The sequence below is a fragment of the Phyllostomus discolor genome, chromosome 12 (genome assembly GCF_004126475.2).
Source record: "Phyllostomus discolor isolate MPI-MPIP mPhyDis1 chromosome 12, mPhyDis1.pri.v3, whole genome shotgun sequence".
In the NCBI taxonomy this organism is placed as follows: domain Eukaryota; kingdom Metazoa; phylum Chordata; class Mammalia; order Chiroptera; family Phyllostomidae; genus Phyllostomus; species Phyllostomus discolor.
The window spans coordinates 5401499-5891745 of record NC_040914.2 but is presented as its reverse complement, the minus strand read 5'-3'; the positions used below and the strand labels follow the sequence as shown (position 1 = coordinate 5891745).

The following is a 490247-nucleotide window of genomic DNA, read 5'->3' as shown; positions in this document are numbered from 1 at the left end:
GGCACCAGTGCCAGGAAGATAACACCCCATAATTTGTAGCTGTAAAACCAACAGGGATTGAGTCAGTGAAAGAAACTTCTGGAGTCCCAAGCAGTTACCCTTAAAGAACCCACACAGGAACTTACTCAGACTCACTCTCTCTGAGCTCCAACAGCAGGGCAGCAGCTTGAAAGACACCAGGGGTGTACAGGGAGGAACTGAAGTACCTGGCATCAAGGCAGAAGCTGGGGGACAGCTTTCTCCCAGACAGAAAGGTGGGCAGAGACCATTGTCCATTTTCTGAGCCCTCCCCACACAGAACCACAGGGCCAGCAGGTGGGTGCCACATCTGAGACTCCATTAACCTAATGGAGTTTGCCCCACCCTGGAGATCTCCTGAGGCTCTGTCCCACCCAACTTATGGATCCACCCAAACTGTTAACAGAGACTTTTTTCGTATGAATGGCTGGTCTTGGCTCATGCTTCACAACTTCTTTTTTTTTTAAGATTTTATTTATTTATTTTTAGAGAGGGAATGGAGGGAGAAAGAGAGAGAGAGAGAAACATCAATGTGCAGTTGCTGGGGGTCATGGCCTGCAACCCAGGCATGTACCCTGACTGGGAATCGAATCTGCAACACTTTGGTTCACAGCCCCCGCTCAATCCACTGAGCTATGCCAGCCAGGGCTGCTTCGCAACTTCTTAATCCCATCAAACAAGCCAGAGTTGGCCTCAGTGAGCCCCCACCACCCATATCACTTGCTAAAAGGCTCCAGGCTCCTCACTAGCAACAGCCAGCCTAGATTCACAGCTTGGCTTTGCCTGTGAATCTCCAAGCCCAGCACAAATAGCAGACATCTCGGATTGCTTTGTAGCTCAGGCAAGGAGGCCCTGGGCAGAACACAGGTTGGGGCAGACTTTGGCCTGCACCACCCAGGAAACCCCAGTGTCAGCACACCAGTGGACAGCTACAAACCAAGTCAGAGGACCACCACCCTGCTCCTGCACTGCTGATCCTCCGAGGAGGGTGGACGTTGGTGGTCAGTGGTGAGAACCAGTCCTTGCAGCTGACTAGACTGGGCAAATTCCTCCCATTGACCTACTAACAGCAATCAAATTTCAACTACAAGAGGAAGGTGTACTGAGCCCATACAAAGGGTGCTCTTCAAGTACTGAGCTTGGGTGATAGGGGAGGCTGTGCCACTGAACCCTACATAATACCTACTATGTTAAGCCAGGCTACCAAGACAGGGAGTCAGGGCAGCCTTAACTAATACATAGAAACAAATGCAGGGAGGCTGCCAAAATGAGAAGACAAAGAAACATGGCCCAAATGAAAGGACAGATCAAAAATTTGAAAAAAAAAAAACTGAACAAAATAGAGATATGCAATCTATCAGATGCAGGGGTCAAAACACTAGTTATAAGAAAGCTCAAGGAACTTAAGACCTTGACAGCATATAATCAGAAATCATAGTCAGAAATGAAGGATACACTAATTGAAATTAAGGACAATTTAGAGGGAAACAACAGTAGAGTGGATGAAGCTGAGAATCAAATCGATGATTTGGACATAAGGAAGCAAAAACAACAACAACCCAACAACAATCAGAAGAACAAGAAGAAAAAAAAAAGAGTACCCCCACAAAATGAGGATAATGTAAGCAGCCTCTTGGATGACTTAAAGTGTTCCAACTTTTGAATCATACGGGTGACAGAAGGAGAAGAGTAAGAGCAAGAAATTGGAAATCTATTGAAGAAAATAGTGAAAGAAAACTTCCCTAATTTGGTGAAGGGAACAGACATGCAAGTCCAGGAAGCTCAGAAAGTTGCAAACAAGATGGATACAATGAGGCCCACTCTAAGACACATCATAATTAAAATGCCAAGGATTAAAGATAAAGAGAGATCTTAAAAGTAGCTGTTTATCTACAGGGGAGTTCCCATAAGACTGTCAGTTAATTTCTCAAAAGAAACTTTGCAGGCTAGAAGGGATTGGCAAGAAATATTCAAAGTCATGAAAAGCAGGGACCTACAGCCAATATTGCTCTAGCCAGCAAAGATATCATGTAGTATCATAGGACAGATAAAGAGCTTCCCAGACAAGAAAAAACTAAAGGAGTTCATCATCACCAAACCATTATTATATGAAATGTTAAAGAGATTTATTTAAGAAAAAGAACAAAACTATGAGAAATAAAATAGCAATGAATATATATCTATTGACAATTGAATCTAAAAAACAAACTAAGCAAACAAGAAGAACAAAAAGAAAATCATAGATATGAAGAGCATTTTGATGGTTGTCAGATGGGGGGGAAGGGGGGAAGAGGTGAAGAAGTGAGGGGATTAAGAAGTACAAATAGGTAGTTACAGAATAGCCATGGGGATGTAAAGTACAGTATAGGAAATGGAATAGCCAAAGGACTTATACACATGAGCCATGGACATGAATGATGGTGGGGGGGATTGCCTGGGGGAGTGGGAGGTGCTGGGTAGAGGGGAGCAAAGTGTAAAAAGCTGGAACAACTGTAATAGCATAATCAATAAAATATATAAAAATAAATCAAATAAAAACAAAAAACTGGCTGCATATTATTTCACAGTATGAATGTACCAAATGCATGTAATGTTTCCATGTTGATAATTTGGGTTATTTTTGTTTATCTGTTTGCTACCACTAACAATGCTACAGTAAAGATCCTTAAATTCATTTTCTTGAATACAGTTTTATTTCTTAGGGACAGGTCCTAGAATGTAAGATTTCTGAGTCAAGATATGTATATTTTCCATTTTAGTAGGTATTATGAGATTGCCTTCCAAAGCTGCAGGAGTTCACAGTTCTACCAGCAATGAAAGAGTCCTGGCAGCATCACCATTCCTGGACTCTACAGTTTCTTTATTCTTTGCCAGTCTCATGAGTGACAGGCACTAAGTTTTCTGTTTTGTTTTGTGTAAGTTTGCATTTGCATACTAATGAGGTTGAGTATCCTTTCCTGTGTTTATGGAAAATTTGGATTTCCTCCTCTCTGAAATTTTCTGAGTGGTTGTTGCATTTTCCTATAAATTTTTAGACACATGCATATTAGGAATAAAAACTTTTGTTATATTTGTTGCAACAGTTTTCTTTGATCTAATGTTTATTTTCCAAATATATATAAGCTAATTTTTTGCAACACAAAATTTTAATTTTTATATAGTCAAATTTTAACTTTCCCTAAGTGGCTTCTGTGTTATCTATCTTGTTTAGGAAGTCCTCCCTGTGCCAACTAAAATATTCTAATTTTTTTGCTAAAATATTTGTGTTTTTCCACATGTACTTATTTTTATATTAAATTAACTTTTGCATATTGTGTGAAATAGGATCTAAATTTGATCTCATCCTTGTAAGTCAGTTTTTCCAGAACCATTTGTTAAACAAACCATCATTTTCCCATCTAAATGAATGATATTTTTATCTAATATTAAATCTCTTCCCCTTGGCTGGTGTGGCTCAGTGGATTGAGCATTGGCCTGTGAACCAAAAGGTCTCCGATACCCAGTCAGGGCACATGCCTGGCTTGTGGGCCAGATCCCCAGTTGGGGGCATGCAAGAGGCAACCATATATTGATGTTTCTCTCCCTCTCTTTCTCCTTCCTTTCCCCTTTCTATAAAAATAAGTAGATAAAATCTTTAAAAATAATATTAAATGTCTTCAATAATCAGACATTTTAAGCCATCTATTATATTCTACTGGTCTTCCACTGAGCCACACCAGTCAAGGCTCTATTCAACTAGTCTACATTTATTCTTAGTAAATACCATACCAGATATTTTGTTGTTGAGGTAAGATTCATATAACATAAAATTGACTGTTTTAGAGTGAACAATTCAGTGACATTCAGTACATTCACAGTGTTGTGTAAATACCGCCTACCTCCAACGCATTTTTATCACTACAAAAGGAAATCCCACACCCCTTAAGCAGTTACTTCACATTCCCTTCTTTTTCCTTGCCTCTCTTAACCACCAATTTGCATTCTGTGTCTATGTACAATATTCTCTCTTTATCCTCAATTTTTCTTTCATAGTGTCCCCCCAAAATGTATATGTTGAAGCCCTAACTCCTAGTACCTCAGTATGTGATTGTATTTGGAGATAGAGGCTTTAGAGTGATTAAGTTAAAATGAGGCCTATTAGACTGGGCCCTAATTCAATCTGATAACCAGTCTTTATAAGAAGAGGAAATTTGGACACATAAAAGACACCAGTGGTGGGACCACACAGAAGATACACAATATGAGCACAAGGTGAGAGGGCAGCTATCAGTAAGCCAAGGAGAGAGGTCTTAGAAACGAAACCTGTCAATACCTTAGTCTTGAACTTCTAGCCTCTAGAATTGTGAGAAAATAAATTTCTGTTGTTTAAGCTATTCAGTCTTTGGTGATTTGTTATGGCAGCTCCAGCAAACTAATGTAGACAGTATTGTTATCTTAACAATATTAATGCTTCCAATGCATGAATATGGAATACCTTTCCATTTACTTAAGTCTTCTTTAATTTCTTTCAGCAATGTTTTTTAGATTTCAGTACATAAGTCTTTCACCTTTTTGTATCCATTTATTCTTTTTAAAAAAAGATTTTATTTATTTTTAGAGCAAGGAGGAGGGAGGGAGAAATAGAGGGGGAGAAACATCAATGTGTGGTTGACTCTTGTGCATTCTTCTTTAATTTCTTTCAGCAATGTTTTTTAGATTTCAGTACATAAGTCTTTCACCTTTTTGTATCCATTTATTCTTTTTTAAAAAAGATTTTATTTATTTTTAGAGCAAGGGGGAGGGAGGGAGAAATAGAGGGGGAGAAACATCAATGAGTGGTTGACTCTTGTGCACCCCCCACTGGGGACCTGGCCTGCAACCCAGGCATGTGCCCTGACTGGGAATTGACCCAGTGACCTTTTGGTTCAAAGGCTGGCACCCAACCCACTGAGCCACAGCAGTCAGGGCTATTTCCCTATTCTTAATCTACTTTTTATTGTGCATGCATTAGGAGTTATATAATTTTTCTGCTATGGCACATGCAATTACCCATAGTTCTCCCTGCTTGCCCACTCATGGGGTGGAAACCACAATGCTAATTTATTACAACCTGATTATAATGATATTAAAGTGAACTATAGGTTGCTTAGGATCAAAGTGTGCAAGCCCGGCTGTGGTTTTAAGTATTACAATGCTACTACAAAACTATTTTCAATATTCAGGATGTAAGTTGGTGTCAATGTCAGCTACTTACTTTGATGTCAGCATGCCAGGACTTCCTCATTTTTATTTTATCTGCTGCCTCGAAGTTTCCTGCCTCAAGTCCAGCTATTTGTGAAGAGTGAAGTAACAATTTCAGGAACTCAGGATGTTGGGCTTAGCCTTTTTTTTTTTTTTTTAGCATATTTTATGTTTGCTGCAGATGCCTTCAGAACTTCTTTATTTCTAACTATCTGTCTGCCTCACATAGATCTCATCCTGTAATGGAAGCTCAAGGTAACACCCTTGATCAGGTTCTATACATGACTGCAGGTTGTGCAAACAGTGGCCAGTTCCTTTCCATTTCCCCACCATTGGTCAACTCAGAGCCTCTTCTTTTTCTTTCCAAGAAGTTCCACATTGATGTGATTGAGGTCCCTGTGCGTGGAGCCTTTGGGACCTTTCCTAATAACTGTGTGTCTCTTCAGAATGATGTCGACATTTTCTGACATGTAGACAGTCTGATTGCTGAGAATGGTCTTATCCCCATAGTAGATGTGGCAAAATGACTGGATATCTTTCTTCTTTTTCAATGTTGGTATCTATAGTTATAAATTTCCCTATTAGCACTGTTTTTGCTGCATCCCATAATTTTGGTATGTTGTGATGGAGTCTTAATTTTTTTTTAAGTATTTTCTGGTTACTGCTTATAATTTCTTCTTGGACCCACTGGCCATTTAAGAGTGTACTGCTTTCCTGGTTGGTGTGGTTCAGTGGGTTGGGGCATTGTCCCAAGTGTTCAATTACTGCTCAGGACACATACCTAGATTGTTGGTTCAGTTTCTGGTTGGGGCTCCTATGAGAGTCAACCAATCAATATTTCTCTCTCACATTGATGTTTCTTTCCTTTACTCTCTCTCTCACTCTCTCTTCTCCTCTCTCTAAAATCAATGAGCATGCCCCCAGGTTAGGTTTAAAAAAAAAGAGTGTATTGTTTAATTTCCACATATTTATGAATTTTCCAGTTTTCCTTCTGTTAACTTCTAGTTTTATTCTATTACAATAATAGAATATGCATATCATAAGGGATACTTCATATAACTTCAATATTTTTAAATTTATTAAGACACATTTTCAGTACTAACTTATCATGTATCCTGGAGATTGTTTCATGTGTACTTGAGAAGAATGTGTATTCTGCTGTTAAATGAAGTGGCTTTTAAAAATTGTGGTTCTATGCCCTCGCTGATGTGGCTCAGTAGATTATTGAGTGCCGGCCTATGAACCAAAGGGTCAATGGTTCAATTCCCAGGCAAGGGCACATGGCTGGGTTGTGGGCCAGGTCACCTGTTTGGGACAACTGAGAAGCAACCACATACTGATGTTTCTCTCTCTCTTTCTCCTCTTCCCCTCTCTCTAAAAATAAATAAAAGCTTTTAAAAAAAGCTATGCAGGAGACAAAATAATGCAAATCATGAAGAAAACCATGGTGGAATTCTTCTCAGTAGAATCTAGTGTTTACCACTGTCTTCTCTTTCTGGATCTGTCCCTGGTGATATCAGAAGGTGTCCATTCTGGCTTTAGGCAGACTGTTTGAGACTGCCAGTGATCCACAGTCTGTAGCTGTCTCCTTTGGTTGTTAATCTAGTCAATCTGTAACCAGTCACCAGGCTTAAGCACCACCACAGGATGGGGCAGAGTAATTCCTGTGGGCAGGGCTATTGCTTCCCCTCAGGCTGTTGGGGAGGGAACTGCTCTGCCTGAGCAAGATGGCTCCTGCAGTATGGGGAATGCCTTAGCACAGGGGACCTAGCACCTGCTTCCTCCCTTCTGTCCCAAAAGCCACCATCCCCAGATCCTCCTCAAGCATCTCTAGTCCACTCTGCCCTCCCTTTGCTGGAGCCCTGAGTAAGTGGCTACAAATGAAATATTATGTGTTGGCTCTTTAAGAGGCTCTCTGTGTCTCCAGTCATCTCTCCCTGGCAGACAGAAACCCTGTCACTTTTCACAGCTGGGTGTTATCAGGGTTCCCCTCCATCTCTTGTGCTATAGGCTGAGGAGTCCAGCTTGGGGTTTATACCCCACACTCCTCAGGGGGAATCCTGCAACTGAATTTGATACAAGTTCAATGTCATTTCCTCGAAGAATCAGCTCATCTTTCTGGACTGCTGAAATTTCCCTCTAACACTTCAGCTGCCACCCTTCAGAGCCCAGCCATCCCTCTCACATCCCCTTACACTCTGTACCAGTCACATTGTGTTGAAGTGTTTTCTTCTGTCTGCCCGTCATTATACATCTTCTCTCCAGCTAGTGTTCAGTAAGTTATTCCAGATGATTTCTCTATAATTTATTTCTAATTCCAGATTGGTCCTGGGAGGAAGTTAGTGTAGCTTCCTCTTACCCCTCTGACAATGTGGATCCTTCTTAAGTGTTTTTATATGTCTGTAGGCTTACTGAGTTTAGAGTGCTGTTCAAATATGCTATTTCCTTATTGATATTAAGTCTGGTTGTTCTACCCATTATAGAAAATAGAGTATTGAAGTCTCCAATTATTATTCAGAACTGTCTATTTCTTATTTCAATTCTGTCGGTTTTTTGCTTCATATATTTTGGAGCTCTTTTTTATGTTGATATATGTATAATTATTATATATTCCTGTTGCATTGAACTTTTATCAATATATAATCTGCTTTGTCTCATATCCTTTTTTGACTTAAAACCTGTTTTGTCTGATAATAATATAGCCACACTAGTTCTCTTTTGGATATTATTTGCATGGACTACCTTTTTATATCCTTTTACTTTTAACCTCTTTGGGTCTATAAAATGAGTCTCTTGCAGCAATATTTAGTAGACATCGATCATGTATTAAAAATCCAATCTTCTGAGGACTTCCAGCCAAGATGGAGACATAGGTACATACACTTTGCCTCCTCACACAACCAAAATAAGGACAACAACAAATTTAAAACAAAATATAACCTGAACTATCAGAAACTCAAACTGTATGGAAGTCCAACAACCAAGAAGTTAAAGAACAAACATTTAACCAGACCAGTAGGAGGGGCGAAGATGGGAAGCCAGGGTGGAGAGGACTCGAGGCAAGGTGGCAGCTGGAGTACCAGGCAGACAAGGTAGAGTCTGGCAGACCTGGAGAGGTGGCAGATGGCAGACTGGGGGGTCCCACATTTGCATGTGGATAAACCAGGAGGAACAACTGGGGAGAAAGGCAGACCACACAACCCAGGGTTCCAGTGCAGGGAAATAAAGCCTCAAAACCTCTGACTGTAAAAACCTGTGGGGGTTGTGGTGGCAGGAGAACCTCACAGGAGAGTTTGCTGGAGAGACCCACAGGGTCCTAGAATGTACACAAACCCACCCACCCAAGAATCAGCATCAGAATGGCCCAATTTGCTTGTGGGTTGCAGGGGGAGTAACTGAAAGCCAGCTGAGAGCTAAGCAAGTTGCATTGTTCCCTCCCTGACACCTCCCCAACAGACAGCATGACAAGTAAGCGGTCTGGGTTGCCTAGCCCTGGTGAATATCTAAGGCTCTGCCCCTTACTACCTAACAGGTGTACCAAGACAAAGAAATATGGACCAAATGAAAGAACAGATCAAAGCACCAGAAAAAATACAACTAAGCCACAGAGATAGCCAACCTATAAGATGCACAGTTCAAAACACTGGTAATCAGGATGCTTAAAGAAATGGTTGAGCTTGGTTGCAAAATACAGGAAGAAGTGAAGGCTATGCAGAGTGAAATAAAGCAAAATATACAGGGAACCAACAATGACAGGAAGGAAGCTGGGACTCAAATCAATGATTTTGGAAAGAAGGAAGAAATAAACATCAAATAGAACAGAATGAACAAACAAGAATTCAAAAAAATGAATAAAGGCCCGGGACAACTTTAAAAGTTCCAACATCCAAATCATAGGGGTGCCAGAAAGAGAGGCGGAAGAGCAAGAAATTGAAAACTCATTTGAAAGAATAATGAAGGAGAACTTCCCTAACCTGACAAAGGAAATAGACTTCCAGGAAGCCCAAGAAGCTAAAAGAGTCCCAAAGAAGTTGGACCCAAGGAGGATCACACCAAGGCCCATCATAATCAATTATCCAAGATGAAAGGTAAGGAGAGAATCTTAAAAGCAGCAAGAGAAAAGGAGACAGTTACCTACAAAGGAGTGCCCAAAAGACTATCAACTGATTTCTCAAAAGAAACCTTGCAGGCAAGAAGGGGCTGAAAAGAAATATTCAAAGTCATGAAAGGCAAGGACCTACATCCCAGATTGTTCTATCCAGCAAAGCTTTCATTTAGAGTGGAAGGGCAAATAAAGTACCTCCCAGATGAGGTCAAGTTAAAGGAGTTCATCATCACCAAACCCTAATTATATGAACTATAAAAAGGACTTATCTAAGAAAAAGAAGAAGATCAAAACTATGAACAATTAAATGACAACAAACTCACAACTATCAATAACTGAACCTAAAAAAGTTAACTAAGCAAACAACTAGAACAGGAACAGAATCACACATATGGAGATCACATGGAGGGTTATCAGTGGGGAGGTGAAGGGGGAAAATGGGAGAAAAGGTACAGGGAATAAGCTGCATAAATGGTAAGTACAAAATAGATAGGGGGAGGTTAAGAATAGTATGGGAAATAGAGAAGCCAAAGAACTTAGATGTACGATGGACATGAACTAAGGAGGGAAATGCTGGTGGGTGGGGGAGTGCAGGGCAGAGGGGAATAAAGGGGAGAAAAAAATGGGACAACTGTAATAGCATAATCAATAAAATATATTTTAAAAATCCAATCTTCTTATCTCTGACTTTTAATAAGTTGCTTTAACATATTTACATTTAAAGTAATTACTAATAAGAAAGGATTTACTTTGCCATTTAACTATTTGTTTTCCATGTTTTCCATGTTATTTTGTTCCTCAATTCCTCCATTATTGCTTTTTTAAAAAAAAATAGATCTAGTTGATTATTTGTAGTGTACCATTTCCATTTTCTCCTTATTTCCTTTCTGTGTATTTTAAGTTATTTTTAGTGGTTATGTCACTGATTACAATTAACATAATAAACCTACAACAACCTGGTTTAAATAATATCACATTAATTTCAATAGTACACAGACACTTGGCTTCTATTCATCTCCATCCCTCCACCTTTATATGGTATTGTCATAGATTGCATCTTGATACATTGTGTGCTCATTAAAATAATTTTATAATTATTGTTTTATTCAATTGCCTTTAAAATAACAGAGAAAAGGCAAGATGGAGGAATAGGTGGACTCACCATATCTCCTCGCACAACCAAGATTAGAACAACAATAATTTACAACAATAATTTACAGTCAGAATAACACCCAGATCCGGCAGAGGATTTATCTGAATGGAAGTCGGGCAGCCAAGAAGTTGAAGTAGATGCATTCATCTGAACTGGTAGGAGAAGATGAGCCGGGCGGGCGCAGGGCTGGCTCGGGTCGGCGGCATGCGGAGGTCGGGGGAAGGTTTGGCGCGAACTCGGCGCAAAAGCCATCCGGGGGCGCAAGAACGCAGCGGTGATCCCTGAGTACACAAGCTGCAGCTGGCAGACCCAGAGGGGCAGCGATTGTGGACCAGGGCAGAACTTGCGGCCCGGAAGCCCAGACAAGGGTCTGAGTCCAGGAGAACGGAACTACCGCCATTGTTTCTCCCGCCCCGCCCCCACATATAACGTCACAATCTAGCAACTGGGGTGCCCAGCCCCGGTGAGCACCTAAGGCTCCGCCCCACACCGTAACAACAGCAACCAGACTGGAAAAAAAAAAAAAAGGAGAGACAGGGGGAAAAAAAAATATGTTTTCAACAGAGCAGATCAGTCCCCCAGGACTCATCCTTTTGAGCGACCAAGAATTAGCCAATCTATCAGATGCACAGTTCAAAACACTGGTGATCAGAAAGCTCATGGAACTGGTGGATTTTGGACGAAATTTAGATGAAAGAATGCAGATTACCATAAAACAGATGCAGGAAGACAAGTGGAGGAGAGCCAATAGTGAAAGGAAGGAATATGAGTCTCAAAACAATACAGTGGACCAGAAGAAAGATAGAATCAACCAAGCAGGAAAGCATGATGAAATAAGAATTCAAAAAATTGAGGAAAAGATTAAGAGCATCCAAGACACCTTTAAACGTTCCAATATCCGAATTATAGGGGTACCAGAATCGGAAGGGGAAAAGCAACAGATTGAGCACATATTTGAACAAATAATAAAGGAGAACTTCCCCAAACTGGCAAAGGGAACAGTCTTCCAAGAAATCCAAGAAGCTCAGAGAGCCCCAAAGAAGTTGGACCCAAGAAGAAACACACCAAGGCACATCATAACTACATTAGCCAAGGTAAAAACGAAGGAGAGAATCCTAGAAGCAGCAAGAGGTAAGGGGACAGTAACCTACAAAGGAGTTCCCATCAGACTGTCAGCTGATTTCTCCAAAGAGACCTTACAGGCAAGAAGGGGCTGGAAAGAAATATTCCAAGTCATGAAAGACAAGGACCTACATCCCAGATTGCTCTATCCAGCAAAGCTCTCATTTAGAATGGAAGGGCAGATAAAGTGCTTCTCAGATAAGGTCAAGTTAAAGGAGTTCATCATCACCAAGCCCTTATTTTATGAAATGCTAAAGGGACTTATCTAAGAAAAGAAGATAAAGAAAAGACATGTATAGTAAAAGGACAGCAAACTCACAAATATTAACAACCACACCTAAAGCAAAACCAAAAGAAACTAAGTAAACAATTAGAACAGCAACAGAACCACAGAAATGGAGGACACATGGAGGGTTAGCAGCAGGGGGGTGGGAGGAGGAGAGAGGGGGAAAAGGTATAGAGAATAAGTAGCATAGAATGTAGGTTGAAAATAGATAGGGGGAGGGCAAGAATAGTACAGGAAATGTAGAAACTAAAGAACTCATAAGTATGACACATGGACATGAACTAAAGGGGGAAATGTGGGTGGGAGGGGGGTACAGGGTGGAGGGGAGAGAAGGGGGGAAATGGGACAACTGTAATAGCATAATCAATAAAATATATTAAAAAATAAAATAAAATAACAGAGAAAAAGTGTCACAAACCAAAAGCACGATAATACTGGCTTTTGTATTTAACTATGTAATTACCCTTACCAGTGTTCTTTATATCTTCTCATGGTTTAGGGTTACTATCTATTGTCTTTTTATTTGAGCCTGAAGGACTCCCTTTAGCATTTCCTATAGGACAAGTCTACTGACAACAAACCCCTCAGGTTTTGTTTATCTAGAAATAAACAAATGTCTTAATTCCCTCATTCCTGAAGGGTAGCTTTCATAGAATCTTTGGTTGACAGGTTTTTTAATTTTCAAAAATAATGTTTTATTCTTAAATTACATTTAACATACAATATTATAGTACTTTCAGGTGTACAACATAGTGACAGACATTTATAAAACTTACAAAGTGATCACCCCAATATGCCTAGTACCTCATCTGACACCATATTTAGTTATTACAATATTATTGACTACTTTCCCTATACTATACATCCCCATGACTGTTTTTTTTTTAAAGATTTTATTTTTAGAGAGAGAGGAAGGGAGTGCGAGAAACATAAATGTGTGGTTGCCTCTCATGCTCCCACTACTGGGGACCTGGCCTGCAACCTAGGCATGTGACCTGACTGGGAATCGAACTGGTGACCCTTTGGTTTGAAGGCTGGTGCTCAGTCCCCTGAGCCACAGCAGCCAGGGCTACTTATTTGTACTTCTTAATCCCCTCGTCTCTCACCCATTCTCCCATATCTCCCCTCCCATGTCTTTATCTTTAACTTTTGGTATTTTAACTATGATGTGTCTTGGGGTGGGCCTCTTTGTGTTCATCTTGTTTGGAACTCTCTATGGTTCCTGGACTTGCAAGTCTATTTCCTTTGCCAAATTAGTGAACTTTACTTTCTCATAGATTTCCATATTCTTGCTCTTCTCCTTCTGGCACCCCTAGGAAGCAAATGTTGCATTGCTTAAAGTTGTCCTACAGGCTGCTTACATTATCCTCATTTTTTTGGATTCTCTTTTCTTCTTGTTGTTCTGATTGCTTTATTTTCTTCTTTATGTTCCAAATGACTGATTTGATTCTCAGCTTCAACTTTACTGTTGTTTCTTTGTAAATTGTTATTTATTTCAATTAGTGTATCCTTCATTTCTGACTGGATCTTTTTTATGCTGTTAATATCCTCACTAAGTTGCTTGAGCATCCTTATTACCAGTGTTTTGACCTCTGCATTTGACAGATTGCATATCTCCAATTTATTTAGTTCTTTTTCTGGAATTTTGATCTGTTCTTTCATTTGGGCCATGTTTCTTTGATTCCTCATTTTGGCAGCCTCCCTGTGTTTTTTTCTATGTATGAGGTAGAGCTGCTTTGACTCCCTGTCTTGGTAGTATGGTCTAACGTGGTAGGTGTCCTGTAGAGTCCTATGGCACAGCCTCTCCTATCACCCAAGCTGGGTACTCATGCTGCACCCTTTGTGGGCTGAGTACACTCTCTTCTTATAGTTGAGCTGTTGGAATATCAATGGGAGGAATTTACCCAGATCAGTCAACTGTAAGGATTGGCTATGACCACTGACCACCAACCTCCATCCTCCATGGAAGATTAGCTATGCAGTGGTACAGTGGTGATGCTTCGATGTGGTTGGTAGCTGTCCACTGGTTGCACAGGCTCTGGGGTTTCCTGGTGGTGCAGGCCAAGTTCATACCCACCTGTGTTTTGCCTGGGGCCACCCTACCTTAGTTATAAAGCAATCTGAGATGGCTGTTACTTGTGCTGGGCTTGGAGATTTCTAGGCAAAGCCAAGTTGTGAATCTAGGATGTTAGTTCCAGGCCTGGGGCTCACTGAGGCCAGCTGCTGCTTATCTGAGAGGTTTTAGTAGGTTGTGCAGTATGAGCCAAGACAAGCCATTCATAAGGAAAAGCATCTTGGGTAGACCCGTAAATTGGGTGGGGTGGAGTTTATGGGGATCTCCAAGGTGGGTCCAACAGTGTTAGCCAGGTTGATGGAATCTTAGATATGGCACCAGTCTGCTGGTTTTGTGGGAGGAGGGCCCAGAAAAGGGAAAATGACCTCTGCTCGGCTTGTTGCCAGACACCTGATCCTTCCCCTGCATGCCACTTGTGACCCTCAAGCTGTCTCCCTGGTGCCACAGCCTGGAGACAGTGAGTCTGAGTAGGTAAGTCCATATGCGGTTCTATAAGAGGAACTGCTTGGGGCTCCAGAATTTTATTCCATTGAGTCAATCCACACCGGTTTTTGCAGCCAGAAGTTGTGGGGACTTATCTTCCTGGCACTGGATCTCTGGACTGGGGGGCCTTGTGTGGAGCTAGGACTCCTTGCTTCTGAGATATCCTTCCTGAATTTTTATCCACCACATGTGGATGTGGGACCAATCCTTTTCTTGTCCATGCCCCTCCTACCAGTCTGGATGGATGTGGTTTCTGTAATTCCCTGGTTTTCAAACTTCCATTCAATTCTAATCTGTTGGTTCTGAGTGATGGTTATTCTATATTTTAGTTGTAATTTTTATGAGGTTGTGTGAAGAGGTGAGCCATGTCTGCATACACCACCATCTTGATAAGAAGTCCAACTTTTACCATTTTAATTATGGTGTATCTTCCAGTGGACTTCTTTGGATTAATATTTTTTTAGGACTCTGCACTTCCTAGGCTTGTTTGTCTATTTCCTTCCAGGTTATGGAAGTTTTCCTTCATTATTTCTCAAACAAGTTTTTAATTCCTTGCTCTTTCTTTTCTCCTCTTCTCCTTCTGGTACCCTTATGATGCAAATATTGGTATGCTTGATGTTATCCCAGAGGCCCCTTAAACTATCCTCATTTTTTTCTTTTTAAAGAAGATTTTATTTATTTATTTTTAGAGGGGAAAGGAGGGAGAAAGAGAGGGAGAGAAACATCAATATGTGATTGCTTTTTGTGCGTTCCCTACTGGGGACCTGGCCCACAACCCAGGCATGTGCCCTGACTAGGAATCAAACCAGAGACCCTTTGGTTTGCAGGCCCACACTCAATCCACCAGCCAGGGTTCATTAGGTGTTTTCTGCTACCTTTTCTTCCAAATTGTTGATTCAATACTCTGCTTCATCTAATCTACCCTTGATTCACTCTGATGTTCTAAAGTATTCTTCAGTTCAGTAATTGTATTTTTCATGTTTAAAAATCAATTTTAGAGAGAAATAAAGGGGGAGAGAGAGAGGGATAAATCGATTTGTTGTTCCACTTTTTTATGCATTCATTGGTTGACTCTTATATGTGCCCTGACTGGGGATCAAATCTGCAACCTTGACATATTAGGACAATGCTCTAACCAACTGAGCTACCCAGCCAGGGTTTATCTTTTTTATGTTTCCCATCTCTTTGTTAAAGTTCTCACTGAATTTGTTGAGCATTTTTATAACCAGTGTTTTGAACTTCTGGATCTGGTACATTGCCTGTCTCCATTATTTTGTCCTACTTTTTTGGGGGGGACATGATTGTCTCCTCATTTTGGCTGTCTCCCTGTGTGTATTTCTATTATTATGTAGAACTGCTACATCTCCTTGTCTTGGTAGAGTGACCTTATGTAGTGGGTCCTAGTGGTACAGTATCCCTCATCACCTGAACTGTGTATTCCAGGTGTGTTCCTTGTGTGGGTTGTGTGTGCGCTCCTGCTGTAGTTAAGCCTTGATTGCTGTTGGTTGTCACTGGGAGGGACTGACTCTCAGGCTGGCTGGCTGTGAGGACTGGCCATGACTATAGTGGAACAGCTATTGTGCAGGGGCTTTAGTGGGGCTCTGATGCCTGCCAAGTCTGCATTTCAGATGTGTCATTTGTGGAAGTGGTTGGGTGGTGCTCTGGTGTGGTCCTAAGCTGTGCACCAGGTGTGTTGGTTCTGGGACCTGTCGGGAGGAGATCTGGTGGAAGCCAAGGTCAGCAGCTGCCTCTGCTCTGCCTGGACTCACCTAGTATGACCTATACCATGATCTGCAGGTAGATGCTGTTAGTGTTCGACTTAGAGGCAACTGGGACAGGCTGTTCTGTGAAGCAAGGTGGTCTGCCACTAGTTCCAGTCTTGAGGGTATTTAGCAAGACGTACAGGACTCGCTGAGACCAGATGCTGCTTGTTTGGGGTTTGTGAACCTTGAGAGATTTTAGAAAGCTTTGCAGCATAAACCAAGACAGGCCATTTGTATGGAAAAGCCACTGGAAATGGCTTGAGTGGGCCTGTAAGTTGGGGAGTGGGGGATCTCAGGGAATCACCAGGGCTTGGTGAACAGAGTTAGCTGGGTTGATGGAAATTCAGAAACAGAGTCTGCCGGTGCCTGCCTGCACCTGCAGGGGAAGGTCTTAGAAAAGGAACAATGACCTCTGCCAGCACTTCTGTTTGAGAGAAAGCTTCCCCTTCAGTCCTTGCCCTGAAACCAGAAAATTCAGTTCTTCCTCATATATCCCTTACATTTTTTTGAGCTGCTGCTCCAGTGCTGGAGCTCAGAGTGAGTGAGTCCATCAATAAGTCAGTCCATGAATGGGTCCTTTAAGAGAAATTCCTGGGACTTTAGAGGCTCTCACTTACCTGCTATCCCCTTTATTTATCACAGACTTCTCTTCCTGTTGCTGTAACCCTGGGTCTTGGGAACTTGGTGTAGGGCTGGGATCCCTCACTCCTTATGGAGGACCTCTTTAGCCAAATATTCCTCCAGATTTTTAACATGAGGGTGAAACTAGCCCATTCCACATCTTTGCCCCTCCTACCAGTTCAAAGTTGTTTCTTCTGTATATCCTTAGTTGTAGAAGTGTTGTTCAGGGGGGTGGAAACAGGAGGGAGGTAGGGAGGGCTGGGGGGTGGGCTGGGATGGGAGTAAAAGGCAGAAAACTGTACTTGAATGACAATTTTTTTTAAATGGCAAAAAAAAGTTCTGTTCAGCTACATTTCAGGGGGTTCTGTAGTTTAGTTGTAATTTTGATGTGATCATGAAAGAAGGCAAGCAAAACATTACCTACTCTATTATTTTTGTTTTCTTTCATGGCTTTAAATATTTTATCCCACTACCTTCTGGTGTCAATGGTTTCTGGTGTCAAATCAGTGGTTAATTCCATTGATGATCCCTTATATGTAATGAGTCACTTCTTTTTCTTTCCTCACTTGAGGATATGTTCATTGATTTGAGAGAGAGACAGAGACAAACATCAACATCTATATGAGAGAGAAACATTGATTGGTTGCCTCCCATATGTGCCTTGATCAGGGACTGAACCTGCAACCTAGGTATGTGCCCTGATAGGGAATCAAACCCACAACTTTTTGGTGCACAGAAGATGCTCCAACCAATTGAGCAATCTGGCCAAGGCATGAGTCACTTCTTTACTGTTACTTTCAAAATCCTTTCTTTGTCTTTGGGGTTTGATAGTTTGACTATAACATGTTTCAGCATGATCTCTTTGAATTTATCCTTCTTGGAGTGCATTGAATCTCTTGAATATGCAGATTTATGCCTTTCATTATGTTTGGGAAGTTTTGAGCCATTATTTCTTTAAATATTTCTCCTGCCACTTTCTTTCTCTGATCTCTTTCTGGGAGTCCTATGATGCTTATGTCTGTATGCTTCATGGTGTCTTACAAATCCCTCAAGCTCATTTTTCTTGGTTCTTTTTTTCTTCCTGCTCCCCAGGCCAAATAATTTTTCTTCACCTAATGTAAACTTCTGTTGAATCCTTCCAGGCAATTTTTCATTTCAATTATTGTATTTTTCAGCTCTAGAATTTGTTTGGTTCCTTCATATAGTTTCTATCTCTTTATTGGTTTTCTCATTGTGTTTATATATCATTTCCCTGATTTTCTTGAGTTCTTTGTTCATGGCTTCCTTTAGCTTATTGAGCACATGTAATACAGTTTATTTAACGTCTTTGATTAGTAATTTCAATGTCTGGGCTTCCTCAGGAATGGCATCCATTAAATTCTTTTTCTCATGGAATAGGTCATACTTTTCTGTTTCTTTGTATATTTTGTATTTTTTGTTGTTAATTGGACATCCTGAGTATTATAATGAATAACTCTGAGAGTCTGATTCCCCACTTCTCAGAGATTGCTGACTTTTGTTTGTTGATGGCTGGAGCCATCACATTGTGACTTTTCCAAACTACTTTTGGTAAGTGTTTATTCCTTGTTATGTATAGTCACTGAAGTTTATGTTCTCCTATTTCTATATATCCAGCTTCAAATCGGAAGGAGGGAGGTCCTGTCTCTTAAATATTTCCAATGATGCTGTTCCTGAGAGGGCCAAATCCAAGACAAGTGTCTGTGTTCATCCCTCAGGGCACCTCTACACTAATCAAAACACATTGCCTCAAATTTTTGGAGTACAATGTCTCCACTGTCAGCCATGGCTTCAGCCAGCCACTTTGAGACTGTGGGCTGTGACCCCCACTGCTGTGGCAAAGTTGATGAATGGAGGATGGGAGTTGGTTCATGCATACCACTCATGAAAGACCAGCAGCCTTTCTCTTCATCAAGCACTCCCAAGGTTGTTATGTCTGCTCTGGTCCCATAATTTCAACATAATAGATTCCAATCACTCTTTTTAGTTCAGTGGTTGATTCTGTGGACTGAATCAATCACTGAGCAGAACTCTAGAGTTTCCTAATTTGCCCTTTTGTGTGACATCCTTCCAACTTCACTCTTTTGCATGTGGATATACAATTGTCCCAGCACAATTTATTAAAAAGACTATTCTTTCCCCATTAAATGGCCTTAGCACTGGACTTCTGGCCAAGATGGAGGTGTAGGTAGACACACTGTGCCTCTTTGTACAACCAAAAGAAGGACAATAACAATTTAAAAACAAAAAAACAACCAGAACTGACAGAAAATTGAACTGTATGGAAGCCTGACAACCAAGGAGTGAAAGAAGAAACATCCATCCAGACCAGTAGGAGGGGTGGAGACAGGCAGCCTGGTGGAGAGGACAAGCAGCAAAGCAGCAGTGGAGGACCAGGGTGGGCAAGGCGGTGGCTAGCAGACCCAGCAAGGAGGCAGATTGTGGGGTGGGGTGGGCAAGGCTGCAGCTGGCTGGCAAGGCAGCCACTGACAGACTGGTGAGGCAGCAGCTGGTGGAGTGTGAGGTCCCCCATTCGTGTGCTGATAAACTGGGAAGAACACTTGGGGAGCGAGACAGACATTGCAACCCAGGGTCTGAGCATGGGAAAATAAAGCCTCAAACCACTGATTGAAAATACCTGTGGGGTTGAGGCATTGCAGTGGGAGAAATGCCTACCCTCACAGAATTAACTGGAGAGACCCACAGGGTGCTAGAATGTACACAAGCCAACCTACCTAGGAATCAGCACCAGAAGGGCCCACTTTGCTTGTGGGTAGTGGGAGAAGTGACTGAAATCCAGCAGAGAGCAGAGCAAGTGCCATTGTTCCCTTTTGGACCCCTTCCCCACATACAGCATCACAAAGCAGCGACATGGGTTGCCCTGCCCTGGTGAACACCTAAGGCTCTGCCCCTTATACATAGAAGGTGCACAGAGGGGGAAAAAAAAAGGCCCAAATGAAAGAACAGATCAAAGCTCCAGAAAAAGTACAACCAAGTGATGAAGAGATAGCCAACCTATCAGATGCACAGTTCAAAACACTGGTAATCAGGATGCTCACAGAATTGGTTGAATTTGGTTGCAAATTAGGAAATAAAGGAAAATAAAGGAAAATGTACTGGGAACCAATAGTGATGGGAAGGAAACTGGGACTCAAATCAATGGTTTGGAGCAGAAGGAAGAAAGAAAAATTCAACCAGAAAAGAATGAAGAAACAAGAATTCAAAAAAAAAATTAGGACAGTCTTAGGAACCTCCAGGACATCTTTAAGTGTTCCAAAATCCGAATCAGAGGGGTACCAGGAGAAGAGGAAGAGCAAGAAATTGAAAACTTATTTGAACAAATAATGAAGGAGAACTTTCCCAATCTGGCAAAGGAAATAGACTTCCAGGAAGTCCAGGAAGCTCAGAGAATCCCAAAGAACTTGGACCCAAGGAGGAATACACCAAGGCACATCATAATTACATTACCAAGATTAAAAATAAAGAGAGAATCTGAAAAGCAGCAAGAGAAAAGGAGACGGTTACCTACAAAGGAATGCCCAAAAGACTATCAGCTAATTTCTCAAAAGAGACTTTACAGGCAAGAAGGGGCTGAAAAGAAGTATTCCAAGTCATGAAAGGCAAGGACCTACATCCAAGATTGTTCTATCCAGCAAAGCTTTCATTTAGAATGAAAGGACAGATAAAGTGCTTCTCAGATAAGGTCTAGTCGAAGGAGTTCATCATCACCAAGCCCTTATTATATGAAATGTTAAAGGGATTTATCTAAGAAAAATAAGATAAAACTATGAACAGTAAAATGACAACAGACTCACAGTTATTAACAACCACACCTGAAACAAAAACAAACTAAGCAAACAACTAGAACAGGAACAGAACCACAGAAATGGAGATCACATGGAGGGTTAGCAACAGGAGAGTGGGAGGGTGAGAAAGGGGGAAAAGGTACAGAGAATAAGTAGCATAGATGGTAGGTAAAAAATAGACAGGGGGAGGTTAAGAATAGTATAGGAAATGTAGAAGCCAAAGAACTTATATGTATGACCCATCGACATGAACTAAAGGTGGGAAATGTGGTGGGAGTGGGTATGCAGGGTGGAGGGGAATAAAGGTGAGGAAAATGGGACAACTGTAATAGCATACTCAATAAAACACATTTTAAAAAATGGCCTTAGCACTGTTGTTGAAAATCAATTTACTATAGATGTATTGGTTTGTTTCTGAACTCAATTCTATTCTGTTGAATATATATATATATCAACATTATGTTCTTGATTACAGCAGCTTAATGATTAAGTTTTAATACCTGTGGGGTAAATCCTTCTAAACAATTTTCTCAGCTATTGTCAGTCATTTTTTTCTCCTTGACTTCCTAGTCATATTTTAAACAGTTTTTTTCCCCTATCGTGAGAAACAGTGTGGGGAGGGAGGGGGGCTCTGCCCGTACAGCCCCCCTCCCCACTTCCTCCAGGGATAAGAATAAGTCTACCAAGACATGATCTGCTTGGGAAGGAAAGGTGGCCAATCTCTCAAAGGAGAAGGGCCTTGAGCCTGTTCCTCATTAGGCTTTTATTTGGTTCAGTTTGCACTGAAATACAGGTACATCAATCATTGTCAGACAGCAATAATCAAACAATAGATAAAATTCAAAGAATTATGAGGGTTTATTCTAAGTCAGGGTCAGTTAGATAAAAGGCCATAAAACTTTGGGAAACAAACTCATTTTATGCTTGGACCCTTATCAGAAAATTGAGGGCATTCTTAGCAAAGCAGTTTTCATAGGATTTTATGCATCCTTTCTCAGGTCTGATCGCCCAGGGGGAACCGCCTGTTCCTGTCCAGGGCTGCACCACCCTCTGGCATTGTTTCAGGCTTAAATCAGCCCAGGGAAGTAAGGCAGCCAAGAGATTAGGAGACTTCTTACAGACAGAATGAGGACTCAGGCTATGTCAAAGCTGAGGGGTGAGTCCATCACCAGCTTTCTCCATAGCCCCCCAAGTCCTTCCCTGATGGCCCTATTGCGACCATGCCTGTCTTAGGTCATCCCTCCCTTGAGGAATCTTACCCATCATTGGATAATGTATCATCAGCCTGGGGCCAAGCAGGGTGAAGTAAAGGTGTCCCCACCAGGAAGATAAGCTTTGTCTCCTTAGTGGCTTATAGTTTCAAGGCCTTTTTACTCAGCCTTAGCCATGGAGGGTTACAGCTTCTGAAACTAGGCAGGGCGGTTCCCAACAAAACAGTGTAGATTACCTTCCTGAAGACCTTTCCTCTTGTCCTTGCATTCCACTACTATCAAAGCTGTAAAGCTAAACTATTAGCCTTTCTATGTTTCTACATAAGATAGTCATGTGACCAGTGCTGACCCATAATCTATAAGAAGTCACGAGTGGCACTTCTGGGGAAAACTTTTAAGTGAACATACTGGTCTATCGGGCCCCTTTAGCCTTTTATGATTCTTCCTGCCTGTGATGCAGAGACATCAGATCCTTGATAATACTAGTGAGCTGATAAACGAAGCCTGCATTCCCTTCTTACAGGTTGCTGCTGCTATTTATCCCCTTTTTCCATTTTGTTAATGTTCTTCTCTGCTAATTCTAATATCTCTGCTAAATTCTGAGTAAATTTCAATTGATTATTCTCCTTACTATGGTGGTTGTTTGTCTGCCTCATTCCATGTTTCATAATGTTTTATTGGATGCCAGACATTGACTTTTACATTGTTGGGTGCTGGATATTTTTGTATTTCTATAAATATTTTTAACATGGTTTCTTTCTTTCTTTTTCTTAAAATATTTTATTTATTTTTAGAGAGAGGAGAAGGAAAGGAGAGAGAGATAGAAACATCAATATGTGGTTGCCTCTCACATACCCCACACTGGGGACCTGGCCTGCAACCCAGGCATATGCTCTGACTGGGAATCGAACCAGTGACTGTTTGGTTCACAGGCCCTTGCTCAATCCACTGAGCTACACCAGCCAGGGATCATTTCTATAAATATATATTTTTGTATTTTTAATATTTTATTTATTTATTTTTAGAGAGGGGGAAAGGGAGGGAGAAAGAGAGAAACATCAATGTGTGATTGCCTCTCACGTGGCCCCCACTGGGGACCTGGCCCGCAACCCAGGCATGTGCCCTGACTAGGAATCGAACTGGTGACACTTTGGTTCACAGCTCACGCTCAATCCACTGAGCTACACTATCCAGGGTTTTCTATAAATATTTTTGATATTTGTCTGAGGTGCAAATAGGCTGATGCTTCAGATCTTACTTATATGTTAGGCAGGTTCAGAGTAATATTGAATCTAGAGCTAAGTATTTCTTACTACTGGCAAGAACTTCCTGAGTATGCTACCCAGTGCTCCACGAATTATGAGGTTTAACAACCTGGCTGGCAAAAATAGGTACTATTCCAGCCTTGAGTGAGTGCCTGTCACTGTTCCCTTTCTCTAATATTTTTTAATCTTTTTTTCCCAGCTGCATGTAGTTTCCTCACATACATGTTCCAATCCCTGATGCCTGCTCTGCAAATCTCTGGGATTCTCTCTCAATGCAGTTCTCTTCTCTTCAGTACTCTGTCTTATGACTCTAGTTACCTCATCCCAGACTTCCATCTCCTTAGTTCAGCATATTCCAGGTTCCACCTCAGTTCCCCCTCCCTGTACCTTGACCTGAACACTCTCTCAGAATGGTAAGCTAAGACAACTATAGAACTCACCTTATTGGTTTCCCATCTCCAAGGATCATGTCTCTATTGCATGATGTTGAGTGTCTTGAAAACCATTGTTCATGTATTTTGTCTGTTTTTATTGTTTCAGGTATCAGGGTAAATCTAATCCATGTTGCTCCATCTTGGCCACAATTGGATATGGTAATATTTACAACATAACTGGACTGAGGCAGAATTATGATCTTTTTATCTGGTTCATGAAGTGAATTGATGAAACCCTGGTGCCAGTGTACAGAATTTCTCTATTTTTGTGGGACATCTTAGCCAAATGACCTTGCACACATGGGCATTGCCAGCTCTGTACACTATTATCAGGTTTTTTAGGTTTTCCTGTCACTTAGAACTGATTACTCTTTGATACTGTATAGAAATGGCTTCTAGCCAAAACTGAGTCCAAAATTTCCCTCTTTAGTGAGAAAAGACTCATATATACTCATTCTTTTTAGAAACATTCATTCAGTGTACATGTAGCTCCCAGTCTAGAGACATGTGTCTTCTCAATCACTTCTTTATGTTAAACTTTACTATCCCTCAGCAGTATTGTATACTTTTCTTCTTAAGTCCTATTCTTATCCAATCAGTTTTTATTTTTTATTTAATCTTTATTTCATTTATTCCATTACCATACAGTTCCCTTACCCTCCCCTCCCCCCCAGCAATCACCACATTGTTGTCCATATCCATGAGTCCTTTTACTTTTTTCTCAATCCTTCTACCCCCCCAACCTCCCCACCCCAGACAAATTTTAGTTTTTTATTTTGAAATTTTTGTTCTAGCACCAAGAGAAACTATTGATTTTGGACCTGGTTGGTGTGGCTCATTGGACTGAGTGGCAGCCTTTGAACCAAAGTGTCACCAGTTTGATTCCTAGTTAGGACACATGCTTGGGTTGAGGGCCAGGTCCCCAGTAGGGAGTGTGCAAGAGGCAAATACACACTGATGTTTCTCTCCATCTCTTTCTCCTTCCCTTCCCTTCTCTCTAAAAATACTAAATAAAATCTTTTAAAAAAGAGAGAGAGAAGCTATTGGTTTTATATAGTTGCCCTAATATACAGAGATGTTTCAAATTACCTTAATTCATTTAGGCTTCTTCCTTACAGGAGTCACTTGAATGTTCTAGATATACAACTTTTCTTCTGCATATAATTTTTACTTTTTCTTTTCCAATGTGAACATATTCTTTTTCTTGTCTTATTGCACTAGCTAAAACCTCCAAACACAATATTGGAAACAGTGGTGAGTTATTCCTGTTTTGTTCCCAATTTTAATAAAAATGGTTTTGGCATTTATCTACCATATGCCATATGTGATCTTTCTTTTGTAATCATATAATTTGATAAGCATGATCAAACAGTTCCCTTATGTTTTTATTTAACTTAGAATTTATATAAGGAATGGATGTTGAATTTTAAAAAAAGGTTTTTCAGGTACCTTTTAATATAATCACTTTTTAATTATATTTTATCAATTATGCTATTATAGTTGTCCCATTTTTTTCTCCTCTTTATTTTCCTCTGCCTTGCACCCCCCCCCACCAGGATTCTCCAACCCCCTCCAGTTTATGTGTCCATGGGTCATACATATAAGTTCTTTGGCTTCTCCATTTCCTATACTATTCTTAATCTTCCCCTATTATATACCTATGATTTATGTTTTTTAAAAGAGATTTTACTTATTTATTTTTAGAGAGGGGAAGGGAAGGAGAAAGAGAGGGAGAGAAACATCAATATATGGTTGCCTCTCACATGCCCTCTACTGGACCTGCAACCCAGGTATGTGCCCTGACAGGAAATCCAATGGGAGAACCCTTGGTTCTCCAGGCCGGCACTCAATTCACTAAGCCACATCAGCCAGGGCCCATGTATGCTTCTTATTCCCTGTACCTTTTCTCCCATTCTACTTCCTCCCCTTCCACCTGCTCCTACCCCTCCCCGGTGATAACCCTCCATGTGATCTCCATTTCTGTGATTCTGTTCCTGTTCTAGTTGTTTGCTTAGTTAGTTAGTTAGTTAAGGTTCCATTGTTGATAGTTGTGAGTTTGTTGTCATTTTACTGTTCATAGTTTTGATCTTCTTCTTTTTCTTAGATAAGTCCCTTTAACATTTCATATAATGAGGGTTTGGTGATGACGAACTCCTTTAACTTGACCTCATTTGGGAGGCACTTTATCTGCCCTTCCACTCTAAATGATAGCTTTGCTGGATAGAGCAATCTTGGATGGGAGTCCTTGCCTTTCATGACTTTGAATATTTCTTTTCAGCCCCTTCTTGCCTGCAAGATTTCTTTTGAGAAATCAGCTCATAGTTTTATGGGCACTCCTTTGTAGGTAACTGTCTCCTTTTCTCTTGCTGCTTTTAAGATTGTCTCCTTACCTTTCATCTTGGATAATTTATTATGATGTCCCTTTGTGTGTGCGTCCTTGGATCCAACTTCTTGGGGATTCTTTGAGCTTCCTGGACTTCCTGGAAGTCTATTTCCTTTGCCAGGTTAGGAAAGTTTTTCTTTATTATTATTTTTCAAATAAGTTTTCAATTTCTAGCTCTTCCTCTTCTTCTGGTACTTCTATGATTCATAAATTGTAACATTTAAAGTTGTCCCAGAGGCTCCTAAGCCTTTCTTCATTTTTTTGAATTCTGGTTTCTTCATTTTGTTCTGGTTGAATGTTTATTTCTTCCTTCTTTCCAAAATCATTGATTTGAGTCCCAGCTTCCTTCCTGTCATTGTTGGTTCTCTGTATATTTTGCTTTATTTCACTCTGCATAGCCTTCACTTCTTCCTCTATTTCGTGACCATACTCAGATATTTCTGTGAACATCCTGATTACCAGTGTTTTGAACTGTGCATCTTACAGTTTGGGTATCTCTTCATCGCTTAGTTCTATTTTGGGGGTTTTGATGTGTTCTTTCATTTAGGATATATATACATATATACATATATACATATATATATAATTATATATATATATACATATATATATAATTATATATATATATAATTTTGTCTTGGTACATCTGTTATGTTCTAAGGGGCAGAGCCTTAGGTATTTGCCAGAGTGGGGCTACCCATGTTGCTGTCCTTTTGGTTGAGTGAGGAGGCAAAGTGTATCTACCTAGACCTCCATCTGGGCCCGAAGTCCTTTTTATATCATCATACATGTTGCACACTTGAGTCTTTGTTTCATCATCTGTGAAATGGGGATAATTATACAATTCTTCTAGTAGAAAATCATGAAGATTATTCAATAATTCAAGAAAATAGCCCTGGCCAGTGTGGCTCAATGGATTGAGCGCCAGCCTGTGAACCAAAGGTTGCTGGTTTGATTCCCAGTCAGGGGCACATTCCTGGGTTGCTGGCCAGGTCAGGTCCCCAGTAGGGAGCATGTGAGAGGCAATCACACATTGATGTTTCTCTCCTTCTTTCTCTCTCCCTTCCCTTCTGTCTAAAATAAATAAATAAACTAAAAAAAAAGAAAAGAAATTGGATATGGATTGAATATTTGTGTTCCCCCCAAATTTATGTTTAAACCTAACCCCCAACATAATGGTATCACACTTTTGGGAAGTGATTAGATCATGAGGGTGGAGCCTTCATGAGATTAATGCCCTTACGAAAGAGACCCCCAAAGACCTTCCTTACCTCTTCTACCATGTGAGAATACAGCAATATGACAGCCATCTGTGAACTGGGAAGCAAGTTATCACTAGATACAAAATCTGCTAGCACCTTGATTTTGTACTTCCCAGCTTCCAAAACCATGAGAAATAAATTTCTGTTGTTTGTAAGCCACCAACTCTGTGGTATTCTGTTATAGCAGCCTGAACAAACTAGGATGGAACAAAACAGGATATTATTTCACCACATGCTACAAAATGGCATCTATGCAACTAATTTTGTTTGATAGATGAGTCTATACTGCTGACTGTTGTTGCATACTGCTTGACCATCCCTATTTTCCCTCCTGAGTCCCAGATCTGAGGTTCCTGAAGCCTCTTGGATAGCCTCTAAAAGTTCCTCAGACCCCTTGTACTGACCATCATCAAAGCTGGCCTCAATGTCTCTTCCAAGCCTGCCCCTTCTCCCTGGTTCCCATCTCAGGGACAGCCTCTTTGTCCTCCAGGACCTAGGACAGAGTCCTGGGCCTTTTCCTTAAATTCTCCCTTTCTCCCATTCCTTACATGGCCCACCATCCCCATGGTTCCAAGGCCTCCTGAACATGTCTCCCACCTGCCCTTTCCTCTCCTTTCACAAGCAGGCTTTGGTCCTGCACCATCTTCTTCTGCCTAGGTCCCTGGTCTATTGCCTCCCTGGGATCTCTGGTTCCAGTCCTGAGCCATTATCCACAGGGCAACCAGGGGCATCTTTGCAATATCTGACCATGCCCTTCAGATTCTCAGCTCTGAGTGTCCTCTGATAATTCTCAAACTCAACAACATGACCTCAGTGACCTTGCCTGCTCTGGAGCTGTCTCACCATGGACAAGCTGGTCTGGCTATCTTCTTTTTTTGTCTCTTCAGAGTGTATGTCCCCTGGACCTCTACCCCTAGAGCAGGGCAGTGGAGAGGGGTGGTCAGAGGACTTCTAGAGTCACTATACTTGAGACCTTTGTGGAGGGGCTGGAGTTGAGCCCACTGGTTGGACAGGGAGTGGAGTACAAAGGTACATTTGCTTTTTGCCTTTCAGCTTCCCTTTCCTATTTTTGATAACACATTGTCTTTATAAGAACTGCCCTTACACACACACACACACACACACATACACACAAGAGCATGAAATTAAGATAATGCTGAATCCCTTAGACCTAAGGATGGGCTCTGATTGGCTTAAACTGCTCAAGGTCAAATCCCTCTGGCAGTGTAAGTGATAAAGCTTATGACCCAACCTCATCCAATCAAAGTGACTAACAGGACTGACAGCCTAGAAATGTTGGACTGCAGCCTTTTTTTCCTATGGACAATGAGACACATGGATGTGTAGCTTCAGACTGTGAGGAAGGCTGTCCTGAGCTCAGAGACCACACTCAGAGCAGGGGAGAGCAGGAAAAGCTACAGAGAAAAGGAGTGAGAATCCTGTGGATACTGAACACTTCTGGATCAAACTGTACCTGGAGCTGCCTTGGCTGGTGCAGCTCAGTGGACTGAGTGCCAGCCTGAGAACCAATGGGTCACCAGTTCAACTCCCAGTCAGGGCACGTGTCTGGGTTACAGGCCAGGTCCCCAGTAGGGGGTGAGCATGAGACAACCACACATTGATATTTTTCTCCCTCCCTCCCTTCCTTCTCCTCTCTCTAAAAATAAGCAAAATCTTTTTAAAAAACTGTACCTGAAGCTTATCTTGACAGAACCCATATATTATCATTTCCATTTGGACTATTTGAAGTTTTTGCTAATTGCAACTAAAATAAAGATCCTAACCTCTCTAGAGTCCCCTCCTTAAGCTCAACACCATATTGGTGTTGATATTCAAAAATATTTAATGACTGGTACTAAATCTAAGCACTGAACAACCAGAACAGACTTTAGGCCATAGCAATGGGCCTGGGTCATGGAGGACCTTGCTGAACTGTAGGGAGGTTGGGGCACCCTGGGGAGAGGCTGAGTTGGCAGGCACACAGAGAAGCTGCTATTTACCAGATGGCACAGAAGGATTTTGGTATTTTAATAACCTATGTGTGGCTGTATGATCTGAAGGAAAATGAAAATTCAAGCAAAACAGAAAGGAAGGCTTGGGATGGGTGACAGGTTGCATTTCCAAGTTGGCCCAGGAAATAAGGAATGGAGGTGGGCGGGGCAGGCAAGAGGCTCAGTTCAGTGGCTTCTTCACGGTTTCATCAGGTCTAGCCTTATTCTCTTCTGCCACCTTATAGCTGTCCTTGGAGCCACCACTAGATTTGGTCTCAGATGTGCTGAAGTCTCTGGAAGAGGAGCTGTAAGTGTAGAAGGATTCTGAGGTGACGATGTTGTTGATCTTCCAGCGAAGGAAGTTGCAGAACTTCATCATAAGGGGCAGCAAGAGGCAGATGATGATATAGAAGGTCACCACGCTGAGAAACGCACTGGCTGAAAACTTCAAGCACCAAACCACAGGTGTAGATGGGCAGCCTGGTGGAGTCTGTCTACCCCACTGGTCAGCTCCTAGGCAGCCACTCACCATAAGGATGAAGAAAGCCCGCTTGGCACTGAGTGGAAGCCCATGGATATGCAGCAGGAAGATGAGCTGGTGGTCACAGTATGTGCTGTTGTCCACACCTCTGATGGGGGGAAGAGGTCCATGACTGGAAAGGAGTCAGGCACCCTGTAGAGAGCCCCCGACCCCACCTGGGCCACGTGCTTGGCTTACCTGTTGCTCACCAACACCTTGAAGAAGAATTCAGGGGCGAAGATGCTACGGGGAACGGTGTCATGGCATGGGGAATTCTCCAGACACAGCCACCTGGGGGCCCACATTCAGGTACTTGTGCAGCACATCATGCCTACCATGTGACAACCCCTGATTTCTACCCCCACCCCCAAAACTGGGTGAGCACCAACTAGGCACTATCTCATTCCTTCATCCCTGATTCACTTCTTCATTCTTTCATCCAAGAAGACTTCTGAATGCCTACCAAGTGATAGGCCATTTGTTTACCCTTTCATTTCCTCCTGCCTTTTCATGTCCGCCTGTCAATTCCTCTTATTATGCATTCACCTAGATTATGGATTGTATACCTGTTATGTGCCGACTCCCCACTTACTCCTTGCTGCCTTCTTTCCTTTATCCCACAAATACAGCTTGAGTACCTACTAGTACAAAGCCACATTTTTATTCATTTACTCTTTTCTTTTTTCATTTATTCAACAAACATAGGTTGAATGCTGACTAGGTATAAGTTGGTTACTTTGCTCATTCGCTCATTCTGTCTGATGCTCATGGCATCATTTTCTTCTTTTCAATAAATCAAAAATAGTAATTGAGCCCTTATACCTCCATCGTTTTTATTCATTAAGACCTCCATTCAAATGTTAGTAATGCCTACCATGAATTCATTAATTTGTTCATTGTCTCATTCCACAAATATTATGTTGAGTTTATTTAGAATCTGGACCTATAAGGGAGACAGACCCCATAGTGGGCAGAAACAGCCCAAAGGGATCAGGGCTGGGATGGGGACACAGGCAGAGAGGTCAAGGCTGAGATGAGAGAACAGGCAGAGGGGTCAAGGCTCGATGGGATAGTACAGGAAGATAGGAGCCAACTGTCCCAACTAGAACAGTCAGAAAAATCCTCCTAGATGAAGAGACATCTGATATAAGGCCTGAAGAAACAGTAAGAGGGACTGGCACCACAGACAGAGTGTCCAGCTTGTGTCCAGGTCAGTCCCATTTGAGGAACACAAAGGTGGTCCATATGGCTTGGGGGTTCACAGAAGCAGGAGAAATTGGTCAGGCCTGACAGACAGATTGTGGACAGGTGGGTGATAAAGAGGCCGGCAGCCAGGGTGTGCACTTACTCGATGCCTAAGCTCTGGTGGGACAGAATGTTGAAGGCTGAATCTCGGGTAGTTGTTGCATTCTTGGTAGTCCAGATGAGGCTGTCAGTGCTGTGGAAGACCACTGTAAACTCAGTAGAGGACCCAGAACCTCAGTGAGGGCGGGCCTCGGCTGCAGACTGATGCGGAAGGTGGCCAGCATGTGAGCAAGGGGGGTCTGGGTTGGAGCCTTTGGTGAACAGGGCAAGAGTTTGTGGGACCCTAGGAGCCTTGCTGTGGGTGGGGCCTGAGATACTGAGGTAGGTGGGGCTTGCAAGGAGTGGGAGATCTGTGGCTGGGAAGCTGAAGGGGTCTACAGGGGAAGGAAGGCCCTATTACAGCCGGGTCGCACAGGGATTACCTGTCCAGGGGGCTGTTGAAGCGGTAAATCTCTTCCTCGCTGTATTCCTTGATGGTGTCCAGGGTGGGCCCGCCGCCCACCACTTTCAGAACATAGCTGCCGGGAGCAAAGGTGCACAGCGACCAGCCTCAGTGTCCTGAGTCCTGCATCACATCTACCCCTCCTGCCCTCCTACCCCTTCCCATCAGCCACTGGCTTGGCCATGCTTTTACCTGCCCTGAAAACTGCCAGAGTCTCCCGTCACCAAATCTTGGATCAAGAAGAAGGGGTAGAAGACTGTACAGTGGGAAGAGGGTGAGGCCAGAAGAAGAAATTAGCCTGGCCCGAGAAGTGGAGGGTGGTAAGGGGAGAAAAGAGAGAGGGGGGACCAAGGGGAAGAGCAGAGAGTGGGCGGGGAGGTAAGGGCAAAGTGGTAGGACAGAGGACAGTGAACAATGCAGAGGAGGGGCCTGGACACGCACTGTCACGGAAGAGGAAGCAGGGCATCTCAGGGTCCGGGTAAAGGCAGTTAAAGTAGTGTTTGTTCTGTAAGCGGTTGTACTGTAGCGTGTAGGTGATGTCAAAGGCCAGACGCTTGCCAGGTGGGCAGCCGATAAGCAACGGCACCATCAGATTGCCCTGAGTGGGAGGAGAAAAGCCTCGCCTGGGAAGTGGGAAAGGGAGAACACCCCTCCTCCCACAGATACCATCACTACCTTCCAGGCTCACCCTCATCAGGGTACAATCTAATCATTATTTTCCTTAAATCAATACTTTAATAACTGCAGTTACTTATGTAGCTTTCACTGTGTACAAGGCGCTAGTGTTCTAAGCACCACACATTCAAATTCATTAGACTGTCCAAACAGACTTGTATGGTAGAGGCTATTAATATTTCCACTTTAGAGATGGCAAAGTGAGGCACAGAGCAGTCAAGCAACTTATTTACTATCCAAAGCCAGATCGCTGTTAAGTGGTAGAGCTGGAACTCAAACTGGGCCAGGTAGTTTCCAGCTGTCTGCAGAAAAAGACATAAAAAACCAGTAACACCTACCCCTGTGGAGCACCCAACTCCTAGTCAGACTTTATAGGGCTGGAGCTGGGCATGAATTTTCAAACAATTGATCTGGGGGGAGCACGGGTTTTATGAGGAAAGTGCAGCCAGGATGGAAGATTAGGGGCCAGGGGTCAAGGAATCTGTGACACTGTCTTCAGAATGTCAAAGGGACATGGGCATCCGGAAACCGTGGTCTGGGCTTGATGGCAACTGTGGAGAGGAGTTGGTAGCCATAGATTAAGCACTTCTCATGCTAGACTTGCCCAAAGATTACATCTACGAGCCACTCACTCACTGGGAGTATAATGGGCATTTCCAAGTCTATATATCCACAACCCATCTCAATGGCACCTCATCCTTCTATGTTCAGGCTAAAAGCCTTGGTCTCATCCTGGAAACTTCTTTCTCTCACCCCCACATCTGGTCCACTTGGATAGCCTATGTCTCTAGACTTCAAAATAGAGCCATTCTTTCCTCCACCCCTCAACTCCTTTGCTTCACTCTTGCCTACCTAACCTTGTTGCCTACCTAACCTAATCCTCCCTGGTCTACCCCGCCAAACATTGCCTACATGTCCCCCACCTGCAACTAGAGGGACCCTGTGAACACCTAAGTCCTCTGCTCAGAGCTCTCCCCTAGAATGATCTTGCTCACCAATGCCCATTAGGCCTCAGGTGATCTGCCCCATCACCATGTTCACCTCATTTTCACCACTTTCCTCCCTGCTCGCCCTGATCCAGCCACAATTACCCATCCATGTTCCCTTAGTCTTAACAGATGAAACATACTCCTGCTTCCAGCCCTTAATACCCTCTGTTCCCTCTCACTGGAATGACTTTTTAGTATATAACCACATAGCTCACTTACCCTCCTCCCCCAAGTCTGCTCAAATGTTTCCTCCTTGGCCAGGCTTTCACTGAGCCATCTAATGGCAAATGCTGACATACCCCATGCCCCTTGCCTGCCTTTTTCTCTCTGGCACTCATCACCTCTTAACACACATCTTATTTATATTGCTTATTGTCCAACTCTGTTGTGGGTTGAATTATGTATCCCAAAGATATGTTGAAGTCCTAATCCCTTGGTACCTGCCAATGTGACCTAATTTGGAATAGGGTCTTTACAGGTGTAATCAAGTTAAGATGAGGTCATACTGGATTAGGCTGGATCCTAATCCAATGACTAGTGTCCTTATAAGATGAGGGAAATTTGGACACAGACACAGGGAGACGGCCTTGTAAAGGTGAAGGCAGAGACTGAAGTGATGCGTCTACAAGGCGAGAAATTTCAAGGATCCTGAGAACCTGCAGTGGGACCAACCCTGATTTTAGACTTCTGGCCTCCATAACTGGTAGAGAGTCAGCTTCTTAGTCTGTGGAGATTATGGCAGCCCTAGAAATGAATACACTCCACCCACTGGAACATCAGCTTCACAAGGACAGAACTTGTCTGGTTTGTTCACTGATGTAACTCCAGCCCTTAAAATAAGGCTGGTGTGTAGCAGGCACTCAATAAATAGTGGTTGAATTAATAAGCTTTTCACACAGGGAATGAAACCTGTTCCTGGTCCACCCCCTGACCCCAGCCCCATCTGCCCTGGAGGTCCATCTTTGGAGCTAGCCTGTTAAGAGACACTCCAAGCCTTTATTCACCTAACCAATTTGACTGAGCACCTATTACATATAAATTCACTTCTTATTTCCTTTATCCAAGATATTTACCATATTTTTCGGACCATAAGATGCACCTAGGTTTTAGAGGAGGAAAACAGGAAAAAAATTTGAAGCAAAAAATGTGGTAGAATATTTAATAACATAAATAACATATCTCACCAATATAAATGTAAAGCTACATTCAGACTATAAGATACACTCCCCTTTTCCTCCCAAATTTGGGAGAAATCATGTGTCTTATAGTCCAAAAAACATGGTACATATTGAGAATCCACTGCTTACCAATTGGTTCCCATATCTATTTTTTCCAGGATGGGAGCTACAGAGAGGCTCTAGGCCTTCCCAGTACACATGCCTCCTGACCTGGTCATCTGGGGGTGGGTAGAGAGGGGGACCTAGAAGCTGGCAGGCTGAAGCCTGAGAATACAAAGAAAGGAAACCTCAGACTATCTTCAGCACCTGTTTCCCTGTGTTTTTTTCTTTATCATTGACTTTTTTAAAAACTTAATTTTTAGACGGATGACATGGTCACATACGAGTATATGGAGAACACACCTGTGGGCACACACACACACAGGGTGAAGTTTCACTCCTACTCCCATCCTCCAGCTGTCCTGCCTCTCCTTCATCCTCAGAGTAGGGAACAACCCTGAGTACTTTTTTGTCCATTTTCCCCAAGTTTCTTCATGTAAATAAAAGTAGACGTAAATATATGTTCTCAGAGAATCTTTCTCATGCTAATGTTTTGCCTACATTGATGCGTACCCTGCTTTTTTTTTAAGAATAAAATACACTTTGGAGACCATTCCACATCAGTATATGGAGATCCATCTTCCTTTCCTTTCCCTTCCCTTCCCTTCCCTCCCCTCCCCTCCCCTCCCCTTCCCTTCCCTTCCCTTCCCTTCCCTTCCCTTCCCTTCCCTTCCCTTCCCTTCCCTTCCCTTCTCCTCCCCTCCCCTCCCCTCCCCTCCCCTCCCTTCCCTTTCCTTCCTTCCTTCCCTCCCTCCCTCCCTCATAGTTTTCCATTGCATGGATGCACCATAACCTATTTAACCACTCCCCTATGCAATGAACATTTAGGTTGGTTTTGACCTTTTGCTGTGTGTTATAAATTTCCAGAAGGAATCTTCCAGATCAAAATGGGGGTATTAACTTTGACCCTCTGGGGTTATGATAAAGAGGAAAATAATGCATAATGCTAAGCACAACAAAAACCCCTTATGGAACCTGAGGTGAGTCACTCTACCCTGCACTTGACTCAGATTACCTTATGTAATCCAAGGTATTGGGACTGTTATAACCCCCATTTTTACTGCCCTGGGTCATACTAAGCCAGATGGAGGAGCACCTGGGTCTGTCTGTTGATTAATGGGCAGAGAAATGGGTGAGAACAAGGCCTCTGGGCCAGGTCCCTCCTGTACCACTTATCAGCTCCCTGGGTTACTCTGAGGAGAGGTCTGCCACCTCTCTGAGCCTCAGTGTCTGCCTCTGTGCAAAGGAGATATTGCATGTGTGAGCAAGTGAAGAACCAGGGATGCACAGGAGTGAACAAAGACCATGTGAGTGGGTAAAGGAAGAATGACATGTGGGAAAAGTGCCAAGCTGACCCACATGGTGCCTTTGTGCCAGCTGGAAAAGGAAGCCTGTGTCACAGATACTTTACTTCCCCCTGCAGAAAAGTACCAGAAGAAACACACAAGTTTGGATGCAATCTATATCACTGTAAAGGCAGCCCTTTCCAAAAATGGGAATGGAGGAAAGAAGCGAGTGAGTGGGTGGGGATGCCAGGGGAGCATACAGAAACTACACCCAAACCCTTCCCTCCCAGCACAGGGCCCAGTACCCCAAGGTCCAATACTTGCATGCGGGGCCCCTGGTTCGTGTTCTGGAAGCAGTGCCCAGATGATCCCACAACCTGTGGGCAGGAGCAGGCGATGCAGGTGTGTTCCACCGGCCCAGTCTTTTCCCTCACCCTGCTTCCCTCCCTTCCAGGTTTGGACAGCACCTTGACCAACATGGAAGTCTTCATGGGATCATGTCCACTAATGCCGTGGTCAAAGCACACCTTTTTGTCCCTGAGTGTAACCTGGGCGTGGGAGCAAAAATGAAGGGGTCAGCAGGCGTACCCAAGGATCCAGGGATGGGTCAAGAAACCATGAGCTTCCAACAGGTCCACTGCCCAGGTAAATCTGCCCCTATACCTCCTCATCACCTGGTCTCACCAAAAAAAGCACTGAGTTGCGATTAATAAGGATGTTCTGCTTCACCTCCACCTCAGTGCAGTAGGGGTCAGCCAGCACCACGCCTAGGTCCACCTGGCTCTGCAGCCGGAAGGTGTTGCCTGCCCGAAGCACGAAGCACTGGCGGGATCAGGGCCAGACCCTGGGATGGTGCCCAGGTCCCCGCCCCCCGCCCTGCCCCACCCCCCGTTGCTGCTCCGATTCTACTCAGGCCCTGCCCACAGACCAGGCTCGGGCTTCGACTTGAAGGAGTGGCCCCGGGCAGTCATGAAGATGGAGAAGCGGTAGCTGGTGCCCTTATCCAGGAAGATACGCTCCGGCAGCTGGTACTCGGCCTTGAGGTCGTAGATCTTTTCGTAGTTGGTCATGTCAATGTGCACATTACCCGCACTTTGCCAATTGCTCGCCAGGTAGTAGTAGTAGTCCTGGGGCATGGGAAGCAGGACAAAGTCAGCACCCAGAGACAGAAAAGGTGCGAGGTGGGCAGGGGTGTCCGGGGTCGCCCTTCCCCCGACTCGAAACCCTCTCCATGCACCTGGTCCTGTTTCTTGTTCTTCCACCAGCGCCAGGTGGAGTCGTGCACTGGGTCTGCGTAAGGCTGCAGAGACCACCAGCATTGTGAGTGCGAGGTGGGGTGGGGAAGAGCGTCACAGGAAAGCGACATTCCCAGACCCCTTCCCAGCCTCAGACCCTACCCCTAACCCAAAGCAAAAGATCACACCCTGGCCCGTCCTTTCAGCCCAATGGCCACACCTGCAAAGCTATCTCCCACAGCCCTGCTCAAGCCCCCTGCCCCCGTCCCCACTTGGCCTCAGGCTCTAGAAGGCCTGCTGTGTTCCGCTCTCTGCAGTGGTTCTTCCAGCCCCACAGACCTAGCCCTCTTTCCGTGCCTCCACAGTCCCGTCCCAGACAAGCCCCGGCCTGGGACATGCCCAGACACCAGACGCCCACCTTGTCGTACTTGGAGTGCAACCAGAGCAGGTAGTAGAGGAGGCCCTGATAGACGGCGAGTGAGTTCTCAGTGTGGAAGCCGGAGGACTCCAGGATACCTGGCGGCTGTGCCCGGTACCGCTCCTGGCGTGTGTACATCTGTGGCTTGGGCAGGTCCCGCAGGCGCATCACCGTGAAGGGGCAGAAGTTGGTGAAGGAGAGCCTCAGGTGACTCCTAGGCGGTGGTGATGGGGGTTAGCAGCTTACTTTTCCCAGTCCTGTGCCCCAGGAGCCTCTCCAAATCTAATCCTGCCCTGCCCTTCCTCCTCAGCCTCAGCTCCTGGTAACCCTGGACACATTCCCCTGGAGTCCCTGGGTCCCTTAGACCAGGCTTGGGCCCCATCCCAGCCTCTCTTCCCCTTCCTCACAGTCCTTCCACCTCCCCTTCCCCCACTGCCACTCCCTGGGCTCCTCTGTAGGTGACCAGAAGGATTATTATTAAAAGCAGTAAAATCTAACAGGTAGTATCCCTCCATTTAATCCCGAGGTGGCTCCCCAGAACCCTCAATATGAACTTCAAGTTCCTGCCTAGGACCATTGGCTGACCTTGCTTGTCCTGCCACCACCACTATGCTTTCTCTCGGTTCTCAAACACCCAGTCTCCTCCCCTCCTCTGTGCCTTTGCATGAATGGCTCCCCCTGTCTGGAACATTTTTCTCTATTTTATTACCTAGCCAATGCTTCCTCACCCTTCAGGTCATGGTCATGCACACCTTCCTGCTTGAAGCCCTCCTTGATGCTCCCTCTCCCCAAACTGGGTTAGGCCCCTCCTTTGAGTTTCCATACGCTGTGACCTTCTCCATCATAGCCCTGAGGTCATCAGTTGGGGATGGCTTGATCTCCCTCCCACCACCTCCAGAACAGAGAGCTTTGTGCAGGAAGTGCTTGGGGCTCTCTGACTACTGCTGTGATTCATCAGTATCTTCTCACCTTTGCCGCGGCAAGAGGTATCGTCTGCTGAGCTGCTGGTACATGAGGAGTTGCTCAACGGGCACAAGCCTCTTGACAATCTTGCCCTCATAGTTGTCTAGAAGGTACACCAGCTGCAGTGGGAAGGCAGAGCCAGTTGAGCTGGCATAAGCCACCCTGTCACTCCCCCACATCTCCCCACAGCTCCTGTGTTGAACCTGGTACAAACTGCGGTCTTCAAAGAAAAGGGTGATCATGGTCTCATTGCGGCCGTAGAGAGAGGACTTGTGCATCATTTGTAGGCTGACATACAACTCCCAGGCATAGGATGGGAACAGCTTGTACATCCGATAGCTTCCTTCCAGGAGGTACCAGATCTGGAGGGTAACAGCCAGGTGTGTGTGAGAGCCATGGGGACCTCTGACCCCTCTCCTCCTCTACAGAGTGTGATGGCCCCATTCCTTGAGGAGTGAGGCTTGGGAGCTCACATCCCTTCTCTCTGTAGTGCCAACTCTCTGCTTCCCAGAACCCACCACCTCTGCTTCCAGCCCCCACTCATCATGATAAATTTCTTCATTGTTTCAGTCTGCTTGACTTTCTATTACTTGCAACTTAAGCATTCCTAATACATACACCCCTAATTGTTGGGGTCCCCAGGGCCAAGCTGTTTTTCTTCACACTCTTTGCATTCTCTAGGGTCTCACCATCACTTCAGCCTCAGTTTCCCATCTCTACACTGATGCTCACCCCTTCCCCCAGCACATTTGACTCTAGACCTCACCACCTCCTGAGCCTCAGCCTAGAGGATCCCCTCCAACCTTCAGGATGCCCCCTCCCTATGTGGCCTCCTCTGTGAGGCCCTTCCTGACACACAAACACTCAGCCTGGGTCAGGCCCCTTCTCTGAACATTCACGGGTACTGACTTCCTTGCTGCGGACTGACTGCTCTCGACTGCCACTATCTGGGAATGAATCTGACCTCCCAACAGGCTTGTACCCTATGAAGGCCACTGTGTCCCCAGCACTGGGTCAGGCATCCAGGAAGTGCTTCTTATTTATGAAAGGAACATCTGCATGATGAAACCAATGTGGGCCCCCTCTGGAGATCAGAGCAGAAAACTCTGAGCACAGGTGCTTCTCTCTGCTGAGGGACTCTGGAAAAGACACTTTGCCTCCTTGAGTTCCAGGGTTCTCAGCTATAAATGCAGCTTCTGCTGCCCTTCTCCACAGTCCCTGAGGGGGTTCCTTCTGTTTGGCCACCTTACCCTCACAGGGGAAGAAGGGAGACCTCCAGGGTTTAGGATGGGCAGAGATGAAGTGGGGAGAGGGGTCGGGCACCCACCTCCTCTGTCTCTGTGACAACAGCTATGTCCCCACGGAACGAGTTGACCAGGTACCGGATGGACAGCTCCTTGGGGAAGTCTGCCAGGTAGATGTAGTTTTCATTGTCGTAGCTGCAGGGGTAGAGATGGAAGCTAAGGGTGCCTAGGCAAGGCCCCTGGAGGATATCTGTTTCCCATGGCTCTGGACTGAACATGACACGGGAGCTGTTTCCTCACTTCTCCATTAGCCTTGTGAGAACATGCAAAAGAAGCCTGGGATTCTAGCTTCTTTCTGCCCCTGACTCCAAACCCTCTGGGTGACCTGCCCATCTGTCAACAGGAGCATTTGCCAACCTGGCACTTTGCCAACAGCCCATGAAGTTGGCTCAGAGGCCCCTATTTTCCTAAGGAATTAAAATGTCCTAATCTGCCCCAGACAGTACTGTCTATTGCCCACATAGGTTGAGACCTCACATCGGGTTCCCATAGCTTCACCCGTCCTAGCCCCCATCACCCCAGCTTGTGTTTTCCCCATCACAGTCATAACTTCTGGACTTGGGCAAACTGAAAACTTTGTGACTTCAGAAAGGGCCTCCACCCTGATGGGGCTGGGGAAACAGAGTATGTGCGACCCCCTACCTCTGCAGGAGGAAGTTGCCCCAGATGAACAGCAGGTTGTTAAACGGGTTATAGGACATGCCCTTGGGTACCATCGAGAAGTTGGTGTAAGACTCTGTCCCTATGAGCATCAGGAACTCCAGATCTCGAGCTGGCCAAGGCAGAGGCCGAGGCAGAGGCAGAGGCAGAGTGGTCACAGCAGTGAGGTGGGATCACCTGGTCCCATCCTGGCCCCCACCCACCTTGGAGGTCCTCTTCTGCCTGCCCCTCCTACCATCAGGAATGAATTCCGGGATGGTGTAGAGAACCTCCAGGTTATCAGTGACTATAGGTGAAAAGAACACAGCAAAATCTCCTGAGGCCCCAAGCTCTCTGAAACTGAGCAAATCACCAGCTTCCCAATCCCTCCCAAAAGCCCTCCAATGGCTTCCAATTTGGGCTTCTTGGCCCTTACTGTTTCTACATGTGAATTATAAAAAGGTGCTGCCTCCAAGATGATACAGCCCTGTTAGGGCTCAGGACTCGCCTCCTCTGGCTCCTTGGCTGGGGAGTGTGGTACACAGCCTGTACAATTGCACACGGCAGCCCTCTTCTCAGTTCAGGTAAAATAAAAACCAGATCTTCTGACTATAAGCCACAGGCCCTTCCAGATCTGGCTTTTTCTCACTCTTTAATCAGCCTCCCTTCCATTTCCCACAGTTCTAGTCACACTGACTTCCTCTCAGTTTCCCCAGCCCACCAAGCCTGTTCTCCACCACTACTCCTTACCCAGGAGTGACATGAGCTACATCTCCCTCCCGTTGTCTGCTGCGCACTCAACCTCCCCACCTGGAGTGCCCCAATTACCTAGGCTGAAGCTGGCCACCAGGAAATGCTTCTCAGCAATGTCGTCTACAGTCTCCACCAGCAGCAGTAGATTGTGGTCATCCTCAATGTATATGGCCCAGGTTATAGAGCAGACGGCAACTGGATGGGAAGGGGGAGGTCCACAGCAACCCCTGACCCAGCCCCCTATCCATCACCTCATTCCTCTCTGACTGCCACCCCTACCCCATCCCTATAACTCTGCGCCTCTCCCCAATACACTGACTATCCTTTCCCATGACCTCCTCCACCCTTCCCTGTTCTCCCATACCCCAGATCCTCACGCCTGCCCACCTCAGACCCATGTGGGAGATAGGTACCTTCTATCCTTTCACACACAGACTTCTTCCTGGGCAGCATCTCAAAGGACACACGGCCATCTGCGGAGAAGGGCAGGTCCATGCTCAGGTCTTTCCCATTCCCAGCCCAACAGTAGTGGAATGTCTGTGCCCTACCCCCCTCCTTAGGCCTGTGGATCCAGGGGACGACAGGTCTCACGCTTTGGCGTTTCAATCACTAACACCTGGTCTATCAGAGTATGCCTTTCTCTCTCTGGTCACAGTATTTGGCTCAGGTCAAGGAACATGACCTAGAATCAGCCAATCAGAGCGCACCCTGGCATGCATTCTAGTGTTAATAGGGAAGAGGTTGCTCTCATTCTCCTGGGATGATTCAAGCTGGTGAAAAATGATCCTCAGCTCCTGGGAGCCATCCTAATCCTCCCAGGAGGAGCAGCTATCTGAAAATGAAGCTAAATCACAGGGCTCACAATACTTAACCCTTTTCTAACACTCATGTCCCTAGCACCGTTTTAAGACCTTTACAGATGCCAACTTATTTAATCTTTATAGCAAACAATGAAGCAGATACTAGTAGTATCATTACCCCCATTCTGCTGATGAGAAAATGAGGTCAAAGAGAGAGGTTAAGTCACCTGTCCAAAAGGCACAGGTGACTTGGGTTGAGTGTATTGGAGCAATCTCTCTCCAGACCTCTGTCATAATCACTATACTATACTACCTTACCAAGAGACAGTCTTGATGATATACCCTGTGAGCCCCTGGATTCAGCTATGCCTGAGGTTGCCAACTTGTCTTTTCATTTATAAGTCCACAAATTCTTTATGCCTAAATGAATTTCAAATTGGGCTTCTGCCTGCTGAAATCAAACAAGTCACTCAAGATACATAATACACCCCAAGAACTATCTCTACAAAAACCTAAACCCATCCCCACTCAGGCAACCTTCAGCTCGGTACCCCTTCGGAAGGCACATGGTGGAGGGTGAGGGCCCAAGGTGAGAATACTTGGAGGTGACAGGGCATAAAGGAGTCTCTTGGGCTGCCAGAAGCCCCACCCTTACCAGTGATGGTCCCAAAGTGGACGTAACCTTCGTGCTTTCCAATTGTGAGAGCCATGATGTACTCGGAGCCATTGCTGTGAAAATGCACGGGGCACAGCTTCTTGATGCACTCGTGGGCCAGTACACGCACCCAGTTCTCTGTAGAGCCAGCATGGGGCCTCAGGCTCAGGCGTTTGGACCTGGGCTCCCATCCACATTTCCCTGGCCTTGGTGAGCCTGTTACCATTTCCTCTCCCTGGAGCAACTGCTCAATGTGGTGACCAAGGGACTCCTGGCACAGGGACCCGGTTGCCTTTAAGAAAATCCTCCTGGCTCACATTCTGTCCATGAGGTTCAGATTAGGCTTCATCCCACCCTTCCATTCCCCTAGTCAGAGTGATTGGTTCTGAACTGGGCATGTGACTAAACAGGACAAATCAAAGACAGTCCCAACTTGCAACCATTAACAAAGAGATGCCCTTCCCTGGGGCCCCTGAGGATATAAAAGTCTGCAGTTGCTGGGTGAACAGGAAGTCACCATGACCACCACAGGAGGGCCTAACAGCTACCGCGAGTCCCTAGATCCAACTATGCCTGAAACCAACATGTTCCTGGGTTTTTCAGCCATCTAAGCCAAAAAACAACCCCTCCTTTTTTTTTTGGCTTGAGTCCATTTTAATTTGATTCCTCCCACTGTCCAAGTGCTCTAAGTAAGGAAGGAAGAAAAATGAACTTTTAAGAACATGTGTTGCCCTGGCTGGTATGGCTCAGTGGATTGAGTGCTGGCCTGAGAACTAAAGGGTTGCCAGTTCAATTCCCAGTCAGGGTACATGCCTGGGTTACGGGCTGGGTCCCCAGGGTGGGGCGTGCCTGAGAGGCACCCACACACTGATGTTTCTTTCCCTATCTTTCTCCCTCCCTTCCCCTCTCTCTGAAAATAAATAAAATCTTTAAAAAAAGGAACTTCAGATTTCTTTTAAAAAAAGAAAAAGAACACGTGTTAACTAATGAATATAGGTGACAAGTTTCTGTGACCGTATAAGTCCAAGTGACCCTGTATCTAAATGACATCTCTCATTTGGACTGGGGGGGAAACCTAGAAGAACTAGGGGAGCTTTGGTATCACTTAAATGATGAAGCTGAATCAAAAGCCTTTCCTTTCCTCTCTGATCAGTCTCTTTCGTGCCTTTGCCTCTCCAACAGCCCATCTCTCTCTCCTGCTCACTCTCTCTCCCCCTCCACCCATTTTTCTCTCTGACCCCTATACCTCTTCCCACCCTCACTCCCAATTGCTCTCTCAGTATGTCTCTCTCAGTAAGCCTTTCTCTGTCTTTCTGACATTCACTCTAATGCCTGTTTGAGTGTGTGCATGTTCATGTGCATGAGCTTGTCTGTCTCTCTGCTCCTGCCTTCACTCTCACCCCTCCCGCTTCCCTCAGCTGGTTCACAGTTCCTGGGAAGGTCTGGATGAAGGCCCCACCCTAGCACTTGAGAAGCCCCTCCAGGATGGGCAAGATGGTTCAGGACCTTGGAAAGTCCCTCCAATACCCCTTTCTCACCAAAGGCAATTCCAGTCCCAGGTACCAATAGATGGGTTCACTCAGATAACCCCTGGGGCTCCAAAAGGCAGTCCCCTTGTCTGATGCCACGAACCCTCAGGCACGTGACCTGGCCACAACCCCCTCACCGCTGCCATGGTTGCTCTCGTGGAGTGTGATATAGGTGCCTGTAAAATAGTAGACGAGCTGGTTCTGCCGAATGAAGAGGGTGCTCTCTGTGGCAATGGCATCGTAGATGGTGGCGGTGAAGATGGACTGGGGGCAGTAGAAGGAGCCTACCCAGCAGCTGTCAATGCTCAACTGCAGAGGAGCAGAGCCAGTGGTGAGCAGGTGGCCTTGGCCTCAGCCCCCACTCTGACAACTGCTCAGGATGGATATATTCAGCTGCCTCCAGGGCGCCCTCCCTACTCATCCTGTAGCAGCACCTTAGTGGCCAAACTTGCTCAACATGAACCAGGAAAGCGGGACCCAGGCAGGAGCTTGGGGCTTTGTGTGCTCCCTAAATTTAAGAAGTGCACAGTGTATTCAATGATGCTAAGCAGTCACTGTTCCCCAGGCGCCTGAGAGTTGGATCCAAAGATCCCATGCTTGGCCCCAGCACATTTTTAATAATCCTATTCTACCATGAACACAATTGGGCAGTCAGGCTGACACTATCTGAATTCACTGACTGATCGCTAACACTGGCAGTATGAACAGTGAGAAAGTACCACCAATGAATGCCTAGAAGAGTGAATCTAAATTTAACCAAGCTTCTAGAGTTCACTACCAGTTTATTGGCAATATAGGGTGTGATGGGCTAATTGTGTTCCTTTCCCAATTTATATGTTGAAGCCCTAACCCATCAATGTGACTATATTTGGAGATAGGACCTTTAAAGAGATAATTAAGGTCCAATGAGGTAATAAAGGTAGGGCTGTAATCCTATTAGACTGGTATTCTCATAAGAAGAGGAAGGGACACCAAAGATCTCTCTATACTCTTGCACACAGAGAAAAGGCCATGTGATGACACAATAGAAGATACTTTCTGCAAGCCATGGAAAGAGGTCTCATCAGAAACCAACCCTGCTGACACCTTGATCTTGGACTTCCAGCCTCCAGAACTGTAAGAATAGAAATTTCTATTGTTTAAGCCACCCAGTTTGGTACCTTATTATGGCAGCCTGAGCTGACAGGGCCAGATGAACAAGTGAATTGATTCCATGAAGAAGCAAGCAACCAAATACTATAGGGCAAAAAGCCTGATTTCTTATTTATTTGTATTTTTTAAAGAAATTTTAAATTACTTTATTGTTGTTCAATTACAGTTGTCTGCATTTCCCCCCCACCACTCCCCCTCACCCCAGCCAATCCCACCTCCCTCCCTTGTTTCTACCCTCCCCCTTGGTTTTTTAAAGTTGCCTGAAAAAAGGTGGTTGCTAGGGGATAGGAGCACAGGAGCAGGGACCAGACTTACAGTTGAGAAGGGCTATAAGAGACATAACAACTAAATGCAATGTATTGATCCTGCTTCAAACAAACCAACTTTAAAAGACCTTTTTTAATACTTGGGGAAAATTGACTATTACCAGATTTTAGGTGATATTAAGGGGTTATTGCTAATTTTTCTGGGTATTATAATAGCATTGTGGTTTTATTTTTTAGAAGTCCTCATGTTAGAGATACTTCCTCAAGTATTTCAAGAATTTACAGGTTAAATGGTGTGATAGCGGTGTAATTTCTTTAAATGGTGTAATTTCTTTAAAACACTCCAGGAAAAATAATGATGGGTAAAAAAAAAGGCAAAATGTTGATAATTATTGAAGCTGGGTTCATTATACTATTCTCTCTACTTTTGTGCCTGATTGAAATTTTCCACTAAAAAGTGAAAATTTCCACTAACTTTTCCAAAAAGTAGAAATCAAGGCAAAACTCACAGCTGCTGAAATTTTACCTAGTTAAGGAGAACATGAACATTGTCACTTCCACTGCCCTATTCAGCATCATAAGGATGTCCTTGAAAATATTATTTCTAAAAATGTCTGGTAATTTACTCAGACTCTAACAGAATAGTAAAAATCTAGGAAAATTCCTGGGCAAGTGGAATGGGGAAACTGAGGCAAAATTACACAAGGTCAAACAGTTTGAACAGCATATAGCCAGCTTGTGGTGAATTGCAAGACCTATCTCCCCTCACCTAAGCACTTGAGAGTATATGGTTTACACCTTTCCTCCTTGACCTGACATAGTTTAAATCACCCTGGTCTGGAAGATAGAGAACAGAGAACCAATTAATGTCATATGTGCCAGCTCAAACCAAGCACAGATGATGTCAGGGAAACAAATAGCAAAAACCCTATTAAAAGCCAGACACACCCAAGATAAAAGCAAAACAGTGTAGAGGACCAAAGAATAATTCCAAACCCTCCCCTAAGATTCTCACCCACGGAAAAAGGATAAAAAGCCCTCAGGACAAAGATTCATTAGGGGCTCACTCCAGAGCACACCCATACCCCTTCTCAGGCATGAACATTTTACTTTCTCCTACACTCTAAGGGTCCCCTCAAAACTTGCAGCCAGGGGAGCATTAGGCAGTGGCGGCTCATCCAGGCTTACCCCCTGATCCTGTCTCTGAGACCCTCTTTTCTCTGACTTCCCAGCGATTTAACAGCAGCCCCACCTTGGCTCACTCCTTTCCTATAACATCTTTGGGAGCCAAAGCAGAGCACCGCCTAGCCTCTCTCTTGTTATTCTCCTGTTACTTCTACCCGAAGTCCGTCCTTAGTTTCACTGTCCCCAGCTTTAATAAATGTACTCTCACAATCAATCATCTGGACTTGTATTATAAAATCTTTCCTACATAATGTCAAGAACCCACACACTATAGGCTGGCCTGAGGCAGAACCCTTTGGGCCAGTCCCTGTCCAGTAACAAGACTACAGAGGTTGTTGCTATGCCTGGTGAGACTAACCTTTACCCACTAAGTCTGTCATTTTGATTACCTGGCATACTTAATGTATTTCACTGTAAATGTTTGAAGTGATACCTGTTTTCTGAAAGAAATACTTGGAAATTTTTTTTGTTAAGCTAGAAAAGGTTCACCAAACCTCTCTTCTCACAAACACATGAGGAAAAGAAAAGCTGTGAGTCAGCTGGATTTCTTATTTGAGCAAAGTCTGAGAGTGCTGACTCATTTAATTCAATAAACAGCATGTTGGGTTTCCCTGGCCACAAGTTTGAGCCAAGATGGGCAAACAGCATGAGACACACCCATTGAAAGGAATCTTTTAATTTGGGGGTTAGGGAATAATGGAAATATCTTCTCCACTGGATGTGTGCCTGAGAAAATGCAGCCTCTGCAGTTGCAGAGGACAAAGCTGTTTTGAGCATAAAGTCAATACTGAAGAATCAGGTTCAATAGCTAGAGAGAGAGCCCTGGCTGGTATGGCTCAGTGGATTGAGTGCCAGCATGCAAACCAGAAGGTTGCTGGTTCAATTCCTGGTCAGAGCACATGGCTGGGTTGTGGGCCAGGTACCCAATGTGGGACATGCAAGAGGCAACCACACATTAATGTTTCTCTCCCCCTTTCTCCCTCCCTACCCCTCTCTCTAAAAATAAATAAATAAAGTCTTTTTAAAAAAGAAACCACTTTCTTTTTAAAAAGAGAGAGAGAGAGAGAGAGAGATGGAGAGAAACTCAGCTTTGGTGACACTGAAATCCTGGGTCAAGCTGAACCTGGAGTCCTGAATATTTCCATTACATAAACCAACAAACTTCCTCTTCTACTTTTGGCAGAGGGATCATTAACCCCCAATCTATTTCCCCACATTCTTTGTTAATTGAGCTTTAGCAGGAGATGTGCCGCACAGGTAGAAATTATATATTTCCCAGCGTCCCTTGCAGTTGTGTTAGATAGGACATGGGTATCGAGGTCTGGTTCTTACTAAATGCTATTTTTGCTAATGGTTAAAAATGGAACACAGTTTATTATGCAGAAAAGCTGTAAACAGGATGTACCTGACAGGAACCTAACCAGGTAAATGTAGACAACGGCCAAGAAGAAATAAATATGTAATTGACTCAATAGTATATGTAAGCAATGGCTAAGCCTCCCTTTGGGGACACAGAGCTTTAGATTTGAATCCCCCATCCCCTTTACTTGCTGCAAGTAAATAAAACTACCCTGTGATAACCTCCTCTTCTTCAGTAGAATACCCCAAGCAGTGGATATGACCAACTAACTAATTCCTCACTAATGGAATACGAGTGAAAGTGCAACTTTCTTAAGAGGAAATAGCTTGCTCTCTACTTCTGCCCTTTCCCTCTCCATTGGCTGGAATATGAACATGGGCAGGGCCCAGCTTTAGTCAAACAGATAGGTACCTGGGAGGCTTCTGGCTAAGATGAAGGTATAGGTAGATACCCCTCACTTACTTGCACAACCAAAAGGATAACAAGCAATTTAAAAACAAAAATCAACTGTAAGTGCCAGAAAATCAATCTGTATGGAAGTCCAACAACCAAGGAGTTAAAGAAACATTCATCCAGACTGATAGGAGGGATGGAGATGGGCAGCCAGGGTGGAGAGAACCAAGGTGGTGGCTGGTGGACAAGGATATTCCACATTCACATGTGTATAAGCTGGGGGGAACAATTGGGGAGCCAGACAGACCACCCTGTAATCCAGGGTTCCAGTGCAGGAAACTAAAGCCTCAAAACCTCTGGCTGTAAAACACCTGTGGAGGTTGTGGTGTGGGAGAAACTCCTAGTCTCACAAGAGAGTCCACTAGAGGGGCCCACTGGATCCTAGAACATACACAAGCACACCCACCTGGAGTCAGCATGAGGGAAGAACCTGAAAGAGCACAATCCATTTGTGGGAGGACAGGGAAGTGGCTGAAAGCAGGAGAGAGCCAAGCAAGCTGCACTGTTCCCTCTGGGACCCCTCCCCCACATATAGCACAACAACACAGGAAGATGGGTTGCTTCACCCTGGCAAATACCAAATGTTCCGCCCATTACAATGTAACAGGTACTCTGAGACAAAGAAATTATGGTCCAAAGGAAGGAACAGATTAAAATTCCAGGAAAAGAAGAAAGCCACAAGGAGATAGCCAACCTATCAGATGCACAGTTCAAAACACTGGAAATCAGGATGCTCACAGAAATGACTGAGTATGGTAAAAAAATAGAGGAACAAGTGAAGGCTATAAAAAGTGAAATAAAGAAAAATATATAGGAAACTTCTGGCCAAGATGGAGGCATAGGTAGTTACTCTTTGCCTCCTTGCACAACCAAAAGAAGGACAACAACAAATTTAGAAAACAAAAATAACTAGAACTGTCAGAAAATCAAACTGTGTGGAAGTCTGACAACCAAGGAGTTAAAGAAGAAACATTCATTCAGACTGGTAGGAGGGGCAGGTGGAGACATGCAGCCAGAGTGGAGATGATGCCCGGCAAGGCAGTGGCTGGAGGACTGGGAAGGCAAGATAGCTGCTGATGGCCTGACATTTGCGTGCGGATAAATCAGGAGGAACAACCAGGCAGCAAGACAGACTGTGCAACCCAGGGTTCCAGCACTGGAAAAGAAAGCCTCAAAACCTCTGGCTACAAAAACCTGTGGGGGTTGCGGCAACAGGAGAAACCCCAAGCCTCACAACAGTGTTTATAGGAGAGAACCACAGGGTCCTACAATGTGCACAAACCCAACCACCCAGGAATCAGTACCAGAAGGGACCAATTTGCTTGTGGGTAGCAGGGGAAGTGACTGGAAGCACAGCGAGAGCCTAACAAGCAGCATCACTCCCTCTCAGGCCCCTCCCCCACATACAGCACCACAATTAAGCAACCCAGATTGCCCCACCCTGGCGAATACCTAAGGCTCTGCCCCTTACTATGTAACAGGTGTTCCAAGACAAATAAATACAGCCCAAATGAAAGAATAGATCAAAACTCCAAAAATAGAACTAAGCAATGAAGAGATAACCAACCTATCAGATGCAGAGTTCAAACACTGGTGATCAGGATGCTCACAGAAATGGTTGAGTGTGGTCACTAAATAGAGGAAAAAATGAAGGCTATGCAAAGTAAAATAAAGAAAAATTTACAGGGGACCAAAAGTGACAGGAAGGAAACCGGGACTCAAATCAATAATCTGGAGCAGAAGGAGAAAATAAACATTCACCCAGAACAAATGAAGAAACAAGAATTTGAAAAAATGAGGAGAGGTTTAGGAACCTCCGGGACAACTTTAAATGTTCCAACATCTGAATCATAGGGCTGCCAGAAGAAGAGGAAGAGCAAGAAACTGAAAACTTGAACAAATAATGAACAAATAATGAAGGAAAACTTTCCCAACCTGGTGAAGGAACTAGACATGCAAGTTCAGGAAGCTCAGAGTCCCAAAGAAGTTGGATCCAAGGAAGCACACACAAAGGCACATCATAATTATATTACCTAAGATTAGGGATAAGGAGAGAATCTTAAAAGCAGCAAGAGACAAAAACCTATGGTACATTCACACAATGGAATTCTATGCAGCAGAAAGAAAGAAGGAGCTCCTACCCTTTGCAACAGTGTGGATGGAGCTGGAAAACATTATGCTAAGCGAAACAAGCCAGGCAGTGAAAGACAAACACCATATGATCTCACCTTTAACAGGAACCTAAATAACAAAACAAAGAAACAAGCAAAATATAGTCAAAGACACTGAAATAGAGGACAGGCTGACAGTGACCAGAGGGGAGAGGGGAGGGAATTTCAGGGGAGAATGGGAAGGGTTTACAGGAACAAATATAAAGGTCACATGGACAAAAACTAGGGGGGGTGGAAATGGGAGGAATGGGAGGAGGGATGGGTGGGTCAGCTGGAATGGAGTAAAGGACAGAAAAATGTACTTGAACGATGATTAAAATAAAATTTTTAAAAAAGCAGCAAGAGAAAAGGAAAAAGTTACCTACAAAGGAGCACTCATAAAACTATCAGCTGATTTCTCAAATGAAATTTTACAGGCAAGAAGGGGCTGGAAAGAAGTATTCCAAGTCATGAAAGGGAAGGATCTCCATCCAAGATTGCTCTATCCAGCAAAGCTTTCACTTAAAATGGAAAGACAGATCAAATGCTTCCCAGATAAGGTCGAGTTAAAGGAGTTCATCATCAACAAGCCCTTATTATATGAAATGTTACAGGAAGTTATCTAAGAAAAAGAAGAAGATCAAAACTATGAACACTAAAATGACAACAAACTCACAATTAAATAACTGAACCTAAAACAAACAAACTAAGCAAACAACTAGAACAAGAACAGAATCACAGAAATGGAGATCACATGGAGGGTTATCAGTGGGGAGGGGGTTGGGGGACTTTGGGGGGAAAAATACAGGGGATAAGAAGCATAACTGGCCCTGGCTGGTGTGGCTCAGTGGATTGAGTGCCAGCCTGCAAACCAAAGGATCTCTGGTTCAATTCCCAGTTAGGGCACATGCCTGGGCTGTGAGCCAAGTCCCCAGTAGGGGGTGCACAAGAGGCAACCACATATTGATATTTCTCTCCCTCTCTTTCTCCCTCCCTTCCCCTCTCTCTAAAGATAAATAATTTTTTTAACTTTTAATAAAAGAAACATAATTGGTAGGCATAAAATACACAGGGGGAGGTTAAGAATAGTATAGGATATGGAGAAGCCAAAGAACTTATATGTATGACCCACAGACATGAACTGGGGAAGAGTGGAGGGAATGCTGGAGGGAGGGGGTATGCAGGGTGGAGGGGGATAAAGGGGAGGAAAAAATGGAGAATTGTAATACTATAATCAATAAAATATACTTTAAAAATAAAGACAATACAAAAAAAAGAAAGATCAGTACCTGGTGCCTAGAGAATGGTGAAGCAACCAAAGGGAAGGGACACGGCTTTCTCACTTCTAGACTATTATGAGAATGAGCAGTAGCACCTGTTTAAGCTATTCCCTTCCTGTGAGGGGTCTCTTTGTCACATCTAAACCTGACCAACACATTGCTGAGGAGTATAATACAGCGTGGGGGATTTCTGTGGAATCCTAGGGGTGGTCTGGAAGGAAGTAGTGAGGTGAAATGGGAGGAAGAAAAGGAGAGGAGACGGCAACATGGGAGAAATCCTCATGATTAAGAAAGAGAATAAATGTTTACTAGGGTTATATCCTCTTTCATATTGTTCCCTTTACCATTGTGTGATGTCCTTTGTCTCTTACAAAAATGTTTTAGAGTTTATTTTGTCAGATGTAAGTATTGCTACTACAGCTAGTTTTTCCCTTTCCATTTGCATGAAATATCTCTCCCATCACTTTACTTTTAGTCTGCATGTATCTTTCATTTTGAGGTGGGTTTCTTGGAGGCAGCATATATACTGGCCTTGTTTTCCTATTCATTCAGCTATCCTCTGTCTTTTGATTAGAGCACTAAGCCATTCATATTTAGAGTGATTGTTGATAGATACATATTTAATGCCATTTTATTCTTTTTTAATATTTTCCTCTTTTTTTTCTTTTTCTTTTTCTTCCTCTTGGAGCAAGCCCTTTAACATTTGTTGGAGTAATGGTTTGGTGTTCACAGACTACTTTACCTTTTTCTCACGTGGGAGGCTCTTTATTTCTTCTCCAATTTTAAATGATTAGCCTTGCTTGGAAAAGTAGCCTTGGTTGTAGGTCCTTGCTTTTCATCACCTTGAATATTTCATGCCAACACTTTCTGGCCTGAAATGCTTCTGTTGAGAAATCAGATGACAGTCTAATGGGAGCTCCCTTGTATGTAACTAACTGCTGATCTCTTGCAATTTTAAAGATTCTCTCCTTGTCTTTAAACTTTGCCATTTTAATTATGATGTGTCTTGGTTTGGGCCTCTTTGGGTCCACCTTGTTTGGTACTCCCTGTGCTTCCTGACACTAGTGTGTCATTTTTTTTCACCAGGTTAGGGAAGTATTAGTCATCATAATTTCTTCAAATAGATTCTCAATTCCTTACTCTCTGTCTTCTCCTTCTGGTACCCCTATGATGTGGATGTTGTTATGCCTCATGTTGTCCCATAGGTTTCTTAAACTCTCCTAATTTTTTAAAATTCCTTTCTCTTTTTGCTGTTCTGCCTGGGTGTTTTTTCCTACCTTGTCTTCCAAATCACTGATTCAAAGCCTCTATTTCATCTAACCTACTGTTTATTCCTTCCAGTGTATTATTTACTTCAGATACTGCATTCTTCATTCCTGACTGGTCCTTTTTTCATGATTTCCATGTTTTTTTTTTTCATCCTTATAATCATTATTCTAAACTCCATATCTGATAAATTGCTTGCCTCCATTTAATTTAGTTCTTCTTCTGGAGAATTCTCTTGTTCATTCATTTGGGGCCCTTTTCTTTGTCTTCCCACATTGGCTGCCTCTTTGTATTTGTTTCAATGTATTAGGTAGATTTGCGAAGGCTCTGGTGCAGACCAATGTCAGACATTGCCTGTGATAGTTCCTGGGCAACCTGTTTGGAGCTATCACCAACCCACACCTTGTGGCTCCCTCTGCTGGATCTGGGTGTGTGCTGAAATGACCAAGCCACACACCAAGGCCGAATTTTAGCAGCTCCAGGCCTGCAGAAGTTCAGCTAAAGTCTCAGAGCTCCCAGAGATCTGCCTCTGCCTGCAGGCTTTTATTAGGCTTGATCTCTGAAATAGCCTCCAGCTGCACTCTTCAGCAGCCTGGCCTAAGTTCCATATGGTGGGCAAGAGGGATTTCTGTGCATGGGGCTATTGCTTCCCCTTAGTTTGATGCCACTTGGAGGGGAGTGCCCTGCTTGAGAATGATGGCTTCTGCAGTATGGGGAATGACTCAGCACAGTGATCCTGGTAGCTGACCCTTCAGCTTTCTTCCGAGAGCCTCCAACCTCAGACTCTCCTCACATGGCTCTAGTCTACTTTGCCCTTTCAGAGCCTAGGGGTAAGTGGCTGCAAATGGCATTTTGTGTGTTGGTCCTTTAAGAGGCTCTGTGCATCTTTGCCATTTCCCATCAGACAGAAACCCAGCAGTTTTTCATAACCAGATGTTATTTGGGTTCCTTTACTGGTTCTGGTGCTCTAGGCTGGGGAGCATGGCTTGGAGTTTGGACCCCATAATTTTCAAGGGGCATCCCCAACTGCTTAAATATCCCTCCAGAACTTCAGCTGCCACCTGTGGAAGCCCAGCCAGCCCTCTTGGCCTCTTGGGCTACATGTCACTTGGGTCCCTACTCTACTTCCATCTTGGATCTCGAGAATAAGAATAAAAGGGCTTTTATTTTTTTAAAAAATTGTATTTTATTGATTATGCTATTACAGTTGTCCCAACTTTTCACACTTTGCCACCCTCCACCCAGCACCCCCAACTCTCAGGCAATCCTCACACTATTGTTCATGTCCATGGGTCATGTGTATAAGTCTTCGGCTTCTCAATTTACTATATTGTACTTTACATCCACATGGCTATTCCGTACCTACCTATTTGTACTTCTTAATCCCCTCCCCTCTTCACCCCTTCTCCCATACCTGCCCCCAATCTACCAATCATCAAAATGCTTTTCATATCCATGATTCTATCTCTGTTCTTGTTTGCTTAGTTTGTTTTTTAGATTCAATTGTTGATAGGTATGTATTTATTGCCATTTTATTTTCCATAGTTTTCTTCTTTTTTCTCAAATATGTCCCTTTAACATTTCATATAATAATGGTTTGGGGATGATGAACTCCTTTAGTTTTTTCTCGTCTGGGAAGATCTTTATTTGTCCTTTGATTCTAAATTATATCTTTGCTGGGTAGAGCGATCTTAGCTGTAGGTCCCTGCTTTCATGACTTTGAATATTTCTTGCCAATCCCTTCTAGCCTACAAAATTTCTTGTGAGAAATCAGGGATGGTTTTATGGGAACTCCCCTGTAGGTACCTGACTGCTTCTCTCTTGATGCTTTTAAGGTTCTCTGTTTATTTTTAATACTTGACATTTTAATTATGATGTGTCTTGGATTGGTCCTCTTTACATCCATCTTGTTTGGGACTCTCTGTACTTCCTGGACTTGCATGTCTATTTCCTTCACCAAATTAGGGAAGTTTTCTTTCATTATTTTTTCAAATACATTTCCAATTGCTCTTTCTGTTCTCAATTTGGCACCCCTATGATGTGAATGTTGGAACACCTTAAGTTATCCCAGAGGCTGGTTACACTATCCTTATTTATTTTATTTATTTTATTCTTTTTTGCTGTTGTTGTGATTGTGTTTTTTGCCTCCTTATGTCCTATTGATTTGATTTTCTGCTTCATCCACTCTACTATTGTTGCCCTATAAACTGTTCATTTATCCTTCATTTCTGACTGGATCTTTTTTATGTTGTTGAGGTCCTCACTAAATTCCTTGAGCATTCCTATAACAAGTGTTTTAACCTCTGCATCTGATAGATTGCATATCTCCATTTTGTTTAGTTGTCTTTTTTTTTTTTTGATCTGTTCTTTTATTAGGGCCATGTTTCTTTGTCCCCTCATTTTGGCAGCCTCCCTGTGTTTGTTTCTATGTATGAGGTAGAGCTACTGACTCCCTGTCTGGGTAGCATGGCCTAATGTAGTAGGTGTTCTGTAGGATCCAGTGGCACAGCCACCCCTATCACCCAAACTGGGTACACAAAGTGTACCCTTCATGTGGGCTGAGTATACCCTCCTCTTGTAGTTGAGTCTTGATTACTGTTCCAGGTCAATGGGAGGGATTTGCCCAGGCCAGTCAGCTGCAGGGTTTGGCTGTGACCACTGACCACCAACCTCCATCTTCTGAAGAGAATCAGCTGTGGTTTGGCAAGGTGGTGGTGCTGCCACATAGTCTGTAGCTGTTCACTGGGTGCACAGGCTCTGGAGTTTCCTGGGTGGTTTAGGCTAAGGTCAGCTTCCACTTGTGCTCTGCCCAGGGCCACCTTGCATAAACTATAATGCAACCTGAGATAGCAGCTACATGTGCTGGGCATGGAGATTCCCAGACAAGCCAAGCTGTGAATTAAGGCTGGTTGCTGCTAGTGCAGGGCCTAGGGCCACCTAGCAAGAGGTATGGGTGCTGGCAGCTCACTGAGGCCAACTCCTGCTTGTTTGCTGGGATTAAGAAGTTGTGAAGCAGGAGCCAAGACCAACCATTCATACGGAAAAGTGGAAAAGTCCCTATTAACAGTGTGGGTGGACCCATAAATTGGGTGGGACAGAGCTTCAGGAGATCTCCAGAGTGGGACAAACTATCAGATTGATGGAGTCTCAGATATGGCACCCACCTGCTGGCCCTTTGGCTCTGTGCAGGGAAGGCTCAGAAAATTGACAGTGGTCTCTGTCCACCTTTCTGTCTGGGAGAAAGCTGTCCCCCAGCTCTCACCTTGATGCCACACACTTCAGTTCCTCCCTGTATGCCACTAGTGCCTTTCAAGCTGCTACCCTAGTGCTGAGCTCAGAGGAAGTGAGCCTGAGTAAGTCTGTGTGTGGGTTCTTAAAGGGGAACTGCTTGGAACTCCAGAAGTTTCTTCTACTGACTCAATCCCTGCTGGTTTTTGCAGCCGAATTTATGGGAACTTATCTTCCTGGCACTGGAACCTTAGGTTCAGGGGTCTGGTGTGGGGCTGGGACTCCTGAGATATCCCTCCTGAATTTTTATCCACCACACATAAACGTGGGACCAGCCTGTTCTGTGTCTCTGCTCCTCCTACCAGTCTGGATGGATGTGGTTTAATCCTGTAGTTCTCAGTCTTCCATTCAGCTTGATTTCTGATGGTTCTGAGTGATGGACATTCTATATCTTAGTTGTAATTTTGATGTAGTTGAGCAAGGAGGCAAGCTGTGTTTACCACTGCTGCCTTCTTGCCCAGAAGTAAAGTGTTTTTATTTTGGAGTGACAAAAAAACTTTTTGGAACTAGTGTGACCATAGACCGCCAGTCAAAGCTCCTGGGAGTCTTCTTCATTATCCAAGATGGCAGCAGAAATATAACAAGATAGTGCCCAAGCATGCTACAAACTAGAAAATGAGTAGATAGGGCCCAGGTGCACCCAAAGCTAGAAAGGGAATGATACGGTTTGGGAGCCAAAACCTTGAAAGATGAATAGATATGGCCTGAGCTGCCAAAAGGTAGAGAGATGAATGGATAGGGATCCTTGAGCACCAAACGCTAGCAAGATAATTTGATAGAAAAAAAGCCCTCCCTTTCCTATCCCAATAGGAACAGTGGGTTTCCTGGCTGGTTTGGCTCAGTGGATTGAGCGTCAGGCTGCAAACGAAAGGGCTGTGGGTTTGATTCCCAGTCAGGGCATATGTCTTAGTTGTGGGCCAGGTTCCCAGTATGGGGCGCATGAGAGGCAACCATACACTGATGTTTCTCTCCCTCTCTTTCTCCTTCCCTTCCCCTATAAATAAACAAACAAACAAATATTTTTTAAAAAGGAACAGTGGGCTTAATCAAGAAGGGGAGGTGGTCTTTGAAACAGGAGTCTGCCATTCTCCAAGGCTGCACAGCACCTGAATAAAACCTCTTCCATTTTGTACCAGCATCTGCCTCATGAGTATGGCTTTTGTTGCAGCTGGCAGCATAATCTCCACTTGTTCATTTACAGTTTTTGGCTACTCTGGTGGGACAGTATGGACCTTGGTAAGTCCCAAAGGGTCTAGGCTGGGGTCTTAACTCCCTGTAGCAGGCCGACCCCAAGAGCAGGACTGTGGAGACTTCCCAGCAGTTTCTGAGGGCTTTTCTCAGGGAATATCCTACACTCCTTCTCAGGGTGTCAGCTGCCTGAAGCACTTGGCTGGTGAAAGGATACAGGTCTGGACTGGAGCAGACGGACTCCAAGAGTGGGTGAGTCAAACCAGCATGCACACCAGGGGTCCTCTACCCCTGCCACTTGGGTTTGGTGCCTCTTGGGCTTTGTGTCACTCAGGCTTTGTGCCACTTGGGTCCAGTTAGGACCATCTGCAGTACCAGTTGACAGGATATGCCTGTCAGTAGTGCTTTGTGCCACTTGAACTCTGTGCCACTTGGGTCCAGCTATGACCATTTGAGATACTGGTTGGTAGGCTATCCCTTCACTTGGGCTTCATGTCATTTGGTTCTGGTTAGGACAACTTGTATATCAGTTGGTAGGAGATAAGATTCTAAGGCTTGTTGGTGAGCACTCATTTGGAATAATGAAATTATGGATCCAAGTTCTGTTTTATTTTATTTATTTTTTATTTTTTCTTGATTATGCTATTACAGTTTTCCCAATTTTCCCACTTCCCCCCCTAGTCCTGTCCCCCCAACTCTCCAGCATTCCACCCCACATTAGTTCATGTCCATGGGTTGTACATATAAGTTCTTTGAATGCTGTTTCCTATACCATGTTTTACCTCTCCTTGTCTATTTTATGCCTACCAATTATCCTGCTTCTTCCCGGGACACCAGAAGAACAATTCCCAAACAAGCCAGGAAACCAAAATGCCAATAAAGCAGCAAGATCAGCCACCCAAGGGCCACCACTTCTTGGGGCTCTAATTTCATATCTGGACTTGTCAGAATTTAAACTTCATTACACAGAATGAGATGAGGAATGGGCTTGTGAATGGGGATTCTCTAATACTGACACTAATTATATATGAAAGATTGACACTCATGGTATGATCTTACTCCCTAGAGCTCTGGTATATCCCATCCTCAAATACCTACATGAAGAAGCCCATTATGGAAGGGATGCTTTCATGGACCTCATTAGGTCACATCTGAAGGGCCCTCATTTACAAAGGACCATTCAAAAGATTATTCAAGCCTGTCAGCTATGCACCAAAAACAAGCCTAAGACAGAACACGTGCCCCAACAGGAAAGAGAGTACAATATAAAGGGATATGCTCATTTGAGGACTGGCAAGTCAACTTTACACAGATTCCTAAAACTATAGGAAACTTTAAATTTTTATTATTTTTTGTGGACACCTTTTCTGGATAAGTAGAAGCATACTCCACTAGAACTGAGAAGGCAACTGAGGTAGCAAAACTTCTACTCAAAGAAATAATCTCTAGGTTTGGAGTTCCTTACAGCAGTCAAAGTGACAATGAACTGTTGTTCATGTCAGAAATCTCCCAGAAGATAAGACAGGCACTACAGATTTCACGGAAACTACTTGCATCTTGGAGACCCCACTCTATGGGGAAGACTGAAAAAATGAAAAACACAGCAAAGGAGACCTGGTGAAAATGTGCCGGGAAACACATTTGAAATGGGACCAGACAACTCTTTATTGCCTTGCTCCAAATTAGAGTAGTGCCCCAAAGTGGGCTTAAATTAAGCCCTTTTGAAATACTTAGTTTATGGTAGACCCTTCCAAGTTTGTTTTAGGAACACCCCTTTAGATTTAGAACATGAATCAAAAACCAGACAATATGTACAACATCTAGGGCAAACACTAACAATCTGTATAAGCTTGCTCACTTGCTCACTACCTGTCTGACGAGACCTTACACTTGTCTCACTCGGGAGATCCTACACTTGGGAGATCAAGTCTTACTAAAGACCTGGGAGGGAGTCTCAAGATCGTGAACAGCAGTTAGCTGAGCAACAGACCAGTCCCTATGATGCCTGGCTGACAACACTCTTCCTTACAGTTCATGGAATCAAGCCTTGGATCCACCATACATGGAGAAAGTGGGTGCCACATGAGAACTCAAATCTTGTTGCTGCTGTTAATACTGTAAGGTGGAGCTGGACCTGCAATCCTGAAGGACATTTAAAATTCCTTTTTTGGAAAAGGATAGCACCTCCCAAAAGTCTCACTTTGGAAGCCCATCTATAACACCTTCTCCTGAAAAATATGAAGCAATCTGCCAACTTCACTTGTTCAGCAGTGCCATCCTCTAGACATTGAGTATGCCACCCTCCAAAGACCACAATACTGCTGCCTCATGTAAAGGCTTCCCTTCTTTCTGATCCCCCTCTTCCTTTAAAAGATAGGAAGAATCCCTGGACCCAGGGATAGGTAAGACTATATCCTTTGACAGCAGGAGGAAACTACAGAAGATGAGACCTTCATCCATTTACCTTATAAGATTACAAGGGTCCAGAGGTTTGAAGGGGGGTGTTGTTACCAGAGATAGTTGGTCAAGGCATGGGGGAGTCTCCCCTATTAGCCAAGATGGAGGCAAGGGGAGGTTCTTACACTGAGTGTGCCAAAAGCTAGAAAGATGAATGGATAGGGCCCCAAGCCTGCCAAAAGCTACCAAGATGACTGGATAGGAAAAAAAAAAAAAGCCTTCCCTATGCCTATAAGAATGGCAGGCTTGAGCAGGAAGGGGAGATGGTCTTCGAGATGGGAGTCCACCATTCTCCAGGTTGTGCAGCACCAGAATAAAACCTCTTTCCTTTTGCACCAGCACCTGGCTCAGGAGTTTGGCTTTTGTGGCAACAGGAAGCCAAACCTCTGTTTGTTCAGTTACACTAGACAGAGGTGGTGGTTCTACCATGTGAAAGTACTAAATGGCACTAAATTTTGCACCTTGAAGTGGTTAGTTTTATGAATTTTATCATTTTCACTATGATAAATTTAAATAAAATCAAGAATAAGGATGCTTGAAGTTAAAGTTGAAGTCTTCATTCCTGTGACATAACCCCCCTTTCTCTGCCCTCCATATCTCTTCAGCAGAATCCATAACAATCACATGTCCAATGTGGGCATCTTTGGGTCAGGAGCAAGAAAACAGCAATGTCTGGAAAGACCTGTGCCAGACGGGAGAACGCTGACAAGGACAGGGAGGTGGCCTATAAACTGGACAAATTCAATAAAGCAGGAATTCAGAGCCAGAACGAACCAGAACATTAATCTACATGGCCGTCGCAGAAATCATAGGTAGGGCTTTCGACCTTAATGAAAAGAGGCTGAGGCAAATTTTTCGGGTTGCTGTGGAGCACAGTTGTTATTCTTGGACACCATTAACAACCAGCACCTTCTCCCCTCAACTTGTGGCAAAGCAACCCTGATTTCACCTTGGGGAACCATCCTTTCTCTGCCACCTGTCTCAGCTGTTCTCCTCATAAGGATGGAGAGCATGACCTGTGCTAAGCCAGCTGGCATATTGTATCATTTGGGGACACATGACCTAAACTGGAACCAATCCAGTTTAGGTCATGTGTCAATTCCTTGGCCTTGACCAATCAGGGCCAAGGAAACAAATTTCAGGGTTTTCTTTAAAGCTATTTGGGAAAGAGACGCTCCCATTCTCCTGCCTAGGAGTTGGGACAATATGAATCACTTTGAGGACAGGGCTAATCCAGAAGAAACAGAGTAGAAAGCTGGAGTCCTCATATGATGTCCCAAGTCAGGCCGGAAGCCTGCTCGATGTATGAGCTGTGCAGTTAGGTGCACCTGCTAAATCTATTCCTCTGCTCAGAATGGGTTGAAGCTCTGCCTACAGCTGTACTGATTCAAACACGTTACTGCCATTCACACACACACAAAATAACTTGCCTGAGATACTCTTTTCCCATTCTGGGAATATTACAGGCTCAAATGCCAAATTAAACACCCTTGGGGCCAGATGTATACGAGAGATCAGAGTTTTGCAGCATGTAGAAGGTAATATGGCACATACATAGCATTCATATGTAAACAAATGGAGTCAAGGCAACACCCTGTAATCAAACACCTTAAGATATCTGCAAGGCAGAATCTGAATAGCAACACTAAATCGGATGCAAAAAGACTAGGTGGCCTTTGTTAGCTCAGGTCAGGGTTTCTCAAAAAGTGAATCTGAGTCCTAAATTTGTGAAAATGCCATTTTCAAAGTGTTTTGTGTTTCAGAATTACAAATGGTGGACTTATAAATAATAATAGCTTTCACTCACATATTGTTCATTCTGTATCTAGCTGATATTAACATATCATCCTCACACTGATTCTATGAGGTAAATATAAATATTATTGCCATTTTATGGAGGGGGGATCTGAGGCCCAGGTAGGTGAAGTGACTTGCCCAAGGCTGCAGGGTCTCAGGTCCTTCCTTCATGCTATTTGCCTCTTACAGGGATGGGAATATCTTTGGAGAACCCTTCCATAGACCCAGGCCCAACCCACTTTAGGGGCTAAAGCCCAGTGTCCTTCAAGAGGCCTCAGCTCACCATCTGCCCTGTATCTCTTACCTCCACAAGAAAAAAGTCATTGAAGTTGGTGTCAGTCAGCAGGATGGACTTCTCCTCAGAAATTCCACCCAGGATGAGCACAGGTGCCTGGTCCACAGTGTACCACAGGGGCCTCGATGAGACATTCATAAAGTACCAGGGCATCAGTCTGAAGAGCTGCCAGGGGAGGAACGGGGGAGCTACTCAACATCCCTCTACCCTCCACTGGCTTCATCTCACTCAGGGTAAATGCCAAAGTCTTCTCCCTGGCTCACGAGGCCCCACACAGTTTGTCCTCCACACCTCTAACCTCATCCCCCTGCAGTCTCCCTCTTGCTCACTCTCTCCCGGCCACACAGGCCTCCTCACTGCTTCTCAGACTGACCAGACACATTCCCACCTCAGAGCCTTTGCACTAGCTGTTCCCTCTGCACACAATATTGTTCCCTCTGCACACAATGTTATTCCCCTAGGATCCGCATGATTCCCCACTCTCCTCCTTCAAGCCTTTACCCAGATGTCAACCTTCTCAATTCTTCCTTTCCTGACCATTCCATCAAACACTGCAGTCCCCTTCTGCATGGACCCAATCCCCCTCACTGAATTCTCCTCAGAGCACTTTCTACCTTTTAACCTACTACGGAATTCACCTGATCTCATGTTTACTACTGGTTTGCTGTCTGTCTCTTCCACTAGCATGTCAGCCCTAAGAGGTCAGGGACTTGAGTGTGTGTGTTCACTGTTTTGTTCCCATGGGGCCACCCTGTGTGCTCAGTACATGCGTGTGAAGACATAATGTGATTGTGCATTTAGTAGAACACTTCGCCCAGGGCCTGGCACAAATTAAGTGCTCTCTAAGTGGAGCCTACCACTTGTGTAGGAAGTAATCAGAGTACCAGCCCACTGTCTTGAACCCACATGTTCTACCATTTCCACTGTTTGGCCCCCTTACCTCATTTCCCACAGTGAACCGGAGTTTGTTGTCTTGCTGTCTCTTCAGGAAGCCGTTGATGTTTACCTGAAACCTGGCAGCAGGTATGAGGTAGGCACAGGTGAGGGTTCCAGTTTCAGGGGCTCCTGCCATAGCTCACAGCCACCTCCCCACCCTGTCTCCTTCCACTGGTCTCCTCCTAGCTTCTTGGGGGATCTGGAGATAAGGAAGTTCCTCCCAGAATCTACCCCCGGCTCCAGGTGTTGGGAAGGGCACCTTTTGTTGGGGATGAAGGGCCCTTGGCCATTACTGCTGACATCCACACGCATGACCACACTGCCGTTCTTGAGGGGCATGGGCGTGTACCAGCTCATGACACACACCTCCTCTGCGCTGCACTGATCTGCTGGTAAGCAGGGGGCACTGAGGCTTCTGGGGCCTCCCAGCAGCCCCCTCCAGGCCACAAATCACTGAGATCTCCCTGCAACCCTCCATGTCCTCCTCCAGATGTGGACCCCACTTGGGACTTTGTATAGCCCCCTCTAGGCCATGAAACCTACTGAGGCCTCCTCCCCATGCCCTCCTCCATCCAGGCCACAGACCCCACTGAGGGCTTCCAACAAGCCTCACAATCACACCAGGTCATGGACCCCTCTGATGACCCCAGCCTCCCCTCCAAGTCATCCCCCCAGGAAACCCCCCACACTCCTGCCAGGCTTATGACCCCTCCAGGTATCCCTTAAGCCCACCTTTGCTGCGGAAGGGGGCTGCTTCCAGCTGGATCTGTAGCTGCTCCAACTTCCAACGATTGAAGTTAACTGGGGACTGGAAGGTGACTAGCACCACAGGCTTCAGTCCCGTCAGGTGGCCCTTGCGGACCAGAGCCTCGGAGGACTGAGGGTGAGATGGCCTCACAGGTATGTCTTTCAGATAACCTCTGTCCCCTGTCCCCGCCTTGACCCCACTTTTAGTAGCTTGTCCTCCTGGGCTGGGTAGGGAGAACAAACTCTCCACCATGGAAAGGTCAGAGAACATGGTCTAGGTTTGGAGCTAGGGTGGAGAACAAGTCAGGCTCGGAGAAGGGGAGACAGGCTAGGGACTGTGGAGAAAGTCAGGATGTCTTCCTGGAGGAGGTGAGTCCAGGGCCAAGGTCTTCAGATCAAATTTGGATGTAGGGAATACATACAGATGGGCAGCATTGGATAAGCAAAATCATGATGGTGGAACTGAACCTGGCACCCATAACGGCTAGTAGCCTATTCTCCCACTGCAGGGATTCCAGGTCCCCTTCTTGAGGTTTCTACCTTCCCTGCAGAAATGAGACTCTGCCATCCCCAACAGTCAGAGGACAGTCATGTTTGAGGGCTGGGGGCTGGAGGCCTGGGGAAAAGGTGGGATGGGACAGTAGACAGAAAGAACTGGGGAAGAGGGTGAAGGAACAGCCAGGAACAACCTCCCAGAGATGCCAGGATCCTGGCTGGGCTCAGAACAGCAGGCAGAGCTTTGAGTGGAGATGAAAGGAGGAAAGAAGGGTGTTCCAAGTGTATGGAACAAGCATATGAAAAGGGTTGGACGGATCTCCAAGAGAAAGCTGCACTCAGGCCACTACAGGTGGGGGATGAGGATGGGCTTTGAGACCAGGGTGAGACACGTAATGGGTCTGACCACCTCTACACAGGCTTTCATCCTGAGGAATGCCTCAGCCAGGACCCTTTCAATCCTGCCAAATATACCTGTCGCAGCCCTGCCTCTGGGTTTCCAATCACAGGCTAGCAGGTGCTGGTGGAGCAGGGACCTCCTCCCTGTCAGGACAACAGTGGCCAAGACTACCCTGGTTCTGTGAACCCTTAAGTCCCGCCTAGACCATGCATCAGCGGCCTCCTTGGTCTCCCTGCTCCCAACCCCGCCCCCTACTGTCTGCTTCCCCCCCCCCCCCCCCCCCCCACACAGGAGGGGCTTCTAAACACCTGAGTTGGATCATGTTCCTCCTCAGCTCAGAACCATCTTATTGCTCCATCTCACTCAGTCACTCAGAGTGAAAGTCAAGTCCTCACTAGGGTTCATGAGGCCTTAAATCACCTCCCTGACCTATCCCCTCCCACTTTCCCCCTCACTCATTCTGCTCCAGCTACATGGGCTTCTTTGAGGTCCTCACTCACACTGGCCTCTTTCCTTCTTCAGGGCCTTGGCACTGGCTGTTCCCTCAGCCTGGAACGCTTTCCCCAGTTCTCACAGTCCTCCATTTTCATCATTCAAGTCTCTGATCAAGTTTCTTCAGAGAGACCTTCCATAACTACCCCTGCTAACACCCTCCTTTCTAACACATCACCTCATTTTATTTTCTTCTTTACACTGATTACTCTTCATAAATTATTTTATGTATTTACTTGCTGATTGTCTGCTTCCCTGGTGGGCTGAATCCCTAAGAAAAACTTTGCTGTGTTGTTTATCTTTGCACTCCCACCCCACTGTAAAAATAGGAGAATCTGACTCCTAATAGGTGTTGCATGAACAAATAAAGGTATTACCACGCTTTTAGAGATAAGGAGAGAAGGTTCGTGTAGTAAAACTATGCCCGGGGTCATACTCTAGAACCCTGTTGCTAGCATTCACTGAGCCCTTTGTGTGAACCAGGCACTGAGCTAAGTATTTCACACATATTTAATGATTTTATGAAGTGGGCATGATCATTACCTTACACTTGTTAAGGATGAGGACAGCATAATTAATAAAATATAATTTTTAAAAAATTAAAAGAAGGATGAGGAGACACCCTGGCTGCTGTGGCTCAGAGGGTTGAGCGCCAGCCTGCAAACCAAGGGGCTGGTTCAATCTCCAGACAGGGCACACGCCTGGGTTGCGGGCCAGGTCCCCAGTGCGTGGCATGCAAGAGGCAACCACACATTGATGTGTCTCTCCCTTTTTGTCTCCCTCTCTTCCCCTCTGTGTAAAAATAAATAAATAAATAAAATCTTGTTTTAAAAAAGGATGAGGAAACTTTGGTATAGAAGTTAAGTAACTTGCCTGAGATTGCAGCTATTATGGTATGGAATCTGAACCCAGGCAGCCTGGTTCAAAGTGTTAACTATTGTGCTACACTTCCTCCAAGTAAGCATTAATCAATGGCAGATTCAAACCTAGGTCTGCAGCCCCCAGATCTTCACTTCTAGACCACAACATTCCACTGTCTTCAGAAAGTTTACTTGAGCCAAAACAATCTTGGAAAAGAAGAACCAAGTTTGAGGACTCACACTTTTTGATTTCAAAACTTACCACAAAGCTACAGTAATCAACACTATGTGGTACTGGCATATGGATAGACATATAGAGTGATGGAATATAGAGTGATGGAATAGAATCATATGCAGAAACAAGCCCTTACATTTACGGTCAGTTGATTTCTGATAAGGGTGCCAAGATTTCAATGGGGTAAAAAATGATGTTTTCAACAAATGGTACTGGGATAACTGGGTAGTCACATGCCAGAGTTGGAACCCTACCTCACACCATATACAAAATTAAATTAAAATGTTTTGAAGACCTAAATGTAAGGGTTAAACTACTTTAAAACACACACACACACACACACACACACGAGTAAATCTCCATGACCTCCAGTTAGGCAAAGACTTTAGACAACCTGTTTACACCAAAAGCATAGGTAACGACAACAAAAAATTGGTAAGTTGGACTTCACTGAAATTTAAAAGTTTGATGCTCTTTTATGGTATGTGAATTATATCTCAATAAACATAAAACATAAAACTTTTGTGGTTCAAAAGACACCATCAAGAAAGTGAAACAACCAACAAAATGTGACAAAATATATACAAATCATATATCTAATAAGAAACTAATATCAGAATATATCAAGAAATTTTATAACACAACGATAAAAAGACAACCCAATTTTTAAGTGGGCAAAAGATCTGAATGAACATTTCTCCATAGATAGATAGATGAATGAGCACGTGAAAAGATGTTCAATATTGCCCTGCCTGGTGTAGCTCAGTGGATTGAGAGCTAGCCTGCCAACTAAAGGTCAACAGTTAGCCCTGGCTGGCATAGCTCAGAGGATTGGGTGCCACCCTAGAAACCAAAGGATCACAGGTTCAATTCCCAGTTAAGGCATATGCCTGGGTGTAGGTCAGGTCCCCCCTTGGGGGTGTGCAAGAGGCAACCACACATTGATGTTTCTCTCCTTCTCTTTCTCCCTTCCTTCCTCTCTCTCTAAAAACAAATGAATAAAATATTTTTTAAAAAATAAATAAAAAATAAAGGTTGACAGTTGGATTCCCAGTCAGGGCACAGGCCTGGGTTGTGGGCCAGGTCCCCAGTAGGGGTTGCGTGAGAGGCAACCGCACATTGATGATTCTCTCCCTCTCTCTCTCTCCCTTTCCGTCTGTCCAAAAATAAATAAATAAATAAATCTTTAAAAAAATGTTAGAGATGGGGAAACTGAGGTTCACACAGAATGAGCACCCTCTGGCTGCACGCACTCACCTTTCCCTTGCAAGAGTAGTTGATCTTCAGGTAGTAAGGGAAGCTCATGTATTCCTGCAAGGAGAGGTTGAGGCAAATGTTCAGAGTCCAGTGGGATGCAGGTCCAGGACCTCTATCGTTCTCCTGGCCCCCGAGCCCTCACCTGGTCCGGGTCGATGGGCGCGTCCACCAGAAGGCCGAACAAGCTGTCCACTGTGTCCAGGGGCTCTTGATCGACGAATCGGTCACTCCCTAAGTTCCTGCCTACTGTCTCGAACTTGTTCAGAACAACCTGCCAGGTGCACTCCTCGGCAGCCCACAGGCTCCACGGTGATAATAGCACTGCCAACAGTGGACACAGCGCCCACAGGACTTGTAGTCTCGTCCACGCTGGGCCAGCAGGATTCATCGTGGGGCAGAGCACAGCGTGGCTTGAATCTAAGGAATGCGGTGGTCAGCTCCAGCTGGCAAGACTGGCTCCCGGGCCACTTTCTGAGATCCCGACTCTGTACTTTGCCTCACTCCGCTCCAGTTCTAGAACCCGCTCCTTCTCCTGGCCCCACCCTTGCTCTTGCTCCGGGCTCCGCCTCCGTTCCAGCCCCAGGTCCAGCATCTTCCCCTGAGCGGGATTCCACCCTAGCCGTTACTTCAGGTCCCGCCCCTACAGTTGCTCAGGGCTACACCGCTGCTCCAGGCTTAGCTCGCCTCCTCGTCTTCTCCCTTAACCTTGCCCCACCCTTGTTTTTCTTTCTGCGCTTGCTCTGCATCCCTCCCCAACTCTTCACCCAGTCCGGATTTCTGTTTCTGACTCTGGCTGCGTTCTATCTATTTTCTCCATTCCTGCCCCTCCCTCTGACCTCATACCTACACCTGCAGCTGCTGCTGCACCTCGCCCTACCTCACTTCTTGCCCCGCCTGCCCACTTCTCTTCGCACCGCCCCTTTCTCCTCCTGCGAGCCTACCGGATCCTGAACCTAGCCCCGCCCCTCTCCCGGTCTTGGACCTTCTCCACGTTCCTCCTCTTCCCCTGGCTCTGCCGCTTTCTCTCTTAGAGCTTGCCCTCCGATCTGTTCGTGCTCCTTGTACCGTTCCTGGTCTTCGACCTATTCTCGACGCCTCCTTTCCTCTGGTTCTTGGCAAGCCGTTAGTTCCCGAGCCTGCTCCTTGCCCCGCCCCTCGCGTGGCCCCGCCCCCTCTCAGAGACCTTTGCCTTTTTTCTCTCTTCTCCCTGCGCCTTCTCCTCGTTCTACGCTGGGCTACCTTGTAGGTCAGCACCTCCTCGACCTTCACCTTTCCGAACCGCGACACCTTTTCATCCCAACCCTTTTCTTCACCATCCCTATCCAAGCCTTGGACAACAACGGGCTCAACGCCCGGCATCTTCTAGCCCCGCCTCTACTTATAGCGTCTCTTAGTCTTTCCTCGCTTCTCGCCCCGCATTTCTTCGCCAGTCCGCTCCTCTGCCGGGTCCCTCCACTCTCTTCCCTTTCCCTGCCTCTCCCACTCGCCTCCCTTACTCCCCGCATCCCTCCCTAGGATGGCACCAGGCACCTCTCTCTTCTCCCCGCCCCGCGGTACCACTTAGGTAAGACAGGCTAGCCGTCGCTTGCCGACGCCAGTCCCGCCCCACTTACGGGGTCTCAAAATGGCCGTCCGCGCTTCCACAACCGTCTTCCGCCTTTCTCGAGGCACGCCCGCCTCGCACGCCTGTATCCACGGTAACGAGGATCCCCACGTGCTCCTAGGGCTTACCGGGGAAGAGAGAGTGATGCACAACACCCATGCGTGCTGGGGCCTGGCCGGCATAGGGTGCTGGAGACGAAGTTTGTGATACCTATGCCTCCTTCCACCCAGTCAGGCTTTTATATAAAAAAGTCTACACCTAAAAAAAGAAAAAGTTTCGTCTTCTTGTGAGAATCTGACTGCAAGTTAACACTCTTCTACAAAACAGGGACAAAAGCAACCATCGTGTACAGTGATTGTGGCAAGTCAGTAAGGTAACACGTGGAGAGTTACCTGGCACAAATAAATATTCAGTAAGTTAATTTTCATTTATAGTCTAACATTAGGACTCCGATCATGACTTTTTGATGAACTGCAGAGATGACTTTCCACTAAACTTGTAGTTTTCCAACTTCGGCATGTGTTAGACTCGTCAGAAAAGCTTGTTAAAACAGGTTGTTGGGATCCACTCCCAGAGTTTTTGATTCAGTAGGTCTGAGGCGGGGCTCGAAAATTTGTACTTCCATCACGTTTCCACGTGTGAGGACAGAAAAATGAAATTTCCTCCTCCCACCTTTCTAAGTTCTTCTGGCTGGGCTAATGATCAAATTAATATGAGACAGATTAACGGAAATAATGTCACAAGTTTATAACAGATGTACATGCGGGGGTGCCTTAAGACAGGAGACCCAAAGAGGCTTTGGGCAGTTGAGGTTTTTGCGTCATTATGAAGCTAAGGAGAACTGGGGGAGGGGGTTGTGGTTTGGAATTTGAAAGACAGGAAGGCAATTCGCATGGGGATGGAAAAGCAATTTGCTGGGCCATATTTAACAATGGGACACAGAGAGGACTTTGATCAAATGAGCCTTTCATTTGATCAAAATGAAAGGTTCCTCCCTATCTGTCACACCTGCTTCACATTAAACTAGTTATCTACGATGATAGATGGCTCCTTCCCTGGAGCAGTTCCTCTGTCCTTTCTAAAAATAACCAGCTTGATATTTCAAAATCCCAAAATCATTTTGAGGTGGTAATCTTTGATCCCCCTCACAGGTGATGCTGATACTGATAATATGGGGGGCCACACATAGCAACCAGTACTCTAAAACCTTCCATGTCTCCCCAGCACTGCAAGGAAACCTCCAAAGTTGGTTTCTAGGATCCTGCACAATTTCATGCCTGTTGGCCTTCCAGTCCAGCTCATCACTTTTCTCCCCACACACTCGAGTAGCTCACAGCCCAGTCACACGGAGCAAGTTAAATACCTGGATGAAGCATGCTTTTTCTCCTCCAGACTGCACATGCTTTAGCATTTTCTGAAACATTTTTCTCTGCTTTGTCAGTGGCTAACCACTTTCTTTCCCTGGAGTCTTTGTGATATGACCAGCCCCACCCTCCCCTGACTATGCTAGGCCATATAACCATCTAGGACTGAGTTTTTGTTTCCCACAGAATCAGACTCTGGGATGACAGGGCCTAGGGCTTTCCCTGTCACTCTTGTTCCCAACCCTGTTCAACACGGAACAGGTATTCTATGTAAATGAACAGTGGATGGATATCTAGGTTCCCCACCTCTAGCCCACCGCACGGGCCAGGGAGGAGTGACTTCATCTGAGAGAATAAACACAGCAGCTGCGTACCTGAGCCCTTCTAGATTCCTGAACAGAATCAGAGAGCCTGGGGTCTTCTCATGGCACGTCTGCCCGGAAATACAACCCCATCTGGGGGAGGTGCCTTTGTGAGACCTTGATGCACTAGGTGTACCCTGCACCATTCTTTATGCCAGACACTGCCAACCACCCACATGTCATTAAGAAGATGTTGGAATAATTTATGGGATGTGTGTCCTAGAGGAGGCACGGCAGACATTAAAAAGGTATGGGACTTACTTGTGCATCTCTGGATTGATCTATGAATTACACTAGGATGGTGAAAAAAACCAAGGTGCAGAAATGAGAAAATATTAGAAAAAGTGTATAAAATTATATATGCATATATGTATAACATATAAAAATCAAAGTGCAGAAATGATGATAATGATTAGCCAACATTTTATTGAATACCAGACACTGTTCTAAGAGCTTCACAGATATCAAGTTGCTTAATTCTCTAACAAATTGATGAGGTAGGTGCTGTTAACCTCCCATTTCACAGACTGGAAAACTCTGGCACAGGGAGGCCAAATCACACGTCCTGACTGGGAGTGACAGAGCTCAGATTTATTATACCCAGGGATTTTGCCTCCAGAGTCTGTAATGGGAACCACCTCACCATACTAGTTATCATTTGTGTAGAGTGAAAGGAAAATGCCACATATACACACACATGTATATTGTTGGTACTTGCCTGGAAGGAGACCTGAGAAATCAGTCAACACAGCCTGAGTGCTGGAGACTGACTTTCCACTGTACACTCTTTTGTAGCTTTTGAATTTTCAGCATGCACATTTTTTTCTTTTAAAGTCATCAAAGAACAGGGCCTGATTTCTTTTTTCTAGAGAAATTTGGAAGTAGCAGTGATGAGCATAAGTCTCAGTACCTCCCTCAAAAAGGGGGGAAACAATTGCCTCCCCAGCCAGCTGCTGACTTCAGCAGCAAGGTCGACAAGGACCGGGGTGAGGAGGCAGAAGACTAGGAAGCTAAGAAAGAGCTAGACAGCAGATGTTTCTGAGCTCCCATGGGACAAAGTGACCAACCCAAACCTTGTTCAGACCCCAGTTTTGCACTCCCTGTGTGCAAAACTGGGCAAATTATCTAACCTCTCTGGGTCTCCTTTCCTCAATTGGCCTTGGTTCCCGCACCTGTCTCTAGCCTCAACCACTCCGAGCCCCAGCCCTGGGGATTTTGTAATCTCCTAACACTTTCCCCTGGGTGTCTTTAGCCCCTCATCCATGTTCCAAACTAGCCTCAGCATTGCCTGTCTAACCTGTTCTTTCTCCGAGTCTCCATCTCAAGGGCAGCTGACCATCCCTTGGGTCCCCTCCCTGGCCTTGTCTACCCCCCACCCAAATCTATAAGGCCTATGGCCTGTCCACTTGACCTCCTGAGCATCCCTCCACCTGTACCTCCTGCCTTTGGCTCTTCCCAGCCCCGTTGCCTCCTACCTTGTTCCTGCGGTAGCCTTCTCTGAGCACCCGGCCTTTGTCTCCCCCTCTGACCTACATCCACAGAGAAGCCAGGGGATCTTTTTAAGGCATGAACCTAACCATGACCTTCACCCACTCGAAAACCTTCCATGATTCTCTGGTACCCTCAAAGAAGCTAAGTTTCCCAAGCTGGTCATTTAGGGACACTTAAGAGGTGCCCATGTCAACCACTCCACCCTGCTTCCCCCATTCACTCCCTACTCACAGAAGCTGGTGTCCAACATGCTTTCCAACCTCCATGCCTTTGCACACATAGTTTCTCCTGCCTGGGATGCCCTCCCCATGCCCTTTCCCTTGTCTAGTATCAAGGCCCAGCTAAGATGCCACCTCCACAGGGCTTGAAAGAGGTAGCAGCTTGGTAATTGGGTCTTTGGCAGTAAGTGCTATTACTGATATACCATTTTTGGAGGGAACAAATTTGGGGGAAGTAAACAGAAAAATCAATCACCTCCTAGCTCTGTGTCTAAGACAAGGGACCTCCCCTGCCCGTGTCTCAGTTTCTTCACCTGTGGAAAGGGGATAATATTGTCTTCCTTGTATAGGTAAAGTACCCAGGACAGGGCCTGGCCAAAGAAAGCATTGCAGAAAAACTTGGCAAGCTCTGTGAAGTCATCTTGTGAAATGAGTACTATTATTATTGTCATTTGACAGATGAGGGACCGAGAATCTCGAGGAAAATGACTGCCCATGGAGATGGGCAGTATGCAGCTAGCTGGGATTTGCACCCAAGCAGGCTGGCTCCAGAACCCACACAATATGCACTTTGTGCTCAGTAAATGGGGACAGCTGATACAATTCTGTCATGGCTAAGAACAGTGCCTTCCGTGCCATTTGGATCCAGACAGGGATTCTGTTTCCAGAGTGGGGCCCATCCACCTTGGCCATTACTATGTGTCTAGCACTGCCCAGCAGAGAAGAGAGGGTTTGAGATGAAGTAATATACAGGGTAGAGCAAAAGTAGGTTGAGAGTTGTGAATACATGAAACAGTCTATCCTTCTGTTACTATTTATTCATTGTACTATTTTCCATACCAACAACTATAAACCTACTTTTGCCCCATCCTCTATTCTTTCCACTTGACAGATAAAGAAATCAAGGCTCAGAGAGAGCTGTCACTTGTCCATGGTGTAGTGGCCAATTGATCTAGTGGCCGAAATGAGGTCTGAGCCCAGAGTCTGGCAGAACCATAGATAGTAAGTTGCTGAGAGAAGCAGACGGAATAAAAGAGTGAGAAACAAAGAAACAGTGAGAGGGAAAGACAGAAATGGTAAGAAAGCCAAAGAGGCACAGAGTGTGGGGGAGATGAGAGTAGGGGCCAGGACAGTAAAGGTAACGCAGATGCTGGGCGAGCCCAGGACAGGTATGACAAAGGATGAACAGTTGGTGGCAGGGTGCTCACGAGCACTGGCATGTGCACATCAGCTGACCATGTGGCCCCTCAGCCACAGGCCAGGTCCATCCAGCCTCAAGGTGCCTGTCCCCGCTACCTGGGGATAGAGGCATAGTCGGTGTGGGAGCTGGTGGTGAGTTGCTGGTGTGGTTCTGAGTGGGGGCCCAGGATGTCTACCCGATCATCCTCATCCTCAGTGACGCTGGCAGGGCATGAACTGGGCAGCAGGATGAGCTCTGAGAGGCCGTGAAGGTCAGACACGTGGCGGACAGTCTGCAGCACCAGAACCATGATGACCAGGCCCAGGAAGAGGTAGGCTGCAGAGACAGCAAGGGACCATGGGTGGACTCAGACCCCAGGCAGGGCTAAGGGACTACTGGACCCCCTAGGATAGGGCTGTGGCCCTCAACTTCCCTCTCAGACAGGCCAGGTTCCCCTCAGACCCCCGAGGACAAGGTCATGCCCCTGCCCTCAGTCCCAAGCCGACTACCCTACTCACCTGTGACTAGCACCTTGTAGAGGGCCCGGTAGGGCTGGCCAGGGGCTTCCCCAGGCACGTAGTCACCCAGGCCAATGGTGGACAGAGAGATGAAGCAGAAGTAGAAGGCATCCAGGAAGCTCCAGGCCTCCTCAAGGTAGGCAAAGACTGCAGCTGGTACCAGGAAGCAGATGGTCACCACGATCCCCAGCAGAACCACCAGGTGCCAGCGGGCTGCCCGCCGGGAGTCCCAGCCCCAGCGTGTGCTCAGCCAGGACAGGGGTGCATGGGTCAGCAGCAGAGACAGGTGCTGGGCTGAGGCAGTCAGCAGCAACATGGTGGCTGGCACGCCCAGGAGCGCAAAGGCAATGGAAAAGGCCTTGCCCGCATCAGTGAGTGGCGTCGTGTACCCATAGCCTGCGGAAGTGATGAGGAAATTCATCTGCCCACTTGGCACCCCCACTTGGGGGTCTATGGCCACCCTAGACCAAGACCTAATTATACCCTTGAATCTGCTCCCCCCATTCCCATTCTCTCATCTCCAGTAATGGCACCTCCATCCTTCTGACTGCTCAGGACACATGACTTGGCCTCATCCTTGACTCCCTTATCACTCACACCCACTTTCTGTCAGTGAGTCCTATTGTGTCAAATTTCAAATAGACCCAAACCCACCCACGCCACCCCAACATCTACCCCAGTAGTCTCCTCCCTGGCCCCCCAACCCTTGCTCCCACAGTCTGTTGCCACCTGTCCCCCCATGCAGGCAGATGGGCGCTGTGAACACCAGTCTTACCTCATGTCCCTCCCCTGCCCAGAGCCCTCCTGTGGTTCCTTCCCACTCGGGTGAAAGGACAAAGCCTTCATCGTGACCCACAAGGCCCCACATAATCCAGCAGGGAAGTACACTCCCACCCCAGGGCCTTTGCACTGCCCGTTCTTTCCTCGTGGAACAACCTTCCCTCAGCCGTCCACAGGGTTCCCTTCCCTGTCCTTCAGGTCTTTGTTCAAATATCACTTCAGTGAGGTCTTCCCTGGCCACCTTTTTTTTAATTGTTATACCCTCTTATCCAACTTTTTTTTGGGGGGGGGTGTTTTCATAGCATTTAACACCGTCTAGTAAACTATATGGTTTACTTATTTGGTTATTATCTGTCTCCCTCTTTTGAGTGCCATCTCCAGGAGGGCAGGGGCTTCTGTCTATTTTGTTCACGGCTATAGTCCTGGTATCTGGCACAGATACCAGGTCACTCAGTCAGTCGTCGAAATAATAAATGAAGGGTGCAGGCCATAGTCTGGCTCCTTCTACTCTAAAATGGGTGTGACAAGCCCCACTGAGCTCCTGGAGGGCCCGAGAACACAGGACGATGGGTGTTAAGTTCTGCACACAGAAACACGATACAGGGGAATTCAGGCGTAGGTGAGACTGGCTCACTGTGGCAGTGTGTAATTTAAAATCTCTTTATTTCCCAAATAAATCAACCCAAAAGTTCGGAAGTATGATGGGGGTGGTAAGGGGCCTAGTTTACGTTGACAGTAAGATGTTTTTGCAGACAACAGAGCAGATCCAGCCGTATACTCAATAATAACGTGTGGAGTCATGCACATGAACACATCTTCCATACGAAAGGATCCCGTTTTCATAGACTCAAAGAACTGAGAGCAGGGGTTCAAAGAGATACCTGCACATCCATGTGCATAGCAGCATTATTCACAACAACAAAAGGTGGAAGCAACCCACATGCCAATCCATGCATGAATGGATAAACAAAATGTAAACACCCACAAGGGAACATTGTCCAGCATTACGAAGGAAGGAAACTCTGACACATGCTACACCATGAATGGGCCTTGAGGATATTATGCTAAGTGAAAAAAGTCAGTCACAGATAGACACATACTACTTCACTTATATGAAGTACTTAGAGTAGTCAAAATCATAGAGACACAAAGTAAAATGGTGGTTGCTGGGACTGAGGAGAGGGGTGAGTGGGGAGTTGGTGTTTAAGGGTGTAGTTTCAGTTTTGCAAGGTAAAAATTGTTTTGGAGATGAATGCTGGTGATGATTGCACAATAACATAAATGGACTTGATTCAACAAAAGGTACACTTAAAAGTGGCAAAGATGGAGAATTTTACATGTATTTTAACATAATAAAAAAATTGAGGACCTCTGGCCAAGATGGAGGCATAGGTAGATATGCTGTGCTCCCTTGCACAACCAAAAGAAGGACAACAACAAATTTAAAAACAAAAACCCACCAGAACTGCCAGAAAATTGAACTGTGTGGCAGTCCAACAACCAAGGAGTTAAAGAAGAAATATTCATCCAGACTGGTAGAGGGGCAGAGATGGCAGCACGGGCACAGAGGATGAACCACAAGGCTGTGAAAGAAAATTTCCCCAGTCTGGCAAAGGAAATAGACTTTCAGGAAGTCCAAGAAACTTAGAGGGTCCCAAAGAAATTGGATCCAAGGAGGAACACTCCAAGACACATCATAATTAAGTTATTCAAGATGAAAGATAAGGAAAGAATCTTAAAAGCAGGAAGAGAAAAGGAGAGAGTTACCTACAAAGGAATGCCCATAATAAGACTATCAACTGATTTCTCAAAAGAAACCTTACAGGCAAGAAGGGGCTGGAAAGAAGTATTTGAGGTCATGAAAGGCAAGGACCTACACCCAAGATTACTCTATTCAGCAAAACTATCATTTAGAATGGCAGGGCAGATAAAGTGCTTCTCAGATAAGGTCAAGTTAGAGTTCATCATCACCAAGCCCTTATTATATGAAATGGTAAAGGAACTTATCTAAGAAAAAGAAGATCAAAACTATGAACAGTAAAATGATACTCACGACTATCAACAACTGAACCTAAAAACCAAAACCAAAAGCAAACTAAGCAAACAACTAGAACAGAAGCAGAATCACAGAAATGTAGATCACATGGAGGGTTATGCGGGGGGATGGGGGAAAGGTACTGGGAATAAGAAGCATAAATGGCAGGTACAAAATAGACAGGGGGAGTTTCAGAATAGTATAGGAAATGTAGAAGCCAAAGAACTTACATGTACGACCCACTGACATGAACTAAGGTGGGGGAATGTTGGTGGGAGGGGGGGTGCAGGGTAGAGGGGAATAAAGGGGAGAAAAAAATGGGACAACTCTAATTGTACAATCAATAAAATATACTTTTTAAAAATTTGAGGAAGCCCTGACCATGGTGGTCAGTTGGTTGGAGTGTCGTCCCATAATCAAAAGGTTGCAGGTTCAATTCTCAGTCAGAGCACATGCCTAACTTGTGGGTTCAAGTCCCAGTCCAAGTAGATGAGGCAACTAATTCATGCATTGATGTTTCTTGCTCTCCCTTCCTTTCTTTCTAAAAGCAATGAAAAAAGGTCCTCAGGTGAGGGGAAAAATAATAAAGTAAAAAAAATTGGGGAAAAATAAAAAGGACTCTGGTTTTTGCTGGACACCACATGGCCAGCTGTAATAAAGCATGGTTTCCTTTCTTTCAGCTTGGGTGTAATTGGAATACTTTCTGGCCAATGAGATATATATGAAAGAAGCAAACATGGCCCTGGCTGATGTGACTCAGTGGATTGAGTGCCAGCCTGTGAACCAAAGGGTGGCTGGTTCGATCCCCAGTCAGGGCACATGTCTGGGTTGCAGGCCAGGTCCCTAGTAGGGGATGCACAAGAGGCAACCACACATTGATGTTGTCATCCTCTCTTTCTTCCTTCCTTTCCCTCTCTCTAAAAATAAGTAAATAAAATCTTTAAAAAGAAAAAAAGAAGCAAACAGCTCCCAGGAAGTGTCCTTAAAGAGAACGAGATGCCTATCTCCTTCCTTCCTCCCTCTTACTGCTGGCTGAACACAGACTGAAAGGCTGAAGTTGAGCGGCCATCTGGGACCAGGAGGTGACCGTGCACAGATGCGTTATTGAGGAACAAAAGGTGCTCTGACTGTGCAGCACCAGTCTGGTCTTGGACTGACTATAATGAATGTGAGCAAGAAGTAAATTTCCATCTTATTTAAGCAACTGTTATTTGAGGTTTTTCATTTAAGGCTCCAACCCTCATTAGTACAAGGATTTTGACGGACAAACCCCAGCAGCCTGGCTGAAATGGCAGGTTTGTAAATCACTCAAAATCCTTATAAACAGAAAAATCAGAGTTAAGAATAGAATGACAGGCTGGAAGTCTCAATTTGCTAATCCAAAGAGCAAAGTCCAAATCAGTTTTGTTTTTTTTTGGCCATTTATTCCTTGTGTGGCCTTGGCCACGTGACTTTCTTCTCTGAGCCTGTTTCCTCAGAGTCCTGCAAAATGGGCTCCTAAACAATGCCTTTCTCAAATGCGATAGTAATGACCCTACTGGGTTCAGATAAGGTGTAGCACCTAAGAAGACATAACAAGAGTCACCATGATGGTCATGCTCAGTCCTGTTTGCTGACTCCTCCACCCCTGGCCTCAACTGCAGCACGGCTGCCTGCATTGACTCCAGGCCTCGGATCTTCCTCAGAGGGCCTGGGCCTGTGGCAAGACCAAGGAGGCATGGGAGATGTTTGGTTTTTTTGTTTCTCAGATACCTTCAGAGATCCGAGTTTCCCTAACAATGAAAACCAAGGCTCAGAAAACCTGTCAGTTCTTATCCCCAGCCCTTCGAACTGACAAAGACTCCCTCCTGGCCCACTTTGGTTAGGCTCCTTGGAGCCCTCTTCTTGGCCAAGTTTTGTCAAGAACTCTAAGTTAGCTTAGGGAGAATCTCCCCACTCTTGATATCTGATCACATTCGTCATCCTCCACCCTTGAGATCCAAGGACTTGGCTGGTCTTTCGCAACAGTCCCATTAAGCCAGTAAACAAGAATCCCCTACTTGCCTACCTGTCTCCTCTTAGTAATTTCCCACCCACTGAACCCCTTACTCTGCTCTCTGCTCTACATCTCCAGCTGCCTTTGCTATATTCACAGTTGAGTTCAGTCTCTCTCCCCTATTGTAATAACTTACCATTTTTAACAAGTGTTAAAGTTAATTTTTCTTTTACAAAATGCACACATCACTCTCTATCATGCAGGCCTAAGAGGTAGTGTGGTGTGTTGATTAAGAGCATGGGACTCTGAGGCCCGATGGCCTGGGTTCAAATTTCCACTCTACACCTTCCTAGTTGTACAGCCCTAGGCAAGTTACACAGCCTCTCTGGGCCTCAGTTTCTACTGCTAAAAAAAATAAGGCCACTAATGGTATCTGCCTCACAAGGTATGTGCTGATTGAGTTAAAGCCTGTATGTAGCAAGTCCTCTACCAGGTTTCACTATTACTGTGAAGTGGGGAGTGTTTTATCCCCATTTGATAGAGGAGGGAGGACACTGAGGCCTAGAGCTGAGCAGTGGCTGAGCAGGGATCTGAACCTAGGCTGCACCTGCTTTTGTTTGGCTTCCTCATCTGTCCCGCCTGGGAAGACTTCTCATAAACCAGGATCTGGGAGGAGGTTGATGGAGACACTCATGTGACCCAGTGAAGCCTAGGAACAGGTTGGGCAGGCCCAGCCAGCAGAACAGAGTATGAGAGACACACCAGCCCTGCTGCCCATGGCTTTGGTTTGCTGGTCCACACAATGGACCACCAAAGGCAAGGGCCGCGTGATAGCAGGCAGGGAGGAGGAGGTAGGAGTCTGGGCTAGGCTTGCTCCAGCCCCCACCTCCCCCTGACACCCAGTCCAAATTTCAAGCAAAGGGAGAAAGAGAAAGTTTAGGGGAGGGGATGTGGAAGGACCAGCAGAGCCTGACAACAGGGGTTTCCCAGGTCTGCTGGGGGCTATGGTGGGAAAGTGATGGGTAGGTCTGGGAGGAGGGGTTGCTCCCACCTGAGGAGGCTGGTCTCTGAGAAAGGGATTTGGGGATTGGGTAATCCAAATTCAAAGGTCAGTATCCTGGTTTGAAATGGACCCTGGCTTGGGGCTGGGTCCTGGGTCCAGAGTAAAGAGGGGACAGGCACCAGTGGGGGCATTTTCTGGATCACAAATAGGATTGGGAGGGGGATCCTCAGGCGGAGGGGGTTTTGAGCCCCAGGGCGCCTGAGGGCATATGATGAGAGTAGACAAGGCTAAGGGGATGATGGGGCAGAGTGGGTGTCTCAGGTCTGGCCTGTGCATGTCAAGGGTAGAAAGTGGTGATGGTCTTGAGTGGACACTAGGTAGGGCTCTGGGGTGCAGGGGCCTGGAGTATCCTTGATGGAGGGGAGAATTTCAGATCCAAGGCAGGCTAGGGTGGTGTTGGGTTATACAGAGAGCTCCCGCTGTAGGTTTAGAGATCAGAGGAGTTCCAGGTGCCCAGGAGATTCCCTCTCTTAGGAAACCCAAGTTGGGATGGGGCAGATGCTGAGGGGCTGGTGTCTCAGGGCAGGGGTAGCAGGTGCAAACAGCGGAGTCCCTAGGCTGGTAACTGGTATCATGGTGGGGGGGAGTACATTCTGCTCCCAGTGACAGTGTGTGGAGGGCACTGGGGTCCCTGACAGGAGGTCCAGGTGGTTCTGGGGCTCTTGAGTGGCATCAGGGTCCAGAGAGTGTTGAGTTTCAACCAGGGGTTCTCGGCTTCAAAGAAGCCCCTATGGGGAGTCCCTGGTTTGAAAAGCAGTAGGGGTTTTGCTGGAGTCAGTTCTGGATTGGAATCGAGGGAGTCCTGGCTGGGGGGCTTCTGGGGGGTGGTCTAGCTCCCTCTGCAGTGGGTCTCTTTCACACATCCAGTTAGGGGCAGCTAAAATGGAAGTTCCAAGTTCAAAGAAAGCCGAAGTGTCTCTATTGGAAGAAGACCCTGCATCAAGGGCTCCTCAATACACGGGAGGTGCCAAGATGGAGTGGGGTACATGGAAGCAAGCGTCCTGTGTCTGGAGTCAGGGCTTACCTGCTGGGGGCTGTGAGGGTGTGGGAGGGCAGGGGCCTTGCTGGGGAGTGTTCTAGACCCACAGGAGTGGACCTCTTAGGGGGAGGCCCCAGGTCCGGGCTGAGGGATCTCTACTGGCAGTAAGGTCTTTAGCGATGGCACCCTCAGAGGGTCTGGAGACTCAGGGTTCTCACCAGGGCACCAGGGCCAGGAGGAGGTTGGTTTAGGGCTTCCAAGGGGTGTCCCGGAAGGACATATATGGACAGCATTCTGAGCCCAGAGAGAAGGGCAGAGTTCCTTAGTGGCTAAGATCCGGGTCCGGAGAGGGTGAGTGTCTCAGGCCCAGGGTCCCAGGTCCCCGCTGAAGGTCTCTGAGGCCCAAAGAGAACTAGACAAGCCCAGGTCTCCAAGGGGCTCAAGGCAGAGTAATGACGTCCCAGATGCTCCCTGGAAGGTATTCTGAGTTTGGCTCTCGTGCTGGAGGGAACTGGGGGACTTCCTGCTGGGAGGAGAGGCTTGGATGGGGGCTTCCCGGGGTGGGGATGGGGCGGATCCCACGACTGTGGATTCCGGGTTCTCTCTGGGGTTTTGAGGGGATCCTAGGCCCAGAACGGACTGGAGTGATCCGCTGGAGTAAGGCTGTTTAGTGAGGGCTCCCAGGTGACCCTAGGGACAAGGACAAGGTGAGGGTCTCAGGTCCTCGCTGGCTTGGGAATTGGGGCGACGCTCACGTACCCACGGTGGTGACCAGTGTGCTGGCGAAGAAGAGAGCAGAGGCAAAGTCCCAGGCGGGGTCCGAGGCGTTAGTGGGCCCCGAAGCGTTGGCGAAGGCAGTGAGCCCCAGCCGCCCGGCCGCCAGCACCCGCTCCAGGAAAGCGTCCAGGGCGGGGGCGGCCAAGCACGGGCTTCGCCGCAGCAGCTGCTCCCTTAGCATCTTCAGCTCCGCGCGGAGCCGAGCCTCGTGTGGCCCCTCCAGACGTCCCACCAGCAGCGCGCCCAGCCCCAGGTACGCGGCGTAGGAGACCAGGGCGCCTGCTAGGAGCGCGCCCCGCCGCATGGCACTCTCCCGCCCGCCGGCTCCCCACCGGCTCCCGGACGAGCCCGCCGCCCAGCTGACGTGGCCCCCGCCTCCTGAGGGCCCAGCGCCCAGCTTCAGTTCCGGGAGTGCTCTAGGCGCGGCCACCTGCGACCCAAAGAGGAACCAGAGAAAAAAGGGGAGGGACGAGGGTGGAGAAGCGCCCCGCCTCAGAGAAACTGAGGCACGCCCCACCGCCAGGTGTTAATACCGAGAAGGTGGAGCTCAGCAGGGGGCGGGGGGCGGGGTGAATGGGATGGAAAAGATAAGGGCATTCTGCCTTTCTTTCCATCCCTTTCTTCTGCCTCCCAGGTGTCTCGACTCCTAAACTAAGAGTCCTAACTCTCTTTTCTGCTCGCGGACCGAGAAGTCTGGTCGCACCCAACTCCTCCAGGCCCTCACCCAAGTCTGCGAAGATTGTGCTTTGCATCCGGGGGCTTGGCTGAGGGGGAAGGGGTCAAACTGACATCCAGTCCTCGCACCATTCCTCAAGTCGTGTGCTCTGGAGTGGAGTTGTGTCCGCTGGAGGGGAGGTCTGTCTAAATCACAACACAGAAGCAGTGTCCTCTCGTGGGGATCTTTTTTTTTTTTAAATTAAGATTTTATTTATTTATTTTCAGAGAGAGAGGAAGAGAGGAAGAGAAACATCGATGTGAGAAACATCCATCCATTGCCTCTCATGCATGCCCCCACCAGGACCGAACCTCAATGGGCATATGCTGTGACTGGGAATGGAACCAGCACCCCTTTACCTTTCAAGAAGACTCCCAACCAACTGAGCCACACAGGTTAGGGCAGGCGACAGAGTGGGGATCTTCAGCTCTTCACCAAATCTTTGTTCAGGACTCACTTTGCGCTGGGCCATTTGCTGAGTGATGTTGGGGACACAGCAGTGACCATGACAGTTCTGAAACCTACCCTCAGAGGGCTCCCAACACTTTAACACAGTGACAGCCCAGAGGGAAGCACAGGCAGAGTGACCAGAGTTGAGATGGCGGATGCCTAGAAGACTGTGTAGCCCAAAGGAGCCGAGAGGAGGCGACTGCCACAGCTTTGGGAGATCAAGAGAGCTTCCGGAGAAAGGAAATAATATGAGGCGAGACATGAAGGAAGAACAGGAATGAGGCAGGGCCTTTTTTCCAGGCAGAACCACAGATCCACACCTCCATTGAAAGGGGAGTTGTGCCTTCCCTGTTCCCCCTGTACTTTTCTCCACATCCCACTCCAGCTGGAAATCAGCACACTCCATGACTGCCTTCTGGAAGGCAGACCAGAGACCTGACCACATCTGACTGGCAGATGAATGAGGCTGATGGCCCAGCTCAGACACACCCCAGCTGGTTCTATTTATAAAACTGTGGCAGCTCTTGGGAAGAGCCCAACTTGGGACTGAGAACTCACCGGAAGAGATGCCTGATAATACAACAGTAACAGTGGGGGCCAGTGATCAAAGGCTTCAATATGTTAGACCTCTGTGGACACATGAGGTTGTATTGAATCCTCAACCCCTCTTCCATTATGGCCATTAAACAGATGAGAAATTGTAGGCTTAAAAATTTAGTAGTCACAAAACTGGTAAGGAGTGACTTATGTGAACATGAGGTGAGCAGAAAGCCAGAATACTTATTTCACTAATAAAAAAATACTCACAGAAGAATTTAGAAAAGAGTGGGAAAGCTGAAAATGAGAAAATACTGGTGGAGCCTAAGGGACGGATGCTAAACCAGGGGTGCAGAAGAGGAATGGGGACACTTCACTCACAGAAAAAGCCTGTGACTAAGCCATGACTCAGAGGCCAATGCAGCCCTCAAGGTCCCCCCAAAAGACAACGTCTCAGAGGAGGAAAGGGAAAGCCACAGTGACAGAGTCACTTGCTGACATTCTTCCGGAGTGCTATCACTGCCCAGAAGTCACTGCTACCATTATCTTTGCCTGAGATAAGTGGAGGAGAGTGAGGGACAGAAAAAGGGAGACTGAGAGGGAGGGAAGGGGGGAGACCTAGTGAGATACATGGGGAGACTGAGGGACAAAGAGAGGAGAGACTAAGGAAGTTTAATTCTCAGGGCCCCTCACTTGCAAATGTGCCTGTGTGTGCTATGAATTGCTGGGGGTTGGTAGCTTTTTTGAAGGACTGGGAAAGCCAGGTTGCAACGCATAACATTTTTATGATTTTCTGGGAAAACGTCTAGAGATGTCTTCCTCTTGGACATCTTGGTTCTTACTACCTGATTTGCCGAGTGTCCTTTTCTCACTCTAAACGTTCACCTCAATAACTAAGTTCTGCAAGCTGTACAACTGTCAGAGCCCGGACCACTCACTCTGCTGAGCCCTCGGGAACACTCTTTCCCTGTTCCACTCTCTTCCTTCCCTAGCTCCAGCTTGCTCTTAGCAACCCAAATTGAGCGTCTGTCCTTAGAGAACTCCACTTCCCATAGGCCTCTTCGCTCGACACCTACATTTCCCATCGGCCTCTTTGCTCGACACCTACTTCTTCCACGACAGGCCTACAGCTAGGATTGTTCCCCTGCCCCGCCCTCCTGCGCCTCCAGTCTGGACTCTCCGCTAACGTGAAGGACCTCCACTCCTCCCCTTTTACCCACAGCCAATTCGTCCAGGCCTCCGCAAGGAGGTGTGGCTCCTGAACGAGCGTATCGTCCATTGGCTGTTGCTTAGCCTGTAGGGCGTGGCTACGGAAGCCGGGCGGGCATATTTCGAACCGTGGCTGGGGTGGTGGTGGTAGCAGCGGCCGAGGATGCACTCCGCGGGCTTGGCGACGGCGGGGACGCCCCGGCAGCGTAAGTGGCGTACGTGGCTGGCCGAAGAGGGCGGGCGGGCGGGGGCGTGGTGGGGCCAAGGTGGTGGTTGGTGCGGTCGCGGCAGGTCAGAGGTCACGAAGTCAGGGATCTGGCTCTTCGAAGTGTGCACCACGGAGGGATGCCAGCTCCGGGTAGGGACGCATTGGGGTCGATTCTTCTTTTCTTTAGAAACTTTTTGGGAAGGAAACAACTTTGGGCAAGATATTGTATGATAGGCAGAAAAGTGTGACTTTCATGGATTTGCAGGAAGCGGTCAGACTGGCCTCTTTTGTGGACACGGGCTGTCGCCCATGTCTTAGGACATCGTTCATAGCCCTTCGTGAGCGACGAAAGCCACAATTTTCCCTCATTTAAGATTTGAACCTGTGTTTATTTTGCTGTTAACCTCCCTTTTCCATCTTTATGAACTTCTATCTCTAAGTTCCTCTTTATGTCCCTGAGTGTGCTTTCATCTTATTTTTTCATTCATCACATCCTGCCTCAGCACCTTTGTGCCCACCCCTGTGCTAAAATGTGGGTACCTGGTGAGTGACCAGCATAGCACTGGCCCTCCTTAACTTATAGCTCAGAATTTAGTGGGAAGGCAGACACTAAACTCAGAAACAAACAAGTCAGCCAGATAATTTGGGGACTAAGGGCCGTAAAGAGAATAATTCAGGATGTTACTAGAGGTTGGGGAGGCCTCTGTGTTGAAGTAGACAGTGTGGTGTGCTCAGTCCTCTCCAACCATCAGTAAGGTGTCTGGCTGGCTCTGTGGTAGGTGATGCTGGAGAACAGCGGGTGCCCCAACAGGTTTCTGTCCTCATGGAGCTACCAGGACAGAGCAGAAGACAGCCTCAGGCTGGAGGGGTGGGCCTATGATGAGAGAAGCAGCACAGGCAGAGGGGTTAGGGGCACGGTGGGGGAAGGCCAATCAGAGTGGTTATGGCTGGGATGGAGGTGTTGTGATAGCACAGATGGGGCATGTGACCCAGCCTGGGGGTGTCAGTGAAGCTTCCTGGTAGAGGTAGGTGTAATGAAGAGGAATTAGTTCAGTGAAGAGGATTTGTGGTGAGAGGGAAAAGCATTGGAGGTCTGTACTAAGTACACAAATGAATGTATATGTAGCAATTGTGATAAGTACTCAGAAGGGAAAGAAAGAATCACTGGATATTATGAGAAAGAACAAGCTGGGCACTAGCTAATGCTTTATATTGAGGAGTGAGAAAGGTCTCTCTGAGAAGGAAACATTTTTTTTTACAGAAATTGACCTTTATTGTACTAAAGTCTGTTTATAACTTTTGATACAAGGTGAGATTTCAGTACAGAAAATCCCAGTCTGGCAGAACAGTACCTGTGCGCACTGTACCATCACAGTTCCACTGCCTGCAGCTCAGAGCAACAGCCAGAGCGCATGCAAGTAAGACTTCGAGACAACCTACAGTTTGACTGAGTTGTCTGAGCTAGAAAACTTGTACTTGTAAAACAAAGGGCAGCATTGAGGACTGAAACGTGTCTCTTTTCAAACAACTGTGCAAGAAAATATATCTCTCTTTTAAAAAATGTCAGTACAGTCCTGGCTGATGTGGCTCAGTGGATTGAGTGCCGGCCTGCAAACCAAAAGATCACCAGTTCGATTCCTCAGTTGCAGGCCAGGTCCCCAGTAGGGGCGTGTGAAAGGCAACCACACATTGATGTTTCTCTCCCTCTCTTTCTCCCTCCCTTCCCCTCTCTCTAAAATAAGTAAATAAAATCTTTTTTAAAAAGTCAGTATGACTAAACTACAATCTAGTGTCTAGAATTACAGAGAATAAAATGAAATAAAAGATTTCTTGCTAGTAAGATGAAATGTTAGGAACAGTATTAGAATGTAGGTCCCACCGCAGTGACATGTACACGGAGCCTGGCATAGTACTTATTACTGACAGGACGCACAGCTCAGGGAGGAACCACATCAAATGTTCAGCCAGAGACATCCAGCACCGGAGGTACAAAAAAAATAAATAAATAAAACCAAACAAATACTGAACGAAGACATTCGTATGGAGTACTTCTTATTCATGTCATGAGTGCTAAGGCCAAGACTAAAAGATCCCACTCTCTTTTTAGATTTTTGACAATAACAACCCTAATTACCAGGCTTCCTGACGACCCTCAGTTCAAAGCTTGAAACAATTTTCACATCCAAAAAGTAAGAAGGAAACATTTGAGCTGAGTCCAGAGTGCTTGCATTGGCAGTTGGTAATCATGGGAAAGTGTTCCCAGTTGATGGCGTTGCATGTTCAAAAGCCTGTGGGGGCCAGGAATTTGGCTGGGCCAGAGTCGGAGAGGAGGCTGTTGTGGCTGGGATGCAGTGAACCCTGAGGGGAGGTAGAAACGAGGATGGTGGGCAGGGCTGGGTCCTGTCTGCAGGGCCTCACAGGCATTTGGGTTTTATTCTCAACACAGTGGTCCTGATTGTAGGCAGAGGACAGGAAATGTTTTCTATCTATCTATCTATCTATCTATTTATTTATTTATTTTTAGAGAGAGGAGAAGGGAGGGAGAAAGAGGGAGAAAAACATTGATGTGCAAAAGAAACAAATTGATCGGTTGCCTCTTGCATGCTCCCAGCCGGGGACCTGGCCTGCAACCCAGGCCTGTGCCCCAGCTGACTGGGAATCTGGAAATCCAACCCGACCTTCCGACCACAGGACAACGCCCAGCCCACTGAGGCACACCAGCCAGGGCAGGACATGTTCTCTCTTACATTTAAATAGAGCACTCTGGCTGCCTACTGGAGGGAAGGTTGGTGCAGCTAAGAATGGACTAGAGCAGGGGTGTCAAACTCATTTTCACCAGGGGCTACATCAGCCTTACAGTTGCCTTCAAAGGGCTGAGGTAATTTTAGAACTGTTTAAATGTAACTACCCCTTAACAGTTAAGCGGAGCTTGGTGCTGCCACCGGGTAGAAGGCTGGATAAAACAAGGCGGAGGGCCAGATTCAGCCCACGGGCCTTGTGCTTGCCACCTGTGAACTAGAGGACCCAGGAAGGGTACATTTGAGTCGGGTGAAGTCTGAGAGGGAAGGGTGACATTGAGACATAGTGGGTGAGGATTAGCAATTGGTTGGTTAGATGCCAGACAGAAGGGGAATCAGGGGGTTGGAAACAGGTCAGGGCCCAGGGGCAGCCAGAGGGCATTGCCAGGAAGTGGCCAACCTGGATCTGGCTACTGGAGAGAAGTGGTGGCTAGACACGAGAGCCCAGAGCCCGAGGCACATGGTCCCTGTGAAAGCTGTGGGTGTGGGTGAGACTGCCCTCGGTGAGAGGCAGAAGACAGGGCAAGGGTGGATAATTGAGTTACACATTTCAGGGAGCTGGAAATAAGTTGCTGATTGAGAGGGACTGATCGCGATGACATCAGTTCCACGAGGGCAGGAGTTTTTGTCCTTTGGATCATTGCTGCCTGCATCAGAACCTAACACAGAGGGGTGCTCAGGAGGTGTTGGTGGGGCTCAGACAGGAAACAGAAAAAGACAGGTACAGTGTCTTGGAAGCCAAGAGAGCAGAGTCGGAGGTTGGCATTTGGGGCACTGCATCCAGTGCTGTGAGGGCTTGAGCTGAATGAGAGCAGGATCACGGGCTCGGTCTGGTGGTGCAGAGAGCCTTTAGGAAGCCTGTGGGAGCAGGACCCCAAATGCCACCTGCTGAGGGGGTTACACCGAGGGAGGAGAGGCTGGCACCAAAGCTTTTAGGAAGCAACCCTTCAGGGCAGAAATGGGAGGGGAAAAGAGAAATGGCTACAGATAATCAAAAGGAAGAGCTGAGGGGCTTGGCATTGGTAATAGGTGCCAGGCCAGGGGCTGAGCCATTTCTGAGTACCACTTTGCCTTGGACTGTTAACCCCTTTCTACAGAGGAGAGAATTGAGGCCCAGAGAAAGGCATAATGCAGATGATTTGACTCCTTCCCTTCCCACTGTAATGCCACCACCCTGTCCCGTGCCCACGATGGTGCCTGGCATGTAGGAGGGGCTCAGTGAATATTGGCTGTAGCAGCATCGCTTATTAGTTAGAAGTAGGGGCCCTGGAGCCAGAGTGCTGGGCTCAAATTGGCCGTCTCCGTATTCCTCTCTCCTTCCTCTTTCTTACTCCACCCCAACTTAGCATGCCTCTAGCAAGTCCTGGCCCTCTGGCCTCCAAAAGCCATCCAGAGACAGCCCACCCCCGACCTCTCTGTCCCACCCTCCGTCCTACCTGTAGCACCAGCAAAGTCCTCCCTCCTCTCCTCTCCCCATCCTCACTCCCAACATGAAGCCGAAGGGACCTTTTAAAGACTTGAACCTTCGCCCTGCCTCATACTATCTGTATGACTTTAAGCAAGGGCCTGAACCTCTTTGGGGCTTGCTTTTCCCATCTGTAAAATGCGGGTGCTAACAGCGTCAGTGCAAATGAGTTGTTGTGAGGATGAAATGAGTTAATCTGTAGTGTTCAGGACATGGCCTCATATGTGGTCAGTGCTCAGTTGGGGCTGAATTATCGTAGTATTTATTGGGTGACCTGGGTGGGACTCTTGCCCTTCTTTGCTCACTCAGCTTGGCCCTTTGCACAAGGCATTTAGCCTGTCTGGGCCTCAGTTTCCACATCTGGAAAGTGGGGATGGCCACTCATTCATTGATCTGGTTTTTATCAAGTGCTGTGTATGGGACTCAGCCATGAAGAAGACAAAGAGTTTTGTGGACAGACAGGGAACGAAAGAAATAAAACATCTGGCATCTCTGCTGGTGCCGAGTCTGGTTGTCAATGAAGCAGGGGATAGGGAATGCCACCTGGGGAGGCCCAGGTGTAGACAGGGTCGCGGGGGAAGCCGCACGGAGCCCAGACTTCAAGGAGAGCAGTGAGCCATGAGGACATCTGAGGGAGGAGTGTCCGGGCAGAGGGAAAGCCAGTGCAGCGGCCCTGAGCCCGGAGCATGCCTGATGTGTTCAGTGAGCGTAGAAGCCCATGTGTCTGGAGCTGACTGAGCGAGGGGGAGCATGAAGAGGCATGTAGACAGAGACCTTGTTTGTAAAAAGCTTAGTGCAAGGTTCTGTGCCCAGTAGGCCCCAGTACATAGTAGCTATCAACATTCTCTCCCTCGTTATTTGGATGGATGGATGGCAAGCAGAGCCTGCCCACGCTTGACGGGTTAGCCCATCAGATGTGAAGACCCAGGCCCCACCGAGGCAGGATGGGAGGGAGCGCGCTCACAGGATGAACTGGGCTTCCACCTCTCTCCCCCCTCAGCCTCAAAGCGGAGAATCCCTGTGTCCCATCTGGGCATGTCTGACCCCCACCAGCTTTTCGATGACACGAGTTCCGCCCAGAGCCGGGGTTATGGGGCCCAGCGGGAGCCCAGTGGCCTGGGCTACCCTACAGCCTCCGCCTCGCCCCAGGGGGCCTTCCTGAATGATCCCGTGTCCAACATGGCCATGGCCTATGGGAGCAGCCTGGCTGCGCAAGGCAAGGAGCTGGTGGATAAGAACGTGAGTGGGCTGGGCCGGTGGGAGTGGGGGGAAGCCTGGGGCTCTGGGGCCAGCGCTTCAGGTAGAGCTCTGCCTTTCCAGATCGACCGCTTCATCCCTGTCACCAAGCTCAAGTATTACTTTGCTGTGGACACCCTGTACGTGGGCAAAAAGCTGGGCCTGCTCTTCTTTCCCTACCTGCACCAGGTCAGAGCACCCTCTGCCAAGGCGACTGTGGTCCCAGAGGAGACAGCCTGTGGGGTGGGGCCGTGGGAGGGGCTGAGTCAGAGGCTGGGGCAAATGTCAGGGCCGGTAGGTAACTCAGCCTAAGAGAGGACCTGTACACAGGGTGGAAGGAGCCCAACTCTGGGGGCCCTTGCCTGCTACCCCCACTGTCCCCACAGGACTGGGAGGTGCAGTACCAGCAGGACACGCCAGTGGCCCCCCGCTTTGACATCAATGCTCCTGACCTCTACATTCCAGGTATCTATCTCCCTACCCACCACAGCCCAGCACCCTCCTCCCTCTGGGCGGGTGAGTCTGGGGCAGAGGCCCAGCTGCCGGGGGCCCAGGATGGTCCTTCCTCTGACCTGTGTCCGTGTCTGCCTCCCACAGCTATGGCTTTTATCACCTACATCTTGGTGGCAGGCCTGGCCCTGGGGACCCAGGAGAGGTAAGAGTGAACTTGGGTGAGCAGAGTGGTGCGGGGTTGGGGGGTGAGGGGAATCGGAGAGTCAGTGTCCTGTCTCAGAACAGCCCCGCCGTGCTCCCGTCTGGCCCAGGACAGAGCTCTAGGTGTCACGCTCAGGGTCACCCTCTCTTTCCCACCCTTGTGTGGTTCTCTAAATCTGTCCTTCCCCTTGGCTTCCACCACCAGGTCCAGTCTCATCCTTGCCCTCTCCTAGCTAGCTGCCCTGACCCTAGACACCCCCTGCACCCCAACTCCAGCAGCAGCCAGAAAGGTCTCTTCCCACCCTGCCCAGAAGCTGTCCGTAGCTCCCTGGCCCCAGAGCAAGCCCCAGCTCCGTAGCCCTGCACTGCCCTCCCTGAGGCCTTTCTCTGCACCCCCTCACTCTGCTGCTCCGTTCCGGTCCTCCTTCCATCCTCCAGAGGGCCTGGCACTGCCATCCCAGGGTCTCTGCGTAGCTCCCTTTGCTCGGGAGTAGGTTCCTCCTCCACATCATCACCTGCTGAGCACCTGCTCACTCAGGATGTCTCCACTCCAATGTCACCTCCATGGGGAAGGAAGCCTTCCCATTCCCCAGGCTGGGTCAGGCCCCTACCTCTTGCTCATAGGCCCCGTTCATTTCCTTTTTGGCATTGAAAATAATTGTCATTTGGGTAAATTAATTGTTGAGAGACAAGGGTTATGGCAGAGACCAAGGTCCTTTGTTCCCAGCCCACCATTGTCTTCAGGGCTCAGTGCAAGTGTCCCCGCCCCTGGGAAGGCCTGAGTACCCCTCCACGCTGGGCCAGATTCCTCCCCGGCCCTGGGCCTCCCCCCGACTTGTCTAGGCTGTCACTGAGGACAGGTCTGCCTTTCCTGGAATGGGACTTCCATGAGGACAGGGCCCAAGTCCATCCTGGTCTCTGCCAGGTCTCCAGCCCCACCCAACACAGGCTGTCCCCAAGTGTAGGGAGGGTTTGGGCCGGCCGATCAGATGACAGCTCGGGTACCCACAGGTTCTCCCCAGACCTCCTGGGGCTGCAGGCCAGCTCGGCGTTGGCCTGGCTGACACTGGAGGTGCTGGCCATCCTGCTCAGCCTCTACCTGGTCACTGCCAACACCGACCTCACCACCATTGATCTGGTGGCCTTTTTGGGCTACAAATACGTTGGGTGAGTATCACCGTCTCCCCTACTGCCATCCCCAGCCCTGGGCATCTTCTTCAGACCAGCCTTCCCCTCTTCCCCCCAGGATGATTGGCGGGGTCCTCATGGGCCTGCTCTTTGGGAAGATTGGCTACTACCTGGTGCTGGGCTGGTGCTGCGTGTCAATCTTTGTGTTCATGGTGAGCTGGGGCTCCGGGCAGTGTGAGATTGAGAACACAGGCCTCTTGGACAGAGCTGGGGTCCCCTGGAGGCATCCAAGCAGCGGATGTCAGGTGGGGAGTTTAGACCAGAGCGGCACTGCTGAACTGAGGAGCCCTGGAATGGGCACCGTAGCCTGGGGGCAGGAAGGCTTCCTGGAAGAGGGGGTGTCCAAGCTGGAGCTTAAAGGAAGAGAGGAGGCATCCAGATTGCTAGGGCGGGCAGATGCTCACCCTCACCCTACTTTGCTTACATGGTGGGCCTTCCTGCCAGAGTTTCTTTTTGGATGAAAAAATTTTCAGCACACCCCAAGTAGCTTGTTTGAGGGCCAGTAGTGAGGTGCTGGTTAAGAGCGCTAGCATTCGCTAGGCCTGGGTTTGCCCCCGCGCTTTGCTGGGTCCAGGCAGATCGCTTCCTCTTTTCAACCTCAGTTTTCTCTGGTACATTGAGGGAGGTGATAGCTGCACCTCAGGATACTTGGAGGACAGCATGGGGAGCAGACAGCACAGACTGGTAGCTGGTGGGTCACATCTAACCGTCAGCTAGACTTTGACTTAGATGTCCTTATTTACAAGATTTTTCAAAAAGGCATTCTGGCTGGTGTTACAAATTATCATCTTACCAACGTGAGCAGGTGACAGCAACCAGAGCCGCATCTGGCCACCCCATCTAGGCTCCATGATCACGGCACTTCCTCCCCTCACTCACTCAGGGGCCTGGCCTGCGTTTGAACCCTTACATTTTCTCACGAGGCCTTGGGAGGGGGTCACTGGCTGTTAGATTTGAGAAGCTAAGGAGCCACAGAAGCTGAGACTTGAGCCCAGCTGCCCCTGTGGAGGGAGGGAGAAAGCTGGGGCTGCAGAGGGGCAGAGACTGGAAGTGTCCCGGTGCGCACCTGGCCCAGAGGGCTCAAGGGTAACTACTATCGGCCCCAGATCCGGACGCTGCGTCTGAAGATCCTGGCGGAGGCTGCGGCTGAGGGAGTCCCAGTGCGCGGGGCACGGAACCAGCTGCGCATGTACCTGACCATGGCCGTGGCCGCCGCGCAGCCTCTGCTTATGTACTGGCTCACCTTCCACCTGGTGCGGTGAGGACAGTGGGGCCCGCCTCTAACTGCTGCTCCTGAAGGCTACCAGCTACCTGCCAGCTACCGCCCGCCCGCCCGCCGCTGCTATGGTCCAGACATCCTCCTCCCCGGGGCCAGAGACCCTCCTGCGGTCCACCGCCCGCCCATCCCCCCCCTGCTCCCCCCCCCCCCCCCTTCGCCACCGGTGCTGAGATCCATCCCCAGCTGCACTAGCCGTCCCTCTGGCAGGCGGCAGCTGTTCCGGAAACAATAAACCCTGGTGGGCTCAGCGTGGGTGGCCTCTCCTTGGTGGCTGTGCATGATTGCCCGGCAGGGGGCAGGCTAGTCTCACAGGGAAGCGGGCGGGTGGGGCAGGTACAGTTCACAGCTGCCTGCAACCGAGGTCACCAGAAGGCCTAGAGAAGGTTTAATGGGCCAAGCCCAGGCCCGTCGGTGAGAAGCCTTCTTCCCCTTTTTACCTTGGGCTTCTTGACCTTGCCCAGGCTGCTTCCCTGCGTTTCTGAGCCTGAAGAGGGGGACTGTGGGGCTAAGGGCAGTGGGGATGGAAGAGGAGACCCCTTAGTAAAGGGGTTGCCCAGGTTTCGGGCTGGCGGCCTCCCCAGGCTGAGGCACCGGCAGCACTCGCTTAGGAGCGGCAAGCCTTCCACCTTTGCCTCCGTGTCTGAGTCGCTGGAGCTGCTGTCAGAACCTGAGGAACTGCTGGGGCTGTGCTAGGTGAAAGCAAAAGAGTGAGGCTGTGGGCACCCAAGTTGAGAGCCTGAACTGGAAGCTCACCAAGGTCAAAAGCACCCCTATTCCACCATACTCCCTGCCCCCTGGAATGTGCCCTGCCGAGGGGCGATTCACCCTCGGGTTAGCTGCCCCTGCTTCTGATAGACCCTGAACTGTGGGGAAGCTGTGCTTGGGGTCACTCACCCTGGCTGGCCCCCTCAGGCTTCTTGGAAGTGGACTCCAGGGCTGCTGAGAGAAGTCGGCTGGATTGGCACAGGAAGTGTGCCCTGAACCTCAAGGTCCTCACTCCCAGGAGCGCAACTGCCACAGGTCTAGCTGTGTGGTGAGAGGAAGTACGTCCTGAGTCAGGGAACAGGGAGCAGCGGGACCTGCCCGCCCAGAGAACGCAGAGGAGCCCCACCAGACCTTTGTCCAGAGTCCTCAGCTCTGACTCGGCCCCTCCCAGCACCGCCCAGCTTTGGGGCAATGGGGAGGGTGGACAGTTAACTGCAAAATAAAACAAAACACTCGCCTCTCCAGCCTTGCAACTGAAGTGGAGCTGGGGGTTGGGGTGGGCAGTTGGGGATTTCTGGGAAGGGGGCTAGAGGTGTCATCTTCCCCCAAAAGGGTCAGTTGCTTGCCTGTGCTTGAGGAAACAGGGAGGGAGGCTCGCTGTGACCTGTGAGAGCATTATCGCTCCTCGTGTGTTTATTGTGTGCCTCGCTGGGCACTGTTCCAGGGGCTTCCCGCACATTCACTCACTTTAACAACCCCCTGTGGCTTGGTGACACGCAGTCTAAAAGGGGGAGAACATGAACTTGGGACCAGGCTGCTGAATTTGAGGCACAGCTGTACCACTTAGCAGTGGGGCGATGCGGGGAAAGTCACTTCGCCTCTCTGTGCCTCGGTTTTCTCATCTGTAAGTGGCAGCTGCCAAACCGGGGAAGGTAAGGATCGGATGGATTTGTTTCCTAGGCCTGTGCCTGGCACAGAGTAAGTGCTTAGGAAACAATGTTTTGGCTTTCTTTAAATAAAAGGTAGATAGTGTTGTTGTCCTGTTTGCAGGTGAGAAAACGAAGGGACCGAACAGTTAAGGGAGATGACGAGGGGCATGTGCAGCAGTGAACAGACTGGAGGTGGGATTCACACCAGGCATGTGGCTCAAGTCCAAGGCTGTGCCTGCTCCCTCCATCTCACCCTGCATGGTGCTCGGCAGCAGGAGCAGCCAGCAACACCCAGCCTTCCCTGTCCACACTGGGCTGGCCCCAGGTCAGGCCAGGTGAGCCACCTGCTCCCGTCACTGTCAGGCTGTGTCCTTGTGAGTTTCTGCCCAGTCCCACCCTGCTGCTGGCTGCAGACTGTACCTGCAGCAGTGGGTGGGCAGGGTGGAGGGCTGGGGCCCGGGGCCCAGAGATGACGAATGTGCAGTAATCAGCCTGGTGCACTCAGGTCTCTGCTCCAAAGTCCATTCCTTGGAGGAGCCGACCCTGGTGGGCAGCTCCACAGAGCCCCGTCACTCCATCCCCTCTTCCCTGCTCCGTGCCGCCAGCACAGCCCTTGCCCAGCACTCTCTGACGTCATCCTTCTCTCCCGTGCTGGCCCCGTGTGTTTTCAGGACCTGCCCTGTGTCCAGCAGAGTTCAAGTGCTGGGGGTGCACGGTGAGCACCATCTCCAACCACCTGGAAGTGACATTGTGTGGGGGGAACAAGGTAAAATATATAGCCCGTTACCCAAAAAACATGAAAACCAAAATGACCATTGGTTGGTGAATGGAGAGGCAAAATGTGGGATATGTATAAAGCAAAAAGGACGGACGGACACGGGCTGCGTCACAGGTGGACTCGGAAGCACGACGCCAGGCGAAGGAGCGGGCACTGCAGACCGCCGTTGTGCGGCGGCGTTCATGCACTATGTTTGAGGAAGGCAGGCAGGCAGAGCGGGTCAGTGGGTGCGGGGAACCGAGTGGGAATGGGGATTAGCTTACATGGGCAGGAGAGGTTTTGGGGTGAGGGGAGGAAGTGTTCGAAAACCGATGTGCAGAGACAGTTGCACCCTTTGATAAAGATCACTTAAGTATACATTTGAAAGGGGTGAGTTTTAGGTAATTTATAACTCCAATAAAAGCTATTTTTTTTAAAGTAATACATGCTAAGGAGAAATACAGAAAGAAAGGAGCACAGGTAATAATAGCTGTGGGGGAGGAGTGGATTTTAAATAGAGTTACCGAAGAAAGCATCCTTGAAGTCACTTGGAAGATGGGAAGATGAGGAGATAAGCCATACAAGCTCCTGGAGGAAGAGTGTTCTAGGCAGAGGGAGTATCAAGTGCAAAGGCCCTGAGGCAGGAATGTACCTGCCTGTGTCTGAAGAACTGCAAGGTCAGAGTGGCCTGTGAGAATGTAGGGAAAGCAAATGGGGAGGAATGGAGGTGGTGTCTTGTAAATGAAAGATCTCCATTCTTTACTCTGAATGAGAAGAGAGGTGAAATTAGTGTGGTTTTCCCCACAACCGGATGCAGGATTTGAGAGAAAGTGGCTCTCTGTCCTGGCAGGTCATAAACTCCAAGTGTGGGGACCTTGTCTAGTTCGCTCAGCACCAGAGAACAGTGTGACCCAGAGTTGGTGCTTGCTGTCCTTTTGTGAATGGGTGAGGCTACCTGCTGCCAGGCACTGTGTCAGTAGCAGGTTCGCACGGAGTGGCTGCGAGTTCGAGTTCTGGCAGTTGGTCTGCTTACAGGCGAACCCTCGCCCTGCTCCTTACTGCTCTACAGACAAATGAGCAACCATGCTGGGCCTTGAGTTTCCTGCTCTGTGAAGTGAGGAACTTACCTTATCAAGTAGGTGTTCTCCCACAGAGCCTGCCTGGTACAAGGTAAATATATGTTCAGTAAATGTCAGGGTTTGTGTGTGTGTGTATGTTTGTTTTTAGAGGGCAGGAGAGAGAAACATATTAATGTGTTGTTCTACTTATTTATGCATTCATTGGTTGATTCTTGTATGTGCCCTGACTGGGGATTGAACCTGCAACCTTGGTTATTGGGGCGATGCTTTAACCAACTGAGCTACCCATCCAGAGCATCAGGTTTCACTGTTATCCACAAACACAATCTCACGTTTCCTTGTGAACCTGGCCTCAAAAGGTACAATTCAATGCCCAAGGGCACTGGGCTAGAAGGTAGTAGAATAGCAAGGTGAGTGGTCTTCCAGACCCAAGACAAGGTGCAGTGGAACCTCAGTTTTCCAACCTAATTCACTCAGAAGGCTATTTGGGAAGCAATTTGTTTGAAAACCAAACCATACAGGTATCAGCATGAAGAGGTTATTGGTCGAGAACCACACTGAGATGGGGGACATTTGAGAAGTGAGGTTTGACTGCAGCCCTCTGCCACTGTGCAGAAATTGTGGGCAGGGCCAGTGGGTCCGGGGAGACCACAGCCTGGTCCTCCAGACTCGCCTCTGATCACTGCTGCATGAGATTAGGACGTGGCAGCTTCTGCAGAGACCCAAAGACAGAAGCTGGACAGGGCAGCTTCATTTTTCACTGCCACGAAAGCCAGAACTGGTGGGAGTCCAGGGTGGGTGACTGGGTGGGTGTGGGACCTGGCTCCTTGTGTCTGGTAGTTCTGCGTTCTCCCAGGGTGCTTTCCAAGGACAGGCTGGCCCCCACCTTCAGTTCGTCAGGAAGGGAAGGGGTGCGTGGAGGCAGAGCACTGCCCTGCTCTACCTGACCCAGAAGTATTTATTTTTTCCTTTCACTGAGTTTATTGGGGTGACACTGGTTAACAAAATCACTCCAGTTTCGGGTACAACGTTCTACAGTACACCATCTGTGCACTGTATCTGACCCAGGAGGTTTCCAGAGGCAGGCAGGCTAAAGTGGGCCAAGTGGCACACATGCTTGGGTGAAGACAGGTTGGCGTGGCTCTGTGGATTGAGTGCCGGCCTGTGAAGCGAAAGGTTGCTGATTAGCAGCTAGGCACGTGCCTGGGTTGCAGAGTAGGTCCTTGGTTGGGGGCATGGGAGAGGCCACCATTGTGCTCTTGGTAAGATACTAGTTCCCTGACATTCAGCTCTCATGGCTAACAGGCATGGCAGTAGCTTAGGCCTGCCCCCCAGTCCCTGCCTGCCCTGGCATCTGATGGCCCTGCCTCCCCTGACTGTTTCCTCAGTACCTCTGCCTAAAAGTAAGACATTAAAAAAAAACTACCTGCGGAGAGAAGAGGGAATTTCAGGGGAGAATGGGAAGGGTTTACAGGAACAAATTTAAAGGACACATGGACAAAAACTAGGGGGAGGGTGGTAATGGGAGGAAGGGGGAGGGATGGGTGGGTGGGCTGGAATGGGAGTAAAAGGGAGAAAACTACTTGAACAATGATTAAAATTAAAAAAATAAAAACAACAACAAAAAAAACTACCTAAGGGTGTAAGCAATGCCTTCTCCTTTGTAGGAAAAGTGCACGTGTGTTCCCCACTGGCCTGCAGCGCTGATGGCATTCACTACTGCTTGATCAGCTGCTCCTCCCCTAACCTTTCACCGGCTCACGTTCTTCAGAGTCGCTCCCTGACAATTTTCCTTGGTCACGACACCTTAAGGAAGAGATCTGGATGCCAACTTTAGTGGCCAGGGAAACCAAGGTGGGGCAAGACAGTCCTCCACGGAGGGTGCCCATCCCTCCACGTCCGGTCCAAGGACTGACGCGGCTCATTGGAAAAGCAAGTGCTTCAAGGCCTGGTTTAGTCTCTTCTGAAGCTGACGTGGACAGAGTGCCCTGACCCTGCAAACACCACAACCCCTTTTGTGGACTGTTTCCTCAGAACGTAGCTGCGTCCCAGGAGACGATGGCCTTAGGCATGTAGTATTAAGGGCCTGGGTTTCCCTTCCCACAAGGCATTGGCCCGGGGCATTCTGGAATGTTAATAATCAGAAAATCTTGACAACCACCCTTTGGCAGTTGCCAAGGGGCTAGCAGCCCAGCTGGCCTTCAGCCAGCTGACTCTTTTGTCTGGGGTTCGATTTCCCCCCATTTACCAGCTAGTAAGTTAGCCTGTAGTAGTTTCCAAAGTGCTGGCAGAAGCCTGGAGACTGCTGGGCCAGAGACCAAAGCTGTTGTTACTTGCAGGGAGCCACATAAGCATCAGCATTTGTATGGTGTCCCTTTGCCCTGTGGGGACAAGGTGGGTGGTCCAGGCAGACCCTGCACATTGCAGTAGGTTGTATTACAGGGATGGGACACTGAGCTTGGGGATGCAAGGTGCTCCTTGTCCAAAGGGAGCCATTTCCTCGTCCTTCAAGGCGCTCACTGCAAACCCAGCCTGGAGAAATGGCCCTGGGGAAACAGCTGTCAGGGTCATCCCTTCTCAGCACACCCAGCAAGACCTGCAGCAGCATGGGATACTGTTTTTACCAACAACCCACCCCTCCTGGTTTCAGATAAAATTCAGTCACACAAATGTGCCATTCTATAGTGACCGGGACTCCAAGCAGCAGTGGGTGGTCCAGTTGTTACAAGTCCAACCTGCCATCCAGGTGTGAGTGAGCAGGGCTTATTTCAGCCAGAATGCAGTCTAAGGCCGTTATCCATCAGGACCCGCACAGCAAGGCCAGAGTGGCATCATTGCCAATAATCACAAGGTCTGGAAGCAGCCCCCATGTCCCATAGAGACATTGTGACTCATTCTTTCCCACACACAGAAACACGGACTGCTGGGCACAGGGCACTCCAATTCAGGACTTGTTGTCGAACTTGACTTAGAACAACACTGCCCTGGTTTGGTTAAGCTGCATGGGCAGTGCCACTGAGTAGTTTACAGCCTCCACTGCCATACGTGGCATAACCCCGGGGCGCTTGGGTGGCAGTGTGTGGTTCTGTTATCAGCCAGATTAGGACAAAGCTCTGCAGGTCCTGTTTATAAATGTCTAGGGGTGGGGCCCACATTCAGAAGCTGCAACTGATGGCATTGGGCACCACAGGATTTGTCAGGGCCAGCTGTGCCTACCGGTCACGTTGGCAGCTGCAGATGCCACAGGGCTCAGGTGGACCAGTGATTGGCTGGGATGTGGGTGTTGGATCTGGAGGACAGAGACAACTGACTGCACCCCCTTCACTTTCCCCCACCTCCTGGGGTCTAAGGCCTCCCTCCCCGGGTCCCTGGTTGTTAACTCCCTCCAAGGGCTGGAAATCAGTGTGTATGCCATCCCAGGAGGTATGGTTTCACTTTGATCAATGCCTGCTCACACCCAGACCTTTTGGGTGAGGTATGAGTGGAACAAGCATGTTTCCAAATGTATAGGGACAATGTGGGCCACTGCAGGAAGACTTGGCAGCAGGGTACTCAGTGACCAAGTGGTCATTATCTTCATGACCCAGGACCAGTCAGTCCAGGAAACAATCCAAAGGGCTGAACCAGAATTAACTTCAATCCGAGGCCCCCTGCTGGTCGGCCTGCCCCTGGAGCATGCCAGGATCAGGTGCGCTGGGGCCAATGTTAAGGAGAAAGGTGCAGTATCCAGGAATGAGGAGGGCACATCCCCAGTGCCTTTGACCTTTCTGGGAACAGCCACATTCAGTGACCAAACTGCCTTCCCAAAGTACATGGACCAGGAGGAAGTAAGGGGAGATCTTTGAGTTGATTGTTTTAAGTCCATTCCACTTTTTTTTTTTTCAGATTGATTGATTTATTCTTAGAGTGGAAGGGAGAAAAACCAATGTGTGGTTTCCTCTTGCACCCACAACTGGGGACCTGGCCCACAACCCAGGCCACGTACCCTGACTGGGAATCAAACTGGCAACCCTTTGGTTTGCAGGCTAGCACTCAAGCCACTGAGCCACACCAGCCAGGGCCATTCCACTTCTTCACGATGCCTGACAAAGGCTGTTAAATGTCCACTGAGTAACAGCTACAAGGCCCATTGTTGAGCAGCCTTGACAAGAAAAAGAGCACCACTGTCACCCTGTCCATGGTTGTTTCAGGGCGCAGTGGCATGGCAGAAAGCAGCTGACCAGCCTGCTGGCACTGCCTTTCAGGCCCACACCTGAAAATGCACAGGATGGCGGCTCCACATCTGAAAATGCACAGGGTGACTGACACCTCTGGCAGGCAGGCAGTCTGCGGCAGCAAGTGGGCCCTGGGCCTTGCTCACCACGAGACAAACGGAACACACAGCTTTTCCCTCCACACGACTGAGACGAAAGGGACAACGCTTGTTGTAGGTCAAGGAAAGGCCTTCCGCCAGGCCAGAGGCATCAGTGAATTTGAGGTTCTTGAAGACAAGGGACGACATGAGTGGATTTGAGGGTTACTCGTGCTGGCAGGGTGGGTGTAGGAGACAGACGCCCACTGAGAGGAACAAGGAAGCAGGTATGTGGGCAGAGACAGAATCAGTCTCCTGAAGACGGCTGCCATGCCGAGCACATCCCACGGCTGACCTGCCACGTGATCCCACGTAACCCTCACCTCCACCCACTGTGCAGGTGAGGAAACTTGAGGTTCAAGGGAGTTAAGTGACCTGCCCACTGTTGCGCACCTGGAGTGGTGTGCAGTCCCTCCCAGTGCCTGGGCCTTTACCCCTGGACCACAGGCGGTGCTGCCCGGGGGCCGATGTGTGGATACTGCAGGCCTCCCTGCTCACCCACTCGGAGTCAGCTACAGTGCCTGGGAGACCTGGCAGGGGAAATGGCAGACTCCATGAGCAGTGGGAGCAGATGAGGTAATTGTTTACTTCTTTCTGGAATAAAGCCCTAATGGATATGTCTTTCCCCTAATGTACAGAACGTGGACTTTCTTGGCCTTAGGAATTTCTAGGAAGGAGAGTTTACTGTCTGTTTTGTTCCATGGAGAGGTCAAAGCAAAATCTGGAACAGTCTGGTTGCACAGAGCCACAGACTGGCCAGGCACTTCCACCCACTCGTGGACCAGAGCCCTGCCTCCTGCTGCCCAGGCAGGGGAGGGACTGAGACTGTTCCATGACGTGACTGCTTCCTCCAGAGGCTGTCTGACACCTCCAGCGCTCCCACTGGAGCTGACTCCGAGAAAAGGACATTGCATGCACAAGGTGAGCATGGTGAGACATTTTCCTTTGCCGGAGACAATTCACTCCCACTACCCCTATCCATCTTGCCCTGTTCCCATGTAATTCTTTAGCGCCTGCCACTCATGCAGCAGGGAGGATATCTGTGTCCTCATGATCCTCCAGGACCTCTTGCTGCCCAAGACAACCCTCAAGTTCTTTTTGAAAGCTCTTGATGCAGCTGGTAGCTCAGCTGGTTAGAGCATCATCCTGATGATACACTAAGGCTGTGGGTTTGATCCCCAGTCAGGGCACATACAAGAATCAATCAATGAATTCACAAATAAGTGTAGAACAACAAATAGGTGTTTCTCTCCCTCACCCTTCCTTTTTCTCTAAAAGCAATTTTTAAAGTTTTTTTTTAAAGGAAAGAAAATTCTTGATGCAATGATGGAATTTATCAGCTTTTTTTCTTTGTTCTTTTGGCCCTGGGAAATTTTACCTGGGAAACACTGTGGGTTGCCTGGAGGCTGCTGTGTTTAGGACATGTTTGGAAGGTGAAGGGGAAGAGAGGGGCTTCCAGAGTCGAGACAGGCAGGGAACACCCACGGGGAGACAGGAGAGTCGGGACTAGCCCTCGAGGCCAAACGCAGCCTCCACTGGAATTCCCCATTTCAATGCAGGGGCACACGTGGGGGTCCTGAGAAGACGGCAGAACTCCAGGAAAAGATGAAAATCACAAGGCCCAAGTGATTTTAGTCAGAACCACTCCAACATTAGGAAGGACTCAGTCTTTCCCTGAACAGGATGCATCCTTATTCCAACTCTCCTGTGCACCCAAAGAAGTGTCTAAGGTGTGGGTTACAGTCCATAGTGGGCCATTTAAAAATTTCTAAAAATCCAATCAGTGGGGCATGACCAGCATTTTTAAAAAGGGAACAGGAATAGAAAATACCAGAACTCACCATAAGTGGTAAGGCTAAGTGTAGTTTGGTAGAGCTTTGTGAACACTCAGTTTGTAATGTAAGATGTATTTTATTCAAAAAGATCTCACCCTGGCTGGTGTGGCTCAGTGGATTGAGTGCCAGTTTGTGAACCAAAGGGTCACTGGTTCGATTCCCAGTCAGGGCACATGGGTGGGTTGCAGGCCAGGTCCCCAGTGAGAGGTGCATGAGAGGGAACCACACATTGATGCTTCTCTCCCTCCCTTGAAAAAAACAACACCCCCTGCCGAAAGATCTGAAAGATGCTTTTTTTTTTTAAAGGCGTTTGTTTCTAGAATGGGACATTTCATGTAGTGTCCTATGATAATTCTGGTAGAATTTAAATTAGCAGTCCTGCCCTGACCAGTGTGGCTCTGTGGTTGGGAACCATCCTGCGAACCAAAAGGTCATCAGCTGGATTCCTGGTCAGGCACATGCCTGGGTTGCAGGCCAGGTGCCAAGTCTCACTGTTGGTCACACCCGAGACACAACCAGTCGATGTTTCCTTCATACATCAGTGTTTCTCACCCTCTTCTCCCCTCTCTAGAAATAAACAGAATCTTTAAAATAAATAAGCAAGTATTCATATAAAGAAAGCACACACTGAAATTTATTTTAAAAGGGAAGACCCCTTTTATTAAACTTGTACATTTTACTCTTTTCAGAATCCTAATTTTTTAAAAAAACTTTTGTTTCTGCTTATTTAAAAATGAAAAACCCCACAAATCAAACAAAGGAAACTATGAAAACACTACTTCTGTGATGGGAAAGGAGTCAACAAGGCTTCCACGTGAACAAAGAAAACTATCCCTGGAGTAAAGGAATCGAAGAGGAGCTGACTTCTGGTCTGGGGCGGGGCTGGTCCGGATGTGAACCATTAGGAGGTTTCCAAAGTGAACCGCCCCGGGAGAACCGGGAAGCAGCCCTCTTAGCTTCCAAAGTACCAAACAGACAAAAAGCCCTAATAATCACAAAAATACAAATCAATCACTCTATTTTAAAAAGCACACACACATACCCTATAGTTCTCTCTGCCCCCGCCCCGCCCAGGGTTCTCTTCGTGGACAGCGGGTCCTGAGCCCTGAAGGGTGGCCTCCCGGGGACGAGGTGTTCACAGCACAACCGTGTTCTTCACCAGATGCTCCTTATCATCCTCGGAACTCCAGAGGGTGTGGAGGGCGCGCTCCTGGTTCCTCCGCGCTGTCCTCACCAGGCAGACAGTAGAGGCTCCCAGCAGGACGATCAGGACCATCACGAACAGCCCTGCCAGGACCACCACTGGGGATGGGAGAGAGGCCTCAGGATTGGTAGGATGAGGACAGCCACGGCCAGAGCGGGGCAGCTCAGGGCGAGGACCCAGCAGCCCCCAGCCACACCCCCCCCACCCAACTGGGAAGGTCTGGAGAACTGACACTGCCCACCCATCCCGGAAGAACAGTCCCAACACGCTGGTTCCCAACAAACACAGGCACCGCACAGTGTGCACACAAACAGTGACTGTTCGGGTCCCTTCTTTTTGAACAAACAGCCCCACTTACACCATTTCCCTCCACCTCTTAGGGGCAAGCTGTACAGGAGGCCCAAGCCCACGTAAAAAACACATCTCTGGCGTGTGTAGAAACATAAAACCCCAGGTATTGTGTCTACTCCGCCCCCACCATCAGCCTCAGACAAAGGTGGGCCTGCAGGTGGCTGGATGGCTGACTGTGGAATGAGGTAAGGGCAGAGGCAAGGGTTTGTTCTGGGCAGTGCTGTGAGGGCACCCTCGTGTTCCTAATGGCCTTGGTAAATCCAACAGTGGTCACCCCACTGGTCAGTGAAGATGCTTTCTTTCCAGGTGGGACTCCACCTAAGGAATGTGGCTCCTGTGGCAACTACCCAGTTGCCTCTCCCTGCCGGGCTATGGAATCAGATAGGAGCGAGTCCCTCTCCACCTCTACCCTACCCCACCAACACCACTCCTGATGGCCTGCTTTCTGCCCAGGCCTGGCAAACCAGTTCCAGCGTCACCCCTCCTCTACAACAGAGCAGGCAGCAGGCCAGGCCAGGGCTCCTTATTAGGGAAACAGGTGGAAAGAGACCAAACCAGTGTGGCAGGTCCTTTTGCAAACACTGTCCTCCCTGACTCAGGCTCAGAATCAGAAACAAAAGCGAAGGCCCAGCCCCCTTGTCAGACCACACTGCCTGGGGACAACACTGGCTGTGCCTCGCACACACCAAGGTCTCCAACTTCCTCCTTGTCACCCACAACCAGCTCTGTCCGCCCCACGGACCAGAGTTCCCTCTGAACCTGGAGTCAGACTCAGGCCTGCATGCAGCAGATCCCATGTGCCCAACAGCAGGACTCGCACCCTCCAGTATTCCCAGCCGCCTCACTCCAGCCCCCGCCATCTACTCAGTGGTAGGGCAAACATCTACCACACATTCCAAGCTGCCGTTCTTGTGCAGAAACACAACTTTCTACCACAAGATGTTTGTGGTGAACGATGATGTGTCCAAGACAACATGAGCCTGCAAAAACACAGCTGAGTTTAGTCAGGCAGGCAGGTGGGGGGTGGCGGCTAAAGGCCACTTACCTTTAGTGCTGCGGGGCAGGACAGGATACAGCTGCTTGCCTGGAAGAGAACACACAACCCCAAGGTCAGCTCACGGTCCTCTTCCCCCCAAAACTGCTGCCTCCTGAAGACTCCCTCAGCTCTGGGCCTTCACAGTGGGCTCTTTCTGAGGTACAACTTCTGGTTCTTCAAGGCCTTGTCATCTTGGTGGGGACCTAGGACATGCCTAGGGGCCAAAGCCTACCTGTGCCAGGGAGCCAGAGAAGGATGGAGGCCAAATGACAGCTTTTTCACAGCCTTTTTTAGGGACAAGGGATGGACTTGGGGAGGGCCGTCCACCCGTCATTGCTTCTTGGATCCAGGGATCAGGCAGACTCACCGAAGCAGCGGCTCATGCATGCCTCCTTGGAGAGGTAGTTGTTTTTATTGCCCTGGCACCCTCCATAGATAAAGTTGTCACAGGAGTTCTTCTCAGCATCAAAGTACCAACGTAGGAAGGACGCGCGACAAGGCCCTGTGACTGCCTTGGCAGTGCAGTGTTCTGGGAGTGGAAGGCCCAAGAAGCACAAGTGAGCAGGGTGCAGAGGAAAGTGGAGCTAGAATGCTCCCAGGCAGTCACACAGCTGCCAGCCAAGGGAGAGCTGTCTCTCTGCCATAGAAACTGGTCAACTACAGATGTGCTCGGTCTGACCCACCTCGACACCCTCTTCCACATTTGTAGCACCCTTCTCAGTGCAGCCAGACTATGTTGTTGGGGAGGGGGGTTCCCCTACCAGGCACTGTTGGGAAACACTTTCCATGCACTCCTCGGTCTCTAAGAGATCTGTCTGGGGCCCCAGTTTTTATACTCAGGGACTCAGAGGCACAGCTACAGTCACCTGCCCACAGCTACACAGCTGGTGAGCAGGGCCTGCAGCTGTACCTCCTCCTGCACACAGCTTCCTGCAGCTGCTGCCCTGGGCTTCCCATGCATTCATTCCACCACCTTGGAAAGGCTGGGAAGCCCCAAGCTACAATTTCCTTAGTGGAAATCCTGAAGTGTGTCACAATTCCAACTAAGTAAAGAAAATACGTTTTGCCTACATATATTTTTTACAAGTTATACTTTCTACTATCTAAAATGAAAAATAAATTTTAAAAAATTATACCTTCATAGTCGAAAACATCACTGGAAGGGTCATCAAAATCCCGCCTTCCGGGAACTAAAACACAAACATCCGTGTCAGGGAGGCAGGGGCAGTCATGTGGACTGGCTGGGGCCGAGTCTAGAAGGGCCCACTGAGTGACTGTGGACACTGGTTTCTAGAAGGAAGGATGTGGATCTCCCCTTCAAGGGCAGCTTTGCTCCATCACCTCCGGTTCCAACGGGCTCTACAGCACACACTGAATGAACGCTGGTGGGGAGGCCCGCCTCCACTCCAGGGGTTGATATGAAAACTAATTGTAGCCACATTATCTGGAGTGATGAGGAAACCAGTCCAGTTCACTCTCTACACAGCGAGGAGTCCCCTCCCTTACTCTCCTGGGGAAATTTTCTTCTGAAACAGGACTGAAATCAGAGCTATTATGCCACCCCAGGGTGCTGGATGATTTTAGAGAGGCTGGCTTCAGAATTAACAGTGAGCACAGGAAAAGCAATGGCCAGGATGGTCACAGGACTCCTGGCCTAGCAAACCTAGAGAGTGACTCTCGCCTAACTTCCAGCTTTCTGCAAGTCACAGAATAAACAGTTACTCTCACATGAGCACTGGTATCACAGTCAGAGCCAAGGAGCAACTGGTGTGTGACTACTAGCCTACTGGGGACCGTCCTCCAATGGGGTGGGGGCAGATTCCCTCCTTCCACAGCAGGTCTTGCCCCACAGGGCCAACTGCCTGGGAACTGGCCTTTGGGAAAGCTGGGCTGGACTTGCTAGTGCATCTGCACCACTCGCCCCAGGCTCCTGAAGCTGAATCCTTAACCATAAAGGAGGAATAGGGCAGCTGCTGTCAGCACTACAAAGCAAGCTAACACAAAGCTTGAGATCAAGGACTGCCGTGGGAATGGAGGCAGGGTGGCAGAGGACAGGACTCAGCACAAGGAGGGGGATGGAAAGGATCACAGGGAGCAGAGGAAACAGAACAGGCCAGGAGAGGTGGGGGTGGGAGGCGGTAAGACGACAGAGGCCAGCCCAGAGAGGAGGAAGGGGCCTGAGCCACATGGGAGGCAACCACAATCCCCTGACCCGCAGGAGGAAGCCGAGGCCCACTCAGAGGCACTGCAGAATCCCTCGGCTCTCCTTTCTGTTAAAGATGCTGGCAAGGGGCCAAAAGGTGGCAGCCCAAGCAGAGCCCTTGTTTGCCAATGCCGAGTAAACGGAACCAGAGGGTGCAAGCCCTTGTACAAGTCCCAGATTACAAATGTCCTTTCAGTTACCCATCTGGATGGCCTCATTCAACCTGCATCCTTTAAGAACGTACCACTTGGGATAGAGGAATCTGTTCCATTCCTGCTAGTGGCCAGACCATCAACGGTGTTTTCTACAAAGGCACAAAACAAAACAAAACAAAACAAAACCGTATAGTGAGAAAGTGCACTTTTCTCCAAGATCGCCAGTGAAACTAGACAAGCTGTGTCCCTGAGCAGTCGTGCCCTGTGGGCCTCTCACAGCTACTCCCATTTCTACGTTATGTGGTCCTTTCAATGCACATGCGGGCCCACAAGCCTGACAGAACTTGGAAATAAGGAACTGAGATTTTCCTTGTGGGTTAAACTTGAAGATCAACTCACTGGCAACTCACTGGGAACTGGAGTTAAGACGTGTGAAATGAATGTAAAAAGATAATATGATTTCCAAGGTCAAATAACCTGTTAACTGTATTATCCCATCGACTGAATTAAAAAGGGGGTGCACAGTAATGTAAATGTAGTTAATGCCATTGAACTGTACAATTATAAATGGTTAAAATGGTAAATTTCATGTTACATGTATTTTCTCTCTCTCACACACACGCAGTTGGGTGACGTGGAGAGGCTAGCCACTTAAGGAAGCACAAAAAAGGGAGAGCTGGCAGGGTCCGGGAGGGAGGGATCTTGGCTCCTCATCTCCTTATTGGTCCCAACAGACACAGACCTTCTGGAGAGGCACAGGGCTGGCCTGACCAGATGCCCTTGAACATCCACATCACAAACCAGCTCCCCTTGTTTGACTTCTCTCATCAAGCAATCTTCTGGGAATTTGGCCGAGAGAACTGCCTACCTGGACGACAGGTGCAGGTAAGGGTTGCTGAGTGTCTGGTCCTCTGGGTGGTTCTGGTTCTCATTATAAATTAATAAACTGGCATTCTCATTACCATGTGGCTTCCCACAGAGCTTGCCTGCCTGGGAGACAATATGCTGGCAAAACGCTCCAGCACCGAGCTGCTCTGGCAGTCCAAGCTCTCGCACAAAAGACACCTCAAGAGATGTGCAGTGCGTGGAGCCACGCTTTAGTGCCCAGAAAGAGCTTTCTAGGCCCTGAAGCCTGGAGCCAGACTCTGAACCAAAAACAGCTGTCTGTCTTCTGCCAGCAAAACACAACCACCCCTGCCCCTTGTAGTGACCTCCTGTTTTAATGCCTTACTGCCTGCGGCTTGCACCCTTAAACAACTATCTTCCTGAGAAAATAAAGAGCAACCAGAACAGAGAGGTACACTTCCCACAGTCAACTCTTCTTTTTAAAAAGATTTAATTTATTTATTTTTAGAGAGAGGGGTAGGGAGAAAGAAAAGGAGAGAAACATCGATGTCAGAAACATCAATTGGTTGCCTCTCTGAACACACCCTACCAAAGACGAAACCCACAGCCCAGGCACGTGCCTTGACTGGGAACCAAACTAGTTACCTCTCACTTTGCAGGCCGATGCCCAACTAACTAACCCACCCTGATCAGGGCCTTACAGTCAACTCTTGATTACAGAAGAACATAAAAAGTAACAAAAATATTCCTCTTAATTCCTCCCCCCACACTGGATCCTAGCTGATGGAAAATTACAATAAATGCTATTTTCCTCAGTCACCATCTGGTCAAGTTGCCAGCTGCTCCCTGAAAGGGGTGGAGCTCGACTGTATGATCCAAAAACAGTATCCCGCCACCCCAGCTTTCCAAACACTTGTTGAGCACCTGCTGGGCACCAGGCACACGAAGATCAGGAAGGCATTCCTAAGGCGCTCAGTCACTGGTAGGCTGTGTGCTCTGCACTGTTTCAAACCTCCAGTCACAGCCACTGAAGACCACTGTTTCCTCCCCCTCTGTACATACGTTTATCTGACTTTTGAATGCAGAGCACAGGGCCCACTGAGATTGCAGCCAGTGACTGAGGAGACATAAAAACCCCACAAAGATGTAGGACATGGACTCGCAGACTGGTGGTGTGCAAGGAGCAGTAAAGGCACCAGCACATTCTGACACAGAATCAGAATTCAGAGTCCTAATGTCGATGCCAAGCCATCAAGAAAGAATGTGAGAAGTCAGTGTAACGATGTTAGGGAGATTGCCAGTGAAAATGCTTGACAGTTTGGCTGGTCAAATCCTTGAGTCTCAGGAACACTTGGAAAGCAGCAGGCCCCAGGGGCCAATGTCTCATTGTCATCAAGAGGTCCCTCGCAGCTCAGTGTGGGGCTTTAAGTTTTTATTTAAATAGTGAGACTGTTAGGGTGAAAGGATTCTTGATTTCACAGAGTCCTTGCAGGCGAGGCCTGGGAGAAGGATGGACTCCAGGAAGTATGTTCTAGTTTTAACTTGACTCAGAACTTGGCTGGCTGGGTGAGCTCCTCAAGTCATTTGTCCCAGAGGTAAAAAAAATAATCCAAATGCCCAGAGAGCAAGTAGGGCAGCCTGTCTGAGTGGACTTGGGGACTCTGCTCAAGGGGAAGCCACTTCCTCCTACACTGAGTCTGGTACAGGACTTGCACTCAGTAGCAGGAGAAAGGAAGTTGTGGGGAGACGCAGTCACGCCCCCTACCTCCTGCTCTAGCTGTGAGACCACTGTGTGGGCGACCTTCGCATTGTGCCTGTCTCTTCTGCTTTTTAGACCCCCAGGTTCAGCTGTGAGGAACTAGTAAAGAGCAAAAGGCACCCACATCCCAATGAATAAACTGACCCTAATAATATTTCCTCAACTACCATTGTCTAACCTGTGAAACCAGCACATTTCTCAAGACACTTCTCCTTGGTCAGGTAATTATTGTCATTCCCACCACAGCCTCCATATACGAACTGCTGGCAGGATCCGTCCGTGGCATTGTACCACCATCTGCGGAAGGAGGCCCGGCATCTTCCCACTACCTTTGGAACTCGGCAAAAGTCTAAAACACAAAGCAGAGACCAGTTAGCTCAGCAGGGCAACCCCGGCAGCAGAGAACAGGCCCAGACCCACAGGAGAAGGCCCACAGTTTTCCGGAGCCCCCACATGAGGGCCAGAGCCTCAGTTCAAGCAGTCCTTCTGTGAGCTGTTTTTACAATGTTGGTGATTCCCTCCTTGTACAAGAAAAAAAGCACATCATCTAACAACAAAGACATCAACTCACCCAATGTAACTGTATTTTAGTTGCATGTTGATTTTGTGCCTACCCCCATTATCAAAGACACACATTTCCAGTACAGAATTATGACATTCAAAAGTGAAACAGAGACTTCAAGGTCCTTCTGAATATATATCCCATCACACAGCAAGGGGAGCTGGGCACTGAAAGACCAGGGCAGGTGATGGGAGGCCAGGAAGGAAGCACGCTGGCACTCTTAGCGCCCCTCATGACAAACCTAACCTTCCCCCCTTTCCCTTCCTTTTCTTCCTGCCCTCCCTTCATTTCCCTTAAAGAAAAAATATATATGTTTAGCCCTGACTGCTGTGGCTCAGTGGATTGAACATTGCGTGGAGAGCTGAAAGGTCTCCAGTTTGATTCCCAGTCAGGTCACATGCCTGGGTAGCAGGCCAGTTTCCTGGTTGGGGGCGTGTGAGAAGCAGCCAATTGATGTTTCTCTCCCTTCCTTCCCCTCTCTCTAAAAATAAATACATAAAAATCTTTAAAAATATAGAAAGTTAAAAAAAAGTATTAATTTTAGAGAAAGGGGAAGGGGGAGAGAGAGAAATATCAGTGTGAAGGAGAAACATCTATTGGTTGCTTCCCCCCCAACTTTCTGGTATACAGGATCATGCTCCGATCATTTGAGCCTCCCGGCAGAGTGAGAAACTTTCTTAAACTTCCCTATTCATTCTCTGTCCCAGATGACCATTTCATACTTAAATTTCCACAAAAACCTATGAAAGGCCCCAGCCAGGTAGCTCAGTTGGTTAGAATGTCATCTTAATATGCCAAGGTTAAAAGTTCAATCTCTGGTCAGGGTACACATGAGAATCAACCAATGAATACATATATTAAGTGGAACAATGACTTGATGTTTTGCTCTCTTTCTCCTTCCCTTCCTCTAAAGTCAATAACTGAATTAAAAAATAAATAAGCTGCCCTGGCTGGTGTGGCTCAGTGGATTGAGTGCCATCCTGCAAACCAAAGGGTCCCCAGTTCCACTCCCAGTGTAGGGAACATGCCTGGGTTCTGGGCTGGGTCCCCAGTTAGGGGTGCAAAAGAGGCAACTACATATTGATGTTTCTCTCCCTCTCTTTCTCCCTTCGCCCCCAAAAATAAATAAACTGAGAACTTACTATTTTTTTTTAAATGAAAGAATTCACTACCTACAATGAGGGCAAGGGTGGAGAATGAGGGAAAAGGTACAGGGAATAAGATGATAAATGGTAGGCACAAAATTAAATGAGGGGAGATTAAGAACAGTATAGGAAAATGGAGAAGCCAAAAGAACTTACATGTACTACCCATGGACATGAACTAATGGGGTGGGGGGAATACGGGTGGGAGGGAGGTTCAGGATGGAAGGGAATAAAGGAGGAAAAATATGAGACAACTGTAATAGCAAAAATCAATAAAATATACTTTTAAAAAAGTACCTTATCGGGACATGTGACATGAATAGCATCATGCAACAAGCCCAGAAAGGCAAATCAATAGGACAGGATACGGATTAATGGCTCCTGGTGCTGGGGAGTGTGGTGGAGGAGTCATCGAAAATGGGCCCAAGGGTCTTTGAGATGATGGAAATGTTCCAAAATTGGATTGTGGGGATGGTTGTACACTTTGTAAATGTACAAAAATTACTGGATTGTATGCTTAATATTTTTTTGAAGTCCACATAAATCACTTAAAATTCGTAATTTACTTACTTTTAATCCTCACCTGAGAATATGTTTACTGATTTTAGAGAGGAAGAGAGAGGCAGAGAGAAAAAGAAACACAGATGTGAGAGAGAACATCGATTGGTTGCCTCCGGTACGTGCCCTGCCCTGGGATCAAACCCGCAGAACTTTGGTGCATAGGACGATGTTCCAACCAACCGAGCCACCTGGCCAGGGCTGGACTGACTGTATGCTTAAAACAAGTGATCTTTGGTATGTAAATAATACTTTAATAAAGCAGTATTCTTTTAAAAAATATTTTTATTTATTTTGAGAGAGGGGAAGAGAGGGAGAAAGACAGGGAGAGAAACAGTGACATGTGAGAAACACTGATCAGCTGTTTGCCTCTTGCACGCCTCCAACCAGGGACCTGGCCCACAACCCAGGCATGTGCCAAGACTGAAAATCGAACCAGCGACCCTTTAGTTTGCAGACTGGCACTCAATCCACTGAGCCACACAGGCCAGGGCTACCAAAGCAGCTTTTAGAGAAAATAGGGATATCCCTGACCAGTGGGGCTCAGTTAGTTGTGCATCATCCCGCAAAGGGAAAGGGTGCTGGTTGCAGGTTCAATCCCAGGTTGGTCACGTACAAGATACAACTCTTACATCAATGTTTCTCTCCTTTTCTCCCTCTAAAAATCAGTAAATAGGGGAAAAAATAAACAAAATCTTTTAAAAGTAACAAATAGGGACACCTTTTGTCCATAACACACCAACCGGAACTAGCTGGGTATGCATTTGGAGCAGGTACTTTCAACAGTGTGCCAAAGGTTACAAAACATACCCAATTAACACAGCCCAGGGAAAACATGGCAGGAGAGCTCTCTGGTATATGATTCATGGCTGGTCAAATGTCAGTGGCAGCACTGCTACCAAGATAAAAACCGTGAGGATTCACACCAGATCGACTCACTGGTGACCCAAAACTGAAATCAACATCATGGCAGGGAGCACCCAACTACCAGAGGCAGCAACAGCCTGCCCAATGCTCCGCCAAGCTGAGAGCCCTGGAAAGCACCCTGACTGCTGTGTGTTCCTGTTTTCTGAGTAGTTGCAGGTATAGACTTTTGGACAAAGACCCAAGGATGGGACTGTACACTTTAAGTGGGTGAACCATATAGTATTGCGCCTCGAAACAAAACCCGAGCCCTGGCCAGGTAGCCTAGCTGGTTAGAGCATCATCATGATATGCCAAGGTTGTGGGTTTCACACCTAGTCAGGGGACATACGAGAACCAGCCAATGAATGCATAAGTAAGTGGAACAACAAAATTGATGTTCCTTTCTCCCTTTTTCTTTCTAAAATCAATCAATGATAGTTTTTTTAAAAAGTAAAAAAGATAAAACAAAACCCAAAAGAGGGCTAAACAAAGCTCAAGGCAAGAATGACCAGATACCAATTCAACAGGGTAACCACAGTATAAAGGGTGGAAATTTGGTGGCTTTCCATAAGTACGGGTACCAGATACACACTCTGTACACGTATGGGAGCCTGAGGGTTTGTAAAGAAGAGGGGGGAAAAGGCCTATCCAGGAGTGGGTGGCAGTTTCCTTGGGGAGGTCAGTCAACACTGCCCGGAACGTGGCCCTCACTTATAGGCACAGACACACACACGTAGTGCTGGCGCTGATGAGACACAGGGGTGCTGATTCCTGCTACCAAGACAGGTGCATGAGAGGATACTAAGAAAATAGCTGTCAGGGGAAGTAGCTGTATGTCTCCATTCACCAGCACACCACCTCGGAGAGCAAGCATGTCACTTGGATTCAAGGAAGAGAAATTTACTGTGGGGTTCACCTCTGCACATTCTCTCTCAGGTCTGCCTTTGGGACGCATCTTTCCAACCTGGAATGTTCTTTCGACAGATGTGTCGATCCCTTCCTTACAAATCTTTTGGGCCTGGGAGGCCGTTCTGTCTCAGACAGCTGCTCTCAATTATCTCACACTCTTTTCATAGTTTATGTTCAAAAGCAGCCTGTTTTCAGGTTCCTTGGGTTGAGTAGGAGATGGAGAGACTTCACTTTTGTCCCAGGGAAACTTAAAAATGCCTCCATTATAAGAGAAACCTTAAGAGAGAAAATACAGTCTGTCTGGAAAGACAGAATATTGGTAATCGTTGAAGCTGAATGATGGTCTATAGGGGCCCATAAAACTGTTTTCACTACTTTGTTGTGTACATTTGAAAATTCCTATAATAAAAAAAAGAGAAGAGGTTATCTTTTTAGTCAAATTTTATTTGACTGAAAGTAAAAGAGCTCTAGGTTGCAGATTAATTGGCCGAAGCTAGGCTCAGTGAAGGTGGCAGTCACTGTCCCCTTGCTGTGTCGAGGCAAGTCTTCCTGTGAGCGCTGCACTGAATGGAGGAGAATCTCATTTGTCACATGCTTTTACTAACTAAATTGCTTTTGAGCCTGTGTGATATAAATTTCTACTCTCTAGGTTTGAGAGAAGTAAACTCATGAAAAGTAAGTTTGTTTTTATTTGCTCATTTGTTTCCAAGGAGACAGTGTTCCTTTGGTAAACACAGGCTATGCATTCTTGACTTTCACCCCAAACAACATCAATACATTTTCTCTTTCATTGTTCTCCAAAAAGCTTGTACAAAAAGTCAGAAATACTTTCAGTACGTAAGATGGCTTCCATGACTTACTTTCCTCAAAAGTACTTAAAAAAAAAAAAAAGGTCAGTGTACTATACTTTGGTAGACCAAAATAAAAATGCAGAGCATCACTTATTTCTTGACACCCCGTTTACTGCCTTCACCAAGCACTACGTCAGGCACATTATGTGCACTGTTTCTAACGGTCACGATAAAACGGTGAATCATGCAGTAACAGCCCCGCTTTACAGACAAGGACACAGGCCTGGCTGGGTGGTTAGGCCGAGTGAGCAGCAGACGTGGGTGTGCATTTGATCCACAGTGGTCTGATTAGGGAGTAATGACCTAATGTAACGACCCCTTGGACTGGAAAATCCACAGGCAGTGGGGAAAACAACATTCCTGAAGACCTTTATTGCAATCTCAGGGCTCACCAAGGCCAGGCCCTCAACCGGGCCTCTGTTTTCAGTCACACTCTCTGACAGGGTCAGAGACAACATTATACCAAAGAAACTGGCTAAGGCTGAGGGATATTTGGTTGGACAGTCCAAAAAGCTCTTTCTTAATAATTCTATTATTTTGGAGATGACAAAATGATATACTGGTTTTAGAGTAGCATTAAGAAATAATCATGAAAGATGTCTTACATTGTATGTTCACAAAAGCTAATGCAAAATTAAAAACTTTGTATGTTCTTAAAATGCAGAGTAGGAAAAGCTGAAGGGAACTGAATTCGGATACATTCACTTCAGAATATGCAAAAGTAGAATTTCTGTCTTCAAGAAATGGTAATATTCTCTTGGAAAATCATCAGAAATGGTTAAAAATCACACGGTACTGCCCCAGGTGGTGTGGCTCAGTGGACTGAGCACTGGCCTGTGAACCGAAGGGTCGCTGGTTCGATTCCCAGTCAGGGCACATCCTGGGTTGTGGGCCAGGTCCCTGGGTTGGGGGTGTTCAAGAGGCAATCAGCTGAGGTTTCCCTTACACATTGATGTTTCTCTTACACAATGAGGATTCTCCTCTTTTTCCCTCCCTTCTCCTCTCTCTGGAAAAAAAAAATCAACTACATGATATATGAACCATTTAGTTTTAAAACCCCGGCAGGCATTTTGAACATTAGCTATTACAAAATTGCCAAACAGGTGAGTCTTTGTCATGGAAAACAGGTTTCTCAGGTTATAAAACCACTAAAACTTTAACCAAGACACCCAGCCAACGGCTCAGACAATTTCTCTCTGTATGAAGCTGGTTGGAATCATCTGCTGTCACCTCCTAACACGGACATCACAGAAATGTTAGCCTGGTTTCAGGCTCCCAGGCACTGCCAATCTACTTTAATTCACAGGCTGAGGAGGATGGTGTCTACTTATTCTTCAAAAATACAGAACTGCAGCAATCCGCAAACTGTATCTGTATTCTTAATAAAAGCCTGCTCAGGCGGTGACTCAGGGCGCTCTCCACTAGAGAGAGTGGCTGTTTCGTCCCTATTTCCCCACAGGACTCGGTTGTCTGTGTGTATGTTTTTCTCATGTTTTGATGAGCATCTGCAGCGATGGATACCACTGGCTGGTATTTGTCCCATGCAGCTGTGCTGATTCTGAAAAATAAGTTTACCTTAATGAAATATTTCAAACATTCTGAAAAGTGGAGAAAACATCCTAACACTGGTATATCCGCTTCTCAGCTTTACCAAATTCTAACAATTTAAAGGACTAAAACACTGATAGAGCTGAAATACTTTGTATACCCTGTACTTCAATTCCACTTGCAATTAACAACCGCCTTGAACTTGGTGTTCTTTTATTCATATTTTCATACTCATTCAGAGTCAGTTTACTTTTAAACTTTTAAAACAAACAGAAAATGATTTTCCTAAGATTGTAGTCTGTGCTACACTTTTCACTCCTGTGAGTGTTACAAACAAAAGAACACCTTGGCTCCCTGCCAGTCTCATAAAAAGGCCCGGTCATCTCACAAGCCTGCAGCCTGTCATGAAATGGCCTTCCTCCTCCAAAACCAGGTGTCTTCTCTAAAGCAAATGTCAGTAAACTTTATGAGGGGTCAAATAGCACAAACAGGCAGTACTTGCTTTGCATGCCAGTATGGAATCATGCAAAACAACAGGAAAAAAATGTGACTGTTGCAAGACCTTTAAAGTTTTTTGGTCAAAACATTAAAAACTGTGGGTTATAAAGGTATACTATAAAAAACCAGTAAAACAAACATTTGCTTATTACCATTAAGTTAAAACAGTAGGAACTTGAGCCCTGGCTGGTGTGGCTCAGTGGACTGAGTGCAGGCCTATAAACCAAGGGGTCACCAGTTTGATTCCTGGTCAGGGCCTGGGTTGAGGGCTGGGTCCCCAGTAGGGAGTACATGAGAGTCATTGCACACATTGACGTTTCTCCCCCTCTTCCTCCCTCCCTTCCCCGCATAAATAAATAAATAAATAAATATCTTTTTTTAAAAGTTTAAATTCCTTTGTAAAATAAAAATTGTCATGCATACTTTGAACAGTGATTGAAATGGTCTTCAGTCATAGTGTAACTTAGGATATGAAGCAAGTATCTTCTCAAATAGCCCAAGGCAACTGTCATATTTCCTTCAAGTTTTGTATCAGCCTCCACCCAGCCTTTTATCTTTGCTCTTTCAATGTAATAGAATTATTCTGAGAGTTACTTTACTTCTTGTGGAGGTTTTTGCCCATGTTATTTCCTCTGAGACATTATCCTTTTTGCAACAACCACTTTCCACATCTCTGTCACTAAGTGGGCCCTCACCAAGTTCCTCTGTCTGCATACCCAGTCTCTCAACTGGACGTAGAATCAACATTCCCACAATCAGCTAGTTCTTCTATCACTCCACTTATGCTCCACCAGAATTCCACGTCTGGCATTACCACTTTTTCTCTTTGCTGCACTGGAGTCTTTTTTGGCCAATTCCCTCTACTGATTAACCATGTTTATAAACTGCCATATAGGCAGTTTGATATATATATATCAAATGATATATATAGTTTATCACTATATATATATCATTATCATATAGGTTTATAGGAAACAAGAAGGCAGCACACCTACATGCTTTGTTGTGTATGAACTAACAGGCATGCAATGACGAATCACAGTGTGAATGTGCAGTTTACAGTGAAAACCTGGGAACCCTATAACCATATAACCCTGTAACCCTATAACCCTGAGCCCTGAAATCTGAGCCCTGTTGTTAGGGGACTCAAATTATTTAATGAAAGTCTGGTAACTGAAATTCTTACACGTTGAAAACCTTGCAAAGCAAAGACTGGATTTATTTCAGATGCTGTGGGCCACACAGTTCTCACTCAACTGTTATTGTAGCATAAGAGTAATCTCAGACAAAATGTAAATAACCAGGGCTTTCATGCCAACAAATCTGTATTTACAGACACTAAAAAAAAATTTTTTTTTTACCCTCACCTTAGTACATTTTTTTTTTCACTGCTTTCAGAGAGAGAGGAAGGGGAAGAGAGAAACATCAATGTGAGAGAGAAGCACCTATTGATTGCCTCCTGGACCAGGGATCAAACCCGCAACCTAGGCATGTATGTGCCTCAACCAGAAATCAAACTCACGACTTTTCCATTATGGGAAGATGTTCCAACCAACTGAGCCACACTGGTCAGGGCAAGACACTAAAATTTTATCTCCCATAATAAAAACACCCTGTTCAGATGTTCTACCCCTACAGAACTCTCAATCTTATGTGTAGTCAGAAGCTATCACATAGACTGACAAGGGTTCATTTTTAAAAATCTTTATTGTGCCCTGGCTGGCGTAGCTCAGTGAATTGAGCACGGGCTGCGAACCAAAGCATCGCAGGTTTGATTCCCAGTCAGGGCACATGCCTGGGTTGCAGGCCACGGCCCCCAGCAACTGCACATTGATGTTTCTCTCTCTTTCTCCCTCCCTTCCCTCTCTAAAAATAAATAAATTTAAAAAAAAAACTGTATAATTTGGGGTGACTTAAAAAAAATCTTTATTGTATTTTTCCCATTACCATTTAATCCGTTTATACTGCCTGTCCCCCAGCAATCACCACACTTTTGTCCATGTCCATGAGTTTTTTCCTCAATCCCTCCACCCCCCTACCTTCTCCCCTTAGTTGTCATCCTGCTCTCCATCTATGAGTCTGTCTCTATTTTGCTTATTAGTTCTGTTTGCTCATTAGATTCTACATATGAGTGAAATCATATGGTATTTGTCTTTCTCTAACTAGCTTATTTCACTTAGCATAATGTTCTCCAGGTCCATCCATGTTGTTGTAAGTGATAAAGCTTTCTTTTTTTTTTTTTTTTTTACAGCTGAGTAGTATTCCATTGTGTAAATGCCCCATAGTTGTTTTATCTACTCATTTACTGATGAATACTGGACTGCTTCCATTATCTTGGCAACTGTAAATAATGCTGCAATGAACATTGGGGTGCTTATGTTCTTTTGAGTTAGTGTTTTGGGTTTCTTTGGATATATTTCCTGAAGTGGGATCACTGGGTCAAAAGGCAGATCCTTTTCTAATTTTTTGATGTACCTCCACACTGCTTTCCACAGTGTCTGCACCAATCTACATCCCCACCAACAGTACAAAAGGGTTCCCCTTTCTTCACATCCTCCCCAGCACTTGTTGGTTGATTTATTGATGATAGGCCATTCTGACAGGTGTGAGATGATCTCTTATCATGATTTTAATTTGCATTTTTCTGATGATTAGTGACATTGAGCATCTTCAGCCCCTTTGCCCATTTTTTAATTGGTTTGTGGGTGTGTGTGTGTGTGTGTGTTGAGTTTTGTAAGTTCTTTTTAAATTTTGGATATTATCCCCTTTTCAGATGTATTGGTGAATATGTTCTCTCATCCTGTGGGTTGTCTTTTATTTTGTTGGTGATTTCCTTTGCTGTGCAAAATCTTTTTAGTTTGATGTAGTCCTATTTGTTTATTTTTTCTTGTTTCCCTTACCTGGGGAGATATATCCTACAAAATATTACTATGAGCAATGTCCGAGATTTTACTGCCTATGTTTTCTTCTAGGATTTTTATGGTTTGGGGTCTAACATTTAAGTCTTTGATCTGTGTTGAATTTATTCTTATGTGTGGTATAAGAAAGTGGTCTAATTTCACTTTTCTGAATGTATCTGTCCAATTTTCCCAACACCACTTACTGAATAAATGATCTTTAGTCCATTGTGTGTGCTTGCTTCCTCTGCCAAATATTAATTTGCTAGAAAGGTGTGGGTTTATTATCTGGGGTTCCTATTCTGTCCCACTGATGTATGTGTCTGTTTTTACGTTAGTACCATGCTGTTTTGATTGCTATGGCCTCATAGTATAGTTTGATATTAGGTAGTGTGATTCCTCCAACTTTGTTCTTCTTTCTCAGGATCACTGTTGCTATGTGATCCATAGCCTTTTGTCGTTCCATATAAATGGGTTCACATTTCTTATAACAGTATCAACCATGTATTACTCAGGTTTATCCTTTGCTATAAAGGCTGTAGTGTTACAGGGTGCAGCCAAGAGGGGGGCCCCAAATAGGCATTTAAAATGGGGTCCAGAACTTAAGGTGCCCAGGAGATTTTGGGATGTCTCCATTGCCCCCCCCCAATGGTGTGGGTTGGGGGAAGGGACAAATGGAGCAGGGCCATTGAGAGCTGTTTAGCATAGCAACAGCCTTGCAGTTAAGCTTTGGCATATCTATAACCTTTGATTGGTTGCATAGATATGTTAAGTAGCTGTGATCAGCTCTAAGCCAGGGGAATGGAAGTAACTTCCCCACCCAGATATAACTGGGGGGGGGGGGCGTCCCCTGAGTTACAGTGCCTGCGTGGGAGCTCAGAGAGGACTGGTTCCAGGACATGGGGCCACGCCTGCCCAGACTCATGATGGCAGCCCAGTAAAGCTGGAAGGATACGAGTTCTGGCATGTGAGGCTGAGTGTGGGAGGAGTCAGAAATGAAGCTGCAGAGGAAGATTGGCCGCGGGGATTTAAAACCCAGACTTGGTGGCCATTGGGGAGAACCATGCTGCTTTAGGAGGTGAGCCGTGCGCAGCCCTGTGGAGGAAAACCACGCGGCCTTGATGGAGTAGAGACTCCTGCAGCCCTGAGAAGAGAACCATGCGGCAGCCCTGAGGGAGAGAAACACGCATCTTTAGCAGAGTGGAGACTCCTGCATCCCAGAGAGAGGGAGCCACGCGGCCTGGCAGAGTGGGGACCCCCACAGCTTTAGAAGGGGGAACCACCACCTGGTTTTAGCAGAGATCCCGGCAACTCAACTGAGAGTGCTGGGAACCCAGGGAGGTCTCCCAGTCGAGATCGAGTACTAACTGGGAAGAACCAGAGGACTGCCTAAGCCATGGACTTCTATTTCCTTTCCTGAGATACGGTACTCTGAACTGGAAGGGGGAAGGAAGGAAGGACTGTGTGTTTGTGGGTGTTTTAAGGGACTTTAGGATTTTTTTGATAAAGACATTAGGTCACTACTTTAAGTTGGTATAGCATTAAATAAACGTTTCCTTTCCTTTTCATGAATCTCTGGCATTGAGAGACGTCTTTCCTCTGGCGGCGGACATAACGGACCCGGGGCCTTCTTTCAATAATAGTATATCATCCCAGGCCCCCTTTGTTGTGTTCTGTAACAGTAGCACACCCTTCCATCATTAAAAACAGCTATTCTCTTCCCACTGAAGCCTCTTAGAATTCTAAGGGATAATGGTCAAAGAGAAATTATTTGATACAAAAACCCTTAGACATTTGAAAATCGTATTTTACACAAACACACACACAAAAGACAAAGCAGTTTATTCCTCAGTATCAAAAAGCAAAGAAAGTAATAAAAAGTCATGTAACTCAAGAGTTTCAAAGACCAGGGGCACCTATTACCACATCCACAAAGGGATTGGTTTCCGCAGACCTACAACAGCTGAAAATTCACCACCAAAAAATCTCGTTTGTGCCAGTTAATAACTGGGAGACATTTACATAATGGAATACTCAGAGCTTGTGAAAAACAGGCAAATGTACATGTGCAGGTACAGAAAATCTAAGCCAAAGACAGGGAAACAGCAAAAGAATGGTTTCTATAATTCCTTTCTTAAACTTTTAATTTAGACACATGTATGAATCTAATCCTTGAGGGGAAGGAATTAAAGGAGCGACTTTTGTACATACAGGTTTTCTTTCTCATCTGTATTTTTGATACAGTTTGAGTCAGCAGCAGCCTTATCTGAACAATGAATTATGATCCCATTTGTTTGCTTAAATCTTTCAGTTAAAAAAATGTAAGCAAGCCCTGACCAAAGTATCGCAGGTTCGATTCCCAGTCACAGGGCACATGCCTGGGTTGCAGGCCACAGCCCCCAGCAACCACACATTGATGTTTCTCTCTCTTTTTCTCCCTCCCTTCCCTCTCTAAAAATAAATAAAATCTTAAAAGAAAAAAAAAAAAAAGTAAGCCCTGACTGTTGTGGCTCAGTTGGTTGGAGCGTAGTCCTGTAACACATGTTGTGGGTTTGATCCCCAGTCAGGGTGCATACAGGAGGCAACCAATCAATGTTTCCCTCTCACATCAATGTTTCTCTCTCTTCCCTACCCCTTCTCTAAAAAAAAAAAAAGGGGGGGTGGGGAGAGGGCAGCCTCAGGTAAGGATTAAAAAAAAAATAATAAACCACATGATTTTAAAACAATATACTAAATTCCCTGGTATCTTGAACAGTACTAAGCCACAAGTGTTTGATGAATAGCTATTGTATGTAAATAGGGTGAGCACATAAGACACTTTTCAAAATAAAAGGGGATATTGTTAATAGTTACCCTGGGACAGGGGAGAGTAATGGGAGGGAAATGGGGACAACTTAATTGAACAACAAAAAATAAATAAATAAAACAGTTACCTTGGGAAGAATGGTGGCATAAAATGGAACCCTGCAAGCCATCCTACATACAAGACACTGACTGGGGATGTGGTTCTTACCCTCCAGGGGTTTATAATTCAATTATAGCCACAAAGCTCCCTTGGATAGAAAAAAGGAAAAAATATACCACATAAGCTAAAATATCACAATCACACACTAAATTCAAAGGGCTTATAAGCCATACAAGGTACAAAGGAAATGATCAAAGGCTTTGGTGTAGGGGAGTAACACAAAATAAGGAAGACATTTAGTAAAAGTGTATAGGACAGATCAGACCTGGCAGGAACTCCAGTAAAGTACCTAAGCCTGCAGGAACAGCTGCCTCTCCCTAGCTGAAGTTACTTGGGGGTATTTTCTTAGCCTCCCTGTATTTCCTCCTTCATAACATGGGAACAACACTACATGCAGCAAAAAATGTATAAGCCTCTTAATAAAGCTGGAAAGTGCTTAGACCCCACATTCCTTAAAAAAAAAAAAAAAAAAAAAAAAAGACTTTATTTGGAGAGAGAGGGAAAGGAGTGATAAAGTGAGGGAGAGACACATCAATATGTGGTTGCCACTTGCACCCCACCCCCCCAACCGTGGACCTGGCCTGTAACCCAGACATGTGTTTTGACTGGGAATCAAACCAGAGACCCTTTGGTTCGCAGGCTGGTGCTCAATCCACTGAGTCACACCAGCCAGGGCAGACAACCTGGGATTTTTAAGTGGCATCTAGGAGGAAGGTGCAGTTTTGCAGGAGTGAGCCCTTAACCAGTTGGGTCTGTGTTGGGAACCGCCCTGCCTGGTTTCAGGAGCTGTAACCCAAACCAAGGCTAAGGCTGAGGGAGCAATCATGGACCTCAAGCCACCGAGGAGACAAAAGCTTATCTCCCTGGTAGGAGCGCTGCTTCTGCTAGTTTTATTTCACCCTGCCTGGCCCTCAATGCTTGGTCGGATAGCCAATGATGGGTAAGATTCCCTAAGGGGGGAAGGACCTAAGACAGGCACCACACGTGGGAGGCCCCCAAGGAAGGACTTTGGGGGTTACAGCAAAAGCAGGTGATGGACCTTCGCCCCTTGGCTTTGACAAAACCTGAGTCCTCATTGTCTGTGAGAAATCTAATCTCCTGGCTGCCTCACTTCCCTTGCTCCACCTAAGCCTGAAACAATGACAGAGGGTGGAGCAGCCCTGTGATCAGGCCTAAGAAAGAATATGTAAAATCCTGTGAAACCTGCTTTGTTTAGAATACCCTCAATTAAATGATAAGGGTCCAAGCAAGAAGTAAGTTTGTTCCTCAAAGTTTTATAGCTCTTTAGCTATCTGACCCTTACTCAAAATAGGCCCTCAGAGTTCTTTGTTATCCATTGTTTAATCCTTACTGCCTGGCAATGATTAATGAGCTTTACCTGTATTCCTGTGCAAAATGAACCCAATAAAAGCCTATTGAGGAAAAAGCTCTTGGCCCTTCTCCTTTGAGAGAGCAGCCACCTTTCCTCCCCAAGCAGATCATGTCTTGGTAGACTTATTCTCATACGTGGAGGGGTGGAGGGGGGTGGCCTGGAGGCGGAGCCCCCCCACAGGTCTGTGCCAACTCTGGGTAGTTACTGTCAAAATTGAGTGGGACACTCCACCAGTGTCCACTGAGAACTCAAGAATTACTTGATGTGGAAAAACCCACACATCTGGTGTCAACAGCATTCTGTAGTAAACAGGAGAGTTTCACTTTAAAATCTTTTTAGGTTAGGAAAAAAGGCTAAGAATGTTAGTACGAGAACAACCTTGAGGACACTATAAATAAAACTCAGCCCAAGTTGATGTGAAGGCCTCCCTGTGTGTGATTTATATCTGTTCTAGACCTAGTTAGTGTTTTTTGGCAAGTTTCTTAGCAAAAGTCCCCCTTTGTGACCTCCAGACTATGTTTCCTGCTGAGGAATGCACCATTAATCTTGAGGCTATCTTGACAATGGCCTGTCTGGGAAAGGGCATTTGCTCACTGCAACTTGAATTCACTAGGGTAAGGAGACTCAGTTGGCTTTCCCTCCACAGGCCCCACTGAGCTAAATTCCATAGGCCGGCTCAGATCTCTTCCTTAAAAACAGTTCAAAAGGGAGGGTTCTTTTTGATATAGAGGCCAATAACATAAGATTTGTGAAGATTATAATAGTTTTTGATCCATTAGATGCAGTTAAAACATTTGGTATAAAGCTCTGAATAGAGATACCATACTTTTTTCTATATTCTACTTTTATGAAGACCAGACTAACACAGGGACAGTGGGAATGAAATAAAGAGAAGGGTGACACACTTCACTGGAAAGTCCAAATGAATGTAGTGACTGACAGGATATAGGGAATACGGAAAACCAAAAGTACAACCTCAGGTCAGAGAACTGACTAAACCAACTCAATCCCTCCCTCCTTTGGTTTTTCTACTGTGTGACCATTTGCCATGCTTAAAATGACAAAATTCCGTATTTTCACCTAAGGTAAGGCAATGAAAAACTACCACACAGATCCAAGACCTGCACCACTAGATTATCATGAGATTAAGAGTTTAGGGGCAGTCCTGGCCGGAATAGTTCAGTGGTTTGAGTGCTGGCCTGGGAACCAAAGAGTTGCCGGCTCAATTCCCAGTCAGGGCACATGCCTGGGTTGCAGGCCAGGTATCCAGTAGGGTGTGCATGAGAGCCAACCACACACTGATATTTCTCTCTTCCTCCTTCCCTTCCCCTCTGACTAAAAATCAATCAATCAACCAATCTTAAAAAAAGAGTTCAAGTACAGAAAGCCCAAGGTCAGTACTGGAGAAAATTAAAAAATACACCATGGTTACCCATTTGCACTGCAAATATCTTTACTCCAAAGATTGAGACTCACTGTGTGAGTGAAGAGGTACCAAATACCAGAGAGGTAAGAAAGCTGTTTAATTCTACCATGCCAAATTCCAAAGTTGACATTTATTTTATAATCAGCCTTATTTCAAGATGATCTATAAATCCCATTTTGGATAGGTTCTACATACTTGAGTGCTAGTGCTACTATTTACAGTATGGAAAACTTCTAACTACCCATCTCATCTCCTCTAGGTTCAGGGTTCTGGAAGGTGTCATTATTAAGGTAGGTAATTCAGAAACTTCAAAATCACCCTAGGGTCCTGGCCCATGTGGCTCAGTGGATTGAGCATTGGCCTGCAAACCAAAAGGTCACTGGTTTGATTCCTGGTCAGGGCACATGCTTGGGTTGCAGGCCAGGTCCTCAGCTGGGGGCATAGGAGAGCTAATGTTTCTCTCCCTCTCTCTAAAAAGAAATAAAAAAAATCTAAAAAAAAAAAAAAAAAAAAAAAAAAGATGTCACAAATTTAAAATAAACCCTAGGTATTTATGAGGAAAGAGTATTTACAATGACAAAGCCAACTTAAATCATAAGGCTCAAAATCCTGTGTTTTAGATATAAAGTTCACATTCCATAAACCCTCAGCACAATGCAAACCAGCACTCCTGTCCATGTCACTGCACAGCTAGCACTTCAACAGGACTATAACTCCTACCCTCACCTAAATCCATGGCCAGAAATACAGTAGTCCATATGAACAACAGCGAAATAAGTAGTTTCAAAGTCTTTCATGGAACAGTCTTTTAATTCACACGGAGGGGTTCTTAACCTTTTTTGAATTATGGACCATTTTCAGAAACTGATAACACTGAACAGACCATCTCCCTAGAGCAGTGTCTCTCAACCTTTTATGACCACCGCCCCCTCCCCGCCAAGGGAAACTTTAGACGTTTTTCCTCATCACCCCAGGAAATTCCTAGCACAGACATACTGTGTATTTATATAGAGTGGCCCTCTGAAATGTCACAAACTATTCTAATATCTCGTCTTTTTTCACCTCCCCCTCAAAGAACACGCCCTAGACTATAAATGACAGACCCTGGGACACACATGGACAAATTATCAGACACGTGAATTTAGGAACTTCAGATTAAGGGGCTTTTCTGAAGCCATGGACCTAGGATGCTGTTGGTGAGATCCATCTTACATATCTCAAAAAGAACAACTAAATTACCCTCATTTCTAAAGTGGCTTTCTGATGATGAAAAATGCACTTCAAATAAACTTCAAAGTAATCAAACTACAAAGTTCCTGGGCCTCACAGTCCTTCACAAGGAGTTTTCAGAAAGATCTTGTCTGCAACAACACATAAAATGACATTTGTGACCAGGATCATACACAGACATCCATAATCCATGAGCTAATGCTTCTGGGCTCATCTGTAAGTTCCACATTGGTCATGTGACCAGTGGGCCACCAAGGCCTCCCCGGTTAATGAAGTCATTTTGGTGTGTCCTCTTCATAGTTCTCTTCCCTTCTCATGAATCACAGGCTACCTTACCCCTTATTTGGTCTCCCCTGTCATCCTCGGGACATGGCAAACAGAGTCTTGGCTGCCTGGCTAACTACCAAGAGACAAGCCTGAGCAGGCGAATGACTCTGGGAAAAGGTCAAGTGAGAAACAGAGGGGCAGTATGGGGTGAAAGAGAAGTTTACTTTCTCTGTCACAGGCTGCGCTCTAAAATGCTGATCAGGGCAAAGGAATGTTTCTGGTTGGAAAGTATCTTTTGCCACTTTCTTCTTTCAGGGAAAGGTCCACTCTCTCTAAGTGGACCTAAAGGCAAGGCCCTGAATGTTCTTCAGGGATTGCTGGCATTTCAGCCTCAAAGGCCATGTTTTCCATACTAAGCACACCAAACCTACCTTACTTTTCTTCCTAGTACTCACCCCCCAGATCTATAATTCATTGTTCATTTGTTTATTGTATTGCCTTCCTCGCATCACAATGTAAATGCCACAGATTGGGGGCCGTCTCCTTTCTTTATTGCTCTATTTCCAGGGCCTAAAACTAAAGCTTGCTAGGTGCTCAATAAGTATGTGTTGAATACATATTTCAAACTGTCCTGGAACCAAACCTTCTTGCCTGTAGCAGAACAAGAGCTTCTGGTATGGCAGACGAGAATACCCGAAGATGCTGTAATACTTTGGAGAACCCCAGCTGACGACCAACACCAACTGTACTTTAGCTCCTGTCTGTCACTGTCTTTGACCACCCAGTTCACAGCTACCCATGGGAGTGAGGAGGAGAAAAATGTGCTGAGTAATAACATGCTTATTGCAGATTTGCTAAAGTTAAAGTTCCCCCTTTCAGTCAAAGTTCTGGGGACACTGTAATTAATGCAAGAGGTTGATGGAAATTGAAGGTCACCTCAAAGTGCAGTGGAAACTCTCAGATGCTGCACTTGTGCTCAGCGTAAGTCCCACGAACTACTAGCCAAGTAACCACTAACGAAAAGTTTTGATGCCCTGGGCTGGGCATAAAGTTACCAGCAATAGGAAGTACACCTAACTGACCATTCCCTAAAGGAATTTTTGAGGTTCTTCTCTGAAGAGGAATACATTATCTCTCCTTGTATTGATCAAAATGATATATTTGGGGGTCCTCCCAATACCAGGACTTACCACCCGGGGAAGAGAGAAAACTTATGCACTTTTGTGGCCACCTGATGAAGAGGGGTTTTCCCTCCCCAATATCAATGACACACATACGTACACTTACTGCACAATTTATAAGGAGTTGTTTTATCCACCTCCACTTACAAAATGGAGCGTATTCTGAAGGTGGGGTCGGAACTCAAACGGGGGCAGGCCAGGTGGATAAGCAGACACTGAAGGAGACGAGCGCCTGTCCTGTCCAAATGGACTGATGGGTCTGAGCCCACGGGTGCTTTGTGGGAACACAGGCCCGGTAGGGGCAGGAAAAGCCAAAACGCTATTTTTTCCATTAAAAAATTCCCAATCCTAGAAAGTTCGTTTCGTAAGTTCCCTGAAGTCTGTTTGAGGTCTCCACAGAATGGTCTATTTGTAAACACAAGACGCTCCTCTCACCTGCTGATCACATCAGCCCCCCACCCCCTTACCTCTCTCACATTCCCATCATCCTGTTTTGTCACCATCTCCCTTCCCCCAACTCCTGGGGCCTCCCCTGCTTGTGACCTATCTTAAGCAAAATCTCTCATTTTTTCATCACTTCCCTAAACAGCTGTCACTTTCTTATCTCTACCCAAACCCAGTCTCCCCTGAGGATATATGCCTTCCCTTGTGCCCTTCCAAGTGCTCCCAGATGCTACTTCCAGACCATTTTCCCTCCACCCTCTCCCCTAGGGCCCAGCTATGAATCTTATCATCGCAGCAGATTGTGCCTACCTTGCACATCATCTTCGGACCCAGACCACCACACCTCATCTCTCCATGATTGTAGCTTCAGGCTCACCGCCACTCTCCTGCTCCCATCACCATCACTGGTGATTTCCATATCCAGGAAGGTGATCCTTGAACTATCCTGGTCTCTTGGTTCCCAGACCTCCCCTCCTCCAGTGATCCTGTCCTCTCCTGACCCTCCCTCCCATGGTCACACCTAGACCTTGTCTTAAAAACTACAGCCCCACCTTGGCTGGTGTGGCTCAATGGATTGAGCACTGGCCTGCAAACCAAAGGGTTGCTGGTTGGATTCCCAGTCAGGGCATAAGCCTGTGTTTTGGGCCAGGTCCTCAGTGCGGGGTGTGTGAGAGGTGACCACACATTGATGTTTCTCTCCCTCTCTTTCTCCCTCCCTTCCCCTCTCTCTAAAAATAAATATTTTTAAAAATAACTGCAGCCTCTTCAGAATCTCAGTTTCATGTATCTCACTCAGTGTCCATCATACCCTATCTTTCTAGCTCATTTCCTCCAAAATCTCAACTTCAACAACCAATTGGCACTGTGACCTTCCCATGACTCTGCAGCCCCCTCAAGTCTTCATACAGATTAAATCCCTTGATCTACCATTACAATCACCCGCTCACACAGGTTCACTACACACTTCCCCCCTCTACCCTCCTCATCAGGCAGAATCCTATGCAGCTGCATGTGGCTGGAGAAACAACTCAGTGAAAATCAAAGCTATCAGGAGAGAAGAAAAAAAAAATCAAAACTGTTAAAAGCTTTCAAACAAATAACTTCAGATAAGCGAGGGCATTAGTTGACCCAGCCAGACAGGAGTACTTCTGAAAGGTCAGTGGGTCCAGCCAGCTGCAGCAGCCAGGGAGGCCACTGAGAAGAGAAGGCCCCTGCAGCCAGACCTGGTTTTTTCAATTGCTATTGTGTGACCTTAGATAAGACCTGTAACTTTATCACCACACCAGGTTATCTCAAGGATTAAATAACCACATATGAGCTCAGAGTAAGCAATAGATGTTAGCCCCAAAGTCAGTTTTGACAAAGTCCAGTACAGGTAACTAGAAGGTGCTATACTTCCTTACATAATTACTTCATCTACAAAAGTCCAGAAGGGCTGACAAATCCTGGTTTGGATTGCAAGAATAATGAATAAAGAATAATCATTCCTGCTTCTTGGTCCTCTAAAGCTGAGACTCTCTCCACTGGCTCTTGACATTAACTAATTAATTTTTTCCTCTTTGCCTTGGGCATAGGGAAATGAAGTCTTCAGAAGTTACAGCCGGTTATGACTTGGTGCACACACGTTCTGCTTCCTCTTTTCACCCAATATGCTGGCCTATACCTATAAAGTCACCTGGCTCCTGCCTACCTCTCCCACCTCACATCCTCCTCCAAGTCTCTCCCTCTCCTGCTCCAGCCTCACTGGCTGGCCCTCTGGGTCCTTTCCTTGAAAACCAAGTGTTTTCCAGCCTCAGGACCTTTGTACTCCATTATTTCCAATTGGATACTCATCCCTGAGGTCTTTGTGTGGCTGCCTCCTCATTCTTCACCACAGAACTCAGGTGTTGCCTTCTTCAGAGACCCCCCCCCCACCACTACTCAGCCAGTGGCCCTCACCAGGCATATTTTCAAGTATGTACTATCGAGTGCTTTTTAATTACCTTTTTATTATATTTTTCTGGGGAGCATTTCATTTCTCAAAGAGGATGCTTGGCATGTTTCTTCTCCGTGCCAGTATGGCCCTTTTTTACTTAGTCAAGCTGGACTGCAAACAAGGAAGAAACAAGTCTGTTTCTGGTTCCCTGTGGATCTCACAAGGAGGAGCCCTGCAGGCTGGCTTCTTTGTTCACAAGCCAGGCTCCCCACCAACCTGAGGCGGGGTGGGGGTGGAAGTGGAAGAGGGGCACAATTCTAGGAACATGGTCTTGCTGAAAGTCAGAAAAGACCAAGAGAAGGAGCGAGCTAAGAACACAGATATTTATATATCCAGATCACAGGGCAAGTCATACAGAAAGCATGGCAAGAGAAGCAAATTGCCTCAAAAAATATATGTGGAATCTGAATGGTATAATTGGGGGGGGGGTTAAAAAGTGGAATTTGGAAGCTGTTCCTTGTTCACTACAGTGAATAAAATGTTAGGTGATTATACTGGGGGAAAAGTGGCCCCATTATCTTGCATCACCCCATTTGTGTACTTTGCCCCATTCATTTACTTCTTAGTAACTTAATATTGTGACTATTGTAATGAGTGCTCTGTTTAAATGTTCAGTCTTGGCCTCTCCCACCAAAGTATAAGCCCTGTGAGTGCAGGGACCTGGCCTGTCTGAGTCACAACTGTCATCACTTGTGCCAGCACTGTCCTGGGCAGAGCAGGGACTCAGTCAGTTTTGCTGAACAATGAATTTTTTGAGAATTATTTTCAAAGTCCGCTTGCGCTTGTCTCAAGCAGTTATGGTTCTAACAACACTTGTTCAAAAAGACCTTTCAAGCCGAACTTCCTTAGAACGAAGAGGTTTAAATCCTAACTTATGCTCCACCAACCTCTTAATAACCAATCCAATGAATTCAAGCCCAGCTCTTTGAATAGCAAGGCGCCCCCCACTCTGGCACCTGGCAAAATTTCTCCGCCCAATATTTTCGCTTTTCTTCTCCTTCCCGTGAATATCACTGAAAACCACCTTGCTTCTTGGAGGCGCTCTACTGCAGCTGAACCAGAAAGGTTCTCGGGAGGCTCAAGTCCAACAACGAAAGAGGTGGGGGTGGGGCCTTCTTCCCTGAAGCAAAACTGCCTGCCATCAAGTCACCTAAGGCAACCCTCGCCCTCTTAGGCCTAGTCTCCCAGGACTTTCCTGAGCCAGGTAACTGCCCGCTGTCAGGGAGAGGCTGGTGGTCTTCGGGTCGGCCTCCCACCCCTTCCTGCCACAGGGAGGGGCCGTGCTACGTAACTCCTGGGTCAATAAAACTTACCGCCCCTCTCATCCCAGGGAACTTTCTGAATGCCGACTCCTCCGCCTGCCCTCACTCCCAAGAACTCCCAGTGTCCCAGGTTTGGCTCCACCACAACCCCTAAGCTTCACCAACTCTCCCGCTCAAACCTTGCCCAGGGCCCCTCGTACCCCAAATTACTCCCCGCATTCAACGCCCCGCCTTCAGCCTCTCAGCCACCCACTCCTCTCTGGAGACCCGCCCGGGTGCTCACCGTGAATGTTAGGTTCTCCGTCCGCCGCCTCGGCGCCTATGAGGAACAGCGACGCCAGCAGGGCGAGGAGCGCTCGGCCCCGCCTCGGCCCACACAGCTGCGCCATGACGGGCTCCACCCGGCCGCGCAGGTGAGGCCTCTAGCCGCTGGCTTTTGAGGGTCTCGCGATCAGGTGCGGGAAGCCCCTTGTCGCGCACGCGCACGGGAGCGCCTCGCGTCAGGCCGAAGTGGTCGGAAAGATCCTTTCTCGGACCTTTGGTGTGAGGACTCCGATTCCTATGCCCACAATTCAGGAGAACACTCCTCACTCCCTCTTTGTCTCCAGTAACACACAGCGACTCCCCACCGTTCACAACCGCGCCAGACGCTCAATTGCTGGGTGAAAGCGGGAGACAATGGCGGCCGCCTGTAAGGAGCTGCCGAAGGTTACCCGTCTGATAGGGGGCGGAGCCCACCTGGCGAGGCGGGGCGCACTGAGCGCAGGCGCAAGAAGCAGGCACCTGTGCGGCCATTCTCCTCCCTAGAGCTCACCTGGGCCCTCCCCTGACGCTGGAGAAAGGGGCGGAGCTTGCATAGGTGAAAGCCTGTGGACGGGTTGGCGAAAGTCCGGTGCCCCTGGGGTTCCTTCCACCCTTTCCTTTGGGATGATCCTTGACGTTCCAGTACCTTCCCTCTTGAGCTGAAGCAGAAGGCAGCATAGGAAGAACTCTGAGACTGTAATACTGTCACTGGCCTGCATTTAGCACCCTGGTTGCCAGGAAACTCCTTTTACCAATTAGGTGGAATAAATAGTAAACTGAGGCAGGGAGCAGGAAGGAGATAAGTCTCACATGCTAACTCAGCAGTCCTGAGCCTAGTCTGATAATCTTGCCAGGTGTTCCAATATCACAAGAAACACTCTATTAGCAAGCAAGCAAGAAAGCCCTTGAAATTCTATGTAACATTTCCACTATCTGGGAAAGAAAGCCTTGAAACTGTGCTTTCATCTCAAGGCCTGAATGTGGGAGAGGGCCCCCGGTGCCCAAAGAAAGAGCCCATAAAACAACTTTGGTTAATTGCCTACCCCTGGTCACTATCTGTTTTAGGAGGGAGTGCCTGATGCTTACAGAAAGAGCCCATAAATAACTTTGGAAAGTGCCCCAATTTTAATTAACTGTCAGGTATTTGTTTGACAACAAGATGAACAAATAGGGTCTGAAGCAAGATAAGAATTTGGGCTAGCAAACTCCCAGGAAAGCTGGTGCCACATTTACCCATTAATGAATATGTAACTTTTTCCCCTCCTATCCCACCAACTATATAAGACCTGAGAACAAAGGACACCCCCCCACTCAGGCTCAGGATGCTCTCTTTCTCAGAGGCTCAGGGGCCTCTTGGCTCTTGGGCCACAAAGCCTCTGGCCACCTTGCCTCAGGCTGCCCAGGGGCTTGCCACCCTGGTCTCCAGCCTCTCTTACTTTTCTCACCCTGCTTTGCCCTGAAACTTTGCCTTTCACCCCCTACTCTACCCAGTCCTGTTCTCTTCCATGGAAGTGAGCCACTAATAAACTGATTACATGCCACTAGATTTGCTGATATGTAATTCTTTACATGCATCAGCAAGAAGAACCAGGTCTCTCCCGTCAACAGAGCTTGGGCCTCGGGGTAGGAGCAGAGCGCACAGAAACCCTCTCCTGGAAACCCCTCCCGCCTCACTTCAGCCTTTCTTTGAGGAAGAGGGATTTATTTTTTCCTAAGTTGTACATTCACTAAGCACCTACTCGGAACGTTGCTGGAAATTCAGCATTAACCACGTCAGACTAGTCCTTGAGTCACCAGACAGGAGCAGCCCAGAGAAGTGATGACTGATGAAGGAATCTTAGGGCAGAGCGATTAGGGATGTGACGGTGATGGATGATGGGAACCCAGACAAGTTCCCCATTCAGTATGAAAAAAGGAGAGGGCTTTCCCCCAGGATGTTATAGACTCATGAATGAACAACAGCCTCAGGCTCTACCTCCATAGGAATTTGAGATGAAGACAAATTATTTACCAGACTGGGATAGGTGTCAGGACAGTGAAGGGAAGCACAGGCAGAGTAGTCTGACCCAAAAGGAAGGAAGCCCAGAGGAAGCACTTGACCCAGCTTGGGGGCAGGAGGACCTTCCAGGAAAGGAACTGAATCTCAAAAGGAGGGTGGAGTGGGAGAGGCGTAGGAGTAGAGGAAAATAGCAAAGGAGACCTACTGAGCTGGGAAGTAGGGGAGGACCCATGAGGAGGTGGTGTGAAAATGAACACTGACAGTTACAAAGGGATGATGAACAAACATTCCAGGAATCGGGAACAGGGAAAAGCAAAGCAAAAGTCCCAAAATAAGAAAGACAGCAGAGTGTAACAGGAGCCAGGCCCACTCCCACTATTTTTTAGCCTCCCTCCTGGCAAAAGTAGGTTTATAGTTGTGAGTACAGGAAACAGTTTATTCTTGTATTGTTATTTATACAATAACAATTTTTGTATTATTTATTTGTATTGCAACTGTGAACCTACTTTTTTTTTTTTTTTTTTTTTAGAGAGGGAAGGGAGGGAGAAAGAGAGAGAGAGAGAGAGAGAGAGAAACATCAATGTGCGGATGCTGGGGGCCTTGGCCTGCAACCCAGGCATGTGTCCTGACTGGGAATCAAACCTGCGACACTTTGGTTTGCAGCCCACACTCAATCCACTGAGCTATGCCAGCCAGGGCTGAACCTACTTTTTTTAAAAGAAGATTTTATTCACTTATTTTCAGGGAGAGGAGAAGGGAGGGAGAAAGAGGGGGAGAGAAACTTCAGTGTGAGAGAGAAATGTCACACCTCCAACCAGGGACCTAGCCCAAAACCCAGGCATATGCCCTGACTGGGAATAGAACCAGCAGCCTTTTAGTTCACAGACCAGCAGCACTCAATCCACTGAGCCGTACCAGCCAGGGCAATTGTAGACCTACTTTTGCCCACCCCTGGTGTGAAGAGCCTTAACTGGAGAAAATGGTGTTTATCTTAAACAATTAAAGCTTTATGCCAGTCATCCTCTTTAATCTTGCAGTGAGGTCCCGGGACTCCAGATCAAGAATCTGTATGTGGGCCAAAGGTCTCTCCAGCACCTGAGCGCCCCACCCCTACCCTGGACCACTAAGCCCAAGCTTGAACTGGAAGACTGAAAAGACTATAGTAAGAGGTGAGGCTGGAGAGGAGGCACAGGCCCATTCATTCATTCATCTATCCCTTCATTCAGTGCATTCATTTGAGTACCCACTATGAGCCAGGTACTCCAGCATTTACAACAATGCTGGAGAAGATACAACAGTGAACAAAGCAAAATTCCCACCCTATTAAAATGTTGGGAACAGTGATGGAACTAGTGGTGAGACTAATTTTTTTACACCTCCTCCTCTCTACCAGAAAATTATTTTTAATAATAATAATTTTATTTGTTTTTATATTTTAAAATTAACATTTGAATGTAAATACATTTCAATTTTAGAGATATTACTCAAATGCAATAGAATAATGTCATGTATAAATGAAAATTTGCATTTACCAAATAAAAATATCACACCTTGCAGTTCATAACATACCCTGATTCACTGTTTTAAAATTCAAACACGAAAACTCCAAAAGAATATGTAGAATGGCAGAATATTTTCTTCATCTTTATGATCTAGTGCCATCATTTTAATTTCTAATCTATTATTTAAATGCAAGAATATGTAGAATCACAGAGACTGGAGACTCAAACTGTGCCTGATACAAGCCCAGAGGATTCCAAATTGTTATGAACTTATTTTCCAAATAAACCATAAAGAGGAATCTTTATTTTTAAATCTTTAAAGACTTTATTGTTTTATTTTTAGAGATAGGGGAAGGAGGTAGAGAAAGAGGAGGAAACATTGATCAGTTGCCTCTTGATCAGAAAGCACCCCGACCTGGGACCCAACCCCCCAGCCCAAGCATGTGCCCCGAGGGGGAATTGAACCAAGACCTTTTGCTTTGTGGGATCATGCCCAACCAACTGAACCATAATGATCAGGAGTGAATCTTTAGATGTCAGAGGTTCACTCTGGGAGTTCTTTATACAGGCCAACCTTGGAGAAGCTGCAGGTTTAGTTCCAGACCATGGCAGTAAAGTGTAAAGGAAGCCGTAATCTTTTTGCTGGTGGAGGGTCTTGCCTTCAGTTTGTAAAAAATGCAACATCTGTGAGGCGCAATAAAGCAAAGTGCAAAAAACAAACACCCCCCCACCCCAAGGTATGCCTGTATTAATTTCCCTATAGAATATTGTGGCAAAAAGATGTTGGGAAGCTCCCTGTTCTGGCCCATATAATCCTCTCCCCTCAAGTGTGGGCAGCGCCTGGGGCTTGATCCCAACCAACAGAATATGGCAAAGGAAGTTCTTGATCACATTACACTATACAAAGCCCAGTGTGAGTGGATTGGGGAGACTCTCCTTGCTGGCTTTGAAAGAAATACCATATTCTACTGTGTATAATGCACACTTTTTTGCCAAAATTTTTGAGGGAAAAGTAAGGTTGCGTATTTACACATGGGTAGTACTAATTCCATATCTATTTAAATGTTCTTAATTCTTATTTATGCTTATGCATTAAAAGTGTAACTTTAGAAAGTAACAAGGATATCCATTTGCAAAATAATACCCTGGAATACTATAAATGGTTTTGTTTCTAAATATAAATAAATAAATAATTGAATTAAAAAGTTAAAATGAAAGATGTTTTCCCCTGAAAGTTTGGGCCAAAAACGTGGATGTGCCTTAGACATGGCAAAATACGGTAATCTCCAACACTGTGAGAGGACCTGTGGAGAAGGCCACACAGCAAGGAACTGTAGGTGGCCTCAAAGAGCCAAGAGGAACCCCCTTGGACAGCCAGTGGGAAAATGCAGACCAAATCCAAGTGGTTAGAAGCAGATCTTTTCTCCAGTCAAGTCCCTGATGAGACTGCAGCGCCAGCTGGTACCTGGGTTGCAGACCGGTGACTCTGGAGCAGTGGGCCCAACTAAGCTGTGACTGAACTGGTCCATAGAAACTATGTGATAATAAGTGTGTGTAGTCACTGATTGTGCAGCAATAAAAAATGAATATAAATACAATGTTTACTAAAATATAGAGTAATAAAAATATGTAATTTGAAGCTTAGCTATGTATTGTTAAAACTCTATAGTAATTGTTTCATAAGTAAACCAACAAAAGATTTTTTTCCTGGGGGTGGGACAATCATTTTAGCACTGATATTGTATAGAATTGTCAGTGCTTGGTACAGTAAAAGCTTGGCCAGCTCTGGCTGGGTAGTTCAGTTGGTTAGAGCATTGTCCTGATGTGCCAGGGTTTCAGGTTCAATCCCTGGTCAGGGCTCATGTAAGACTCAGCCAGTGGGTGCGTGGATGGGTGGAATGGCAGGTTGATGTTTCTCTCTCTCTTTCTCCCCCTCTCCTTCCTTTCCTCCCTCCTCTATTCTCTCTCTAATAAATAAATATAAAATAATGAATAAATAATACATTAAAAAATGTGGCCAACTTTTGATCAGTTTTATTATTATGTTCAAATTCTCTACAGACAGTACATCACTTTTTTTTAAGAACTACTTTTTAGTCCTAGCTGGTGTGGCTCAGTGGATTGAGTGCCAGCCTGTGAACCAAAGGGTTGCTGGTTTGATTCCCAAACTAGGGCACATACCTGTGTTGTGGGCCAGGTTCCAGAAGGGGCACACAAGAGGCAACCACACATTGATGTTTCTCTCCCTCTCTTTCTTCCTTCCTTCACCTCTCTAAAAATAAATAAATAAAATCTTAAAAAAAAGAATTACCCTCTAAAAGATTTTATTTATTTGTTTTTTAGAGAGAAGAAAGGAGGGAGAAAAAGAGGGAAAGAAATATCAATGTGTGATTGCCTCTCACACACCCCACTGTGGACCTGACCCGAAACCCAGGCATGTGCCCTAGACTGGGAATCGAACCAGTGACCCTTTGATTTGCAGGCTGGCACTCAATCCACTGAGCCACACCAGCCAGGACAGTACACTACTTTTTGCCTGTACCCAAGGTGGACCACTCCTATAGCCCTTCCTTTGGGACAGCACTAGTTGGAAAACAGACAATAAGTAAAATGAGTAAAGGTAGGGTGGTTAGGGAATACTGCACTCAACAGTTGACATTTGAGGAAGATGAAGGAGTGAGCCCTGTTGCTATTACTCTGGGGAAGAGCTTTCCTGACAGAGGGAACTGCCAATGCAAAGCTGCTAAGATGGGGCCACGCCTGGAGCTCTGAATGTACACTCAGTAACGTGGCCTTCAGCCTCAGGGCAATGAGGAGCTATGGGCAGTTTTTGTTTTTAACATAACAGTTTTATTGAGATATAACACACCATGCAGTTCACCTTTTTAAAGTGTGCAATTCAATGGTTTTTACTGCATTTATGGAGTTGTGCAACTATCACTACAATCAATCTAGAAAATTTCATCATCCTCAAAAGAAACCCCAGACTGTGGAGCAGTCACTGCCCTGCCATCAGTTCTCTCAGCCCCCAGCAACCTCCATCTATTTTCTGTACATGGATTTTCCTATTCTTAACATTTTATACGAATCACACAACATGTAGCCTTTTGTGTCTGGCTTCTTTAATGTGTTTCCAAGTTTCATCCATGTTGTAGCAAGTGTTTGTACTTAACTTCTTTTTATTCATAAATACCATTCCATTGTATGGTTATACCACTTTTATTTATTCATTCATCAGTTTGGCTGGGTTCTTTCTACCTTTTGGCTGCTATGAACATTCATATACACATTTTTTGTGGTATTTCATTGTGGTTCTGATTTGCATTTTTCTGATAACTGGTAATGTTGAACATCTTTTAATGTGCTTATTGTCTTTTGTTGTTTTTAAAGATTTTATTTATTCAGTTTTAGAGAGAGTGGGAAAAAGGCAGAAAGACAGGGAAAAGACCCATCAATGCGTGAGAGAAACATCGACAGGGCGCCTCTTGCATGTGCCCCCACTGGGGACTGAACCCATGCCCAGGTGTGTGCCCAGACCAGGAATCGAACTGGCAATATTTTGCTCTGCAGGACAGTGGCCAACCAGCTGAGCCACACTAGTCAGGGCAATGTACCTATTGTCTTTTACATATTTTTCTTAGAGAAATGTCTATTCAGATCTTTTGTCCATTTTAAACTGGGTTATTGAGCTGCATGACTTTATTTATTTTAGGTGCAAGTGCCCTATCAGATATATGATCTGCAATATTTTCTTTTCACTTTCTTGATGATGTAAGAAATGTCCAAACCTATGGAGAATTTTTATAAGGTTTTATTTCAGCCAAACTAACAACATATGCCGGGAACAAGATTTCAAATGCTCTGGAAAGTAACAGTTTTGCAGTTTCTTTTATGTATTTGAAATTAAGCAGGGAAGATTACAGGAAGGAGGGAGAAAGCAAGGTGGGGGTCAGGTTACAGGAGAGGTTATGGAGGGAGGGGTCTGCAAGGGTAGACAGGTATTAGGAGGAGGGTTCTGAAAAGGTGTATTTCAAAGGTATGTTAAGCTAGATGCACAGAAACAATGGACAAGGCCTGCATAAGGCAAAGATAAACCTTTTCCTAAAAAGTAACAGGCCTCCTCTGATGGGTGTGGGTTAGTAGGTTGGGTGTCCTCCTCGAAAAGCCAGTTTGCTGGTTTGATTCCTGGTCCGGGCACATGCCTGGGTTGCAGGTTTAGTCCCTGGTCGGGGCACAACTGATCGATGTTTCTCTCTCACATCAACATTCCTCTCCCTTTTCCTCCCCCTCTTTCTAAAAAATAAATAAATAAACAACATCTTTTAAAAAATAAAATAAATAGAGAGTTATAGGTCTGGGCCTGACTACTCACCATGACCTGCCCAGTTACGAATTTAATTTTAGATCACCCTGTGAGATCACTTTCCATAAAAGACCTTTTTTTTTTTTGGTTTTGTTTTTTGTTTTTAGTCCACAGTATTATAAAAAAAGCACAAGCAACAAAAGAAAAAAAAAGAGAAATTGGGTATCATCTGTGGACGAAATAAAGCAACCTCACAGGGTAATCTGATCATAAATTCCTAGCTGGGCAGGTCATTGTGGGTAGAGAGACTCAGGCCTGTAACTTTTTAGCAAAAGGTTTACCTTGGCCTTAAGCCCTGTCCATTGTTTCTGTGTGTGAAGGTTAACACACCTTTGAAATAAACTTAATCACCCTCTCGAGAGAACACGTGATCTTAACTCTCTGTAATCCAGTCCCAACATTGCTTTCTCTCACCTTCATGTAATCTTCCTCAGTTCCTTCCTTAATCTTAAATACATGAAAGAAGCTGCAAAACTGTTATTCTCTGAAGCATTTTGAGATCTTGCTCCCTGACATATGTCCTAAGTGTGGCTCAAACTCATAAAAATTCTCTACAGGTTTGAGTGTGTTTTTTTTTTTTATGTTGACAATACTAAGAAATTATTGCCAAGTTGTGGGTAGTTTTAAGCAGAGGAAGGACATGGCCAATTTAAATTTTAAAGTATTATTCTTACGGCCTATGATTAGAAATGGGAAGACCTGTGAAGTAAGGAAATTTTCTGGTCACCCTTGTCAAAACTACAACCCCACCCTCACTCTCTTTGTCTTTTTCTGCTTCCTACTTCTGCATAGAACTTATAATGTTCTAAAAAGCTGAATAATATACTGTACATACTTGTGTTTTCGGCCTGTCTCCACCAAAACAAGAATGTCAACTCCATGAGGGGGGGGCTTTTTTTTTGTTTTTGTTTTTGTTTTTCCCCTACTGCTCTATCCTCAGTGCCTAGAACAGTGCCTGCTATACAGCAGCACTCAATGAATATTTGTAGAGTGAATGAATAAATGGCGAATAAATGCAATGCACAGATGAATGAATAAATGAAACAACTAACAAATGATGTATTGAGTACCATGGCTTGATGTTCCATGGCAAAGAAAGGTGGCATGGTGGCTCCTGTTCCGTTTCTTGCAACCGCCAGAGGGCGCAGACAGGCCGGTTCTCTGAAGCTTGTCCTGGACCCCGCCCCTTGGATCCAGTCCCCTGGAGCCCCTGACAACCAGCCTGGCCTGGGGCTCCCGGACCCCGCCCATACCTGAGCCCTGCCCAGCAGCAGGCTTCACACCCGAGCAGCAGCCAGTCCTCGTGCTGCAAGCTGGGAAACTGAGGCCCGGGGCATCTGGGGCGGGGCCGGCCCCCCGGCCAGCCCGAGCCCCCGCCCTCGGCCAGCCCCGCCCCGCCCCGTAAGAGGCCCCCCTAGACGCGAGGCGAAGGCGTACTGCGCTGCGCTGGGGCCCCGGGCCAGGACGCGATGGCAGCTCAGCGGCTGGGCAAGCGGGTGCTGAGCAAGCTGCAGGCTCCGTCGCGGGCCCGAGGGCCGGGGGGCAGCCCCGGGGGGTTGCAAAAACGACACGCGCGTGTCACAGTCAAGTACGACCGGCGGGAGCTGCAGCGGCGGCTGGACGTGGAGAAGTGGATCGACGGGCGCTTGGAGGAGCTGTACCGTGGCAGGGTGAGACGGGGAGGGGTGTGGGTGCGGGGACATAGGGGAGGTCCCGGGCATCTTAAGTCCTTGGAGTCTTTGGTTGCTTGTGCTCACTGTTGCACATGCACACCCAGGTGTCAGGCACTTATTAGACTCTTTGGTCCTGCCATCCACCCTCGGTGGCGTTCTTCTTGTGGACACAGAGACACACACTGGAGTCATCAGACATGTGGTCAAACATCTGAGGAGGACCATCTGGGGGGTGAGGAGGCAAAGTTGGGGAATCGGAGCAGCCCTATCTAGAGAAAGGGGGGGAGGGGATGTCTTAAAGCCAAACATAGGCATGGTGACTGAGGAGACACAACCATACAGAGATGCATAGGAAAGGAAGCAACGGCATTCACAGACGTGCACAGTGACAAGCTACAGCCACAGGCACACATCACAACTACACCCACACAAAAGGACTCTAGTTACAGCTCTTCCTAGATACACACCAGTACAAGCTGTAGCGACTCACAGCACAGGCTACCACAGCTGATACCATATTCCCTTAAGGCAAAAGCAATGACCACATGACATGTGCTGCAGCCACTCAGACCTAACACGACAGAAATGCTAGTTACACCCAGACAGAAAACAGTGTAAGCTGTAGGTACGTATGGGCAAACAATGGCAGAAACTGCAGCTCCCCAGGCACACAGGGTATAACCTACAGCCTCAAACATTGACGTGTAGGCTACAGACACACACATTTCACTGGAGTCTCTGACTGAAGTCATTCTTTTTAAACAACACACACAATGCCGTGGAATATAGTCCCGGGTCACAGCAGTGCACAGACACATAGGAGGCAGAAATCCTGAGCACAGTGTGAAGGCGGTAGAAGCTGTGGCCCCTTGGAGTGATGCGGGGTTCCTCTGTTCTCAGACACACGTGGGTCCGTACAGAGGGACAGACAAGTCCGGTCACTAGTGGTAGGTGGCATCCTGTGAGACCACCCTCTGGCAGTGGCACTAGGGCTGCCTGTGACACCTGAGGATGAGCAAAACACAGTGAAGCCAGAATCACACACCTCACACACGCAGGACCGCAGGTGCCTGTGCAGGCCACGCACGTGATGCCACATACCTCTGCATCCTCACGTTGGCCTGGGCCCGTGGCACAGAGACACCCGCTAACAGACACTCTATACCTTTGCTGAATGCTGGGCCACCCAGGCCTGAAGGCTGCACTAAAGTTAGCAAAACTTTGGCTGGGGGGGGGAGAAATCTAGGGTCTCTTGATATCTCTCGTCAGACAGCTGGGCTCTGTCTCCTGCATGGATACTGAGCCAGCCTGAGTGGTTCTCTGGCCCGAGAGGCCATACTAGGAATCCCCTTCTTACTCACTTAAAGGCGAGCTTATGGCTCATCCCACCCACCGTGGGGGGCCTTGGTGGTCATCCTCCGAGGACACAAGGAGTTGCACTTTGGCCCCCTGTGGCTCCTTTCTGTCCCCTGGGGCAAGGGGCCAACCCTAGCAGCCTCTGGCCCACTGCTCCCCTCCTCTGTACCTAGCTCTTAGACTTTTCCTTGAAAGGGCAGAGCCAGCCCCTCTGCAGAATCCCAGAATCTCACATTCCAAAACTCGACCAGGCCTGTTTGCCGCTGTGAGAGCTGGGGCCAAGCAGAGAGACCCATGCCAGCCCTGAGGTCCCCAGGGCCCAGGCATTCCAGTTGGTATAAGTCCTGGGCCTCTGTCAACCCATCTGTCACTCCTCCCCCCAACACCCAGATGTCCCGCCGGCGGTGCTGTCCCTGACTGCCACACTATCGCTCCAGAACCCGCCAGCTGGGCCCTGGGGCCCTGGGGCTCCTGCAGAGCCCCTGGACAAAGGCTGGGAGGGAGGGGAAAGGGCCCCTGACCAGCCCTCCCTCTCCGCCTTAGGAGGCAGACATGCCCGATGAAGTCAACATTGATGAGTTGTTGGACTTAGAGAGTGAAGAGGACAGATGCCATAAAATCCAGGTAGGTGGAAGGGAAGGCTGCCCCCCAGTCCTTCACCTCGCCCCTCCCCGACAGCCACAGTGATGGTTACCAGGTGTGTGGAGCACTTACCGAGTGCCAGGCACGATTTCAATCGATTTACACTTATTGACTTATGTAATCCTCACAAAACCCTATGAAGTAGGCACTAGTCTCCATTTTCCAGACGAGGAATAGGAGCACCTGAGAGATGTAGTCACTTGCCCAGGGTCACACAGATCAGAAGGGGCAGAGCTGGGAGTCAAAGCCCGGTAGCCTGGCTTCCATGGCCTGTGCTCTCCGAGAGGCAAGAAATTCCGTTTGACCTTCTTGCCTGCTCTGGACCTAGAGTTTCCTGACTCAGCCTGGCCCCCAGTTATTTCATGGGGCCCTCAGATGGTGTTCCTCCCCTGAAGCCAGCTGGGAAGTCCACCTTGGAGTCTGACTTCATAGTCTTGTTGTTTGAGGCTTTGCTGGTAAGGGAAGGGGCTCGAGGGGTGGAGGCATTGTCAATCATTTACTGTTTACCTTTTTTTTAGGAGCTCCTGAAATCTTGCACCAACCCCACAGAGGTGAGTGTTCCCTCCCCCCTGCCCCCCCCCCCCAGGCCCTGTTCTGGCCCCCTGTGCCCTGATGGGGGAGGGGTCTCTGGGGAGCAGGGGAGAGCTGGCCAGGCCCAGGACCTGCGGAAGGAGCTCTGGGGAGCCCTTTTCTCTCTCCAGTGGTGTCTTTTATCTTCCTCCCTCCTAGTCTCCTCTCTCCCCATCTGCCACTGGGCCTCCATTATCTCCTCCCTGCTGAGACGCTCCCCCATCTGTCTCCTGTTTCTGCCTCTGCTGGGCTCTGTCTGCCGGTGCTGCTGCTCTCTCCCCTGTGGCTGCTTCCTTCACCCTGGGGCTCTGTTCCCTACCTCAGGGAGGGCCCCCCACCCTTCCAGGCCCTGAAGCTGAGCAGGCCCAGCCCCTCCCACTTCCTTCCCTGCTTTAAAAGGGAAAAATATTCATGTTTCTCTAACTAGCTCTGGGCTGCCTGAGGGACAGACGTCATTGTGTGTCTGTCCGCCCTGGAGGCTCAGGCCTCTCTCTGGGGACCCTCCTGGTGATCTCTTGGCCTGGGAGACATGTTAGATGTCTCTCTGTGGCTCTGTTTCTCTGTCCCTTTGTCTCTCCCTCTGACTCTATCTCTGCATCTCTCTCTGTACCTCTGTCTCTGTGTCCCGGTCTCTGCCTCTCTCTCTCCACCCCCACCACCCCGCCTCTCTTCCTGTCTTTGTCTCCATCTCTCTTATTCTTTGTATCTCTTTCTCCCTTTTGCTCTCTCCCATCTCTGTCTCTCTTTCTTCCCCCTCAGTCTTCTCTGTGTTTATAGCCTCTCCCGCTCCCTAACTGCACCTTCACCCTGCCTCACTGACCAGGAAGCAGGAGGAGGGGCCCAGGTCAGAGGGGCTGGGCTGGGCAGGGAGCCCACTCCTCTCTGTGTTCTCAGCACCCTCCTCCCTGTCTTCAGGACTTCATCCAGGAGCTGCTGGTGAAGCTGCGAGGCCTCCACAAGCAACCAGGCCTCCGCCAGCCCAGCCCCTCCAGTGACCGCAGCCTGAGCCCCCTCCAGGACCGGGCCCGGACCTCGCTGCCTTGACCCTCTCTCACCTCTGTAGCCCCGCTGGCCCCCTCCCCCAGAGCCCCCTGGCCTGTTTATAAGTAGTATTTAATGGTTCTGTAACAATAACACCAAGTGCCTGTTTTTCCTCTCCCTGATCACTCTGGGCTTCCCCCAGCTCCACCCCCCAAATCTCCTCTCACCGGCTGGGCAGGCGCAGCTGGCCCTGACAGATGGAGAACCATTCCTCTTGGGCCAGAGAGCATGAGAACAGGCCCTGCTGACCTTGCATCCTTGGACTCACATCCTGTTCTCACCTTCCCCGCCCCCTACCCCAGCCTTAGCCCCAGCTAGCACAGCCCCAGTGTACTACTGGTGGCACTCAGGTCCTATGGGAATGACAGCCTGTGGTCCTTGGGCCACAGGAGATGCACAGTACCAAATATTTCTGAAATCACCACAACATAAGAACATTCATCATTCTATGAATTGTACTGGCCACTGGCCATTGGAATTGAGCTCACAAAGATGAGCAGAACATGGTCCCTGGCATCAGGCACTCACACACTGGTGGGGAGAAGGGCCTGTGTGCAGAGGATCAGAACACAGTGCTGAATGGTCCCAGACACTTGGGAGCCCAGGGAGTGGGAGGAGCCATTCACTCTTGGGGTGGTGAAAATATTTTGGAGGGCTTCCTGAAGGAAGGGATATCGAGGCAGGGCTTTGAAGAATGCATGGGCGTTTGTGTGAAAGGGACACCCATAGCTGAAGACTCTGAACTTGTGGCTGAAGGGACTGGCCTCGATGCTGAACCAGGGAAGATATCGGATATTGGTTGGGCCCTCCACTGATCAGTATGGGGAAGTCTCCCAGCACTCGATCAGGAAAGCCCCTGGGCTGGGACGTCGGGGGCCTGAAGTATCCTAGGGGAGGGACTGGGCATCAGAAGTGGGTATTTACCAAAAACTGGAAGGTTTTTCAGTATTTTAATAGCGGGTCTAGTTGTACCAGTGGTCTCAGTTGGATGGCCAGGAGGTGGAGTGCAGCTGGGGTTGTACCAAGGACCAGCAGGGCCAGAGCCAGGGTGTCTCCCCCACTGCCCCAGAACAAAGCCTCTACTGACTGAAGTGGGGGCCCCAGCCCCAGTTCCCACTTGGGGCTGCCCAGCCTCCTGGCCAGGGCCAGGCACCCATCCTGTCCCCGGGGGTCTGCACTTCCCTCTGGCAGGAAGGGAAGGTGCCCTGGAGGAGTGGAGCATGCTGTGGTACCCAGCTTGTCCAGCCCTTGGGCCAGTCGCCTTGCTGTCCCTGCACAGATGGGCTTCAGGCTTCCAGTGCCCCCTTCCCGCCACACAAATGGGTGGAGACTGGAGACATCCCATCCCCTGGCACTTGAGCACCGAGGCCCAGCTCCCAGGACAGCCCCCTAGGCCTATGGAGTCCTGGACTTCCCTCTCACAGAACCTGTTTTTGGTTCCTCATCTTTGTGGAGGCGGTAGGTGCTCAAACCCAGGTTCTAAAATTGTGGGTGTGCCTCTTGGTTTCCTCATCAGGAAAATGGGGACTTCACAGATGAAGAAACTGGGGCCCAGATTAGTGATGTCATTTGCCAAAGTCTCACAGCTGGGAAGTGGCACTGGACTTCAGTTTCAGGCATTATGACTCCAGAGCCCAACTACTTAATTCCTATACTACAGTGCTCCTATAAGCCATAGAAATTATATTCTTCAGTGGTAGGAAGAGGTTGACTGATTCATACTAAAGTGTTAGTGACTTCTCACAGCCCTCTGAGAGGGCATCTAAAGGGCAGTACAACTTGATTCTAAACCAGGCTACAACAAAAGGCTTGGGAAGTAGCATACTGTAGTGGGTAAGAATCGGCATTCAAATGCCATTTGTCCTACCTCCTAGCTGTGTGATATTGAGCAAGGTCACTTAACCTTTCTGTGCCTCAGTTTCCACATCTGTAGAACTAAGAGAATTACAATAGTACCTACCTCCCAGGGTTGTTGTGAGGCTTAAATGCACGGACCATAGACTAGTGCCAGGCACATAAGCATTGTTCTCAACCTTATTGTAGGGAGAGAGGAGCTGGATCATTAGCTCCTACGGCCACCCTACCTGGCCAGAAAGTTGTCCCTTGGGAATGCCAACACACAGGTTCTGTGACATGGAAAAGCCCAAAGGACACGGTATACCCGACCTGCCACCCTCACCTCCTCACCAGGCTCTCTGCCTCCGAAGGCTTGCGGTCTGTGTCCCACTCAGCAGCCCGAAGACGCTTTTTCGCACTCCTACCTTAGCGTCAGTCCACCTGCTCTCTTCTCTGTCCTCCGGAGGTCACCGTTTTTATTTTCTATCATTCCAGTATTTTTTTTCTTTTTAAAATTTTATTTTTTAGAGGGAGAGGGAGAGAGAAAGAGAAAGAAATATCGATTGGCTGCCTCCCGCTGGCACCCTGACGGGAGACCGAACCCACAATCTGGGCATGTGACCTGACCGGGAATACAGCCGGTGACCTTTTGCTTTGCGGGATAGCACCCATCCAACTGAGCCATGCCTGTCATGGCTCTGGGATCTTTCATACCACAGCCCTCCACGGGCTTCCCTTGGTTGCAGAGCAGAAGCCAAGGTCTTCCCCTCCATGCTCCTCCCCATCACCGCTCCGCATTGGTCCCTGCCCTCTCTCTTGCCTGCGCTGGCCACTCCACCTGTCCGGCTCTTCCCTCCAGGATCCAGGGACGCCTTCCCTCTGCACAGAGCACTCTTCTCTGAGTTCCTTATTCTCATTTAGCTGTAGTCCCAGAGAGGTGCCATTGAGCCTCTCATGGAAGGCGCCACACTCAGTCACTATCATGACGCCCTGCTGTATATTCGACATAGAATTTATCACACCCTAAAATGATCATTTTGTCTTCTATCTACACTCCCCTATCTTTAGAATATTAACTCCTCACTTGCCTTGAGCTTGGCTATGTTCCTGATGTCTGCAACAGTGCCTGGCACACAGCCCTAATGACAGTGCCCCCTGGTGGCCGCCGCCGTACACTAACCCTCGTGTAGAATTGAGGCCTCAGCGCCCCCTCGCGGCTGTGAGAGTGTTCTTACTGCTACACTCCAGAGGTCAGTTACTCCAGGAGTGGTCAGCACACCATTAAAAGGGCGGGCTCTGAGGAAGCTACTACAAAGCACTCGCCTATCCTTATCTTTTAAAAAAGATTTTATTTATTTTTAGGCAGAGGGAAGGGAGAGAGAGAAACATCAATTTGTTGTTCCATTTATACATTCATTGGTTGATTCTTACGTGAGCACCGACCAGGGATCGAATTCACAAGTTTCATGCATATCATGACGATGCTCTAACCAACTGAGGTACCCAGCCATGGATGAAGATATTTGATCTCTTAACCACTAAGAGCCTTGACAGCAAGGTGAACATTATACCAGTGATTGTCAACACTGATGAAATTTCTGAAACCTAATTACAGAAATGTAAGGTGAAACTCATGAGTGAATTGGTTGGCAATGTTGTCCAGATACACCCATTCCCAGCAGGTGATAAAACTACTGTAACAATCAATGCTTCAGGGAATAGACACTTGCCATTTGCTGTTGTGGAAAGTATGGATGAGTAAGAAGTGGGAACTCCCCAGTACCCTTAGGGTGCTGTACAACTGGAAAATGAAAACCACCTGACTTTGTAAAGCTCTAGGAAATGCTCATTTGTACTGTCACCCTATGGTCTTTGGTGCCAACTCAATGCCAATAGGAATCCTCAATTTGGGGGGCAGGAAAGAAGGAAACTTTATTCAGTGGAAAACAGCTCAGTGTGATACAGCACGGTTCTGAAAACAGCATGGCTGTGGGACAGCTCAACTGTGATACAGCATGGCTGTGAAAACAACACAGCTGTGAGTTCCCCCTGGGACCAGGCCCCTCTCCAGCTAGACAGCACTACACTGGTCTGCTTTGCCCTGCTCTGGTCTGCTCCAAGGAGACAGCTGGTGTTTTAGCTTTCGAGGCAGGGGGTTGTAAGGTGGGGGTGGGGGGAGGAAGGGGAGGCAATGGAGACAACAGCCTTTGGTGGAAAGGAAAAGTGTGCTCTCAGAGCCAGAGGGGAACTGACTTATGTAGAAAAAGGTCCCCACCCCATCCCTGATTGGTCTGTCCTCATACAAATGAAGACTGCAAATCCTCAAAGTTTGATTGCTCCAGAAGGCACTGTCTTGATTGGTCAGAATAGAGTTTCTCTGATTGGCTGATTGGTTGGTGAAGAAGATGGTGGGGGTGTGGATACAGCTACGTAGCTCTGATTGGATGGAAAATGCCTCAGTCCTGTTGGTTGAAACAGGATTCCAGGAACTCCTTTATTACAAGGGCTGGCTCAGCCAGCAGAAACAGTGCAGGCTTCTCTCTGAAGTGCAAGTTGCAGGAGAGGCCCCTTTGTAGAAATGGATGCTAGGCTCTGTTTTTTAAAAATTTGAGGAGTTAGCCACCAGGAACCCTTCTTAGTAGGCATCTTCTTTCTCAGGGTCCACAGTAAAAACATGGGGGATCTACGAGGGCAGACCCACAGTAGGCACTGTGAACTTCAAACGTTACAAAACAGAGGAGATGGGTTTTACTGATGTGGGCCCAGAGAATAAGCCCCTCAGTCTTTTTTATTTTTTAATCCTTACCTGAGGGTATGTTTATTGATTTTGGGCGGGGGGTGAGGTGGAGAGAGAGAAATGAACATCAGCTGGCAGCCTCCGTTGCACCGTGACCAGGGAGTTGCACCCTGACCCGGGACGCAACCCACAACCCAGAGATGCTCCGTGGCAGAGAACCGGACCCACGACATTCTGATGTACCGGACCTGCTCCAACCAACCGAGCCACCCGCCTAGGGCAAGCTGCTCAATCCTTAAGAGACCTGCAAAGCCAAAAGACATGAGTTTTCTCTCTGACACACACAGTGATAAGGCAGGTCTGGTGAGGACACAGCAAGGAGGTGGTCCTCTAGAGCCAGGAAGAAAGGACTCACCAGAAACCAGCTCTGATGGTGACTTGACCTTTGATGTTTAGCCTCCAAAACTGTGAAAAAACCTGTTTCTATTGTGTAAGCCAAAAACAAAAACAAAAGACATGGATTTTACAGTGAACGTCAGAGGAAGGAGAAGAAAAGAAGCCGCTGTTCGTGCAGTGGGTAGAGGAGAAAGTGGCTACACTGGAAGAAGCTGAAAGAGAGGTACGGGCGGAATCTGAGCACCCCAGAAGAGTTCACCAGAAGAAAGAAGGAACCTCGAAGGAAAGGGAAGACCTTGGGAGGAAGAAATAATCTCTTTCTCTAGAAAGAAAGCTACCAGAACCAGATCTTTATGGCAACGGGAGGCAACCCGAAGAAGGGTGAGGACAGTAAGAACTCCAATTTTATGTAAAACAAAGTTTCCGGATCACAGAAGGTCATCACAGGCAAAGGATATAAAAATGCTAGAAGCATGGTGTGAATTTCTCGCTGTTTGTAGTTATTTGCTCAATCACGTATTCTGTATCTGGCAAATGGCCACAGAAATCGTCATTTATAACATACTTCGGAGCATGGGGTCTGCACATGACCCAGAGTAGATGATGGCATTTCTATATTCACTGTTGCTGCATGTTTTCCAAGTTGCTAGTTTGTCATGACTGTGCATGGTTTCTCTCGCCGCCCCCTTCCTGTTGCTCTACAGCGTGTTATACCCGAGCAGGAGCAGCGTCAGTGCCACAGAACACGCAGGGCTCATTTGTAGCGTGGCTGCCAGGCTGCATTTACATTCCAGGATGAACCTTTCTTTCTGCATACTGAAGGTAACATTTTGGGAATATACTTTAAAAGGTACTGTATACTGGAAACTGTAAGCTTTCTATAGTTATTTTTGGAACTTAAAAAAAAGGTTTTTTTAAAAATATATTTTATTGATTATGCTATTACAGTTGTCCCATTTCCCCCTTCACTCCCCTCCACCCTGTACCCCCTCTCCCACCCACGTTCCCCCCCTTTAGTCCATGTCCATGTGTCATATTTATGAGTTCTTTAGCTTCTACATTTCCCGTACTATTCTTGCCCTCCCCCTATCTATTTTCAACCTACATTCTATGCTACTTATTCTCTATACCTTTTCCCCCTCTCTCCTCCCACCCCTACTGCTAGCCCCCCATGTGCCCTCCATTTCTGTGGTTCTGTTCCTATTCTAGTTGTTTGCTTAGTTTCTTTTGGTTTTGCTTTAGGTGTGGTTGTTAATAATTGTGAGTTTGCTGTCCTTTTACTATACATGTCTTTTCTTTATCTTCTTTTCTTAGATAAGTCCCTTTAGCATTTCATAAAGTAAGGGCTTGGTGATGATGAACTCCTTTAATTTGACCTTATCTGAAAAGCACTTTATCTTCTCTTCCATTCTAAATGAGAGCTTTGCTGGATAGAGCAATCTGGGATGTAGCTCCTTGTCTTTCATGACTTGGAATATTTCTTTCCAGCCCCTTCTTGCCTGTAAGGTCTCTTTGGAGAAATCAGCTGACAGTCTGATGGGATCTCCTTTGTAGGTTACTGTCCCCTTATCTCTTGCTGCTTCTAGGATTCTCTCCTTCATTTTTACCTTGGCTAAAGTAATTATGATGTGCCTTGGTGTGTTTCTTTTTGGGTCCAACTTCTTTGGGGCTCTCTGAGCTCCTTGGATTTCTTGGAAGACTGTCCCTTTGCCAGTTTGGGGAAGTTCTCCTTTATTATTTGTTCAAATAACTTTTCCACTTGTTGGTCCTCCCCTTCTGGTACCCCTATAATTCAGATGTTGGAACGTTTAAAGGTGTCCTCGATGGTCTTAAGCTTTTCTTCAATTTTTTGAATTCTTATTTCATCATGCTTTCCTGCCTGGTTGATTCTATCTTCCTTCTGGTCCACTGTGTTGTTTTGAGACTCAGATTCCTTCCTTTCACTATTGGCTTTCCTCCATATATCTTCCTGCATCCCTTTTATGGTAATCTGCATTTTTTCATGTAATTTGCATCCAAAATCAACCAGTTCCGTGAGCTTCCTGATCACCAGTGTTTTGAACTGTGCATCTGATAGATTGGCTATTTCTTGGTCACTCAAAAGGATGAGTCCTGGGGGACTGATCTGTTCTGCTGGAAACATGTCTTATGTCTTTCCCTATTTCTCCTATTATTTTATTTATTTATTTATTTTTTCTCCGGTCTGGTCGCTCTTGTTACTGTGGGGGGCGGAGCCTTAGGTGTTCACGGGGTCTGGGCGCCCCAGTCGCTAGATTGTGACGTTATATCTGGGGGCAGGGTTGGGAGCGGGGACAGGAGGGATCAATGGCGACCGTTCCGTACTCCTGGAGCCAGACACTTCCCTGGGCTTCTGGGCCGTGAGCTCTGCCCTGGTCCACAATCGCTGCCCCACTGATTCCCCCAGCTGCTGCTTGCGTACTCAGGGATCACCGCTGCACCGCTGTGCTCCTGCGCCCTGGATTGCTGTCGCGCCGATTTTGCGCCAAATTTCCCCCGACCTACCCGCGCCTGCGACCCGCACCAGCCCCGCGCCCGCTCGGCTCGTCATCCCCTACCAGTCTGGATGTACGGGTCTACTTCAACTTCTTGGCTGTCCAACTTCCATTTAGATAAATCCTCTGACATTTCTGATATTATGACTGCAAATCATTGTTGTAAATTATTGTTGTTCTGTTCCTGGTTGTGCGAGGAGGTACGGTGTATCCACCTATTCCTCCATCTTGCCGGAAGTCCTAAAAAAAAAAAAAAGGGTTTTAAGGTTTATTTTATTCTCATTCAAGAGACGGGGAAGGAAGAGACAGACAGACAGAAATAGCGGTCACCTGCCCCTGCATGCTCCTCAAGTGAGGATTGATCCCGCAACCAGGGGATGTGACTGAGGATCGAGCAGGTGACCTTCCTGTTTCTGGATGGTGCTCTAGCCCACTGAGCCATGCTGGCCAGGGCAGAACTTTAAAATGTTTGATGGAGTTATCCAACTAGTAACTAGTAAGCTTTTGTACCAAATTTTATATAATGCGATGACCTTCTATCCTTCAGTACACCTTATTGTGGCTGATGTATTAGAATGATGAAACAAAATATGTCTAAAGGTAAAAACATCTAGGTATATAAACCCTTTTTCTAGTGATAAGTGCCTTTGGACCTGGGTATTATCACACTATTTTGATTAGGCTGTGTAACATACTTGTTGCTTAAAACTCTCTCTTACAGGGAAAAAAATAATAAGGTTGAATTATCTTATTAAACCTATATATGTATATATGTGTGTGTATATGTATATATTTTAAAGATTTTATTTATTTATTTTTAGATAGAGGGGAAGGGAGGAGAAAGGGAGGGAGAGAAGCGTCAATGTGTGGTTGCCTCTCCTGCGTCCCCTACTGGGGACCTGACCCACAACCCAGGCATGTGCCCTTACTGGGAATTGAGCCTGCAACCCTTTGGTTCACAGGGTAGGGCTCAATCCACTGAGCCACACCAGCCAGAGCTAAACATAGTTTTAAAGAAAATAACTATGAACTTCTGAATATTAGGGATATAAAAATTTAGATAATTCATATTGTAAGGGATATTTGAATTCAGTGCCTTGGTATTCTCAGAACAATTAATTATTTCCTTAACAGTCATAAGTGTATATTTTTTTCATTTTGTGTACTTGAATATTCTAAATGAAGCTGATATTTACCCTTTTTTAAAAATTTAACCTTTATTGTATTTTCCCATTACCATTTAGTCCCCTTATACCACCTTCCCCCCAGACATTTACTCTTGACAAATAAAATATATCTACATATCTATTTACTAAAGTGTGCTTAAATTACTTCAAGTTTTCTTTTTACAAACTGTCATTTTAGGACATGTTTTTTATCAAAATTAGTGTATTTAACTATATGTTCAAATTGTTTTGAGACAGGTATGTTACCAGTATTTTTTGCACAACAAAATGTTTAACTTAGCTCATGTCAGGTTCTGAACAGTGTTTTTTTTTTATTTTTTCACGAAGTCATGTAAGTGCAAATAAAACCTTCCGTTTTGTAGCACACACAAAAGAAATGGAAACATGTTAGTCTTGTCCTGAAGGCCCACCAGTAGAGCAAGTTCCAGGAAAAATGTGTAAAAGTACACTTTGCTTGAGATAATAGAAAAAGGTAGCTAGTTAAGAACAAAACAATAGTTTAAATAACGTCGATAGTCACAAAATGTCTAGTTTCTGCTTTTGGCTTTAAAGATAACATCATTGTTGCTCAATTATGAGATATTTTCCAGAATCTTGGTTCCTCAGCCTGTTTAGATCACCAGACCACAGTGACGGAGACACCAGACAAGATGAGGTCAGGAACTGAATTAACCAGACTAAGAAAAACCAGTGAAAGTTGCACAAAAACTAACCAATTAGTTTCATCCTTGGCCCTTAATCCCTAAACCTCAATTTCTGTCTTTTTAAAGAAATCTTTTTTTAAACGGTAAATTTTATGTACATTTTTTTTTTTTTAGATTTTATTTATTTATTTTTAGAGAGGGAAGGGAGGGAGATAGAGAGAGAGAAAAACATCAATGTGCGGTTGCTGGGATTTATGGCCTGCAACCCAGGCATGTACCCTGGCTGGGAATCGAACCTGGGACACTTTGGTTCCCAGCCGACGCTCAATCCACTGAGCTACACCAGCCAGGGCTAATTTCTGTCTTTAAAAAAACCTCGATTAAAAATCTCTGGGAGGCAACCGACCGAGGGCGTTCCTGCCCGGGCTGCGGCGGTGTGGGGGCGGGGCGGACGGCGAGGGCTCCCAGTGGGGGCACCCTCCCAGGGCACTGCCGCCCCAGCGGACCACCGAGACCTCCAGAGTAACACCGCAGTGCCCAGTGGCCCCCACGGTGGGCGATGTGCTGGGGCCTTGCTTCCCCATCACCCTTGTCTAGGCGGTGATGTACGTCCAGAAGGAAAAGCGGGTGGACTGGCTTCGCCATCACCCCACCTACAGCCACCTCCCTGAGGAGGTGCAGGAGGCTGAGCTGAAGCTACTCTGCCCAGGGCGACCTGAAGGTTTGTCGAGGCTGACAGGTGCTACAGACCCCCTCGTCCTGATCCTCAGAACCATGGGGTCCTGCCCTGCGCCCCCTCCTGCTTGCTCTCACCCAGCTCCCACCAAGGGCACTGGGTCTCCATGCCTCCTCCCACCCATCACTGCCCCTCAGGCCTTTCTTTAGTCCTTTGTTGGCTGAGCCTACTGGGAGCTTTTTCCTTTTGGGGCCCTTTCCGTGGGCCTCATCTTTCTTTAACCCTGCTTGGCTTGGCTTTGGAGTCCTTTTCATGGTGACAGGGCCTGATGTATGATATTCTGTATATATTTTATAAATAAAATGTTAAACAAACGACCTTTGGGCAATTCCGATTTTGAGCACTAGCTCCTGTTCTTAGGAGTGGAGCTATTCCAATAAAACAGAGTCTGTCTTCCCTGCACTGCAGTGCCTGTTTTCATGGGTTTGCTGTGCGCGTGCGCATGGACGCTCCTTGGTTTCTGCAACATTTCTGCTGACAAATCTGGTGTCATCATTGTCTTTATCCCTCTGTCTTTTTCTCTGGCTGCTTTTAAGAGTTTCATCTCTTGCTCTGTTTTTTAAAAAAGAGTTTTGTTTTTGTCACTGGTTTTGAACAATTTATTTTGCAATTTGGTGTAATTTTTGTCCATGTTTTCTGTGCTTAAGTTTTGGTAACTCCTTAGATCTGTGGACTTACAGGTTTCATCAAATTTGGACATTTTTGCCATCACTTCTTCAAATATTCTTGTGTTCCTCTCCCTTTTTTTGAGTTCTCATATTAACCACGTATGAGGCTGCTTAAAATCGCCCCACAGCTCAGCGTTGCTCACCGCTTTTTTCTGCGTGTTTCACTTTGGACAGTTTCTGCTGCTGCGTGTTCAAGATTCAGTAATCTCTTTATCTGCAACGTGCACCTGCATCGAGGGTATTTTTCTCTATATCCTCTGTTATTTGTATCTGTAGACACTCAGTTTGGGCCTTTTTAAAAATATCTTCCATGTTTCTAGTTAACTTTTTGGACATATGGAATACAGTTGTGGTAACTGTTTTAATGCCCTTCTTGATAACTCTAATGTCCATGTCAGTTTTGGGTCAGTTTCAATTATTGGCTAATTTCATTATCAGTTATGTCTCTCTGCTTCTTTGATTTTGAATGCTCGGTGATCTTTGATTTTAATGCTTGGATGCTGAATAGTTTTGCATTCTTCTAAATCTGTTAAGGTTGGTTCTGGGTTGTTAATTTACGTGGAAGCAGCTTGATGCTTTTGGCTTTTCATTTATGTTTTTTAGGTGGGTCCTGAGCAGCACTCCTTCTAGGGTTAACTGTTCCCTACCACTGAGGCAAGACCTTCTTGCCCAGTGCCCCATGAAGGAGAAATCTTTCTTCTCTGGCTGGTGGGGACAGGCCCTATTCTCTTCCTTTAAGATGGCCCTTATCCCTCCACCCAAGTAGCTTCCTCACAGCCATGTGTTGATTGGCACCCTGCTGAATACTTAAGGGCCTTCTGCAGATCTCTGGGCTCTTCCTGTGCAGCTCTCTTCTCCCCAGGTCTCTGTCCTGCAAACTCTTGCCCCTTGCTCTCTGCAGACTCTCAGCTCTATCTTTTCTGAACTCGGGAGTCAGTTGGACCTGTTGTTGGGGAAAGAAATCTTTTTCCCTCTACCTTTCCAGATTCTCCAGCTGGAAAATCAGACACACAAAGACAGATTAACAAGAGAAAAACAAACAAGCTTGGTAACTTGCTTCACAGATGCACATAGGAGAACTTGAGTAACTCAAAGGAGCACTCAGAACTCAGGCACACGTAGCATCTTAATGGAAAAAGCAAACTTTAGAGAAGTGAGAAGACAAGAGAAAGGGACTTCGAGTTTTCAGTGCAGCAGATTGTGGTAAGCTGAATACACGGGGGAACTAATGGAACCAAAGGGTTAACTAATAAGGCTTGTGGTGTAGGTTCCTCTGGTGGGGTGATAAGAGTCTTGAGTTCTCTGGGACTAACTTCTGTTATTCCTGGTAGAGAGGAGTGTGGGGACACTCATCTTTACAAATCTGTCCTGCTTATAGGCAAACTGGGGAGGGCAGATAGGTTTCCTTGCATCTGCTTCTCCTTGACTGCCATTTAGCTCAAAATGATCCTGTGCCACAGTGGAGTGTTTTCGGGTGGAGTCTCTGCCAGACCGCCCCCCCCCCCCCCCCGGCCCCCTTCCCTGCCTCACACCCTAGTCACGGTCTCTGGGCAGCACCTGGACAACCAGAAAGCTCACTTCACTTGTTTGGCATTCTCAGGGGTCACTCTCCTTTATTGCCTGATATTGTGTATCTCCCAGACCATATTTGATATATTTTGTCTGTTTTTATTGTTCCACCTGTCTCAGGCAGTAAGACAAATCCAATTCCACCTTGGCCAGAAGCAGAAGTCTCTGCAGAACTTCCTTTATTTCTATTTTGTTTTTTCTACCACCATGAAAAAAGTGTATTTATGAAAACCTGAAGCAACACAAAACTCAGAAGCCTCACTTAGGTGAAACAAATATGGATATGATACTAAACAACTCTAGTTTTTCCATAAATTGAATAAGATTTAAGTTTGACAGCATAGTCATTTTTAAAAAGCAGCCATCCTCAAACTTCAATATGGCCTTGTATATTGTTAAATAAGGAAGGCTAGAATGAGCTCTAGAGTTCTGTTCTTAAGAATATGTTGAGTGAGCCCTGGCTGGTGTGGCTCAGTGGATTGAGCACCTGTCTTCGAATCAAAGGGTAGCTGGTTCAATTCCCAGTCAGGGCACATGCCTGGGTTGTGGGCCAGGTCCCCAGCTGGGGGCACCCCAGGGGCAGTCACACATTGGTGTTTCTCTCCCTCTCTTTCTCCCTCCCTTCCCCTCTTTCTTAAAGTAAATAAATAAAACCTTTTAAAAAAACCTAAAATAATACTCTTAAAAGAAAGAGTGCATTGAGTGAGATGGCAATTATAGGAAATTGTCTGAATAAAGGTGCATAAATTTGAAAAAAAAACACTTCACATGATTAAAATATTGATGCAGGACCCAACCCACATGGTCCACAGTTTCATTAAGATGTCTAGATTCTCTAGATGATGAGGAGGTGGCTACCATCAGGTAAGTGCTTTTGCTTAGAAGAGGATTGCAGTTCTCTTAATATTTGAGTCAGCAGGGGGAACTTGACATTAAAAATCTAGGTCAAGAATCTATAGGATGGGAGGAGGAATCTGTAGGATGGGTCTCATTAGAAAATGGATGTATAGGAACTTAGGTTAAAACCATTTTGAAAAATTTGCAAGCTTTAAGGTAATAACATCTTTTCAGAGATTGTAGCATGTAAAGAACCCACCGACACTACATATTATGAACAACATCTTTTGACTAAAGTGGGAAAAATGGTATAAAAATATTTACCAAAAAAGTTTAGAATAAAGACATTTTTATAGGATGTTAAACTATTCACCTGCATCTGTGATGAGGATTGAGTCACCAAAACCTGGGCTTTCTTCTTTCATTCTTGTTCATGTTTCTTCCGTTGCTCCTCCCTGGTCTAGAGACAAGGCTGCTTGTCAGTTTTCCTGTGGAAGCTGAAGCTGTCCACACGCTCATTCTGAGATTTATTTGTCCCCATGGTTTCAGTTCCCTTTTGTGAGGCTCATAGTTGAGGGTCTGAGACAGACTTAACTGGAGACCAAACACTCGCTTCCTGCTGGAGACGGAAGTCTGGGCTGCTTCGGCTGTCCACTTGCGGGGGTAATGACTACAGCAGAACCCTCCTTTGTGGCCTTGAACTCATTGGTCCCAGTCACAGCCTGGCCTTTTGGGTGTTCCTAGATATGGTCACATACAGAGACTTTCTGGCCAGAGTCTTGGTCAACACGTATACTCATTATCTTTTTTTGTTTTTTCAAAGATTTTATGTATTTATCTTTAGAGAAAGGGGGAGAGAGGGAGAGAAACATCAATGTGAGAGAGAAAGATCAATTTGTTGTCTCTTGCAGGTGCCCTGACAGGGTACCAAACTGAAATCTAGGCATGTGCCCTAAGCGGGAATGGAACCAGCAACCTTGTGCTTTGTGTTTGCCCCACCAACTGAGCCACACCAGTCAGGGCTATAGTCATTATCTTTAGTAGCAGCTGAAAACCTGATACTTATTTAATTTCAGGGTGAATGGAGCACTTGATGGACCCCTTCGCACATGAGGTGCTCAAGCTGCAGCATCCTGGGCCCTGCCTGGAGAGCGCCACTGGCTTGCAGGAGTATAAGCTGTAGAGAGTCCTTGGAGACCATCTGGAGTTGCCACCCCTTCCTTAGGGACTGCTTCTTCAGCTCATTAAGTAAATTGTTCAAATATTTCTCTTTTCTCTTAACATATTGACCAATGGGCTCCATTTTTTTTTTTATCCTCACCTGAGGACATGCTCACTGATCCTTGAGACAGGGGAGGGAGGGAGAGAAGGGGGCAAACATTGATGTGAGAGAGAAACATTTATCAACTACCTCTTGCATGTGCCTCAGTGGGGGCCGAACCTGCGACCAAGGCATGAGCCCTGGCCTGGAATTGAACTCACGACCCTTCGGTTTACTGGACAACGCTCCAATCAACTGAGCCACATTAGCCAGGGCTGGACTCCATTTTCTTAAAATAAGCCTCAAGAAGTTTCTTAAAGTTTGGAATTGTGCTTGCAATTCTATTATTTTCCGCCCCCTAGATTTGGCTAACCCACCTGTATTGATAGACTCCTCTTTTCCAGTACCTTTGGATCTTCGTGACCACCTACTCACTTTTTCCTGAGGACACAGCATTCTCATATCTTTGGCTCTTATCTGGTGGAGAGGGAACTTGTGCAACAGTTCTGAAAGCCTGGTTTCCCTGCTTTTCTTGATTCTGGAACTCAGTGGGGTCACTTGATTTTTCTCTCTGAATGATCCTCTGGGAGTCAGGATTCCCACGGACAGTCCTGCGCCTTCCCCTTGTGTCTGTGACGTGGCTGGCGGCTCCCTCTCCGTGTGTTCCTGGCTGCTAATCTGTACCGTGGTTTCATCAGAAGAGGATGCAGACATTTGACTTTCATCCTGATTTTCATTTTTTCTTGCTTCCTGTTTCAGTTGGGCTTTCAAGTCTTTTAGCAACTTCTCAGCCCTCAGGTTAGGTCAAAGGCCCAAACTCGTGGCCAAATTCTACATGTCACTGTACTTGAAGGAGTCCAGCTCTTCCGGGCAGGACAGGCATTGTGATCTGTGATCCAGGTGATGATGCAGAGTCTCCTCCAGCCCCCACTGCACTGGTCAAATCTCTATCACCTTCTGTAGAACTTATTTTAAATGTGCATTTATTGTTTGTCTCCACCCTCTCTAATGTCAGCTTCCATAAGGGCAAGGATGTTTATTTGCTTACACCCCCTCACCCCCAGATTCCCAGTCCTTAAATCAGTGTCTGACACATGGTAAGTACTTGATAAGTATTCATAGAATAGATGAATGAATGAATGAAGTGAGTCCTGTTATTATTCTATTTTATAGATGAGGAAATTAGGGCACAGAGGGGTCAGTCACCTAACTTCACTTCAAACAGTGACTGTTTGAAGACAGTCAAACTCAAGCAATCTTGAAACAGGGTGCAGAGTGAGAGGTCCCCAGAGAAATTCCCTGCAGCCAATGGTTGGCAGATGGTGGATGGGGGACAGGCTTAAGATACTTTTCACATATATCTATGGCAACTTGATGGCTAGTCAATAGCTGTGCTACTGCCCCAGGGCAAAAGGTGTAGTGACTTTCAGAATGTATCCTGACTTGTGACTTAGCCAGGGAGGCAGTCCCCTGCGTCACTGAGTCATGCTTGCCCTGGCTAGAGGTGGCAGCTGATAGAAGTTAGGATATACGGGAAACTGGCAAGTGTAGCCCAATGTGGAAGGAACCGCATAGGAGGTCAGGTAGGACACTCTGGATCAGGATTCAAAAGAAGGGCAGGCAGCCATGAGGTGGGGGACCCATGATGTAGCAGCTAGGCAGTTTGCAGGAGAGATGGTGTGCCATGGGGGAAAGCCATGTGGGCAAAGTAAGTAAAGGGAAGGAGGACAAGGAGTCATGAGGAAGGAACCATGAGGCAGAAGGGAATTCAGCCATGCTGCCTGTAATGATGTAGCAGGCATGCAGTTCATAGTCAGGATTCTACCGTGCAGTCTGGTGTAGAAAGGAAGGAGGCACTGCTGCTCTGTTGCTGCCCTCTGAGGCCACCAAGGACCCTGCCTTGCAAGATGCTGACCTGCTGTCTTGCAGACTTGCACTCTGTCTGGACTCTTGGGACTCGGTGAGGCAGGAGATAGTCAGGAAGGAGGAAACTCTGGAGATGCCCCAGGGCTAAGATAAAGGACACTGATACAGAACACAGACTCTGTTCTAAGATGGGTTGTTCCTGCTTTCTGGAAAAGCACTGAACCATGGTGACTCATGAATGCACCTGCACAGAAGATGCTACACGACCCCTGCTTCATTATAGTAGCATTATAATAAGTTAACATTATGCAACCCCCTTCTCCAGTGGCTAATCAAGGAAAATCATGGGAGACCACATGTGCAGTAGTTTTAAAGTAATACAACTACTTGTGTCTGTGTAATAAAAGCTCACCAAAACTGTAACCAGAAAAGACACCGGCGTTCGGGCTGCCTGTCACTACCAAATCCAATAAGCAATGACAGTGATTGAATCTTTTATAGGCGCTTTATTCAGATGGCTGGTGATCCGAAAAGATGGTGGGTTCATACCCTAACAAAACCATCTTCCCCTTTCTTTCCCAGCCAGATCTTTTATAAGAGGGTTGGGGGAGGGCAAACAAGGTGTCAGCGAAAGCCTTTGAAATTCAACAGTTGCCTTCAAGGGGGAAGGGTAGTCGCTTGCTTCTTCCTGGCACAGATGTCTCCAAGAGGTCATCTGCTTATTCTTAGGCACCAAGATAGGCCTTATCTGTAGTTACTGAAACAAAAACTTAACATATACATTACTTGCTAGATTTATGACTATTTACCTTAAGCTAAATTTTCCAAGTTTTGAGTCCCCTATCATTCCCCACCATTAGTATTAAACTGTCTCATTTCTATGAGATCAGCTTCCTATGGAAGTATTCACTTTGTTGCCGTGCCTGTTGCTGGACACTCGATTGTTCAGCGGGGGTTTTAGGAATACACGAAACTGTGGACTTACGTAAGGGGCCAGACTGTATACAACAACAAGCTATGATACTGAAGAAAATGACAAGGATAAAAACAATAAAAGCTTCTCGAAGACCAGATATGCTGGGCAGCCAGGAGGTTAGGTTAGACCAATCAATGCCAAAGAACCCTTTTCCCTGTTTTATATTGGACACCATATCATTTATTTGTTTTACTTTATGCTATATAAGCCGTGAAGTATCAGGTTAAAACAGCAGAGTCCCTTAAATTCCTCACATCCATGATTATGTCTCAAAAGAAGGTAGTCTATAGCTGCATGATTTTCCAGTACTGCTTCTCTGACTTGTCTTAGTTCTTGACTAATGGCACTAATAGCTTGAGAGGTGGCATTTAAGGCTTTTACCGTAGCGTAGGCTAATCTGCTCATTTTTACATTAAATAAGTTACCGTGGTTGACATTATAAACACAATTAAGGACACATTCAGCAGGGCTAAAAGGTGCAAGTCACTGATGCAATCAGGTGCAAGGGAGACATCCCATTGAACCCGGGTTAAGTGAGGCTTCTGAGGCATGAACACCGTTAGTCTTCCCAGAGAGCATGGTCCCCCAGAGCTGTTTGCTGAAACATAAGAATAAACTGTTATTTCACATATCAGGAACCATCCTATTGGCCGCTTAACATGGGCATAAGCATACGATACATCAGTGGTGGTGGTGCAATTCATCTTCACACCTGCTGACAGCACAAGACAGTTTTTAGTGCAGTTGACAAAAATTACATATTCTCTAGCTGGGGTTACATTAGCAACCTTCAATGAGAACATTTCCATGTCTTTTATATTTACCACTGGTCCCCAATTATAAATGTCAGAGTAGGCCATTTTCTTTTCAATATGCTCAAACATAGTATAGTTTTTAAAGCTTTCCAAAGGGGCACAGATGCCTATAAGACATGAAGTGAAAGTTTGTTTTACGTAAGTTCTTCCTGCAAGACAAAAGTCAGAAATATTCGGGACGTTTTTCTCCAAATATACCCAGATGTTTTCATTCCATTTGAATGGAATAAGTTGTCCATAACAAGGGGTCAAACAGGAGGTAATGAAGAAAACATAAGTCACTGTTTTTCAAAGATGACTTTCAGATCTTCTTCCTGTGCTTTCTTTATTCTGCTGTGATGAATCTAAGGTTTTATTCCTGCCAGCTTCACTGCAGTTGGGGTGGTAAGTATATCCCAAGGTCCAGTCCATTTTTCTTCTAGCTGATTTTCTGGGGACCCTGTCCTCCAAATCTTGAGCAGCACCTTATCTCCTGATTTGCATGAATGCAGTGGACCTATGGGAGGGAAATCCCTAATACAGGCAAAGTCATTTATCACAGCTAAGGTCTGATTTAAATATTGCACATATTTTTTCTTACCTTCAGATTTTTATCTATATACATATATTTCACCCCAATTGTGACCTGAAATGGCTATCTGTACACAATTTTATAGGGACTCAACTGAACCCCACTCCGAGGAGCCACCTTTATCCTGAGCAGGGCAATAAGTAAAGCTTGATTCTAATGAAGATGAGCTTCTTGACACTTTGGCTATATTTTTCTTCAAGGTGTGGTTCATCTTTTTTACTTTCCCAGAAGCCTGGGGTCTCCATGCTGTATGGAGTCTCCACTTAATTCCTAGGATTTTACTAACCTTCTGTATGATTTCTGAAACAAAAGCAGGTCCGTTTTTGCTCTGAATGCTGTCAGGGAGACCAAAGCAAGGGATTATTTCCTCTAATAATGCCTTTACTACTTCTGAAGATATCTGTTCTAGTGGGATAGGCTTCTACCCATCCTGATAAGGTGTCCACAAAGATTAACAAATATTTCCACCCTCAGAGCTTTGGCATCTGGGTAAAGTCTATTTGCCAGTCCTCGAATGGGCACTGTCCTTAATATTGCTTGCTTTCTTTCTTTTGGTGGGGTTCTGTTTTGGGGTTGTTCTTTTGGCATACATCTAGCAGTTATATTTCTTATTGTTTTAGAAATTCCAGAACCTGTGAGCCACAGTTGACATAGATGGTTGATGAGTCTTTTCTAGAGTGCATGGCCTTGTGCAAATGCTTTATGACTGGCTCTACTGAATGTTCAGGAAAACAGTATAGCTTCTTTCTTATTCTTTTCTATTAGCTATCAGGACCTTCTTCATTAAAACTCCATTCCTTAACTTTTTCTAAGTCTGCAGTTAAATATTCAGGGTCAAATTTTGACAAGTCCAGAACAAGTACTAATGGCATCATAAATATTCCTTTAGCAGCCTCTTTTGTTGCCTGTTTAGCCAGATTGCTTTCTCTAGCCACTTCAGTTCCCTGTCTTTGATGCCCCGGGCTGTGCATGACTGCCACCTGTAAGGGTGCCTGGACAGTCTCTAATAACTTTAGAATTTTGGCTGCATGCTTAATTTCCTTTTTATTGGAGGTTAACAGTCTTTTGTTTTCTCAGATGGAACCATGTGCATGCAAAATCAAAAAGCTTACCTTGAGTTGATACACACATTCACTCTCTTTCCATGAGACAATTCCAGCACCCTTGTCAATGCAGCCAGTTTAGCCTTCTGGGCAGAGGTTCCTGGCAGCAAGGCCTTGGCCTCCACTATTCCTTGAAGAGTTACAACTGCATATCCAGCTTCTCTGCTTCCTTTGCCCATGTAACTGCTTCCATCTGTACAGAGAGTCCAGTCTGCTTCTTCTACAGGATGGTTCTGTAAATCAATTCTGCTAGAATACACTTCATCAGTTATTTCAGCACAGTCATGTATTAGTGCAGCTGAGTCAGGGTCTGGGAGAAAAAGGCAGGAATTACTTTACTTACAGTTTTGAGGGAGACATTGGGATTGTCGAGCAGAAAGGGCTTCGTACCTGCCCATTCTTTCAGCAGTCAGCCACATATTTCCCTTTTGCTCCAGCAGGCTCAGCACTTGCTATGACACATAACTGGCATAGGCTGCCCCAAGGCAAACTTTTTCAGTTTCCTCCAAGAGCTCACAGGTGGTTGCCACTCTCAGGTAGGCTGGCCACCCCTGGACAGTGTGATTTAATTTCCTTGACAATTATGTGATGGATTGCAAATGTCACTAAGCATTTGGGTGAGGAATCCTAGGGCAACACCGTTTTTCACACACACACATCATTAAAAGGGCTCCAGTAGGCTTGAAATCCCCAAGGCTGGTGATGAAGCCAGGTGCACTTTCAGAGACTCAAAAGCCTGAGTGTGCTCCTTTGTCCACTCTAAAGGGCTACATTCCAATCCCTTCAGAGTCTCACACAGTGGATTAGCAGTGAGCCCAAAGCTGGAATTCAAATGCAGCAGTCTCTTGCCATCCTCAGGAATCTCCTTAACTGTTTCCTCGTGTTGGGAGGGGTCCTCTGTGGACTTTTGTTGCACAGCCTGCACCATGCTCAGACTTTCTGTTCAGGGGTGCCTTTCCCATTCCCTCAAGGAGGCATCTCTTATAATGCTCTAAGAGAGAAAGGCCATTCCCTTATGGGTTGCAGTTGGGCTCAGTTACAGGTATTGCCCTGGGAAGGCCCGGAGCCCCATCTGGATTTTCTTGGCTTAACCTCTGAGCCTCTTCATTTGCCTTATCCAACACCAGCCTCCGCTCATTCCCCTTACTGAAGCAAAGAATTCAATAAGGCTCCTATGTCTGCCCAATTGAGAAGATAAGTGGCAAAAACTGACACAATCAAATCAGTAATTTTAGCAGGGTTATGTCCATAAGACGGGTTTGAGCTTTTCCAGTTTAACAGATCCAATGTACAAAACAGAGTATGTGCCAGATAACATCTAGCAGACTGGCCTTCTGGCCTTACTCTTACTGAAAAAAGTCTCCAAAAAGGATATTGCCCTGCCCTGGTAGGGGCTTTTCCTCCACCGAATCTGGTTTCTTGACCGATTCAAGACAGCGATGCCAGTTGAGGTGCACTTTTCCCATTTTACTCACAAGAGTGGATCCCCTGGGGCTGCAGGAACTCTGACCAGCCTACAGCAGTGGTCTTAATACCTAGATCTTCCTGGCCCCTCTCCTCTGACCTTCTATCTTTCATATGTAAATTTTCTTTTCTCTGAGCCATTAATTGACTTTCCTCTTTTTTTTTTTTCTTTTTAACTCTGCATGCATCTTTATCATGTAAACCCAAAAACTTCTAGGTAAGGCAATTTGTCCCACTTCCCTGATTTTGACAAAACAACTTTAGTTACAGTATAACACAGTATTTTAAAGACCCATTCCATGACCAGCACTCTCCTGAGTCTAAATTTTACAGGACACAAACAGAACAGTACTACAACAAAACAACATACACCTTCGATATACGATTATACGTTGATCAATTTACCAGAACCCACCCCAGCGGGCTGTTTTTTGGAACGGGGGTCCTCCCCTCCCCCATATTACCAGACGGAACTCCACGGAGCTCCAAACAGAAGCCCTTTCGGGACCAGGCCAGATGTCCTTTTGGACCAGATGGAGCTCCAAACAGACGGTACCCAAACAACAGATAACTTAAATTGTGACCCGGGATTACAACCTGAACCAGAAAGCGCAACGATTCAATCCAGTGTGATGCACCATGAGAGGTGCTGGGAGCAAGGGGTGAGAATCCCCAAGTGAAATCACTTGGCAGCTGCTTGGGATTCTCTGACTCCAAGCCCCCAGGGCCCCTCAGTCCAGGCAGCCAATGGGACTCCCCGCCAAACACCCAAACTTACCAGAGAGTCCCAAAGTCTGTCCTGGTGCAGAGTCGCCAAAATATGTAACCGGAAAAGACACCAGCGTTCGGGCTGCCTGTCACTACCAAATCCAATAAGCAATGACAGTGATTGAATCTTTTATAGGCGCTTTATTCAGATGGCTGGTGATCCGAGAAGATGGTGGGTTCATACCCTAACAAAACCATCTTCCCCTTTCTTTCCCAGCCAGATCTTTTATAAGAGGGTTGGGGGAGGGCAAACAAGGTGTCAGCGAAAGCCTTTGAAATTCAACAGTTGCCTTCAAGGGGGAAGGGTAGTCGCTTGCTTCTTCCTGGCACAGATGTCTCCAAGAGGTCATCTGCTTATTCTTAGGCGCCAAGATAGGCCTTATCTGTAGTTACTGAAACAAAAACTTAACATACACATTACTTGCTAGATTTATGACTATTTACCTTTTACCTTGGCTAAATTTTCCAAGTTTTGAGTCCCCTATCAAAACTAGCCAGGAAATATCCACCCTACAAGAATTGAATCCCTCCAGCCTCTGAGGTCAATCTCTGCTCAGAGTTGGCCCACTTCCATGTTCTGTGGAGTGTACTATGGCCTGATAAATCTGCTCTCTCTCTTTCTGCTATAAACTCCTTGTGTGTTCGGTTCAATTCTTTGTCCACGATTACCAAGAACCTTGTTACCTGTGCCCACCTGAGGCAGGAGATAGTCAGGAAGGAAGCTCCAGAGGCCCCCGCAGGGCTGAGGTAGAAAACATCTATACATGACAAAGACCCCTTAAGACGGGTTGTTCCTGTTTTCTGGGATAACTCTGAATCATAGAATGCGCCTGCGCGCTACCCCTGATTCATTATAATATCATTATAATGAAATAACATCGTGGGACTCCCTTCTCCAGTAGCCAATCAAGAAAATCATAGGAAACCACATATGCGCAGTAGCTTTGAAATCCAACTCCTTGTATCTGCGCAGGAAAAGCCCGCCAAAGATGAGCAAGGGGGCTTCTGCCCTATAAGAATAGAATCCCCCAGCCCACGTGCGCTTTTTTCTCTGCTCAGAGCTGGCCCACTCCCGTGTCCTGTGGAGTGTACTATCACTTAATAAATCTTCCCTCTTTCTTTATGCTATAAACTTTGTGTGTTCGGTTCAATTCTTTGTCCTCGATCACTAAGAACCTGGTTACCTGTGCACACCTGTGACACACCTATGACAGTTTTTGACGAGCCAGCTAGGAGAAGAAGCTGGAGGGGTAAGCCCCCTTTGCTGCTTTGACACCCAGGGATGCCCCTTTCCGTTGCTGTCTATTCTGTTTTGGTGAGTCTGATGTTCCCTGACAGAAGGTCAGCTGCTAAATTGTGGGCACAGGTCGAGCATTTAAAAGCCACAAGGGTGCCCACCGCTTGAAGACACCTGTGATAGGATAACTGGGATGCAGAACGGGGTTAGCCTTACCCCCCTCCCCCAGGTGCAAGAAAATGTCTGCACACCAGTCAAGCACACTGTGAAAACCACCTGACACTGCCCCACCCGTGGCCGCTCCCTCAGAGGCCTCCTCTGACCTTCCATTCAGGACATCAGTCACCACCTCGCCTGCGCTATGACTTCCTTTCTCAGTCTCCTCGGCAGGCCCACAGAGAGTCTTTTATGCTTGTCCTCCCCGGCTGACTTTGGCCTTTACACCTGCACCTGTACCCCACTTGCTTTTTGTGTAGAAAGCGTTCCTACTGCCTTTGTACCCAGAATATCTATCTCGGGGTCACTAATAGTCCCATCGCTAAGTATAGTTGCAGGAATGGGTCACCTGCACCTTTGGCCTGTATATACCCAGAGCTGCTTAACAGGCGCCTGCAGGTCATTGGTTACCAAAATGGCCACATGGAGCCACTCTTACCCAGTTAGTTGGATTTGGAATTCTCAGGTGGTTTACTTGCCCCTGTAGGGGTATTTTAATTTGCCCTCTCAGACCATCATCCCGCTATGAAATCCACCTCCAGTATGAAGTGAGAGCCTTCAGACACCTCTTGAGGTCCCTTTTGTGGAAATTTCAGACTCGTACAATTTCTTAAATTTTTCTGGAAAAATTAGATGGAAGAATACCTGAGTGTCCTCTTTGTGGTTTGGAAAAGGGTCATTTTATAATAAGACCATCTTCATGCCCTTCTTGGTTGTTTACAGGGCCAGAAGACCATTTTACTAGTAAGACACCTCCTTTGCCCCAGACCTGAAGGCTTACAGGAAGGTGAGGGTCTCCATAGATGGAGAATACAGGAATGGAAACATACTTAGGCCACCCAGGTAGAGCAGTGGGTCTGGGGTCGTCAGGATTATAGACGATTGTACAAGGATGCTGGAGAGGTTCTTCCTAACAGTTCTTTGCAGCCTGGACACTCAGTAGGACCATGAATTATGCAAATAGTGTCCAGGGAACTCAAAACCTCTGAATTAAACATAGAAAAAGAAACAAAACTAGACTGTGGCAATCCTCTTAAGTCTTTTAGATTTGTGTCAGCCGACACTCACTAGGATTTCTTTCACCAGAGATATCTGGAAGGTCGGTGGGATCATGGGGGACGCCCTGTGGCCCACGAGGAAAGCTCCTGAGGCAAGCAAAGAGGGACGCCTCTAGACTGCAAAGGAGCATCTCTGTGTTTTTTCCCTTCTCTTTAGGGTCAACGCAGTCGAGAGATGGGAGCCATACCTTCTATCCCTTCCAAATCACCATTGGGTTTCATTCTTAGCAACTGGGATAAATTTGACCCTAAAAGTTTTAAAGGAAGAGATTAGTTTTCTTTTGTAACACTGTTTGGCCCCAATATAAATTAGGGGATGGAGAGATATGGCCCGAAAATGGGAGCAGGAATTATAATACTATCTTACAGCTAGATCTATTCTGCCGGAGGGAAGGCAAATTGTCCAAAATTCCTTATGTGCAAGCATTTGCGGCTCTGTACCAAGATCCCTCATTTTGTTCTGGCCCCACCCTGACAGAACCTACGGCCCAAGTGCTGATCAATTAGAAGATACCATCCTTAGTTTCCCCCCACCTGCCTCTCAAAGGAGATTAGGGGGACTCCAGAGTTCTGGAGTCTCTGCCCCTACCTTAGAGGGATCAACCTTTCCACCATCTTATGCCATGGACAACCTAAAGCCCCCAGCTGAGGAAAAACTCAGCCCCACAGGACATACTAGGAGTGGTGCTTCTTATCTCCCCACCATCCTACACTCCTACCTTTGAGGGAGGTAGCAGGTGCTGAAGGCCCTATAAGGGTACAAGTGCCCTTCTCTATAACTGATTTACAACAATGTAAAGACAGGGAGTCTTTTGGAGGACGCTTCATGTTTCACTAGTAATTCCCAGACTCTTTAGCCTTCAGTATGTCATGGAGGGATTTGCACATAATTCTGACCACCTGCTGCTCCCCAGATGAGAAACAGTGGGTCTGGGAGGAGGTCTGTAAACATGCAGACCAGCTGTATTCCTGGCACTAACCAGCTACTTCTACCTCACTCCACGGAATCTTTTGGTTACATGTGTTCTTGCAAAACATGTATGATGTATTGTGTGCCTACACTTTTGATGTATGTAATTGGCATTATTTGTTGCACCCCACTCTATTTCTTACTTTGGTTCCTCAGCCCTGTGTTTTACAGATCTATCCATGTTGTTCTGTGCATGTCTCATCCCATTTTCTCACTGGCTGCACAGGACTCCCTGGTGTGTTTCCCCACTGTTCACCAGCCCAGCTCTCCTAGGGTGGAACCCAGGGGCAGCCAGGCTGCCTCCAGCTGCCATTGCCACAAGTAATGCTCAGGAAAAACCGTGGGCACCTCCCATTACAGACCCATGCAAACGTTTCTAGGGGATGCCATCTAGGAGCATAATTTCTGTGTCGTAGACTCTGTACACTGAGTCCGCAGGGCAGGGAGTGCACATTGCCCTCTAGAATGGCCACACCAGGCCATGCTCCTACCCATGGTGCATGGGGGTTCCTGGGTCCCCACATAATTTATTCAGTTTTCTGACTTTTGTCAGTCTACTAGGTGCAAAGTGATATCTCATCGGTTTTCCCCCATATTTTATTATGAAAAACCTCAAACATACAGAAAAGGTGGAAGAAATGTTACGGTAAACACCCATATCTGTTGTCTTACCTTTCATTCTTCTCTTACTGATTTCAGAGAGAGAGAGAAACATCAGTTTGTTGCTCTACCTATCTATGCATTCATTGGTTGACTCTTGTATGTGCCCTGACTGGGGATTGAATATGCAACCTTGGTGTATCAGGATGATGTTCTAACCAAATGAGGTACCTGGCCTAGGCTTAACTTCCATTTTTTTTGAGTACCTGTGATTGTGAACACATTTTCATATGCTTGTTAGTTTTTTGGGTCTCTTGACATTTAAACATTCATATCTTTTGCTCAGTCTTTTTTTTTTTTTTGGAGGTGGCTGTCTTGTTGATTTGTATAGGTTCTTTGAATATTCTTTGAAGGTTCTTTGAAGGATTGATATTAATCCTTTGTCACTTTCAGACATGGCAAGTCTCTTCTTTCATTCAACTGTATAATAATTTTGTTCATGGTTCCTTCATTGAACTGCATCTTTTATTTTATTTATTTGCTTTGGAATTTTCAAGCATACACACAGCAGGCAGAACAGCACAACGATCCCTCGCTCACCTGCTTCCCAGTTTCAACAGTGATCAGTGTGCAGCCATTCTTATTTCAATTATCCTCCTCCACTCTTTTTTTTTCTGGAACATTTTCTGATTTCAGAGAGAGAGAAACATCAATTTGTTGTTCCACTTATTTATGCATTCATTGGTTGACTCTTTTTTTTTTTAAGATTTTATTTATTTATTTTTAGAGAGGGAAGGGAGGGAGAAAGAGAGAGAAAGAGAGAGAGAAATATCAATATGTGGTTGCTGGGGGCCATGGCCTGCAACCCAGGCATGTGCCCTGACTGGGAATCAAACCTGTGATACTTTGGTTTGCAGCCCTCACTCAATCCACTGAGCTATACCAGCCAGGGCTAATTGGTTGACTCTTTTAAAAAAAGATTGTATTTATTTATTTTTAGAGAGAGGAGAAAGGAGAGAGAAAGAGAGGGAGAGGGACATTAATGCAGGAGAGAAACATCAGCTGGTTTCCTGTCACAAACCCCCAACTGGCCCGGAACCCAAGCATGTGTCCTGACCAGGAATTGAACCAGTGATCCCTCAGTTCTCAGACTGGTGCTCGATGCACTGAGCCACACCAGTCAGGGCTGGAACATTTTCTTTTTTTAACATTTTGCTATGAAAAAATTTCAAACCCTGGCCCTGTCTTTCAACTTGAACAGTTGCAACCATCTCCAGGTCCTCGTCCCCACAGTCTGGCCTACGAGTGCAGCCATGGGCTCTTTCTAAAACAGAATAAGGTTGTGGTCACAACCACCCGTAGGATGTCAGAGGGGTGGTGGTGTGAGAGTTTCCCTTTGTCTCTCCCTCTAAAATTTCAGTAAGTTAAACAGCTCTAACTCAACAAAGGATGCCCAGCTCAGTGTATAGTCATGCCTGAGAGATCTGTGCACTGAAGCATCTAAAGGTGGGCCAGCAGGCCCTGACTGGTGTGGCCCAGTGGATTGGGCATCATCCTGCAAACCAAAAGGTTCCATTTCCTGTCAGGGCACATGCCTGGGTGGTGAGCCAGGTCCCCAGTTGGGGGCATGTGAGAGGCAACCAACAGATGCACATAGATGTTTCTTCCTCACTCTCTTCCCATCTCTCTAAACTAAAATTAAATCTTAAAAAAAAAAGTGGCCAAGTGTAGGGAACCGCTTCTCATGACATGGAAATGTAGCCCAGCACACAAGTGAAAAACCAGTGGGGGGCTAGTCGGCACGCAGGACCAGGCCCGTGAAGAAGTTCTCCCGTGGGGAATCAGGCCTGCATTGTTCCTAGGCTGCTTTGAGACTTGCTGTTGCTAAAACTCTCCCACCCTGAGTTCAGGCAGTAAGCCCTTGCTGCATATCTTTAAAGTAACTTCCTGAAGTCTGTACTAATTCTCCCAAGGACTGAAGTGTAACCAGACTTGTTACTCTTATCGTTCCCTTGCATTTGCAACATTTTTCAATGGACTGACTTTATAAGTTTGGGTCCTAGCAGCCCTTGGGTGCCCCCTTGTCTTAATCCTTATTTGTGCTTTATGATGTATATGGAAGTTGTTTTCTTGTGATCACATTTGGAAATAGCAAATAGTAGGTTTCACAGGCTTAACAACTGAGATTGAATTAAAAAACAAAAAAGGGGGATATGTTGGGAGCCACCCTGCCTGGTTTCAGGAGCTGTAACACCCCCATAGCTAAGGCTGAGTGAGCAACCTTCAGACCATAAGTCACCAAGGAGACAAAGCTTATCTCCCTGGCAGGAGTGCCGCTTCTGCTCCCTTTTCCATAACTGGCCCCCAATGCTTGATCAGTTAGCCAATGATGGGTAAGATTCCCCAAGGGGGGAACAACCTAAGACAGGCATGATCTAATGGAGCCCCTAAAGAAGAACTTAGGGGGCTATGGAGAAAGGGGGTAATGGGCTCTTGCCTCTTGGCTTTGACAAAGCCTGAGTCCTCATTGTGCCTGTGAGAAGTCTCCTAATTTCTTGGCTATCTTGCCTCCTCTGCCTGACTTAAGCCTGAAACAATGACAGAGGGTGGTGCAGCCCTGTGCTGGAAAGGGCAGGTTCCCCAGGGGGATCAGGCCTGAGAAAGAATACACAAACTCCTGTGAAACCTGCTTTGCTAAGAATGCTCTTAATTAAATAATAAAGGCCTGAGCAGGAAGTGAGTTTGTTTCCCAAAGTTTTATAGCCCTTTAGCTAATAGACCCTAACTCAAAATAGCCCTTCAGAGCTCTTTGTTATCTATTGTTTGATCCTTACTGCCTGACAGTAATTAATGAGCTTTACCTGTGTTTCTGTGCAAACTGAAACCCAATAAATACCTGTCAAGGCAAGGATCAGGGCGCTCTTCTCCTGAGGGAGTGGCCAGGCCACTCCGAGGTGCTCTCGCCTTTAGAGAGTAGCTATGCCATCCCTTTTCCTCCATAGGACTGGGTAGTCTGTGTGAGTTTATCTCGTATCTCATCCATAACTCTGAGGACACTGTGGGCCAGTGCATGTGTTAGCCAAGTGGGAACAAATGGGGGAGGCAGAAAGGGAGGAGAGCTCAGACTACAGATGTAGCCCTGCAGCCAGGAATTCATGCAGGCTCAGTCCAGATAGCAGAGAAAGCCAGCTGTGACTAGCACTTTCTCCAGCTAGGAGGAGCAGAGATATGGTGGCACTCCTGCAGAAGCAGTGACCTGGGCAAGGGGCAGTTAGCATTCCAGACAAAGAAGGGAAGCTACAGAGCTCTGTCACCCACAGACTCCCAGACTCACTGTCTATTGCCCTTGGTGTCGGGTGGTGGGGCATATTATCTGTAAACCCAGGAACTGTCACTACAGGCTCACTGGTTCCCCTGAGCAAAGGGACACTCTCTGACAGATCTCTGCTTGGGGCCCCACGTGTGTGTGTGGTAACCCTATGGAGGTTTGAAGTCACCATTACCAAGAGGGCAAAACAAAGAAAGCAGCGATCCCCACAGACAACCTTACCCCCAAGCATCACTGCTATGCTTTTTATTTTTTGCATATATATTTTTAAAATTTTATTTATTTTTATTTTTAAGTATAACTTATTGATTATGCCATTACAGTTTTTCCATTTTCCCCCCTTCATCCCCTCTCTGCCCTGCGCTCCCCAGCCCTCCAGCATTCCCCCCAACTCCACTTAGTTCATGTCCATGGGTTGTACATATAAGTTCTTTGAGTTCTTTGTTTCCTGTACCATTTTTTGATCTCTTCCTGTCTGTTTTATGCCTACCAATTATGCTTCTTCTTCCCTGTACCTTTCCCGCCATTCCTCCCTTCCCCCTCCCTACTGAAATCCTTCCATGTGATCTCCATTTCTCTGATTCTGTTCCTGTTCTAGTTGTTTGCTTAGTTTTTGTTTTCATTGTTTTTCTTCACCGCTGCCATACTGCCAGTTGCCTCAAAGCTTTGGGGGTTTCACAAAGCTAAAATACCCCATCATTCAGCACCACCTACTGGAAAATAATAGAAAGACCTCTTCATAGTAATCTGTTAGCAAGTAGTATTAATAATACATAGCTGCCTAGATAGAGAGCAAATGCATCAAGTACCACAAATAACCAAGGTAGCAAGGGAGCTCAGAAAGAATATAAAAAAATCTTCAGAAAGCAAACTTGACACAAGGAAATATGTGATATAAATGACAGAGAATTCAGGATTTCAGTTCTGAAAATATTCAATGAGATGTGAAAAAAAATATAGGCAGGCAATTTAATGAGCTCAGCAAACAACTTAATGAACAAAACAACTTCACCAATAAGATTAAAACTTTCAAAAACAGCCAAACAGAAATCATGGAGATGAAGAATTCCAAAAAGAGATGAAGAATGAACTATGAGAATGAGCTATGAGACTAGGAAATAGAGCAAATCAAATGGAGGGAAGCATCACTGATTTTGATGAAAATCTGGAAACTATGCAGAGGGAAGAAACAAGAGACCTGAGCCTTAGAAAAAGAGCCCTGTGAGAGCTGGCTGAGTCCATCAGAAAAAGTGATATAAGAATAATAGGTGATTTCCAATCAAGATGGAGGCAGAGATAGACATGCTTGCCTCCTGGCACAACCATAGAAAGAATTACAACCAGATCTCAAAATGAATAATATCCAGAACCATCAGAAAATCAAACCGTATGGAAGTTCAACAACCAAATATTTAAAAGAGCCACTTAGGACTTCTGGCCAAGATGGAGGTGTAGGTAGACATACTGTGCCTCCTCGCACAACCAAAAGAAGGACAACGACAATTTAAAAACAAAAAACAACCAGAACTGACAGAAAATCGAACTGTATGGAAGTCCGGCAACCAAGGAGTTAAGAAGACACATTCATCCAGACCTGTAGGAGGGGCAGAGACAGGCGTGAGGAGAGGACTTGCAGCAAGGCTGTAGCTGGAGGACCCATCGCTGGATTGTGGAGCAGGGCGCACAAGGCTGCAGCTGGCTGGCAAGATTATGGCGGCAGCTGGTGGAGCGGGTGGTGCCACATTTGTGCACATACAAACCAGGAGGAACAATTAAGGAACGAGAAGGACCACATAACCCAGAGTTCCGGGCGGTGGGTGGGGGAAATAAAGCCTTAAAGCCTCTGACTGAAAACACCTGTGGGGGTTAAGGTGGCAGCGAGAGGAACTCCCAGCCTCACAGGAGAGTTCCTTGGAGAGACCCACAGGATTATAAAATGTACACAAGCCAACCCACCCAGGAATCAGCACCAGAAGGGCCCAATTTGCTTGTGGGAAGTGGGGGAAGCAATTGAAAGCTGGCAGAGAGTGGAGCAAGTGCCATTGTTCCCTCTTGGACTCCTTCCCCATATACAGCACCACAACAAAGGGATGTGGGTTACTCCTCCTGGGTGAACACCGAAGGCTCCACCCCTCACTATGTATCAGGCATGTCAAGACAAAAAAAATGGCCCAAAGAGAAGAACAGATCAAAGCTCCAGAAAAAATACAACTAAGTGATGAAGAGATAGCCAACCTATCAGATGCAAAGTTCAAAACACTGGTAATCAAGATGCTCACAGAACTGGTTGAATTTGGTCACAAATTAGATGAAAAAATGAAGGTTATGCTAAGTGAAATAAAGGAAAATGTACAGGGAACCAATAGTGATGGGAAGGAAACTGGGACTCAGATCAATGGAGTGGACCAGAAGGAAGAAACAAACATCCAACCAGAAGAGAATGAAGAAACAAGAATTAAAAAAAAATGAGGAGAGGCTTAGGAACCTCCAGGACATCTTTAAATGTTCCAACATCTGAATTATAGGGGTACCAGAAAGGGAAGAGGAAGAGCAACAAGTGGAAAAATTATTTGAACAAATAATAAAGGAGAACTTCCCCAATCTGGCAAAGGAAATAGACTTCCAGGAAGTCCAGGAAGCTCAGAGAGTTCCAAAGAAGTTGGACTCAAGGAGGAACACACCAAGGTACATCATAATTGCATTACCCAAGATTAAAATGAAGGAGAGAATCCTAGAAGCATCAAGAGAAAAGGAGATGTTACCTACAAAGGAGTTCCCATCAGACTGTCAGCTGATTTCTCAAAAGAGACCTTACAGGCAAGAAGGGGCTGGAAAGAAGTATTCCAAGTCATGAGAGGCAAGGACCTACATCCCAGATTGCTCTATCTAGCAAAGCTTTCATTTAGAATGAAAGGGCAAATAAAGCGATTCCCAGATAAGGTCAAGTTAAAGGAGTTCATCATCACCAAGCCCTTATTATATGAAATGTTAAAGGGACTTATCTAAGAAAAAGAAGATAAAAAATATGTACAGTAAAATGACAGCAAACTCACAACTATTAACAGCCACACCTAAAACAAAAACAAAAGCAAACTAAGCAAACAACTAGAACAGGAACAGAACCACAGAAATGGAGATCACATGGAGGGTTAGCAACAGGGGAGTGGGAGGAGAGAGGGGGAAAATGTACAGAGAATAAGTAGCATAAATGGTAGGCAGAAAATAGACAAGGGGAGGTTAAGAATAGTATAAGAAACATAGAAGCCAAAGAACTTACATTTATGACCCATGGACATGAACTAAAGGCAGGGAATGTGGGTGGGAGGGGGTATGCAGGGCAGAGGGGAATAAAGGGGGGAAATGGGACAACTGTAATAGCATAATCAATAAAATATATTAAAAAAATAAAGTAGCCGCATTCATCCAGACAGGTAGGAGGGGTGGAATATCAGAGACAGGTGGAGAGGCAGCAGCAGCAGCAGCAGCAGCAGCAGCAGCAGCAGCAGCAGAATGGGTGGTCCCACATTCATGCATTGTGGATGAAAATCAGGAGGGCTACCTTGGGAAAAAGCCATCCCAGACCCAGGCTGGATTCCACAGCCTAGGGTTCCAGCACCAGGAAGATAGGTCCTTGTCACCTCTGGCTGTAAAAACCAGTGGGATTGGGGTGGCAGAAGAAACTGCCAGATTTTCACCACTTAAAGGGCCTACAAGATCCTAGAACATGGGGAAACCCACCCTTCTGGGATTCACCACCAGGACAGCAGCTGGGAAGGTGCACGTCACACGTGGGAAGAGGGTGAAGGGAATGGAAATGGGTCAAATGCCAGGTGAACCTCCAGTAGCAAGGTGGCAGCATTTTGCTCTATCCAAGCCCTCCCTACACAGCCACAAAGCAGTGAAGTGTGTTGCCCCGCCATGGCAATTACCTAAGGCTCCACCCCACACAATTTACAGATGCCTTTTCTACTTAGGCCATGCTACCAAGATAGGGAATCAAAGCAGCTCTACCTAATACACAGAAACAAACACAGGGAGGGTGCCAAAATGAGGAGACAAAGAAACATGGCCCAAATGAAAGAACAGAGCAAAACCCCAGAAAAAGAGCTAAATGAAATGAAGATAGCCTGCTTATCAGATGCAGAGTTCAAAACACTGGTGATCAGGATGCTCGGAGAACTCCTTGAGTGCAGCAAAAAAATGAAATGAAATAAAATAATAAATAAATAAATAAATAAATAAAATAATAAAGGAAGAAATGAAGGCTACACTAAGTGAAATAAAGAAAAACCCACAGGGAACCAACAGACAAGGGAGGGAAGCTAGGATTCAAACCAACAATTTTGAACATAAGGAAGAGATAAACATTTAACCAGGACAGAAAGAAGAAAAAGAATTAAAAAAAAATGAAGATAGGCTTAGGAACATCTGGGACATCTCCAAACATGTCAGTATCTGAATCATAGCGGTGTCAGGAGAAGAAGAGGAAGAACAAGATATTGAAAACTTATTTGAAAAAATAATGAAAGAAAACTATCTTAATTTGGTGAAGGTAATAGACATATAAGTCCAGGAAGCACAGAGAGTCCCAAAGAAGTTGAATCCAAAGAGGAGCACACCAAGACACATCATAATTAAAATGGCATAGGTTAAAGATAAAGAGAGAATCTTTTTTTAACTTCTTAAAAAAATTTTTTTATTGTTGTTCAAGTACAGCTGTCTCCACCCTCCTCCCATGACTCCCCCTGCCCCATCCATCCTCACCTCCCACCCTCAATCCTGCCCCCTTTGGCTTTGTCTATGTGTCCTTTGTATAAATTCCTTGATGACCCTTCCTCTATTTTCCCCCATTGTCCCTCTCCCTCTCCCCTCTGGTTACTGTCAGTTTGTTCTTTATTTCAATGTCTCTGGTTATATTTTGCTTGCTTATTTGATTTTGTTGATTAGGTTCCACTTATAGGTGAGATCACATTGTATTTGTCTTTCAATCTTTAAAAATTTTTTTTTTTAAATTTTATTTATTTATTTTTAGAGAGGGAAGGGAGGGAGATAGAGAGAGAGAGAGAGAGAAACATCAATGTGCGGTTGCTGGGGGTTATGGCCTGCAACCCAGGTATGTACCCTGGCTGGGAAATGAACCTGGGACACTTTGGTTCCCAGCCCATGCTCATCCACTGAGCTACGCCAGCCAGGGCTGTCTTTCAATCTTAAAAGCAGAGAATAACCTACAAACAAGTTCCTATAAGACTATCAACTGAGCCCTGGCTGATATAGCTCAGTGGATTGAGCTTTGGTGTGTGAACCACAGGGTTGCCAGTTCAGTTCCCAGTCAGGGAACAAGCCTGGGTTGCAGGCCAGGTCCCTGGTTGGGGGTGTGTGAGAGGCTACCACACGTTGATGTTTCTTTCCCTCTCTTTCTCCCTCCCTTCCCCTCTCTAAAATGAAAAAATAAAATCTCTTAAAAAAGACTATCAGCTGATTTCTCAAAAGAAACTTTGCAGGCAAGAAGGGACTGGCAAGAAGTATTGAAATTGATGAAAAGCAAGGATGAACTAGATTGCTGTATCCAGCAAAGCTATAATTTAGAATGGAAAGGCAGATAAAGTGCTCCCTAGACAAGGTAAACACATTATTACAGAAAATTTTAAAGCGATTTATTTAAGAAGAAGAAGATCAAAACTGTGACCATTAAGAAGGCAAGAAATTCACAACTATCAACAACTGAACACACACACACACACACACACACACACACCTAAGCAAACAACTAGAACAGGAATAGAGTCATAGGTATGGAGATCATTTGGAGGGTTATCAGCTGGGAGGGGGAAGGAAGAAGGGGGAGGATGAAAAAAAATGGTGCAGGGATTAAGAGTTATAATTGGTAGGAACAAAATACAGGCAGCTCAGTGGATTGAGTACCAGACTGTGAAGCAAAGGGTTGCCAGTTCGATTCCGAGTCAGGCCACATGCCTGGGCTGTGGGACAGGTCCCCAGTAGGGGCTGCTCCAGAGGCAATCATACAATGATGTTTCTCTCCCTTTCTTTTCTCCTCCCTCCCCCTCTTGCTAAAAATAAATAAATAAAATATTTTTTAAAATAGGGAGATATTAAGAATAACATAGGAAATGGAGAATCCAAGGAACTTACATGCAGAACTCATGGACTTGAATTACAGGGAGAGATTGCTGGAGGGAAGGGGGTACCAAGCATAGAGAGGCAAGGGGAGAAATTGGGACAACTGTAATAGCATAATCAATAAAATATACTTATACAAGAATAATAGGCACACAGAAGAAGTAAAGGAGAAGGGAATGGAGAGCCCATTTGAATAGATAGTGGACAAGAATTTCCCAAACCTATGGAAAAAACTAAATCCTCAAATCCAAAAAGCAAAATGAACACCTAGTTACCTCAATCCAATAATACCTTCTCCAAGGCACATTGTATTAAAACTGTCAAAAACTAATTACAAAGAAAGAATTCTCAAAGCAGCTGGGAAAAAGAAGGAGGTGGCCTACAAAGGGAAGCCAGGTTATCATTAGACTTCTCAGCAGAAAGTCTACAAGCCAGAAGAGAATGAAACCAAATATTCAACTACTGAAAGAGAGGAATTACCATCCAAAAAATATATTCAGCAAAGCTAGCCTTTAAATATGAAGGAGAAATAAAGACTTTTCCAGACATACAGAAGCTGAAGAAATTTGTCAGAAGACTTCCATTACAGTAAATACTCAAAGAAGTTATTCTATTGTACCTAAATAAAGAACAAAATGTCTCAATACTACAAACACAATAATCAGAAATACCTTACAGCACAAACAGGGATAGTTTGTGATAACAAAAACATAAACGGGGTAGGGGTAAATGTCTGAGTTTGAAAAGAAGGATGGAAATCAGATGCATTCAAAAGAAAAAAAACCCTACTGTATATATGAAATTTTCTTTTTCATAAACCTGATGATAAACATGCACTAAAATCCCAAAGCTGAGATGCATAGCTTAAAAAAGAGGAAATGGAGGAGAGGAGTATGGCATACAACCAAACAAAAACAACAGATGGAAACAAAAAGGAAAAGAACCAATGGGGGCACAGAGCTACCAGAAAACAAAGAATAAAATGGCTGTAGAAAATTCTCATACATCAATAATTACTCTAACTGTAAATGGACTGAATTCACCAAAAAAGAGGCACAGAGTAGCAGATTAGATCAAAAACCAAAACCCAACTATATATTGCCTTCATGAGACACATCTCAGCTGCAAAGACAAAGGTAGGCTCAAAGTGAAAGGATGGAACTTCCGGCAAAGATGGAAGCATAGACAGATATGCTGAGCTTCCTCACACAACCAAAAGGATATCGACCAATTTAAAAACAAAAAAAAAAAAAACAAAAACCCCAGAACTTTCAGAAAATCAAACTGTATGGAAGTCGGACAACCAATGAGTTAAAGAAGAAACATTCATCCAGACCAGTAGACGGGGCAGAGACAGGCAGCTGGGTGGAGAAGGCACATGGCAAGATGACAGTTGGCAGACCAAGCAGGCGAAGTGGCAGCTGGTGGACTGGGTGATTCTACATTCACATGCAGATAAACCAGGAGGAACAAGTGGGGAGCAAGGCAGACTACACAACCCAGGGTTCCACTGTGGGGAAATAAAGTCTCAAAACCATTGACTGAAAAAACCTGTGGGAGTTGCAGCAGCAGGAGAAACTTCCACTGTCAGAGGAATCTTTTGGAGGGGCCCACAAGGTCCTAGAATGTACAGAAAACCACTCATCCACGATTCAGTACCAGAAACGCCCAATTCACGTTTATATAGTGGGAGAAATGACTGAAAGTGGGACCAGAGCAGAGCAAGCAGCATTGTTCCCTCTCTGACCTGTGCACCACATACTGTGCCACAATACAGTGACTGTGGGTTGCCCTGTCCTGGTAGTTACCTAAGGGACCACCCCTTACAATGTAACAGGTGCACTAAGACAAAGAAATATGGCCCAAATGAAAGAGCAGATAAAAACTCCAGAAAAAGAACTAAGTGATGAGAAGGTAGCCAATCTATGAGATGCAGAGTTCAGAACACTGGTAATCAGGATGCTCACAGAAATGATTGAGTAGAGGAAGTTGAGTATGCAAAATAGAGGAAGAAGTAAAGGTTATGCAAAGTGAAATAAAGCAAAATATTTAGGAAGCCAACAGTGAAAGGAAGGAAACTGGGACTCAAATCAAAGATTTGGAACAGAAGGTAGAAATAAACATTCAAAAGGAACAGGATTAAGAAACAAGAGTTCAAAAAAATAAGGAGAGGCTTAAGAACCTCTGGGACAACTTTAAACATTCCAATGTCCAAATCATAGGGGTGCCAGAAGGAGAAGAGTAAGAGCAAGAAATTGAAAACTTATTTGAAAAAATAATGAAGGAAAACTTCCCCAATCTGGTGAAGGAAATATGCATACAAGTCCAGGAAACTCAGAGAGTCCCAAAGAAGTTGAACCCAAGGAGGAACACACTAAGACACATCACAAGTAAATTACCCAAGATTAAAGATAAGGAGAGAACGTTAAAAGCAGCAAGAGGAAAGGAGAGAGTTAACTACAAAGGAGGGCCCATAAGGCTATCAACTGATTTCTCAAAAGAGACATTACAGGCAAGAAAGGGCAGAAAGAAGCATTCCAAGTCATGAAAGGCAAGGACTTACATCCAAGATTACTGTATCCAGCAAAGCTATCATTTAGAATGGAAGGGCAGATAAAATACTTCCCAGATCAGGTAATGTTGAAGGAGTTCATCATCACCAAGCCCTAATTATATGAAATGTTACAGGGACTTGTCTAGGAAAAAGAAGATTAAAAATATGAACAGTAAAATGATGACAGACTCACAACTATCAACAACTGAACTTAAAAAACAAACTAAGCAAACAACTAGAACAGAAGCAGCATCACAGAAATGGAGATCACATGGAGGGTTATCAGTGGGGAGAGGAAGGGAGGAGAACGGGGGAAAAGGTACAGGGAATAAGAAGCATGATTGGCAGGGGGAGGTTAAGAATAGCATGGGAAATGGAGAATCCAAGGACTTATATGTAGAACCTGTGGACATGAACTGGGTGTGGGGAATGCTAGAAGGAGGGTCATGCAAGGTAGAAGGGGATAAAAGGGAGAAAAATTGGAACAACTGTAATAGCATAATCTATAAAGGATACTTTAAAAAGTGAAACTATGGAAAACAATTCTCAAACCAAATAACACCCACAGAAAAGCAGGAGTTATATCTGACAAAATAGATTTCAAGATAACGAAGGTAACAAGAGACAAAGATGGACATTTTATAATGATGTAGTGATAAAGAGGCACTACATCAAGAAGACATAACACACCCTGCCTGGTGTGGCTCATTTGATAGGAGCCATCCTCCCTACATGGGTTTAATCCCTGGTCAGGGCACACACCTAGGTTGTAGGTTTGGTCTTGATTAATGTTTCTCTCTCACACTGATGTTTCTCTCTCTTTGTCTCTGCTTTCCTTTTCCTCTCTCTAAAAAAATCAATAAGCATGTCCTCAGGTGAAGATTAAAAAAAGAAAAAAGAAAAAAAATAAGACAAAACACTTCTTAATGTTGTATATGTGAACCCAGTCAGGGAGCACTGAAACAGATAAAGCACACAACTAAAGGGAGAAACAGACCAAAACACAATCATAGTTGGGGACCTTAATACTCCACTGACTGCTCTAGATAGATCATCCAAACAGAAAATCAATAAAATATCAGCCTTAATGACACATGAGATCAAATGAGCATAATTGACATTTACAAAACCTTTTATCCCAGAGCACTGGATTATACACTTTTCTCCAGTGCTCATGGAACATTCTCAAAGATAGACTATATGTTGGGTCATAAAACTATCCTCAACAAGTTCAAGAAGGTTGAAATTATACCAAGCATATTCTCTGACCACTATGCTTTGAAATTAGAAATCAACTGCAAAAAGGAAGTAAAGAAATCCACAAATATGTGAGATTAAACAACATACTACTGAAAATGACTGGTCAAAGAAGAAATGAAAGGTGAACTCAAAAGATACATAAAGACAAGTGAGAGTGACAATATGACATATCAGAATGTCTGAGATGTAGCGAAAATAGTAATAAGAGGGAAGTTTACATCATTACAGGCCTATCTCAAGAAACAGGAGAAACCTCAAGTAAACCACTTAACATGACATCTTAAAGAACTAGAAAAAGAAGAACAAAAACAACCAAAATTCAGCAGAAGAAAAGAAATAGTAAAAATAAGAGCAGAATTAAATAAAATAGAGAACAAAAGAACTATAAAAAATTAATACAGCAAAGAGCTGGTTCTTTGAAAAGAGTAATAAAATTGCCCTGACTGGTGTGGCTCAGTTGCTTGGCCAACATCCCACAAAGCAAAAGGTCACCAGTTCAATTCCTGATCAGGGCACATCCCTGGGTTGTGGACTCGGTGCCTGGTAGGGGTGCATATGAGAAGCAATGTACTGATGTTTTTCTCCTCTTTCTCCTACCCGTCACTTCTCTCTAAAAATAAATAAATAAAATCTTTTAAAAGAAACACCAGCTTAAAAAAAGTAAAGATTAATAATAGTGACAACCCCCTGGCTAGACTCACTAAGAAAAAAAGAGAAAAGGCCCATGTAAACAAAATCAGAAAAGAAAGAGAAGTTACCAGACATCACAGATACACAAAGGATCATACTAGAATACTGTGAAAGACTACATGCCGCCAAATTAAATAACCTAGAAGAAATAAATAAGTTCCTGGAAATATCTAACTTTCCTAGACCGAATCATGAAGAATTAGAAAATCTAAATAGACTGATCAGTAGTGTGGAAATTGAAATAGCCATCAAAATCTCCTCCAAAATAAAAGTCCATGACCTGATGTCTTCACTAGTAAATTCTATCAAACATTCAAAGAAGATTTGATACCTATTCTCAAACTCTTCCAAAAGATTTGGAGAAGAGGCAATACTTTCTAGCACATTCTATGAGGCCAGTGTAATCCTGATACCACAACCTGATGAGGATAACACACAAACACACAACTACAGACCAATATCTCCCATGAATACAGATGCAAAAATCCTAGACAAAATGTAGTGAATTGAATATAACAGTACCTTAAAAAAACAATACATCATGATCAAGTAGGGTTCATTCCAGAGACACAAGATGGTTCAATATATGCAAATTGATCAATGTAATGCACCACATTAACAAAAAAGGATAGAAATTATATGATCTTATCAGTAGATGCAGAAAAACATTTGATGAGATACAACATCCATTTATGATTAAACATTTAGTAAGATAGGAAGAGAAGGAAAGTACTGCAACATAATGAAGGCCATGTATGACAAACCCTCAGTCAATATCATACTCAATGGAGAAAAACTGAAAGTTTTTCCTCTAAAATCAAGAATAAGACAGGGATGGCCACTCTCACCACTGTTATTCAACATAGTACTGGAAGTCCTAGCCAGAGCAATCAGGCAAAAGAAAGAAATAAAAGGCATCCAAACTGGGAAAGAAGTAAAAGTTCCACTTTTTACAGATGACATGATTCTTTATATAGAAAACCCTAAAGACTCCACCAAAAAACTATTAGAAACAATACACAAATACAGTAAAGTTGCAGGGTAAAAAATCAATGTACAAAAATCCACTGCTTTCCTATATACTAAAAATGAGACTTCAGAAAAAGAAATGAAGAAAACAATACCTTTGCAATTGCAACTGAAAGAATAAAATACCTAGGAATTAACTCAACAAAGGATGTGAAAGGCCTATGTACTGAAAACGAAAGAGCGTTATTAAAAGAGATTGAGAAAGACACAACCGTAAGTGGGAGAAAACTGTACTTGAACAATGATTAAAATAAATAAAAAAAAAAGAAAGACACAACAAAATGGAAAGATATTCTGTGTCCATGGATTGAAAGAATCAACCATGGTAATATGACCAAGAATAAAATGGTCATATTACCCAAAGCAATATACAGATTTAATACAATCCCCATGAAAATCCAAATGTAATTTTTCTAAAGATTTTATTTACTTATTTTTAGAGAGAGGTGAATGGTGGGACAGGGGGTGAAAAACATCAGTGTGTGGTTGCCTCTCGAATGCCCTCACTGGAGACATGGTCTGCAATCCAGGCATGTGTCCTGACTGGGAATTGAACCAGCAACCCTTTGGTTTGTAGGCCAGCACTCAATCCACTGAGCCACACCAGTCAGGGCCCAATGTCCTTTTTCAAAGAAATGGAACAAAAAATCATTGTACTTGTATGGAGACACAAAAGACCCCAAATAGTCAAGGCAATCCTGAGTGAAAAGAAAAAGTTGGAGGTATCATACTACCTGTCTTTCTTTTGTCTCCCTCCCTTCCTTCCTTCCTTCCTTCCTTCCTTCCTTCCTTCCTTCCTTCCTTCCTTCCTTCCTTCCTTCCTTCCTTCCTTCCTTCCTTCCTTCCTTCCTTCCTCTCTCCTTCTATTTTTTATTGTATTGTTCCCATTACCACTGAGTTCCCTTATACACCCCCCCCAGTCACCACACTCCATGCTCATGAGTTCATTTTCCTTTTTGCTCAATCTCTCCACCCCCGTAACGTTTCCCATCAGCTGTCATCCTGCTCTCCATCTATGAGTCTGTCTCTATTTTGCTTGTTCAGTTTTTTTTCACTAGATTACACATATGAGTGAAATTATATGGTATTTGTCTTTCTCTAACTAGCTTATTTCATTTAGCATTATGTTCTCCAGGTCCATCCATACTGTTGTAAGTGATAAAACTTTCTTCTTCTTTTTTTTTTTTTTTTTACAGCTGAGTAGTATTCCATTGTGTAAATGTCCCATAGTTGTTTTATCCACTCATCTACTGATGAATACTGGACTGCTTCCATATCTTGGCAACTGTAAATAATGCTGCAATGAACATACGGGTGCCTATGTTCTTTTGAATTAGTGTTTTGGGTTCTTTGGGATATAGTCCCAGAAATGGGATCACTGGGTCAAAAGGCAGATCTGTAACAGGGTGCAGCCAAGAGGGTAGCCTCAAATAGAGATCTGTAATAAGATCCAGAAGAGCCTGGAGATAATTGGCTCCACACCACAGGGACACACCTGCCGGGAATCTGGCAGCTGTAGCCAATTGTGAGAGTGTAACAGGGTGCAGCCAAGAGGGGAGCCTCAAATAGGGATCTGTAGTAAGATCCAGAAGAGCCTGGAGATAATTGGCTCCACACCACAGGGCCACACCTGCCCGGAATCTGGCAGTTCTAGCCAATTGTGAGAGGAGCCAGAAATGGGGCTTCAGAGGAAGATTGGCGCCGGGATTTAAACCGGGACGCAGCAGCCATTGGGTGGGGGGGAGAGTCATGCGCAGCCCTGCAAGAGAGAAACCCACAGCTTTGGCAGAGTGAAGACTCCCTTGGCCCTGAGAGGAGAAGGAGAAGCACGCGGACTTGACGGAGTGTAGACTCCTGCAGCCCTGAGAAGAGAACCACGCAGCCTGGCAGAGTGGGGCCCCCACAGCTCTAGAAGGGGGAACCACCACCTGGTTTTAGCAGAGACCCCGGTGACTCTGCCGAGGGTGCCGGGAACCCAGGGAGGTCTCCCAGTCGAGAGGGAGTACTAACTGAGAAGAACCAGAGGACTACCTAAGCCATGGACTTCTATTTCCTTCCCTGAGATACGGTACTCTGGACTGGGCAAAAGGGGAAGAAAGGAAGGACTGTGTGTTTGTGGGTGTTTTAAGGGACTTTGGGATTTTGGTGAAGACATTAGGTCACTACTTTAAGTTTGTATATAGCATTAAATAAATGTTTCCTTTCCTTTTCACAAATCTCTGGCATTGAGAGACGTCTTTCCTCTGGCGGCGGACATAACGGACCCGGGGCCTTCTTTCAATAATAGTATATCGTCCCAGGCCCCGCTTGTTTGTTCTGTAACAGATCCTTTTTAAATTTTTTGAGGTATTTCCATACTGTTTTCACAGTGGCTGCACCAATCTACATCCCCGCCAAGAATGCAAAAGGGTTCCCCTTTCTCTACATCCTCACCAGCACTTGTTGATTTATTGATGATAGCCATTCTGACAGGTGTGAGATGGTATTTCATTGTGGTTTTAATTTGCATTTTTCTTTCTTTTTTTTTAGATTTTATTTATTTATTTTTAGAGAGGGGAAGGGAGGGAGAAAAAGAGGGAGAGAAACATTAATGTGTGGTTGCCTCTTGCACACCTCGCACTGGGAACCTGGTCTGCAACCCAGGCATGTGCCTTGACTGGGAGTTGAACCGGTGACCCTTTGGTTTGCAAGCCTGTGCTCAGTCCCCGGAGCCACAACAGCTAGGACTAATTTGCATTTTTCTGATGATTAGTGCTATTGAGCATCTTTTCATATGTCTCTTGGCCATCTGTATGTATGTCCTCTTTGGAGAAGTGTTTATTCAAGTCCTTTGCCCATTTTTTAAATTAGATTTTTTTTGGTGTTGAGTTTTATAAGTTCTTTAAAAATTTTGGATATTAACCCATTCTCAGATGTATCATTGAATATGTTGTCCCATTTTGTGGGTTGTTTTTAAATTTTGTTGATATTTTCCTTTGCTGTGCAAAAACTTTTTAGCTTGACGTAGTCCCATTTGTTTATTTTTTCTTTTGTTTCCCTTGCCTGGGGAGACATATCTGATAAAATATTGCTATGAGCAATGTCCAAGATTTTTCTGCCTATGTGGTCTTATGGTTTCAGGTTTAACATTTAAGTCTTTAATCCATTTTAAATTTATTCTGAATGTGGTATGAGGTGGTCTAATTTCATTTTTCTGCATTATTTGTCCAATTCTCCCAACACCATTTATTGGATAAATTGTCTTTAGCCCATTGTGTGTGCTTGTTTCCCCTGTCAAATACTAATTGACTAGAAAGGTGTGAGTTTATTTCTGGGCTCTCTTCTGTTCCATTGATCTATGTATCTGTTTTTATGCCAGTACCCTGATGTCTTGGTTATTGTACTATTTGGCCTTATAGTATAGCTTCATATTAGGTAGTGTGATTCCTCCAGCTTTGTTTTTCTTTCTCAGGATCACTGTTGCTATGCAGGGCCTTTTGTGGTTCTGAAACAGAATCACTCTGGGTTCTTCTCCTCTGGGTTCTATTACCTGCTGCCAAAATACCGCAACTCCCAATGCCAGAATCTTATGGAAAGGAAAAGAACTATTTATTAAAAAGTTATACATGTTTAGAATAGTAGTGGAATTCTGCCATTAAATCCCACTCCCTTTAGAAACAAAAATAACACCCAGAAACATACAGTCTTGCCTCCCCTCGACAAACCAGGCCAGTCAGAGGTGCTGTCTTTCAGGAAAAGAAAGAGAAGTCTGTAGCTTAGGTGGGCAGATTCCCATCTGTACTCTGGCTTCTTCCAGTCGTCCATGCTCAGCTAGGTTCCCACTCTTAATCCAAAACCACATGGCACTTCTTCATGGAGGGATGGTGGGAGGTCCTTCCACATCCTTTCAAACTGTGTGGCCAAGAGAGCATGACAGCCTGACATCTGAGTTTAAATCCCAGCTTGGATCTTCCTCCATAACTTCATTTCAGACTCCTCCCACATGGGTTACATCTTCCCTTTCCCGTATCCCTTGCCCTTCTCAGCTGCCACTGTTAGGCAGGGAAGGCACGGCCCTGTGATGTAGGAGCTGCCTCAGGCTACATCACCAGTTAGAGTCATGCCCATTTTCCTGGCTCAGAGTGCAGCAGGCACAACTATTAGCATTACTAAAACAATGGCCAAGTTCTTTAGATATGCAAAGTAATTCTCAATGGCCCTGCTTGGCTTCCCCTTCCCCCAGCCATATTAGTGGTGGTTTTTCCTATATTCCTGAGCACCCCAAGTTCTGAACACCTGTTACAGTTCCATATAAATTATTTTAAAATATTTTATTTATTTTTAGAGAAGGGGGAGGGAGAAACAGAGGGAGAGAACATCGATGTGTGAGAGAAACAACCATCAGTTGCCTCTTGAACGCCCCCAGTAGGGGACCTAGCTTGCAACCCAGGCATGTGCCCTGATTGGGAATCGAACTGGCAAATTTTTAGTCTGCAGGCCGGTGCTCAATCTACTGAACCACACCAGCCAGGGCTAATTTTGGAAGTATTTGTTCTAGTTCTGTGGAGTACATCTTTGAAATCTTGATAGGAATTGCCTTGAATCTATAGATTGCTTTGGGTAGTATGGACATTTTAATGATGTTAATTCTTCCTATCCATGAACATATATGTGCTTCCACTTATTTGTATCTTTTTCAGTTTCTTTCTTTGTTGTCTTATAGTTTTCTGAGAAAAAGTCTTTTACATTTTTATTAGGTTTATTCCTAAGTATTTTATTCTTTTTGAAGCAATTGTGAATAGATTGCTTTTGTAATTTCATTTTTTGTTAGTTCATTATTGGCATATAAAAATGCATCTGATTTCTGGATATTAATTTTGTATCCTTCATTTATCAGTTCTAGTAGCTTCTTGGTGGAATCTTTGGGGTTCTCTATGTACACTATCATGTCATCTGAAAATAAAGACAGTTTTACTTTTTCCTTTCCAATTTGAATGACTTTTATTTCTTCTTCCTGTCTGATCTCTGTGGCTAGGGCTTCCAGTGCTATGTTGGATAAAAGAGGTAAAAGCAGACATCCCTGTCTTGTTTCCGATCTTAAAGGGAACACTTATAGTGTTTGCCTGTTGAGCTTGATGCTGGCAGTGGGTTTGTTATACGTGACCTTTTTTGTGTTTAGGTATGTTCCCTCTATTCCCACTTTGCTGACAGTTTTTATCATAAATTGGTGCTGGATTTTGTCAAATGCTTTTTCTGCATCTATTGATATGATTGTGTGATTTTTATTCTTCATTTTGTTTATGTGGTGAGTCACATTTATTGATTTTCAAATGTTGTACCAACCTTGTATTCCCAAAGAATAAATCCTACTTGATCATTTTGATGCATTGTATGTATGTATGTATGTATGTGTGATTTTTTGATGTATTACTATATTTGGTTCACTAATATTTTGTTAAGGATTTTAGCATCTATGTTCATCAGGGATATTGGCCTATAATTTTCTTGTTTTGTAGTGTCTTTATCTGGTTTTGGAATTAGGATAATGCTGGCATTTTAAAGCAAGCTTGAGAGCTTACTTCCTTTTACATTTTAAAAATAGTTTGAGAAGGAAGGGTGTTAATTCTTCCAGGAATGTTTGGTAAAATTCACCTGTGAAGCCATCCAGCCCAGGGCTTTTGTTTGTTGGGATTGTTTTTATTACTGCTTCAGTCTCACTAGGTGTAATCTGTCTATTCAGATTCTCTGATTCTTCCTTATTTAGTTCTGAAAGATTGTGCGTTTCTAGGAATCATCCAATTTGTCTGGGTTGTCCAGTTTGTTGGCATATAGTTATTCATAATGTTTTCTTGCCGTCCTCTGTATTTCTTTGGTGTCATTTGTTATTTCATTTCTGATTTTATTTATTTGGGTCCTCTCTCTTTTTTCCTTGATGAGTCTGGTTAAAGGCTTTTTTATCTTTTCAAAGAATCAGCTCTTGGATTCATTGATCTTTTAAATAATTTTTAGACTCTATTTTTTATTTCTGCTCTGATATTTATTATATCCTTCCTTCTACTCACTTTGGGCCTTGTTTGTTGTTTTTTTTCAAGTTCCTTTATGTGTAAAGTTAGATTGTTTATTTGAGTTTTTTCTTTTTTCTTTAATATAGGCCTGTAATGTTATGAAATTCCTTCTTAGTATTGTTTCCCTGTGTCCCGCAGATTTAGGATTGTTGTGTCCTCATTTTCATTTGTTTCAAGGTACCTTTTGATTTCTTCCTTGATCTCATTGTTTACCCATTCATTGTTTAATACCTCGTTATTTAGCTTTCATGTTTTTGTATGTTTTACAGTGTTCTTGTGATTGGTTTTTAGTTTCATAGCATTGTGGTCAGAGAAGATGCTTGATATGATTTCAATCTTCTTAAATTTATTGAGATTTGTTTTGTGTCCTAACATATGGTATATCCTAGAAAATGTTCCATGTGCACTTGAAAAGTACATATATTCTGCTAATTTGGAATAAAATGCTCTGAAGATACCAATTAAATCCATCTAGTGTGAATTTAATCTAGTGTGTCATGTAAAGTCACTGACTCCTTGTTGATTTCTGCCTGGAAGATCTATCCATTGAAGTCAATGGGTTGTTAAAATACCCAACTATGGCTGTATTTCTGTCAATCTCTCTTTTTATGTCCATCAAAATTTGCTTTACATATTTACATATGTGCTTTACATATTTAGGTGCTTCTGTGTTGGGTGCATATGTGTTTACTAGGGTTATATCCTCTTGTTGGATTGTTTCCTTTTTCATTATGTGGTGTCCTTTTTGTCTCTTACTGTAGCTTTGGTTTTAAAGTCATTTTGTAGCATACAAGTACTGCTACCCCAACTTTTTTTCCCTTTTCATTTGCATGAAAGATCTTTCTCCATCCCTTTACTTTTAGTCTGTGTGCATCTTTCAATCTGAGGTGGGTCTCTTGGAAGCAACACATATATGGGTCTTGTTTTCTTATCCATTCAGTTGCCCTCTGTCTTTTGGTTTGGGCATTTAAGCCATTTACATTTAAGGTGATTATTGCTAGATACATATATGGTGCCATTTTATTGTTAGACTATGTTCCTTTCTCTTTTTCTTCTTCATTTTAAAGATTTTATTTATTTTTTAGACAAAGGGGGAGGGAGGGAGAGAAACATCAATGTGTGGTTGCCTCTTGCATGCCCCCTACTGGGGACCTGGCCCACAACCCAGGCATGTGCCCGGACCAGGAATCCAACTGGTGACCCTCTGGTTTGCAGCCTGGAGCTCAATCCACTGACACACACCAACCAGTGTCTCCTCTTCCTCTCTTTCTCCTTCTCCTTCTTCTTCTGATTCTTAAAACAAGCCCTTGAATGTTTGTTGCAATACTGGTTTGGTGTTCAAAAACTCCTTTAGCTTTTTCTTTTCTGGGAATCTCCTTATTTCTCCTTGAATTTTAAATAATAGCCTTGCTGGGAAAAGTAGCCTTGGTTGTAGGTCCTCGCTTTTCATCTCTGTGAATATTTCACACTACTGCCTTCTGGACTGAAATGTTTCCATTGAGCACACAGTGCAATATACAGATCTTGTATCATAGAAATGTATATTTGAAACCTAGATGATCCTGTTAACCAATGTCACCCCAACAATTTAATAAAAAATTGAAAAAGTAATAAAGACACGTCAAAAAACTCTGCACTGAGTTCCCTCACCCTCAGAATCAAACTTAAACTCCTTCCTATAGGTTTAACAGCCCTCCTGCTGTTGTCTCACCTTAGCACAGGATTGTTGTGAGGGCCACAGGAGTCTGCCAGGCTCAAGTGGTGCTTGGCGGAGGTCAGCATACTCAGTGACCAGGACACCTCATACCTGCCCTATCAGGGCAGCACACCCAAGTTCAAGTCTAAGCTTCTCCATTTATTTGTAAACTCCAACCAGAGACAACACTTTTCTGGAGAATGGCAATACTGCACACCCCACTGGGCTGTTGAGATTATGCATGTAAAACCCTCAGCCCCAGGAATTTATGACCACAGATAACATGTGTTGTGTGCTAAATGTGCCAGGCACTGTTCTAAGTGCTTTACATGGACCTGCAGCATTCTCACCATGAAACTGTGAGGTTGAACTATTACTCCCATTTAACAGATGAGAACCCTGAAGTCCCAGAAAAGTTCAGGAAGTTCCAGCAGGGCCACAGGGGGCACCAGAAGTTGGCGGAGGGGAGCCCATGCCCCACTACCGGCTCTCTGGCCTCTGATCAACCCCATAGGAGCACCTCACCCCACCCCAGAGCTTGAGAACCTTCCCTTCAACCACATTTTGTTTCTTCTTTCTGTGTCTGTCCCCAAACACTAACCCAGTGACTCTCAGGCCTTTATGGTCATTAGAAAGATTCAGGGACTTGTTAAAGACAGATTCTCATGCCTTCGGAGACCCTAAATGCCTACGACTGGGGGTGTGGTGAGTGGGCAGGGATGACATTTTCACAGAAGGCCTGAGAGGATTCTGACACAGGAAGTCAACAGCCACACCACTCCTCAGAGGTGTTAGTGTCTGAGTCAGACCTCAGTTCAAATCCCAGATCTGCCTACCCTGATGGGTGGGGGCTCTCGGCAAGGGTATTGCCCTCTGAGCCTCTGTTCCCTTGTCGGATGCTGAGGTGATATTGAGGTGACAAGTCCTGCCTACTAAGTCTGGTCTGTATGACTCAGTGATGTAATACCTGTAAAAGTTCAGTACAAGTTCTGACAGACAGGAAGAGCCAAATCAACAGGACCTTATTGTTTGATTATTATTAATCATTATTGTTGTTGTCCTGGTATTGTGTGACCTCGGCCTCAAGTTCTCTGTGCCTCAGTCTGCATCTGGGAAGGGGACTTCTGAAGGTCATGTTCAAATATCTCAAGGCAGCTTAGGGGAAAGCTATATCCTCTGAAGATTAGTGGGGAAGAGAGGCATGGGGTGGGAGTTAGTAATAGTGTCTTCCTCAAATGCCCCAATGGTCTAGGATGGAGGGTCTCCTAGTGATTCCACAGGAACCTTTGGTGGGGAGGGAGTCAGACCCTGGTGACCACGTCCTGGGCAGGGTCTGAGTCTCAGATTTGGGGGACCAGTGTCTTTACTGGCTGGCCCCATGGTCCAAAGGATGTCTCTCCTGAGTCAGGATTCAGGAGCAGCCTGTGCCAGACAAAGACTGGGGCTACAGTGCCCTCTTGTGACCAGTAGCCAAAGTGGCCATCTATCCTTGGGTTCCAGGGTTAGATGTAACCAAAGGTTGGAGCTTCCGGGATTACTATTTGGGTAACAGGAACTGCCCTGTGTCTGGAGAGGTAGGAGGTCAGGATTCAAAAAAAACTCCTCTGAAATCTCCTCCAAGAAGCTCCTCCCTGGCACTCCAGACTGGGTCGGGGGCCTCTCTGTCCTGGCCCTGATCCTTCCCCCACTCTTGGCTGTTGTGTGGCGATGGGTCTGTTACCCCATCAGCTTAAGACAGAGCCTGGGGCAGAGCCATCAGAGACATCACTGCTATGTCCCCAGCTCGTCCACACAGGGTTGGAGACCATACTTCTGTCCCTGTTATATGCCTGTTAACCTCTCCCTTCTCTTTGCCTTTTAGCTCCAGACCATCTTCTGGGAAGGTTTCCTTAATACAGCCCCACCCCTGCCCCCTTCAGGTCGTCCAGGTGTCAGTGTGTGGGACAGCACAGCCTAGAGCCTACCTGACTCTCCCTGCTGGTGCATGCCTCAGATATTGACTGTGTGGAGAGACTCGGAACATGATGACTGTTTGATTCATTTATTTAGTCAACAAATATGGTAATAATTGAGCATCAGCTATTTTTCAGGCCATTTTGTAGCCCCACTAGAGAGGTGCTGGGAGATAGCAGTGGATGGAAGAACAGCCCTCACCCTCGTGAGTGCTTGTATTCTGATGGGCGGAGCAGACAGTAAGTCAAATAACTAAACAGGTCTACAGCATGATGACAAACTATGATGTGTTGAAAGAAAAATAAAGGATTTAATAGGATAGAGAATTATGGGGGTGCTATTTTAGTTGAGGTTGTCTCTGAGGAGGTAACATTTAATCAAAAACCTGAATACAGAGAGTAATGGAGCCATGCAGGTATATGGTTGAGGAGCATTTTAGCACAGGGAATAGCCAATGCGAATTTCCCATGGCTGAGGCAGAATCGGAATGTTCCAAGGACAGACAGAAGGCTGATGTGGCTGAAGCAAAGTAAGCCAAGGGAAACAAGGAAGGAGATGAGGTCGGAAATGGGATGGGGTTTGGGGAGGGAATCCAGAAAGGCTTTGAGGGCATAGTGAGAGCTTTGCATTGTATTCTAATTGTGCAAGAAGTCGTTGAAGGGTTTGAGCCAGAGAGCAGTGTGGTGCCATGTGTTTTAGACAGTCCACTTTGGCTGCCGTGCATCTCTCCAGGTGGGAGACGATGGGAGGCAGGAGGCTGTGAAGAGGAAAAATGTGGGTGAGTCCTGGATTTATTTCTTGAATGTAAAGATAACAGAATTTGCTGATGGGCTTGGTGTGTGTGTATGTGTGTGAAAAAGAAGAGGAGAGTCAAGGATGATTGATTGCACTTAGAACAAAATCTATTTTCTTCATAATGTCCTACAAGGCCCTGCATGATCTGGGTCCTTGCTCTCTCCCCAACCTTGTCCCCGCCTCAGTCGCTCCGCTGCAGTTACATTGGCTTTCTCACTGATCACTGAGTATGCCAAGCTTGTTCCCCTTCACCTTATATTGCATGGTTGGCAATTTTTCAGGTCTCAGCTTAAATGTCACCTCCTCAGAGAGGCTGCCCCTTTCTCTATGGCATTTATCACTCTCTAAAATGATCTTATTTATTTTTGGTTTATAATCTATCTTTCTTTACAGCGCTGTGAGGGCAGCGACTTTGCTCACTGCTCTGTCCCAGGGCCTAGAAGGGTGCTTGGCACAGAGCTGATACAATTAATGAACAAAGGCGTTGGTTAACTCCTCATGCTGGTTCACAGTCTGGCTTATACAGAAGAGGCACCCAGACAAACCAGGCATAGACAAGAATCCACGACACACCCTGGGGAGACCCAGAAGCCAGGGACGACCTGCTCCCTCGCCTGCGGTGCCTGGAGGATAGACAGCCCTAGCTAGGAATGGAGCACCCCAGGGAGGAGGGAAGGATGCTCTGGGGCGAGCCCCGCCCTGTATCCCCAGCGGCCAATGGGCGCGCGGTCCTCCTGACGCCCCCTGGGACGTGTAGTCTGGCCAGGGGTGCCTTCGGGCGCCGCCGCACGCCCCTAGACTCCACGTCCCGTCGTGCGCCGGAAGGCGCGGGGATTGGTCGAGCCCCGCCCCCGGCCCGCCCCGCTCCGCTCGCGCCGCAGCCCCAAGAATGAATGAAATCGTAACGCACTGGGCGGCAGAGCGGGCGGCGCAGGCCGGGCTGGGCCCGCGCGCGGCTGCAGCGGCGCCCCCGGCCGGAGGCGGCCCAGCTGAGCGGGCCATGGCCACCGCCATTCAGAACCCACTCAAGTCGTGAGTGTTCCCGCCGCCCACGTCCCTCCATCTCTTCGCCCTTCCCCTGCCCTCGCTGGGGAGGGGATGCAGTGCGTGGATGGTAGTTGAATAAAGCCCCCACCCTAGCGCGCCCCCATACTCCCTGGGGGCCCACCAACCCCTGTCGGCCCCTGGGGTTGGGGTGGCGAGCCCCATCAGAGTCACCGGGGGCTCTCCTTCTTTGTCGCTGTCAGTGAAGGAATGTGGCGCGGGCTGGGGAGTGGCGGAGGCCGTTCCCCCACCCAGAGTGGGGGTAGGGGCTTCCCTCTCCTTCGCCTCCAGCTCTCCTTCCTGTCTCTTGGTCTGGGAGTACACACTCCTAAATCCAGACCTCAGTCTCCAGGGTCTTCACCACCCCTTTTCTCCCTCATCAAAGCACGTTTTTCTCCCTCTTTCTCTGGCCACGCGGCCGTAGGATGAGAGTCGAGACGTCGGGGGTTCCCGGGTAGATCTCTGTTGTCTCCTTATATTCCTCCCCGAGTCTTCAGTACCTAGAAGCGCCGATGCCCCAGTCAGCTTAGACCGTGGAATTCTTCCCTCTCCCATCACTTATGCACCTAACTCGAGCATCTCCCATCCTCTTGGGTACCAAGTGCTTCTGGAGAGGATGCTGAGAGCGCCCTGAGTCTCCGAGGGCTCCCTCCCTTTCTCCCTGTTCGAGTCCCTCTTCCTTGCGTTAGCTTCCTTCCGGGCCCCCTGTCTGGGAACCAGGACGTCTGGGTTCGCGCCTAGCTCCCTCCCACAACTCCCCTCTCCTAGCCATCCTCGATCTCTCCACCTCTCTCTTTCCCTCTATGCTTCCCTCCCTCGTCGGGACCCTGCACTCCAAGGTCCAGAGCTCCCCACCCCCTTTCCCAGGCGTTGACTTCGGGCCGGAGTGACAGGCGCGCGCGGCCGCTCCAGTTCTCCCTCCCCGGCTGGCGAGCGCGCACTCCCCTCCCGTCTTCCCGGCCCGGAGGAGGAGACCCAGGGCAAGCGCCTGCGGCGCCGCACAAAGGGGCTAGGGTTACCTCCCTCACCCTTCTCCAAACCCCTTGCCCTCGTTGCCTTGACCTTGAGCAATGTGAGCTGGGGGTGAGGAGAGGGGAGGGCCCCCCCCCCCCCCACCGCTTCAAGGACTGTGCCCAGTGACTGGACCTAAGGCCCCCAGTTGCTCTGGTTTTGGAGGGGAGAAATTGGGAGAGGTGGGGGGCGGGGGCTCTTAGGCACGTGCCTACACTTGAGGCTTTGCAGTGAGCAAAAGAGGGCTTGCAGGGCCCGAGCAGGGCTCGGGTCAGTGTGAGATAGTGTGTGACGGAGTCGGACACCTTTCAGCTTCCCTAAGTCTTACACCCAGACAGATGTCTCCCCTATGAGGGATATCTCCCAAGGGGCTGGGACCCTGTACCAGTGTCTTTTGTGGATCTATACACCGATATACAGGCCTCCTCACTCTGACCCTGCCCTGACCCTGGGGAGGATGTGCCCTGGGCAGCCCAGGGCAGAGACCTGGAGGCCAGAGTCAGAATTGAGGTGGCAGTGCCAGCACCCTCCTTTGCTGTCACCTTTGGACGGGTCTGCAGGGGTGAGGGTAGGGACTCCTGAAAGAATATACCAGTCTCACCTTCTTGGGAGTGGGAGGCTGGAGGGTGTAGTCCTCAGAAACTCTGATTGCCTGCATTCAAACTCCAGCTTGAACTATTAATTCTCCCCTCTCCCAGCCTCAGTATTACCATCTGTGAACTGGGGAACCAACAGTTCTAATTACCTCACGGGGCCGTTTGATATTTGTAGAGCTCTTAGTGCAGAGCCTGACTGTGACTAAATGCAGTGATTGGTGGTAGTAGTATCAGTATTGATTTCATCTGTGGTCTGGTTTCCCACAGAGTGCCGGTGCAGGGGGAGGCGGACAGGTGGATTGGGCAAGGGGAAGAACTGGGAGTTTGGGTGTGGGAGGGGGGTCTGTGAAGGTGGTGAGGGGGAAGAAAAGGGAGGGAGACCCCTCTCCAAGTGACCATGGAGGTCTGTGGGTCAAATGGAGTGTTTACACTAAGGCTCCAAATTGATCAAATGGGTTCGAGGGCTGGGGAGGGGAGCAGGAGCAAGCCAGGGTTTCTGACGGTGGAGGTGTGGGGAGGAAGTGTTAGAGGTGTGCTTCGTTGGGGATCTGTGAGGTGGTGGCAGGTGAGAAAGGAAGGTGGCAAGGGCACCTGCCCTCTGAACTGAGCTGTTGGGTCAGGGGCAGGGCTTACTGTGGATGACACATGGGTCGGCCAGTAAAGGGGCCTGGAGGCCAAAGCGAGTGTGGGCTTCCAGCAGCACCCCTGACCTCTTCCTTGTCACATCTCTGGGCCAGATGCGAGGCAGAGACCCTGCCCTCAAGGCCTTACCTGGGGCAGATGGGGAGAGTTTGTGGAAGGGGTCTTAGACTAGAGGGCTGTGTGTATGTGTGTGTGTGTGTGTGTGTAGAAGTGACATGGGATGCAAGGCCTGAGGGGGTTTCTCTCGTAGGGGTGGGGGTGAGGGTGTCCAGTAACAAAAGAGGTGAAGGCTGGTGTGCCTCCTCTGTCTGCTGGAGAGCTCCCTGATGGACAAGACACTGGTGGGTGTTTTCATCCAGTCAGAGGCTCCAATCTGACCACAAACTTTGGACTAGGAGGGCTGTAGGTGTGTGCATGGAGAAACTGAGTAAGTGTGTGTGACCAGGTGAGTCAGCTCACTCACTGGGGATCCCGTAGGGTAGAGTCATTGTGGGTAACAGTGGGAGAGAGAAGGTGGTAAGGGCCACCTGGGGACACAGACATCTGGGGAAGTGAATCCTTCCCTCAGTCGTACCTTCAAACATCCCCTCGAGCGGAGAGCATGTAACTGAACCTCCCTGTGCCTCAGAGCCCCCATCTGGAAAAAGAGGGTAATAACAGTGTCACCCAGGAGGGTCATTACGAGCACTAAGTGAGTTAGTCCCTGTAAAGACTTAGAACTGTGTCCAGGACATGGTGGGTGTTCAGTGTATTTATTCATTCATTCAATATTTATTGAACATTTACTATGTGCCAAGCATTAGTCTTTCTAATGGTAATAATATTACCATTTTCTAGCTTAGTACAGATTCTCTTGGTGGGATGAATGAATTTATTGAGCAGGTATCTTTTTTGTAAACATTTCTTTTTAAAAAAGATATTAATTATTTATTTTTAGAGAGAAAGGAAAGGAGGGAGAAAGAGAGGGAGAGAGACATCAATATGTGGTTGCCTCTCATATGCCCCTTGCTAGGAACCTGGCCTGCAGCCCAGGCATGTGCCCTGACTGGCGACCCTTTGGTTCTCAAGCTGGTGCTCAGTCCACTGAGCCACACCAGCCAAGGCAAGCAGGTACCTTTTAAAACAATTTACTTATATTTACCCATTTAATCCTCACAACAACCCAATGAGGCATCACCCTAATGAGGAAATTGAGACCGTGAAAGAGTAAACCATTTGCCTAAGGTCACACGGCCACCAAGTAACAAAGTCAGGATTTGAACCTAGGAGGTATGGATATAGCTCCTAACTAGCCCTGCTGCTGTCAGGCCTGCAAAAGGGTTGAACAGGTTGGGCGGGGTCACTGTGAGAATGACAGCCTCGAGGGGGACAGAGTAAGGTTGGGTTCTCTGGAGCTAGGAGGAACTGGGGAGTGGAGCTGGGGAGGGGACAGTGTTGGTGAGCCAGCGTCTGCGTGAGCACGGCGATGTTGGTGGGACGTTTGTGTGGGCACCTGCACGGTGTCTCCACGTCTCCTGGCACTGTAGTGTGTGTGAGTGTAAATGTATGTATGTGGGGTGTGGGAGTAGAGTGTGCGTGAGTCTACGTGGGCGGCAGTGAGTATACGTGTGATTTGTGTGTAAATGGCCATGCGTAGGTGGGCGAGCCCAGGTGTGCGTGTGAGTGTACGTCTGTGAGACCGGATGTGTGAGTGAGCGTGTGTGAGCGACTCTGCGTGCTGCGTGGGCCCCACCTCTGCACCCCTTCCCCAGCGTGGACCCGCCAGCCGCCAGGCCTGGACTACGACTCCCAGCCTGGCCCGGGCGGGCCCGCCCCACCGTCCTGATTGGCTGTGATCCCCATGCTCCCGCCCCCCGGGAATGAATGGATGGGCGGCCTCCGCGCCCGCCTGAGCGCTGGGAGGACCGGCCCGGCGGGGACCTGCTGGGGGCAGGACCGGGGGAGCAAGATGGCCACAGTCATCCCCGGCCCCCTGAGGTGATACCGGCCAACGGGAGGCGGGAGAGGGCGCGCGCGCGGGTCTGCGCTGGTGTGTGTGTGTGTGTGTGGCAGCTGGGGGTGGGGCCGATGGGGTGTCTAGGGGGCTGTCACTGTGGGCTCGGCTGCGCAGGGGTGCGAGTGTGTGAGTCTGGGTCTCTGGCAAGAACGGGGTCCGATGCGCTACTCCTGGAGGATCGGAGGGTGTGGGGAACTCAAGAGTCCTCCTCGAGCCCTCTTCTGGGCAGGGGTCATGTCCCGCCCTGCGACCCCTGGGTAGGGGAGCTGGTGAAATGGAAATGGCCGGGGTGGGGGGCGGTGCGGAAACCTTGGTAAACTTGAGTGAAGCCCACACTGCCTTTGTCTTGGGATATAGAGTGTCACTTGTTTGTGTTGTGTGTTTTGAGGGGATGTGTGTGTGGAGATGTGTTTCGTTTCTTTTATTCTACACTAGGTATCTTTGGGCATTTGGGTCTTTGAGTGTATGTACATGTCCTTTGAAACTGTGCATCATTTGTGTTCTGTCTTTGGGTCTGTAGGTACACATGTATCTATGTGTAAGTTTTCATGTGAATATGGGTAGATATATCTGTTTCTATATCGTATATGTATGTGTCTTTGTGTGATTGAATATGCAGTATTTTAGATGTTGGTTTCTATATTGTATATTTTGTGAATGTGTGTGTATCCTGGGCGAATCTGTATGATTTCTTTGTATAGTGTGTGTGTGTGTGATTTGTTTGTGTTGTGTCTTTGGATATATGTGTAAGTGCATATGTTTGCTTTAACATCCCTTCAACACTTGTGTGTCTGTGTGTTTGGATGCTTAAGTGTGTATATGTGTGGAGTGGTGTGTCTGATCTGTCTGTTTGCACATCGTGTGTCTTTGTGTGGGTGATTTGTTATGTTGTGTCTTTGGATACGTGGTGCACATTTATGCATGGGTATATGTGCTATCTGTTTCTACACTGTGTGACTTGGGATATTTGTTTTTCAGTGGGTATATGTACATGCACACATGTGAGATGTATCTGTTTCTCCTTTGTGAGTCTTGGGATATGTCTCTCTTTGTGTGTGAGGCAGTGTCACTATGTGTGATTTGTTTGAGTTGTGTGTTTGGGTATGTGCACATACGGACGGGTCCTGGTGTATTTTTGTTTGTTTATGTATTGTGTATACCTACTCATTGGCTTGAGGCCTGCTTCAGTCCCAGGCCTCAGTCCTGAGTCCAGGAGCCACGGGAGGGGAGAAGTGAGGTTGGAAGTGTCAGCCCACCCATTCCTGACTGAGGGGAGGGGTCCTGCGCCACCTGGCGCTCCTGCCCTTGCTGACAGCCGCCCGCCTGCTCACCGCCCCTCACAGCCTAGGTGAAGACTTCTACCGCGAAGCCATCGAGCACTGCCGCAGCTACAACGCGCGCCTGTGCGCTGAGCGCAGCCTACGCCTGCCCTTCCTCGATTCACAGACTGGTGTGGCCCAGAACAACTGCTACATCTGGATGGAGAAGACCCACCGCGGACCAGGTACTGCTGGGAGGGCAAGGGCGAGAGCAGGGGCAGGGTGAGGCGAGGCAGGGAGCCTCGCAGCCCCAGCCTTACAGCCTACTTCGCTCCAGGTTTGGCCCCGGGACAGATCTACACGTACCCTGCCCGCTGTTGGAGAAAGAAACGGAGACTCAACATCCTGGAGGACCCCAGACTCAGGCCCTGCGAGTACAAGATCGGTGGGTGGAGCTGTCTGTGCCAGGGGTGGCTTCCACATGCTCCCCCAGCAACAGCGCTGTGAGGCAGTGCGCGAGTGCGTCTGAGCCGTCACCCCCCCCTCCCCGCCCCCCAGCTAGTGTCTGAGTGGCTGGCCACGTGTCTGCCCGTGTGTCCTCCAGGGATACTCGGGTTTTCCCTGAGTGACTGAGCTTTGGTTGGTATCTTCTACTTGGGCCCAGGTGTATTTGAGAGCAGAGTAGTATGTGTTACGGTGTCTGGGTGTATCCAGCCTTTGTATCTCTTCCCTTGTCATCTGGGATGTGTTGGTGTCTGGCTCTGTTTCTTCCTCTGGGTGCTTGAGCAGCCTGGATGTGTCCGAGTATTGGACTGTAACACTTGCTATTTGTAGTGGATTGTGTACATACGTGTGTCTGAGTCTCCTTCCAGGTGTTCCCAAGTGTATTAGAAGGCTTATTTCAGAGTGTGTGTGTGTGTGTGTGTGTGGTATATCAGGGTGTCCGGCTGCCTCTTGCATGGAGTGCCCAAGTACTTGGAAGGTCTGGGAGGTTCTCTTCCCTTCACATCTGGTGGATGAGGTGTGTTTCTGCCCAGGTGTGTTGATCCACTAGAATGTCTGGCCTTATCACTTAAATGTGTCCAGGACTATCCGAGTCACTGGCTGTCTCTCTTCCCCGTCCATCCGAGGGTCTGTGTGGGTCCAGTTGTCTGCCTGGCTGTGTCTTCCTGGGTGTGTCTGACTGCCTCAGAACTGTCTGTATCTCTCCTGTGCGTGTCCAGGTATATAACAGGGTCCGATGGTCTAAGAATCTACTTCTGAGTGTCTCTGGGTGCATCCAGGGGTCTGCCTGTGTCTCCTCCATGTGTCTGGGCGCATCTGAGTGTCTGGGTGTATCTCTTCCTTTGTCTGACTGTTGCAAATGATCTGTCTACCTCTCCTGTGTGTGCCCATGTGTGTCCTGTGTGAATGTCTGTGTGTCTCCATGTGTGTCTGGGTGTGAGTCAGGGGCTGGCTGGGGTCTCTCCATATATCTAGGTTCATACAACGGTCCGCTGTGTCCCCTCCTGTGTGTCCTGGAGAATCTGAGGGTCTGGCTGTGTCTTCCCCAGCGTCCTTCTCACCATGTGTAGTTGAATCTTTGTGTCTGCTGCTGGTGGACAGTGGAAAAGCCTCTTCCCTTCCTCAGCGAGCATGGTTCCCCAACCCGGGCAGTTTGAGGAGTCCTCCAGGGACAACTTGCCCACTTGACTCTCCATCCTGGCCTTGTCCCCAGACTGTGAGGCACCCCTGAAGAAGGAGGGAGGCCTCCCTGAAGGACCAGTCCTGGAGGCTCTCCTGTGTGCTGAGACAGGGGAGAAGAAGATGGAGCTGAAGGAGGAGGAGGCCATTATGGACTGCCAGGTAGGCCCGCCCTCAGGGGCCCCAGCTCTCTGCCCCCTGCCCCTACCTCCCGCCCTGGCGCATCTCGCCCCTGGTCCGAAACCTCCCCTGGCTCCGTAGGGCTTTCTGGCATCTTAGTCTTCATCCTCCCACGCCTCATCTCTTTGGAAGACCTCCTGACTTGCCCTGCCACCCCCTCCCCAGCTCTGCACAGAGCCCCCCAAAGCAGAACAGGGCCCCACGTTTTCTTGACTCCACTCTCCGTTCTCCTGGTGCCCAGAAACAGCAGCTGCTGGAGTTTCCACATGATCTCGAGGTGGAAGACTTGGAGGATGACATTCCCAGGAGGAAAAACAGGGCCAAAGGAAAGGTATCTCCCCATCTCCCCTCCCCTCGCCCGTCCCCTTTCCCAAGCGGGCACAGCGATCAGACCTGCCCCACCTGGACCTCACTGAACCCTCAGAACAGCTGGGGGGACCGTATACGCATTTCACAGATGAGAAGGCCGAGGCTCGGCTATATTAAACCATCTGCAAACCAGAGGTTGTAAGGTGGCTAGAACCGTCTTCACACCTGTGCGCCGCACAGAGGAAGCCGAGCCTGAGAGGGGCTGGAGTCCTGAAGGCCCTCAGTTAGAAAGTGGCTGAGCTGTGATGCAGCTTTGGGGCCCAGACAATGAGATCTCTTCCGGTTCCTTCCCTGTTTAGGCCCCTCACTCCTAACTCTTCCTGCAGGCGTACGGCATCGGGGGTCTCCGGAAACGGCAGGACACCGCTTCCCTGGAGGACCGAGACAAGCCGTATGTCTGTGATAGTGAGTCCTTCTGAAGAGGGGGAGAGAGAGAGTGGGGCACAGTGACCTGTCCCCTCCTGGGCCCCCTTCTGTTCGGGGCCCTGGTCGGGGGATGCTCAGGCCTCTGGCAGAGGGGGAGGTGTGAGCCCGGAGGCCAGAACTGAGGGAGGCTGGGGAGGGCTCACCCGCCCTCCCTGCTGCTCTGCTCTCCAGTCTGTGGGAAACGGTATAAGAACCGGCCGGGGCTCAGCTACCACTACACCCACACCCACCTGGCTGAGGAGGAGGGGGAGGAGAACACGGAGCGCCACGCCCTGCCCTTCCACCGGAAAAACAACCATAAACGTGAGCAGGCCAGCGGCTGTGGGTTGGGGAGGGGCCCTGAGAACGGGGGCTAGGAATCTGGGACGGAGGGGGCACGTTAGACATTTCTGGAAAATCTCCAGCTTAGTGGTCCCCTCCCCCCACCAACCATGGGGAAGCTGGCTCTGGGGTTGCCATGGCAACCAACCATCTCTCTCTCTCTCTCTCTCTCTCTCTCTCTCTCTCTCTCTCTCTCTCTCCCCCTCCCTCTCTCTCTCTCTCTCCCCCCCCTCCCGGCAGGGCGTAATATTTCTGGGTCTGATTTATTGTTTCAATTAGAGCTTAGGGAGGGGGGTGATAGATGACTCCCCTCCTCCCTGCCTCCCTTTCTCCCTTCTCTGCTAAGCTTTGGTGGAGGGGCAGGGCCTGTGGCCTGGGAGCCCTCGGTGACGGCCCTTGCCAATCCTATGCCACCGTGACAGCGGAAGGATGGGGGGGCCTGGAGGGAAGCTCTGCCAGTGGAGAAAGCGTCTTCACACCCATCCCTTGGTGGGAGAGGGCTGTCTCTTTATCTTCTCCCCACTGCACCCAGGCGTCTCTGCGTTCAGACTTTCCTTTCCGAATGTTTCCATACCAGATCTGGGCCAGTGGTCTCTGCCCAATTTTTATCTGGTCGGGACTCAGTTGGGGGTGGCTGGCTGTCTGAAAGAAGACATGTTCGCCCGGGGGAGCAGGGGACTCTTCCTGAAGCCGTATTTGCCAAGTTTTTACCCAATAAAGAGGACACGTTACTTGACAACAAAGGAATTGGGGGATCCTGATGAGAATTATTTGGATCCCCCAATCTCTTCTGCTACTGGCCACAGCTCAGGGTAGCTACTGTCTGTCCCCACCTCCCCCAAGCCAAGACCTAGGGGTCCTCCTCTGAGGGGTGGAGGCTGGGGGCAGGGTGGAGACTTGCCTATGATGAGAGTCCCTCTCTCTGTCCCCCCCACCCCCAGAGTTTTACAAAGAATTGGCCTGGGTCCCCGAGGCACAGAGGAAGCACACAGGTAGGGATGCCTCCCTCTGCCCTGCTTCTGCAGCAGCCTTCAACTGGGGTCCCCACCTGCCCATGCCAACCCCGCCTGCTGTCTTTCAGCCAAGAAGGGGCCTGATGGCACCGTCATTCCCAATGGCTACTGCGACTTCTGCCTGGGTGGCTCCAAGAAGACGGGGTGTCCTGAGGACCTCATCTCCTGTGCTGACTGCGGGCGATCAGGTGATGACCCCACCTGAGGTTTCTGGGGCCAGGGTGGAGAGGACCCCAGGAGTCCGGGCCTGGAGGACGGGAGGCAGAGGAGTGAGGATGGGGGGGCGACCCAGAGTGTCTTGGGGGCACTGCGGAGAACAGGGCTGGTGGGGCTGACTCGGCTGCTGAGGGCTGTGGGAAGCTGTGTGGGGCCAGGGAGGCTCTGGGAATAATGGGATGCGGTTGTCTTGGCACTGTGTGTCGTGGCCTGTGCTTGTCCTGGTGGGGTGTGGGGAGAGCTGGTCGCCGAGACACGGTGGGTAGTGGGCCGAGGTGGTGAGCGATGGATCGCTACTGCCTGGGTTCTGTGGGTAACAGAGGGCGCTTGCCGTGGAGTTGTGGTTAACAGATGCGGTTTCCCACGGTGGACCTGTGGGTAGCAGACGATGGTTGCTTCACCTAGTGGGTAATGAATTGTGGTTATGGTGTCATGGGTAGCAGAATACGACTGTCGTGGCACTTGGGTGGGGCAGAGTGTAACTGTGGCACTGGGGGGTGACTAGTGGACTGGCACCGCACGGTACTGCTATGAACAGTTTTGTAATGGGCTTGGGTTGCAGGGAACCCCGGGGCGCCCCCGCACTGTGGATGGTGGTTGCCATGGCATCGTGACTGGGAGGATGTGGTTGTCACGTTATGTGGTTAACAGAATGTGGCTGCCCAGTGTTGTGGGTGGTAGGAAGTGGTTGCCACAGCACTATGGGTAATGGAATGTGGTTGCCATGGTGTGCTGGGGAGCAGAGTGTGGTTGCCATGGTGGCCGAGTAGAAGACTGACTGCCACAGCAGCACTGCCTGCAGGAGGTCGCCGGGCACCCTGGGCAGGGCGGGGTCAGGCCGTGGACCACAGCAGCTCAGCAGCCATAGGAGCCGGGGGAAAGGGTGGAGTCATTTCTTCCCCTGGGTCAGTAATTACCAGGGGCGTAATGACCCCTAACTGCATCCCTGCCCCTCCGCCCCCAGGACACCCCTCGTGTTTACAGTTCACGGTGAACATGACGGCTGCCGTGCGGACCTACCGCTGGCAGTGCATCGAGTGCAAGTCCTGCAGCCTGTGTGGCACCTCGGAGAACGACGTGAGTCCCCCCCCGCCCCCCGCCCACCTGCCGGCCCCCTGCCCCGGGACATGGCCCAGGCGGCCTCCCCACCTGGCACCTCCGCCTTTGCCAATTGGGCCTAAAGCCTTTCTCTGGAACCCCCTCCCTGGTGACCACTAGTAACCTGTATTATTACTATTGTTAGTGGCCATTCATTGAGCCCGGCACTTAATACTCTTCATCTCCCTGACTCTTCCCAACCACCCTCTGAGGTAGGTGCCTGTATTCCCACTTCACAGAGAGGGGGAATGATGTGCCCACGGTCAGCCAGCTAGGGAGATGGTACCGCTGGGGCCTCAACCCCTGTCCATTGTTTCCAGAGCTGGTAGCAGGCTGTTTCACATCATTTTAAGTGTTCCACCAAGTCTAACGAAGCCCAGGCCACAGATTGCAAACTGACAGTGCTCAGGGGTGTTGTGCTCGAGCAAGGTTTTGCAAAGATTCCGTGGCGCAGAGACCTCTGGGAGCCCTTTCTGTGGAAGGACCCACCTCCCCAGCCCCTGTGACCTGCCCCTGCCCCAGCCCCCCACCCCGTCTCTGGTGCCCGTGCCCCCAGGGTGCCAGCTGGGCAGGTCTCACCCCCCAGGACCAGCTGCTGTTTTGTGATGACTGCGACCGTGGCTACCACATGTACTGCCTGAGCCCCCCCATGGCAGAGCCCCCAGAAGGTGAGAGGAGGCCCTGCCCCCTGGACGGGAGGGGCTGGACAGCCCTCCCCGGACTGGGGCCCAACTCCCTGTCCTCTGGCCACCCCCACAGGGAGCTGGAGCTGTCATCTCTGTCTTCGGCACCTGAAGGAGAAGGCCTCTGCCTACATCACGCTCACCTAGGCCTGTCTCTGGCCCACCTGGACCTCTGAGGTGGTGCTTGCCCACCTGCCTCTCGGAGCTCCTCTACTCTCTCCTCGTCCTTAATGCCCCACAGTGGGAGGGGGAGCGGGGAGCCCGAGAGGGGGCTGGGCCACCCCCTTCCCTCTGTGCCAGTGGAATGTTTGCCGGGCCCAGCAGGGCTCCCCCCCTCCTTCCCCCTCCCTTGGCAAATGGGCACCAGGGGCTTCTGCTCCCCTCAAAGCCATACCCCGCCTCTGGGCGGGCACGAGGGGCGGTGGATGCCGGCCGGCGGTCCGAACCCAGCCTTTTTCTAAAGAAAAAGTCAAAAAGTTTTTAAAAAAAAGAAAAAAGAAATTAATATATACAAAGAGTCCTATAAGGCCTGGCTGGGTCGAGGGGCACTGCTGAGCGAGTCCACAGGGCACCAGTCTACGCCAGCTTCTCGCCTGGCTGCCCCTTCCCCCAGTGCTGAAGCTGCAGCTCCCCTGCCTCCCCAGCCCCAGGTGGGCGCCACACCCGCTCTTGCCTAGGGCAGGTGGGTGTGGTGTCCACCCCTCCTTCCCTCTTGGTGCCCACCGTGGATACTGCATGATGTGAACCATGGTTTTAAACTCTGTTCCCGTTCCTGCCCCTCCCTGAGAGCCCCACCCGCCTGCCACAGCCACAGGTGTTGCTGGTGGGGCAGGTGGGCCCTTGCCCGGCGCCTGCTGGGACGAGAAGCACAGACTCTGCAACTGGACTAGTTCCCCACCCCCACCCCCTGCCATTCCCCACCGGCCAGGCCGGGCTACCCCCTGCCCCCCTCGCTGGCCATTTTGGAGGTAGTGAGGGGGGGTGGTTGTTTCTTGTGGTTGTGTGTGTTTGTTGTTCGGGTTTAAAAAAAAAGGGAATTGAGACTGCAAGTGGGTGAGGTTGTGGGTTTGGGGGGGTCTCTCCCAATCCAGGCATGCCCCCCCCTTGTAAACGAGTCTCCTTTATTGCCTGCCTCTGCTGTGAATTAACTTGTTCTGTGTATTAAACTGGGCCTGACCCCTCTGCCACGACTAACTCCTTCTCCAGGCTGGTTTGGGGCGTCACCAAGAAGGGGAGCTGGGGCCTCGTTGTGGGGAGAAGCAGCTGAGGTCAACAGCTGGAGCTGGCCCCTACCTCCACCTCCCCCCTGCACCCCGCCTTTCTCTGGCTTTGTCCCACCTCCTCCCTGCCCAGGCTGAAAGGAGAAGGGGGATGGGGTGGAGGGGGCTCCCGCCCAGCCAGCTGTGGTTGCCCTGGCAACGGACTGCTGCAGCTGCAGCAGAAAGCAGAGAGGAGGAAGGCGGGAGCTGGGGGCTGGGGGAAGGGAAAGGATGAGAAGATGAAGACTGGCAGCCCCTCCTGGGCTGGGGTCGAGGGCAGGGTGCCCCAAGCACCTTGTCCCAGCACCGCACATCCCCTGGGGCTCCCTGTGTGCGGCCAAGAGTGCAGGGGAACAGGTAGAGAATGACAGGGACAGGACACAGACACTCGGAGAGAGGCCGAGATTTGGGGAGGTGGGGTGAGGAGAAGGATCCGGGACAGGAGGGAGAGACAGGAGAGACGCACATGTGAGAACCACAGACTTACAGAGAATCAGAAGAAAGAGCCACAGGAATTACGGGGGGAGAGAAGAGAGGGAGGTTTAGTGGGGAAGGAAGGAATATTAATAAAAAAAGAGACACATGGGGAGAAACAGGAGGAGGAAGTAGACAGTGATGTGGAGAGAAGCAGAATAGAGATCTGATGAGGGAGGCAGAGAACCAGGGCACAGACATTTGGAGAAAAAGAGTAAGAGGAACAGCACTTCGGGGAGAGACACAAACAGCCAGAGTCTCAGGGCAAGTACACAGGGAGATGGAAGAGGATGCATGGGAGGAAAGTACAAAAAAAAATTTAAGGGGACAATAGAAAAAATCCTGAGAAAGCCAAAGATGAAGGGATTCAGAAAGATTGGGTGGAGAGAGGCCAGAGATGGGGTGGGAGGGGGAGGGGGTCTGGGGGAGGAAGGGGGGGGATGAGGTGGGAGCTGAAACCAGGAAAACGGGGAAGGGACGAGCAGGGCCCCGTCAGGCGGGAGTGAGGGCTGGCGTGTGCGCATGGGAGTTGTGGGGTGTTGGAAGTCGGTGTGTGTCGCGGGCGCCAGGAGAGGATGTGAGAACAGCTTGTTCCACCGTTTCCTGGTGGGGGAGGGCAGCTCGGTTGAGGACGGGGCCTCCAGAAGGGCGGGGACAGGGAGAGTGTCTGGAACACTAGAATTTTTAGGAGATGTGGAAATAGCTGGTCTACCTCCTCTGGAAAAAGGATATGTACCCGTTTTGGAAAAAGATTTTTCTGTGTGTGGTGAGGGAAGGGTCTGAGTCAGAGAAGCACCAGGTTTGAGCGTAGAGATGGAAAACTCGAGGACAGGTAAATGGGCACAGGGGCCCCAAAAGACCCAGCCCCCTGGCCACCCCGCCGGAGACTGGGCTGCCTCTCCGATCCAGGCCAGACACTGGGGTTTTCTCGTGGGATTCTGAGATTTGGAAAATCAGTTTGACTGTGACCCTTGAGTCGCACTGCAGGTGCTCACCAGGGCAGGTCACAGAAGAGGTGTTACAGCTCTCTCCAACACCCCCAACTCTCTGTGCTCCCCAGACCTGGAAGCAGGGACAGCTTTCCACCCCGACCACCAACCAGACGCTTGGCAGAGGGAGGCTACTCCATCGGCCGGCCGGAAGCAGGGGTGCGGATAAGCCAGCGCCGGGCAGGGCAGGCCTGGGGCGCCAGCCCAGCTGAAGGAGGCCCTCAGCTCTGAGTCTTGCTGTGGAGGGCAGATTTACCAAGCTGGAAAGTTGGCTTTCTTTATGTTCAACCTCCAGACTTTAGAAAGTTGACCACTGCTCTAAAACTAACATAACTTTGAGGGCTGGGCCTGGCTTTGAGGCCTTCAGAATATGACTTCTGATGTAGAATCTCCCTCTTTTTAACTTAAAAAGGGCTTTACACTCTGAGTGGTGGATTGCTGTCATTTGGGTTTCAAGGAAAACAAATCTTGCAAGGCTGGTGTTCCCTGGTTCCCAGGTAGGAACGTGTGTGTGCTGAGTGTCAGGGCACAGGGGGCAGGAGGAGGGCTGGCGCCCGGCCACAGTGCTCACCGGCGACTCCAGGCAGCCAGCTGCCCGGCTAGTGAACGCACAAACCATTTCTATGAAACATTTATTTCCTCTGAAACTTCCGGAAACATGCCAGAAAAATCTCAAGACAGGGATAGAAAAAAAAAGACAAAGAATAAAAAATCCAAATGAAACAAATCAACATATGAAAAAACCCCTGTTGCCATCTTTAGCCGTCAGAGAGAACGCCAGCTTCATATTAAATAGATTTGTTTTGCAGAGATTCTTAAAAAACAACAGAAAACGAAACCACAAATCATAATTTACATTTTTCAAGGTACACGATCAGGTCCCGGAAACGGTTTGAGTGATCTGAAGACGAGGCGACAACTTCAGGGGGCGGGGCAGGCTCCAGGCTGGGGTCTGGAGGGGGAGGGTGGTCCCGGAGAGCCCGCCCGAGCCCAGAGAGCGGGCGGGGACGAGGGACAGAGACATCACAGTAGTTGGCCAGGGCTGAGGACCCAGCAGGCCCGCCTGCGGCCACGTGTCCCACAGCTCAGCAGGCGTGGGTGAGGAGGTGGCAGGTGTGCGGGCCCCGTCACAGGGCTGCAGTGCTGCCAGGGGCCAGAGGCTGACTGCAGGGGACACGGTCCGTGTCCTTGTCTCCCGCTCCCTGAACGCCTGTGCCCTGGGCAGTCCCCAGGGCCCCCTTCCCTGAGGTTTCTGGCCCCCAAGAGAAGGCAGTGGGGTCTCTGAACAAGGACGGGGCCCCCTGTGCTGGCTCTCGGCCCGGGCCGCTCCTCTGAGCCAGGCCCCGCCGTCTCCCTGCTGCGGTGCTTCCTGGAAAGGGGAGTCGCGCCCACCCAGCCTGACTCTGTCCCTCTGAGTCTTCCTGCTGAGCACCACCCCATGGGGCACGGGCCTCGACCCTCAGCTTGAGGTGGGGGATCCACAAACTGTGGCCATACAGACTTGTTCTGGCACAACTCTACATGAAAAAATAAATATATATATATATATTTTTTGTTTGTTTGTAAAGGAAAAAAAGAAACTTTCCTGGGTGAGCAGCGTAGTACCACACCAGCCTGCTGCCTGGCAAGCTGCCCCCTTATTGCCTTTAGAGAAGCAGCGTCTCTCGGGGTCGCGCAGCAGCGCAGCAGAGGCCCCCGGGAGCACAGTGGTGTCCCAGTCTCCGCTGCCTTGGGGGCTGCCAGGCGGGCAAAGAGAAAACTAAAGCAGAGACGAGATGAAGGCTGTTTCTCCCCAGCTCTATGACCTGGGGGCTGCAAAGAGCCCCTTCTGGTGCCTGGAAGAGGCCGTGGCTCTGCTGCTGGGCCGTGCGGGGCAGGAGCCTGAGGGGGAGGGGCTCGGGTGCCGCAGCCTCTGCTGGGGGGGAGGCGGACAGAAGACTGTAGGGGTGGTGCGCACAGTTTCCCCTTACAGCAGTTGACTCTGGGATGCTGGGGTTTCCCCTCTCCATCCTGGGACCCCCAGGAAAATAACTGAAGCTCTAAGAAAGTGCTGCTGGCTCTTTTTGGAAATACAGGGTCGGGAGGAGATGATGTCCGTGCTTCCTGGTGTGAGTGCATGAAGGACCGAGAGCCCTGGCCTGTTTGCACACGGGCCCTGACCTCTCCGGGGCGGGGCGCAGGGGGTGGGTAGGAAGAATGGGCTGTTTTCACACTGATTTCTCATGCAGGGGGCTGGGCCCCACAGGTCCCAGCTCTTGTACGTGGTGAAGAAACTTGGTTTGTGAGCTCCTGCTGCATTGGGGTTTGGAGATTCACTCCTGCCCTCCCTCTCTCCTTTTTACAGCTTCTGATGGCTTGGTCCTAGGAAGAGGCTAAGTAGGGCCCAGCAGGATGGGCCCCTAGGAGCAGGGTGGACAGGGCCCAGGCCCCAGGGACCAGAGATGAGCCGTTCAGAGGAAGGCCTGAGACCCTGTGGCCCGTTGGGGCTGGAGGACCAAGAGCAGACCCCAGCTCACAGTCCTGGAGAGGCCTCCCTCAGGTGTTCGTGTCCATGGGGAGTGCTGTGGGGCCCTGGCTGGATTACCCTGGTCACGCCTGCCACTGGTAGCTGAGCAAAGGGAGACAGGATAGCGGGAGCACCTGCCCCGCCCCCGAGCCCCACTGCTGCCCAGGCGGAGGGGCGGGCACAGCAGCCTCTCTGCCTCACAGCTCCTTCTTCTCCCGGCAGAAGATCTCCGCGAACTTGCGCAGCTGCTCGCTGGCGGCCTGTGACTCTTCCTGCAGCCGCTGGTTGTTCTGCCGCAGGCTGGCCACCTCCGACTGCAGCACCGCCTTGTCCTGCTTCTCCTGCAGGTCGGGGTCCAGGCATCAGCCGAGTGCTGCCTGGGGCCCGTGGGCCCTGGCTTGGCTGCGATGCAGAGCTGGGCTACCAGAGTGCAAAGCCCAACTCTGCTGCCCGACAGGTTAGCCCCAGGCAAGCCACTTCATCCCTGGGACACAGCTGCCTCGACTCCGAAAGGGGTGGCTGAGGGGTTTCCCCGAGGTCACACATGTCAAGCTTCTACATCATAGCTTGACGTAGGTGATGGTTTGACTAACATCACTGTAATTATCATCACCTCATTCGCCCTCAGCCACCCCAGGTCTTTGGGAAACCCAGCCCAGACAGCAAGCAGAGAGCTGAGAGGGGGGTGCAGGGCTGCCTGTGGGGCTCCACGGCCGCTCCTCAGCCACCCACCCCCCCCAGGACAGCGTGGCACCTGCAGGTGCCGGCTTGTCCAGGGCCGCCCCAGCCTGTGGCTCTGGGGTGGGATCTGAACCTGGGCCCTGTGATTGCTGTGCCGGAGACTCACACTGTATGCTGCCATTTACCCAGAAGTATGTAATGGGACAGGAAAAAGTCTCCTCTGCCCTTATTTCTCCTCACTTTTCCACCCCGGAGACAAATATAGCCAACAATTCAGACTGTTGCCTTCTAGGCAGCCCTCTGACCCACGGACGTTGAACGTTTTTTAAAAGCATGACGAAGTTCTGGAAAATAGCTCTGCAGCTTGCTCAGTTTGTGACTTAAGCTACTGGACTTCTTTTGTATGTTAACAAGCACACAGATTTCCGTGGTTACTTTAACTGGCTGCAGAGTGTCCTGCTGCCCCGTGGCCTGTCATTCCCGTCACCACCGTCCTGTGATGTGGTGATGGGAGCACTCCGATTTTTTGTTTGGCCCACGGTGCAGCACGAACACCTGTGCTCACGGATCCCTCTGTGCCCGTGCGGGAGACTCTGCTGGACAAATTCCCACAGGTGGAATTGCTGGGTCGACAGGGTACGTAATTACATTTTTGATAAATATTGTCCAACTGCCCCCCAAAAGGTTAGGCCAATTTATTCTTCCTCCAAGAATGTGTGAGTCTTTCGGAGAGCTCACCAGCCTTTACTCATGGCTACATTGTAAGCTGGGTGCTTCTCCCAGAAGGGGTGGGGGACAGGTGCCTCCGCCTTGCTGGCCCCCAGGCATCTAGGAAGTGGCATAGGAAAACGCTTACCTTCTGGAGGTCTGTGTGCAGCTGTTTCAGCATTGCTTCCAGCTGGTACACCTTGCCTGTCAGATCGAGGGGTGGCTCCTCGCTGGAAAGACAGGGAACAGGGTCAGGCCCCCTCGCTCCTGAGGTTCTGGGGAGTTTTTCCCTGCTGGAGACCCGAGAGGGCCTGGAGGAGGAGGTCTGGGGGGAAGCCAGCAGCCAGCCCTCCTCCGGCCCCTTCAAGCACGGGAGCACGAGCGCTGCGGGTGGGGCAGGAGGCTGTGCGTGCTGCCTGCCCTGAAGTGAGCCTTCTGCAGACGGCGGACCACGTATGTGCCTCGGGAGACAGTCCTCCCGTGTGTGACCCCCTCATGTGGCACGAGGCTAGGGACCCGCCCCGCAGACTCCCGGCAGGCCCAGGCACTGTTCCAGCACGCGAGACACCTGAGTGGATGGCACTAAAACCGGGGTTGGGGACGATGACGGCCCGCTGTCACTGGGAGCTCAGCCTGTGCTGCGCTCGGCCTCGGCCTCACGGAGCTCCGGTCCAGCGCAGCCTGGGAGGTCCCTGGGTCGTTATCCTCCGGAAGAGGGGACACTCAGTCTCAGGCAGGGGTGTTGCATCCAGGACCCCAGCCTGTGGCTCTCTCTTTGTGCAGGTTCCCTCGTCCCAGGCCTGCCTGACTCCTGTAGAGGAGAGAGGGCAGCCCCTTCCTGCAGGGGGCTCCACTGGGCACACGGGACACTCACATCTAGTGGGTGCCGCAGCAGTGGGGTGGGCTGTAGCAGACGAAGGGAGGCCAGTGTCTCAGCCGGTAATGGGAGAGGACTCGGCCCTCCTGGCTGTCCCACCCCTCACCCCCCTCCATGGTCCTGGATCCTGGGGAGCTGCAGCTGCAGGAGGAGTTTAGACAAAGGTGGGGGAGGTTACCAGTTCAGGGGCAAAGGGAACGCAGGAGAGTGCCCAGAGTCCACACGTTCTACCATTTCCACACCCAGCCTGTGCCCACTGTGTCCACGGTGGCACCGCTTGTAACCGCCAGGTCGTGCGGCCATGTGTGGGGGAGGCCAAGTCCTGAAGCCAGTGTGTGAGGTCAATAGCAAGAGTCAGAATGACCCTGAAGAATCACCTGTACTGCCCACAAGGTCCAGTGCGTGGCTGTTGTACACTGAACCCTGCGGGGGGGGGGGGGGGGTTGTGTGTGCACGAGTGTGAAATGCACTGTTTACACCCACAGACTTGCAAACCTACCATTTCCATCTACTTTCCCTCTTTAATTTTTTGCCAAGACACAGAAGTCAGAGATGTTACACTACATGTGAGATGACAAAAGTGACAGACCTGTGTCCCTGATCCTCTCCCTTCCCTGGGAAGCCTCCCCGAGGGCAGGGGTCCTGTCTCATTACTCCAGCCCCCACCCCAGCCCAGCAGGGGAGATTTGCATACTTTAGGAATATGCAGAGGGGAGGCCCAGGAGCAGTGGGGGGCACTGCTTAGCATCTGTCAAAGCTGGAAGTGCACCACTGTGGGAACGCGGACTGCAGCGCCGTGTCCATGGCACCACGAGGGCAGGGCTGACTCCTACACACTTGCTGCTGGGCCCAGCACGGATCCCTCACTGGGATCCTTCTGTGGGAGGTGCTCCCCAACTACTGCAGACGGGTGGTGCGGTGGCCTGCAGGGCGGTCACTCACCAGGGCGTCCCTCTCTCGCTGCGCAGGCCCGCCACCTGCAGGGAGTTGGGTGGCGAGGCCCCGCAGTGTTCCAAGGGAAACCTCACCTCATGGTTGGGGTGGTCCTGGGGGTCGGGGGTCCTCTCTCCAGGCTCAGGTGGCTGTGGACAGGACTGTGTGCAGGCGGCATGTCTGGGCTCAGAGCCGGGTCGTTGAGTGAGAAGAGCGACACAGCTCTTTGCACTGGCAGAGAGAGAGAGGGGAGCGGGGTCAGCAGGGCCCCCAGCCCCTCCCCACACAAGGCCTCTCCCTGTGCACGCCCACCCGAACCTCCGCGCATTCCCAGTGTCAGAGGCACTGTGGATGAATTCTTGTCAAAACCCTGGACCAGATAAGGACACAAAACTCACTGTGATTCTGAGCAAGCCCGCAGACCAAATGACCAGTTTAGACAAAATTCAAAGGAGAGAGAGACACACAAGTTACGCTGCAGTGTGAGGAAGTAAGGAACCCGACACAGAGCCTGGCACACTCTCTGCTTTCATCAACAAATAAAAGGCGGAAGAAACGGCCGATGGCGGAGGCGGTGAAGCCGGGTGACACATGGTGCAGGAGGGCTCGTTACAGCCCACGTGTGAGAGCATCGGTGAGACTGCAACCGCGGGGAGCAATGTGGGACACAGAGCGTCACACACGCTGATGAGAGGAAAGAAGTCACAGGGACCGGTAGCGAGAGCAAACACTCATGGGCCCCCATGGACACGCGACTCGCTCTGCGGTGGGGCCTGAGTGCCGGCAATTTCAAACAGCCTGTCGGGGGACTTCTCTGTAATGGCAAGAACCAGGGACAGCCCTGGTGCACCACAACAGCCAGGTCACTGCGCCTGGCACTGCTGCTAGACAGGGTGGCGTGCAGCCCAGGAGGGCCTGCCTGTGGGTGACAGGAGGGGACGGCACAGCTGGGAACAGAGCAGCAAAGGTGCTTCCGGGCAACTTCCTGCAGCTTCCGGGCAACGGGAGGCTTCCTGCTCGGAGAGGAAGTACGCTAAAAACCTGCACACCCTCCCCTCAGATCCAACAACCAGGGAGTCGGCCACACCGACCTGTCTCCCCACCTCCCTGCGTGTGCACACACTTTTCCTATTATTGAGAATAAACTACCACTATCGGGTGCTTCCCCTGTACGTGGGTCATTATGCTTGTCCAGACATAAGGACACTCTCCTGTGTCATCACAACACACTGTCACACCCGAGAACGCTAGCGTTTATACAGGATGACTGTCTAATACTCAGTCATCTTGAAATTCCCTCAATTCACTAAATAACATCCCTTGGAGCTGTTATTTTCTACCCTGGATTTAACGCCTATTCTCTGAAAATATTTTTCTATGAACATCTGCCCCAAAGCAGTGAAAACAGTGCCGTGCCTCCTCAGGAACCCACTGCCAGCTTCAACGACTTTCAGCATAACTCTGCTTCCCCCTCCTGCCTGTGCTTTGCTTTCCTTCTCCACCCGAGCCCTCATTTCCTTCCAGGGGGTCCAACCTGTGGCCCACATGCAGCCCAGGATGGCCGTGAATGCGGCCCAACACAAAATTGTAAATTTACTTAAAATAGCTCTGGCTGGTGTGGCTCAGTGCATTGGGTGCCGGCCTGCGAACCAAAGAGTCGCTGGTTTGATTCCCCGTCAGGGCACATGCCTGGGTTTCGGGCCAGGTCCCCAGTCGGGGGCATGTGAGAGGCAACCACACACTGATGTTTCTCTCCCTCTTTTTCCCTCCCTTCCCCTCTCTAAAAAATAAAGTTAAGTCTTTATGACATACAATCACTTGCACAAGCTGAAAAGTGTACCATTTTGCTAGGTGACGTTGTGGCAGCTGAGCCTCAGTTTCCTCAACTGTAAATGGGGATCCAATACATCCCTCAGACTAAGTGATGAAGTTCTGGCTCAGAGATGCCTGGTGATGTCGTCAATGCTGCAGAGTCTTCTCCTTCAGGAAGCAACACTAAGCAACCCTTTCCTGCCACTGAGCTTGTCAGGCCTCCAGAGGGTCACAGTCATCAGCAGCATAAGAGGAGAGAAACATCAACTGGTTGCTTCTTGCATGCCCCTACTGGGGACCTGGCCTGCAACCCAGGCATGTGCCCTGACTGGGAATCGAGCCGGCAGCCCTTTGGTTTGCAGGCCAGCACTCAGTCCACTGACCCACACCATCCAGGGCGATCCCAGTGGTTCTTGAGTGGAAGGCTAGGACAGAGCAGAGGCTGGGCCTCATATGCTGCGACCCCTCTCCCCCTCAAGGCCTGGCTGCCTTCATCCTGTGGCCAGAGGAGGCTGCAGGATGGGATGAAGCGATGGATAGAAGCAAATGAAGAAGAAAGTTTCCTCTAGGGCCACCTGCTAGGTGTGGACCGGCTCAAACATGGAAAATGAAAGAATTAACACATCGGTGCCAGGTCCGTGCTGGGCACCTAGTGGTGATGGACGGCCCCGGGCCTGGCCCTCCTGGTCCATGTGGGGAGGTACGCCCATCATTAGATGGCAACGGCTCAGAGCGGTCAGGGCAAGGATGCGGGGCAAGGCCGAGGGGCCAGGGCTGTGGGAGCCCCGAGGAGGCACCTGATCCAGACTAGGGGATGCCAGGGAGGGCTTCTTGGAGGAGGGGGAGCTAAGCTGTGGCTCAGAAGAACACGTCTGTGCCTGTCAGGGATCACCACGAGCACCACTTGAGATGAGGAAATGAAGGGTTAGAAAGGTACAGCGGCCTGTCCAAGGTCACACGGGAAAGAAACGGCACCGACTGCCAGCTGTCCCTTCTGATCAGTTTCCTCTTTCTCCATGACAGCAAATCCCAAATTTTAGCTGGGCACGTGGCCTCGTCTCCCAACCAGCCAGGTGTGGTCGTGTGGGAGGCGCTGGCCAGCACGAGTCAGCACAGGAGGAGCGTGTGGCTTTGGGAAGTGTCCTTCCCTCTCCTGCTGGTCAGAGCTGGACATCGTGTCCGGGACCCTTGCAGCCCACTGCGGGGGTGAGGGGCTGTGTCCACTGCCCCTGGGGACGTGCCACACCAGTGCCAGGCAGCCCAGCCCAGGGATTTTCACCTGTGCAAAACCTGGCCGCGTTTAAGTCGTTATTTTGGATTTTCTGCTATTTGCAAAGCAGATCTAGACAGTTTGGATCGCTTCGGTTTTGCCCTGTGGTGGTAACTGTGGTGGTAACTGTGGTGGTAACGGAAGGGACTGTCTGGCGAGGGCTCGCTCTGGGCCTGACATGTTCACACCCAGCTTCATGCAGCCCTACTGCGGCTGCAGGCCGTGGGCACCATTGTGTCCCCGATTCGCAGACGCAGTAACTGAGGATCAAGATGCCCAGGGCTGTGCAGCGAGACAGGGAAGGACGTGAGCCTCGCGCCCCAACTCTGGAACCCGAGTGTGTCTCCCTTCCAAGCCCTGAGGGCCCCACTGACTGTGAGGCACAGAAGCTGGCGGGAGCTGGCGCGGCTGGGCGGAGGGCATTCACCTTCGTATGCCTTGGCTGCGTTCACCAGGCTGGACCACTCGAGGCCGGCAGCTGTGTCGGGCAGTGGCATCATCCCGGGGTCGAGGCGTCGCAGCGGCCGGTCCCGCCCATCAGCCAGTGAGAGCTCGGAGGCTGAGATGGTGGCTGGGTGGGGACAGCACAGGCAGGGAGGTGGGTGAGAATGACAACGTGAAAGAAACACATTAGTACATTTTGTTATTTTATATAGGATGATGTAACATCATGTAGTTGTTATAACATTAATATACAACTAAAGAAATGCCATACTTATCAGATGACCAGTGCCAGGGAAACATCTAGCGGGGGGTGGGGGGGGAAGTGCTGGATAGTTATGTGGGCGTGATTTTAAACGGGGTGCTAGGGAGGCCTCGCCGAGACAGTGTCTGCACACAGCTCTGGCGGCGGAGGACAGAGCCTGGGATCAGTCGGGGGAAGAGCATCCAGGCAGATGCAACAGCCAGTGCAAGCGCCCCCAGGCAGGAAGGAGCCTGCATGTTTGAGGCACGCCGAGGTGGCGCGTGCCCAGGTCAGAGAAAGAGAGTAGTGGGAGGTGAGGCCAGGAGGTGACCGGGCTGGACTGCGTGGGGCCTCGTGGGCTACAACAAGGACTTTTCTCTTCCGAAGCGAGACACAGCCACAGGAGGTCTCCGAGCAGCGAGGGGCAGGACCCAATGCAGTTGTTCACAGGGTCATTCTGGCTTTGTTTGGGGGACAGATGGTGGAGGGCACATGGGGGGCAGGGAGTCAGTGAGGAGGCTGCTGCAATGGTCCAGGAGGTAGGCGAGGTGGACAGGACCAGGTGGGCGGTGGAGGGACAAGCGGGTAGATCCTGGTCCTACTCTGTAGGTGGAGCCAGTGTATTTCCCGAAAGTGGATGTGGGTGTGAGATGGAGAAGCCAGGGTGACGTCAGGACCCCGGGGCTGGCGCTGCGGTGGGAAAGGCTGGGGGTGGGATGGGGGGGGAGGGGGGAGCAGAGTGTGAGCCGCCATTAGACCCCCATGGGGAATGTGGAGTGGGGGCCGGATGCAGATACAACTGGGTTGTCGGTGTCTGGGCAGTGTTCACTGAGACAGGGTCACTGTGGGGAGACCTGGCGGGTTCAGGCAGAGGAGATGGCCCAAGGTCTCAGGGTACTGGACGTGCCAGACAGCACAAGGGTCTTGTCAGCAGCTAAGTCTGCTACAGCCGCTGAGTGAGTCCCCTCGTGCCAGGCTAGGCCCTGGGGCCCAACTCACTGATGCCTCACGGGCCATTAAGGGACAGAGCAGGATGGCAGGTACAGGCAGGTCACAAGGTGACTCAGGCAGGAAAGGCCAGGCCTGGCTGAACCTGGGCTGCTGCGTCCCCGAATGCATCCTCTTGCTGGGGTGCTACAGGGTTCATCTCACAGCCTCACCTCCAATCCACCAGGAGGGAGGTGCCGTGATGACCCCAGTGCTGAACAGGGGACATGCAGGCGTGCAGCAGGAAGCTGCCTTGCCCACAGTTACACTCCCCAGTGGTCTGGTGCTGACCCCGCTCCCAGCCCAGTCCCCCCCGCCTCGTGCTCGGAAGGCCCTGCTGACACCGCTCCAGCCCTGCTCTCCAGGGCACAGGCACCAGCCGGACTTGCGGCCCATCCCAGTACCTGCTCCGGGTGACAGAATACTAACAACAAAGACGATGAACAGCTCCTCGTTTTTCAATATCTACCACGTGCTAGGCATCGCACCAGTGTTTCCCACAAATTAACCACTTTGAATCTCAGATTAACGCAGTGAGGTGGGCGCCATTGTTGTCCACAGTTTACTATCACAGGAACTGAGGCACAGAGAGGTTACTTCTGTGAGTGGGGACCCCAGGGCACCCGGCTCTCGGGAAAGCGGACCTAGTAAGCATTTGCTGAATGAATGCTCAGGGCAACGACAAAGGCCAGGAAGCAAGCTGAGCCCTTGAGCACCACACTCTGCACTGCCAGCCTGCTGGCACGTCACTGCTGAGCTGGTGGAGGTCCTTCACTGGTGAGGCCTGGGCCAGGCCAACCACATTTCTTCAGCCAGGATGGATGTGTCTTGGAAAGGGCTCTTGAGCAGGGTTGGGAGAGGTGGCGAGGCCCAGGGACCCCGGCCATGCCAAGGCCAGATGGGACTCTCCCTGGCTCAGGGGGGTGGGGAGCATCATATGGGCAAACAGAGGTGTATGTGTGTGCTCTGTGAGACAGAGTCCTGGGCTGGAGCCACCACAGTGACCTATGTCTTGCTCTTAGGAAGGCCCCAGTCCAGTGAGGGAGACAGACCCATTCCCACATAGTGGCAGCCTAGAGTGGGTGGGACTGTGATGGGGAAATAAGGCAGAGGGATCAGGAATGGGATGGGACCAATCCAAGTTGTGGTGGGGGCTAAGAGGAGGTGCCTGACTCATTTTGGTGGGGAGGGAGGACGTCCTAGAGGTGCCAGCGTCTGAGCTGAGACGAAAAGGAAAGGATGAGGCAGGACCGGTCAGAGGCATTTACGTCTGTCTTTCTGTGTTCTATGCACACGCTGCCTCTGCCGTGGCCCCCCCTCACCTTCTACCTTCTGCTCAGGCTGTGCTGGATGCCACCCATGTGCCAGCCCTGCCTTAGGCAACGGGGTAGCAAGGATGAGAGACAAAGGAAGGAGACACAGACGGAAGCTTAGGGATGCTTCGGGAGCTCCCACTAAAACTCAGCTCCGCTGGGGTGGGACTGTTCCCTGACGTGCTCATCACGCACGGTGCGCCCAGCACCTAGAGCAGAGCCTGGCCTCAGCACTGTGGAATGACAGTGAGGAGGGGTGAGCCGGTGCTCTGGAGCGTAAGCAGGGAGATAACCCAGCCTGGGGTTGGGGCAGACGTCCAGGAAAGAGCAGTAACTGAGCAAAGCCCTTAAGAGAAGTGGGAGTCATCAAGAACAGGGCTGGGAAAAGAGCATGGCGGGCGCAGGGAACAGACACGTGGAGCGCCCCGAGGAGGGAGAGTCTGCTGGATGGAGGGTCTCGAGGAGGGTACCGAGGTTGAGCCCCACAACACCAGGCAGGAGTATGGATCCAGACACTATGGCAATGGGGAGCCAAGAGAGGATTTCAAGTGGAGAGAGACCCCCTCAAAAACATCCCAGAGCCTCCTCCATCCCACCCTCTGTGCGTCCAAGAGGCTTCATCTAGACAAGACAAGACACAGCCCTTCAGCCAAAGCCCTTGGGCAGACGTATCTCTGGAATCCAAATTTGTTTGGACCGGGGAAAGCTGTGCTGCACACGACTTAGCACACCAGAAAGATCGGGAAGCACTGCATTCAGAACACCAGTGTGCTGCGATGAACCAGGCAGGGCGATTGGGAAGGACCACGAATAGCCTCCTGTACGCTCACGTGGGTGCTGCCGCCCTCTGAGCCTGGCCCTCCCTTCTGCAACTCCCTTCAGTGTCAGAGCTCCTGGGGCATGGGGAAGGGATCCGAGGGTAGACCGGAGGCTTTCTGGTGAGGGTCTTGTACACCGCGCCCCCTCCATGGGGGTCACCCAGTAAATGTGCTGGATGAATGAAGGGATGGATGAGCCACATCCCTGTACCCCTCCCGCCCTGGCAGATCTGGGGGAGTCAGGCAGGTAAAGCGACGCTCATTAGATCATCTGCTTGGGGCAGGAACAGGGAGTGAGGCTGGGGGCTGGCTGATACAAACCCCTGGTCCCCAGACTGTAGTATCTGGAGGGACTGAACTCCCATTTCTGGCATCAGATGTCCCCAATCCTTGGGTGCCCCAGATTTCCAGGTGACCCCTGAGGCTTGGCCAACAATCCCTTGCTCCAGGTGATACCCAGGAGTTCATGTGCAGACCCCCTTGAAGTACATGTTGCACCCCAGTTCCCTCTCAGCTGACTCCAGTGACTTCTGGCCTTTGAACCTCCCCCTGATCTCCAACCCCGGGGTACCTCCTCTGCCAGCCCCAGGTTACCCAGGCTCACATTTCTTCTCTGGGAAGCTGTTGCCAGTGGCAGGGATGGTGCTGAGGCTGCCGCCGGGCGGGTGTGGGTGCTGGTGCTGGCGGCGGGCAGGCAGCGTGCTGGAGGGGAAGGCGCAGGTGCTGGTGAAGAGCACGTCACTGGGCAGGCCCGCCTCCAGGCTGGCCGGGTTGGCAAAGCTGGGCTCACGCCGCCCACTGCACAGACTCTCGTCAGACAAGGTCCGCTGCAGACTCTTCGGTGGCGACTGTTGTTGAGACAGGGGACGGATGCGGGGCGCGGTCATGGCCTGGCCCGTGGTCACTGTTATCAGAGGCTCCTTTTTCTCTGGGACATCTGTGGTTTTTACTCACCCAGCATCCATCTTTGTCCCCTTGCTGGTCAAAGCATGACAAGTTTTCCCTGGGGGTTCCCCACTCCTCCCCCCGGATGCAGCCCACCTGGTTCTGGAGGACCAACTCTACCTCCAGCTACAGGTAAGGTTAGGGAAGGTGGTGTGGCCCAAGATGGACCAGTGAGAGCCAGTCACTGCTGAGGACCATTGAGGACAGGGGGCTGTCCTCCCCTAAGGTGGGATAGAGCCCTCTCAGTCCGCATAAGAGAGTGCCTGCCTGAGAGCAAGACCTGTCAGGGGCGGGCGGGGTGTAGAGGAACCAAGGACAACTGCAGTTTTGGCCCCTAGGAACCCTGCCTCCCCCTTTGGTCCCTGCGGTTGTGTGGGTAGGAGGAGCTTCTACCTGGGCTCCATAAGGACATGAGTGCTTCTAACAGCATCTCCCCCAGTCGCATGAGGTCCTCTGGGGTGGAATAAATCCCCTGGGTGTCCACCAAGCTGCTTTACTCTGAGCTTCTAGAAGTCCGATGCCCTGAGCTCTGGCCATGAAGCCACAAACGCCCAAACAGGGCTGGCAGGGACTGAAGGCTGAGGACCCGCAGGGAGAGGCTGCAGAGACCCCAGGGAGGTATGTCCCCGCCCTCGCCCTCCCACCTGCCCATTACGCACTTCCGCATCTCTCTCCTGGTCTGGGGCCAGGTTGTCCATGATGATGAGCTTCTTCAGGTCATCCTCAATGGTGGACTTATAGTTCTTCCGTGGGGAGCGGAGATCGCGGAGGGACGCCCTCAGCCGTGGCTGCCCAAATACGTTTTTTGTGTTGGTGTCCACCTGCCTGGAATGAGAAGGTCAGGGTCAGGGAGATCTTGAGGAGGCTGGAGCTGCTTCTCAACGTTGTCCTGACCCAAGGAGGCCTGCGGTCACTGGGCGAGTGAATGCAGCCTTCTCCACCCCACCTGCATGTGAAGAGGGACCTCGTTTGTCCTCCGATCACTCCCCACCCCCCGAACACTGCCCGGGAGCCTGCTCTGTGCCACGCCTGCCCTAGGACAGTGCAGCAGGGAACATGCAGCTGACCTCCAGCTGAGGAGCCAGACGAGCACATGAACAGAGAGGCCCCAGAATGCGAGGTGGAAAGAGGTGAGCTGAGGAAAATAAAGCTGGGTAAATGGACAGAATGACGGGGATGGGGGATGGGCTTTGTGAGGGGTGCTGGGAAGTGAGGCCTGGGTGGGGGCAGGAACTCAGGAGCCACTGTGCGGACTGAATGAGTGCTAGGTCCTGATTCTCGTTTTAGAAGGGTTGCTCTGGTTGCCGAACAGAAAAGTGATCCTCGTGGAGGCAGGAAGAAAAGTGGAAGCAGGGAGACAGCAAGGAAGCTCCTGTACGTGAGATGACGGTGGCCTGGATCAGGACCTTCAGCCACAGATGAGGAATGGGGTCTTGCAGAGAGGGGACCTCCCGGGCAGCTGGTACCCACAGGCAAGTGGCGGGCCACAGGCAGCAGACCTCTGGCCTGGGTGTTTTAGGAGCTGTCATCAGCTTTCCCTAGCCTCGGTTTCCTCATCCGTCAAATGGGGTAGGAGAGCTCACACACCATGAGGTAACTGAGGGGTCTCGGAGCACCCAGACTTTCCCATCCCTGTTTTCTACTAGGCTTCCCATTCCAGAAGTCGGTCTGTGAGCCCAAGTCACTCTAACCACCCCTCAAAGCTGACCCTGCACTGCCTTCCAGAATACTCTGTGGTTTAAAACCCACTGAAGCATAGACTGGGGTTAAAAGCCAGAGCCCTGGAGACAGATGGACCTGGATTTGGGTCCTGGCTCTGCCTACTCTTGCCATGAGACCTTGGGCAAGTCACACCACCATTCTGACCCTTGGTTTGCTCATCAGGAAAACAAGCCGATGTCATGGCATCACGTGGTTTGCTGCAAAGCACTTGGCCGGCATCTGACACAGCGGATTCTTGGGAAGGAGGGCTGGCCTTGTGATAGCTTGCGTGGGCTGACGAGCACCCTGAACTGCATGCAGTCTCTCTACTGCTCCCTTATCCCCTCTGCCGGCTCCATGGATGGCCACCCCACAGCTCCCTGGCCCTCCTCTGGGATTCTCGTCCACCACTCCTGGGAATTACCGAGGCCTCCTTCTGCCTTCTTCTTTTTTATGTTTTTTTTTTAATCCTTTTTTTAAAGATTTTATTTATTTATTTATTTTTAGAGAGGGAAGGGAGGAAGGGGGAGAGAGAGAGAGAGAGAGAGAGAGAGAGGGAGGGAGGGAGAGAGAGAGAGATTGAGATTCAATGTGCGGTTGCTGGGGGTTCTGGCCTGCAACCCATGAATGTACCCTGGCTGGGAATCGAACCTGGGACACTTTGGTTCCCAGCCCACGCTCAATCCACTGAGCTACGCCAGCCAGGGCCCTTCTTCTTTTTTAAAAAAGATGTTATTTATTTATTTTTACAAAGAGGGGAAGGGAGAAAACCATTGGTAGGTTCCTGCTTGCACGTCCCCAACCGGGGCACGCAATGCAGGCACGTGACTGGGAACTGAACCGCCGACCTTCTGGTCCACGGGATGATGCCCAACCCACTGAGCCATACCTGTCATGGCTCCTCCTGCCTTCTGTGGCTCAGCCTGTGGGCTCAGGTCCTACTTCACTGGTGAAAACCTGGGTTCTGACCTGACACACCACCATCCAGGACAGAAGAAGCAACAGCTAGCAGGGGCACGGCCCTCCCGGTGTGGAAGGCACCATCCACCAACCCGAGGACCCTGTGCACGCTGTCTGATCTCCACAGCAGCCCTCCCCAGGAGCCGCTGTTACTGTCACACCCCAGTGAACAGACAGGAAACTGAGGTACAGAGAGGCAAAGTAGCTCCATGGCACTTGTCCCGAGTCACAGTCTGTGAGTGGAGATTCCTGCTGAGGCCCCCAGGCTGCAGAGCCCCCAGGCGTCACTGCCGAGTTCATGTCATGGAGATGGCATGAAAAAAGACACGTGCTGGTGGAGCACAATCATATTTGTTTAAAAAAATGGCTTTTAGATGCAGGAAATGAGATGGAAGAGATGATGAACACTGATTAACTCTGGGAGGTAGGAATCATTAGGAAGTGGAAAAAAGGACCGACTTATACCCTTCTGATTGTCTTATTTACCATAATTACGTGTTATACCAATAAAAAATAACTAATTTTTAAAAAGCTAACACACAGACTTACATCGTTTTGTAACTCAAGAAAGAAAAATGCTGTGGCAGGTGAGGCTCAGTGGATTGAGCACCAGCCTACAAACCAAAAAGGTCACCAGTTCGATTCAGGTCACCAGGAGCGCACATGCCTAGGTTGTGTGGTGGACCAGGTCCCCTGCCGGGGGTGTGTGAGAGGCGATCGGTTAATGTTTTTCTTACACATCGATGGTGCTCTCCTTTCTTTCCCCCTCCCTCCCCCCTCTCAAAAAATAAATAAAATACTAAAAAATATAAGTCTTTGAACCCATGAAGAAATAAGATGCCTTGGGCCTACTGAGGGTTTTGAAGTGTATGTTTTCCCCTCATTTTCTCAGCTGCCAGCTCTGGGATTTTAACAAAGAAAGGGACAGAGGGTGGAAAGTTTTTTCTTGTTAGGTCATATTTCTCCTCAAATTAGAATTCCAGGTCTGGGGTAATACTGGCTCTGTTACAGTGTTCTCTGTGTGAACGAAAAGCTTTAGCTTTGAGAGAGAAACAGAAAGAGACAGAGAGAGAGAGATGCACACGACCCAGAGAGTACATGTTCCTCCCACTGGAGGTGGAAGGGGATCCACTGTCCTCCCTCCCCTTTAGACTTTTTGCCATTTCCCAGAATCCCCTGTCCAGGGAGGTGCAAGGCATGCTGTGTGCTGTGCCCACTGACGGTGGGGAAGGAGCAGGCCAGGCCTTCTGTTCATCTACAGTGAGAAAGGGGCACTCTCCACTGGGAGGGGTGTAAAAAAGACCTCCTGAAAATTTTATTTTATTTTTTAAAAGATTTCATTTATTTATTTTTGGAGAGGGAAACATCGATCGGTTGCCTCTCACACACCTCCAAGTGGGGACTTGGCCCACAACCCAGGTATGTGCCCTGACTGGGAACTGAACCAGCAACCTTCTGGTGCGTAGACCGGCATTCAATCCACTGAGCCACACCAGTTGGGACCTACTAAGAACTTTAAAGCATGCTCTCTCTCTGCCCTACTTCTGGGAGTGGGTCCTTCAGAAAGGTCCACATCAACCCACGGGTGCCGGGTATACGAGGGTACTTCACGGGGGCCTGTCTGCAGGGCAAACACAGAAGCAGGGGAAGGCCCTTCTGGGGATGACGACGAGGCACCACAGAGCCACCCTGTGCAGCTGCTAAAACGAAGTGCAGCCAATCCGCATGACCCGGGAGGAGGCTCTCCCAGGTAGGCCATGGGAATGAATGCATAGTGGTATGTACAGCAGGAAATCTTTTTTAGGAAAAGAACCTCACACACAGCTTAGCTCGATATACTGAAATTCACCACATTCTTAGCTCCAAAACTGGGTATATGGGGGATTCACTTTCTAAAAACATTCTTAACCACAGCCCCCAAGGTCCCAAACATCTTCCCTGGCCCCTGTCTGTCCTCACTGCCTCCTGCACAGGCCTCCTAATGTTCCTTAAACACACCAGGCATGCTCCTGCCCCAGGGCCTTTGCACTGGCTTTTCTGTCTGCCTCGAGTCCCCTTCCAGCATTCCCTGTGAATAGCAACTTCTCATCTGTCCAGCTTAGCTCCAATGTCACCTCCTCCAAGGGGCCTCCCCTGACCACTCAACCTCCTGGTGCTCTCTTCCCAGTCCAGGTACACTCAGTCACACAATCCTGTGCTACGTTACTGAACTCACCTCATGAGGGTTTGTTGTGTGTACTGTGCATTTGTGTTTCCCCTCCTTCCACCTCACCTGCAGCCTTCTGCACTGTGTCCAGAGTCAGGAATAGGGCTGCCACATCAGGTAGTTAAATGTAGTTGTTAAATGAGTATTATATGAAACCAACCAACCTCTGTCCCTCCCTCCTAAGCAATGTCCCTACTTTTCTTCCTTCCTCCCAGCTTTCCTCTCTTCCTTTTATAACAAGCTTAAATGACTTTTATAAAACAGAAAAGATTTTTTGAAAAGTTAAGCCAAAAGAACATGAGCATTCCTTCCCCGATGTTTGTGTTCATTTGCTAAAATCTCCTTCTCAGATCCCAAGATGGCTAGGACTAACAGCGCACTCTTAACCCCACAGTGGAAGGCTGGCTCTTGGGAAGAGGTCAGGTTAGCACGTTCCTTCCTGCCCTCGCATCTGCTTCTGTCTCACCCACTGCAGGCTTCAGGGCCTGGTGCTGTTAGCGGGTTGCTGTGACATGTCTACAGGGAAAAAACAATGAAAATTCAGTCTGGAGAACACAATTGATCACTCTTGCTCTTTCTTTCTTCTGGAAGAAGTTTCCCAATGTATTTTCTACAATGCAAATTTGAAGCAATACTTTACGATGGCATTAATTCCAGGTTAAAGAAAATGAACCAAACTGGGCTTGTGTAGCTCTGATCTTTTTCCTTTTTCTCAAGATCTCTGGTCTCCCTAATTATCAAAATCTAATGACCTCCGAGGACAACATGAATTTCTGCCTGACTCCTGGAAAGAAGAGATCACCTTCAACACACTGACATGGAACTGTCGCCAAGTTATTTGAGAAGCACAAATGAAGGAGGCAGCGGTAAATCAAGCAGAGCAAGAGAAGCACTCCCGGTCGCACGTGCTGGTCAAGCCTGGCCCGTCTCTGGGAGCACGCAGAAGGAAGGAAACCGTGGTTGCTCTGGGGAGAGGAGTGGGATGGCTGGGAGCCAGGGAAGTGACAGTGGTTCAGTTTTCATTCAAAACTGCAAACTTTTTTGGACTAGTTTTTTTTTAACTGTACATATTTTTACATTGTACATTGTACATTGCATAATGCAATGTACATTATGCATTTCAAAACACAAATGAAAATACCCAGAAGGATGCACCCTCTCCTCAAGGTTCTGACCGGGAGCACCGCACAGAATCTCTAATGTGCCCATGCTGTCTGAAGTCAGGTTTGGGTATGCCGTGGAATTAAATCACTTGCATTAGAAAAGAGTAGGACGACAGGAAAACGACAAAGAAGGCTCTGCAGTCAGAACCCCGACAACAGCAACTTCTTGTTACTGAAGGGCCAGAGGTGGGAGGTGACCAAAGGCGCCCACTTGGCTGGGTCCGATCCCAGAGGACTTGGGAGTTCTGGGCTCCAACTGGGGCAGCTCTCTTGGGGAGGATTAATTAAGCTAATTAGCACCTCCATCAGCCTGCCTGAGCTGGGGGTTCTGCCAGCTCACTGCTGAGGACACTCATAGGTCTGTGCTTCAGGCGGCAGGCGGAGTTTCCTGGAAGGGTGGCTGGGAGAGGCCTCGGAGTATGCGGCAACCCTGATACATGGTGGGGATATTAGGGAGAGGCCGTCCCCAGCTCCTTCTGTGCCTACACTGTGCGGAGCCCCGAGCCCTGAACCTGAATAAGGAGGGCACCCAAATGCCAGGTGTCAGCTACCACCAGATGCCAGCGTCCGTCAGCCCAGCCACTGAAGACCAGGCACTTCCTGGGACTCAGGCACACCACCTGTGGGGTGCAGGCACTCCAGATCTTTGCCTTTTAAAGCTGGAGAAGCTGAGGCACAGTGAATTAAGGCCACTCAGAACCCACCTCTGCCTGAGACTCTGAGCCACCCCGAGATTCTCTCACGATGAAGGCAGAGTTCGATGTGCACCAACAGTGACCTCGGCAGCTCCCTGTGATGAGGGCCCTCAGCTGGGGCCAGTGTGTCTCGTGGGTGACCGTGTTTATTCCCCCCAGACTGTAACCACCTCACTCTGCAGGCAAGGGCACTGATGCTCCGAAGGGTTTTGACACACGACGACAGCAGAGCTGGTGTGTGAACTGAGCTGAACTCAGGGGACTGCTCTTGACTGTAGTCTCAGCACTGCCAGCAGCAACAGAGCTCGCCTCCTGAGTGCCCCTCCCTCCCAGGCGCTGGCTGCCCTCCGCACGCATTGTTCCACTTCATTTCCTCAGCAGTCCTACAGCAGGCGGGGTGCCCCTCTCATGCGTGAGGGTGCTGGGGGCTTGGGACTGGGGTCCTTGGGTGTGACTTGGGTGCTTGGCCTCCTAATCTCCATTCTACTTTCAAGGCAATGACAGAGGCAGCTCCCCAGGACCTGCATCATCCTCACTGGGCCCTGGATCTGCGGGCACATGGACCAGCAGCCAGGACTTACACGGATCTCACAACAACCCTGTGCCGTGGCTGACCTGCTCAACACTCAGGGATGAGCGGTGCCAGTGTGGCCTGTTCTGGGCTGTGTCAGCCTTCTGAGGCCTCTCAGGGTGGCCCAGGGGCCCCCAACCCGAAAGGGCAGCGCAAGCCCTTCCATTGGGGCAAGACCAGGACGGCTGAGGGCTGCTGATAGCCTGACCTTTCCCAATGGCTGGAAAGCCCTTCCTCCAGCCACACCCTCACCTGCTGAGCACCTCGCAGCTGGAACTCAGTGCTGGGGTTGGGGTTGGGGGTGGGGGCAGTCTCGCATCCATTAACTGAGTATTAAGTCTTCACAACAACCCTGGTAGAGGGGACTGTGATCCCAGTCTGAAGAGAGGGAAACTTGGGACTGTAAACTGATGCAGCATGGAATTTCTTCAACTATTAAAAACAGAACTATCATATGACCCAGAAATTCCATTTTGGGTATTTATCTGAAGAAATCCGAAACTCTCCTTTGAAAAGACACTTGGACCTCTGTATTTACTGCAGCACTATTCACAACAGCCCAGACACGGAGGCCGCCTGAGCGCCCACCGACAGACAAGCACATAAAGAAGATGCGGTGCATATATACAGTGGGACATCAGCCATACAGACAATGAAATCTCTCCATTTGTGACAGATGGATGGACCCAGAGGGTATTGTGCTGAGTGAAATAAGTTGGACAGAGAAAGACAAATATCATATGATTCCTCTTACATGTGTAATCTAAAAAACAAATGAGCAGAAACAAAATCACAGACGCAGAGAACATTTTGATGATCGCCACATGGGAGGGGCTGGAGGGGACGGGTGGGAAGGGGAACAACGGGACTAAGAAGTCAGATCCCAATTATAAACACAGTCAGGGGGACGTGAAGTGCGGCACAGGGAACACAGTGAAGACACTGCAATAACCGTGTACAGTGGTGCCAGGGGGGCACCGGACTCACCGGGGAGATCACCTCGTTAGTTGTACAAATGTCTGATCACTGTGTTGTACATCTGAAACTGATACTGAATGTCAACTTGTAATTTAAAAAATAAAATAAAAAAAAAAAGAGAGGGGCCCTGGCTGGTGTGGCTCAGTGGATTGAGCACTGGCCTGCGAACTGAAAGGTCACCAGTTTGATTCCTAGTCAGGGCACATGCCTGGGTTGTGGGCCGGGTCCCCAGTGTGGGGCATGTGGGAGGCAACCGACTGCTGTATCTCTCACACACTGATGTTTCTTTCCCCCTCTTTCTCCTTCCCTTCTCTAAAATTAAAGATTTTTAAAAAGATTTTATTTATTTTACTTTTAGAGAGGGAAGGGAAGGAAAAAGAGAGACAGAGAAACATCAGTGTGCGGTTGCTGGGGGTCATGGCCTGCAACTCAGGCATGTGCCCTGACTGGGAATTGAACCTGTGACACTTTGGTTCGCAGCCTGCACTCAATCCACTGAGCTACGCCAGCCAGGGCTATAAAGTTTTTTTTGTTTGTTTGTTTTGTTTTGTTTTTAACAGAGGGAAACTGAGGGGTTAAAGAGGAAGTAAGCAGCCAATCAGGGATTCCCACCCTGGCCCTACTGCTATGGTGCCCCTCTAAAGGCAGGGGGAGGGCAGGCCAACGAGTTAAGAGCCCTGGGACAAAGTAGTCGAAGCAAGGCTGCCACCTGCCCCAGCCGCCTGCCCCAGCACAGCCTGGGCCTGCAGCAGAAGGGCTGAGGACGAGGGGCTTCTGTGGCAGATGCTCTTGGTTCCCTTTGCACACAGACTCTCTGTCCTTCACTAGCTCATTCCGCCTTTTGTTCCCCAGCGCATGCGCTCAGACGTAAGGGGGAACACCAAATACAGGAGAGACTGTTGCCTCCTAGAAATCGATCCTCAGCAAACATGAGTCACTGTCCTGTGTGTGCATCCTCCTTGAGTCTCTCACACGACGAGATGCTCAGTTAGTTATCCTGCTGGGTATGGATCCTAGCCCTGCCATTCCTGGCTGGGTAACCTAGGCTAGGTACTGTGCCTCAGTTTCCTCATCTGGAAATGGGAGTAGAAACAGGATCCCCCTCATGGGGTAGCCAGGAGGATAAATAGGGCCAACCCAAGTGGAGTAGCGTGGCTGAAGGCAGGGGTCGCTGTGTTGGCTGCAACCACTGTCATTCCTCTAGGAGATGCATAGCCAGAATCATGAAAAAGGAGGCAAAGAAATATAGATGGACTTGGTAATCATTCCTGAGAGGGGGCTCATAATATGTAAGGACAAAGTTTACAAAATCAACACTCAGAATATTTGCAGCAAATAACCTTAACTGACTGGATGGAACTGGGCAAGTGACTTAACCACTCTGTACCTCAACTTTTCCCATCTGGAAAACAGGATGTGAAGGGAATGCTGTCTCACCATTCTGTAGTGCGGATCAAGTGAGTTAATTCCGGTCAAGGGCCTGTGACAGTATGCGGTGGAGCAGGTGTGTAAATGTAGGTAAGTCAGTCATGCAAAGGAACTACTATGCCTTGATATAAAATTTTAGCAAGAGCATCATACAGATTAAAAAAGAAAACATGTTTAATTTCAAATAATTTAGATGGAAGTGACGATGTTTTCTGAAAAACTAGGTTAGTGACTCAGAAGTCTCTCTAACAATACAAAGATACTACCTCCAAAATGCTCAGGGGTAGTTTGAACAAGACAGCTTTATTAAATGGGAATATGTGGATGAAAGCGATAATTCTAAGTTAACATCTTATGCATAGGATGAAAATGTACGTGTCAATTAATGAATCTTATAAGAATCCATGAAACTATTTGTGTTCCCAAATTTTTATGGGTTTAGTTTACATGTTTATACACACACACAAAAAGCCTTCCTGAGAAAAAGGAGGTGTTTGTCTGTTGAGGGCCGTCGTGTGTTCAGGTCTACTTTCTGAGCACCTACTATGTGCCGGGCCCTGGCTGGGGTTCACGTGTCTCTGCTCTCCCGAATCTCTCAGTCTAGCAGGTGCGACAGAGAGGAAGTTGCTAGCAAATGACTGTCTGATGTGCCCTGGGATTCTCTCCGTGGAAAACAAGCAGCATGGGCTTGGGAGGGACGGGCCTGGATGGGGGCTGGGAGGGCTCCCCCGAGGATGGCGTGTCTGTGCTAACATCTGAGGGCGGGTGCTATGGCCCCCCCCTGCCAAAGTCAAGTCCTAAACCCAAGAATCTCAGAATGTGACCTTATTTGGAAACAGGGTCTTTAGAGAGGTAATCAAGGTAAAATAAAGCCACCACAGTGGACCCTAATCCCAAGGGACTGGTGGTGCTGCAGAAAGGGGAGTGTGGACAGAGACGTGCACACGGGGAGAAGGCCGAGTGAGGATGAAGGCCGGGATCGGGGTAAGCGTTTACAGGCCAAGAAATCCCAGACCGCCAGCAGATCGGCAGAAGCCGGCAGAGAGGAGTGCAACAGACGGTCCTTCGTGGTCCCCAGAGGAAACCAACCCTGCAGATGCCTTGGGCTCAGACTTCTCACCCCCAGAACTGTGAGACAGTAAGTTTCTGTTGCTGAGCCACTCAGTCTGTGGCACTTGGTCTCAGAAGCCCTGGCACACCAGTGCGGTGAGGGGCAAGAGTGAGCCAGTAGGGGTTGGGGGCACCCAGGCAGAGGGAACAGCACTCGGGGGAAGGGCGGCCAGAGCAGCTGCCATTGTGCAGGAGCATCCCAGGGTGGGCGGGGTCTGGCCCCCCTGAGAAGTGGAGGCTCTGTAGGACCTTCCGGGGTTGAAGTGAGAATGAGACACATGGCGCATACACTCACTGACGGAGAGCCCAGACTGCTGGGCAGGCTATGAGCGACCAAGGCAGTGGCACCTGCTTTCCTGTGGGGGAAACAGGCAGTGGGAGCGAGAGAAGTGACAGAACGAAGGCAGGGACTGTGGCTGGGAAGGCCCACCTGAGGAGGTGGCATTAGACCGGGCCCCTGTGGAGCCAGTCAGAGGAGCTGAGGGAAGCCCAGTACAGGTGAGCTCTGCATAGGCCCTGGGTTTGGCCTGTATTTGGCAAGTCTGAGGAGTGGCAAGAGGCCAGCGTGGCCGGAGGGGAATGAGCAAGGGGAAGAGTGGGAGGACATGAGGGCCAGGGGACGAGGGGCAGATCACTCAGGGACTGGGAAGGAGTTTGGGCAAAACGCATGGTGCACTGGTGCCTGGAACAAAGCACATGCTCAGTAAGTACAAGACTTCATCATTAATCCCAGGAGCAGGCAGCTGCTGGGGGTTTTAATCAGGGGAGAGGAGAATGAGAACCTGGTTTTCAGAGAGCCCTGGCTGGCTGTCAGGTGTGTGTGAACTGGATTCTTAGTGTGAGCTCAGAAGGGACCATCTCCAGGGGCCCGGCTTCTGTCTCCTGACACCCCTGTCCTCATGAGCTCTGTGTCACCCACACATTTGAATGGCTCCATCCAGGTCATGTAGGATGATGTTAGAAATAGGATGGAGGAGGACAGATCTGCTCCCACCCAGCAGCAGAGGAGCCTTGGACCAGGGCTCCCAGGCTCTGATCCAAGTTCCATCCGTTACCCGTGTGCGAGTCTGGGGTCAAGCTGCCTCATCTGCAAAATGGGATGACAGGTCCGCCTCATGGGGCTCTTGTGAGGATCCACTGACTTCACTGACATACAGGAGCTTAGAACTGAGACTGGCATGCAGCAAGTACTTCATCAACCTTAGATATCACATCCATCTACCTTAAAAAAACAAAGACCCTTCCTTCACTGCATACTCCTCTCTTTTGCTTTACAGAAAAAACCCTCAAATGAGCTTTGCACACAGCTGCCTCCAATTCTGCTCTATCCTTTCCTGCACTTCCATGAGGCTCATTCCGACACTCAGGCGTCAGGGTCATCCCACCTGGCTGCTCCCGGTCCACCACCCTCGGGCTCCCTGGACCTCACACTAATCTGGGCTCCTCCTCTTATGCTCTGAACCAGGACAGGCCTCAGGTCTGGTCTTATACCTCCCCTCTTCTCTACCAACACTCTGGTCCTTGGTGCGCTCCCCCAGCCTCCTGCCTTTATGCTAACAACACTCACATTTCTCTCTCCAGCCTGATCTCTCCTGAGCTCCAGACTCCTTACCTGACTGCCTCCTTGGTGTCTTCTGCACATCACAAACGTGACCATCCAGGACTGAGCTCTGCAGCTCCACCCAAGACTGCTTCTTGCTCACCCCATCTCAGTTCAAGGCAGATGTCCCCTTCAGGCCATAAGACCTGCTATCATCGGCTGCCTCGCCTTCTCTCACACCAGAGCCAACCCGCCAGCAGCCCTATTGGCTCCCACTACAGAGAATCTGACTGGAAGCCACCCTCCTCGGAGGCCTCCACCCCTTCCTGCCCCCTTGTCTCCTGCCTGGACGGTCACAGCAGCTCCTCATAGGCCCTGCCCCGAATTCGGCCGCAGGGACCCTGTGAGCACCCAGTGTAGATCATGTTCCTCTGCTCCACACCCTCCTGTGGCACCCCTCATTTATGGCAGATGCCAACACCATCGGAGGTGGCCCACGAGACCCTCCACAATCTGTCTCCATCACCTCTCCGATCTCCTGTGCTCACACGTTCCAGCCACACCGGCACCAGACAGTGCGAGCCCCTGTCTGACCCATTGCACGCTTCTCTATCTTTAGGCTGTCCCCCCAGCCAAACTGTCAGCCCCCTGAGGGCAGGCATCTTTGTGTGTCTGTTCACAGCTGTATTCCCAGTGTACAGACTGGCACAGTGCCCTGACGATGATGACAGAGAAGTCATCCTCTTCCGTGTCTTGAGACACCCAGACTTGGCTCCTGCAGCGCCTTCCTAAGCCTGGGTGCCCAGGCACTTACTTCTTTGGGTCAGTGAAGGGGAGTGGCCGTGGCGGGGGCTCATCCTTTCTCTTCCACCCCGTTGGGTGTTTATTGTGCACGGGCTGCTTAGAGAAGAAGGACTTGGGGACGGAGGCGGAGAGCGGGAAGGGGCCAGGCTGCACCAGCTGGGAAGGCCGAGGAGTCTCTGCACTGGTCGTTTTGTAGGCCTGGGCAGCGCCGCCAGCCCTTGTGTTCATGTCGCTGCAAAGTGAAAACAAAAGTAAGCAATCACATTCATCCCACATCACAAACCAATCTGTTTAAATTTACTCTTGGGAAACAAAAAAAGGTTGTTCACATATAAGGGACACAAATACATTACTGCTGCAGAAAATGCTGAAGGTACAGCTGACTGCACAGCTCTCAGTCCCACCCCGGGAATGCCCCCTAGCACATTTAGTGCCTCTATAGCACAGGGGGCGACCACAAGGCCCGCGCCCTCCACCTGGTTTTATCCGGCAGGCACCTTGTTTCCACCCGGCGGCAGTGCTGAGCTCCGCTTAACTGCTAAGGAGCAGTCACATTATACAGTCCTCAAATTACACTCAGCCCTTTGAAGGCAACCGAGAGGCTGATGTGGCCCCCGGTGAAAATGAGTTTGACATCCTGCTCTAAGGGAATCTAAAACATCATCCACGGCCGGTGGATGACCCCCTGTGAGACTCCCTGTCTCCTGGGCACAGTCTGCACATCTGAAGGTAGGGGTCCTGCCTGCCTGTCTATAGGCAACCCCGGTTCACGATTTGTTCTATGGCCTTACCTTTTCTCCTCTGTAAATATTACACATATACACAACCAGAGTAACAGGACTTTTTTTTGGGGCGGGGGTAGAGGTGGATGGGTAGAAGATTTATTTTTAAATACCTGGGATCATGTTAATACATTGTTTTGTAACTTGTGGGTTTTTAAAGATTTAAAATACATCTTATGATGTAGCTCTTCATTAAAAAAATTTTTAAAGGTACCTACTACACACCAGACTCGAATCTAAAACCACAGCTCAACACCCCAAATACAGAATTCCTGTGGAATTAACGCTGCAGCAAATCTCATGCTACTGACTGCAACCCAACTCAGGGACCCAGCTGCTCACACTACTGAGGCAATCACCTTTTAACACTTTTAAAAAAATTTTCATTCCATTTCCAGTAAGAGGACTTTAATGAGAAAATTAATGCCTTTGGAATGTAAGTCAATAAATCCTTTTTGAAGATCAATTTAGCAACATTAAGGGGTAGGACTTTTGACTATGGCTAAATGAGGAGACGGCAAATCCTCACCCTCAAAAGCACAAATCTGGCAAAAACAACCATATCAGCATGCTGTAGACTGACCAAGGGCATACAGTAATCCAAGAATCATTTGTACTTGAAAAAATGCTGAACTCCAGGTAAGAACAGAGACAGCTGAGGCATTTTGGCCAGTGGTCCCTCCGCCCCTGCCCAGCTCGGTAAACGAGAAGTTCAGCTTCAGCAGAACCTTTGGGATAGATCGAGCATCTCAGCATTTGTACATCAAGGGTTTCAGGAAGGGAAAAAAGAAAGGGGCAGAAGAAAGGTTTAAAGAAACGATGGCTGAAAACTCCCCCAATCTGATGAAAGACATTCATCTACATAAGTACGAAATTCAACAAACCCCAAGCAGAATAAATATGAAGACATTCACACCCAGAAAAACAGCTGGAATTTAAACACTAAGATAAAATCCTGAAAGCTTTAATAGCAAAAGGATTCATCACACACAGAGGACTAGCCATACCACGAACTGCTGACTTTTCATTAGAAACAATGGAATGGAATGACATTTTCTAAGGGCTGAAAGAAAAAAACTGTCAACCAAGAATTTTATATGCAAGCCCTGGCTGGTGTGGCTCAGTGGATTGAGTGCTGGCCTGCAAACCAAAGAGTCATTGGTTCGATTCTCAGTTAGACCACATGCCTGGGTTGCAGGCAAGGTCCCCAGTTGGGGGTGCAGGAGAGGCAACCACACATTGATGTTTCTCTCCCTCTCTTTCTCCTTTCCTTCCCCTCTGTTTAAAAAGAAAAAAATCTTAAAAATAAAATAATTCTATATCCAGCAAAACTATCCTACACAAATGAAGGCAAAATAAAGATTTTTTCCCCTCAGGTAAACAATGACTGAGAAAATGCATTGCCAGCACACCTGCCTAAAAAACAACATAAGAAGCCCTTAGACTGCAAGAAAATAATTGCAAGTGGTGACCCGAATCTATCTGGAGAAGTGAAGGGTACAAGATGGTAAATTCGTGGGTTAGAATAAAAGACTGTATAGATTCATATTTTCTTATTTCTTCTCCAACTTCCTTAAAAACATAAGTTATATAAGGCAATAATAATACTAATATATTGTTGGGTTTGTAACATATATGACACAATAGCACAAAGGAGGGGAAGAAAATGGGGCTATATTGGAGAAAAGTTTCTATGTTTTATTGGAATTAACTTAGTACTAATCCAAATTACCCTGATGATAAGATGCACATTTTAACTTAAAAAAAAAAAAAAAGCCAAAAATCCAGAAGAGCCCAAACAGTACACTAAAATACATTTACTTAATACAAAAGAAGGCAGTAAAGAAAGAAGAGCAAGAAAGAGACATAGAGAAAACCAGGAACAAAATGGCAAATGTAAATCCATTCATTATCAAGTTTCACTTAACATAAATGGTTTTTTAAAGATTTTAATGATTTATTTTTAGAGGGAAAGGGAGGGAGAAAGAGAGGATGAGAAATGTGTGAGAGAAACATCAATGGGTTGCCTCTTGCACACCCCAACAGGAGACCTGACCCGCAACCCAGGTATACACTGTACCAGGGAATCGAACTGGTGGCATTTTGGTTTGTGGAATAATGTGCCCTACTTGTTGAGCCACAGCAGTCAAGGCTAAATGTAAATGCTTAAACACCCCGATTAAAAGGGATTATCAGACTGGATTTTTTAAAAAAGCAAGCTCCAACTGTATACCTTCTACAATTTAGCAACAAACACCTATTAACAGAGCCTAGGTTGCACATCTGGGGGGGGCTGTCCAGGGAGCCATGCAGTGTGTCATACTGGGAGTGGACTCTGTCTAGTGTGGTCGGGACAGGCTCCCCCAAGGAGACAATAGCATCTGCATTGAGAAATGAAGAATGAGCGGCATCCATCTAACCCATGATCTCCCAGCAATCCATGCCACAGAGAAGCCGGCACAAGTACATGTGGGCACATGTACCTGGATGGTCACTACAGTGCTGTGTGTGACCAAGGAAAGCTGGATGTGGCCTGAACGTCTTTTCATAGAGGATTAAATAAGCATACTCATGTGGCAAAACTCCGTAGCCAGCACAAAGAATAAGACAGACTTCTGTACATGTCTGAGCTCCAGTTGGTGGGAACAGGCATGGTGCAAAGCATGACTCTGTTTTGTCATTTTTAAAGTACATATGTTTTATGATTATTGGACATTTTTTGTTTTGCCTTTTTTACAAGAACAAATGTACAGTTCTTTCCCAACTGTGGGTAATAAAATCAATTTAGTGGGTCCTGACCATTACTGAAAGTGAAGAAAAGAAATACAACAATGTAAAAACTGTCAGTGTAAAAGTGGTTTCATGCAACTTCAAGAGGGATGTCCATGCCGGACTGTAACACATATATAAAATATGTAAGGGACTGGTCAAATGTTTCAAGGAACCGGTTCGGAGAAAAACCTCTGGGGGGGCGTATACTAACTGATGGCCACTGGATGTAATGATGATGGGAATGTGCAAAGAGTAACAGTCAAATAAACTAGACAAACGGCACAGGTGAAAGGAAGTGCCGTCCAAGACTCAGTCTGCCTCCTCGAGGCAGCCTTGGCCCGCCCTTTCTTCTTCAACAGAGCACCTACACACACTTGAGCATGTGTACGTGAGACGGAGGGTGTATCCTCCCAACCCTCCTGTACAGAATAAATGGCAGCATACTGTAAGCTTGCTCTGCATCTGGCTTTTACCTCAACAATGCGTTCTGGAGATCTCTCCGTGTCAGTCTCTCTGACTGACACGGCCCTCTCTCTCCAGTGGCTGTAGAGGGTTCACTCTAGGACTATATCAAAATAACTGATCTTACCTTCACTTTTACTTTCTATGACACATATTTCTCTACCTTGTCATCAGGCACATCCAACTTTTGGGAGCTAAACACATGCAATGATTAAAGAAGGAAGGGAAAAGGGTGTCTGTCTGTCAGCCAGCTTCATCCATTGCCTCTTTTGAGATGGGTTTGCCCCCTCTTTAGGCTCTGTGGCAGACACTGAGGATGTCATCCTAATCATCCCTCATCCTACACATGAAGGCTGATTTTACTCATGCCTTGCCTGGGCAAAGTGACCTAACACCCAGCCCAGGGGAGAAATCCTGATTGGTTGAAGCTATTTGTCGGAGATGGGTGTGGGGTGAGCCTGGACTCTACTTCTGGCCAGTGAGACATTGGGTGTGTGTGTGTGTGTGTGTGTGTGTGTGTGTGGTCTGCTGGGCAATTTCTGGGGAAGATCTTTGTACTGAAAAACACTTGCAGAAAACAACACTTCCTTTTCCACTGTGACTATCTGGTAGAATGATGAGACACCTTGAGACTGTGAGGGGAGCTAGCCTGTAGGGTGATAAAGGCAGAACAAAAAAAAGGGAAAGGACCTGGGTCCCTGAGTCAAGAAATTAACCAGTCCTGGGGGCCTCCCTAATTTGGGACTTTGTGTTCTATGAGCTAAGAGCCTTCCTCCAACTGAGCTGGCAATTTGTTACTTGTAGCCAAAGGCATTCCCATGACATATCCATCTTCATCCTTGACAAGCCTGGGACTAGATGGTGCCTCACGCACGGCACAGCCTCAACCAAGAGCTATTCCCCTGAACACGCTGTGTATCTCGGTCCAGCCCCTTGGGGCGGGTGCCGCTTCCCACACACCCATGAACCACAAGCAGTTCTAACTGCCTGGAGCAAGGTGGAGTTAGTTCTTCACCTGCTGACCAGTCCACAGAGTGAACACACATCCTTTCTGAAGCACCAGCGTGGACAGGTGTCCTCCCTGGGCCTTGGCTTTGACCTGAAGACTGAGGCAGCACCAGGTGGTGGATGAGAATGTGGGCCGTGCTGCTCACCTCACCTAGGTTCCATTACCAGCCCCAACGGATACACTGCAACCTTTGCCTGCTTCCCCTCTCACAAGCTCACATGTGCAAAGTGCTCGCACAGTCTGGGAACCAGGAGTGGGCTCCCTGAGCTGCAGTTATTACAAAGGGATGTGCTGTGTCCAGGGGCTAAAAGCACACGCTCTGGACTCAGCCAGGACAGGGGCAGGGCGGCAGCCTGTTCAGCACGCTAACCCCACCATCACTCAGAGGCCAAGCTGTACCTTAGGGGAGTACTGAAGATTTTGTTGGAGTAGAGGTTTTGTGGCTTATAAAAGAAGCTGAAAAAAACATAGGCTACTTGGAGAAATCACAGAGCTGTGTGGATATGTGCCATGCTCTGGTCTGGATGGGTGGCCCAGGGTGGGTGACAGGTACAACAGGTGCTGTGCCCCTGCCTGCAGGAGGGAGAGCAGTGGCGCAGCAGGTGATGGTGAGAGTGCTGATCCGAGCCTGTTGCCATGGCCAGGCCCTGCTCTGAACACCTGACAGGTGTCACTTCCTTTAGTTACCACAGCAACCCTGTGACGGATACCGTCCAGCAGTATCCATCTCGGCTGCGGATGCACGTCGAAACACAAGAAAAACATACACAGAGACAACCAGGTCCTGTGGGGGAATAGGGACAGAAGGGCCACTCTCTCTAGTGGAGAGCGTCCCATATCCATTCCCAAGCAGATTTTTACTGAGAATACAGACTTAATTTGTGGATTCACAGTCTGGCAGAAAAGGTCAAAAGAAGTAGGTGACTTACAAAGGTGCAGACAGAACCCCCCCTGTGATTCTGGGCACAGACTGGAGTTTTATCATATGAAAGGACTACAGGTTCCAAAGGTTTCCTGTCTGTGTCTTTAAATTCCAAGTTAATAACATCCTCCAGCAAACAGATCTCACAGGATCTTGCATATTCTATGTCCCAGGCCTGATTACCTCCCGGGTCCACCATTTCTGGTCTGGGTTGCACCGCCCCTGCACATCTGAGTTAACAGAGAAGACAAAGGCAGCCAGGAGACTTGGATTTCTCACAAGGACTCAGGCTTTGACAAAGCCGAGGGGGCAGGGGTTGATGTCCATCACCCCTTCATATCCACAGCCTGGAGTCTCTTCCCTTACCACATTCCCAGGTGATCGAGTCTGTCTTAGATTTATTCTCTTTCTTAGAGAATTGCTACCCATCTTTGACTGCCGATCATGCAAGGGAGCCAGGCAATAGAACAGGCAGCGTTCATGCCAGGGAAATAAATTTTGTCTCCTTAGTGGCTCCTGGTCTGGAGGTCTTTCACTCAGCCTAAGTTATGGGGGGTTACAGCTTCCTGAGACCAGGCAGGGTGGTCCCCAACATGACCCCATGAGGTAGGAACTACCACCATCCCATGTTTCAATTGGGAAAACTGAGGCTCAGAGATTACATAACTTGTCCCAAATGATGTAGCCGGGAGGGGACAGAGCCAGGATGCAAACCCAGGCAGCCTGGCTCAAGAGACCCCAATTCCAGCCACCAGCCTGTACTCTCGATGACACAGCAGTCACAGTCAATGCGTAGCAAGCATAAAATTGAGCAGCGGTAGATGTTTTTGGACCCAGCTATGTCTTAGGCCCTGTGCTAAGTACTTTAGTGCACGATGTTGGTTCATCCACACAGCCTTAGACCAGAGTTGATCATTATACCCATTTTACAGATGAGGAAGTAGAGCCTCAGAGAAACTGATGGAGGCCACACGGTCAGTGAGTGGTAGCGCTGTGATCCGGACACAGCCAGAGCCCTGGACATAACACTGCCTACCCAGACACCTGCAGGACCGACCTTGCCCTAGCCCCTGGTGTGTGGCATGGCTTGTGAGTCAGTCTGTCTCTGCACGGGGCTGGAATGATGTTCCAGGGTAGCAGCCGTGAGTGGCCACATTCCACCCTGCAGCCTGGGAGCATACGAGGCAGGTCTTCAGAGATTGGAAGCAGAGAGGCATGGGGTCCAAATCGATGCAGATCCACCCAGTGCTCGCCACCTCCCAACCATGGCCCAGCCACCACCACAGCAGCCTAGCCTCCTTGTGCCCACCCCCCAAACACAGCCAAGATGGGCACAGCCGACGGGGATCACAGCCCTCTTCTGCTCAGGGCTCTCTATGGCTCCACCACACTCAGGGTGAGAGTCAGAGCCCTCCCCACACCCCCTAGGCTCCACACCATCTGGTCTGTCCCCTCTGTCCTCCAGCTCCTCCTCACTCTGCTCCAGCTGGATGGAAGCTGTCCCCAAACATGCCGGAAACATTTTCACCTCAGGGCCTTTGAATTGCTCCCTCCTCCAAGATCTCTTCCCACCTTCCCTTGCGCTGGCCTGGGTTCCTCTTCCCAAGCCGACTGTGACTCTTGAAGTAGGTGTCTGTCATGTGTGACCCTGGTCTCCTTGCTCACACAGGCAGGGTGAGCTCCAGTGGATCCCAAGGCCTGCACAGTACCTTTTGGGGCTATGCCCCCGTATCCTGGTGACTCCCGCAGCACAGCCCAGGAATGCAAGGCCACGTGCTTCCTGCCTGCCTGGGAACCCGGCTGTGTCAGCTCCACGTGGAGCCAGAGCCTCTGATTGCCCCGAACAGCTCTGACAAATTGCTCTGGAAACCCAGGCAGGTTTGGAGCGTGTGCTGCCTCAGGAGAGGGCAGCGGGCCAGGTGGCTGCCCGCCTGGGATCACACAGCCCACTGCGGTGCCCACAGCAGGCACTGGCGCCTGGCCGTGTGCCCCGAAACCAGGCTCCCATGACGAACGTCTGGGGGGAGAGTCTGTGAAGTCACTGAAGTCATCAGTGGGCACAAGCTGCCACAGGCCCAGCGTGTGGGTGGGGGGTTCCCTGTTTGGGCATGACAGGGCCCATCCCTTTCCTGGCAGCCCTTAAGTTTTGCCAGCAAGCTCCTTCTTCCTACCCCTGAAATGATCTATTCCCTCTCAGAACAGCCCAGGGTACTTTTCTCCCCAGATCTTACTGCTACCTGGCATATTAATATTAGATGGTTGCTAAGCTGCCTGCCTTACTCTCTCCAGGAGAACGTCAGCTCTACGAGGGCAGTGACTTTGGTCCCTGCTGGATCACTATGTTGTGAATAGTGATTGGCACATATTCGGAACATGGACTTGGGACATATTCGGACTTTAACGGTCAGGCCTGCCCAGTCCTGCTCATCTCTTTTCTCAAGAATCTCAATGTGCTCCGTCTGCAACAGCCTCCTGACACTCAGCAGTTGGCCCTGACTCTTGCCCAGATTACTGGCACCATCCAGGACCTGTCTGTCCCTCCTTATGTCCTGGCGCTGTCGCCTGCTGAGGCATCCATGGTCGCTCTGTCTCCAGGTCTAGATCCCCTTCCTTCTCACTCACATCTGGCCTTAGCCCCAGCCTAGCACCACTTTCAAAACATAAATCTGTCTGTACTACCCTTTCTACTGAAAACTTGCCTTGCTGCCAGGAGCTCTTAGGATCAAATCCAAACTCCCTAATGTGGCTGACAGGGCCTTGAGTGCTCTGCCCCCTGCTGACCCCCCCAAATTCAGCTGCACCCTTAATTTTTACACTTGGGCCATGGGGCCTGTGCTCAGTGACTTGACAGCAGCCACCCTGGCCCTCAGGACCTTTGCATACACTACTTGCAGAGGGATGCCCTGCCCACACCCCGTCTTTCTTTTCTCTCTTAAAAAAAATTGGCCCTGGCTGCTGTGGCTCAGTGGATTGAGCACGCGTCTGCAAACTGAAAGGTTGCCAGTTAAGATTTCCGGTCAGGGCACATGCCTGGGTTGAGGGCCAGGTCCCCAGTTGGGACCATGAGAGAGGCAACTGATCAATGTTTCTCTCTCACATCGATGTTTTTCCCTCTCTTTCTCCCTCCCTTCCCCTCTCCAAAAACAAACAAACAAAATCTTTAAAAAAACTGTCCACATACAGCAAAATGTACAAAACAAAGATGTACCATTCAACAGTTACAAAGGAAATACCCACATAATTGCATCACAGGTCAAGAATATGTATTACTAGCCCCCCCCCTCCGCTTCACCTGCTCTCTCCTCATTCCTCTCATCCTTGGCAGAAAGGCCCCCTCTTCAGAGAAACTGTCCCCAGACTAGATTAGATCGCCCTCCAGCCCGGACCGTATTCACTCTCAGATTCCAGTTACTTATTACTTTTTTAAGTGCTTGCTTGTTGGCTTCTGTGGTGCTCTGTCAGTGCCAGGATAGCCTGGGCCCTGGCAGCCGGCAGTGCCCAGCAGAGGGCCAGGCACCCAGTAGGTGCTCACTGTGCAAATAAACACAAGGTGCCACCTGATCAAGTGCTCTGGGAGCAGAAACAAAGGCAGCCACGAAGCACTGGTGCCTGCCCTCCAGGAGCAGCGGGCTGCCGCTCCAGCTCGGCCGAGGGGACGGGCTGGCTGACGACAGCAGATGCGGGAGGCAGTGTGGGCGCAGCAGGCGCGGGCACGTGTGGGAGCCCTGGGCACAGGTGCTCAGTGCCCGTCTGGGAACCTGTGCCTGTTGAGATGGGAAGACTGTGGGAGGCCCCGTGAAGTGGGGGGTGAGTGGGGCTGACAGCGGGCCCTGCACATCTCTGTCTAGAACACTCTGCCCTCCTGGGTCTGTGGTTAGCGCAGCCTCTTCTATCCAGGAAAACCCCTCCCCCGCTGGGGTCGGGGCCCCTCCTTCAGGCTCCCTCATCTCAGGTGCTTTCCTCACCCCAGCCAGCACTGTTTGGGGCTGGTCTGCCTCCCCCACTAGGTTTTCTTTTTGTCTGTTTTTTTCAAATCCTCACCCAAGGACTTTTTGTCATTGCTTTTAGAGAGAGAGGAAGGGAGAGACAGAAACATCGATTGGTTGCCTCTTGTAGGCTTCCAGACTAGGGATCGGATGCACCCGGACCTTGGATCAAACACGCAACCTAGGTCACGGAACCCCAGCCTCTCAGTGTGTGGGATGATGCTCCAGCCGAGCTGCCTGGCCGGGCACCACTGGGCTCTGGGTCCTGAGGAGGCAGGCCCGAGTCTGCCTTGGTCACCACAGTGTTCCCCCATCGCCTGTAACAGGCTTGGCCCAGGAGCGACACTCTGATTTAGTTAGTTGAGGTTGACCTCATCTTTTCATAACATCCCCATGATTCTAACAACAGCTGAACTTGACCTGAGATCCATTGCCAGGTACTGTTCTAAGGGTTCTACTTCATTGAATCCTCACCACATCCCTATGAGGTAGGTAGTTATGTGACTTATCCTCCATTTCACAGATGAGGAAACCAAGGCTCAGAGAGGTTGAGCTATTTGCCCAAGATCACACAGCCAAGACAAGGCAGAGGGAGGGTCTGAACCATGGTGTGCTGATTCTGGAGTCCACGCTCTCATCTACCACGAAGATGCTTCTTTAAATCAATACACTTAATTTTCCTGAACTTGTCCAAGGCAATATCTGTAAAATCAGGGGATAAGCAGTAACACTTTTCTTAACACTCATTAAAGCAAACACATATCCATTTAAAGTACATTTTCCTCCCGTACCACCCAAATCACTGAGAGCACCCCATTTTGGGAATGCTGTTCCACACTAGAGCCTGGTTGCCTAGGAGAAAACTTCGGGAAGCAGCTTTAATGAGTAGATAAGAATGATTTGCAATTAGCATCAATTGTCTGTATGCAAATTAAAGCTCCCAACCCAAGGGCCCTTTTTTGTGGCGGGCTCCTCTCCCATTTTATTGTCTTCATCTCTGGGTTCAGCAAATCCTTCTCTGAGACACAGGGTAATTTCATACCCCCTCTTGCCTCGGCCACAGTTTACGCCCCGGTGCTGCTACCTTTATGTTACAGACTTCATGACAGTTGCTCGGGTCACTAACATAGACCTGTGCCCAGCACAGGGGCCGTCACAGAAGAGGCGTGGGACCCCCGTGACAGTGAGCCCCTCTCAGTGGGGCGCTCTGACCATCTGTCTCACTGATGACCTGATTCCCATCTGTCTCTACTGGTGGTGGGCTGAGGTAAGGGCTGGGATTCATCTGAATTTGCTCATTATTTTGCCTCAGCAACCAGCATAGTGCCTGCGATATAACAAATCCCTAAGAAATACTTGTCAGTGAAGTGAGTGGATAAATAAATGGATGAAGGCGCTGTCGAAAGAGTCAGTTCCAATGATTGAGAACTACCCGCCTAGAGAGGCGGGCTGAGACGCAGACTGAGCTCACTGGCACACTCTCTCCCCGACCTTCACCCTGCTCCTGATCCCCCGACTGGGGATCTGTGCCCCCGGGGAGGAGAAGTGCCCACATACGGGCACCGTGAAATCCAAGTCCACCACAGGAGCTCCGCTGAGTCATGACACCATCTCCGGAGGCAGGGAGCAGCATTCCAAAATTTTAAACAGACGAGACTAGATCTAAGTGCTTCACACTCAGGCTAAGTACTGTCTGGGAAATTTTTGCTTCACCTTTTTTAAAAAACATAGACATACATATAAAGCCACTGTGGGTCGTGTCGAGGAGGCCTGAGGCCACTGCCAGGTGCATGGGTCCTGTGTGGACAGGCTGCAGGTCCGAGGCCTGGCCAAGGCAGCCGAGTGCCAGTGGAGGGTGGGACCCCTGGCAGGGGTCTGGGACCTGAGCTGGCCCTGCTCAGGGATGGTCAGGGAAGGGAAGGGAAGGGAGGCTGTGGCCTTACGGATCTGCCCTGGGACCATCCACCCTGGGGTCGATCCGCCCTGCGAACAGGGGCTCAGTAATCCTTGCCTGAGGCCATAGGCCCCTGAAGGGGCCCGTGGGCCAGGCTGAGCCCTGGGACTGCTGAAGGAATCCCCACCTCCGTGCATTTTTCTGGGAGATGGTTTATGGCTGTCATCAGATTCTCAAAGTGTGTGGTTTCAGACTCCAGGTTGTCAGTTTGCCAGTCCTGTTCTTTCTCATTCCCCAGGTGGCCTCTCTACCAGTGGTTCCAAAGTGTGGTCCCAGGACCTACAGCATGAGTATCAACTGGGAACTTTTAGAAACTGTATTATTTTTAGGCCCCACTCTGACCCACTGAATCAGGAACTCTGAGTGAGACCCAGCTTCTGTGCTGAACGGCTCTCCAGGGGACTGTCTGGGGACCACGGCCCTTCGCTGTGTTGTCTGGAAGCCTACCCTGCGACCTCTCGGACTTCCTTGTATCTGGGGTGGTCCTGGGACACTGCTAGCTTAAGGAGATTCTGAGAAAGCTTTTGCTTTCTGCATACAAAAGGGGCAACACAGCTGCTGCAGTCTTTCCTCCGCTCTTTACCCCCACATTCCCTAAGGGCACCACTGCCACCAGGAAGTCGCAGCCTGTGTGCTGAGGGTGGTGGAGCAGGAAGACACAGGATGCGAGGCCTCGAGGCCCCTCCCGGAGCTGCAGCACCAGCCTGGCTCCGTCCTCTCTGGACTTCCCCTGACTGTCAAACCTCTGTTTGTTTAAGCCACTGTAGGTCAGGTTTCCTGTTACCTCCAGCTACACACACTCCTGACAGATACTGTCCGTGACCCCAGAAAGCATAGAAACCATGGGTCTCAGCAGAGGCAGAGGAAAGAGACAGAGGGTGTCAGGGACAGAGGAAGACAGGTAGCCAGGGGTTTCTCTCCCTCTCCTGGGTCCTTCAGGACTGACAGACGGGCAGCACCAGCGCTCCATGAGTCTCTGAGCTTTGTAAGCAAACATCCGTGAGCATGTTTCTGGGGACCCTGCCGCCCAGACTGTGTGGGAAGCAGAAAAGTGTCAGGATCCCGTGAAGAGCTCTGGCGAGGAGCACGCCTTACCTGGTTTGCCTCGGTGGGTCGCGACTGCCCCCCGCCAGGCCTGTGGGGGTGCTGGAGCCCGTGCTGTACAGCTTCGGTCGGTAGCTCTTGCTCGGGCCCCCGACTGCAGGGGCAGGAGAGACCTCCCGCCGCCTGTCTGTGTGGTGGGACCGCCCAGTGGCCTCGCGCCCACCTCCACAGAGGCCAATACTTCCTGGGGGCTTGTGTGGCTTGGCTGGCCGAGGCGCCTTGGCCAGTGGCAGGCAGCTGGGACTGGAGGTGTAGAGGGTGGTGTCGATGCCACTGTCGCTGGAGCCGCCCTTGGAAAGGGGGTCTTGCTCTGGCTCCAGAGGGTCCAGGGGGTCAAACCAGCGATCGTCACTGTGACTGCTGGACGCGTTGCTGGACAGGGTATTGCTGCTGGAGTGACTGGAGTACTGAGGCTCTCCCTGGAAGGCAAGAGAAGTGTGTCATCCCTGGGCTCCAGGGTGGGGCAGACATTCCATTCTTGGGTCCTCAAGGAGTGTGACCCCTGGAGCCAAGACAGCTTCCAACTGTTTCCCGCTCTTCCTGGCCATGTGACCTCGGGCAAGTGCCTGTTTCCGTATCTGTAAAATGGGACCGACAATAACCACCTCTCGGGGTAGCTCGGAGGGAGGACATTAGGTATGCAACATGAGCTCACAGTTTGAGACCAAGTCTACAACTCAGCTCCGGGCCTTTCCTCCCGAATCTGCCTCTCCCCGTCTCAATGACGACATCTCGTCCTTTCAGGTGCCCCATCCAAGAGCCCTGGAGTCACCCTGGATCCTGATTTTGCTCTCGCACCATGTCCAGTCCAACAGTAAATCCTGTTGCCACGACCTTGAAAACAGATCAGAACCCACCACTTCTCCTTCTGTGGCTCCATGGCAGCAGCCTCCTCTCTGGTCTCCCTGCTCCGGTCCCCGTCTCCCCTGCAACCCGCCCGCTTGTCCCCTGTATGCTGCCGGAGGGAGGCTGTGAGCACCTGTGTTAACTCATGTCCCTTCCCTGTTTAGGACCCTCCTGTGGCTCAACCACACTCGGGAAAAGCGAGAGCCCTCACCAAGGCCCCTGAGCGGTCCAGACCCATGTTCTGGTCTCCAACTTTGTCTCTCCCTCCCTCTTGCTCACTCTGCTCCAGCCATAGGGGCCTCCTTGCTGCTCTTTGAGCAAGCCAGGCACCCCCCACTCCATGGCTTTAGCACCTGCAGTTCCTTCTGCCTGCAATGCTCCCCCCCATGTTTTCATGGCTCACTCCTTACATCAGTTGGGGTTTGGGCTTACAGGTCACCTCCTCAATGGCTTTGTCTAACCACTTCACCTGAAGCACCCATGCTTGACACTCTCTTTTCCTATAACTGTGCTTTGTCTTCCTTTCCCAGCAAGGTCCAGCTCTTGGTGTTACACGATGTACTGGTGTGTCTGCTTACTGCTTGTTGTCCTACTGGCATGTCAGCTTTGTGGGCACAGGGGCTCTTCCGTTCTCTTCAGCACCCTGGCCCCAACGCCTGGCACGTTGCACGTGCTCATCAAACACTCACGGCATGAGTGGATGTGAACAGACTGCCAAGTGCTCACAAAAACTATCTCCTCCTCCTGGGCACACAGGACTGCATTTTCCAACCCACCTTGCAGGGAGGTGTGATCACAGATGAAGTGCTGGTCAGTGCGGCACGTGAACATGATTTACGCCATTTCCAGGCCCGGGCTACAGACACTTCCCACAGGAATCTCTCTTCCTCCCGCCCCCGTCTGTTGGGAAGAGGCAGGGACCCAGCAGGGGGCGCTCCAAGGCCCCGAGTGACCACGGAGCTACAAGAGGGCGGGGCTCTGGGACCCTGAATCACCTCGTGCAGAGCTGCTCCCTGAACACTGGAACTGAACTGTATTATGCGAGGTCACCGAGATTTGGGCACTGCCCATTATAGCTGTTAACCCAGTGCCAGAGACGGAATGTCTGTGTCCCCAAATTCCTGTGCTGGATCCTAATTCCCAGTGAGGTGGCATCAGGAGGCAGCTTAGGTCTTGAGGGTGGAACCCTCATAAATGGGATTTTTAAATCCTTATATATTTCCTCCTACTTATTCCTACATGTATATTTATATAGTCCGCATGAATGGGATTATAAAATCCATATGTATATTCACGCCCTTAAAAAGGACCCCAGAGAGCACCCTTGCCCTTTCCAGCACATGAGGAGAGAAGCCTATCTAGGAACCAGAGAAGGGGCCCTCACCAGACACTGAAGCTTGGACTGCCCAGCCTCCAGAACCATAAGAAGTACATTTCTGTTCATTAAGTTAACCCACTACATGGCATTTTTGTTACAAAGCCCGAGCCGGTGAAGACACCTACCACAACTGACGTGACGAGGAACGCGTGGCCGGAGGAGGGAGGCGGTGACACGGCTGCCAAGGGCCGAGCCAGGACGTGCGCCTGGCTGGCTCTGACTCCAGCACGCAGCCCGAGAGGAAGGTGGCGTAAGTGAGGAGTGTGCTCACGTGCGGAGTTCAGGGGCCCAAGCCCACACCCACCCCAGGCAGGTGAAGCTGCCCGGCCCACAGAAGTCATGGCAAACCGAACAGCCAATTCCTACAGCCTGGATCCCTGGGGTGGGGCAGGTGGGGCCCAGACTCACTTTGGAATGCCTGTTGGGGGAATCTTTGCCTGCTGCGTCCTGCCTGGAGGTGTGTTTGCTCCCGCTGCTTCCAGCCAGGGCTGAGAGCCGCGCCTGGGCGGGCACATGCCACAGAGGTTCTGTAGGGAGACAGGAGACACATCGGTGGTTAGAGGTGACCCTGGCCTGAGTCTGCCCAAAGACTGGGGCCCTAAGGATGGTGTATGATGGAGCCGCTGCCCCTCTGCCAGCTTGTCTGCTCATCTCGCAAATGCTCTGACCCCATCAACTTCCATCGTGGGGGTATAACAACGCTTAGTAATGGAGTATTTACTGAGTGCTTAGGCTGTGCCAGCCTCAGCCTAGTGCATACATGAGTAAACTCATTGAAGCTTCACAACAATCCTCCAACTTTATCCCCGAAGGAGGCTGAGCACATGTCCATACTTACTGACCATTTGTATTTATTTTGTAAATAACCTGTTCGTGTCCTTTACCTAGTTTTGCACAGGATTGATTATCTTTTATTTTATTGGCGTATAGGGTTCTTTATATATGCAAGGTAGTGATCCTTTGTTGGTTAAATGAGCTCAATTTTTTTGTTAAATGGAAATGAGATAATAAACACTGTCCCACAAACTGATTTTCACTTTACAATATACTTACACTTGCTTTTGTTTTATGTCTTCACGATACACCCTCATATGGCTGAACATGAAGCTATCTTATTCTTAACAGCTGCAGAGTATTGCACCACATGAACGGATGTCAACTATTTCACCAGTTCCCTACTGATGGACGTTTCAGTTATTTTCAGTTTTTCTTTACAACAATGTTTTGGTGGGTTTCCCTCCACACACAGCTTTGAGCAGGCGTGCGACTGTGCCTGGGACAGAACTCTACAAGTGGAATTGCTGGTTCAAATGTGAAACAGGTTTAAAATTGCGATGGCTGGTGTGGGTGTGAGGACATTAGTCTCAACTCCCAAAGGCAATTATCCTGAACTCAGCATCTGACTTAAAACAAACCAAACCAAACCACAAAAAACCCAATGGAGGGCTAGTTAATATCTATCAATCTTGGAAATGCTCCGGGGAGGGTGGGCCTGTCGGAGCAGAAAGAGCACTCAGGTCACTGCAGTGAGCAGCCCGGCTGGCACAGTTGAGGTGTCACTGCCCGTGTAGCTTTCACTTGGGAACCATGGGTACCGGAGAGCAGGGAGGCTGGCCACCTGGTCTACCTCTGGAGAGGAGTCTCCTCTCCAGAGTACCCCATCCCTCCAGGAGGTGCTGGTCTCCTGGGAGGCAGACAGCCCATGCCAGGAAACTGCATTTCTACAGACAGCCAAGCCCGTGGCTGTCACAGCGAGCCTTAACTACCACCCGTGAGACAGACAACACACACATTTCTGTCTCTGCCCGGGCCTCTCCCCTGACTTCAGACCATGCGTACGGCTGCCTCACAACACCTCCACCGGGCGTCTGCTGGGCACTTCCACTGGCCATGGCCAAAGCCCTTCATCTCCCTCAGACCGGCATCTCTCAGTCTTTCCTGGTCAGTCAACGGCTGGTCCATCCTCTCAGCTCCTCAGGCCAAAAACCTGGTATCACCTTTGACTCCTCTCCTTTCTCTCTTATCCACATCAAGGCATCAGGAAATTCTGTCAACTTTACCTTCAAAGGACCATATCCAGAACCTACCCATCTCTCCCTCTCCAATGTTCTGACCTGGTAAAAATCTGTAGCACGAAACACCCTGTGACTACCTGAGTCAGGTCTCATCACATCTCTGTACCACACGTCCTGTCCCTGTCACCTCCCTTCAGTTCTCCAGCCACACGGGCCTTCCACTGTTCCTCCAACACTGGCCTCACTGCCCGCTCCGGGTTGCCGACTAGCTGCTGTCTCCTCTGGAATGTTCTCCCAGCTTGCCCCTTTGCACTGTTTCAGCCTCGCCTGAAATGTGATTTGCTCAGAGATTCTCTCAGATGCCATTGATCTGTCTCCCAGTACTGTTAGCTCCCACCTGATACTCAGTGCCATGGGTGGGTACTGTGTGTGCCCTGCCCACTGTCTGTCTCTCCCACCAGGCTCGTAGTTCCAAGTAGGCAGAGGACGTATTGGTTTGGCTCACACCGTATTCCTGGTGCTCAGCCCGGTGTACTGGTAGTGAACGGCCAGGTTCCTTCCCCTCTCTGGCTGCCCTAGTGTCGCTGGCTCTCCCCTTGGCTGACCCTGGGCCCTTCACTGGACCTCAGGACTGGCCTCTAGTGACCTTCTGATTCTCCTGCTTCACCCTTCACATGCTGAAATCACGGCCAGGCATGGATGGACTCGGGGCAGCTGGTGATCTTGGGGACACCTTCCCAGCTGGGTAGCTCTAAGGTGTGAGGAATGATCACACTCTGCGGGTGAGGAATTATGGTTGGTATCTAAGGACAGGAGGGGTTCTAGACCCCAACAGGCCTTGGTTCAAATCTCAATGATGCCACCAAGTGACCACCTTTCTGTGCCTCATCTTCCTCATTTCTACTGGTACATAAAAAGCACCCCTTCTGCTGTGTCCCTGAGGTGATTAAATGGGAGGGAATGGGGAGCACCCGGTACACTGCTGGGCATACGACACGCACACAGAACCACGCTGCTGTTACTGCAGTCCTCATCATCTGGTCAGGGCTGGGCAAATCCCCATGTTGGTCACAGTGCCTGATGCCCCCCAGCCTGAACCACCTTCCTTCTCGATCCTGAATACACCCCTACACTTCATGATTTGGGTGGGGGGTGGGGAGGGGGTGGAGGTGTCAGTCAATTTATAACAAGGTCCCACGGCAGCGAGAGGGGAACCAAACTCTAGGAGACACAAGAGAGGAGAGGGATGGTAAGGACAGTGATGAGTTTCTGTGACACCTTATTTGGGGCCTGTGGTGAAGGCTGACAAAATTTCCTCCCCATTTTACACTTCAGTGTAGTGAAATCACAAGCAACACTTTTTCTGAACTGGATGGGGGTGGAAAAAAATGCAAATCTGTCTGTCTTGAAGTAAAAACCACAGACCTGCAGGCAGGGACAGGCAGGTGAGCACGTCTGCAGGCCCTGGAGGGCCACCTGAAGTCTGTCTGCTTCCCCTGGTTGAAGGGAACTGTGGGGCTGGTGCCAAGGGCTTCTCTAGCCCACTCATCCTGGGCTGTGCAACCTCTTCGCCATCCCACAGGGCCTGGGGAGCTGCTGACGTGCCAACACGGGCCTCCTGAGCTGCCTGGGAATTCTGGAACACCCCCTAAACCAGGGGTGTCAAACTCATTTTCACCAGGGACTGCATCAGCCTCATGGTTGCCTTCAGAGGGTTAAATGTAATTTCAGGACCGTATAAATGTAACTGCTCCTTAACTAGGGGCAAGGAGCTCGGCTTTGCTGCCGGGCAGAAATAAGGTGCTGGGCTGGACAAAACAAGGTAGAGGGCTGGATTCGGCCCACGGGCCTTGTGTTTGCCACCTGTGCCCTAAGAGGCCATCTCTACCTCTTCCCCCTCCAATGTCTGACAACTTCACTATTTTTATTCTTTGTTAGAATCTAACCATTCATTTGATGGTTCCCAGACCTCAAAGGGGCTCTAGTTGGTTAGAACACAAAATTATGTTTAAAATATTCATCTAAGTATATGCACCCATGATAATCATTATATATAGAAGAATAAACAGGTGAGAACACAGTCTCACTGGGTACCAGAAAAATGCAAACTAAAACACAATGTGCGACCACTACATGGCTGAAATGAAAAGGTTGGTGAGGTCCTGGATGGGCTGCTCAGGTCAGAGTGTCCTCCCAATACAGCCAGGCTGCAGGTTTGATCCCCGGTCAGGGCACATAAAAGAATCAACCAATGAATTAATAAATAAGTGGAACAATAAATTGACGTTTCTCTCTCCATTCCCCTCTCTCTAAAAATCAATTAGGGAAAAAAAACAGTCTCCTCTATAAAAAAGAAGAGAAGGTTGGTGAGCACATGAGTAAGTACGACTCTGAGATGTCACTGGTGGGTGTGTGATAGGGTTCGTCACTTTGGGAAAAGGTCTGGCAGTCTCTTATCAAGTTACACATGTGACACAGCAATTCCACTCCCAGGTGTACACCCTACAAACATGTGAGCCTGTGCTCATCAAGAGACAGACACAGGGCCCATCCCTGGCAGCACTATTCTAAACACCCCCAAACCGGAAACCACCCAAATGTCCACCAACACCAGAATGGAGTAATCAGTTGTGGGTCACTCAGACAGTGGATACACACTACTCAGAAACTGTGTCACTACATTCAATCACATGGCCACCGCTCACTAACACAATATAGAGTAACAGAAGCCAGACACACACACACGTGCGCACACACACAGTGCATCCAGTGTGAGTCTATATTCTATGTACATGAAATCCAAAACCGTGCAAGATGAAACCTGGCTGTGAGAAGCTGGACGGGGTGGCCTGTGTGGGCGCTGACCGGGAGGGGCACGGGGGCTTTCGGAGGCGGACTGTGTTCCTGCCGCAGGTGTGGCCCACGGCACGTTCACTCTGTGACATGTTAGCACAGTGGACACTCACAATTTGGGCTCTTTTCTTGGTATGTCTTGTGCTTGCGTAATAGAAAATATAGGGTCTGGCACAAATAACACCCCTTTTTAATTGCAAAATCATAAGGACGTGATTCTGTAACAACAATATCACATTCATGCACACCACATGACATTTTAGGTGAAATGTTCAAATTGAAACTATAAATTATTAGAACCATATTATTATCCCACCAACCACCCTCACGCAGGCCTTACTTCTGCCGGACCCTGTAGATGTAAGAGGGGCCTGTGCAATGAAAAGCCTCAGAGCCCGGTGGGGTCTGCTCCCTGAGAGCACAACTTCTAGTCCTTTTCAACTCTTTCCCCTGGCACATCGGTGCCCCCAGTCTTGACCGACAGTGTGGGCAGACACCATCTGCTGGTGCCCGTCTGGAGGGAGGAGGACTGCTCCCTGGTCCTGCTCCTCTCCTGGGTGACCTGTCTAATCTTGTGTGTGGCCCCTACGGCTTTCCTGTGTGTTTTATCCATCTGCCAGGAGGAGGGGTGTCACCTGTCACATTGTAAGTAGTGGTCCTGCGGGGTGACATAGGCGGGCACAGCTGGCTTGGGGAAACCCTACCTGGCTTCTGGCGTTCCATCGTGCTCTCCTGGCTGGTCAGGCCACCTGAGGAGGAGTCCCCGCTGGACGTCCCATCATGGCCGAAGTGGGGGTCGAAAGACAGCAGTGGGTGTGGGGCGGCCGCATACCTGCAGGGCAGAGGGGAACAAGCACAGGGTGAAGGGCTGGTGCACGGGTGGCAAACACACAGCCTGTGGGCTGAATCCAGCCCTCCACCTTGCTCCACCTGGTGGCAGCGCTGAGCTCCTTGCCCCTGGTTAAGGAGTAGTTGTTATATCTATACAGTCCTAAAATCACATTCGGCCCTTTGAAAGCAACCACGAGGCTGATGTGGCCCCCGGTGAAAATGAGTTTGACACCCCTGGGCTAGTGCGTCAAAAACCACTTGAGCCTGAGACTTGCTCTCCAGTGGGTTTTAAAGACAGGGGAGGCTCTGAGTAGAGAGGAGGCTAGATGAGTGAGCTCGGAAATGTGCTATAACCTGAGGGGCAGAGATGAGTCCCACCTGGGAAGCAGGCCCGGGAGTTGCTGGTGGTAGGGCATGCAGGGCGAGGAGGGATCCTCAAAGGAGGAAGGGCAGAAGCCACTTAGGCCAATGGCCCTACCCAGAGGCTCTTCAAGGGTCCTGTCTCTCGGCCGTAAAATGGGGTGAGCTGTTGTCAGCAGTGCCCCCTCCTTGGCCTGTCTTGGGCTCCCTTTCTCCCTGGTGAAGACCAGGGTAAGGCCATATGTGTACGAACAGGAGGCTTGGAGCTGGTGGGTGGGGGTTTGAACCTCACCACTGCCTCTTGCCCAGCCAGGCAGTCACTTTTTAGCTTGTGGCCTCAGTTCCCCTAGTTGTCCAGAGGCTATCCCAGTAGGCCCTTCTGTGTAGGACTGAACAACACCCTTCATGCCAGCACTTAGCCTGAGGCCGACACGTGACACAGGGCGAGCTGAGACAACGGGCCTTCGGAGCTCTGTGTAGCTCCGTGCATGTCTGTGGTGGGAAGTTGCTGTGGGGAGAGGCCGTGGGCTCAGGCTTCAGAGTGAGATCTGGGCTCAAACCCTGGTTCCATCCCTTACTGGCAGCATGACTGGCAGCATGACTGATGGGCAAGTGCTCATCAGTTTCAGCTTTAGTTTTCCTGTTTGAAAAAAGGCCTAGCAGCACTTTCTAACTCCCAGAGCTGTGGAGCAGGTGAAACAGAGGTATCTTCTAGACAGAGATTCTCCTGGAGGCTGGCTCTGCCCACCCGCAGACAGGGGCTGAGATTTAAAAGAAGTGGCAGAAGGCTCTCCCTGCGGCCTCACACCCCAGGGGCATTCTGTATGCCCTGGAGTGAATTCTGTGGGCACTTCCCAATGTCCATTCCAGCTCGATCAGAGCCAGTCATGGCAGAAACCCTGCTCCTTGCCTGGGCTTGGTTCAGGGACAGGCATGTGACACAATTTTGGCCACTGCGGTGTGAGAAGGTATGCGTTACTAAGACTCCCACAACGGGAACAAATTTAAAGGACACATGGACAAAAACTAGGGGGAGGGTGGTAATGGGAGGGAAGTGGGGAGGGTTGGGAGGGTGGGCTGGATTGGGAGTAAAAGGGAGAAAACTGTACTTGAACAATGATTAAAAAACAAAAAAGACTCCCACAGATTACTGGGTTGGCCAAAAGTTCATTTGTTTTTTTCCATATGATGGCTCTAAAGACAGTGCTTAGCTGTCTTTAACTTCATTTGAAACAATTCTATCAGATTGTATTGTGACAACTGTCATATCAATGTGCATTAAAAAACTCATCAAAATTAGTGAATTTTTGTGTAGCCATTTCATATTGAAGATGGAAGAAAATAAGTGACATTCTCGGGATATAATGCTTTATTATTTCAAGAAAGGTAAAAACACAACTGAAAGGCAAAAAAGATTTGTGCAGCATATTGAGAAAGTGCTGTGACTGATCAAACGTGCTGAAAGTGCTTTGCGAAGTTTTGTGCTAGACATTTCTTGCTGGAGGATGCACTACGGTCGGGTGGGCCAGTTGAAGTTGACAGATCAAATCGAGACATTAACTGAGAATGACCAACATTACACTACGTGGGAGAGGGCCGACATGATCAAAATATCCACATCGAGTTACTGGTAAAAATGAAAAGTGTCTTTTATTTTATGAGAACAAGCCACATGAACTTTCTGGCCAACCCAAGACTTCTGGCTCTCCACCAGGCAAGCAGGTGGCAGGGCTGTCCTTCCTGTCCCGCAATGCCGGTCGGCTGGGGCTGTGTGACTAGTTCTCATCAATGAGTCGTGTGGGGAGTGACTTGGATGTGGTGGCTGTTCGGGCAGCCTGTGTCCTGAGAAGTCTCCTGCCAACTGACAGTGGAGCTACAGTGTGGGTAACAAAATAAACCTTTACTGACATAACTCGCTGGGATTTTCAAATGTTTGTTACCCAGAACCACCTGACTGAAATGGGGAAGTCTGCTGGGGGGCTTCTGGGAAGTCCCTTGCTTTTAAGAGAGATAATGAGAAAAGATGGCTTTTCTTCATCCAGGTGTTGCTGGGTCCAGTTATAACACCACAAGTCTTTTGCTACTCACTTACTACAGCCTGAGGATGGATGAGGACAATGCTGAGGGTGGAAGAGAGAAGATGGTAGGAACTATGCCCTTGATGTTGTCAAAATGCTTCATTAATCCTCCCTGCAGCCTGCCGTGAGCCTCCAGTTCTCTGAGATGACAAATTCCTTGTGTTTGAACTAGCCAAATTTTGATCACCTGCAGCCAGAAGCACCCCACTGACACAGGCCCTGTACTTTGTGGGGTTACTGAGCCTCCATTCATCAAGCTGACACTGACGTTCCCCACTTGGCTGTTTGTGTCTCTACTTGCATATTGGGGAGGTGGTAAACTGGGACCCCCAACACCCCAAAGAGACGTTAACTTCTCCAGGGTCGCCTTGCTGGTCACAAAACCAGGGTTGCCTCTGCAAAGGCCAACTCCAAACCCCTAGGACTCAACACCTCCAGGGCAGCAGAGGGGTGCTTCAGAGGTGCACTGGATTTTCCCGAAACTCAACTCTCCTCACCTGCTCAGAATGTACATACTACCCCTGTCCTCCCAGACCTTGATTCCTAATGCCTCCAGGAAAGGAAGACAGAGCCAAACAATAAAGCCATCTTCACCTTACTGGGTGACCTTAGCAGCCAGTCAACTGCCTGGTAAAACGTGGTTCCACCATAGCTGGAAATTGAGGTACGGAGATGTTTAGTCCATTTTTTTCAAAATGCCTGTATCAGATCCTCAGCACTAAAGGAAAATGTAATCAGGGGCTGGGGTCAGCCAGAGGGAAGTGGGGGTACGAGTGGCAGACACTGCAGGCAGCTCTCCTAATATCTATTCTCTGTTTCTGCCCTGGTAACAGAATCCCAAGTGTATTTGGGGCAGCAATGTGATTAATTAACAGACTACATTTCCCAGGCTCCTTTGCAGTTCTGGCCAATGAGATAAAACTGCTGCAGTGACCCTGGCTGGGTGGCTCGGCTGGTTGGAGCATTGCCCTGGACACCAAAGGGTTGCAGGTTTGATTCCCACTATGCACAGTGACTGAGCTACGCCGACCATTCTCTGGGGTGCAAGTACGTCTCACTCGGGGCCTTCTCTTACTGCCACAGCGGGTCACGCTGACTGGAAACAGACATTCCACATCTCACTAAGCACAGCTCTGGTCAAGAATCCTCAGAACAAGAGATCAAATATATCTTTAGTCTCATCTGAGAACATGTAATGTACTTTTATCACTTCTTGGAATTGGAAATAACTTCAAAGATAAAGAGAGGGTTTGGAGTTTTAGTAGGGAACTAACTTGCTGCAGTTCCAGGTGTCCCCAGGCACAAGCTAGACAGGCTGACTGACCCTGGGGATGCTGAGTGGGGGTTGCCTTAAGATCAGCAGGGTCTGGCTGCTGAAGTGTTGGCCCTGAGTTTCCCACTTGGCCACAGAGGAAAGTTAACGAGACAGACATGAATGTGAGGAAGGGCCTCTTCTTAGGGGAAGGCTGCGGCCTGCTGTCCGTCTCCTGCCCTAACCGATGGGACCGTGGATGGGTGAATTCCGGCATGACTGGGTGAGAGGGTGGACAGGCAGTGTAGCCACTGTTGGCAGCCACCCAACATCATCCTTGTCCTTGCTGGTGGAGCCCAGATTCTGCTCTGGCAGCCATCCTTCTGCCATGTGACTTGAGTAAATCCTGACACTGTAAGACAGTTATGCAAGTCCAATGCAACCTTGGCAGGGGTTGATGGGGGCGGGGGAGAACGACACTCTTGAAGACAAAGAGAAACTCTTTCCTCTTCTGCAGGACACTGGTTTTGCATGGGGCCATAGCAGCCATCAGGGGTATGAGTGGAGCACGACCATGAGGACTTCACTACAGAACTTCCAGCCCCAGAGCTACACTAACTCTGGACTTATCATGTGATGATAAATCCCTTTAGTGCTTCCTGCCTTCCCAAGTTAGGCTTTCTGTCACTTGCAGTCAAATGCCTCCTACCCAATGTGCCACTCTTTATGGAGCTGGAAGAAAAAAACACGAAAAAAAAAAAAAGAAATGAAAGCCAACCTGGTGTTGTGATGAGCAGAAGTCTAGGGTCTAGTCCAGCCCTAATGCTCTGTACTGAGTTTGGTGATGTGTTATTCTTGCACACAGGAGGGCAAGCTCCCAAGGACAGGGACAGCATCTGCCAGCCTCTGCACCGCAGCTGCCAGCACAGTCACCACACTCAGCAGTAACAGCCATCATCCCCATGGAGCACTTACTACGTGCCAGGCACAGTTCCAAGTGCTCTCAAGGGTGTCCCTCCTTGCATATTCTCCACACTGCTCAGAGACAGACATTTACATGTGTGCAAACTGAGGTGCAGCAAGAGACAGTCACTCGCCCACACTCGCAGGACAGGTGAGGGGCAGGCCAACTTGCCATCCTGTCTCTTGGTAAATCTAAGATGGGCCATGAGACAGGTTTTGTCCCTGAGGGCCTTTGCTTCCCTAAAAGCTTGATGAATTCAGCAAGTAGCAACCTGCTGGAGAAGGCAGCATGTGACAGAGGAGTCCTGAGGGAGAAATGTCTGGGGCTGGGCTGGAACATCGTGGCTTGAGTCACATGGGCTGCAGGATGTCATGGGGCAACTGTGCAACAGGAAAAGAGGAAAGGAGCTGAGGCCAAGGGCCACTGAGGGAGCTGTGACTTGCTCCAACCTCTTGCTGCAGAATGGTGACTACCTGTGAAAGACCCTTCTGGGGTTTGGGGGATGATGTGTGTTAGGAACATTTGCCAAAACTCGAAGCCCAGCTGTTCTGATAGAGATAAAAATGCTGAGATCTGGGCCAGAGAGAGCAGAGGCAGGCTCCACTGGAGCCCTAGGAAGAGAGGGGTAGGCTGGGAAGAGCTGGAGTCCAAGGGAAAAGTATTAGTCTCCTAGTTGTCAATGCCAGAGCGACTAAAACACATGAAAACACATGAAATCATAGCCACCAGTGTCATGGTGGGGTGGGGACCCCTGCAAGAACACACGTGTCATCCTAACTTGGAGGATGAGCTCAGAGTCCTTCACCAGGAAAGAGAGCTTGAGGTCAGGGCCAGCCCTCTGGAGTCACATGGGCCTGAGTTCCTGTCCTGACTCTGCCACTTCCTAGAAGAGTGGCCTTGACCAAGTGCATTCATCTCATTAAACCTCAGGTTCCCCCTATAAAATGGGATAATTCAAGTATCCACCTTGTGGAGTTGCTGGGAACACTCACTGAGATCATGCATATAGATCAGTGGAACAGACTGGAGACCCTAGAAATAGATACATGCAAATGTGCCCAATTAATTTCCCCTCCAAATGAATTTTTGCTTTGAGAAGCAAAAGTGGTGCAATGGAGGAGAGAGAGCCTCTGTAATAAACGGTGGAGGAAACTGTACATCTGTAGGCAAAAAAAAGGAACTCCTTCACGCAAAAATTAACTCAAAATGGATCATGGACTTAAAAGTAAAATATAAAACTTCTAGAAAAAAACATAAGAATATCTTCAGGATTTAGGCAATGAATTTAGGCAATGAATTCTTGACTTTATATCAAAAGCATAATCCATAAAAGGAAAAAAATGATAGTTTGGACCTCATCATAATTAAAACTTTAATTCTGCAAAAGACTCTGTTACCAAGATGAAAAGACAAACTAGACTGGGAGGAAATGTTTGCAAATCACCTCCCTGACAAAGGACTTGTATCTAGAATATATGAAGAATTTGCCCTAACTGGTGCTGCTCAGTGGGTTGAGCACTGTCCTGCAAACTGAAAGCTTACCAGACTGATTCCCGGTCAGGGCACTTGCCTGAGTTGTGGGCCAGGTGCCTGGTTGGGGGTGTGCAAGATGCAATCAGCTGATGTTTCTCTCGCACATTGATGTTTCCCTCCCTCTTTTTCTTCCTCCCTTCCCCTCTCTCTAAAAATAAAAAAACCTTGAAAAAAAAATTCTCCCACATTGAAAAAGCATCGAATCCAATTAGAAAATGGGTAAGACATTTCACTGAAGAGATACAGTTGGCAAATAAACACATGAAACTGTATACATCATTAGCCATTAGAGAAAATGCAAATTAAAACCACAATGAGATATCATTGCAAACCTATCAGAACGGTTAAAATAAAAAAGAGATGACACCACATGGTGGTGAGTATGTGGAGAAACTGGATCATGCCTACACTGCCAGTGGGAATGTAAAACAGCATAGCCAATCTGGAAAACAGTCCAGCAGTTCCTTTTAACACGAAAAATGGAGCTGTGGCTGGGTAACTCAGTTGGTTAGAGTGTGTCCCAATATGCCAAGGTTGAGGGTTCGATCTCTGGTCAGGGCACATACAAGAAGCAACCAATGAATGCATAAACAAATAGAACAACAAATTGATATCTTTTTCTCTCTCTGCCCCTACCTCTTTCTCTCTCAAATCAATAATTAAAAATTGAAAAAGTCTATAAATGAAGTTATCACACAGTAAAGTGACTGCATTTCCCCCCCAACTACTTCCCCTACATGCAATACAGAATAGTCAGCACTCCCATTCACGAATTAATACTATTTGAATTCTGCTGAGCAAGGAGCACTCTTGGAAACACCTCTTCCCAGCTTTGAGGGATGACTGACAAAACTGTAACATGTGCACAATGTGATGAGCTGACATGCGTATGCAATGTGAAATGATTTCCACAGTCAAGTGAACTAACACATCTATCATTTCACAGTTACCTTTCTTGGGGGTGGGAATGCTCAAGACCAACTCACTCAGCAGATTCTGTGTGCAGAACTATTGACTGTAGCCACCATGCTGTCCATCTCAGAGCCTATTAATCTCATAACTGAAGCCCTGACCTCACTAACTGCTCCATGCCAACTGAGCCATTTCCCGCTGCAGCCATGGCTGCCACCGAGGTGCCCCCCTCCCACAGCCCCCACCACAGGAATTCTTCCCATGCCTCCTGCATTCCATACCATTCTGCTTACTCATGTATGTGGCCTTTGCCCTGTCTGGAATGACTTTCTCCCTCCTCTGTGTGGCAAACTCCCACTAAGCTCTCAAAGCCCCATTCAAATGTCACTTCCTCTAGGCAGCCGGCCTAGGCCTCTGGGGCTGGACTGTGCTCCCCTGAGCCTATTACAGCATGCATCAGAAGGTACATTGCTTCACAGACCCTCTCTCCATCATAGCCAGTGGCACTGACAATAAGGGCCCCTGGTAAGTATCTCAAATAGTTCTCCCCGCACCTGGCACAAGGCAGGCTTCTGGGACCCTTTGCTTCAGCATTTGTGATGAAAAAGGTATGTTTTCCCCAATTTTATAGCATATAGTTATAATCAAACAATGGTTCAGTTCAGTGGCTCTCACGCTATGTCCCTGGATCAGCAGTATTGGTATCACATGCTTTACTCCAGACCCACCAAGGTGAAACTTGGGGGAAGGGCCCAGTAATTTGTATTTTAACAAGCACTCCTTCTGGGTGAGTCTCAGACACACTAAAGATTGGGACCCACTGGCTTAGCGGACTGATCCTTGGTCTTGGTAGGTGATCTCATTTAAACAAACTCACTAACTCACTCCATCCTCTCATCAAACATATACCAAAAATCTAGCATGTGCCAGACCTGTGCTATGTGATAATCATACAGATGAATGGGGAAGGTCTTAGATCCTGGGGAGCACACACTCTCTCTCTCACCTGGGCCAGAAGAACGGAGAGTGCTCGAAGTCAGGTAATGCACAGGGAACTCAGGGGCAGAGTGGCAGCCCCTATGGCTGGGGGAGGTTCAGGGAAGGCTTCCTGAAGCAGCAGCATCAGTGCTCAGGCTGGCAGGAGAGGGAGGGGTGAGAGGGGAGAGTGCGAAGCACTTCCGGGTGGAGGGCAGAACACGAGATCGGAAGTGCAGGCAGCCTGCCTAAGAAGCCAGTGGGGACGCCGTGTGGCACTGCAGCTGTGTTCTGAGGGCTCTAAGACACACGGGAGCAGTGGCCAGATATGGGCAGGTATAGAAAGATCCTCCCTCACAGTCGAGTGGAGGATGAACAGAGGCTGGGGGCTCAGGGGGGTGGCCAGGGTGGGGCAGTGGGCATTAGAGGAGGGGGTGGGGGCAGAGATGCTCAGAAGGCTGAGCGGATGAACTGCAGTAAGGGAGAGGACAAAGGGACATTCAGGATGAGGCTCATGAATCCAGCTCAATGACAAGGAAAAGGTGGGGGGTCCCTGGGATCCTGAAGGGGGAAGGGCACAGGGCACAGGGCACAGGGGTCAAAGGTAGATGGAGAGCAAGCAAGAGAGCTTGGGTTTACCCTGAGGGCACTGGGGAGCCGCGGAGGAGTTAGGAAGATCCCACAGGCTACCAGATTGGGGAAGGACCCAAGGGGGCAGGACTGAAGCCTGGAGGCTCTGGAAACTGGGTAATGGCCCTGGCTGGTGTGCCTCAGTGGATTGAGTGGTGGCCTGTGAACCAAAAAGTCTCTGGCTCGATTCCTAGTCAGGGCATATACCTGGGTTGCGGGCTAGGTCCCCTTGGGGGCATGTGAGAGGTGACTGATCGATGTATTTCTTGCACATTGATGCTTCTCTCCCTCTCTTTTCCCCTCCCTCCCCCTCTCTCTAAAAGTAAATAAATAAAATATTTCAAAAAAGAAACAAAGTGGGTAATGAAGGAGGCCTGGTCCTGGGGAGCAGCCCGGAGAGGCAGACAGAGGGCCATGCTGGGAGGCTGAGGGTCTTGCTCACACAAGTTATACAGATGTCAAGAGAGTGGCAACCAAAACTCTGCTGCAAGCTCAGCCAGCGCAAGTCCTGCTCAGGCTGGCTTGGCCCTAGGTCTTACGAGACAGCCAGTCCTCCTGGAGGTCCTCTGATGACCTGCAGGGAGCCAGAAACCCCATAAAACAGCAATAAACCTACAGGGTATGTGCATTTCCTAGGAAAGACGGATCCCCAGCTTTCATCAGATTCCTTAATTTGAAACGAGTGACGAGATTCTGACCTTTCTGGGGACGGCTTGTATCTTGCGTAGGTGGCTGAGCCAGGAGTGGAGAAGCTCCCAGAAGGCTGTCGGTAGGGAGGGGCTTTGTCGACCCCTGCTGGTGATGCTGTGTAAGGGGTTTCTGGGAAGCTAACGGGCCTGGAACAGAGATGGGAGAGGAAGGAGGTGGGGTGAATGAGGACAGAGGAGGGACAGACCTTTCATCTACTCTCTTCCGATGGGGACGGAAAGAGTGAGCAAAGAGCAGCAGGAAGCTGGGGAGACCCCTGCCCTCCCCTCCCCCTCTTCCTCCCCCATTTCCGCCTCCCTGACCCTCAGCTGCTGCGGCCCTGACAGGGGCTGCCCAGAGCAGGCGGCTGTTCCCACCCAATCCTGGGGTGAGATGCTCCTCTGAAGGTGGGATTCCTTCATTTCTTGGTAATTTTTCTTTACCTCTTAATATATAATATATTCAAAAGAATTTATCTGTAAGGTATACAATACCTATACATCTGTGGGCTTCTTCACTTCCCACTTACCTGCCTCTCCCAAGAAGTCATCACATCCTATTTTTGTGCTTACCAGTCTCCTGACCTTTTAAAAAAATATCTAGTGTTACCCACATACAGTACAGTGGGTTTCCCCCTCAGACGCTGAGCGCCAGCGCCAGGCCTTCACATGGGAGTCTCAGAGTCAAACTGGCAGGGGAGGGAGGGACGGAGGGGAACAAGGAGGGAAAGAAGCATCGGACAAGAAGGAAAGGAGAAAGACTGAGAAGAGACTGGAAAAAGGGGAAGGAGAGAGAAAAGCACGGGAGGGAGTAGGGGCTGGGGGTGATGCCCCTCACCAATACTCACCTCTTGCTGTGCAGGGGCTGGGACTCCCGAAAGGGAACCATGGGGGTCTGCTTCAGGGGCCGGCTCAGTGACTGGGCGTGGCCGGGGGCAGCAGGAGTGGCCCACTTGGAGGCTGGTAGAGAGTTGTGGGAGGCGGGCCCACTCCACTGCCAGGGTGCATTGCTGCGGTAGGGGGGCCGGCCTCCGGGGGGCATGCTGTCCGGTTCAGGCTTGGGCTCCGAGGTATTCATGTCATAGGTCTCCGGCCATCCCCTAGGAAGAGAAACTTCGTTATTCAGAAAGACCCTGGCCCACCTGCACACACGCCTGCTGCCTCCTCCCGGTGGGCGGGTTTCCCTGGCCCCATCTGAACTGTGTTGGCCTATTTGAAAAGCTGAGTAGACACCCTTTAAATTGGTCTGCAACTCAGCAGGCTCGGAGTGCTCAACCAGGACAGGGCCCAACACCGCGGTTCTGCCTGCACGGCCACTTGACTTCATCTCCTCTCCCCTCTTCGCCCTCTCTGTTCGTTTCCCTCCCTCTTCCTTCTCCCTGACCCAGTCCTCAAGGCAGCCAGTGTCCTACACAGACTGGCTCAGCCCCCCTTAGCAGTGCTCGGGCCAGAAAGGCAGATGCCCTGAGGATCAAAGGATAGTATCTGCCTTGTTTTGAAGAAGCTCAAAGACAGGTGGAAGAGGAGCAGGTGACCTACTTTGCAGGGTGGTTAAAAAAAAAAAAAAAGCCACGAAACGCAGAACCTTGAAATAGATGCGGAACGGCCTGTGACTCTCCCCCGACCAGGCTGGTGCAGGCACCACAGCGTTCCTGGCTCCAGGTGGGAGGTCGGCAGGCCGGGCTGGCATTCTCCCCTGAGCCTGCAGTGTGGCAGCCAGGGGGCTCCAAGCCTAAGGAGGGGGCCGTGCTCACAGAATCCCAGCAGCTGTGGGAGCTGAGCTCAGAGTACTCGGCCTGAAGGCTCTCATGCCCCCACTGAGCCAGTCCTCAGTGACTCTCCTGAGTCCCCTGGAGCCCAGAGAAGTTTCAGGGCCACCAGGCAAAAGATCTGGTGAACTTAGTGGCTGGGGGGCTGTGAGCCCAGGACGTGACTGCTAAGGAGCCAACAAAGGTGACCCGAGGGTGTGCTCTGGCACCTGGGCCAGACACACCGTGGCCCTCGGCAGCATGAAGGTCAGTGCTGACATTCAGCAGCTCCTTCTGGCCTGACTGCCATGAGATGAGGCGTGACGAGAACAAAAGTGTCTAACAGAGTGTGTATAAATGCCAGGTTGGGCGGAAGTAGAGCAGGGCAGCATCGCCGCCCCGGGCAGTGCACACCTGCTGCTCCTGCTGCCCGCCGTCCACACCCCCGCTCCCGAGTGTGTTCTGGGTGGGGCTGACCCCACTGCTCGGCTCCACAGATGAGCATATGACCTGGGCCTGGCCACTCAGCAACTTGTCTCCTCCTGGACACGGCTGGCACAGGACTGCCATGTGCCCCAATGTGGGGCCAATCAGACAGAGTGAGCATCAACTCTGGAACTGCGTCTGGAGGAAAGGTCACTGGGGCTGCTGAGCTGGGGAGACCAAAAGCTGGAGCTGTGAGGAGGGGACCATCTTTGTCCCCACAACGTAGGAGATGACTTGAGAATGACAGCAATGTAGAAAGGGTGACAGGTGGCAGAGATTCCTGATGAGGGTGTCCAAGTGCTTGCCAAGGGCCATGCCTAAGTCTCGCACTACCTCCCAGTCTTGTTAAGCACATAAGCCAGTACAGTCCCTTTTTTGCTTTATCATGTTTGAGTTAGTTCTGTTGCTGGTAACCACAGTCGTGATCAGTCCATCACACTTTAGAGAGAAGTACACTGAGGCACAGAGAAGTTAAGTAAACTGTCTAAAGTCGCATAGGCAGTAAGAGGTGGAAACTGGATTTAAATACAGACAGTTGACTCCAAAGCCCCCAGGGCTGACCACCACGCACACTGGCCCACAGTGCAGTGCTTTGGGAGCCAGAGGAGAGTTTCAGGGTCCCTGACTGCCCCCCACCGCCATGTCCCCCGTTACTAACAGCTTTGGCCAGGAGCCCCAGGCATGACCTCAAAGAGGGAAACCTTATCCAATCATCTTGAAGGCAGCACACAGAGCTCCCAGGCCCTCTCAGGTCCCAGCTCTGCTGCTTACGGCCTACGTGCCCTTGAGTGAGGGATTTCCATCTGAGAAGCTTAGCTTCCTAGTCTGGAAGATGGGGTGGTTGTGGGCATTCAATGAGCATTAGTAGAACATCTGGTGCACACCAAGTTCTTCATAAACAGGCATTTCTTTCCGGCAGTTTCTGATTGACTAGCCTTCTCCAGGAGATTCTGGGGACAGTCTGCCTGCTCTTCCCACATGCTCAGAATCCAAAGTCTCCCACTGTCTGAAGTCCAAAACCACACCCGCCTGGGGGCTCTTGCACAGATGCCTCCCCAGCCCTCTGAGAACTGCCAGCACCTAAATCACCCTGAGAATAGGAGAGGAATGTAGGCTCCTATACCCGATACCAGCTCATCTGAAACAGAGTCTCCCTTGAGGTGGGCCCAGTAATCTGCATTTTACCTAGCTGCTAGGGATAAAAAAAAACCCAAGAAGCCCACTTTTTGGATTTAGGTTTTGAATGGTTTTCAAAGATTAAAGTGGTATAAAAGGGCTTTCCTGCCCCCTGTGCCATCTTCCAGCTTCACCCACCAGAAACAGCTGGCTTCCAGTATCTTACACATGTTTCAAAAGCACCCTATGCGGACAGGCAAATGTTTGAAATGGAATTAAAAAGAACAGCACACTTAACCCCAGACACCACCCTCCTCCCTACAATTACCACTATCTCCAACCAGGCCCTCCTGGCACGAACAGATTCACCTCACTTTACACAATCAGTTACTACTCCATTGCGTGAAGGACCTGGGGTTTACTCAGCCAGACACCTATGGCCGGACACTCAGTTGGCTTTGAGTCTTTCGCTTGACCAACAGCACTGCACTAAATATTCCTTTCCAACCTCTCAGCCACCCATGGGAGTCACCTGAGGGAGGACGTCCCTGGGCTTGCAGACCACTTTTTCTCACTGTGTCCTTGGCCTTGTGGGGCCATGGGGACTCCTTTCTTACCTTTCCTACTCACCCGCTTGTGCAGATTCAATTTCCCTTCTCAGGGAGGACTCTCTAACTCCTGGCCTCACCTGAGGTCTGGAGTCCAACTGAAGGGGACAGAAGCCTCACAGATCATCTTCCCCAACAGGCAGCAAAGCAACAGAGACAATGAGATGAGTACATTCCTCCAGAGCCGGTGTAAGCACCCCAGGTTGAAATAACACATTTAATCAGAGGCTCTGGGATGTCCTCCTGGCTACCTGGCCCAGCCCAGCCCAGCCCAGCTATGGCCCAGCAGAGCCCGGCTCAAGAACCCCAGCTTGTGGCCTAGGGGTGTGAGAATGACCCACTTACTTTAACCAGTGCCCCAGAAGCATGGGGTCTGGACACACAAGTTGCAGAGCCTGGCCCATCCCTGAGTTTCCACCCAGGGCTCATCATGACATTTGAGCCAAGAGGCCAGGGTTGCATCAAGAGGCTGAAGGGACCCCAGAGATGGGTTATCAGCTCTTCAAATGAGGCCAGTCAGATACCCCTGCATTTGAAGAACAGCAAAACCCACGCAAATCCCAACCCACACCTGCCCCTGCGAATAGGAGATCCTGTTTCACAGCCACCTTGTGAAGGGAGCAGGATGACAGTTCTGCCCTAAATAGGCCAGGGAGCAGAACCTGTCTGTCTGGTCACACCCTCCCTGGCTTGTCTTCCCAAAGCTGGGGAGGGAGCCTGCAGACTTTTACCTTGATTTCAGCTGGGCCCTGCTGCAGGTGAGGGACGCCTTCATGGCTTCTTGCACTCCCTGAGCTTTGGAGAGTCATCCGACAGGTGAGCTGGCTTATTGTGAGTACACAAGTGGGGACGAGCATGTGTGCAGAGGAGGGGGGGGTCTTTGGGAGCCTGCCTTTGGGGTTACCTCGGCTTGCTCTGCCCCTGCAGAGCCTGCAGCAGGTGTGGCTGGGCCTTGGCTCTGTGCAGAGGTGGAGGAGGCCCCAGAAGAGGGCTGGGAGAAGAGGATGCCTGGGGCCTGACTGGAGCTCCCAGGCTAAGGGACCAGGGTGTGGGTGTGGGTGGTGAAACCCTTGGCTGCAGGCTTTAGGCTTGCCCCAAACTGCTCCCCACCAAGTTCAAAGCAAGCAGGACTCAGGAAGGTGGGGATGCAGCAACCAGAACTTGCATGTGGAGAGCTTTCAACAGCTTTTAGAGGCAGAAGAACATATGGGGATGGGAAACCTGGACTGAGTTTTGCTGTACAAGTTTGCACCAAGTGACTGGTCTGCTCTGGGGCTCGGTTTTCTTATCTGTAAGGCGGGAAACTGCACCGGCCCTGGGAGTCCATGTGTATAAGCACTGGTGTCCCCTCATCTCAGGCCTTCCTCTGCTCCAGCCACACCACCCTCTTTCTGAGAACAAGCCGAGGGCCTTTGTTCTCACCTTTGTGGTGGCTAACTCTCTCCCTGCAAGACCCTTTTGTTGGCTCCTTGTCACTTTCCTGACCATCTTGTCTGGTGTCAGGTCATGTCCTTTATTTCCATGCACCCAGCATCTCACCACTGGTTTCCAGAGGGCTTCCTGTGGGCTAAATACTATTCCACGTGCTTACGTTCTCCAACCTTACAACCACCTTTGGGGAAAGATCTATTATCCCCTTTACAAACAAAGAAAGGGAGGCACAACAAGGTGAGGCTACTTGCCAAGGGTTACAGCTAGTAGGGGGAGGAGCTGGGATTCAAACCTCAGTAATGTCACTGCAGAGCCCATCTTCTCACCCCGCTCAGTGGCTCCTCCTTTTCCTGTATGAAATCATCTTCTTTGCTTACTTGTCTGTCTCCTGCTCTATTCATTAGCTCTCTGAGGGCCAAGGCCTTGACTGTCCTCTCTGCTGCATTTCCAGAGCCTGGAACGCAGTGATTCTCCCTCTCTGCCTCTGGTGACCTCCGGAGGTGGCTGGGGTACCAACTCTATTCTAAAAATTGAATTTATCCTGCCTTCCTTATATAAACTATACCTCAGAATAACCATATAGTTACTGAAGATGAGTTCTTTTTAGGAGAATCACAGTCAATAAACGAAGAAGAAATGACAGCATCGGGCACATCACAACTGTAACGCAACAGTGAAGCTAGGTAACGACTGCAGTGGCTGCTGGGAGCTGAGGGGCCGTGTGGGGTGGCAGGTCAGGCTGCCACCGACCGAGCCCTCCGGTCCCTTCGTGTCACTCACAGAGGGACAGCCAAGCACACGTGGCTTCCTGATGGACGGTACTGGGAAGTGTTGTTACCAAAACCAAATGTCACCAGAACCTGGTCAAATCTGAGCTCCAGTTTCTGGGAAACACACGTGCTGGAGGAACAGCTTAAAGGACACCAGGGGGACTCGAGCAGCCAGGTCCAGGGAGTGGGGAACCGTGGCCTGGTTTCTTCCGCAAATACACTGCAGGAAAATAGTGAGAGAGAGGAGAACTTACAGATTAAAAGAGTGTAAAGAGACACATCAACCAAATGCAACAGGAGAAGCCTGATTAACAAAACTATTGTTTTTTCCAAGTATCTCTCCGGCATGACAGAAAGTTAAAGACAGATTGTATAACTGATATGGACTTATTGTTAAAGTTTTTAAGTGTAGCAGTAATTTTTAAAGGACCTGACTGGGTAGAGATACAATCCAAGAACTGGGATTGCTTCAAATAGTCTGAGGTGGGGACGCTGGAGATCAAAAAACAAAACAAACACACAAAAACCCTGGCCACATGCCAGTAAACGCTGAAACAGTAGGCTCAGTACATTTTTAATATGTTTGAAAAATTCCACTAAAAAAACCCAAACAAGCAGAATGAAAACGAACTAACCCCACCACACTGGCTTCCTGCTGAATAATGCCACGCTTGCCACTGCGTCCAGAAAGCCCCTGTCGGTCTGTCCCCCCGTCCCCTCTCTGTCCCTCTCCCACCCCTGCTCACAGTGCTCCAGCCACACCGGCCTCCCCGTGCTGCCGGGACGTCCCCGCACACTTGCACTCTGTCCCCGCCTGGGACCAGCTGGTCGGGAAAAGCAGATGGCCACCTCTGCCCAGGAGCCTTCTCTGACCACTGTGTCTGCGGCTCTCCCGCCACAACGCAGGCAGACCCTTTAGTTGCCCCACTTTAATTCTCTCCTTAGATCTCATCGCTGCCTGACCTGACACCACCTGCCTATTTAGTGCTCGTCTGCCATTCCCTCTAGGACAAAATGCCAAGGGAACCGGCACTACATTTTGCACATGGCTCTATCCAGAGCACTTTGATGGGGGCTTGCACATAGTAGGGTCTCAATAAATGTGTGTGGATCAATGAAGTGCAGTGTGCCTCGGGACAAGTTACTTTTACTACTGCATGCATAATCCAGGAAACAGGGCTGCTGGGGTGTCCACCTCACGGGCCTACGGTGGAGATGAAATGGGACAATACGCGCATGGGGTGCTTAAACAGCAACTCACACACGGGACCCGTGCGGCGGATGCTGACTCCCACTCCACCTCCTCCGTCACTCTTCTGAATGAGAAAGGGCCTTAAGTGACAGCCCCAGGGAGGCCTTGGGTCAGCACTCTGGGAGCTGCCAGCCCGTGCCCATCGGCTGCCTCGCAGGGGGAATGCCCTTACCTCCGGGGCGTGCCGTCGTCAAAGGGCGGGATGATGACCACCTTGACGGTGACGGAGGTGCGCAGCAGGTCGATCATCTGGTCGTGGGTCAGAGTGACCACGGCCACTTTGCAGATTTCTACCAGGCGGCTGCCTTGCCGGAGGCCGGCCTGCCAGGCAAACCCATATTCTTCCACCTCCGCCACGGTCCCGTCGTATTTCACGTGGAAGCCCAGCTGCCCGAGCCCATTCCGCCGCAGGGTCATGTCCACCGTCTCCCAGCCGTTGGTCATCACCTGCAGGCGACAGGGGCAATGTAGCCTCAGAAGCTGTCTGGGGTTAGCGCTTGTGGAAGGCTGCTGGTGAGATCCCGCCCTTTGGGGCCGAGACCCAGCTGATCTCCTGTCCTCCCAGGGGATGCCAGGGTACAGGAATACAAACACCCACCTGGTCCCAGCCTGGGCTCCTGACATCTGGAGAGGAAATGCAGACACGCAGGTATATGGCTTATTATCTCACCGAGAGGCAGCAGTCCCCCTGTTCCCCTCCTTTCTCAGTATGGCGAGATAGCACTTCTTGGCCTCCTTGCGGTAGGTGGGCTCTGGGGCTTTATTGGCCAATGTGTTGTGAATGGAACTGGCATGCCATCTAGTCTGGGGCATTTAACTGCCAGTGCAAGGTCCTCTGTTGGCCTTTCCCCTCCACCACAGCCACCAGGATTACTCTAGATAGTGGCTGCTTGGTCAGCTGGGGTCCCAGAGTTAGAACCATGTGGAGCAGAGATCCCAGCTGAGCCAAAGAGGGTAAGACATGAACCTTTGTTATTTTAAGCCATGAATACTGAATCCTGGCTGATAAAACGATTCTAACCAAAGTCAGTTGGAGAAGCAACAAACCAGAGGTCCTGGGATTTTATCTAGGTTGGGGCGGGGTGGGGATCACGCCATATTTTTTACTTCATGACATCAATCTTAGAGGAACAAACCCCTTTCCAATCTCATCAGATTGTCCCTCAGCCTGAAACTTACCAGACCACATGGGTCCTTGCCTCCAATTTACTCCCTGCTTCATTTGTGTGAGATTTCCACCGCGATAATGTGTTACCACAGACTTGAAGACCCATTGGACAGAAACCCAATCCTTCAGCACGTCCTTAGCGATTCCATCCTCTTCTCAGGATAAAAAGATGAACCCAGCAAGGTGTGCCTACTAAGCAAGCTCCATCAAGATCTGTCTGCCCTTTCCTTAAACTGCATTAAGGAAAGAAAATGTGCGATGGCTCCAAGTTCCTGGGAGAAGCCAACCCCTGGCTAGAAATTGTGCTGTTTAGTGTGCCTATTGAAGTGGTGGTCTCACACTTTTCTGACCACTACTCACAGTGAGAGAATTTTCTGTCACAAGCCACACTATGCATTCACATATGTACACCCCCCCCCCCACAAAAACCTTCCTTGCAATCCAAATCAATCACACCTGTGACTGTGGGAGGCAAGAACAAGAGTTTGAATGGAACGGACTTACCTAAAAAGGTAACCACATCTGTTCGGTTCCTGCTTTGGACAGTGAGGGTCTGGGAAGTAGGAGAATGTCTAGGATGGGAATGCCACGAAACACTGAATATCCTCGCTCACTGGGATGTATTCGGACACTTTCTACTCCTTCCTACCCTGTCCCTGGAAATTGTTGATTGAAACCCCGTAATTGATTTCATAGCCCAACTTGTTTACATAACTGTAAGAAATTATTGTTAATTTTCTACATATGATAATGACAAAACTTTAAGGGTCCGTCTGTTGTAGATATAAATATTGAGATGTTTGCAGATGAAACGACCAGATGTTGAAGAGAGAAAGCAGACACAGGGTGGCACGGCTGATGGCTGTGGGAGCTGGAGATGGGGCTGGGAGCTCATTATGAAGTCCCTCTACCTCTTTGGGTGTTTAAAATTGTCCATAATCAAAAAGTTAAAGAAATTGTTTAGTGCCTCAAAAGAGAAAGTATGATTAGATTTACCCTAGCCTATCACTTCTGCTCTGGGAGCCAAAATTCTTCCCTATGAAGCAGTCCCCCTTGTGTCCAGAGACTGTGGCTGTGGGTCACACAGACAAGTCTGTGTATCCATGTCTGTGCCTGTGACCAAACAGGCTGCCCCAGCCGTGGGAGCCCTAGGGAGGGCCCAGCCTTCTGCAGAGGCCTGGGCAGCTTGGACACTGCTGCAGGAGCAGCGCTAAATGCCTTCACAGACCCCATTCTCCCCTTCTTCCTTTTAGCAATAAGACCCCCCCCTGCAAGTCAGAGTTTTGATGGGCACTGGGCCACCTAGCTGGGGACCACATTTCTCAGTTTTCCCCACATCTGGGTGTGGACATGTGACTTGATTTGGGCCAACAGGATATGAATCACAGTAATGGAATGTTTATTTGTGTTCTTAAAAAGAAAACTGCTTGCCCTCCATGCTCACACTATCTGCTTTCCAGCTGAGAGGAACGTGGATGTGGAGTGACTTTGCTGTGACCATGCAAAAAGTACTCCCCTGAAGGGAATGGAGGAGCCATGAGATGGAAGGGACATGAGTGCCCGGGCTGTCCCTGCCAGCCCTGACCAGCCTGAGCAGTAACCACAAGAGTAACAAACTCCCACCTCATCTTAGCTACTGGCAGCTCAGTCTGCAACTACCCACCACAGCTGTTGTGGGTCATTTTGGAGAGGAGCTGGTAAGGCAACTGTCTCATCTTCCTGAAATTGCAGTGCCTGTCCTCTTGGCTTCTGTGACAATCCACAGAAAGAAACATTGGAAAGAGAGATCCATTCCTAAAGTTTATGAGGTTCCAGAATGGCCCCATGGCCGAGGAAACACTGTATGAGACCAGACACACGTAACAGTTCAAAGAAACCTCTGCCATGTTATTTGGCCACACTGCCTCAGGTCCCCGCTTTGAAAGTTCAAAGATCAACCCCCCTTTTCCTGGGGACTGATCTTGGTGTGGCAGGTGCTGTGTAAGCCCTTTATATGCCCAATTTCACCAGTATCTCACTTATGAGGTGGGGACAAATAATTTGCTTATTTCACAGGGGCAGAACTGAGGTGATGGCAGTTCCCCAAGGCTTTCAGCCACTGTGCTGTGTTCCCTGCTGCTCCGCCTGCCGTTTTCTCTCTTTTGTTTCTTTACCCCTCACTCTTCACCATGATGATGCTTACTTATTGCTCTGGTCTCAGAATAAGAGCCATTTCCTCATGGAGCCGCCCACCATCCCTGGGGGCCAGGCTCACCAGCTGGGGTGCTTGGTGGGTAATCTATGTGAGAGGAAGGGTGGTAGAACCATGACCAAATTGTGTGCTCCTATCCTATCTAAAGGGGATGCCCACCACCTGCTTCAGCTGACCACTGCCCTGTGCAAATGCAGGCCCAGTTTTTTTAAGAGAAGCCAGAGAGATAATGAAAATATGCTCAGCATCACCAGCCATCAGAGAAATGCAAATTAAAACCACTATGAGATACCACGTCACACCAGTCACAATGGCCATCATAAATAAATCAACAAACATTAAGTTCTGGTGAGGTTGTGGAGAAAAGGGAACCCTAGTGCACTGTTGGTGGGAATGCAGACTGGTGCAGCCATTGTGGAAAACAGTATGGAATTTCCTCAGAAAACTAAAGATGGAACTGCCTTTTGACCCAGCAATCCCACTGCTGGGGTTTTACCCTAAGAATCCTGAAACACCCATTCAAAAGAACCTATGCACCCCAATGTTCATGGCAACATTATTTACAATAGCCAAGTGCTGGAAACAGCCTAAGTGCCCATCAGTAACTAAGTGGATCAAAAAATTGTGTATATTTATACAATGGAATACTAAATAGCAGAAAGGAAAAAGGGGCTCCTACCCTTCTCGACACCATGGATGGAACTGGAGAGCATTATGCTAAGTGAAATAAGCCAGGTGGTGAAAGACAAATACCATATAATCTTACCTATTAGTGGAACCTAATTGACAAAACAAACAAATGAGCAAAATAGAACCAGAGAGATGGAAATGAAGAACAAACTGGCAGTGACCAGAGGAAAGGGGGAAGGGGGACAACAGGGGAAAGAAGGGGAAGGGGCAAGGAACATGAATGGAGGACTCATGGGCACAGACCATGAGGGGAGGATTTGACTGTGGGAATGCGGGGGCAGGGCAGGGGAGAGCAACAGGGAAAAAAGCAGGACAACTGTCAGTGAACAACAATAAAAGAAAAAGAAATAGAAAAAAAAACTCCACTTGAACAAACAAACAAAAAGAGAAGCCAGAGAGATAGATTCATGAAATCCTTTGAAGGCTAAGCTTGGGTACCTGTATAACTGAATGCACCTGGGCTGCACCCACCCTCAAGTTTGGGACCATCCCCCATGAAAGTTTCCCTTAGCATCCTCAACACTCTCCCTTTTGTGCTCCTGGCACTCGCAATTCCTGTTCAATATCTGCCTCAGGTGGGAGCTCCAGGAGGGCTGGACTGGACCCATCATGGTCACTGCAGTGTCCCAGTGCTGCCTAGCCCAGGGCCAGGCACATAATAAAACCTGCTGACTTAACAAAAGATGTCTGAATCCCGCCTAGCCAGGGAGGGTGTGGATTCCTCACCCTGAAGGGCTTCATGAAGAGACTTGCTGTCCTGAGTCATTTAAGGTGGACCTGCCCTTCACGGAAGATGATTTATGCCATCACTTCCTGGCTGCCTGGTAACTCTGTGGGCTCCAGGGCATTGAGATGGTGAGGGGGGCTGTGGAGATGTGCTCCAGAAACACTGCACCCACAGCAGGCCCGGGGGTGGGCGTGGGACGAATGGCACAGAGAGGGTGTGGGTGAAATGTGTAATCTGGCAGTGCTGGCACAGTCACTGCTCAAGAAGTTCGAGCTGCTGTCGCGATTTTGGGAGGAAGGATACCCTCGTGTTGAAGAACCCAGGCATTTAACTCGCTCAGCATCCTGGGCAAGTTGCTATACCTCTCTGGGACTCAGTTTCCTCATGTGTGAAGTGAGGATAATAATGATATCTCCCTCGCTGTGTTTTTTTTTAAATCATCACCCGAGGACATGCTTATTGATTTAAGAGAGCTCTCTTAATGGAGGGAGGGAGGGAGGGAGGGAGGGAAAGAAACATTGATGTGAGACAGAAACAGCAATTGGTTGTGTCTTGCATGTGCTCCAACTGGGGACCACACCTGCAACCTAGATATGTGCCCTGACTGGGAACCAGACCCGTGACCTTTTGGTTTATAGGATGATGCTCCAACCAACGGAGTCACACCAGCCTGGGACCTCCTTGGCTGGGTTTCTTTGAGAAAGAAATGTCAAGTTCTGCAAGGTGCTGAGCAGGGTCTGATGCAGTTAGTCCTCCATGAATGTTCGCTTTTGCTGTTACCACAGGGTGGCATGCATTCAGCACAAGTTCCCTGAGTGTCTGCTGCATACCAGATTCTGAGGACACAGCGGTGAACAACATATACACAAACACACTTAAGCTGGTGGTAAGTTATTGAGGAAAACTGAAGCAGGGACAGTGGATGGAGGGGGTTTAGAGTTTTAGATGACAAGGTGACATCTGACCAAAGGCCTGCAGGAAGACAGGGAGTGAGCGATGTGCAGATCAGGAAAGGTGTTCCAGTGAGAGGGCACAGGCGGTGCAAAGGCCCCAGGGCTGGAGGCCTGGGAAACACTGGGAAACATCAAAATCCTCTGTGCTGGGACAGAGACAGTGACAGGGAGCCATGCTGTAAAGGACCTCATGGGCCACCATAATGACTTGTCTTCCCCTGGAGTGAGCTGAGGGTTTTGAGCAGAGCAGTGATGTGATCTGATCCCTCTGACTACCATGCTGAGAACACACCACAGCGCAGCAAGGGTAGAGGCAAAGGGAGACCAGCGAGGAGGCCACTGGACAGTTGAGGAGAGGCTGGGGTAGAGGCTGTGGGAGGGGAGAAGTAGCTGGAGGATCCCTGCTGGACGTGGAGCTGGGAGACTGGATGTGGGTGTGAAAGAAAGAGAGGGGTGAGGCTGATGCCAAGGCTTCCGACCTCAACAGAGGGGGTGCCAGACTTCTCCTTTACTGAGACAAGAAACTGGAAAACTCCGGGAGGTAGGGGAGGGAAAAGCAGGAGTTTGCTCTTGAACATGTTAAGTTTCAGGGCCTTATAGACATGTAAGTCGACATTCTGAGTAAGCAGTAGGCTACCAGTCTGCAGTTTGGGCAAAAATTGGTTTTGGAGTCAGAAATACCTCAATTCAGATCCTAATCTGGCACCTACTGGCTGTCTGACCTTATGTGAGTATCTACAGCTTCCTGAGCCTCAATTTCCTCATCTGTCAAATGGGTATAATAACAGCACTTACCCTCCATGGGGCGGGTAGAGGATGGCGAAATCGTGCATGTAAAACAATTAACACAGAGGCAGGGTTCAATACGTTCATTCAACTGATCAACTAATCAGTAGTGACTGAACAGCAACAACGTGCCAGCCCTGATCTACTCAAGTGAGATAAGCAAGTGAGTGAAGCTGAACTCCGGCTCATGAACCTTGCATCCCACTGGAAAATCTAAATACTAAACCTGGGCATGAATTTTGGAGTGAGGGAAGCCAAGAGCAGGGCTGTACCAATCCAACCTGAACTTAATCAGGAAGTACTTAAAAAATTATTGATTTCTGAGAGAGGCAAGAGGGAGGAGAGAATCATTGATTTTTTGTTCTGCTTATTTATGCTTTCATCGTTTGCTTCTTCTTATGTGCCCTAAGAACCAAACCCACAACCTTGGTGCATCAGAACGACTCTCTAACCAACTGAGCGACCCGGCCAGGTTCGGCCTCTGTACTTCTTAGCACAGTGTGCTTCAAGCAGCCATTACTAAGTAAGTTGTCATCTGATTTGAAACCAATCTGTCACACTTGGTTTGGCCAATGGTCTGAGCCTGAGCTGCCCACCAGTTTTGGGTAAAATTTCTGTCCAGACCATGAATCTTTGTTTTTTTTCAGGGTAAGTTAAACTGCTCACATTTATTGTGATTATGGATATGGAATTATTCCTACCACATAATTTTATGTTTCTTTTATCATGCTTTCTCTTATATTCCCCCCACCCCTGCATATGCCCTGTCCTTTAATGGCCTGGAAGCTTTTCAGTCTATTTTAATTCTTCTAGAAAGTACCCTTACATTAATTTTTAAAAATCCTTTACTGATTTTAGAGAGAGAAACATCAATTTGTTGTGCCACTTATTTGTGCATTCATTGCTTGATTCTTGTATGTGCCCTGACTGGGGATTGAACCTACAACCCTGGTGTATCAGTATGATGCTTTAACCAACTGAACTACCCGGTCCAGAGCCAAAGTACCCTTACATTTTTAATGTAAACTTAAAGCTTATATTTTCAATCAAGATCTAGTGTGAATAAATATGCCTTTGGTCTTCCCAAGGTAATGACATGGTTGGTCTCAGATCCCTGGCCCAAACCTTCCCCAGAAAAAACCCAGGTGGCAGGACCCATTAGACCCCTGAAGTGTAAGTGACAATTCTGATTCTCTGGGGCCAGCCAGGGTCCCAGCCTAACTGACAGGGCTGGGGGAAGCCTTTCAATGGTTCCTAAGGCCTCTGCCAAGCCATGACTGCTGCACCCTCGCTGAGCTCTTTCCCTTACCTTCAGTCTCTGGACGATGTCTCTGATGTCCTCCACAGAGCCCTCAGAGGCCCGGAGTAAGATGTGGTCCCCACGCCCATAGAAGATTTTGAGTGTTGAGGAGTCTGGGGTCCAGCCAATGACATCCCCACAGTAGCAGTTGAATACCACCTCCTTGGTGCGTAGGTCCAGGAGCACCACAAACTCATTGGAAATTCCCAAAATGCAGTCGATTTCTACCCCCTGGCCATAGTCCTGAGCTGCCACCCTCCAGGCGATGGCCCCCAAGCTGTGCTGCTCGGCGCCTGCCCGGGCTTTGGTCTTCTCCTTCTTCTTGGAGGTCAGGGAGATGAGGTTGAACTTGCCAGTGGAATCAATGGGTGTGTTAGAGACACAGTTTTCAGCTAGGTCCTTGAGGTACTCCTGCCGGGTCCTGGCGGCCATGGTGCGGAACTTGTCGGACTTGTGTGCGGCGTTCTCCGCATTGATCACCTTGGCCAGCAAGAAGTCTCTGAAGACATCGGATTTGCGGAATGTGGTTCCACTAGGGATGGGGGGGCCAAAAGGAGGAGCGTCTTTGGATCGGGTCACAGCCATACTGAGGAGGGAGAAATCATTTAGATGGTAAAAGGCACTTGAGATTCCCTTTAGAAAGAAAATATATGATCAGAAAAGGAACTCTCCTTTTTAAGAATGGAAGTCTACCTGTAATTAGTAAGTTGCTGGCTAGACTGGAAATTTTAGAAAGTCTTACATGCATTTTTACTTCCTACACAGTGGATGTTAGAACATCCATTGATGTTCAAAGAATAAGTCTCCTGTATTGTTCAACTCCAATTATTCCCATTTTACATATATACAAACCATATGATACATTATAGTTTGACAAAAATTCACTCCTTTGTGGGGAGGTCCATTCCCATCTCATCGATCCTGGGCCTGGTCACATGTCTTGATTTGTCCAATGGCTATCATGCAAAGGCATGCAAGGAGGGGGATGGGAGGCCTGGCTTGCCTCCTGTACTGCTGCCATGGGATAAACACACCCTAGGAGGCCTACTGGTCCCAGAAGGATGAGGGGCACCTGTAGCAGACATGGACCCAACCTGTGGCCTGCAGCCAAGGTCAGCCAGACTTCAGCTGACCTGCAAATGTGTGAGCCAGAAAAAAACATTAATTCAATATTTGTGAGTCACTGAGTCTTGGGGTGGTTTATTAAGCAGCATTATTGCTTATGAATCAGAATACCTGACTGATATAAATAATCTCAACAAGGTGATTTTGAAAATGACCCTGCCTACTGCAGTTCTGACCAAGATGCCACTATGATAGAAATCAGATAGCAACTGAGTGGGGATGTAAAAAGGAAATGATCTAAAACCTGTTCCCCAAAACTGAACCATCTCATGCACTATGCAAACTATATAGAGAGGGAGGATACTGATGGGAGGAAATCTTTAGAGAAAGCTGGATAGTGAGCCCCATTACCCTTGCCACACCCCCAAGTTAGGGGTCTCCTAGGTGACCTTTATGGTTAGAAGGAACCCAGAAAGCATGTAGCCAGCTGTGAACACAGTCTCAGGGACACTTCCCTGTCTCCTGTTTTCTCCTTTGCTCCATCCCTGGACAGGTGAGATGCCGACAGCAGGGCTGGGGGAAGAAGTGCACGGTGGAGAAATGGAGCAGAGGTAGGCAGGCTCCCCGACCACCTAGACTTCCGGGCAGAAGCAGCCTTGAGCTTCAGTGGAGGAGAAGATCTGCCAGTAAGTTTGGAGATTTTCATGAGTATCTTTGGATATTGTAATGACCAAACTCAGTTGAGACTCAGCGGCTAAAGGGCAATATCTAATATTGAGCAAATGGGCCACAGCACCTGCCAGAGTGGTCGCTCGGGGCCAGGGAGTGCGACTCTTGCTGAAAGACATTTCAAGGGGCTACAGAGTCACCATGAGTTATCTGTTCACATGACGATGATTCAAAAAGTGGTACAAGCTGCTGTAAATGAGTGAGCAGTAAGTTCGCTGGCTTATCTTAGAGCATGGTATTCAGCCTCTACAGTAACCTGAAGAGTATGGGGTTAGAAGAGGCTTCCTACTGCTCTCTTCCTACTGTAGAGTAATTTTATAAATGAGATTCTTAATTAAAACATATTCCATGAACTCCAAACACTTGTTCGGAGGCTTGTTCAGGTTTTGACTCCCAACCCTTCTCCCCAGCCTGACAAGCCAGATACTGCAGCATTCATTCGACAACTGTTTCTGGGATGCCTTCCCCCTCGGGCACTGGGATATAGTGGCCCCTACCCTCCTAAGCCTTTAATCTAGGAGAGACATACTAAATAAACATGCTCACAAATTAACTTACAAAGACAAAAAATGAGAGTGGGGTATGACAGAACAATAGAAGGACCTGATCTGGGGCGGGGAGGGGGAGCGGGGAATCCAGGAAGGCCTCTCTGAAGGTGTGACAATTAAGCTGGGATCTGAGGCTGAGCAGGAGCCAGAGAAAGAACAAAAAGGGTGGTCGCTGGAGGCAGTGGGTTTGGCACGTGGCCAACCCGCAAGAGCACGAGAGGAGTCAGAGCCCAGAGAGCAAAGAGCGGGAGACTCTCTGGTAAGGTCGCCGGGGGCCAGGCCAGGCGGGAACCTGACGGTGTGTCAGCACTTTTCACCCTGATCATGAGAAGGAGCAACGCTTTCCCAATCTGGGCCGCTATTCCCCACCGGTGCCCCCGACCCAGTCGCTGCCACTCTCCGCCCTGCTCAGCGTCCCACAAGGTGGGTTCCGTGGGCTGTCGCTTCCACCTGTATTCCCATGCCCTCTGGCTTCCAGTCGGGTTCAGCCAATAGCAGCACCGGCAGATGATGGGAAGGTGAGAGGAGAGAGTATTTATTTCTTTTCACTGCCTCCCCAGGGGTGGGGTATTTATTAATTTTTAGCGCCCCACTGTGGGGCTAGGATAGTGGCCATGGCTGTAGTCCTTGGTCCTTTACTCATAGCCACAGTTCCTGTCGGGTGGCCACTCTCCCACAGCATAGCTTTTCCTAGCTTCCGGAACCTTCTCCCATCTCCCTTGGACCTTGTCAAGCTGAGGGGGTAAGGTAATGACTCCCTGCTTCTTCTGGTCCCTGGACGCCTCACTTTCCTGTACATGTTCCCTTGACCGAGCCACACTGGTAGTAGTCAGTCCCTTCAGTTAAAACCCTGAGGGGGACATCTGTTTCTTGCTGGGTCCCTGTTTCAGGTGCTAGCCAAGAGTGACAACCAGACTGAAATCTGTGAGGATCACTGCAGCTGCCCCACGAAGCGAGGACTGGGAGGGACCACAGCCTGCGCAGACTGCAGAGGGTGCTCCTGCCTGATGCCTGCGACCAGGCAGACCCCCTGCTCTGCACCTCCACCCTGGGCCTGGTCACATGACTGAGGTAGGGTCCGCCCAATGACCCTGCTCCACGTCCAGGAGGGCCACGTGGGCAGGCTGCACCCTGGGCTTAGCTGATGCCCCAGCACCAGCACAGGTGCTTGACAGGGATTAAAGTAATTTAAAGATTTAAATTTAAAGTAAATTAAGGATTTAATCTTAGATGGACAAAGAAGAAACAGATTTCTACCAATGTACAGTGTGTGTGGGTTTGACAGCAAAAGGCATTTCCCAGTGGAGAGGTTCTTCAGAGGCCACATGGATTTTCTTCTGTGGGAAACCTGGCAGGCATGTCCTTGTCCCCAGGCAGAAGGACAGAGGAGATGACATCACCAGTTCAATAGCACTCTGATTAATGGTACACTCAGACTGTGCTTTACAGATGTGAACAGCTTTGCAACTTTTTCATTCAGTACTTAGGTGCTTACAGTGACAGATTTTGGCTTTTCCCATGGTCCTGGCTCATGATTTTAAGAATCATGAAACTATGCTGCTGAAGGCTTCTGGACAATCAGAACAGCTGGACCCTCACTTCCCCAGCAGGAGGGACTGGGTTTCTGCAGCCCGCAGGCTGCAGGGATGCTGGTATGCCATGTGGAAACAGCACACTTGAAACGGGAAAGAACAGCAACCCAGGGCACAACCAGGAGATGGTGTGACCACCACGTCACCTCCTCACTGTAGTTCATTAAGTATTTCTAGAGTATTCATGGTTGTCCAACAACTATTTTCTCAGTGACCACAGTGTCTGGGCCAGGCATCTATCTAGCCAGCAAAAATGTCTCTTGAGACCCAACTGTACGGCAAGCACTGTGCCACAGCAGACGCATGAGGGTGAATACAGCATGGGGTTGCCTTTCAGTGAGGCAAGAGCCACATCAGTAAGTCATTTCTCCAGTGCGATGAGCAATGTGATGGAACGTGTTCAGGAACACAGTGGGGACAAGGTAAGGTCTGTCCAGAGAGGAGCTGCCTGAGGGAAAAGAGGTAAAAAGAAGGGAGAGGGTGCAACTTTAGTTGCATCTCTAACATAACATTTTCTTTCTTTAAAAATAAAGAAAAGAGAAGAGAGCTGAAGCAAACATGGCAAAATGTTAACATCTGTTAAATCTGGTGGTAGACACATGGGCATCTGTTACATTATTTTCTGTACTTCCTGGGGGTGGGGGGTAGGAAGAGGAGAAGGGTCCACCCAACCCAGCTCAGCCCCCACCTCTGATGTGCGGTGAGAGGGCTGCTTCCTCCTCCTAGTGTGTGTGCACACCCATGCACAACACAACTCCATCTTCCCTCACCAGAGCTACCTTTCAGCTGCCGAGGAACAGGGGACACCACCTGACTGACCTCAAGCCACAAGGTGTACGCACTTGCTGCTGCTACTGAATGCCCTGAGAAATGGGTGAGGAGTGGCGGGGGTGGAGAGGGGGCTCAGGCCTGGGCCTGTGCTGCACGGAGGCCCTGCAGCACATCCAGCACGGTGGTCCTTGTCAGCAAGTGCTGCACACCAGTGCCCCCCTTCCCTCTCTCACACTCCTGGCTGAGAGGCAACTGGTAGACTCTGGCAATTCCACCAAGGATGCCAGTGTGCCCACGCACGGGTCCCCTGACCCGGTCACTCTATTTCAGGAATTTACCCAGCTGTAAGCTTAGACACATGTGCAATTAGAGTAAAGAGGTTATTCACTGCAGGATGGACTGTAATAGCAAGTGACAGCAAACAACCCCATGACCCTTGACAGGGGTGGTGGAAAAGTCTCAGGCATCCATATGACGGCATGTTATGGAGCTCTTTGCATGCTCGTTTGGAAAGATCTCGAGGACTACTGAGTGAGAAGTCCAAGATGTGGGCTGTGTGTGATATGCTGTGTGTGATATTTAATACCGTTTGTATTAAAAAGGTGGAGAAGGAATACTTGTACTTGCCTATATGTACACAGAATATTAAAATGCATAATAAACTGGTACCAGGGAGGTGCCTCTGTGAGGGCCACTGGGTTGTTTGGGGTTAGAGGTGGGAGACTTGGATCTTTCTTTACTTTTTAATTTTACCCTTTGTATTTTTTGAATTTTAAACTGTTATCAAAAGACACAAAAGTAGCACTTCCTAGCCCACTCCCCAGCACCTGCAGGGCTGTTCCAGGGCCAAGTGCTGACCTCCACCTGGGCCTGAGCTACGGACTGGTCGGCTTTCAAGAGCCACAACTCTATCCTCACCCCACAGCCGGACAGCTTTCCACCTGGCCTTGGGGGACGGGGTGACAACTGGTGTGCTCGGGGAAGACATGGAGTGGATTTGAGGCCTCTGTCAGTTGTCAAGCTTTGAATTAAAACGCTCAAACAGTACCTCCTGAGGGGTCCCTGCCTGCCCTGCCTTGATTCCTCCACCTTCTTATTTCCCCCTGGGACATTACTCCTGTGAGTCTTTCAGTCCACACACCTGTTGCCCAGGTATGGCCGGTGGTTTTCCTCTTGGATGGACACCTGACCCCCAGACACGTAATAGGCCTCAATTCTAGAGCTTCTCTTCCTGGGAAAGGCAAGCTCTTCTTTTGCTGGATTTGCAGATGGAAGGATGCTATGCTCAGAGCTGCCAGCAAATAAAGCAATGTGCAGGCGAGCGGAGCAGATCCAAGCAGGCCTGAACGCGTCATTCCTGAGAGCCAGGATACAGAACTGCCTTTTTATCTTAAGTCAGATCGAGGTGGGTTTTCTGTCACTTGCAACCAAAAGATTCCTAGAAAATACATATCCCTAATGGCTTCTTATCAAACCGGGGTGCCATGCCCCTCTGTGGTTGAGAATCATTTTCTTGGGAGGTGTGGGAGTGTGTGGATGAGCTCTCCCGCTGAAGCACAGACGCAGAACACAGGAGGCGGCCCGCCTGAGCCGGCCGTCCGCGCCCTGCCTCTCCCCACATGCCGCCTGGGTGCCGGAAACAGCTTTTTGGATTTCCCGTGTGTGCAGGGCGTGGAGCGGGGTGGTCCCCTGTGTGGCTCCCTGGAGCCACACGTGGAGGTGCGTACCTGTAGCAGACATTGTCAGTGCAGGGGTTGTGAGCTCGGACAATGATGAAGACGTGCTGAAAATGTGAGCGGATGTTCTTGGGGGTGAAAGGCAGTGCCCCCGGCTCCTGGAAGATGATCGTCACGATGTCGTTTCCTATGTGCCTCTTCCGTAGCAGCTGGAAAATGGGACACGGAGTGGGAGAGGAAGCAACATAGGTCAGCTTGGCTCAAGGGTCCTGCCTGGACCATCACAGCAGTCTCCTCACTGTCTCCCTGGTCCCACCCACCCCACAGTCTGAGGGAGCTGTGGACACCTGGGTCATCACACCTCTCCCTGCTCAGAGACTCCTTACTCAGCGTACAGGACAAAGTTCCCACACGGCCCAGGGACCTGCACGCGATCTGCCCCCGTCACCTGACATCTGTATCCACACTCCCCCGGCTCACTCTGCTCCAGCCACACTGGCCTCTTGCTGCTCCTCAAACACACCAGAAAGATTTCCAAGGCCTCTGCACTGGCTATTCCTTCTGCCTGGAACCTTCTTCCTGCAGACCCTACGTGCCTCCCTCCCTCCCTTCCTCCTCCAGGTCTTGGCCGGACGTCATCCTCCTGAGCAGGATTTGCTGACTGCATTATCCAAGATCTCACCCCACCAACAGCCCCATCTCTTCTGTCCCCGTTCTTTAACGTTTATCAACACTTAGCTAACAGCGGCCTTTCCCTCTCCCTTTTCTTTCTCATCTGTCTCCCCTCGAATCATGTGAACAGGGATTCTGTTGGTTTTGTTTGCTGCCCACTTCTCAGTGCCTGAAACAAAGTAGGTGCTCAAGAAACACCTGCTGGAGGGCAGCATGGGCTGGTGGCCTTCAACTTGTTCAAGGCCAAGCTCACAGGTGACGGCTGTGGCAGACTGAAGACAGTGCACAGGGCCGATCCAAGGCCGCTGTCCCTTCCCTGAGCTGAGATGACCGGGGCAGCTGTGGCTTCGTGTTGGCCTATGGGAGCCCTGTACTCTCTCCCCTGCTTGTCAGTCCGAGGAAGACTGTTACCTTTGCAGGAGATGATGTATTCATGGCAGTTTACCTATTTGCTGAAATCACACTGCTCTTACTTACACCAGTTTAACCCTCATGTTACAGCTAGGAATCCATAGGCTAGAGCTGCACGCAGTTAGTTCTGTGGGAGGTGGCCCACAGTGCGAAGTCCAGACACACCGAGCAGCACGACTCACGTTAGTCTTTGTTATACTGTTCATTCTTTATGTGTGTTTTAAACTGAATTAAACGAAACTGCTAGATAAAGCACCCATTTATTATGGCTGGCATTTTACACTCATCTTAAAGTTACAATCGCACTTACTCTTCACAGCAATCCTATGTGGCATAACTCATCCTACTCCTTTTCCCTGATGAGAAAGCTCAGGCTCACAAGCAGTCACATGACTTATCCTATATCACAGTCATGGAGGGAAAGACACCGAATTCGAATCCACTTCTGCTTGACTCTAAAACCCAAGCTCTTCCCTACCACACCTTCCAAACACCCAGGAGTAGGTACAGCTTCCTCTGCCCCTCTTGCCAGGCCCTGCCTCGTGCTCTGGTTTCATGCAAGAAGGGACCTTTGCCAATGACCCTGAGACATGGGTGCTACCATTCCATCCATTTTTTACAGAGGACGAACCTGAGGCTCAGAGAGGTCAGAACATATTGCTAGGGAGTGGCAAAGAAAGACCTCAAACTTAGGTCTAACTCCAAGACCAGTGTTATTGCATGCCATCAGGTTAACCTTATGAAATCACTCACACAGAGGTGATCATTTTTGGCCTATGACATCTACAATGTCACCTGTACCAACTGAAAACAAATACCCCTCCCAAACCGTTGAAAGTCTGTGGGGTTTCTGTTCACTAGAAACCAGGAAGATGTGCTCCCGGACCGAGCCTGCATGGCTCGTGTAGGAGAGCAGCCCCCTAGCAGCAGGCATTCGCCGTTGTTGCCCACCCGGTACCTCACCTCTTCCTCCTTCCGGCAGCCACAGCCAACTGCTTTGGGAAAGCACCTCCCTGACCCCACTCACTCTCTCTATGGGTGGGCACATGGTTCAGGCTTGGCCAATCAGCCCAGTCCATCCCCACCCCAGGCCCAGGGACTGGCAAGCGAATGGTCCAATGAAATTCAGCTCTGAAACCTTTCTGGGACACATGGAAGGCACAGCTCTATTTGCCACTACTTGGGAAGACCTATAAATAAGGCCACTATGAAGAAAGCTAGAGGTGAAGAATGAAAAGGATTTCTAACATTGATCAAGCACCTGGATCCAGTCATACCTAAAGCTAGAGTCTTCCAGCACTTGAGAAATATATAATGTAGCATAATCCCATTTTACGCAAGTTTGGTTGGCATTTCTGTCACTTGCAGTTGAAATAACATTCATGAAGGATTCACTTTTCCTCCCACGGGATACCCGGGGACTCAAGAGACCACTAAGAAGAGCTGGGGGTAGCCAGATGCCAGCAGGGTGGCCAATAAACAGCTAACATCAAGTAACACCTGACCCAGGTGAGGCGACCACGGTGCAGAGGGTCCAAGGCCAAAGGCCTCCAGCTGCTGCACAGGACGGTACCCACTAAGCCTGGGGAGAGAGTGCCTTGGGGTTCAGCCACACATTAGCTGGAAATCATGTGGGGCCCCCACTCCGGGCCCTACTGACCTGCTGCCTGTTGTTGGGGGTGTAAGGGAGCAGGGTGGAGACGTGGAACATGATCTCGTAGTCCTGGTAGGTCGTGTAGAGGGAGTGGGTTCCCGTGGAGTCCGCTGGAACAGAAACACCAGTGAGCGCCATGTTTCCCAAACCTCCAGGCCTCTGCCATCTCCCACATACCATCTGCGTCAGTTGTGAACTTGGTGTTTTCACTTAACTCCACTCCTTAAAATTAAATACATTTAGATAAAAAGGAAACCTTATATCATACACCAACCAGACTGGCAGCAATGCAGAAGTCTGATAGTTCAAGGGTTGGTGAGGATGTGGAACAACTGGAACTGTTTATATGGCTGGTCAGGTATGTAAATTGGTACAACCACCTGGGAACATTTTTTAGCAATATCTATTGAACCTGAAGATAGGCTTCATGGGTGACTCAGTACCTCCTCTTGTAGGACCATAGTCTAGATGATTCCAAACATGTGCCCTGGGATACAGGTACAAGTATCTCCCGATATCAGTCCCGAGAATGGATTGACAAACCGGTGTATTCATACTCGGTGACAAAATACACGGCCATGAAAAGGGATGAACCCTGGCCACCCACAGGGCCGAATCCCAGGGATGTAACGATGAGTGAAAGATGCCCGTCACAACGGGGCCCAGACTGTGTGACTGCACCCACATTACATTTGGAAGCAGGTAAAGAGTATTATGTAGGCGTGCACGTAAGGCAGCAAAACTGTGAGGGGGAAAAAGTGAAAATCAACAGGGTCAGGATATTGGCTGCTTCTAACGTGAGGGGACTGTGACCAGGGAGAAAAAAGCACAACTGATCACTGGCTCCATGTTTCAGCAGGGGAAACTGGGGCACAGGGGATGTGCCCAAGGTCACCTGCAACAACAGACAGCAGGTGACGTTTATTTGAGAACCAGTTCTCTGTAAGGCACTGTACCAGGCCTCAGGTCCTCAGAATGAGCCAGTGAAGGCAGGAGGCGGCCAGGTTACAGCTGTCACTCAGTGGAGGATGCTGAGCCTCGGGAGCAGGCATTTGTCTGAGAAGGGGGATAATGAGACCCCTGTTCCTTTTCCCGAGTGCACTGCCCCTTCAGCAGTCCACTGACGGAACCACAGTGGCCCATCAGCACACAGCAGGGGACACCCTCCCTCGGAGTTCTGGGAGGCCAGATAGGTCTGGTGCTCGGCGCAGAGTGAAGGCGCAGTACGCTGGGTTCAACACAGTTGCTTCTGAGGTAAATGTAGTTATTATTGTCACTTTATAGATGAGGAAACTGAGGCAGAGAAAGGCAAAGCAAGAGACCACAAAACCAGCAACTGGCACAAAAAGATGCTTATTCCTCATGCTGCCTCCTTCAACGGAAGAGGCGAAGTTGATGCTAATGACAGCCACAGGCACCTACTCAACTCCTGATTCAGCCCTTGAAGCTTGGTCTTCTTATCCAGGCCTCTGTTTTCCAGACGAGAAAACTGAGGCTTGGTAAGGCAAGGCACAGAGTGAGTGAGCAAGCCAGGGTCCCATCTTGGGGTTTTCTGACTCAGCCTGAGCAACTAACCCAAGGTCCACAGCCCACCCCCAAGGTCAACAGGTAGTCCTCTCTCTAGGAGCCATGCCAGCTCACAGTGTTACCCTCCACTGCTAACCCCAAACTACTTGTCATGAATCACTGCAATCCCATACATCACACACTAAATTACTTGTGTATGTATATGTGTGGGGGATGCTCTAACATATACATTGTACCTACCATGCACCTTAAGCAACAAGCCACCAACGACATATTAATGAATCATTTTCCAGTTATATACACCTTCTCCCCAGAGGGGCAACCACTATTCCTGAACATAGTATCTATCATTGCCTTGTTTTTCAGTTTTATTATGTAATAACAAACCTCCAAACACTGTACTAAGTGTGGTCTTAAAATAATTGTTCTGTAAAAGGCATCATTCAGTGCCCACTCTTCTGAGACCCACTGGCCACGCTCTTACAGCCGATGTGCGTGGCCCCAGTCTGTCGTCACGGCCACAGAGCACGCTGCTGAGCAAATGTGTCACAGCTCTGTCTGCACACACTGGGCTCTGGCCGGGGTCTGCGTCTCTGAGTATGCAGGACACATCCCAACACACACTTGCTGAGTGCTCAGAGGCCACGTCTAGCAGTGTATTTGCTGAGACACACAGAGTCAGTGAATTTTCAGACGGAACCAGAATGTGTTCTGCCCCTTTCCAAAGTGACTGCCCTACCTGCACTCCCACCAGTGGGGACCCAGAGCTCCCACTGCCCAATGGGCCTTTGGGCTGTTGCCCGTCAGGTGGGCGGGTGGGTGTGTGGGGTGGCTTGCTTCATCTAACTGTTATCTAGCTGGCCTCCCGACCAGGCCACTCACTCTTGACATCCAGCTGGGCGGCGTACTTGGTGAAGCCCCTCAGGCAGACCTTCTCGCCAAGCAGGGAGAGGAACTCTTCGAAGGCGGGGCCGGCCTCCTCGTTGTTGTACATCTCCTCCTCCGAGCTCTGGCCTGCCCTGCAGTAGAGGATGCCCACTTTGTGTTTCCGGGAGAGCTGCAGGGGCGAGAGCGGCTTTATGGAGGCAGGCCAGGAAGAGATGTCAGAGGGAACAGAACAAAGGGGGCTTTCTCAGGCACTGAGCCCAGAAAGCTGCTGGAGCCACACAGGAATTTAGCGCTACAGCCAGAGGAAGGAAAGAGGCATGGGGTCATGTCCCAGTTGTCCCTCTCCCTCCTTCCTATTCCAGAGAGGCATGGCAGGGTGTCCATGCCTCCTATTCTTAATCTCTCTACAGATTTTCCTGGTCACTGGTGACTGGACCATAGGCAGACGCCTGACCTAAGTGTGGGCCGGGTTGAGGTTCTCTCGGGCTGAGAATCAGTGAGATGGTCTCTGCAAGCGGCTGTAATTCTTACAGCCACTCCGGGAGCTGAAGGAGGGCCAGAGAGGCAGAGGGACCAGTGTGTAGAGGGAGGAAGGGAACACGAGCATGCATGCATGTGTGCACACATGCACACATGCATGCATGCAAACACACACTCCTCATCCCTATACTGTTTTCCTCCTGAGACCCAGTCACATTCCAGCTCTTGGCATCCTCAGAATTTGATACCAGATTTCTCTTTTACTGACATTAGCTTAAGTTGGTTTCTGTTTTTTGGGGGGTGGGGGGATGGGGAAAGTGACCAAGACAGAAAGAGGTAACAGGAGCAAGGCTCTGGCTGTGCCCCGGTAGCTCCCACCCTGGCCCCAACTCACCCCTTGCTCGTCGAGCTTCAGCAGCTGCTCTGTCACCTTGGGAGTGTTGAGCGCCAGCCGCAGGCAGTGGATGTTAAGCTCAGGGATGACATACTCCAGGGCATCCTTCAGGGGCAGGCCCCGCCCGGTCCCATGCTTCATGGCTGTGGGTGTGGCATCCTCCAGGATGGAGCCCCGAAGGGTGATGAGCTGCTCGAGGGGGAGAAGGGGTGGTTAGGAGGCTCTCAGGAACCAGGAAAGGATTAGAACATATGAGGGTGTCCTGTTCTCAAAGTGACATGTGTGATGGTCAGTAGCTTGGGCTCTACGGCCAGGAGGCCCTGGGTCTGGACCAGGACTTGAACTTGCTGCTTCTTGGCTGTGTAATCTTGACCAAATGACTTCCTACCTCTGAGCCTCGAGTGTGAAATGGGTACAGTGATACTATCATAACCCCAAAGGGGTGTTGGGAGGACCAAACGAGACAGTGCATGGAACATAACGTCGTCTGTTTTGACAAGTACTGACTGAGCACTCCCAAGTGCCAGCCCTGTTCTAGGCACAGTGACCAAAACACAGATTCTTGCCTCATGGAGCTGATATTCCAGTGGGAAGATGGATTATGTCGGGGAGTAGGAAGCATAATGAATAAAATAGGCTCCATGAGGTAGGCATTCAAATGAACACTTTCATTGTCATTTTTACAATATTTTATGTAAACGTATTGCTACAAGCTGTTACGTAAAACACCTGCCTGGCCCGGATGTCAGTACCAGCTTGGGTCTTGAACTGTGGAACTCATTTTCAACCTGTTTTCTCAATAAAATCATGACCAGTGGTTCTGAATCACTTGGTCTGTGGTGAGACCCAGGCATGTATGTTTATATGTAGTATGCATACATACACTTACATGTACACTGAAACACACACATTTATACTGTAACTCAGGTGGTTCTGCTATATGGCCAGGGCTTTAGTCAAGCCAGGCATGACCATCTCATTCCCCTTCCCCAAAGGCTGCTTTCCAGGTTTTCCCTGAAGCTGGCCACAGGATGAGTTCCAGGCAAGGGGACGTGAAAGGGTGCTCAGCAAGGGGAGGAGTCTGGGGGCAGAGTCACCTCTGGTTAAGAGGCAAGCCCCTCACATCTGCCTGTTTCTTTTTGCTAAGGACATTGCTATGAGAAGATGCTTAGAACTATGGCAGCAATCTTGTGATCACCAGGAAAGAGATGATAACAACAAAAACACCACAGACGAGTCAATCCCTGCAGCCAATTTCCTCCAGAATTCTTGTTGGATAATTAACCCCCTATTTGTTTTAGCAATGGCTAGTCAGGTTTTCCATTACTTTGTAGACAGTAATTTCTAACTGATACACTTAATAATAAGTCACATTTATGAAGGTTTAGTTCACTGCACTGTATTCCAGGTATGGCAGTAGTTATTTAGTTACACGTATAGGTCTGTTTAAGATTTTATTATCTTCATTTTACAGATAAGAAAAGTGGGAACTCCCAGAGGTTTTAGGCATCTTATCTGAGGTCACCACAGCTAAGTGGCTGAACCAGGATTTCAACCCAGGCCTGACTTCTCCAAAACTCACGCACGACTTTTTCCTTTTGAAATTTTTTTGACTGTGAAGTATAATCTGCAACACATATACACAGAGCTGAAGAAATTATCACAGAGTGAACACCTAGGTAATCACCACCCAGATAAAAACCACGACATTCCCAGCTCCTAGAAGCCTTTCTGGGCCCCGTCCCTCCCCACTCAAGGCAACCTTATATTGACTTATCCTTATGCCGAAACTCACCACTGCCTGGTTTTGAGCTTCTGAGAGTATGGATTCTTTTGTATCTGGCTTCTGTTTTGGAATGCTATAGATAAGAAATTCAACCATGTTGCTGCAAGAGGCTGACATTTTTACCACAATGGATATAATTCACTCTACTTGTTGCTGAGCACAGACACTGCCTCCAGTGTTTGACAATTGTGAATGGTGCTGTTAGGAACATCCACAGAAGCATCTCTCAATGCATATGAACGCATTTTCTTTTGGGTTTATACCTTGGAGAGAAATTGCTGCACTACCAGCCATGTTAGTATTCAATTACACGGTACTGCAAACAGTTTTCAGTGGTTGTACTAATTTCTACCTGCACAACCTGTCTGAGAGCTCCTGTGGCTTTGCACCCTCACTAACACTAGCTCAGGCTTCTATCCACAACGTAATGCTGGCCAGCAGGAGATGCCATGCCTGGGGCTAGGCACAGCAGCTCCAGAACCACACCAAGATGGTGCAGCAGTACATGGAAAAAGTCCTCCTGCGAGGAATTGTTACAAGCACCCAAAATACGTACACTTGGGGCAATGGTTTAAAGACTAAGGAGGATCAGTGCTAACTGGAAAGACATGCTCACCTTAAGTCAACAGACACAGGAGGTGGCAAAAATAATGTGCCATGACATCGCCCTAAACATACACCCACCCTTGTGAAATAGGACCTGGGCTGCAGGCGTGTGTGGAGGAATGGAATGACCTCACGTTTGGGAGTTCCCAGTTCTGGTTTCAGTAGCTAATAAACAAACGAAGCTCTCTTATCATAAGCAGGGTAGTCTTAAAATAGATCATGAAAGGCAATGATGTCTTGTGCTCTGCCCTGCCAATCTGGGCAGCCCTGGGACTGGGAGTTTCAATCAATGCACCAACAGGATCAATGTGTTTGTTGCCTGCCGACACTGCACCACAGTGCTCTCTGCTGGGGCCAAGGGACAGGGTGGGCCAGAAATAATTCAACCACATGGGTGGCCTACAGTCACATTTTGGCTCTGATGACTTGACTAAAAGTCATTACTTGAAAATGTCCCTGAGCTTCCCTTCTCTGCTTGGGACAATAAACAGGGCACTGCCAGGGTGCAATGAGTGGCCACTGCTACTCTCCAGCTGGTCCTGTCCACTGTCGTGTCCTACCTGGACTGTGACAGCAGTCTCCTCCAGGCTGCCCTCCTTCCACCCTGCAGCTGCCCGCCCAGTCCTTCCTTCCTGCAGCAGCGCTGAGTCAGATCATGTCTCTGCTCTGCATGGACCCTGCTAACGACTTCCCATGTCTCAGAATACAATCTATGTTCTCGGCTGTGCCTGCGTTTCACTGAGGGTAACCAGTCAGGTGAGCCATGAGAGGGCCTCAGGGCCGGGTAAGCAAGGAGGTTCCTTTTTACACAGATGCATCTCCACCGTCATCCCTGCCTTTAAGAACTTTCCCTGGGCCTTGGCCAGGTGGCTCAGGTGGCTGGAGCACCGTCTTGTGCACCAAAAGGTTGTTGATTCGATTCCTGGACAGGGCACATACTTAGGTAGTGGGTTTGATCCCTGGCTGGGGCACATATGGGAGGCAGCCAACCAGTGCTTCTCTTTCTCTCTCTCTCAAATCAATAAACATGTCTTTCAGGTGACGATTAAAACAGCAACAACAACAAAAAAAACCCCAAACTTTTCCTGGCAGGTCACTTGGGAGTCAGTCTACCTGGGTCTGAATCCTGGCTCTATGTCCTCCCCAGCTGTGGGTGCTGGGGCCTGTCTCCTCACCTGTAAAACAGGGAAGCCAGTGCTGCCTGCAAGGGCCACCAGGGCTCAGCAAGATAACAACCCACGTGCAGTGCTGAGCACTGTTCCTGACAGACAGTGGGCATGCAATGCATGTTAGCCACCATTACATACATGTACACATGTCAAATGTTCTTTGTACAAAACTACATATGTAGTTAAGACTTAAAAACTATACTTTGGAGATCCGCACACACACAGTCCGAGGTAGCGACTGAACGTAAAGGGGGCCCACCCAGTACACTACCACACTAAATGAGGTTCTTCCTTTTCTACTTTGCGCACTTAGGTGCTGTTCAAATTCTTAACAGTGAGTGACTGTTGCTTTTAAACAAATAAAAAACCCCACAAAAATCCAAACCTTTAACCCTAACAAAACTAAGATCTGTCAAAAACTCATGTGTGGGGGACTCAATGGAATCCAGTTGTCCTGGGGGGCCAGGCAGTCCCTGACTGATTGGGGCCCCCTGTGTCATGGGACTGACAGAGCCAGCGAAGGGGCTGAGGACAGGGCAGCCCTGGCCTGGGTTTGTCCTGTCCAGGCTTGGGGGTGAGGACCCAGGGGCTGACGTTTAGGTATGTGCTGCCAATGGTCAGCTCCAAGTCTGTCCCTGCCCTGGCGGGGAAGCTCAGTGCTGCCAACAGTCACATCCCATCTGCCAGGAGATGCAGGCCCGCTCGCCTGCCTGCTTGGCGACCGACCGGTGGTGGCCATATGGGGCAGACCAGCTGGCTGGGCCCCTCGCTCTGGCCCCCATGCCTTGCTTTACAAGAGCCTGATATGTGTTTGTGAAGAGGAGACCAGAACTCTGTCCATGAACTCAGCCCTTGCTCCCCAGTGTGGCCCTCTGACCTCAACAGCAGTGTTACCTTAACACCCACCGCTCAGAGGTGCCTCAAAGTAAAGCCCTCTGCTCAAGGTCACACGGCTACTGAGTGGCAGAGCCAGACCAAACCCAGGACTGTCTGTTCTGAGTCAGAATTCAAACTTGCCCTGACAGTCAATGTGGTGAGTAGTTAAGAGGATGGGCTCAGGACCCAGGCTGTCCGGGGCCATGTCCAGCTCTGCCACAGGGGGACCCTGGCAAGTGATTCTCTCCCTGGGCTTTAGTGGCCTCATCTGTAAAATGAAGATCATACTGGGACCCACATCTGGGGACGGTTGAGAGGGCCTGGAGGGTTAGTGCATATAAAACACTTAGGACAGTGCCTGGTGGGAACACGGGCTAAAGGGGTCAGCTACTGTTGTTGTTGTTGTCATCATCATCACTGTTGTTGTTGTTGTTGTTGTTGTCATCATCATCACTGTTGTTGTTGTTGCTTTGGGGCTATGCAGTCATCTGCTCTGCTTCCACGACAGACAAGGCCTTGGGAAGGGGCCAGGCAATCCTTGCTGGTCACTGCCTCTCCCTCCAAATGCAGATAATGAGGTCCTTAGGCCTAAGTGCCCAGCACCAAGGACCTGGGCCCAGGACGGACTGTGTGTGGCCTGCATGTGTGAGGACGGAGAAAGGGCTGCTTGTGGTGGTGAACCTCACAGTGGGCCGAAATTCACACGGCTGACTGGAATGTGTGACAAGGGGGCAGCAGGCTGAGATTGCTCCCTATTGCTAACTTCACTGGCTCTCCCCAAGTGCAGGCCCACGATCTCACTGGGCCCACACCAGTCCCGTGAAACTGGAATTCCCAAGAGAGGAAAAGGCTGTCAGAGAAGCTACATACTCCAGGTTTCACAACTGCTGAATGGCCCAACCAGCACCCATACCAAGCCTCCCTCATACTTCTTATCTCTCTTCCTTGCTTTACCTTCCACCTGTCTCATGTGCCACACTAATTTCCCAAGGTATCTCTTGTCTGCCTCCCCCACAGGCACGCAGCCCACACGCATTTCTGCTGCCTCACTCAGCACTGTCTGTCCCTCAGCACCCAGCACAGGGCTGGGAGAGGGTGGTGTGGAGTGAATCTCTATCGGGTGGATAAAGCCCTGACCTGCGGCCCTGAGCCTCGGCGCCCCTCCCTGGGGCAGACTGGAGGCTAGTTCTGTGGGTGTAGGGGGTGGGAAGTGGACAAAAGCAGGCACAAGTCGCAGTGGCAATAAGCCAGTTTCAAACTTACTGAAAAGGAACCATAGCAAAAATATTATATCCTGAGCCAGCATCTCCGCACCAAGGTCTTAGGATTCTTAGAATGTGCAATGAAGTCTGATATTTTAAAAATTCATTCTTCATATTCTATTTTCATTAACAACAGTAACAACATAAAAATACTGGCAGTAAGTAGAGTTCGCAATTCACGAATGGGTCTGGTATACAGGCTGGGCTGGTACTGAAATCCCAGAGGCAGCCGAGCTGTGGCTGGAGTACAGGCCTGCACCTCACCCTGCCACTTACTGGAAGGTGCTTTGGGCAAGTCCCTGAACCTCTCTACGCCTGTTTCCTTATCTGTACATGGATAACAACAGTGCCCTCCCAGAGAATTGCCATGACGTTTAACTGAGTGAACATACATAGAAGGGCACAGAAAATGCCCAACACACAGTGTTAAGCAGGTGTCTGATAGGATAGCAATTGTAGTATTATTAATATTTGGTTGTCATTGTCATTTCACCCAGCTGTTCCCTGTGTGTCATACAATGTGAGCTGCCAGCTCCCATTCTGCCCGGTGCTCATCCAGCCTCCCCTCGGCTGCCACAAAGCTTCTGTGTCATAACAATGCCCCTCAGTGGGAAGGTCTTGGTGAGGGGCTGGGTCCTTGGTGCAGCATCTGCCAGTGTGGATGGGGTCCAGGCTTGTCTGGCCCCACACACTGTGTCTGGGCAAAGGCAGGCCCAAGGGGCAATGTAGGGCTGAGAGAGACCCATTTTTGGGAACCTTCCTAGCTGATAAATGCCCCTTTTCTGAAAAGGTCTTTTGGAAAGCTGCATCATTTCTGCCGGCCTGGCTCCCCTTTTTGCAGAGGAACCACCTCACTGAGTCCTCCAGGGGGCGCTGATGGAAATGTCAATCACAGTGCCCTGTCCCCTGGACTCTGGGTGGAACTGCATCTTAGATCTGGCCCATTTCCTCTATCATCCCTGATGACAATGGCTGGCCCAGGGCATGGACTTGTGATCCAAGCAGAGCCAATCAGAGGCCTTCCCAGAGATTCGGCAGGTAAGGGTGCCTTCCCTGTGGAAACAGGTACAGAGATGTAGAAGACTTGAGTGGCCAGTCTCCATTTTCCCATGACATGGAGTTTGTTGGTGGCACAAGAGAACGACATTCACAATGTAAAAAGCAGCTGAGCTGAACGGAGAGATGAGGAGGCAGAGTCCCCCACTGACAACAGTGGAGTGCCTGGGACAGGCCATGCCAGAAGCTAGCCCTACCCCTAGACTTGCAGATACATGAACCAATGAACTCTCTTACTTAAAAAGTAAGTGAAGTTAGTAAGTAAAGTGAAGTTAGGCTTAAAAAGTTAGTAGGTTTCTGTTACTCATAACTTAAGAACCTAACCAAGCAGGGTGCTCCCAACAGGCCTTGTTCTCTGGCCACAGCAGACATGGAACCCAGGGCTTAGATCTCTGACAAGCCAGGACAATGGGCTGCTCTATTCAGGATGAAGAGATGCACTGGAGTGTTTTGAGCCATGGGAGTCAGCAGCAGTCCTGGGCTGTGATTTCCCAACTCCTGCCCTGCCCACTCTGCAGGACACCTCATGGTCCTGAAAGAATCCTCCGTGTCTCTCCCTTTATTTCTTATGTTAACCAGAGTCCATCTCTTTCTGCAAATAGAAGAATCCTGGGCTCTGCAGTGAGATGCAGCAGATTCCAGTCCTGGCCTCACCACTCATTCACTGATCTTAGACATGTTTAATTTCTGAGTCTTACTTTTCTCTTCTGTAAAATGGTGAGACTGCCCTGGCTGCTGTGGCGCAGCAGATTGAGTGCAGGTCTGCGAACCAAAGGGGTGCTGGTTCGATTCCCAATTAGGCCACACGCCTGGGTTGCAGTTCAGGTTCCCAGTAGGGGGTGTGCAAGAGGCACCCACACATTGATCCTTCTAGCTCTCTCTTTTCCTCCCTCCCCCTTTGTCTAAAAATAAATAAATAAAGTCTTTTTAAAAAATGGCGAGACTGAGAGGATTTGTGCCCGTAAGGCTTTTGGAAGGATTACATGAGATGAAGCAGGTGAAGTTCCTGCCCACAGAACCTGTCATGAAGAATGCATAGGTGTCAGCAGCTATTATTTATGTAACAGTAACGCAGTGATGAGACCTACCTCATGGGTCCGGAAGATGATCCTGTACTGGTATTGAGGCCCATGGTCCTTGTGGTCCTCCAGCTTTTCCCGCTTGATGCTCACGGCCACTGGCCCCAGCTTCTCATCCACACCAAAGTAACTGGCATGCTCTGTGAGGGAAGAGTAGGTGAGTTCAGAGTCGGCTCTCTGGTGATGTCTCGAGGCAGGCTTGCTGAGGGGACCGCTGGTCAGCGCAGGCTCTCAGGCCCAGTCATGGCCACATTCAGTGGAGAGAACTTATTACACCACACCTGCTAAATCACACAACTTTTCTGAGCCTCAATGCTCTCGTCTGAGAAATGGGGGCCCTGCCGTTACCCACAATTCATACAGCTGATGGGAGAGTGAAATGGAGCTACAAATATAAAACGCTCAACGTGGTACACGACATGTAAGAAACGCAGACTCATCGTGACTACCCTGTATTTGCAAATGTTCATCAGCTTAGCTGCAAATTAGCTCTCACGAAGTGGCTAAGATTCTAGATGTAAAGATTCCAGCTAAAGACTCTCTTGGCCAGCTGAAGTCCCAACTCTGGCAATGTTCGATGTGTGGCCCACAGCATTCGATAGGCTTCTCACCAGTAAAATGGGGTCAGTAAGGAGGGGCCCACTTCTCAATATGGATGTGAGGATTAAACAAGTTAGAAAGTACTACACACTCATTGCCATCCCCAGGGCATGATGTTTGCCACAGAAAAGGGACCATGATTGAAGTCCCTAAGTATCGCCTTTGTCCGGTCACATTTCTACAGACCATTACTCTTTTTTCTTCCTTGTGTTGACAGAGCCCTTAATGAGTCCTAGGAGGAAGTCTCCTGCTCTCTCCCAGAAACGACAGCTGATCCTACCTTTCTCTAAAACATGCAGCTGCTTTATAGTCCTTCCAGGAAAACTGCTCTTCCTGATATGTAACCCAAGTATCTCCTGCTTGTGGTGGACACCCCCCAGCAGTCTGACTTGACCTAGGTCCACGATGTCAGCACCCACCCACTGCCAGAAACTCCTTCCCACCCTAGTGCTCTGATGTTGAGCCAACAGTGTCTATTCTCATGAGATATTCTTGGTGAATCAAAGGCTTATCTAAGGCCCAAATAATGTGTGTTAATTAATGACCTGCATCAGATAGCACATGCACTGGGTTATTTCCCCAACTGGTCAGAGAACAGAATACTATATTCCACAGATATCAGTTCATTCCTGAAGCGGTTGCTGTGTTTTTTTGTTTTTTTAAAGATTTTATTTATTTTTAGAGAGGAAAGGGAAGGAGACACACACACACACACACACACACACACACACACACATCAATGTGTGGTTGCTGGGGGCTGTGGCCTGCAACCTAGGCATGTGCCCTGACTGGGAATCGAACCTGTGATGCCTGGTTCACAGCCCGTGCTCAATCCACTGAGCTATGCCAGCCAGGGCATGTGTTTGTTTTTTTTTAATTCCACCAATGCATACTCAGTACTTCCCAGTCCTGGCGTACAGTGGGCATTCAATAAACAATGATCAAATGATTAATTAATGAGGTTCCAGGGCTACACAGAAATAATTTTTTAAAGACAACTGCTTTTTGCAACAGTTCCATCACCCTGGTTGGTGTGGCTCAGTGGCCTGTGAACCAAAGGGTCACCAGTTTGATTTCCAGTCAGGGCACATGCCTGGGTTGGTGGCCAGGTCCCCAGTTGGGGGTGTGCAAGACGCAACCAATTGTACACACCAATGTTTCTCTCCTTTTTCTCCCTCCCCTCCCCTCTCAAAGAATAAATAAATAAAATCTAAAAAAAGAAAGTTCCATGGCAGTACTTACTACCAGCCTGATGAAGAACCATGTTTTAATGTACAATCTTACCTGATCTTCACCACAGTCCTTTCACATAGTATTTCTGTGTGTGAGTTGAAAAGAATGTATTCTTGCCCTGGCCAGTGTGGCTCATTTGGTTGGAGTGCCATCCCGTAAACCAGAAGTCTGTGGGTCTGATTCCTGAGCAGGGCACATGCCTAGGTGGCAGGTTTGCTCCCCTGTCAGGACATGTACAAAAGCCAACCCATCAAATGTTTCCCTTCCCCCCCTCTTCTTCCCTTCCCCTGTCTCTAAAATCAATAAACATGTCCTAGGGTGAGAATACAAAAAAGAAAAGAATGAGTTCTCTGTTGGATAGGCACCAAATTATTATGTATAACTGTATATATAATACATGTAATATGTATACAAAAATTAATACATATTAATCTCAAAACCCAGTTCTGATGGTTTTTTAAATTATTTATTTTTAATTTTTTAGAGAGAGGGGAAGAAAGGGACAGAAAGGGAGAGAAAGATCGATGTGAGAGAGAAACACCATTCGCTTATCTCATGCAAGACCTGCAACCTAGACATGTGCCTTGACCAACAATCAAACCTGCGACCTTTTTGTTTGCAGGATGATGCTCCAACCAACTGTGCCACAGGCTGGGGCCTGATGGGTTATTAAAATCCACTTTTCACCTCATTTTTTGGCTACTAGATCCATCAATTTCAACAAGAGGCCCTGTCAGCTTCTCCCACTGACTGTGGATTTCTTCACTTCTCTCTATAACTGGATCAGTTTTAACCCACACACCCCTAAACCAGGTTGCCAAGTACAGAGGTTCACAACTATTAAAAATTTCTTGCTGAATGAATACCAGCACGAGGTGGCCTTTCAGTTCCTCCAAGAGGTGCTTTTAGCCTTGAAATCCATTTTGTGTGGTATAGATGCTGCCTCGCCTGCTTTCTCTTGGTTAGCAACTGCCAGAAACTTCTTTCATCCCTTTATTTTCAACTTCTGTGTTGTTTTGTTCCTGGGCATGTGATAATACTACAATCACGTTCAGGAGACAGAGTCCAGGGCGAAATGTGTCGCATGGCTAGTAAGCTACGGAACGAACACTGCAAACCCGGGGCTGCCTGACTGCGGAGCTGGAGCCCCGGAGACTAACTCGGAGCCCTGGGGGACTACCTAGTTGATACACGTTACACCTGACTAGGACACTGCTTTAAAAATCTTTTAAACTACTTGCTGTGGAATATTAGTTGCCTATCCATTTTTCCCTTCTTCCTTTTTAAGAAAACCCTCTAATCTTGGGGGAAGGAAAGACAGGGGTTGTGCACAGCTAAAAACCCTCTATTTTTGCAGCTTGCCTTGCAGACAGAAGTGGCCAATAAGCACAAACAGTTGGACGGGGCTTCTGAGAAAACCGTTTAACGAAGACTGACTTGACAGGAGGTCTATCTTTTTGCCTTTACACTGTCCTCTTTTTCTCTGCCTGGAAACACAGATGAAATGGCTGGAGGTCCAGCAACCATCCTGGACCGGGAGACCACCTGAGGGCTGGAGGCCATGCACTAGGGCTGGCGTTCCACTGATGCTGAGGAGTAACAATACCAGCCCTGGGCTGCTGCCCTCTGAACTTCATGAGAGAAATAAACTATGTTGTACAAGCCTGTTACTGGTAGTTGTAAGCAATTCCGAACTGATACAACTGCTGGGATTCAAAAATTATAAGAATCCACATTTTTAAAAAATCTGAATTCTAGCCCTGACCGGTGTGGCTCCATGGGTTGGGCGTCATCCCACAAAGGGAAAAATCATGATTTGATTCCCAGTCAGGGCACATGCCTGGGTTTTGGGTTTGGTCCCCAGTCAGAGGGCAAGTGAGAGGTAACTGGTTTCTCTCTGACATCAGTGTTTTTCTCTCTCTTTCTCCCTCCCTTCCCTCCTCTTTAAAATACATACATACATACATACATACATAAAATAAAATCTTTTTTAAAATTCTGAATTTCAGGAGAATGTTGAAAAAAATCAGAAAGGCTAGCAACTCTGGGTTTGTCCGCCTTCCCTGCATGATGACGACGAGCGGGAGCTTGTGGGAGCGGCCCTGGGCTCAGTTCCGGCCCCGTGTCCTGCACTTCTGCACGTGTCCCGCCTGGGCTGGGGTCTCTGCACTGTGCTATGCCGCCTCCTGGGCTTGCCCCACTAGCATCAATGAATCTAATGATGTACGAAGCCTGCCTCTCCCTGGCGTTAACGCCTTCCAAACATCAACAACTCCACCTTTGCAGGGGATCCAGAACCTGCCGGCTTCTTCCCCACCTCCATCCTACACACGTCCATCATCATCTCATCTCCTCCTTGGAGTCTGTGAACGCTCACGTCAGATTGGGCCCCTTTTCTGCTCAGAACCCTCCTGCCATTCCATCTCACTCCGGGTAAAAGTAAGAGCCCTCACCACGGACCACAAAGCCCCACATGATCTGCCCCCGTCACCTCTTCCCTTCGCTCCTTCTCTTCTCCCCTAGTCTCCCATCCCAGCAACAACAGCCTCCTTCCTATTCTTGTGGTGTCCCAGAGCTACTGTGCTTGCTGCTCCCTGTGCCGGAAACACACCGTCCCCAGTCTCCACACGGCTCCCTCCCCATCTCCTTCAGCTCAGCACGCAAATGGCACCTACGAGGAGGTCCTCCTTGACCACGTCCTACTGAAACTGCGGCCTCCCACCCTGACACTCTTCTATGCTTTACTTTTCTCTGTAGCACTTACGACCCTGACAACTTATGTATTTTATGTATTTATCTATTTTACTGTTTGCCTTACACCCCTAAAACATTAAGTGCTGGGAAGACAAGGTTTTTATGTTTAACTAGCCAACACTGTATCCTCAGGTTCTAGAGAGTGCCTGATGCCAGGGTGTCCAACTCATTTTCACTGGGGGCCACGTCAGCCTCCAGGTTTCCTTCAAAGGGCCGAACGTGATTTCAGGACTGTATAAATGTAACTACTCCTTAACTAGGGGCAAGGAGCTTGGCACTGCCAGTGGGTAGAAACAAGGTGACTGGCCGGATGAAACCAGGCTGGATTCGGTCTGCAGGCCTTGTGTTTGTCACCTGTGGCCTAACACATAGGTGAACAGGCACAGCTCAAGGTTTGGGAGTGTCAGCCACATGCCCTGAGGCTCATTGCATCCTTACAGCCCCACTCTGAGGCAGGTCCCACCACACAGTGAATGACTGAGCAGAGGGAGCCTCAGAGATCAGCTATGGCCCGCCCGCCTGTCCCAGTCACCTTTGCCCACGAAGTAGTCCTGGTAGTAGCGGGCGCCCAGGTCCACGTGCTCGATGCTGTACTGCCGAGGGCGACTCTGAGTCCTCTGCTGCTCCTTGGGCACCTCCAGCACCGAGATGCTGGCGTTGGTGCGGTAGGTGCTGAGGGCGGGCTCAGCCAGGCGGCACTCGCTCCCGCCTGGGGAACCAGCAGAGGCCCGGGAGAAGCTCACGTTGCGCTCATATTCACCCCCGATCTCGTTGCGGAAGTGCGGGCAGCTGAGCAGTAAGTCGTTGCTGTTGTCGTCACCCAGGTCCTGCTCCAGGTTCTCCTTGCAGTTCAAGTCCTCTGTGCTGGTGAAGGCTGTGTCCAGGCCCCCAAGGCCATTAGCTCGAGACGCCGTGAGGGACGACGCCATGGCCGAGGCGGCTGAGGCCCCTGTTGTGGTGTTCCGCCTCTGGGTCGTGGACACCCTGTTGGCGGCTGCCTCGTGGAGGTCAAACAGCATGCTCTGCACATCAAAATGGGCAAAGCTCTTCTGGCAGACCCATGGCCTGCTGGCCTCCTGAGGGCTCCGCCCCTCCTCTGTCTCCCCTGGGGACCGGCCCACGTCGCCTTCTGGCTTATTGCTCCTCAGCTTCCGAAAGATGGATGAGTCCACTGTATCCCCACTGCCCAGGCCCCGCACGGGCTTCTTGCGGGGCCTCTCCTTCTCCTTCCCGGGCTGCAGTGGGAGAAGGTGGTCCCTGGTGGGCTGCCCGCTGCGGGGGTCCCCTTTGGCTCCGGTGCCACCCCCTGTAAGGTGTAGGCTGGGATCTGCCTGGAGGAGCTCAGTGAGGTTCTGGGAGCCTCGGGCTTCTGGCTGCTCGCTGCGGAACCCATTGAGAATGTCAAAGAAGCTCTGCTCAGGCACACCCTGCACATCGATGGACGATGTGCTCCCGTACTCGCGGAAGAGGGGCAGGGCCCCTGTGAGCCGGCCCCCCCGTGCCTCCCCCACGTCTTCCACGTCGCACTCGCTGAGGGTGATCTCACTGCTGCTGCGGTGCCGCAGGGGAAGGAAGGCCCTGCCAGGGGACCGGGGCCACCCGTCCTGGAATTCCACATCTTTGGACTTTCTCCTGGAGAGTCGGTGGAAGGCTTTGGACCCTGAGGAAGCCAGGGTGCTGGCAGGGGGCTGTCCATTCTGCATGTTCCTCATGGAATGGGCCCCCTTTGTGGCCTTTGTGCCATCTGTGTCCTGCGAGGGGCTTGGGTTGCTCTGTTCTCTCAAGGCCTCCCTCTTGGGCGGCCAGTCAGCCACCCTTGCACGCACACCCATCTTGGGTACTGCAGGAGTGGTGGGGCTGGGGCGGGTGGTGGCGGTGGCTGGGCTCTCACCAACAGCCTGGGGCATGCCGCCGTTCTGGGCCCAGAATCCCATGGGAGCATAGTCCCCCGTGTGTGGCCCAGGGAGGACATCGGCTCCCCTGGCCCCACAGCTGGCTGCCAGGTCCACACTATCACTGGGAATGGGACGATAGGTGGTCATAGTCCACAGGCACTGGAGTGCTACTGGCCCCTGGAAGCTGTGGAGTAACTTTATGGGGTCCCCTGGCCCTCAGCCATTGTTTAGGGCTGCCAGTCCCAGGATGAAGGATGCTGGCTCCTGAAGCCTGACGGGAAGGTTGTGAGTCTGTGGAGTCCAATTCTCCACCATCGCTGTGGAAAACCGGGCCAGGACAACCTCGGGAGGCAGGTGTTGTCCCGGGGGCTCCAGCCTGGGTGCCTCAGCAGGGCAGTGCAAACAGCAGGCGGTGGTGAGGGCCGGCAGGCTGCACGGGTGCCATGCTGAAAAGGGAGAAAAGGCAAAGGTGAGATGTGAGGTTACTGCTCCCAGAGAGTGACTTTTCTTTGACACCTTCATTCAAAAAACCTTTTTATTATGGAAATTTCTGAAGATACCCCAAAGCAGAGAGAAGTGCCTGAAGAGCTACCCGACCAGCCTGGACAGCTGTTTACCACAGTGGTCTTCCCTGAGCTGAGAGCTGTGCTTCAAGACCATGAGTGCAACCCTGTATATATCATGCTTTTTCCTATATATACCTATGACAAGGTTTAACTTATAAATTACGCACAGAGATTAGCAACAATGAAGTTATAATAAAAACAAAACAGTTATAACAATATGCTGTAATAAAAGCTATGCCCTCTCTCAAAAGATCTCACTTTACTGCTCTCCCCCTTCTTGTGATCATGTGAGATGATACGGTGCTATGTACTGAGAGTGGTACACAATTTAACATTTATGAAGAGTTTGCTTCTGGGATTTTCCATTTAATATTTTTGGACCCTGGCTGACAATGGGTAACTGAAACCTCGAATAAGGGGGAACTACTGTATTTGTCATTTGCTTTATCTCTCCACCCACTCTATACTTTTTTGATGGAAAGAATATTTTAGAATAAATCCCAGAAAGCAGATGATTCCACCCATATAATACTTTAGCTTATATCTCTAGTAGATAAGGCTTTTAAAAATATAACCACGACACCTTTATCACATCCGTCTAGGTTAACAAGTATTCTCTAACACCACGTAATACCTGTGTCTGCACTGCATTTCCCTCACTGTCTCAAAGGTGTTTTTGAGGCTGGTTTGTTCAAACCAGGATCCAAACAAGATTTATACTCCACTTTGGCAGAAATACTTCTTAAGTCTCTTGTACTTTATAATGCCACCTCCCCTTTATTTGATATGATTTATTCTTTAAAAAGATTTTACTTTATCTTTTAAAGATTTTCTTTCTTTATTTTTAGACAGAGGAAGGGAGGGAAAAAGAGAGGGAGAGAAACATCAATGTGTGGTTGCCTCTCACATAGGCCCCACTGGGGACCTGGCCTGCAACCCAGGCATGTGCCCTGACTGGGAATTGAATTGACGACCCTTTAGTTCACAGGCTGGCACTCAATCTACTGAGCCACACTAGCCAGGGTATTTGATGCTATTTATTTGTGGGGGTCACTTGTTCTGCAGCATTTCCCACTTTCAGAATCTGAGTTTTCCCTCGTGGAGTCACTGAACACGTCCTCTGCCCTCTTGTGAGTCTTGTCTACTGGTGGGCACACACAGAGGCTGGACTGCTGTCAGCTTGTTCTGCATCTACCAGACCAGCCACCCCACCAGGAAGGAAGTCAAAATGACAGATGAGTTACTATGAGCTCTGGTGGATCTGGGGAAGGGAATGTTTCAGGAAACCTGCACAATTAATAGATACTATAAGCTGGCAAATCAGCTCCCATCACTTCTAAGATCTCCTCAGTGGCTCCTGTGCTAGAATAAAATCCAAACTCCTTCTACTGGCCCACAGGCCCCACAGGATCTGGCCCCTGCAGTCTCCCTGATGCCTCTCACCACCCCCAACCCAGATCCTATCACAATGGCCTTCTTTTCTGTCCTTCTCACATAGCAAACCTCATCTAGGATATCTGGGTGTCCTTGGTTCTTCACCAGGCTGGTTCTCTCCCGTGGTGTCAGCTCTTTAATGAAGCTTCCCAAACCACCCTATGTAGACAGAGAAGCCTGGTCTCCTCAAAGCCTTTCTGTCACCCTTTCTGCTTTCCTTTTTCACCAACGGATGTGATTTTGATCATTGTCCATTTACTGACTCTCTTCACCCCTACACTGTCTGCTCCAGAAAGGCAGGTGTCTGTGTGGTTCACTCATGTGTCCCAGGCCCGGGAAGAGCGTCCAGGACTATTCACTATTTATTGTATGAATGAATGAACAGACAGCTTCAAACTTGAAGTGGGAGTGCACCCTGACTTGCAGACCTCTGGGGAAGGGAGGGCCTGCTTCTGCATTGCAACCTGAAGTACTCTGCAGGATCATCTCCCTTGGTTTCTACCTTGAACTTCTGGGAGAGGAAACTCTCTGCTGGGGAGGAAGGAGAAAGTCATGACCTGTGGCAGAACCTGTTGGTTGTCTCAGAAGCCACATCCATCCTCCTGCCAACAGAACGGTTCTGCTCAGAGCAGCAGAGTGCTGGGCTGGGCTGGGCATCTGTCTCAAGGTGCTCAGTGACTTTTCCTTCCCTTGGAATGTGGAGCCAGACATGGCCATTGTGGTCAATGAGTGTTGGCGTTCTCCAAGTGAGGAGGTGAAAGGCCTCCTGTTGTGAGTGGGTGTGCATGTGTGTAAATGTGTACGGCACACTTTCTAGTCCATGCCCAGAGGTATGGAGTGACCTGACAGAAAGAGACCAAGGGAAAAGCATGAACAGATTCATGGAGCAAAATGGTGGGGAGAGCCTATTTCCTCTGAGAAAGTGAGAGCCAGGTGAGGGGAGCATGCCCTGCTTCCTGGTTCCCACGGGGCACTCGGGTAGGCACTGCAGGGAGGCATGCAGGGGACGGCGCGCAGGACAGGGGAAGGAAGCGGAAACCCCCCGGGGCCAGGTGGGTTAGGAGACAGGAGTGAGGCCAGGTGAAGCTGCCATGACCTGGACAGCAGAGGCATCTTCTAAGGAGGCAGGTGGGCCTCCTGAGCTCTAGCAACTGAGTCTTGTAGGATGTATTAGAGGCCAGATCTTCAGAACTTTCAAGAGAAACCAGATATCTAAAATTGTACGCAGTATCTCCCAATATGAAAAACCAACCCATCAGCAACAATAACAAATGAACATGTAGAAAATCCTCTAAAAGGATTTTCAAGAAATTGCTAGTAATGGTTTCTGACAGGGGGGCTGGGTGTCACCACCCACCTCCTACCCCCTCCTCTGCTTCGTTTTTCTCCTCAGTACTTATGAACACACTCAGTTGTTCCTCTTACTATTCCTGGCTCCCCTCCATGAGACCCGTTTGGAGGAGGGATCGGTTGTGAATGAAGAGGAGGGAAGGAGCTTTACTTTTCACTGTATACCACTAGCTACCTTTTGCCAATTTGCATGTATTTGCATGCATTTCTAGCCATTAACTAAATACTTCTTAAGAACATTACCAACAAAAGCCACAATGAGGGTCAATAAAATAAGTATGTGGGCCGGGTCTGGGCAGGGACTGCTGGTCTTAGACCTGTGGGGCTTTTGACATCTGCCAGAGAGTAGGGCCTGAGGTCAGCCCCACACTCAGCTGGGGGTGGGGTCCTGGGTCGTCTGGGCCAGCCGCTGGCACTGCTTGCACTTAGCAGGGAAGCCTCACCCGTGGGTCAGCCTGGCAGAGTGCAGAGGATTAGTCCTTTGAGGCCACATATGGGCCAGCTGGGGGGGAACCAGTGGCCCAGATGTGACCCTGAGTTGTTTACATTAAGCACCTCCTGACAGATGGGCTTTGCTGACAGCATTTTATTTCCAGCTCAGTAGGAAACCCTCAATCCATTTTGCTCCCTTCTGTGAACACACACAGATGTTCCTGAGGCCCTGGTCTCTCTTCACACAAATCCCTTCCATGAGCAGGTGCAGCCAAGTCTCCCTCTGATGCTCTGAGGCTGAGTGACACCCACAGCCGCTCTAGGATTCAGGGACTGGTGCGCACTTGGACTTGCCCAGCTGTCTGCTGTTGAGCTTCCCCTTCCTGAAAGCACTCTGATCTTCCTGATGAGGAGCCCCTATGGTGAGCCAGACAGCCTTGGTCATGATGCTGGTGTACTGTGGCCTGGTTGCTGAAACCGTGACTCAGTTTTAATCTCTAAATGCAGATAATATCGCCTACCTCACAGTTGGTGATGCTATTACCACTCCTTCACGTGTCTTTGCCAGAAGCTCTACCCCTCCCCCCAGTGACAGCATAGCCAGGGGTAGGTGGACCTGGCTTTTCCTGTGGCATGACTTTTGCTGGGGGCCCCTGGGTCCCTCTCTCTAGTATTTCTTGGCTCCTGCCTGTTTTCTGAGACTGCTCCTCCGGCCTCCTGTTAATTCTCTAAGTCCAACATAGTCAAATGTGGCTTCTGCTGTCGCCATCTGAGGACCTTGACTAATACACTGTGCTGTGTGCAATGGAGGAAGCTTGAAACAGCAGCTGGGAAAAAAATGAGGACAAGACGGCAGCACAATGAGAGGCCTGTGGCAGTGGGAAAGAGTCGGGTGGGATGCATTTGGTTGCAGGTACGAGAATACCAGCCAATGGTGGTTCAGAAGATGAAAACATTTCATTCTCTCTCGTAACAGGGAGGCCAGACACGACAGCTCCGTACCTGGTTCATGGATGACGTCAGGCACGCGCTCTCCCCGCCACTGCCCCTCAGAGTACTGCTGGCTCGCATCACTGGCTGTGGTCTGATAGCCGCAGCCATGATTCTAACTGAGCCAAGGGCAAGGGGGAAAGAAAGGGATAATGGAAGAGTGTTCTTGCCTATCTGATCCAAACAAGAAGGAGAATCTTTGCCGGAACATTCCCCCTACCTCAGCCAATTTTCTTTTTTGTCTTATTGGCCCGAATTGGTCACTTACAGTCACTCGAGTTGCCAGGGAAGCTGGGAAAGCCAGAATCTGTGATCACACTGACTGCCTTTGCGCCAGTGGGGACTTTCCCCTGGAGAGGCCACAATGGCCTCCCGGAAAGGTAAGGGTCGGTCAGCATCTCTGTAAATCCTCCCAGACTGTTGCTTCTGAAGAAGCTGGGGAACTCTGAGATGACGGGATGCTCCCTCATCAGACCCCCAAAGCCTGGAGGCTGAAACAGCAGAAAAGAGACAAGGACCATGGCCTCAGTGTCTGGCTCTGAAGGGCCCTGCAGCGGGGCCATGCCTGCCAGAACCTCACAGGGCACAGCAGAAGTCGAACCACCAGCCCTCCAATGCTAGCCATTAGTGGTTTGTTTCCCCGGCCTCCACGACTCCCTTTCCCAACAACAGCCCAGATCTCCCTCTGCGAGCCTGCCCTCTCTGACTCCTATCCAATAGGCTATAAGAGGAGCTCCCTCTGGAGTTCAGGAACAAACCCCGTCACCTGATCAGAACCAGTGAGACCCAGTGACATCTTTGCCAGGAATGCTGGGGCTGAGGACTGTGCTTTTTCCTCTTACCCTGATTCTGACAGAATGTGAGGATTGGAATCACTGCAGCCATCTTGTGACCACAAGGGGAGAACCGTCTGTGAAAGGGGCCACGAGTTAATCTAGGGATATTAGTCAGCATTTGTCTCTGCATCAAACTGGACCTAAAGCCAGCCCTATTCTACTTTCCACCATTGGACATTTTAGTCCGTAACAAAAACCCCATAAAACAACATCTGTCATGGTGATGATCCTTCTAGATGGCCCAGGTCTTTTTCTAAGTGCTTTATATTTGTTTTTTCTCTTAATTCTTACAACTCCACGAGGTAGATATCATCACCATCTTCATTTTACAAATGAGGAAACTGAGGAATGAACAGGTGAAACAATGTGCTCAAGGCCACATGGTTGTGAAGTGGCAGAATTGGGACAAACCCAAGTACTTCCATTCCCGAAGTCAGGCAGTCCAGAGTTCAAGTACCAGCCCTCCTGATGATGGTCATGGGCAAAGTCCTGGACCTTTCTGATTCTCATTTTTCTCACTGGTGACACACAGTAAAATACCTCCAGATCCAACCACTCTGCTGAGTTCAAAGTCAGGTCTCCATCTACTTACTTGATATCACCATGTACGCATCTCACATGCACTGCAAACTCAACATTCCGACTGAACCCTTGATTGCTCCCCATCCACAAAACTCGTTCCCTTTCAGGATAGTCAGGATGGACTGAGCTATGCTGTAGTAACAAGAATCCCAAGTGCTCAGGGACTTACACAACAAAGGTGTGTTTCTTGGTCCTACTGCATGTTCATCACTGGTTGAGCAAGAGCCCTCCCTGCTCATGCCAGCTTCACTTCCAGTTGAGAGTTCCACCCTTACCTGAGACCCAATCTCAGAGGTTAAGAGACATGGCTGAACCACGTAATGTCCCTTTAAAGCTCCTACTCAGGAATGGCATGTCACTTTTGCTCACATTTCATTGTCCAAAACAAGTCATGCACCCAAGAATGATGTCCACAGGGTGGTACATCAGAATATTTGTTAGAACAGGAATGCAAATATTCCTCTACATCTGCTTCTTCTACATCTCAGTGAAAGGTACTTCTTTCCATCCAAAGGTTCAAAGTGGAAATGTCAATGTCCTCTTTCATACTTCCTCTCTCACTCCATCTGTCCAATTTACCACCCCACGTCTTGCTGACTCTCCCAGCACCCATCCTGGTCTGAGCTACCCTGACTTCTCACTGGCTAACGACACCACAGCCTCCCTGGTGGCTCTGCTTTTGCATCTGCTCTCCTAAGGGCCCTTTTCCACACAGCAGGCAGAGCAATCTTAAGATAAATATCAAAATCCTCATCTCAGCCCTCAAGGCTCCCCTCTCCTCTTCCTCTTGCTCCTGGAGCCTAGGCTACAATGTCCTTCTGTCAGATTATCTTATGCCCATTGTCTCTGTTGCCTCCAGGCCACTGCACATGCCATTCCTACTGCCCTCTCCCTCAACTAGGTAACTCTTTCTCAACTCAGGACAAACGCCACTTTCTCCACATGACTTTCCCTTTCACCAACCTTGCTCAGTCTCCACCCTGAGCGCTCAAAGGTCATGGGGTCCAGTCTCACAGAGCTGAGAGGTGTAGCAGCTGGGATTCAAGCCTCTCAGAGCACTCTGCTTTTCTCTTTGGGGTACCTGTATCAATATATGTGTGAAACTTACCACGTAATTAATTGTTTGTCACATGTAAGGTTGAACTATATGTGAGAGTCTTAATCACTGCCTACATCCCCAGCACAGATATGATGAGTAGAAAGCTATTAATAAATATCTGGTGAGTAAATGAATGTATGGACCAGGAAGCACTGGCTCAGTAGGGGCCTGTGACCTGAGGACAGGCTTGGTTGGTACTCAAGTGTATCTGCCTTTGGGAAGAATCTGCAAGAAATGCATGGGAAGAGGGAGAGGGAGAGGGCAGGTACGGCCTCTTCACAGGCCTCTGGACTGGGAAGGGGGCGGTTATCTAGAGCCTCCCTCCCAGGCAGTCTTCTGTGTCCAGGTCTGCCCTGATCTGCTACAGGAGTTTCTCCTTCATGGAAATGCGATCCAGTCAGTGATGGAGGCTCCTCGGGACCTGAGATGTCTGGATAGCTCAGGGCTGTGTCTGAGGGCACATTCCCCTCTCAGAGGCCCAAGGGGAATGATAACTCCTCTGGGCATGCACCTGGCAATTCAATATTTGGGCACATACAAGTCATTTCTTCATCCTATAAAAGTAGTGCTTACAACTTATTCATACAACAAACACCTACCACATTCTTACAAATCACTCAGTTCAAACAACTCATTCAGTCAAGAAAGCACTAAAAACCTAGTCATTTAGTCAACATTTACCAGACATGTGTAACTCATTTATGCCATAAACACTGAACACTGAAAATCCACCCATTCATTCAGTAAATTTCTTAAGCACCTATGTACATGCCACAGTTGTAGGTGCTGAAGACACAGCTCGGAGCAGGACAGACCACACCCCTGCTCTCAGGAACTTAGCTGCAGTAGAAGGAAGACAGAAGTCAGTAAGCAAGGACAGAAAACAAAGTCATTGGGTTTATTCATCTATAGATGGGAGGTTGGGAAGGCCTGTGGGGTGCTGTCTGACCTGGGATCAGCAGGAAGACAGGACAGCTGCCATGCACCAGGTGAGGTGCGTTGATGAGTGGGGCTGATAAGCAGGGGCAGGAAAGCTGGGAGTGGCCAGTGCACAAGGCCCCATGGAGTTATCCAAGGCAGTGGTTATCTCCCCTAACTGTCCATTAGAGGCACAAGGGACCTTTGTAAAAATACAGGTGTTCATACTCCACCTCCAGAGAGCCTGAATCAGCTAGTCTTGGATGGGGCTCAGACCCAAGTGTCTCTTAAAAGCTCTGCAGCTGATTCTAACATGCAGCCAGGGCTAAGGGCAGAGGGGAGAAGAGAGCAAAGAGAGGAGGGCCTGACACCAAGCCAGAGTGCCTTCAAATTCGACAGGGACTGAGCACACTAGGCAGAGCAAGCCCAGGCAGACAGGCCAGCAAGCGGCTGTGGTGTAGGCCTGACTGGCAAGTGTGGTCTGTTGGGGACCAGGCGACCTGCAGGGTTGAATGCTGCTGACAGGATCACGTACGATGACAACTATTGGTCTGAAGGGCGCTGATGAACTACTGTAGGAGGTGCTTCATGGGACTGCTGCTCCATGGAGCCTTGTCCACACCCTCACCCCCGTGCTGCTGGCCCATGATGTCTTTCCTTCCACATCCCCATCAGAATCACGTATGCCCTTCCTTTGCTGTGCTCCCAGGGGTCTGCTTGCATCCTAGGAGTTGGCCCACTAGATTTTTAAGCCTCTGATGATCTCTTGTTCTCCTTAGACTTTAAACAGCATCAAGTCTCCAATGGACTGGGGTCTATGACATGTTCTTGCCACATGTGCAGGGGAGAGGGTGTAACTGTGCAGAAACTTCACTTCTTCAATCTGACCTTTTCCTCTTCCTTCCCTTTGGATTCAGACTGGCCTTGCCCAGCCTAGGAGCACCCTGACTCACCTCCCTCCCTCCCCCTTGCACTTCTACTCCCTTAATTATTAGTCAGGACAGTGAGGTTCTGATCAGCATCAAATAATCCTACAGACATAGCCTTGGGTCTATTGACCACACACACAGTTTTAATCAAACTAGGTCTCCGATGTGTTTTAACTGCAGGCCCAGGCGAAGAGACACCAAGGCTGACATCAGGAGCAGAAGCACTGATCAACTAGCCCCATCCCTAGCACTGACCCATCAGTGGAGACAATGACCCAAACTCCCTCAGTCACCATGACTAATGGTGTCCACCCCCATATAACCGATCCCCTGGAAGCCACTGGGAAGCCAGGTTTTTGAGCATTAACTCACCTATGATTCTGGGCATGGGCCACTTCCTAAAAATAAACCCTTACTTTCTTTGCTGCAAGCTCTTATTCATGTCTTATTGGGCTTTGTGCTTGCAGGCAAATTGATCCCTTTAGTCTGGTAACAAGGGGAGAGATAATATGGTGATGACAGAAATACACTATGACTTCTCCCAATATGAGAGACACAGGGTGACACACCTGGCATTAACGTGTGTTATTATAACCCTGTGAGTAGGGACTTCTAGCATGCCCACATTACAGATGAGACAAAAGGCCATGTGGCCGAGTCTCACACAGCTGGGAGGTATAGCAGCTGGCTCCTACATCTTCACTACTGCATTCTAAATAAAACGCAGCTCAAACACAAGTATGTCATGTAAGTACATGAATGATGCATGTATCTTCAAACTCAATCCATAAGGACAAAACTCTAGAAAGGCAGCAAGAGCTCAGCAGATCTCAGATTAAGAATCTGTTTTCTCCCCTGATGACTTTCATTACTTTCTTAGAAATCAGAGCATAACCGGGACCACTCTTAAGCTCCCCAAGGAAACAAGACAGATGGATCTCTGGCATCTCATTAAGAAGGACTGCATCAGGGACTCTACTCCATTGGATCTAAGAATAATGAGAGGGCCTTGACTGTGGCTGCATGTTACTATGATATGTTTTATACTCTCAGTGATGGGGGAACTCAAGACACCATGGGTTAAAGATTTTAGCTTTAGTCATAGTTGACAGGTTTAAGTGATTACTGTATTTTGTTGTGTATAATGCATACTTTTTTGCCCAAAATTTTCAGGGAAAAATAAGGATGTGCATTATACATGAGCATAATGATCACATACCATGGGCACAATAATCCTGTGAATAATGTGTACAAAAACGTGGGTGTGCATTATACACAGTAAAGTGTGGTAATGCATGTGGAAAGTTGTTATTCCAGGAACTGCAATGTATGACCTACATGACTGCAGGGGGTCGACAAGCAATTCAACCTTTGTGTCCCAGGGAGTCTGCCAGCAATGGAGATGGTATCTGAGCCTAGAAGAAACACAAACCCACTCACCCAAGAATCAGCACCAGAAGGGCCCAACTTGCTTTTGGGTAGTGGAGGAAGTGATTGAAACCCAGGTGAGGGCTGAGCAAGTGGTACTGTTCCCACTCAGACCCCTTTCCCAAATACAGTGCCACAATGTAGCACTGTGGGTTGCTCTGCCCTGGTGAATACCTAAGGCTCCACCTCTTACTATGTAGCAGGTATGCTGAGACAAAAAAATACGGCCCAAATGAAAGAACAGATCAAAAATCTCCAGAAAAAAATACAACTAAGTGATGAAGAGATAGCCAACCTATCAGATACACAGCTCAAAACACTGGTAATCAAGATGCTCACAGAATTGGTTGAATTTGGTAGCAAATTAGATGAAAAAAAAAATGAAGGCTATGCTAAGTGAAATAAAGGAAAATGTACAGGGAACCAACAGTGATGGGAAGGAAACTGGGACTCAAATCAAAGGTATGGACCAGAAGGAAGAAAGAAACATCCAACCAGAAAAGAATGAAGAAACAAGAATTCAAAAACATGAGGAGAGGCTTAGGAACCTCCAGGACATCTTTAAACATTCCAACATCTGAATCATAGGGGTGCCAGAAGGAGAACAGGAAGAGCAAGAAATTGAAAACTTATTTGAAAACATAATGAAGGAGAACTTCTCCAATCTGGCAAAGGAAATAAGACTTCCAGGAAGTCCAGGAAGCTCAGAGACTCTCAAAGAAGTTGGACCCAAGGAGGAACACACCAAGGGACATCATATAGAGATAGGGAGACAGTTACCTACAAAGGAGTGCCCATAAGACTATTAGCTGATTTCTCAAAAAGAGACCTGACAGGCAAGAAGGGGCTGGAAAGAAATATTTGAAGTCATGAAAGGCAAAGACCTACATCCAATATTACTCTATCCAGCAAAGCTATCATTTAGAATGGAAGGGCAGATAAAGTGCTTCCCAGATAAGGTCAAGTTAAAGGAGTTCATTATCACCAAGCCCTTATTTTATGAAATGTTAAAGGGACTTATCTAAGAACTAGAAGATCAAAAACTATAAACAGTAAAGTGATAACTCACAACTATCAACAACTGAACCTAAAAAACCAAAACCAAAAACAAACTAAGCAAACCACTAGAACAGGAACAGAATCACAGAAATGGAGATCACAGAGGGGGTTATCAGTGGGTAGATGGAAAGGGGAATGGGGGAAAAGGTGCAGGGAATAAGAAGCATAAATGGTAGGTACAAAATAGACAGGGGGAGGGTAAGAATGGCACAGGAAATGGATAACCCAAAGAACTTGCATGTGCGACCCATGGACATGAACTGAGGAGGGGAATGCTGGTGGGAGTGGGTGTGCAGGGTGGAGGGGAATGAAGGGGGGAAAATGGGATAACTGTAATAGCATAATCAATAAAATATATTTTTTAAAAAAGATTCAATCCTTGTCTCTACTAACTGATTCTGGTATGGAAAGGCAGCACGAACACAAACTTTTCAGTCATTAACACTTCTGACACCAAATGTGTAGACTTTCCATTGAGCAATTCTCAAATTCTGTGCAGACACCAACTCGTGCCCTACAAATATTTCAATCCTAACACTAACTATCTGCAGTGCAGGCCTCACAGCCTAAGGGCTCAGTCCTACAAAACTTCCTCCCTCTTCAGATGCCAATTGCAAGCAGTAGGTCTTCAGGTTACCCACACTTCTGTCAGGCTTGACTACAAAATTTGGGGTTCCCACAACCCCATGTTCAACTTCAATAATCTACTGTAACAGCTGACAGAACTCAAGACAAATATTTTACTTACTATCACCAACTTGTTATGAAGGATTCAATGAACAGCTAGATGAAGAAATACTCAGGAAAAGTCTAGAAGGGCCTAGACCGCAGGAGCTTCTGTTCCTGTGGAGTTTGGGGTGTGCCACCCTCCCAGCACTTGGGTGCATCCATCAACCTAAAAGCTCTCTGAACTTCCCTGTTTGGGATTGTACAGAGGATCCACTACGTAGGTATGACTGATTAAATCATGCAGTCACTGGCCATTGGTGACTAACTCAGTCTCCAGGCCCTTTCCCTTGCTTAGAGGTCAGGGAAGGTGGGAACAAAGTTCTAACCCTCTAATTATGCAGTTGGTTGCTCTGCTAACCAGCCCCCATTCAGAAGATATCTGGGGGGGGGTCTACCAAAAATCACCGCCTAGGATGGAGGAAGGTGTCCACAGAGGCAAGGGCAGTCAGTTACAGCTATACACCCAAACAAGTGAGGTCCCACATGGGTAAGAGTTCCCAATGGCCTGTCCTGTTTCTAAGGGTGTAAATCCCCTTAGGGGAACAGGAAGAACTAACTGGAATTATGCACTGAAATTTCAGGTAAGCATACTATTTTAGTTTAATACAGCAATTCTACTTCTAGGAATCTCTGTGTTTGAGTTGTTGCAATCATGTAAGTTCAAGATCCTCCTCAGAACCCCTGTAAGGTACTGCCCTGACTCCATATCCTGGAGAGAAGCTCTGTGAACAGCTTTTACATTCTTCCAGAACTTTCTCTGTGAGTCTACAAGGACATGCTCACAATTGAACAGGGGAGGGGTGTCTCAGATTGAGGTTAAGATTTCCATCTTCAAAGTGAGCAGGTGAGGGAAACACAGCAGAGTGAGTGGAAGCCACCCTCGAAAAACCCTGAGGTGAAAAGCCCTGACCACACACGACTGCCCTGTGTGTGCCTGGCCTCGGGGGCCACGGAGTCTGAAAACTATGCATTTTTCCAGGTAGAGATTCCTCTGTGTCCTAGAGATGCTCACCCCAGCCCCATGGAGAGAAGGAAGGGGCACCCCAACTTCTGTTCACATGCTCCTCGGTGAAACGGAGGCTGTACTTGCCCAAAGTGCTTCAGCTGCAATAGTGTCTTCTTTGTTTTTAGTTTGCTAACTAGCATAGTTGAAGTTGCATAGGTTAAATGCTTGTATCAATACATGCTTACATAAATAAATAAATTTTAAAAAATGAACAGGTTAATACCTTCATAGTTGCTTCCTTACTTATTACCACCTTGGAGATGTTTCCTGATGTGGCAGATATAGCATAGTGATTAGACCTACCCAGGTTCAAATCCCAGCTCCGCCACTTAACTGTTAGACCTTGGCAGGACACTCAGCCTCTCTGTACCTCACTTTCCACATCTATAAAATGGAGATAATAAGAGGGCATAACTCTTAGGGATGTATTGAGTTAATAAATGTAGAGACTTAAAATATACCTGGCATGCAGTGATAATAGAAGTATTAGCTGGTTTTTTTTTTTTTTTTTTACTTATATTATGATAAAAACAAATCTCAAGAAAACAAATGGAACCAAATGAGGCCTTGGAACGAACCCTGGGTCTTCTGGGCTCAGAAGCCTGGTGGCCTACCTTAAAGCCACTCCTTCCTGGAGGCCCAGGGCCAGGGCCGGGGGGAGGTACCCCCTGAATCCCTGTGGGGTTGGGTGGGCTAGGCCAGGGTGTTGCCACCTCCTTTGAAACAATATGAATTGAGAGCAACTTGTTCCAATTCTGGGTGCTGTTTTCCTAATTTTGAATGAGACTTTGAACTGCGAAATTAAAAAAGGATGCTTTCTGGAGCATGGGCACATGGGCCCGGCCCACCCAGGAGCTACAAGAGCCGCAGCCACCCTGTGCAGTGGGGACGACGTGACAGGGCCAGGGCAGGGGCCCGACAGACCGAACGAGGGCCTCAGATGGGGGAGGCCCTTTGGGGAAGACTGCACAAGGGCACGACCACTGCTCCCGGCAGCCTGACGTCCTGAGGGATCTCACTGGCTCTCGCTGGCTAGTGTCAAGCTGCAGGCATGGTGCGGCCATGAGTTTTGTTTTATTTTTTTGGTACTGCAACTTTTGATAAATGCTGTCGCCTGGAACCCTGAGTGTCCCCAGTCATTGCATGGGGCAACCTTCTGGGTCTGCTCGCACAGCTCCTGCTGCCCAGGTTGGACTGGTGGTGAAATATGTGTATGTCTCCCCCAGGGCTCACTCCAGTGGCCTCGCCAAGCCATCTTCAGAAGACGGTGTCTTGTCAGCATGGAGCCTGACTTGAAAACTAATCCTGGCTAATTGCTACCAAAACCTGCTAAGATCACATCTGTTGGGCCTGGAGATTAAATCAATATTTGACAATCTTGATTAAATAGAGCCCAGCAATCCTTGTCAAGAACATCTGTTAAAGCTCTGTTCTTTGCATCCTGCTCTCGGGGAGCCAGCCGGGGGCATCTCCGGCTCTGCTTGTTGTCACTTGAGGATGGCTTGGGGTGTGGTGGCGGGAGGGGGGAGTGAGGCCCATCAGGAACACTGTGGCTGGGAAGGCTCCTTGTGGCGGGAGGGGAGTGGGAGAGCTGCACACACACAGCTGGGCCTAGTTATCCTGGGTGGCGCCCAGCTGCCAGCAGTGACCACCCTGTCTCCTGATCCACAGCTGCCCAGGGCCGGGCCCTGCACAGAGCACTTACCACACAAAACGGGGAAACCCAGGGTTCTGAGAGGAAACACCGCTTGCCCAAAGTCAGAAAGAGAACGAAGGGAGGAGCTGAGGTCTGAACCTGGGTCTGGCTGACTCCAGAGTCTGCCCTGGACCAGTCACAGGTCCATCCCATATGAGAACACAAAAGGGTGCGTGCGGAGCTCAGGGTGGGGGCCTGCTCCACTGGTCCAGTTCCCTAAGCTCCACGTGACTCTGGCCTCACAGCTGGCCCTGCTCAACCCATGCAGAACCCCTAGGCAGGGAGCCCTACAGTTCACCCCACAGAAGGGAACACGGAGGCTCAGGGTGGCAAGTTGCCTGTTCAAGATCACCCAATGAGGGAAAAGGCAGAGGTGGGGTTCAAACCCAGTTGGGTGACTCTTCGGTCACGATAACCACTGTCATCTCTAACATGCAAGGACAGAGCTGTGAACACGGTGGGCACTCTAAATAAATGCCTTCCCTCCCCCCGAGTGACTTTAAGGCAGAAATCAGGCTCATGCTATGTATGGAGCCAGATGGCCTGGGGTTAAATCCCAGCCCAAACATGTACCAGGAAAAGAGCAGTGCCACTTCATGGGACTGCCAGAGGGGCCTGAGATGCTCTCCATAAGGCACCATGGTCATGGCACAGTCAGTGCACATACAGTTTATTTAAAACAACACTAATGATGACAGAACAGCTGCATTCATGGTGTCCTCACGGGAAGGAGTGGGGAACTGTAATCACTCAAATGCATGCAGCCACTTGTCACTGCTCTGTCCCCAGGTCCAAAGAAAGCAGCACTGAAATCAGGGTGAGTTGTCCGTATTTTGAGTACTTTAAAATAAAAACCAAAACTGGCCAGGCAATTGGTAAGCCACCTGACCAGATAATCAACCAGCCAGTCAACCAGATAAGCAACTAAACAGACAACCAACCACTTAGTTAACCAACCAACCAGCAGGCCAAATAGTCATTTAACCAGCCAACTGGGCTCACGTTTCTGCGTCCCTGACCCTACCTATCCACAACTCCACCTCACCCTCTGCGTCTCTGCCCCACCTCTCTGGGCCCCGGTTCCCGTCTCTCCATGGCCCAGTGTGTGTCTCTCTCTCACACACGCGCACATGAATGGCCACAGCCCTGCACATTTGTGGCCCCTGAATCACAGCCCCATGTTAACTCAGCACTGAGGATGTCCCAAGTGCCTGGTCCCTCTGTGAAGTCCTTTCTAATTTCTAAGTTCCCAAACGACTACAGGGAGGGAGGGAAGCTATGGAATTGCCAAGATTATTAAAAAAATAAAATAAAATTGGGAGGCAGATACCAATCCATCTACTAAATAATCACTGGCATGTGTGGCATTGTTCAGGCCCCTAATTTCTCGTGTTCCAGGCAGAGGTCACAACTGCCTTGTCCTGTCTCACTCCACCCTGCAGTCGAACCTTACAAGGAAACTGCCTGCTTTAACCAGAGAGCAAACTCAGAAACCCCAGGAAGAAGTAATGAGGAAGAATGGAATGCTCTCTCATTTTTATATTTTTATTTCTTCTTCTTCTTCCTTCTTCTCTCTCTCTCTCTCTTTTTTTTTTTTACAAACCCTTGTGTGGAGGGCTGACTTGCAACAGATCACAGTAAGGGAGCTGCTCTGCTACAAATGAAACCTTGACCTAGAAGCAGGTCATCTACAAGTGGTTTAGTGCCAGGTTCCGGAGCCTGGTGGCTGAGGGGGCAACACCCTCCCAGGAACAGGGGCTCACCCAACTGCAGCCCCAACTCTCAGCGGTGGGGACAGCAGGGAACCAGCTATTCGAGGCCAGCGGGGGCTCTACAGTGTTGCCATACAGTTCTGCCTGGATGGGCTCTCCCTTACAATAAAAAAAAGTGTTTAAAAATAGTCCCCATGTTCCATATTTTACACCTTTCAATCTACCCACCTAGGTCAATGCAGAGCAGAGATCTGGAAGGTCAACGTGCAGCTTCCAGGGAGGGGAGTGACTGTGTTTGCATGCGTGCGATCCTCCCACCCTTAACCCTGAAGCCGCCAAACTTCCCAAAGGCACATGCCTCCACTTTGGCGCCACCACAGACCGCCTGTGCTACTACTGACTTAAGATGGTCCTTTCCACCAACTCACTTATTAAAGTCTTAATCTATCAGCGTTGGAGTCATATTTTTCTAATCCTCATCAAACAAAATGCACAAATATGAAAAATTTTAAAGCCTGTCTGTGCACCAGTGAAAATCAGCTTTAGTATCAGAAATGTGCCAACATCAAAACCAGGATGTGACTCTCAGGCATGACTCTGAGCCAAAAAGCCAGACACAGAACATGCAGAGTTTATGATTCTGTTTATATAAAGTTCAAAAACAGGCAAAACAGAAGCATGGCATTTAGAGTTGTTCACATGGGTGAGCAAACCTTCAAAAAGCAAGAAGAAATGGTGGCCAAGGCCGTCTGGTGAAATAGAGCCTGCGGGGGAGAGGGTGGCTCCTAGGCTGCTGGCAGGATCTCCGTGTGGATCTGGCAGCGACAGGAGTGCTTGCTGTATCCTTGTTTGCTAAACTGCGTATCGCACTTTACTCACTTCAGTGTACTTGTTACGTTTCACAACAAACTTTTAAAGTCTTTTGCATTGTGAATATTTTAAAGATTATACTGTTGTATTACACATGCAATTTTACAAAAAAGAGATATATATTTAAAGATCTTAGCTCTAGTGGCCCTACTGTTCTTATTCCCCCACAGGAAAAAAAAATCTTAGCTCTTTGATCTTTGAAGACCCTCTCTGAAGACCAAAGGATTAGCTTCCCTTTGTGTGTGGTCTGTGTAAATACACACACACACCCCAGTCCCTCTCACTGCCCTGGCTCAAAGTTTTTCTCCTACAAAAGGTATCCCCTTCCCACCCAGCAGGGCCACTCGACCTGTCTGCATGCAAACATCCTGGGCAAGCTAGGGGAGTGTGCCCTTCCTCCTGGCCCCAGAGGAGTCAGGGAAAGCGGGGCTACACAGCAGCAGTTTTGGGACAACTCACCACATGACAGCCGGGGATGGAAGGGAAGGGATCCACACCCACCTGAGGGTTCAGGAGGGCTTCAGGGAACAGGGGCTGTGAGGCTGCGCTACTGACAAGAGTACATCCCAGCCATGCACCTGCAGCAATAACCACAGAGGCTCCCCTGGCTGCACTTGACTTTGCACTTGACTGGGTGCAAAGCCTTTTCTTGGGCCCATGGACTGGCTGACAGATGGCAAGTGCCTGCAGCTCTGTTTGTACAACACTGTAATCAAACACCCGCTCCCAGGACCACATGCGGGACAAGTACCCAGGCCAAGGCGGAGTAAGACAGGCTGGAAGGGGCACTGGCTCTGAGGGAGCCCAGGACACTAGGAAATGAGCAGCTCACTCCCAAGACAACACACTTAAAAAAAAATGTTTACAGTTGGTGGAACCTTTCTAGAGGAAATCTGGCAATAACTTTTTAAAACGTCTTATCCTTTGAACGAGTGATGCTACTTCTGGGAATTGATCCCAAAGAAACAGAGACAAAGAAAAAAATTCATGGTACTGGTTACAGAAGAAAAAGATTGAACCTATGTCAACATCCAATAACAGGATGATGACTGAATAAATTACTGCATGTACCGATATCAAACATTTATATATATGCAGATGCAGTCATAGAAAAACTGGAATAATTACTCTAAAATGTTAACTGGGGTTATTTCTAGGTGCTGGGACTACCAGTCATTTTGGAAATGCATTCTTTATACCTTCCTATATTTATTCAAATTATCTTGAATGACTGTGTTTTCAAAATCAGGGGGGAAAAGCAGTAAGTCTTCATTTCCTTAACTGATTTGCATGCAGTTGTTGAGTATTCCCTGAGACCTTCCTATGTAATAAAGCCGTGAATAGGGACGACCCCTCTCTCCACTCTGGCTAGAGGCTGAGTGCACTTACCAAGTACATGTCCACATAAAGGAAGAGGAGGCAAGGATCAGCAGACAAAGGAAGGAACAGGGTGCTGCAGAGTGGGTGGTCAGGGAAGGCTTCACAGGAGGGGCAGTGTCTAAAACTAAACCCCGAAGGATGCAAAGCTGGCCAAGGAAAGGTGTGGTGGTAGGTGAGGAAGACAGATAAACAGCAGGTGCAAAGACCCCAGAGTGTTTAGGGTTCTGGAGTTGACTTCCACTGCAGGTATAGGAGGGGGCAGTACCTGATCTGGCTGCCATGTAGACGATAAACCAGACCAGTGGCAGAGAGTCCCATTGGGAGGCTGGGGTAGCCGTGGGGGCAGAAGTGGCCTGGCCCCGAACAGGGATGGTGCTGGTGCAGAGAAGGTCTGGCAGCTTCCTCACAAGATGAGAAGTGGCAAGGAATTCAATCCCAAGTTGAGTACTGGGTGGGCATGGGTGCTGTGCCAGATCTGGTCACAGAGAAGCAGGTCACCACCACTCCTGCTCTCGCCCCCATGCTGCTCAGACTACAAGGGGACAAAGATAAGTAAATGAACCTCTTCAGGGCAGTATGTTTGGGTTGATAGTCACCTGGTAGGGCTGGGTTCAGCTTTAAGCCCCAGGCGTCCTATGAGTTGGGATGTACCTCAGAGTTCTTCCTGTCCTGTTTTATGGACCCACAAATGCTCCTCAGGACACCCAAAGGCAAGGAGCATCACTCCTAGTGGGCAGACGTGGAAATTCAGCACAAACTGGTGGCAGTCCCTGACAACAAGGAGAACTTGGCTTCTCAATGTGAGAACACTGAGACCCTCCTCTGGGCGCTGCTCCCATGCTGAACACCAAGCTGCATGCCTCACACTCGAGGCTGCACAGACTCCAACTGCTGGTTGTTAAACAAACTGACTCTCTTCCTCTTCCCGAGTGTGGGACGCTCAACCAAAGAGCTCGCTTTTCCAGGTTCCCTTGTAGCTATAGCGAACCATTTGTCCCATTCTGGTCAATGAGAGGTTAAGTAAAAGTCTGCTGGGGGTGTGCAAAGGGGCCTTTGAAGGGGCCTCCTGGTAAAACTACACTTTCCAATAAAAATAAGTAGCCTCAGCCTCTTCCATCCTCCTTCTTGGGATGTAGATACCGTACCTGGAGGTGTGGAAGCTGTCTTACCACAGGCTAAGGATGGCGGAAGGAGCTCACTCTCCCAGCCAGTGGCCCTGCCCCAGCCCACCCATATACCCTTTCCTTCCTCTGTGCAAAAGATAAACTGTTGCCTCACTTAAGCCACTGCTTATTGGTTTTCTGATGAGTAGCAGAGTGTAATCTTGACTAATAGGAGGTCCTATCCAGATCTTCGTTTTAAAGATAAGGGAACTCAAGTCCTGAGAGGAAAGGTCACTAGCCTGAGGTCACACAGAGCCAGGAAGTGATAAGGCTGGAATGTATTCCAAAGCACTTCATGGTGGCACCTTGAATTTAAGTTAGAGTACTGGCTTTGGAGAAACCTTGGCCTCAATTCACTTATCCATTTAATAGTTTGCTTGCCCATCCCCCACAGCAGAAGCATGAACTCCACAGAGTGTGGGCCCTTCACTGCTCACTCTCCACCAATCAGAACAGCGCTGGACTGGTGACAGGCGTTCAATTCATCCCCACTGAAGGAGCAATGACTAAATGCCTGGGAAGGTCAAGTGACTCTTCTGGAGAATGTGAACACCAACCACCACTGGCTTCACAGGAGGCTGTGAGGAAGAAACACAGCGCAGAGCATGGTGTCCAGTAAGCGCCCAATAATCAGATCCATTACTGCCACCACGGAAGCTGTGGATCTCATCTTCTAAAGACCTCTCCCTCATGACCAAAAGGGTTCACTAACTCTAGACAATCTTTTCTTAAACTTGGATTCAAAGATATTTTCTCTTTGCAAACTAGCATAAACTCACAGGCTCACCCCCGCCCCCAACCAGGATTCCCGACTGCTCTGTGAGCACGGCAGCCTTCCCACGTTGGCCTTATGCTCTGCCTGCAGTAACTGCCATGCTCTTTGCAAATCAACCCTTCCTCTTCTTTAGGCCTACTTCCCAAGCCACCTCCTGGGGGAGGCCTTCTCTGATTTCCCTACCCCGTCTGGTATGATCCCCCTGGGAAGCCCCTGGGACCTGCCCTGTCTGGCCCGTCCTCTTCCTGATGTATGAAAGGCTGTCTATCTGTGCATTTGCATACAAGGATATACCCCTGACAAACTCCCGGGGCAGGTTCCACGCCTGCTCACCTGTCTCCCCAGAAGTGCTGGCACCTCTAAGAGATGCTCAGGTACATCTGCTAAATGGGAGAATGAATGAACCTTCTAATTGCCAGGCACTGTTCTGAAAACTTTAGTTGTATTAACACAGTTGATCTACACAGCAATCTTTTGAGAGAGGTAGTATTACCGGCCCCATTTTACACAAGAGGCAAAACAGACACAAAACAAAGTAACAGGCCCAAGGTCACACTGCTGGTAAATGGCGAAGCTGGGTTCAAATCCTGCAGGCTGACTTCAGAGTCCACGCTTTGTTGTGTGAATAAACGTACAAATGCCCATGGCACGGAGAGCTGTCTGAGGCTGGGCCTGACTGGAAGGCAAAGCTCACTTCCTAAGCCAGACTGAACACTCTCATGACAATCCAGCCCCTTCTTCTTTGCCTACCTGCCAATATCAGCGCTAAAAGGGCCACACACTCACTTTTCCAGCTAAGAAGTCTGCTAGATGGAAGGGGAAGAAGCTTCCTGATAAGAGAGTGGTACCACACTCCTGGCTGGCTGGCTGCCTGCTTCCTGCCTCAGGCTGTGAGATGATGTGACACCTGGAGACACAGCAACAATCATGAAAGCATGAGGAAAGGCCAAGATGATTTCAGAAGCACACACTCGGGGCCCTGACCAATGAGGAGCTGTTGAACCAATCCCAGAACTGTCTTTTCTCTGGACTTTCAGCTAAATAAGCCACCGTGAGTTCAGTTTTTGTTATTTATATTCCAGGTTGAGATATAAAATATTTAGAACCCAGTATGACACAGGAAGCAAACAATCAGAATGCAATGGCAACTACCGAGGATCAGCCTTGCTTGTATCCATATACATGGCTGTGAGCTCCTTGGGGGTTAGGGTGAAGGCTAGTTTTGTTTACTGTTGTGTCTCACCACCAGCAGAGGGCCTGGCACAGTGGGCACACAGTCAGTGTACAGTCAATGGTCCTGACTGATGTCTCTGGATGCTGTACACAGTCGTCGAGGGCTCGGGTACTGGACTCTGGCCTGCTGGGGGACCCGAGTGCCAACTACACTACCTCCCAGCTCTGAATGAGGGCATTTTCCCTCTCCAAACTTCAGTTTCCTCATTTGTAAGTATTTACCTCACAGGGTTCCAGAGGAAATATCTATACGACAACATCCACCGTGCGGAGCACTTCACACAGGACCTGCTGTGATGCCAGGGGCGCACGTAGCTGCTATAACCAGCCTTTTACCCTCTCCTTCTCCTCGCCTGCCAAATGGCTGCCATAATCTGTCTTTGCTTTAATGAGATGAAACTGAAAGAGCACAGTACAAAGTGCTACGCAAGCAAACGCCAAGTCTTATCTTTGACTCGTGCAGTGCAGCAGGTAAGAGGATGGATTCTGAACTCAGGCTGCCTGGGTTTCGATCCCAGCTCTGCCCTGTGACCTGGGGCAAGTCACTCAGCCCCTCTGTGCCTCAGCTGCCTATTTTATAAAATGGACATAACAAAACTACCTCGCTTACAGGGTTGACGGCAAGATTAAACAAGTTAACGTGGAAAGCTCTCAGAGCAGAGCCCGGCACAGAAAACTACCTGGAAGTCTCATTTGCTGTCACTGCTGCCAGTTCGACAGATGCCTGGCCCACCACTCACTCCCTGGATGTGTGATCCTGGGCAAGTTACTTACCTCTCAGCCTTTCTCCTCTCTATGATGGGGTGACTAGTAGTACTTACTTTGTAGGATCCTTATGAGATTTAAAGAAGTTAATCTATGTGTAGTATAAAGTACTCGAAACAAGGCCTGCTTTCCAAGAAGGGCCCTGTTAATGTTAGCAATCCTCATCATTTCTGACTGGGGCTCTCTTGCATGACTGATCTCCTGCACTTTTATGTATTAACTCGCACACTGCTATTTAACTTCCTTGGCTGCAAATCTGGCACCACCCCCTCCCTTGGGTTCCTCCCACCTGCACCAGGGTGCAGAGTACACTGCACAGTGCCCACCTGAATGTACAGCTGTCTGCTAAATGCCAGTTTACACCGCTCAGTGGCATGATGCTCCCCGGCTTCTCCTGGCCCAGGACACTGGTGCCTCATGCAGGCGCTCCCTGAGAACACTCCACTGCCAAGAACACTGCAATCACGCAGAGCCGCTCTGTGGTACTGAGTGTCCTCAGGAGGGCTTTCTTTAGGTCAGAGCACAACCCAGTCCTCTGACGAGGAACAAAGGGGAACGTCTGCTTTGAGCGTGGGGAGGGGAAGCTTGGAGAAGATTCCTTCAGCAAAGGAAGAACTCGTAGTCCACCAAGGGAGGCCTGTCCCAGGCAGCAGGGACCGGCAGCTGGCAGGCAATGCTCAAAGAGCTGCCTCCCTGGTGACCAAAGGACCACTATGTCCAGGATGGTGCTTATCATGGACGAAGCAGCACATCCCCGACCAGGCCATTCAGATACCGGCTTTCTGGTCTCTAAAATAGGATCAACTTCACCAATTGATTCATTGCCTGCCCTGCTCTGAATCACAGGGGGACTACATTTCCTAGGATTCCTGGTTAGATTCAACCAACGGGGACAGTGGCAGAGGCCTGACAGGTGGAGGTGGTGAGAATCCGGGGTGGTTCTCCCTCTCTCCCTCTACCCTGGACAGCATCTCAGGAGGGGGATGCTTCTCTGCCCCTCACTCCCCACAAGACTTTGGTCATACCGCCTTCTCCTGTGTCCCTCTAGCTCTGGTTGCTGTGTCAGGACTGCCTCCCTCCCGTTTGGTTTCTCTGCTTCTGCCTGACTCACGTAACCAACCAAATTCTCTGTGTTGAATCCCCTCTGCCTGAGATACCCAGAGTGGGTTCTGTTTTCCTCACAGACACATCTCCGCCTTGCCCACGTTTTAGGGGCACCTAAACATGAAGGGAGAAGATGCAATCGGAAAGTGAAAAGTACCACACAAACCAAGGAGTGTTTTATGGAAATGTCTTCTTGTCTTTCATAGTGTACAGGCACGCTGTGGCACGCAGTTTAAAACATGAAATAATATGTTTGAGATTTGCCTCAAAATAACCCAACAGCAGGGTGATGGATGATGGAAGCTTGGCCATGTGCTGAAAACTGTGGGATATGACAGCTATGTGCCTGCAGGCTCTTCTTTCTACCTCTGTGTTTGAAACTGTCCATGATTAAAACAAAACCAACAGGTAAGAGAAACAGGTTCTACTCTTTGGTGGGGATACAAACCTGCAGAGCCTTCTCTGAAGGCAATGTGTGAGTTAATTCACTTAAAACTGTGTATATCTGTGGGTTCAGTGATTCCAAAACTAATGTAAGTGCTGGCCCAAGAACCCAAAGCTGCCTGGACGAGGCTCCCCACTGCTGAAGAGAGAGTGAAGACCACTAGAAAGTCCCTCACTGAAGAACCAATTACATGCATTTTGACACGTCCATATAACACAACCCCAGGCAGATTAAGAAGAGTGAAGGCACATCTACCATGATGACAGGGTAGAATTCCCAAGAGACACTCCTAAGTGACGAAGCTGTGGAGGAAACAGTATTATTGTATCACATTAAAAAAGTATGTGATACCTAGGGGAAAAAGTCTGATAAACAGTAATAATGATAATATCTGCAAATAGGACTCTAGCACTTACCACATGCCAGCACTTTACATGTATGCTGTATATTGTATGTTCAGAAAAGCCCACAAGGTAGATACAGTTACTGTTTCCATTTTACAGGTGAGGAAACTGAGGGTCAGAATGCCAAACTCACGTGTTGAAGTTCTGACCCCCAATACCTCAAAATGTGACTGTATTAGGAGACAAGGCCTTTAAAGAGGTAATTAAATTAAAAAGAGACCATTAGGGTGTGCTCTAATCCAATCCGATTAGCGTCCCTGACACAGAGAGACACCTGGGGCTTGTGAGCAGAGGGATGACCACACAGAGAGGCAGCAACAGGGCAGCTGCCTGCGAGCCAGGGAGAAACCAACCCTGCCGGCACCTTGGTCTTGGACGTCTAGCTTCTGTAACCGGAGAAAATAAATTCTGTCGTTAAAACCGCCCCGTTGGTGGTACTTTGTGATGTATGGCAGCAATATAAACTAACATGCTAGGCCACAGAGCCAGCCAGTGCTGCAACCAGAATCGAAGCACAGGTCGTCCGGCTCCAGAGTGCTACCGATCACAAAACAGCCAACACAGCAAGTTGTTTACAATGGTTATTTTATCTCTGGAAAGTGCAATTGGAGGCGGTGGAGAGAAAGGAGGAACAAGGCTTTCAATCTTTACTTGGTATACTTTTATAACTAGATTTTAAAAATCCACATAACACATTTTTAAGAAGTTAAAAATAAAACCACACACATGGAAATGAACATAAGGTATACCACCACACCCAAATGTGGGAGATTTGTCTTTCTACAAGTTTCACTATATTGTCTCTTGTAGTTCCTAAGGAACCATCAGAAAGAATCCAGAAATGCCATCGCAGGCTGACATTCTGATATGAATGAAAGAAAAAGAGAAGATAAAATACTCGAGTTTTCAGAAACTTTAAACACTTAGTAACAATGATGGTGACAGTAATAATAACTGTGGATATTTTCATATCACATATATGCTTGATACTGTCCTAAATACTTAACATGTCACGTCATGAAATCTGCAAAGTGTCTTAGGATATAGGTACTATTATCATTCCCATTTTCTATTTAAGGAAGCTCTGAGGCTCAGAGAGGTTAAGCATCTTGCTGAGTTAGATGACAGGGTCAGGATTCAAACCCAGACCACCCAGCTCCAGAATATGCCCCTCATGACCTCATGGGCCCTCTTGCCTTACTTTATTGCTGAATGAGCCACTCATGAAAAGGGAAGCCTGAATCAGGTGCAGGGAAAGGCATGAAGAGGCACTTAGCCAGGACTAGTAATCAGAGCACTGAAAAAACCCCAGACCCCACTTCATCAACGTGATCCACTTAGGAAGCACGATAACAGCAAATGGTGATGAGACAGGGGGAAAGCCGGACCCTCCTGCACTCTGGGGAGAGTGCGGGCCAGAGCAGCCTTGTGGACAGCGACCTGGCCATCCATCCCTGGCAGGGAAGAGAGAATGCCAGGCTCCTGCCACAGCGTGACCCCTGGATATAAACCCCAGGGCTTCGGGAGGATGCCAGGTGCTCAGTGAAGTGCTGTCTGCGTGGTGGGTAGCGGGGGGTGACTTGGATGCCTGACACCAGGGGACCAGAAACAGGAGGAGTGATGGATGCACATCATGTACGACTATTCCGAGGACAGATGCCACTCACTGGAGCACACAGAGCAACGTGACTAATCTCAGAATCATGCTGTTTTGTGGAAACCAGAGGAAAATAATGAGATATAGAGACCAAAAACCATTTCTGGAAACACTTTACTCAAACCTCCATATATATTTTGTAAGGATATGTACATAGCTACAGACACACCACAGACACCTCAGAGTGGGGGAGGGAATGCAAGGAGAAAAAATACATAGGGGCTATGCAATGTGTACAGGGGATAAAGAAGGAAAAAAGAAAAACCAATTCAGTAACAAGGGAGGTAATGCACACATTGTTTCCACCAACAGACAAGCAGTCGGGGGAGCCAGACTCTACTTGTCCCGATTTGTGAGGTCATGTGAGGGTGGGGGAAGAGACAGAGGGCAGAAACCGAACATAAATCACTATACTTCTTTAAAAGAAAACAATACTGTTTTGATCTAAAGTGACACATGTCTTGTGCCTGACAGAACCTACTGTTACCTTAGTAAGCTTTGGTTAGGGACCGAGTGTGGAGGCCTTTCCAGGCTGTGGCAGGCACCTGGTTGTTTATTCAATACCCACTGGGAGGTGGACCCAGCTGGTCAAAGGCAATCAGGGCATGGCATTCCTCTGGGGATCCGACCGGTCTGGTAAGGGAGGCACACAACCTAAACTGGACCCATCATACACTAAAGGGAAGTATTCATAACCCATAAGGGGCGGGGCTATTACTTTCCCCTTTCCTGATGTCTGTGGACAAGAAAGAAGTGGCCCTGACTGTCACTGCAGCCAACTTGGGACCAAGAGGCGTACACAGGGTGGGGCAAACGTAGGTTTACAGTTGCTCGTATGGAAGTAATATCAGCACAAGAATAAACTCTATGTTTTGTGTACTCACAGCTGTAAACCTACGTTTGCCCCACTGTGTGTGTGTGTGTGTATAAAAATGCCCTAGAATGAAGCTAAAGGCTGAGAACCTGAGTCCTTAATGACAGAGAGCTGAGCTGCTGATTACTCCGCTTGACACCCACCCACTTCTACAACCCAAAACATACTGAAGGTCTTTACCATTTGGCCAGGTGATGCCAGAGTATTGTTACTTGCAACTAAAAGAATCCAGACCGAGGCCCACAAACTAGGCAGCCACTTTTTGGCTGTTAAACAAGGGGAAATCTCTGCAGGAGGAAAATGGGGCATCAGAGACACATAGGAAAGGCCGACAAACCCCAAAGTATAGAGAACGTTTACAGGTGTGAAGCTGCACATCCCCCGCCCGTCCAGATGGTATTGCACGTGTGATTAACAGAAGCAGCTGTGCTGTCCTTTGCACATGAGGGCTCAGAAAACCTTCCACAGTGGGTTACTTCATCTCCCTCATTCATCACAAGAGCTGAGCTGCGGTCGGTTTCTTATGTTCTATTTCTCCTTACGATGGTGGGGGTTAGTCCCCAGCTGGCTGGGGCTGAGGATGAGAGATGGGACAAGAAAGCCTGGCCCTCCTGCGGTGGCTCTGTTCCTGAATCAGAGGTCGGCCTTCTGGATCCGGGCTGCCCTAACATCTGACTATAGCGTGTCTCTCTGAAACAGCACACAGTGACCTCAGTGCAGAGGCCTCGCCGGCTGCAGTGTACCATCACTGCATCCTTCTTGGAGGGAAAAGCCAGAGGAGACGAAGGGGAGGTCACAGGAACCTGCCTGGAGTCAGCCCTGTGATGCCGGACAAGTGATTCCACTTGAGCTGCCTCATCTATAAAATACGAACAGAAGGGCCCATCTCACAAACTGCTGCGAGAAAAAAACAAACACACAGAGTGCTCAGCACGGAGTCTGGTACAGAACGAGTATTTCAGATCATTACGACTTTATGGTATCTATCTAACCATTGAAGTATACTTACGTGTAGAGTAAAATGTACCCATTTTGATGAATTCTGACACGTCGGCACATGTAACCCACTCCCCAAACAAGGCACACGGGCTGGCCAGCAGCACCGTGTAACTGAACGCCTGTTCCTTCCCCCCAGCTCCCAATCTCAGGGAGGGGTCCCGGAGGCACACGTGTGTTTGGGGCCTCTCGGTGGCCGAGGGTGATTATAAAACTGTTCCTTCCCACATGACTGATGAGGCCGGAGCCAGGGCCTTTCTTGTATACAAAGCCCCTTTCCAGGCCTCTAACCTGTGCGACCAGACGCGGGGGAGGACTGCAAGTCAGGACCTGGGAGCTGCCCCGACCCCCTCCTTCTGAGGTCGGTCGGCTCCACCCCTGAGAGGCTCTCCAGCGCGTCCACTCTTCTCCCCTTTCACGCCCCCTGCTTCACTCTCTTGCACCGATTCTCTGGCCGCAATCCCTCAGTGCGGCAGCCAGAGTTATTTAAAAATGCAGCCCTGCCCGGGCTGGTGGCTTAGCTGGCTGGGGCACTGTCCTGTACACCAAAAGGTTGTGGGTTCGATCCCCGGTCAGGGCCTATATCCAGGTTGGGGGTTCAAGCTCCAGTGCATATGGGAGATGACCAACTGATGTTTCTCTCTCACATCGACGTCTCTCTCTAAAGTCAATAAACATATCATCAGGTGAAGATTAATAATCAACTAAAACTAAAAATAAATAAATAAATAAATAAGCAAGCAGCCCTGCCTGAAATCCTCCTGAGACTGAGGCAAAGTCTCAGGCAAACTCCCACTGCTCCCCAGGGCCCAGGCGGCCTGTACTCTGCCCTGCACATCTTCCCGGCCTTTCTGGACCTAGTCATCCTCAGCTCCTCCTTTTTCTCACTGGCAATATTTTTTAATAAAAAATTTTATTGAGATAACTGCAGATTCACATACACTTGTAAGCTTTAATACAGAGAGATAGCATATACATTTTACCTAGTCTGACAAATGATAACATTGTATAAAATTATAGTATAATATCATAACCATGATTCTGACATTGATACAACCTACTACATTTATTCATATTTCCTGTACTCATTTGTGTGTGTGTATTTTCGATTCTATATAATTTCATTACACGTGCAAGTTTGGGTGTCCACAATCAAAAGCAAGACCCGAACACTTCATCACCACAAAGATCCCTTGGGTGACCTTTTATAGCCACTTCTATGTGCCTGTCACCCCCCGTACCCAACCCCTGACAACCAGCAATCTGTTTTCCATTTGTATAATTTTGCCAGTTAAAAATGTTATATAAAAAGGAATCATCCTGTATGTAACTACCTGACTTCCTTGGGTTCATCCAAACTGTTGCCTGTATTAATAGTTCATTCCCTTTTATTGGTGAGGAGTATTCCAAGCCATGGATGCACCACACTTTAACGCTTCATCTGCTGAAGGGCAGGGAGACTGCTTCCTGATTTTGGCTACAATGAATAAAGCTGCTATGAACAATCGTGAACAGGTTTTCACGTGAACATAAGTCTTACTCCTCTGAGATAAATGGCCAAGGGTGCCACGGCTGGGTCATATTAGAGTAGCATATTTAATTTTTAAGCAACTGTCAATCTGCTCTCCAGAGAGGTATTCCATTTGATATTTCCACCAGCAAGTACGAGGGGCCCAGTTTCTCCACATTCTTACCACCGGCAACTCTGGTTACCTCGTTCAGCAGATAATGGACTGAGCAGCTCCCGCGTGCCAGGTACTGTTCTAGGTGTTGGGTTTACAGCAACAGACAAGACACACAGTTTGTGTTACCAAATAGGAGCCGACATGCTAAAGGGTATAGACAGGCAATACACAAGTCAACAAACTGATTATGATAAGTGCTAAGAAGGAAATAAACAGGGTGATGTGATAAGGAGAGTGTGTGCGGGTCAAAAGGGTGGGCAGACAGGAGTACAGCACAGTGACTATGAAGACAGACGGCATGGATTCAAATCTTGGCTCCACCACTTCCTAGCCGGTGCGGCGGCTCAAACAAGTGACATGATTTACCTGTGCCTCAGTTCCCTCATGTGTAAAACTGGACAGTACCTATCTCATAGGGGTGTTGAGAGGATTAAGTGAGTCAATACCCATAACACACTCAGCAGCAAGTAACAGGCCTGGATGGGAAGCCATCTGTTTTAAGAGTCTCTGTAAGAACCTCTTGACCACCCAAGTAGCAGTGCTAAGAAGACATAGTTACAAGTTTTGTGGGTGTCTTGAGACACAATGCACCCAAGTGCTCGGAAGGGAGGGCACCCCTTCCCTTGGGGCCAGGGCCCACCTCGCTCTGGCACTGGGCTGCTGGGGGCATGGCAGAGGAAGGGCCAGTGAGGCTCTCCAGGTACTCGGCAGCCGCAGGGGCGTCTGCAGCAGCAGAGATGACAGGGTGAAGGATTAGAGGGGCTTCTCAGGGTACCTGGGCCTCTTTCCACCTGGGGCATCTGACCCCGTTTCCAGGCTGGAGCTGGGTTGGCTGGCTGACTCACCTGAGTTCTTGCTAAGGGGCTGAGGCACCTTAGCCCCAAACTCTTGGCCCATAAGTAAAACAGCCATTTCCTTTGTAGTGCTAAGAAGACAGAGGTAATCTGGAAACTCCCCTCCCCGCCCTGTCCCACCTCTTTCCAGGGACTGGCTGAGAAGAGGGAACTGAGAGAAGCATATCGGCTGGCATCTTACAACAGAAACAGGAAGCTGGGTGGGGAGGGGGTGCTGTTGGCAGCTTCAGGCCTGGGAGCAAATGAGGTCAGCTTCGCAGGGTTGTTGGGGTCCCTTCTCTGAGAGGAAGAACTCATGAGTCAGTGATGCCCCGTCTTTCCAAGGAAGAGGCAGTAAGGTGGTGACCTGTTTTGCAGGCCACCCAGTGGCCTGGGATTAATCATCAAGCTGCTTCTTTCCTAGGGATGGAGTGTGGAACCAGGGCTCCTTCTACCTTCCATAAGGCTCCTGCAGACCGAGAGAGGTCAGACGACAGCACAGCACCTCAAGGTGCGCGGGGCAGGCTGGAGTCTTTGACCCTGATCCTGGCTTGCAGCAGTTGGTACAAACTGTCCAAGGGAAGGAAGGCAGTCAGGACACCAAGGCTTGAAAGTGCCCAAGAGGAGTTAAAAAAACAAAACAAAACACCAAACCATCTATTGCTTTCCTTCAAACACTTCCGTGGTGCTCAGGGGCACTGGGAAGAAAGTCCAAATCTTTATTGAGGGCTTATCAGGTCCAGTATGACCAGCCTGCTGACCTTTTCTCCTCATCACTCTGCTCAGGGCACACTAGCCTCTGCTCTACAACACCCCAGGACCTTTGCACAGGCTCTTCTTCCTGACCAAACATCTCTGGGCAAGTTCCCATTTATCGTTCAAGTGCAGGTTTGCAGGTTACTTCTTCAGAAGAGCCTTCTCGGACCCTCCCAACCTCACCCCAGCCTTTAGGGAGACCCCCACCTCCCAGACTCCCAGCCCTGTTATTCTCAAGGCACTTTGGACTTTCTCTCGAGAGCTTAATTACCAGTTAAATTGTGTGGCTATTTGAATGATTATTTGATACTTATCTCCCCCACTAGATGGTGAGTACCATGAAGTCAGAATAATGGTAATGATACCACTTTTAACAACAGCTCACACTTATTAAACACCTACAGGGCTTCACAGCATTATCTCTGACTTCTGACAACAGCTCTATGAGGTCAATACTATTATTATCCCATTCCACAGATGGGGAAGCCGTGTGAGCCCTGCCTGTAGGCTTTGGTAAATGGTTAATTTGGGGGTGCTCAGATTCTGGGTGACCATTCCAATTACCCACAGTACTCATGAAGGAAGGAGGGAGAAGCCCACTGGGAACAGAAGCCCAGGTTCACAGAACACACTTTTGCCAGAGTCTGGGTGATAGCCTCTGATCCCAAGGGCCCCTCCCAGTTCGAATCCCTTCCCACTCCAAGAAGACATTAACTTCACACAACTTTATTGCGTTTCTGTGTATCAGGCATGGATTGAGCACTAGAGACACAGATACAAACAAAATACGTGAGAGCGTCGTGTCGCAGCTCACATCTGCTGGGAACACGGACACAGGGCCCTGTCTCTGTTCAGGAAAAAGACGAGCAGTTCGTTGTCAGAAGAGGGGCGCAGGGAGGGAGGACCAGGCGGAGCCTCAGGGCTGGGGCACTGCCCTGTCTGTGTGACACTGTGACGGGGAATGCACGTCACACATTTGTCAAAACCCATACCCACGCAGAGCACGGAGCGAACCCTAAAGGAAACTATGGGCCTCAGTTACTAACGACGTTTCAGCATTGGCTCATCAGTTGTAACAAACGTACCACATTAATACAAGACGGAAGTAACACAGAAACTGGGTGGTAGGGAAAAAGGGAGTTTGTGGAACTCTGTACTTTATGATTTTCTATAAACCTAAAACTGCTATAAAAAATAAAAAAAAAGCCTCATTGCTCTTGAACCTGATCCCATCAGCTGTTTGTCCCTCACATCCACTGACCTAGCATCGCTTCTGGGCCCTTACCTCCTCCTTCCTTGGTGGGCCTCAAGGCTCCATGCTCTCTCGGTCTCCTCCCTCCTCCCTGCACCCCCCCGGGGCCCCTTTTGCTGGTTCCCGACCATCTCTCTGGACAGCTTTTCTCTGCCCTATCCATGCCTTCCCTTGGTGATATCATCTGGCCCCTGGCTGTAAATACCCCTCACTTTCCTGAGGACCCGTACATTTCCTTCTCCAGCCTGGACCTTTTCTCTGAACTCCAGACTTGAATAGCTCATGTGGCTGTATTCTTAATTCTTTACAGCATCTTCACCTTCTCCTTGCAAACCTTCTTTCTGGTGCTCAACTCAATGCCTTCGCTGTTCACCTGGTGTTCAGGTCCAACCTGTGGTGCCATCCTCTACCTCTCTCTGTCACACTGACACCCAGCCCATTCACCCTTACTGCCAACTCCACCTTCAAAATATGATTAAGATCCACTCACCTCCCTGCCCACCCCCGTCTTCTGCCTCAACTGCAGGCACAGCAGGAGCTTCCTCCCTGATCACCTGGCTCCCGCCCTGGCTCCCACACACAGCCGGAGGGCCTCTGTTGCTGTGAGTCTGGTCACCTTCCTCCTCTGCTCAGAACCCTCCCAGCTGCACATTTGAGAAAAAGCCCCAGTCCCTACAAGGCTTCACATGTCATTCTCTGACCTCATCTCCTCCCGTGTTCTTTTATTTTAGCCATTGACATGGGTGTATAATGGTATTTCAATGTGGTTACCATATGCATTGCCATGATGATATTAAGGATGATGAGGTACTTTAAATAACAACAACACAACAACAAGAATAATTAACATTTACACAGCATTTATTATGTGCCAGGCACTATGCTGAGTACTTTATATATACAGCTGCATAATCTCTTTCCAACCTATCAGGCCAGACGTGCCTCAGAGTTCTGGATAATTTGGATTTTAGGAGGGCAGTCCAGAGCTTGTGCCCTGGTAAGGTCCAGGGGAGGATTCAGCACAGGAGTGTTTCTGCAGTGAAGATAATCTGTCCGTTTGGAGCACGTTCCTCCTGGGACTGTGGGTCTCTATCAAATCCCCGAGTCTCCCCAAATCCCCACAACCATTCTACGCTATAGATGGGGAAACTGAGGCCCAGGAAGGTCTCGGCCACACTCAGACAGGTAGGAGTGGGTGGGGATACCAACACAAGCCACTTTACTATTGTCTGCTGTACTGGCTCTTAGGGTAGCTGACAGAAAATTAATCACTGCTGAGTGAACGAATAAATGAAATTAAGCTGGTAAAGTCTGAGAACTCATTCTCCCCAGCAAGTCATTGCTCCTGGCAGGAAGGTCAAACACCACAGAGTTAATTGTGTGTGCTTAATCTAATTTATTTACTTTGAATGCAAGACCTACCCAAATATCAAGCAGGATTTCTGTCCCAACATGATCCTCAGAATAATAGTTGTCTTTCAGAGTTTCCGTACTATTTTATTTGGAACAAAGTAGTCTTTAGGAAAGACATTAGCTCCTAAAGACTTAAAGGATGCTGCTTTGGCAGCGGTGAAAGAGAAGGCACGCATTTCAACAGACCAGGAACTGTTCCTGAGGGAGTGACCTCACAATTCCAAGTGTTACAAGTCACTTCAACAGGCTCTTTACAGATTCCTTTAGAAAGCAAGATAGCAACAATAACTATAAGCAACATTCATTTAATTTAAACAAAATACCTAATGGAAGTTTTACTGTATACAGAGGGGCATTTAAACTGGAATTTTGAAACCTGAAAAAAGCGTGTAAGGCCATACTGAACACGTCTTGAAGAAAAGTGCCACTGTGTGGGATGAAACTGAACTTTCCTGGACTGCCATTTATTTTTCATAATGGAATGATTAATCTGATTGACTCAAAGGCAAGTGCTAAATATTTTAAATGGGGCCCCAATTTTTAAAAAATCTCTTTGGAAGGGTGGGAAATAGCCTTACTTTGGGACACATGGTATTTTTTAAGTACAAGTATTAAAAAAACTGAAAGGTACACATTAGCTTGCAAAAGTGATTATCTTGGAGGATTCCGGGTCCTTTGAATTCTCTTTGTAGACAACAAGCAAATGCGACTTAGAGAATCAGACACGGAGGCAAACAATACAGCTTTATAACAGGAAACTCACCCAAGAACTCGATAAAGTAGTAGTCCTTGTCCTCAGCCGCACCCTGAACACCTGGGGAGCTTTAGAACAAGGCTGCACGCACGGTCCTACCCTCAACGAGTCTCATGAATCGGCCTGAGGTGGGGCCCAGGCTGGGGAGTTTCTTCAAGCTCCCACATGACTCTAATGTGCAGCAACAATGAGAAGAGTTATCAAAGCAAAATTTTTCAAACCTTTCTACAGACCATGTTAGTAAGTGTCTTTTAGAAAATAAAAAGGTCCCACAGTCAAAGAAGCAGGCTACTGTCCTGCAAGATTTCTCTGAGCCTGTACAACGCACATGTGTGCTGTGACTCCCACAAGCAGAAGACAAGTACATGGGGGACGTCCGTGGCTGGGCATTCCCTCTCTCGAGCAGCCGTGCTGCCAGCAAGCCCTGTCCGGTCTGCCTCCTAACCTGCACCTCCTCACCCCCACTGCCGTCGCCCTGGTCCTGTCCTTCATCGCCTCACATCTGGACGATGGCAGCTGCCTCCCTCTCTGCTTTCCCACTGGACCTACAATTCACTGCCCACAAGACTGGGCTAGTAGAGATCCTTCGTGCATATAAAGTTTGAAAAATGCTCTGTTCTCACTTGAGACTTTCTGTAGTGTCCCTAACTGCCACCTTATGACCGTGGAAGGGACCTGCCTTAAGCTGAAGGCAGCGTCACAGACAGCAGAGCTGTGAGCTGAACAAATCTGGGTCCTCGATGCCATTGCTGAGCTGTCATGACATCAGCCTAGAAAGAGGCCTGAAGGGCCCCTGGACTTGGAGTTGGGCAGCCCACCCATACCCTGATGGTTTAAGCCAACACAAATGGGGTTTTCAGTTACATGTTAAGTCCAAAGCACACCTAAACTATATGCTCTCTGTTAAATTTCCCTATTTATTGGTCACAGGTTTCTTCACCAAGTAAAATGGCCTTAATTATTTGTTTTTTTTGTTGTCTGTCTCCCTCTTCTAGAATGCCAACTCCATGAGCAGGGTATTTGTCTGTCTTGGTCAGTGCTCCAACCTAGTACCTGGAACACTGCCTGCCAAAGAGCAGAACCTCAGCAGTCATTGGAAGAATGACTGCGCTTGCCCTGGCTGGGGTGGCTCAGTAGATGGAGTGACAGCCCATGACCCAGAAGGTCACTAATCTGAGTCCCGGTCAGGGCACATGCCTGGGTTGTGGGCCAGGTCCCTAGGCAGGGGTGTGGGAGAGGCAACCAACTGACGTTTCCCTTCACACATCGATGTTTCTCTCCCTCCCTTCCCTTCTCCCTGAAAATAAATAAATGAAATCTTAAAAAAAAAAGACTGAGCTCATTTAATTCTTACAAATACCAAACTCTGCCCCATAGCCAAGCAGACCCTTCTCGATCTGTCCCACCTTGATCATACGGTTACACTGGCTGTCTTCCCCTTCCTCCCCACATCCAGGACTCCGCTGGTGCAGTTCCCTCTGTCGGGAGGGCCTCCTCATCCTTCAGGCCTCCTCCCGAATGGCCGTCCTCATGACAGACATCTCCTGGCCAAACCAAACATGCCAGGCCCCCCTTAGATATGCTCTCACAGCTCCTCCCTCAGGGCACTTAGCACAGGGTGTAATTACAGGGCTGCTTCTGTTACCATGTTAGATTCTATTTCCTCCACTGAACTATGAGCTTCAGGAAGGCAGGAAACCCTTTGTATTTCCAGAGCCCGTAGAAGACCTGGCACACAGTAGGTGGCTAATAAAAACCACATCTGTCTCTTGAGGCCAGGATGTTTACTGCTCATCGAATACCCGTGTGTCCCCCACATTTTCAGTCCCTTGCAGGGGGGTAGGGCCATACAACTGGTTCCAGGGGTGAGCGGAAGTGAACTGTGTCACTAATTTCTGCTGTATGACCTTCTAGGTCCCCTGTTCTGCTGTCGTGACCCTGGAGGATGTATGTTCTGGTCATGAGGCTTTAAGACAAGGAGTCTGTTAGCCTGGGTCCCTGATGTACAAGGTGAAGCCCCACCCTGATCTGCCTTATGTCATGAGTAAGAAATTGACATGTGTTGTGTCCCAACTTCAAGGATTTCAGGACTAATTTGTTACCACAGTAGAATCCTGCTCATCACTGGCAGTCCTGGGAATATATGAAGGCAGCAGGAGGAACTGTGATCATAGACTGGGAGGTGAGGAGCAAGGCAGAGGCTTTCAACTGCAGGTACTGAACCTCAGTAAAAGGGTGAGGGGGGCGGACAGGACTACAGATGCTCCTCAACTCAGGATGGGTCGTGCCCTGATAAATCCAGCATCAGTCAAAAATGAATTATTGCACCTAACCTACCAAACATCGTAGCTCAGCCTCGTCTACACTTAGATTAGCCTATCACTGGGCAAAATCACCACCCTGCCACTGTTCAGTATCACAAGAGCATCTTGCCATCTATTGCCAGCCCCGGAAAAGATCACAATTCAAAATTTGGAGCATGGTTCCTACTGAATGTGTATCGCTTTTGTACCACTGCTAAGCTGAAAAACCGTAAGTCAAACAAACCATCTTTAAGTCAGGGGAATCACCACTTTCAATTCCTGATGCAGCAGATGAAAGGATCCAGAGCCCTGGCTCCCTGCAGACAGAGCTTGCCTCAGAGGTCCTCATAAAACACAGCTCCTTAAGGGATCACAGCTAAGTCTCATCAGCCCCTGGGCATGGGAGGAGGCAGCTCAGAAGCCCTAATACCCTGGAAAGCTCTATTAGCTAGAGGAAGCTGAAACAGCAAGGGTGCATGAAGGGCCTAGACTAATTCGTGCTGACAGCCTTTCTGTGGAATCACCCACTGGGGCTCTGCCCTCCCAGCTCTATCCCAGAGAATAAATCATACTGTCAGGTCGAATTTGGGACTCAACTGATGGGCTGAGCAGAGCATCTCATGCATTCTGCCACAGAGGTCAAGGGCAGCCCATGTACTACTGGCCAGTGCCAAGAGGCCCGAGGACTAGATGGAAAGGGGACTGAGAGGACAACAGCTGTGGGTTTCTAAACAGACCAAAGAAACTCCTGTCTTCTCCTGCAAAATTTCTGGCCCAGGCCTCAACCGTATAAGCCCTGTTCTCAGAGCCCAGTTCTGCCCTATCCAGGCACCATGCAAGCTTGGGGAATAAACAACCGCAATAGCAGCAGCTAAAAGTTTATTGTCTTATGGGCTGGTGACTAAGCTGCCTTAGCTCTGACATGCAGTAGGGGCTAATGAATGTAAGTCACTGGTATTGCCACCATCTCCTCTATGATGTGATGACTCTGTGCCAGGCACTGCTCTGAGTACTTGACATTCATAATCAACTTCTCATTCTCAAGACAACCTTAGGGGGAATGGAAGTTCTCAGGGCACCACCTTCCCAGAAGGATATCCCTGTAAGTCAAAAAATGAGATATGCCCAGTCAGTGTTTGTTGAATGGATGGGTGAATGGATGGATGGAAACCTAAGTGCAAATCCTTCATTTTACAGAGGAAGGGAGTGGAGGTTAAGAAATGAAAAGCTGTTATTTGATGCATCTGTATTCTTCTAAGGCCCAAAGATGCTTGCAGGAACCCTCCCTGATCCTCAAGCAGGGCCGCGCACCTCCTCTGGGATCCCATTGTCCCCCAGCTCCCGATACAGCCCTGACCACGCTGGGCTATCATTGAGGGCCTGCCTCCCTTACTGAATGAAAAGTACAATGAGTACAGGACCTACCAGGCACAAAGCTATCTCACCCACAACTCAGCACTACCAGGGATGGGCACAGAGGAGGCACATATTAAATGTGTTGAGTCAACCAGCAGAGCCCTGAGAAAGAAAGAACCCCAAGGCAGGAGGCCTTATTCTGGGAAGAATAATGAAAAGCACAGGTATAGTTTGTTTGAGAAAGGGAGGTCAAGAGAAGTCTTCTTAGCTACTTGCCAGACCTGAAGGGTTGCCAGGAAGACAAGTGCTGGGGCTGCTTACCAGGACCAAACCAGAATCAGTGAGAGGCAGTTACACAGAGCAAATGTAATTCGCAAGAAAAGTTCTTAATAATCAAAATTTCCCCAAAGCAAAATACACTGCCCTCCTCCTCCCTTACTGGAAGAATTTAAGCTGAGGCCAGCTAGGTAGTCGTCTGGGTGCCCAGGACCTCTTATGAGGCAATGAAGTGCAGTGGCCAAGAGTCAGGGCTGTGGAGACACACTGCAAAGGTTCCCACCCTGGCTTCTCTACTTGGCATGTGACTTCACTGCTCTGTGCCTCAGTTTCCAAGTCACTCCTTTGGGGAGATCACAGCAGTGACGTCATAGCCTGGGTGTAAGGACAGAATGAGATCATGCATGTAAAGGTCTTACAGCTGGGCTTGGCACAGTCAGTACTCACTAATGCTAATTATTATTGTTTTTCTTCCCCTGTGGAGCCAGATGCTACTGGCTGCCAACCCAACTGACACTTTCAATTCCCCTTTTCTCTGGCTTCCTCCTTAGGAGAAGCTGACATTTCCCACTGTCCTTGGAGCCAGGGAAGGCCATGTGACCCATTTCTGGCCGACGAGATATAAGTGGGATCTTCAGGGGGATTCTGGGAGTGCTTAAACACTCTAGAACTTAAAAACACGTGCTACTGGAGTTAAGTCTCCCCTTCTTTGTTCTGGCTAGAACTGCAGCAGTAACCACAGGACCATGAGGGGAAGGCCAAGAGAATCGGAGATTCCAGCCTGAACATCACTTAGCCTCCTGACTAATAGCAGCCACGTCACCTCCAGGCTGACTGTGATGGGAAGGAAATCAATCCTCATTTGTTTAAGCTTCTGTGAGCTGGGTTGTCTGTTCTTGCAGCTGAAAGTGTTCCTGGCTGATGCACCCACCCTGACACAAATGGCTCGGGGCGCATGTCCACGGTTCGTCTGCCAAACTCAGTTCAGGTTCCCAGTAAAGAACCCCAGATGGCGAGGAGAAAGAGTGAAAGGCTGAGTCAGAACAGCGTGCACCAAAGCTCAGTCACTCTGTTCCGCCCTCCCTTTTCAGCTGCATCTATATCCCATCTGTACAATTATTTACTCAATATTTTCTTTAAATCAACTCATTTTACACTTACATATATATACATATATTTAAAAGGGAATCTGCATTCCCACCAAAAAGCAAAATAGAAATCCTCTGCTACAAAGGTAACTCAATAAATAAATACAATGAAAACAAAATATATTCATCCACATACCACTAAAAATTATCTGACATAATTTGGGTTTGACGGACTAGCAAGAATACCTCATTTCTGTCTTACTGGGGAAAAATATCAGAAGATTTGGCAATACTTGGCACTTCCCCAGGGTAACAAATGAGCTGCAGGTTAGCAGGAGCTGCCGCTCAGAGAAGGGACACATTTCTCTGCCATGAATCCCGCGAAACCCTGATCCGGAACGGGAGAATTCATTTATATCTCCCACTGGGAGGTGGAAAGTTAGGTTGGGCACCTGCCTCACTCCCTCCACTCAGGGCCTCCTCAGAGAGACCTTTCCAGATCAACTTGTCTAAAGTCACCCCTGGTGACTCCCAGTCAGTCCCCTTCCCGCTTTACTCATCTCTGTAGCTACTTGTCCCCAAACAACCTATCTGCATTCACTTGTTTTGAAGCAAATGCATGACCAAGTGAAACCCTAGTTCCTGCTTTCCAGTTCCCTAAGGTTTACCATGTAGAAAAAATGCTGGTTTTCCTAAAGCTTGAGAGGCAATACTAGAAATTCAACTCAGAACTTGGGACTTTTCATATTAACCAGGAACGTGCTAGAATAAGATGAGTATCTCTGAAGTCATACAGAAATATGTTAATAACCAAAAGCTGAAATAAATGAGAAGGAACAGGTCTTCCTTTCATAATTAATTATGTGGACAATTAATAAATGCAGAAGGAAGGAGGAACATAATACAAAAATCACCATTAGGGAAATACTATGATAATAACTGTTCAGGCAAGATTCACCTCTGTGCCAAAGTTAGCGGGAGTGAGGAGAAATAAGCATTGTCTCAAAGTACCTCCTCCAAGATATCTATCAATCACAAAGGGAAAAACAGTTACTTGACGGTGGAGAAACCCAGCAGCAGCACCGTAACAAATGACGCAGGTTTACAGCACCGGTGGGAACACATACGGACACCACGGATCCCCTGGCCCGTGCCCTGAAGAGGGCACACGACCACTGTGGTGTTCCGCCAAATAACGCACAGCCTCCATCCCGTCAAGAGAAGACATGAGACAAATCCAAATTGAAACATTTTACAAACAACAGAGCCGCCCTCTTCCAAGGAAAAGACTGAGGAACTGTTACAGCCTGGAGTCGATTAAGGAGGTATGACAACTAGATGCTGTGTGGGACCCTGGACAGGGTCCTGGGACAGAAAAAGGACATCAGTGGAAACTCGAGTGAAGCTTGACTGAAATCTGTCATCTAGTCTGTCCTACTGGGCCAGTGTTAATTCCCTGCTTTTGATACTTGCGCTAAACTTACATAAAATGGGAATATTAGGGGAAACTGGGTGATGGTTATATGTTTGTAAATTCTCTGTACTATTTTTGCAACTCTTTTGTAAATCTAAAACTCCTTCAGAATAAAAAAGTTAAATGAAGAACTGTGCCGAAAAGCATCCTTTGATGAAAATCTGGCCCCTACAGACTGTCCCACAAACAAGCTCCTGGAATCCAGGCAGAGCCTCGGGCCAGAGGGAGGGAGTGGGACGGTGCCCAGTGCACAGTCAGGAGAGGAGGGACCATGCAGGTTCACTCAGTTCCCAAAACTCAAGAGGCCAGTCTCTGCAACTGAGCCAACGTCACTGCCCGCCACCCACAGTCTGGACGCCAGAATGTTCCACCCTCCCACCTTCCACACTGGTAGGGTCTCCTGGTGCTTCGGGGACCAGACGACGCCTCCGAAGCACCCTCATCGCATCCCGCCAGCGGAGGCTGGCGCCCCACTCGGGCACACCCCAACGGGAACGCCACATACTGCGAGGCCACTCGCCTGCTTAGACTCTATCCCGAAGAAACAAAAGAGGGTGTTCACTAACAAATCCCCCAGAAACCTACACATAACATAGTCAAACTTTTTATTTACAGATATTTGCAATGTTCACATATTTTAACTGTGTGTGAACACCTACACCACACTCTGGCCTATGGGGAGCGGCATGTCCACACAGATGGGCGACGGGGCCGCTCTCCACCGTGACAGTGGTGACAGTCACACAAACTGTGTGCCACAGAGTGAGGTTTACTTTCTATAAATTAAGAAAAAATGAATTAAAAAAGTTAAAGAAAGAGAAAAGACTGTGACATACTGTGTATGCTATGAACAAAGACTTCCGAGGCACACGACTGTTGGAGACAGTGGGAAACTGCCGCAGAGGCAGCTGCGCGGCACGGCCCTTTCCTTTGTAAAGCAAAACAGTAAGTGCGCGCATGTAAGTGGAGATGTTCGTGAACGGGAGGGGGTCTGGCGGGGTACCCACCCGACTTCTGACATCACTACCTCTGAGAGATATTACACTTGTAGGTACAGAGAGGCAGTGAAGGTACAGGGAGGCAGTGAAGGAGACTTCCGTCTTTCCCTCAACGCTCTTTCGAATAATTTTCTTTAATAATAAAGAAGCTTAGGTGTACCAGTTGTAACATCTGAGCAGACAAGCAGCCATAGTGTACTCACCCTCAGTATATTCTGGACTCTAGTGTCCCTTGAGGGTCCCAGGAGAACTGATGTCAAAGACTGCGCATCTACAGAGAGGGGAAAAACAAGGTCATGTCTTTGGCTGCCGTACCCATCTGTTCTTCACTCATCCACTCCCTTAACTAATATTTATTGAACACCTGCTCCATGCCAGCCACCTAGGGAACTCCAGTGACTGAGACAAGGTTGTTGTCCTCAGAGAGCAGGCATTCCAGCAGGGGAGGAAGACAACACAACATGAAGTCAGGGAGCAGGGTGAGGAGGATGATGGGGCTGCCACTTCACAGAGTGGTTGGAGAAGGCCTGAGGAGAGGACAGACACCTGAACACAGGGGACTACAAACCATGTGACTAACTGAGAAAGAACTTCCAGGTCACCGGCATGGCCAGTGCAAAGGACCTGAGGCAGGAGTTTGTACACAGAGCATTTGAGGATCAGCAAGAGGCCCAGGGGCCTGGTGCAGGTGAGTAAGGGAATGAGTGGTGGGAGATGAGAACAGGGAGGTGACAGGGGCAGATGGTAGGCCATTATGAGGACATCTCTTTCAGACACTTGTGAGGAGTGGCAGAGAAATAGTACTTGTTCTGACCTGTAACTTTATGTTATTAATTTATGCTTTTGAATATTAATGGTTGTTCATATTTGAATGGATTTCAAGGAAAGTTTATATTATTAATTTATGCTGTAAAATATTTAGTATAGTTGTTCATATTTGAATGGATATTTCATGAATGAATAAATGTATTCAGGCTGAGAAACCACTGTCTATATTGATCACCAACCCATTTCAGCTTCGGCCAGGAACTTACCACGTCAGGGAGATGGGATCTGAGAGGAAAATCTAGCACCTTCCTATACCAGATGGCCACTAAATAATAACTCTCACTCCCTATGGCCAGGTTCTGTCCTAGCAGACATGTGCTGACTCATTTCACTCTCTCAATAACCCTAAGCAACAGATACTATTATTACGTCCATGCTACAGATGAGGACACTGAGGCATGGAGTGGGTAAGGAACCCACTAGCTGAGGCATCCAGCCGGTCAAACATACACCATATAGCTGGAATGAAACCAGGCAGCCTGGCACCAGAGTCCGCTCCTGACCCCTTCGCCAGATGGCGGTCAATGAAGAGAGGGCTAACCACAGGCTGGCAATGCCTCCCCGCCCCTCTTGCCCAATACCACTATGTCCAAACGCTGCCCACAAGCCAAGGCTGAGCTCAAATGCCAGCCACCTCCTCCAGGAAGCTTCCCAGGAAGGAAACCTAACAAGCCAACTTTCCAGGGCCCAGCAATCAGAACAGCTTCAATAATTTTGAAGGGACTCCTGGATAAGCCAAAAGGGTTGTTAATATTTCTCATGCTAGGTTGGCAGCCTGGTAAAGCAGAGCATGAATTTCTTCTCAGAATCATGTGTTTAAATGTATAAAATACAATACACAAAGATTACAAAGAAAACCAATTATATTTAGATATCAAAATATATATAAAACACAACCAAAATTGAGATACAGTGATACATGTGATTTTTTATGAAGGCTTTAAATTGTGAAATCTCAGTTGTGGATCCAATAACTATAATAATTTGGAAACAGCTGCAACAACTACAATGTGATATGGAAATATTTGATTTCTAGTGGTGACAGTCTCAGTTGTAGCTAATACAAGTGTCACCTGTGGTCCTCATTCAGAAGGAAAGAAAATGCCAAATTTCAGTTAGATGTTAGAGAAAATAAAGATGTAGTTTTTTCCCCAGCCAACTTTGCAATCCTCTAAACTCCATCCATGGACCCTTCAAGGGTCCACGGTCCTAAGATCAAGAACCCCTAAGCTAGACCTGAGACAGGGACAAGGCGAAGTGTGTTCCCAAGGAAGATAACAATTTGGGGGTGAGGGCAGGCTCAGATCCTTGGGAACTTCGTATGGGGAAGGGTCCTGTGCATTGGCTGTTTGGGCTCACAGTGCATCATTTGCCTTTCTGGGTCAGCGCCCTGAGCCTCACCTTTCACGCTCACCCATGGAATTCCTGTGGGAATAACCCTGCCCATGGGTTAGTAGGGAAGGGGGCAATGGTCATACAATCCAGGCATAACTAATAAAGCCACTATACCCTCCCTTCCTTGGCCCTGGCCAATGAACACCAGTCTCAGGACCTGTGTTGGGACTACAGGAAGGAGATTATTTCCCTTGGGGCTGCTAAGATGGTTGGATATACATGTGGAACTGCCTAAGATACTACCTGAGTTTAAAATCAACACAGAAAAATGCAGAGCTGGGACGTAGAAGGAAATGGTCCTGGTAACCTCAGGAGAGGCGCTGGATCCAGCCATGCCTGAAGCCATTATATGTATTTTACATTGTCACTGACTGTGAATCCATACATTTCCTTTTTTATAAATAAATATATTTATTTATTTTTATAAGTAAATATAAGTTTTTATTTATAAATAAGTGTATGGATTTATTTATTTATTTTTAGAGAGAGGGGCAGTGAAGGAGGAAGAGAGGGAGAGAAACATCAATGTGTGGTTGCCTCTCGCATGCCCCCTACTGGGGACCTGGACAACAACCCTTTGGTTCCCAGGTTGGTGCTAAATCCACGGAGCTACACCAGCCAGGGCAATACATTTCCTTTTACACTTAAGCAGGTTGACCTGAATTTGTATTTGTTCACACAACTAAATGACTCTCAACTAACATGGAAAGGCAGAGGCAACTGTAGTTCTTGATGATTCCCATAGCTCATTACCAAGCCACTTAGGAAAGCGCAAAGTAAAATTAAAAAAGTTATTATACACAGAAACAGCAATACAGAAAAACACATACTTTTAAAAAACTCAGAAATAGCCTCTCAGGTAGGTGCTATTCCTAAGCTGGTCTATGAAGACTTAACAATTTTGGTTTTCAAGATCCTTGGCAAGGCAGGAGGAAACCAGAAGTACTTAGAACATTTTCCTTTATCACCAGACTCCCCATTTAAAAAATTCCTCAGATGATCAGAAAGCCCCTGCAAATAAAGCTGTAAAATTTTAATAGCTGCCTTTTAAACTGCAATGGAAATTGCTTTTCTGTAACTCTTATCTCCCTCCCTTCCCCTCTCTAGAGTGATGTACATGGCTCTTAAAAGACACATCAGCAGTGGTGTGCAGCGATGCTCTGTCTCTCTGAGTTGAGAATCGACTTACTGACAATTGGAGGAAGCTGTGATGTCCAACAGCCTGGTAATCCTCAAACATGGGAGGGGCCACGGCAGAGAGCAAGAGGCCAAGGGGTTGTGGAAATGGCAGCAGAAGTGGGCAACAGAACCAGGAATTCGTCCAGGACCCAAGATGTCCCAGCACAGCCACCAGAGCAACAGCCCCAGTCCACCTGCCCCATACGTTACAGTGACAGGGCCAAGATGATGAGAAAACCTGGGGGTAAGAGGGTATCCCAGCCTGACTCCCAGCCTGAGTGGCTCCTCCCCTCATCCACAGTGATGGGTTCTGGGAGAAACACGTGACCTAAGCAGGGCTAATCAGAGTTGGCCCTGGAAATTTTGCTGGAATCACTGGGGAAAAGGGATGGGACACTTGGCAGGGGCTGTTGAGGGCTACTTTGGTCCCTGGAGGTGGGAGTGGGACACCTGAGAATGAAGTTGAGGCTGAGAACTAGAGCCCAGACGTGGGAAGGGTGGAATCTTGACAGGAGTACTTGAATGCCGACTCCAGTCATGCCAGCTCTGGGATTTTTCAGGTCCCGGAGTCATTAACCTCCCTTTGCAGTGTAAGCCAGTTTAAATTAGGGAGATTCTATCATATACAACAGAAATAACTGACTGATAGAACTGGGAAAGACCTCAAAAATCAATACAGTGCTCCTTAATGTTTGGTTGAACATGATCCTTCTAAGAAGCTGACAAAACAAAACTGTATCAAGTCTCTCCTGAAAACAAAACAAAAACACACAAAATACTGCACGTCTCATGGATGTCAAAACCCTTATTATAGGAACTGGGTGAAGAATGCTTTGGTCTAGTCTGGCCCGTCCATTTAGTGGAAATTGTGGTTCAGAATGCTCCAATGAGTTGTCTGGGGCCAATGAGGGCAAAGCCAGGCCTCCCTAGAGCCCCAGGAGGTTCCACCTTGAACCCCCCATGAGTACAGACCTCAGGGAAGACTGTGGAGGGGTCGGGGAGCAGCAGGTGAAGCTTCAGGCCCCACACCCCCACTGACCCACAGCAGCCCCACCGTGTTCTGTTTTATAGAACAGGCTTTCAGGGAAGTGTCTGACCTTGTTCCATCACTCCACAGTCAACACTGAAAACCAGTCTCTCATATCATATTTCAAAGTACAGTTGGCCCTTGAACACAGTAAAAAATCCGTGTATAACTTGTGATTCTACTACAGTCAGCCCTTTGCATCTGTGGATTCAACCAATGACATGGATCAAAAAGTTACTTTCTATCTGTGGTTGGGGACCCGAGGTGGGGAAACCGAGGTGGAGAGTGAGAAATACTGTGAGGTTTTGATCCTCACAGAAGCCTACGAAGCAGGCATTCTCGCCATGGCTCTGCGTGAGATTCTTCTGCAGTGGTCAGCTGGGGTGCTGCCCTCCTGTCCCCCAGGCAGCCAGGCACCTGGGCCTTTCTGTTCCTGTGCTTCTGGCCTGACATTTCTGATCTTCCTTTCTATTTCCATCCCAACTCATCCAGAAAGCCTCCTCCACTCATACCTCTTCACTCCCCCCTTTTACTCAGTCCTCTACAAAGACCAAGGAAAAAGGATGAGGCTAATCGGACCAGTCAGAGATCATGACTCTTGCTGGCACCTGCTTTTCCCACGGGCAGGTTATTAGCCCCAAAGGCTGAAACCAGGACTACCAGCTTTCCTTGTGCCCAGAGATGGCGGCAGGCTCTCTTCTGCTTTCTGTGCTGGAACAGGACACACAGCCTGGACACTGTTCACCCAACCTCTAAAAGGGCCTGGTCACACGTACCCTCTCCTGACCAAGTGCTGATGGGAGCAGCCATGTCTCTCTCCTCTGCGCGGCTGGTTGTGTAAGTGGCTGATCTAGGAATTGAGATGGGAGGTGAAGTAAAACCAAGCCCACCAGGGCCTTCTGCCATAAGCTGCGTTCTCCTGCTAGACTACCGGAGCCTCACACTGAGAGATCAGGGGCTTAACCCACCAATGAAATGGTTCGATCACCCTTCACTTAGAGAAGAATCCTGCTCTATCTGCCTGCATCCTGTTTCTGAAATAGTGACCCAGGAAAATCCTTGTTCATTCAACTGTCTCTACCTACCTGCCAACAAGGAAAAGCTGCCATGTGAAGAAAGAACTTTTGCCTTGGGAAAATCTAGGCCCTCAACCACCCTACATACAGCAGCTGCTGAGATCAAGTCACAATTAATCATGCTTTACTTTATGACCTATATTCTATTAATAACATGCCAGCAATTTAGCCCTGGTTATTTATTTCATTGACTGATTCAGTCCACAATATGACTAAGGCAGGGTGGCTGACTATGAGGGTCTCACATTCTAATCTCCTGTCCTTCTCTCCCACCCAAGATAAGCATCATGGTACAGGGCTCTAAGGACTTCACTCCAAAGTGCCAGGGGACTAACTGCCATGCCTCCAGCCCAGCCCAAGTAACTCCATGGAGGAGTGGCTCAACAGAGAACACTGCTAAGAACCTGCTTGGGGAAAGCAATAAGTGTGCCATTTCATGCACAGCAAATTGGTTAGACATCAGCCTGACACCACCAAATGTGCTGAAGCTGTGGCGTTAACAGGAACTCGGTCACTGCGGGTGGGAACACACCGCAAAACAGACATTTTGAGAAAACAGCTGGCAATTTCTTGTGAAGAAAAAGAACGAATAGCCTCCATGACTTGCTTCACTGCCCCCAGTGACTGGGCTCTGGGGTTCCTTGCCCAGTTCCTAGACCCATGTGTCTTTGCAAATAAATTCTCATTCTGACTTGAAGCATTAAGTTTTTGCTTTGATTTTCCATGTAACCCTCACACCAACCCTGTGCAGCAGGGTTTACCAGCATCCCTACTTTCACCAGACAAGAACACAGGCACAGAGAGTAACCTGCCCAGGATCACACCACAAGGAGGGGGCACAGCCAGGAGACCCAGGGGCACAGACCCAGTGGGTCTGTCTCCAGGACCACCAACAATGCCAAACACAGCAGTTAAAAATAGCATGGGCTCAGCCTCGGAGCCTGTGTGATTCCTCTTTCAGACATCAATTTCAGATGGATCAAAAACCCAAATACCAAAAAAAAAAAAAAAATACCATTGTGTCTAAAACATAACACAGGAGCATACTTTCACGTTGGAGTAGGTAAAGGTTTCCCACTCGGGGATTCTCAGAAACTGTTTGCTCTCCTCACAAAAGGGGTCAGACTCATCCACAGAGTCCTGTGTCCTTTCTCCAGTCTGCCTTTTTACAGCACGGAATGTAAATAAATGTGATACCTAGGTTTGACAGGGTGTCTCTTGTCCTCAGAGCACTACTGTGACAGAACAGAAGGGCTGAACTCTCAAGGTGCCTTAGCCTCCCGGGGAAGGTGGGTGCAGCAGCCCTCTTGTAGCCACAAGGGGCCAGAGTCCCGGCAGCACTGGTGTTGACTTTGTCAAGCCACTGAGCCACATCCTCCCTCTCCAGCTGTTACATGGTTCACACAACCTCCGAGGTGTTGAAGTGACATTGCCACTTGTGTATTCTTATTCAGTGGAACCTCAGTTTTTGAACTTAATTTGTTCTAGAAGGGTGTTCTAGAAGTGATTTGTTTGAAAACCAAATCATTTTCTGCCATTAGAAATACAGTAATGTACAGGTATCAGCATGAAAGGGTTGTCGGGCCAACAACTAAAGTTTTGTTCAACAACGGAGACAATTTTTGCCACGAACAACTTGGTCAAGAATTGAGGTCTGAAGGTACTGTGGTCGAGTGTGTTCCCAACTGGACACCTGCTACAGCCGAGCTCCAGCAGCCTAGAGAGTTAGCAAACAGCCACTAACATGGACTTGAAGGTGTCCCAAGAAGACTCAGCTGAGAAATAAACTTCTGGCAATCTTTGGGAAAGATTTCCACCAAGCTTGGCAGATCACAGGCATCTAGAGATGACTAGGAACCTGAACGAATTCTCAGAGGACCTGAATTGGGAACAGCCTTCTTTCTCTCCACAGACTTCTAAGAGATCAGGGAGGCTGACTTTAAAGGCCGAGCCCACTGCACTGAAACACCCGCATCATGGTCTGTGGGCCCAGGCTCACTGGCTGGGGAAATCCCGTGTAACTTGTGGATATTTTCCCTGTCACCAGGCATGTGCGGGATGTGCCAACAGTTCCTCCCCTTCCTGTGCTCCCATAAAAGCAGCTTGTCAGTGTGGGTTCGGATGCTGGGTGCTTTTCCACAAAGCACTTTCCAGTTCCTGACCAGTCAGATGAAAGACAGAACAATGGTCAATCAACCAAAATAGGTCAGGCTTTATATTTTAATCCTCCTATTCATAACATATTGAAAGGGAAGAATAAAAACATTACCAACAGCAAAAACATCTATGGTTACTTAACCTCTCTGGGCCTCAGTTTCCTAAAACAAGGAAAATAACAGGAATATTGTGAGGATTAAGGAAATTACTCCATGACAAATGTTTAGAACAGAATCTATTGTGTAGTGAGTGTTCAATAAAAATGAGCTACCATTATTTTTATTGCTGGGGACTGAAGGCCCTTGAGCCATTTCAAAATCCACCCTCTGGTGAATCATCCAGAAAAAGGCACTGCTCTGATTCTGGCCACTTAGGGTAGGAGGGAGGCTTTAAGGCCAATGAGGAGAAGCTGGCTGCTGTGGCCCAAGGTACTGCAGGCAGGAAATGGACTTACTGGGTACTAACTGCCCACCCAGTAGCCATTCTTGCCTTTCTTCTAAGGAAAGACTGTATCTCTCAACCTCCTTTGCAGCCAGAGGGGACCAACAAGAGGGGAGCAAAAGTTGCGGGACTTCAGGAAAATTCCTTACCAGAAACACAGAGCTGGACTATATTTTTGTGCCCGTTCCCACACCCTGATTCCTATGCAGACCACGGACTCACTGGCTAGACTCCAGCAGTCACACCAGGTCACCTTAAGGACAAAAGTCTCGTGCCAGGGATGGTGAAGTGGAAAGACAGAAGAAGCCTGCTCTTCCTGATGACTGTGGGGCTGCCACAGTCCTGGACTACCAATCTCTGACACCTTGCTCACGAAAGAAACCACCCTCCACTAAGTTTGCACCACTGTTAGTTCTGGTCTCTACTATTGACAGTCAAATGCACTTTCAAATAATACTGCAGTTTTACACAGCTGGTCACCAATGGGACAGTGTTTTATGCCAGAGAAATCCTTCTAGTAATCTGTGACCACTTAAAGTGACCTCATGCTTTAGGGACCTTGCTCTCTCAATACCAGGTAGAAAGCTAGACACGGAACTTCCCACAGAATGGGGTTACAATCATTTTGCCTTAAGAGGAGGTAAAATGAAAACTATATGAGATACACTGAGTCATTCATTCAGCCATCATTAAGTGCTCCTCTCTGCTGGGGAGCGTGCGAGGTAGGGGGCTAAATATGGTGAACACAAGCAGATGTGGTTTCTGCTCTCACAAAGCATCCAGAACAGAACAGAAGGCAGGAAACAAACATGCAAACAAACAGAAATGTAAGTTCAAGTGGTGAGAAGTAACATGTAGAAAACCAGGGTGAGTATTAGCTCAGAAGTAAAGAGAAAGGAGAAGGAAGGCATGTGAATAGTGGGAGTAAGGAATATCCCAAAATGTCTATCATCTGAAGAATGGATAAACAAAACACGGTTCATCTGTACAATGGAATATCATTCAACCACAAAAATAATGATTCATGTATAGCATGGATGAGCACTGAAAACACCATGCTGAGCGAAAGAAACCAGTCACTGAAGATCACATATTACAGGATTCCATTTACATGAACTGTCCAGAAGAGGTGAATCTAGAGACAGAAAGTAGAGCAGCGAATGCCAGGGGCTGTGAGGAGGCAGAATTGTGGAGAGAGAGAGAGACTGCTAATGGTTGCAGGGTTTCTTTCTGAGTCAATGAAAATGCACTGGAGTCAGAAACTAGTGATGGTTGCACAATCCTGTAACTACATCAAAACCCATGAATGGTGCACTTTAAAAGGATGAATTTTATATCATGTGAATTATATATCAATTAAAAGACACTCAAAGGTCTACCCAAATTGAATTACTGGACTGGTAATAAAGTTTCCAATGAAAGTTTAAAAGAAAAAAAAAGAAGTATCCCAAGAGATAAAGGAGGATGCGTGAATATGATCAAATAGTCACAGGTGGCCCGCGTGGCTAGATTGCTGTGGCTAGGGAAGGTGTGCTGTGAGATGCAGCAGAAGCTCGCAGTGCTGCAGAAGCTTGCAGTGCTGAGAGAGCCACGGTAGGCCACACACTTTTCATTCTAATTGTGATGGGAAAAAGGATGGTGTGTTACGATTTACATTTCTGAAAGATTCCTCTGGCTGTTGCAGAGATTGTAGGGGTGGGGGCTCAAAAGGGAGGAGGGTGAGGTGGCTGCTGTGCTGTCCAAAGAGAGAGAGTGATGGCTGGGACCAAGGCAGTGGAATGGGAAGGAGGCAGATGAAGATCTGTTTCAGATCAAGAACAGCCTTGCTGACGAACTGGCCATGAGAGGTGAGGCAGAAAAGGGAGATTCAAGAATGATCTTCACATAGTCTTATGTCTTTCCAAAGCAGTTTTCTGCCAGATGCAAACTGTGCACAGCACAGTAAGAGCAGTTTGCCAAAATGCCTGTTAAAAAAACTGAATAAATGAACAACGTCGTTGCCCATTTCTTTTGTTTTTTGGTGGGGAATATTTCTGTATTTTCAATAAAGATATAAATTTCCTCTCCATATATACACATATATTTATGTTTCTATATAAACATAACATCCTTACCTATACCTGTTTCTACTATCCACTAGTAGATGCTGGCCCAATAGATACCACAACCACCTATCTGCTCAGCCCAGAAACTGAGGGTTATTCTTTATATACACACCCCCTAAGCAAGTGAGAGCCGCTGAGTCAGTAACAACCAGGGTCTTACTTCTCTGAGGGGGTCAGAGGAATAGATGAGCCAGAGAGAAGTGAACGCTCACTTCTGATGAACAACCTGTAGAGGAGGAATGGGAGGAAGAGATGCTACCTCAGAGACAGGCAGTGGCATCTCTCTCTTTGGTGGGTGGGGAGGAATATGGGATAGTCCAGAGGGTGAAGGGGCTGGGAAGTCAATTTGACTCGATGCCTTTTCCTTCAAGAACATCTACTGCAACGAAGTCCAGCAAGAGACAAGTTATGGCCCCAAAGGGGTCATGAAGCTTCAACCCACTGACAGCCACATCCATCCTGAGGGCACACCAGAACCGTGGAAGGCTGCATCCTTATCCTGGAACCCGGAGAGGGCCACCATGGTCACAGACCACAGTGCCAAGAGTGCCCTTGGAGCTGTGCAATGTGTGGTGATGTGTCCAACCAGAACCTCCCTTCCAGGTCCACTGTCCCCAGTGACGGGGCTCAGCCGCTTTATGAACTGGGTGTGAGAGGCATTCCACTGGGTGGCTGTGTGTGCTGGGCTTGGGGTAGAGGGAAGTTAAGTTGTTGTCTGTGTTGCTTGCCCCACGAACTTCATCTGGAACACACCCTGACTCCAGTGTTTCTATAATTATGCTGTGTTATTCTCACAAGGGACAGACTTGGTGGCCCTGCATGCTTCACAAAGCTGACTGATCTCTGTACTTATTTCATTCTACCAGACGATGGGGAAGTAAGTTAAATTGCTTGTCATGGTCCCTCAGAAGTTACTTCTCAGCACAGCACTTGGTACCATGTTAGCCCCTCCTGGTCCAGGTAAGCACTGATCAACACCAAGGCCATGGGTCCCAAGAAGGCCTCTGATGTTGACCAACATGTAAAATGTGTTTCAACCAAAACTGATGACACTGCAAAGTCTCCCTGACAGAGGGCTGGGCTAAGCAGATCATGTAACGTGGAAGGGAACAGAGTGCTCACTCCCTGGATACCCACCCCTTGATCACACACAACACAGGCACACAGACTTCTGTCACTGTATTTTACATAACAGGATCATATCGCATTTACTTCTCTGAATCTCATCTTTCCTTAAATGCAGAACAGAAATGCCTCCAAATCTGCTGCCAGTGCTCTTACCCACTATTTCTTAGCAGCTGATACTTCACAGTGCAAATGAGCCACATTTGACTCCACCATTTCCTGAAAGGTGGGCATTCATTTTATTTTCGGGGTTTGGTTTTTGTTTTGTCCCTGCAAACAATGCTGCAACAAATATCCTTTTGTACTGGGGCCATTTTTTTCTGCAGGGTAGATTCTCAGGAGTGGCAGTGCTGCATCCAAGACTATTTAGTGAGTATTATATAGTTATACTACAGACTGGTTTCCAAAATCAAAGTATAGAAATGCATGTGCAATATGTGTTTGTTTTTGTATTTGTATTAAGTATCTCTGGAAGAACAAACCCGAAATGGCTGTCCACACAGAAGGGTAGCTGGGTGACAATGGGCGAGGAGACTTACTTTTCATTGCCTTTTTTTGGTGCCATCGTATGTTTTATCATGTGCATGCATTGCTCATTCAAAACTAAATGAACAGAGGGTGGGGAGTGGGGATGGCTGGGGTAGGGAGGTGATGGGGGTAAAATGGAGACAACTGTACTTGAACAAAAAAATTAAATAAATAAAATTACTGAAAAAGTTAAAGCATAACTAAATAAATTGAAAGACAGACTATGTTCAAAACTAAGAGGACCTAAGATTGTTAAGATGGGCAGTATTTCCCAAACTGATCTACAGACTCAACATAATCTCTATGAAAATCTCAGTTGACTTCTTTGAAGAAATTGACAAACTGATCCTAAAATTCATGTGGAAAAGTAAGGAACTCAGTAGACAATCTTGGAAAAGAACGAACTTAGAGGCCTCACACTTCCAGATTTCAAAACCTATTATAAAGCTACAGGAATCAAGATGGTATAGCAACAGCATAAGGACATGTAGACCAATGGACAGAATTGAGAGTCCAGATTAACCCTGATGTATTAGGTCAACTGATTTTCAACCAGAGTGCCAAGAAAATCCAATGGTGAAAGAATAGTTCTTTCAACACATGATGCTGAGACAACTAGCTATCCACATACCAAAAAATTTATTTGGATCCCCATATCACACCAATATACAAAATTGAACTCAAAATAAACCTAAGCCCTAAATGTAAGAGCTAAACCTCTTAAGCTCTTAGAATAAAATATAGGTGAAATTCATGATGCTGGATTAGGACACCAGCATCCTTAGATAGGACATCCAGGTTCCTTAGGTAGGACACCAAAAGCTCAAGCAACAAAGAACTATAGGCGAATGGGACTTTACCCAAACGCAAAACTTTTGTGATTTAAAGAACATCATTAAGAAAGCGAAAAGACAACCCTCAGAACAGGAGAAAACTTTGAAAGTAATAAATCTGACAAGAGACTTATATCTAGAATATACACAGAACTCTTACAACTCAATTTTTTAAAAACTCAAATAACCTGATTTAAAAAATGGGCAAAGGCAGTTATAGAAAAAGTTATGTAATGTACAGCATAAGAAACACAGTCAAGAATACCACAGCAAAACTTTGTATGGCGACAGACTGTTACTAGAGTTATCATGGTGATCATTTTATAAGGCATACGCATGTCTAATCACTATGTGGTACACCTGAAACTAATATAATATTGTATGTCAACTATAATTTAAAGATAAATTTTAGGAAAATGGGAAAAAAAAACTAAATGAGCAAAAAATTTTCCAGGCTGTCTTCTAAAAAGTTTGCAATGATCCAAATGCCCTCCAGCAACTTGGGCGAGTACTCAGTTGAGCTCATTAATGCCCTGTATTTTTCTTCTTTAAGGCTGTCTCTCCTCCACCACCCCCTCCCCAACCTGGTATGAGCAGAAACATGTCAAGTTTTACCTGCTCGTGATCCATGATTCCTCTTAGTCTACAGCCCTTGCTCAAACAGAAGGCAACTCCCAGATATGTTAATTTAGACAAGTCAGCCTGGCTGGCACCTCTCAGCAGCACCAGAGAGAAACACAAGCCAGGGTGGGAACCAGGTCTTCTTCAGGGACCTGGGGGGGGGGGGGGGGGCAGACGGCAGGAAGAGACAGGAGCAGGGCACCCTGTTTTAAACTCATACCCTCAGTAGCTGAATGGCCCAGAGTCCCCCAAATGCCCACAGCCTCTCCAAAAGGGCCAAGGAGGCTTGCGGCAGCAGCTGCTGCTGTCCATGGGACCTGACCTCTCAGGGACAATGTCAAATATGAGAAACAGGAGGGACCAGAGGACAAAGAACATGGAGGAATCAGACTCATACAAACAAGAGGCCACGTTCACATCCTACAGGCCAGTCATCCTCTATGCCTGGCCCAGAACCAAAGTCCTCTCTAGCCACCACTTTTTAAGCCCTACTGTGTGACTCCCATGATGGGAAAACAAGGCTGACATAGTATGCACACCATGATGGCCCAGAGTGTAGCAGCAGTTCCAGCATAACCCATCTGCTACTGCCACACTGGCTGTAGGTTTGAAATGACTGCACAGGGGAGGGGACTACACATGACCAAATGAAAAATCAGCTGGCGGATGGTGTGAGATGGGAGAACATGAGCCATCTTAAAACTGGCAGCAAGTCCATTCGATTCAGCCCATGTTCCGACCTGAACTTAGTGCAGGGGAGGCCCTAGCCTTTCCATGAGTGGTTCCCTCTACCTGGAATACACTTGCCCTTGATCCTTCAAGACTCAGCTCAGCAAAAATATGTGCCTGTGGGTATTAGCCAGAGCAGCCTCTGTGAGTGGAACAAAGGAAGACAATCTAAGTGTCCATCAGCAGGGATGGCCTGATAAATTGTGATATACCCACACAAAGGAATTCTTTATGTCTCTCCTTCCTTATCCTCCAAGTCCATTAGCAAGTTCTGTTGCCACTAGCTCTAAAACACATTCTGATTTGATTTCTTTTCCCGCCTTCCTAGGCCAAGCGGGAACGGCCATCACAAGGGACCTGAGGCAGGTATGAGCTGAGTGTCTCTGGAGCACTGAGGCGGCCCATGTGCTTGGAATAGAATGAGAGGAAATCATAGTTAATAGGAAAAGATTGTGTGGAACCTGGCTGGGTAGCCACAGTGAGGACTTTGGCTTTTATTCGGGGTAAGATGGAGCCATGAAAAGGTTCTCAGCAGATGAGGGACAGATCTGCTTGAGTTCCTCTGGCCCTATTCAACCCTCTTCCCCGCCCAAGATGGAAACCAATCCCGAAAAGAAACTGAAGTTTGGCCATTTGTCTATGAGAAATTAACAAACAGAAGGGTCTCCACCCACTTCCTCCAACCCATTAAGGCCTCATGCTGGCCAGCAGAGCTTTGCAATGTGATAAACAATCCATACCACACTGTAGAAACCAGACCCTCCTCCACTGGCCACTGGGAGAATCCCAAAAGTTGATGGGAAACAGTTTAAGGCCACATGGCCAGGAGAGTGCCAGTTTGGTGATCAGCTAGTGCCAAAATCAAATTCTGACTCTGCCTTTAAGCAGCTGTGTGACCTATGACTCATTACCAGACCTTTCTGAGCCCTAAGCTTCCTTATCAGTAAAGTACTTGGGGGTGGAGATAGTTATTTCCATTCTTGATAAGCCTGTTGGGAGGGTTAAATGAGGCAACAGGGATCAAGTGATTGGCAAAGAGCTGGGCCCAAAAGGAGCCCTCAAAGATGTTAGCAAAGTTGTTATGATACCTGAAATATCAAAGACATAATAGCAACATTATCAACTCCTGAAGTCTGAGGACGTCCCTTGGGCAAACTGGACTCTGACAATATTAAACACGGGACTCGAGTTAAGGGTCCTCCAGAGCAGAGAGGCCCCCAGAAGGGAAGTCTGTTTCTCCCTTTCCTTCTTCTCTCTAGAGTCACTGCCCAGAACAGCGCCATCCGTGCCAGAGAGAGGAGATGGGCCACAGATGGCTGGAGGGACTGCAGTAAATGTGCATGGTATGGACACGGTGGCTCAGCCTTGCACAGGCAGCGGCCCCTACAGAAGAGACCCCAGCCCATATCCATCGCTCTCAAGGATATGTGAGAAAAGGGAGAATTTTAATAGCATAAAGGTGATCTGGGGAAATCTCTTGTCTCTTCCCGCCTCCAGAATAGGAGTGGGTCCTTTGGTGTGCTCCATGCAAGCAGGGCAAGGCCTCTGGGGGCCTCAGGTCCACACCGAAAACATGGGGATAATATTCACTGTTCAGGCTCATTCATACTCATTCAGCACATACTTATTAAGCAACTACCATGGGCCAGACACTGCTCTAGGTGCTGAGATAATCCCTGCCCTCATGGCTCATGTGCTAAGGAGGGCAGTACAAAAAGCAAATATACAACGTCAAATGACAAAAAGAAAAATAAAGCAGGGAGCAGAAAGTGACAGGAAGGACTGTTTCAGATGGGGCACTCAGGAAAGCCTCTCCGAGGTGTCATGTTAGCCATGCAACCAGGGACTTGAATAAAGTAGTAAAATCATACATACACACATACATATACATACATAATTTTGGATATGTCTATGTGTACAATATATATACAGGCATATAGCCAAGAATACAGAACCTGCTGTGGAAATATAAGATGATCTAGTTTGAAAGGTAAAAATGCCCTGGGTTGCCTGGGATTGGAATCTTTCCCCAGATTCCAATTTGCCCTCTGTGGCTGAGAAGTATTAATGAAGAATATTTCTTTTTCTTTCCTTTTTTCATACTTGGCAGTGTACCCCAGACACAGAAGGAGCTCCCTATCGGGATCTTATTCCCCCTTAATCACTGTACAGTGTTCCATTGTTTGAGAAACCTGACTGATTCATCTATTTTTTAATGTTTGTTTATTTGAGAAAGGGGAAGGGAGGGAGAAAGAGAGAAACATTGATGTGAGAGAGAAACATTGATTGGCTGTCCCTATCAGAGACTGAACCCAGCATGTGCCCTGACTGGGAATTGAACCAGTGACCTTTCCCTTTGCGGGACAACACCTAACCAACAGAGGCACACCAGTCAGGGCCAAGTACCCTATTAATGGACACACAGGTTAGTTCCCATGTTTTGCTCTGACAAACAGTGTCCTAACGAGTCACCTTGGACATAGATCACTTGTCAAACTTGGGAACATCTGTAGGTGAAAACTCCCAGAAGTGGAACTGCTAGGCAAAGGAAGGGTGTGCGCAAGGGTCACACTGACAGAGAGTGCCCAAGTCCTATCCATAGTGGCAGTCCTCTTCCCCGAGCACCTGCACTGGACAAGCCCACTTCACCACACCACTGCTGCAGCGGGTGCTCACGCTCGGCCTGTGCCCTTCTGAGAGGTGGGAACTATTCTCTCAGCATGATTTTATTTGGCATCTCTTATTATGCATGACGTTGGAATATCTTTTTATGTGTCTTAGAGAGAGACATTTCCTATTTCTACAGGTGCAGCCCAGGGAAAATACTCCATCTCCATAGAAAATATCCCCATGCCAGTGTTCAAAGCTTTCCCACTACTCCCATCGGGTCCCCTCTGTTATCCTCCTCAGGCCCCAGTCTGCAAAAGGATGAAAGCCCAACATCCTGTCATTGTGTTCACTATGTGCCATCGTCTTCAGCCATGATGTTGGGATGATGGCAATACTGGCCTCAGAGGACTGCTGCAAAGGTAAAATAAGATGACAACAGGTAAGGGACTTAGAAAAATGGCTGGCATTCAGTGCCCAGTAAATTACTGTCATCATTATTATATTCTGTTAAATGTGAGTCATCACTTCAAGGTTTTATATGTGAAAGTGCTTAGTACCATGCCCATTACCAAGTAGCCACTCAAAAGACAGCTCCTGTTTTTATTATATTACTACTATCATTTGATTCATTTCCTCAGCAAAGTTTATTAATGTGCATATTTGGTGGAAGGGGTCACACCTGTAACAAAACCAACTCCGGTCCCTGCCTTTATGGAGCTGATGTCACAGAGGAAAAAGGCCCTGAATTTGTAAGCGGAGTGGTTCAGGAAGAAATTTGATGTTTAAGGAGATGTTTAAGGAGAGATCTAAAAGAGCAGCCAGCACGGGCAGGCCAGAACAGGGAGAAGGCAGGGAGGAATGACAGGGAGAAGAGTAAGCACTCTAGGGGTTGGGAACAAATGGGACGTGCTGAAGGAACTGAAAGCAGGCCAGGCGGCTGGAGGGCACAGCGGAGGGGCCTTGGGGTGAGGCTGGTGTCGGGCAGCAGGTGGGCACCCAGCAATGCTGGGCCTGGTGCCTTTCCATCGGGGACTGCTTTGGGAACATGGAGAATACACAGGCACCTTTCATGCTCTAGTAAGTCAGGAGTGAAATGAAGTCTTAGTGTCACTACGGTAAATTGCAGCCCATTTGCTGTCCTCAGGGGTCTTCCTTAAATGACTCCCAGCTCAGAGGTCCTGGGAAGAGGATACAGTAGACACCCAGGAAGGGACAGAGAGAACAATAATCCCATCCCTGCCTGCCTACAGCTGACTGGCCTAGGGAGAGCACGTGATCTGTCTCAAGAACTCCTTCTCTGGCCCTCATTAATGAGTCCAAAGAAAGATCTTCCTTTCCTTGGGTTGTTTTGCACGGGTGCTGGGAGAACCCAGTGCTGTTCTCTTTGGGAGCCTGTACTGCAAGGTGTACAGCTTGGTCTGGGGATGACCAGGTTTCCCACCAAGTGAAGGGAAAAGCAGAAAGAGAGACTATGAATGTAAGAAAATGAATAAAGCAGATATGGGGGAAGGCAGTGAGGGAAAGAATCCTGGTAGTGGCATTTGTGTTCTGATTCCAACCCACAGGCTGGCTGCTTCCCAGCATTCATTCTGCCTTTCCCCTATGAGTGGTTTTGGGTGGAAGCAACTTCCCCATTAGTGATCCCACACCCTTGTCAGCAACTAGTTCAGGGGAGGTCACATGACCTGTGCTAGTCCAATCCAAGGAAAGCTCTGAAGCTTTGTAGTATAGTTGTTGGACATACCCTCTTCTCAGGCCTGAGCTGAGAAGATGTAAACCTGCATCAGTGCTGGCAGCCAGTCTGTAACCTCCAGGTTTGAGGGTGACATGGACATCACAGGGAAGAAGGGAGGAACGGCAAGAAAGTGGGTCACTGATGATGACCCTGACCTCCTGGGTCAATGAGCCCAGAACTCATCCTACCTCTGAGCTTTCCAGTCATGTGCGCCAATCCTTTCTCCTGGGGTTTATGCCTATTCGAGTTGGTGTTTCTGTTACGTGCAGCCAAGTAACTGACTGGTACCCGGTCCTTCCTGAGCACTTGTGTTTCTCTGGGCCATCTTAGCACCCTCTGGCTAAATCCTCCTTTGACTAAGCTGCTAAAATGGCAGGACTTAAGGTATAGCAATCTGGCCAAGGACTTACCCACACCTCCCCGCCAACCCCCATTTTCCCCAGCTATGAAATGGGGATAATAACAAACACTTCCTTGGGTTTTTAAGAAGATTAAACACATTAGCAATGATTATTCTAAAGCACTGAAAGGTAGCCGAAAGATCTCAATTTTAGAAAGCAATTAGCCACACCCCTCCCCCATCTTGTTTGCTATTACTTGTTCAGGTCAGCAAGTACTTTCTTCACAAACAGTCCCAAAGAACAGCCAGCCCAGTTTCTGTCAGGAGGGTGGCAGACCTTGCCTCCACAGGGGATTTGAATTAAAGATGGGACTCAACTTCTCCAGTAGCTGGGTGATGGAGGGAGCCCTCATGAGCACATTTCTCCATCAAATGTAAGCTGGGGTCTAAAGTTTCAAGACACAGGCTAGGGCACAGTCCCAGGGAAGACAAAGGGAAGAGAGCCTGGATGGAATAGAAACCACGACACAGCAGGTTCCACAACCAACTCCGCTGGGAGGAGGCTCCCGGGCTGGCTTGCAGCCACATCCGCTCTTTGCACAGCTAACTAGCTATGAGGCAGCAGGAAGAAGGGACCCCACCACGTCTGTATTTACAGCTGGGAACTGGCATGGGGATAACTCGGAAATAACTCAGTCAGGAAGTAAGAACTGGAGGATGCTTCCATAGCAACGCCCATCTGGAGATCCCTGCCCACAGCTGGAAACATTCAGAAGCGAGGCTTATCTAGAGATGTACACCAAATTCATTTTTTCCATTTGCACCCAGAATGTGTTACTTAAACTTCACTTCCTTGGGAGACCTCTGGGTAGGCCTTGCTCTGTGGCTCAGGAAATCCTTCTTCTGAGCATTTAGGACACAGGACCTACCTGTGTGATGGTATGTTTCCTGTGTCTTCTCTTTCCATGGGCTCCAAGCACAGGGTCTGTGTCTGCTTTGCTAACTGGTACATGGCTCAGAACAGGACATCAGTCAATATTTATTGAATAAATAAATCAACTGCTCTGCCCTCAATTTTATTATTATTCATAACTTCAGCTAACATGTAAGCACCTGTAAGCACAGGCAGTGAGCTGAGATGCGTGACACCTCATAGGGTACTCACTACTGTTGTGCCCATCTAGAACCAGGGCTCCTCCTCAAGGCCGGAGCCACAGAAGAAATGGAGTTCTTTCATCTTAAGAGAAGGATAGGAGAGAGCGCAAATACCTAGGGCAAGGCTGGGCATGTGGAGCAACAGGTGTTGAGGAATCAGCTTTGATTTCAAGCATTTTCTGAGTAGAAATTTTACAGGGCGGAAGCACACCTCAGCAAGGAAGGCTAGAACAGGCTGCGTGGGGTCCGAAAACAGTAAACAGACGGCTGCACTCTGGGAGATTTCCACCCAACTGCCCCAGAGGCCACGGCTCACAGGATTTCTTACCCTTTCAAATATTTTTCCTGTTTATGAAAGAAATATATGCTTATATACACACATAAGAACTTAGAAAATAAAAAAGATGTGCAAAGAAGAATATAGCTTCCCATATCTCCTACCACAGGGTAACCACTATAAAGAAGTTGGTTCATTTCCTTCCAGTCTTTTTTCTTAGTATGAGCAGTATACGTACAGAGAAGAGTAGAGAGAGATTTTCCCCCTTTAAAGTCTTTCACCTGTGCTTTTCTAGGAGATTTTAAACATCAAATGGCAAAATTACACCTACTTCCCCAAACTGCAGATTCCCCCTTCCTCTGTTTCAATTTTTGCTTTAATCAGAACCGTTATTATAGAGCAGTAGTTTTCAATCCTAACTGTGCCTGACCATCAGAGTAGGATAGAATAATTGCATGGCCACTATTAATTGAGCAACTACCATAGAAGTGGCTGTTTTGCCCTGGCTGGTGTGGCTTAGTGGATTGAGTGTCAGCCTGCAAACCAAAGGGTGGCCAGTTCGATTTCCAGTCAGGGCACATACCTGGGTTGCAGGCCAGGTCCCCAGTTGGGGGTGCACAAGAGGTAGCCACACACTGATGTTTCTCTCCTTCTCTTTCTCCTTCCCTTCCCCTCTCTTTAAAAATAAATAAATAAATCTTTTTTAAAAAGGTGTCTGTTTTAAACATTTTACAAGCAGTATTTATTCTTTCAATCCTATTATTTTACAGATAAGGAAACTGAGGCAGAGAGGTTACATGACTTTCCCAAGGTCACATGGCTGTTAAAGTGGTGGTGCTGTGTTCTGAAGCCATGACATCTGGCCCCAAGGTCCCCTTTCCCCTGGCCCACCACTGCTCAAGACCCTGGCCAATAGTGAAACCAACTTTGAGGTTCAGGGCAAGGTTCCCAATGTCCCTATTGCCAAGTTCGTCACAATTATTCATCCTTCTCTTGAGTCATTTTATTTCCTAAAGGAAATGAGAAATTGTTAGAATTCAGCAGAAATGAGACAGCCAGAAGCTACAGCTGACCACATGCACATGTGGGACTCCGCTGGGTTGCCTGAGAAACATTCTTAATGCATGACCCTTCTGGAAGGGCCAGGGGTCAGCTGCTCAGCTGCTGGGTGGGTCTCTCTTCACTGACTGAGACCACACCCAACTCCAGATGATAAGTGAAGGCCCCTCCCTAACTCCACCAGGAAGTGGGAGAAAGAACAAACTGGAAAACCCACAGCCCACTACCTATTTACATGGGAATCTGCAGAGAGGGTCAGGGTCCTCAGCTGCTCTGCTCGATAGGGACTTCTCTTGTGTGTTTAGAGGACTAGTGGGGTTAGAGTCAATATTTGGTCACTGTGCGGGAATCAGCCAGTTAAGTTTTTGCTATCATCCCATGTGACTCCCTCCTCCCCACGGCAAAACCAGACCAACCATGGAGGGGCATTTCCCTGGAACAGATCACTGGAGTTTGTCTCCACTGCAGGGTGGGAAGGGAAAACCCCCATTTCAGGAAAAGGCTACTGAGTGCCTGGTTCAGGGAAGGAGATTGCTGCTTTGGGTCTAAAAGTTAATACCCTTCCAGCCGCCCCTGGAGAGGAGGGCTGGGACACCAAGGGCTGCAAGGCTACTACCACTTACCCAGCACCACTGGTGAGCAGCAGGACATCAGCTGTGTCTCACCGTTGTTCAATTTTTAGGCTGTGTGTGTGTGTGTTTATGTGTATGTTGGGGTGGTGAATGGGGTTGTTGGTTTTTGCTGTTGTTAACATTCTAAAAAGGTAAAAAGAAAGGTAAACTCCCATGTACTTGAACCTAGATTCAGTAATTATCAAGATTGCCATATAAACTTCATTTATTCCTAATCTGTTTCTTTCTCCCATTTTAAATTCTTGCTGAATTAAAGTAAATCCCAGGTAATGTGTTGTTTCACCTTTACGTGCTTCAATTTGCAGCCCTGAAAAATATGGACATTTTCTTATGTACCCAAAATGTTAGGCTGGTTTCACTACTGATCAAATAACAATGAATGTTTTCCTAACAGATAAGAGCCAATACTGACAAAGTATTAGGGAAAGGGGTCATTTTGGCTCCTACTGGTGAAGTAATGCTTTTCTGGAGGGCCTCCTGGGAATACAAATCCAAAAAGATTTAACCACCTCTGCGTCTCTTCTGACTCAACTTTTCCATTCACACACTCATCAAAAAACGGATGTCTACCATGTGCCTGGAAGTATTCTAAGCGTTCTTCTCCCTGGTACAGATGTGGAAACTTAGGCACAAAGAAGGAAAGTCATTTATCCAAGGTTACATAGCTCTTAGGTGCCATAGCCAATACTCAAACTGAAGCAATCTCGGCTTATATGGCAATACCATGTCCTGGCAGAGTGGCATTCTGGGCCTTCTGCTTGGGAAGGCAGTACTATACAGGAGTTAAGACCTCAGGCTCTGAGGAGGAAAGATGGGGGGTTCAAATCCCTGCTCTGCAACCACAAACTCTATGAGATCCTGACAAGCCATCTCTCTGCTCCTTGATTTTCCTCATCTCTGGAGGGGGTCATACAATAATAGTGTCTACTTGCAGCAAACACTTGGTTTGAAATTTGTGGCCATTCTCAACCCCTGTCTTTCTTGCTGCCTCCTGTTGCACAGACATCTAACCCTCCCAGCCTCCCTTGCAGCTAGGGGCAGCCACTGGCTCCTTTACGGCCCATGAGAGATAAAGAGAAGTCTGCTGGGGGTAGGGCTGTTATGGGGACATATTCTCTTCAGACAGAAAAGGCACGAGAAGAGAAAGCCTTTCCCCCTTCTCCTCCCTGCTTGAGATGCTGTGTATAAGGATGCTATCATTAGGTGGGGGCAGCCATCCCTCAGACCATGCAACAATGAACACCGGGACAAAATGCCTACACATCGAGGGTTGGGAAACAGAAAGAGAGAAAGCACCCAGTTCTCAAGGGTGTCACTAAGCCTCTGCCCCAACCTGGAGCTTGTTACCTCCAGTGCTCAGCCAAGATTCACCAGGCATCTTGTCACCCACAGGCCGATGTGTTCCAACTCACACTGCCTCCCAGAGTAAGGGTGCAATGCCATCAGGCGTGTGAAGTGCTTAGCACATTGTTGGCACATACTCAGTGTTGGTCAGAGATTATCACCACTGTGACAATTAGCTGCTCAAAGCCCCACCACAGTTCCTACATCCCACTGCAGGGAGCGAAGGTGCCGGTAGCAAACACTTGGTACATTTCATTACCCACACTATCACCTCTGGCAGAGGGAACTATAGGTGCCAGACTGCTGCTCCACTCTGAGGTGCAGGGCCCTCAGGGACTGTAACCCAGTCTTCAAGGGCACGAAAAAGCCAAGGAGGAGACAGAAAGGGGACCCAACAGCTCAGTAACATCCCAAGGGAGCCACAGACTTTCCATGGCTGAAAAATCAGATTGAAGCCCAGATTGGACCCCTTTTTCCTACTGCTGCACACTCCAACTGCCAGGGTCTATATGCACTGGCGCCATTGCTACCACATCCTCACACCTGTACAGCTACTTACTTGGCACTTTTCTTTAGCTGTACTCACTTTTGTTTTGGTTTACATACCAACATTAGCCTCACCCAAAGCTGAAACAGCCATAGAATACTGGGCTTGATGTACTACTGAAATTCTTTTCCTGTTATGCATTCAAATAAAAGTACAACCATTAAAATGTTTAGTGTTTATTCATACACCACCTCAAATTATCTAGTGGAATAATCTGACCTTGGGAAACCTGTCCCGATGGCAGTTAAGATATTGTTTCTACTAAGCACATTCCTATCCCCTTGCTTCTCACATCTTTCCACTTACATTCTAGGAACACAAAAGCTCGAATGTTATCTCTGAACAACCCCCTCCAGAGGCTGAGGTCTCTCCCAAGCTCCTCCGTCAGGGCTCTGTTCTCTGGAAGATACCCATGGTTTATACTCTCTGCATATGTTGTCCTCTACGATGGGTTAACCGTAATAGCAGTAATAACAGCCAATGTGCACGCAGGACTTTCTCTGTGCCAGGTGCTGCTTTATGGACTTTATACAGAATAACTCATGATCCTCACACAGCATCATGAGAAGTGGGCATATTACTCCCATTTCACAGATGCATAAACTGGAGCATCAGTCAGTTTACTCAAGTGGCTTGCTTAAGGTCCCACCATTTGGACATGATATATATAGGGCTGAATACAGGTAACTGACCCTGGGGCCCACCCTTCTAACCTGCTCACTGCCCTGCTGCTTCTAGAAGAGTCAACAATGACCAAGCTCCGTGTTGGCTGAATACTGATGCTGAGCCAGTCTGAAGAACTTACCTAAAGTCACGCCACAGGACACCTGGGATCCAGGCCTGCTGACCCCCACGCTCACTCCTGTCCTGCACAACTAACCACAGAGCCAGCACATATGGGAACACGGACTGAACCTTCCTTGACACCCTGAGGCCCTGGTGTACCTCCACTCCCCAGCTTTCTCACTGTCTCCTTATGTCATTTAGCTTATGCCATTCAGCCACGGAAAGCCGACTCTCCTGTGAGAGGAGGAAATGAGCCCCCGACACAACCACGTGGAGCCTCATGTCACCACCTCTCATGCCCAAGGGGGAGTTGGCTGGTCAAAGTGGAGTTTCCTAAAGCCAACCCATTCATAACATTATTCTGTGTGAGGTTTCCTCTCACTGGCTGCTAGGCCAAGGGTCCACATTCTTAATCAGTAGTTAAATCCTGACAGTTAATGCTTTCCATGAGTGCCAGGCCCTGTAACAAATGCTTCACCGGTACTGACTCACCGAATGCTCACAGCATACTCAATGATGAGTGGGGACCAGCATCATCCTTGTTTTAGCATGAGGAAATGCAGCTGCGCAGAGGCTAAAGCCACTGGCCCAAGGCCATGGAGCTGGGGAGTAGTGATTCCAGAGGCCATGCCTTAAGTACTCGGTGACACTGCCTCCCACAACATAATCTCTCCTCTGCACTGAGCCCTCAGGAAGTGCCTGGCTCTGGACTTTACATGAGGTGACCTCAGTGAATCACCACCCCCAACCCCATACACACATACCTCAATGAGGTAGGTATTTTACAAATGAAGAGCCTGAAGCTCAGAGAGATGAAGTCACCTACCCAAGGTCACACACCTAGTACAGGGTGGCACCAGGACACTGCTGCCTACAGTTTGACTCCAAAGTCAAGCTGCAAGGCTCCATAGCCTCACGCCTAAGCTCTGAAGGGCCCAAATCTCCACCCTGTCCCCAGCAAGCCCCTAAGAGAAATTAGCCTCCTGGCATTGAATAACCTGTCCCCCATGGAGCAGGGCTGCTTTTCAGCACCTGAGACCTGGCTGTTTGCCAGGAACAAGCTCCTGGGCAAGAACTGACTGATATGGAAAAACAGAACTGAAACCCAAGCATCGTAACTGTTGACAAGAAACTGGAGGAAAGAGGAACTCATCTCACTGTGACTTAAAATCGGAAGGTGATGATAATAATAGCCGGCACTTCCTGTGTGTACTGTTCTAAAGCACAGAAATGATTATTCCCATCCTACAGATGAGAAAGCCAAGGCAAAGAGCCACAGTAAGTTATCTGCCCAAGGGCATATAGGTGGTAGGTGGTGAAGCCAGAGCTGAAATCCAGAGTCTAGGCTCCTATCTGCTGCTCTCTTCCACCAAGTCCTGGTGCTTTAACACCCTCCTCACCTATGACACAAACCAAAGAGCTCATTAATGCCTCACACCCTTACCAAGGCTAGGTTTGGCCTGGCTGCTATCCAGAGCTTCTCCAGGGCAGCTAGCTTTCAGCTGGCCTCCTTTGGATAAGAAGAAAGTGGGCTTTGGGCGTAGAGTGTCAAGGATTTGCAAGGATTTGCATGACAGCACAGCTGGGCCACCTTTGGGGAAAAAAAATGAAAACCACAGCCTTGGTCGGGAAGTCAGAGAACCCAGCCATGAAGTGAAGGGTCTCGTACTTAAATGACCTGCAGTCTCTGGGTCAGGGACTAGAAAAGGCTGGTAAGATCAAGGGAGGGGCCAGGTCTCCAGTCCCTCACACCTCTTTCTCAATGCCAAAATCAGCTGCCCTCAGCCCTTCCCTTCGCTACAAACACTCCCAGGGATGGAAGAAAGCAGAGGTTTCAGGGAGCAGACTCAGGGCCTGCAAGTCCTTTCCACCACATTCTCCCCTTTGTTCACCCAAATCAAGCCATGCTAGCCTCCTCTCTGCTCCTTCAACTTGCCGAACTTGTTCCTACCTCAGGGCCTTTGCACATACTCTTCTTGCTGCCAGACATCTGCATTTTCCAACTATTTTGCATGGCTGGCTCCTTTTTATCCTCCCAGTCTTGGATCAAATGTTACCTCCTCAGACAAGCCCTTACTGATCCCACTCTTTAAGGTAGCCCTCCCAGCACACACACATATCAGAGTGCCTGCTTTTTTTTTTTCACAGCATTACCAAGTTTCTTCATAGCACTACCAATCACCTCTGATACACACTGTTTCCTTCTAGTCTGTCTTCCGCCACCAGGCCTTGCACTCCAGGAGGGCAGGTACTGTGTTTGTCTTGTCCTCTGTGTCCTTGGAGCTTACAAAAGTGCTTGGCACAGATTAGAAGCTCTATGAATATTTGCTGAATGACTACCTAAATTATCTTCTTGAGGGTTCACCAGGATGATATGCTCTAGTTTGCTATAGAGTTGTCTGCACCAGAGATATTTGAGAGTTGTCCGCCTAAGAGATATTTGTAGACTACCAGACCAGCATTATTCCAAAGCAACCTAAAGCACAACTGTAACAACAATAACAATTACAATATAGTGATGCAGCTAATATTTAGTGAACACCTACTCTGTGCTAGAAACTGTGGAAGGTGATTTAGTAGTTTGAACCTCATAAATAAGTTTCCAGGTGTAGTAACTTGTTCTTTTCTTCATTTTACAGAGATGGCCATGGAGGCTCGGAAAGCACGTCACTTGCCCAAGGTCACATTTTAGCACTTCAGTAAGGATCCAATACAGTGTGGGGCCCTTACCCACTGCCCTGCCCTGCCCTGCAGAAGACTCACGGCGATGCTCCCCGAGATTGCAACAACACGGCACACCTGGGAAAGTGACTCATTGTTCTCAGAGATTCAGCCAGGCTGGGTCTGTCTTCCAACTCCTTTCACAAAGAACACACAGTTCCTCACAACTCCAGAAGTTCTAATTCTAATTGTATCTGTACTGAGCAAGCTTACTGATCAGGGTTGATTTCACAGCAGTGCTGAGCGGCCGTTTTTGACTGAAGTCACTGGTTCTCAGGCTCAGTGGTTGAACTTCATCTCCCCTGGAATTGAGCTTGTTTCTCCTCATACTTGAAGCAAAGGCTGAATTATTCTTCTTCAAGTCAAAATTACCATATAACACCTAAGAACAATAGCTGACTCCTACACCTGTACCTGTGTGCCAGATACTTTAAAATTCCAATTCATTTAACCCTCATAGCCACCCCATAGGATAGGTCCTATTATTATCCCCACTTCACAGATGAGAAAACTGAGGTCTTGAGAGGTACTGTCCCTTGCCTAAGGTTACCCAGTAAGTAAGCAGCAGAGTTGGATTAGAACCCTGACCTGTGGCTCCAGAATCTTCTTTTAATCATTATCCACTGCTGCCTCTCTAATTCCGATTTGACACCTGCTCAAAAGATACTCCAAGTCAATTCTGTTTAGCTGTTAACAGTACCACATGAGCCACTCATTCGCTCATTCATTCAGACGTATTTTAAAAACCTATTGCATGGTCAGGATTGGACTAAGGGAAGTGGATGTGAGGCTCCCACCCTCCAAATGTTGGGCTTGGGGAACTAATGACTGAAAAGACAATTTTATAATATCATACTTAATACTGAGAAGTTTGACACTTTCTGAGAACAGGGACAAACAAGGATGTCCTCTCTCACCACTGCTTTTCAACATCACAGCAACTGTCAGCCCCTTTCACCTCATGGCATAAACAAATGAAGTACTAAGTTCTGTGGCATACCAAAAAATATACTTTGGTATATCAAAAAAAATATCATCAGATCTGACAAAAGAAATAGGTTTAATTTGATTCACCCCCACTGGACAGCTACTGTTGTGCTGGCTGCTGTCATTTTCTAATGGGACAGTCTGAGGGGAACAGGTCAGTGCCCTGACTACAGTCAGGTGCTGCACACTTTAAACATTCTTGTGGCCTACCGGTTGAAAATCGCTGCAACAATGTATTGAAAGTCCTAGTTAATTCAATAAAACAAGAAAAGAAAAAAAAAAAGATATACAGATTGGGAAGGAAGAAATAAAGCCGTCTGTATTTGTGGATGACGTGATCACCTATGTAGAAAATCCTAAAGATTTGAACACAAAAAACTCCTGGTAACAATAACCATTTATAGCAAGATTGTAGAATACAGGTTAATAATCAAAAGTCGATCCCTTTCGTATATACCAGCAATGAACAAGTGGAATTTGAAATTAAAAACACAAAACCATGTACATTAACACCCTCCAAAATGAAATACTTAGGTATAAACCTAGCAAAATACACATAAGAGTTATATGAGCAAGACTGTAAAACTGTGATGAAAGATATCAAACAAGAACTAACTAAATGGAGAGATATTCCACGTTCATACATAGTAAGAGTCAATATTGCCAAAATACCAGTTCTTCCCAACTTGATCTACAGATTCAAAGCAATCCAAATCAAACTCTCAGCAAGTTATTTAGAGAGGCAAAGACCCCAGAACAGTCAGCACAATATTAAAGAAGAGCAAAGTCAGAGGACTGACACTACCTAACATCAAGACTCACTATAAAGTTACAGTAATTAAAACAGTGGTATTAGTGAAAGAACATCCAAATAGATCAATGGAACAGAATAAAGAGCCCAGAAATAGACCCACATAAATACAGTCAACTCTTCTTTGATAGAGGAGCAAAGGCAATACTAACGAAGCAAAGATAATAATCTTTTCAACAAATGGTGCTGGAACAAGTGAACATCTACGTGCAAAAAAAAAAAAAACCTCTGAATACAGACCTTACACCTTTCACAACAAGTTAACTCAAAATGGGTCTCAGACCTACATATAAAACATAAACTATAAAACTGGCCAATAACATAGGAGAAAACCTACATGACCTAGGGCACAGCTATGACTTTTAGATACATCACCAAGGGCACAATCCATGAGAGAAAAAAATGGACAAATTGGATTTCATTAAAATTAAAAGATGATCTGTGAAAGATGTTGTCAAGAGAATGAGAACACAAACCACAGACTCTGAGAAAATATTTACATAAATATCTTGGGCTGTTTTCCAAAATATATAAAGAACTCTTAAAACTCAACAAGAAGAAAACAAACAATTCAATTTTAAAATGGGTCAAAGACCTTAACAGACACCTCACCAAAAAAGATGTACAGATGGCAAATAAATGTATGAAAAGATGCACCACACTATATGTCATCAGGAAAATGCAAATTAAAAATGAGATACCACCACACACCTATTAGAATGCCCCAAATCCAGGACACTGACAACACCAAATGCTGGCAAGGATGTGGAGCAACAGGAACTCTCATTCACTGCTGATGGGAGTGCCAAATGATATAGCCACTTTGGAAAACAGTTTGACAATTTCTTATAAATCTAAACATACTTCTTGGTATGTACCCAAGTGAGTTGAGTACTATGTCAACGCAAAAATCTGCACACAGATGTTTATAGTAGCTTTATTCGTAATCGCCAAAACCTGGAAGCAACCAAGATGTCATTCAGTAGGTGAATGGACAAACCGTGGTGCATTTAGACCATGGGAAGAAAAGATCAAGCCATGAATAGACATGGAGGAACCTTAAATGCTTATTACTAAGCGAAAGAAGCCAATCTGAAAAGACTACATAGTATATTGATCAATATTCTTGAAAACATAAAAATTTGGAGACAGTAAAAAGATTGGTGGTTGCCAGGAGTTAGGGGAGAGGGATGAACAGGTAGAGCACACAGGATTGTTAGGGCAATGCAAATACTCTGACACCATCATGGTGGACACATGTCACTATACATTTGCCCAAACTCACAGAATGCATAACACCAAGAGCGAACCTCAGTGTAAACTATAAACTCTAGGTGATAATAATGTGTCAATGCAGGTTCATTAATTGTAATAAATGTACAATTCTGGTGGGGGATGTTGATAATGTGGGAGCTCAAGAGTTAAAATATTTTAACTTTAGTTATAGTTAATAGGCTTAGTAATTAAAACCCGTCGAAAGCTGTTGTTCCAGGGACTGGAATGTATGAGTGGATCTACCCTGACTCTAAGAGGCCTACAAGCAATTCAACTTTTGTGCCCCAGGAGGAACGCAAGTGATCAAGATGGCATCTGAGCCACTGTGTTCCAGGGAGAGAATGTCTGCTGACCTTGACACAGATAGAGAGTTGCTGGTCACTTCTGCGTGGGACCAAAGTGCGGCAGTGGGGCAGGGGCTGGCAACTCCAGTGTCAACCATGGCACACAGTGGCCTCATGGTACCTTTGATTGTGATGAGCATGTTCTGGAACATCTTTGGCCTCCTGATCCCCTGGTTCATCCCTAAGGGTCCCAACCAGGGAGTTATCATTACCATACTGGCAACCTGTTCAGTTTGCTGCTGTCTCTTTTGGCTGATTGCAATTCTGGCCCAACTCAACTATCTCTTTGGACCAGAGTTGAAAAATGAAACCAGTTGGTATCTCAAACATCATTGTCCCTGAAGAAGACCCACTGTCCAGTGCTCAGCCACTGAGGTCATGAAGAGAATTCCTCTAGATGCAAAGCCACCTCCAAACCCAGACTGCCTTCCTTGACTCGCCTGTTTTGGCCATCAGCTGCCTTAAACGTTCACACCATAGCTGAATACCTTATTCTACAATGCAGCAATTTTCCTGTACCTTTTTTATGCTTTGATGAATTATGTGCCTCCTTACATAAAATGTGTCTGCACACTTCTGAGATAAAAGGTGCTATTCTTCTGAGAAACGTGCACTCTCTCCTTGACACCTGTGAATTCGAAGATGGCTCCTGCTTGCTTATGACATGGGAATCAGCGACAAGTTTAAAAACTGTCATGAGACAGTAACACTCCAGTGCGGCAGCCAAAAGAGCATGTTCAAGAGGAGATCTGTCCCAAAAGAATCACACCAAGTATATTTTCAGGATGAAATTTCTTACTTCTGCCATCTTTTGAGATAAATTATTTTCCTGCTTTCTATAGCAAATATAAAAAAGAATTGCTGGTCAGCAGATGAAGGGATACTAGGAAAGTTGCTGGAATGCAACTTTTATCTGATTAACCTTTTCCCCTGAATTCCAAACCTGTTACCTACCCTTTTCTTATCCTTATAAAAAAGGCTGACTTGAGATGAGATGCTAAAGACAGTTTTTAGGATGCACAATCTACTGTCTTCTCAGATCACTGGCATCTGAATAAAGCCCCCATAAAGATTCAATCCCTGTCTTTACTTACTGGTTCTGGTAGAAGAGGCAGCACGAATGCTGGCTTTTCCAGTTTCAGGGGCATGTGGAAAATCTCTGTACCTTCCCCTCAGTTTTGCTATGAACCTAAAACTGCTCTAAAAAAAGTCAATTTGTTTTTTGGTTTTAAAAAACAGGCTAACAGAATAAGCCACTGATGAAAAGGCTCATGTTATTCTGAAATAACAAATATTCATAATTAAAATATTAAATATTGGACTTCTGGCCAAGATGGAGGCATACGTAGACACACTGTGCCTCCTCGCACAACCAAAATAAACACAACAACAATTCAGAAACAAAAAACAACCAGTACCAACAGAAAACTGAACTGTACAGAAGTCCGACAACCAAGGAGTTAAAGTAGACGCATTCATCCAGACCAGTAGGAGGGGTGGACTTGGGGAACTGGGAAGGAAAGGGCTCCCGGCAGGGCGGCTGGCAGACCCTGGGCGCACAAAGCAGCAGTGGGCGGACCCAGTGAGGTGGTGGATTGTGGACGGGCATGGCGCACAAGTCAGCTGGCGAACAGGTGGTCCCATATTCGCGTACAGACAAACCAGGCAAAACGGGAGCAAGATAGACCCTGCAACCCAGGGTCCCAGGAAGGGAAACTAAAGCCTCAAAACACCGATTGAAAACACCTGTGGGGGTTGAGGTGCCAGGAGAGACTCCCAGCCTCACAGGAGAGTTGGTTGGAGAGACCCACAGAGTCCTAGAATGTACACAAACCCACCCACACAGGAATCAGCACTAGAAGGGCTCAATTTGCTTGGGGGAAGCTGCAGAAATGACTGAAATCCAGCAGAGAGCGGAGCAGGCACCATTGTTCCCTCTTGGACCCCGCCCCCACATACAGCATCACAATCCAACAATCCAGGGACTGGGTCCCCCTGACCTGGTGAACACATAAGGCTCTGCCCCTCACTACGTAGCAGCTGTGTCAACACCAAAAAAAAAAAAAAAAAAGGCCCAAATGAAAGAACAGATCAAAACTTCAGAACACACACAACCAAGTGAGCAAGAAATAGCCAACCTATCAGATGTACAGTTCAAAACACTAGTAATCAGGATACTCACAGAAATGGTTGAATTTGGTCACAAATTAGATGAATAAATGAAGGCTACGCTAAGTGAAATAAAGGAAAATATACAGGGAACCAACATTGATGGGAAGGAAACTGGGACTCAAATCAATGGAGTGGAACAGAAGGAAGAAAGTAACACCCAATCAGAAAAGAATGAAGAAACAAGAATTCAAAAACTGAGGAGAGGCTTTGGAACCTCCAGGACATCTTTAAATGTTCCAACATCCAAATTATAGGGATACCAGAAGGGGACGAGGAAGAGCAACAAGTGGAAAAATTATTTGAACAAATAATAAAGGAGAACTTCCTCAGTCTGGCAAAGGAAATAGCCTTCCAGGAAGTCCAGGAAGCTCAGAGTCCCAAAGAAGTTGGACCCAAGGAGGAACACACCAAGACATATCAGAATTACATTACCCAAGATGAAAATAAAGGAGAGCATCCTAGAAGCAGCAAGAGAAAAGGAGACAGTTACCTACAAAGGAGTTCTCATAAGACTGTCAGCTGATTTCTCAAAAGAGACCTTTCAGGCAAAAAGAGGGTGGAAAGAAGTATTCCAAGTCATGAAAGGCAAGGATCCACATCCAAGGTTGCTCTATCCAGCAAAGCTTTCATTTAGAATGGAAGGGCAGATAAAGTGCTTCCCAGATAAAGTCAAGTTAAAGGAGTTCATCATCACCAAGCCCTTATTTTATGAAATGTTAAAGGGACTTATCTAAGAAAAAGATGATGAAAAACATGTACAGTAAAATGACAGCAAACTCACAATTATTAACAACCACACCTAAAACAAAAACAAAAGCAAACTAAGCAAACAACTAGAACAGGAACAGAACCACAGAAATAGAGATCACATGGAGGGTTAGCAACAGGGGAGTGAGAGGAGGAGAGAGGGGGAAAAGGTACAGAGAATAAGTAGCATAGATGGTAGGTAGAAAATAGACAGGGGAAGGGTTAAGAACAGTATGGAAAATGGAGAAGCTAAAGAACTTATGACACACGGACATGAACTAAAGGTGGGGGATGTGGGTGAGAGGGGTGTGCAGGGTGGAGGGGAGTGAAAAGGGGGAATAACATAATCAATAAAATATATTTTTAAAAAAGGAAAAAATTAAACATTATGTAAAATAAGTTTTCTAAAAACAATTTGTACTTTAGTTTTAATTTCTTTCCACATCTGTTATGGGTCTAAGACAGATATGCTGAAAGGATTACATGAGTTAACCCAACCACTTGCAATTCACAGGGTGAGTGCCCCCAAAATGTTATAGGCATACCTTGTTTTATTGTGCTTTGTTTTATTACATTTCACAGATGTCACAATTTATTTACAAACTGAAGGCAAGTCCCTCCACCATCAAGATTAGAAACTAGCTTTATTGTGGTGGTCTGGAACCAAACGAAATATTTATGAGGTACAGTTGATTATTTCCAGCACCCTGGACAGCACTGGACACACAGTAGGCCCTTCCCAGTCCCAGGGGATCTAGCCAGCTGCAGAGAGAGGCCTAGTCTAAGGGAAGAGATGACCTGGAAGGCCTCTTGAGCCAATGGGATTGTCCACTAGGCAATCAGACAAACAGGCAAACAGACCTGCCTGAAGAAACCGGTTCAGCAACCTTTCTCTGCCTGCTCCAGGCCCAGTTCCCAGAGCCAGCCTCTCTTTGATCTAGGAGGTTGAGTTATTTCCCTGATTAGACAGATACAGCTCATGAGGCTTTAGAACTGTGTCCCTCACAAGCTTTCTTCCAGTGCTTCGGGTTGGGGAACAACTGCTTTGCCATATTCTATGGGTCACTTTCTGCAAATTGACTACAACACGGCCATGTGTAAAATGCTGGGAGGAGAGTCCCTTGTGATGGTTGGATTGGTAAATGGGTTTGTGCTCTTACAAATATTTGTTGAGCATGCTTGTGATCATATTTGTGTTCTACTAGGAGGGACAATTAGGAAGGTTCTTGATTTCCCAGCCTTTCTTGCAGTTAAGAGTGGACACGTGACTTTACATAGCCAATGACATACAAAGGGGAGTGGGTCTGTTGGGATTATTATTCTTGACTAAAAAGGCAATGCTTTGCTCCAGGGATCTGCAGAAAGGTGTTCTTTGGAAAAGGTGAAGAGTTGGTGCTAATGAAGGGTACCGCTCTCCTAAAATGGTGGTAGCACGACCGTCACTGGCAATGAGTTCCCCTGAGTCTGCTATGCAAAGCTCCTGATGGAAAGCAAAGGTATGTGGCAAAATAAAAATAATAGCTGGCATCTGCTCATGTCACTACTTGTTGTGCATCTTTTCAAGTGCAATACAAATATTACCACCTTTTCTCCTTGGCACAGGACCAAGAGGTAGGAATTATTATCTCCATGTACAGATAGATGACAGAAGCACACAGACATTAATCAACTTGCCCAACACAGACAGTAAGTGGCAGAGGGGATATAAGACCCCATGTGATCAGGCTCCCTAATCAAAACTCTTCATTGAGAACTACACTAACAAGTATGAATCTGGCCAGCCCTGAAGAAACCAAAGCTATCACTACTACACACAGAGCACTTCCTACGTGGTGACCTTGGAACTAAGTGCAGTCAGTGTGTGTGTTACCCTCTAAACACCTGCTGCGGTTAACACCATGACTTTGTCCACCGAAAAAACATGAGGTGATGGGACTTGGCACATGATTGGTAAGGACTGTGGAGGCCAGAGGGATAGGCCTGCAAACCCGTGGACACTAGATCATGCCTCATGAAACCAGCTCCCAGGAGAAATTTTCTTTCACTATTAACCACATTACCCGCTCTCAAGGACATTCTTGGCCTCTCCTTGGCCACATGTGATAAAGGCCACGTGTACCCGGCCACAGAGAAAAGCAGGGCATGGAAGGAAACAGAGCAGAACTCCACACCCAGGTACTCCTAGAATCAAGGCCATGTTCCCTCCTTTGATCATGAGGCTCTTGCAACTAGAATAGGCTCCCCTCAACCCCCGCTTTCTTTAGCCTTAGAGGCCTTCCCTCTGTTCTGGAAGAAGCCACTCAGCTGCATAAAGAGAGAGCTCCAAGATGTGCTATCAAGTAAAATGAATGAATGAATAAATGCAAATTGTGGGACATGGTGTAGAGTAGGCTACATTTTGTATAAGAAAGGATAGGAAGCTTAAAGCAGGTATTTGTATTTTTTAAAAAAGCTTAGAAGGATATCCCAGAAACTAATACAAATGATTACTTAAGAGGTGGAGGAACCAGGCAGGCAGGGAAAGGGTAGGAGAGGACAGACCTGTCAGTTGTGTGATGTCTATGTACATGCACACAGACGTACCTGGGCACACACACAGAACTGACTTTTGAAGCATATAAATACACACTCTAAAAAAGGTCACAAATAAAAACAAAGCACAGGAAATGGGCAGAAAGTCAGAGAAGACCTATGATTGCAGACCTGAATACATCCATCTGTGGGACTGCAGGATAATGTCCAACTCCCCCACTGGCCTGTGGCTTCCTGAGGGCAGGCCTAGACCTGTTCCAGCTGCCAGCCAGGGTCCTGCATGCAGCTGGTGCCCAAGAAATGCTTAAAGTGAGTGGGAGTGGATGCACCAACCAATCCACCTCCAGCCACACACCTGGGTTTGGTGCACAGCTTGCACCCAGGTTCTGTTTCCATGAAATAAAATTAATGTATAAGGGCGCAGGGAACACAGACACCAGTACAAGAAAAGTACTCTAAGACACAATGCTGAAAGAAAGCGTGTAATACAGGGATCTGCAAGCTTTTTCTATAAAGGGCCAAGTAGTAAACATTTTAAGTTTTGGGGCCATCTGGTCTGTGGCAATGACTGAACTCTGCTGTTATGGTGTAAAAGCAGCCACAGACAATATGTAGCTGAGTGAGTACAGCCGTGCCCCAGTGAGACTTTATTCATGGACACTAAAACCCAAAGTTCATATAATGTGACATGTCATGAATTATTCCTTTGATTTTTTCCAACCATTAAAAAATATAAATACCAATCTTAGTTCCTGGGCCATACAAAAAGAGGCAGCAAACCAAATTAGGCTCATGGGTTACAGTTTGCTGCCCTTGGTGTAGAGTGACTACCATGTGTATGTATTGAGTATTTATTGTGTACAGAGAATTTCTAAAAGAAGATGGGTCATCGTGGCTGCTTCGTGGAGGGTTCAGGGATGGAAAGGAAGCTGACTTCTTTATTTTTAAATAATGTGCCATGTGCAAATTAATAAAATTAATATTGTTTTAAAGTTAGTACAAAAGAGAGAGAGGAGGCTGCATACGAAGAGCCCCAGCTCTGGAGTAAGAGACTGTGGCTAAAATCCCAACCATTTTCCTCACTTGTTGTGCACCCAACAGGCAAGTTGTTTTACGTCTCTGAGCCTTAGTGCCATGGAGATTAGTACTGGCCTCATGAACTGTCATGAGAATTTCCGGGTTAATCTTCTTGTGCACTGTCAGGTACCTGCACAGTGCTGGGTATTGTTATTTTGCTTATTAAGAGTCATTCATTGGAAAAAGCCCATCTCTGAAGGGAAGCCTAAAACATTAAATGCAGCTATGGAATTCCTGTGAGAGGCCGCCCAGTCCCACAGCGAGTCATCCAACTGTCCACATAATAGATGCCTTGTGACGTGAGGAAGCTCATTTGTATTAGCAACCGCATTCCACAGAGATGCTTCCTGGAGCCACGTCCGCACATCCTGTTCAGTGGAGAAGGCAGCCAGGTCCCCCAAGTCTGGGTATGCCCCGACTGTACGACTGCAGGGCCATGCACTCATGAGATCATTAACTGGCTATTTATTAAACACCTACTGTGTGCAAGGACAAGCACATAGATACCCCCCTGCACCTCACTCTGGGAGGCTGCAGGTGCAAACATGAGCTTCTTTTAAAATAATTGGTGTGACCACAGAGTACATGCTTTGGTTGCATCTTCCCATAAACCGTTTGCATTTCTGTGTGTTTATTCATTCAACAAATATTTACTCTGAAGGGTTAGGCATTGGTCTAGGTACTCGGTCTTAACAGGGACCTTCATTCTCCAGCTGTTTCCCTCTAAACTCCAAGACCTGTAAGGAAGAGACCTGGGGAATCACAGTCTCTTCTCCATCCTCTGTGCTCAACCCAAGCCATGGCATAAAGCAGGTAAATATCCAACATTTATTAGGTCAAATCACTGAGCATAGAGGACATCTGGTATCTGGGCCTGCCTGGTGTCTCTGCCCCAACTTCTGGCGATGGCAGCCCTCTCTGTCCTGGGGACAACCATTCCTCCCCAATTCCTCCTATCTGTGGGGTACCCTGCCCACTCAAATGATGCAAGTTAGGCCAACCAGCTGCTCTATGTGAGGAATTTGAATTTTAAGATGCTGATAAAATGATAATGGTAATAACAATAGCAGTAAAATAAAAATAGCAGCTAATATTCATGTAGCCACATATTCTGTACTAGGCACTGTTCTAAATTCTCAAGCATCAACTTACTGAGTCTCACAAGTCTCGGGTTCTTAGCACCAGATGAAAAACTAGGGCACAGAAAAGTTGGGAAACTTCTGAATAAGGACTGAGGTTGGGATGCATGGCCCAGAGGTCAGCTACAGAGTCAGAGTTCTTCACAGCTACACTCCACTGCCTCCTCCAACCCCAGGATGGGATGGCCCCTAAGAACATGGTCCTGAACACCCACCCTGAAATGCCCCAGAGCTGCTTTTTGTTTTACTTTTGCTGCAGGGGGCCCACACTGGTTTCTGTTGCTTGCAACCCAAGCACCCTGATTGATAAACCAGGACTACTTACTTGGTTTCACATGTTCTGCCAGACAAGCTGGCAGCACTTCCAAATGCTACGGGGTGGGGATAACACATAAACATTTCAGGAGGTAGAGTCAGTGGTTGGGCATTTGCGGGCAGCCTGCATCTGCCAGAACGGCCATCTTTCTATCTGCAGAGGAAAACGCAACAGGAGACAGACAGCAGGAGGCCCACCCCAGAGGGCTTCTGCTGGCACTTTGGGTGGAACAACCCTTTGTCACTGTACCAATCCTCTGCATTGAGGGATACTTAGTACCCTTGGCCCCCAGATCCTAAACTCCCGTAGTGCTCTCCCCTCTTCACTGCGAGACCAGTCCACCCACATGTTTTTTGAATGCCTCCTGGGGGTGGTATCCAGTGGCTGCATCCCTGACCCATACACCAAATCCCTGTGTCTGGCAGCCCCTATCAAGCATTTCCTAGTTTAGATTCTGACTCTAGGCTGGGTTCTTTGATTTTCTATTAGCTTAATATTAGCTAATTAATTATTTTCTATTAGCTTTAATTACTTATTAACATCCATAGAGCCTCTGCTCCAAGCCAGCAACTGTTCTAAATGTCATATATGAGTTAATATAATATATAATAATATATTATTATAATATAACATATATTATAATAAATTAATGTGGGCACTGTTGGCCCAGATCTGGCACCTTGTGGGCAATGTGAATATTCGCTGAGTAACAAATTTAAAAAATCATGTCTATAAATAAATAAGATCCTTAAAAACCAAATTATAATATATAATATATATAATATGACATATTATAATAATACACATATTAACTCATTTAACCCTCAGAGCCACCAGTAAGGTTGCCACCATGACTAACATTGCTCCTCTCTTACAGATGAGGAAACTGAGCCCCAACTAGCTGTGTGACTTGCTAGTAGGTGGGGAAATGCTGATTTGAGGCAGTCTCCTCAGAGTGCGGTGAGCCTGGGGGTATGACCAGTTGGGGCTTTCCAGCTGGTCCTGGAGATGGATTGCTTCCCCTCTGCATTCAGCTTTCAGCCTCACTGGAGCTTAGAAGACCCTCCTCGGTGCCACCAACCCCCACTCCTGGGTCAGACCCTGCATTCCACAGTTATCATACTCTCCAAGATCCCTGTATTTTTTCCTTTATGGAGTTCATCACAGTGGCAATGAGCCTGTGAAGGTTATTTGTCAAGCGTCTGAGTCTCTTGCCTCTCCTCCAGACTGTCAGTTCCATGAAGGGGCTTTGTTTGTGTCTGCTGGCCCAGACCTGGCACGTTGCGGGCACTGTGAATATTTGCTGAGTAACAAATTTAAAAAATCACGTCTATAAATAAATAAGATCCTTAAAAAACAAAAAACTTGGGAAACAGGAGTGTGAAAGTAAACACCAACTCTCTGCCCAGAATTTCTACTCCTGCATTTCACCTTATACCCTCTCAACAACACTAAGGTTAATTAAGAACAAAGGCCAGAATCAAACTCCCTGTGTTTAAATCTCACCTCTGCTGTGAACAACTATACATGGGGGGGGGGGGGGGGGGTGAAGAGGGGAAGGCGATGCATCAGTTAACCACTGTGCAACAGGAAAATAGGGACACAGTGGGATCTAGGCCATTAGGTTGTTGTAAAAGGCACTCACCCAGTCATACAGTAAGTGCTCAATAAAAACAAGCTGTTACCATTATCACGGTCAGCATCATCATTCTTCCATCTCCACAACCAAAACAATGGGGAGGTTACTTTGCCAGTGCAGCATACATGTCCTGTGATTTCCTACCTCTGATGCCTAAGCTACCTTTTCTCTTTGTGGTTGACTTTGGAGTTTAGCCAACAAAACAGTTTGCTTTGGGTTATCTAGAAGTTATTTCTGACTCTTAGAATCAAGCATTCCAATATAACATCATGTCCAGTCATTTGAGATGTCAACCACACATCTATGGCACGGAATAAAGGTACAAAGAGGTTGCATTAAAATTGTACAAAGAGGCTTTCCTCCCACATACCCAATGGTGAACCTGACCCCCTCACAACCAATCCCACCCCCTGCAATGTGAACAAGTCATTTAAATAGAGCAGATGTCCAGCATTTCACTTCATGAGCATTTGCTCTGATATGAGATGAGATGGGAGCTGAGCATATGCTACTCCCTCAGGCAGGCTCAGTTCAACACCATGGAGAGAAGCTCACCACTCAACAGAGTAGCATTCTGTTGTTCCCAAGACACATTTTTCATACAACACAGCTTCTACAGGCAAACCAACTCCTTTGGCAGGTTCTTATTAGAATGAAGAACACAGGTTCTGAACCCTGGGGGGAAGGTGAACTGGCTGTATGAGAGACAGTGTAATATTGACTTTTTTTTGTCCCCTAATACCCGTCTCCTTTTTTAAATAATTGAACTCCTACATTTTAGCCAGGTACATGGCTGATGTGAGTGAAGACTATTTTTCCTAGCCTCTCTTGCAGCCAGATGTGGTCATGTTCAGACCAATGGCATGGAAGTGGGAGAGGCTGTACTGCTTCTGAATGACACTTTCAAAGTGTTAATAGAATATAGGAGCTCCAGGCTTCCAGTCAGGATGGTGGCATAGGTAAACATGGCTTGCCTCCTTGCACAACCACATCAAAATTACAACTAAAATATGGAACCACCATCACTCAGAACCTTCAGAAATTGAGTTGAATGGAAGTCTGACAACTACAGAATTAAAGAAACCACATTTGCCCAGACTGGTAGGAGGGGAAAAGACAGGGAACAGGCTAGTCCCACATCCACATGTGGTGGATAAAAATTTGGGAGGGGTATCTCCAGGGTGAGGAGTCCCAGCTGCACACCAGGTCCCCTAGCTTAGGGTTCCAGTGCAAGGAAGATAAGTCCCCATAACTTCTCAGTGGGGACTGAGTTAGTGGAAGAAACTTCTAGAGTTCCAAGCAGTTCCCCTTCAAGAACCCCCACACAGACTTACTCAGATTGACTTTCTCTGAGCTCCACCACTGGGGTAGCAGCTTAAAAGGCACCAGTGGCATACAGGCAGGAACTGAAGTGTCTGGCATCAAGGCAAGAACTGGGGGGTCAGTTTTCCCTCAGAGAAAAAGGCAGGCAGAGACCACTGTCCCTCTGTGAGCAATCCCCTCACAGAACCACAGAGCTAGCAGGTCGATGCAGTATCTGAGACTCCATCAACTTGGCTAACACTGTTTGTCCAGCCCTGAAAATTCCAACTGACAGGCCACCCAAACTGTTAACTGTGACTTTTCCATATGAATGGCTGGTATTGGCTCATGCTTTACAACTTCCTAAATCCCATCAAATAAGCAGCAGCCAGCCTCAGTTGAGCCCCAGGTCCCCATACCTTTTGCTAAGTGGCCCCAGGTCTGGCACTAGCAGCAGCTAGCCTAGATTCACAATTTGGCTTTGCATGGGAATCTCTCAGCCAAGCACAAGTAGCAGACAACACAGACTAGGTTGTAGCTCATGCAGGTGGCCACAGCCAGAACACAGATGGGGGCTGACCTTGGCCTGCACTACTGGGGAAATTCCAGAGCCTGCACACCCAGTGGACAACTACAGACAACATCAGAGCACCACTGCCCTGCCCCTGTACAGCTGATCCTCCACAGAGGGCAGAGGTTTGTAGTCAGTGATCACAGCCAGTCCTTGAAGCTGACTGCCTTAGGTAAATCCCTCCCATTGATCTGCAAATAGCAATCAAGGCTCAACTACAAGAGGGAAGTGTATTCAGCCCACACAAACAGCACACCACAACTACCCAGCTTGAGTGATAGGGGAGGCTGTGCCACTGGACCCTACAGGACACCTACTACATTAGGCCACACTACCAAGGCATGGAGTCAAAGCAGCTCTACCTAATACAAAGAAACAAACACAGGGAGGCTGCCAAAATGAGGAGACAAAGAAACATGGCCCAAATGAAAGAACAGATCAAAACTCTAGAAAAAGAACTAAGCAAAATGGGAAATAAGCAATCTGTCGGATGCAGAGTTCAAAATACTGGTTATAAGGATACTCAAGGATCTTAGTGAGGACCTCAACAGCATAAAAAAGATCCAGCCAGAAATGAAGAATATACTAATTGAAATAAAGAACAATTTACAAGGAAACCACAGTAGAGTGGATAAAGCTGAGAATCAAATCAACAATTTGGAACATACGGAAGCAAAAAAACAAAATCAAAAACAAAAAAGCAATCAGAATACCAAGAAAAAAGAATCCAAAAAAAAAATGAGGGTAGTGTAAGCAGACTTTGGGACAACTTCAAGAGGTCCAACATTTGCATCATAGAGGTGCCAGAAGGAGAAGAGGAAGACCAAGAACCTGGAATTCTATTTGAAAAAATAATGAAAGAAAACTTTTCTAATTTGGTGAAGGAAATAGACATGCAAGTCCAGGAAGCACAGGGAGTCCCAAACAAGATGGATGCAAACAGGCCCATCCCAAAACACCAGGCCACCCAAACTTATCACCATACTTATTACCCACATCATACTTAAAATACTAAAGGTTAAACATAAAGAGAGAATCTTAAACGCAGCAAGCAGTTACCTACCTACAGGGTGTCCCCCGCATAAGACTGTCAGCTGATTTCTCAAAAGAAACTCTGCAGGTTAGAAGGAGTTGGCAAGAAATATTCAGTCATGAAAAGCAGAGACCTATAGCCAAGATTGCTCTACCCAGCAAATCTATCATTTAGAATTAAAGGGCAGATAAAGAGCTTCCCAGACAAGAAAAAAACTAAACGAGTTCATCACCACTAAACCATTATTATATGAAATGTTACTTAATACTTAAGTAAAAGAAGATAGAAACTAGAAAAAATACAATGGCAAAAATTACGAATCTATCAACAACTGAATCTAAAACCAAACTAAACAAACAAAAAGAACAGGGAATCATGGATACAGACAGTGTTTTCATGGTTGCCAGATGGGAGGGGAGTGTGGGGGAATGGGTAAAGAGGTGAGGGGGTTAAGAAGTACAAATAGGTACTTACAGGACAGCCGTGGGGATGTAAAGTACAGTATAGGAAATGGAGAAACCCAAGAACTTATATGCATGACCCATGGACATGAACAGTGTGGTGGGGGGAACTGCTTGAAGGAGTGGTGGGTGCTGGGTAGAGGTGGGAAAAGGGGGGTAAAATTGGAACAACTGTAATAGCATAATAAATAAAAAATAATTTTACGAAAGGACACAAAAATAATTCAAGATCTCCACTAATATGGGTGGGCAGAGGATAACCTCTTTATTTTCACTAATCTCTACAAGAAATTTAGCTTTTCCTTTGATTATGAATGTAGGCAAATTATAACAGTCTTCACAACACCTATGAATTCCTTCCAATAGAAAACACAGGTTTTTAAAATACTTAATTACACTTGTTACAAACATCTCAAAACACTATTCATCCCCTTTAGTACTTTGAAATGATGTTATTAGGCCTGTCACTGGATTTTGCCAAACTACATCACAAACTTATTACCTTAATATTTGAAAAACTATATTTTAACACAATTGGTTTACCTTGTAATCCCATGTGTTTTATTAATTCAAAAATATGATTGTGTGAAGTGGATGTTAGAGACCATGGCACACAAATATTAAGAACCTGTTTTGTTCTTCAAAGAGTTAAACATAGTTACCAAATGACTCAGCAATTCCACTCTCAGGTACATTTTCAAGAAAACGGAAAAACAGGTTTACACAAAAACTTGTATACACACAGTATTATTTATAATAATGAAAAAGTGGAAACAACCCAAAGGCTGATCAACTGATAATGGATAAATAAAAAGTGGTATAGCTATACACTGTAATATCATTCAGCCATATGCAGGAATGAAGTGCTGAAATGTGCTACCACAGGGATGAATCTTAAAAACAGTATGCTAAGTGAAAGAAGACAGACACAAAAAGCCGTATTACATTATTCAGTTAAATGAAATGTCCAGAAGAAGAAATCCACAAAGGCAGAAAATAGATTAGTAGTTGCCAGGAGCTGAAAGAAGGGAGGAATGGGGAATGAATGAGTTCAGGGTTTCTTTTTGGAATGATGCAATTTAGATAGTGGTGACAGTTGCACAACTTTGTGAATGCACTAAAAAACAATGAATTGTGGACTTCTGACCAAGATGGAGGTGTAGGTAGGTAACTTTGCCTCCTCATACAACGAGAAGAAGGACAACAACAAATTTAAAATGAAGAAATAACCAGAATTGCTAGAAAACCAAACTGCATGGAAGTCCATCAACCAAGGAGTTAAAGAAGAAACATTCATCCAGACTGGTAGAAGGGGCAAGACGGGCAGCCGAGATGGAGAGGACTCAGGCAACGTGGTGGCTGCAGGACCAGGGCAGCTGCTGGCAGAGTGGGTGGTCCCACATTTGCATGCAGATAAACCAGGAGGAACAACTGGGAAGCGAGACAGGCCATGCAATCCAGGGATCCAGTGCAGTGAAATAAAGCCTCAGAACCTCTGACTGAAAAAATCTGTGGGGGTTGAGACAACAGAATATACTCCCAGCCTCACAGGAAAGTTCATTGGAGGGACCCACAGGGTCTTAAAAAACGTACACAAACCCAGCCAACTGGGAATCAGAACCAGAAGGGCCCAATTTCTTTATAGGTAGCAGAGGAAGTGACTGAAAGCTGTAGGAGAGCTGAACAAGCAGCACTGTTCCCTCTTGGACTCCTCCCCAACATATAGTGTGGGTTTCCCTGCCCTGGCTAATACCTATGGCTCCACTCCTTACTACATAACAGGCACACCCAGACAAAAAAATATGGCCCAAATGAAAGAACAGATCAAAGCTCCAGAAAAAATACAACTAAGTGAAGAAGAGATAGCTAACCTATCAGATACATAGTTCAAAACACTGGTAATCAGGATGCTCACAGAATTGGTTGAGTATGGTTGCAAAATAGGTGGAAAAGTGAAGGCTATGAAAAGGAAAATAAAGGAAAATATATACGGAACCAACAGTGAAGGGAAGAAAACCAGGACCCAAATCAACAATTTGGACAGAAGGAAGAAATAAACATTCAACCACAACAGAATGAAGAATCAAGAATTTGAAAAAATGAGGACAGGTTTAGGAACCTCCAGGACAATTTTAAGTGTTCCAACATCTGAGTCATAGGGGTACCAGAAGGAGAAGAGGAAAAGGAAGAAATGGAAAACTTATCTGAAAAAATAATGAAGGAGAACTTCCCCAATCTGGCAAAGGAAATAGACTTCCAGGAACTCCACGGAGCTCAGAGAGTCACAAAGAAGTTGGACCCAAGGAAGCACACACCAAGGCACATCATAATCATATTACCCAAGATGAAAAATAAGGAGAGAATCTTAAAAGCAGCAAGAGAAAAGGAGACTGTTCCTATAAAGGAGTTCCCGTGAGATTATCAGCTGATTTCTCAAAAGAAACCTTACAGGCAAGAAGGGGCTGGAAAGAAGTATTCCAAGTCATGAAAGGCAAGGACCTATATCTGAGATGACTCTATCCAGAAAAGCTATCATTTAGAATGGAAGGGTAGATACAGTACTTCTCAGATAAGGTCAAGTTAAAGGAGTTCATCATCACTAAGCCCTTATTATATGAAATGTTAAAGGAACTTATCTAAGAAAAAGATAACTACAAACAGTAAAATGACAACAAACTCACAACTATCAATAACCGAACCTCAAAAAACAGAAATGAACTAAGCAAACAACTAGAACAGGAATAGAATCACAGAAATGGAGATCACATGGAGGGTTAGTAGCTGGGAGGGGTATGGGGGAGAATCGGGGAAATGGTACAGGGAATAAGCATAAATGGTAGGTACAAAATAGACAGGGGAGGTTAAGGATCATATGGGAAATGGAGGAACCAAAGAACTTACATGTATGACTGACCCATGGACATGAACTAAGGTGGGGGAATGATGGTGGGAGAGGGAGTACAGGACAAAGGGGAATAAAGTTAAGAAATAATGGGATATCTGTGGTAGCATAATCAATAAAATATATTTAAAACAAAAAAACTGTTGAATTATATACTTCCAAAGGGTAAATTTCATGGTATATGGATTATCTCCGAGAGAGAGAGAGAGAGAGAGAGAGACTGACTCTTGCCATAAAAGGGGAGGGTACCTCCTCTCTCACATCCTCCCTTCCCATGGAGCAAAATGCACACATGGTAATGGTGGGGAGTCACTCAGGACCCTGCAGATGAGGCCAACACCCCAGCAATGTGGAACAAGATGGCAAGATCCTGGATCCCAACACTCATCAGCCCTGGGCTGCTCACTCTCAAACCGCTTCCTGAGAGAGAAATCGACTGCTGTCTCACTCACACCACTGCTATTCTGTGTCTGTTACAGCAGCTAAACCTACATCCAGCTCACACCCCACATCCTCTTAAGAAGTTAAAGGTGATCTGCTGCCACAGTTTTGAGTTATCCAATGGTAGCTGAATGAGATTAACTCTTCCATCCCCACATTCTCCAGTTTCTCCTCTCCTGTAGGAGAGGAGAGTTCAGTCACCTTTGTCTTCATGTGAGTTTGGTGACTCCTTCACTCTACACTGAGAGGCTCACTGTGGCTGTTGGAGCGAAGAGAGCAACTTGGGAGATGGCTTCCAACTGCAGGATCCTTGATGGATGGCAGAGATTCAGAATGGTGTCAGCAGGGTGGGATAGTTCCTTGTAAGTATTCGAATAACCAAGGGTTAAACACTTGACCTTAGCTTCCCACTCCTTGGCCTCCTTAAATGAATAACAGGCTAATGTGAAAATACGTGTTCATTTTGCTGTACTCTAGTTAACATGGCAATGTTTTTAATGCTAGGAGATGTACCATCTCAACTGGCCCCAAGACTCCAAAAGGAAGGTCACTTTGGCACCATTAATACCAATGGGCCCATAAAAATATGGCTGAAACATGTATTTCCTTTAATCTACTAGTAAAACCTCCACTTTGAAATTTCACGACTAGGCTTTAAAAAACTTCCAGCCAGTTCCTGTCCCCTGCTCCAGTTCAATGACAGGCTAACCATAATTTAAATGAGTAAACCATTCCACTTCCATAACATTCATTTAATAAGTGTGTGTTGGTTGGTTGGTTTGGTTTGGTTTTTAAGCACCAAGCATGTATTGGGGATGCGAAGGGAAGAAAAAAACAACAGGCCTGGGCTTGACTTCCTGGGACTTAACAGCCCAGTGGGGAAGACAGACATTAAACACATCAAGGCAACTGTACCATGTAATTAAATATTACGATAACTGCTCTGAAGGTTTGCCAGGAAAGATAACAGGGGGTCTAGTTTAGATTCAGGATGGTCCGGAAGGGCCTCTTAGCAGATTTGATATTAAACTGGGATCTGAGGGATGAGAAGATGACTAGGAGAAAAGCCATCAGGAAAGGCATTTCAAGCACAGGGAAAAGCATGTACAAAGGCTCTGAGGGAGGAAAAAAGCTTAGCTTGTTTGAGAAACTAAATGAAAAACTGGCTAGTAGAGGCTGCCTCATGTAGCACCTTGCAGACCACAGTAAGGATTTTTAAGTGTTATTTTAAGTACAGAGTATATTAGTAGATAATTGTTATTTATCGCCCACTGGTATCCATTGTGTCTTCCCACAAAACACCGTACTTTCACTTGGGCCCCAATAACCCCCACTTTTAGGCCATGAAATGTCAATGGGGCCCAGACCCGGGCCTCACTGCCCATCAAGGCTTCCTGCGCTCCCCTGGTCATACTTGCACACATGACCTAAGCTGGTGCACTGTGAACTTCAGAGCTTTTGTAGAAGGCCCCCCCGCCCCCCACAAAAGGGCTCTCTCCCTCTTCTTCCACTGGACTTGAACCTCATAATTTGAGGCTATCATTGTTGTAATCATCTTGTAACTACCAGAGAACAATTGGAGGCTGGAACTGCATATATTTGGGTTTTGTCCCTGGTTACTGACAGAGCTTCTAAAACCCTTGGAATTTCCTGAATAAAAAGGGTCATAGGAACATCTTGTGTTGTTCATAATAAGCCCCTTTCAACCATACCTGAGTTTATACTAATGAGGTGACTTTTGGCTGAGAGGTTCTTAGAAAGCTTCAGGACTGGGGCTGGTCTCTCGACTGACCAAGGCAAGATCTATGAGGGTCAGATCTGTGAGGGTCAGATCTGTGAGCCCCAGCCCTGGACCTACAGGAGGGGAGAGAGACTGGCGATTGAGCTAATTACCAAATGGTCAATGAGTTAATCAATCATTTTGCAAAACAAAATCTCACAAAACCCTAAACAGCTACCATAAGGAGCTTCCACACTGATGAATGCGTAGAGGCGCTGTGAGTGCAGCAAGCTCAGGGAGGCCATGGCAACTCTCTGCCTCTCCCCGTATACTCTGCCCTATGCATCTCTTCTATTCAGCTGTTCCCAAGTTGTATCCTTTTTAATAAAGGGTAAATGTTAAGAAAAGTGTCTTCCTGACTTCTGTGAGTATTCTAGCAAATTATCAAGCCTGGGGCAGGGCACTGGGACCCGTGGGGCCTGTGCTAACTCCAGGTACTGTCAGAATTTGATTAAATTGTAAGACACCCAGTTAGTGTCCAGAAAGTTGAAGAACTGTTGGTATGAGGAAAAAACCCCACACATTTGGTGTCAGAAGTGTTATGAGTAAAAACAGTTCAAAGGAACCAGCTGAGAGGTTAAGAAGAAAAATTCAGTATTGGTAATAACATTATCTGAGCCCTGGATCAAGCTGAATCTAGAGCAGATTACCCCTGGACTTCAATTATATAAAGCCAATAATTTCTCAATTTCTTTAAGCCAGTTTGGGTTGGGTTTTCTGTTACTTGCAACCCTAATCTACTGAATGCTAGAAGTAAAACTACTGAAGGGTTTACATATGGGGTATAACTGGACTTCAATTTTATTTTTAGACAACAAAACGGAGGGGACAGGAATAGAATCAGTGAGCCCATGAGAAGGCTACTGTAATAGTCCCAGTGGGAGATGAGGTCATCAGAGCCCATTAACAAGAGTAACATTTACTGCACACTTGCTGTGTCATAGGAACTGAGCTAAGTGCTTCAGTTACATGAATTAATAACCCAACAACTTCTAGAGTGTGTACAGTATTATCAATGCTATTTTTTTCAGTTCTGGATTATGTCCCCTCAAAGTTCAGAATGTGATCTTACTTGGAAATAGGGTTGTTGCAGATGTAATTACTTTAGAATGAGGTTATACTAGAATAAGGTGAGCCCCTTATCCAAATATGACTGATGTGCTTACAAGAAGGGCACATATGGGCACAGACGTGAACACAGGGAAAATGTGTGAAGATGAAGGCAGAGACTGAGGTAAATCGGCAGAAGCCAAGAAATCCCAGATGGCCAGCAACCACCAGAAGCTAAGAAAGAGATGTGGAACAGATTTGCTTCACGGCCTTCTCAAGGAGCCAACCCTGCAGACACCTTCATTTCAGACTTCTGGCCTCCAGAACTGCAGGACATGTCATCTAATCCACCCAGTTTGTGGTACTTTGTTATAGCAGCCCCAGCAAAATAATACTGTGAAGAGGAAACTGAGGCCCAGAGGTAGTGTGGTCAACTGCTCTAAATTCCCTAACCAGTGGGAAGCACTGGGTCTGTCTACGTTGGGAGGACGTACTTCTAACCACTGCAATGATCCTCACCTGTGGGAACGGCTGTCCACCCCCTCCCAGGTCTAGAAAAGTCCTGAGCTCTTCACGTGCCCCTGTCCTCCATCTGTAGGACTGACATCTGCCCCAATGCCCAGGCAGATGAGAGCAAAAGAGAACAGCTGCGCAGGTGCAGGCCTCTGAGGAAGACCTGGAGTGGGACAATCCTGGAGGGTATTGTGAGCAGAAGAAAACACTGGAGGAGGGCGGAGGCAGATCAAAATCACGTCCCCAACCCAGATGTCTGGCACCACACAATCCAGCCTCTCCCTCTCACAACCCTAGATAGGCAATGCAGAGGGAGGTGGGCCTCTTGCAGGAACTGTCCAGAAGACACAGGAATGCTCCAGGGTCCCAGATCAGGAGTCCATGACCCACCAAGCTGACCAAATGACATTCCTCCAGCCCCCATGAACCAAGGCCCTGTCACTTTCCACTCGTGGAGGAAAGGGAGCTCTGTCCAAGCCTGTCCTTGTTATCATGAGCAAGTCTCTGCAAAGCACCTCTCGCTGAGTCTGAGCAAGGTGGTGCATGTGGCTGGCACAGGCCCAAGGCCACTGTGGCAAGCTGGGAAGGGAAAAGCCAGCCAGCTCCCTGCAATGCTGGTTCCTCCTCCTAAGGAACATTATTTCAAACACATCAGTGTTTCCAGACCAAGGCTGCAATGGGGAGCATTAAAGTCCAAGTGGAACTGAAAACCAATTAGCATTTATTTCAGGAGAAACGGAGAGCTGTGGATCACACAGCAGGGGAGGGTACAGGACTCTGTGTCTATACCAAATGGTACTAACAGAGGGGGTGGAGAGCTGGTCCAGCACACACCAGGCCATATGATGATCAGGCGTTAAATCACAGCTTGCTGCTTGTAATGTACACATTTCCCCAAAGAGCCCCCACACAAATATCAGAAATGCAGCAGGCACTTTTCAGGTGGGGAGGGGGTGGCAACACCCAGACGTACTGAAGGCACAGTTGAAGGCGGGGCCCCTACCATGACCTGTGGGAGACAGGGCCTATTATAAAAAGACTAAATGGCATTTGATGTCACCAAACACATGTGATGACATGGACATCAGAACACTTTCCAACTACAATTATGGATTTAGAAATGCAGAAACTGAGGGGCGGATAGAAGACAGTCTGCTGTTTTTTTCCTCAACTTTTCATGGCTTAAGGTTACAAAGAAAAAATAAACTTAAACATTTAAAACAAAAGCCAGCAGAAATACAAGAACTGACAAAATCATAATCACTGCGGGACACACACACACACAATCTCTCTCTCCTTTTAAGAATAACATAAAGTTAGCCAAAAATAGGGCTAGAGAGCATTTGAATAACACAAACTAGTAACTTGGTTTTCAAGGTTTATAATATAAAACTCTTTTTACCACTAAACAGGTGAGATTCAGCCTCTGTAAAATATCCATTGATTGTTCATAAAAACAGATCCTATGTTAGGAAAATCCCAAACCTCAAAAAAAGAATCTTTCCTATCACAGTACTCGGACTCTATGCATTTAAACTAGAAATGAAGAACAATTTTTGGAAAATGATAAAGAGAAACCTAATTCAATGGTTTTCAACCTCGGCTGTATGCCGCAATCACCTGGGGAGTTCAATATATCTGATGCCCAGGCCTCAGCCCCAGAGAGTCTGATCTTATAGGACTGGGCATCTTATTTTCCCAAGTTCCCTAAGTCTATGTGATGATACTAAGAAATTGTATTGAGGTTATGTTTTTAAAAAGATCTTCTAAGAACTTCTATTCTTTTAGCAACTTTCAAACATGTAATATAGTATATTAACTGTAGTCACGTTGCTGTTTACATTACATTCTCATAACTTACATGTTTTATACTACAAGTCTGTACCTTTTGAGCCCCCTTACCCATTTTGCCCACCCCTGGCAACCACCAATCTGTTCTTTGTATCTATGAGCTCAGTTTTTTTAAAGATTCCACATGTGAGATCATATATTTGTCTTCTTTCACTTACTATAATGCCTTTGAAGTCCATCTATGTTGTTGCCAATGGCAAGACTCCATTTTTAATGGCCGAATAATATTCCATTGTGTATATATATACCATATGTTCTTTATTCATTCATCTGTCAATGGACATCCTGTTTCTGTGTCTTGCCTATTGTAAATAATGCAGATCTTAAAGTTCTCATCACACAAGGAAAGAATATTTATAACTATGTATGGAGACAGATGTCAACTAGACACTGTGGTGACATTTCACAATGTATACAAACATTGAGCTATATTTACACCTGAAACTAATACAATGCCGTATGTCAAGTATACCTCAATTAAACTGCTTTAATAGAATAAAAATATAAAAATAAAGAAGCCCTGGCCAGTATGGCTTGGTTGGTTGGAGCTCTGTGCTGTGCACTGAAAGGTCGCAGGTCTGATTCCCTGTCAGGATACACACCTAGGTTGCAGGTTTGATCCCTGGTCAAGGCACGTATGGGAGGCAGCCAAATAATGTTTCTCACATTCATGTTTCTCTCTCTCTCCCCCCCCTTCCTCTCTCTAAAGTCAATAAAAATGTACCCTTGGGCATGCATTAAAAAATTAAAAAATAAGCCCTGGCTGGCATAGCTCAGTGGATTGAGTGCGGGCTGGGAACCAAAGTGTCCTAGGTTCGATTCCCAGCCAGGGTACATTCCTGGGTTGCAGGCCAGAACCCCCAGCAACCACACATTGATGTCTCTCCCTCCCTCCCTGCCTCCCTCCCTCTCTCTCTCTCTCTCTCCCCCCACCCCCTTCCGTCTCTAAAATAAAATCTTTAAAAAAAATAAATAAAAAGAGAACTTTTCCTTTTAGAACATCCTAATGAAATATTTGTGGGTGAAACAATATAATGTATAATACTTGCTTCAAAATAATGGGCAGGCAGCAGGCAAAGTCAGAAGATAAATGAGATAAGATTGGTCATGACAGGTAATAATATGTGTTTTACTTCTATATGTTTGCAATTTGTTCATAATAACAAGTAAAATGTAATAAACAACAACAAAAAATGACATAAAACCAACTTTTAAAGTTCCCCAATAGATCAGAATGTACAGCCAGGGTTGCATATTTAAAATTTGTAAATACAATACTTCTGGGTTTGTTAAGACGTAAGCTAAAGAGAAAGATCAGAAGTCAAAACTGCCAATTAGACCTCTAGAATGGAGAAATGAGGAATTCAGAATATTCTTTCTCCCAACAATCAGCAACAGAACTGACATACAAGGATGCATGCAAGATCCAGAGAGACTGGAAAGGGCCCTAGCTATCCACACATCCCTGGCTGAACATGAGGCCTCAGGAGAGTGCAAAGATATTGGATATTATTGGATGGCTAGGCAGAAAGCAATAGCTCTGGCAGATTCATAAACTGCTTTAATTTTGAAAATATTCCCCAGCTCATACACAGATCCAATGGCAATAGGTGGGAGCCTTACTGGCTCATATTTTCGGCACAATCTTTGGTCATGCATTAGCTGACCACTAAACTACACTAAACCAAGGGCAACCCCTAGTAAATTAAGACCAGTTTTGTTTGTTTGTTTATTTGTTTTTCAAAAGATAAGATCAGAGACATTGGTCTCCATGCCACAGAGAGACAGAAACTCCAAAGAACTGGCCCAGTCAAGCCACTGAACAAATAAACACCACAAAACCACACTTCACAAAAGACAACAACAAACAATGGTCTGGGGAGGGAGGAATCAAAATCCATAGTTGCTATAACACATGATCTAAAATGTGCAGTTTTCAATAACAACAATGAAAATTGTGACATAAAGAAACCCAGTGTGATCCATACTCAGGAAAAGAAGCAGTTAACAGAAATTACCTTTGAGAGGGGCTGAGAGGGGCCAAAAGGTGGACTTAGCAAAGACTTCAAATAGCTCTGCAAATAGGTTTACAAACTAAAGGAAATTATGTTTAAAAAATTAGACACAATAAAGAAATAGAAAAAAAATTTAAAAAGGAAATTCTTAAGTTGAACATGATAATAATTGAAGTAAAACATTCACTAGAGGGGTTCAATATCAAATTGGAAATGGCAGAAGAAAAAAAAACCTGTGAGCTTAGAGACAGATCAACAAAACTTATTCAATGTCACACAGAAAAAACCTGAATAAAGATAAACAGACTCTTTAAAACACATGGGATATCACAAACTGCATTACAAGGCCACTATAATCAAAACAGCCTGGTATTGACATAAGAACAGACACATGGACCAATGAAACAGAATAGAGAGCCCAGAAATAAACCCATGTCTCTACAGCCAATTAATATTTGACAACGGGGGCAACAGCATAAAATGGAGCAAAAATAGTCTCTTCAACAAATGGTGTTGGGAGAGCTGGATGGCTACATGCCAAAAAAAAAAATGAGACTTGACTACCAACTTACACCATACATAAAAATAAATTCAAGGTGGATAAAAGACTTAAATATAAGTCGTGATACCATAAAAGTCCTTCAGGAGAACATCAGCAGGAAAATCTCAGATATTCCATACAGCAACATCTTCACTGGTATGTCCCCTAGAGCAAGGGACATAAAGGAAAGAATAAACAAATGGGGTCTCATCAAAATAAAAAGATTCTGCATGCCTAAAGAAAACAGCATTAAAATGAAAAGAGAACCAATTATATGGGAAAACATATTGCCAATGATATCCTGGACAAGCGTTTGATCTCCAAAATATATAAAGAACTCACACAACTCTACTTCAGGGAGAGAGGAAAAAAAAAACAATTAAAAAGTGGGCAAAAGACCGGAATAGACACTTCTCCAAGGAGGACATACAGAGGGTCCAGAGACATATGAAAAGATGCTTAGCATCAATAGCCATCAGAGAGATGCAAATTAAAACCACAATGAGATACCACTTCACACTAGTCAGAATGGCCAACATAAACAAAGCAACAAACAAGTTTTGGAAAGGTTGTAGAAAAAAGGGAACCCTAGTGCACTGCTGGTGGGAATGCAGACTGGTGTAGCCACTGTGGAAAACAGTATGGAATTTCCTCAGAAAACTAAAAATGGAACTGCCCTTTGACCTGGCAGTTCCACTGCTGGGATTATAGCCTAAGAACCCTGAAACACCAATCCAAAAGAACCTATGTACCCCAATGTTCATAGCAGCACAATTTACGATAACCAAGTGCTGGAAGCAACCTAGGTGCCCATCAGTAAATGAATGGATCAAAAAAACTATGGTACATTTATATGATGGAATACTACACAGCAGAGAGAAAGAAGGAGCTCCTACCCTTTGCAACAGCATGGATGGAACTGGAGAACATAATGGTAAGTGAAATAAGCCAGGTGGTAAGGAAAAAATAGCATATGATCTCACTTTTAACTGGAACATAATCAATGAAAGAAAAAAGCAAGCAGAATATAACCAGAGACATTGAAATTAAGAACAATCTGACAGTAACCAGAGGGGAGGTGGGAGGAGACAATGGGGGGAAAGGTTTTCAGGAACTGCTACAAAGGACACATGGACAAAACTAAGGGGGAGGGTGGAAGCAAGGGAGGAAGGTGGGTTTGTCTGGGATTGGGGGGAATAGTTGGGGGGACATGCAGACAACTGTAACTGAACAATAATAAAATAATTTAAAAAAATAAAATAAAATGAAAAAAAAAAAAAAGACATATGGGATATCAGCATAAGCAGAATGCAAGGCCCAGAAAGAGGAGAAAAGGCAGAAAAAGAAATCTGAACAAATAGCCAGAAACATCCAAGATTTGATGAAAAACATCATCTACAAGTCCAAGAAGTCCAACAAACTCTACATAAGATAAAAAGAGATCCACACTTAGATACAACATAGTCAAGTTGTTGAAAGATAAAAACAAGGAGAAAATCTTTTTTTTTAAAGGTTTTAGATATTTATCTTTAGAGAGAGGGGATGTGAAGGAGAAAGAGAGAGAGAGAGAGAGAGAAACACTGGCCTGCAACCCAGGCACATGCCCTGACTGGGAATTGAACTTGTTACCTTTCGGTTTGCAGGCCAGCACTCAATCCACTGAGCCACACCAGCCAGGGCAAGGAGAAAATCTTTTAAATGGGAAGAGAAAAGCAGCTTACTATGCACAAGGAGCATCAATGCAGACAACAGTTCTTTTCCCACTAAAAACAGAGGCCAAAATGCACCAGGTAACATATTCCAAATGCTAAAAGGAAAAAAAAAATCCTATCAAACAAGAATTCCATAGTCAAAGAATATGTATGAATGACCTATGGGCACAGACAACAGGGTGGGGACTGTCTGTGGGAGCAGGAGGCGGGATGAGCAGAGGAGGGTAAAGGAGGAATAATTGTGACAACTGTAATAGAGCAATAAAATATTTATTAAAAATAAAAACGATTCTTCAAAAAAAATACAGGCATTCCCAGAGGAAGACCAAGAGAATTCACTATTACCAGTTATGGTTTGCAAGAAATGCTATAGGAAGTCCTTTAGGCTGAAAGAACCTATGATATTGATTCCTTATGTCACCATATGGTAACTCCAAATGGCAAGAAAAAATAAAGGACAGCAGAGAAGATAAATACATTAGTAAATAAAAAAGACTCACGATTTTTTCTTCTTTTCCTGACTGATTTAAAAATGTAAGATTTCATAAACAATTATAAAACTACTGTGGGGCCTGTAACATGTAATAAAAACATACTCAGAGCCCTTGCAGGGAGTCTTGGTTGGAGCATCTTCTCATACACCAAAGGTTGGGGTGCGTGTAGGAAGCAAAAATAATTGCTGTCTCTCTCTCATATCAATGTCTCTCTCTCTCAAATGGATGAACATATCCTCAGGTGAGGCTTAAGTATATAGTTGGTAATAATAGCAAAAGAAGAAAAAAATAAAGCTATTGTAGAGTGAAGTTTCTGTATTGTGCCCTCACTGAACTGGAAACTAAGTTTTAGTGTTAATCTAAAGTAAATGGTGATAAATAAAAGATGCATATTATTATCCCTAGAGACCAACTAAGAAAATAACAGGGAAAAGTTTTTAAAAATTCAAAGGAATTAAAGTAAAACACTGGAAAATATATACTTATCAGAAAGGTTATAATGAAGGAAAAGACTCAAGACATATAGAAAACAAATAGTAAAATGGCAGCTGTTAATCCAAACATACCAATAATCACATTGAACATGAATATTCACTCTTATAGTGTATAATTGGTTTTTAGTATATTCACAAAGTTGTTCAACCACTCAACCACAACCTAAATTTTGAAAGTTTTCATCAACCCAAAAATAAATCAATAAAAGCAATCACTTCTCCCATTGTAGGCAAACACTAATCTACCTTCTGTCTATAGATTTGCTTACTCTGAACATTTCATTTACATGGAATCAGGCAATGTATGTTCTTTTGTTTCTGGTTTCTTTTATTTTGCATCTTTCCATGGTTCATCATGTTGTAGTATAGATCAGCACTTCTTTCTCTACTATAGCAAAATAATGTAGTATTGTGTATATAAAGGGTCCAGCACAAAGAACGCCTTTTTTATTACGAAATCATAAGCCTGTAATACAATATCACACTCAAGCACACAATATGAGATTTTAAGTGAAATGTTCAAATTAAAACTATAAATTCTAAGACCCATGTTATTACCCTACCAACCATACTCAAGCAGGTGTTACTTCCACCAGACACTGTAACTGCATTTTGTTTATCCATGCATCAGTTGATATGATAAAACATTTGGGTTGTTCCCACTTTCTGGCAATTATGAACAATACTACTGGAACATTTGTGTACAAGTTATTATGTGGACATGTTTGTATCTCTTTTGGGTATATACCTAAGGGTGGAATTGTTGAATCATAGGGTAACCCTATGTGTAACTGCCAAACTGATTCTGAAGTAGCTACACCATTTTACAATCCCACCAGCCATGCATGAGGGGTCCAATTTCCCCATATCCTTGCCAATACTTGGTATTGTCCATCTTTTTAGTTATAGCTATCCTAGTTAGTGTGAAGTAAATTCTCATTGTGGCTCTGATTAGCATTACCATAATGACTAATGATATTAAGCATGTTTTCATATCCTTATAGACCATTTGCATAAATTTTTGGAGAAATATGCATTCAAATCCTTCGCTCCTTTTAAATAGGGTTATTTGTTTTTACACTGTTGAGTTGTAAGAGTTCCTTGTATATTCATGATACATGTCCTTTATGAGATATATGATTTGCAAGTATCTTCTCTCATTCTATGGGTTATCATTTTACATTCTTATTTTAAAATTGAATTTATTGAGGTCACATTTGTTTTTTGTTTTTTTTTAAACTTAATTACATTAAGTTTTAATTACATTAATAACACAAATGAGGTCACATTTGTTAATAAGATTATATAGGTTTCAGGGGTACAATCCTATAATAAATCATCTGTATATTGTATTGTGTGTTCACCAACCCAAGTTTCCTTCTATCACCATGTGTCCCCCATTTACCATCTCCTACCTCCCCACACCACATTTTCCCTCTGGTAATTGGTATACACTTGTTATCTATGATTTTTTTTTTGTTTTGCTTAATCCCTTCACCTTATTCACCATGATCCCATCTGACGGCTGTAAGTCTGTTCTCCATATCTATCAGTCTGTTTCTATATTGTTTGTTAGTTTACTTGCTTCATTAGTTTCCACATATGTGTTATATCATATGGTGTGTGTGTGATATATATATATATATATATATATATATATATATATATATATATATCTATCTTTCTCTGACTGGATTATTTTGTTTAGCACAATACTCTCCTGATCCATCCATGCTGTTGCAAAGGGTAAGATTTTCTTTCTTTTTACGGCTTGGTAGTATTCCACTGTGTAAACATATCAGAGCTTTTTTACCCACACATCTACTGATGGGCACTTGGGACTGTTGCAAATAATGCTGTTTTGGGTTTCTTTAGATCTATTTCCAGAAGAGGAATCACCGGGTCATCAGGCAGTTCTGTTTTAAATTTTTTGAGGTAAGTCCATACTGCTTTCCACAGTGCTGGCACCAATCTGCATTCCCACTAACAGGGCACAAGAGTTCCCTTTTCTCCACATCCTCACCAACACTTGTTGTTTGTTGATTTACTGATGACAGCCATTCTGAGGGCCACTGAAGCAATATTCTATTGTGGCTTTAATATGCATTTCACTGATGAATAATGACATTGAGCATCTTTTCATATGTCTATTGGACATCTGTATGTCCTCTTTAGAGAAATGTCTACTCAAGTCCTTTGTCCATTTTTTAATAGCATTTTTTTTGGTGTTGAGTTTTATAAGTCCTTTATAAACTTTGGATATTAACCCCTTATCAGGTATGTCATTGGCAAGTATGTTTTGTTGCTGGTTTCCTTTGCAGTGTAACAACTTTTTATTTTGATGTAGTTCCATTTCTTTGTCTTTTGTCTCCCTTTCCCAAAGATATCAGAAAAAAAATATTGCAATGAGAAATGCCTGAACTTTTACTGTCTATGTTTTCTACAAGAATTTATATGGTTTCACACCTACACTTAAGTCTTTTATCCATTTATGTATGGTGTAACAAGGTGGTCTTGTTTCACTTCTTTGCACATATTGGTTCAATTTTCCCAACACCATTCACTGAATAGACTGTCCTTACTCCATTGTATGTTCTCGCTCCCTCTGTCAAATATTAGCAGACCATAACAAAGTGGGCTTATTTCTGGACTCTATTCTGTTCCATTTATCTTTGTTTTTAATGCCAGTACCATGATATTTGGATTACTATGGCTTTGTAGTATACCTTAATATCAGGTAGCATTACTTCTCCAACTTTGATCTTGTTTCTCAAGATTGCTGTGGCTATTCAGGGTCTTTTCTGGTTCCATATAAAATTTTGGACTATTTGTTCTAGTTCTGTGAAATATGTCATTGGTATCTTGATAAGAATTGCACCGAATCTATATATTGCTTTGGGTAATACAGACATTTTAATGACATTAACTCATTTTATCTGCTTCCACTTATTTGTTTTTTCAATTTCTTCCTTCAGTGTCTTACAATTTTCTGAGTAGAGGGCTTTTACATCCTTGGTTAAATTTATCTGTAGGACCCTGATCAGGCAGCTAAGTTGGTTAGAGCATTCACCCAATATGCCAAGGTTGTGGCTGCAATCCCTGGAGAGGGTACATACAAGAATCAACCAATGAATGCATAAATAAGTGGAACAACCCTACCCTATCCTCTCCTCTAAAATCAATAATAATTAAATTTATTCCTAGGTTGTTTATTTTTTTGATGCAATTGTGAGATTGTTTTCTTAGTTTCCCTTTCTGGTAGTTCATTATTAGTGTATAGAAATGCACCTGATGTCTGGATATTTTGTATCCTGCTATTTTACTAAATTCATTTATCAGTTGCAGTTGTTTTTTTTTAATCTTCACCTGAGGGCATTTCTTCATTGTTTTTCTTTTTTTTAGAGAGAGAGAAAGGACAGGAGAAGCGCTGACATGAGAGAGGCACCATTTGGCTGCCTACCATATATGCACCTGGACTCGGGATCAAACCTGCAACACAGGCAATGTGCCCTGACTGGAATCAAACCCACAACCCTTTGGCTATGGGAGGATGGTACAACCAACTGGGTCACACTGGCCAGGGCAGTTCTAGTAACTTTTTTGGTGGAATTTTTGGGGTTCTCTATATATAGGATCACATCATCTGCAAATGATGAGTTTTATTTGTTTCCAATTTGGATGGCTTTTATTTCTTCTTCTTGCCCAACTACTGTGGCAAGGACTTCCAATACTATGTTGACTTAAGAGTGGTGAAAAGGAACATTGCTATCTTGTTCCTGATCTTAAATGCTTTTATTTTTCAATCATTGAATATGATGTTGGCTATGGGACTGTCACATATATGGCATTTATTGTGTTAAGGTATGTTCCCTCTATTCCCACTTTGCTAAACGTTATTATATAAATGGATGCTGGATTTTATCAAATGCTTTTCTGCATCTACTGATAATATCATGTGATTTTTATCCTTCATTCTGTTTATGTGGTGTATCACATGTATTGATTTGTGGATATTGTACCAGTTTTCCATCCCAGGAATAAACCTCATTTGATCATGGTGTATGATCTTTTGAATGTGTTGCTGGATCTGGTTTGCTAGTATTTTGTTGAGGATTCTAGCATCTACGTTCATCAGGGATATTGGTCTATAATTTTCATTCTTTGTAGTGTCTTTAGATGGTTTTGAATTAGGATAACGCTGGCCTCATAAAATAAGCTTGGCAGTCTTCCCTCCTCTTAATTTTTTGGAATAGTTTGAGAAAAACAGGTGTTAATTCTTCTTTCAATATTTGGAAAATTCTCCTGTGAAGCCAGCCAGTCTAGAACTTTTGTTTGTTGGGAGTTTTTTTTTATTACTGTTTCAACTTCACCACGTGTGATCCATCTATTCAATTCTGATTCTTCCTGATTCAGTTTTATAAACCTGTACATATACTTCTAGGAACTGACCCATTTTTGTCCAGTTTGTTAGCATATAGGTGTTTGTAATATTTTCTCTTATAATCTCTTATATTTCTGGAGTCAGTTGTTACTTCTCCTCTTTCATTTTTGGTTTCATTTATTTGGTCCTTTCTCTTTATTCTTGACGAGTCTTGTTAAAGGTTTGTCGGTCTTGTTTATCTATTCAAAGAACCAGTTCTTGATTTCACTGATCTTTTCTGGCATTTTTAATCTGTATTCCAGTTATTTCTGCTTTGATCTTTATTTCCTTTCTTCTACTCACTTTGGGCTTTGATTGCTGTTTTTTTTTTTCTAATTCCTTTAAGTGTAAAGTTGGATTCTTTATTTGAGATTTTATTGTTTCTTAAGGTAGGCCTGTAAGGCTATGAATTTTCTCCTCAGGACTTCTTTCACTGTGTTCCAGCTTTTGGGTTGTTGTGTTCTCACTCTCATTTGTTTCAAGGTATCTTTTGATTTCTTCCTGTATCTCAACTGTTATTCACTGTTTAGTAACATGTAATTCAGCCTCCGTGTCTTTGTGTGTTTTACAGTTTTTTTCTTGTGATTGATTTCTAGTTTCATACCATTATGGTTAGAGAAGATGCTTAATATAATTTCAATCTTCTTAAATTTACTGAGACTTGTTTTGTGTCCTAACATGTGGTCTATCCTAGAAAATGTTCCATGTGCACTTGAATCGAATGTATATTCTGCTGCTCTGGGGTAAAATGCTCTGAAGATATCAGTTAAATCCATCTGATCTAGTGTGTCATTTAAGGCTACTGTTTCCTTGCTGATGTTGATTTTCTGTCTGTAAGATCTACCCACAGACATCAGTGGCATATTAACATCCCCTACTGTGACCATATTAATGTTGATTTCTTGCTTTATGTTCATCAAGATTTGCATAAATGTTTACAAGGGTTTTATCTTCTGGTTGGATTGTTCCCTTTAACATTATGTAGTGCCTTTCTTTGTCTGGCACTACAGACTTTGTTTTAAAGTCTATTTTGTCAGATACAACTATTGCTACCCAAGCTTTTTCTCCCCTTTCCACTGCATGAAATATCTTTTTCCATCCCTTTATTTTTAGTCTACATTTATCTTTATTCTGAGGTGGGTCTCTTATAGACATCATATATATGTATCTTGTTTTCTTATCCATTTCAACTATCCTATGTTTCTGATTGAAGCATTTAAACTGATTGCATTTAAAGTGATTTTTCTAAATGATTTTTAAAATTTTTATTTACTTATATTTAGAGAAAGGGAAAGGGAGGGAGAAAGAGAGCGAGAGAAATATCAATGTGTGGTTGTCTCTCATATGGCCCCCACTGGGGACCTGGCCTGCAACCCAGGCATGTGCCCTGACTGGTAATTGAACTGGCAACTCTTTGGTTCACAGCCTGCACTCAATCCACTGAGCTACATCAGCCAGGGCTAAAGTGATTTTTAAAAATATATATATTTTATTGATTATGCTATTACAGTTGTCCTATTTCCCCCCTTTCATCCCCCCCACCCTGCACACCCTCTCCCACCCACATTCCCCCCTTTAGTTCATGTCCAGGGGTCATAAGTTCTTTAGCTTCTACATTTCCCATACTATTCTTGCCCTCCCCCTGTCTATTTTCTACCTACCATCTATGCTACTCATTCTCTGTACCTTTCCCCCCTCTCTCCTCCTCCCACTCCCCTGTTGCTAACCCTCCATGTGATCTCCATTTCTGTGGTTCTGTTCCTGTTCTAGTGGTTTGCTTAGTTTGCTTTTGTTTTAGGTGTGGTTGTTAATAACTGTGAGTTTGCTGTCATTTTGCAGTTCATATTTTTAATCTTCTTTTTCTTAGATAAGTCCCTTTAATGTTTCATATAATAAGGGCTTGGTGATGATGAACTCCTTTAACTTGACCTTATTTGAGAAGCGCTTTATCTGCCATTCCATTCTAAATGAAAGCTTTGCTGGATAGAACAATCTTGGATGTAGATCCTTGCCTTTCATGACTTGGAATACTTCTTTCCAACCCCTTCTTGCCTGCAAGGTCTCTTTTGAATTTGGGGCCTGCCAGCTGCTGCCTGTGTGCCCAGCGTCCACCCGTTGTGGTCTTGCACACCGGAGATGCCTTATGCGCCCAGTGCCACCGCTTTCATTTGTTCTTTCATTTTTCGACCAAGTTCAATTTCAATCAGTTCTGTGAGCATTTTGATTACCAGGGCTTTAAATTCTCCAACAGATAGGTGGGCAATCTCCTCATCATTTAGTTCCGAGGTTTTGCTGCGTTCTTTCATTTGGGCCATATTTCTTTGTCTTGGCGCACCTGATAAGTTGTAAGGGGAGGGGCCAGAGAGGGAACAATGCAGCTTGCCTACTCATCTCTAGCACACTTTCCAACAGACTCTAGTGTCAGACTGGAAGTATCTCCCACCCCGGCAACCCCAGCCTTAGCCCACAGTCAGCTTTGAGTCTCAGTTTTCCCCTTAAGCTAGTCCTTCCCATGCAGCTCTGCTGAGCTCAGCAGTCAGCCCTGCCCCTCAGCTGCCTTGCTGTGGTTATTCTGAGTCTGCCCATGCGGTCTCTACCTTACCAGACTGGTTGTTCTGGTTGATTTTTTCTTTAACTCCTTGGTTGTCCGAGTTCCATGCAGTTTGATTTTCTGGCAATTTTGGTTGTTTATTGATTTTACATTAGTTGTTATCCTCCTTTTGGTTGTGTAAGGAAGCCAAGGGCTTCTATCTATGCCTCCATCTTGGCCAGGACTCTTTTTTATGGTTTCTATGTCCTTTTTCATGTTGTAGTTCTCGCTCAATTCCTTCAACATCCTTATAACTATTCTTTTGAACTCTTGGTAAATTGCTTGCCTCCATTTCATTTAGCTCTTCTTTTTTGAGATTGTTCCTGTTCTTTCATTTGGGGCATGTTTCTTTTTCCCCCTTTTGGCTGCCTCTTTGTGTTGGTTTCTATGTATTAGCTGATGCTAGGTCTTCTATGGCTCCAAGTCTTGGTAGGGTGGCCTTATGTAGCAAATTTTGGATTAAACGAGATACTTTTATTTTTTAAAAAGATTTCATTTATTTAGTTTTAGAAAGAAGGGAAGGGAAGGAGAGAAACATCAGTGTGTGGCTGCCTCTTGTGCACCCCCAACCAGGGACCTGGGCCACTACCCAGGCATGTGCCCTGACTGGGAATGGAGCTGGCAACCTGGTACTCAATCCACTGAGCCACAGCAGCCAGGGCTAAACAAGATACTTTTAAATAGCTCATGAGTCACAGAAGAAATCACAAGGAAAACAAAATATTTTGAACTGGATGACAAAAATACAACATATCAAAATTTATGGGATGCAGTTAAAGCAGTATTAAGAAAGAAATTTATAGCTTTAAGTGCCTATGTTAGAAAAGAAAGATTTCAAACCAGTAACTTAAGCTTTCACTTGAAGAGCAAACTAAAGTCAGAACAAGAAAATATTATAGGAAAGAGAAGAAATCAATGAAGTTAAAAACTAACAATAAAGAAAAGTCAATTAAATGAAAAGTTGGTTCTTGTTGAAGAGACCAACAGAGTAAACAAATCTTTAGTTAGACTAACCGGAAAGAAAAGAGAGTGAAGAAATTAATGACTATTTTTAAAGCAGGTCCTAACCCTGCACACAGGAGGAGAAAGTCTATAAAGCCTGGAGATGATCAGTCAACGAGCTCTGTAACACCTTACCTACTTCTGGACTTCCTGCTCTGTAAGAAAGAACAAAAACAAAAAGAACAAAAACAGCCAGATTCTTGAAGCTGACAGACAGTCTTTAGGCTTGGATGTGCTTATTTACCCTTCCACCCCCACCCTCGGTTCAGAGGTTCAATGGATATAACAACACAAATGTGTTTAAGAGAAGCCATGGTAAGATCCTCAATTTCCACAGATTCCCCTTCCTAAAACTGATCTGACTATGTTCCATACTGCCTTCTCAATTGCCCATTCCCCTCTGCACCACCACCTACCTACTCCCAAGGAACACTGCCCAGGGGGTGCATAAACCTCTAGGACGCTAAACAACAGAATGCATCAAAATACTGGTTTCAGAGAAGTAGTCTTTAATGAATAATAAAGCTCTGTAAGCCCCTCTACTTGCCTGTCCTTCCTGACTTGTACATCCTTCTGGTAAATATAAACTTTAGTTTTAAAAACAGGATATTCTGGTTCATGTTGCACTCTCCCGAATTCAGAACAGTCAGAGCAGTATAGATTAAAGTGACCCTGATATGGGTAAATGAAATGTTTCACAGGACCACCAAATTTTCTGAAATGTACCAGAAAAAAATTCCCAGGAAAAAACTATGATTTATTTCAGATTTTGTGGGCTTTGTTTTATCCAACCAATGGTTTATCTAACCATAACATATTTATTTCCATTAGAGTCCATCTTCATCTAACCTCATTTTAACAAAATATAGACTATTTTCCTCCCACAAATAAGAACACTTTAAAGGTATCATAAAATTATTATAGATATTAGCTTTACAATGTATAAGGAGTGAGGTTTATCAAAATTTTTTTGAGCGGACACAAACAAAAACATTTGAAGATGATCAGTTTAAATCTGAGTAATCCTGGCCAACCCATGCCCTCAACTGTGGTGGCTGAGCTACAAGAACTCAGAATAGGGTACAAATCCTTGGGGGCGGGGCGGGGAGGGAGATTCCGACAATGAGTGGCAAAGTCAAAAGTGCCTGGGGTCACAGTGAACAGGGCACATCCACCAGGCTCCACACCCCCTTTCCTTCAGCTCTGGGGCCTTAAAAGCAAAACTGCTACAAGGCAGTATTTAAAAAGGGATTTTCTAGCCCAATGGGTCAACTCAAAAGATTCCTTTTCACCCTAGTAAAAGGGCAGTGGCCCTTCCTTCACCTCCAAGTAACTATGGGTACACATGTGTACCACACACACAAAGACATAAAGCATTCACCATAAATTACCTCAAACTAAATCAGTGAATAATTATCCTCCTGAATATTTCCACTACAATTCAAAGTTCTTCAAGAGTAGCCTTTGCTCTGAATCTGAAGCAACTTTTCAGCATGAACTGTATCTAGCTATTTCCAAACTTCCTTGAAGGGCTACACACTGGTTAAATCATTATATCTAGTAAAGCTCACATTATCTACCAAGTGTCTCCTAAAACAAGATGCAGTGCACATGGCCGGGAAAGGAATGATTTTCCAAAGATCTAAACTCAAATTCCACTTTCACTCATTTGAGAAAGACCCTGGGACCCCCTCCATGGGTAAGGCCTTAGCTTGGGCATGATCCTTGCACTTTTATCAGATGTGCATCTAATTACCCAGGACATTACTCAAAACTCAGGAAGTCAGGCCCCAAATCACAACCTTTATCAGTTTGGAGCAGAGCCTCTATATTTTTAACAAATCCCCCAAGCAAGTCTGTTGCTCACTTAGAAGTCTAAGAACCAGAACTCAGAAAAGTCTAGCAAAATGGTTCTCAAACATCTGATACATACAAATCATTTGTGGTGAATTCTGAAAATAAAAATTCTAGGATTCACTAAAACTACTGTATTAGACAATTCCCAACTTACAATGGTTTGACTTAGCATTTTTCAACTTTATGATAGTGTGAAAGTAGTAATATTCAGTAGAAACTATATTTGGAATTTTGAACTTTAATCTTTTCCTGGATTAGCAATATGTGGCAAGATGCTCTTTTGTGATGCTGGACAGTCACGGTGAGATGATTTTGCCTAACTGTAGGCTAACTTAAGTGTCTGAGCACCTTTAAGCTAGGCTAGGCTAAGCTGTGGTATTCAGTAGGTTAGGTGCATAAAATGCATTTTTGAGTGGCCCTGGCAGGGTGGCTCACTTGGTTAGAGCATTGTCCGAGTACACCAAGGTTGAGGGTTTAATCCCAGTCAGGGTACATATGAGAATCAACCAATGAATGCATAAATAAATGGAACAACAAATAGATGTTTCTCTCCCCCCTACCTTTCTCTCCCCACTTCCCTCCCTCTCAAAATAAGTAAAAAAAATTTTAAATTGAATATTAAATGCATTTTTGACTTATGATATTTTCAATTTATGATAGTTTATTTGGGACATAACCCTACTGTAAGTTCAGGAGCATGTTTTTTTTATAGGACTCTCTTGGTTGCAGTTTGAGAGACCCAACTCAAACTGGCTCCAGAAAAAACAGCAATATTTTGGCTCATGTTCCTGAAATGTTCATAAGTTATTCCAAACTCCCTTTACCCAAATAATTTACCAGGAACCAATCATTTTCATCTCCTGCCTACCCAACCCTCTGGGCAAAGATGCCCTCATCAGCATTAGGCTTATGCTCCACGACTTAGCATCCAATAGCACTTCTCTCCTAGTAGCTCCCGCAAAAGATGTATCACATTTTTCCCTCCTGTTTCTAAAAGTTCTTACTACAAAATGTGAAAAATAATAAAAGTATAAAGAAGAAAATAAAAATAATCTATAATCATTCTACCAACTAAAGTTTTTAGAACTTTAAACTCAAATTGTGTATGTAACACATTGATTTCTTGAAATCTATTCAGCATTTTGTTATGGCTAAGTTTTCATGATGGTTCCCTCCCCAACCCAAAGAAACATTTTAGTCATTTTCATGATTTCTGGCCAACACTGGTTTACTTTCCTTTTTCAATGAATTTGTTCCTGTTTTTAACCCTTACAGTAGTCAATGGGTGTTTCATAAGAATAATATTTTCTCAATTATAGTACAATTATTAAAATCAGAAAGTGACAATGATATGATCCTGCTAATATACAGTTATCTATTGTATAACTTACAGTTTCTAATTTGTAAGATACAGTTAAGTCAATGACAGGCTATATAAGGTCTGTCCAGAAAAAGTCCAGCTATTGTTAATATAATGAGAACGGTTTGTACGACATTGATGTAACCTGGCAGCCAAGGAGAGCAGACTGGAATGTGCAGGCGTGAACAATGACAACTTTGACAGACCTTAACGGGCTCCTTAAAAAGTTAGAAAACATGAACCCCAACACCAAAAGGTTTTCATGAATAGGGAAGAATGCTCATGGTGCATTATCTGCTTATAAGCAAATCTGTGACTAAAGAAAGAAACATGCCAAGGCCAGGTGGCTCAGTTAGTCGGAGCATGGTCCTATGCACCAAAAGGTTGTGGGTTTGATTCCCTGTCAGGGCACATGTCTGAGATGCAGGTTCAATCCCCAGTCAGGTGCATATGGGAGGCAACCAAAGTTTTTCTCTCATATCAGTGTCTCTCTCTTTCTCCCTCTCTCTCCACCCTCTTCCCACCTCCACCCGCCTCCCCCTGTCTCTAAAAATCAATAAATATATCCTCAGGTGAGGAAAAAGAAAAGAAATCAAGCAAACTACCATGGACCTATTTCTGAAAAGAGGTGACACCTCTTCAAGAGGAGCCTCAGGCAGGTCCTTCAGGAGGTTATTCCAGAAGAAGACACTGTTGTCACAGGAGATGACAGCTCCCTGCCCCTAAAGACCTTCCAGTGGGTTGAGGTGTGGAGGTAGAGGCAGAGACATAGACGATCCTGACTGACCCTGTGTAGACCTAAGGTAATGTGTGTGTGAGCATCTTAATTCTTAACAAAGTTTAAAAAGCTTATAAAAAAAATTAAATAGTAAAAAGCTTATAGAATAAGGATGTAAAGAAAATGTTTTTGTATAGCAGTATAATGTGTTTATGTTTTAAGTGCTATTACAAAAGAGTAAGAGTTAAGAACTTTAAAGTTTATAAAGTAAAAAAGTTATAGTGTGCTAAGGTTAATTTATTATTGAAGAAAAATTTCAGTAAATTTAGTGTAGCCTAAGTGTGCGGTGTCTGCAACGTCTGTGGTGGTGGACAGTACTGTCCCAGGCTCACGTTCACTCAGCACTCCCTCACTGGCTCACCCTGAGCAACTTCCAGTCCTGCAAGTTCCCTTCATGTAAGTGTCCTGTACAGCTGTTCCATTTTTTAATCTTTTATACCGTATTTTTTACTGTGCCTTTTCTATGTTTAGATATAGTTACACAAAGACCATTGTGTTACAGTTGTCTATAGTATTCAATACAGTAAAATGCTGTACAGGCTTACAGCCTAGGAGCAATAGGTTATACCATGCAGCCTATGTGTGTAGTGAGCTGTACTAGGTCAGCATAAGAGCACTCGATGATGTTTGCATGACAAACTGCCTAAGGACACATTTCTCAGATGCACCCCTGTGGTTAAGCAATGAGTGACTATACTGTTATTTCCGCATTTTCAAGGGCAGGGCTAGTTCACTGCCACATCCTCAGTGTCTAGAGCGAGCAGTGTTGTACACGCAGTAGGGAGTGTTCAGTAAATGAATGGTCTAGATAGTGGAAAAGCAGTTCCCAAAACAAAAGAATAGTGAATGGTTATCAGGCCGCCAAACTAGGTGATGACTATCCACAACACCTGCCCAAACAGACACTCAAGGAGTGTGGCCAGAGAATCCAGCTGTTAACAAGATTCCCTGGGTGATGCCAATGCCCGGCCACAAACACATTTATTTCCTGAGAAGCTATTTTTCAGATCTGTCTTTCACAAAAGAAGCCTGATGAAGGTGAGCTTTACTGCAATCCCACTTGGCCCCACATGCCAGGGCACTGGGAATGAGTGGTGTAGACCTGGGACCTACTCTTCTGGAGCCCACAGTCTAGCCGGTGGCTGGTGTGCTTACAGGAAACAAGCTAAGTGCTGTGCTATGTAGAGATCACCCTATACAGGCTTTGTGAAGTAGACGAGGTGGCTCCTAACATCAGCACCAACAGCTCACACTCAACGGTGTAATCAGGAGCCAGGGCTACACTGAGCCCAGATACCTAGGACCCCTTGAATTTCCATAATCACCTCAAACCTTAGACAACACACATACATCCAATGAATGAGTCTTGTCAGCCTGTGATTCTCCCTACCTTGCAAATGAAGAAACCAAGGATCCCAGAGAAATTACTCACTTGGCCAAGATCACAGAGCCAGTTGCTGGCGGAGAGGCTGGGATCAATCCCAGGCTCTTTATTCCCAAGTTCTAGCTTGAACTATAGAGCACTCTCCAGCTACAGGAAGGAAAATAAAGATGAGGAGCCATGATCAGCGTAGCTCAGTTTGTTGGGTGTCATCCTGTAAAGTGAAAGATTGCCAGTTTAATTTTGACTGGGGCATATGCTGGGGCTGTAGGTTCTGTCCCTGGAAGGGGCACATATGAGAGGCAACCCATCAATGTTTCTCTCCCTCACCTTCTCCCTCCCTTCCCCTCTCTTTAAAAATACATAGAAACTTCTGGCCAAGATGGAGGTATAGGTAGACACACTATGCCTCCTCGAACAACCAAAAGAAGGACAACAATTTAAAAACAAAACACAACCAGAAATGACAGAAAATCGAACTGTATGGAAGTGCCACAACCAAAGAGTTAAAGAAGACACACTCATCCAGACTGGTAGGAGTGGCGGAGATGGGTATGTGGAAAGGACTCTTGGCAAAGCAGCAGTGGAGGACCGGGGACGGCAAGGCTGCGGCTGGAGGACCCAACACCGGACTGGGGTGTGGGGCAAGCAAGGCTATAGCTGGCCGGCAAGACTGCAGTGGCAGCTGGTGGAGGGGGTGGTCCCATATTCGAGTGCAGATAAACCATGTGAAACAAAGGGGGAGCGAGACAGATCATCCAACCCAGAGCTCCAGCTTGGGGAAATGAAGCCTCAAATCACTGATTAAAAACACCTGTGGGAGTTGAGGTGGCAGTGGGAGAAACTCCCAGCCTCATGGGAGAGTTGTTGGAGAGACCCACAGGGTCCTAGAACATACACAAACCCACCTACCCAGGAATCAGTACCAGAAGGGCCCAACTTGCTTGTGGGAAGTAGGGGAAGAGACCGAAAGCCAGCAGAGAGCGGAGCAAGTGCCATTGTTCCCTCTCAGACCCCTCCCCCACATACAGCACCACAACGAAGTGACGTGGGTTGCCCTGCCCTGTGAACACCTAAGGCTCTGCCCCTTATATGTAATAGGTGCATCAGGACAAAAAAAAAATATGACCCAAACAAAAGAACAGATCAAAGCTCCAGAAAAAATACAACTAAGCAACCAAGAGATAGCCAACCTATTAGATCCACAGTTCAAAGCACTGGTGATCAGGATGCTCACAGAATTGGTTGAGTATGGATGCAAAATAAAGGAAAAAATGAAGGCTATGCTAAGCGCAATAAAGGAAAATGTACAGGGAACCAATAGTAATAGAAAGGAAACTGGGACTCAAATCAATGGAGTGGACCAGAAGGAAGAAAGAAACATTCAATCAGAAAAGAATGAAGAAACAAGAATTCAAAAACATGAGGAGAGGCTTAGGAATCTCCAGGACATCTTTAAATGTTCCAACATCCAAATCATAGGGGTACCAGAAGGTAAAGAGGAAGAGCAACAAGTAGAAAAGTTATTTGAACAAATAATAAAGGAGAACTTCCCCAGTCTGGCAAAGAAAATAGACTTCCAGGAAGTCCAGGAAGCTCAGAGAGTCCCAAAGAAGTTGGACCCAAGGAGGAACACACCAAGGCACATCAGAATTGCATTACCCAAGATGAAAATAAAGGAGAGAATCTTAGAAGCAGCAAGAGAAAAGGAGACAGTTACCTACAAAGGAGTTCTCATAAGACTGTCAGCTAATTTCTCAAAAGACACCTTTCAGGCAAAAAGAGGCTGGAAAGAAGTATTCCAAGTCATGAAAGGCAAGGACCTACATCCAAGATTGCTCTATCCAGCAAAGCTTTCATTTAGAAAGGAAGGGCAGATGAAGTGCTTTCCAGGTAAGGTCAAGTTAAAGGAGTTCATCATCACCAAGCCCTTATTTTATGAAATGTTAAAGGGACTTATCTAAGAAAAAGAAGATAAAAAATATGAACTGTAAAATGACAGCAAACTCACAATTATTAACAACCACACCTAAACCAAAAACAAAAGCAAACTAAGCAAACAACTAGAACAGGAACAGAACCACAGAAATGGAGATCACATGGAGGGTTAGCAACAAGGGAGTGGGAGGGGGAGAAAGAAAAGGTACAGAGAATAAGTAGCATAGATGGTAGGTACAAAATAGACAGGGAGGGTAAGAACAGTATGGGAAATGGAGAAGCTAAAGAACTTATAAGTATGACCCATGGACATGAACTAAAGGCGGGAAATGTGGGTGGGAGGGAGGGTGTGCAGGGTGGAGGGGAGTGAAGGGGGGAAAATGGGACAACTGTAATAGTACAATCAATAAAACATATTAAAACCAAAATAATAAATAAAAAATAAATTAAATCTTTAAGAAAAATCAAATAAAGATGATGATGATAACTAATACTTCCTATGTACTTCCTGAGTGCTTTACTATCAGGCTCAGACTAAGTACTTTTAAATAAATTTATTTATTGCTCTTAATAGCCCCTTGAGGTAGAAACCTTTATCATCCATATGTAAAGAAACTGAGGCCCTGAGAGGTGAAGTGATAAACCCAAGGTCATACAGCTAGTGAGTGGTTAAGCTTTTTGAGTCTAGGCCATCTGGTCCATGTTCTTAACAGCAACATGAAGATGTTTCATATGTAAAAAAAGGAATAATGCCCTACGCTAGGAGGGCGAAGAAGTGGGTGGTCTGCCAGGCTTCCGAGAGTCCCTGGTTTTTGAGAAGTGTGTGTGTCATGCTCACTGCCCTCTCAAAGCTCACTGGATGAGAGGTAGCCATCTGACCAAAGTTGGGCCAATCAGACCCCCTGTTCTGAGACAGACAGACAGTCAAGTTTTTGCCAGCACCTGGGAACTGGAGACTTTATAAAAGAAGGAGCTACAGACAAGCTAAATGCCTGGAGAAACCCAGAGAAGGAAGCAAGCAGACAAAAGGCAAGGAATGGAGAGAGAAATCTGTCTGGACCCTGGGCCTACTGATCATGACTTCAGCAGAAAATGCCTCCCAGACTCTAGAAGGCATCTCAGAATTCTTTTAGGCTTGGGTGGATCTGACACGTTTGTGTTATTTTCAACTAAAAGAACCTAGGCTAAATAAAAACTTCCCACCTGGCCCTTACCAGTGTGGCTCAGTTGGTTGGGTGCTGACCCGTAAAGCAAAAGGTTTGATTCCCAGTCAGGGCACATGCCTGGACTGCAGGTTTGGTCCCTGTCAGGGTGCATACAAGAAGTATCTGATCAGTATTTCTCTCCCTCTCTTTCTCCGTCCCTTCCCCTCTCTCTAAACATAAATTTTAAAAATCTTAGAAAAAAAAACCCCAACTTCCTACCTGGCTCACTATGTGACTTCATTTCCTGCTCCTCTCAGCTTCCCTTCCCTCACACCCCTGAAGCCACACTGGCCTCCTTATACTTCTGAAAACACGCTTGTAAGCCCCTGCCTCAGGGCCTTTCCATTTGCTGTGCTGTCTGGAATATGCTTTCCCAACTGTTTCCAGGCTGGCTCCTCATCTTTCAGGTCTTGACCAAACGTCATCTCTTCAGAGATCTGCTCTCATCACCTCTGCTAAAATAGTAGGCTCTGCCATTCTCTAGTCTTTTCCCTACCCTACTCTATTTTCTTCAGAGCACATCTCACTACCTAACATCACATTATTTACCTGTTTGTTTAGTGTCCACCTCCCCTCTAGAACACCAGTGCCAAGAGAGGGAACTGTGTTCATCCTGAGCCCTTCTATACCTTTGTACTTGTGTGCCATGTCATAGGTGTTCAGGAAATACCTGAGTGATATCTGCACGTCTCCTGCAACCTTTATCCCTGCCCTCAGAAGCAGAGAAGAGCAGTGAAAGAGAAAGGAAGAATGACCAACATTTACAGTCACGCACTGCGTAACGATGGGGATACATTCTGAGAAATGCATCGTTAGGTGATTTTTGTGGTCGTGTGAACGAACATCAGAGTGTACCTACACACCTCAGACAGTATAGCCTACTACATGCCTAGGCTGTATGGTACAGCTTCTCGCTCCTAGCCCAGAAGCCTATATAGCACCTTATTGTACAAAACATGAGATTAAAACAGGCACAAGAGATAATCATGTGATCAAGAGACACGGTAAACACAAAATGTATGAGGCTGCTACTGGTATAACATGGCAGTTTTATAGCAAACTTTTTAAATATAGGTAGAAAGCAAGCATTCTAAAATAATCATAAAGAGTATAGTATTTTAAACACATAAATCAGTAATGAGGTTATTATCAAGTTTAACACACTGCACATAATTGTATGTGCTATACTTTTATACAACTGTCAGCACAGTAGGTTTGTATACACCAGCATCACTGTCTAGTGAGCAATGCATTTTGATAAAACCTTAACCTGGCTACGATGACACTAGGCAATAGGAATTTTCAGACTCCATTATAATCTTAAAGGACCACCATTGTCTATGCAGTCTGTTGTTAACTGTAACATCATTATGTGGTCCATGACCATATTTGAGTGTTTACTCTGTGCCAACTGCTATTCTGAGCACTTTACATGGATCATTTAATCCTCACAAAAACCTAGAGTAATAGCTATTACTCTATATTACTTTGCTATAGAGAAGATAAAGTTAACGCACAGAGAAGTTAAGATACTTGACCAAGGCTACCCAGCCAAGAAGAGGCAAATCTGAGATGCGAAGCCAGCAGTCTGATGTCAGGCCTCATGATATCCAGGTGATGGGCAACTGGTTCCACAGACCCAGCAGCCGATTCTGAGGTTGCCCCCTCTATGTTTGGGCTTGCTCTGCTATAGCTCCTTGCTGAGCTACCCACAACCTCTTGCTGCACTGACTTTCTTTTTCTTAATGTTAATCAAGGCCCCAGAATATTGTCCACTGCTGCTTATACTCAAGTTGTGACCCTGGATACCAGCTTTTTCCTTGGCTTAACCAGCCATGGGGACAGATGAGCCCTTCACGACATTGTCACAGAATGGTCACAAGGAGACTCAGAAAAATCCTGGTCCCTGCCTAATCAGGCCACCATTGAGGGAGGCCCTGTAGGATAAAAGATTTGAGGCACCTTTGTCTGGTCTGTGACCACCACTGGCACTTAACATTATCATGGAAGCCTTGGCCAGGGAAACGGGGCAGGGAACAAGTCTAAAACCTACAACTGTGGCATAGGAACACTCAAAATGACTTTTACTAAATGGCAAAAGGGCCCTGGCCAGTGTGGCTCAGCTAGTTTGGCGTCATCCCACAAACCAAAAGGTCATGGGTTCAATTCTCAATCAGGGCATATGCCTGAGTTGCGGGCTCGGTCCTCGTTCAGGGCATATGCAGGAGGCAACCAACTGATGTTTCTTTCTCACACTGATGTTTCGTTCCCTCTTTTTCTCCCTCCCTTCCCCTCTCTCTGGAATCAATAAAAGGAAAAAAAAAGTTAAAAAAAATGACAAAAGGAAAATTTGCCAAGAAAGATGAAAAGGCTGCTAAAAATATATTAGAAATAAGGAGGCTGGTTACTGAATAAATCTACAATATTTTAAACAAGTCTCTGCTTCATCCAAATTGTGAGACAGTGAGCAAGCACGGTCACCTCTTTGGGCTTCAGTTTCTTCACTCTGAGTGGGGACATTACCAACCTGCTTCACTGACTCATGGTAGGGACCTGAAAGGTAAACATTTAAACACTTATACTGGAGTCTGGCTCATACAAAGCTTTTCAAGTTAGTTGTATATGATGAAGTATTCAATCAATATTATGAGGACAACTGGTTAACTATGGAGGAAAATATACTGTTATATTTATCTCACCTTACATTTAAAACCAAAGCATTAAAGCAAAACAAAGCCTCAGAATGATGTTTAAAAACATAAATATAAGGATGCAACATGTAACAAAAATATTTGTAAATCCCCTACAAAACAATAAGAAATAAAAAAATACCCCTCCTTGAGCTGGTGCAGCTCAGTTGGTTGGAGTGTCGTCCTGTAAACTGAAAGACTGTGGGTTCAATTTCCAGTCAGGGCACATGCCTGGGTTGCGGGGGTTCAGTCCCCAGTAAGGGCACATGTGAGAGGCAAGCAACTGATGTTTCTCTCCCACATTGACATTTCCCTCCCTGCCTCCCTTCCCCTCTCTCTAAGATCGATGTTCTCCAGTGAGGATTAAAAAAAAATACCTCTCCTAGAAAAACTAACAAGGAAATACATATGCATAATAAATATATCCCAGAAGACAAGTTGGCAATAAACATCACGTCTTTTTTAAAAAAAATTTATTATCAATTTTTAGAGAGAGAGGAAGAGGGAGGGGGAGGGGGAAGAGAGAGAGAAACATCAATTTGTTGTTCTACTTATTTATGCATTCATTGGTTGCATCTTGTTTGTGCCCTGACTGAGGATCAAACCTGCAACCTTGGTGTATCAGGACAATGCTCCAACCGACTGAGCTACCTGGCCAGGGCCTAAATATCACAAGTCTTTAAAAAATATTTATACATTTTGTTTTAGTAACCGTACTGCCAGGACTTTGCCATAAAAAAAAATCTAAGAAGCAAAGGTTTTTGTGTATGAGATGTTCAGAGTTATAATAATGAAAGTTGGAAATGACCAGTGTGTCTAAAAACAGGGCCTGGACAGGATGGAACACGGTAAGGTCAGTAAAAAGAACGTGGCCAACCTTGACCCATGGCCATGGGAGGCTTTCCAAGATAGATTATTAAAGAAAAGTGCAATCTGCAGAACAATAAATGTAGAGCATGCCTGTAAAACAAACAACCACACGCATATATGTGAGTAATAAAAATAACTAACATGTGAGTGCTTATCACATGCCAAGTGCCACCTTAACTTTTATGTACATTAGCACAATGAATCCTTTCAAGCCAAGGGGTTAGGACTATCACCATTTTACAGATAGGAAAACTGAGACATGCAGTGATTTTTTTTTTTAAGTAAAGGCCTAAGTCAGTACATTGCAAAATTCAGACTTGAACCCAGGCACTGGGGCCCCTGAACCCAATGGCTCTTAACAAACACAATCTACTGCACACACAGGAAGGAAGGGCATACTTCATGTCCCTCTGGACAGGTGAGACACTGGGGGGTTGCCAAGTGCCAAGGTCATGATGAGAATGTGAAACTTACATGCTTTACTTCACAAAAAGTTCTGTTTGAACTGTTTTATAACCACTGTGTCGCTTTTGTAACTTTTGAATCAGTAAGAATTTTTAAACAGAATTTTAAAAAATGGATTAATATAAAATGTTGTCACATGACCTAAATGTAAATAGGAGCAGGAGATGACCAGCATTTATCAGTGTCACTGAAGGCAGAGCGGTGACCTGAGGCAGTACCAAACTCAGTACCACCTTTCACACAGGCCGCACGGGGAGGGTCAGACCTCTCTGCTAGAGGACACCAAGTAAAGCCATGTGACTGGCTGAGGTATCACGTAGGACACACGCCCCATGGGGAGTGAGCTCCCTTTACCTGTGGAGTGTGGGAGGAGGAGATAAGAAGGATTTGATGGTGAGAAGACTTTCAGCCCAATCAGTTAAGCAGGCTCAGGAACTCAAAGTCCTGGGCCTATATACACCTTATCTGGCCCATGTGTCAAGTTACGTATGTGTCACTCCCTGTTTTCTGACTCGTAATACTGTAATAAAAGGCGAGTCAAGATCTAGGTAGGTAGGGATGGTGGAAGAGCCACCGAAGAGAACTCGATCCCCTCCTGATTTCATAAACGTAGGACAATGACATTTGGTGCCTGCTGGGCACAAGCTGTGTAAACATCACGAATTAACTGCTTGTGGCTGCAGTGAGAGAAAAGGGGAACAAGGCCAGACTGTGGGTTGGGCTCCCCAGGTTCCAACCCCAGTCCCAACCAGCTGATCAAGAAAGGGCTTCGTTTCTCTGGGCTGCAGTTTCCTCATCTGCAAAATGGGGAATAAAAGTTTACTGTCATGAGGATTAAATGAGACATGTGTGAGCAAGACCCTCAGCTCAGGTTAAAGGAGGGCTGGGACTGTTCTTACATCCACTGAAACCTGCAGACCAGAGCCAGAATGCCCTGGAAAACCTTTCACCCTACTCACCGCCCACTCTGACCAATCCGTTGGCAAATTGTTGATACATACACTTCTCTCAAGCGTGCAGGCTACCACTCAGGTCTGGCACCACACCCCTCTACTCACTCCAGTAGAGGCTGCATCCCCACTGTCCCACTTCCACCCACTCCCACCTCCTCCATCTATGCTCCTCACAGTGGCCAGAGGGAATGAATGAGACAGCACTCAGAATAAAACCCAAACCCAAACCCAAACCCAGGTTCTCAGCCCTGCCTACCCTCTAACCTCCTACGATGCTCCAGCCACACTGAAAAGTGCTACTCCTTGACACAGCACCTCTGCACTTGCTGTTTCTTCTACAAGGAAGGGTCTTGCCTTAGGTCTTTTACAGGACTGGCACCTTTGTGCCAGTGCAGTCTCAGCTGACATATCACTATGCCAGGGAAGCTTTCCCCAACACCTCCCCAGCCTCCCACAGCCCCCTCCACCTTCCAGGTGTGTATCACTCACCATTCTGCTTTGATGACTCCATAGCATTATTCATCCCCACCTGAAATTGTGTTATTAATTTGTTTACTACTTTATCACCTGTGTGTTTCAACCTGCACATCAACTCCAGAATGGGCCTTCTCAGGCTCTGCCCCCAGCACTTGGAACACACATGATGCTCAATAAGTATCTCCCAAATAAACAAGTCAATGACTGAAAGAATCAATGAATTCTGTATCATTCCACATCAAGTCCTCCCCTCCCCCAAGAGAGAATAAACGTGGCGTCCTCTCCAGAAGAAAAGAGAGCTCTTAGGGATTATACAACATAATAGGTAACTGATCCCAAGACATCCAAATGATGCCAGGCATGCTGGTGCTCTAAAGAATTTACGACCTAGACAACAGTGGCTGGAGCAGAGCTCACCCCTGGCCAGGCTCCTACAAGGACCAGCCTCTCCAGTGAAGCAGAGCTCTTTATTGTTCTTTTGTCTAGAAATGGAGTTTCAGGTCAGAAAAAATTCAAATGCTCAAAAACCTCTTGCCCCAAACACAACAGTTTAATCCCCTGGCACCAAGCAAGAACTCTCCAGAGGCTGTAGGTTTGAAAATACATGGTCAGAGAAAGAGAGAGAGAAAACAGGAAATGTCACCAGAGTCGTCTCTCCCTGGGTTACACTGACAAACACATGACTCCACCTGGTCAAAGGTAAGGCCTGAGGCAGTTGCGCCCACACAGTGAAATGACTGTCACTTGTTCACCTATTTAATCCCAAATCCAAGATGGGATGCGAGAAGCAGACACCAGTAAGTACAGAATGAAGGAACATAAAACAAAAACAGCATAAAAATCAGCCAATTAGAAACCACCAGCTTAATTGTTCAATACAAATTTCTAATGTAAACAAAAGTTCAAGAGAGTCAGTACACCCCCAGGATATCTGAATAATAGATGAGGGAGGTTTCTCTCTAGAGGAATATTCCAGCTAATAAATGCAGAGGAGGAGAGAATTATAATGTCACAATCTTTGCAAACACCAAATGAGATCATGGGTCTAGGCCAGTGATCTTCCACCCTTTCCATCTCACGATGCACATAAACTAATCACTAAAATTCTGTAGCACACCCCCCAAAAAAATTTGTTTTGATGTAACAAAAAAAAGTATAATTTTGATTCTTTCACACCAGATGGCTATTGTTGTGTTGGCTGCTGTTTTTTCTTTTCTTTTGACAATCTAAGAGAAAAGAGGTCAGTACCCCTGACTAAACAATCAGGTATTGTATGTTTTAAAAATTATTGTGGCACACTGCTTGAAAATCGCTGGTGTAGACAATAGTCATTTATGGCGTTAACGCTACAGAGCATCACAAAAAGAGACAATGGTCTTTACATGCTTCCTAATAGATATACACACATAGGCAGCAACAGCTAGGAGAGTGCCTTCCCCCTCCCCCTCCCCCAAAATGTGTGTGCGATACACACCTCAAGCCTGAATCTGATCCATCCTTTAAATCCAACTACTCACTAACAGAAAACGCAGGGACGGGAAAACGCGTTCAACACCACCACAGGAACACAATCAGCCAGACACAGACTGTGGGGCAATCTACAGGACAAATGACATGGCTTTTCTCAACAAATAAACTATTAAAAAAGAGGGCAGGGAAATCCATAGATTAAACGAGACTCAGCAAGCATAAGAACCAAATTCAACAGTGGACCTTGCTGGGTCCTGATTGGGAACACATCAATTCTATGAAGATATTTATGAGAAGATCTAGAATGTTAACACTAACTGGATACCAGATGATGTGAAGCAATTATTGTCATTTTAATCATGACAATATTGTCATTATGTCCTTAAAGAACCCTTACCTTGCACAGATAAATACTGAACTACTGAGTTTAAAAATAATCCAGTGGGGTACACAGTGGTGACTATACACACATAAAACCAGAGTAGTCACAAGTTAATAAGAGTTGAAGCTACTCACTTGTTCCAAAGGTGTCTGGAAGTAATTAAAGGATGACTGAAAAGACAGCTCATGATTACTTTCACTACCACATGCTAGTGATCAGCTTACATCTTCCTCCTGAGGCGCCATGTCACCGTGGGTAAAACCAAAAGTCCCCGCTGTGGCCCACGAGGCCCCACACGACCTGTCCCTGTTGTCCTTCTGCTCTGATCTCCCACCTCTTTCTCCCTCGCCCGCTCCTCTGGAGCCCCACTGACCACTCTGAAATCCCTCCAGGATGCCAGGCGCTGTCTCACCTCAGGGCCTTTCACTGGCCCTCACTGTGCCCCAGATGCTCTTCCCTCAGACATCTTACTCCCCACTCTCACTTCTGTTCCAATGTCACCTCATGAAAGAGGCCTTTCCTGACCACTCTGGCTGAAACAGCACCACATGCTGTCAACTCTCCGTGCCTCCTCCTTTGTTTCTTCCACACCTGTTAATATCCCTTTCTGACTCATTATATACCCTCCTTTATGATCTCTCTTCCCAATCACAATGGAAGGTCCACGAGGATGGGGACTTCATTTGTTTTGTTCACTGCTGTCTTTCCAGCTTCCGGAACTATGCTATACAAAACAGGTGCTCAATAAGTGTCTGTGTGATAAACCAAAGACTCAAAATGGGTATCATGTAGAGGCACCATCCTGGTGTCTGGGAGCTTCTTTAAGAGTCTTTTTTAGGGGAACACTTCAGAACTGGTAAAGTTGCTAGCTGCCTAACCCAACATTTAGTCTCCTCCTTTAACTTAGTTTAACTTAATAAAACATGATTTTTAGCTAAGAACAAGGCTATGTGAAATAAAGAATACATTTCCTAGATTCCCTTGCAACTATATATGGTACTGTGAGTAAGTTCTGGGCGAGATCTATAAAAGCAGAATTCTTGTGTACAATGGCCATTAAGTCTTTTTAAAAAGACGGGGAACCTGTGACCATCCCTCCTTTCCTGCTTGCTGGGCCATAATGGCTAGAACTTGAGCAGCCACCTTGAATCACGAGGTGATAGGATAAGGATGGTGGAGCAAAAAGGTAGAAGGAACCTGAGTCCCGGACAAGAGTGCAGCCCTGGCCTACTTATCGCTTAGCCTTTATGTGAGAGAAATAAACTTTTACCTTGCTTAGACCACTATCATTTTGTTTTATATAATTTTCTATTAAATGCTGTTGAACCTAACCCTAACATATGCCTGAAATAAAAAAGCTATGGTAGAGTGGGTGGAATGGATACAGTCACATATTTATACAAATGTATAAAAATGCTCATAAATTGAGAGCTGTTCCAAAGAGGAACAAATCACACAAAGAAGTATCATGCAGGTGGGGGAAACATGGACAGGGGAGAGGAGACAACCAAGGGAATGATAACATGAGATTATAAAACTTAAATTAGGTTAAATAGGCTGCTGCCCAGGATTAGTAACCAAAGTATATAAAGAATACCTACAAATCAATAACAAAAAGGAGCAAAAGAGATGAACAACTATACCAGAACAAGAAGCAAATGAAAAGATATTTACTTTACTAGTTTTCAGGGAATGCAAATTAAGACCACAATGTTTCATTCCATGTCCACCAGACTGGCAAAAATAAAAGTTTCACAAACCAAGTATGATAAGGATACAGAATAGCAGGAACTCTTATACATCCCTGGTGAGAATGTTTATAGAGAACAGTTTGACAATATTTTGCAAAGTTCAAGATGCTCACATCCTACAACCCATCAATCTCATGCTAGTACATACCCCCCACAAAATTCTTGTCCATGCACAACCAGAAATATGCATAACAGCATTCACAGTAGCCCATGAATAACAAAAAATCTAGAACAAAATGTCCATAGCCATGGAAATAAGTAAAACAAAAACATGGTAGTATATTCAGCCAGTGGCACATTACATGGCTGTTAAAAATAAATGGACTAGTTATACCAAACAGTTTGGATCAATGCAAGTCCCAGAAGGCTATCTACAGTATAATATCAGTTGAAGTTCAAAAAATAATTTCTTAAGACAAGAAATGATAAACAAAATATTTAAGAAGGTGGTCACTCTGGGAGAGCAGGCAGGCATCAAAGGGGAAGTACTACAACAGCACACACGGGATCGCATAAGTTATCAGTAATGTTCTCGTTCTTGGGTGGGCAGTAGGCAGTGGAGGAGATGGAGTACTAAGGGGTTTCTACTCCATACTTTGTTCTGTCACATATTTATTTCAACAAGAAATATTTCCTGTAATAAACTAAAGCCATAAAGCACAGTGGTTCAGTACTTGGACTCCAGAGCCAGACCATCATGTGGACTCCACAACTCCCTTGCCATAGCAACTCTGGCAGGTCCAGCCCTTTAACTTCTCTTGCCTGCTCCTGTGCCTGAAAAGGGAGGATAACATCAGTGCCTTCTTCACAAAGCCAGTGTGAAGATTAATGAGTTGGTTGATAGTTCTTCTACACCAGATAAGCCCTTAATGAGACTGGCTATTACTATTACCATTAATCTAACTTCAAACATCTACATGGGAGATATGAGCAAGTATCTGGTCAAGGCCTGCAGAAGACCCCGATCAGTTTAATTCCCAGATGTGTTCACTCCCTTGAACCTTGCAGCCAACATACATACACAATAAGAACCTCGGTGCATTGCCCACCCCAGGTATTTACTAAACAGTTGATAAATGAATGCATGCTGCCTCAGTTTATCCACCACTACCTTAGCTGTCTGAATAAACTACTCCTAGATGCCTACTCAGCATGTCCCTCCTCCCCACTTCTTTCTTACTGACCCTTGGGTCAGGGTGTTGATAACTCCAGATTTAAAAACTGGATTTCTGAGACTTTTTTGTAGCAAGAGGTGGTCATGTCACAGAGTTCTAGCCAAAGAGACACAAGCAGAAGCCCACTAAGAATTTCAGTGAAGGTTTTTGTTTCCTAACAGAGGTGCTGTCTCCTTTCCCTGGAGTAGCAGTTTTCAACCAGTATGCCACGATTATTGTTAAAACATCCGATACCTGACTATTTGTCAGGGGCACTGACCTCTTTTTCCTTAGATTGTCACATAAAAAAAATGCCAACAGTTGGCCCTGGCCGGTGGCTCAGTTGATTGGAGCATCATCCTGTACACCTAAAGGTTGTGGGTTTAATCTCATCAGGGCACACACCTAGGCTGCAGGTTTGATCCCTGGTTGAGGGGCATACAGGAAGCAATGGACAGATGTTTCTCTCTCACATCGATGTTCCTCTTTCACTCATTCTCTCTCTCTCCTCCTACCTCCACCCCCTCTCCCTGCCCCCCTCTCTCTAAAAATCAATGGGCATATCTTCTAGCGAGAACTTAAAAAAAATGCCAACAGCCAACACAATAACTGTCCAGTGTGAATGAATCAAAATTATATCTATTTCTTTTTGGTCAGATGAGCAAAAATACATATTTTTGGAATGCCACAGAAGTTTCATACTTAGTTTACGTGCGCCATGAAATGAAAAAGGTTGAAAATCGCTGCCCTGGGGCTTTACTTCTTCCTGCCTGAACAAGAATGTGGGGCTAAATAAAGGTGAAGCAGCTGTCTTAAGGTGACAGGGCAGATAAAGAGAAGCCTGGGGCACCGGACAGGTGGTAAGCTGCAATACCACCTGCTCCTGCTGACCTCTGCATTTCTCCTTTTGTGAGAAAATGACTGGATGGTAGCCCGTCTCCAAAGACGGCCACCTCCCAGAGCTTGACCTCCGTCCTCCCTCCCACACGGAATCTGGACTGACCCCATGACTCGCTTTAACCAACAGAATGAGGCTGAGGTGATGTGGGGCCAGTTCTGAACTTACACCTTCAGAAGACTTAGGAAGCCCTGGATTGCCACACTGTAAGTCCTGCTACTGGCTGGTGAGTCAACATGGGAGAAGAGGTTCTGAGACTAAACAGAGAGAAAAGGGCCAAGCCATCTCCAGGATACCATGTGAACATTCTGGCCCCACCTACCTTCTGACTGCAGCCACTTAAGAAACCCCCAAAGTAAAACTTGCAGAAGATGAGCTTCAAACAACCAGAGATTCATAAAAATAACAAACTGTTGTCATTTTAAGGCCTTGAGTTTTGGAGTAGGTATCTTGTTATGTAGCAACAGAGAACTGGAACAGACTGCTGTTGGGGTATACCACTGCACAAGTTTCACAGAGCCAAATATACTCTTTTAGTACCACCTAAAAAAGAAACATGCCACCCTGGCTGGTGTAGCTCAGTGGATCAAGCATGGGCCTGTGAACCAAAGTGTTGCCGGTTTGATTCCCAGTCAGGGCACATGCCTGGGTTGTGAGCCAGGTTCCCAGGAGTCTGTACTTGAGAGGCAACCACATGTTGGTTTTCCCTCTCTCTTTCCCTTCCCCTCTCTCTAAAAATAAATACATAAAATCTTTTTTAAAAATTAAAAAAAGAAACATGCCAATAGATCACAAACCTCAACAAAATCTTACATATTCTGATTCCCAAAGATTGTTAATATGAAAAAACATGAACCTTCTCTGTCACTCTTATTTCATAAGTACCCATAATACCCATAATTTGCCTTAAGGAAAATGAATCCATTAACCAGTTTTGTAATTAAAAAGCACTTAAAGTAGATGGTTCAACACTGTGCTAGACCTAGTGAGAACCCTGAGACAACATATCTCCTATCTGTGCAAGGGTCATCATTATATTAGTGAGACTTCATATTCATTCTCAAAGGCTTAGAGCTTAAGTTAACAAGGTGGCAAAGCAGGTCAGGCTCCTGCAATTCAATTAAAGAAGGCTATCAATAAAGATAGTAATTTGGGGGGAAAACACTAGAAACAAAGGACATGCACATCAATAACAACCTCGCCAAATAAATGACGTACCCCCACACTGCTGTGTACTATGCACCCATTAACAACAGTAAATTGGCACGTTACCTGAGAATTCAGAGGCATTTCCACATAGTATTGCCATGTAAGAAAAGCAAAATGCAGGAAAATGAGGGTAATATTATCCCTTATAGGATAATGTTTCCCCCTATAGGATTATACAACCATGGAGAAAAATGTAAAAAGATACATTTAGTACTTGATTGTTACCATGGGCAGAGAACTGTGGGACGGTGCAGGTGGGACAGCAAGTAGGAGGAAGAAAGAAGTCCACAAAAGGACAGATTGAAAAAATTAAAAGGAGGCTTGAAATCAGTTCATAAAAGTAATTATCATCCCCTTTTATTGAGTGCTTTCTACGCACTGGACACAGTTCGAACTGGGCCACCCGATCTCATTTTAAATTCTCATTTAATGTAGGCACTATTAATTATTCTCACTTTCCACATAAGGAAACTGAGGCCCTGAGAAGATAAATATCATGTCCAGAGTCTGAGCAGTGCTGGGACTTGGGCATGATGCGCAATGGCCTCCCAGGGTGGTCAACCCCAAAACCACTGGACTTGGAGCTCCACGGCACCTCCTCTAACTCTCTCTCTGCCTATTTTTCAAACGGCAGCAGGCCCCCAGGTGTGAAGATGTGTGTGTGATACACACACCTCAGTCCCTCGTGTTACTGGGAGAGATCCAGAGGGCCGCTGACCTTGTTACATGGAGCCTGGGGAAGCCCTGCTCAGGATATTCTTACAGAATCAACCGCCGACACTGGGAGCCAGAAAACTGCTGAGGAAGTGTCAGCTATTTCACAGCAAGACTCTTCAAGCTCACCACTTAATTAAAACCTGTTCGGCCCCAGAACAAGAATTATTGCCTGTGAAAGCAGAGAAGACGAATAAACTGTGCCTGGCCAGTTAATTCTTATTTCCAAGGCATTCCCTGGCCTCCCTACCACAGGAAGACCAAGCAAGGCCTGGTGGTAAAGTCGGCTTCCCACACACACGGGATGTATGTCTACGAGTGGTATCTCTAACAAAGCCTTCCCCACCCAATCCACCTGCACGCATCTTCTACACTCACTAGCACCATGGTTGTGTGTTCCATGACACGCACACCCAGGCTGTCCCGATGAGCCAGTGCCAGGGCCTGGACTGTGAAGACTGAAGGGGCCGAGGGACAGGAGGCCAGAAGGCTGGATGCCGCAGGAAGGCCCAAGAACCTGCTGGCTGACCAAGGAGAAGGTGCGTGCATGCCACCTCCCTGACAGCTGCACATTTCTGGACATTCTGACATCCTACTCCAGGCCCAAACAGGAGAGCCGCCCATCCTTGGGCAATGTTGCACCTGCACCTGATGTCATAAATGCACTCATAAAACAATTTATCCCACACCTACCACATGCCAGAACTGTTCTACAAGGACAGAGACAGAAGTCCCTGTGCTTTCCTGGAGCCTATAGTTGGGGAGTGGGGGGATAGGTAATAAACAAATATATGAGTATGTCAAGTGGGAATCAATACTATAAAGAAAAATAAAGCACAGTAAATAGCTCGAGAGTGATGAAGAAGATGCTATTTAAGGACAAAAGCCTCACAGAGAAGGTGACATTTAAGCAGAGACCTGGATAGGGAGCTTTAGGGATACTGGGGCAAGCGTTCCAAGCAGAGGGAACAGCCAGGGCAAAGGCCCTGAGGGAGGAAGGGCAGGAGGCCAGTGTAGCTGGAGTTCAGCCAGCCGCAGCTGAGAAGTCTGAGGTAAGGTAGACAAGGGGTCTGGGGTCTGGGGGCTGAGGTAGGGGCACAGGGATAGCAGGCACCGAGCACCACTCCATGCCCATACTTTACATGTATTAGAAAGGTGAGTGGGTACTGCGCCTATTTCCCATTTCATCAGGTGAGGAAACAGGCCCGGAGAGGGAAAGGAACTCACCTGCGACCACACGGCTTGTGTGGACCAGGCTGGGATGCCCCCCAGCACATGGCACAGAAGTTCACATCCCACCGGAGATAACACTCACCCCTTCCTTCCAGGGAGAAATAGCCTCCATTTCCTTCTCACTCCCTAACACTCTGCCTACCCCTTCTTCACGGTATGCAGCAAACGGGTAAATATTTCATGGGAGAGGCAGGAGGGGAAAAAAAGAAGACAAAAAAGCCAGTAGTCCAATTCCCGAAAAGAAGAAACAGCATTAACTTTCTCTATTCCACAGGTCACTACCAAACTTAGCAAACACCACTCACCTAAAAGATGTCCCCGGTCACAAGGTAGGCAGGTGACCGTGAGGGGAGTTCCAGGCACTCGGGTGTCTTGGCAGGTCTTCTTCAGGCAAAGTATACCTGCCTGAGCTCTGCAGGCTGCCCTTGGCCTTGGTGGTACCTCCCCCAGCCCGCTTGCGTGTCTGGAATGCGGAAACGGGAACCTGCCGTGCCAGCTACTAACAGCGACTTATTCAGCAGCCACAGGAACATGCCAACCACCGGAGTTCCCCAAAAGATGGTTGGCTGATCTTCGTGAACGGGCGCTTCTCAAAGAGGGTTGTTTTGCCAACAGTCCCTTTAGGGGAGGGAAATCAAAGGACTCCTTACTCCTCAGACACGTGGTCTGAGGAGCCTGAATGGGCTTAAGAGAAAGCTCAAAGGTAACAAAAAGAGGGCTCGCCTGTTATCTCCAATCCAGGAATGGGCTACCTGTTTGCTGACACAGCCAGGGCTGGATCTGTGCCCACAGCATCCCCAGCCCTGGGCTTGTGCCTGCCCGCTTTGTTCACAACTTCACGATCCAAAGATGGGCTCCTTTCCCTGTGCAGACAGGGAGCTAGTTCGAAGAGGCAACAACCCGGCTTAATGATTAAGCACTGCCACTGGACTCCTGGGCCAGCTCTTGAAGCACAACTGAATGGCTGGGCCTAACAATAACCCCCAAAACCCAAGAGATTCACTGCACAAGGCACTATTCTAAGCACTTCATAGGAATTCTTTCTCCTAGCTCACTTAACTACCCTCTAAGTAGGTACTGTTACCATTCCTATTTTACAGATGAGAAAGCTCAGGAACAGGTAAGTCACAAGCCAGGAGGCCACACAGCAAGAAAGTGGTAAAGGAGAGAGTTAACCCAAGCACAGCAACTCTTGGTTTCCAATTCCTCACCACTTCACTAGATCTCCTCTCAAGAGAAACTGGCCCTCCCCACCAGGTCTCAGTTTCCTTGTAAAATGAGGTGAGTATGAGAAGTCAGTGAGATCTTTCTGGTGAGCACTTAGCCCCAACCTACAAGAATGCTCCATAACTATCAGCTGCAGTTATCACATGCTGACCTCACATTCAATCAGGTTCAGCTTATCCCTTCAAAATGAAGACAATCCATTGTCATGGAGTTTAAATTCTGGGCAGCTAAAGGGAAGTGAGTAAGAAAACTGCCATTCTTTTCATCTACAAAAAGTATACACAACCTATGTATTCTGAGTCAGGCTCTGAGACACAGCACACAAAATCTGCACAGACCTCACCCTCAGGGAGCTTATAGTCAGCTGTCTGGGAACAAACCGGCACAAAACCGAGAAAGAACAGTGGAGCATCTGGGTGATGTGATCACTGCGGGCCAGGCACCGCGGCATTCTAAGTGCTTTACAAACTTTAATGCACTGAATCCTCCCAACGGCCAAGGAGAGCAGTGCCACTACCATCCCCACTTTATGGATTTGGAAACAGAGACACTGCAAGGCTAAGTAGCCTGCCCAAGGTCACACAGGGGGCTGAGATGGATCCAGAACTTGAATCCAGGTGGTCTGGCACCAGAGCCCACACTCCAACCTTTAGTCTCTCTGCAGTCTTATAAGGCAACCACTTAACACTGTATCCATAAGTAGCAGCAACAGGCATGCACAGGAAATTTCAGCCTGCAACATGGATGGTCACTTTCATAGGTTGTTTGGAGGAGAGAGCAGGATTATAACATATTTAATTATTCAATTAAGTCATTTAATATACTAATAAACTGGGTTGAACTCAGAAGAAGGAAGAGTAAACATTGGGAGAAGTATCAATAATTTAATATTTGAAGATAACACCATCCTACTGGCAAAAAGTAGCAGTGATCTGAAATGCCTTCTAATGAAAGTGAAAGAAAGTACCAAAGCAGAATGGCAGGTGAACGTCAAGAAGAGTAAAATCATGACCACAGAAGAAGCACACAACTTTAACACAGACAATGACGACATTTAAATTGTTGATGATTTTGCTTACCTTGGCTCAGTCATCCATTCAAATGGAGGCAGCAGCCAAGAAATCCAGAGAAGGCTGAGGCTCGAAAGGGCAGCAATGGGAGAATTAGGGAGCGATTACTAAGAGCAAAGACGTGTCATTAAAAACCAGCGTTAAGATCACACACACCCTCATATTCCCAATTACTATGTATGGATGTGAAAGTCAGACAGTGAAGAAAGTTGATGAGAAAAAAATTGCTTCCTTTGAAATAATGTGTCAGAAGAGAGGCCTACAGCTTCCCTGGATCACAAGAAAAACAAACAAATGGGTCCTGGAGCAAGTTAAGCCTGAAATGTTGCTACAGGCCAAAATGACAAAACTGAAGTTGTCCTACCTCAGGCACATCATGAGAAGGCAGTGCTCTTTGGAAAAGACGATAAAGGTGAGAAAAATAGAGGCATCAGGAAAAGAGGACGACCAAATATGGGGATGGATTGATTCCACAAAAGACACCACAGGCATGAGTCTACAGCAGCTGTGCAGGGCTGCTGTGAACATCACTCATTCACAGGGTCTCCAGGAGTCTGAGTTGACCCAACAGCATGTAACACACACAGTGCAGTTGACTCTTTCTTTTTAGATAGATTAATTTATTTATTCATTTTAGAGAGAGAGGAAGGGGAGAAGAGAGAGAAGGAAACATCGATTTGTTGTTCCACTTATTTATGCATTCATTACTTGATTCTCGTAAGTGCCCTGACTGGGGACCGAACCCACCACCTTGGTGTATTGGAACAACACTCCAATCAACTGAAACTATCCAGTCAAGGCAACACAGTTGATCCAAACAACATGGATCTGAACTGTGTGAGCCACTTATACATGGGTTTTTTTCCTCACTCAATACTGTAAATGCATTTTCTCTTCCTTATGATTTTCTTAAATTTCTTTTCTCTAGCTTACTTTATTGTAAGAATACAGCATATAATACACATCACACACAAAATATGTGTTGACTGCTTATGTTATCAGTAAGGTCAACAGTAGGATATTAGTAAAGTTTTGGGAGTCAAAAGTTATATGTAGATTTGACTATGAGGTGGGGGCAGCACCCCTAACCCCTGAGTTGTTAACAGCAGAGGCCACATTCTTGAGCACTTCCCATGTGCAGCTAAGGGAGGTAGGCACTTAAGCTTCATCCACTCTCTTAATCTACACAGGCATCCCATGAGGCAGTCCTTAGAGGGGGAAGCCAAGCCTCTGAGAGGGACACCTTGCACAGGAATTGGTCAGGAGCAGAGAGAGGGTAAGAAGCATTTCTGAGTTCAGTGAATGCTCTCAAACACCATGCACACTGTCCCTCACACTGCTGCCTTGTCATTCGGCTTGAGTTTACCTGAATTTTCAGACAAAAGGTGGATATGATTCAATAACAAAAAAAGCCATGTCTTGATTCAGGTAATTTCAAAACATAGTTGGTAAGTATGGTGATACAAAAGTGGATGGATATCATGCTTCCACTTTGTTTCACTAACTGTGGCGCGATATCCAAATGTTTGCCTACCCAATATCCCTTCCCTTCTCCCAGTTCATTCCCAAATAGTGATGTAATTTTACTCCTGTAGCCACTCTCCTCCCAGCAGTCATGTGCTTCCGGTGAGGATAGGTCCAACCCTAGCAACAAAGGAAACGAAACCTTGACTGGCCCTTGCCTGTGATTTGCTCATGCATGATCATGTATCACAATGCTGTCCAATGAAATATAAGGGGAACCTGGGAGGCAGGGCACCTAGATAGGGTTTCCTCTCTTGAAAGACTAACATAATGAGTGAGAGAATGCCCTCTTTCTGCTGCTGGATGTGATGACTAGAGCTGTGGCAGTCATCCTGCAGCCATGAGGGGAGTCTACCGTCACAGGCACACCTGAGGCAAAGACACCAGATATGGCAGAGTGACAGACAGTGCTAGCCTACAGGCATTGTGAAACTGCTTAATTAATCAATCCTGGTGCTACCTACCTATAAGTTTGTCACATGAGTTCACAATGCTGATTTCGGGCAAATTTCAGCTAGGTTTCCTAGTAGAGCAGATCAGTGGTTCTCTCAAAATGTGCTCCCAGGCCCAGGAGTACCAGTATCACCTGGAAACTTGTTAGAAATGCAAATTCTTAAGCCAGACCTACTGAATCAGAAACTCCAGGTAGGGCCTGGCCTTCTGTGTCTTAACAAGACTTCCTGGGGATTCCACTGTAGGCTCAGGTTTGAGAACCACTGCAGAGGCACACAGTGATGAAGGGCTCTGAGGGAGGCCTCTGGAGTCAGGCTCCTTGGATCGAAATCATGTCACCACCATTTCCTAGCCATGTGACCTTGGGCAAGTTATTTAAATTTAGTTGTCTCATCTGCAAAAGGGGAATAATAAGAATACTCATCAGGCCCAGGCTGGCTCTGTGGATTGAGTGCTGGCCTGCAAACCAAAGGGTCACAGGTTTGATTCCCAGTCAGGTCACATGCCTGGGTTGCAGGCCAGGCTCCCAACTGAGGGCACATGAGAGGCAGCCACACATTGATGTTTTTCTCCCTCTCTTTCTCCCTCTCTCCCCCTCTCTTTATAAATAAATACATAAGCTCTTCAAAAAAAAAAGAATACGTATCTTAGAGTGTTGAGGGGAGGCTTAACTGAGTCATTTCATGGGGAGCCCTAGCACAATGCCAGCACAGAGTAAACGTTACATAAATCACCTGTTGATATTACTATTGTTTACACCCAAAGGCATACCAACCAACCGACACGACCTCCTGACTAAGCTCCCCAAAAACCACATCCATAACTCCTTGATGTTGTTTTGCCCTGATGGACCCAGCCCAGTGTCCTGGCGTTCCAGAGACACTCGAGTCTCTGGTTAGCACAGGGGGTGATGCGACACGCAAATGCAAGAGGTGCTGCAGGCCTTCTCCCAAGTCCAGACCATCACCCCCAGACTTCCACCCACAGCTTGGGCCTCCAAAGTCCCGGCACACACTCCTGTGGACAGTCCAAGCTGGGCACTCTTCTGGCTACTATGCCCAGTTACTGATCCAGAATGCTCACAAGTTCTGCCTGACCCTGGAGAGCACCCCATCACATGAAGTCATGCCGAACACTGGCAACAGTCCAGGGGTGCCCTTCCCTCTGTAGCTATCTGAGATTTCAAAACTGGTGGCACCAAGATGCAGAAAGCCAAAGAAGGACTAATGCCACCCTAGGTAAGGTCCCAATAGCAAGAAACAGCCTCTTGTCAGGCTTAACAGCAACACTAAGCACAGGGCTGTGGATGGGGCAGGGGTCTTGCACTCATTGGTGTCACTGACATTGTTGGGCCAGTCATCAAAAGAGAAGTGTGGGATGCAGGAAAGTGCTCTGACCACTCACCCCGGGGCAAGAAAGGATTGGTAAGATTCCTTGGGCTCCAAAATGGGAGCTATTAGGCTGAACTTCATAAAATTGGCAATGTTCAACCATTCTTGATCCACAAAAAAGCAATTTCACATGTTTAACCTAATGTAAGCCAGGAAACTCACTCAAACAATGCACTGTCAAGGAACTGGTCATGGGTAAGAGCCTGGGATAGTGGTAGTCTCCGGGGAAGGGAACTGGGTTGCCTTATTTTTGTTCCTTTGTTTCCACGCATGTGTGGTCACTATTCAAATTTAATGAAGCGTAATAACTCAATCAACCCTGTCATGTCTTCCCATCTCAGGAAAACAAGCAAACAAACCAACCCGTACTGGATCCTAAGTGATCTGTAAACCTGTCACCTCTCTGTCCCCATCCCCTCCTACTCTCTCCTTCTCCACTTTGCTCCAGTCACACGGGCCTCCTTGGGAGCTCCTACTTCTTACCAGGCCCACGGTTTCAGGGCCTTTGCACTGGCTGCTCCCTCCGCCCAGACATCCCTGCTGCTCACACACAGTCTCACCTCCTTTAGGTCTGTACTCATGTCACCTTCCCAGGGAGGCCATCCCTGGCCACCCAGTCTAAAATTTTAACACCTCTATCCCAATACCTCATACCCCTTTCCCTGCTTAATTTCTTCCACTTAGCACTTATAATCACCTAACATAGCATACATTTTACTTATCTTGTTCACCCGTCTGAATCCTCCAGTTAAATGAGAGACCCATTCAAACAGCATTGTCTGCTTTGCTCACTGCTATATCCCTAGTACCTAGAAGAGTGCTCAGCTGGGTGGATACCTGAAATTTAAAAATCAGATGCAGCCCTGGCTGGTGTGGCTCAGTGGACTGAGTGCCAGCCTGCAAACCAAAGAGTCAACCAAAGAGTCGCAGGTCTGATTCCCAGTCAGGGCACATGCCTGAGTTGCAGCCGAGTCCCCAGTAGGGGCAAGCAAGAGACAATCACACATTGATGTGTCCTTCCTTGTCTTTCTCCCTCCCTCCCCCTCTATCTAAAAATAAATTAAAAAATAAAATCTTTAAAAATCAAATGCAGCATGAGTATTTGGAGCTTGCTGCCCACAGATCCAACATGTACAGCTCCACATTGGAAACACTGAAAAAAATTCAAGCTGCTGAAACTGGTGACAATGCTCCTAACATTCTCTCCACCCTGGACTCACTTCAGAGCCTTGGAAAGAAAAAGAAAGAACAAAACTAAAAGGAAAAAGTTTGAGGAAGCCAGAGGGGCTGCAGAACTCCCATCTTCCTCCCCACACACCAAGAATGTGATGTACAGACATGGGGTTAGTGCTCCTGTTTCCATCAACCATCGCTACCTACTTGGCAAGCAAACAATAAACAGAAACCCCCAAATGAAGGTGCACTCTTTTCCTGCCCCTTCCACACAAGGATTTCTGCCACACACTGATTCACTGTTCACTTATAAACCCCAAAAGAACAAATGCAATAGGAGCCTCTAGTCATGATGCAGGGGCTAGGGGGTGGGGTGGCAGGTGTTTGCTGTAAAGAAGTTTTAATAATTGCTGGGTTGATGTAAAATATCATCAGGTCTATCATCAGGTCTAAGGCACTGTCACAAGCCACATCTTGCCCCGGTCCTTCTGCTATCAAAGTGTCAGAACAGAAAGGGGGCACTTTCCCTGCCCTCCACTGCAGTGCTCAAGGCAAATCAAAAGCTGGATTCTGGTTCTGTGTGGGACCTTAACAAAGCACCATCAGTGGAAGTATCTGTGCACGTCTCTCCTGAGGGGCAAATGGGAGAGGATCTGAGGATCTTGTTGGAACTCGTCCTTGGAAAAAATGTAGGAGGGAACCCATGGTCAGGTGCCGGAGGGAAACATCTTAGGAAAGAGGGACTCAGCAAACTGACTCAGAGGGTCAACGCCACTGTGGCCAGTACTCAGAGCAGCAGGGGAGGCATGTGGCCACTGGAGCCTCACAGATGTCCTCAGTGCTACCAGATGCTACTTTACCAAAGCATTTCTGAAGCCATGGGTCAAATATTGGCTCATTTCACAAAGAGAAAAAAACCCTGTGTTTACTGTGCAAATGGATGGAACAGAGACAGGGAATTCTCCCACACATACACTTGGGCTTGAAACACACAAATGCTGAGTGAAATTTGTTGTACTGGATACTTGTCTCTAACTTTTCGTGATGAGCCATTTCAAACACACAAAGGTGTGGAAAGACAAGTATAATAAATCCCCACTGGCCAGCTTCAACAATTACCAACTCATGGTCAATCTTACTTCATCTCCTTATTTGCTCAAACACTTGTCCCCTCCACTCCCTGCCGTCCATATTATTTTGAAGCAAATCCCAGACATCTTAAGAATTTGTAGGTATCTCAGAAGGTATGTCTTAAAAGACAAGGTTTTATTTTTTAAAAGAAGAACCACAGTATCATTATCACATCTAAAAAATTAACAAAAACTCATAATATCAAATATCCAGTTCATTTTTGTATTTTAAAGAAAAGGGAAGTATAGGTTCCCAAATTATTAAAAAAAAAAAAAAAAAAAAGCCCAAGCCCAGAGAGGTGTTCATGCCCAGAGGCTGGAACTAGTCTGTATGGTCCTGGTTTGTCCACCTCACTCATCCATGTGTCCATCTGTGGAGAGACCACAGACTGAGTGTTTAAGAGCCTGAAGTTTGGAGCCAGAGGCCTGGGTTTGAATCCTGGCTTTGACACTCACCAGCTTTGTGACGTGCACTTCTCAGGACTTTAGTATCCTTATATGGAAATGGGAATAATAACAGTACCTACCCCATACGGTAGTTCTGAGGATTAAACAAGATATATAATACCTGAAAAGCAGACACAGCAGTGCCTTATACACAATAAGAATTCAGTGAATGCTGGTTAGTATCATTAATTCAGCCAAAAGACATTTACTGAGCAATGCCAGGTGTCGTCCAACAGTAGGAGATAGAGTGGTGAGGTTAAAACTCTTGTGAATCACCACCTGGGGACATAAACAGACTCAGAATTTCCAGCACCTGCCTTATTTGGGTAGGAAGGCCCAGATTCATCCTGCCCCTGAGATGGGGAACCCTGAACAAAGGGAGTAACTAAAAGTCTAGAACAATGACTCCCAAAGAGTTGACACAGGAAAGCACTGTGACATCCCTCTCTCCATGTCCCTATCCAGCAATGCCTCTCTGGATCACAGCAAGGGCAAGATGCATAAACAGAGTAAACCCTGCTGTTGCTGAGCTCACAGGAAGACACCACATTGCTTCCACAGGAGGCTACAGCTGAGAGGAACAGAGTCAGCAGACAGAGAAAAGAGGCTTCATGCCCAAAGAAGCCACTTAGAAATGAAATTTCAACAGGCTGGTCCCTTTTATTGCTTTCCTCATTCTTGCTGCCTATCTTCCTCCTCAGCCCCCCAAACTGCACTATGTCCTGGGAAGTAAGACCTGTTTTCACCAAACCTAGAGCTCAGCTTAAGGGGTAGACCTGTCAGTCGCTCTGGTCTAAACCAGCATTCCAGCACCAACAAACTCAAGGGTCAATGCTGACAAACTCTGGGAATCCATTTTGTGTGGGGAGTCCTTCCTATGATTTTCACTGCGTAAAACTCAAACTCCACTCCCTCAAACACCATCTAATGCAGCACATACTATAGTATGGTCTTCGGACCTGACTTCAAATTCTGCCTAACCCTGAGCAAGTGGCTCCTCATCACCAAACATCTATACAATGGGGGTAATCATAGTCCCTGCCACCTCAGAACACAAGGCACACAACCCCAAGCACTAAGGGCAGTGCCTGAAGGTGTCTCTAATGGACAGCAGCTGCGAAGTTAGCTGTACCTGCCTATAATAAATATGCTTTTCACCACTCATCCGCCCTTATTCACCGAGATAAAACAGATGGCACCCCTGATTTACGTGTGAGTCTCATACCCTAGACCCACACTGTCCAATACAAGTGGCTAATGAGCAAATGAAAAGTGGCCAGTACAAATGGAAATGTACTGAAAGTGTAAAATGCGCCCTGGCTATGTGGCTCAGTTGATTGGGGCATCATCCTTTAAACCAAAGGGTGGTGGGTTTGATTCCCAGTCAGGGTACATACCCAGGTTGTGGGATCAATCCCCAGTTGGGGCACATATGAGAACACAACCAATCGATGTTTCTTTCTCACATCGATGTTTCTTCCTCTCCCTTCTTCTCTCATGATAATTTTTAAAAAATGTCCTCAGGGGAGGATTAAAAAAATTAATAAAATACAAGTGTAAAATGCACTGTATTTCAAAGACTTCATGTGGACAAAAAGAAAGTAAAATATCTCAATAATCTTTATATCGATTACATGTTGAAATGATAATGTGTTGGACGAATTAAAATATATTAGTAAAATTAGTTTTCTGTTTCTTTTGATTTTTTAAAATGTGGCCACTACAAATTTTAAATTACAGACATGGTCCACACTAGTGGCTAGCACTGTATTTCTGATGGACACACTCCCAAGACCTTTGAGACCAGTGTCTGCTTACTCACCTTCACACGTCAGTGGCTAGCATGGTGCCCTGAACACAGGCTAGGTAAAAAAAAATGTTTCAAAGACAGCTGGATGAAAGATGTTTTCCATACTCCTGGTCTTAAAAGTGCCCACTACTGTCCTCACATCTAACCAGGACTGCTCCATTCAAAATATTTAACAACTAGTAAGGTCCAGGACATACTGAAAGGGACACAGTCATGCTGGCTGAAGCAAGGTCCTGGGCCACACAACACCTGAGATGCTGGACTGTATTTGTATAGTTTAACAATCCATAATGCTGGTTTGATGCTTAGAAGTACTCTTTCCCCTGCCAGCCCAAATCACCTTGCAAAGCTCACCCACATGGGACATTCTCCTTGTTAACTATCCTTCGACATCTGGCCTGTTTCTTGTTAACCTGTGTCTGGCGTGGGAGCCAAGTGGCCAACCTTGTTTTAAGGATAGGCTCTGCTGCAGAGCCTTCAGTTCTACAACAACCAAACATTCCAACAGAAATTACCCCACTGCATTTGTCAGTAGAAACAATACCACCGTATATCCAGACCAGTCTTGCTGCCACATGAATTAGGTACTAGATATACTGAATTTTTGGACTGTAAGACACACCAGACCATAAGACGCACCTAGGTTTTAGAGGAGGAAAATAGGAAAAAAATTTTTGAAGCAAAAAATGTGGTAAAATATTTAATAACATAAATAACATAGGCCGCTGTCCCCTCTCCACACAGAGAGCCAGGTAAGCTACATTTGGACTATAAGACGCACCCCCCCCCCCATTTGGGGGGAGTGCATTTTATAGTCCAAAAAATACGGTAGTCTGTAGGGCTTCGTGTCAAACAACACAGAGAAGACACTGCCTCGACTTCCTGAACTTGCCTCAGCCTAGTGAAGAGGGCCTGGGAAGAGAGGGAGTTAGGTATGAGGGTGAGGGAGTCTGAAGCCAGCTTCCTCACTTACAATGTGAGACCCATAAACTTAACTATTTCATTGGACTCGTGAGGATTAACTGAGGAAAAGTGTGAAATGCTGAGAAAAACAACTACCACATAGTACGCACTAGGTAAACATTAGCTGCTTTTATTATCATTATTATTTTATAAAATTAAAGTAGCATTGCCCTGGCTGGCGTAGCTCAGTGGATTGAGCGCGGGCTGCAAACCAAAGTGTCGCAGGTTCGATTCCCAGTGAGGGCATATGCCTGGGTTGCAGGCCATGACCCCCAGCAACCGCACATTGATGTTTCTCTCTCTCTCTCCCTTCCCTCTCTAAAAATAAATAAATAAAATCTTTAAAAAAAAAAGTAGCATGAACTTAATAAATGGGAATTTGTCCTTCTCCAGCCACAGGGATACTGTTTTTGCAGCCATCTCCTTCCTACTCTGGGCCTTCGCACTGTTGTTCCCTCCATCTGGAATGTTCCACCCCCACCTCTTGACACAGCTGATGTCCCTCGTTCATTCAGGTCTCTCAGCTCATGTGCCTTTCCTAACCATTCAAGCTAAAGTTACCACCCCTTCCTCACAACCAGCCTGCTCCAGCAGCCATGTTCTAGCCTGTAAAACCATCTGAAATCACCTGGTTTACTTCGTCTCCCCAGCTAGAATGTAAACCCTAAGAGAGCAAGGATATTGTCTGTCCTGGTCTCTGTCTAGGGTTTGTGCTTTTAGCCACTATGCTACACTACCTATGTACCAGAATACTTACTGGGTGTGTTTATGAAGGTAAAATACCAGAAACAACCTAAAAGTCCAGCAACAGAGGAATAGAGCAAGGTCTCTCCATATTTAGAAGAACGTGAGTCTAACTGTTAGAATGAGTCAGATCTGCATATGACTTGAAGGGAGATGCCCTATCACAGTCATTGAAAAACTCAAGTTACAAATACGTGCGGCTTGATTCCTACCCTCCTTTTTAGGAGTGGTGAGGGAGAAGGAACAAAACAATCAATACACACATTTATACATCCTTTGAAGCACAGAGATGGCCATCCACCCAACTCCCCAAGGGAAGAGAGCATATCCATTTTGTTCACTGCTAAGTCTCCAAGCCCTAATAGTAGATACTTGGTAAATACTTGCTGTTTCAATGAATGGTTATCTCTAGAGGAGGGATTTTAGATGGAGGATGGCACCCATTATTTTCCTCATACATCTCTGTATTGTTTGACATATTATAATGAAGATGCATTTCTTGCATAACTTTTTAAAAGGCAAGTTCAATCCATTCTCACACACAAAAAGTTAGGCTGTGACCACCGCAATCCTCAGAAACAGGAGGAACATCAGTCCTGTGGAAAGCGCCACACCCTCTCACTCTACCCACTAAAAACAAACACTTTAAAGGAAATGACTGTTTAATTCTTTTATTAAACATGAATACATTTAATTTCGATTTTGTGAGTTAAATACATAACAAGGTTAAGCTGTTACCATAACCTGTGTCATTTTTTAAACCTAAGTTTGAAATATACTAGCAAAATCTATTTTACAGAAAAAAAGGGCACCAATCACACTGCACATTCTAAATTCCATTTTTGATTTACTACCTAATAACTGCAATGTCTGAAAAATAGGTTCACATTTAAATCTTAGACCATTCCACACAGACTGCAAAAAAACCATGTTGCTGTTGTCACTAACAAAACAAAAAATTTTTTAAATGTCACTGCTTTACTTCATCAGATGAAATAAACACTCACGTAAATTCAGTGGCCATCACAAATTTAATCGAAAGCACAGGTTCCCACCATGAAACCACAATGACAGGTTCTGGATAACAGACTCAACCTAAATGGGCATCTGATAAATTCCCTTCCCAGCCTTTTTCCGGGTATGTGCTGCCACCGAAATGCCAGGGAGGACCTTCCCATACAGGACATTTAACCCGCTGACAAGGTGTAACTTTTCAGAAAGGAATGAACAACTCAGCCAAGCTCTGCCAGGCTAAAACTATAGAAATGGGTCCCCTGAAAGCAAGGCTTTGCTTGATGCCACACCTGTGGCCACTGCAGTCTGTCCAAATCTATATCAACTTCTCTGCTCCCCACTAACACAATGTTTTGAATACATTAATCCTTGGTGACTTTAACAACCCCCCCAAAAAACTCAACAGTCAGAAAAGGCCACCTCCAGTTGCCCAGGGGGCCCTTCAGTACCCACAAGATGGGAGATCAAAGTGGGCCAAAGAAATGATGTTTCTAGAAAATCATCTGGACCTTGCCACTCAAATAGACCTTGGAAGGCCGAGTGAGAAAAGCCAACTCCCAAATTTCTGGGTTGGGCAACTGGGTCAGTGTTGGTCCATTTGCCAAGATGGTGACTACTGGTTCTGGGAAAAGGAGATTAGATTGAATATGTTGAGTTCATGGTACCCACGGGACAATCACCAGGGGACATCAAGGAGCTCAGGGGGCCAAGAAGGTGTTGAGACAGAGTCAACTGCTGACAGGAAGCACAGGAGTGAATGTTCTGGCTTGAGGGAAGAAGGGTGTGTGACCGAGCAGGGGTCTGCTGATAGCAGGTCGGCACCTCTTTCTTTTCAGGCCCTTATACAGCAGTGTGTTCCACAATTTAAACTTAATGAACAAAAATGGGGGAGGGAGTGAGAGCAATAACATTGTCACTGCCCTGCCCTATAAACAAGCAGCAAAGGCCTATCAAGAAAAACAAGATACATTTATTAAGTGCTTATTATGCACCAGGCTCTGTGGTAAACACTAAACATGAATTATCTCCTGGGATCATCAAAACAATCCTGGCATAAAAGTCCGATGACTGCCACTTCGCAGAAGGGGTACTGAGGTTAGGAGTGAACTGTGGGGGAGCTCAGGGCTGTCATGTCACAGCCTACAGTCAAGCAGTCTCTGGACCAGATGGAGAACATTGAAGAAAAACAATTATTTTATATAAGAGCTGTTACTTAGTGAGAGAATACAATCTTAGCAAATCTTACAGCCCTCTGAGGCTGATATTGTTATCCCATATTACAAATGAGGAACATGAGGCTTCAGGACAGGAAGTCAACTAGACCAGTTTTGAATCTGGCCCACTGGGGAAGACTAAGGCTATTGCCAGAGCCCCACCCTCAAAGGGTCTCTGGGACACTGGAAAAACGCTGAATGGGACCATTTATTAAAAGCTTTGTGCCAGCTGCTCTTCTAAACGCTTTACACATTGTATTTGCATTGCATCCTCAAAACAACTCTGTAAGGTGACCATAAAAAAATCCCCATTTTATAGACCAAGGCACAGGTGGGCAAAGTCAATTCACAAGATCACACAGCTGGTAAATGGCAGAGCCTAAATGTGAATTAGGTTCTCTTTGCTTCCCAAACCAAAGCTCGTAACAAAATTTCAGCTAACAGTAGCCACTGTTAGCTGACAACTATGGACTCCGCTTTTTACATGCACACCCTCAACTAACCCTATGTGGTCACTAATACCTTCACTCCATTTCTCCGGAGCTAACAATAACGCAAACAAATAATCGCCAGATATCAACATCTCAACAGCAAACGAAAGATACTCTTCTTCACCCGTTTGACCAAAAGGGGAAACGGAGGTTCGGCACGGTTTTCCTAGGTCGCAACTCCGGAGTGGCAGAGCCATGACGCGAACCCACTGCACCCTGACTCCCACTCATGTTCTTCCGCACAGCGCCGGGTAGTAGGTCTGGAAAGTTGAGCCACGCGGGACCGAGTTCGGCAGGTCCCGAGGGCGCGAGTCCCCGCGCCGCCGCCGCCACCACAACCGGTGCTCACCCCCGTTCGTCCGCCGGGTCTCCCGCTCGTGCTGACCCTCGGGGTCCGAGTAGACACCGATACCCCACCACCCTTGAGTGAGGCCGCCCCTGCTCCTGGAGGCACATACCTAGGCTTCCCCGCTGCCAGCCCTGCGGGACCCACGACCCCGACGTCCGGCCCCGCACCGTTTGCTAGAGGCGCAGCCAGCTCTGGTGGCCCGAGTGACTTCCAGGCAGCCCACTTCCAAGCCGCTTCGCGCGAGACCTCCTGGGAACTGTAGTCTTTCCCTAGGGGGCAGCAAACTGAAGAGGGGGAAAAAAAAAAAAAAAAAAAAGGGCCTGGCGCGCAGGTGCTGCCGGGAGCAGTAGGCGCAGCACCGCACCACCTTCTGGGAATGGTAGTTTACCTGTCACCTCCGTGCAGCTCCAGTCCCCAGAGCACTTCCGCAGCCCCGCAGGGAGTAAAGGATGGAGGCGTGTCTTCTGCAGACTCCAACCCTGTTGCCACGCTCCTCGCTCCACAAGGACAGCTTTTCGCTTTCTTCCAGCCCTGTCTGCCTCCTTCTCTTTGGCAGCTCTTTTCCCTCCCTCTCCGCTAGGCTCGAGGTACTTACCCCTAGGGCGCAAGGTTGGGGAGAAGCTGGGACAGCACAGCACTGCGTTAGACCTCCAATTGACTGGTGCGGTGGAGGAGGGCGTCTGTGCGCGCTCGCGCACGCGCGCTCGCCTGCCAACTCCAGTCTAAATTGCCGCCGGCCGGGTGGGAAGGACTGCTTTTACTTCAGCGCGCGCGCGCGCGCGCGCTAAGTCGCGCGCTGGGCTTTTTACTGCCGACCGCGCGCTAGTGCGCACGCGTGCTCACACCCCCTCGTTGGAGTCAGTCAGCCAGGCACGGGGTTAGGGGTCTAACCGTTGTGTCCCGGGAGTCCTGGGGCACCATCCCCTAAGGTCGCTTCTCAGGCACTCCTAGGTCTGGTTCGCCACATAGGAGCTTCTGGGTGTGCCACCACACACGTCGTAGCCATCCTTTGTTGAGAGCCCTGTTGTCGCAGGTAATAGGCGCGGCCCCGGATTTGAAAAGGCGGAGACGGCCTCCTTCCCAACCACGCGGAAGGCCAGTACGTCCAAATGTGTGTGGACTCAAGTGTGGTAGCCATTCCCCGGCTTAGACACTTCCAGAGCTTTGCTTCGAGGGGAGCCTCAGTACCACCACCCAGGAAGCTGCCCAGAGGCCATTATCTACTGACCGTTCGTTGATCATACATTCTGAGGGAAACTAGTGTTTGTTGAGTATCTATGGCCTAGGAAATTCCGTCCAAATTCAGCCCACCTCTTCACATAATAAATATCCAATCCGTCCCCCCCCCCCCCCCCCCCCCGCCTTAAATGGATGTTGCTACTCCTATTGCATAGGGTTTTACCCAAGGAATTGGCTGGAATTGCAAGGACCTCTGGTCAAACCTAGTCAGTCCCCTTTCCACATCATCCGTCCTTCCAAGATGATCAGTAAGACTTGAAGCTGGCAAGCGTATATTTCTTCTTGGGAGAGGGTAGGAGTCGTTCATTTGCTGATCCAGTAAACAAATACATTAAGCACAGGAGACAGGAGAAATCAAGACCGAGTGGGTTCCTACCCTAAAGGAGCCAAGTCCAGTATGTATATCAGACCACAGCGGACAGTGACCATCTAAATCAGTACTACCTAATAGAGATATAATCCAAGCCACATATGCAATTTCAAATTTTACATTAAAAATAAAAAGAAACAGCTCTGGCCTGTGTGGCTCAGTTGGTTTGGAGGATTGTCCTGGTTCCATTCCGGGCCAGGAAACATGCATAGGTTTCAGGTTCAATCCCACTCAGGCTGCTGACCTAATTGCTTGCTCTCTCTTTCTCTCCCCCCACCCACCCCTGTCTCCCTCTCTCCTCTCCCTCTCTCCCTCCCTCTCTCTCTCTTTCTCTCTCTCTCTCTCTGCGCCCCACTTCTCTAGAGTCAATGAGTATGTCCTCTGTATAGATAAGAAAAAAATAAGTGAAATTAATTTAAATACTTTATCTAACCCAATATATCCAAAATAAGTTATGTCTAATAAAAAAAGATTCACATTGCTTCAATTTTGAAATTTTAGTTAAATAAAATTAAAACAGGCATTAACAAAGATATTCATTTGTGGCATGGGTTGTCATAGCAAAAGGTTGGACCCTATCCAATGTCCACTAATAGAAATTTGGATAATAAATAAATGATAGTTTGGCCACACAGTGGAAACCATGCAACTGTTGGAAAATGAGACAAAGCTATGTATATTAATATGAGTTCATCTCTAGAATATGTTGAGAAAAATGTTCAGAACCATGTATAAAGCATGCTACCATTTGTATAAGAAAATGAATATTTTTTACATATATGCTTTTGTATGTGCAGAAAAATATAAAGACAACCAGTGTACCTTTGTGAAGGGGAAGCAGGCAGGTGATCAGGTGTGAAAAGGTGACTTTCTTTTCATTATATGCTCCTTAATATGTTTTGAATATCTTTACCATGTCCCTTTTTTTAAAGATTTTATTTATTTATTTTTAGAGAGGGGAGGGAGGGGGAGAGAGAGAGAAAGAGAGAGAGAGAGAGAGAGAAACATCAATGTACAGCTGTTGGGGGTCGTGGCCTGCAACCCAGGCATGTACCCTGACTGGGAATTGAACCTGCGACACTTTGGTTTGCAGCCCGCCCTCAATCCACTGAGCTATGCCAGGCAGGGCTACCATGTCCCTTTTTAAAAGTTGTTTAGTAATTAAATGGAGGGTGATAGCTAAGCCATAGGATCATTTTAAGAATTAAAGTAAACAACTTATAAAATTCCTGCCTACCCCCTTACAACTTAATCAATTCTGGATGCTATCATTACTCCCAGGTAACTCTTCAATCAATAGAAACTAGTCCACCCTGATAATGTATCTTTGTTAGCCTGAAAATTATTTCTTTCTGTAAAGATGGTAAAGTTTATTCTACCTGTGAAGTCACCTGTAAGGCCAGAGTAGCATTCCAGGCCCTAGGAAGAGATTTGGGCTCCTTATCAGTAATATCACTCAAAAAAGTATAAGTAAGTAACCCAACATTGACCTCTGGCTTTACAGTCCCTCTGACATTGTAGCCAACTCATTAGGCCTTTCTAATGCCAGCTGGGCTTTCTGCACCCCTGTCCCCAAACATGAGAGCCACCTGCAAAGCTGTGGGATCCATGCAGGGCCCTACCTCAAAGAGTAACACACATCACCCTTCTTGTTATATGTACTCATTGCACTTTGTTCTTTGCCTACTTAAAACTGAATCACTAGTCCTGGCTGGTGTGGCTCAGTGGATTGAGCATGGGCACTGGTTGGATTCCAGTCAGGGCACATGTCTGGGTTGCGGGCCAGGTCCCCATTAGGGGGTGTGTGAGAGGCAACCACACATTGATGTTTCTTTCCCTCTTTCTTCCTCCCTTCCCCTCTCTCTAAAAATAAATGAATAAAATCTTTAAAAAATCATATGGAAAATTGAATCACTAGCATGATTTCATGTTTTAAGATTGAGAAGTTGCAGAAAGCTTCAAAGACTAATAAAATCAGAATTTCTATTGTAATAAATTATATGACTATTCTTTGATGTATGCCCTCCCTGCTGAACTGTAAGCTGTTTGGGGCAACAACTGTATACCCTCACACTCCTATAACAGAGCATGTGGAGCCAATGAAGAATCAAAAGGAGCCCGGGGGGCCAATAGTGTTGTGTAGTGCCCCCTAGAGCTAATTCTCTATTACAAAGGCAGAGCTAAGGGATGTTGGCCTTCCAACCTACCTGCCACTGACAGTATGTCGGAGTGGGCTGCAGCTAAGAAAAAGGATGTAGTGCCAGTGTCAGTGCACAGTCACAAACCTGGTTTGTTGCCATAGTCAAAACGACATACCATGTCTCAGCCCCAAATACTGATCCCTACCCCCAAGTTGACTGGAAGGCTTGAATTCTCCCATTAGATCATCTTTGAGTTATTAAGGTATATAAAAAAAAGTCAAGACCATTGGAATTAAGGCATCTGGAGTTCATTCTAGACTTGCTTTTAAGGACAGGTAATGGGATTAGGGAATCAAATGGGGATTTTAGAAATTTCCTCTGACGACTACCTAAGGAAGCTGATGTATGGGATGGGAGAGAGTGGCAAAACAAATAAATAAACAGAGGTTTGAGGTTTGAAAGCCTTTTTCATTAACCACCAAGGAATGTGCTCCCAAAGGGTCCCAACCACTTACTTTTTGTAAACTGGTCAAGAGACATTGGACCCAGAGGAGATATATGGAGCAATGGAAACTGATGGCAGTGATTGTAAATTTGTTGCTAATGATGCCTCTCTCAGCAGCTCTGGGGCCTCAAGGAACTAGTGAGGTAAATTTGAGCTGTGGGGCCTGGCCTATAGGGCCATCTACTAATGTGCAGGATATGAAGCAGATCCTACTGGCTCCTGAAAGGTGGTGCCTTTGCAGCAAGTGCAGGGTTTCAGAAGAACAGGATGTAAAAAGATAAGGTAGGAAGGCAGGATTCAGCTTTGGGGAAAGTGAAAGGAAACAGAAGGGATGCTGATGTTTGACAGCCAGTCCCCAGTTCCCATTTGTAGATTTGTAGGTCAAAGAGCTTCCTTAGCATCAGATAGAAGAGTCTCTTCCTGATTCTGTCTGATATGGAGAAAATCCTGAAATGTGGATTGCATCTTAGTCTTGAATCTGTGTAGCCTTGAACACTGCTCTTCTCTGAATTCACGTTCCTTGTATTCATAATGGAGTTGATATCTGTCCTTAAGAATTCTTTCAAGAACTGATGAAGCAATTGATATGAAACCTTTTTGTAGGCTCTAATCCATTCTACAGATGAGATGATGATACATTTTGCTTGCTCCTTTGCCCAAAATCCAGCTGTGAAGACTCTGGCAACACAGGGCCTAGGCTTAGCCATAATAGAGGGTGGGTTCTGCTGACCTTGCCTTAGGAGGCCCAGGACAAACTGGTCAGGAACTCTTAACAGCGCTCCAAACCAGTGGTCCTTGGAAAAACTGTGAGGTAAGAGCTGAAAAGCTTGTTAAGAGTCAGATTTTTGAGTACTGCCCTCGGAGTTTCCAATTCAGTGGGTCTGGGGTGGGGCCCAGTAGTTTGCATTTCTAACAAGTTCCCAAGTGATGCTGACACTCCTGACCTGAGAATCACACTTTGGGGAGTCACTTCTTTTTTTATTTTAATATATTTTATTGATTATGCTATTAAAGTTGACCCATCTCCTTGTTTATTCCCCTCCACCCTCCATGCACCTTTCACCAGCATTCTCCCTCCCCTTAGTTCATGTCCATGGTCGTACATATAAGTTCTTTGGCTTCTCCATTTCCTATACTATTCTTAACCTCCCCGTATCTATTTTGTACCATTTATGCTTACTCCCTGTACCTTTTTCCCCATTCTCCCCACACCCCTCCCCAGTGAAACCCTCGATGTGCTCTCCATTTCTGTGATTCTGTTTCTGTTCTAGTGGTTTGCTTAGTTCATATTTGTTTTTGTTTAGATTCAGTTGATGATAGTTGTGAGTTTGTCGTTATTTTACTGTTCATATTTTTGATCATCTTCTTTTTCTTAGATAAGTCCCTTTAACATTTCATATAATAAGGGGTTGGTGATGATGAACTCCTTTAACTTGACCTTATCTTGGAGGAACTTTATTTGCCCTTCCATTTTAAATGATAGCTTTACTGGATAGAGTAATCTTGGATGTAGGTCCTTGCCGTTCATGACTTTGAATACTTCTTTCCAGCTCCTTATTGCCTTCAAGGTTTCTTTTGGGAAATCAGCTGATAATTTTATGGGAACTCCTTTGTAGGAAACAGTCTCCTTTTCTCTTGCTGCTTTTAAGATTCTTTCCTTATCTTTTGTCTTGGGGTAATGTAAGTATGATGTGCCTTGGTGTGTGCTTCCTTGGGTCCAACTTCTTTGGGACTCTCTGAGCTTCCTGGACTTTCTGGAAGTCTATTTCCTTTGCCAGGTTTGGGGAGTTCTCCTTCATTATGTGTTCAATTTCTTGCTTTTCCTCTTCTCCTTCAAACACTCCCATGATTTGGATGTTGGAATGTTTAAAGTTGTCCTGGAGGTTCCTAAGCCTCTCCTAATGTTTTTGAATTCTTGTTTCTTCATTATTTTCTGGTTGAATGTTTATTTCTTCCTTTTGTCCAAATTGTTGGTTTGGGTGCTGCTTTCCTTTCCTTCACTGTTGGTTCCCTGTATATTTTGCTTTGTTTCACTTTGCATAGCCTTTACTTCTGTCTCTATTTTGTAACCATCGTGAACCACTTCTGTGAGCATCCCTATTACCAGTGTTTTGAACTCTGTATCCGATAGGTTGTCTCTCTCTTCATTGCTTAGTTCTATTTTTGGAGCTTTGATCTGTTCTTACATTTGGGGCATTTTTTTTTTGTCTTGGTACAGTTGTTACATTGTAAGGGGTGGAGCCTTAGGTATTCACCAGGGCAGGGCAACCCAGGCCTCTGTGTTGTGGCACTGTACATGGGGGAGGGGTCCACGAGAGAACAGTGCCAATTGCTCAGCTCTTGGCCACCTTTTAGTCACTTCCCCCACTTCCTACAAGCAAATTGCGCCCTTCTGGTGCTGATTCCCGGGTGTGCGGGTTTGTATAAGTTTTAGGACCCCATGGGCCTCTCCAACAAACTCTTCTGTGAGGCTTGGAGTTTCTCCTACTGCCGAAACCCCCACAGGTCTTCATAGCCAGAGATTTTTGAGGCTTTCTTTCCCCGCACTGAACCCTAGGTTGTGCAGTCTGTCTCGTTCCCCAGTTGTTCCTCCTTGTTTATCCATACGCGAATGTGGGACCTCCCGGTCCCCCAGTCCCAGCTGCCACCTTACCTGCCCTGGTCCTCTAGCCGCTGCCTTGCCATGTGTCCTCTCCACCCTGGCTGCCTGTCTCTGGCCCTCCTACCAGTCTGAATAAATGTTTCTTCTTTAACTCTTTGGTTGTCGGATTTCCCTACAATTCAATTTTCTGGCAGTTCTGGTTTTTTGTTTCTGAATTTCTTGTCCTTCTTTTGGTTGTGGGAGGAGGCAAAGTGGATCAACCTCAGCCTCCATCTTGGCTGGAAGTCCTAGGGAGTCACTTCTTGAAACTGAAAGTTCACCAGTCTCCTTCATCTGTCAGGCACAAGGATGGCCTCACTTCCATTGCCCTCTGCTGGCCAGACTATAAACTTAAGTGATGTTTCCAGAACAAAAGGAAAGTACTAAGTATCAGCTGGAAGGAAATAAATACTTGTCTGACAAACAAACCAGTCTAAAAACAGCAATCACAATAATTGTTTGTTGCTTCAGAGTATACTTTAAAGAGTATTAACAGAATTATTTGATCTTTGCAGCAATCCTGTGAAGGCAACACTTGCATTTTCAGTTTACAAATGAGGAAAACCAGCCCATTGTCTGGCCAGTAAAGAGAGACTCCCTGTGGGAGAGGGCTTATTAAAAGTAGGATTTTCTCTGGCCAGGGGGTTAAGTTACTTTGAGTGTCATTCTGTACACCAAAAGGTTGAAAGTTTGATCCCTGGTCAGGGCACATAACTGGGTTGTGGGTTTGATCCCCATTCAGTGTGTATGTGGGAGGCAATGGATCAATGTTTTTCTCACATCGATGTTTCTTTCTCTCTTTCTCTCTCAAGTCAATGAACATATCCTCTTCTCTATGAGGGTTAAAAAATGTAGGATGTATTCACAATCCAACTGAAAAAAGTGAAGGTTTATTCTTATGAAGGTCAAAGATGAGAGAGTGGAAAAGAGGATGATAGATGATTTACATGTAAGGAAGCTAGTTGATTCCACCAGCCTGTGAAAACCTGCAAGACCAATGGCTGGATCCTTTCTCCAGCTGTGATAGGTGGGCTGACCCTTAGTCCTGGGGGCCCAGCATCTTAATTTCCTATTTCAGTAGTCAGACTTGAATGTCCATAGAATCATCTAGGGAGCTTGTTACATATGAAGGTTCCTGAGTCCCACTTCCAAGGTTCTGCTTCAGTAAGTCTAGGGAAGGCCCTAGGGATCTGCATTTAAGACATACCCCCTCCCCTGGGAACTTTGGGAACTCCTAGTCCTTGCAGAATGCTCTTTTAACTGGCTGCCATCAGCAAAGAAATGTTTGCCTGGGATGGTAAACATGGTATTCCTTTCTAGCCCCCGTCTGCTTCCCTGACCCATTGTATCCCACTGGGTTATGATAGCTAAGATTTAGTCCCCAACTTCTTTATGTACCCTCTCCAAGCCTCAGTTTTCTCATCACTGAAATGAAGTAATACCTACCTTACTGGGCTGGGGTGAGTATTACATGAGAAGGTATGTCTCATTTATAGTTCCTGACATTCAAAAAGTGTGCAATAAACATGAGTTCATGGATCTTGCTTTCTGATTCCTAGATTCCCAAAAAGTAGTAGTGGTTAAGCTCACTTCTCTTGGATTTCCACAGGTTTTTAAGCACTGGTACTGAGCGAAACGAGAGAATAATCAAGGCGATGTCTTCCCCTAGACTGATTCCCCTCTGGAAGGATTTTAAATACCTCATAAGTGACTTATATAGTAGCCAGGTAATGTATATGTAGGACATAAACATGTTATTGGCCTCTATCTTAATATAGTTACAAGCACTTCTGAGGAGCATAGATTTCCATGTAAGCAGGGAGCAGGCAGGGGAGACCATAAAGACACTTGTCACCTTAGGAAGTGGGCCACCAATTTCCAAATGAGTCTAGAGAGCTCTTGCAAGGACATTTTCATAGTGGAAGGTGAACACTTTGGAGCATTGTCAGAGGAACCAACCCTCTGGGAAGAGAAATTTTCCTAAAAGAGAAGGGAGAGGGCACCAGAGAGAACACTTGCCAACTTCAGTTGTGCTATGGTGGGCTCTGTGTAAAAGAATCACAGGTTCATGGTGCATAGCACATGCTCTGTCACTGTGGGATAATATAGTTTGTACATATGTTTATGTGTATATATGTAAATATATATAAATAAATATATATAAATAAAATCTTCCTATGTCAAATTTAAAGTCCAGGTAGGGTGTCCTAGAAGTCTTACTTAGTGCAGTTATAAACTTTTTTTTTTTAAAGATTTTATTTATTTTTAGGGAGGGAAGGGAGGGAGACAGAGAGAGAGAGAGAGAGAGAGATCAATGTGCGGTTGCTGGGGATTATGGCCTGCAACCCAGGAATGTACCCTTGCTGGGAATCGAACCTGGGACACTTTGGTTCTCAGCCCATGCTCAATCCACTGAGCTACGCCAGCCAGGCAGTTATAAACTTTAATATAAAGCTGTACTGACTTCTTGGGACATCCTGTTACATTGCATGTGGGTATATAGCAGTGCACTCACTTTCCCAATTAATCTGTTAAATGTGTCTTTTATGGCATATATACCTTTTAGACAGAAGGGAGAAAGTTAGAAGATAGGTATAGCTAACTTCATGTGAGAAGAACATCAATTTACCCTGTGCTCACATTATAAAATTTGCCCATAGAGGCCCTATGGAGGTTTGGTTCTTTTATACTGGGTTTTTTTTTTTTTTTTACATGCTTGTGAAGTATAGGTGTCTCACAGGTGGTAAGTTGTGCATGTGTGGGTATAACAGGAGTGGTCCCTGGGGTTGTGGCATGACTTTGGGAACTGCTTCAACTGTGGCTTGAGTGAAAATATATTTAGTGCATATGTGTTCTGGTCTCTTACTTTATGCCATGCCTCTCCCCAGCAAACTTTAGATGAACCAAAGAGTGGCATAGTTGTGCTGAGTGACCGGTCCCAGATACTCTTCAGAGAGTCTCGCCATCCTCAAAATATGCCACTTATATGCTATTACTTCAGTGATGCCAACTTTTTTGCCTCCCTCTCGTGGGTAACAAGCACAAAAGAAATACAGGTAAAACTCCCTAGTTGTTCTTCTTTTTAGCCCATTTTACAGGGGCCATATCCATGTAAACTCCTCACCCCAGACTGACAAAGGAAGATGTACACCTTCAATGAAAGTTACCTGGGGAACTTTTGAGATCTTGCTCCCAGGCACATGTCCTCATTTTGGCTCAAGTAAACTCTTATAAAAAGTAAAAAAAAAAAAAAAGTAACCTGGATCCAGGATTCCCCCCTCATTTTCTTTCTCCCATTATAGTCTCCATGCTGAATAGATTTTATGGTTTTCCTAAAGTAGGGCAAGGTCAGGGAAAATGTTCTAGCTTTTCTGCTCCTACAGTATTTCCAACCACCATAACCAAGGGGTAAAATCACTCTAGATTAGCAATTCCTCCTTAGCATAAGAACAGGGAAAAACAGATGAATATTCTTCCCTTTCCTCTTCTACCATCTTTTCTAGGCAGTTCCCATCTTCTTCTCTCCTAGGCTGTAGTATGGATGAAGAGCAAAACGGAGGACATGGTTGAGAAGAGAACCTTTTCCATGACTGAACGAGTGCCACCCATCCAGTGTATGGTACACACAGGCTCCTTTCATATCCTCGTGGCCTACTGTGGTGACCTGCTCCTGCGGCTCTTTGGGGACCATTTTCGGTCTTTCAAACCCCTGGGTATAGTGCCTTGCCGCTTTAACATCAACTGCCTCTGCTATGACCCAGAAATGAAGATGCTTCTCTCCGGCATCCTTGGGGCAGTGGTTGTCTGGGCCATTGAGCAGAGTGGAAAGGGCCTCCAAATTGCCCACATGGTTTCCATGCCTGGCGATGAGCTTGTCCAGGACATCACGTTGAATGGCCCTGATGGCTCTCTCCTAGCCCTGTGTGAGACTGTGGTGAGGGTCCTTGAGCGCCAGGGCCTGAGCCAGCTGGGAGAGGTGAAGAGATTCACTTCTACCACTAGTGGCTCCTCTATCACTTGCTGCTTCACCTGTATCGATCAGGGTTATCTCTATGCTGGAAATAGGACCGGGGACATCCAAGTATGGAGCCTCAGTCAGAGCTACTCTCTCCACAGTTTCAAGGCCCATTCCTTGTCAGTGATATGTATCCGCAGCCGGCCAGAAGCCCACACCCTGCTAACAGCTGGCAAGGAGGGTTTCATCAAGGAGTGGAACCTTACTTCTGGGAACCTACTGAGACAACTAGAACTTGGAGAGGAATTGTATCGACTCCAGTTTATTGATAACATTACTTTCTTCTGCCAAACTACCCATACTTTCTCCTTGCGCCGTTTACCCTGCTTCTATAGCCTCTTTCATGTCTGTGGCTCTGCTCCAGAGCAGTTGCGTCGGGTCCGCTGTGGTAATAACTGGTTCCGGATCCTATGCACTACTGAGGATGGCTTGTTGCGCTTTATGTCTCCAGTAACAGGAGATCTTCTGGTTTTCACCTGGCCCTTCTCAATCCTGGACCAGGCTGTGGACTGGGCCTATAACCCAGATAAAGAAGAGCTCTTTGTAGCAACAGGGGGCTCAGATGTGCTGGTCTTTGACACAACCCGCTGCCCTTGCCCAGCCAAGTATCTTTTATGCACCTCACCAAATGCTCAGGACTCAGTACAATGCCTGGCTTATGGGCATTTCCACCTGGGTCGGGGTCTAGAAGGACTTATGTTCTCTGGACACGAGAGTGGTATGATAAGAGTGCTTTCCCAGCACAGCTGTGCCCGAATAGAGAAATTCATGCACTTTGGGGCTATATTAGCATTCTCTACCCTGCCTGGAGGGCTTTTAGGTGGCCGAGAATACTCTTTGCTCTGTTCCTATGGAATGGATGACTACATACGCCTATCAGAAGCTGTGCTTGATGGGGCCAAAGTACACCTGCGACCTCTGGCCAGCATTCTCAGCAGCTGTCATCTAAAACACCTGATACTCTTGCCAAAGTCTGTGGGTGCTATCACAGAGACTAACTGCCTGCGTCTCTGGAAATTCCATGATTTTCTGTCCTCTGAGGCACAGGAAGGCTCCAAGTTTATAGAGACCTTGCCTCTGCACCGGTGTGCAATTACATCGTTTGATGTATGCCTGACCTTGAGTCTTTTTGTCACAGGTAGTATTGATGGCTCTGTCCGGATCTGGAACTTTCATGGTAGACTTGTAGCCATGCTGGACTCATCACTGCATTTTGGCCCACTCTGCTTTGCAAATGATAGAGGTGACCTGCTTGTGACTTTCAACCAGAGTCTTTATCTGATATCCTGTTTAAAATTGCTTCCCCAATCCCAGCTGGTTTACCTTTCATTTATGAGCATGGCAGATGAAGTGCTAGAAATCCCTAAGCCTTTCTTACCAAGCTTCTTCTTTTCCTTTGAGACCATGTTTGTGCCCAAGTATACCTACCTTGGACAAGGACAACAGGAACTAGTGGGTCTGGAGAAACTTGTCAATAAGCGGGCCATTGCCTTTGACCACACTGTGCCACATGTCATAGAAGAAGATGAGCAAGGGAGCCTCATATTACTATCTGCCCCAAGACATGGTTCCTTGAAAAAGGAGGAAACTGATATAAGGTTGAGCAAACTTTATCCCCATGATATGGTTCCTCCCCAGCTACAGTTGACTACCTGGGATGGACTCAATCCTTATCAGATACTGAAATGCTACTTTGGTTATGGACGGAAATGGCTCTTTGCTCCTGATTGCTATATCCCTAACTCAGTGATTCGTGCCCGTCTTTGGCCAGAGGGCAGCCCAATATACCTACAGTGCAACTTGCATTCACCCACGCGGAAGTTGGAATGGGATAAATCTCAACAATTCTTCTGGCAGAGTAGGGTAAGGCCTATACATGATGTAAAAGAATATACACAGGAAATGGAAAAGGAAGAGGAAGACTTCATAGAAAAGAGAATGACCAAGGATGGAACTTATAGTGTCCTTACAGACCCAACAAACCGTAGTTGGCTAGGAAGAAAGATGACTGAAATAGCTATTAATAGCTTGATTGAGGCAATACTGAACATTATGATGTATGCTCCTCCTGCACTGAAGTACCAATGTTGTGTTGGTGCGCTAGGGCAAATCTTTGCTTCTTACCAGGTGTCTCCAGCCCTGCGCTCTGAAACAGCCCATCGTCTGCTGGATGATACAACCAATTCTAATCCACTGATCCGAGAGCTAGCCTGGGAAGGGCTGAAGCGTCTAGGAATGATTACTCATCTCTTTGCCATTCCTCTGGCCCAAGGGTTAATGGACAAGGACCAAAGAGTGAGGAATAAGGCACTGAACCTCATGGCTGACACTGGAATCCACTCTAAGACCTCACTGTTAAACTTGATCCAGAACCAAGAGACTTTCTGGGAGATGCAGTAAGTTCTTTGTGTTTTCCTCAGTTTCCTACTAGCTTCTAATTTTCTTCTCCCCTTCCTCATTTCCCCCTTCCATTCTTTCCTATCTCTTCATCCCTCTTCTTTGGCTTATCCTGTCTTTTTACCTATTCCTAGTCTTTTGCCATTCTTAGGCTATCTTGACAATCCCCTGAATGATCAACCCTTTCTTTGTTTCTTCTCCTATTTCTGTCTGTCCCATACCTCTTTGAGTTCCGCCTTTAATTCTTTTCTCTTACCGTTGCAACCTCCATACAGATCATTTATTGCTATCTTATCTTCCTAGACACTTTTTTTCTTCTTGGCCATCCTTTACCTTCATGTACACAGTCTGTGTTGGTCACTTTGCCAAGCCCCCTGCTTGTTCCATGTCAGTTCTTTCCTTATCATTCTCTCTTTTCCCTGATTCAGCATGTTCCTTTTCTCTTTTGACTTTCATAGGCAGGAAATGATTGGGCAGGAAACTCTGGACAGTCTGCTGGGGATGCGTGCCACAGATCTCCAAATGCTTCATACTCAAGTGGGACAGCGATTGAACGAAAACCTAACTTTGTCACGTGGAGATAAAAAGCCTGCCTTTTCTTTAGATGTCTCAAGGGTTTCTGAAATGACACCCCCTTCCAAGCAATCTGATGTAATTCCTGAAGAATCTAAAGTTGACGTCAAGCCCAGCAAAGGCCAAAGATGGAACCGAGCAAGGGGAAAAAGGCATAGTATGTATGGGGTGATCCAGTTCATGCCCTACAGTCTTCAAGAGGCAGGGTACTTAGGGCTAAAGTGAGTTAAGAGATATCACATAGGAGTAGAGATAAGTCGAAAGGTCTTTTCATAGATTTAGGGAGAATTCACCCAAACTCAATAAGACTTCAAGGCTCTTCTCTCTAAGATATTGGGTGGGGAAACTAAGAATAAGGCAAAGATAATGTCTTTTTATTTTAAAAGGCCTTAGCTCCCTCTGTTGTAATTTCTTTATGGCAGGCAGTCCTCTTAGTTCATACCAGATATTGGAGAGGGTTTCATTTAAGCCTCCCATGCTGTCCTTATCAACATCTCCTAATTTTTTGTGCAGCCCAAAAAATGTTTCGGATCCTCAAGAAGATGAAAGAGACAGGCACAGAGCCAAGTCCCTTAGACGGTGAAAGTGATCAAAGTAGAGTCGTGCCAACTGATGTGGAGACAGTCATCTATTCTGAGCCTTCAACTGTCAGTGTACCAAAGATTTCAAAAGATGCTGAACAACAGCCTCCAGAGAAAGATGTCTCAAAGGATGTTGCATTGACCCTGAAGATGCTAAAGAAAATACATGGCAAAAAAGGAAAGAAAACAACAATTCGGAAACTCATAAAGAAGAAGAAAAAAGAAGCTAAAGTTATAATCGAGGAGGAACCTCTGCCTCATGTAAAAGAACCAGTTGTGAAGAATGTGAAAGCCAGAGGGCGGGGTGCCCATGGAACTCCTGGCCACAGGGCTACTCCTGGAGATGTCTCATCATGGCGGGATGATCTGTGTCGTCTTATGACCCTGAGGATATCTGATTCCCAAACAGAAGTGTCAGAATCTCTAAATATTGAGTTAGTGACCATGGCTCAGGAGGCGCTGGCAGATAAGCACCCCAGCTGGGAGCTCTTTGAGAAGATCTGCCCCCTACTAAAGAAAGAAAGTGAGGTTCTGCTTGAGGACCTTGACTGGGATGTAGCCTGGCCAGAGGAGAAACCAATTTTTATTCATGAAGAAGCAATTAGTGAGGATATGGTGATCAGAGACATTGACGAGATACCAGAGGGGCAGGGACAAATGCAAAAGGAAGCGGGGGACATACAGGGCTTACGAGAAACCCAGGTAATTCCCAAAAAGGGCAAGAAAAAGAAAATTATTATTTTAGAACCAGGTGGCCTAACCAAGGAGAAACACATACTAAAGAAAGAAGATCATAAATTTTCTAAGAAACCCTCTAAGCAAAAGATGAAAGCAGGCATGAAGGAAATACAAGTGGATAAAAAAGAGAAGAAATTGAGCAAAAAAGAGATGGATGGGAGTCAGGAAGTGGAAGAAACGGTCAAACTAGAGGGAAAAGTGGTTGAGCAAGAAGGAATACCAGTTATGGATGAGAAGAAGTTGTTTTTGCAGGACTGGAAGAAGTCTTGGGATGAGTGGAAACAAATCTGCAGTGAAAGAAGGATATCCTGGGATGAATGGAAAAAAGCCTGGGACATGGATCATCTTGAGGAAGGGGAGAAACCACAAAAGGACAAAGAGAAGATATCTCCAGATGAGGAAAAGTTGGAGGAGAGAAAGAGAAAGCTGGAATGGGATGAGGGGGAACAGGTTGGAGAAAAGATGTTGTTACGCAGATTCAGGGAGCAAAAGTTCAAGGATGAAGAGGAATTGACCCTGGAGGTAGAAAAATTGTCTCAGGGTTGGGAAAAAGAAGAAGAAGAGGAAGAAGAAGAAGGGCTGGTGACAGAAGAGCAGAGACAGATCCAGGAAGAATATAAACAGGCCGAGACTGAGAGGAAACGAGCCCAAGCTGAAAGAAAACGAGCCCAAGAAGAGAGGAAGTTGGCACAAGAAGAAGAGAAGCTGGCACAAGAAGAAGAACAGCTAGCACAAGAAGAGAGAAAACTGGCTCAGGAAGAGGGAAAACTGGCCAGAGATTATGGAAAACTGGCTCAGAGAGACAGTAAAACAGTCCAGGCAGAGATGAACCTTGTCCAGAAAGGAGTAAAACTGGCCCAAAGAGAGGAGCGGCTAAGCCAAAGAGCAGAGAAATTGGCCCAGAATAGGAAGAAAGTGGCCAAGAAATTGGAGAAACAGGCTCGTGAAGAAGAGAAAATAGCAAAGAAAGGAGAGAAGCTGGCTGAGGTAAAAAACATACTGGTCCAGAAAATGGAGAAACTGGTTCAGCAGGAGCAAGATCTGGCACGGCAAGAAAAGGAACTCGACCAGAAATTAAAGGAGCTGACAGGGGAAGAGGAGGGACTGGTTTGGAAGGAAAATCTGCTGAATCAGGAAGAGGAGGAACTAGCTAAGGAAAATGAGGGTCTGGCTCAGAAGGAGAAGATACTGGCCTGGAAAGAGGAGCAACTGGCGATGGAAGAGAAAAAACTGGTCCAGGAAGAAGAGCTGCTGATTCAGGCAGAGAAGAAACTGGACCAGGCCATGGAATATCTGCCTGAGGAAGAAGAAAGACTTGCCCAGAAAAGGGAACAATTAATGGAGAGTAAAAATAAACTGGCCCAGGAAAGGGAAAAATCGATCCTGGACAAGGTGGAATTTGCAAACAATAAGAGGATACTAGCCAGGAGAGAGGAGATTCTGGCACAGGAGAAGGAAAAGCTGCCTCAGGAGAAGGTAGAATTGATTCAGAGGAAAGAGGACGTATACCAGCTCAAAGACAACCTTGTCCAGAACGGAAAGAAATTAGTGGAAATAAAGGAGAAAGTGGACATATACAGGAAGAAATCACTTGAGGCAGAGGAGAAGCTAGTGGAGAAAAAGGAGGAACTTTTCCAGAAGAAGAAGAAACTGGCACAAGTAGTGGAAAATCTAGCTGAGAAACAGCACAAGCTAGTCCAGGACAAAATAAAATTAGCTATGGAGCAGAAGGCAATATTTCAAGAAGCAAAACTGCACAGTAGAGAAGAGGATATTATTAAGAAAGAAAAGGCACTGGACATGGAAATGAAGAAACTGGCCCAGGAGAAGGCAAGACTAGCTGAGGAAAAGGAGATTCTCTCCAAGGGAGAGACTCAAGAAACCTCAACACAGAGGAAACTGAGTGAGAATGAATTAGAACTAACTAAGAGGAAACTGTCACTAGAAGAGAAGATAGTGGTATGTGAAGATAGGATATTGGCCACGAAGGAAAGGGATATTGTCGAGGGGAAATTAGAATTTGCTAGAGAGGGGAGAATATATGCTCGGGAAGAAAGGAAGCTAGCCAAAGTAGTAAGAAAGTTGGCTAAAGGAAACATTTCCAAGGAACCATCAAGAGTGAGCAAAAAAGCCTTAAACGTGTTTCAAGACCTTATCAAAAAAGAAAGGAAACTAACCCAGGAAGAAATACAGCTGACAAAGAAAAGGAGGTCATTCTTGGCTATAGAGAGAAGATTGAGCAAAGAACAAAATGCACTTGATGCCAAAGAGTGGGATATTTCTGAGGACCAATCAGAAATGACCAAAGATGAGGAGAACCTTGCTAAAAAAGAGAGAAAACTGTCCAAGGAAATGAAAAGATTGATAAAGAAAGAGAAACAAATAGCTGAGGAAGAAAGCAGATTGGCCAGGCAACACGAAGAATTCATAGAGGAAGACGAGGAGGAAGAAATAACAGAGGAAGAAGAAATGTCATTCCTTAAACAAAAGTCAAGGGAGAGAAAAACGTTAGAAACAGTTGATATGCCACAGGAAGAATTGAGCAGTCAAATGGATGAGGTGGAAAGTGAAGAGAAGTTTTATGGAGAAGTAGAAAACCTGTTAGGTGAAGTAGAGCAAGAGAGTTTATCAGAGGAGGAGGAAGAGGGGGCACAGGAGGAGGAGGAAGAGGAGGGACAGGAGGAAAAGGAAGAGAAGGGACAGGAGGAGGAGGAAGAAGAGGGACAGGAGGAGGTGGAAGAGAAGGGACAGGAGGAGGAGGAAGAAGAGGGACAGGAGGAGGTGGAAGAGGAGAGACAGGAGGAGAAGGAAGAGGAGGGACAGGAGGAGGAACAGGAGGAAGATGAATGGCAGGAGGAGGAAGAGGAGGAAGAAGAGGAGATGGAGGACATCAGAAAGGTGGAGGAGAAGAAAGAGGAAGAGGAGGAGGAGAAGAAAAAGAAAGTTCAGGGAGAGGAGGAGGAGAAGGAGGAGGAAGTGTTTGAGAAGAAGGATGAAAGTATGAATGAGGAAGAGATGGAAAATTTGGGTGAGAAAGAAAAGAAAGAGGAAGTAGACAAGGAAAAAGAGATTTTTAAAAAAGAGAAACTATTTAAGTTACAAGAAAAAAGAGGGAAGGACCTAGGAGAAAGAGAAATAGTCCCTTCTATTAGAGAAAAATTCCCTGAGGTCAAAGGCAGTGATATAAATCTGGAAGTTCTGAAAATCCCTTCCAAGAAACTGGTCTCAGTAGCTCTTAGGAGGGAAGAGACTATACCAGTGCCAATGTCATCCTGGAAAGATAGGACCACTGTACTTGAGACACCCAGGATATTTGCAGAGACAAGGTTTATGGATAAACAAGGAGAACTGTTGAGGAAATATCAGCCCATTCCTCTACAAGTTTTGGATACAGGTTTGGAGTCTCAAGAGCCAGACTCAAAGACCCCATATTTATCCCACATATTGAGGAAGACCACAGAATCTCAGAAACTCCAAGGCACACCACTAGGGGATAGGTGGCAGTGGCTTTTGAATCGTTATCCATCTCTGATGGAACAGACAGAGGTACAATTACCTATGTCCCAAATCCTGGCTGAGGAAATACATGCAGACATAAGCCTCTCAGATATAGAGTGGATCCAACATGTCCTAGAACAGATGGAGGCAGGAGAACAGCCTTCCAGAGACAATTTCCACAGATTGTGCCAGCTTCTCAAAGACCTCACCTCAAAGGGAACCTTAGAATGGACGCATGTAGCCAAGCTTGAAGATATCACTTACCGCCACAGGCAGGTCCCAGAATCAGAAAGCACACGAATATCAAAAACCAGTACAAAGCCCATGGGTCGAAAATACCTGAAAGTGATCCCTCCTATAAAAAGAAAGGAAAGTGAAACCCATTTAAAACCTTTGACTTTTCCCATACCAAAGCCCTCATTAGCTACAAAAAGTATTCCATATTCAAAAGCTATAAATTGGTATCTTCTAGGAGAGCCTTACAGAAGTGCCCGGGCTGAGCAGATATCCAGTGCCCTCAAGGAAATGGAGATGCAACACTTTCATCCTGCCACAAGAGACATTTTCATAGGTGCCCGTGCCTCTGTGGAAAAACAAACCTTAGCACTGATGTTTCAAAAGGACTTCTGGGCTTTTAAGGGTAAGGGCAGGTTTCGCAGATTGCCCAAGGTAGAAAAGAAGGCACAGCCTAGCTCTAAAAAACAGGAAGAGGTGCCTTTATGGGAGACATTTGTGGCACTGTACCATGTTTTGCGGATGTTGCAGGAGCGATATGCAAAAGATAGTGCTGCTTGGATGGAACAGTTCTACCACCTCATGGACCTGTATCAACTCAAGTCCCCTGGAATCCAGAGATTGCTACAGGAGCTGCTACTGAGAGAGGAACCCCAATCCAGTGAGATCATCTACAAAGAGGGCCTAAAGGCCACAGAGCTAGTTCCTGGGGAGCGGTTGTTCTACCACTTGTTTTGTGGTCACTCTCACATCCCTAGAGGTCCTCTGGGGTTCCAGGAGGTGGTATCCCTTTCAGGGAAGAACAATGTGCATACCATGCTTCCCATGGGCATTGCCCATTATGGCATCTTAGAACTTGCTTGGAAGAGCCTGCCCCAAGCTGATATTCACCTCACCAAGGAACTGCCCCACATCATTGCTCCTGCCCCCTAACTTGGGACTGACTGGATGTCAGGACTTTTCATTTCCACCTGAAGAAAGGACTTGTCACCAGATCTAGACTTTTATTCCTAGGTCTCATACAAAGGTAGGGAAAGGCCAAAGCCCTTATCCTACTCAGCTCCAAAAGCCAGCTTCTGTATGTGGAATAAAGAGGAGGTTCTCATATCCAATAAGCTCTGTGATGTGTCCCTTTCCCCCAAACATTGCTTCTCTAGAAGGGTAGCCAGGGAAACCAGATATATACTCCAAAGAGTGAGAAAGCTTGCCAAAAGTGAGTGGTGCTCACTCTCTGGTAGCCTTCAGACAGAAGGGTCTGTTCTTGTCCTCTTTTTTTCTTGTCTCCTATCATCCTCTTCTAAGGACTATATAGGAAGGAAAGCGCCTGACTCAAAAATTATTATCAGGCATTGATATAGTAGAAAGAAAATAGATTTTAGAATCAGAAAACCCAGGATTTTGTCACTTAGTTTTGGGAGGTACACAGTGGAGGCAGGCTCTATTTCCCTCATCGTAGCTTTGTATTCTGATGACTTGGATCCAAAACAGCAGGTCTGGTGGATGTTGAGACCCTCAGAGTAAAGGAAAAAGTGTCAACAAGTTCCAGCCAGTACCTCATTACTGGATGGCACTAAGGATAAGGCCACTTGAGGTTAAAGTGGAAAGAAGAGGAGGGAAGCCTATCTTGAACATAGGTTTTGGGAAAGATGATATAATTTGGAAGACTAAATGAAAGCTCAAATAAGCCACCCACTGCCTAGGAACTTATGATCCTTTCCTCTAGCAACTGAGACAAGAAAAAAGGACTAGTAAAGTGGAGAAAATTGTCACTGCCAGTAAACATGTTCCTCCCCTGATCTTTCCTATCATGGAGATTTTAGAACTGTCTCTTTCCAGGTAAGCTAAGTTTTCCAAAACCTTCTAGCAAGTAGCCCACCTGTGCCATTTGCTACTTGCCATACCACCTCTCCTGCATTATTCTACTTCGTCCACTTGTGTTTTCTTCTGAGGTGAGCCCAAGGATGGAGTGAAAGAGAATATTCTGAAAAGTTGGTTTCACCTTGGAGGCCAAGGGCAATGACAGCCCTAGGTGTGTAGTTGGGCTCTTTCATGTCAGACTACATATTAGGTCACACAAAGTATATGAGAGCTGTGGGCAGGAGGCAGGGAGCCTCAAAAAATGATGGAACTAATAGCTGGGCAAGTCATCAGAAGTAAGCATGGTTCAGTTGGTTCTGTAAGCCTCAACCTGAATAATTTCTCATTTTGGGCTTGTTTACTTGTCTGTGTCAAAAAGAGAATAGTGAACAAGTTACAACATCAGGCATGAAAGAGGGGCTATCACTACAGGTCCTACTGACATTAAAAGGATAAAGACTATGATGAACAACTTTATGCTTATAAGTTTGACAACACAAACGAGATGAACAAATTCCTTGAAAGACCAAGAACAGAAGTAACAATACCTATCTACATCATTTTGCAGGATATCAGTGGGTCCTCTGGTAGTAAAAACAAACAACAAAACAAAACAAAAAACCCACTCTGTTATGGTTCCAGAGTCAGGAAATCTATGGATGGCTGTTTAGGGTTCCTTAAAACCTGAGTACTGGCTGTGACAACCTAGAGATCCTCATCTTTGCCAGAATGGCAGAGAGCAGGACTTCTTTGTATTTTCTCATGAAAAATTTCATTCACAAAAGTAGAAGAATATTAGAGAACTTCCAGATCACATCACCTAGATTCAATTGTAAACATCTTGCAAAAATTTCTTCACTTTTTTCTTTGTTGAAATAATATCTTTTATCCTCATCAGAGGACACTTTTTAAGTTGCTTTAAGAGGGGAGGGGGAAGGGAGAGAGAGAAACATCAATGTGAAAGAGAAACATTGATTGGTTGCCTCCTCTAGGCACCCAGACTGAGGATTGCACACACTGGATGGGGAATCAAACCCACAACCTAAGTATGTGCCCTGACCAGGAATCAAACCTGCAGCCTTTTGGTTATGGGACAATACTCCAGCCAACAGAGCCACACCAGCCAAGGCTCTTTGTTAAAATATTTTTTTAAAAATTTCAGACATCACATTTCAGCTGTGAATACTTTGGTACTCTAAGTATTTTTAAAGTATATTTTTATTGATTATGATATTACACTTGTCCCATTTTTTTCTCCTCTTAATTCCCCTCCACCCTACACCAGGCCTTTACCAGCATTCCTCCCACTAAGTTCATGTCCATGGGTTGTACATATAAGATCCTTGACTTCTCCATTCACCTTACTATTCTTAATGCCCCCCTGTCTATTTTGTACCTACCATTTATACTTCTTATTCCCTGTAACTTTTCCCCCATTCTCCCTCCTACCCCTCCCCACTGATAACCCTCCATATGATCTCTATTTCTGTGATTCTGTTCCTGTTCTAGTGGTTTGCTTAGTTTATGTTAGTTTTTATATTTTTAGGTTCAGTTGTTGATAGTTGTGAGTTTGTTGTCATTTTACTGTTCATATTTTTTATCTTTTTTCATAGATAAGTCCTGTTAACATTTCATATAATAAGGTCTTGGTGATGATGAACTCCTTTAACTTGACCTTATCTGAGAAGCACTTTATCTACCTTTCCATTCTAAATGAAAGCTTTGCTAGATACAGTAATCTTGGATGTAGGTCCTTGCTTTTCATGACTTGGAATACTTCTTTCCAGCCCCTTATTGCCTGCAAGGTCTCTTTTGAGAAATCAGCTGACAGTCTGATGGGAACTCCTTTGTAGGTAACTGTCTGCTTTTCTCTTGCTGCTTTTAAGATTCTCTACTTATCTTTCATCTTGGGTAATGTAATTATGATGTACCTTGTTGTGTTCATCCTTGGGTCCAACTTCTTTGGGACTCTCTGAGCTTCCTGGACTTCCCTGAAGTCTATTTCCTTTGACAGATTGGGGAAGTTCTCCTTCATTTTTTTTCAAATAAGTTTTTAATTCCTTGCTCTTCCTCTTCTCCTTTGGACACCCCCATGATTTGGATGTTGGAATGTTTAAAGTTGTCCTGGAGGTTCCTAAGACTCTCTTCATGTTTTTGAATTCTTGTTTCTTCATTCTTTTCTGGTTGAATGTTTCTGTTTTTCTTCTGGTCCAAATCATTGATTTGAGTCCCAGTTTCCTTCCCTTCACTGTTGGTTCCCTGTACATTTCTCTTCATTTCATTTTGCACAGTCTTCACTTTTCTGCCTATTTTGCAACCACTCAACCACTTCTGTGAGCATCCTGATTACCAGTGTTTTGAACTGTGCATCTAATGGATTGGCTATCCCTTTGTCACTTAGTTCTATTTTTGGAGCTTTGAGCTGTTCTTACATTTGGGCCACATATTTTTTTTTTGTCTTGGTGCAGTTGTTATAATGTAAGGGGTGAAGCCTTAGGTATTCACTAGGGTGGGGCAACCCATATTGCTGTGTTGTAGCACTGTATGTGGGGGAGGGTTCCAAGAGGGAACAGTGTCACTTGCTTGGCTCTCCACTGGCTTTCAGTCACTTCCCCCACTACCCACAAGTAAATTGTGCCCTTCCAGTTCTGATTCCCAGGTGGGTGGATTTTTTAACATTCTAGGACCCTGTGGGTCTCTCCAATGAACTGTCCTGTGAGGCTGGAAGTTTCTCTCACTGCTGCAACCCCCATAGATGTTTGTTACCAGAGGTTTTTGAGGCTTTCTTTCCCTGCACTAGAACTCTGGGTTGCACAGTCTCTCTATCTCCCCAGTTGTTCCCCCCCATTTATTCACAAACAAATGTGGGACCACCAGGTCTGCCAGCTGCTGCCTTGCCTGCCCTTGTCCTCCAGCTGCTGCCTTGCCACACATCCTCTCCACCCTGGCTGCTCATCTCCATCCCTCCTACCAGTCTGAATGAATGTTTCTTTAACTCCTTGTTTGTTGGGCTTCCATACAGTTTGATTTTCTGGCAGTTCTGGTTATTTTCTGTTTTTAAATGTGCTGTTGTCCTTCTTTTGGTTGTGTGAGGAGACAAAGTGTATCTACCTATGCCTCCATCTTGGCTGGAAGTCCTATAAAATTTTTCTTACATAATGATTTTCACATCTAACAAAAGAATTCCTTAATATCATCCAATACTCTATGCAAATTTTCCTGATTGTCCCCCAAAGTTTCCTTTTATACTTAAATCAGAATTCAAACAAGGTTTATACCTTGTTTGATTATTATGCTTCCTGAGACACTTTTAATATTAAACATTTACACTCCTCTCTCCCCAGTTTTCTCACACCATTGGTTTGTTGACGACTGATTGCATGTTTTGATTTTTTTCTGATAGAGTTTTGCAACCTGAGGTATGGATGTGCTTCAAGGGTCCATGAAGCCCCTGAAATTAGATGAAAAAGAATTGTGCTAAATACTTCCCCTACCCCTACTCCTCTTCATGAAAATGTCCGTAGCTTTCATGAGAGACTTGAGGAAGTCTGTAACACAAACATGTTAAATTACCACTTAAGAAGAACAAAGAGACACCTGGGCTTTAGCTCAGACATTGCCAATAGATGAATGACCTTTAGCCAGTACCTTCTTCTTACTGGGTTCTAGATTTCTAATTTTTAAAAAGATTTCATTTATTTATTTTTAGAGAGAGAGAGAGGGGGGGGGAGAGAGAGGGGGAGAGAAACATCAATGTGTGATTGCCTCTCAAGCACTACCCTACTGGTGACCCAGACCACAACCCAGGCATTTGGCCCGACTGGGAATCAAATGGGTGACCCTTTGGTTTGCAGGCTTGTGCTTATTCCATTGAGCCACATCAGCCAGGGCTAGATTTCTAATTTTTTAAGGGACAGTTATACTTCAGACCTCTCCAGGGTATGAGAAAGGATTTCCAGCCTCCCATCCTTCTTCCGGAATGTGTGCTCAAGGTAATATTAGAGACTTTCTTTACTGTGCAGAGCTATGAACAGCCTTGAAACAGGAAATAGATAAATAGGGAGTTGACCTTGGGGAAGACCTAAAGGGAGGAAGATCTTATATTTTCTGGAAGAATGTTTCATGTGCAAACTAAGGTGAGTAAATGGACACTGGGTTGAGATTGGGAAATGACCCTGTCAGCACACAAACTCCTAGATGGCTTGAATCTCAGAATTGAGCCCTAGACTCGCCAATGTTTAGAAGAGGGAGACATAAAGGAAATTAGAGTGATGCAACTACAAGCCAAAGAACACTAAGCAGTGCCAGCAACCACCAGAATCAAGGAGAGAAGCATGGAAGTTTCTTCCTCAAAACCTCTCTCAGAACCAATCTTGCTAACACCATGATTTTAGACTTCAGGCATCCTGAGCTGTGAAAGAATGACTTTTTGTTGTTTCAAGCCCTCCAGTTTGTGATAATTTGTTATGACAGATCCAGGAGACAGGATTTTGGCACTAAGTGTGATCATTACTACTGGACTGACTTTGTGGCCCTTTCAGCAGACATAGATGTGTGTAAATGCATACATATACATATTTTAGAGATCATGTGTTTATACTAATACCTCTTATTTCTGTCTATCCACACAGGGAACATTGTTGCCTGCCCCTATTTCATATTTGTATGTCCTTTCTTCCATAGGGAGTACTCTGATTCCCAATATGATGAGCACATTTACTTACTCAAGTCTCTGATGTGTTTAAAATAGTTTCAGAATTGCTTTGCCCATTCCACTATAATGTATAAATGTATTAAAAAGAGTTCAGCGTTTGGCTGCAATTTTTCCCCATGTATACCTCCAACCCTGCCCAAGATTGAGTATATTTGCCAAGTACTGTACAAACAATATACTTGGACTAGCTCATCCTTCCTTCCTTTAGTGGTTATGTTATTCGTTTGAAATATAATTGGTTTCATTTCTGTCAGTTTGCTTTCAATTATAGAATTCCCTCCCTTCTAGTTCTTCTTAATTTATTTTTTGCTTAAATGTATACAGTGTTAGCATGCTTTCAAAAGTCAACACTATGCAAAAAGTACTCACCCTGGCTAAGGAGCTCAGCTGTTAGAGCATCATCCTGATATGCCAAGGTTGCAGGTTGCATCCCCAGTCAGGGCACATATAAGAATCAACCAATGAATGTATCAATAAGTGAAACAACAAATTGATGTTTCTCTCTCTCTCTCCCCCACTTTCTCTCTCTAAAATCAATCAATAAAAATAAAAATTAAAAAGTCAACCATACACAAAAAGTATACTCAGAGATGTGTATTATTCCCTCCTATATTCCATCCACCCCATTTTGCTTTATGTGTTCTTGTAGGTAATCAGCTTCAATGTTTCCTGGTTTATTTTCCTGTTTTACTTTTTGTAATGGATTCATTGGGATTTTCTATAAAAGAAAGCAGACCAGGAGAGGATTCTGGGAAGATGGCAGATAGAGGCACCAGGAATCTGTTTCCCTACCTAGGCAATTGCATTGGCTGAATCTGTCGGATATAACTATGTTGGAACTCTGGAGTCTATAGAAGGCTTGCAACCTCCAGAGGAGGACTTGAATGGTGAATTGAAGTTAATTTTGATCAGTTTCAGCTCTTAGCACAGTAGCAGCTACCCATCCCCCATACCTAGCCCAGTGGCAAGTAGCTGTGCATGTGTTCCTAGTGCAGCTTGTACACAACTTGTAGGAGCCAGAAGAGGCAACAAGGACCCTACTATTCAAATATCGGATATCTGTGCTCTCATTGCCAATTGTTGCTTCTGATCACAGAGGTGCAGACAAACAGGTGGGTGGCCATTAAAAAATGTACCTCCTCCACAGTTGCAAGCTCCTCCCTCTCTGGCTGAAGTGACTTCCAGGGACTTCATGGGGTTGGTGCCCTTTGTTTCCCCTATTCTTTTTTTCCTGCATTTTTGGAGTCAGGCATTAAACATTTAAAAACAACCGCATATACAGGGAGACTTAGAAGGTGACCATACATGCTCTGAAATAAGGCTCATGAAATACCCAAGAAGGCCTTAAAGTTGACCCTTGGCATAAAGACAAACTATGAAAATGATCAAGAAACTGTAGGACCAGAGAAGCTATGAGAGGAGAAATGTTTCAAAGAGAGTGGTCAATAGAGTCTGTTACTGCAGAGATATAAAAAGTATTGAAGGGGAGTCATTGGACTTAGCATCATGATGGCTGTGTTGACTTGACCAAAGCAGATGCAGTGGAGTGATGGGGGTTGAAGCTAGATTGCAGTAGGTTGAGGAGTGAATGGTAGTGAGAAGGAAATACAATGTAAACTCAATAGGCTTGATGCTGAAGTAAGGGGAGGAGATAAAGCAGTATCCCATCAGAAGGTAGGGTGAGAAGATTTTAATATAGGAGAAGCCCACATATGTTTGATGTGCTGATGGAGCCAAATCAGTGGAGATGGTCATCTTGAAGATATAAAAGAAAAGCTTGGGGATACTGGTGTGAGGTCTTTGAGAAAACAGGAGAGAATGGGGTCCAGGTCCAGGGAAGAAGATATGGGGGTGGGTGTATTTTTCCAACATAGTAGGGGGAATAAGAGAATACGGGTAAGATTGTAAGTACTGCAAGAAGTTAAGAGAATTGTTAAGGAAAATATATTCAGTGATACTTACTAAAGCCTGATAAAGAAGATTTTATTCAAGGGGAGGCTATCTTGATAGGTATAGAGACCACTGTGATGGAATTTTTTAGTGGAGGAGATTAGGTTGATCTTTGAATACAGCGTGAGCAAGTGGAAATTTATAGCTAAGGAGCAGGGTACGGGTCGGTGGATGAAAAATTACTATGAGAAAATAGGAGTAAGGGGGGAGTCTGGCCAAACTGGCCTAACAGGATTCTTGGTGAATGTAGGCCAGGGTGACCACATGTCACCCGGGGAGGGTGGAAGACAAGAAACCTGATTAGATATGGAAGGTAATCAGATATCAAAGGTTGGGAATTCTTGGTAAAACTGGATTTTACAAGGAAGTGAACAGATAGGCCTAAGAGAAGGTTCATGGGCCTGTCCCATCTAATACATTCTCTCTTTTGAGTAAAGTAAAAAGTTATTTGCTGGGAGTGTGCAGGGAGTGAAAAAAGACAGATTTGTAGGGCAATGATCTCTAAGGATGCACAATATTCTCCAGGAGTGCTTAGAAGCCTGGATGCAAGGGCAGTGAATGTTGTCAAATAAAAGCACATTCAGATTTGGACTATTCAGAGAGACTATTGCAGCACAGAGAATGTTGCAAACTCCGGCTCTGCAAGTGTCTCAAAGTCTAACAAAAGCTTGACTTTTACAGGGAGGGCTAACAGAGACTTTTGAAGACAAAATGGGCAAACGAGGAGGTTTGCTCATTTTGATCATAGCACATAGCATGATCATGTTCATCTGAGAGAAAACATTTCTCCCTGTGTTTAGCTGATAGCTGTTTCTTAGGAAGAACTGTTAAGGGAGGGTATTCTGCTTTTAGTGCTTGCTTAGATTTGAGATCAAGCTAAATATCACAGGCTTGTTGGAAAGAAAGAGACTTGACTAAAATTTGGTCAAGCCAAGTCAGAAGGTAAAAAAATGGGCAACTATGAACACTTGGTCAATGTGGACAGCTAGACTGATCTATAGTGGGAAGTTTTGCTGAGTGTGGGAAAAATAGCCAATGAGGATTAAGTGCATTGGCAGAGGAGTAGAGAAATCAAACTCTCATGGTATCTAGGCTAGACAGAGAAGGAAATAAAGTCAACAAGAAGCTGATCAATAAGGAAAAAGACCTTAACACAATTGAAGAATAGGTATGGAAAGTGTAAACAAAAGAACAGGAGGTAGTTTTTCTCTGGCTTAATCATCCCAGGTGTAGGTGCCAAGCATCTAGGGACTGCTTTTGCAGTCCAAAACCTGCTGCAATTATTTAAACTAGTCAATCTGAAAGTGTTTGCTCTGTCCTGCCTTTTCCACAGAAACCCCAATAAAGGCTGGGGCCAATGCCTTCCCCTTGTTTCTGTCTTCTGACTCCTAACCAATGGGGTGTCTCTAGCAGCCCTGCCTCTAGAACCTGTGAGTATAATGAGTTGACATCCTGAGCCTCTCCTCTGTCTCCTCTTCTAGTTGTACCTGTGAGATTCAGACCACATGCTCATTTTAAGTTAGTTATTGAGAGATTTGGAGGTCACACATAAAAATATCAGTGTTTGTCTGATATCCTGTGCAGTGTTCTGTAAAATGCAGTTGGAAAAAAATAGACTTCAGTCCAGTAGTACTAAGGAAAAGCAGTATGAGGTCTGGAGTGGGATTTCTTGAATTCAAATCCCAGCTCTGCCACTGAGGGCAAGTTTCTGCACCTGTAAAATGGGTATGTTATTAACATCTACCTGTATTAGGGAATGAAAGCAGGGAGATGAATGAGGAGGCCACTACAATAATTCAGAGGAAATAGGATGGTGGGCTTGAACTTAGGAGAAAGAAGCAGTAAAAGTGAGGACTATTGGGCAGATCTGGATGTAACTACTGTTAACAAATAAACACCAGCATTTCCATAGTTTGGGAGAATTGAAGTTTAGTTTTCATATGTATACACTGCAGATATCCCTGGTCAGGAGACAGCACCCCTCCATGATAGGACCAAGGTCTCAAGGTTTGGGAGGTTCTTACTAAATATTATGCTTACTAAATGTTAAAATGTAGCACAGTATTTTTGCAGACCAGGAACTCAACGGGGAATGAATGTAGCCAACTTAAAAAAAAAAAAAGAGAAAGAGAAAGAGAAGAAGGAAGGGAGGGAGGGAGGAAGGAAGGAGGGAAGGAAGGGAGGAAGGAGGAATTGACCAAATAGTGCATACAATAGCCAAGCTTCCTTCTGGAAAGCTTTGGATGTAAATCCCATCTTTACTTGCTATAAGTAAGGAGAACTACCTAACAACCACATCTTGTGGTTGAATGTGACACCCCAAGCAGCAAACCCCTTGAGTTCTGTAACGTGTTGGCCTGAGAGGGAAGTAAAGCCTAAGGAGCTTCACCGCCAGCATACTGGAAATTTAAGTCTCCAAGGGCAGGCACATTGAGAGCTTGAGTACTCCGGTCGCCTCCCCTCTATCTCCCTCCCTCCTATCGCCAGGGGACGCTGGGGAACAGGCTAGACTGAAAGGAAAGGCGAAACTCCCAGAACGTGGAAGAGATAGTACTGGAAACTGCAGTTTCCCCAAAGCAAAACAGTTGCATGCTGGAAAATGCACTCCTCTGGCTGCCACCTTCCAGAGGTGAGATGGCAGAAAGGCATGACCTCGGAAACGCCGAGGCCTGGACACTGGGAAATTGAGTGTCCACTTCTGCGGCCCCAAATGGGAGTTGTAGTCCACCTGCCCTCGTTGAGTTTTGTTTCAAGTCCCCCACCGTGAGGGGCCAGTGTCCCGCCGTCGGAGATCCGCACTACTCCGGCCTAGTCACCCTTTCATGCTGTTCTCCTGCCCTCCCTTCTTGAGTCGTCTCCAAACTGTAGGGGTAGGAGCCCGAGACCCGTAGAGAAAGAACAAACAGCGATGGAGAATCACAGGTGGCAGCCCTGCGGGTGGGGTAGGCGGGCAACCTTTGGGGCTCTCAGGGCTCCGGAAGTGGGGTGGGGTGCGGGGAGGGCCCGGGGGAGGGCGCTCTCGCGCGCGCGCACGTCCTAGCTCCGCCCCAGTGCCCGCCCTCGCGCAGTCGAGGAGTCTCGCGTGCTTTCCCGCCCAAACGCGGCGTGATTTCCCAGCTCAAGTAAGGCTGAGCAGACGGCCTCGCAGAGGAGTGGGCGGGCGCGGGAGGGAGCGATGGCTTGGGCGCAGATCCAGGACTGTGGTGTGACCAGTCTGCCCTGGACACCGGTTTTCTTAGGTCCTGTGTAGTGTAGAGTCTGCACCGAAGCCAGAGGGATGAGAAGGACGGCGGGGGCGGGGGTCTCTTAGGTTTGCCTTCCATTGGCCTCCCCGACTGTCTGTTTGCCTCTGGAGAGGTGGTGCAGAAAGATGCTGGAGAAAAGTTTGATCACTGGCTGCTCTATTTCTTACCACTGTTGTTATTGTAATACATTTTGCTTTGGGGCTTCTTCAGGCTCGGTAGGACTCAGGCGCTGTCATCCTACAGGACGCAAGGAGACTCTATAACCACCAAGAGCCACCTGAGCACGCGGGCCACTGATGCAGGGCCTCTGTCTTAAAGGGCTGAGCGTCCCGCACATGTCCCCGTGTGGCAGGTGACAATGGCATAATAGCCAAGATCAGGCCAGTAGTCTGACTCTCTGCCCTGCCAAGTTTTAGCTGTGTGACTGGAAAAGGGTCTAATAGGGCTTTAAGTAGGGTGGCACACTCGGCAAGTAAAAATCTGGGGCACCCAGTTAAGTCTGAATTTCAGTTAAATGGATAATTTTTTAGTATAAGTAAGTCTCAATATTGTTCGTCTGAAATTCATATTTAACGTATTTTATCTGGCGACTCTGATTTAAGGCATTATAGGAGACAATGCATGAACAAACAGTCCTTAGAACGGTGCCTGGCACATGTAAACATGTAATAAGGTTTATAGAAAAAGGCCAAACTCCTCCCACCTAAGCATCTTCTCCCCTCAAACACACAAATGTCTCTAGTTATCTGGCTGGTCTATCTGAAATGTCCAACCCTCAGAAAGCCATGCTGTCCCACGAGGCCAGTTTAAATGCCCTCTCCACCCCACTTCACTACAGTGACCCTGCTCTACTATTATAAAAGGACAGATTGTTCCAGACCTCCCAGCACTTGGCACATTCATGTGGGGATACGGTATTCAGATTTTTAGTAATGTGGGTGCTGTGTCATTGGACACAGGTGTTGGGGGGAGGGGGTTGGGGGAGTCTGATCCATTATGATGCTGGAGCCAGTGACACTCTTTCTATGAGAATATCTGTTTAGAGTCTCTCTCTTCTAGAATAGAGGGCATGTTATCCTCTGTGGAGGGTAAAGGATTGTGAGGGGGGAATGGGGAAGCCTACAATGTTGTATGATATGATTAAGAGGTTTTCCCAGATTAGAGAATGTATATTGAATGGTGTTGGTCCCACTGAGCTCATTGAGACATCTGTCATATGTGAAATAACACTATATACAGTTTGAGAAGTCCAAAGGAAAAGGAAATGTTTGAAGTGGCAGAACCTAGGACTATAAATGTAAGTCTATTTGACTCTAAAGCTTCTCTTTCACCTTCTTTGCTGTTCTCCCTCAATCTCAGCACATCCCTTCACTTCTCTCACAATAACAGCACCCTAAATTTATATTGCACTTTTTCATTATAAAGTCTTGAATTTTATTACCTCACTTAATTTTGCAAAGGCTTTCATAGGAAAAAAATAGGTGGGCATTCCTCTTAGGCCAAGAGGGGTTAAAGTGAGACACCTGCCTCTCACTGCATACCTGGTGGAATGGAGTATTAGCCCAGGATTCAGACAGTGCCAGACATTTTCCATTCTCCCAGTCAGAGCTTCTAGTCTTAAATTACTAGAGGAAACTTTAAGGAGTCTCTAAGATTGTGGGA

At 47.1% G+C, this 490247-nt stretch overlaps 9 protein-coding genes, 2 long non-coding RNA genes and 1 pseudogene across 28 annotated transcripts; 7 read left to right on the top strand and 5 right to left on the bottom strand.

Annotated features, from left to right (window-relative positions):
* Nucleotides 1–28888: 28888 nt before the first annotated feature.
* On the bottom strand, nucleotides 28889–69326 carry CATSPERG (cation channel sperm associated auxiliary subunit gamma). The gene is made up of 30 exons (XM_036012765.1): nucleotides 69296–69326; nucleotides 69122–69172; nucleotides 67707–67981; nucleotides 67565–67618; nucleotides 63811–63955; nucleotides 63338–63464; nucleotides 63083–63155; nucleotides 62152–62307; nucleotides 44143–44314; nucleotides 42477–42614; nucleotides 41435–41494; nucleotides 41097–41216; nucleotides 40525–40575; nucleotides 40272–40401; nucleotides 39653–39764; nucleotides 38529–38687; nucleotides 38332–38444; nucleotides 37363–37576; nucleotides 36947–37009; nucleotides 36638–36836; nucleotides 36394–36512; nucleotides 36177–36257; nucleotides 36030–36086; nucleotides 31924–32080; nucleotides 31675–31738; nucleotides 31463–31558; nucleotides 31084–31173; nucleotides 29934–30026; nucleotides 29745–29844; nucleotides 28889–29660 (listed from the first exon to the last, which is right to left on the bottom strand). Exons 1-30 carry the CDS (start codon nucleotides 69324–69326, stop codon nucleotides 29397–29399), a joined length of 3564 nt encoding a protein of 1187 aa, XP_035868658.1. The 3' UTR covers nucleotides 28889–29396.
* A 574-nt stretch (nucleotides 69327–69900) lies between these two features.
* Nucleotides 69901–82350, bottom strand: KCNK6 (potassium two pore domain channel subfamily K member 6). Its single transcript, XM_028529835.2, has 3 exons — nucleotides 81892–82350; nucleotides 74301–74696; nucleotides 69901–74118 (listed from the first exon to the last, which is right to left on the bottom strand). The coding sequence occupies exons 1-3, from the start codon at nucleotides 82211–82213 to the stop codon at nucleotides 73895–73897; spliced, it is 942 nt and encodes a 313-aa protein (XP_028385636.1). The 5' UTR covers nucleotides 82214–82350; the 3' UTR covers nucleotides 69901–73894.
* Nucleotides 82351–84895: 2545 nt separating this feature from the next.
* On the top strand, nucleotides 84896–93898 carry YIF1B (Yip1 interacting factor homolog B, membrane trafficking protein). Of its 3 annotated transcripts, none has more exons than XM_028529546.2 (8): nucleotides 84896–85026; nucleotides 90292–90530; nucleotides 90612–90716; nucleotides 90914–90992; nucleotides 91125–91182; nucleotides 92193–92348; nucleotides 92428–92521; nucleotides 93476–93898. In XM_028529546.2, the coding sequence occupies exons 1-8, from the start codon at nucleotides 84984–84986 to the stop codon at nucleotides 93629–93631; spliced, it is 930 nt and encodes a 309-aa protein (XP_028385347.1). In that variant the 5' UTR covers nucleotides 84896–84983; the 3' UTR covers nucleotides 93632–93898. The 3 variants fall into 3 exon arrangements, with proteins under 3 accessions (XP_028385347.1, XP_028385346.1, XP_035867804.1); XM_028529545.2 differs by having other exon boundaries at nucleotides 84922–85035; XM_036011911.1 differs by lacking the exon at nucleotides 84896–85026 and adding an exon at nucleotides 85077–85178.
* Nucleotides 85499–87034, top strand: LOC118497491. Its single transcript, XR_004900015.1, has 2 exons — nucleotides 85499–86590; nucleotides 86794–87034. It is a non-coding gene; the product is annotated as an uncharacterized LOC118497491 (long non-coding RNA).
* A 10088-nt stretch (nucleotides 93899–103986) lies between the features above and the next one.
* On the bottom strand, nucleotides 103987–133654 carry SPINT2 (serine peptidase inhibitor, Kunitz type 2). 4 transcript variants are annotated; one of them, XM_028529098.2, is made up of 7 exons: nucleotides 133138–133654; nucleotides 111037–111207; nucleotides 108343–108402; nucleotides 107032–107085; nucleotides 106263–106424; nucleotides 105905–105943; nucleotides 103987–104606 (listed from the first exon to the last, which is right to left on the bottom strand). In XM_028529098.2, the coding sequence occupies exons 1-7, from the start codon at nucleotides 133241–133243 to the stop codon at nucleotides 104440–104442; spliced, it is 759 nt and encodes a 252-aa protein (XP_028384899.1). In that variant the 5' UTR covers nucleotides 133244–133654; the 3' UTR covers nucleotides 103987–104439. The 4 variants fall into 4 exon arrangements, with proteins under 4 accessions (XP_028384899.1, XP_035869077.1, XP_035869076.1 ...); XM_036013184.1 differs by lacking the exon at nucleotides 111037–111207 and having other exon boundaries at nucleotides 103992–104606; nucleotides 133138–133595; XM_036013183.1 differs by lacking the exon at nucleotides 108343–108402 and having other exon boundaries at nucleotides 103992–104606; nucleotides 133138–133593.
* An 8742-nt stretch (nucleotides 133655–142396) lies between these two features.
* Nucleotides 142397–146412, top strand: PPP1R14A (protein phosphatase 1 regulatory inhibitor subunit 14A). The gene is made up of 4 exons (XM_028530093.2): nucleotides 142397–142691; nucleotides 144594–144674; nucleotides 145211–145243; nucleotides 146178–146412. Exons 1-4 carry the CDS (start codon nucleotides 142491–142493, stop codon nucleotides 146304–146306), a joined length of 444 nt encoding a protein of 147 aa, XP_028385894.1. The 5' UTR covers nucleotides 142397–142490; the 3' UTR covers nucleotides 146307–146412.
* A 14395-nt stretch (nucleotides 146413–160807) lies between these two features.
* LOC114511275 lies at nucleotides 160808–161626 on the bottom strand (annotated as a pseudogene).
* Nucleotides 161627–198752: 37126 nt separating this feature from the next.
* DPF1 (double PHD fingers 1) lies at nucleotides 198753–211545 on the top strand. 6 transcript variants are annotated; one of them, XM_028529538.2, is made up of 12 exons: nucleotides 198753–198850; nucleotides 204451–204611; nucleotides 204704–204811; nucleotides 206084–206211; nucleotides 206471–206560; nucleotides 206925–207003; nucleotides 207196–207327; nucleotides 208287–208337; nucleotides 208427–208546; nucleotides 209539–209651; nucleotides 210259–210340; nucleotides 210432–211545. In XM_028529538.2, the coding sequence occupies exons 1-12, from the start codon at nucleotides 198819–198821 to the stop codon at nucleotides 210500–210502; spliced, it is 1167 nt and encodes a 388-aa protein (XP_028385339.1). In that variant the 5' UTR covers nucleotides 198753–198818; the 3' UTR covers nucleotides 210503–211545. The 6 variants fall into 6 exon arrangements, with proteins under 6 accessions (XP_028385339.1, XP_035868015.1, XP_035868016.1 ...); XM_036012123.1 differs by lacking the exons at nucleotides 198753–198850; nucleotides 210259–210340; nucleotides 210432–211545 and adding exons at nucleotides 202903–203088; nucleotides 209818–209884; nucleotides 209993–210209; XM_028529540.2 differs by lacking the exon at nucleotides 198753–198850 and adding an exon at nucleotides 202904–203088 and having other exon boundaries at nucleotides 210229–210340.
* Nucleotides 211546–213695: 2150 nt separating this feature from the next.
* SIPA1L3 (signal induced proliferation associated 1 like 3) lies at nucleotides 213696–458661 on the bottom strand. Of its 8 annotated transcripts, none has more exons than XM_036012983.1 (22): nucleotides 458483–458661; nucleotides 354845–354912; nucleotides 310659–312467; nucleotides 305549–305679; nucleotides 297706–297894; nucleotides 296826–297000; nucleotides 294423–294526; nucleotides 291731–291888; nucleotides 285308–285884; nucleotides 277656–277930; nucleotides 270921–271172; nucleotides 270085–270222; nucleotides 260556–260683; nucleotides 255392–255510; nucleotides 252751–253178; nucleotides 239779–240000; nucleotides 227257–227437; nucleotides 226272–226515; nucleotides 222292–222435; nucleotides 218878–219013; nucleotides 217121–217202; nucleotides 213696–215924 (listed from the first exon to the last, which is right to left on the bottom strand). In XM_036012983.1, the coding sequence occupies exons 3-22, from the start codon at nucleotides 312166–312168 to the stop codon at nucleotides 215781–215783; spliced, it is 5337 nt and encodes a 1778-aa protein (XP_035868876.1). In that variant the 5' UTR covers nucleotides 312169–312467; nucleotides 354845–354912; nucleotides 458483–458661; the 3' UTR covers nucleotides 213696–215780. The 8 variants fall into 8 exon arrangements, with proteins under 8 accessions (XP_035868876.1, XP_028384916.1, XP_035868875.1 ...); XM_028529115.2 differs by having other exon boundaries at nucleotides 227272–227437; XM_036012982.1 differs by lacking the exon at nucleotides 458483–458661 and adding an exon at nucleotides 457997–458147.
* On the top strand, nucleotides 357437–364168 carry LOC118497702. The gene is made up of 2 exons (XR_004900223.1): nucleotides 357437–361742; nucleotides 361799–364168. It is a non-coding gene; the product is annotated as an uncharacterized LOC118497702 (long non-coding RNA).
* LOC118497701 (V-type proton ATPase subunit e 1-like) lies at nucleotides 384773–386147 on the top strand. Its single transcript, XM_036012988.1, has one exon. It carries the CDS (start codon nucleotides 385273–385275, stop codon nucleotides 385648–385650), a length of 378 nt encoding a protein of 125 aa, XP_035868881.1. The 5' UTR covers nucleotides 384773–385272; the 3' UTR covers nucleotides 385651–386147.
* Nucleotides 458662–465728: 7067 nt separating the features above from the next.
* WDR87 (WD repeat domain 87) lies at nucleotides 465729–477908 on the top strand. Its single transcript, XM_028530268.2, has 6 exons — nucleotides 465729–466510; nucleotides 467672–467839; nucleotides 468313–471194; nucleotides 471654–471925; nucleotides 472282–475820; nucleotides 475986–477908. The coding sequence occupies exons 1-6, from the start codon at nucleotides 466439–466441 to the stop codon at nucleotides 477750–477752; spliced, it is 8700 nt and encodes a 2899-aa protein (XP_028386069.1). The 5' UTR covers nucleotides 465729–466438; the 3' UTR covers nucleotides 477753–477908.
* The last annotated feature ends 12339 nt before the right edge of the window (nucleotides 477909–490247 follow it).

Coding starts and splice junctions, on each gene's coding strand:
- CATSPERG (XM_036012765.1), bottom strand. CDS start 69,326: ATGGGTGTTGTGCATCACTCTCTCTTCCCCG. Junction 37,577..38,331: donor TACCTCTTGCCGCGGCAAAG/GTGAGAAGATAC, acceptor ACCACCGCCTAG/GAGTCACCTGAGGCTCTCCT. Junction 36,513..36,637: donor CAAGTCGAAGCCCGAGCCTG/GTCTGTGGGCAG, acceptor TGCTTCGGGCAG/GCAACACCTTCCGGCTGCAG.
- KCNK6 (XM_028529835.2), bottom strand. CDS start 82,213: ATGCGGCGGGGCGCGCTCCTAGCAGGCGCCCTGGTCTCCTACGCCGCG. Junction 74,697..81,891: donor CACACTGGTCACCACCGTGG/GTACGTGAGCGT, acceptor TCACTTCCGCAG/GCTATGGGTACACGACGCCA. Junction 74,119..74,300: donor CTACAAGGTGCTAGTCACAG/GTGAGTAGGGTA, acceptor CTGTCTCTGCAG/CCTACCTCTTCCTGGGCCTG.
- YIF1B (XM_028529545.2), top strand. CDS start 84,984: ATGCACTCCGCGGGCTTGGCGACGGCGGGGACGCCCCGGCAGCGTAAG. Junction 90,717..90,913: donor TCTTTCCCTACCTGCACCAG/GTCAGAGCACCC, acceptor CTGTCCCCACAG/GACTGGGAGGTGCAGTACCA. Junction 91,183..92,192: donor GCCCTGGGGACCCAGGAGAG/GTAAGAGTGAAC, acceptor GGGTACCCACAG/GTTCTCCCCAGACCTCCTGG.
- SPINT2 (XM_028529098.2), bottom strand. CDS start 133,243: ATGGCGCAGCTGTGTGGGCCGAGGCGGGGCCGAGCGCTCCTCGCCCTG. Junction 107,086..108,342: donor AGATTCCTCTATCCCAAGTG/GTACGTTCTTAA, acceptor TTTGTGTTTTAG/TTCCCGGAAGGCGGGATTTT. Junction 104,607..105,904: donor CCTGCCCCGCAGCACTAAAG/GTAAGTGGCCTT, acceptor TCCCATCCCCAG/TGGTGGTCCTGGCAGGGCTG.
- PPP1R14A (XM_028530093.2), top strand. CDS start 142,491: ATGGCAGCTCAGCGGCTGGGCAAGCGGGTGCTGAGCAAGCTGCAGGCT. Junction 144,675..145,210: donor ACAGATGCCATAAAATCCAG/GTAGGTGGAAGG, acceptor CCTTTTTTTTAG/GAGCTCCTGAAATCTTGCAC. Junction 145,244..146,177: donor CTTGCACCAACCCCACAGAG/GTGAGTGTTCCC, acceptor CCCTGTCTTCAG/GACTTCATCCAGGAGCTGCT.
- DPF1 (XM_028529540.2), top strand. CDS start 202,952: ATGCTCCCGCCCCCCGGGAATGAATGGATGGGCGGCCTCCGCGCCCGC. Junction 204,812..206,083: donor GCCCTGCGAGTACAAGATCG/GTGGGTGGAGCT, acceptor CCTTGTCCCCAG/ACTGTGAGGCACCCCTGAAG. Junction 207,004..207,195: donor CAAGCCGTATGTCTGTGATA/GTGAGTCCTTCT, acceptor TCTGCTCTCCAG/TCTGTGGGAAACGGTATAAG.
- SIPA1L3 (XM_036012983.1), bottom strand. CDS start 312,168: ATGACCACCTATCGTCCCATTCCCAGTGATAGTGTGGACCTGGCAGCC. Junction 240,001..252,750: donor GACCCACCGAGGCAAACCAG/GTAAGGCGTGCT, acceptor TTCACTTTGCAG/CGACATGAACACAAGGGCTG. Junction 227,438..239,778: donor CCCTTCACTGACCCAAAGAA/GTAAGTGCCTGG, acceptor TTCTCATTCCAG/GCAGGTGGACACCAACACAA.
- LOC118497701 (XM_036012988.1), top strand. CDS start 385,273: ATGGCATCTGAGCCACTGTGTTCCAGGGAGAGAATGTCTGCTGACCTT.
- WDR87 (XM_028530268.2), top strand. CDS start 466,439: ATGTCTTCCCCTAGACTGATTCCCCTCTGGAAGGATTTTAAATACCTC. Junction 471,195..471,653: donor GAGACTTTCTGGGAGATGCA/GTAAGTTCTTTG, acceptor TGACTTTCATAG/GCAGGAAATGATTGGGCAGG. Junction 471,926..472,281: donor AGCAAGGGGAAAAAGGCATA/GTATGTATGGGG, acceptor TTTTTTGTGCAG/CCCAAAAAATGTTTCGGATC.